Source organism: Schistocerca americana, chromosome 2, assembly GCF_021461395.2.
Source record: "Schistocerca americana isolate TAMUIC-IGC-003095 chromosome 2, iqSchAmer2.1, whole genome shotgun sequence".
NCBI lineage: Eukaryota > Metazoa > Arthropoda > Insecta > Orthoptera > Acrididae > Schistocerca > Schistocerca americana.
In genome coordinates this window covers 118,476,810-119,053,525 of record NC_060120.1, presented here as the reverse complement: position 1 = coordinate 119,053,525, position 576,716 = coordinate 118,476,810, and the positions used below count along the sequence as shown (strand labels likewise).

At 44.1% G+C, this 576,716-nt stretch overlaps 1 protein-coding gene and 2 pseudogenes across 1 annotated transcript; all 3 read right to left on the bottom strand.

Annotated features, from left to right (window-relative positions):
- Nucleotides 1-236,783: 236,783 nt before the first annotated feature.
- On the bottom strand, nucleotides 236,784-559,070 carry LOC124595057 (cAMP-dependent protein kinase catalytic subunit 3-like). The gene is made up of 8 exons (XM_047133624.1): nucleotides 558,847-559,070; nucleotides 270,874-271,042; nucleotides 259,948-260,057; nucleotides 248,438-248,591; nucleotides 243,429-243,520; nucleotides 243,157-243,338; nucleotides 242,177-242,254; nucleotides 236,784-238,449 (listed from the first exon to the last, which is right to left on the bottom strand). The coding sequence occupies exons 1-8, from the start codon at nucleotides 558,998-559,000 to the stop codon at nucleotides 238,324-238,326; spliced, it is 1,065 nt and encodes a 354-aa protein (XP_046989580.1). The 5' UTR covers nucleotides 559,001-559,070; the 3' UTR covers nucleotides 236,784-238,323.
- Nucleotides 268,359-268,474, bottom strand: LOC124597125 (annotated as a pseudogene).
- A 6,454-nt stretch (nucleotides 559,071-565,524) lies between the features above and the next one.
- Nucleotides 565,525-565,642, bottom strand: LOC124596749 (annotated as a pseudogene).
- Between the last annotated feature and the right edge of the window lie 11,074 nt (nucleotides 565,643-576,716).

Here is a 576,716-nt window from a genome sequence, read left to right as displayed (position 1 = left end):
TGAAATGTGTTCGAGTGGCCAAATATGATTCTGTTAGATATTTCAGCCATTCGCTTCAGAAGTTTATAAGGGGAGGCCCAGGCTGATGTAGCAGGAATGATAACTACTCGTAGACGTCTCGTAATGCACTTTCGTAATTCCGGCTTAGCTCTAGAAAATTGTTAGCGATTCAAAATGATCTAAATTTACCAGAGCAACAGCTGGTGTAAGATATCAGCACGAGGTGGAATTTCACCTTTTATATAGTAGAGCGCCTGTCGGAAGAAAAACTAGTTACGTCACTGTATGTGATTATCACGATAAGCTTACTAATTTGAGGTCTCATCAGTGATGTTTTATGGAGTAATGCGCTAAGCTCTTGAAGCCATTTGAAGAAATTATAAAAATAAATTCTTTTCTCTCCTGCAAATCCAAAGTAGTACCACGTGTTGTGATATGAAATAAGTATTTAGATAAGAATAAGAGTGCACCAAGAATACATGACTTACCACACAGGAGAGACTCTTTGAAAACTGAACCAGAATGTTCATTACAGCTCCTTAAACCTTAACAAGAAATATTGCCGAGAACCTAAGAAAATTCTGCTCCTACGTAAAATCGCTAAGTCATTAGAAGGTTTCTATACAGTCACTCGTTGATCAGTCTGGTGTGGCAGCAGAACTCAGCAAAAGAAAGCGGAAGCTTTAAACTTCGCATTTAAGAATTCGTTCACGCAGGAGAGTCGTACAAACATTCGTCGTTTGACCATAGACCAGACTCCCGTACGGACGACATAGTAATAAGTATCCGTGATGTTGAGAAAAAACTGAAAAAGTTGAAAGCAAATAAGTCGCCAGGCGCTGATGGAATCCCTGTTGTGTTTTACAAAGAATACTCTAGGCTTTACCTCCTTACTTACCAGCATTTATCGCGAATCTCTCGCTCAGCACGAACTTCCAACCGACTGGATAAAAGCGCAGATGACTCCTGTGTGTAAGAACGGTAAAAGAGCGAACCAATATTTTTAACATATGTTTGCTGCAGAATCCTTGAACATAATCTCAGTTCGAACATAATAAATTTCCTTGAGAGGGAAAAGTTTCTGTCCATAAATCAGTATGGTTTTAGAAAGCACCGCTCGCGAAAAATTCATCCTGTCCTTTTCTCGCATGATACCCTGCCCTGCGAACCAGGGATAAAGAGCACCAGGTGGATTGCACACGACCGACTGCTAGCAAAGGTACAAGCATACGGAATAGGTTTCTAGACATGCGAGCGGCTCGAAGACCAGTTAAGTAAGTAAGTTAAGACTAGTTAAGTTAAGTATGTTGTCCTCGACGGCGAGAGTTGATCAGAGACAAGGTAATCGTCAGGTGTGCCCACGGAAGTTATTTTCTACAAATATAAATGATCAGGCGGACAGGATAAGCAGCAGTGTGCAGCTGTTCGCTGATGATGCTGTGGTGTCTGGGAAAGTGTCGTCATTGAGTGACTGCAGGAAGATGCAGGTTTATTAGGCACAGTTTATAGTTGGTGTGATGACTGGCGGCTAGCCATAAATGAAAAATATTAGTTAATGCAAATGAGAAGGAAAAAACAAACCCATAATGCTCAAATACAGTATTAGTAGTGTGCTGTTTGACACTGTCATGTCGATTAAATGTCTAGGTTTAACGTTGAAAAGCAATACGAAATGGAATGAGCATGTAAGAATTGTAGTATGGAAGGCGAATGGTCGACTTCGGTTTATTGGGAGAGTTTCAGAGAAGTGTAGTTCATCTGTGAAGAGGACCGCATATACGACACTAGTGCGACCCATTGTTGAGTTCTGTTCCCGTGTTTGGAGTACACACACATTAAGATTAAAGGAAGACACGTAGCAATATGGACGCTGGCTGCTAGATTCAAACAGTACGTAAGTAGTACGGAGATGTTTCGGGAATTCAATTGGGAGTCACTGAAATGTAGGTGACGTTCTTTTGGTGAGAAAATTTGGCCGTCATCGTACATTTTGTGTAAGGACCATTAAAACAAGGTTAGAGAGATAGGCCATAAAGACAATCGTTTTCCCCTCGCTATATCTGTGAGTAGGAAGGGAAAGGAAATGACTAGTATTGGTACAGGGCACCTTCCACGATGGACCATATGGTGGCTTTTGGAGTGTGTAAGTAGATATAGATGTAAATGAAGAGCCAAGTTACTTGATCGTAAGCTTTCTAGACATTGGATTCAAGACAGGCTATTTGGGTTTTGTTGAAGCTGAAAGAGCTAGGCAAAAGTCCGTACTCGAAATTTGCAAAGAGTCTTCTAACAGTAGCAGTTCGTCTCCAGTGCCTTCTTAAAGTTAAAGAAGTAGAGTAGAAGAGACTAAATGAACTGTGACTCGTTCAGCTTATGACACATTTGAGATTGCTTTAACGAGGTGGCAAAAGAAAAAACAGTAAGTATCAGATTCAAGAAACAAAGAGATTGCAAGAGCGGTTGACTATTATTTGAAGACAGTTCGAATCGATCGCGGTCGCCAGCCTTATATTTGGCGATCAGATAATACGACACAGTAACACTACCAGAATTCGACAAAGTTTGGCAGAATATATCTGTCAGCGCTCTTGAGCAGTGTATATACGTAAGATTTTTCTCGGGAGCCTGCTTTCAGTACGAAAACAAACTAAATCACTTATTACCTCTTAATGCAGATAAATTAATGTTCATTCACGATAATTTGTCTCTAGTGCTGAACATGAACTAATTTATTAATGAATAAGAAACTGTGTTTTGATTTGGCATTATTGCGATTTTATTTCTGTTCAGAGTATCTTATACAGGAATTAAATAAAGTGGATTTTACGAAATTTTCATAATTTATTGAAAATTCAGTATCGGCCGAAAGCTGACCTACTACCGTTTATCTGGCCGGGAGTACAGTTAGGATGGACAGGCCGGATACCGGACAATTCCGGATATCCGTTATGTCTGTAGAATTAGTCACCAATAATGTAACCGGTAGTTGTGAGAAGCGATCATTCCAAGGAAGTTGAGTATGTATTCTGTTTGTCGTCTAGAGTGTCCCAGGGAAATGTGACAGGGGTGCTCTTGTTCTCTGAACACAGAAACGATTTGGCGGTTAAGTGAAGGGCAGTTTGTGACTGGTTGCTGACGACGCTGCAATTTACGGGGAAGCATCGGCGTTGAGTGACTGTCGGACGATACAAAATACTGGCCAAGTACGAATAGGACTCGCGCACCGAGGATTCCGCGCAAACTTATATATATATGCACTCCTGGAAATTGAAATAAGAACACCGTGAATTCATTGTCCCAGGAAGGGGAAACTTTATTGACACATTCCTGGGGTCAGATACATCACATGATCACACTGACAGAACCACAGGCACATAGACACAGGCAACAGAGCATGCACAATGTCGGCACTAGTACAGTGTATATCCACCTCTCGCAGCAATGCAGGCTGCTATTCTCCCATGGAGACGATCGTAGATGTGCTGGATGTAGTCCTGTGGAACGGCTTGCCATGCCATTTCCACCTGGCGCCTCAGTTGGACCAGCGTTCGTGCTGGACGTGCAGACCGCGTGAGACGACGCTTCATCCAATCCCAAACATGCTCAATGGGGGACAGATGCGGAGATCCTGCTGGCCAGGGTAGTTGACTTACACCTTCTAGAGCACGTTGGGTGGCACGGGATACATGCGGACGTGCATTGTCCTGTTGGAACAGCAAGTTCCCTTGCCGGTCTAGGAATGGTAGAACGATGGGTTCGATGACGGTTTGGATGTACCGTGCACTATTCAGTGTCCCCTCGACGATCACCAGTGGTGTACGACCAGTGTAGGAGATCGCTCCCCACACCATGATGCCGGGTGTTGGCCCTGTGTGCCTCGGTCGTATGCAGTCCTGATTGTGGCGCTCACCTGCACGGCGCCAAACACGCATACGACCATCATTGGCACCAAGGCAGAAGCGACTCTCATCGCTGAAGACGACACGTCTCCATTCGTCCCTCCATTCACGCCTGTTGCGACACCACTGGAGGCGGGCTGCACGATGTTGGGGCGTGAGCGGAAGACGGCCTAACGGTGTGCGGGACCGTAGCCCAGCTTCATGGAGACGGTTGCGAATGGTCCTCGCCGATACCCCAGGAGCAACAGTGTCCCTAATTTGCTGGGAAGTGGCGGTGCGGTCCCCTACGGCACTGCGTAGGATCCTACGGTCTTGGCGTGCATCCGTGCGTCGCTGCGGTCCGGTCCCAGGTCGACGGGCACGTGCACCTTCCGCCGACCACTGGCGACAACATCGATGTACTGTGGAGACCTCACGCCCCACGTGTTGAGCAATTCGGCGGTACGTCCACCCGGCCTCCCGCATGCCCACTATACGCCCTCGCTCAAAGTCCGTCAACTGCACATACGGTTCACGTCCACGCTGTCGCGGCATGCTACCAGTGTTAAAGACTGCGATGGAGCTCCGTATGCCACGGCAAACTGGCTGACACTGACGGCGGCTGTGCACAAATGCTGCACAGCCAGCGCCATTCGACGGCCAACACCGCGGTTCCTGGTGTGTCCGCTGTGCCGTGCGTGTGATCATTGCTTGTACAGCCCTCTCGCAGTGTCCGGAGCAAGTATGGTGGGTCTGACACACCGGTGTCAATGTGTTCTTTTTTCCATTTCCAGGAGTATATATATATATATATATATATATATATATATATATATATATATATATATATATATACAGGGTGGTCCATTGATAGTCTTCGGGCCAAACATCTCAGGAAATAAGCATCAAACGAAAAAACTACTAAGAACGAAAATCGTCTAGCTTGAAGGGGGAAACCAGATGGCGCTACGGTTGGCCCGTTAGATGGCGCCGCCAGAGGTCAAACGGATATCAACTGCGGTTTTTTAAATAGGAACCCCCATTTTTATTGCATATTCGTGTAGTACGTAAAGAAATATTAATGTTTTAGTTAGACCACTTTTTTCGCTTTGTGACAGATGGCGCTGTAATAGTCACACGCGTATAAGTACGTGGTATCACGTAACATTCCGCCAGTGCGGACTGTATTTGCTTCGTGATACATTACTCGTATTAAAATGGACCGTTTACCAATTGCAGAAAAGGTCTATATCGTGTTGATGTATCGCTATTGTGATCAAAATGCCCAAAGGGCGTGTGCTATGTATGCTGCTCGGTATCTTGGACGACATCACCCAAGTGTCCGGGTCGTTCGCCTGATAGTTACGTTATTTAAGGAAACAGGAAGTGTTCAGCCACATGTGAAACGTCAACCACGACCTGCAACAAATGATCATGCCCAAGTAGGCGTTTTAGCTGCTGTCGCGGCTAATTCGCACATCAGTCGCAGACAAATTGCTCAAGAATCTGGAATCTCAAAACGGCGGTATTGAGAAAGCTACATTAACATCGATTGCATCCATACCATATTTATATGCACCAGGAATTGCATGGCGTCGACTTTGAACGTCGTGTACAGTTCCGCCACTGGGCACAAGAGAAATTACGGGACGATGACAGATTTTTTTCACGCGTTCTATTTAGCGACGAAGCGTCATTCACCAACAGCGGTGACGTAAATCGGCGTAATATGCACTACTGGGCAACGGAAAATCCACGATGGCTGCGACAAGTGAAACATCAGCGACCTTGGCGGGTTAATGTATGGTGCGGCGTTATGGGAGGAAGGATAATTGGCCCTAATTTTATCTATGGCAAACTAAATGGTCCAATGTATGCTGATTTCCTACGTAATGTTCTACTGATGTTACTACAAGATGTTTCACTGCATGACATAATGGCGATGTACGTACAACATGATGGATGTCCGGCACATAACTCGCGCGCGGTTGAAGCGGTATTGAATAACATATTTCATGACAGGTGGATCGGTCGTTGAAGCACCAGACCATGGTCCGCAAGTTCACCGGATCTGGCGTCCCCGGACTTCTTTCTGTGGGGAAAGTTGAAGGATATTTGCTATCGTGATCCACCGACAACAGCTGCGAACATTACGGAAGGCGAACTACTCGCTGATGATATAGGGTGTTTCAAAAATTACGGGTATATTTGAAACGGCAATAAAAACTAAACGAGCAGCGATAGAAATACACCGTTTGTTGCAATATGCTTGGGACAACAGTACATTTTCAGGCGGACAAACTTTCGAAATTACAGTAGTTATAGTTTTCAACAACAGATGGCGCTACAAGTGATGTGAAAGATATAGAAGACAACGCAGTCTGTGGGTGCGCCATTCTGTACGTCGTCTTTGTGCTGTAAGCGTGTGCTGTTCACAACGTGAAAGTGTGCTGTAGACAACATGGTTTATTCCTTAGAACAGAGGATTTTTCTGGTGTTGGAATTCCACCACCTAGAACACAGTGTTGTTGCAACAAGACGAAGTTTTCAACGGAGGTTTAATGTAACCAAAGGACCGAAAAGCGATACAATAAAGGATCTGTTTGAAAAATTTCAACGGACTGGGAACGTGACGGATGAACGTGCTGGAAAGGTAGGGCGACCGCGTACGGCAACCACAGAGGGCAACGCGCAGCTAGTGCAGCAGGTGATCCAACAGCGGCCTCGGGTTTCCGTTCGCCGTGTTGCAGCTGCGGTCCAAATGACGCCAACGTCCACGTATCGTCTCATGCGCCAGAGTTTACACCTCTATCCATACAAAATTGAAACGCGGCAACCCCTCAGCGCCGCTACCATTGCTGCACGAGAGACATTCGCTAACGATATAGTGCACAGGATTGATGACGGCGATATGCATGTGGGCAGCATTTGGTTTACTGACGAAGCTTATTTTTACCTGGGCGGCTTCGTCAATAAACAGAACTGGCGAATATGGGGAACCGAAAAGCCCCATGTTGCAGTCCCATCGTCCCTGCATCCTCAAAAAGTACTGGCCTGGGCCGCCATTTCTTCCAAAGAAATCATTGGCCCATTTTTCAGATCCGAAACGATTACTGCATCACGCTATCTGGACATTCTTCGTGAATTTGTGGCGGTACAAACTGCCTTAGACGACACTGCGAACACCTCGTGGTTTATGCAAGATGGTGCCCGGCCACATCGCACGGCCGACGTCTTTAATTTCCTGAATGAATATTTCGATGATCGTGTGATTGCTTTGGGCTATCCGAAACATACAGGAGGCGGCGTGGATTGGCCTCCCTATTCGCCAGACATGAACCCCTGTGACTTCTTTCTGTGGGGACTCTTGAAAGACCAGGTGTACCGCCAGAATCCAGAAACAATTGAACAGCTGAAGCAGTACATCTCATCTGCATGTGAAGCCATTCCGCCAGACACGTTGTCAAAGGTTTCGGGTAATTTCATTCAGGGACTACGCCATATTATTGCTACTCATGGTGGATATGTGGAAAATATCGTACTATAGAGTTTCCCAGACCACAGCGCTATCTGTTGTTGAAAATTGTAACTACTGTAATTTCGAAAGTTTGTCTGCCTGAAAATGTACTGTTGTCCCAAGCATATTGCAACAAACGGTGTATTTCTATCGCTGCTCGTTTAATTTTTATTGCCGTTTCAAATATACCGGTCATTTTTGAAACACCCTGTAGGAATGTCGTTACACGTATTGCCAAATGCATTGAGGTTGACAAACATCATTTTGAGCATTTGTTGCATTAATGTGGTATTTGCAGGTAATCACGCTGCAACGGCATCTGTTCTCAGAAATGATAAGTCCACAAAGGTACATGTATCACATTGTAAAAACCGAAATAAAATGTTTAAACGTACCTACGTTCTGTATTTTAATTTAAATAACCTACCTGCTACCAACTGTTCGTCTAAAATTGTGAGCCATATGTTTGTGACTATTACAGCGCCATCTATCACAAAGCGAAAAAAGTGGTCCAACTAAAACTTTCATATTCCTTTGCGTACTACACGAATATGTAATAAGAAAAGGGGGTTCCTATTTAAAAAATGCAGTTGATATCCGTTTGACCTATGGCAGTGCCATATAGCGGGCCAGCCATAGCGCCATCTGGCTTCCCCCTTCAAGCTAGACAAGTTTCGTTCTTTGTAGTTTTTTCGTTTGACGCTTATTTCGTGAGATATTTGGTCCGATCACCATCAATGGACCACCATATATATTCATACATCCTAGAAATTGAGAATCTCAGCGATTTTTACCTGTTACCTTTATCGATTCTGGCAAGATATTGGTCCCCGAAATTCCAAGATGGCATCAGAGTCTCTATAGTATTTCCTAAGACAAGTACAGATATATAAAAAGAAGCGAGCATAGGAGGGGACATTAGTTTATGTATGTATAGAGAGAAAATGTAATAAAAGAATTTCTTCTTTACTTACTGGAACATGATTCAAACTTACGTTTCATGTTTGCACGCATGTTCGTCTATGCTTTTGACGACGATGAATGCAATTTATGTTCAAATGGCAAAAGATATTTCCTACGTCGTGTAATTACAATTCAACGATTCATTTTTTACTTTATTTGTACTGTGAAACCTTGCTTCTTGTCGAATTTCATGATTCTACGTCAACGGGAAGCACCCTATAGGTTTTGGTGAGTGAGTTTGAGAGTACCAAAATATGTGACACCAATGGCCGTATCTTTTGACTGCATTGACTTCGCAGCTTATAGTTTTTACGCCGAAAGAACGATATGCCTTAGTGTGTGACGTAAATTTGAACCCGATACGCCATACCGTTCCAGAGAAAAAAGGATGTTAACAGTCGGACAGACAAACAGGCGCCGGCCGGAGTGACCGAGCGGTTCTAGGCGCTACAGTCTGGAACCGCGCGACCGCTACGGTCGCAGGTTCGAATCCTGCCTCGGGCATGGATGTGTGTGATGTCCTTAGGTTAGTTAGGTATAAGTAGTTCTAAGTTCTAAGGGACTGATGACCTCAGAAGTTAAGTCGCATAGTGCTCAGAGCCGTTTGAACCATTTGAACAAACAGGCGAATAAAAAAATAACAAACTTTTTTCGCGTCATATAATTTCCAGTTAACAATTTTAGTATTTGTTCCTCTACTTGTACTGTGAAACACGGCTTCTTGACAAATTTCATGATTCCAGGTCAACAGGAAGTACACCATAGATTTTGATAAGTGAGTTTTCGAGTATCAAAATATGTGACGTAACTGAAGTGACTTACAAACTTAAAATTTTAAGATCTGTAAGGGACGAAAGACCTTAATGTGTGACATAAATCTGAAGTTGATATGTGTATCCATTCCTGAGATAAATGGTTCTTAACAGTCAGATAGAGAGACGGACAACATATCGATCCTATAAGGATCATGGTTTTACAGCTTGAGGCACGCAACCCCAATAACCCTCTAATGTTCAGGTACAGTATTAGTAGTATGTTGTTTCACATTGTCAGTTCGATTGAGTGTTTAGGCGTAACGTCGCAATGCGGCGTGAAGTGGAACGATTACGTAAGGTCCTTTGTTTGGAAGGCGAATTATCGATCACGATTCATTGGAAGAACCGTAGGGAAATGTAGACGTGTTATAAAGGAAACCGCGTACAGACGACTTTTGAGACTTATAGTAGGGTAGTACTACTCGAGTGTTTGGGGTCCTCACCGGGTCGGATGATAGGAAGACATCGAAGCAATTCAGTGGTGTGCTGCTAGATTTGTTGTCGGGAGGTTCGACCAAGACGCAAGTATTACAGGAATGCTCCGTTAATTTAAATGGGAATCCTTAAATGGAGGGGGGGGGGGGGATGGAAGAAGACTTAGTTGCAGCAAAGCACGGGGGCAAAGAAGACGTTCTTCCAGCAAAACACTGCTGAGAAAGTTTAAGGAGCCGACGTCTGCAACAGACAGCAGAATGATTCTGCTGCCACGAACGTACACCTCGCTTAAGGACCGCGAAGACAAGATAGGAGAAATCACGGCTAATATGGAATCTTATAGACGGTCTGTTCCCCTCGTTCCATTTACTAGTGAAACAGGGAAGGGAATGACTAGCAGTTGTACAAGGTACCCTCCGCCATACATCGCATCATGGCTTGCGGATTGTGTACGTAGAGGTAGATGTATATGGACTTTATTTGTTAAGTGATCGAAAGAGAATGCCCGAGTCCCATTCCGTCGGCAACTCCACAGGATGTTTCAGGAGGCTACTTGCGTTTATTTTTACATCTTCTAGGAAAGGTTTTTACTTTCCACTGTGTCTTTTGCCCGTGGTTCTGAAACTAATACTGAGGCCACCGCCAGTGCCACTGCCGCCTCATGTGTGAGCCACAGAACGTGTGGGGCCTGCCTTCAACGTCGCCCACGAACTGGCGCTGACTCAGACGCGGCAGTGTGTGGATAATAACTGAGCGTCTATCGATTGGTGTACAACCTCCCCTTCGCCTGATACCGCAGGAGTGCTGTCATCTGCCCGTTGACGGACCACAATACTGCTGCTGCAAGAGGGTTGGTGTGCTAGATACTAGCTCCTTCCACTGTGGCGGTTGGCATACCCACTCTGACATGGACATACCCGCTCTGACGTGGATACTCACACCTACATAAGATGAAAAAATTGCGTTATTTTCCATAAAATTATTCATTTCACAAGATGTTAGAACTTTTGACCAATATTTGTGTTCACCTTAATAAGGGCGACAAAGTGCAGAACCACAGTGCCACTACAGATCTGTGTATATTAGAGTGTCTTCTCTGTATGCGCATCCGATATTGGCTGTTTATCATAGTCTCAGCTCCTTATCAAACATTTCCCCCTCTCCTGGAGGCCCAGTAGCAGAACTGTCAGATTCTTCGACCCAGCCGGCTGGGATGGCCGAGCGGTTCTAGGCGCTTCAGTCTGAAGCCGCGCGACCGCTACAGTCGCAGGTTCGAATCCTGCCTGGGGCATGGATGTGTGTGATGTCCTTAGGTTAGTTAGGTTTAAGTAGTTCTAAGTTCTAGGGGACTGATGACCTCAGATGTTGAGTCCCATAGTGCTCAGAGCCGTTTGAACCATTTTTTTCTTCGACCCACAATGTTCTCTTAGAGACACTTAAGAAGATGGTTTGTCGCTGTCATTCGTGATATCCCAAGCCGCTGACCATACAGCTAATTCTTCCACGTCTGGGGACGATTTATTACTTCGAGGACCTTGGGTGCCTGCCAAACCGAAGTTTGACGGAGATGTTATTCCGAAGTGCATTATATCTCTCGTTGTGTCAGGTACTATGCAGTGTTACCATCCTCTGTCACAGGAAGGTACAGATGAGAAACAGGCTTTCTTTGCATTTGGTTTCGTATGACCCTCTGGGACTTTTAGAGGAGTTGCTGTTTGCCTCCGAAATATTAATTTCTTTTTATTAAGTCTAGTGATGATCGACCTCTCTTCCAAGTGGGACAGGAAGGCACATCTGAGTACACAGGTCATTAACGTCGCTAGTGAACACCGTCCGTTGCTATAACTCGTCACCTGAGCAACGCCACCTGCAATAGTCAAGGAACGCTGCAACATTTAACTTCGTTATTCAGTTTATGCCTACGACACTTAAGCTGAAACTGAATTTTTCGTTGGACGAAACGCACTAGAGCGCCGTTCTTAAAATGAAGACGTAAAATGGGATGGACGCGCCTCTGTCTACACCTTCAGAAGCTAGACAATTAAGTATATCCCACAGTTCGTTATGCAGCTGTTTTCAGCATTAGTTTTCGTTTTTAGTCTAAAGCGTCGTTAAATGTGTCTTCCTAACTAAATAAGTTTTCTGCCTTGCTGCTTTGTGGGTGGTGATTTAAAGTAATATAGTTTTCAATGTAAATTTATGGAACAGCATTTCACAGAAATTGGTAAACATACTAAAACTAACTAGCGTCAATGTATAGAAACATTCACTTGGCGTGTCGAACTCCTAGAGAAGTTGTGTTCTTCATCTTATTAATTCTTTCCGCTAAAAATCTTTAAGGCTTCTGCAAATGTTAACAAGTTACCCTTATTTATTTACGAAATGCAGTCAAAAAGCACAATTTTTCTTGATTTACCGAGAAACATTATGTATCGCAGTAGAAGTAGACGTATAATTCGCGGATAAGCAAGTACAAGTGCATAACACGTTTCCCCTACACTCACCCTTTCGGGTTTTTTCTGTGGGGTACGTGGAACGATTAGTTTAGCCAGCCAACATTCCCCTTCCAGAGAAAGACTTCAGCAGTGTGCACCGATACCAATGAAAGTACTCAGCATCTTCAAAAGTGTGATGGTCCTTTATCAGGCGAATTTAGCCGTGTATGACAACAAGAGGAAGTCATTTCTAATCTTTTATACAATGCTGGAACTAGAAATGGCGGCACCAGGAAGAACAGCAAATAAGTAAACTGTACAGTAAAATGGTTCAAATGGCTCTGAGCACTATGGGACTTAACTTCTAAGGTCATCAGTTCCCTAGAACTTAGAACTACCTAAACGTAACTAACATAAGGAAATCACACACATCCATGCCCGAGGCAGGATTCGAACCTACGACCGTAGCGGTAGCGCCTAGAACCAACCGCTCGGCCATCCCGGCCGGCAAACTGTACAGTATATAATGTATTATTCAGTATAACGGGAAGAATACGTGACTAACTTTGTGAGTCTGCAGAATACAGGGTGCGAAATTATATACACAGAGCTGACATCTCTAGCAGCGCCATTGGTTCTACCTTGTCTGGACATCAATTCAAAGAGAGATTGCATGACAGATATGTGCATGTAATTCAATGCTGCCACAACCAAGGAAGTTACTGTTATATCCTAGCCAGTAATGCCACCCGAGCTCGCTGCCAAAAGGTTGGCAGCATCAAAGTCCGGACGCCGTCCGCATAAGCAGCGCCAGCGATACAGGAAATCGCCGCAAGTCTGCGCGCGCCACCGCTGGCTTCTGGCTTCTTAAGCGCTGGAGTCGCGAGCGCTAGGACAGTTCTGTATTCGCCGCTCAGTTGTATACTCGCCACCGAATTGTGTACTTGCTAGTCAGTTGTGTGTTCATCGCAGCAGAGTTGTTGTTTGTCGTCAGCCGACGCTGACCTAGCCGCTCCGACTCGAACTAGACAGATCTCTGTAGACACGGAGTTCACTAGGGTGTTTCTGTATCTTCTATAATAAAGATAAGTACCGACTTTTATTTAATCAGAGTGTTTGGGTTTTCATCTTTATGTTCACTGTTCCAGCGGACCGGTCGGCCCGCTATTAAAAGTGTGGCGGTGACTTCGTAAGCCGTTTCTACAGTGAATTGTTTGTCGCTACGAACACCGCCACAAAAGTTACAATATAGGGGGACGTTCTTAAGCCGGAAAAGTAAAGCCTACCGCTGCCATATTGCACAGTCCTGGGGAAGTGTTCGCATTGCAGTGCTACTCTTAGATCTCAAAACGTTCGGCTGTTTCGCGGTGATGTACGCCGTACTTGGCGAGTGAGAGATGGCGTTAAATAATTAAGTATTCATCTGTCTGATGATGAGTATTCAAACGCGGCAGTATGTTGTTTCAAAGTGGATACTCAGAACTGATTGTTAATTCAGCGCATTAACGCTCAGAGATTAGGACTAACACAGGACTTAAACGGAGAAACAAACTTCTAAGACTCACGTAGATGGTGTACAGGAGGCAACTGACGTCTGTGCTCTGAATAGAGCTATCTCCACTGTAACGTCCTTGGCAGCAACTATGCCAGAATTGAACAATGATAGTGGCTGGCGATTGATAGCGTTAGCGTTACCAACTTGTGGTCAGATGTTTTCAGAAGGAGATATGGAGAACAGCCTCGCCAGGGCGAAAAATCAAACAATCTCTATACGGAATTAGGTCAGGACGGCTTAGGCAACTTGCATCCTTACGCTATCTTATTGAAAGACGTAACGGAGACCCTCAGACAGGTCGGAGCCACCAGCCTTAATATGTCAGAAATGTAACGACTGCTGCCCACATAACCGGCAATGAGATGCGGTTCTACTGTGAACCCAATGGAAGGCAGTACCATTACGCTACGAGCTGGGACGGCAGTGACAGACAAATGTAACGTTTCCCACCTGCGATAGAGATGCGTGTACTTTTCGGACGTCAGTTGCTCGGTGGAGAGCTAAATCTGAAGCAAAAACACAGATAGATGACGCAGTGTGTTACGCTATGCTATCAAGGATAGAGGTGTACAAAACGAGCATAATTGTAACAATCTGTTGTCCGCCATTAAAAGCAATTCTATTTTTCTTTGATATTCTGACGAATGTGTTAAAGGTACTAAAGAGAAAAGAATAATTTTCCTCACGGATATAATACAGTGTTGAAAAGGTATTTTAAGAAGTTTCGCTTTATAAACGGTACATTTCCAAGAATGAACGTATGTGCAAGACTTCTGTAAGACCATTGGACATTTGGTTCGTGATGTTTGCTGACAAATCCGAATCACGGTCTTAGGATATATCGGGAGATGTTTTTACCGATGATTGAAGTAATCTACTGTCCGGCCAACCATTGCTAAACCAAATGATAAATGAATGGAACTAGATCAGTTTCCGAAGCTTCTAAACCTTACCATGATGTTGTCGCCTGAGCACACAAGATATACGTGACGTATCGTTGTGCCGTCAGAGTTCACTCAGTCACTACCAGCCATGACGTGAAGTCATGCCCGTGGTCTAGTGGCAGCGTTGCTGCCTCTGGATCATGGGGTCCTGGGCCCGATTCCCGGCCGGGTTGAGGATTTTCTGCACCCGGGGACTGGGTGTTTGTGTTGTTCTCGTCATTGTTCGGGTAGTGGCGAGACTGGAAATGGAAAGACTGGATCTCGTACGGACGCTGATGACCACGATGTTGAGCGCCCCACATGTCAACCTCATCATTAACATCATCTGAAGTCATACCCGATGCCTCCTCGCACAATGATGCCAGGAGTAACAACGGTATGCCTCTCTAAAACATTACAATAATGCAGAACAGCGATTCAGCACTGAACTATGCAACGCGATCCTTCAGCAGTACTTGCTTCCAGTGCACGGCACCAGTCCAAACACCAACGTTTGTTTTGGGTTTCAATGGTATCGTCCACATGGGATTTTACCTCCATAGTACGGCTGCTGCTAGCCTATGACCAACGGTGAAGGATGACACAAAATGTTGCAGGTAATTCGTTACTTATTTTCACGTGGCAGACACCGACATGAAGAGGTTATACCACTTCCTAGTGCGCAATGCGGCATTCCTCCCTTGTGGCGGGCAGGCATCATTAACCGGAGCCTTGACGTCGATTGTGCCTGCCCTTACGTGCCGATGCACTCCCACAACAGGCCAATGCCGAGAGCCCCACAGATCTGGATATTGCACGATTCGACCAGGCGCCTAAATGGAGAACACAATGAGACCTCCTTCAAACTCTGTCAGGTGCTGATAATGCTGCCTCATAAGACTACGTTGCATCTCTATGTTGAAACTCGTTGGGAACGGAAGGCTTGGTTTTACTGACTGACAGTTGGTTCAGCTGAATGTTTCTTTCCTAAAACTGTAGTAGAAAATAAGTCCGCCTGGGTCTTGGAAACGTCTGCTTCCTGACCGCTGGATCCAATTACGGCGCAGCAGCAGAAATGCCTTTTCTGATTCACATACTGCTTCTACATCTACATCCAGATCAAGCCATCTAACGGTGTGACGAAAGGCGCTTCTGGTTCCTCTAACTGATCCCCCCTCCCTCTTCCACTCACGAATGGCGCGTCGGAAGAATGATTGTCGGTAAGCCTCTGTATTAGCTCTGTTTTCTCGAATTTTGTCGTCGTTGTCATTTCGCTTTATGCATATAGGAGGAAGTAACACTCTTTCCGACTCTTCCCGGAAAGTGTTCTCTCTGAAGGTCGCTCTGGATAGTTACTCCGACATATTTTACGGGTGATACTGTTTCCAGCAATTTGTCATCAACAGCGAAGCTGAACAGTAGTGGATTTATTTTCTTATGTGTGCGCAGTATGGTATATTTATTCACGTTCAGGTCAATTGGCTGAGCCTGCGCCAATCAACAAACTTATGCACGTCATTCTGAAAATCGTTACTGTCTTCTGGCGTTCGTAGAAACAACCGCCTCATCTGTGAACAGTCTCAAAGAGGTTCCAATGATTTCTACTTGATCATTGATATCCATTGTAAACAGTAACTGTCCTATCACACTTCCTTGTAGTACTGCAGAAATTACATTTACATCTACCGACATTGTTCTGTGAAGGGAGACGAGTTGAGTTCTATCTGGGAACGAACTTTTGAATCCACTTACAACTCTGGTCCTATATTCGATAAGCTCGTATTTTTTTCACTAACCGGCAGTGCGGAACGGTGCCAAATGCCTTCCTGGAATCAAAGAATACGGCATCAACCTGAACGCCGTTGTCTACAGTGGTGTGGGTCTCAGGGAAGAACAAAGCGAGCTGACTTACGCAAGACCTCTGTTTGTGGGATCCATGTTGATATTTGTAGAGGAGATTTTACCTGTCCCAAAACGTCATAATTCTTGAGCGTAAAACAGATTGACGTCAACAATAAAGGCCTATAATTATGTACACCTCCTTACTACAACGTTGAAGATCTGAAAGGTGTAAATATTTTAAATATTCATTGGCAGCATAAAACAAGAAAGCGTCCATGAATTGCAACGATTTAAACCGTTAATAAAAATTTTCCAATATACTTCAATACAAGCACATTTCCTTAAAAAACCAGAAACATCAATCTGCAAGCTTTCAAATATTTGCTGATCACCACACGCCGTACTACCCACCCACCAACCGCCCCACACCTACACACACACACACACACACACACACACACACACACACACACATACACGGCGCGGCGATGCAAGCAGGTAATCAACACAATTAACTACAGGATAAAACCATCAATAACAAGATTGGTTAGATCACACACAAGAAGTCCACCATGTCTCCAATTGTTAAAGTTTATTGGTAACATAACCCACCACCACAACCACTTGTTGTCCTATGATACAAATAGTACACATTCTCTAGTAAGCATCAGATGATTCTTAACTCAGCACTACGTATCGCTAAGTAGATAGTAATGGTCATTAATACTAAGTGTTCCTTTAACTATCGGCCACTAACCCGTCCATTCTCAGGCGGTGCTACCCGGAATACTAAATGTATCTTAGTTAACTGTGAGGGGTAGCCCTCTCTTCACATACAGGTATTAGTGTGACTCAACAAATTCCTAAGGTAGAACCTTAATTTGGAAGCAGACAGTGGTCAGCGTACTAAAGCTACTTGCCACTGACAAGCAGTTTGTGTTATGACGCCTGTTTCTAAAAATATACTTTGAATTAAACACGGCGAATATACCGAACTAATACAGAGTGTCCATAAAGTCCAGGAACACTTTCAATTATTTATTGCCCAAGAACCAAACATTGTACAGATATGTTACATATGTCATTTTGAAGAGAAACCCTAAAAGTTTTTTTCATGTATACCGCCACAGTGTAGTTTGGTGATTTGCGCTAGTCGCAAACATGGCGAGTTGAGTTGCGGAGCGAGCTTCCCGTGTGTTGGCGTTCGACAGAAGCAGGTGTGCTACAGCTGTTTAACGGATATTTAGAACCAAGTACAGTAAGAAGCCACCAACCAGGAGTGCCATTTACCACTGGCACAACAAATTCGTTACGACGGGTTGCTTGTGCCCAGCTAAGAGAAACGGACGTCCTAGTGTGGGTAAGTGAAAGTGGAGTGCATACGAGAGACATTCATAAGGAGTCCAAAGAAATCGGTGCGTCATGCATCCCGTGAACTCGAAATGGCTCCAATGACAGTGTGGAAAGCACTGTGACAGAAACTGTCTACGAAACCATTCGAATTGGAGATAGTGCAGAAGCTCAATGACGACGACAAAGGCAAGCGTTTTGAGTTTTGTTCGCATGTGCAACAATTGAATGAGCATGGGGATCGCATTGTTGATCGCATAATTTTTAGCGTCGAAGCCATTTTTCACACTAATGGGAAATTGAAAAGGCAAAATTTCCGAATCTGGATTACAAAGGATCTACACGAATGCATTGAATTTGAGCTTGATCGCGCAAAGGTAAATGTTTTTTGTGCCTTGTCACGTCGAAAACTGTACGGGGCCAGTCTTCTTCGCCGAGAGCACCGTCACTGGATTTTCATACTTGGACACGTTGCAGCAATGGCTGATGCCTCAAATGCAATCGGACACTCCGTTTATTTTTCAGCAGGGTGGGGCTCCACCCCACTCTCATCGTGACGTTTGTGGGTATCTGAACACGGAGCTACCGCCGTGCTACAGAAGGGGAGAGCTGTTTCATGAAGTGGCCTCCCCGATCACCAGACCTCACACCGTGTGACTTTTTTTCTGTGTGGACACATCAAAGATCTGGTGTATGTGCCGCCTTTACCACATGATGTATCAGAGCTCCGGGAGAGAATACGGGAAGCGACTGCCACAGTCGACGATGCCATGCTGGGACGGGTATAGCAAGAATTCGATTACCGTATTGACGTCTGCTAGGTCACTCATGGTTCGCATATCCCAGACTTTATGTACAACTTGTATATGTTGTGCGTAATAAGCAACCCTGACAGGCTGACAAAATCTCCACCGACGACGAAATGATTGCAACAGACCAAATATGCACAGCAGGATAGTCGACAAGGACAAATTTTCCACACAGCGGTGTGCAACCACTCTCTTAAGAATTCACACCATAGACGAAAACAGATTTAAGAAAATCGAGCCAATAAAGTTACATACATAAACAGAATGTAAGCAACCGTCCCTCAGACGTAGCTTTCACTATGGGCCTCGCCCAGCCACACGTGACCGAGCAACTGTTTAGCCAACGATGGTATGATTACGCTCACTGCGCTGCTAGTTTTTCAAATAACAAAGTCAATGACGAAATTTCCTTCTATGATGTGCAAAACGCCTCTTCATAGATCCACAGCCTACAAAGAACTCACAGTCACCGTAATAAGGAAATGCAATGCGCCTACTTCAGCGGCGTCGACCAACAGTAGAAAATGCGCAATAACTGACAAAGGCACATAGCAACTGAGTTCAGTGATGTGAATGCGACAACAAAAGTACATGACCGAAACCACAAAGTCACGTAACTGTGGAAGTAACACCACTAAGCAAAACTTGACTTTCCAAGACATGATATGACTCTGCTCCGGAAAATTTACTCTCGCACACACTGGCCGCCTTCGCATTTGGGCCAGCTAGTCAGCTACTAACGCAGAGGTAAGCTGTAAACAAGGTGGCCGACTTTGTCGACATACTAGTCACGAAAGTCCACAACCACCAACGGATCACTCGGTACACAAGCACGCTTGGACTTGATTCGTTGCCAACGTCGTACTGGGGCGTAGCGCCGTATACCGATACTGTCTTGGAGGCGGTTAAGTGGGAGATGTGTCTCAGAGCTGGATAGTGACAGATGGTGACGCGAGACTGGACGCGCACGTAGTTTATGTATCAGCCGATAGAGGACAATATTGGATAGGGGGACTGTGATTTTAGTTTCGATTGTGCCCACTAGAGTGCACTAAAGTAATACAATGTTTTTCATAAACTGTTCTAGAATTTTCATAAAGTGTTATGTCTTTTTGTGTATGTAAAATGTTATAAATGTGTTTTAGCAGTATGAATGATGCGTGAGTGTGGTTTAAGGTTAATATGAAGATAATTGTTTAACGAGTTATGTAGTAGGATTTAGTGTGGGAACATTTCGAAGAAGTATGGATATGGACAAAGGGGATTTTTGTAGAATAGATTTGTAACGAGTTATGTAGTAGGATTTAGTGTGGGAACATTTCGAAGAAGTATGGATATGGACAAAGGGGATTTTTGTAGAATAGATTTGTAATGTATGTTTATGGTAAAGGAAAAGTTAATTCAGGTATAAATAACAATAGTAAATAACTTTATGCATAAACAAAACTTCAGCATATTAGATAATTACGTCGGTAAAAGGTGCAGTCGTTAGGTTTACTATTTTGCGCCTGGTTATTGATGAAAAGCGCGGACTGACGCGGGAGAATGTTGTTTTGCTATTGGCTGTTGAGTTAACTGACCAATGGTATAGCAATATCCTTCGCGCGCCTTTCTCTGCTGGTAGAGAAGACTTAGGGTATTCTAGAGAAGAGTCGGAGCCTAGCCATGAAACAGTTCGGACGTGTGTAGTAGTAGTTCCGATGGAAATGATAAGTTGCCTGATCTAGCAGTGTTTTATGCATCAAAAGTGTGGTAAAGTGCCGGCATACTTATTCCGATGTGTGTGAAGAAATTTCGGAATTTTTAAGTGAATTTTGTGATGAGAAAAACTTATATTCCGCGTGGCGTATTGAGCAGGTCGGTGGCTAAAAACTGTGACTGCATTTTTTACCGACAATGGTTCAATGGCTCTGAGCACTATGGGACTTAACATCTATGGTCATCAGTCCCCTAGAATTTAGAACTACTTAAACCTAACTAACCTAAGGACAGCACACAACACCCAGCCATCACGAGGTAGAGAAAATCCGTGACCCCGCCGGGAATCGAACCCGGGAACCCGGGCGTGGGAAACGAGAACGCTACCGCACGACCACGAGATGCGGGCTTGTACCGATAGACTTAATATTTGGCGAGCATTATCAATCAAAATCAATCAGTATTTTTGTAGTTTTCGGGAAATGCAAACACCATAAACTTGCTAACGTGAGTGAAAGGGATTGTGAGTGACTATGTTAGGACTAGCACAGGTTTGGCAGTGATACTTATTCACCTAAGTTTCAGAGTATATTAATTGAGGACAAAATCTCTAACCCTTCATTTGTGTGAAATCTTTCTCCCGAAACGTAGATTAGTGACTTAAAGTGCAGCCTGGTTCACGTCGAAGTACAGTAGGTTTCGCTCGGCTTCCCTACTGATGATCTGCTGAGACAATGTTCACAGGTAGGTGCAGGTCCGTCGTAAAGGGACGGAAAGAACCGCGCCGCCGCAGTACCAAGTCCGCCAGTGCTCTCTTCCACTTACAATGACCTCAGGACACCAGTCTGCCCGACACACATCTATGCTACGCTTCACATCAGTAATTAATTTCGAAGTACACTTCTCCACGGACGTGGTAGGTGATATAGGCTGATGGCCTGTTGTACGCTATTCAGCAGGACCACAGGAACTCCCTCCTCGGCAGAGTCCGTCCACAGCTCGGGGATACTACCGTCCAGGCCCACCGCAGCGGCCGACTGCGTTGAGCAGGATTGGAGGTGTTACTGCAAACTTCCACGGACGAGGAGCACTTTTTGGCTCAGTGTCCACAGTAATCACTCAATATCTGGTGCTGTTCACGCTCCTTGTATACTCTACCGAGCCTGATATCAATACTACATACGAACAAAACTAATGCTTCCTGGTGACCGTTCTACCTGTCAGAGAGAACTGCAACACTGATCATTTACGTGTCCCCCGATGGTGTGAACATATACCAAGTTACATTGACATCCGACCATTTACTCTTGGTGCTTCACTTTTTGTCGGTTAGTATATTTAGCAGGGTAGTTTTCCAAAAGTTTCTCTAAGCCTTGTAAACACCATACATACCACTTCTTCCAAGCACGGTAGACATTGGTTAGCATGCCGGAGGATCAGAGTTAAAATACCTCTCCGACAATCCAGACCTATATTCTCCGTGATTTGTCTAAGTGTATTGTAATCATGAATCAAGAGTTCCCGCTCAAAAATACCTGGGGGAGGTAATTGACGGAACTCTTTTAACACCCAAAAACCATTGTAAGAAGAACAAAATAAAAATCTCTACGTGAAGGAATGTGATTTGGTCTATTTCAAAATGGGGGTCACATCATCCAACGATACGTGAATTATCAGTGTCAAGAGTTCTGTCAAGTAGTGCTCCCAGATATTTTTGACCGGGAGCTCTTGATTCGTGATTACTGTACCTGAGCCTAACGCTGATGAAAACTCGACAAAGGGCGTTCATCTCTATCGAATGCTTGGGCGGTTCCTTTAGACGGTCTTTTGCCTTCGCGATCCTCCAGACTCAGCTTGTGCTTAACCTGCAATGACTTCGGAATAGACATGACTTTTAACCTTAACTTGTTTTTGGAATTTCCATTTTTGTTGTTGTCTGTGTAGGAGCACTGAATGATGCTTACAAAGATGTACGGAATCGGACTGGCCGCATTTGTTTGTAATTCGAACAGTGATTCAAAAATGTTCAAATGTGTGTGAAATCTTATGGGACTTAACTGCTAAGGTCATCAGTCCCTAAGCTTAGACACTACTTAATCTAAATTATCCAAAGGACAAACACACACATCCATGCCCGAGGGTGGACTCGAACCTCCGCCGGGACCAGCCGCACAGTCCATGACTGCGGCACCTTTGAACAGTCATTCATTTCTTGAACACAGGGAACGTACAGCAGCAAGATTCGCCATCATATCTGTAGAGACAACGGAAATGAAGCAACAGCGTATTAACAGGCAGTAGTTGGGAGCTTTCCAGGTCGTGGGAAAGTTCATGATGTAGGGCAAACCAGATGATTGTTAGAAAAAAACGAGAGGTTACGATTTATTCACTCTCGAGTCAGAAGCATACAAATCAACAGACTGACAATAAAATCATGAAACAAGTAACATAGGCTGGAAAGATATAATATGTACGGTGAACTTGTATTGTCATATCACATGTGTCCAGAACGTCACAACCTCAAAAGCATTTGGGGTGGCATGAATGCTATCATCCTCTGTGCTGGATGTTGAGTGCAGAAAGCATTAAAACATGTGGCTTGTGGTTACCTGCGGAGTTGAGATCTTCTCGATCTCCACTGTTCCAGCCACGCCTTCTGAAGAGGAGTGCTAAGTTTCTTAGATGATTTTAGAAAGCTATCCCTGGACATCACTTGTTGCAACGGAGGGATGGTGGATGGGGGGGGCCTTGTTCTGCTCCACTTTAAGCCAATCCTTAGGGGCAGCCACTTATTCCAGTAAGGTAATAAAGTTTATCTGCTGGAGTAGGACTGAGGCAACCTGTAATCAGCCTACATTTTTCATTCTGCGTCGCATCTATCAGTCTGCTATACGACTATCTGCACCACACCGGAGAAACATATTCTGCTCCAGAAACCAGATTAACATTGATGATTCATGGGCCCCATTTTGAAACAGCCAATTTACAATCATGTTCGTTCATATCGACATTTTTATTTTGTTCTTCTTACAATTGTTTTTCAGCCTAAGAGTTCTGTCAAGTAACACTCCCAGATCTTTTTCAGCGACAACTCTTGATTCATGATTATATTATCTGAGCCTAACGTAATGCAAACTTGAATGGGCGTGTTATTGCCTTCGCCGTTAGCCGTTTTCTGCATCTACGGTCACGCTACCATAAGTGTCTCAGAAATAAATAAACTGTACAGAAAAATACTGAAAATCACGCACTTCCTTATGCTATTCCCGTCATTCACATCGTGTAAAAACAATCCGCCCAGAATCTACAAAAACGTACTTTCAAAACTGTCTGTAATTCATAGCTATACCGGTCTAACATGAGAGAAAAATGGATTATGTGTAAACAGTAACCTGCTTAAACAGCAGGAAACGAAGAAATTAAATCCTGAATACTAAAAACGAAGGATAATTTTGTATGGAAATACTTATTATTCTAGTCCTTATAGCATGATGGCTTAATAGAGATTTGCAGATTGTCGTTTCGATCAGTTTGTACCTTTATCAAGTTGTCAAGTATCACAATTCGTGATGACGGAGAATAGCTTTCCTCAGAGTGAAAAGTGTAATTGAGTTTGAAGCTGCTTTTGAGTTTCGTGGAAGAAAAATAAGACGTACAACATATGTCGAGAAATGAGTTTTAAACATTTCATTGTTTCCTTCTCTCTCCAGACTGCTTACAGCAGATACTAAACGAAGGAACATTGTACCCTTGTTTATAATTCGCTTACAAACTAACTGAGAGTTGTTTGAATTCTGCAGTTGTTTGCTTTAACGCCAAACCTTCTCTGCAAACATTCCTGTGTAGTTTCTTCGTCGCCCCTACAGCAGACTTCGAGACGTTCACCCTGGTAATGTGTCTAGATCCAAACGGAGGCGCGAGACGTCTCTATTTAGTTGGCGTGGATAGTTTTCAGCTATTCAGTAAATCTTAAGACATGGAAAAAGAGAGACTTTTGATATCATTGGTCAGACAAGGTTTTTAAATGATGTGTTGTCAAAATAACCACCGTGTGATATGATTGAACATTGAAACGAAATCCCGGTTCTTAATTAAGCAACTGGTTTGAGTACCATCGTAAGTTGCATTAGAAAGTCTCCTTTATTTTTTAGTGGTGACTAGTTCCGGTCTTGCGTCCATTCTCAAATCGTTCTTTGCGATCAGAATTCAGCAGATACTATAATAATACTGCCAATACAGCATGAGTGTGGCAATATGATATTACAATCAAGGTTACTTAGCGTCTTCGTAAGTCGCTGAATACAGATATATATGCATGTGTGGAACAACCACTGCTAATAATCCAAATGGTAATATAGATACTTAAGCATACAGTAGACAAGTTACAATGATTGGTGCGAAGAGAACTAGTTCTGGATACCACCAGTAGTTACCAAGTGATAGTGCTAGAGGCTGCTAGCGGCGACCTGCGCAGAGGACAATTTTTTTTTATCTAATAAACAGTTCTAATATTGTAATGTTATCATTATAACTTACGTAATAATAACTGTAACATACTGCAACAGCCTACTGGTGATAACCAGTCGAAGCTCAATTAAAATATTCCTACATATCCCTTGGTAGGAGTTCGCGGAATGACAAACGGCCATTATGTAAAGAAATTTTGCTTTAAGGTTCCCGTATGAAATACCATAAAAATGTTTGCACTCATGGGTGTGCCATGTTCAGTCATCGCTTACGTTTCCCATGGTGTTTGGCCACACCACACCTATCCAATCACCCCATAATCAATACTGCAATTAAGGTTAGAGATTTGCATCACATAATTTTAGCTGTGTATTCCATCTGAGATGCTGATAAAAGCCGTTTTGGGTTGTTGTTGTTGTCGTCGTGATCTTCAGTACGAAGATTGGCTTCATATAGCTCTCCATGCTACTCTATCCTCATTATCTCCGAATAAGTACTGCAACCTACATCTTTCTGAATCTGCTTGCTGTATTCATCTCTCGGTGCCCATGATTTTTACCCCTCCCCCCCCCCCCCCCACTGTTCCCTCCAATATTAAACTGGTGATCCCTTGATGTCTCAGAATGTGTCATATCAACCCATCCCCTCTTTCGGTCAAGTTGTGCCACAAATTTCTTTTCTCCACAATTCCATTCATTATCTCCTTATTAGTTACGTGATCTACCCATATAATCTGCAACATTCTTCTGTAGCACCACATTTCAAAAACTTCTATTCTCTACTTGTCTAAGTTGTTTGTCGTCCATGTTTCACTTCCATACATGGCTACATATTGTTGTTGTTGTCGTCGTGATCTTTACGTCCTAACATTTAAATCTATATTCGATGTTAATAAATTTCTCTTCTTCAGAAACGCTTCCATTGAGATTCCCATTATACTTGTTATATCCTCTCTTTTTTGGCCATCATCATTTATTTTGCTTGCCCAAATAGCAAAACTCATCTACTACTTTAAGTTTCCCTTGAGATTCCCATTATACTTGTTATATCCTCTCTTTTTTGGCCATCATCATTTATTTTGCTTGCCCAAATAGCAAAACTCATCTACTACTTTAAGTGTCTCCTTTCCTAACCTAATTCCACCAGCATCACTTGATTAAATTCTGCTACATTCCATTATTCTTGTTTTGCTTTTGTTGATGTCCGTCTTATATCCTCCTTTCAAGACAAAGTCCATTACGTTCGGCTGCTCTTCCAAGTCCTTTGCTGTCACCGACAGAATTACAATGTCGTCGACAAACCTCAAAGTTTTAATTTACTTTCTCTGAACTTTAATTCCTACTCCAAATTTTTCCTTGGCTTCTTTGACTACTTGTTCAATGTACAGATTGAATAACATTGGGGATAGGCTGCAAACCTGTCTCACTCCCTTCACAACCTTTACATGCCCCTCGACTCTTAAAACTGTCGTCTGCTTTCTGTGCAAATAGAAAATAGCCTTTTGCTATCTGTATTTTACTCTTGCTGCCTTCAGAATTTCGAAGAGAGTAATCCGGTCAACATTGTCAGAAGAGTTCTCCAAATCTACAAATGCCAGACACGTTGGTTTGCCTTTCCTTAACCTATCTTCTGAGATAAGTCACCTGTTGCTCCATTTCCCCAGAATGCAAACTGATCTTCCCCAAGTTTTTACGTTCTTCTTCCAGTTTTTCCATTCTTCGTGTTAGTATTTTGCAACCATGACTTATTAAACAAGTAGTTCAGTGATTTTCACATCTGTCAGTAGTTGCTTTCTTTGGAATTGGAATTATTACATACTTCATGAAGTCGATGATATTTCACGTGCCTCACACATCTTGCACAACAGTGGAAGAGTTCTGTCATGGCTGTCTCTTCCAAGGCTTCCAGTAGTTCTGACGGAATATCATCTACTCTATGGCCCTTTTTTTGATTTAGATCTTTAGGGCTGTGTCAAATTCATCTCATAGTATCATATCTCCCCTCTCATTTTCATCTGCATTCACTTTCATTTCCATAATACCACCTTCAACAACATCTCCCTTGTAAATACCCTCTGTATACTCCTCCCTCCTTTCAAATTTCCCTTCTTTGCTTAGGGCTGGTTTTCTATCTGAGCTCTTGATATTGATATAGCAGCTTCTCTTTTCTGCGAAGGCCTCTTTAATTTTCTTGTAGACGGTATCTATCTTTCTCTATGCTTCGAAAACCTTACGTTTGTCCTCTAGCCGTTCTTGCTCAGCCATTTCGTACTTCCTGTCAATTTCATTGTTTTAAGCGGTTCTATTCCTTTTGCATCACTTGCTGTATTTTTATATTTTCTCCTTTCATCAGATATATTTGATGTCTCTTCTGTTATCCACTGATTTCTACTAGGCCTAGTCTTTTTACCCATTTGATCATCTGCTGGCTTCATTATTTCATCTCATAAAACTACCCAAACGTCATCTATATTCCTTTCCCATGTCCTAGCAACCGTTGCCTAGTTCTAAAAATGGCTCTGAGCACTATGGGACTTAACATCTATGGTCATCAGTCCCCTAGAACTTAGAACTACTTAAACCTAACTAATCTAAGGACATCACACAACACCCAGTCATCACGAGGCACAGAAAATCCCTGACTCCGCCGGGAATCGAACCCGGGAGCCTAATTCTCCGTATGAAACTCTCAGCAACCTCTGGTTCTTGCAGCTTCTCTGGGTACCACCTTCTTAATTGACTACCCTGGTAAGACAGAGATTTCAGAAGCAAACTTCAAATTGTAAGACTTTTCAGGGGCAGATTTGGACTCTAACCACAGTTTAAAGCTGAAGAAATTGGAAAGCGGTAGGAAATTAAGGAGACGTGTCCTCTTCGGGCACTCTACAGAAATCCTCGGTATTTATAAGTGAGTAGTGGTTCAGTATAATTCTGGAACTACATAACATGATGCACATTATCTAACGCGCAATTCGTGACATGGCACCTCCAACCGCGCGTCCACTCCGAGCGGCGAACAATTATCGCCAACGCAGATATAGCCCTGATAAGATCAGTCAGTTAGTTTTCTAAGAAAGATCATCAAAAATTCGTAGGAGCAAGCACCAGTTCTGTTGGAAGGCGTTAAGAAACATTTAACGGCACCTGCACTTAATTCAATGAAAGTTAATGTTACAGCTGAAGACGAATTTTCAAAATCTTACCGGGCACCATCCAAAGCCATTACGCATCTAACAGAGTTTTTACCCCCAGAACCGGTTACCATAAACGTTGGCTATAGCGCTCACAAGTTTTAAGGAAATGAAATGCTAAATTTCTTTATCCACATTATCATAAGTATGCAGATCTCGGCTGTGAGAGTCAATGGACAAATTGTGTATACCCCTTATATACTCCTACTCCCATGAACCATGGACCATGCCGTTGGTGAGGAGGCTTGCGTGCCTCAGCGATACAGATGGCCGTACCGTAGGTGCAACCACAACGGAGGGGTATCTGTTGAGAGGCCAAACGTGTGGTTCCTGAAGAGGGGCAGCAGCCTTTTCAGTAGTTGCAGGGGCAACATTCTGGATGATTGACTGATCTGGCCTTGTAACACTAACCAAAACGGCCTTGCTGTGCTGGTACTGCGAACAGCTGAAAGCAAGGGGAAACTACGGCCGTAATTTTTCCCGAGGGCATGCAGCTCTACTGTATGGATAAATGATGATGGCGTCCTCTTGGGTAAAATCTTCCGGAGGTAAAATAGTCCCCCATTCGGATCTCCGGGGGGGGGGGGGGGGGGGGGGACGGACTACTCAGGAAGACGTCGTTATCAGGAGAAAGAAAACTGGCGTTCTACGGATCGGAGCGTGGAACGTCAGATCCCTTAATCGGGCAGGTAGGTTAGAAAATTTGAAAAGGGAAATGGATAGGTTAAAGTTGGATATAGTAGGAATTAGTGAAGTTCGGTGGCAGGAGGAACAAGACTTTTGGTCAGGTGAATACAGGGTTATAAATACAAAATCAAATAGGGGTAATGCAGGAGTAGGTTTAATAATGAATAAAAAAATTGGAGTACGGGTAAGCTACTACAAACAGCATAGCAAACGCATTATTGTGGCCAAGATAGACACGAAGCCCACGCCTACTACAGTAGTACAAGTCTATATGCCAACTAGATCTGCAGATGACGAAGAAATTGAAGAAATGTATGATGAAATAAAAGAAATTATTCAGATAGTGAAGGGGACGAAAATTTTATAGTCATGGGTGACTGGAATTCGGTAGTAGGAAAAGGGAGAGAAGGAAACGTAGTAGGTGAATATGGATTGGGGGTAAGAAATGAAAGAGGAAGCCGCCTGGTGGAATTTTACACAGAGCATAACTTAATCATAGCTAACACTTGGTTCAAGAATCATAAAAGAAGGTTGTATACATGGAAGAAGCCTGGAGATACTAAAAGGTATCAGATAGATTATGTAGAGGTAAGACAGAGATTTAGGAACCAGGTTTTAAATTGTAAGATATTTCCAGAGGCAGATGTGGACTCTGACCACAATCTATTGGTTATGAACTGTAGATTAAAACTGAAGAAACTGCAAAAAGGGGGGAATTTAAGGAGATGGGACCTGGATAAACTGACAAAAGCAGAGGTTGAACAGAGTTTCAGGGAGAGCATAAGGGAACAACTGACAAGAATGGGGGAAAGAAATACAGTAGAAGAAGAATGGGTAGCTTTGAGGGATGAAGTAGTGAAGGCAGCAGAGGATCAAGTACGTAAAAAGACAAGGGCTAGTAGAAATCCTTGGGTGACGGAAGAAATATTGAATTTAATTTACGAAAGGAGAAAATATAAAATTGCAGTAAATGAAGCAGGCAAAAAGGAATACAACCGTCTCAAAAATGAGATCAACAGGAAGTGCAAAATGGCTAAGCAGGCATGGCTAGAGGACAAATGTAAGGATGTAGAGGCTTATCTCACTAGGAGTAAGACAGATGCTGCCTACAGGAAAATTAAAGAGACCTTTGGAGAAAAGAGAACGACTTGTATGAATATCAAGAGCTCAGATGGGAACCCAGTTCTAAGCAAAGAAGGGAAAGCAGAAAGGTGGAAGGAGTATATAGAGGATCTATACAAGGGCGACGTACTTGAGGGCAATGTTATAGAAATGGAAGAGGATGTAGATGAAGATGAAATGGGAGATATGATACTGCGTGAAGAGTTTGATAGAGCACTGAAAGACCTAAGTCGAAACAAGGCCCCGGGAGTAGACAACATTCCATCAGAACTACAGACAGCCTCGGGAGAGTCAGTCCTGACAAAACTCTACCATCTGGTGAGCAGAATGTATGAGACAGGCGAAATACCCTCAGACTTCAAGAAGAATATAATAACTCCAATCCCAAAGAAAGCAGGCGTTGACAGATGTGAAAATTACCGAACTATCAGTTTAATTAGTCACGGCTGCAAAATACTAACGCGAATTCTTTACAGACGATTGGAAAAACTGGTAGAAGCCGACCTTGGGAATGATCAGTTTGGATTCCGAAGAAATATGGGAACACGTGGGGCAATACTGACCCTATGACTTATTTTAGGAGCTAGATTAAGAAAAGGCAAACCTACGTTTCTAGCATTTGTAGACTTAGAGAAAGCATTTGAAAACGTTAACTGGAATACTCTCTTTCAAATTCTGAAGGTGGCAGGGGTAAAATACAGGGAGTGAAAGGCTATTTACAATTTGTACAGAAACCAGATGGCAGTTATAAGAGTCGAGGGACATGAAAGGGAAGCAGTGGTTGGGAAGGGAGTGAGACAGGGTTGTAGCCTCTCCCCGATGTTGTTCAATCTGTATATTGAGCAAGCAGTAAAGGAAACAAAAGAAAAATTCGGAGTAGGTATTAAAATCCATGGAGAAGAAATAAAAACTTTGAGGTTCGCCGATGACATTGTAATTCTGTCAGAGACAGCAAAGGACTTGGAAGAGCAGTTGAACGGAATGGATAGTGTCTTGAAAGGAGGATATAAGATGACCATCAACAAAAGCAAAACGAGGGTAATGGAATGTAGTCGAATTAAGTAGGGTGATGCTGAGGGAATTAGACTAGAAAACGAGACTTTTAAAGTAGTAAAGGAGTTATGCTATTTGGGGAGCAAAATAACTGATGACGGTCGAAGTAGAGAGGATATATAATCTAGACTGGCAATGGCTAGGAAAGCGTTTCTGAAGAAGAGAAATTTGTTAACATCGAGTGTAGATTTAAGGGTCAGGAAGTCGTTTCTAAAAGTACATGTATGTAGTGTAGCCATGTATGGAAGTGAAACATGGACGATAACTAGTTTGGACAAGAAGAGAATAGAAGCTTTCGAAATGTGGTGCTACAGAAGAATACTGAAGATTAGCTGGGTAGATCACATAACTAATGAGGAAGTACTGAATAGGAGTGGAGAGAAGAGGTGATAGTGGCACAACTTGACTGGAAGAAGGGATCGGTTGGTAGGACATATTCTGAGGCATGAAGGGATCACCGATTTAGTATTGGAGGGCAGCGTGGAGTGTAAAAATCGTAGAGGGAGACCAAGGGATGAATACACTAAGCAGATTCAGAGGGCTGTAGGCTGCAGTACGTACTGGGAGATGAAGAAGCTTGCACAGGATACAGTAGCGTGGAGAGCTGCATCAAACCAGTCTCAGGACTGAAGACCACAACAACAACAAACATTATATATTTCAACTTTTATATAACGGCTATAATCAGATTAGCTTAAAAGAATCACATTTAATAAAGAAGAACCTACCAAAAATTACAGTAACAACAAAACGTCTGCACAAAATTACAATATACACTACTGGCCATTAAAATTGCTACACCACGAAGATGTGCCACAGACGCGAAATTTAACAGCAAGGAAGACGAAGCTGTGATATGCAAATGATTAGCTTTTCAGAGCATTCACACAAGGTTGGCGCCGTTGGTGACACCTACTGACATGATGAAAGTTTCCAACCGATTTCTCATACACAAACAGCAGTTGACCAGCGTCGCCTGGTGAAACGTTGTTGTGATGCCTCGTGTAAGGAGGAGAAATGCGTACCATCACGTTTCCGACTTTGATAAAGGTCGGATTGTAGCCTATCGCGATTGCGGTTTATCTTATCGCTACATTGCTGCTCGTGTTGGTCGAGATCCTATGACTGTTAGCAGAATATGGAATCGGTGGGTTCAGGAGGGTAACACGGAACGCCGTGCTGGATCCCAACGGCCTCGTATCGCTAGCAGTCGAGATGACAGGCATCTTATCCGCATGCCTGTAACGGATCGTGCGGCCACGTCTCGATTCCTGAGTCAACAGATGGGGACGTTTGCAAGACAACAACCATCTGCACGAACAGTTCGACGACGCTTGCAGCAGCATGGACTATCAGCTCGGAGACCATGGCTGTGGTTACCCTTGACGCTGCATCACAGACTGAAGCACCTGCAATGGTGTACTCAACGACGAACCTGGGTGTACGACTGGTAAAACGTCATTTTTCCGGATGAATCCAGGTTCTGTTTACAGCATCATGATGGTCGCATCCGCGTCTGTCGACATCGTAGTGGACCCACATTGGAAGCGTTTATTCGTCATCGCCATACTGGCGTATCACTCGGCGTGATGGTATGGGGTGCCATTGGTTACAGGTCTCGGTCACCTCTTGTCCGCATTGACGGCACTTTGAACACTGGACGTTACATTTCAAATGTATTACGACCCGTGGCTCTCCCCTTCATTCGATCCCTGCGAAACCCTACATTTCAGCAGGATAATGCACGACCGCATGTTGCAGGTCCTGTACGGGCCTTTCTGGATACAGAAAATGTTCGACTGCTGCCCTGGCCAGCACATTCTCCATATCTCTCACCAATTGAAAAAGTCTGGTCAATGGTGGCCGACCAACTGGCTCGTCACAATACGCGTGTCACTACTCTTGATGAACTGTTGTAGGGCGTGCTGAAGCTGCATGGGCAGCTGTACCTGTACACGCGATCCGAGCTCTGTTCGACTCAATGCCCAGGCGTATCAAGGCCGTTATTACGGCCAGAGGTGGTTGTTCTGGGTACTGATTTCTCAAGATCTATGCACCCAAATTGCGTGAAAATGTAATCACATGTCAGTTCTAGTATAATATATTTGTCCAATGAATACCCGTGTATCATCTGCACTTCTTCTTGGTGTAGCAATTTTAATGGCCAGTAGTTTATTTGCTATCAGAAATGCAAATGGATTGTGCACAGCACCATTCCCTGTACCGGCGCTGGCTCAGTCGCACTGGGATAGAGCCGACATTTTTACAGTTAGTGCCTGTGGCCAGTGGCTCTACGCTTTGCACGAATAATGCTAGAGAACGCAGCAATAACGAACGTCTAAACAGTCGGAAACACCAAATTAGTTTACAGTGCGCGCAAAATGCGGTACCCGCTAGATGCGCAGTCAGCTGCGCAAGCGTGGTGAGGTTGGGGGTCACTCAGAGCGCTGTAGGGGGAATGCAAAGAACTGGAGGGGAAATGCCGTGTTAAACTGAAGCCTACATTCAGATTTTTGGTAAATATTAAGCGGGACGCATCCATGTCCACACTTGGATGGTGACCATTCAGGAAGATCTGTCATCTCTTCTTTGGTTAGTATCTAAAAAGAATTTCGCCGAAAACGCAGCTATTTATTTTCGCCTGGTATGTTAACCGGGGAAGAGTCACGAGTTTTCCGTAAAACCTGCACATTTCTCTTGTTGCCATGTTAACATTTGCTTCTTTTGACAAAACTCAGGGGAGTTTACACAGTCTCACTTCAGTAACATGTTGTGCAGACGCAATTGCGAATAAAATCTGGAACAGTGGTTTATTAAATGAGGAGCTGAGGAAAAGTAAGGTCAGCATCTTATAAAAAGCACATCCTCGGTACAAAATAAACGTGTAATGACTCCACTTACGTTGTTCCAAAACCCATAGCATTTCTCGTTTCACCAGCTATCGATGGACCTGAAAAATTTCATTCTTTCATCGGAAAAGTCTGTAGTTAGTGGAATAACATGGTAGATAGTGAAGTTTTGCATAACAACCACACAGAAAAATTCTCTCCTCTTTGTGTGCTATCATTTGCGAAAATCTCATTTCGATGTCTCAAACCGTTTATGAAACATGAGGAATGTTGTGGAAATTTCACTCTGGCTTTATCGCTGGCGAGGTGCAATCGCAAACGAATGCGCTATGGCCGATCAGTTTTGTCGATATTGGTGACAGATAGAGATCTCCAACCAAGTCTACAGAAAAATTCAATTCGTTATCTAAATTTCATGCGCAGCAACATATTATGTAATATGCACCAGACGCAAAATCATAGTGATTCCTCTTTTTCATTGCAAACTTTTATGAATTTCTCACAGTGTCTTACATCCACGTAAATATGCCAATAACTATGACTATTAACGAAATGATGGACATATAATTAAGAGCCTAACATATAAAGCTACAAGTAAAGGAAAAATGATTTTTTTACCGAATAGTTTCTGTCAAATGGTTTGAAAAAGATTGCAGGACCTGCGCGTCGATACAGTCATCGCCAACCGGCCCAAAGGTGGAAAATACTTGTCGGCCACCCCTTCGGAACAAACGAATGAACTCGCCCATCTTTTTGGACGAAAACTGGTCACTGAGCTTCGGCCACCGCATCATGAGCGACCTATTCACGTGATGGGAGGCACATCCTCCTTAAATAATCTCTGCACTTCAGCCTTGAACCAACAAGTATTTTCTAGACCTAACAGCGCTATGACAAATATACCTTGCTTTAAGACATTATTACACTAGGAGCTGAGTTTTTCAGATCAATATGAGGCAGCTCACAGACTTTATTCTACCCACTAGAAATCAATGGTGAATGATACTTCACCGTGGAACTCAATTCGTAGCTTGGCAGAAAACAACACACCTAACAGAACGCAAAACATGCTCACAGTTCATTCCCCGCAGACATACAGTAGGAGGTCAGAGCACAGTCCCGGTATCAAAATGGCACGTACACCCCGTGCCACAAGCAACAGACCAATGCAATGCTGGCCGCTAGTGCTCTCCTGCTCTCCGGTACACAAACCAGTGAGCCACTGCTTCAAGAACAGCACTGCCCAGTCACGCCGCAGCGGGAAACGGCTACTCACATTATAATCACAACGCCACCCCTCGGCCTTCACGCCAACCGGGAACAAAGCCGTAGTCGTCGCCGTCTTTGCTGCACGCTGCTCAACAGTCATTTTTCCCATCGCCACACGCACCCTAGCCAGAGTCGTTATCAGTATCTCTGTGTCAGATTGCGATCCCGGAGAATGTCGACAGGCACGTGTCAGAAACCACCCGTAACAGGAACAGTAAAAACTCACATTTACGTTACAACAATTTCAGATATACTTACTTTCACTGTCAATGATCCCAATACGATCACTACAAAAAAAGAAACACATAATGTCGCTATCTGCTACAATCACGTAGCACAATCTCTGCGCCAACTGTGGCTTTGAACGATGGAAGTGAATGCTACAACGCAGTACATTCGTAGAATTATCTCAGTGTACCACTAACTGTCTCTGTAGTGCAAAAGCATCAGTGATTTCAATTGAAAGGGAGTGGTGCTTCAAAACATAAAAAATAAGAAAATATATAAAAAATAAAACCGTGGTTTCAAGCAAAAACCACTGCTGCCCAAAGGGTTAAATGACTCACCTGTGGATCATCATTTTCATATAACAACCACAACACTGAAGTGTGCACTACCAAAATTGCTTATCAAAAATTTAAATCATTTTCAAATGGTTCAAATGGCTCTCAGCACTAAGGGACTTAACATCTGAGGTCATCAGTCCCCTAGAACATAGAACTACTCAAACCTAACTAGCCTAAGGACATCATACACATCCATGTCCGAGGCAGTATTCGAACCTGCGACCGTAGCGGTCGCGCGGTTCCAGACTGAAGCGCCTAGAACCGCTCGGACACACAAGCCGGCCTAAATCATTAAAAAAAAGTACAGACTATGTTTCTGTTCTTAGCTATTTGTCTAACTTATAGACTTAACATCTGCTAGGCACACTACCTATTGGCTAACCAGGGATGGCAAGATCACAAATGTACGGATGTAGAGGCATATATCACTAGGGGTAAGATAGATACTGCCTACAGGAAAATTAAAGCACAAGGAGATGCCCCAGATTCGAGTGAGGCAGTATTACCACCTCCTGACAGAATGTGAAATGGACCTCATTGTGGGTCACCGTTTGGTCGGCTGGTCGAACAGTGGAATATCCATCGTTGTAGGGCATTCGGATGTGACAGTGACCAATTGTTGTACTGCATGAGAACGCGAGGGCAGGAACACTCGTCGACAATGTTCTGGTAGGCCACGCCTGACCACCGTAGTAGAGGGTTGCCATATTGTGCACTAAGCACTTCGTAATCCCTTCACATCTGTGGCCCGATATTGTGCTGCATGAGAACGTGAGGGCAGACATATTCGTCGACCATGTTCTGGTAGGCCACATCAGACCGCCACAATGGAGGATCGCGACATTGTGCACTTAGCACATCGTAACCTCTTCACTTCTGTGTCTGCCGTTCGAGAACAAGTAATGAACACCCCACAATATTCTGTGACATGCTGCATCAGTGGTCAAAGACTAGCAGCAGCCATTCTATGGAATTATTGTCGCATGCTTAGGATGCCGATAACAGGACACAAACGACTGCATTTGAAGTGGTACCATGACCGGGAAAATGGTTCAAATGGCTCTAAGCACTATGGGACTTAACATCTGAGGTCATCAGTCCCCAGGGTGGCCGAGCGGTTCTAGGCGCTACAGTCTGGAACCGCGCGACCGCTATGGTCCCAGGTTCGAATCCTGCCTCGGGCATGGATGTGTGTGACGTCCTTAGGTTAGTTAGGTTTAAATAGTTCTAAGTTCTAGGGGACCGAAGACCTCAGCAGTTAAGTCCCATAGTGGTCAAAGCCATTTGAACCATTTGAATCATCAGTCCCCTAGACTTAGAACTACTTAAACCTAACTAACCTAAGACATCACACAAACATCCATGCCCGAGGCAGGATTCGAACCTGCGACGGTAGCAGATGCGCGGTTCCGGATTGAAGCGCCTAGAACCGCTCGGCGAAAACGGCCGGCCATGACCGGGAAGCAACAGCTGCTGATGAATGGCGCCACATTGTGTACAGCGATGAATCACGGTTCTGAACGACCCCAGAAGTCCATCTCCGGTGAGTATGGCGGCGACCTGGGCAGAGCTACTATTCTTCTAGTGTTCTGGAGAGGTGCAGGGGTGCTGATCCTTGCGACATGTCTTGGGCAGCCATCGGTTATGACCTGAGGTCAGGACTGACAGATATTGCGGGAACTCTGATGGCACAGCAATAGTCACTGACATCCTGCATGTTCATGTATTACCTCCCATTCAACGGTGCCTCGGTTTCATTTTTCACCACCGAGCGAGGTGGCGCAGTAGTTAGCACACTGGACTCGCATTCGGCAGGACGACGGTTCAAACCTGCTTCCAACCATTCTGATTTGGGTTTTCCGTGATTTCCTTAAATCGCTTCAAGCAAATGCCGGGATGGTTCCTTTAAAAGGGTACGGCGACTTCCTTCCCAATCCTTCCATAATCTGATGGGACCGATGACCTCGCTGTTTGATCCCCTCCCCCAAATCAACCAACCAACCATTTTTCACCAGGACGAATCTCGTCCACAGATGGCGTGTCAGTATAAACTACCAGAATGATGTTCACGTACCCTGTGCCCATCAACATCCCCAGATCTGTCCCCGACACAACATGTGTGGTACCAGCTCGAACGTCCCACTGCCAACATCTGTGATATGAAGGACCAGTTACAACAGCTGCTGGCTACCTTGCCTCAGGAGAGGATTAGAAGTCTTTATGACGCCCTTCTCAAGTGAATCGGTGTATGTATCCAGACCAGTGAGGGCGCAACGCCATGCTGATAAGTGAACTCATACTAACGTATTCTTTGTAAATTTGACTTGATTTTGTAATCACTGAAATAACATCGCATTACCTCTCGAACCGTGAAGTATCATTTCGTTTCCTCCTCCCCTTCTGGGTGTTTCACGTTCATCTTTAGGCAGTGTATATATCTAATGTGTCTGTTCTTGTAATATTTTTTTTATTTTAGTATTGAGTAACTAGGCTCACATAACGACTGCAATTGCTCTTCTTTCTTTATTCTTTCAGATTTTTCCAGTACTGCTTCATCTTCTCCCCGTGTTCTCTTTTCCTTTCTTCTGTCCATGTTTTTCCCAATTTGTTACTCCTTCTGAATTGATACTCTTCTAAATGTAGCATTTTATTTTCCGATTCTTCGACGTTGTTTCTTTTAATTCCTTCGTTATTTCTGTAATCCGTGCTACTGCCAATTTCTTCTTCCAGAAATACAGTGATATTCGTTTCGTGAGTCTGTTCTCATTCATTCGGTAGAGTTGCCCATAAATCATCAACATTCTTTTAATCATTACTTCTGATATTTCTGTAGAGCTCCTCATTACTTTTCGTTTTCCAGCCATCCGTAATTTGCATTGCTTCCGTTCTTTTTTGCAATGCTTCTTTCAGGTACCTCTATACCGTCCAGCTTATAGTTCGTTGTTAGGCAAACACATCCATATACATTCTGGTCACACTATTATGGTATGTTGTTACCAAGTTTCCCTAGATATGCATTTCTTCTTGTGAATATTCTTTGTCAAACCATATCCTCTCTCCATTTTGTTAACTCTTATATCTACTGCAAATTTCTCTAGTCCACCCTGATGCATAGTTTCTCCAATATATTTAAATTTACTTACTCGCTCCATTTTACGTATTTGTGCTTCTTTGACATTTGGTGCATTTTTGTATTTGTCAACAATTTTCTATTTTCGGCCGAAATTTTGAGACCATCTCTATTTTCTGTTTCTTTCAGAAGATTTATTTGAATAATTGTGTCTCTCAGATTTCCTGAAAGTATTGCAAAATCGTCTGCAAAAGCTAGACCTTAATTACATTTGTTCTACTTCCTGTAATTATTGGTTCAATTTAGTGTTTTTTTTTTACTTCCAAATTCCATATTCTTACAATTTGTTCTACAACTCAGTTAAATAATGCTCGTCTAATACCAGCTTTGATTTCAAATCGCTGAGATAGTTTTCCCATTAATTTAACTTTAGATTAGGAGAAAGATTAAGGAAAAGCAAACCTACGTTTCTAGCATTTGTAGACTTAGAGAAAGCTTTTGACAACATTGACTGGAATACTCTCTTTCAAATTCTAAAGGTGGCAGGGGTAAAATACAGGGAGCGAAAAGCTATTTACAATTTGTACAGAAACCAGATGGCAGTTATAAGAGTCAAGGGGCATGAAAGGGAAGCAGTGGTTGGGAAGGGAGTGAGATAGGGTTGTAGCCTCTCTCCAATGTTATTCAATCTGTATATTGAGCAAGCAGTAAGGGAAACAAAAGAAAAATTAGGAGTAGGTATTAAAATCCATAGAGAAGAAATACAAACTTGAGGTTCGCCGATGACATTGTAATTCTGTCAGAGACAGCAAAGGACTTGGAAGAGCGGTCGAACAGAATGAACAGTGTCTTGAAAGGAGGATATGAGATGAACATCAACAATAGCAAAACGAGGATAATGGAATGTAGTCGAATTAAGTCGGGTGATGCTGAGAGAATTAGATTAGGAAATGAGACACTTAAAGTAGTAAAGGACTTTTGTTATTTTGGGGGTAAAATAACTGATGATGGTCGAAGTAGAGAAGATATAAAATGTAGACTGGCAATTGCAAGGAAAGCGTTTCTGAAGAAGAGAAATTTGTTAACATCGAGTATAGATTTAAGTGTCAAGAAGTCGTTTCTGAAAGTATTTGCATGGAGTGTAGCCATGTATGGAAGTGAAACATGGACGACAAACAACTTAGACAAGAAGAGAATAGAGGCTTTCGAAATGTGGTGCTACAGAAGAATGCTGAAGATTAGTTGGGTATATCACATAACTAATGAGGAGGTATTGAATAGAATTGGTGAGAAGAGGAGTTTGTGCCACAACTTGACAAGAAGAAGGGACCGGTTGGTAGGACATGTTCTGAGGCATCAAGGGATCACAAATTTAGCATTGGAGGGCGGCGTGGAGGGTAAAAATCGTAGAGGGAGTCCAAGAGATGAATACATAAGCAGATTCAGAAGGATGTAGGTTGCAGTAAGTACTGGGAGATGAAGAAGCTTGCACAGGATAGGGTAGCATGGAGAGCTGCATCAAACCAGTCTCAGGCCTGAAGACCACAACAACAACATCGTCATTTTTAGAGTTTCATGAAATATGTTTGCTAATCTTGCTTTAACGAACAGAAACAACACTGAACAATATCAATTCTAAAATCAGCCACAGTTCCTTTTAGTTTTACAGGCAGACATCACCGTTCTTTCGTTTTACTTTGCCTTTTGGTATAAGACAATGTTATTGCTGTTGTGGCCTTCATTCCAAATACTTGTTTGACGCAGCTCACACTGCAACTCTATCCTGTGCAAGCATCTTCACCTCCAAGTACCTACTGGTACCTCCATCCTTCTGAAATTGCAAGAGTGTATTTATCTCTTGGCCTTCCTCTTAAGTTTCTAACCCCCTCCCCCACGTTTCCCTCCAGTACCAAACTGATAATCCCTTGCTGCCTCAGAATGTGTCCTACCAACCCATCCCTTCCTGTAGTCAGGGTGTATCACAGGTTTCTCTTCTTCCCAATTCTATTCAATACCTCCTCATTAGTTATGTGATCTACCCATCTAATCTTCAGCATTCTTCTGTAGCACCACATTTCGAAAGCTTCTATTGTCTTCTTTTCTAAACTGTTTAACGTCCATTTTTGACTTCCATACATGGCTACACTCCATACAAATACTTTCAGAAAAGACTTTCTGACATTTAAATCTACATACGATGTTAACAAATTTCTCTCCTTCAGGAACGCTTTCCTTGCCATTGCCAGTCTACATTTTGGATCTTCCCTACTTCGACCATCATCAGTTACTTTGCTGCCAAAATAACAAAACACATCCACTACTTTAAGTGTCTTATTTCCTAATCTAATTCCCTCAGCATCACCTGATTTAATCCGACTACATTCCATTATCCTCGTTTTGCTTTTGTTGCTGTTCATATTAGATCCTCGTTTCAAGACACTATTCATTCCGTTCAACTGCTCTTCCAAGTCTTTTGCTGTCTCTGACAGAATTACAATGTCATCGGCAAATCTCAACGTTTTTATTTATTCTCCCTGGACTTTAATTCCTACTTCAATTTTTTTCTTTTATTTTCTTTCCTGCATGCTCACTATATAGATTTAATAACATCGGGAATAGGCTACAGTCCTGTCTCATTCCCTTCTTAGCCACTGTTTCCCTTTCGTCCCCCTCGACTCTTATAACTGCCATCTGGTCTCTGTACAAATTGTAAATAGCCTTTCGCTCCCTGTATTTGACCCCTGTCACTTTCAGAATTTGAAAGAGAGTATTCCAGTCAACATTGCCAAAAGCTTTCTCTAAGTCTACAAATGTTATGAACATAGGTTTGCCTTTCCTTAATCCGTCTTCTAAGATAAGTCGTAGTATCAGTATTGTCTTGCGTGTTCCTCCATTCTCCAGAACCCAAATTGATCTTCCCCGAAGTCGGCCTCTACCAGTTTTTCCATTCTTCTACAAAGAACTCGTGTTAGTATTGTGGAACTGTGACATATTTAACTGATAGCTGGGTAATTGTCACACGTGTCAGTACATGCTTTCTTTGGAATTGGAATTTTTATAATCTTCTTCAAGTATGAGAGTATTTCGCGTGTCTCATATATCTTGCTGACCAAATGGAAGACTTCCATCATGGCTATCATTGGTTCTAACGGAACGCTTTCTGGGGCCTTGTTTCCACTTAGTTCTTCCAATGCTCTGTCATATTCTTCACGCAGTAGCACATCTCCCATTTCATCTTAATCTACGGCCTCTTCCATTCCCATAATATTTCTCTCAAGTACATCTCCATCACTTTCAGCTTTACCTTCTTTGCTTAGGACCGGTTTTCCGTCTGAGCTCTTGATATTCATGCAGGTAGTTTTCTTTTACCTCTAGTATTATATGCTTCTACATCCTTACATTTGTCCTCTAGCCACTTCTGCTTAGCCATTTTGCACTTCCTACCGATCTCATATTTTAGACTTTTGTATTCCCTTTCGCCTGCTTCAGTTCTCCATTTTATATTTACTCTTTTATCAAATAAAATAAATTTCTCTGGTCTTACTCGAATTTCTGCTAGCCTTCGTCTTTTTACGCACTTGATCTGCTACTGCCTCCACTGTTTCAACTCTCAAAGCTACTCATTCTTCTTCTACTGTATTCCTCTCCTCTGTTCTTGTCAGTCGTTCTCTAATGCTCACCATGAAATTCCCTGCAACCCTGGTTCTTTCAATTTATCCAAGTCCCATCTCCTTAAATTTCTACCTTTTTGCAGTTTCTTCGGTTTTAATCTACAGTTCATAACAAATAAATTGTAGTTTTTGTCCACATCTGCCCCTGGAAATGTCTTACAATTTAAAATCTGTCTTATCATTATGTGATCAATCTGAAGCCTTTTTGCGTCTCCAGGTATCTTCCACGTATACAGTATTCTTTCATGATTCGTAAATCAAGTGTTAGCTTTAATTAAATTATGCTCTTTGCAAAATACTACCATGCGGCTTCCTCTTTCATTCCTTTCCCCCCTACAATTCGCGTCTTTATTGCAGTCTTAAAATACGTCTGTAATCGTTGAGAACTGTATTTTCCGTATAATCCCTTCTTTTTCATAGAACTAACTTAATCCAATTAATTTCTCGTATCTATTGTAATAAAATTAGAGCTAGTAAGTTGAAACATAAGACACTAAGTAACAAAAGTAAAGGAAGATAAAAGAGTGATATAAACCCATAGTGCCATACAATGGTATGGTTTACGAATCCGACATCAAATGTAGGGATAGTGTAGTACTCTGAATATGGATGGTGTCCTGAAATGTGATTGGTGGTTGCATATAACATCATTACAACATGATTAGCAGTTAAGTGTAGCATTCTAGACTCATAATTACTTTATTAATAAATTTTAAGGATGTACCATTTCCTACAAAATACCAACAGGTCTTCTTTATGCATTGCGACTGAAATATCCTGTGTATGGTGCCCTGTAATGTTTTCCATTGTCCAGATCAGACATAAACAAGAAACTAACATTTCTCTGAAATGTTTGAGAATTTTGTGAACCTATCATTAATGCAAATTTATTTTCAGCTGGAAAACGTTTAAAAACATCTTTTCCTTGAACTCAAGACCTTTAAAGAGAGAGAGAGAGACCACTACCCTTCCAATGCTCGCCGCGCCTCGGTCTTGGCACTTCCAAATCAGATGGGCGCAGCTAGAAGCCTTGTGCTCACCTGCTGACACCTGTTGCTGTACACAATAGGCCGTATTTCTCCGTCGCCAATTTGACTCACTCTCGCGCTTGGACGATGCTTTAAATTGGGCACTGCATCGAGTCGATTCGGATGAAATCCCTCGCAGTTGCTGTGTATCGGATCTTTCTGAGAATCACAATTCTGTTCATAAGCGTCTTCTCCTTCACAAATATCTTTTCGGGGAAGCATCGTGTACTCACTGTTTGTTGTTTACGTTTTCGTGTTGTGAAGAAGAAGCGAATTTTGTATACAGGGTGGTCCATTGGTAGTGACCGGTCCAAATATCACACTATATAAGCGTCAAACGAAAAAACTAAAAAGAACGAAACTCGTCTAGCTTGAAAGGAGAAACAAGATGGCGCTATGGTTGGCCCGCTAGATGGCGCTGCCATAGGTCAAACGGATATAAACTGCGTTTTTTTAAAAATAGGAACCCCCATTTTTATTACATATTCGTGTAGTACGTAAAGAAATATGAATGTTTTAGTTGGACCACTTTTTTCACTTTATGATAGGTGGCGCTGTAATAGCCAAAAACATATACGTACGTGGTATCACGTAACATTCCGCCAGGGCGGACGGTATTTGCTTCGTGATACATTACCCGTGTTAAAATGGACCGTTTACCAATTGCGGTAAAGGTCGATATCGTGTTGATGTATGCTATTGTGATCAAACTGCCCAACGGGCGTGTGCTATGTATGCTGCTCGGTTTCACTGAATGACAGAATGGCGATGTACTTCCAACATGATGGATGCCGGTACATAGCTCGCGTGCGGTTGAAGCGGTATTGAATAGCATATTTCATGACAGGTGGATTCGTCGTCGAAGCACCATACCATGGCCCGCACGTTCGCCGTATCTGACGTCCTCGGATTTCTTTCTGTGGGGAAAGTTGAAGGATATTTGCTATCGTGATCCACCGACAACCCCTGACAACATGCGTCAGCGCATTGTCAATGCATGTGCGAACATTACGGAAGGCGAACTACTCGCTGTCTAGAGGAATGTCGTTACACGTATTTCCAAATGCATTGACGTTGACGGACATCATTTTGAGCATTTATTGCATTAATATGGTATTTACAGGTAATCACGCTGAAACAGCATGCGTTCTCAGAAATGTTAAGTTCGCAGAGGTACATCTACCACATTGGAACAACCGAAATAAAATGTTCAAACATACCTAAGTTCTGTATTTTTATTTAAAAAACCTACCTGTTACCAACTGTTCGTCTAAAATTGTGAGCCATATGTTTGTGACTATCTATCACAAAGCGAAAAAACGCAGTTGATATCCGTTTGACCTATGGCAGCGCCATCTAGCGGGCCAACCATAGCGCCATCTGGATTCCCCCTTCAAGCTAGACAAGTTTCGTTCTTTGTAGTTTTTTCGTTTGACGCTTATTTCGTGAGATATTTGGTCCGGTCACGATCAGTGGACCACCCTGTATAATAAATAATGCAGCTGTTATGATCTGACAACAGAAGAAGGAACAGCTGGTGCATTTTAACAGGGGAAAATTGTAGAAATGTCGATACATCACTAGATAGTAACTGTTTCCAAATTTTAGTTAGACCACTTAAAAACTCGAGTAACTATTACGAGTGTGGTCTGCTGTTTGTTTAGGTTAGGTCCACTGTTTCGTTGTTATATCCCCAGTTCGTGGTGTATTGGTTGGCGCTGCTGCCTCTAGATCACGGCGTCACGGGTTTGATTCCCGACCAGGTCGGAGCTTTTCTTCCGTCAGTGACTGGATATTTGTGTTGTCCTCATTACTTCATCTCATCTACATCGACGCTGTAAGTCGTCGAAGAGACGTCAAAAAGGAAGTCTTGCACCAGGTTGCCGAACAACCCCAGGTAGGATCTCCTGACTAATAACACCACACTATCATTTCATTTCATCGTTATGGTGCAGCTAAAAAAGTTACTCTGTCGTTCAACAGTAAAGCGAATTTCGCTGTTCAGTGTACGTTATAAGTGGAGAGGTACTGGTAACGGGCAGACATTAGATGAAAACCACGGTCAAATACAGGAAGTGTTTGTGCAAAGCTCCCGCCACTTTATTGTTCTGAAATATGAAATTTCGATCTGCCAATCAAGTAGTACTGCATTTACTTCTACAGCACGTTCATGTGAAGCCTTACAAATTTCGTTTGTTGTGTAAGCTGCTTCCTGAGCAAATAACAAATGACATGAATTTTGTATTCCTATAATTTTAAATATTTCAGGTTAACACGTTTTCGACTTCTGAGGTTATTCAAACGAAACAACTTCAGCTATGGTAAACTGACACAATCGGAAACAGTATATCCTATTTGTTTGTTCATTTTGTTTTAGGACGAAAAAACTACTAGGGCCATACGCGCCCATGTCACAAGTGTAGAACACGAAGACAAAGACAGGAGTTAAAAACGACAACACATTAATCCCATTCGACGGAACAGATGTAAGCAAAAAACAGGGACATGGAGAAAGTTCTATAAAATACGCCATAGCGAAACGGTGGTCCTGAACTGAAAGTTAAATGGCCTTCACCATATTGCTACGACGGATAAAAGGTAAAACGCCGTCGACAGCCTGCGCGTCGTTCGCCAAAATGGCCGATAACTTAGACGGCAAACACAAACGAGAACGTGAGTGGTAAAAAAAAAAAAAAGGGGCATTCCTTCAGGAAATGGCGGGCCGTCAAAGGTTGGGCGCAATGCGCACAATTTGATGAGCACCACTTAACAAATAGCGATGGTTAAAATGACAGTGCCCGATACGCAACCTCGTTAAAATGATCTCACGGAGAGAGGGCCAAGAGGAGGTCGTCCACGCCACTGGGAGAGGCTTTATTACCCGGGGCTTGTTCTCATTGTAGTCCTTTAATACGATGGATAACCATCAATACCGCGGCTTGATTTCTCAATATTGTGAATTTCGGATGTTTTGCGCGAGGTTGCAAACAAAGAAAACAATGGAAACTGGCGATTTGGGGATTGACAGTCTCATCGCTCCAACAGCACCTGATCACTTAACGTTACTCAAGATACTGGGGTTTTCCTCCCAATAATGTAGAATAGAGATGGCACATTCTAATATCGCAGTCGTCCAATGACAATGCTGGTCAAGGAGTTGTTTCGAAACTTACCTATTTATTTTCTCTTTTTTAATCAGAGCTGCTTTGCAATCTTTAAAAACTAACCCATTTATTTTCTCTTTCTTGACCAGAGGTGCTTTGCAGTCTCTTTTTTGTATTAGTTGACAAAAATGACTGCATATTTCATGCTGTCCCATCCGCAATACAGCACAGTTGTGGGTTCGCGCTCTTATATGGTTACCAGCATTCTAATTTTTTGAGATCATATTCCTCTGATATAAGCTAAGATGTGATCACAATTCCATGCGGTTCTAGGCGCTACAGTCTGGAGCCGAGCGACCTCTACGGTCGCAGGTTCGAATCCTGCCTCGGGCATGGATGTGTGTGATGTCCTTAGGTTAGTTAGGTTTAATTAGTTCTAAGTTCTAGACGACTGATCACCTCAGAAGTTAAGTCGCACAGTGCTCAGAGCCATTTGAACCATTTTGTTCACCTCATTCAACCATCAGTGCCATGCATGGCGAAAACAAATATCACACCTTTTGATCAGTGATTAAATACGCGGCTAGTAACTGGCTTTTGGTAAAAGACTTAGCGCGCTATTTTCTTCTTTGTTACAACAGATGACACGTCCCTGCCTCCATTTGAACTAGAGTAGCAGTACGTGTAAGTGTCTTCGTTGTGTCTTACCACATCAGAAGTTCCGATGTATTCACCATCCTGTCGTCTTCATACAATGTCGTTGTCCATCGTAGAAGTAGCACGTAATTCTTGCCTCCGTTGCTTTGGATGAGATGCTTTTATGGAATTAGAGTTAGACAGGCTAAGGGTTTTATCTCACCTACAAAGTTAAGCTGGCGGTGTACAGTCGTGCCAGCTATTTTTTATTATAAACATTGCTTCAAATAAAATAGCAGACAGTGCTACAACATTACGTAATCATTCCCGCGCCTATTAAGTTCACTTGCAAAATCATCAATTATTCTTATTACTCGAAAGACATTCCTTTATTACTTTCTAATTGAGAAACAGGCTAGCCTAATCACAAGACAAAATGCGCATTCCTGAACTCATAACATTATCTATTTTGCTTATAGATGAGGGAATTTTACCGCTCAATTTCTAACGGCATGCTACCAGACTTATTACTGGCTCTTTTAGCACGAACCACTTCGCTGAGCGGTTATTCGTAGCACTGCTGATGACGCGCGAAGTGATTCGTGTCTCTTTAGTACGTCAGTTGTTTATTTAAGATTAACCACAAAATGATGTTCTAACTACGTCATAATAGTACATTACTGGGAAGTTCTCGCATGCTGTCGTGGGCTATATTGGATTGTTAATTCAGTTATTATTCACAAATGAAAATAAGTCGTTTGGCAGGCATGCAGGAGGACAGCTCCCTCTAGCTTCTATCACAGAAGCGAATCAGAACGCTAGTAGTTTCTGTTTGCGGGATTTTCCATCAAGGTAACACTCTCTATCGTGTTTGCCTTATTCCACCTGGTGACGTCACACGTCCGCTACTATAGCCTTGCACAACTCAGGTGTAATCTGAGAGAATAAACCAATGGCTCCAAGACCCGGAAATTTTAGAAAGCGTTTCTTCAGAAAGCCCAAGAAGACAGAACCCACAGAAGTGATAGGGAATGAAAAAGCACTTCAGAAGCAGCAAATAGATGGCTAGCTCATATCAGTCAGTGACGTGCACATTGACGATCGCATTACGGTCGCCACGTTTAATGTTTTGCCTGGATCGATATTTCTAGCCCAATTAAATATCGTTTTACCCAAAACTTAGTACAAGTCTATACGTCAGTTAGCTCCGCAAACCGCAGTTAATAAAGAGATTGAAAGAAGTGTGATGAGCAGAAAGAATTATTCACACAGTTAAGGTAGGTGATAATTTAATTATGACTGAGGAATGGAATTCGGCAGCAGGAAATGGAGGAGAAGGAAAAATTGTTGGACAAAATGGACTGGGGAAAAGGAATGAAAAAGGAAACAGCATGGTATATTTTGCACAGAGTACCATTTGATCATTGCTAACAGTTGGTTTAAAAATCATTTAAGACGGTTGAATACGGGGAAAAAGACCTATAAATACTGAAAGGTTTCAGAATGATTATACAATGGCAAGACAAAATTTAGAATCCAGATTTTAATTCGAACACATTTCCGCGGGCAGGTGTGGTCTTTGACCATAGTTTATTGGTTACGAATTACAGGTTAGAAATGAAGAAATTGTTGAAAGGTAGAGAATTAATGAGATGGTATCTGAATATCCCGAAGAAGCCAGAGGTGGTCGGGAATCAGAGGAAGAATTAGGCAACGAATACAATTAAAAGACGCATGGGTAGGTTTGAGAAATATGGCTCAGATAGATAACAAGCAAGCCTGAGCAGAAATCCTTTTATAATACAGAAATATTGAATCTGAAGGAGAAAATGTAAAGAAATTGTCAAATTAAGTAGGCGAAAGAGAATATAGACATCTAAAAAATGAGACTGACGTGTAGTGCAGAATACCTAATCAGAAATGTGCACGCGACAGATGCAAGGCTGTAGAACTATGCATGACTATGGAAAAAATTGATGCCGCTTATAGGAAAATTAGAGAGACCTAGGGAGAAAAGAGAAGCAGCTCTACGAATGTCAAGAGCTCAAATGGCGTGGCCATAATAAGCAAAGAAGGTTAAAACTGAAAGGTGGATGGAATACATTATAATGGCACTTACTACATGTTTCCGAAGAGATATACGTAAGATAAAAAAGTAAGCGATGCGCTCCAGCAGAGATGCTGTTGGATGAGAGAGATGTGACTGTCACTTTTCTTTAAGTCGGCAACAAACAGAAAAGTCTGTAGTGTGTCTTGATAAAGAGAGGACGCCAGCATTTTTATCGCTCTTCCTATTGTAACAGTTTTGTTAATAATATTGGGTTTCGGGTTAACACAAATTACATGAAGTGAATTACAGTGCCTGTCCATTTACTTGACAAATAGATCATCTCACAACATCGAAATATATGTTTTTTTATTAGGCAACACGGTCAACTAGAAACTTCTCCGGTGACTGTATTCGAGACGACCATCGCAGCAAAGAAGAGGTAAGGTTTCCCACTGAGAAGAAAATACAGCTACCAAAATTTACTATAAAATTTCCTAGAAAGTTTATTTCACATATGTTTGATGGTGTCTGTTCGGCAGCCGGCCATAAAAGCATTTCATTTAACTTCCATTTGTGACTTTTCATGTTAACTTCCATTTGTGACTTCACAGTTAAAAGTCAAAAAACATTTCCAACTTGAAAACTCTAATTCATTACCCAGCCAGCAATAAAAAACAGAATGGAATACAACGTAGAAGGGCTTTGCAAGGGAAACGAACTTGAAAGCAGTATTACCCATAGCGATAGCGCAGAGTGACGAAATAGGGTGGGAGATATGATATTTGAAAAGAAGATGAGATGGTAGATACGATAGTATAAGACTTGACGGAGCACCGAAAGACCTTGAAACGTCCCCTTTGAAAATTTAAGAATGACTGTGCTAGTAAATTTCTACGTTAGTTGATTTTCAAACAGCTGAGCAAAACTGAACGTACTCAGACATTTCTCTCTTTACTTATTCTGATCATCACTAAACTGACACACAATATTTTTAGCGCAATGCAATCTGACTTTCAATAATCCCTACAAAAGAATGGCCCTGACTAACAATAACCTATACCATTCATGAATCACTTACCTCACAAAAATCTTCGTTACTCGAACTACTGCAATACAGCGAGCGCCAATACTGCCGCTAAAAAAAGATTCTAACTTCTGAAGGCACTAACTACTGATAGGCATAGTTGGCAAATGAAAGATTTCGATAGAGAACAAACAATTTATTTACCATATATATATATAATTTTGTGACACCCAATTAAACAAATTTCCTTTTTCTGACGGACACACGTCCAGATCGTCCGCTCAAAACTCTTGCATCTCTCACCCCACATCCACCACTGCTGGCGGCTCATCTCCAACTGCACAATGCTACGCGCTGTTCACATCCAACGGCCCAACACTACACAAGCGAATATTCCAACAATGTGTCCAACCAGCCACAGACTGCACATAGCGCAGTCAGCGATTTCCATACAGAGCACTACGTGGCGTTACCAACATAAAAACCTAAACAGCCTACTTACAACCTAAGTGAAAACAAAGCCCCTGCTGTGGTCAAAATTCCCTCAGAATTAGTGAAATCCTCTGGACAACTAACCACGACTAAACTGTTTCACCTGGAGTGCAAGATACGAGGCAACCAAAATATCCTTAGATTTCAAGAAAAATGTGATAATTGTAATTCCCAAAAAGGCAGATTTTAAAAGGTGTGAATACTAACGAACTATTAGTCTAATAAGCCAAAGCTACAAAATATTGACACGAACTATTTACAGAAGAATGAAAGAACCGTTAGAATTCGAACTCTGAGAAGATGAGTTTGGGTTTCAGAGGAATGTAAGAACATGTGAAACAACACTCACTACGACTTACGTTAGAAGATACGTCGAATAAAGAGAAAACTACGTCTATAACGTTTGTAGATTTAGAGGCCATTATTGTCAGTATGACTGGACAACGCTCCACGAAATTTTGATGTTACGACGAATAAAATGCAGGGAGCTAAAGGTTTTTGACGACTTGTACAGAAACCTGACTGCAGTTATATTAGTCGAAAGATATGAAAAGGATACAGTGGTTCAGCAGGAAGGAAAAGGCTATTTACAACCACTGCAGAAACGAGACTGCAGTTATAATAGCCGAAGGACATGAAACTGAAGCCATGGTTGAGAAGGGAATGACATAAGGTTGTAGCCTAGGTTGAACAAGCAGTAAGGGAAAGCAAGGAGAGGCCTGGATGTGGTTTGAAGTTCCAGGAAAATAAATTAAAACTTAGCTTTGCCGATGACACTGTAATTCTGTCAGAGTCGGTAAACTTCGAGGATCTCTCGAACGAAATGGATGGTGTCTTGAGAAGAAGTTACAAGATGAATATCAACAAAAGTAAAAGAATGATAATGAAATGTACTCCAGTTAAATAAAGCCACTAAAAATAGTAGACGAGATTTGCTATTCGTGAAGCAAAATAACTCAAGATTGTTTCATATACTTCGTTATTAGTGTCTCTAGAGTACTATCTTGCATGAATGCAATCATTGGAATCGTTGTCGTCGTTTTCTTTTTGACAGGTAACATCCGGTCGGGCTCGCTCATTGCTGGAGCTAAATAATTAGGACTATAGAATTTCAGTCATGTCGTGATTCGTCGTATTTGTGATTGATAAACAATCACCTTGTTTATCCGAGGGGTATTATTTGGCCTTTATTGTCTATTTTGGAAAGAACGGTGCGTTTTCACTATCTACTCATCGTCACCTGAACTTGCTAGTATTTCGCAGTGATAATGGTATAAAACTCCCATAAGAACCGTACAGGATCTGTATTTATCCATTCCGTGACGAATGGATGACTGGAAGCTGTTTTGAATGCCAACTGTTTTCCTAATCCCTGTTAGACATGGCAATGTGTTGTGTCGGTGATATTTCCCTATTTTTGACCGCACTCTGTATTAGTCTGTTCGAGTCTTCATTGGTTAAATAAATAACAAATAAAAAATTAAAAGAACCCAATGCGATACATTTTTAAACACCATTGAGAATTATTAATGTCGCATCTGAAGAATGCTCGACTGATACCTTTGCTTTATTATCCCTGTATAACTGAAAAGGTTCTTTGTCTGCGGATATTACAATGGCCGAAGTAGAGAGGATATAAAACGCAGTCTGTCGATATCAAGGAAAGCATTTCTGAAAAAGAGAGATTTTTAACAGGTAATATAAATTCAAGCGTTAGCAAGTCTTTTCTGATACTAATTGCCTGGAGTATCGCCATGTACGGAAGTCAAACGTGGACGATAAGCAGATTAGAAAAGAAGAGTCCAGAAGGTTTTGAAATGTGGTGCTACAGAAGAATTGTGGGTAGATCGAGTAACTAATGAAAAGGTAGCAACCGAGTTGGTGAAAAGAGAATATTGTGGCAGAACGTGAGTAATAGGAGATTGTAGTGGGAGACAAAGCGATGAATACAGTAAGCAGGTGCCAATGGATGCAGACTGTATTAGTAATTCGGAGATGAAAATGCTTACATAAAACAGACTATCAAAGGGGACTGTCCGATTCCCCATGTCAATTTTCAAGAAGTTTTGACCATAATTATGAATGAAGCTGCTAATTTGATAAATGTACTCAACTTCCATAGTACCGATTTAACGATATCCTTTGCAAGTCTGTTCTTGAGATCGCAGATGTTCGCCAGAGAGGTTATTTCATTCCATGAGTAGTAGTGTGTGTTAGACAGTCTTGCAGTGTACTCTGTTTGAAAAGGATGGAAGCTGGATTGCCGTGTAGTGGAGATAGCATTATTTAAAACGGATTTTGTAATAATATGTATTGAGGAAAATTGAAGAGAATGAGCGAATACTAATGGCAGAAATACAAGCTCAGGTGTTAAGGTAATCCAATTTTTTCATGTTAGTAAGTGTGTAGTTTCTTGTTGTTAGGATATTGCGTGTGGCTGTAGTTACCAGTAAAAATTTTATAATTCAACATACGGTTTTATCTTACAACTGAAACGAATGTGAAGGAAGGCAATTGTATACAATTATTAAGACATATTTTGCTAACTTGTCTAGTTGTGAGAAGTTTATATAGTATGTATTGTTCTTATGGCTCAATGAAGAATAGTTTAACTAAGACATCTTTGACAAACTGCCTATTGGCTTCTGTCCCGGGTTCTTCGGCCGACGTTCATCTAATGATTTTTCTGACGTTTCGCCAGCACGAGTGGCTGGCATTGTCAAAGCTTCACCCTCCATTGCCGGTGGTGAACTGGAGGCGAGCTCGCGGCCGCAGACTATATGTACCTGGCGCGCCAACGTCCGAGGGCTTCTCCGCGGTCATTTCCGGTGCGGTTCTCCTCTTGCTACCTGCGACGGTCGTTCGCTGCAGTACGGGAAGCCAGGATCCGTTTACCTTAAGGCCATCCTCTTTCTTGTTCAAACTGTTAGCGTGTTTTTGTATTTCTACAGCTTCTCTAAACAAGTGCGTGTGATAGTGCTTCTCTACAGCCAGAACTTCCGTGTCGGCGAATTTTATTACGTAGTCGGTCTCATTCAGTGCGTGCTCTGCCACGGCCGATTTCTCCACCTGCCCCAACCTGCAATGTCGCTTATGCTCTTTGATCCTGGTGTTAATGGATCGTCCAGTCATTCCGACATAAACTTTTCCGCATGTGCATGGTATACGGTATATTCCCGACATTGCAAGTGGGTCTCTTTTCTCCTTCGCCGATCTAAGAGACTCTTTGATCTTCCTTGTCGGTTTGAAAATCGTCTTTACGCCATGTTTGCGCAATATACGGCCGATTCTGTCCGTCACTCTGGGAATGTATGGCAGAAAGGCCGTACCCGACATTTCTTCTTCTGGTTCCTTACTTCGCCGAGTGTTTGGCTCTGTTACACTTCTAATGTAATTTGTGGAGTACCCATTGCTCCTCAGAACAGTTTCCAGGTGTTGCATTTCTCGTTTTGAGGTGTTGCGGCTCACATATTCGTCCTGCTCTCGTTACGAGCGTACTAATCATGCCTCTTTGCTGGCTCGGGTGGTGGTTTGACAGTTTGTGCAGGTATCGGTCCGTGTGTGTCGGTTTTCGATACACGCTGTGTCCCAGGTTTTCGCCGTCCCTTGTGACCAGCACATCTAGAAATGGCAGTTTCTTGTCTTTTTCTACTTCCATGCTAAATGTTATGTTGGCATGGAGGCTATTCAAGTGCCTTAGGAAGTCACCGAGCTGTTCTTCACTATGGCTCTACACCACGAAAGTATCATCGACGTACCTGTACCACACCTTAGGTTTGCAAGTCGCCGAGTTCCATGAAGAAGTTGGCCACCACTGGACTGAGAGGACTACCCATGGCGACGCCTTCCAGCTGTTCGTAGAAATCACCATTCCACGTGAAATCAGGTGGAGAAATCGGCCGTGGCAGAGCACGCACTGAATGAGACCGACCACGTAATAAAATTCGCCGACACGGAAGTTCTGGCTGTAGAGAAGCACTATCACACGCGCTTGTTTAGAGAAGCTGTAGAAATACAAAAACACGCTAACAGTTTCAACAAGAAAGAGGAAAGCCTTAAGGTAAACGGATCCTGGCTTCCCGTACAGCAGCGAACGACCGTCGCAGGTAGCAAGAGGAGAACCGCACCGGAAATGACCGCGGAGAAGCCCTCGGACGTTGGCGCGCCAGGTACATATAGTCTGCGGCCGCGAGCTCGCCTCCAGTTCACCACCGGCAATGGAGGGTGAAGCTTTGACAATGCCAGCCACTCGTGCTGGCGAAACGTCAGAAAAATCATTAGATGAACGTCGGCCGAAGAACCCGGGACAGAAGCCAATAGGCAGTTTGTCAACAAGTGGCCACGAAAGCCTTAACAATTTTGTAAGACATCTTTGTTCATATTTAGCAGTCGCCAAGTTTAGTTCCTCATTTTCATTTACCTTTTATCATTGTTTGCATATTCGCATTGCACATCGCGGGATGTGTGCTGCAGAAGCATTTTTGTGGTGAGACGCCGTCTTGCATTGCGCATCGCAAGTAGGGCAAATGACATTTGGTTTTGGACGGTCAGATCTGTATTCCTCATAGTAACAGGCTGCAGAACGGACGAGGGTTTCCTCCGCACAGGTGGGCCAATGAATTTAATTGCCATCAAAATTCGCGTCCACTAAAAGGTGCAGTGATTGTCAGAGTGTACTTGTGAAAATAGCACCACATCAATTCGGAGGTTTCATATCAGTAAAAGATTTAGGAAAGTGCTATCTTGTGAGTTTTCACTCAGTGTTATCAGAAAGTCAGATGCGTTAAACTTTACGTTAATTTGCTCTGTGATTACAGTAACAGTTCAGATATAGTGACTTCACAAGATTGAGATAAAGATTAACAATATTCAGTGCCAACATTTTAATCTGTATCATTTGTTTTGCAGTCAAGTACGAGAGCTTATTAAATTCTGTTGAAAACGTATTGCTTTCTCGCAGGTGAATTTCCAGATGTACTGTCTAGTGTGCAGCGTGAGTTTCACGTACTTCTGTTCAAAGTTAAATTTTAACACAATTCTGTGCCCCACACTGAGATTTACATTCTACGATTTCAAAATAAGTTTTATACATTTGTCAGATACCAACTTGACACATACAAACTCGAGTAGAAATATTATATTATCGTTTCAACTAGCGTGGAGAGCTGCATCAAAACGGTCTTCTGAATGAAGAACGCATCACGTTAAGGAATTTATGCTTTATTGTGTTATTAATTACGTGTTCATAATGTTTTGGCTCATCAGTGCATAATAAATTTGTAACGTACTGTTGAAAGCGCTGCTGGAATAGCACATGCGGTTGTATACGCTCCCTTACACGTTTCATTCCGCGTTATTGTGTAAAGCAAGTTAGTAATGTTACAAATCCCTAAACAGCATTTTATTTCGCTCAGTCCAGTTATCTACGTTTAATCTAAAATATTCGTTTCACCCTAACTTAGCAATATTATACATCTACTTCTCCAGCGTTCTGCTGTATCATTGTACGGCAGTACCTTTGTAAGTTGCAGTCCGAGACGCGTTTGTACCGCAACATGTAATGTCCCGCTTTTGAAACAATTTTTATCTTTGGACAGCTCACACGTAAACGAACACCCATGTTTTATGTCGATAAAAGATTTTAACCCGTCTGACGATTAATGGATAGATTCAATATCTGTAATAGGGCTTTGTCTGTAACATAAATTATCACCATTCTGTAGGCATATCACATAACAGCCATCGTTCTTGAATAATATCATTGATTGACGAAACAGGGTTAAAGTACTGCTTTACAGCATGGGTATAAGGTGTGGTGACACGTGGCATCCCATCCCGTGGATAACAACGTATGTTGGTCATCCTTGGGAATCTAATGTCAGCATCCATGTTTGAAAATCAGAGACACTAGTTAGAATTAACCTACACCGTTTTCCTGGTAAACCGTTTACTGGTATGTGCAGGTGCTGAAAATTACCCAAAATTTCAATTAGTGAACAGTTCTGAGGTGACTGGATGACTCCTTGACCATGAACCATATGTTAGGTTCAGTAATATTTTGGCACTTGCGACTGATTTCCTTTCTATGTGAACCATGTTCCCAATAGCACCAGAAAAAAAAATTAACACTATTATCCGTATTAGGGTGAAGTTTCCCTAACTTCTTTCCCTTCCTCGTTAAACTGCAACGTGTCCGTAACTGCAAAAGTGTTTATGAAACGCTCTTCCAGAAAAAGTACTTAGTATGGGGCTAGAAATAATATAGAGTCCTCTCTTACCCTGGATTTCTTGATTTTGCTCTGAGTTTTCCGTAACATCGTCTTTCTGTCACATTCTTCGCTGATTTTCTTGGGTCGCTTCCGTGATACCGAAGTCCGTGGGACCATATTGCGTGACACTTGGCCTCCAACTGGTTGTCAGCGTTGTGAGTTTCGATTAATTCTTGGGCCACGTAGTTTCGGAGAATTCCTGGTGACGACTGTTGCGTTGCTGTAGGCGAGTTCACAGAGGGCTGGACCCAGGTCTAGAACTTTAAACGACATATCATCAGTAAAACGTGGGGATGAGTAAAGCAATGCAGCTTCTGAGCCTGGAAGCGAACGATACGTACCTCTAGGATTTAGTCAAATTATGCTTAATGATTGAGACAGCGCCCTTGGACAGCGACTGCTATAGTGGGCCGTTACTAGGCAACTGCGCATACATGTTAGACGTTACTACGGAAACTGCAATCTACAAGCCTCCATTGTTGAGCGCCACTGCAGGCTAAAACCACTTGCGTTTATTTTTAAGGTGGTTTTCTTCCCAACAGTTCCGCATACTACATTTTAGGAAGACGAGGACTGTACAAGTTTTCTGGAAAAACGAGGGGTATAAACCCTTTCCTGACAGGACATTCGCCGGCCGCGGTGGTCTCGCGGTTCTAGGCGCGCAGTCCGGAACCGCGCGACTGCTACGGTCGCAGGTTCGAATCCTGCCTCGGGCATGGATGTGTGTGATGTCCTTAGGTTAGTTAGGTTTAGGTAGTTCTAAGTTCTATGGGACTGATTACCACAGCTGTTAAGTCCCATAGTGCTCAGAGCCATTTGAACCATTTGAACCATTGACAGGACATTCGACTGAAATGTCGTCCAACGAACGAGTCTGAAATACGGCAATTTGTTCGTCATGGTTCGCAAGCAACCACTGTTGTAAATTTGTGGACTCGTCCATTTGTGGTACTTGCGAACCGTGGATGAAGGTAAATTCCATTTCCCTATATTTCCAAAAAGGGTTTGACATCGTGCCTGCTGTAGAGTGTCAACGAAGGTCCGGGCACATGGAATAGGTTCCCAGCTATGTGAGTGGCTAGAAGACATCTTAAGTAATATCGCCCAGTGCGCTGTGATCGACGGTAAGTGTTCGTCAGAAACAAGGATATATTCAAGAGTGCCCCATGGGAAGTGTGACAGAACTGCTCTTGTTCTCTGTACATAAGACATTAGCGATCTGACAGACAGGGCGAGCAGCAATCTGTGACTCTTCGCTGACGACGCTGTAGTGTATGGGAAAGTATCATCGTTGAATGACTGTAGAAGGATATAGAGTGACTTAGACAAAGTTTCTATTTGGTGTGATGAGTGACAGCTTCCGCTAAATGGAGAAAAATGTAAATTAATGCAGATGAGTAGGAAAAAGAGCACACGTCTATTAAATATATAGAGATCTATTAAATATCTAGAGATAACGTTTCAAAGCGATATAAAATGAACGAGCACGTACGGACGTTGTTAGCGGATGGTACTTGAGTTTATTGAATAGTTTCGTAAAGGAGACAGTGCATGGAACACTTACGCGACCTATTGTTGAGTACTGTTAGAGTGTTTGGAATGTCGGTTACAGCAAGAAATCGAAGGAATACGGTGGCGAGCTTGTAGGTCTGTAACACGTAGCTTGAAAATGATTCGTGAAATGAAATGGGAATCGCTGGAGCGCAGATTACGCTTTTTTTCGCGAAGCACTACTGAGGAAATTTAGAAAACATACATTTTCAGTTGACCACAGAACGATTCTACTGCAGCTAACGTACAGGTCACGTAAGGACCTTGAGGACAATACAAGGGAAATTAGGGCTCGTACAGACAGTCCGTTTCCCATCGCTCCATTTCCTGGTGGAACAGGAAAGGAAATGCTAGTAGTGATACATAATGCTCTCCGCCGAAACCCATTCGGTGGCTTGCGGAGATATATCTAGTAGTAGATTTAGGTAAGCAGCGTGGACGTAAATCCTCACAAGAATATCTAGTATCCTTTTGAAAGCTCTGATGCATCACAGGGTGGTTTGCTTGCGATGATATATGTACAAGCAGATTTATGTAAGCAACATGGAGGTAAATCCTCACAAAAATATCTAGTATCCTTTTGAAAGCTCTGATGCATCACAGGGTGGTTTGCTTGCGAAGATATACGTACAAGCAGATTTATGTAAGCAACATGGAGGTAAATCCTCACAAAAATATCTAGTATCCTTTTGAAAGCTCTGATGCATCACAGGGTGGTTTGCTTGCGAAGATATATGTACAAGCAGATTTATGTAAGCAACATGGAGGTAAATCCTCACAAAAATATCTAGTATCCTTTTGAAAGCTCTGATGCATCACAGGGTGGTTTGCTTGCGAAGATATATGTACAAGCAGATTTATGTAAGCAACATGGAGGTAAATCCTCACAAAAATATCTAGTATCCTTTTGAAAACTCTGATGCATCACAGGGTGGTTTGCTTGCGAAGATATACGTACAAGCAGATTTATGTAAGCAACATGGAGGTAAATCCTCACAAAAATATCTAGTATCCTTTTGAAAGCTCTGATGCCTCACAGGGTGGTTTGCTTGCGAAGATGTATGTACATGTAGATTTAGGTAAGCAACATGGAGGTAAATCCTCACAAAATTATCTAGTATCCTTTTGAAAGGTCTGATGCATCACAGGGTGGTTTGCTTGCGAAGATATACGTACATGTAGATTTAGGTAACCAGCATGGAGGTAAATCCTCACAAAAATATCTATTATCCTTTTGAAAGCACTGATGCATCACAGGGTGGTTTGCTTGCGAAGATATATGTACAAGCAGATTTATGTAAGCAACATGGAGGTAAATCCTCACAAAATTATCTAGTATCCTTTTGAAAGCTCTGATGCATCACAGGGTGGTTTGCTTGCGAAGATATATGTACAAGCAGATTTATGTAAGCAACATGGAAGTAAATCCTCACAAGAATATCTAGTATCCTTTTGAAAGCTCTGATGCATCACAGGGTGGTTTGCTTGCGAAGATATATGTACAAGCAGATTTATGTAAGCAACATGGAGGTAAATCCTCACAAAAATATCTAGTATCCTTTTGAAAGCTCTGATGCATCACAGGGTGGTTTGCTTGCGAAGATATATGTACAAGCAGATTTATGTAAGCAACATGGAGGTAAATCCTCACAAAATTATCTAGTATCCTTTTGAAAGCTCTGATGCATCACAGGGTGGTTTGCTTGCGAAGATATGTGTACAAGCAGATTTATGTAAGCAACATGGAGGTAAATCCTCACAAAAATATCTAGTATCCTTTTGAAAGCTCTGATGCATCACAGGGTGGTTTGCTTGCGAAGATATATCTACAAGCAGATTTATGTAAGCAACATGGAGGTAAATCCTCACAAAAATATCTAGTATCCTTTTGAAAGCTCTGATGCATCACAGGGTGGTTTGCTTGCGAAGATATATGTACAAGCAGATTTATGTAAGCAACATGGAGGTAAATCCTCACAAAAATATCTAGTATCCTTTTGAAAGCTCTGATGCATCACAGGGTGATTTGCTTGCGAAGATATATCTACAAGCAGATTTATGTAAGCAACATGGAGGTAAATCCTCACAAAAATATCTAGTATCCTTTTGAAAGCTCTGATGCATCACAGGGTGGTTTGCTTGCGAAGATATATCTACAAGCAGATTTATGTAAGCAACATGGAGGTAAATCCTCACAAAAATATCTAGTATCCTTTTGAAAGCTCTGATGCATCACAGGGTGGTTTGCTTGCGAAGATATATGTACAAGCAGATTTATGTAAGCAACATGGAAGTAAATCCTCACAAAAATATCTAGTATCCTTTTGAAAGCTCTGATGCATCACAGGGTGGTTTGCTTGCGAAGATATATCTACAAGCAGATTTATGTAAGCAACATGGAGGTAAATCCTCACAAAAATATCTAGTATCCTTTTGAAAGCTCTGATGCATCACAGGGTGGTTTGCTTGCGAAGATATATGTACAAGCAGATTTATGTAAGCAACATGGAGGTAAATCCTCACAAAAATATCTAGTATCCTTTTGAAAGCTCTGAAGCATCACGAGGTGGTTTCATACTGCAGTGAAATCTGATAATTAGAACTCACATACAATTTTCGGAAGCCACTTACTTGTGCACTGTCTTTTATCAGATCTGTTATAGCTACGAAATACTGGTGAAACTTATCCTTATTGGGGTTATGTTTTCACAAGGGCTAGATTATTACATATGATGTAAAATGTATATCATAATAAATGGTTCTTCCACTTGTAGACAGATTATTTAAATGTCTCTAATAGAATATTGCAGATTTAGTTCAGTCCTGGAATCCAAAATGCAAACGACTGCAGAGATTCGAATGTCATTGCGAGAGATAAAACATAACGCTCCTTCCAACTGATGCCATTCGCCAAACAACGTAACAAGTAATGCTAGGCAGGCTAGACACAGTGCCATCACGCCCATACTTGTTCATTGGGGAATAGGTCTAGTGATCGCTCTGTCCACCGGAGTTGACGTCATGTACCAGAGAGCCCGCTGGAAAACGAGAGAAGTGCATTCAACTGAAGAGTCTTAGTGAAAAAGCACATCTCCTTTACGCTGTAGGAACGGCATCAGAATGGGATATGTGATTTTGATGTATTCCGAACTGGATATTTCTGTCTGAAGCTCAGTTTCCAAAGCAGAGCTTCCGATGGTCATAGCTGACTCCCTGCTTGCAATATCAGTGCTAATAAGTGGTGTAGTCTGCATGACATCAGCAATGGCAGACCACTAGGTGCCACGATAGAGGCGGTGAGGCAGGTGGACAGCTTTGGCCTGTTGTAGGGTTGTTAACCATTGAGGGCCACGACGGGACAAAGCCTCTCCATCGTTTCTAGGCCCCCAGTTCAATGCACACACAAAGTATATTCATTGTCTTCAGACGGACAGGCGACGGTACTTGAATTTAGAAATTTTTTTCTGAATACGAAGCAAAGTAGACGTGTTGTCTTCATGTACTCAGTGACATCGAAATCGGCGTGGAGAAGGAGGCTGGGCCAAACGCCCTCTGGCGCTGACTTCAGGTTGGCACCAGCACCTGGTCAGTTCAGTTGCAGCCAGCGTTGCCAAACTTTCCGCATTACTAGGACGCGTAACTGCATCAATACTATCGTGCATTTCGTTAAGGGATAGTACATATCTGCAATCTACAACAAAAAACCATTTTTGGGTGTCTGCCCAGAAAAATCTCGTTCCAGGTGGCCTTTCTAACACAGCTTCCAGGGGCAACAAAAACATCATTTTCAATATTTCGCGCGATCACTGACCGAATTTAAGAATCTGACATGCTGCCGTATTCTTCTCATCAACAGCAAGTTAAGTTTAACGCCATAAAACATGTATTACCATTAGAAATTAGGTATTTGTCTTGAAGCTGATGGCCGTCAAATATTCCAACGTTGTTCGACCATTAGTCGAAAACAATAACACTTAGCGACTTCTGGCGAACTTCACATGTAGCTTCCAGCATTTACGAAACATTTTCTGGCTGACAGCCCCCACAAAATGATGGAAGGGGAAAAGGTTATTGCTTCCTAAATTTTCGCTGTTGATGTGGTCAAACTTCAGCATCTGCCATGATGTTTTAATTTTTTTCTTGTTTACTACTAACGCTGTACGGTACACACTTCGCAGAGAGTATCTAACATACATCATTGAGTCCACCTGCAAAATTATGCCACTGTGCGGTACATAGTTAAGGGTGAGGCCCACGAGAAAAACAGGTCGCGGCGCGCACGAACTCGCTCGCTCACTCAGCTCAGCAGACAAAATGCGTTTCTAAACCTGTTGACTTGCAGCTGGGCGTGTAAGCACTAACGTGAATTGCGTCTTCCACTGGAATCTGCTATTATGAAGTCTTACTGATTAACAGTACTATAACCAAATTTAATTTAAGGTCAATACTCGATATAAATGGTATAACGTCTTTTTATAGCATTTAGTCTCGTCTGCTTAACAGTCCTCTTCTGATGCAAGAAGTAGTGCCTTATGCAGCTGATAATCATTTTGCATTGATTTTAATTTTATTGTACCCCAGTACAGCCGTAACAAATTATAAGTGGCCCTATGGGCTTCCGATCGTTGTAGGATTAACAACAGTAAGACTCCATACTAGCGAATTCCAGTAGAAGAAGCAATTCTCGTTTGTACGTACACACCTAGTTACGAGTTAACAAATGTAGAAACGCAGCTGAGGCCTGCCTTCGTGACGTATGTGCCACGGCCTGTTTTTCTCGTCGTCCTCGGTTCAAGAGGTATGACGTCAAAAATAATGAGATGCGTCAAAAATACGCTTCTGCTTAAAATGGAGTATACGCTCAAACAAAGTTGACACTCGGCGCGGTGGCTAATGGGGGCGATTGTAAAAGCATTTCCCATTTACAGTCGCTCCCATCAGCCACCGCGCCGAATGTCAACTTTGTCTGCACGAATATAACCCATCCTACAATTATCCAGTATTTCATAATGAAAGCACATAGCGACTTCCAGCAAACTTCAAGTATAATTTCAATCCTTTTTTTTTTACTTTTTCTCACTTGCATGCCTACCGTCAAGAATAATGGACTTAGGAGCATTGGTAAGAACTCGTGGCCAGCCCCGGCTGGGGCTTTGAACTGGTACCACATAAAAATATGCGTGTCCGATTATTTCACGTTAACTTCTTCACATTTTTGCGCTATTGATTTTCAATTTTTCTGTTAGGAAACAATTTATAAAAATTAAATACGGTTCATAAAATTCTATAAAAAATTACTTTGTTATTTGCTTACCTTAGGAGATGACTTAAAAATAGAATGCATCATTATCATATCATCATCATCATCATCATCATCACATCATCACCATCACCATCTTCCCTCCTCTGGAGGGTCAGCAATAGAAAAAATGGGAATGGATGGCAGCGAATATAAGTGCGTTTTATTCACGCTCCTGAGCATATGTTCAGTAGTAACAAAATTTTTGAATGTGATGCTGCTCCTCACACATTGGCTGGCGATCAAGCATCTGTTGACTGGAATTAACGAGCCTATTCGTAATTTTTACTTTCATACGATTCATCTTACTAAAAACTCGTTTGCAGTCAGCATGGAAGGGATAAATATGAGAGCGCACACTCTGGCAGGACTGAAAATTATCTCTCCAAACATAGTTTTTAGGTTGAGTACGTTCCCACCAAATACGTCCACTTCTTAACAATTCTTAATATTTTAGTCTATTTTCACGATAGGAAATTTCCTACAGTCGTAATCCATTTGTTGTCCAGATGCTTATCATCAACTGGAGCTACTAATCTTGGCATTTTCGACATAAGACGTATAAGACAGGGAGTTCTTTCGCTGTATTTGTTGAAAAGAGCCCTTTTAGGCGTCAAAACTGCAAGCAATGGCGATAAATCATCATCAGAGTTACTGTTCTTTTCTAGTGCTGAATATCTGGACTGCATGAAATCCCTACACCTGAGCGAAAAGTCTATCACGAAGCCTCGTTCATTGTATATTCATGGTTTCTGAATTGCCTTCAGAAATACAACTACTAAATACATTTGGCTGTCAAGAACAAACTTTTACCTCTTGGTGGAATCAATATTTATCAATTTATTGCTTGCGGCTTACTGCTGGTCCTGTACCCTTCTACAATTTTTTCATGTAACTCAATTATAACAACTTCATCACTCTGAACAATACGTATTTAAATCTGTGATTTTCGGTAAAATATAGGCCAAAAGAAAATAAAACAATTTTTGAAAAATGTCACTCGAGGATCGGTGAGAGTCTGCCGCAAAAGGTATTTAGAATGAAAATAGAGAAGCAAAGTATTCCACTGTTCTAAAATTCTCACTACAACGGACCGCAAAGATTGCCATCTTACCTGTAATGGATGAAACAATTTATGAATTTTGATACCTGAAAACTTTTGAAGTTCCTGCAGTTGTGCCTGTCTCGTAGCACTAACTCTAAAACGGTTATGACTGTTCCTAGCTAGGTCTTCACAACATCGGAGAAGACATTTACAAGCTTCGCTGGCACATATGAGAAGCGAGTGACATATACATTTGAGAATTAGTCCAGAACATTTTTCAGTTAACCGAGTACCAACAGCGTTTCTTGACCCTACCATAGAATTACAATCGTCAGAAACAAATCGTATAATATTGTTTTCAGAAACATTGTATTCAGGAAATGAAAGCATTAGGCTAGAATTAACCTTTTTTTACGGTTTGCTCCTCAGTTTGCCTTATCATATTCACCTTGTTTAAAAACTTCACAAAGATTTCAATATTTACTTTCAGTTTTATTTGTGTCTTTATCGAAAAATACAAACACGACACATGACATTTTAACAGATCCTACGTCTGTTGGCACATCGGTAAGAACACTGAATTTTATACGTCTCAGTTTTCCTGCAGGTTCGTTCTTGTGGCTCTCTCATATCACGCTCTTTACGTTCTGCTAATATTTAGTGCAACAAAATGTAAAGTCTCGGTGATTTTAGAAACTCTTAAACAACGCCCTCCACGCAATCTGCAACATTGAAAGGACGATTGTTCTGACACAAATTACGCCAATTTAATTTCCGCAATGTGAGTCTAATAATTTAAAGATGCATCAGCTGTAGCTGATTTCACAAATGTACTCAAAATTGTATGGCTTTTAGAGGACACCAATTTCGCTTTTTGACATGATTTTCACTTTTGGAATGTTTTTATCACATTCTGATTCAGACACAAAAGTTATGTTACAGATTCTACGTCTAGCTCTTTCAGAATTCGATTCATCAAATGGCTCAAATGGCTCTGAGCACTAGGCGAGTTAACTTCTGAGGTCATCAGTCGCCTAGAACTTAGAACTAATTAAACCTAACTAACCTACGGACATCACACACATCCATGCTCGAGGCAGGATTCGAACCTGCGACCGTAGCGGTCGCTCGGTTCCAGACTGTAGCGCCTAGAACCGCACGGCCACTCCGTCCGGCTTCGAATTATCAGCTCACGACCAACCTTTAAATTCAGGTTTAGTTTCCCAGCTTTCCTATATTTTTCATTTCGCTTCTTACATTTAAACACGCCCGCCGTACATTTCTTGGGATTACTAGGACTACTATCACTATCTTCTGTTTCTATTGATAGAGTTTTGCACTACTTAACACCATATAGATCGCTCATTGTAGTCACCTAAACCAACAAGTTAACAGTATTCGTTTACACTTATGAATGAGCACCGCGGAGGATGTAAAGTAGTCAATACGGTGAATTCCCCAGGGGATTCATCTCGGGGAATAACCTAAGTTGACTTATGAAGCTGCATAGTAATGAAATCGGGGAATCCCACGGTGGGAAAGACTGACATGTAGGCTGCTCAAAACCGTATTTGCGAAATAAACTGTCAAAAATTAAATAAACTATAAAAACTAAAATAATAAAAAAGATGAGATCTTAGGTATATTAAGCGTTTCAAAAGATCGTACAATAGTCGTGTGATCCGAAGGGTGGATGGTATATTCGTGCACTATCTTAAGTTATCATACATGTACGATCCAGATCGTACGGTTGGCAACGCAGCCTCCTTAGACAGTTGGCGATCGCGCACAGACAGCCGGCCTGTCGCGGGTGCTGCCAACCTGCCTTACCAGCTTGCGACGATTATCATGGAACGAGGCAGTATCAGTGCACGACAGAGGCTGGAAAGCGCAAAACTGCCATTGTGTAGATAGATCCCTATTCAAATCGCCCATCGCTGTTAAACAAAATTTCCAGTTGCTTAACGCACTCACGATCTGCAACCATGGGGACTTACGTTATTCACTGATCTTACGTTGACACTAGTGTTTATGTTTGCTGGCTTTACAAATTACTTGTACTAAAAGTAAACTGTTTTATTTTGCTCCTACAGGAGTCCATGGTGTTCTATTATTTGCCCTAAATACTTCGCCACATGCACTACAAGGGTTCATGGCAGATTGGTATAATCCACGTACAGCGAGAAGTTTAAACTTGTTCGTACGCTCATCACAACGCGGCAACAATTAGGTGATTAGCAGAGCACCAAATTGTCGGGTGCTATTTTTCACAACCAGCTCTTCGTGGGAATACCACACAGAGCAGTGGCGAGTGTGCTGTTCAAAAGAGTCTGTGTCACTAATGTCCTACTGAATCATGGGGTTTTGTGGAAATTTGTGCTAAGGACTATGGGACCAAACTGCTGAGGTCATCGGTCCCTAGGCTTAACACACTACTTAATATATTTACGCTAAGGACAACACACACACACACTGTAAGAGACTGAATGTATTGACTTATATTCCCATACTTTTCATTCTCATGTGCCCTTGTCACATTCTGTGAGATCTATGTCATTTCGAGTTCCTGTTTCAGGTCAGGGACCTGCGTATAACAGTGTCACGATTAGGGTTGCCATCCGTCCCGATAAATCGGGACCGTCACCGTTATGGTCCTTCTCGTCCCGACATCCCACCAAGACCTAACTTGGTCCCAATTTTGCAAAATACTGTAACGGGCTTGGCTCAATCACTGAAGTAACGCCGTCCGGTAGCGCAGCATGTAAATGCAGCCTCAGTTAGCTTTATTTATATCAACAAGTTTATGTTGATAAGATCGTGTCACAGATGGCGTTGCATGTTGCGTATCGGCGATGCAAGTCCTTCTAGATCTAACGCCACCAGTCGAGAAAATACCAGACTTCTCCAGTAGTGCGGGGCTGGAACTATTTAAGCAGCGCCACGCGGAAGAATCGGGCAGTTCTCATTTGAACAGCGATCTGATATGACGACTGTTTCTAAACGTAATGGGAACGACTGCAAGTTAGTAATGTGTGAAGCGCAACTGCCGGCATACAGAACGTGAAGTGTATAGTGACGTGTGCTTCGATGATTTAAGTGTTATTGTCGACTATTTACTGTCTAATAAACGTATCTTATCAAATCTTACCAAAATGTCTAAGGATGGAAAGAGAACGTGCCAATTTTCGGCTGATTACACAAGTTACACAAAAGAGTGGTCTTTTGTCATGAAAGGACGCCCAGATCAGGAAGCGTTGGGTGAGACTTGTAACTGTTTCATCTCAGTAACGTAAGGAGGTGAAGTAAGACAGGTGTAAGGCAACACATTTCTACGAAGAATCATACAAATATATTCGCGGTAGCATCGACATCAAAGCCTGCTTCTACTTTCATGATTAAAGAAGATACTCTTGAATAATTAATCGTTGCTGCTGCAGAACTAACAACAGCTTATAAAGGTGTCAAGCATCATCAATCCTTAAGTTCTCCTGACTATATCGTAAAACTGATTGCCGAGGAGTATGCTGATTACAAAGTAACTGCATAGCAGTCTACGGCCAGGACTGAAGCTACAGTCTATGTTTAAAATATTCTCGCACCACACTTCTTGTACGAAAGCATTAAACAATTACAAGAAGTCTCATTTTGCGGCATAGGCACCCACGCATCGAACCACAATGCTGAAAAATTGTTTCCTTTGGTTGTTCAATAGTTTACTGAAACTGACGGAATCCAACAGAAGTTGTTGAAGTTTGATTCGCTGAACAACGAACACCGCTGACAGCTGCAAAGGTTTGTGTAGACTCTTTAAGACAGCTGCGAATTCCATTAGATAAGATAATCGCTTTTTGTGGAGACAGTACCAATACCAACTTCGGAGGGCTTCATCATTATACACTACTCGCCATTAAAATTGCTACACCAGGAAGAAATTCAGATGATAAACGGGTATTCATTGAACAAATATAGTATACTAGCACTGACATGTGATTACATTTTCACGCAATTTGGGTGCATAGATCCTGAGAAATCAGTACCCAGAACAACCACCTCTGGCCGTAATAACGGCCTTGATACGCCTGGGCATTGAGTCAAAGAGAGCTTGGATGGCGTGTACAGGTACAGCTGCCCATGCAGCTTCAACACGATACCACAGTTCATCAACAGTAGTGACTGGCGTATTGTGACGAGACAGTTGCTCGGCCGCCATTGACCAGACGTTTTCAGTTGGTGAGAGAGCTGGAGAATGTGCTGGCCAGGGCACCAGTCGAACATTTTCTGTATCCAGAAAGGCCCGTACAGGTCCTGCAACATGCGGTCGTGCGTTATCCTCCTGAAATGTAGGGTTTCGCAGGAATCGAATGAAGGGTAGAGCCACGGGTCGTTAACACATCTGAAATGTAACGTCCACTGTTCAAAGTGCAGTCAATACAAACAAGAGGTGACCGAGACGTGTAACCAATGGCACCCGATACCATCACGCCGGGTGATACGTCAGTATGGCGAAGACGAATACACGCATCCAATGTGCGTTCACCGCGATGTCGCAAACACGGATGCGACCATCATGATGCAGTAAACAGAACCTGGATTCATCCGAAAAAATGACGTTTAGCCATTCGTGCACCCAGGTTCGTCGATGAGTACACCATCGCAGGCGCTCCTGTCTATGATGCAGCGTCAAGTGTAGCCGCAGCCATGGTCTACGAGTTGGTAGTCCATGCTGCTGCAAACGTCGTCGAACTGTTCGTGCAGATGGTTGTTGTCTTGCAAACGTCCCAATCTGTTGACTCAGGGATCGAAACGTGGCTGCACGATCCGTTACAGCCAAGCGGATAAGATGCCTGTCACCTCGACTGCCAGTGATACGAGGCCGTTGGGATCCAGCACGACGTTCCTGAACGCACCAATTCCATATTCTGCTAACATTCATTGGATCTCGACCAACGCGAACAGCAATGTCGCGATACAACAAATCGCAATCGCGATAGGCTAAAATCCGACCTTTATCAAAGTCGGAAACGTCATGGTACGCATTTCTCCTCCTTACACGAGGCATCACAACAACGTTTCACCAGGCAACGCCGGTCACCTGCTTATTGTGTATGAGAAATCGGTTGGAAACTTTCCTCTTGTCAGCTCGTTGTAAGTGTCGCCACCGGCGCCATGCTTGTGTGAATGCTCTGAAAAGCTAATCGTTTGCATATCATAGCATATTCTTCCTGTAGCAAGTCATCTTCGTGGTGTAGCAACTTTAATGGCCAGTAGTGTATTAAATAAATTTCTTACATCATTTCTACAACCCCATCTCAGAGTCTCCCGACAAGGTCCCCGCTGGATATGGCAACCCTAGTCACGTCAGCCAGGTATGTCACGTCCCATTATCTGTGTTACGTGGCGGAGCTCATTTCGTATTGACTCACCAAAGGTCCCTGGTTCAAACAGGATGTCCGCACCAACGGACTGTACCGTAGCACGAATTTCCTTTTCGGCCTTTTCAAGAATGTCAGTGTTTTTCTCTGAAATCCACTCGTTAAATGTCTTGTTGAACTGTTCACCTTGAGCAAAAAGGGTTTTGTTTATTCTTTGCTCTTACTCAAGTGACAGATTGTTAACGTATTGCGTCAATTTTGACATGTTTGTTTCCGCTATAGTGTGTTTTTTGATTTCATAAGATCCTCGCACAACTGCCTTACTACACCGGGTATTTCACGGTATGCTTCTGTAAGGTCTGCTACACTCCTGGAAATGGAAAAAAGAACACATTGACACCGGTGTGTCAGACCCACCATACTTGCTCCGGACACTGCGAGAGGGCTGTACAAGCAATGATCACACGCACGGCACAGCGGACACACCAGGAACCGCGGTGTTGGCCGTCGAATGGCGCTAGCTGCGCAGCATTTGTGCACCGCCGCCGTCAGTGTCAGCCAGTTTGCCGTGGCATACGGAGCTCCATCGCAGTCTTTAACACTGGTAGCATGCCGCGACAGCGTGGACGTGAACCGTATGTGCAGTTGACGGACTTTGAGCGAGGGCGTATAGTGGGCATGCGGGAGGCCGGGTGGACGTACCGCCGAATTGTTCAACACGTGGGGCGTGAGGTCTCCACAGTGCATCGATGTTGTCGCCAGTGGTCGGCGGAAGGTGCACGTGCCCGTCGACCTGGGACCGGACCGCAGCGACACACGGATGCACGCCAAGACCGTAGGATCCTACGCAGTGCCGTAGGGGACCGCACCGCCACTTCCCAGCAAATTAGGGACACTGTTGCCCCTGGGGTATCGGCGAGGACCATTCGCAACCGTCTCCATGAAGCTGGGCTACGGTCCCGCACACCGTTAGGCCGTCTTCCGCTCACGCCCCAACATCGTGCAGCCCGCCTCCAGTGGTGTCGCGACAGGCGTGAATGGAGGGACGAATGGAGACGTGTCGTCTTCAGCGATGAGAGTCGCTTCTGCCTTGGTGCCAATGATGGTCGTATGCGTGTTTGGCGCCGTGCAGGTGAGCGCCACAATCAGGACTGCATACGACCGAGGCACACAGGGCCAACACCCGGCATCATGGTGTGGGGAGCGATTTCCTACACTGGCCGTACACCACTGGTGATCGTCGAGGGGACACTGAATAGTGCACGGTACATCCAAACCGTCATCGAACCCATCGTTCTACCATTCCTAGACCGGCAAGGGAACTTGCTGTTCCAACAGGACAATGCACGTCCGCATGTATCCCGTGCCACCCAACGTGCTCTAGAAGGTGTAAGTCAACTACCCTGGCCAGCAAGATCTCCGGATCTGTCCCCCATTGAGCATGTTTGGGACTGGATGAAGCGTCGTCTCACGCGGTCTGCACGTCCAGCACGAACGCTGGTCCAACTGAGGCGCCAGGTGGAAATGGCAAGGCAAGCAGTTCCACAGGACTACATCCAGCATCTCTACGATCGTCTCCATGGGAGAATAGCAGCCTGCATTGCTGCGAAAGGTGGATATACACTGTACTAGTGCCGACATTGTGCATGCTCTGTTGCCTGTGTCTATGTGCCTGTGGTTCTGTCAGTGTGATCATGTGATGTATCTGACCCCAGGAATGTGTCAATAAAGTTTCCCCTTCCTGGGACAATGAATTCACGGTCTTATTTCAATTTCCAGGAGTGTATTTCAGTTTTTAAGGAATCGAAAGTGGTGGTAATCTGATTATTTATGTCTTTAACTACACTGTCAAGCAATTTGTCCATCCTAATGGATGTTCTTTTGAAATGCGGGAAAAATTTTCTTTCAGCTCATTCTTTAGTTTAGCATCTCGAGGTGACAACTCGTTGTTTTGTATAACATCCCGATGCGTCGTCATTTCATTCAATTTTTCAAATAAATCGTCGAACGATGTAAGAGATTGTCTGCTCGCCATAACGTCCGCACGATATCGCCTCCTCGAACAGATTAGCGGATTCTGAAGCGTCAACATGTGAATCTGCTTTGCACGGTAGTCGGATCTACAATGTTGCCCTCTTGTGGATTACACTGTGGAGATATCAGCCTACTATTTCCATCTGGATCAAAGAATCTGTTGCATGCTCTGAACGTTTTAAGCCTTCGAAAACAGTAAAACCGTCACCGTTTGCCGGCATTAGTGGTATGGAGATCACAGTTCGAATCTTGGCGCGATAGAAAGTGCCTGCACAGGGCGCAAGGCCAGCCACGACTAGCGAGCCAGAGATGACCTGGAACGATACACGCTGCTGCCTTTCCTAGCCAACGGCACCCACTAGCTGATACACATCGCATCGTGGGCTTAGCCAGTCGTAAAAGGAAACACACTCCCCTAATAGCTTCTCTACAACCGCCATCCAAGGAAGTCCCCCGCCCCTCCCCTCCCTCTCTCTCTCTCTCTCTCTCTCTCTCTCTCTTTTTCTTTCTCTAGAGTCTTTCCATCTCTGTCCTCTCTCTCTCTCTCTCTCTTTCTCTCTCTCTCTCTCTCTCTCTCTCTCTCTCTCCTTTCTCTATTCCTGGACCAGAAATAACTCTTCCTTCTTGCTGAAGCGGTTTGTACGTCTCTCAGTACTGATCTGAAGTTATAATTGCTACTATATGTGCAGGTATCATTCAACCTACGTACACAAATGCAATAGCGTTCTGTGAACATTCATTACACATAACTAAGATTAGTAGAAACAATTTATCGTTCAAAAATGCAACTCTAATCTTGAGGTAAGGGTAGGCTTGGGAGTTCATTCCTCGCGATGAAAGCGTCTCTAAATGCGATAACTGTAATTTTACAAGTTTCTTGAAGCAATTGAAATTTGTGTCGTTTTAGAAGAAACCCGTATCTAAATGGTACACCCTTGAAACTTACCTAAATAGAAAGAAAACATTCCTGTGTAAACATTGGTATGCAATCACTTTAGTATTGAATTGTCCGCCCCCGGTAGCTGAGTGGTCAGCACGACAGATTGTCAGTTCTAAGGGCCCGGGTTCGATTCCCGGCTGGGTCGGGGAATTTTCTCCGCCCAGGGACTGGGTGTTGTGCTGTCCTCATCATCATCTTATCATCCTCATCGACTGCAGGTCGCCGAAATGGCGTCAAATTGAAAGAACGGCACCCGGCGAACGGTCTGCCCGATGGGGGACAATAGCCATTCGATTAGATAAATAAATAAGTACTTAATTTCTTGTGAACTTTGTGAAGAAGAACATATAACATCGCAAGGAAAGAAAGAAGACGCACACTTCTACTGTCTGGAGCCTGCGATCTCGCTATCACGCTTGTCTGATGTCTTGTAGCAAACACGTAAGTTCTCCTCTGTATGTTAAATTAATGAAGTAATCATTGTAATATCTGCCATATTGCCGTCTCTCTCATTTCAGTTTCATCACCTATCCGCCTTCTTCTTAAGCAAATAATTTTCATTGTATTTTTAGATTTTTTACTTCAGGCTTCAAATAAGTGAAGTTGGTGACGCTAATCGCATTCTCTCGTTACTTACTTCTTTGAATGAAACTAAAGCGTTCCTGAGACGTTTCTTACCGATTATTCTTCACAGCTCACGTGATATTTTTCGTAACAATTGTAGTAGGTTGATCGTTCACCCGCAGTCTAACAAGTGCGTTAACCAATTTGATCACTGGTTCGATATGAAAGCGGAGAAAAAGGTGCCTTTGAGGTAAAATGGTACTAAATAAATGTTAACTACCTCTCTCGCACTGAGAGATCAGACGTATTAAATTGTATTTCTAGCCACCATAGTCAATTAGAATACCTTTTACAGATGTCAATTAACTACGGTTAAATGAGAGTTCTTTTTAGAAGGTAGCGTCTCATATCTCAGTCTCGTTCCGGATCTTTAAAGGATGTGAAGTAAGCCATGTAACATGTAAGTACTACAGACGAAAATCTGGAAGGATCGCAGATCTTTTTGTCCTTCACAGGATTATTATCAGTACAATTGAAGCATATTCCCGGACAGAATTATTGAACAAGTTCACTACGCAAACAATTCAAATTTCTGAACTGCTTTGTGTCCTATATCCGAAAAGTATACATGCTCTCCAACCTGGATAAGATCACTTTATAGCAATACCCATATTAATATTATGAATCCGAAAATAGCTCTGCCCGTTACGTTTTCAAAACCAAACAGCTGAACCGATTTCGACGAAATTCGATACGGAAATAAAGGATGGTCCATTGATCGTGACCGGGCCAAATATCTCACGAAATAAGCGTGAAACGAAAAAACTACAAAGAACGAAACTTGTCTAGCTTGAAGGGGGAAACCAGATGGCGCTATGGTTGGCCCGCTAGATGGTGCTGCCATAGATCAAACGGGTATCAACTGTCTTTTTTTTTATAGGAACCCCCATTTTTATTGCATATTCGTGTAGTACGTACAGAAATATGAATGTTTTAGTTGGACCACTTTTTTCGCTTTGTGATAGATGACGCTGTAATAGTCACAAACATATGGCTCACAATTTTAGACGAACAGTTGGTAACAAGTAGGTTTTTTAAATTAAAATATAGAACGTAGGTACGTTTGAACATTTTATTTTTCGGTTGTTCCAATGTGACACATGTACCTTTGTGAACTCATCATTTCTTAGAACACATGCTGTTACACCGTGATTACCTGTAAATACCACATTAATGCAATAAATGCTCAAAAATATGTCCGTCAACCTCAATGCATTTGGCAACACGTGTAACGACATTCCTTTCAACAGAGAGTAGTTCGCCTTCCGTAATGTTCGCACATGCATTGACAATGCGCTGACGCATGTTGTTAGGCGTGGTCGGTGGATCACGATAGCAAATGTCCTTCAACTTTCCCCACAGAAAGAAATCCGGGGACGTCAGATCCACCTGTCATGAAATATGCTATTCAATACCGCTTCAACAGCACGCGATCTATGTGCTGGACATCCATCATGTTGGACGTACATCGCCATTCTGTCATGCAGTGAAACATCTTGTAGTAACATTGGTAGAACATAACGTAGGAAATCACCATTGAGATTACCATCGATAAAATGGGGGCCAATCATCCTTCCTCCCATAACGCCGCACCATACATTAACCCGCCAAGGTCGCTGATGTTCCACTTTTCGCAGCCATCGTGGATTTTCCGTTGCCCAGTAGTGCATATTATGCCGGTTTACGTTACCGTTGTTGGTGAATGGCCCTTCTTCGCTAAATAGAACGCGTGCAAAAAATCTATCATCGTCCCGTAATTTCTTTCGTGCCCAGTGGCATAACTGTACACAACGTTCAAAGTCATCGCCATGCAATTTCTGGTGCGTAGAAATATGGTATGGGTGCAATCAATGTTGATGTAGCATTCTCAACACCGACGTTTTTGAGTTTCCCGATTCTCGCGCAATTTGTCTGCTACTGATGTGCGGATTAGCCGCGACAGCAGCTAAAATACCTACTTGGGCATCATCATTTGTTGCAGGTCGTGGTTGACGTTACACATGTTGCTGAACACTTCCTGTTAAATAACGTAACTATCTGGCGAACGGTCCGGACACTTGGATGATGTCCAGGATACCGAGCAGCAGACATAGCACGCGCCCGTTGGGCATTGATCACAATAGCCATACATCAACACGATATCGGCCTTTTCCGCACTTGGTAAACGGTCCATTTTAACACGGGTAATGTATCACGAAGCAAAGACCGTCCGCACTGGCGGAATGTTTCGTGGTACCACGTAGTTATACGTTTGTGACTATTACAGCGCCATCTATCACAAAGCGAAAAAAGTGGTCCAACTAAAACATTCATATTTCTTTACGTACTACACGAATATGTAATAGAAATGGGGGTTCCTATTAAAAAAAACGCAGTTTGTATCCGTTTGACCTATGGCTGCACCATGTAGCGGGCCAACCGTAGCGCCATCTGGTTTCCCCCTTCGTTCTTTGTAGTTTTTTTTCGTTTGATGCTTATTTCGTGAGATATTTGGCCCGGTGACTATCAATGTTCCAACCTGTATATTGAACGCTGAGGAGGAACATAGGCTACTTGAGAAACTGTGTTTTACAAGACATATATTGATTTGAAGAACAAAATGCGAACTGGGGAAATATTTACTCTTTCAAAAAGCTCTTTACTCATTGAGTTTTGAACCTTACCGTATTATTTTGTGAAAACGCTTTATTGGTTGATATGTTCGACGTAATACGGTTAAATTTAATTAATGCAATGCTTAACATTCAGGCGAAAAAAGTAATGGGACAGCGATATGCACATATGTAGATGGCAGTAGCATCGAATACACAACATATAAAAAGGGCTGTGTTTTGGCGGCGTTGTCATTTTTACTAACGTGAATCACGAGAAAACATTTCCGACGTGATTATGGCCATACGCCGGGAATTACCAGGCTTTGAACGCGGAATTGTAGTAGGATCTAGATGCGTGGGACATCGCTATGGAATCAAGTATTCCGAGATCCACAGTGTCAAGAGTGTGGAAAGAATACCAAACTTCAAGCGTTACTTCTCACCGGACAGTGCAGTGGCCAAAGGCCTTCACTTAACGACCGAGACCAGCGGCTTTTGCGTTTAGTTGCCAGTGCTACAAGAGAACCAACACTGCGTGGGATGTAAGACAGGACAGTGTTTCGAAATATTGCGTTGATGAACTACGGCAGCAGAAGACCGACGCGAGTGCCTTTGCTAACAGCACGCCTCTCCTGAGCTCATGACCATATCGGTTGGACCCTAGACTCCTGGTCAGATGAGTATCGATTTCAATTGGTAAGAGCTGATGGAAGGGTTCCATTGCTGCGCAGACCTCACGAAGTCATGGAGCCAGGTTGTCAATAAGGCACTGTGCAAACTGTTGGTGGCTCCGAAATGGTGTGGGCATTTTTTTACGTGGAATGGACTGTATCCTTTGGTTTTGAACTGATCATTGACTGCAAATGGTTATATTCAGTTACTTGGAGATTATTTCCAGCCATTCATGGATTTCATGTTCCCAAACAATGATGGAGTTTTTATGGATGCGAATGCACCATGTCAGTGGACACAATTGTTCACGATTGGTTTGAAGAACATTTTGGACAGTTCAGGTGAATGATTTGCGCATCCAGTTCGCCTGACATGAATCCCATCGAACATTTATGGGACGCACTCGAGAGGGCAGTTCGTGTAGAAAATCCTGCACCGGCAACACTTTCGCAGTTATGAGCGGGTATAGAGGCAGCATGGCTCAAAACTTCTGCAGGAGACTTCCCAAGATTTGTTGAGTCCATGCCACGTCGAGTTGCTAGACTACGCCAGGTGAAGCGCCCCCCAGGCCCTCCTGGAGGCGCCTTTACAACAGGCTTTCCTGCGCCGGCATCACCTTCTAGGTATATTTTTTGACATCGAGAAGGCCTATGGTACTACATGGAGGCATCTTATCCTCGAGAAGATTCCTGAATGTGATTTTAGTGGTTGTCTTCCCACTTTTATTCAGTCCTTTCTCTCGCTAAGGTATTTTCGATACCGGGTCGGTAACGACCTGTCTGATCGCTTTGAGCAGGAGAATTCTGTCCCTCAAGGTACTGTTTTAAGTGTGAGTATCTTTGCCATAGGTATTAATAGCATTGTGTCTATAGTAAAAATTCCTGTCCAGTGTTTTGTTTGTAGATGACTTCTCTGTGTTTTGCTCTTCTTCAAGCCTTGCACGACAACATGTCAGTTGCAAGTGATGGGGGACAGTGCTCTTAATTTTAAAGACACAGTGAGGTTTCTGGGCCTCATATTTGGTTGTAAATCTGCATGGTTGCCACACCTGGAGAACCTGACGGAAGGTCGCTTAATGCTCTAAGTATTTCAAAACTTCTTAGCCACAGTACATGGGTACCAGACACGACTTATCAGCTCCTATTTTACAGGGCATTTGTGCGATCTCGGCTTGGCTATGGGTGCACGGTGTATGGGTCTGCGAAACCTTCCTATTTAAAGATGTTGGACACGGTACACGCCGGCCGAAGTGGCCGTGCGGTTAAAGGCGCTGCAGTCTGGAACCGCAAGACCGCTACGGTCGCAGGTTCGAATCCTGCCTCGGGCATGGATGTTTGTGATGTCCTTAGGTTAGTTAGGTTTAACTAGTTCTAAGTTCTAGGGGACTAATGACCTCAGCAGTTGAGTCCCATAGTGCTCAGAGCCATTTGAACCATTTGAACCAACACGGTACACCATGAAGGGATTCGGTTGGCCACTGGAGCATTCAGAACAAGCCCCATACGAAGCCTCTGTGTGGAGGCTGATGAACCACCACTTGACCTCTGGCGACAGCTACTTATGGTGCGCCAAGCATATCAGACACTGTCCACAACATACACAACTGCATACCATCCACTGCTCGGCTTCTACTGGCACGGATTTTTCATAACCAGCAACAAGCAGTGAGGCCCTATGGGATTCACGCACAGGATTGCCTTTTAGAAATGGGTGTGGCCAGAGACCCAGACTAATTTTAGACGTGACTAATTTTAAGAAAAACAGTACACCAAATTTTACATTCCAATCTCAGTTTTTTAACATTATAGATTTGCATCACTGATTACACTGATGGCTCCAAACAAGGGAATTCCATTGGCACCTCTCTAGGGTTCCCTGACCATGTCACCAGGATTCGCGTTCCTGATGAGTACACCGTTTTCGTAGCGGAGCTCCACGCGACCTTGAAGGCACTGGAGCCGATGCATTGTCTTCAGGACAAACGGTTTCTCATCTGCTGCGAATCCCTTAGTGTTTTATAATCGTTACAGAACCTGTACCCAGCTAAGAAGTTGACCCAGCTGATATACGACCAACTCTACCTGCTCCAACGGCGGGGTAAGCAGGTGTCATTCTGATGGGTGCCAGGTCATGTAGGGATATGGGGAAATGAGCATGCAGTTGTGGGATGAGGAATGGCTGGCGGTGACGGCCAATAAGCTGCGGTTGATGAAGTCAACTACCTGGCTGTGGCGTTCCTCCTGGCGGTTGCTCAGATGGGATGAAGTGACCCTCACATATCTTCGAATTGGGCAATGCCCTCCCACACACAGCGTTTTACTACTGTGAGAGGATCCTCCGTTTTGTGATGCTTGTGGCATGCACATCTCTATCCGCCACATTTTAACAAAGTGCATTCTATACTGTGATGCAAGGGCAGTAGAAAATATTGGTGGGAGTCTGTCCTCTATTTTAGCTGATGATGAGACGAGTGTGACTAAGGTTTTAAAGTTTTGTGGTGTGTCTGGACTCTCACCTAGCCTTTTAGGCTGGAGGTTTCAGTGTGTTGCAGAGTGGCTGGCTCATCCTTTTTTATTCTTGCGGTCAGCCAGCCACATCCATCTGCTGTATTATTTTAGCTCTTTATGCCACTTTCTTGCTGTGTAGTTAATTCGGTTGGGTTGATGTGGAGGACGAAGCCAAACAGCGAGGTCATTGGTCTCATCGTATTAGGGAAGGATAGGGATGGAAGTTGGCTGTGTCCCGTCAATCGAACCATCCTGGCATTTGCCTGGGGCGATTTAGGGAAATCACGGAGAACCTAAATCAGGATGACCGGACACGGGATTGAATCGTCGTCCTCCCGAATGCGAGTCTAGTGTGCTAACCACTGCGCCACCTCGTTCGATGTGTAGTTAATGTTTTAATACTTGACGCAGGGCTTCACTCCGTCCTTCTGTCACAGGTACGCACATAGTTTTCCAACTTTTGTTACCTTTGTTCTTCGTGCTGTTTTACCCTCCTGTTTAGTGTATTTTCCCGACACTCTGAAGACCTTGCTGTCGTGCACCCCTACCAACATTTCCATCCATCCATCTGTTGTGACAGAACATCATTTTTGATCACTTAGACCATGGAAGCGGAGCAGTACCAGACCCAGGCATGGTGTAATCCATGTCACTACTTAGGCGATCTGACTCTCGTTATCACGTAGAGCCGCCACGGTAGCAGGCAGCATACTAGACCTGTGGAAACCGGATGCACTTTAGTACCAAGTGGCGACTTGCGCTATGTCAGCATGGCCCCTTTACAGCTTTTGACAAAGAAATGTGGCAAAATTCTTCTGCGCCCTTGGCTGCAAGTTATGGACTCCAGTTTGAGTAGGAGTGGTGCAAAACTCTCCATAGACATATTGTAGCGCATCAGTTAAATCCTTTTTGCTGCGGTGGAAACAGAGACTAAACATTATGTAAAGTTTGTGTTTATTATTTAAACATCAGGGGGGCTCAATTAAATTCCAGAAAATATATATAGGCGGATATCAATATGTAGAGCACTGAAAAGAGCTCTGAGAAAAAGATCTAGGACAGATATAAGAAAAAAACTTTACAAAACAATGGATGCCTTTTTATATTACATCTATACTCTACAAACCAGAGAGTATGCCCCACAATGGTAGATATTAGGGTTTCTTACCGCCACATTCACGTATGGATCATAGGAAGAATGATTGTTTAAATGTCTTCATGCGTGCTCTAATGAATCTAACGTTCTTCTTGTGTTCCCTACAAAAGCGATATGTATGTGCTTAAAGTATGTTCCTAGAGTCACCATTAAAAGCTGTTTCTTGAATCTTTTTAAGTAGGCTTTCTCAGAATAGTTTACATGTATCTTCAGAAGTCTGTCAGTTCAGTTTCTTCAGCTTCCCTGCGACACTCTGCCACGAATCAAACAAACATGTGACCGTTTGTGCTGTCCTTCTCCGTAAACGTTCAGTATGCCCTGTTAATCCCCTTTGGGATGGATACCACACACTTGAATAATATTTTAGAATGGATCGCATGGGTGATCTGTAAGCAATCTCCTTTGTAGACTGACTGCATTTCCCCAGTAATCTACCAGTAAATACGTGGTGTCTGTTCTTTCGAACATGCCTGAAAGAACAGACACATTATTTGGTCTAGCGGCCATATAAGTAATAGTTGAAAGACTTCATTGAAGTTAGACACATTTGGGGACTGAAATGTATCAACAGCAACAGGTGAAAATTTGTACAGGATCAGGACTCGAACCCAGATTTCTCGCTTGATGCGAGTGGTTGCCTAATCGCCTCGGCTATCCGATATCCGAACACGCTTGCCACTCGCGACCACCCGCCCTCCAGTGTCCCCCCCCCCCCCCCCCCCTCCCTCCCAATCCGCCTACCCTCGCGACTCAGTTTCCCAGCATGCTACACAATACTGACGCAGTACCACCTGTTCATGAACCCCTTACTCACAGATTCCCGATTCGGGCATGATAGACACCCACCTTTCTTTCATTGCGAACGCACACCATGACCGATCTCTCACAGGAATCACGGAATTGAAAGTAAGTAGTGCGTGGCACTACGTCAGTAGTATGTAACAGGCTGGGAAATTGGGTCCCTGGGAGAGGCGGGGTGGGAGGACGGAGGGTGGTGGTGAGGGTGGGGAGGGGGGGGAGGGGGGGGGGGAGCGTGCTCGGGCACCGAGACGATAAAAACCACAGCTCGCGTAAAGCGGGAAATCCGTTTTCTAGTCAAAAATTTTCTCCTATTGCCACTGATATATTTCAATGCCCAAATGCAGCTAACGTCAATAAAACCTTTGAGCAAACCGAACTGCACCACCATCTCTACCAATGACTAAGGTTATGTGTTCGTTTCTTTCTATATCCCCAAAAAGTAGTCACTCGTGTATTTGTATTTCGTTAAACGATTCCAGCTGCGACTCATTGATATTATAGACATAGGATACTACACTTCTTCGTTTTGTGAAGTGCACAATTTTAAATTTTTGTACATTTAAAAATGGCAGAAAGTAATGGGATTTATAAGAAGTGAACAGAAACACGAGCCAGACAGCAAAACTGAAATTGTTAGGAACGGAGTCTGTTGTCACAGGAAAGACAGAACGAGAAATGTTCAGTAGCAGGAAAAATCTGGAGTTTAAAACAAAAGACCGTACTTCACACAAACAAATGTTGGAAACATGTGCAGAGGACGTATAATAAAAGATTACCTAAATAAACATGTAATGAGCAGATAATTGCCTTTAACTAGTTCAAAAATAGTCTCATAATTCTAACTGTGCATTAAGGGTAAAACATGTGATAAAAACATGCTTCGCTATCACCCAGGAGAAAGAACAAATTGTGGCAGACCGCATACCAGAAGCATTCAACAAATATAAAATTAACGCCACTACGGTCCCTAAGGCTACTTGCCTAATAGAAGAAAAAGAAGAAGACGACGAACATTGGAAAAAGCTAGAGAAGATGATTAGTTATACTTTCGTATAATAGTAGCAGATGCTCATGAAAGGGTTTTTATGGGATGTGCCCATAATTCGAAGTTAGTAGTGTTGATGCCAATTCCTGAATAGGGAAGGCTACCAACAAGTTTGCAAAATTAGTGCATGACACAAAGATATCATTTCCATTAGCAGTCTACATGGCAAAAGGCACAATCGTTCCGGAAAATTTCCAAGGTGAGTTACCGGTACCGAAAAAATGTTTTTAAGAAGCAACAATATGACACAAATAAATCTTTGGCGACAAAACCCTCATTTTTAAATTTAAAATTTTACGTGCAGATAAATGTATTTGAATAATGAATATTTCACAAGACTATGGTTTAGTTGTGTCAACAACATAAACACAACTGTCACTGATATTTTTGAAAGAATCATCCCGAAACGTCACTCAGAAAAAAAGTGTGGAAAAAAACAAAATCTAAGACTGAGGATAACTGGGGATACGAACTTTACTCCTGATGAATTGGACGAAACTGTCTCAAGCAGTCACTATTCCACGCCACTCTCCTAAATATGACAAAGACATGTTTTTCCTCGACTGAATAATTTTTTGTTAAAAAGTAAATGAGCTAACCAACTTGTGTAAGACATTATACCATTACGCTGCTCGCAAAATTGCTTGGAATTTCTTTATTCATGAACTTATGGGGAAATACGTAAGTGGATCTGCTATGAAGTAGTCCAGATTGTGTATTGCATCCTTTACTATTGGAAATTTTTATAAAGTATTTATCCTACCATTTTTCAGCATCGGTCCGCAGTTAGTTCGTCCAGTGGTTGGCGTCACTGTCTGTAGATCGAGGGTCCTGGGTTAGAATTCCAGTCGGTTCGGAGATGTTCTTCGCTCGCAGACAGGGTTTCTGTGGCGTCGTAATCATTTCATCCCATCTTCATTTACGCGCAGATCGCTGAGGTGGTGTCAAATGGAAAAACGTGCACCAGTCGGCCGAACAACACCGGACGGAGTCTCCCAGTCAGCAATGCCATACTACAATTTTATTTCCGTTTCCATTTTAGCATCAAAGCCCGGTCTTTTTCAGATGATACCAGAATTTTCATTAAGGGAGACATTAACATTTGCAACAAAAAGTCTCTTCAAGAACGAAATAATCATGAAAACGGTTTAAAGGCTATTGTTTAATTCTAAATGACGATACGGTGGAGGTTTAGAGATACTTGAAAAAGCGCAGGAGCAACAAAACTTTAGAAACGATAAAAAATGTAGCACCAAACAAATTTATTACATAAAATTTATATTAGTATGGATACGTAATGAGCTAAAACGAAAAAAACCACCTACTGAACAAATAGTTGAATAAGCCTTATAATATTTTAAGAATTCTTAGAGACTGCAGTAATACTGAAATTACTCTATGTGCTTACTGGTCAAATAATTAGTCTTAAGTGTACTAATCTGGCGAGATACAACTCGTACAACAAAGCAAACCAATAATTTAAACAATAGAATCGAGAAATAAAAGCATGTAAGAGCAACAATAGTACAGATTTAAAAATCGTCTCTCCCTTATAACAATGACGGTTTGTGGGGATATGAAGTGGAATGATCAAACACTATCGGAAGTAAGTAAAACAATTGGCAGGCCCTGGTTCGTTGGGGAAATACTGGGAAATTGCAATCAGTCAACTGATGGGAGAGTTTGACGGAAAAGCTGAAGAAACTGAACTCGTAGACGCTTGAAGATATATGTCAACTTTAAAAGTTCAGGGAGCAGTGTTAGTCGGAAATATACCACAAACCCCTATGTACCACTCGTGTAACGACAGCGAAGACAAGGTTAGACTATGTAAAGCGTGCACGGGGGAATCTGGGATATCATTATTCACGAACTCCATGTGCAAATAAAGTGAGAAGAACCCCCCACCCAACCCCAGTAGGTGGTCCTACAAGATTCCCTATGCCACACATTTCACATTGGTTTTTGCAGAGTATAAATGTAGATGTACGTAACACAGTATCATTCAGGCAGTTTCCTCCACTAAAGAGCCAAAGTCTTAAGTGTAAAATTCTAATGAGAAATAATAATGTACAGAACATTCTGGTTGAGAAATACGAATTATTTAGGAATAAAGGATATGACTCACCAAAATGCAGAAGCACTGTGTCGCCAATAAGTACACAAACGAAAGGTACAGAGCTTTGCTAGGTTTTGGAATGAACTTCCTTTCTCAAGATTGTAGGAGAAACATTCAGACTCTTCACATATGAACACGCCTGTCTCCTTATATAGTGCTCAGTCGACTGCCAGCTCTTTCCTGGCCCATTGTCAGTGTGCTGGGCTGAGGTGGGGTGCAGGGTGGGGTGGGATGAGGGATGGAGAGAGGGAGAAGACAGGGAGGGGTTTGGGAGGCAGTGTCTAATTGCTTGTGGAAGAATGGGGAGCCGTCTGCAGGTCATCTGGGGGTGAAGGTAGAGGGGGCAGGTGGCAGATGGCTGGGCACACGATTTCACAGACTAGAACATGATATGGCAGTGAATAACTAGCTGACACGAATTGGGTGGGGGAACTGGGACAGGGGATGACCTGCCAGGGTAGCCGAGAGCACTTATGCGCTGCTTCCTGGACTCGGGTAGGCGCACCAGCCCCAGATCGAATCCACCTGGCGGATTAACGACGTGGGCCGGTATGCCGGCCAGCCTGGATGTGGTTTTTAGCCGGTTTTCCATATCCCGCTAGGTGCATACTGGGCTGGTCCCCAAGTTCCGCCTCAGTTACACGACTCACAGACGTTTGAAAATGTTTACACTTTTTCATGACTTAACACTAGATCCAGACAGCTGAGGTACACTACTTCCGTCCCGGGAGGTTCAGTGTGGTGTCAGGAAGTGCATCCAGCCACCCTCTGCAATTAACACTGCCAAATCAGTATTAACAAAGCCGACCCCGTGTTGGAGCGGGACAAAGGTCCCGAGAAAGCAAGAAAGCAAGCACTGGCGCAGGGGATGACACACACACACACACACACACACACACACACACACACACACACACACACTATTGGGTTGGGATTGGGGGTACAGCGAGTTACTTAGGCTTAGGTCACAGAGGTTGCTGAAAACAAGGTGGATCACTCACTGGCACGACATGCAGCAGAGCACAACATGTGTGACCTCACAATCCATGCATATGGTTTCTCCCCACCACCACAGCTTTTCTGAGTTGTACAGGTGGGAGCAATCCTTACAGCACATACTTCGCTCCCCTAATCTCCCTGGTGTACACCTATGGTAACTTGCTGTCCCCACACCCCCACCCTTAGCGTGTGTGTGTGTGTGTGTGTGTGTGTGTGTGTGTGTGTGTGTGTGTGTGTGTGTACGCCATCCCCTGTCTCAATACCCCCACCCAGTTTGTGTCAGCTAGTTGTGTGCTGCCATCTCACACCCTAGTCTGTGAAATCGAGTACCCAGCTGTCTGACACCTGTGCCCTCTCTCTGCACCCCCAGCTGGCCCACAGACGGCTCCCCACTTTCCCATGAGCTGCTAGACACTTCCTCTTAACCCCCATTCACTCCTGCCTCTCTCCATCTCTCACCCCACCCCACCTCAACCTAGTACATTCACAGTGAGCCATGAATGAGCTGGCAGTCTACTGAGCACAATGTAGGGACACAGGTGTGTGTTTGTGAGTGAATATGTGTATGTGTTTCTGTGCATGTTTCTCCTGTAAGCTTGAAAAAGGAATTTCATTCCGAAAGCTACCAAAGGTCTCTACCTTTGTGTGTGTTTCTGTCGGTGACACAGCATTTCTGTCTTTCAGTGAGTAGTCTCCTTTATTTCTAATGAGAAATAATTGCGACTGGAAGTGCTTAGCTCCATGCCATCCATGCCAGATAATGGGTTACATTATCCTAAAGGTTTGGAAAATAACTGGTTTGAAATAATTTTAGACATTTTCATTTCTCCAGACATTTATTGGCTTAGATTCAAGAAGAGCAGAGAATGAAAGAATAAGCCTTCTAAAACTAAAAAAAGGACTTCACTGCAAAATAAAAACATAATAATAACCAGAATAAAAGCAGTCTTTTCGAACGTGCACACTTTGCACATCTGTAAAGTCAAAATATGCTATTTGGTGACACTCGGTACTGTGTTCCTGCACTTCTGCAGACGCTCCACTTTTGGTGGGGGGATTAGCAACTGATCTTCATCCTAAACAAGTGTAACATATACCCATTATTGCATGTTAACACGATTGTAGTGCAATCATTGGAAGCAGTATTTTCATGAGATATCTAGGACTACACGTGCGGAGCGATTTGTAGTGGAACGACCACGTAAGATTGACCACAGATTGACCAGTTGCCAGACTGAGATTGAAGGGACGAATCTACAGGAAATGTAGTGTGTCAACATAGGAGGTAGCTCACGAAACCGCGTTCGACCGATGCTTGGATAATGCTGATCAGTGTGGATCCATACCAATAGGATTGATGGAGGAAGTAGAGATGATCCAAAGAAGTGCAGCGCTTTTAATTACAGGGTCAGTCAATAAGCAAGAAAGCACAGCCGACTCCAGTGGGAGACACTGCAGAAGAGGCGTTCTGCATCACTGTGCTGTTTAGTGTTAAATTTCCGACAGCATACGTTCCTAGAAGAGTAAGCAAATATATTGCTTCCTCCTACGTATACCTCGCGAAAAGACCATGAAGATAAAATTACATAGTGTTTGTTTGTAAATAACTTTCGCTTCCAGTCAAGATTTTCTATTATTTATGTTTTACATTAAGCGTTTCGGGAAATGATTCCCTTTTTCAAGTGTGTATTTCTTTGTAACATGTAATTTTTTCGCAATGTTTTCGATGCTGCTTCGTTTTGTTATCTTTACTGCAGTAGATTCAAAACGTGCAATTTTTAGTTAGTTATCTATTTTCATTTGTAGTTAGTGGCAAAATTTGGAAGAACGTGTACTTACATTTCTGAAAAAGACAAAAACAAATGTATATATACATTAGCAATATATCGCAGAACATAGCAAATATTCTCAAAAATCACAAGTTAAAACTTGGGTTTTGTACATCAAATAAACCGTAACAAAAACTAATAAATAATACAAAGTGTAATCATGACCCTTACTCAGATTCTGAAAGTAACATGCCAGGAATGCTCCATGTTCTACCTCGGACAAAGAGGCTGAAGTTTCAACACCAGATGCACAGGGCACATGAAAGTCTACATACTCAACAGACACACAACTTCAGCAATAGCTACATACATACACAACACAGGACACCCATTTCGAAAAGTAGAGTAAAATGTCAAAGTACTCCACCGACTAAATATAGGGTATGAAATGGATTTGTTAGAACTGGAGGTACATACACATTGCAGAAAATGTCAAGACAAAATCCTAAATGAAAAACTAGAAAGTGAATCGGTGAATTTCTTCAGATGCTTCGACAAAATACTCAAATAAAAATAGTAAAACATAGAAATAAACACCATTGTAAAATATACGTAAGCGAATCCACATTGTTACAAAGGCTTATCCGTAGAGGACCTGTAACATTATCTCCGTCAACTAAATCTAAAAACATCATTGTAACTGTTTGTTTATGTAAGTTATTCTCGATGTGTACTGTGCACTGCAAATCGTGAAAGATGTTTAACATGTGTGAGACTCTGCACAAATGGACCATAAGAAAACTCATCATCATCATCATCATTTAAGACTGATTATGCCTTTCAGCGTTCAGTCTGGAGCATAGTCCCCCTTATAAAATTCCTCCATGATCCCCTATTCAGTGCTAACATTGGTGCCTCTTCTGATGTTAAGCCTATTACTTCAAAATCATTCTTAACCGAATCCAGGTACCTTCTCCTTGGTCTGCCCCGACTCCTCCTACCCTCTACTGCTGAACCCATGAGTCTCTTGGGTAACCTTGCTTCTCCCATGCGTGTAACATGACCCCACCATCTAAGCCTGTTCGCCCTGACTGCTAAATCTATAGAGTTCATTCCCAGTTTTTCTTTGATTTCCTCATTGTGGACACCCTCCTGCCATTGTTCCCATCGACTAGTACCTGCAATCATCCTAGCTACTTTCATATCCGTAACCTCAACCTTATTGATAAGGTAACCTGAATCCACCCAGCTTTCGCTCCCATACAACAAAGTTGGTCGAAAGACTGAACGGTGCACAGATAACTTAGTCTTGGTACTGACTTCCTTCTTGCAGAAGAGAGTAGATCGTAGCTGAGCGCTCACTGCATTAGCTTTGCTACACCTCGCTTCCAGTTCTTTCACTATGTTGCCATCCTGGGAGAATATGCATCCTAAGTACTTCAAACCGTCCACCTGTTCTAACTTTGTTCCTCCTATTTGGGACTCAATCCGTTTATATCTCTTTCCCACTGACATTACTTTCGTTTTGGAGATGCTAATCTTCATACCATTGTCCTTACATTTCTGATCTAGCTATGAAATATTACTTTGCAAACTTTCAATCGAATCTGCCATCACAACTAAGTCATCCGCATATACGAGACTGCTTATTTTGTGTTCACATATCTTAATCTCACCCAGCCAGTCTATTGTTTTCAACATATGACCCATAAATAATATGAACAACAGTGGAGACAGGTTGCAGCCTTGTCTTACCTCTGAAACTACTCAGAACCATGAACTCAATTTACCGTCAACTGTAACTGCTGCCTGACTATCCATGTAAAGACCTTTAATTGCTTGCAAAAGTTTGCCTCCTATTCCATAATCTCGTAGAACAGACAATAACTTCCTCCTAGGAACCTGGTCATATGCCTTTTCTAGATCTATAAAGCATAGATACAATTCCCTGTTCCACTCATAACATTTCTCCATTATTTGCCGTAAGCTAAAGATCTGGTCCTGACAACCTCTAAGAGGCCTAAACCCACACTGATTTTCATCCAATTGGTCCTCAACTAATACTCGCATTTTCCTTTCAACGATACCTGAGAAGATTTTACCCACAACGCTGATTAAAGAGATACCTCTGTAGTTGTTACAATCTTTTCTGTTTCCATGTTTAAAGATTGGTGTGATTACTGCTTTTGTCCAGTCTGATGGAACCTGTCCCGACTCCCACGCCATTTCAATTATCCTGTGTAGCCGTTTAAGACCTGACATTCCACTGTATTTGATGAGTTCCGAGTTAATTACATCCACCCCAGCTGCTTTATTGCACTGCAATCTATTGACCATTTTCTCCACTTCCTCAAATGTGATCCTATTTCCATCATCATTCCTATCCCATTGTACATCGAAATCTGAAACATTACTGATCGTATTTTCACCTACATTGAGCAACTCTTCAAAATATTCCCTCCATCGGCCCAAGGAATCCATAGGATTCACCAGCAGTTTTCCTGACCTATCCAAAATACTTGTCATTTCCTTCTTACCTCCCTTTCGAAGACTGCTAATTACACTCCAGAATGGTTTTACAGCAGCTTGACCCAAAGTCTCCAACCTGTTTCCAAAGTCTTCCCAAGATTTCTTCTTGGATGCTGCAATTATCTGTTTGGCTTTGTTTCTTTCTTCAACATAACTTTCTCTGTCTACCTGAGTTCTAGTATGTAGCCATTTTTGATACGCCTTCTTTTTCCTTTTACAGGCTGCCTTGACTGTGTCGTTCCACCAAGCTCTTTGCTTCATCCTACCTTTACACACTACTGTTCCAAGACATTCTTTAGCCACTTCTAGTACTGTGTCCCTGTACCTTGTCCATTCCTTTTCCAATGACTGTAATTGACTACATTCAACTAACTGGTACCTTTCTGAGATCACTGTTATGTACTTGTGCCTGATTTCCTTATCCTGAAGTTTCTCCACTCTTATCCTCCTACATATGGGCCTGACCTCCTGCACTTTCGGACTCACAATACCAATTTCACTGCAGATTAAATAATGATCAGTGTCATCAAAGAATTCCCTGAATACACGTGTGTCCCTCACAGCCTTCCTGAATTCCTGATCTGTTATTATATAGTCAATGACAGATCTGGTTCCCCTGCCTTCCCAAGTATACCGGTGAATGTTATTATGCTTAAAAAAGGAGTTTCTGATTACTAAGCCCATACTGGCACAGAAATCCAAGAGTTGTTTCCCGTTCCTGTTGGCCTCCATATCCTCTCCAAATTTACCCATAACCTTTTCATACCCTTCTGTTCGATTTCCAATCCTGGCGTTAAAATCACCCATGAGCACAACACTGTCCTTGTCCTTTACTCTAACAACTACATCACTGAGTGCCTCATAAAAACTATCCATCTTATCTTGATCTGTCCCTTCACAATGCGAATATACTGACACAATCCTAATTTTCTTGCTAGACACTGTCAAATCTATCCACATCAGTCGTTCGTTTACATACCTTACTGCAACTACGCTGGGTTCCATTTCTTTCCTGATATAAAGCCCTACACCCCATTGAGCTATTCCTGCTTTGACTCCTGGAAGGTAGACCTTGTATTCTCCCACTTCCTCTTCTTTCTCACCCTTTACCCGAATGTCACTAACAGCTAAAACGTCCAGCCCCATCTTACTTGCAGCCTCTGCCAGCTCTACCTTATTTCCAGAGTAGCCCTCATTGATATTAATAGCTCCCCATCTCATTGCCATTTGTTTGCCAAGTCGTATCTTAGGAGTCCCTGGTTTGTCAGTTAGAGGTGGGACTCCGTCACCTCCATAGGTCCGAGGCATTTTGCTCTGATTGTTGCAAGCATCATATTTAAAGTACTAGGGAAGCAGGTTGCTAGCGTTACTTGCCCCGAGTCGCATTGAGTTTTACCCCTAACGGTTGAGGGACTAACCGGTGGATTTGGTAGTCTTTGCCGTATGAGCACAAAGGTGACCACGACTCAGAATAAGTCCGAGATGCCCAGCCTTATTCCAAAGTAACTGGTATCCCGACTGTCGGCACCACTTACCTGGCCACTCATACGTTGCCCGTGGTTCATGAACTTGGACATGACAACAGGAACCCGCACCATGAACCACCCATAAGAAAACTATAAGTACAAATAGTTTGTACATAAGAAAACTATAAGTACAAATTCTTCCACTGTCGCCACTAACTAGGTACATACTAAAATCGATAATTAACTAAAAATTCACGTTTTTTGTATACTGCAGTAAAGTCGTCCAAACAAAACAGAACCTCACACATTGAAAACACAACGAAAAAATGGCATACTGCATTGAAATACATACTCGAAATTGGGAAACAATTCCCGAAACGCGACACGTAAAATACAAGTAAAAGAAAATTGTGACTGGTAGCAGAAAGTTATTTATAAACAAACCCAGTGTTTTCACAGTTGCAGGATTTCAAGAAAACCATTTATAATGAACAAAATCAGAAAATTACAAAGATTCGAGCCCACAAGGAGGTTTACTGGAAATCGTTCTCCCTGCTAATCATTCGCGACTGGAACAGTGCCCTAAGGTGGCCTGTGCAGTATAGATGTAGATGTAGATCCACCCTGGCATGTAGTCCGCAAAATGGTCTAAATGTTGCAGTTGAAACTTGTCCATTTCCTCGACACTGAGCGTCCAAATGCTATCCACTGCGAGGGGATTGTTTCTGCGACAACACCGTCCAAGTTTCAACTGGTCTCAAGAACCTTACATTGGATTAATGCATCAGATATCGCAGGCCACTCTAATCGTTTGGGTCCTGCCTTGTTCAGAAAGATGATGACGAAGTGGCCCTTTTGTGCTCGTGCATTATGTTTCAGGAAGACGAATTCATCGCCGAAATGTTACTCGATAACACGTCTGACGAACTTCTCCCGATACTGCAAAAAACCTTCGATAGAGATGAGAAGCTTCCTACATTCTTATTTGGAACAAGGCTAAGACGTGACTGACCTCCTCCTTTCGTACCTGAGACGTGCAAAATTACATGGCAGCTTTCACACTTCTATATGACTACTATCGGGTGTCATACATATCCTGCACATGTAGATGAAGAAAACATGACGTACTGAGTTAGATCACATTCTAGGCGTTCCCTGGCTGGTGTTAATGACCATGGGCGACAACTGTAACGCAGATCTTCAGTGTTTTTATATCTCATGATAGAGACAGAATGTTCGAATGACGTTGAGAGGTGGCACGCCACTCTTTAACAACATCATCAGTCAGATTAATGTACATATTTTAGGTCATGGCCTCAGTATTTCCCTGTACTAGATTTGGTATGTGTGGTCTATTACTTTTTGACATGATGAAATTGTAGGTAGAGCTTTCTGCAACCAGTCACGATTTTCTTTTACTATTTTAAGTGGAAAATCGATCACCTTAAACTTTAAAGGTACAGACTGCGATATAATGCAATAGGTTTTACATATTTTGAAAAGTTTCGATGAGGTAACCAAAGAGGTGTCCTCAGAGAAAACGGTCTCACTTTCAGAAATGAAAATATGTCCCTTCAACTGTGGAGAAAGCATGGTATTCTTTGCAAATCATTTTTTAAAACTGTACATCTAATGCCATACATTTATTCAATTAATGTGGCTTCATAATATTAAAAAATTTACACATTGTTTTCTGTAAATGAAAAGCACTTGTGGGAGAGGGCACCAGAAAAGGAAATAAATTAAGACTTGGTCCAGAACCTGACGACACTAATGGGCTGGATCCAGCTTGAAACTCTAATCGCGTTTCTGGGCGAATACCTTCACCAGAGGTGGTACCTGACTTCAGTGAGGGCGGTTCACGAGAAGCGATTTATCGTATTTCTGCATCTATTAATGGCGATCTTGATTGGCTTCCTGACCGACATCGTCCCAGAGGTATTGTAGGATGCTTCGATTTTAGATGTCTCTTCAGGTCTGATGATGAGACAGAAGTCATGGCATTTTTCTTCTGACGGTAGCGGACTTTGCCCTTTTTCTTTCGTTTGGTAAAATGGTATAGAACACAGTTCGTAGTTCTTGTAGCCGCGCGGGCTTAGCCGAGCGGTCTGAGGTGCTGCAGTCGTGGACTGTGCGGCTTGTTCCGGCGGAGGTTCCCTCGGGCATGGGTGTGTGTGTTTGTCCTTAGGATAATTTAGGTTAAGTAGTGTGTAAGCTTAGGGACTGATGACCTTAGCAGTTAAGTCCCTTAAGATTTCACACACGCACGTAGTTCTTGTAGGCGACGGCAATGTGAATTATTGTGCAGTAAGGTAAAGTACGATCGTAAAATTAAAATATTTACTATTATCATAGCCATTTTAAATTGTAAAAGCTTAAAGTGAGGACAAATATACATGCAGCACATTCTACACTCGGAAGTTATAGAACAGGATGTAGAATGTTGTGATCTCCGAAACTTAGACCCACAGTCGTGAAGTTTATATCATATACGAAAAGGTCTTAAACAGTCATAGTTATTAAGAACCTTGCAAAGATAAGTCTGTCAATATGCGAGGATTTCAGTACTGAAAGATAAAAAAAATTTGAATAATGTGCTACCCGAATTTGGGCTGCACAGCACGTGAACAAGTGATGTCAGGCTAATGGTGCCGATATAGACTGGAAGAAAGCAGTGCCGAACTGCACAATAATCCTGGGTTCGGTGTGGGGTGGCGGTGGGGTGAGTGGACTGCTGCAGCTTGTTGTGAGGTTATGGACCACTGAGGGCTACGGCGGGAACGAAGCCTCTCCGTCGTTTCTAGGTCCCCAGTTCAATACAATACAATACAACTACTGCTCCCTAGGACATGAAGGTTTTGCCTCGACAACACAGCAGAAACACTCGTTCCCATCAGAATACAAGCACTAGATTTCCGACTGTTAAGAAGAGTAGCTGGGTACATTCTGTCTGACAGCAGAATGGATGTACGAGGGTTGGATCTTTAATAGTGGCAACTATTTGTTAACAGCTCGTACGCCGGCCGGAGTGGCCGAGCGGTTCTAGGCGCTACAGTCTGGAACCGCGCTACCGCTACGGTCGCAGGTTTGAATCCTGCCTCGGGCATGGATTTGTGTCATGTCCTTCGGCTAGTTAGGTTTAAGTAGTTCTAAGTTCTAGGGGACTGATGACCACAGCACTTAAGTCCTATAGTGCTCAGAGCCATTTGAACCATTTTTTTAACAGCTCGTACAAAATAGATACGTGATTCAATGTTTTACTGACCTTCAAAGTAGTCACCAGCAATAAGTATAGCCCGTTGCCAGCGATGTGGAAGTCGAAGGATACTCTTAGCAGTGCCCGTTGCGTTGACAGTTCGAGCGGCGCGGTCTATTGCCCGACGAATTATTAGCAGTTCTGAAGCGAATGCCGTGAAGTGTTTCCTTTAGTTCAGAAATCAAGTTGAACTTACGAGGGATTAAGTCAGGGGAGTGCAGTAGGTGATATAGCACTTAGCAGCCCCATCAGTCAAACAAATCAGTAACAGGTTGTACTGTACGTGCTTGGGCATTGTCCTGCTAAATGATGATCAGGTCCTGCAGAAAGTGTCATCACTTCTGTCTCTAAGCTGGTCGTAGGTTGTGTTCCAAAAATAAACAGCCAAAATCACAAAAATGTGCGGCTGGCCATATGTGAATCCCTGATTTTTAGTCATCCACTGACTCGTGAACAGTACCGGCTATTCCTATTCTGTGTTATTACAGGTGACGAGAAATGGTGTCATTATGCTAACGTAAGGAAAAGAAAGGAATGGTTGAGCCCAAACAAAACAGCAGCCTCCCATAAAAGACCTGTGCACGTCCACAAAAGATAATGTTTTGCATCTGGTGTAACAGCGACGGTGTGATATACTACAAATTGCTTCCCCGAGGTGTAACAATGACTGCTGATATGTACTGTCAACAACTGAGACGTCTTGCAGACTCAAAACAAGAACAACGACCAGGAAGACTAGGTGAAGTGATACTACTCCATCATAACATAAGCTCACGTTCTGCTAGACTGACAAAAAACACTGTACATGAGTTGGGTTGGGAGGTCATTCCACACCCACCTTATTCACCTGATCTTGCTCACTCAGATTTTCCCTTTTCCGCTCTCTACCGAACAACCTGCAATGAACTTCCTTTCCGGCTGAAAATGCGCTCCGAACATGGTTCAGCGAGTTCTTCGCCTCAAACTGCGTGATTTCTACAGCCACGGTATCGAAAAGTTACCTCAACATTGCCAGACTGTGGCAAATATTGGAGGAGAATATATTACTCGTGGTTAAAATATCTGTAATGTACCTGTTGTGTTTATTAAACGTATGGGAAAAGGCTATGAATTTATGCACCAGCCCAAGTTAAAAAATATCTCCTTGTAGAGTGTCTGGGGGTGTCTCAGGTAAACTAGTTATGTGTTGCGTTGTTTTGCAGTTTATTACATTCTGCCTTTCATTCATCTTTATGCGCGCTGTTTTCGAGAGGCGTAAACAGGAAGTCGTGACGCAGCCGCTACCGAGAATTCAATGTTTTCACTGCACACATCCGAAGAACATGATCAAAAGGAGTTAGCGTACGGCACGCTTTGGCTACACAGCACTCAGCATATGCCGGAGGCCTTTTTGGGAGAAGAGTGTACTTCACAGCACTATGAGTTCTTCTGACGTTAGGGAATTGTGGCAAAGACTGTTCGCCAGGCCCACGTAGAAGCTCGCCAATGGCTCCTTTATTAAATATATTGATGGTTATGGGGTACCGCCCATATAACCACTGTCAGAATTACACTACTGGCCATTAAAATTGCTACACCACGAAGATGACGTGCTACAGACGGGAAATTTAACCGACAGGAAGAAGATGCTGTGATTTGCAAATGATTAGCTTTACAGAGCATTCACACAAGGTTGGCGCCGGTGGGGACACCTACAACGTGCTGCCATGAGGAAAGTTTCCAACCGATTTCTCATACACAAACAACAGTTGACCGGCGTTGCCTGGTGAAACATCATTGTGATGCGTACCATCACGTTTCCGACTTTGATAAAGGTCGGATTGTAGCCTATCGCGATTGCGGTTTATCGTATCGCGACATTGCTGTTCGCGTTGGTCGAGATCCAATGACTGTTAGCGGAATGTGGAATCGGTGGGTTCAGGAGGGTAATACGGAACGCCGTGCTGGATCCGAACGGCCTCGTATCTCTAGCAGTCGAGATAACAGGCATCTTATCCGCATGACTGTAACGGATCGTGTAGCCACGTCTCGATCCCTGAGTAAACAGATGGGGACGTTTGCAAGGCAACAACCATCTGCACGAATAGTTCGACGACGTTTGCAGTAGCTCGGAGACCATGGCTGCGGTTACCCTTGACGCTACATCACAGATAGGAGCGCCTGTGATGGTATACTCAACGACGAACCTGGGTGCACGAATCGCAAAACGTCATTTTCTCGGATGTTTCCAGGTTCTGTTTACGGCACCATGATGGTCGCATCCGTGTTTGGTGACATCGCGGTGAACGGACATTGGAAGCCGTCATCGCCATACTGGCGTATCACCTGGCGTGATGGTATGGGGTGCCATTGGTTACACGTCTCGGTCACCTCTTGTTCGCATTGACTGCACTTTGAACAGTGGACGTTAGATTTCAGATGTGTTACGACCCGTGGCTCTACCCTTCATTCGATCCCTGCAAAACACTACATTTCAGCATGATAATGCACGACCGCATGTTGCAGGTCCTGTACGAGCCTTTCTGGATACGGAAAATGTTCGGCTGCTGCCCTGACCAGCACATTCTCCAGATCTCTCATCAATTGAAAACGTCTGGTCAATGGTGGTCGAGCAACTGGCTCGTCAAAATACGCCAGTCACTACTCTTGATGAACTGTGGTATCGTGTTGAAGCTGCATGGGCAGCGGTACCTGTACACGCCATCCAAGCTCTGTTTGAGTCAATGCCCAGGCGTAACAAGACCGTTATTACGGCCAGAGGTGGTTGTTCTGGGTACTGATTTCTCAGGATCTATGCACCCAAATTGCGTGAAAATGTAATCACATGTCAGTTCTAGTATAATATATTTGTCCAATGAATAGCCATTTATCATCTGCATTTCTTCTTGGTGTAGCAATTTTAATGGCAAGTAGTGTAGTTTCAACCTTAACTGAGTATATTTTCAAACATCTCAAATGACATGTGTGATGCAAGTACCATTATAACAAAAATCAACTATTACTTTTATTTTATCTGAAATTAGGTCCACTGTATAAGAGAATTAAAATACAGTCATTAATATAAAAGGAGGGAAGGTACACCAAAAAGCCACATTTATTCATTTACTTCGTTATAATGTGATTAAAATCTTTTCCTATGTTGTTATTTGCGTTACGCTACAGGTGTTACACAAAAATATCGTAACACTACGAGATGTGCATGTTTGATTATAAACGCATATGGTAGCCAAGACTGCTCATTCAATTCCTCTTCTGGACAACGGCAGCTGTGCAGTGTCCTCAATACATTGCAACCGTCAGTCGTTGTCAGAACTGTGATTTGTGTAGTTGTGAGTGCATTACGTCAGAGATCCATGCATTCGAAAGTGGTCAAATGTTTGGTGTTATCTGACGCATTTAGAGGCATATATTTATACAGCATATAGGGAAAGCAGAAAAACATCTTCCTCTAAGTCACAACGTGGACGAAAGTGCGTTGTTGAGTGATAGTGACGGAGGGTCATTCAAGAGGATTGTGACGCAAAATAGGACGAGAGATGGAAAAGTCACTGCAGAACTGAAAATCGCATTCCAGAACCCTGTCTGCACCAAAATGATAAGAAGGGGGCTCCATAAGCAGGGAATCACAGGGAGAGCTGGAAAGAAAGGAAGAAGGATTGGGTTTCACGTCCCATCTGTTGTGGCCACATGTAGTAAGCTTTGCTTCACACAATGGAGAATGGCAAAATAGAGGCACGCCGGCGACCAAGGCGTTGCGAAGTAGGCAGGCACAGATAGCCTTGCTGACAGCAGCAGTCCACCAACAGACTGATGCGAGGACGCACACAGACCGAGCGCCGAGCGATGCCTGGAGAGTGCTGAGTGAGGGGAGGTGAGGCCAGCAAGCTAAGTTATGCTGCAATATACTGTGGGAGTAATAACAAAAAGCTACCATTGAGGGTTAAAAACGTCGTCCTGCCGGATATAAATAGTGGAGTGCAGGCAGCAACAGACAAAAGCCATTAGGAAGTAGTTCGGATCTGAGGATGGACGTGGTCCGTGTCCGAATGTTCAATCCGATTAGACGATTCCGGAAGTCTGTTCCAGCTCGCAGGAGTCATCTGTTCGCCGCCAGATGTCAACTTCAGCTCTGGAGGTCGGCACGAGTTCGGTCGGCACCATGGCTGGCCAACTACATCGAGAACTTCCAGCAGAGCCGGCCGCAGCGCGGCCTTGGTCACAGGCGCCACCGGGGACTGACGCCCGGACTTCAGGGCAACGCAGCCCCATGGCGTGTGGTCCGTCCATAACGGGACCTCGCGGACGTCGCGACTGACGGCTTCCCAGCCGCCGGTGCAGCAGGCGTCGGCAGCTGACCTCACGGCGACGCGGCTCCGTGGGCGTGCCCGTACTGGGGCGCCGAGCAGCGACGAGTTCATCTCAACCACAGGGCATCCTGGCTTCAGCGGAGCACTGGTGGCCTGAGGCTCTCGAGTGCGATCAGCGGCGCGCGTTGCGCGCATTGTCGGAGAATCTACACAGCAGCAGCCAGGCGGAGGGATCCGCAGGGCCGGGCAGCGACGACGAGGGAGAAATTGTACAGAAAGTTCAATAAATAATTGTAAAACTCCACGCCGTCTCAGTCTTTGGTGCAGCCACTGTGTCTGCTGCTAATAAGTAGTGCAGAAGTCGTAACAAGTGCTGCAGACGTCGTAACACATCGTTGGGACACATTTGGAGGCGGCGTGTTTGTTGTCGTTAGAAGTAGTTTATCTTGTAGCTTAATTGAAGCAGACAGTTCCTGTGAGTTACTATGAGCAGAGGTCATTCTTGGCAACCGGAATAAAATAATTATTGGACCCTTTTACCTACCTCCCAACTCAGACGATACAATTGCTGAAAGGTTCAATGAAAACTTGAGTTAATTTCAAACACGTACTTGACTCATACGATTATAGTTGGTGGTGACTTTAATTTACTCTCGATATGTTGGCGAGAATACATGTTTAAACCTGCAGATACACATAAAATATCATCCGAAATTGTGCTAAACGCATTCTCTGAAAATTACTTCCAGCAGTTACTTCATGAGCCCACACGAATAGTAAACGGTTGTGAAAACACATTTGGCCTCTTTAGCAACAGGTGATCCTGAGCTAATCACGAACATCAGAACGGATGCATTGGTTAGTGAACACAGGATGGTCGTGGCGAGACTAAATATTGTTCGACGCCATCCTGAGAGTCTTCATTCCTTACAAATTAATGATGTAAGTGTAGACCAGACGTGGCTTGAATTCAAAGAAATAGAACCGGCAGCAATCGAGAGATTCATACCGTGTAAATTAACAAACGACGGAGCTGATCCCCCTAGGTACACAAGACGGGTCAGAACACTGCTGCAGAAACAACGAGAAAAGAATGCCAAATTTGAACGAACGCAAAATCTCCAAGATTGGCAATTTTTACAGAAGCTTGAAATTTAGAGCGGACATCAATGCCAGATACTTACAGTAGTTTCCACAACGAAACTTTATCTTGAAACCCGGAAGAAAATCCAAAGAATTCCTGGTCGTATGTAAAGTATGCTAGCGGCGAGACACAGTCAATGCCTTCTCTGCACGATAGCAAACGAAATACTATCGACGGCAGTTCTGCGAAAGCAGAGTTCTGAACACAGCCTTCCGAAATTGCTTCAACCAAGAAGACGAAGTAAATATTCTAGAACCCGAACCAAGAACAGCTGCGAACATGAGTGATGTAGAAGTAGATATCACTTAATACAAGCAAGTCTTCTGGTCCAGACTGAATACCAGTTAGGTACTTCTGGGAGTATGCTGATGCAAAAGTTCAATAGCTCCATACTTAACAACCACCTGCAACCGCTCGCTCGACGAAATACCCAAAGAATGGAAATATACACAGGTCACACCAATATTCAAGAAAGGCAGAAGGAGTAATCCACTAAATTACATGCCCACATCATTAACGTTGATATGCCTCAAAAATGGCTCTGAGCACTATGGGACTTAACAGCTGAGGTCATCAGTCCTCTAGAGCTTACAACTACTTAAACCTGACCACCCTAATTGTAGTGGCGTAGCAAGACAGCCACGCCACTCGGAAGTAGCCGAAAGGCACGCGTTGAGCTCACGCAGATTGGCGTGAGGTCTGGAACAGGACAATGTCTTGAGAATTGCAATAAAGTACGAAAATCTTGTAATACTTAACTTTAATCCACATTTGTAGCACATCGCTCTTGATGATACATGCTTCACAATATTAATTATCAAAGCTATGGCGCCTTGCTAGGTCGTAGGCAATGACTTAGCTGAAGGCTATGCTAACTATCGTCTCGGCAAATGAGAGCGTATTGGTCAGTGAACTGTAGCTAGCTACGTCGGCTGTACAACTGGGGCGAGTGCTAGTACGTCTCTCTAGATCTGCCGTGTGGTGGCGCTCGGTCTGCTATCACTGACAGTGGCGACACGCGGGTCCGACGTATACTAATGGACCGCGGCCGATTTAAAGGCTACCACCTAGCAAGTGTGGTGTCTGGCGGAGACACCACACTAATGACATCACACACATCCATGCCCGAGGCAGGATTCGAACCTGCGACCGTAGCGATCGCGCGGTTCCAGACTGTAGCGCCTAGAACCGCTTGGCCACTCCGGCCGGCAACGTTAATATGTAGCAGGATTTTGGACCATACATTGTGTTCGAACATTATGAATTACCTCCAAGGGATCGGTCTATTGACACACAGTTAACACTGATTTAGGAAATATCGTTCTTCTGAAACACAACTAGGTCTTTACACATACGAAGTGTTGAGTGCTACTGACAAGGGATTTCAAATTGATTCCGTATTTCTGAATTTCCAGAAGACTTTTGACACTGAACCACGCAAGCGGCTTCCAGTGAAATTACGTGCCTATGGAATATCGTCTGAGTTTTGTGACTGGATTCGTGATTTACTGTCAGAGATGTCACAGTTCGTAGTAATTGATGGAAGGTCATAGAGTAAAACAGAAGTGATTTCTGGCCTTCCCCAAGGTAGTGTTATAGGGTTTTTGCTGCTCCTTATCTATATAAACGATTTGGGAGACAATCTGAGCAGCCTTCATAGATTGTTTGCAGATGACGTTGTTTATCGTCTAGTAAACTCATCAGAAGATCGAAACAAACTGCAAAACGATTTGGAAAAGATATCTGAATGATGCGAAAACTGGCAATTGACTCTAAATAATGAAAAGGGTGAGTTCATCCACATGAGTGCTAACAGGAATCTGTTAAACTTCGGTTAGACAATGAATCAGTCTAATCTAAAGGCTGTAAATTCAATGAAATACCTAGGAAATACAATTACGAACAATTTAAATTTGTAAGAGCACATATAAAATGTCGTGGGGAAGTCGAAACAAAGACTGCGTTTTATTGGCAGAGCACTTAGAAAATGTAACAGATCTACTAAAGAGACCGTCTACACCAGACACTTGTTCGTCCTCTTTGGAGTACCGTGGTGCGGTCTGGGTTTCTTACCAGATACAATTAACGGAGTACACTTAGGAATTTCAAAGAAGAGCAGCACGTCTTGCATTATTGCGAAATAGGGGAAAGAGTGTCACGGACATGATACAGGACTTGTGATGGACACCATTAAAAAAAGACGTTTGTCGTGGCGGCGGAAGCTTCTCAAGAAATGCCAATCACCAACTTTCTCCTGCGAATGCGAAAATGCTCTGTTGATGCCGACCTACATAGGGAAAAACGATCATCATATTAAATTAAGGGAAATCGGAGCTCGCACGGGAAGAGTCCGTTTTTCCGAGCGCTGTTCGAGAGTGGAATAATAGAAAATTATTGTGAAGGTGGTTCGGAGAATCCTCTGCCAGGCACTCGAGTGTGATTTGCAGAGTATCCATGTAGGTGTAGATGTAGATCGACATCGAGGTCACTAGAGAAGGAGCACATGCTCTGTTGGTATCAAGGATGGGGAAGGAAATGGGGCGTGTCCTTTCAAAGGAGTCCTCGCAGCCATTGCCTAGAGTGATTTAGGAAAATCACGGAAAACCTAAACCAGGGTGGCCGGACGCGGGTTTGAACCGTCGTCTTCCCGAATGCGAGTCCAGTGACGAGCTGGAACTCCAAGACCGCTCATCACTAATGCAAATGTCCGTAAAAGGAAAACTTGGTGCAGGAGCCTTAAAACTTGGACTGTGGAGCAATGGAAGGAAGTCATTTGGTCGGGTGAATCTGGTTTCACAGTGTTTCCAAATTCTGGCCGACTTTAAGTCCCAAGAGTGAAACATGGCGAGTGTTTGGTGATGATTTTGGCTGCCATGTCGTTGTATTCCATGGTCCCCACGGTTACTCTCCAAGGTTGCATTACTGCCTTGGATTACGTGCCTATTTTGATCGATCTGATCCCTCCCTAGGTACAACGTTTGTTCCCCCATGGCGAAGAAGTGTTCCGAAATGACAAGGTCCCTCTTCACAAAGCTCGCATCGACCACGAACAGGTTTTGCGAGCACTATGGTGAATTGCCGGATCGACCCTGACCACCACAGCCACTAGATCTCAATATTAGTGAGCCTGTGTGGTCTGCTTTGGAGAGGAGAGTGCGTATCGCTCTATAACTTTATCACCTTTACCTGAACATGCTAGTGTTTTACAGAAATAAAGACACTCGTATAAAATTCTCTTGACGACCATACAGGACCTGTGTTTATACACTCCGTTTTGAATACCAACGGGTTTCCTACACCGTATTAGGTGTGGTAATGTGTTGTGTTTTTGTGTTTCCATATTTTTGTCCACCCCCTGTAGGTCTTCTGTCACTAAAAGAGTTTAACTGTTCGTTGATAATACTTTGTAGGAGATATCAAATGTTGCAACAATATCGTGGTTTCCTGATATCGTCTGCTGCAGCCGGAGAAAATGTGGTTCACCTCTTCCTCACTGCTACATTGTGATAAAGAAAATGGGATCATGATGAGGCGCCAGAGATCCTGTCGGAACCTCCCGTGATTAAACCGAAGGTGCGTCATTGTCGCTACAGTGTTTCTGTTATATTAGCAATTTTGGTACCAAGGGCATAATGGGAGACCCGGTATCAACGTGGCTTAGTGTCTCACTTGAATTTCTAAAGACCAATGCAGGTTTTCGTTTCATGACGCCCCGGTTCAACACCTTATGATGTGCAGGAGTTCGTCAGGCGATACTTTGTCGTATTTCGCTAAACAAGTGTAAACAGCTTCCTCGGCTTGAGTGTCTATTTGTTCATTTCTCTTCAGATTGCTGTACTCCTTCACCCAGGACATAATAGTGGTCTTATTTAGCCGGGAAAGCTGCTGAACTACTTCCATTTAAATGTAACATACTAGAAAATTTACAATGTTACTGAAATCGCACTACTTCAACAGCATCAACACTGAGAGTCCCTCTAAAATCGTTGTAAGGTCTGCAGTAAGAACAGACTGCTAATTTAGGGTAGTTTAATTAGATCCCTCAAATACTCTTGCCATCTACGAATCTACTTCCTGCTTTGTCATATTGTTCAGATCCACTTGTGTAAATCTATCTTTAGGATGGTCATGTAAATTTTCAATTAAAATCATTCCAACCAGAGTACCTTGGGAGCGATTGGTTGCTCAATACCTCGATCACAGCGAACCCGACCTTACTTCTCAGCCATTGGTTGGTGATGAGTCCTGCATTGATGATTTTAGCATCATCGAATTATATAATGGCACTTAGATTTCTCGAGGATAGCATACGCTCTTTTATTAGTTATTCTAACAACCGAAATGTGTGAAGAGGCATTTGGATGAAACTTTGTGGGACACATAACCTTGTTCCATCTGCTGAAAGTTTCACAAAATTTCGGGTGACTACCAATGCCTGGAAGGATCTTAAATTTATGGGGAACATGGATTCATCAGGTTGTCTCCATACCGTACAGACCATCCGCTCGATAGAATTTGAAACGAGACTCGTCCGACCAGGCAACATGTTTCCAGTCATCAACAGTCCAATGCCGGCGTTGACGAGCCCAGGAGAGGCGTAAAGCTTTGTGTAGTGCAGTCATCAAGGATACACGATTGGTCCTTCGGCTCCGAAAGCCCATATCGATGACGTTTCGCTGAATGGTTCGCACGCTGATACTGACGCCCAACATTGAAATCTGCAGCAATTTGCGGAAGGGTTGCATTTCTGTCACATTGAACGATTCTCTTCAGTCGTCGTTGGTCCAGCGATGTTGGAGATTTGATGTTTTACCGGGTTTCTGATATTCACGTTACACTCGTGAAATGGTCGTACGGGAATATCCCCACTTCATCGCTACCTCGGAGATGCTGTGTATCATCGCTCGTGCGTCGATTATAACACCACGATGAAACTCTCTGATATCTTCGTAACCTGCCATTGTAGCAGCAGTAACCGATCTAACAACTGTGCCAGACACTTGTCTTATTGTGCGTTGCCGGCCACAGCGCCGTATTCTGCCTGTTTACATATCTCTGTATTTGAATATGCATGCCTTATACCAGTTTCTTTGGCACTTCAGTGTATATGACACATAGATCAGGAAATATGACGTCATAAACAGTGAGATGCGTGAAAAACTGCTGCATCATTTATGACTTTTAGTTCATTACTTCTTTCCTACCAACTCTATTGGAAACATATTTCGCAGACAGTATTTATACATGCCGTTAAATGTATCTACACAAAAACATAATTGTACGATACACCGTTAGAGACGTATGACGTCATAAACACTGAAATGTGTGAAGAAATGCCGTATCATGCAAGAATTTTTCAATATATTTACTCTTTAGTAGCAAGACACTGCTGCAGTCGAGTCAGCTTACGGAAAACTCTGACATCTGTAAGCGCTTTAGATAGATTTAGACTGCGGAACGCTCCGGACCGGAACAATAGCCGTCTGTAGAGCTATGAAAAGGCGTTGCCAGAGAGATGTTTGTAATATCGCGTTGCCGACACGCGAAGCAGCTCCACTTATACGTTTACACGTTGTGCATATACCTTTGTACGACTGTTTCATTACTTCCGAGGTGTCTTCACGAATGCAAGGATATGAAATTTTTTCGATATTACACTACGAACACAGTTTTTTTTTTTGTTTCTGTTTCTAATAGAAAAGTGACAAAACGAATACCCGGCATTGCCGGGTTTGTCAGTTAGTGTGCAGTAAAATTGGGGGGAGGGGGGGGGGCTCCCACTCGAAAATACAAAGTTAATCCCGCCCACGCGGGTGGGCTGGTTAGGAGGTGGCCAGATATAGCACAGACATGTCCCCTTGTAATTAACTTTTCGGCTAGAATATTGTTTGCATACGCTGTGTCGTTTTTGTGTTGAGTTAAAACACACCCTATATATGTCAAGTTCAAGAATCCTCAGATCCAAAGATCAGATTTAAAAAGGTGTATATTAGGGCGCATAAAGGAGGGAGCGACGTTGATATCTTCCTAGAAAATGCCATTTATCAGTATTTACCTTAACCTAGCCACCATTTTTTAGTGGATCTTACGTATTGTTTGGTGAACAAGGATGATCACTGAAGCAATAGTTAGGAGATCGTGACTAACGAACTTCGACGTCCTAGTCGGAGGGCACTCGAAACTAATTCCTGGGAAACTGTTTCGGTCACTGAGTTCCTGTTGAGGTATGAAGTGTTGTACATATATTGTAAGCTGACGATTATGCCGAACGCAGATGAGCCAAAACATTATGACCACCTGCTTAACAGCATTTTGGTGCCCCTTTGAAAAGCGATACATCGGCGATTCTGCCTGGCATGTATTCGACAAGTCCTTGCTATATTTCAGGAGGCATAGAGCAATAGATGTCTGCTCATAGGTCACGCAATTCCCGTAAATTAAGAGCGGGTGGTTTCTGGCTTTGCGACTGTAGCCCTACACAGTCCCAGATATTTTCCGTCGGATTCAAATCAGCAGAATGTTGTGGCCACGACATCATCGTGAGTTCTCTTTCATGCTCGTTGCACCACTGAAACACGATTCTGGCCTTGTGACACAGACAACTAACTTACTGAAAGATGCAATCAAGCATGAAAGGATGAAAAATGATCCGCAGTTGTGCTCACCCAGTCCCATGGAAACCCAGGTGCATGTCCCGCACAGCATAATACTAGCCCCACTGCCCAGCACTTGACGCGGTGCACGTTTCGCGCAGCCGTTAGCCTAGATGAGGGCGTATGCGGACGAGACCATCGACCTCGCTTTACAAGAATCGTGGATTCATCCTTCCAGACGACATGCTTTCATTGATCGAAAGTCCAATCTCGATGATCCTGTGGCCAGTAAAATAGCAACGGGAGAGGTCATGGGATAATATGGGAAAAACGTTTGGAGCGTTTGCTGCGGTGTCCCATGTTCCGTGGTGTGTGCAGAACGGTGTGCATCAACATGGGAACACGTAGGGATCCTCTGCTCCAGTGTCCTACATTCGACAATGTGCGCTGAATAGAATGCTCTGATACACTTATGCCTTCAGCAGCATTGTATTCAGACCTGACACCTGTCCCGAGTTACATAGTGGGTAAGCCTCCGACCTCCACATTCTGCGATGAAGCAAAGATGCCCAGTAAGTACTCTGTCGCCTGCTCGTGGTCTCACCATGCTTCAACCAGTTTCCATAAATGCTCGCAACAGTAGCACACAAACAGTCGACCATCTTCGCCGTTTGGTAGATGCTCTTTTCCAAGTGCTGGGCCATACCAATTTACATTTTGTCAAAGTCGCTTATGTCAGTGGATTTCACCATTTGCGACCCACATCTTCGCTATAATGAATCCTTATCTGTGTCTACTCCGCTTCTACAGTTTATTTACTGCAAGACAAACACTCAGCGCTACCAGTGGCATTTAGTTTCGCAGTAGGCTGTGGGCAGAAAGTTTTCCTCATCAGCGTTCGTGGCATTGAGTTATCGCTGGCCATTGTGGACGAGCGGTTCTAGGCGCTTCAGTCTGGAACCGCGCGACCGCTACGGTCGTAGGTTCGAATCCTGCCTCGGGTATGGATGTGTGTGATGTCCTTAGGTTAGTTAGGTTTAATTAGTTCTAAGTTCTAGGGGACTGATGACCTCAGATGTTAAGTCCCATAGAGCTCAGATCCATTTGAACCATTAAGTTATCAGTATTCTGTGCTGGTTACGTTTTATGTTCTATAAATACGATGGTACCTCTAAAACCACCAGCACAAATTAACTGATAGCTTCCAACTGGATCATTTCCCATATTAGTATATTAGGTCAACGGCTTTGCCTCAGTGGTGACTCAGGTTCCCGTCAGATCACCGCACTTAAGAGCTTTCGAGCTTGGCTAGCACCTGGGTGGCTCACCGTCCAGGTCCACTGAGAGTCGTTGGCAAGCGGGTTGCTCACATACCAATTGAGGAGCTACTTGATCAAGAAGCAGCGGCTCCGGCCACATAAACTGACAAGAGCCGGTAGAGCAATGTGCTGACCACGGGTCCCTTCGTGTGAGGATGACACGGCGGTCGGCCGGTACCATTGTGTCAGTTGAATCCCGTTCGAACGTCGTTTCGTTTTAGTGCCTTAGACAAGTGCATCAGCATAGCATAAACGTACACTTCATGTCTCAACTTTGTGATATGCTTCTTTACCTGTGTACTGGGTCCTCAGAAATTCTCGTTACAGACCTCCGGAATTTTTAGAGGGTTTAATATTTTTTGTGGAATCTAAAATTTTAAAAAAAAAACTCTCTCACACCGGCCTGATTTAGCTTCACTGATCAGGATAGTAAAAACATGCGTATGTTAAGGGAATTTTCATTCACAAAGCAGGCTTATCACATTCACACAGTTCAATACTGATCTATCCTGATTAAATTGAGCTTAACTTAAATTCTATAAGACAGTGAAGCAATTTCGAAGTCTCGGTGCGACGAAAATTGTCAGTCGATCTTCTGAAAACATTTGTAATAATTATTAACTTTCGGTGATCACATGAGGAAGACCGGAGATCTGCTGGTAAGACCGTGTTAGCCTCTTTATTTGAAGTAACTGGATATCTTGAGCATACAAAACGGCAGGCTCGTCCAGTGTAAATCAGACGTTCCCCACTGATCCCGTGCAACACAGCGTAGTAAGCATACACTGTCAATAATAATCAGTTAAATAATACGCGAACACACTTACTTTAGTTTAGTTCATGTATTACATTCCTTCTCATACAGAATCTCATCAAGATGGCGACTAACTCAACAATACATACATATACATCCTCCTTCTTTCACGGCTAATCGGCAAGAATTCCTTCATTCTTTTCATAAGAGAAAACATAGATAGCAGAGAAGCTATTCCATGGAGTAAATGGACGCTCCAAGGAATAATTGGGCTTGAAACTACTTTGCATTGATAATCGGTAAGATAAGAAGAGATATTTCGAGATATGTACTGAGTTATATAATTTATAAAATTTCTGAAAATATCGCGGAGAGACCGCTGCAAGAGACATTACAAGGGGTCTGAGTAGGTAACATTTTGAATTAAATCCATGTTCAGAAACGCACTGTTTCCGTGCTATCGCAGTTTCAAAACATGTATGTCAGGTAGGTATGTATCGAGATAGTCATGATGGGGGAGGGGTGCTCACGTCGGTTTGGCTGATGTCATTTCAAGTCCATCCTACCTCTCTGACCGGTTTGGAGTCTCATTCACATCTCTGTGAGTGTTAAAGCAACATGGTTCACCATACATTTGCAGAATACACCGGCACGATCCTTCTGTATGGCGAAGCTCACGGTAATGGAAGAGCAGCTCGTCGCCTTCATCAAGATTGTTATTCACAACGTATAATAACTCCATCGCATACTCTTTTCGGCACAGTTAGGCAACGTCTTAGAGAACGGGTTAACTTCACCGTCAGCAGGGGTGACTGCAGCGCTCCAAGGATACGCCGAACACCCGAAGTGAAAGATTCCGTTCTGTATCACGTTGAACAGAACCCATCAATGAGTACAGTGGCAATTTCCTTAGTAGAATGAGATTTTCACTCTGCAGCGGAGTGTGCGCTGATATGAAACTTCTTGGCAGATTAAAACTGTGTGCCGGACCCAGACTCGAACTCAGGACCTTGATAATAAATTCGGTTGGGAGGAACACACCACAGAACTGCAGAAACCCCTTAACAAATCTGTATTTGCAATTCGAGTGTTAGCAGACATAGGCGACATAAAAATGAAAAAGCTTTCATACTTTGCCTACTTTCATTCCATAATGTCATATGGTATAATATTTTGGGGTAACTCTTCAAGTCAAACAAAAGTTTTCAGAGTCCACAAGCGTGTAATACACATTATTTGTGGAGTAAATTCACGGACGTCATGTAGAAACCTCTTCAAAGAACTGGGTATACTAACCACTGCCTCTCAGTGTATTTACTCCATAATGAAATTTGTCCTAAATAATATATGTCTTTTTCCAACAAACAGCTCAGTTCATACATACAATACCAGGAACAAAAATGATCTGCACAAAGACTTAAAAGCACTTACTTTAGTTCAAAAAGGGATCCACTGCTCAGGAACACTCATCTTCAATAATTTGCCAGCAAACGTAAAAAATTTAGTTACAAATAAAGATCAATTTAAAAGGAGCCTGAAAGACTTACTAGTGGCCAACTCCTTCTACTCCATTGACGAATTTTTTAATAGAAACAAATGATGTATTGTATATATTCATACTATTAGTATTGTTATTTCAGCTAAAAAAAAAAAAAAATTGACGTGTTCCACATCCACGAGGATCTCCTCAGCATGGATCTATGGAACGAAAAACTAATCTAATCTAATCTACCTTTTGCGGGCAAGTGTTCTACCAACTCAGCTACCTAAGCACGACTCACGACTCACGACCCCTCCTCACAGCTTTAATTCTGCCAGTACCTCGTTTGGGAGGTAGGAGACGAGGTACTGGCAGAATTGAAGCTGTGAGGACGGGTCGTGAGTCGTCCTTGGGTAGCTCAGTTGGTGGAGGACTTGCCGCGAAAGGCAAAGGTCCCGAGTTCGAGTCTCGGTCCGGCATAAAGTTTTCATCTGCCAGGAAGTTTCAGTTTCCTTAGTTATTATTGAGTGGAACTGTAAAAGAATTTATGTACTTGGTCGCCCAAAATAAATTGTTTGTAAGAGTGGTCGCGTTGCCAACATGTTTTCAGAAGGTTGTAGCACCGAAGTCGTACGTTTCCAGACATGGTTTGCTATTCAAAATACAGGGTGTTTAAAAAGAATGATCTGATTTTGGACGAAAATAATTGCGAAAGATGGGACGTGTTCAAAATGGTTCAAATTTGACTCTGAGCACTATGGGACTTAACATCTGAGGTCATCAGTACCTTAGAACTTAGAACTACTTTAACCTAACTAACCTAAGGACATCACATACATCCATGCCCGAGGCAGGATTCGAACCTGCGACTGTAGCGGATGGGACGTGTCGGCAAGGAAATGCGTAGGGGTGGTGAGAGGGGGGGGGGGGGAGTTTCAGAAAATTTACCTTTAGATTTCAGTCAATGAGTCTTCTCAGTCTGCAGTCAGTCAGAAGTAAGGTGGCGTCCGCTCAACAGAAGCCGTTTTGCGTGCTGTAGTTTGCAAAGAGTCGTCAGTGATTTCTGTCCAGCGTGCTATTCGTTAGTGGCCTGGCATTTATCCGCCTTCACTCGAAGACATTCGTCGGTGGTATCGTCAGTCTGAAGAAACAGGATGCTCGTGCAAGGTTAAAAGTCCACGTCGGCCTCGCACAGGAAAACACAATGACTGGAATGAGCTACCTTCAAATTCTGCAGAGCTGGCTTTTTCCGCAACTTCAGGGCAACCCCGATGAGTTCATTTTCCAACATGATGGAGTTCCACCACACTGGCACAACAACGTACCTCAGTTTCTCAATGACTCTTTGTCTCAAAGCTGGATAGGGTGCACAGAACCACGAATTACTGTCCTGCATTCTTGGCCTCGAACATCGCCAGACATGACCCCATGCGTTTTTGTTCTTGTGGGCATATGTAAAAGAAAGTATGTTCATTTCCCCTTTATCTAGTAACATAGAAGAAGTGAAAAACAGAATAACAGCAGCCGTAACTTCTGTAAATGCAGATACGTCATGTAGAGTTCATGACGAATTGTCTACACGTTATCCGCGCTGCTATTAGTGAACACTGGAGCATTTGTAATAGCATAGTTAAAACTTTAATAGCCTGTGTTTGAGTATTATGTAATCCATCCCATGTATATAGTACGTTTTTATCAATAAATATGGAGTTTCGAAATCTGGTCATTCATTTTGAAACACCCTATATTATCTACTCACTCCCCAGCTACAAGACCTACAAGTCTGTAACGGGAATTTTCGAACACCCTGTATTTTTAAACCCAATAAGATTTATCACCTAATTATCACTTCTTTTTATACGCAAATAGTTTCAGCCCGAAACTGCTATGTTGTTGTTGTGGTCTTCAGTCCTGAGACTGGTTTGATGCAGTTCTCCATGCTGTGCAAGCTCCTTCATCTCCCAATACGTACTGCAGCCTACATCCTTCTGAATCTGTTTAGTATATTCATCTCTTGGTCTCCCTCTACGATTTTTACCCTCCACGCTGCCCTCCAATACTAAATTGGTGATCCCTTGATGCCTCAGAACATGTCCTACCAACCGATGCCTTCTTCCTGTCAAGTAGTGCCACAAACTCCTCTTCTCCCCAATCCTATTCAATACTTCCTCATTAGTTACGAGATCTACCCATCTAATCTTCAGCATTCTTCTGTAGCACCACATTTCAAAGGTTTCTATTCTCTTTTTGTCCAAACTATTTATCGTCCATGTTTCACTTCCATACATAGCTACACTCCAAACAAATACTTTCAGAAACGACTTCTTGACATTTAAATCTATACTCGATGTTAACAAATTCCTCTTCTTCAGAAACGCTTTTCTTGCCATTGCCAGTCTACATTTTATATCCTCTCTACTTCGACCATCATCGGTTACTTTGCTCCCCAAATAGCAAAACTCATTTACTACTTTAAGTGTCTCATTTCCTAATCTAATTCCCTCACCATCGCCCGACTTCATTCGACTACATTCCATTCTCCTCGTTTTGATTTTGTTGATGTTCATCTTATATCCTCCCTTCAAGACACTGTCCATTCCGTTCAACTGCTCTTCCAAGTCCTTTGCTGTTTCTGACAGAATTACAATGTCATCGGCGAACCTTAAAGTTTTTATTTCTTCTCCATGGATTTTAATACCTACTCCGAATTTTTCTTTTGTTTCCTTTACTGCTTGCTCAATATACAGATTCAATAACATCGGGGAGAGGCTACAACCCTGTCGCACTCCCTTCGCAACTACTGCTTCCCTTTCGTGTCCCTCGACTCTTATAACTGCCATCTGGTTTCCGTACAAATTGTAAATAGCCTTTCGCTCCCTGTATTTTACCCCTGCCACCTTCAGAATTTGAAAGAGATTATTCCAGTCAACATTGTCAAAAGCTTTCTCTAAGTCTACAAATGCTAGAAACGTAGGTTTGCCTTTTCTTAATCTAGCTTCTAAGATAAGTCGTACAGTCAGTATTGCCTCACGTGTTCCCATATTTCTACGGAATCCCAACTGATCTTCCCCGAGGTTGGCTTCTACCAGATTTTCCATTCGTCTGTGAAGAATTCGTGTTAGTATTTTGCAGCCGTGACTTATTAAACTGATAGTTCGGTAATTTTCACATCTGTCAACGCCTGCTTTCTTTGGGATTGGAATTATTATATTCTTCTTGAAGTCTGAGGGTATTTCGCCTGTCTCATACATTTTGCTCACCTGATGGTAGAGTCTTGTCAGGACTGGCTCTCCCAAGGCTATCAGTAGTTCTAATGGAATGTTGTCTACTCCCTGGGCCTTGTTTCGACTCAGGTCTTTCAGTGCTCTATCAAATTCTTCACACAGTATCATATCTCCCATTTCATCTTCATCTACATCCTCTTCCATTTCCATAATATTGTCCGCAAGAACATCGCCCTTGTATAGTCCCTCTATATACTCCTTCCACCTTTCTGCTTTCCCTTCTTTGCTTAGAACTGGGTTTCCATCTGAGCCCTTGATATTCATACAAGTGGTTCTCTTTTCTCCAAAGGTCTCTTTTAATTTTCTTGTAGGCAGTATCTATCTTAGCCCTAGTGAGATAAGCCTCTACATCCTTACATTTGTTCTCTAGCCATGCCTGCTTAGCCATTTTGCACTTCCTGTCGATCTCATTTTTGAGACGTTTGTATTCCTTTTTGCCTGCTTCACTTACTGCATTTTTATATTTTCTCCTTTCATCAATTAAATTCAGTATTTCTTCTGTCACCCAAGGATTTCTACTAGCCCTCGTCTTTTTACCTACTTGATCCTCTGCTGCCTTCACCACTTCATCCCTCAAAGCTACCCATTCTTCTTCTACTGTATTTCTTTCCCCCATTCTTGTCAATTGTTCCTTTATGCTCTTCCTGAAACTCTCTACAATCTCTGGTTCTTTCAGTTTATCCAGGTCCCATCTCCTTAAATTCCCACCTTTTTGCAGTTTCTTTAGTTTTAACCTACAGTTCAGAGTCCACATCTGCCCCTGGAAATGTCTTACAATTTAAAACCTGGTTCCTAAATCTCTGTCTGACCATTATATAATCTATCTGAAACCTGTCAGTATATCCAGGCTTCTTCCATGTATACATCCTCCTTTTAAGATTCTTGAACCAAGTGTTAGCTATGATGAAACTGATATAACTGACAGGATGTCAAAATAGTATTCAGGCACACGAACAAACACTGCCCGAAGACGCCTTCGAAGGCCAACGGTACCGACCGGCCGCCGTGTCATCCTCATCCTTAGGCGTCACTAGATGCGGATACGGAGGGGCAGTCAGTTTTCGTGACCGGTGCCACTATTTCTCATCCAAGGAGCTCCTCAGTCGGCCTCTCAATGGCTGACTGCACCTCTCTTGCCAACGGCACTCGGCAGTAAAGCAATATTAAACAAACGGCGTCTTCAGTAACGCGGAATGTCTCTGTAGTCTTTCTTTACAGAAAGTAAGAAGCGCTACATCATCTAAAAACTTATTAACTCGCTGTGATTGTTTCAAAGCAAAACTGGAGAATTTCAATGAAATGAACGCCCTTAGCTGCTTACAGGAGTTGACATACGTCAACGGTAACAAATGAAAATGTGTGCCCCGACCGGGACTCGAAACCGGGATATCCTGCTTACATGGCAGACGCTCTATCCATCTGAGCCACCGGGGACACAGAGGGTAGAGCGACTGCAGGGATTTATCTCTGGCACGCCTCCCGCGAAACCCACATTCTCAACGTATTGTCCCGCACTACATTCGTAGTGCCCCCGCCCATTATACTCATTACTCGCGCCACGTTGCCGATTCCCGTAAGAGTTCGGGCACTGTTTGTGCATTCGCACAGAAGAAGAAGATGGTCAAGTGGCCGGTGAGCTTTAACTATATGTATACTAAGATGGTATCTGTTCTTTCGGACATATCCGAAAGAACAGATACCATCTTAGTATATATATATATATATATATATATATATATATATATATATATATGGAGAATTTTGCTGTAGCATTAGGGCGTTGTATGCGGTACTAATGTTTTTGTGGCAAGCTAACTTTCCGTATGCATATGGTCATGCTGAACGTGTAATTTGTATGATATGCGAATTAAACTTTAGTCCTGTGGGTTCACCTATATTACAAAGCTACTAACGCAGAACGAGCCTCAGTTGCAGGTTGCATATATAACGGCATCAAGGGGCAAAAAATTTTTATTTTCAGTATTTCGAATAATTATCGACCGAATTTAAAAACTGAAAATTCTGTCTGAATGTACACATCACGCGGAAAAACCTTATGATAAAAGTCTGAGAGAATGAGACAAGTGTTACAGAAACTGTGTGTTCGTTTCGAGGGAGCACAACTGGCGGCTCGTAAATAACCGGAGAATAGCAGCAGTTAGCGACTTCCAACAAATTTTGCGCATTATTTCAAACCTTAAAGAAAATTTTTTTCTCTGACACCATACACAAAACGTTGAAGAAAGTTGTCGCTTACTGCATTTTCGCTGTCCATCCTGCAATACTTCAGCATCAGACAAGACACTTTAATTAATTGCTTCATCACTACCGATTCTATTCGCAGCACAGTTTGCAGACAGTATCCACATATACCACTGGATGTACCTGCAAAATTATATTATTATACGACTCATAGTTCAGGTTATATGACGTCACAAACACCGAGATGCGTGAAACCTCGTTTTTGCTAAAAATACATCGCAAGTTACCCAGACTCCATTCATCCAGTGTTTCATAATAAGAGCACTCAGCAATTTCCAACAAACTTAAAGCATGATTTCAAAGCTTTTGCAAAATTTTTCTCCTTTTTCTCGGTTACATACTGAACGTCAGATATTTAACACATTAACTCATCTGTCAATCAGATATTTGAAGGTATTTTACACATCGGTACTTCTATTCTTTACAGATTCTGGGGTTTACTGGCTGCTTACGATTTCCCATTTTTAATGTTCCGCTGGAGTCATGTACACTGTATAAAAATGCTGTCACTGTTCACGCTGTACTCGGGTAATTGCCCAAGTGACTGGCAAGTCACACAATTACGCAGTTAAAATACACCTAACAGCTTCCTGCTGGCATTACGCAACTAGCTACAGTTCGAGTCAATACTCAGTGTGCGAAGTTCCTGGGAGCACAAACACGGGGTCCATGTCTAGAGCCGCTGATAACGAAGCGCGCACACACCGGCGGCTAGCTGCAGCCGCCGCGGTACTCCACCTGGTTTACCCGGCAACAGGAGCGAGACATCGCAGTTATCACTTACTCTGGAGCTGTTTCATTCGCTTCTCACACACAGGATGTATCTCATATATTGAGGAGGTTAAGCAGATCTAAATGATTTTACAAGGAAGATTTAAGATGAGTTAACTGCCTGAAAATAAAATGGGTAATGAATTACTTAATACCTATTTTTGACATGGAAGCCATCACATACTTTCCTTCGGGTGTTTACTTACTCGTTATTAAATTCCCAACGATTCGTTTCTCTCTTCTAAATGATGTGCAGTATTTAATGTCCTGTAAGCCGCTTAATTTGAGAAGTATTCCCATCTACTTGCTGACTTTCATTTCATTAATTAAAAATGGCCCGACATTTCCTTGGCTCATTTATCTCAGTCTTTAAAAACTTATGGAAAGGGATAAAATCTAGCTACAATGTAAACTCCAAGCATTAAACATTTTGTTAAAAGTATTAGTACTTTATAGAAATTATGAAGCAAAATCTTTCATAAATATCAGTATAACAATTTCCTTGAATATAAACGCGTTTTTGTGCCCGCGCAGGAAGAAGTAGACACTAATTGTATGACACGAACCCACGCTTGTCGATATGAAGCTATCTGTGGAAGAAACGTGGTGATCTACAACACACTCCACAGTATTTAATACACTGTCACTGTGACTTGCCGAGATAGCTTCCCTCGAATACGACCAAATAAGTTCCAAGTGTAGTCTGCAGTGTTTCGAACATTATGAGTCCCACAGCGGGATGTAACCAGCCTTCATATATTCCACCGCCAGCGAGTCGAGAGCAATACCTCTGGGAGATGTGGTTGTGGATCGGGAACCAGTGCGTGGGTGGACAACGGGGCAGGAAGTGAAAGTTTGTGTGGACGTTTTGAACAAGGAATGAGTATGGCTTTCGTTTCGTTTTATCTATCTAAGCGGTGATGCAGTACGAATCCTTTAACAATGAAACCACGTTAGAATCATTATAAACTGGCGACCTTTTCCTTTATGTGAACTCTCTCGCCCCATCTGTGCGTTGCTGAACATGCTGAGCGGTAGAAATGCGAGACGCCGAATACCATTGAATCTTAAGTTTATGAGCGATGTGGCTCGAAACCCTGGGTTTTCGCACAAACTGAGCAGTTTACGGACGAGTTAGGAAAGTTACCAGCGGGCTGAGAGGAATTGTTAGTAATGCTGCTCGAATTTACGTCTTTAGTAACCACTGAGAAAGAAGGCATCTAACAAATCACATAAGCTGCCCATCGTCTGCTTACGGGGTCAACAGGAATTTGAAGACAGTGTACTGGGGATACAAACCTCAACTATGTGTAGTATGTAGGTATGTTTTACATCTCCTCCTAGACCCATGGCTTGATATCACCCAAACTTTGTACATGTAACACTCACTGTCTAGAAAGAAGTATTGTGGGAGTGAGAATCAACTTGCTCCCATTCTGGCGGGGTGACATAGGAGATGAAGAGGGAGAGGGGAGAGGAGGAGATAGACAGAGAGAGGGGGAGGAGGAGATAGAGAGAAGAAGTAGGAGAGGGACAGAAAGAGGAATGAGGGACAGAGACAGAGACAGATAGAGAAGTTGGACAGAGAGAGGGAGAAGAAGGAGATCAACAAAGAAAGATGGAGGAGAAGATGGACAGAGAGATGGAAGGGGAGGAGTTGGATAGAGAAATGGAGAAAAGGAAGGACAAAGAGAGGGGAAGGAGGAGATGGATGTAGTGGGGAGCAGGAGATGGCCAAAATAGGAGGGGGGGAGATGATGGACAGATGGGTAGAGTATATGGACAGGGGGAAGGTTGAAATGGACATAGAAAAAGGGATAAATAGAAGGATAAAGAGAGGGAGGAGGAGGAGACAGCCAGAGAGAGGCCAGAGGAGGATATGGGCAGAGAGGGAGGAGAAGGTGGACAGAGAAAGGCGAAATGGGGAGGTAGAGAGGTGCAGGAGAAAGATATGGACAGGGAAATGGGGAGACAGAGAAGAAGGAGAAGGAGATGGACAGGGAGGGGGCAGGAGATGGAAAACGAGAGGGAGAAAGAGGAGATAAACAGATAGGGGGAGGGGGAGAGATGGGTAGAGAGGCAGAGGACACAGATGGAGAAAGGAGGAGATGAACAGAACCATGGGGTGGAGAACAAGGACAAAGAGAAAGATGGGGCAGGAAGTGATGGACAGAGGGATGGAAGGGGAGGAGATGGACAAATAGAGACGTGGGAAGATATGGATAGGGAGAGGGAGAAGGTTGAGATGGAGAGAGGGAGGTAGGATTAGATGCATAGGATGAGAGGAAGAGGAAGTGGACAGAGAGAGGAGGAGAAGGAAATTGACAGAGAAAGGGGAGAAAAAGTTGGCCACAGAGACAGGGAGGAGGAATGAGGGGGCCAGAGGAGATGGATACAGAGAATGGGATGAGGAGATGGACAGAGAGAGAAGGCTGAAAGAGCAGATCTGTGCAATGTATGTGACACATGCGTGCACTGATAAAAGGCTAGTATGTATAATATTTAAGACTGAAGCTAACTAATTACCCTCTTAATTATAACCTCACATTTCTCCTAACCGCCCAATATACAAATGCGAATTTGTATCTCTATATTGGAAGACGAATGATCTTAGAACATAAAGGGGGGAAGAAATGGGTTCTTCCATATTTAGTTCCTTCTGCAAGGTGCCTCACAGTTCTGTTTTTTCCCATTCACAGTGGGTAGACTGTTAATTTTCAGTTATTTTCACATGTAATCCCCTATCAATACAAAACCCCGCACTTGGAGCTCTAACGGGTCTCACGCAACAATAATTTTTCCTGTAATAATGTTAATCATACAGAACTGCTTTTCCCTGTGGCAGTCCGTATCTGCCGTAGAAGTATTAGTTTCCTTGTTTTGTCTCAGTTCTACAATCCTCTAGAATATTCTATATTGACGTTATAAACCCGACAGAGCAAAACAACTCTCAGTAGGACTTGAAACATTGTTCATTTTGGTTACTCGATTTCTGAGGCGGCGAGGAGTTATATTCCTACTCCTTCCACTGCACTTCAAACAATGGACGCAAATTCAGAATGCCTGGGGTTCACACCATCATCCAAGGGCCGCTGGGTTTCACATATCACACACACGTCAAAAAAGGTTTTGCATCACCTCGGTTCCGACAGTTCCAGAACCTGTACAGAAAATTGGAATGGAGATCAATAGAAACTTATTTCCGCCCCTTATAACGCTCATGAAAATCACATACAGTATTGCATGTTGTACCACCATACAGCGAGACCTTCAGAGGTGGTGGTCCAGATTGCTGCACACACCGGTACCTCTCACACTCAGTAGCACGTCCTCTTGCGTTGATGCATACCTGTGTTCTTCGTGGCATACTAGCGACAAGTTCATTAAGGCACTGTTGGTTTAGATTGTCCCACTCCTCAACGGCGATTCGGCGCAGATCCCTCAGAAAGGTTGGTGGTCACTTTGTCCATAAACAGCCCTTTTCAATCTATTCCAGACATGTTCGATAGGGTTCATGTATGGAGAACGTGCTGGCCACTCTAGTCGAGCGATGTCGTTATCCTGAAGGAAGTCATTCACAAGACGTACACGATGGGGGCGCGAATTGTCGCCCATTAAGACGAATGCCTCGCCAATATGCTACCGATATGGTTGCACTATCGGTCGAAGGATGGCATTCACTATCGTACAGCCGTTACGGCGCCTTCCATGACCACCAGCGGCGTTCGTCGGCCTCACATAATGCCGCCCCAAAACAGCAGGGAACTTCCACCTTGCTGCACTCACTGGACAGTGTGTCTAAGGCGTTCTGCCTGAGCGGGTTGCCTCCAAACACGTCTCCGACGATTGTTGAAGGCATATGCGACTCTGATCGGTGAAGAGAAAGTGATGCTAATCCTGAGCGGACCATTCGGCATGTTGTTGGGCTCATCTGCACTGCACTGCATGGTGTCGTGCTGTCGGGGTTCCTCCGAGACATAATCCGTAGGTAGCGGTCATTCACTACAGTAGCAGTCCTTGGGCGGCCTGAGCGATGCATATCATCCACCCTGTCTGTCTGTATCTCCTCCATGTTCGAACAACATGGTTATGGTTCACTTCGAGACTCCTGGAAACTTCCCTTGTTGAGAGCCCTTCCTGGCATAAAGTAACAATGCGGACGCGATCGAACCGCGGTATTGACCGTCTAGGCGTGGTTGAACTACAGACAACACGAGCCGTGTACCACCTTCCTGGTGGAATGTCTGGAACTGATCGTCTGGCGGACCCCCTCCGTCTAATAAGCGATGCTCCTGCATGGTTGTTTGCATCTTTGGGCGGGTTTAGTGACATCTCCGAACAGCCAAAGGAACTGTGGCTGTGATACAATCTCCACAGTCAACGTCTACCTTCAGGAGTTCTGGGAACGAGGGTGATGAAAAACTTTTTTTGATGTGTGTATATTCCCTAAATTAATTCAAGGAATACCTTCCAAAAGGCTATTGTAGGTTCCGAACTTTTATCTTGTGTGCTTCTCAAGTTTTCTTGTTTGAGCAATGTACGATCCAGTGAAGAAAAACGCATTTTATTTAGCATTAACATCCAATATGAAACAAAAGCTGTTACACAAATCAGTTTAATGCTCTACAGTGACTTGTGTATTGCGCAAAGAAGAAACATGTAGTTTGCAGATTCAATCGTTTTCGTTTCTTTTTCATCCATCTATGGGAGTAATACACAACACAGAGGGCTAAAATTACCGTGATCTCTTTGAAGAAACCATCGTTAACAACGACTTAACGTATTCGGATGGAGTGTAGCCTTGTCCTGAAGTGAAGCGTGAATGATAAACGGTAAAGGCAACAAGAGAATCCGATGTTTTGAAACGTGGCGCTACAAAAGTATGCTGAATATTATGTGGGTGTGTCGGGTAATCAACGAAGGGGTACAGAATCTAGTCAGGAAGGAAAGAAATTTACAGCACAACTTGACTAAAAGAAGGAATCGGTTGATGAACACATTCTTAAAGCATCGTGGAGCCGGGAAGGGGAAAAAACCTGTAGAAGAAGATCACGGCTTGATCACTGTAAGCAGGTCCAAGTGGGAGTAGTTTTCAGTGGTTATGCAGAAATGAAAAGACTTGCACAATAGTCTAGCGCGGAGAGCTGTATCAAACCAGTATTAGATCTGAAGACAGCAAAATGCACCTAAGCTCTCTAGTAAGACTAGTAGCGTAAGAATAGCGTACCATGAAAAATATCTCACGGCACGGCTTCAAAAACTAAATGATACGGTGCATAAGAAAAGAGAACTGTATTAAAACATCATCATGTTTATGTATCTTCTGTCACTGAGAAATAAATTATTCATATCTTTTTAGGGTATGGATTCCCTCTATTTGTTTTGCTAAAATTTCATGTGATATATGTGTACAATATATTAAAACTGTTTTCTGGTTGTTGATTGAGAATGATTATATTGTCAAGGCCGAAACAGCTATTACTGAATTTGTGACCAACGCATCGTTATTGGGGCAATTAATCGCTGTAACAAATAAGGCTACTTTACTGAAATCTACAGACCCCACCAAAAATGACGTCATTAGCTTTCTCATATGAGCTAAAACTATATTTAAAGAACGGCCGACATCGATATTTCGCTCCGACAGTGTGCTGACACTGACTGCGTTGTTCTACATCTACATCTACATTGATACTCCGCAAGCCACCCAACGGTGTGTGGCGGAGGGCACTTTACGTGCCACTGTCATTACCTCCCTTTCCTGTTCCAGTCGCGTATGGTTCGCGGGAAGAACGACTGTCTGAAAGCCTCCGTGCGCGCTCTAATCTCTCTAATTTTACATTCGTGATCTCCTCGGGAAGTATAAGTAGGGGGAAGCAATATATTCGATACCTCATCCAGAAACGCACCCTCTCGAAACCTGGCGAGCAAGCTACACCGCGATGCAGAGCGCCTCTCTTGCAGAGTCTGCCACTTGAGTTTATTAAACATCTCCGTAACGCTATCACGGTTACCAAATAACCCAGTGACGAAACGCGCCGCTCTTCTTTGGATCTTCTCTATCTCCTCCGTCAACCCGACCTGGTACGGATCCCACACTGATGAGCAATACTCAAGTATAGGTCGAACGAGTGTTTTGTAAGCCACCTCCTTTGTTGATGGACTACATTTTCTAAGCACTCTCCCAATGAATCTCAACCTGGTACCCGCCTTACCAACAATTAGTTTTATATGATCATTCCACTTCAAATCGTTCCGTACGCATACTCCCAGATATTTTACAGAAGTAACTGCTACCAGTGTTTGTTCCGCTATCATATAATCATACAATAAAGGATCCTTCTTTCTATGTATTCGCAATACATTACATTTGTCTATGTTAAGGGTCAGTTGCCACTCCCTGCACCAAGTGCCTATCCGCTGCAGGTCTTCCTGTATTTCGCTACAACTTTCTAATGCTGCAACTTCTCTGTATACTACAGCATCATCCGCGAAAAGCCGCATGGAACTTCCGACACTATCTACTAAGTCATTTATATATATTGTGAAAAGCAATGGTTAAAGAAGAAACATCTGCTTCTGGAATTCAACAGAGACATTATGCGTACAGATACGCATGGGCGCCTTCAGTGTTAGGAGATGGCCGAAACACTTCTGAGATGGAAATACGAGCACCCAAGATGATCCGTGTAGCCCTCGCCCTTGAACTGCATCCACGTTTCGCAAGAGGGAAAGAGCTGAAGGTTTAGTAGAGAAGACAGACCTTTCATTGTGAACGAATACGCAACAAACTTGTAGTAAGACACAGGGCAATGCAGGAAATGAGCCAGACTTGGGTTGTTGAAACATTATTGCCCAATAAGACCAAAGACAATAAACTTGGAGGTTATGGTTGTCGTCGTCATTGCTTTATTGAGCGAAATAGTTGAGATCGTAAGCGTCTGAATTTAGTTCGGAGACGAACCATCACCCAAAGTACTCTACAGATATTTCTAAATGAAGTATTGTGACAGGTGATGACACCTGGTTCCATCATTTTGAGCCTGATAGAAATCTTCAAAGGCAGTATTGAGACTTGCCATCAAAAAAGAAATCAGTTACAGTACGATCTGATGGAAAAGTGTGTGCACTGTCTTCAGGATGTAGAGGGTTGAATTCTGGTTCATTTTCTTGGGCCTGGACAGAACGTGAATGTTAAATCGTTCTTCCGACCCTTCTTGTTACAAAACGTAATAATAAATGAAAAGCACTAAATTGTGTATGTTCTACGGCTTTAATTTATTTACTTGACCGGTTTTTGCCTTACAAGGCTTACAGTTAAAATATGATAATGGCCTCGTCACCCAAATTTAGACTACCTAAATAAATTAATCCCGCAGAACATATGAAATATTGCATTTTCACTTACAAGAACAAAAATGCTCTGCGTTGCATCAAGAAACTCGTGAAACTCCGTCATGCATCGCAGACTAATGCTCTGGGAATAAGGACTACAAAGTTCGACCTTAAACTACATGTGTCACAGCTTAGAAAGTTGGGACTTTTGTTTACTTGGCACTGTCCGACTACCATCGTTTCGGATCTATGGAACAACAGCTTCAAGGCCAACACTATGAAACGGTAGAGGACGTGCAAAAGCGGTGCGTCAGTGTCTTCAATCAGCCGGAACGAAATTCCACAGAAGACTTAAAGAACGGTGGGAAAATGTAATCAAATAAATAGTGGCTATGTAGAAAAAATTACGAAAAGATCAGTAGATTATGTTAATGAACATGGTTTTGCCAAAAAATAAAATTAATGTTCGTAACAATGGGTTGCTACCGACTTTCCACTGTCCACCGAAAGGATTTCTTCCATGGAACTTCCGTTTCTCAATTTGTTACTTCTTCTCCCCTCACAGCTCTCTACAAAGAAGGTGTATTATACAAATGTTAATACAGTTGCACGAAGTCTATACAACTCTTTGCAAATGTACTTCGATCTGTATACATATACTACATGCCCTCATCAGCAGAGCATACAATAGTAACTGAGTACCAAATACAAGTCCGTAGCAAGTTAATTTGCGAAAACTGTGCCATGAACTAATTGCTTTACGACTTGCATTAATGTCATCAACGGTGAATTTCTACTTTGTTGTAAGTCAAAACAGATAATGACGCGATCGACAGCTGTCGGATGACTCATAATGAACACTCTGTTGCCACTCGTCACACACTTCAGTCGCTAGAGAAGAGGCTTCTACTGTCTATACTTCAAATTGACGTTATTTTTCGAAACAAGCCGTGCTGTTTTGATGAAATTGTAGAATCTTACTGCCAACAATAAAATTTCGTTTATTTTAGATTCAACTCTTCCAAGGTATTTTGCTTACGAAACGACTGGATTATGTCAAAGGAGACGGTATTGTTTATGTTTTATTATCCTTTCTTACTTATTTCTGACCAAGAAGTCTAGGTCTCGTAAAAAGCATAGAAACTGGGCTGACATGAACATCTGCATCAAGTAAATATTTTGGCCAATGCAAATATAAAACTCTACAAGCCAATGGCCCATCTCAAAGCCTTATAACCAGCAGAAAGACTGAACGTTGTCACTATAGGAATACTTCAGAGGTTAAAAACTCTCAGGAGGATAGTGGCACCTTAATGAAACTGAGACGATCAACACAGACGACAATCGAAACAAAAACTGAATACTCAGGTTGAGAGTATCTCGGACACCGCTAGAAAAATGACTATACTCTCCGGACACTTCCTTAGAATAGATAGGGGAAGCGCGACACATCTAACAATTAAGCCCCTTTTTGAGCAAGAGAACCCAAGTATACCTGATCCAAGACGTGTAAAAGGGATGTGGAAGAAAGGAGTTTCAGAGCAGAGTAACTTTCAAACTAAAAATTGAGGCTGCCGTAGGTTTCCAAGAGATAATTAGACTCAGAGCGAAAAAATAATGAAGACAAAAGCGAAAAGCCGGCCACTGTGGCCGAGCGGTTCTAGGCGCTTCAGTCTGGAACCGCGCTGCTGCTACGGTCACAGGTTTGAATCCTGCCTCAGGCATGGATGTGTTTGACGCCCATAGGTTAGTTAGGTTTCAGTAGTTCTAAGTCTAGGGGACTGATGACCTCAGATGTTAAGTCCCATAGTGCTTAGAGCCATTTGAACCGTTTGAAGAAAAGCGAAAAAAGGGGGCAAAGTATGACAGCAAAATGAAGAAATGAAGTCGATGCGAAGTAACGTGGCTCGTAGATCAACAAAGTTGTAAGGAGAAGAAGATAACCAGATCACTGCTATCTCCTGCAACACATGCCACTATTCTCTAAATTTGTGTCGTGTCACATTTTAGACAACTAACATTTGAGGTAGCTGTGCATTAATTATCAATGACCTACTCGGAACATTAATCAGTTTCCTGAGTTCCTCTCTATCTTAAATTTTGCTGAGAATACAGGTCTGAAACGTGCAGCATTAACTCTCACAACTTATATTCAGCTTCTTACGACTATTAGTCGTATCAGGGAGTATTTGGAAATGGCGGTAGAGATTTCTCTGCGCGTGGAAAGCAGAATTGTATTTTGACTGTTCGTATTTCTTCAGTGAGGAACGAGGAGTTTCCTATCGTTATACTTGGTTTCATGAACCATGCACAAAGTTTGGCCATAGGCGAGTAACCCCAACGGCAAAGATAATTGTTATGGAAATAATATCTCTCGCAGTTGAACTTCTAGCGCGACAGTACAAAAGTATGCACCAAATAATAGCAGCGATCGAGTCAACACGTAATCAGGAAATTGTACACATTCTGTTCACTGTACAACGAAATTCTCTTACGGTTTGTATTGTACGATTAAGAGTAAATTGAGATGGCCTGATGACACGAGCAGTTCGGAAATTGCCGGTCGCTTCGGGTGTTAGAGGACTGTTGAGGTTGGGACGTCGTAGGTTGGGCAGAGCGGCAAGCCGGACACGTGGCTGAAGGCACACCAGACGCTAATGCTGGGCACAGCACAAATGTATCTGAACACACAGTGCATCGAACACTCCTAACGATGAGCCTCCGAGGCCGACGACCCAAGCATGTGTCAATGTTAACACCACTACATTGTCCGCCCCCGGTAGTTGCGCCGGCACGGTAGCTCAGCGCAGCCGGCACGGTCGCTCAGCGTGTTCGGTCAGAGAGCCGGTTGGCCTCTGTAATAAAAAACTGAGTTAATCGATCAACAGCGAACTTAAACGGATGTCTTACGACATCCGCCCCGAGCAGACGCAACAAACGAAAGAGAATAAAATGAGATTAAAAAAAAAAAAAGTGGTCAGCGCGACAGAATGTCAATCCTAAGGGTGCGGGTTCGATTCCCGGCTGGGTTGGAGATTTTATCCGCTCAGAGACTGGGTGTTGTGTTGTTCTAATCATCGTCATTTCATCCCCATCGACGCGCAAGTCGCCAAAGTGGCGTCAAATCGAAAGAATTGCACCCGGCTAACGGTCTATCCGACGGCCCTAGTGACACGACATTTACATTTATTTATTGGCAACTACAACTGAAATCGACACTGGACGTTGTCGCAGTGCCAGAGCGTTGCATGGCCTGATGAATCCCGATACCCTCTTCATCGTGCCAAAGGGATGGCGCGAATCCGTCGTCTTCCAGGGGAATAATTCCTTGACACCTGTACTACGGGACGGAGACAAGTTGGCGGTTTTTCTATTACGCTCTGGTGAACATTCACGCCGGCATCTCTGGGTCCAGCGGAGCTCTGTGATGGTACCATGACGATCAAGGCATTTGTGATGTGATTGAACGTAGCATCAGAGCTCATCACCCCCATCCTCGGAATTTACGGGAATTAGGTGACGTGTGTGCAGATGTGGTGCCACCGACCTACCAAGGCCTCATTGCTTGCATGCCACGACGTGTCGCCGCTGTTATTCGTACCAAAGGTGGACACATCGGAATATTAGGTTGGTGCTCATAACGTTCTGACTGATCAGTGTATAGTGACGTTCCTTGGTTTGTTACTACTCTCTACGACATAATTTGATTCAACGTCGTTATTCTAACACTAGAAAGTGGTAATAATTACAAGCAATTGGCGTCATACAGAGATAACTGAACCCGATTTGCATTACCCGTATTATCGCTTTAGGACTGTAGATAATTGTAAAAATTATTTTCAGGTTCAAATTACCAAGGACAGTTGACATATTAGACTAGAAGTAGCTGATTTGGTTCGTGGATTCCATTTGACCTCATGACCAAGTGCTGGAAACAAATGATCAACAGTTTGCGCAATCTGAAATGTGATCTGTGCGAGCCATCTGCACATAAGTGTTACCATCAGAACAAATATCAATAAACCTACAGAGTAAACGCCGTGTCAGTTCATTACCACATCCATGAAAGACTAACAAACTGACCCAAAGTAAGAGATCTACATCTACATCAACATACATATTCCGCAATCCACCATACGGTGCGTGGCGGTAGGTACCTCGTACCACAACTAGCATCTTCTCTCCCTGTTCCACTCCCAAACAGAAAGAGGGAAAAATGACTGCCTATATGCCTCTGTACAAGCCCTATTCTCTCTTATCTTTCTGGTCTTTCCGCGAAATATAAGTTGGCGGCAGTAAAATTGTGCTGCAGTCAGCCTCAAATGCTGGTTCTCTAAATTTCCTCAGTAGCGATTCACGAAAAGAACGGCTCCTTTCCTCCAGAGGCTCCCACCCGAATTCCTGAAGCATTCCCGTAACACTCGCCTGATGATCAAACCTACCAGTAACAAATCTAGCAGACCGAATCTGAATTGCTTCTATGTCCTCCCTCAATCCGACCTGACAGGGATCCCAAACGCTCGAGCAGTACTCAAGAATAAGTCCTATTAGTGTTTTATAAGCGGTCTCCTTTACATATGAACCACATCTTCCCAAAATTCTGCCAATGACCCGAAGACGACTATCCGCCTTCCCCACAACTGCCATTACATGCTTGTCCCACTTCATATCGCTCTGCAATGTTACGCCCAAATATTTTAATCGACGTGACTGTGTCAAGCGCTACACTACTAATGGAGTATTCAAACATTACAGGATTCTTTTCCCTATTCATCTGCATTAATTTACATTTATCTATATTTAGAGTTAGCTGCCATTCTTTACACCAATCACAAATCCTATCCAAGTCATCTTGTATCCTCCTACAGTCACTCAACGACGACACCTTCCCGTACACCACAGCATCATCAGCAAACAGCCGCACATTGCTATCCACCCTATCCAAACGATCATTTATGTAGATAGAAAACAACAGCGGACCTACGACACTTCCCTGGGGCACTCCAGATGATACCCTCACCTTCGAATGAACACTCACCATCGAGGACAACGTACTGGGTTCTATTACTTAAGAAGTCTTCGAGCCACTCACATACTTGGGAACCAATCCCATATGCTCGTACCTTAGTTAGGAGTCTGCAGTGGGGCACCGAGTCAAACGCTTTCCGGAAGTCAAGATCTGAGGGATACAGGGGAGTCCGTGACAGGATCGAAGCATCTGGGGAAATAACGGCAAATGACAATTAAATGCAAGAACATTGTACCGAGTGATCACAGAGTTCCATAACCCCCTCTCGCGTGTTCACATATTCATAGATGGTCGCATTGTATTGATGTGGGATAATGGCAGAGGACAACTTTGAAGTGGTGTGGGTAGTGTGGCTGTGCCTTATTATTTATACGTATATTCCATAACGTCTGCTTGTACACCATCGTTTTCATAACAGAATATGTTTCTGATCTACGTATGATGTGAAGTCCTCCTCAACATTGCTGGGGTAATGACAGCAAATGCACGCCGAACAGCATCTTTAACTTCGTCAGCTGTCTCGTAAAGTGTGGCAGCAACCTTGTGTTTAATGAACCCCCATACTGCACTGTTGAAAAATGAAAAATCAGGACTTACAGGTGGCGACTCCAAAGGAGAAGGCAAATGGGCCGAATCATGTCCAATTCATTAATCGCAAAATACTTCATTGAGTTACTCTCTAACGGGATGGGTACTTATATATTGGGCTGTCGCTCCATCCTGCTGGAACCGTATACGACAGAGTAGCCACCGATCTTGCAGATGTGAAAGAAACTAATCACTTAACACGTTGGCATACGCAATTTGATTGACAGCGCAGTCAAAAAAAACATGGACTTACGAAATGGGATACAGACGTTGCTGCCAAGATCGTGACATGTGGTAGATTGTGTTCAACTTCTTCTGTTTACGCCAGAAATAAATGTTTCTTGTTTTTCGCTGCGATACATTGAACACAGGACCGAAAAAAACATTTTCCTTTCGAATGAAGAATTGAAAGACATAGAATACTCGGCCACAAGCATGATTAAGTTTTTGTATGTGATTATCACTCATTTCGTTTACAGACGGAAGTTTAAATGCCTTTAACCTCAAATCATTCTTCACATGCTTTTGAAATGTCGCTCATAGAACTCCCAATTCCTGTGACCGTTTACGAATGGGCTTTTTTGGTGAACGCCCAACAAACGCTACAGCCTCCACATACGTTTCCAGTCGGTTTGGTGTTTATCTTGAGCGTTGCTTTTCTTTTATGCAACCAGTACCAAATAATTTTTTTTATACCGTAAAATTGTTGATTTTTGTAGGGAAGGCTTCTGAAACCTTACAGTGAAATCAAGTTGAATATTTCATCCACGGCGTAAGTGGAGTCATATATACATATCAGCACTCACAACAATAAGCAGCAACAATTTATTAACAGCTACGTAATACATAATACACTGCTGTTAGTGAGACTTTGTGACGACAATTTATATAGTGACTATAATTTTCAAAGTTAGATGAGGTCGTTGTGCTAATCCCCAGTTTGGTTACATCGTACGCAAAAGCGAGTTGTGAGCAGTTTGAGAAAGGAATGAAAAATCTCCTTTAGTTACTTATATTAGCTACCTACATTATCAAACGATGTACAGAAGAAGCTGACTGACAAATAAGATTATTTACTTTCAACTGACACATTCTAAGACATAGAAAACGATGCACTTCGAAGGAGTTATGGAAATCGGTCGCAAATTGAAATTCATACAGGTATCGACGGAAAATGCAAAACGGTAAACTTTGGCGGTCGCTGGATGAATGTGTGCGCCGCTGCAGCGCAATTTCACCGCGCATCCGCCAATGTCAGTTCCAACGTGCAACTGTTTCTTAAGTGACCACAAGGACCGTTAACAGGCGGCTCACAGAAAGGGGATTGAGCTGATGGTGCTCGTTGGGCCTACTGCCATAGACGTCTGTATGCCAACAAGCACATTTGAAGTGGTGTCGGGCACATTCGGCCTGGAATCTCATTAACTGGAGTAGAATCGTCTTCAGTGATGAGTCCCGTGTCTGGAGGAATGCCGGACATTTACCACGCCGGACATTTGCCACGCCGGACATTTGCCACACTTGTCCCTTCGCCAGGTAGCTTGAGTAGCGACCCCTCAGGTAAGGGACGCCCTTCCTCGTACTTCTTCTGTCCGCTTTCAAACCGCCGTTCCACATCTTACTCGATACAACCATTACGTAAGGGACCTTCTTCTTCGACATCATGGCGAAATACAGAACTTCTTTTCCGAAATAGAAATATTTATAACGTTTGGGAAACGAAAGCAATACCGACGATTATGTCAGTATGTAAATAGTTCTGCTAAGTATAAATATAGATCCCTCTGTCTGTAGGGTAGCTTCCTTTCATGGTTACTGACTGCGGTAGAAACAGTCCATCGGCAGGGCAGCAACAAGAAAGGAACGATGTAAAGACAATGCGAATGTACTCTAATCATTTCTTTTTGATCACTGCATTTGTGCCTACTTTAATTACTACAACTGCATGCCCAAAAGACAATAAGGAAAGAAGAAATGGGAATGTGAATGTTTGAAAAGAAGAACGACATACTCCATACTAATTTACTCTCTATCACTTTCGGCAAAACATTAGTTAATGAAGTGTAGCGGGACAATGTTCAAAACATGACTGAAAATACGTTCACTAAATAGAGATAAGAACATGTATGATTGACATGTCATCTAAAGTCGACGTACAATTTTAAAATGTTAGGAATAAGGAAATGAAGTAATACAGAATGCTATGCTTGTTTCGTACGTTGTTGTTCTACATTGTTTAGCTCTGGTATTTACAAGGTCACAGAGAAAGTATCCTTGGTTTTGGAGGGAAAAGCCGTAATTGTAAAGATCTGCACTGCAGCAGAAATAAGAAGCACAACTTAAGGAAAAATAATGTAATGTGTGTTTCAGCTCACAAGCGACATTAAAGCAGATAGTTCCTGTGACTTAGTGTGGGCAGAGGTTATATTCGACAACCGGAATAAATTAATAACTGGCTCCTTTTACCGATCCCCGGTCTCAGATGAAACAGTTGCTGAACAGTTAAAAGAAAACGAGTCTCATCACAAGTAGGTACGCTGCTCATACAATTATAGTTGGCAGTGACTTCAATCTACCTTCCGTACGTTGACAAAAATACATTTATCAGACCCTATTGTAGATAGAAAATAACTTCCGTAATTGTTCTAAATGCTTTTTTAAAAAATTATTTTGAACAATTAGTTCACAAGGCCATTCAAATTGTAAATGGTAACGAAAACACACTTGACCTCTTAGCCACAAATAATCCTGAGCATCACGACGGATACAGGGATTAGTGAACACATAGTCGAGCGAGTCTCAATTCCGTAACAAAGAAATTCACCAAAACTAAACGCGAAATATATTTATAAAAGCAGCTAAAAATTCGCTTGACGTCTTTCTAAGAGACAGTCTACAGTCCTTCCAAACTATGTAAATGACGACCATATGTAGCTTAAGTTCATAGAAATAGTATCAGCAGCACTCGAGAGATTCATACCAAATAAATTAATAAGAGACGGAACTGATCCCCCACGGTACACAAAACACGACAGAAAGCTGGTGCAGGAGCACCGAAAAAGGCACGTATAATTTAGACACGGGCAAAATCTCCAAGAGTGGCGAAGTTTTACTGAGGCTCGAAATCTGGTGCGGATTTCAATGCGAGATGCATTTAATAGTGTCCACAACGAAAGTCTCTCTAGACATGTGGTGGAAAATCCAAAGAGATTCTGGTCCTATGTCAAGTAAACCAGTGGAAAGGCTCAGTAAGTACCTTCACTGCAGGTCAGGCAGCGGGTGAGGAAGAGGAGGAGGAGGAGGGAGAGACAAGGGACCCAACCCTTCGGGGCAGGTAAAAACGTGGCAAATGTCCGGCATGGCAAATGTCCGCACACCGTATGGAGAGGTCCCGGACAGTGGAGGGCTGCCGACCTGACTACCGTCCGCCATAAGGCCCGTCACCCAGGAGTGGTGGTATGGAGTGCCATGGCTTTTCATGGCAGGATTCCTTTGGTTGTCATTCGCTGCACCCTTGCAGTACAGCGATATGTCGACGATATTCGACGCCCCGTTTTGTTACCATTCACGGCGAACTACCCTGGGTTTACATTTCAGCAAGACATTTTCGATGTGTCTAAATGCTTTTGAGTGTCTCTAAAGTGGATTCTTGTGTTCAGCTGCATGGTTTTCTCAAATAACCACGAAAATCGGGGCCACAGAAATGCTAACTGAGGTCACCCTACCTGTTTATTACGTTCACCATGTTACTGCAAAAGATTTATTTTAAGAATTCTGTTAATTTTTTGGTATCACAAAGACAAAATCCTTGTTTTATTCAGTTATCTTTTAGTCCCAGCTGTGTGCTCTTCTAAGTGAACTTTTGAAAGCCTTGCGTGTGTGTGTGTATGTGTGTGTGTGTGTGTGTTTTTTTTTTTTTTTTTTTTTTTTTTTTTTTTTTGTGGTTTTCGGGCGCACAACTTCAATGGTCATTAGCGCCCTGACTACTCTAAGAATGCACCACGAGGTACAAGTTGACAACAACAACTAAAAGGGAAAACACAATAAAAGACAGACTGACAGGCATAGGATTAAAAAACATCATCAAATGTCCTTAGCGAGGTGTGTCAAATTGATAAAACAAAGAACACGAGCAGCTGCTCGTGGGTCATCCGCTAAAATGGCATCGAAAGTATTAGGCAGGTTAAGATCGAGGCGCAGTGTGTTAAGATCAGGACAGGACATTAAAATGTGTCTAACCGTCAGCAAGTGCCCACATGGGCAGAACGGCGCCGGCGCAGCCGTCAGCAGATGGCGATGGCTGAACCGGCAGTGTCCAATTCTTAACCTTGCTAAAACGACCTCCTCCCGCCGAGAAGGGCGTGAGGAGGACGTCCAAGCCACGGGAAGAGGTTTTAAGGCCCGAAGCTTGTTGTCGGTAAGTGCAGCCCAATCGGCATGCCACAGCGACACAACGCGCCGACAAATGACCCTGCTAAAATCGGACGAAGGGACACAACAAGAAGCTGTCCGAGGCTGGAGGACCGCAGCCTTGGCCGCGGCATCTGCAGCTTCGTTCCCAGGGATACCGACATGGCCAGGAACCCACATAAAGCTAACCGGCGTACCGACGTCCACCAGCTGCTGAAGAGAGCGTTGGATCCGGTGTACGAAAGGGTGAACCGGGTACGGATCACTGAGGCTCTGGATGGCGCTCAGGGAATCTGAGCAGATGACATAAGCAGAATGTCGGTGGCGGCAGATGTAAAGAACAGCCTGGTAGAGGGCAAAGAGCTCAGCTGTGAAGACCGAACAATGGCCATGGAGCCGGTATTGGAAACTTTGTGCCCCGACAATAAAGGAACACCCGACCCCGTCATTGGTCTTAGAGCCATCTGTATAAATGAAAGTCATGTTGTTGAACTTCGAACGAAGTTCCAAAAAACGGGAGTGGTAGACCGAACCGGGGGTGACCTCTTTTGGGAGCGAGCTGAGGTCGAGGTGAACGCGGACCTGAGCCTGGAGCCAAGGTGGCGTGCGGCTCTCGCCCACTCGAAAGGTTGCAGGGAGTGAAAAATGAAGGTGTTGAAGGAGGCGACGAAAGCGAACTCCAGGGGGTAGCAAGGCAGAGACATACAACCCGTATTGAAGGTCAAGAGAGTCGTCAAAAAAGGAACGATAAGACGGATGGTCGGGCATTGACAGTAGCCGACAGGCATACCGACAAAGCAGGATATCGCGCCGGTAGGTGAGTGGCAATTCGCCAGCGTCAGCATGAAGACTCTCTACGGGACTGGTATAAAATGCTCCGATCGCAAGTCGTAAACCCCGATGTTGTATGGAGTTGAGACGGCGTAAGATGGATGGCCGTGCAGAGGAGTATACGAAGCTCCCATAATCCAGCTTGGAGCGGACGATCGACCGATATAGACGAAGTAGGACGGTTCGATCCGCTCCCCACGACATACCACTGAGAACACGGAGGACATTTAAAGAACGGGTACAACGGGCGGCCAAATATGACACATGTGGAGACCAGCTAAGTTTCCTGTCAAAGGTAAGGCCTAAAAATTTGATTGTCTCCACGAGTGGGAGAGCAACGGGACCGAGTCGTAAGGACGGTGGGAGAAACTCTTTGTAGCGCCAGAAGTTAATACAGACCGTCTTCTCGGCAGAAAAACGGAAGCCATTGGCGACACTCCAGGAGTAAAGACGGTCAAGAGAACGCTGAAGACAGCGCTCCAGGACACGTGCACACTGCGCGCTGCAATAGATGGTAAAATCGTCCACGAAAAGGGAGCCTGATACATCAGCTGGGAGGCAATCCATTATTGGATTGATCGCGATGGCGAAGAGAGCGACGCTCAAAACTGAGCCCTGTGGCACCCCATTCTCCTGGCGAAAGGTGTCGGACAGGACAGAACCCACACGTACCCGAAACTGTCGATCCATTAAAAAGGAATGAATAAAAAGAGGGAGGCGACCGCGAAAGCCCCATGTATGCATGGTGCGGAGAATGCCCGCCCTCCAACAGGTGTCGTAAGCCTTCTCCAAATCAAAGAACACAGCCGCGGTCGGGCGCTTCCGCAAGAAGTTATTCATAATGAAGGTCGACAAGGTAACCAGATGGTCAACAGCAGAGCGGCGCCTTCGAAATCCACATTGTACATTGGTAAGTAGGCGTCGAGACTCGAGCAGCCAAACCAATCGAGAGTTAACCATTCGCTCCATCACTTTACAGACACAGCTGGTAAGCGAGATAGGTCGATAACTGGAAGGCAAGTGCTTGTCCTTCCCCGGCTTAGGAATCGGGACAACAATAGACTCGCGCCAGCATGCGGGAACATGTCCCTCAATCCAGATGCGATTGTATGTACGAAGAAGAAAACCTTTACCCGCAGGAGAAAGGTTCTTCAGCATCTGAATATGAATAGAATCAGGCCCTGGAGCGGAGGACCGTGATCGGCCAAGTGCGGTTTCGAGTTCCCGCATGGTGAATGGGGCATTATAACTTTCACAATTCGAGGAGCGGAAGTCAGGTGGCCTAGCCTCCTCTGCCTGTTTGCGGGGGAGGAAGGCAGGGTGGTAATGAGCGGAGCTCGAAACCTCGGCGAAAAAGCGGCCGAAGGCATTGGAGACAGCCTCAGGGGCCACAAGGACTTCATTCGCGACCTTCAAGCCAGAAACTGGGGAGTGGACCTTAGTGCCAGATAGCCGGCGCAGGCTACCCCAGACAACAGAAGAAGGGGTAGAACTGTTGAAGGTGCTTGTGAAAGCAGCCCAGCTGGCTTTCTTGCTTTCTTTAATAATACGACGACACTGAGCACGTAATCGTTTATAATTAATACAATTCGCCACTGTAGGGTGGCGCTTAAAGGTGCGTAAAGCACGTCGACGAGCACGTAAAGCATCTCTACATGCTGCGGTCCACCAGGGGACCGGTACGCGACGTGGAGAAGAAGTAGGGTGAGGGATGGAATATTCAGCAGCAGCGAGAATGACTTCCGTGAGGTGTGCGACCTGACGATCGCAGCTTGTGAAGGTTTGATCCTGAACGGTAGCCCTGGAAGAGAAGAGCTCCCAGTCTGCCTTGGAGATGGTCCAACGAGAGGAGCACGGAGAGGGAGTATGCTGCAGGAGATGGATAACACACGGGAAATGGTCGCTCGAATATGTATCAGAAAGTGCATACCACTCAAATCGGCGTGCAAGTTGGGGAGTACATATAGAGAGGTCTAAATGGGAATAGGTGTGAGATGTGTCCGAAAGAAAAGTAGGGGCGCCAGTATTGAGGCAGACAAGATCGAGCTGGTTGAAAAGGTCTGCTAACAAGGAGCCCCTCGGGCAGGATGCTGGAGAGCCCCAAAGGGGATGGTGGGCATTGAAGTCTCCAGTTAACAAAAATGGTGCAGGTAGCTGAGCAATAAGTTGCATCACGTCTGCCCTGGTAACGGCAGATGACGATGGAGTGTAAACGGTACAAAAGGAAAACGTAAAAGTGGGGAGAGTAATGCGGATGGCAACTGCCTGCAGGCCGGTGTGCAACGTGATGGGATCGTAGTAAATATCATCCCGGACCAGCAACATAACCCCTCCATGAGCTGGGATACCTACCACAGGGGGTAGGTCAAAACGCACAGAGGTGTAGTGTGCCAAGGCAATTTGATCGCATGGGCGTAGCTTCGTTTCCTGGAGGGCTACGACAAGCGGACGGTGCAAGCGGAGCAGCAACTTCAAGTCCTCTCGGTTGGAGCGAATGCTGCGAATATTCCAGTGAATAAGTGCCATCGTAAGAAAAGAAAGATGAGAGAAGTGGTCACCTCGAAGGCCGCTTAGGGCCTGGCTTCGAGCGAGCACTGCCGCCGCTATCAGGCGGACAGTCATCGTCCATTGGGTCTATAGGGTCATCGGCCATCTCGGGAGGATGGCCGGGAGGGGGAGCTTCCTCCGCCAGTGAACGGCCAGATGTACGGCGACCAGCGGTGCGGCCAGGCGAAACGGATGACGGCCTGGGGCGGCAGCCGCTGGGTGGCGCAAGAGAAGAAATGCGCCGTGGCGGGGAAGGAGAACTGTGCTTCCTATGCGCCTTTTTGGAAGGACGTGTAGTTGAAGTACCGGTCGAAGGCTGTGAGGTCGAGGTACGGAGGAAGTCTGCACGGGATGGTTCCTTCTTGAAGGCCCGTGCATCTGACTTCGGTGTCTTCGTTTCAGCAGAAGCTGAAGAAGGTGCTCGTGTCTGTGGGGTGATGGGAGGAAGAGGAGACGTCGACCGCGCGATCTTAGCACTGGCCGAACGGACGACCGTGGTGCTGAAGGTCAGATCGCATGTCTGGGTTGCTACCTCCCGGGTAGTCCGAGGAGAGGCGAGGACAGTACTGTATTTCCCCGCTGGGAGCAGCGTGGGCTTCCTACTAGCCAATAGCTTGCGAGCAGCCGAGGTGGACACTTTCTCTTTGACCCGAATTTCCTGGATACAGCGTTCTTCCTTATAGACAGGACAGTCGCGGGAGGATGCTGCATGGTCACCCTGACAGTTCACACAACGAGGAGACGGAGGTGGACAGTCACCCTCATGGGCATCCCTGCCACAGGTGACACATTTAGCCGCATTGGAACAAGACTGTCGAGTGTGATTGAAACGCTGACACTGGTAGCAGCGCGTAGGTGTCGGGATATAGGGGCGAACAGAAATAACCTCGTAGCCCGCCTTGATGCGCGATGGCAGCTTAACACTATCGAAGGTCAAGAAAATTGTCCGGGTCGGTACAAGGTCATTGTTGACCTTTTTCATGACCCTATGGACAGCCGTCACGCCCTGCTCAGCGAGGAATGATTGAAGCTCCTCGTCAGTCAATCCGTCGAGGGAGTCAGTATAGACCACACCACGAGACGAATTCAAAGTTCGGTGGGCCTCCACCCGGACAGGGAACGTGTACAGGAGGGTGGCCCGAAGCAGTTTTTGTGCCTGAAAGGCATTCTCAGTTTCCAGTAATAAGGTGCCGTTACGCAACCTGGTACAGGATTTGACAGATCCGGCTATGGCATCTACGCCCTTCTGAATAACGAAAGGGTTGACAGAGGAAAAATCCTTTCCGTCCTCAGTTCGAGAAACTACGAGGAACTGTGGGGCAGGCGGTAGTACTTTTGTCACTGTTGGCTGGTCACGTTTCCGTTTTTGGGTCGAAGTCGAAAGAGATGGAGTAGAATCCATTGCGGAGGAATCCCCCATGATTGCCAGCGTCTCCGATGGCGCGCTCCTTCCTTGTGGGGACCCTCTCAGAGGGCACTCCCGCCTTAGGTGAATGTTTACACCTCAGGTCACACCTCCCGAGAAACAGACGGAGGGACCAATCGGCATGGTCAGAAGGTATCAGCTCAGGCAATCACCCCTCCCCGGGCCTGGCCTTTACCAGGGGGTACGCGCGTGCCTTACATGTCTACCCAGGGCGGGGACTTACGCGTTACCCCGTCACCGGCTACGCGTGCGAACGCGTGGGTCGGCCTTCAGACACGCACAGGGAGGAAGGAAGAAGAGGAAAAAGAAGAGAGAGAGGGAGAAAGAGGACAGACTGTCTCAAACGCCGAGGCGGAGACCAGAGAAGGCAAGGAGAAGAAGGCAATGAGAAAGCAAGGGGAAGAAGGCAATAAGAAGGCAAGGAGAAGAAGGCAATGAGAAGGCAAGGAGAAAAAGTCAATGAGAAGGCAAGGAGAAAAAGGCAATGAGAAGGCAAGGAGAAAAAGGCAATGAGAAGGCAAGGAGAAGGCAAGGGAAAGAGTAAGGAAGACAGTGAGGTGGAGAAGAGCAAAGAAAGGAACCAACAAAAGGAAGGAAGAAACGAGAAGTGAAAAAACCAAAAGGACCACGATGATAGGTCGTGGAACCGTCCGTCTCCGGACGCAGGCGCGAACTACCCCCGTGAGGGGGATGGACTCCTTTTAGTCGCCTCTTACGACAGGCAGGAATACCGCGGGCCTATTCTAATCCCCGGACCCGCAGGGGGGTGTGTGTGTGGGGGGGGGGGGGGGTTGGAGGAGGCTGATTTTCCACCACAGAGCACTCTGAATCTGTGATCGGTGAACTTTCTACTTGCTCACTTCCACAAACTTTCAAGAATACTTTGATTTACTTATTTTCTGTACAGATGACTAATGGATGCCCGTTATGGAATTTGTTGCCGATGGAGATTGGAGTTTTGGAGATCGCTTTCATTCCCTTCTCAAACAGTTTATCACTTTCTACAAAGTTCTGCTGCTATTACTGAAAAGGAGAGGCCTTTGTAACGTCACTGATTCACATACTTTCTTTTTGTAAAGTTTTGTCACTGTTGTCCGTGACTTCCATTTCAAAAGGGAACAATAATAGATCATGAACTGCATAGAGTGTAAAATGAACGACTGGAAGTAGGAATGTATTCTACGTCAAAGCAGTTTGATAGGTAAGTTTATACTTTTCCTCATCTTGCACGTTTGAAGGTTTACCACCATGATAAATCACTATGTCACTGAAAATTGAAAAAAAAAAAAAAAAAAAACTCTAAAGACTGTAACTGTCTTATTGTCATATCGAGAGCTTGCATGTATTTAAACACAAAGATACTAATTGTTTAACTGGTCCGAGGCAGTAGAGTAGCTCACTCCCAGCCGGAGACGATCCCTGTAGTTCGTAAGACACAGTGCCACGTGACCCTATCGCTGTGACGCACTTGGGTAGTTCCTCAATGTCTGCAGCACCACAGTCCGTCAAACCAAAAGCACTGCTGCGCTTCCCGTGATGCGGCAGTCGAAGGAACCGCACCGACGGTCGTATAGCCAACGATGTAACATTTGACATAGGCGTAGCTCTACAGATGACTGCACGTCATGCGTCCGGCGTATGGTAGACATATCCGTTTTTGGAGGCTCCAACGAGAACGAATGGTATCAAATTAGGTTCGTCGTCAAATGGGACAAGCACCTGGTGTGGTGGTATTGGGTACATAGCCGGTAACTATGACGGCAGCAGTTATATTTCCGTTGTGTTTATTTCCGATGTGTTTAGGATGGTGGTTGTGCTTTATCTTCAAGGTATCTTTGCTGTTCTTATTCAAATTACAACACAAGTCCGCATGTTGCCCTGTCCTGCACACTCTTCAGACATCTCACCCACGAAAAACAACCGGTCATCGGCTAGCGTGGAGTGGCAGCCACTGCGATTAACGAACTCTGGCAGAGAATTGAATTAACGTCGACTGACCCAAACGTATCTCATCGCATCTCTCATCCAAGCTCATTTATACTCAGTGCCCAACAGGGTTATATCGGTTCTTGCTGTCCGAGGTAGCAGCTTACTCTGTTCGCACCCTTGAAACTTCTTTATTTAAAAATAATTTTTCTTAAACTGCTGAATGCTTACTCAATGTTCTTAAGCCGCTGAGTGAAACTGAATGCAAGTGAGCCTGCTTAAACTGCTGAGTGACCTTTGCTATACCGTCTCTTTGCTTGTCTTAATCGTTTCATTTCTGACCTACAGAATTTGCCTTCATTAATACAGCTCAAACTTATTCCATTCATTAATTACTCACAATATTTAAGGATAACGCGATATGACTGCTTTCAAATTAACTCAAAAGAATGCCGCTGAATAAGAAGAAATCCTAACAATAACCTATACATTTCATAAGCCACTTACTTCACAAAAATCTTCATTACACGAACTACTCCCATACTGCTAGCGCCAATACAGCCAGCTAAATAAAAGATTATAACTATTGTAGGCTTAACTACTGATAGTCATGTGGTTAGCAAACGAAAGATTTTGTTGCAAAGTAAACAAAGTATTTTTATCTTAATAATATGACATACACTACAAAAAAATATATAATCATTCGCGACATCCAGTTCCAAAAATTATATAATCATGGAGAATATTCAGTCTCCAAGTCGGATACGTCCAGATGGTCCGCTTTCGCTAATACTTCAAACCTCTAACCTCCATTAATGTTAACTACTCACTTCCAGCCTCCATCACTGCTGGCTGTTCGCCGGCCGCGGTGGTCTAGCGGTTCTAGGCGCGCAGTTGGGAACCGTGCGACTGCTACGGTCGCAGGTTCGAATCCTGCCTCGGGCATGGATGTGTGTGATATCCTTAGGTTAGTTGCGTTTAAGTAGTTCTAAGTTCTAGGGGACTGGTGACCACAGATGTTAAGTCCCATAGTGCTCAGAGCCATTTTCTGCTGGCTGTTCACCTCCAACTGCTAGTCCGACCAGCCACAGAGTCTCTTATAGAATGCACTCAGCGCCGTCAGAGTAATTAATGCAGAGCGCTACATAGCGCTGCCTCTATACCTGATAACCGCCTACATTTTTAAACCGGTATTCTTCCTGCTATAATGTATCATGTCGGTGCATAAGTTCGTAATGTTTTTGTTTTGCATGTTGGTATTCCGGTTGCTATAGGTTTATTTACCGATTGCCATTTTTTGTTTGTAGTTCTCTGTAGCTATTTGAGTTTACACATTGTCATTTTGTCATTTGGAGGTAGTGAGTGGAGCTGTGGACGCTAGAAAATGGAGTGAAAAGTGGAGACATCGGAACATTTCTGGCATATTCTTCTGTTTGAGTTCAGTAGAGAGGTGACAGCAGTGAAGGCAGCCAGAAACATTTGTGCTGTGTAGGGGGATAGTAACGTTGGACCGTGCACGGTAACAAAATGTTTTTTTTTTCGTTTTAAGGATGAAATTAAAGGCTCTCCACGTTCTGGAGGACCTTCGGGGTTTGACGAAGATCATTTAAACGCATTAAAGCACAACAGACTGGAATACTTTCTTTCAAATTCTGAAGGTGGCAGGGGTCAAATACAGGGAGCGAAAGGCTATTTACAATTTGTACAGAAACCAGATAGGTTACCGTGGTCTAGGGGTAGCGTCTTTGATTCATAATCAAAACATCTTCGGTCCCGGGTTCGATCCCAACATAAATAAAATGAGCACATCTTTAAAAATTCGAGCCCTTGCAGATTTCCTACGCCATAGAAGAACAGACGTTGCACTATTGCAAGAAGTGGTTACGACTAAAATAAACCAGATACCAGGATATGGGGCAATCACAAATATAGACCCAGAATCCCAATGCGGTACGGCAATAATGGTACGGAACGGGATCGACTTCGGCGGGACTAAAATGTTGTCAAGCGGCCGAGGGATAGCGCTAAGCATAGAAAAGACACTCTTTATCAACATATACGCACCTTCTGGCACACACAACAAGCGAGCAAGAAGCACCTTCTATAATGAAGAAGTAGCCGAACTGCTGATGCAGAACAATAACAACATCATCATTGGAGGAGATTTTAACTGTGTCGCCGCAGCTGGAGACCAAATACCTGTAGCAAACATGTGCCCAGAACTGCAAGAACTGATTCGACGACTGAAAATAGAAGATTCGTGGCGCCTTCTCCATCCAACACACACTGAATTTACATACCACCACAAAAATGGTAAAAGCAGACTGGACCGTATATATATCAGCAGAGCAGCAACTAAAAATGTTGCGCACGTCGAAGTATATCCTGTCATCTTTTCGGACCACTGCAGCTACGAATGCAGCCTGCATCTCCAAAAAGGAAAGAACGTCAGCAAAAGAAGCGCGTGGAAGCTAAATACGGAACACCTGCAGGACGCGGAACTGCGCAAGCAAATAGTGGAAATGTGGCAAGAATGCCTGGCACAGCGCGCACGCTACAGCAGCACGGCCGAGTGGTGGCTGGCACGAGCGAAGCCGACAATGCGCAGCCTGTTGATAAGATACAGCGCGGAAAAGTCATTCTGGAGGCGAACCACGGCCGAGTTCTACCAGCAGTGCCTGAAAGACGCACTCGACGCACCAGCAGGCGACCAGCAATACCTGCCGCGAGTGAGGAGAATCAAGGCAAAACTCCTTCAAATAAAGAAACAGCAAATAAGAGGCGTCCTCACAAGAAGTAAAACATATGGCGATGTGGATGAAGAGCCACTCACCATGCACCACCTAAATAGGGAAAGGGAGAGAGGCGCAGGAAAGTGTGTAAATGAGCTTCAGGACAAGCAAGGAAAGATGCTCATGACGAAAACGGAGTTAACAAAACACATCGAGGACTATTTCCGAGACATGTTCCGTCGAGAAGCGACAGACGACGCGGCAACTGCTGAAATCCTCCAGCAGACGAGGAGCGTGCTCACAGACGCAGACAGGGCGTTGCTGACAGAAAATGTCGACGTGGATGACATCAAAGAAACGATGAGGACCAGCGCAAGAGGAAGAGCACCCGGCGCCGACGGCATCCCGCTCGAGTTCTACCTCGCATATTGGGACGTGCTAGGAGAGCAATTCACGGAAATGGTGAACGAGATACTCGATGGGGCGGAAATTCCACCTGGGCTGACCGAAGGGACCATAACACTCATCCCTAAGAAGAGAGCCGCCCGCCGCATTGAAGAGTTTCGTCCGATTACGCTCCTCAACGCCGACTATAAAATAATAGCGAAATGCATCGCAAACAACCTGAAATCGGCGATGAGGAAAGTCATCAGTCCGTGGCAAACATGTGCGGTACCAGGGAAAAATATATTTGACGCCACATGCACCTACAGGGACATAATAGCACAGGCAGCCACCACCAGAAGCGCAGGTGCCATAATTTCGGTGGACTTCAACAAAGCCTTCGACAGGATCGACCACAAATATCTCGTAGAGACACTAAATAGACTCGGGTTTGGGCAAAAATTCATCGCAATCATCCATAAGATACTAAGTACTGCGAGATCGACAGTAATAATCAATAGTTGGGAAACAAAACTGATAAAACTGGACAGATCCGTGAGGCAAGGCTGTCCATTGTCAATGGCTCTATTCGCTATAGCACTGGACCCACTGCTGCGGAAACTCACAAACGACATCAGAGGCTTCTCCGTAGGAGGCAAAGCAGTAGCATGTATAGCCTACGCTGACGACCTAGGCATCTTTATTGAAGACCAGGAAGATATTGGGAGAGTAGAAACCATCATAAATACATTCCAAAAAGCGTCAGGCGCCCAAACCAACCCCAGAAAAACAGTGCTACTGCCGATAGGGAATCAACGACTCAAACCAGACAGCCAATGGTATAAAATAGCAGAAAGCCATAAAGTTCTTGGAATATATATACAGTCTTGTCCACTTAGAATGGCCGCATACAACTGGAGGGACGCGAACCGGAAGCTAACAATCCACCAGAAAACAGAACTGATAAACACGACGATCCTGTCGAAAGCTTGGTACCTGGCGCAAATCTTAAGCATCCCGACAGAAATTGCGCGAGCACTAACGAGCGCAGTGTACTACCTGTTGTGGCGTCGAAATATATTCAAAGTGGCGCAAGCAACGTGCTCGCTGCCAACAAAAGAAGGGGGACTAGGTCTAGTTGATATAAAGACCAAATGTGCAGCCCTTCTACTGAAACGAACGCTCGCCATCCAGGACAAAAACCCTGACAGCGTCACAGCCAAGATAATTGGAAGATACAAGCCCGCATCACAAGAAGCGCCGGTCGACACGAGACACATTCCCTGCAGAATGCGACACGTCAGGCTGCACTACGCCAACAAAAGTTACGTTCTGGACACCGTGGCGAACCCCAGCCACAGAACAGCCAAGAGAATATACTGGGCCCTCAGGGGGAAGCCGGCAAAAAACAAAATTGAACAAAAACTCCCGCAATACAATTGGAAACAAATATGGGGGAACGTCTCAGAAAACGTGCTACCTAAACATGCGAAGGAGACATGGTACAAAATAATTAACAGAACGGTACCAACCAACCAAAGACTGGCGGAGATAAAACTCGTCGCAAGTGACAAGTGTGACGTATGTGGCATGACTGACACCCTCGAACACCGATTCACGTGCGGGAATGCCATCAACATCTGGGAAGCGTGCCAGCAGATGGTGGCCCACATCAACAGAACGGCGCCGGGAAGCATCACAGTGGAAGCAATCACCGCCCCAGACTGCAACCCATTTCCACGACCCAAGCGACTGGCGACTCTCTGGATCCTCGCCATGACGGCACACGCCATCGTAGCGCGGAGGCAGACCGACCGGCTGGCCTTCCTGATGGACCTCTGGGAGGAGAACAAGACGGCCCAGCAGCACAGGCGATACCACGAGAACTTCAAAAACTTCCTGCAGATTCCACTGCAGACAGCGATCGCCAGAGTCCTCCCCAGCCTGTGACCCTTAGCACCGCCACCAGCCACCTCACCACACTCTCCACAAGAATAACGTGTGCAGTGATAGTGAACAAGTGCAACACAAAAGATAAAGAGCTTTCTCTTCTCGCATCAAATAGTGAAGTATAGTAGTGTAAAGTGTTTCTTCCTAGTGGAATCAGTGACACAAAGTGCTCCTTAGTGGAAAGTGCCAACTACTCATTATTATTAGATATTTTGATTTCCTTTACTTTGTGCCTATAAAATTCTATTGATTACTCACACTATCCTTTCTGCTTCTCTTATGTAATATGACAAAATTTTCTCTCTTCTTCAATTAGGTATATTCTGTAGTATATGTGAAAAAAAAAGTTTCTTCCACTTCTGCTCCACCTATCATGGTGACGGTCCTTCATACTGTCCCACTAAACAGTGTAACTAGAGGAAGAGATCAAACCAGGATACACAATGTGCCTCTGTCATCACAAGTGCATCACATACAGAAACATAAACTCAAATCAATGCAACGATGCCAAATATAAACTGTTATGCCTGTCCTGCAATGTCTACCCCCCTCAAAAAAAAAAGACGACAAATGGCCATGTAAAAGGGTTTAAGGAACAAACAATAAGAGAAAAACGAAAACATATAAAATGACAATAATATTAACCATCACTAGGATAATAGATTAATAGAATAAAATGTATTCTTTTTAAATGTATCGTTGTTAAAATATTTAAATAAATATATATGGTTACAAAAAAATAAAAAAGATCCCCGCCACTGCCTAAATTTTGATAAATAATCAGCATAAGAAGTCAGCCTCATTCTGCCAACGGCCTTGTCAAAGAGGGCGGAGGAGCGGATAGAGGTTCAGGGCACTCTCTTGTCCTAGGGGTGGGAAATTGCCCCTAAAGGCGGAAGAATCAGCAATGATCAACGACATGAGGATTCAGAAGGCAATGGAAACCACTGCATTAAAGACACGTAACGTGTATCCACAGGACATGTGGCCTGTAATTGAAGAAGTGTCATGATGATCTCTCCATTGCCAAAAGATTCCGGAATAGCCCCCATTCGGATCTCCGGGAGCGGACTGGCAAGGGGGAGGTTACCATGAGAAAAAGATTGAATAATCAACAAAAGGATAACGTTCTACGAGTCGGGGCGTGGAATGTCAGAAGCTTGAACGTGGTAGGGAAACTAGAAAATCTGAAAAGAGAAACGCAAAGGCTCAATCTAGATATAGTAGGGGTCAGTGAAGTGAAGTGGAAGGAAGACAAGGATTTCTGGTCAGATGAGTATCGGGTAATAACAACAGCAGCAGAAAATGGTATAACAGGTGTAGGATTCGTTATGAATAGGAAGGTAGGGCAGAGGGTGTGTTACTGTGAACAGTTCAGTGACCGGGTTGTTCTAATCAGAATCGACAGCAGACCAACACCGAAAACGGTAGTTCAGGTATACATGCCGACGTTGCAAGCTGAGGAAGAACAGATAGAGAAAGTGTATGAGGATATTGAAAGGGTAATGCAGTATGTAAAGGGGGACGAAAATCTAATAGTCATGGGCGACTGGAATGCAGTTGTAGGGGAAGGAGTAGAAGAAAAGGTTACAGGAGAATATGGGCTTGGGACAAGGAATGAAAGAGGAGAAAGACTACTTGAGTTCTGTAAGAAGTTTCAGCTAGTAATAGCGAATAACCTGTTCAAGAATCACAAGAGGAGCAGGTACACTTGGAAAAGGCAGGGAGATACGGGAGGATTTGAATTAGATTACATCATGGTCAGACAGAGATTCCGAAATCAGATACTGGATTGTAAGGCGTACCCAGGAGCAGATATAGACTCAGATCACAATATAGTAGTGATGAAGAGTAGGCTGAAGTTCAAGACATTAGTCAGAAAGAATCAATACGCAAAGAAGTGGGATACGGAAGGACTAAAGAGTGACGAGATACGTTTGAAGTTCTCTAACGCTATAGATACAGCAATAAGGAATAGCGCAGTAAGCAGTACAGTTGAAGAGGAATGGACATCTCTAAAAAGGGCCATCACAGAAGTTGGGAAGGAAAACATAGGTACAAAGAAGGTAGCTGCGAAGAAACCATGAGTAACAGAAGAAGTGCTTCAGTTGATTGATGAAAGGAGGAAGTACAAACATGTTCCGGGAAAATCAGGAATACAGAAATACAAGTCGCTGAGGAATGAAATAAATAGGAAGTGCAGGGAAGCTAAAACGAAATGGCTGCAGGAAAAATGTGAAGACATCGAAAAAGATATGATTGTCGGAAGAACAGACTCAGCATACAGGAAAGTCAAAACAACCTTTGGTGACATTAAAAGAAACGGTGGTAACATTAAGAGTTCAACGGGAATTCCACTGTTAAATGCAGAGGAGAGAGCAGATAGGTGGAAAGAATACATCGAAAACCTCTATGAGGGTGAAGATTTGTCTGATGTGATAGAACTAGAAACAGGAGTCGATTTAGAAGAGATGGGGGATCCAGTATTAGAATCTGAATTTAAAAGAGCTTTGGAGGACTTACGGTCAAATAAGGCAGAAGGGATAGATAACATTCCATCAGAATTTCTAAAATCATTGGGGGAAGTGGCAACAAAACGACTATTCACGTTGGTGTGTAGAATATATGAGTCTGGCGACATACCATCTGACTTTCGGAAAAGCATCATCCACACAATTCCGAAGACGGCAAGAGCTGACAAGTGCGAGAATTATCGCACAATCAGCTTAACAGTTCATGCATCGAAGCTGCTTACAAGAATAATATACAGAAGAATGGTTAAGAAAATTGAGAATGCGCTAAGTGACGATCAGTTTGGCTTTAGGAAAAGTAAAGGGACGAGAGAGGCAATTCAGACGTTACGGCTAATAATGGAAGCAAGGCTAAAGAAAAATCAAGACACTTTCATAGGATTTGTCGACCTGGAAAAAGCGTTCGACAATATAAAATGGTGCAAGCTGTTCGAGATTCTGAAAAAAGTAGGGGTAAGCTATAGGGAGAGACGGGTCATATACAATATGTACAACAACCAAGAGGGAATAATAAGAGTGGACGATCAAGAACGAAGTGCTCGTATTAAGAAGGGTGTAAGACAAGGCTGTAGCCTTTCGCCCCTACTCTTCAATCTGTACATCGAGGACGCAATGATGGAAATAAAAGAAAGGTTCAGGAGTGGAAATAAAATACAAGGTGAAAGGATATCAATGATACGATTCATGACATTGCTATCCTGAGTGAAAGTGAAGAAGAATTAAATGATCTGCTGAACGGAATGAACAGTCTAATGAGTATACAGTATGGTTTGAGAGTAAATCGGAGAAAGACGAAGGTAATGAGAAGCAGTAGAAATGAGAACAGAGAGGAACTTAACATCAGGATTGATGGTCACGAAGTCAATGAAGTTAAGGAATTCTGCTACCTAGGCAGTAAAATAACCAATGACGGACGGAGCAAGGAGGACATCAAAAGCAGACTCGCTATGGCAAAAAAGGCATTTCTGGCCAAGAAAAGTCTACTAATATCAAATACCGGCCTTAATTTGAGGAAGAAATTTCTGAGGATCTACGTCTGGAGTACAGCATTGTATGGTGGTGAAACATGGTCTGTGGGAAAACCGGAACAGAAGAGAATCGAAGCATTTGAGATGTGGTGCTATAGACGAATGTTGAAAATTAGGTGGACTGATAAGGTAAGGAATGAGGAGGTTCTACGCAGAATCGGAGAGGAAAGGAATATGTGGAAAACACTGATAAGGAGAAGGGACAGGATGATAGGACATCTGCTAAGACATGAGGGAATGACTTCCATGGTACTAGAGGGAGCTGTAGAGGGCAAAAACTGTAGAGGAAGACAGAGATTGGAATACGTCAAGCATATAATTGAGGACGTAGGTTGCAAGTGCTACTCTGAGATGAAGAGGTTAGCACAGGAAAGGAATTCGTGGTGGGCCGCATCAAACCAGTCAGTAGACTGATGACCAAAAAAAAAAAACAGATGGCAGTTATAAGAGTCGAGAGGCATGAAAGGGAAGCAGTGGTTGGGAAGGGAGTGAGACAGGGCTGTAGCCTATCCCCGATGTTATTCAATCTGTATATTGAGTAAAGAAAACAGTAAAGGAAACAAAAGAAAAATTCGGAGTAGGAATTAAAATCCATGGAGAAGAAATAAAAACTTTGAGGTTCGCCGATGACATTGTAATTCTGTCAGAGATAGCAAAGGACCTGGAAGAGCAGCTGAACGGAATGGACAGTGTCTTGAAAGGAGGATATAAGATGAACATCATCAAAAGCAAAACGAGGATAATGGAATGTAGTCGAATTAAGTCGGGTGATGCTGAGGGAATTAGATTAGGAAATGAGACGCTTAAAGAAGCAAATGAATTTTGCTATTTGGGGAGCAAAATAACTGATGATGGTCGAAGTAGAGAGCATATAAAATGTAGACTGGCAATGGCAAGGAAAGCGTTTCTGAAGAAGAGATGCTTGTTAGCATCGTGTATAAATTTAAGTGTCAGGAAGTCTTTTCTGAAAGTATTTGTATGGAGTGTAGCCATGTATGCAAGTGAAACGTGGACGACAAATGGTTTAGACAAAAAGAGAATAGAAGCTTTCGAAATGTGGTGCTACAGAAGGATGCTGAAGATTAGATGGGTAGATCACATAACTAATGAGGAAGTATTGAATAGAATTGGGGAGAAGAGAAATTTGTGGCACAACTTGACTAGAAGAAGGGATCGGTTGGTAGGACATGTTCTGATTCATAAAGGGATCACCAATTTAGCATTGGAGGGCAGCACGGAGGGTAAAAATCGTAGAGGGAGACCAAGAGATGAATACACTAAACTGATTCAGAAGGATGTAGGTTGCAGTAGGTACTGGGAAATGAAGAAGCTTGCACAGGATAGAGTAGCATGGAGAGCTGCATCAAACCACTCTCTGGACTGAAGACCACAACAACAATGCACAATAATAGACATCAGTGTACTCGAGAACTGACAAATGTGGTGAACTGTATCATTCTACCATCGTACGAAATTTGCATGCTGTGGGGAAGTTTCAATAATTGGATGTATGGATACCCACGCTCTCAGGCAAAATCACAAAAATCACCGATTGGCCATATGTGCATCTCTGCTTGGCTCGTGAACAGCACCGATCATTCTTATGCTGTATCGTTACTGGTGACGGGAAATGGTGTCTTTATGGTGACGTAAGGAAAAGGGGGGATGGTTGAGCCCAAACAAAGCAGCAGCTCTCCGTATAAAGACCTGCGATCTTCCGCTGAAGATAGTTTTATGTGTCTGGTGGAATACCTGCGGTGTGGTGTATTACGGATTCCTTCCCTGAGGTATAACCATCACTGTTGATATTTATTGTCACATCTGAGACGTCTTGCAGATGAAATCCAAGAATAAATACCAGTAGGACTGCTTGAAGTTATGGTACTCCGCGATAACGCCCGCCTGTATTCTACTAGACTGAGGAAAAAAACTACATATGAGTTGGATTGGGAAACCATTCCGCACTCACCTTATTCACCTGACCTTGCGCCCTCAGATTATCACCTTTTCCGCTCTCTATGCAGCAACCTTCAAGGAACTTCCCCTCCCCACGAAAATTCTCTCCGAACATGGTTCGACGAATTCTTCGCCGGTCGTTGTGGCCGAGCGGTTCTAGGCGCTTCATTCTGGAACCGCGCTGTTGCTACGACCGCAGTTTCGAATCCTGCCTCGTGCGTGTATGTGCGTGATCTCCTTAGGTTAGTTAGGTTTCAGTTGTTCTAAGTCTAGGGGACTGATGACCACAGATGTTAAGTCCCATAGTGCTCAGAGCCATTATTTTTATTTCGTAAGTTGCGTAATCGAAATTCATCCGAGCATTGACAGACTGTTGTAAGTAGTGAAATAGAATATATTATTGATATGTAAAGTTTCTGCTACGTACTGTGTTTATTAAAGTTATGGAACACGCTACATACTTGTACAGCAATCCACTATAAGCACAACAAACCAAATTTCATTATATTTTATCCTTCCCGATGTTGCAGTTTTACTGCCCAGCTTTTTTATGAAACAGCATAATGTAAATATGATATTTTAGTTTAAAATTCATTATTCTTTGGTAAAATCTGTCTTTTATGTATGAGAAACGATACTGAAGCACTTACTGCTTCTGTTTCTCCTTCGTGTAAATAATTTTTGCTATAGTCTGCAACTTTTTCGAAAAAAGTGTTTATTTGTTGTGAACTAGACCTGGACTGATTTCCTATCTTAAACTTCCTGTTCCTGTGTTGTCAACGCAAGTAGTGTAGTTACTAAACGCTATCTGATAAAGATGTGTCACCAAAATTGTCTGAAACTGTTTAGCTGCATTTGAATAAACTTTTACCAAAATGTAAAATTGTATAATAAGAAGGCTGTTCTGTGAAATTCTGTAATGTGCAGTTCAGTGAACAGTGTTCCAGTGTGTAACGTCACCGTACGTGACTTGAAATTTCAACACACAAGATTACTAGAACAAAAATGCTACGTTAAATTACGAAACGAGTTTTGAAGAAATAAATAACCCTAAATGTTTCTGTGAAAATGCCCTGTAATTTTACGACCGCAAACTGACTAAACAGATTTCCAAACACTGCATGATACCCACGCAAATGTAACACTGCATTGTGAGAATAAAACTGTCTGCATAAGAAATGAAATCTGAAATGAACTTCACCTAATCTGACCCTGCCATTAATATTAAAATGCAGCACCTAACTTCATTGATCTTACTGTCTTCACTGTAACGCAACTGGTCCTAACAAATTTTCGTGGCTTACCTGTGGCAACGGATCCTCAGTACCACTCGAAGTGATGCGTATACAAACACAGCGCAACAACAAACTAGTTGAAAGGACAGAAAGACTTATGCAGTGCAATGCAAGGACGTGCAACTGTTCTAACAAGGGAACCTCCCCATCGCACCCCCCTTAGATTTAATTATAAGTTGGCACAGTGGATAGGCCTTGAATAACTGAACACAGATCAATGGAGAAAACAGGAAGAAGTTGTGTGGAACTATGAGAAAAATAAGCAAAATATACAAACTGAGTAGTCCATGGACAACATAGGCGAAAACAAGGATAACGTGAGCATATGTGAGCCGTGGTCCAGTGGTCAGCGTGAGCAGCTGCGGAACGAGAGGTCCTTGGTTCAAGTCTTCCTTCGAGCGTAAAATTTTATTTTTTATTTTCAGACAATTATCAAAGTTCAGGCACTCACACATAATCAACTTCGCTCTCCAAAATTCCAGGACATGTTCAGATTTGCTTGGACATATGCAGGATTTGACAGTCTACACACGGAAAAATTTGAAAACGTCAGAAACATATGTTTTGACAGAGCACAGGGAAAAGTGTGCAACTGTGAAACTGTTGGATTCAATTGTTGCAATTTATGTGACAGACTCTTATGTTTTCATCAATTTTTGGGAGTAATTCTCACATCCACAAGAAAACCTAAATCGGGCAATGTAGAAGAATCTTTTTACCCATTCGCCAAGTGTACAAGTTAGGTGGGTGGACAACATATTCCTATCATGTGACGCAATTGCTCTCACCAGTGTCGTATAGAATATATCAGACGTGTTTTCCTGCGGAGGAATTGGTTGGCCTATGACCTTGCGATCAAATGTTTTCGGTTCCCATTGAAGAGGCACGTCCTTTCGTCTACTAATCGCACGGTTTTGCGATGCGGTCGCAAAACACAGACACTAAACTTATTACAGTGAACAGAGACGTCAATGAACGAATGGACAGATCATAACTCTGTGAAAATAAAGAATGTAAAATTTTCACTAGAGCAAAGACTTGAACCAAGGATCTCTTGTTCCGCAGCTGCTCACGCTAACCACAGGACCACGGCGCTCCTGAACTCACACTATCCTAGATGTTGCCTATCGTGCACATGGACTACTCAGTTTGTATATTTTGCTTATTTTTTTCATAGTTCCATACAACTTCTTCCTGTTTTCTCGATTTATCTGTATTCAGTTATTCAAGGCCTATCCACTGTGCCAACTTATAACTAAATCTGAGGGGGGTGCGATGGGGAGGTTCCCTTATAAGAAGATAAAGCTTTGGCTTTAGCCACTAAGCTCCGCAGAGTGCAATGTGGCGACACACTTAACCAGAATGTAAACCTTCATGAGAGGTCGGTAGTACAATTTAAACTTCTTGAATAATTGAAAAGAAACTAACCTTTTTAAAGAACTATATTGTGAACAATGAGACTCATTCTTTGCAATTACAATGATCTTTACAGAAATCACTTCTTATTTAAAATATGATTCTGCTGTGAAATTAATTATTGAACTAGTAAAGGAGTGGTGAATCGACAACTACCGAGTGCAACTCATGTGAAGTGATGACTTCACTTATTCATTTCTGAACAATGAAACTAATTAATCCAAACCAATAAAGAAAATCCTACTGAAACTTTCCGGTTTCCAAACACATCATACATTACGGGCAAGCAAGCAGTGCAGCAACAACAGTACCTGGAAATCTTCACTTACCCAATTAATCCTTACCAGATCATCTTCCCAAAATTCAACATCCTCTATATCTTTCTGACCAACACCCGACTCACCCACTAGCTTCACTTAGAATGCTACAGCAACAACAGTGCTGCTGACAACCAAAGATAACATAGTTTGTACTCAGAACCTCTGCGGCGTAACATACACTCCATTGAAAACCAATGTTTGAAAAATATCCCGTATACAGATTTTAAGTATGACACATCGAATGAAAAAAGAGCTTATATCACTCAGTTTGAAAAATATCCCGTACACAGATTTTCAGTATGACACATCGAATGAAAAAAGAGCTTATATCACTCTTCTTGAATACCAGAAACTAGCTTGAAACCTTATACGTTCCGCGACCTTCACGCACCACTCAGCAGAATCATTTACAACTTCCTGATTATTAACTAGGTGTAAAGCGTCGACGAAATTTTGAGTCTCACAACAAAGCGAGAAACCTAGCTTGCTTAAGCATTCGTCATTCAAAGCAGATTCGATAATAGTTCTGTTTTATTACGCAAAAACTGTTCAGTCCTTACTTGCATCCTTTAGGTATTTTGATAATTGCTCATTACTACTATTTGAAATAATTACAGGAAGTAGGTCCACCGTATCGTTAGATGTTCGCAGTGAAAGACAGTTACTATTCCAGAGAACAGTAGCAGCGTACCATTTCGTATCCTTCAATGTGGCTCTTTATTTGAGATGCCATTTTCTTCCAGAGTTTTCTCCGTAATTCAAGGCAAAATCTCCGATATCTTGACCTAGACTCTAGAGCTTCGATAGTAACTATCAGAATGTGAACTCATTCCTTGTAACTGACACTGCCTTTATCCAAGTCTGCAGCAAGCTTAATGGATTTTAAAGCTTGACATCCTCTTCCTTTTACCGCTTATAACGAGAAAACTTTTGAGACACTTAATTTCCTGCTTACTTGTGTCTACCGACCTGCAGTATTTTAGAGACTACTTCTTCCCTCTTTTATCCTATTTAATACTTTTATTCAACAGGCTCGCGCTTTCGGCCAGTTATGACAGTCTTTAGTGATTGCACATTTCATACAACATTTTATGTTTGTTTTAAGGGGACAGGTTCATACAAAACACATGCTATTTAAAAGATGCACCAAATCCACAATTTTGAAGATACTGCAATGAAATTATGTACCATGATTTACTTGGAATTAACACATTGTTAATTTACTTGAATTATATATATTTTACTTTTTATGGAATTCAACAATTTTATTTCCAAAAAATGATACACGTATCTTTTCCTCAGAAACTATTCAAGAGATCTCTATAAAATTTTCTCTTCTTAATCTATCTGGATATAATAAGCTTCTCTCATGAGGATTTTTGAATATATCGAACAGGAGAATTTTATGGATTTGAGGTCCGCCAGTTATGCAAAACACCGTTTTTCTCAGTACCCAAACATGTTTCGGCACCACTGTGCCATCATCAGTGGTTTTGCGTTTTTATTTATTCCTTTACATTTGGTGAGCATGAATTTTCTGGACCACTTTTGTGTTAATTATTACCGGTAGCATGTCATGTTTTCATGCCGCAAGCACTTCCATTCTCTCCATCATGCTGAGATGTTGTGATGCGTACGTAGCTATAACAAGTATTTTCCACAAATAACGTAGTAAAACGCTTTTCACTACACCAGAACACAGTGTGATTGTGGTTCTTTAACAAACCACAATCACGTATCTGACACCACGTTTCTTGACAGATTCCTTAAAAATAATTTGCATACCACCTGCCTTCGTTCCACCATTAGAATCAGAGTATGTTTTACCGCAGTTATTACTCTTTACATCTTCTTCACTTTCTCCGTTAAGTGCACAGTTATGGCAGAACTTGCTCATAACTTGGACATCAAGTACCTTACTTGCGTCAATACGTACGACACTTGACACATCATATAATGATGTATACTCGCTTTTCATGAACGTAACATCATATGACACAGTAAGGTCTCTTCTAATATGACTGGAATCGTTTTTATCTAAAGAGCCATTTCCTGCAGTAGCTTCTACTGTATCTGCTATCATGCTGTCCTCACAAACTTCAGAAATTATGTCTTTCAGATCACAGTTTGGCACTGGCATGTTCGTTATGCCACACAATAAATTTACCCCTTCTCTCCTAACTCCAATGCACCTCAAAGCATAGGAAAACCTCGTATTAGCTTCATAATACCAGTTATTATACTTAGAAGTTTTGGATGAATTCTCAGCTACACAATCTGTGTATACAACATGCAGGTTGGCCACCAATACCACTCCCTTGCCATCATCTATAAACTGAATGTTATCTCCGCCACACGTCTTGAAAACACAAGAAAAAACTGCTGCAGTTAATAATTCAAGGTCAGTTAGTAAATCCAGAGTACTGAAAGTCACCTGTGTAGTATCCACTGTTCACCTCACCAACTTTTAGTTGGTGCTGCTTGGAGTCAAGTTTACATTTTTAGCAAATGTTCTTAATTCTAACCTAACCTCACTTCTGGTTTGTTGCTGTTTCTCACGTCTTGCATTAACTAATTCCTGCAAACGCAATTTATACGGTTTTCTATGCACTCTTTGTGACAGTCGCATTTACTGAATGATGAAATAATCGAACACTTGCGTAAATCTCCATCAGCAGCACAAGACAAAATAAAAACTGCTTCTTCACAAACAAGGTTGCCGGCTTGTTATTGTTTCTAAAATACGGAACATGATCACAGATGATCTATAAAACCAAAAGGTATGTATCACAGCCTTCCAGCTGTATTCCGTGCAAGTTTTCTTGTAACTAACACACGGAATCGTTGTTACCCGAGCTAGTATTGAAGTGTTGCTTCAAGAACTCCACCGTAATGGCTCCCAATATTAGGCCACATCCCGCCGCCACACCTGCGACGTACTGACGCCCCTATACGTGAATACAAAATCATCATGGGAAATCGAAGCCTGCCAATCCACCAAGACATCGATGCTGCAAACACTTACGTGTTCCCACCTCTTCCCCTACGAGAGTACGTACGGTATTGCCGACCATGATCGTCGAAGACCATAGGCGCGCAACCATAACAGGACTAGTGATTAGAAGCAAACGGGCTATAGAAATCTAGTCTGAAGATAGTGCAGGACATGCAGAGGTGTTTATTGTGGGCGAGAAGTGGTTGGAATTTGGTGATATGGTAGAAGATCATTATGAGGGAAGCTAAAGGAGGATGCAGAAGGGACGAAGCCTATTGCGATCAAGGATTTGGAGGGAGTGATAAGCAGAAAACATTGGCATAGGAGGGACTATTTTGTTGAGATGTAATGTTATAAATAATTTGGGGAAACGTGTTTTTTACCACCTGTGCCGTCGCCCAGACAACAGAATTTAGATGGTGAGGTTTGAGGTCACGCTCTATTGAAGTCACTGTGGAGGGAAGGTTTGGGTCATTGGGTGTCCCTGCCAACAGAGAGGCAGTGCACATGCTGCACTTGATAATGGAAGCAAAACTTAACATGCAAATTGGTGATAAAGAAGTGGACTAAGTTATGGAGTTCTGCTGCCTTGAAAACAAGATAACCAACGATGGACGAGGCAAGGAGGACGTAAACAGGTCATACGTGGTTAAAAGAAGTCTGCTAGTATCAAATGCTGGGCTTCATTTGAGGAAGGAATTTCTGAGAATGTGAGTTTGGAGCACAGCATTGTGTGGTAGTGAATCATGGACTATGGGCTATGGGAAAACCGAAACAGAAGAGGATCGAAGAGTCTGAGGTATGGTGCTACGCACTTTTCTGCATTTTTTTCTTATTTGTGTTTTTATATCGTCCATTTGAGGTGTCTTTCCCATATTGGTGACACGTTTCCATGGAGGGGTCTTGAAGGTCCATCTTTAGAGTTTACTTTGAACTGGTTAAAGTTTCTGAATTTGGGTTTTGGACTCAAGCCCTCATGCATGCCATGACGTGCTCCCATACATCAAACGCCGAGACGACTGCTGATACGTGAGTCCCATTTCGGTTGTGATCTCTAAGTCTCCAAAGACGAAAAGGGTGTTAATTCTTTCTCCATACTGAGGCTGTTATGATGACGACGAATGAGTCGTCGCCAATGTTGACTGGTGGGCAATGCTAAATAGAAACGTATAAATCACAGCAGGTTTGTCAGTAACGTCAATAAGGTGCTGGCTGCATGGTTTGGATCTGCAACGACTACAATAGTTAGAAGTCGTTGGTAAAAAATAATATATATTGTACTGAACTGGTTGTAAAGGATCCTTCTTGGCTGCATAAGTATAATTATAAACAGATAACTATTAAGGCCTCACTTAGGCCATACGTTACTAAGCGCCTTGTTAGAGGTTGCTTCCTATCAGCTGAAGGCTACGCTACCTTACTACTTGACGTCCCGAGCAAGAGTGGACGAGAGCTCGCCAGAAACTTGATGCAAGCCGCAGAGCGGCGCTAGCGGCGCTGGTCGCGACTCTTCGGTCCAACGATACTAATACCGACCGCGGTCGATAACTGCAACCCCTAACAAGTGTGGTATCGAACGTTGATACCACAGAGGCAATTTTCACTCTCTGCAGTGCCTTATTAGCCGTTTTTTTCTGAAAAATACTCATCTGTGCTTTTTCTCTGCTTAAAAGCACATTTTTCTCTGCAGCATATGAAATAAAATAATTCTCTTGCCAAAAGTATTTAACCTTGCCGCATTAGAATTTTATTATAGATACTTACCTATGTGTTGATTGTACAATTAAATCAGGAGCTTCATTAGTCTTCAGCGAATGAAGCAATTAATTATTTAGTAACTTGAAGTGGTGTTTTACTAGCCCTCGGCGGTCCGCAACGCGGCTATATAAATAAGAGCGTGCGAGCTACAGTTGGTTCAAATGGCTCTGAGCACTATGGGACTTAACTTCTGAGGTCATCAGTCCCCTAGAACTTAGAACTACTTAAACCTAACTAACCTAAGGACGTCACACACATCCATGCCCGACGCAGGGTTCGAACCAACGATCGTAGCGGTCGCGAGGTTCCAGACTGTAGCGCCTAGAACCGCTCGGCCAGCCCGGGCTGCGCGAGCTAGAGTAAGGCCCCAGTTCTCTTCTAGATTCTAGATCGTGTCAGAAGCCGCGTCGCGTTTGTGCAGTTGCCAGGCACAGCCTTGGATGCCGTATTATGTAACTCGGTATACACATAACAATGAGTTCGCATTGGGGTAAACGGTTAATAGCGGAATGACTCCAGTGATTTAGTCTCAGTTTGCGTATGTCGTATTTTCACGTGTCGCCACAGGACAGACTTTCTACCATTACTAGCGTCAACATTTGATGAGTAATAACATCAAATTTTGTCGAGCATTCACTTCGAACATTTACATCGATAACGACTGTTGAACAGTTTCGTTATCTAAGGATAATAGGATCTGCACAATAGACTCTGAACAGCTCTGATACTACAATAGCTGATATGAGTAATCATTTGCCTGGAATTTTACGTTTTATCGCTTTCAGAATATAGTGAAAATTGTTATAGTAAACTGCATTTTCTTTGAATTCCAGGCAGCATCCTGAATCCTCAGAGTAATGAACTTCAATAATCAATGACTTAAGTTCTCCATCAGAGTGGGCATAGTGAACTCTAATTGCAGGCATCACATTTTTGGTAATCACTTTCTGGTTGCCAACATTTTAGTTAGAGAGCCCGTGTGAAAACAGCAACAAATAATAGGAAATATAAAATAATATTTTCCACCCACCGCCCCACACTTTCTATGGTTTTACTCGAGGTACGTAGTAGAGGTCTGCAGGTGCAGGATTTCTTGAGGTCCTCTTCGGTTGGAGGAATGTCACAATCTTCGCTTTTTTCCATTGATCTTGGAAGTAACCAAGATCTACACATTTGCTGAATATTTTTGTAATTAGTAACAGCAGTTTTCTCGGCGTTGTTTTAGGTATTTATTAATGATCTGGTCGAGGTCTGAAGCTGATTTATCCTTTCTGTTTTAATAATAGCATTGACTTCCTAAGGCGTCACTAATTGCTAGTGGTGTATTGTCTGTCTTCCTCGAAAGTTTTGAACTATTTGCTCCACATTTCTCTCCCATATGCAGGCGAAAGTTTCGTTGATTGTCAGAGAGCGCCATGTGAGGCCATTGCCTTTTGCATCAGATCAACGTGGTTTCTCGGAATTTCGAGCGCTCTGACCAAGAACAAAGGAGTCTATCTTCTCTTCCCACTTTTCTCTTCTCAGCTCAGCCATTCTCTACCTTAATTTCACATTTTGTAAATTGAAGTTCGAGGAGGGGGAAAGGAAAGAAACTTCATCGGGATTTGACGCAGACTCAGCGGCGACGAGCAGAACTGTTTGCTAGACCAGGATTCGAACCCAGAATCTCCTGCTTATAAGTGCTTTGCATTAACCACTGCGCCATCTAGACCGAGTGTTTATAGCACTTGTGCAGACTATCTCAGCACACCTCCAGGCCGACCCACATTTAGACCTACAGTTCCCGTCTCGTTGGAGAGCGGCCCCATTTTCAGCCATTCTGCGCATCCCCCACCATTAACTGCTAGCAGCCAATAAGTCATCCTCTCTCCGAGCGGCTAGCCGCGAGTTACAAGCTAGACAGCGAGAATTTCTCTCCTGCATGCTGCGCTGTTGCCGTATTTCACGACAGTGCAGTTTCATTAAATGAGCGACAGAAGTACTCATTCAGTTGTCGATGTTACTTTCTTGTAGCATTACAACTCTGAATGGGTATCTGTAAACGTTTTAGTGTGATTTCCAAATGAATGTACCAGGTGACGGCAATAAACGTGAATTTCCTCACAATCAACTTTAATTAACTTGTGGGTCTATGGAGTATCGTCTTAGTTGTGCGACTGGATTCGTGATTTCCTGTCAGGAAGGTCACAGTATGGACTCATCAACGTAAATCATTGAATAAAATGGAAGTGATATCTGGCGTTTGCAAGTAAGTGTTGTAGGCCTTCTTCTCAACCTGATACGATAAACGATTTAGGAGGCAATCTGAGCAGTCCCCTTAGACTATTTGCAGATGATGCTGTGATTTACCGTCTTATAAAGTCATCAGATGATTAAAACAAATCAAAAAACGATTTACACAATATATCTGTATGGCGAGAAAAGTGGCAACTGACTCTAAATAATGTAAAGCCTGAAGTCATCCACATGAGTACTAAAAGGAATCGGTTAAATTTCGGTTTACAGTATAAAACACAGAAATCTAAAAGCTGTAAATTCAACTATTTACTTAGGTATTACAGTTACAAATAACTTAAATTGCAACGATCACATGGATAATGTTGTGTGGAAAGCAAAACAAAGAAGCGACTTATAAGCAGAACACTTAGAAAATGTAACAGATCTACTAAAGAGACTACTTACACCTCGCTTTTCTGCCCTCTTCTGGAATATTGGTGTCTGGAGTGGGATCCACAGCAGATCAAGATTACATCAAAGAGTTCGAAGGACGCAACTCGTTTTGCGTAATAGGGGAGAAACTGCCACGGATATGATACGCGGATTGGGGTGGCAGGAGCTCCACATGAAACTCCAACTTTCTCCTCAGAGTATGAAAATACTTTTTTGGCGCCCATCTACATAGGAAGGAAAGATCGTCATAGTAAAATAAGAAAAATTAGAGCTCGCACGGAAAGATTAAAGTGTTCATGTTTTCCCGCACGCGGGAGTGGAACTGTAGAGAAATAACTTGAAGGTGGTTCGATGAACTCTCTGCCAGGCACCTAATTGTGAACTGCAGAGTAATCATGTAGATGTAGATGTAAATGCTTCACAAGAAGTTGAAGAGGTTTATGTCCTGCATTTATAACTTTTTCAAATGTGAGTCTGAAAACGAAACTTATATTTTTGACGTTTTGAAGACTCAAGGACGAAATGCACAAGCACGTGTCGGCGTGGGAACTGAACAGAGAACAGTAAACAAAAGCGTCGGAGATGTAGAAACCTTAGGAGAATTTGTTTTCGTGCCGCTTGGAATGCATCGAAATCGGAAGAGACCTGTAACACAAATAGATGATTTTCACAACGATATTTAAAGTGCTCCGTGTTTGAAATGTATGTAAGAAGGGAAAACTTGTTACAGACATGCCTGAGCAAATTCGGTTCAATGGCAGCGCTTCGTCAATGCAAAGAATTATAGAAGACATTGGTTTCAAAAATGGTAAGAACAGAATTTTTAATTGAAAGGTGACATAGAAGCAGCACGAATCACATCCCTTACAAAGATGCACATGACAGGAGGAGCAGATAGTTCTACAGTGTATTACCTTGATGATGAAACATAGGTGAATCAGAATCATTCCATGAATGCCTGCTGGAAAATGAGGGATGATACTGTCGACTTTGCAGTTCCCACAGGAAAAGGTTATGGAATACTTATTCTGCATGCTGGCTCTTCTTCTGATTTGATTTCTGAGAGTAAACTTGTATTTAGGTGTAAGAAAAACATAGCGACTACCATTCGGAAATGAACGCTATCCTTTTGAAGAAGTGGTTCACTGCACAGTTCTTGCCAGACCTTGCTTCGAAGTCGCTCACTGTAAGTACCATGCCAGTTATCATTCAGCTCTTACAGAGAAAAGGCCAAGTACGAACACGAGGAAACGGGATATAGTTCTCTGCCTGAAAAATAAAAATATTCTGGACAATATAAGCCAGACTCGTGCTGACGCTAAATTTACAATCAGATGGTTCGGACATGGACTTGGAGAGCAGATGGTATTACGATGTAGACTCTGAGACAAAGTAAAGTAATAATCTTTCTTGGTTTTAAAGGCTCATGGTATAAAAATATTTCTGTCAACATATCCATTGCATACATAGTACTTGAGAATTTCCTAACTTTTATTGATTGGGAACATGTAGACTATGATGTATTCAGACTATAATGTTCAAGAACAACTTAAGCTTTTCCCATCTTCTTGTATGCTCTAATTTATCGCGAGAATGCGGCCGGATAAATTCGTCAAAACCTCAAATATTTCGACAAGTAAACTCATGTCATTTTCAAGGCACGAATTGGAAAATACGTCAAAATGAATGGGAGGGTTATCTGCCGAGATATCGGTAGTTTTCGACGTTAACGGTCAGCATTCCGTCGAGTTATTCACAGAAGATGGTTAATTGTTTGCTTGTTCAGTGGATCACAATGTGTTTTTCCGCTGTAATGCCGAACGAATTAGTTTAAACTCATAATGCCTGTTGACACCAAAAAATATAACATACCAACAATTTTTACGATTGTCTTTTCACTAGTCTTTGCTGCCAGTAATTATTTTTTTATGCATAATGATTTACATTGAACTTGTTCAATGGATCACAATGTGTTTTTCCGCTGTAATGCCGAACGAATTAGTTTAAACTCATAATGCCTGTTGACACCAAAAAATATAACATACCAACAATTTTTACGATTGTCTTTTCACTAGTCTTTGCTGCCAGTAATTATTTTTTTATGCATAATGATTTACATTGAACTGTAATGAAACACACTCACATATGCACATTATACATCTTTAAAAATTATATGCAGTAGAAGCAGTTGTCAAATATAACTACTTCAGTTTGAGTTTGAAGTTTATTTTCATGTTATTACATTTTTACTTATAATATAGTCTAAATCGCAGTAAATGGCAATTATTGCAAACATTTTCGATGACCTTGTCGTTAGACAATCGTTGTTTTGAGAGAAAATGTACTTGAGTTCTTCACAAAACTGTGTCAGCTGTTCTAGTCTTTCGACGTCACACAGACAGTTGCTGTGGAGCAGTGGACACAACCTCCCGATATGAAGTGACTTCTCTCATACAGATGACTGATCGAAATCTTTTTTCCCTCATAGATTTGAACGTATAATACGATGTACCGAAGGCAGTGGACCTGATTGTTGTCCGCAGCAACACAGTTCGGCAACTCAGACTTTTGTTTGTCTGCTCTCTACCGCCACGCATGCGCAGACCTCATCCCCTCCATGCTTCCCTATCGCCCCGCCCCTAAGCGCGGAAGCGCCGTCGCTACTTTGGGATTCCTGCATGAGGTCGAACGTAATTGCGCATTCTCTCTCAAGATGGTGGATTCATTGGCCATCGAGGTTACCCAGTTACACGAATGTGGGGTGCCCATTATTTCAGATATGTCCAAAAGAACAGACGCCACACATAATTAATTAACGTTGTCGTGGGTGAATCATCTTTTGACTCGTGGGTCTCGTGACGTCTGCCATCTCTTTCTGAACTGAATTACTTTTTTTTCATCTTGAGTTAATTGACTGCAAAATAGTGTTTCATACACGTTTATGTACAAACGACTGCATTAGCATATGTCAGTGTCATTTGTTTAGTAGAATACAGATCCAGTAACAAGTAAAGAATATTGCTTCCGTTCCAGTTTAGAAATAAGACAGAGTAAAATGAATTTTAGTTTCTAATTAATTGTTGTAACATACAAAATAGAAAGTAAGGAAAAATATAACTCTCCCACTGCAGGTAACATCTTTGGTAATAGCACCCAGTAAGTTTGTAGAATTTTAGTTCTATAATATTATGCTTGGTGGATGCACAGCGGAATTTATGTGTGTAGTTGACATGGATTCGATAGCAATTATTACAGTAAGTGATGTGGTTACTGAACCGTGAATTTACTTTCAAAACTTTTTCTTAAGAATTTACTTTATTTACTAGTGATTCATCAAAAACATTAACACGTTTAATCACGCTATGTGAGCGTGGAAGTAGTTGGTAACTGATGAAAACAAATCAAATTTCTTTCAACAAATGGAAATTTTTATTCCTAAAAGCCTTTTTTTATTTTAGAAGCAGATTTAAAATTATAATCAGAAAGCACCCTCTAAATATCAAGTTACAATTTATTCAGAGGAGGAAAGAACAAATTTTTGACAATATGAGCTTTCGGGCTGAGAACCTTCACACGCCGTAGTCACGACCGCCCACAACAACCTCTGAAAGACTACACTGATGAAAATCTGCAACACACCAGATTACTTTAAACTAAAATTTTTAACAACTCACACAAGCACATAAACTATGCACCCCGTAGGAGGGATGGAAATGGTACAAAACACTAACATTTAAAAAAATGGCTCTGAGCACTATGGTACTCAACTGCTGAGGTCATTAGCCCCTAGAACTTAGAACTAGTTAAACCTAACTAACCTAAGGACATCACAAACATCCATGCCCGAGGCAGGATTCGAACCTGCGACCGTAGCGGTCTTGCGGTTCCAGACTGCAGCGCCTTTAACCGCATGGCCACTTCGGCCGGTTAATATTAAAAGATTAACTTGTCACAGAATGTGCAACTTGATTTAAAAAAAAAACTCTTGCGGTGGAAGATGCCTCTTGAAACACCAAACACTTCGGCTACTTTGGCCACGGAAGCACACAGCATACGTTCACCAACAATTTGCCCACGTTCGAATTCACTTAGCTCCGACACAACGCACTAATAACTACACAGAACACTGTTCTGATCACGACAGAAACTTGCAACGTATTCAGGACATTGGACAGGTGCCGTTCTTGGTCAAATACACACTTATAGAAAAGTTTTGGATCACCTCGGTTCACAGAGTTCCGGAACCTGCACGGTAAATTAGAACAGAGATCAACATAAATATCATTTCCGCCCTTCTTATTGCTCATAAAAACCACATATTGCATATTGTACCACCACACAGCGAGACCTTCAGAGGTGGAGGCCCAGATTGCTGTACACACTGGTACCTCTAATAAACAGTAGCACGTCCTCTTGCATTGATACACGCCTGTATTCGTCGTGGCATACTATCCACAAGTTCATCAAGGCACCGTTGATCCAGATTGTCCCACTCCTCTACGGCGATTGGGTGGTTGGTGGGTCACGTCGTCCATAAACAGTCCTTTTCAATCTATCCCAGGCATGTTCGATAGGGTGCATGTCTAGAGAACATGCTGGCCCCTCTAGTCGAGTGATATCGTTATACTGAAAGAAGTCATTCACATAATGTGTACGATGTGGGCGCGAATTATCGTCCATGAAGACTAATGCCTCGCCAGTATGCTGAAGATATGGTTGCACTCTCGGTCGGAGGATGCCATTCACGTATCGTTAACGGCGCCTTCCACGACCACCAGTGGCGTACATCGGCCCCACATAATATCACCCCAAAACAGCAGGGAACTTCCACCTTGCTGCACTCGCTGGACAATGTGTCTAAGGCGTTCAGCCTGACTGGGTTGCCTCCAAACACGTCTCCGACGATTGTGTGGTTGAAGGCATGTGCGACACTCATCGGTAAAGAGAATGTAATGGCAATCCTGAGAGGTCCGTTCGACATGTTGTTGGACCCATCTGTACCGCACTGCATCGTGTCGTGGTTGCAAAGATGGACCTCGCTATGGACGTCGGGAGTGAAGTTGCGCATCATGCAGCCTATTGCGCACAGTTTCAGTCGTAACAGGACGTCCAGTGACTGCACGAAAAGCATTATTCAACATAGTGGCGTTGCTGTCAGGGTTCCTTCGATCCATAATCCGTAGGTAGCGGCTATCCACTGCAGTAGTAGCATAGCGAGGCATGTCATCGACAGTTCCTGTCTCTCTGTATCTCCTCCATGTCCGAACAACATCGCTTTGGTTCACTCCGAGACGCCTGGACACTTCCCTTGCTGAAAGCCCTTACTGGCACAAAGTAACAATGCAGACGCGATCAAATCTTGGTATTGACAGTCTAGCCACGGTTGAACTACAGACAACACTAGCCGTGCACCTCTTTCCTCGTGGAATGACTGGAACTGATCGGCTGTCGGACCCCCTCCGACTAATTGGCGCTACTCATGCGTGGTTGTTTACAACTTTGGGCGGGTTGAGTGACATCTCGGAACAGTCAGAGGGACTGTATCTGTGATACAATACCCAGAGTCAACGTCTATATTCAGGAGTTATGGGAACCGAGGTGATGCAAGACTTTTTTTAATATGTGTACGACAGCGCAACGTGCAGGTTTGGCTCGCATCGGCATTACATTTACGCATTTCTCGCGGTATTTTCATATTTCTGTGCAGCCTCTGTAGATTCAGTATTAATGTACACACCAGCAAAGAAAACTATTGCTTTTGCTTGACAAATGGCAGCTGGCTTCGAGCTATCTTATGCGAGTAATACCTGAGCAAATAAATTTTGTTCTTGTCTTGACTGCTACATTTTCTCGAAAGTGATAGTTGCGGTGGTCCGCCCTGCCGTCTCACTGCCTGTCTTGGGGTCACTGGCCCGCGACGTCTCCCTATCAGTGTAATCTGTGACATGAGAACCATCTACTTAGGGATACTGATCTAAATAACCTAACTTATTTAGTGAATGAATTCATTTCAAAAGAATGGTTCAAATGGCTCTGAGCACTGTGGGACTTAACATCTGAAGTCATCAGTCCCCTAGAACTTAGAACTACTTAAACCTAACTAACCTAAGGACATCAAAAACATCCATGCACGAGGCAGGATTCGAACCTGTGACCGTAGCAGCAGCGCGGTTCCGGACTGGAGCGCCTAGAACCGCTCGGCCACCGCGGCCGGCTGCCATTCAGAAGCTCATCATAAATTACGCGCGAGCAAGCAATGCAGCGACAACATTTATGTGCCTATATTCACACTTCTGAAAAAAGACTTTACAAAACCATATTTCTAAAAGTCAAGATCCTCCGCGTTTACAGCTCTGTGTTCCGCTAGTTATTCCTAGACCGCTCAGCAGCGTAAGTAACACCAAACTCGGTCACTTAATACTCTCGAATGTTACACTGGCAACGTCAACACTTCTGATAACCAAATATCACACTGCTCCCACTCCGAACATATCGACTGTTGAAGACTTCTGTCTGAGAAATATCCAGTACACAAGTATGGAGTGTGACTCATCAAATAAAAAGAGAACTCACATCACTCTCCTCGAATACCAAAAATAAGCTAGAAACTTACAAAGTATACAAGGCAATTAGATACGAATGGGAATCATACTAGGGACGATATGGGCAGCAAACGGGGAAATCCACTGACAGAAGCAAGTTAGGCAAGGGCAAGCAGTTATGACCCAACGCCTGGAAAGGAGCATTTAGAAAATGGTGAAGCTCGTCATCTGTTCAAGTACTACTATCGTGAACGTCGATGGAAAGTAGTTGAAGGAGGGTGAAACCATGAATAGGCGGCTAGGCGTTGGACACCCATGTCTTATCACGGAACATTTAGTTCGTAGGCAGGTCCACGGTGCCATCTATAACAAATCTGACGACAGAGAACAGTACTGGTGCAGTGACACCTATTTCGAAGCACACCAAGGGGCGCACATTGTTCAATATGCGCTTCACAATTACTGTTGCATCTGACATGAGGTCATCTAAATTGGACCATGGTCAAAGGAAACGTGTCGCCTGGTCGGATGAAACAGGTAGCGTTTCTTGTTACACTAGGCAGGTGGTGGTGTCCGGAAACGCTGTCATCCTGGCGAACGGCTGCGCAATACAAGTTCCGAATCACAGACACAGACGGGAGGAGGCAGTGTTATGCTATGGGTGACATTCACCCGGGCCTCCATGAGACCTGAGATAATAATCGAAGGCACCATGACGCCTGCGGACTACGTAAACGTTATTACGGACCACCTGCATCCATTCACACTCGGCGACTGGCACGACAGTGATGGCAACTTCCAACAGGATAACTGTCCATGTGACAAGGCTAGTATCGTGCTACAGTGATTTGAGGAGCGTGATAGTGGACTCACTTTGTTATGTTGGGAACCGAATTAACCCGACCTGATGCCGCGACGCGAGGCAGTTGAAAGAACAAGAGGCAGTCAGCAAGCAGTATCGGTGCTCTGTGGTAGCGGTCTTCATTACAGCACGGTCCAGGAACTACCGCTCACGCGCAAGAATCATGGGGAAACTGGAAGATGGATGAAGTGTAAAGAGTGTACCCCAGGAGTTTGGTGCTGGTAACTGCATTGTTTCATGCGCGTGGGAAGCGTTGGCAACCACAGGCACTGCTACCCAGAGGAGAAGAGGTGGACGATCATTGCCAATGACAACAACAGCAGGTGAACGCTACAGTGTCCAACAGGCAATAAGGAACCCACGTCAAACAGCGGTTGAAATCGCCTCCATATTTAACATGAATGCAAGGTACGCTACATCATCAAAACTAGACATGATTGTCTTAATGGGATTTCCGCGATCGTTCATTCAATAAAAATATGGCATTTCAGTCTTTGATCGCTTTGAATAAGAAGACTTGGCGTGGCGTTGTATACGTTCTGACGTAGGGAAATCTTCTCCACCACCAATCAAAACAAAGAAGAGGAAACGCACATTTTCGAAAGAATATCTACATTTTAATTATATTTTTAAGTTTCTTTATAAAGAAATTTTAAATTAGTGTAAATTATTTCGGTTCATGGCCCACTCAAAAAAAGATTACTCATATGTTACTACTAAACAAATTGTTTTATTAAGAAGTATATTCGCCATTAATATGTACGGTGAAATAATAACATATGCACAATTCTTATAGGTAGAGGGCACTTTTTACTGTTGCCAATCAGGTTTCTCTAAAACTGCGATATAAGGCTTTAACAGATTAAAATTGGCTTTAGTTATGACAGCGAACCGATAGTTCTGTACTGATAAGTTACTCTGTAACTGCAATATATGGTATGTTGGCATTTAATACGTTCCAAACTTTCTTTTTGTAAACTAAGATGTTTCTATCACTAACTGTATCTCTCTTGTTAATTATATTTTTAACTTTGTCTAACAGATCTGAAGATGGGCAGTTAACCTGAAACCGGTCATTGAAAATAAAAAATAGCGATCAAAGACTGAAATGCCATGTCTTTATTTAAGCTATATCACGTTGTACAGTAGCACGGCAACGGCATGGCGGTGGCCTACGCCCGACGACCAGTACGTTGTGATCCTTTCACACCTGCGCTTCTGCGGCGCCGTTTGTGATGGTACCTAGAGCACAGCGATTGGACCAACGAGGATTGGAGTCGCGTGCTCTTCTCAGAAGAGAACAGATTGTCTGGCTTGCGTACCAAAATAAATGTCGAAAGGGGGAACACGTAATGGACCAACGAACATGGTCGAACATAATCGTTCTGGTGTTTCAGGTGTTATGATGCGAGGAGGCATAATGGTGCATGGGCCTATTGACCTCCGAATCCTTGAACGCGGTACACTCACGGTTCAACATTATAGCAACACTAAATCCTTCCCCATGTGCGTCATTTCAGGGATGCATTCGGCCCTGATTTCATTTTTATGGATGACAATGTCCGACCTCATCGAAGAGCGCAAGTGAAGGGGCTCTTGTAAGGACAGGATGTTTAGTGAATGAGCTGGCGTGCCCGTTCCCCTGACTTAAATCCCGTCGAACACGTGTGGGAAGCATTGGAGAGACGTACTGGAGCCCGTCCCCATGGTCCAACGACCATCCAACAGTTTTCAACCGTGCTGTTGGCGTGATGGAACGCCCTGTCACAAGAACTCCCTGCCAATCCTGTGGCCAGGATGGGAAAATGGAAATGAGCGTTTGGCGTCATTGGCCGGAAGGCCCCTTGTGGGGCAGGTCCGGCCGCCTTGGTGCAGGTCTTATTACATTCGACGCCACACTGGGTGACCTGCGCACCAGATGGGGATGAAATGATGATGAAGGCAGCACAACACCCAGTCCCTGAGCGCAGAACATTCCCGACCCAGCCGGGAATCGAATCCGGGCCCGTAGGACGGCAATCCGTTACGCTGACCACTCAGCTATCGGGGCAGAAGCCAGCATGGGAGAATCTTGCAGAGCACCCACTTCCGTTCTTGGTGATCACACAATCTTTTAAGAACCAATCTCTGTTGGTCCATCACGGCCAGAGGACATCAGCTGGTACGTACTTTTCAATGTCAATAAACTTTACCAAGAGCCGTATACTTTAAGATATTTTATTTTATTCTGAAAGCAACCAGTTTCGGCAATTCATTTTGTCATTTTCAGGCCCCATACGCTTTTCTTCAAATCAACAATCTTATCGTATAGCGCCATAAGACTGGCTATCGCGAATTCCAGTCGTTGTACACATGCTTCATACGAAGACGTGACAGCAACAGCCTGAAGATGGCAAAATGAATTGCCGAAACTGGTAGCTTTCAGAATAAAATAAAATATCTTAAGGTGTATAGCTGTTGGTAAAGTTTACTGACGTTGGAAAATTTTAAGAACCATGTCCCGCCTTTCGTAACTTCCAAGAGACCATCATAAATCGTAGTAGCTTCAGTGCTATTATTATCTTTGAACAGAAGTATCATTTCTGTTTGTCTCATTGCGTATTTGTTTCAGTTATCTTCTGTTGGAACACATGAGGCAATACTGAACCTACGACTTATCTTGGAAAATAGATTAAGGAAAGGCAAACCTACGTTTCTAGCATTTGTAGACTTAGAGACAGGTTTTGACAATGTTGACTGGAATTAAATCGGGTGATGCTGCGGGAATTAGGTTAGCAGATGAGATGCTTAAAGTAGTAAATGAGTTTTGCTATTTTGGGAGCAAAAGAACTGATGATGGTCGAATTAGACAGGATATAAAATGTAGACTGGCAATGGCAAGGAGAGAGTTTCTGAAGAAGAGAAATTTGTTAACATCGAGTATAGAATTAAGTGTTAGGAATTCGTTTCTGAAAGTATTTGTATGGAGTGTAGCCATGTATGAAAGTGAAACATGGACGATAAATAGTTTAGACAAGAAGAGAATAGAAGTTTTCGAAATGTGGTGCTATAGACGAATGCTGAAGATTGGATTGGTAGATCACATAACTAATGACTAGGTACTGAATAGAATCGGAGAGAAGAGAAATTTGTGGCACAACTTGACAAGAAGAAGGGATCGCTTGGTAGGGCATATTCTGAGGCATCAACGGATCACCAATTTTGTATTGGAGGGCAGCGCGAAGGGTAAAAATCGTAGAGGGAGTCCAAGAGATGAATACTATAAATAGATTCAGAAGGATGTAGGTTGCAGTTGGTACTGTGAGATGAAGAAGCTTGCACAGGATAGAGTAGCATGGAGAGCTGCATCAAACCAGTCTCTGGACTGAAGACCACAACAACAACAACAACATCTTCTGTGCTGTACTGTAGCAGTTCTTTCTGTCTATGTTCCAAGTTTCGTCGGACTATGTTACTTAGCAGTGCCACATAATGAGAAAGTTACTTTCGTACTTTAGTTTCACATACCAGTGCATTTCAACAATTTCTTATTAAAATGCTCTATACGTGGCACAGAATGCGAACTTCTCTAGCAGTTACTTTTCTCATGGTGCCCCTGCGCTCGGCGCGCGGAGCGGTGTGACAAGTGAAACGCCGCAGCCCGTCCTCCACCCCCCTTTCCCCTCAGGACAAGCTCTGCTGCTGGGCTCATCTGCAGTGCAGCGCAGGCACTTGAGGCGCGACATTAAAATGAGCCACCGGAGCCCATGTTTATAAATGAGGCTCCCTGACCTGGAAAAGCGATACTTCGCCTCCGACGTACGTACCACACCACGCCCTGCCCTCGCAACACGCCCTCCGAAGAACTGCCAGTTCCACCCACGCATACTCTACAGCTGTCAGCTGTCCCTCAGTGTCTCGAGGCCACTTCCCTCCACCTCTCTTCACGAGTAAAAAGAAGCCACTATTCTTTCTTGTTTGTGAAGTGCGGAAATTACATTCTTCTTATAAAACTATGTTAACCAGACACAGTTATACTGCCAGAATGAGATTTTCACTCTGCAGCGGAGTGTGCGCTGATATGAAACTTCCTGGCAGATTAAAACTGTGTGCCAGACCGAGACTCGAACTCGGGACCTTTGCCTTTCGCGGGCAAGTGCTCTACCAACTGAGCTACCCAAGCACGACTCACGCCCCGTCCTCACAGCTTTACTTCTGCCAGTACCCCGCGAAAGGCAAAGGTCCCGAGTTCGAGTCTCGGTCGGGCACACAGTTTTAATATGCCAGGAAGTTTCACAGTTATACTGGCTTATCTCATCTTTACTTGATGATCAACTCAATCCTCGATGGCGCTTTGAATATCTCCACAGTTGTAACTGATGAGTTTGCGTCTTGAATAAGTAGAGTAATTTCGATGTGCTTTGTTCTTCCTTCATTGTGTGTTTTCTGTATTTTTTATGCCCTGATGTTACAGTTTTACACTACTGGCCATTAAAATCGCTACACCATGATGATGACGTGCTACAGACGCGAAATTTAACCGACAGGAGCAAGATGCTGTGATATGATTAGCTTTTCAGAGCATTCACACAAGGGTGGCGCCGGTGGCGACACCTACAACGTGCTGACATGAGGAAAGTTTCCAACCAATTTCTCATACACAAACAGCAGTTGACCGGCGTTGCCTGGTGAAACGTTGTGGTGATGCCTCGTGTAAGGAGGAGAAATGCATACTATCACGTTTCCGACTTTGATAAAGGTCGGATTGTAGCCTATCGCGATTGCGGTTTATCGCATCGTGACATTGCTGCTCGCGTTGGTCGAGATCCAGTGACTGTTAGGAGAATATGGAATCGGTGGCTTCAGGAGGGTAATACGGAACACCGTGCTGGATCCCAACGGCCTCGTATCACTAGCAGTCAAGATGACAGGCATCTTATCCGCATGGCTGTAAGGGATCGTGCAGCCACGTCTCTATCGCTGAGTCAACAGGTGGGGACGTTAGCAAGACAACAACTATCTGCACGAACAGTTCGACGAAGTTTGCAGCAGCATGAACTATCAGCTCGGAGACCGTGGCTGCGGTTACCCTTGACGTTGCATGACAGGCAGGAGCGCCTGCGATGGTGTACTCAACGACGAACCTGGGTGCACCAATGGCAAAACATCATTTTTTAGATTGAATCCAGGTTCAGTTTACAGCATCAGGATGGTTGCATCCGTGTTTGGCGACATCGCGGTGAATGCACATTGGAGGCGTGTATTCGTCATCGCCATACTGGCGTACCACCTGGCGTGATGGTATGGGGTGCCATGGGTTACACGTTTCGGTCACCTCTTGTTAGCATTGACGGCACATTGAACAGTGGACGTTACATTTCACATGTGTTACGACCCGTGGCTCTACCCTTCATTCGATCGCTGCGAAACCTTACATTTCAGCAGGATAATGCAGGACCGCATGTTGCAGGTCCTGTACGGGCCTTTCTGGATACAGAAAATGTTCAACTATTGCCCCGGCCAGCACATTCTCCAGATCTCTCACCAATTGAGAACGTCTGTTCAATGGTGCCGAGCAACTGGCTCGTCACAATACGCCAGTCACTACTTTTGATGAACCTTGGTATCGTGTTGAAGCTGCATGGGCAGCTGTACCTGTACACGCGATCCAAGCTCTGTTTGACTCAATGCCCAGGTGTATCAAGGCCGTTATTAAGGCCAGAGGTAGTTGTTCTGGGTACTGATTTCTCAAGATCTATGCACCCAAATTGCGTGAAAATATAATCACTTTGTCAGTTCTAGTACAATATATTGGTCCAATGAATATCCGTTTATCATCTGCATTTTTTCTTGGTGTTGCAATTTTAATGGCCAGGAGTGTAACTCAAAATGATACGATGTTGTTAAAGGCCAAGACTCTAATCAGTTTCTGACAAAGATACGCATTGAATTCTGCAGATTGATTCAGGAGGAAAGTCACATAATCTGTGATGTGAAAATAAACCGAAAAAGTCCTGTGAACGTGCCTCCGATTTTCGATCTTTATCAGAACTGGAGTGGGTTGAAGATTACACACATCCGTGAATGAATATGACGACAAGTGTGAATATTACTTACTGAATGCCGTGTTGGCGCTTTGGTGTACAGAACAACGGTGGAGTAGATGAGGGATTCATCCTTTCTCCAGCAGATGGTAGCACTGTGACGTCGCACCATGGCAACAGCTATAAGTGTACCCAGTGTGTAATCTGCAGCTGGAACAGTGGCCAGTCGTGAGGCTGTGTTCTTGTCGTGCCTGGGTGTTGATCAACTGAGCAAGTCCATTGTGTTAGTGAATACCAATATGCCGCATACTTTCACCCATGCAGAATACGCAGACGTGTTGTTTGTGTATGGGTACTGTAATAGCAGTGCGGCTATCACAGAACCCCCTGTGCCAGGCTATTTTCCACGTTTTTCTTTTTTTTAATATTATGTGCAACGGGAACACTACCCATTGAACACGTAACATGAGACGATGAGGCCGCCCAGTCAGTTGAGGAAAAGTCCTACCACCAGTAAATGATGCATTAACTGTCAGCACAATATTCCACAAACTCGAGTGTGCCAACATTACATTTCGAGGTCTTGTACACATTCCATGTGCAGCCCTTGCAACATCTGCATCCAGGTTCCAGGTGACGCAGTATATAGACAACAATTTTTGGAATGGTTGGCTGTACACATAGATGTCATGCAATACATTTTATTTACAAATGAGGCTACACTTACACTCAATGGTATCATGAACACCCACAGGTCTTATACATGGGCAACGGCGAACACACATGACACTAGGGAAACAAGATTCCAAGTGTGGTATGATTGATAACATGATGATAGGGCCTGCATTCCTGCCAAATTGCCTGATAGCCACAGCATGCACATATTTCCTGATAGAGGACTTACCCGCACGTTTGGGAGATGTGACGTTAGACCAACGACGGCAAACGTACCTGCAACATGATTGATCACAGATTCACTGTACCAGACAAATATTCTAGTATCTCAATATTGTATTTCTTCAACGGTGGATTGGCCATGGTAGACCCATTAACTGGCCTGCCAGATCACCTGACCTAATCCCATTAGACTTCTTTTTATGCTGCCGTTTAAAGGGGGTGTGCACGCTACGAAGTTTGATACACGTGAAGAACTTGGAAGAACGCATCATCACCGCTGGTGCCCTCATTAAACACTGCCAGATTATGTCCGATGTGCAACACAACACACCCTCCATCGCATTGACAAGTATATTGAGATGGGAAGGGGGACTTTTTGAACACTTCTTGCAAGATGAATCAGTCATCTGTCCCACCATTATTCCGTTCACCAGAGCGCCTACATAGCATTTTGATAAGTTATATTCACACTTGTCTACATAATCATTCATAGACCTGCCTAGCCCTCAACTTGTTCCTGTTTTGTAACGATCGAAAATCGGACACACGTTCACAGGACTTTTTTGGTTTATTTTCACATGTCGAATCACCTCAAAAATTGTGTGACATTCCTCCTGAACCATTCTGTATACAGTAGAGCCCGGTAATTCGAGCCCAAATATTTCGAGGTTCCCTGTAATTCGAGCTGGGCTTAAAAAAATTGAAATTTCTCATAAAACTAGAGGAAAAACCCGTTTTCATACATTGCCCACACGTATGTTTTACGCTCTTCCGAATGTGTCACATTTTGAACTTTCTTTCAATTTTCCATGTACAGTTCAGGTAAAACTGTTCGACTTAGGTTTTTCGTTAGTAATACACGGAAATAACCTTGGCCTCTGACTGCTAATGGATTTCTATCACAGACAGACAGGTACCATTACGTTTCGAGAAGTATGCTTGCTCTGTCTTTCGTCGACCCTTTACTAACTGGGATCGCCGACAATCAGTTGTACAGTGCATACCATCTTTATTGGTACCCCTACTGTTGTGACCATTACAATACAGTACGCCTAAGTAACAATGCAGTACATATTTTACAATACTGGCTGACCATTTTTGTATGTACTGTAGCGAGTCCACCTGTGTCACAATTTTAAAGTGTTGTATGTATGTATGCTACAGACGAATGCTGAATATTAGGTGAACTGATAAGGTAAGGCACGAGGACGTTCGCGCAAAATCGGAGAGAAAGGGAATATGTGGAAAACACTGACAAAGGGAAGGGACAAGATGATAGGACCTTTGTTAAGCCATCAGAGAATGACTTCCATGGTACTAGGTGGACCTGTAGAGGGCAAAAACTGTGGAAGAAGACGGAGATTGGAATACATCCAGCAAATAATTAAGGACGTAGGTTACAAGTGTTACTCTGATTTGAAGAGATTGGCGCAGGAGAGGAAATCGTGGTGGGCCACATCAAACCAGTCAGAAGAGTGACAACTGAAAATAAAAAGTATGTGCAGTGTACTGTACATATCTAACTGTGTAACTACGATAAAAGACATAGTTTACTGTATAGCCGATTCATGGTCCGCCAGGTGGAGACACTAAAAAAGTCTTGGAAGCAGATTTTAGGAATGAAACAGATACCGACGGTACTGACGAAGATGACCTGCCGTTGGCAGAACTGATGACAAAGATTGCTGGATGTGAAAATGCAAATGCGAGCGATGTTTCAGAATGGATGGATAGTCTGAAGTGAGCAATCTTGCACTTGTTGAAATGGTTAGTAAACCCGTTGAAGACACTGACGATGAGGAATCATCTGAAGAATTTGTACCAATGATCGATCACTCTCAACCAAGGTTTGGCAGCGCTAGATGTGGCATTGGGGCGTTATATCGAACAGCAAGAGGAAGCTACTGCAACAGACACCATGCTTCTTAGAAGGTGGAGCGGCATTGCTGCTAAAAAGTGAGTACCAATTTTAAAACAATGGACTGTGGACAATTTCTTTGAAATATAACTAAATTTAGCTTATACTTACTGCGACAATATGGACGGCTTTTTTCGGTTAGTGTCCATCTGTCTGGAGAATATGGGCGGCTTTTTTCGGTTAGCGTCCATCTGCATGTCTCCATTTTCAGGTCCAATTGTTATATCACTACACACACTTTCAAACGAACTATATTAATTTACACTCTGACTGCAAGACTTTGCCAGCATCCAGCATGCGCCTTACAACTGTTACTTGTAACAAAGACCTTAACAAAAAGATATGGCATAGGCCTACTTTGCACAGAGATGTAATTTGTTCTTTTTTACACGTATTGAAGTCGTTATAAGGGCCAATATTTTAATCAGACTGGCGATAAAATAAGAGCACAAAATAAATAAATAAAGAAATAAATAAATCAGTATAGGAACAAACTTCAGGTGATCTCATATCTTATTTCTATTTGTATATTAACGTATAATACAGGCATTTTATAGCAAATATTTTAATCATGATTGGCGTTAACATGAATGCCCAGGAATCAATAATATTTAGTTATTTTATTTGCAATGAGATACAGCTGTCTGTAGACTAGGACTTTTATTTTTAAATTTAAATTTTTAAATTAATATCAAACCTTCAAATGAACTGTAGACTTATTTCTGTTGTTACATTAACTTGATCTGGAATATAAGCAAGAGTATACTCTGTTTATTTTAGCTAAAGATATATGTATAAAAGTTATAGTGTTTGTAATGGACTAAAGCTGTTTGTATGACTGTACACTTTATATTTAAAAGCAAGAACAAAAGTTCAAGTGAAGTGTTGACTTATTTTTGTTCTTACATTAAAGTGATCTGGAATATTGGTAAAGGCAGCTTCTGTTTGTTCCACCTAGAAGTAATATGTATAAAAGTACTGATTTATGTTAACAGTAGTGGGCTTTACCATTGAAAAATATATGTAGGATATTACACTGGCATCAGTGTAGTTAGGATGCAAGGAGGGGGATAGAGGGTCGTTAAGGAGGGGGAGGGATGAGGAGGCTGTGTAGGGTTGGTTGAGTGGTTACTTCTTTTGAACTAGTAGATCCTCAAAGTTCTGAAGGAAAAATTTGTTTCTCAAGTCAATTTGGTGATTAAGTAGGTAGTCAGGTGCTGTGTTTGTGTAGACAAATATTTCAATTTCTTCAAGAAGGTCACGTATCGTGCCTTTGTAGGCAAAATGGAGTATTTGGAGACTTTGTTGTATGTTGTTTGCAGGATGATTGTGTTGAGCAAGATGTGAGGCAAAGCTGGATTTATTCAGGTTGTTAATGCGGAGTGCATCTGTGTTTTCTTTAAATCTTGTGATAAATACTGCAGAAATATGCTACAACAGAAATATACTAAATAAATATGCTTCAATAGTAATGAATTAAAGCTGTTAAACAGAGGCCTTAAGCACAATATTACCCCCTGAATAAATAAAAGCAACATTAAAGAGCCAATAGTTAGCACAAAAATTGAATGCACAGCAACTAAACTGAAACACAATGAACAAAATGCTATACCTCATAAGGCAAACAACATCATTATGACAAACATTCACCAGAACAAAATGTACAATAAATGAATACTGAACATAGGACATTATGTGACATAAACAAGAAACTTTCAACTGAAAATGCCCTCATTGTCAGAGCAGACAAGGACAGCACAGCTGTTGTAATATATGAATCAGATAATATTATAAGAACTTGTGAATTCTTCAGAAAGAACAGCATAAAAGAAAAATCATACGACCCTACTACCAAAATCCAAGATAAAATTAGAAAGTAGCTTAAAAACTGCAACTTCTTGTTGATACCAACAGAAACAAAGCACTGTATAGTGATGAACCCATAAGCACCAAAATTGAAATCACAGCATAAGATCCACAAACCAGAATGTCCGATATGTCTCATTGTGATCTCCATCAATAGTCCAAGCTATAAAATCACCAAGAAACTTCATGATATTATCCTCAAGGCATATGAATTTGAAAATAACTTCTCTATCAAAAACAGTTATGAGCCACCAATAGTATAAAAGATATCCCCATCCCAGCCACAGCTAGATTTGCATCCCTTGACACAGTCAAGGGATGCAATCATACCTGTCAAGGAAACAATTACTTTAATAATGAATAACTTACTCAAACATGGGACAATGGGTAGAGCTGAAATATACAAACTCATAGAGAACCTGTAGCTTATATTATCAAACAACTACTTCCTGATCAACAACAAGTTTTACATTCAGGAAGATGGACTGGCAATGTGTAGCAGTCCTGAAGGCTTGCTAGCAGACAAATATATTAATAATTTTGAAAACAACTTTTTAGATCCCAAACCCAACTAAAAGAAAAGCTGCTTTACTACAATAGCTATGTTGATGACACTCTCATTCTGTTCAGTGGAACAACAGAAGAAATAGATAATCTAACCAAAGAACTTAATAAAATATACAAAAAATCAAATTCACAATAGAACATGAAATACCATAAGACATTAACTATCTTGATTTAACAATGTCAAATAAAAATTAAAAGCATAAATTTAAATTTTTCAGAAAGCCAACAAACACCAAGGTTTCCATACACTAATCCTCTTGCCATCCAGACAAATATAAAAAAGCATTCTCCAGAACAATGGTTAATCGCATGCCAAAAATCGAAATGGACACAAATGAAAGACAAAAAGAAACAGAAATTATTAAATCAGTTGCCTCCAGCAGTGGGTAAAACCCTGCACTAACAGATAAACTAATCCATACAGCAAAATTAAATCAGCCAACAGCTGAACAACCACCCACAAACAAGAAGACTACATTTATAAGTTTGCCTTTCCTAGGGAAGATTTGTCATCCAAACTGCCAACCTCTTCAAGACATACTACATAAAAATAAGCTTCTTCACCAACAACAAAATACAAAATAAAATCATACACAGCACGAAAACTTCTATACAACAGTATCAAAAATCAGGTGTATACAACTTCATTTACAACTCATGTCCAAGCTTCTACATTGGCCAAACTGGAAGAAACTTCAAAACAAGATTTAAAGACGATGTAATGCACTCCATCTTAACAACCTGAATAAATCCAGCTTTGCCTCACATCTTGCCCAGCACCATCATTCTGCAAACAACATGGAACAAAATCTCCAAATACTCCATCTTGCCAACAAAGGCACGATACTTGACCTTCTTGAAGAAATTGAAATATTTATCTACACAAATATAGCACATGACTTCTTATTCAATCATCAAATTAACCTGAGAAACAAATTTTTCTAAATTGTAAAGCCTTCTACTGTTAACATAAATCAGTACTTTTATACATGTTACTTCTAGCTGGAACAAATGGAGGCTACCTTTACCAATATTCCAGATCACTTTGTTGTAAGAACAAAAAGAAGTCGACACTTCACTTGAACTTTTGTTCTTGCTTTTAAATATAAAGTGTACAGTCATACAAACAGCTTTAGTCCATTACAAACACTATAACTTTTATACATATATCTTTAGCTAAAATAAACAGAATCTACTCTTGCTAATATTCCAGATCATGTTAACGTAACAACAGAAGTAAGTCAACAGTTCATTTGAAGGTTTGATATTAATTTATAAATTTAAATTTAAATATAAAGTCCTAGTCTACAGACAGCTGTTTCTCACTGCAAATACAATAACTAAATGTTATTGATTCCTGGGCATTCATGTTAATGCCAATCATGATTAAAATATTTACTATAAAATGCCTGTATTATACGTTAATATACAAATAGAAATAAGATATGAGATCACCTGAAGTATGTTCCTATACTGATTTATTTATTTTATTTTGTGTTCTTATTTTATCGCCAGTCTGATTAAAATATTGGCCCTTATAACGACTTCAATACGTGTAAAAAAGAACAAATTACATCGCTGTGCAAAGTAGGCCTATGCCATATATTTTTGTTAAGATCTTTGTTACAAGCAACAGTTGTAAGGTGCATGCTGGATGCTGGCAAAGTCTTGCAGTCAGAGTGTAAATTAATATAGTTCGTGTGAAAGTGTGTGTAGTGATATAACAACTGGACATCAAAATGGAGACAGACAGATGGACACTAACAGAAAAAAGCCACCCATAATATCGCAGTAACTAAAAGCTAAATTTACATCCATATCGACAGATATACAATGGTCATGGCGATACATTAAAGCGTGTTCCATATTTTTGTCATAGAGCCAGCACCTAGCATTATGCTATAAATAATGATGTAACTTCCAGAAACCCTCTGAAGATGAACATGAAAAGGTTCGAAACCGGTTCATGGAATAAAACAGAATTATTCAAAAAAGTGACTGGTTGCAGTTTTATATAACTTGTTTACATTCAATTTACAGTCACGGTTCTAAAATATCCGTAATGGCTACTCATAATATAACTTATACTTTTGCAACTTGGAAATGTATGCCCATGTATGTACATATAACACTTGTATAAACTAGATTTTTTTACTTATTTTTAATCATTATTGTGCTCATTTAACATTTATTCATGGTTTAACCATTGATTTAGTGATATTTCTGTTTTATCCGAGGTTTTTGTATTTGGAAGTAGCCTCAGCCCCTATTAGCTCTGCTGTACTTATACTCTAAGAACAAAGACTAAAGAAAGACAAACACTAGTTCACAGCAACTGTGGACTTAGATAAAGCTCGCACCAAGATTAAAAATTGGTCATTGGCTTGGCTACAGTAATTTGATGCATATTTTGTAATATAGATGTGTTCCACCGTTCTTGATACTATTCAGAATTACGGTTGCGTAATAGAAATGTACATAGATCACGTTTTCCTCACTGTATATCAATATTGGTCACATACATGCTACTGGGTATGTACTCATACCATTGATGTTGTAACAAATGTCTCATATAGTACACTTTATAATGTAAGATTTAACTATCACTAATTGGCATGTGAACAAACTATGTGATATGGATTGGCAGACATTGTAGATAGATTTGTATATTGTCTTTGAGTGTATCTTTGGTAGACTTTAGAATTGCCGATTTCGACTTCAGTATGTACCGTATATTGACGTTACTAGCAGATCAGTTGTGGTTCAAATGGCTCTGAGCACTATGCGACTTAACTTCTGAGGTCATCAGTCGCCTAGAACTTAGAACTAATTAAACCTAACTAACCTAAGGACATCACACACATCCATGCCCGAGGCAGGATTCGAACCTGCGACCGTAGCGGCCACGCGGTTCCAGACTGAAGCGCCTTTAACCGCACGGCTACACCGGCCGGCCAGATCAGTTGTGGTTCAAACATTATACGATGTGGTCCTGCAGTGAAAAGATGGAATCTTCGTCCTTGAGTTATACTGTATAGGATCTTTGATAAACAGTGTGCCAGGGGTATACGTGTAGATATTTTTTTTTTTTTTTTTTTTTTAGGCGACTGAGGCCAGTATTTACATATGTATAATTGTAGCTATTGTGAATAGTACGTTTCATGTGGCAATAGCAAGCCATTATTTTACCATGGCAAGCATGCCAGATATTGATGTGTGGCTGCAAGGGCGCAAAACGTTTAGTCTGTATTGTGAGTCGTAGTGTCGCTGCGTTAAGGTAAGAAGGTAGTTGTACAGGAAGACGGACTTGTGATCGGTGGAAGATGGCTGCACTGTGAGGTGTTGCGGCGTTTCATGAGTTTGGGCCTGTGACAGACTTCTGTCTCTGGCACGAAAGATAGGCTAAATTTTAGTGCGGTTTTCGCTACCAACAGTCATTAACAGTACGGCGTACACAGAGTAAGCGCTCGACTATAGTAAGGTACTTCCCGTTACTCCTATTTTTGTGGACGTGTGGCTATGTGGTGTATCTTGGGTTTCGACTGACATTAATTACAATCATTGACTCTGCCTTTGTAACAAGAGATTGAAAGGTATGTGCTAAGGTTTCATCAGGGTAGCTCCAGAAAATAAAGTCGGTAATTGCCTACCGCAAGGTGGAACGATTATATTATCTTTGAGTAGGACGATCTTTGATGGTTAAAAGAGCTGGGCGCGCAGTAAAAAACCGGAGAGTCGCAGGTAGGTGCCCGGAGAAAGCAGACGTGTGGTGACAGCTTTAAGGTAGGTCGCGCTCGCTGCCCTGACCAAACTTCAGCACGTAAATGAGAGAAGATATACAATGATTTCAAATTGGTTTTGTTAGATAATGTTCAGAGTTAGGATTTGTATGTCCAAGGTTTGACACAGTAAGCGTATGGTAAAATTTTTTGTAAGAGTGATTCGTGCTACAAAAATGTTGGAAATGGTAGGTTTTGTGTATGACTTAAAATTTTAACAATTTATACTAGGTGATCAAAAAGTCAGTATAAATTTGAAAACTGAATAAATCACGAAATAATGTAGATAGAGAGGTACAAATTGACACACATGCTTGGAATGACATGGGGTTTAATTAGGACCAAAAAAATAGAAACGTTCAAAAAATGTCCGACAGATGGCGCTTCATCTGATCAGAATAGCAATAATTAACATAACAAAGTAAGTCAAAGCAAAGATGTTGTTCTTTGCAGGAAATGCTAAGTATGTCCACCATCATTCCTCAACAATAGCTGCATTCGAGGAATAATGTTGTGAACAGCACTGTAAAGCATTTCCGGAGTTATGGTGAGGCAGTGGCGTCGGATGTTGTCTTTCAGCATCCCTAGAGATGTCGGTCGATCACGATACACTTGTGACTTCAGGTAACCCCAAAGCCAATAATCGCACGGACTGAGGTCTGGGGACCTGGGAGGCCAAGCATGACGAAAGTGGCGGCTGAGCACCAAACGACGCGCGCAAGAGATCTTTCACCCGTCTAGCAGTATGGGGTGCAGCGCCATCCTGCATAAACATCGTACGTTCCAGCAGGGGTTTATCAGCCAGGCTGGGGATGATGCGATTCTGTAACATATCGGTGTACCTCTCACCCGTCACGGTAGCAGTTTTGCTGTCCAGCTCCATCTGTCGGACATTTTGTGAACTTTGTTTTTTTTTTTTGTTCTAATAAAACCTCATGTCATTCGAAGCATGTGTGTCAATTTTTATCTCTCTATCTACATTATTCCGTGGTTTATTCAGTTTTCAAATTTATACTGACTTTTTGATCACCTGGTGTATTGAGATCAACATTGTGTTTAAATCTAACAGCCTGAATCATAATCCACATCCTTTGCTTGTATTGAATATGAAAATGAGTAGTAAAGTAAAGTTACGCACCAATGAAAGAACGTAAAGAAAATGAGGCCTCTACGCAACATATATGTGCAGTTCATGGTTTCAAATCGATTTTGGTTTAACTTACGTTATCAGAGGAAAGTTATTTCAAATAACTATTTTTATGCCATTGCAGAACTGGCGTTTTCAAGTCAAGATATAATTTCATTAAATAAACATCAGGGCCAAAAGTTAAATTTTCAGTACCATCTTAATGCCATTGCACAAACGGCATTATTCTCTTAAACTTGATTGCTGAGTCAAATACAAGTTGCATTTCTGGCAAAATGGAGGAGTGCAAGAAACAAGTCCACAGACGCAGTCAGATGCAGGTTTGCTGAATTATTAATTTGGAACGATCTTATCAATGATATTTTCACAAATAAAAAAGGTAACAATTTTGGTTAGATACTTTCAAGATTTAAGGAGTCTGGCCGATACAGCCCGTCTCCAAGGATCTTGTTTTCGTTCTTTCGGTTTTTGTTTTCCTCGAGTGCAACGTTACGTGAGGTTTCCACGTGTTGAGTTGCGTGGTCCCGCAGACAGGGAAAGAGGGCGGCTGCCTCCGAAGCCGACGCGTCCTGCCCGGGCGTCCGAGGCCAGCGAGCGTGATGGATGGAGAGCCGACGGCCGGCTGATAGCGGCCGTGATGGATTAGCCGTGGCTGGGCGCGCGGACCGCGGGCCCGCCGTGTACAGTGAGCACAGCTCACTTCGCGGGCTCCTCTTCTTGGATCGTTCCACGTGAGAGAAACCTGCAGGCAATGTTCGCATACAGCTGACGCAGTCACATGTTCGTCCCAGAATATCATGTAACGCGAGTTGCTGGAGATAACAAGTGCCAATCAGAAAGCAGTGCCTCCTCTTTTTCTCTCCTTCAGTAACTTAATAATGTAATAATTATGAATTGTGGCATGCATGTAAATAACGAGTCAAGCGCCAAATACTGGAAAGCTGGGTTGCCGGCTGGTGTGGCCGTGCGGTTCTAGGCGCTTCAGTCTGGAACCGCGTGACCGCTACGGTCGCAGGTTCGAATCCTGCCTCGGGCATGGATGTGTGTGATGTCCTTAGGTTAGTTAGGTTTAAGTAGTTCTAAGTTCTAGGGGACTGATGACCTCAGATGTTAAGTGCTCAGAGCCATTTGACCCATTTTTGAAAGCTGGACTATGGTGAAATTGCGCTGTAAATACCAAGGCCAATAACATATATTTTGGTTCAAGCACCTGAACGGTAGAAACTGTATTTGCAGCAGTCTGAAGACAGCACTTGCGTCGAAGGCCAACATAGGTGTTCATACAATGAGTCATGCGCCAACTCCCTTTTAGTGTCTTGGCGTACACTTACGTTGGTGTTGTTGTTGTTGTTGTTGTCTTCAGTCCTGAGACTGGTTTGCTGCAGCTCTCCATGCTACTCTATACTGTGCAAGCTTCTTCATCTCCCAGTACCTACTGCAGCCTACATCCTTCTGAATCTGCTTAGTGTATTCATCTCTTGGTCTCCTTCTACTATTTTTACCCTCCACGCTGCCCTCCAGTACTAAATTGGCGATCCCTTGATGCCTCAGAACATGTCCTACCAACCGATCCCTTCTTCTAGTCAAGCTGTGCCACAAACTCCTCTTCTCCCCAATCCTGTTCAATACCTCCTCATTAGTTATGTGGTCTACCCATCTAATCTTCAGCATTCTTCTGTAGCACCACATTTCGAAAGCTTCTGTTCTCTTCTTGTCTAAACTTTTTGCCGTACATGTTTTACTTCCATACATGACTACACTCCATACAAATACTCTCAGAAACGACTTCCTCACACTTAAATCCATACTCGATGTTAAGAAATTTCTCTTCTTCAGAAACGCTTTCCTTGCCATTGCCAGTCTACATTTTATATCTTCTCTACTTCGGCCATCATCAGTTATTTTTCTCCCCAAATAACAAAACTCCTTTACTACTTTAAGTGTCTCATTCCCTAATCTAATTCCCTCAGCATCACCCTAGTTAACTCGACTACATTCCATTATCCTCGTTTTGCTTTTGTTAATGTTCATCTTATATCCTCCTTTTAAGACACTGTCCATTCCGTTCAACTGCTCTTCCAAGTCCTTTGCTGTCTCTGACAGAATTACAATGTCATCGGTGAACGTTAAAGTTTTTATTTCCTCTCCGTGGATTTTAATACCTACTCCGAACATTTATTTTGTTTCCTTTACTGCTTGCTCAATATACAGATTGAATAACATCGGGGATAGGCGACAACCCCGTCTCACTCCCTTCCCAACCACTGCTTCCCTTTCATGTCCCTCGAATCTTATAACTGCCATCTGGCTTCTGTACAAATTGTAAATAGCCTTTCGCTCCCTGTATTTTACCCCTGCCACCTTCAGAATTTGAAAGACAGTACTCCAGTGAACATTGTCAAAAGCTTTCTCTAAGTCTACAAATGCTTACTTACGTTAACTGCTGACAATTGAAGTAGCTCCGTGGTTTGTTTGCAACAGTAGGGCATTGCTGAAGTAACTATTACACGTAAATAACACACAGTACTGCTAAATGGAAAGAAAACTGCACCACAACGGAGGAAGAGAGGTGAAGGTAGTGCTCAAAGTGAAAAGAAGAAATAATCTGGCAGGAAAGTCTTGCCCCGTTCACCATACAGCGCTGGCCTTGCACCATCAGACTTCCTCGCAGCTGTTCGGCCCATTCAAAGAAAGTCCTCGGAGGCATCACTGTCAAGATACGTGGACCTTAAAAAACTCTGTGGGCTACTGACTGAGGGGGAAGACTAAGATTCATATATATATATATATATATATGTGTGTGTGTGTGTGTGTGTGTGTGTGTGTAAAAGTATATTCCACATTTTCTCCTAAGCATCGGACCGACTTCAAGCAGACTTGATACGCATGTCACTTATGGTCTGGAAAGAATCGCGGTGGGAGGTAAGCACCAGCTTCCTATCAGAGAAGTGTCAGTGAAAAAGCAGTGTAGCCCACTACAAGCGAGTACCCTTGCTATAGCCATTCAGTATTTGAGAATGAGAGCACTTAGTGAAGTGAGAACTTTACACATAATTTCCAAACTTTTACGAAACTCTTTCTCGCAGACAACCGTCACAAAAAGGTGAAAGGAGAAAAAATCGCATATCACATTTTTGCTGTTCACGCAATAAAATTTGCCGCATGCAGCATGATGTTTTAATTTATTACTTCATTATTATTAACTGTATTCGCGACACGTCTTACAGAAGGTGTTCACATGTAGCACTGAAGGTACTGGCTAAATTGTATCACTCTACGCCATATAGTTCAGGAGATATGATATCAAACCCACAGATTCGTGAAAAACTGCCGCATCATGCGCGACGTTTAATTGTATCACTGCATTGCTATTAACTCTATTCACAACACATTCTGCAAACAGTATCCTCATATGCGGCTGAATGTACCTAGAAAAATGTATCATTGTACGACACAAAGTTCAGAAGATGACGTCATAAACACTGTGATGTGGGAAAAACTGCCACATCGTGCATGACGTTTCAGTTTATTACGTGTTTACTACAAACTCTACTCACAAAAAATTTCGCCATCAGTACCCACATACTTGTGTACCATTGGATGTACTTGCAACATTACATCATTGTACGACACATAGTTCAGGAAATACAACGTCAAAAACATTGAATTACATGAAATTCACTAGCTATATAGGTGAAATATGTGTACAAATACGTGTGAAAACTGTTAAATACATCTGACATATGTGTGCGCAGGTTAATCCACGAGTAAGAAGCTCATCCGAAACCCCTGGAACGATTTCAACGAAATTTGGTATACTAATAGTTATGATCTGGAGAGAAATGCTATGGCGGTAAGAACAACCAGCCTCGTATTGAGGTGATGGTGACAACGTGGAGAGAGAAGGTGGGACGAAGAGATGAACAGGCATGCAGGTGGTGGGCGGGATGGGGGCCGCAGAAGAAGATGGACACAGACAGGAGGACGAGATGAACAGAGGAAGGAAAGAGGAGTTGATGGACGGGGAGGAGGAGATGGACAGAGAGGGGGGAGGAGAATATGGACAGAGAGAGGTGGGGAGAGCAGGTGGACAAAAAGATGGTTAGGAGGAGATGGACAGAGAGAGGGGGCGTAGGAGATGGATAGAGAGTGGGAGGTGAAGGAGGAGATGGACTGAGAGAGGCCATCCGGTGTGGCTGAGCGGTTCTAGGCGCTTCAGTCTGGAACCGTGCGACGGCTACGGTCGCAGGTTCGAATCCTGCCTCGGGCATGGATGTGTGTGATGTCCTTAGGTTTAATTAGTTCTAAGTTCTAGGGGACTGATGACACCTCAGATGTCAAAGTCCCGTAGTGCTTACTCAGCTAGATACAATAAATACAATTCGAGGCATTTCTTTCTGACTGATCCTTGTACTTGAGATAATCCTGCAGTTTAGAGACTAGCACCAATCCTTGCATAAAGTCCGGCAGTCTTGTCAACTATCATCCACTGTTTCTAAACAAAAACCGCAGGTGATACAGTTACAGGCGTATGCACCTACCAAATCATACATCTAAGTTTCGAAGTTAACAGAATCATTTAATCGATAGCCACAACTGTTCTAAATTGTTGATGATCGGAACATCAGCGGAAACAGTGAGGCATATTATGTTTCGACTAAGTGTTGTCAACTCGCCACCCGTGGGGGGACACGAACCTCCCTCACGCACTGCTGGTGGTACCAATGTTCGCATAGTCTGTACAGGTAACTGAGCGACCCTTTGTCTCTCCCTGGAAAAACCGCCCGTTCCTACAATCCAGGCATTCACCAAAGGCAAGACCTAGAGTCTGTAAACTCACATACTGAAGTACTGCGCAGGATCCCGCTTCTTTCCTAAACGTATTGTGTCATGTGCAGTTCTGTGCCGAGTCTCTTTACAGTCATTCTGGGTGTGCTCTCGAGAAAGCTCGTAATATACAGGGTGATTCAAAAAGAATACCACAACTTTACGAATTTAAAACTCTGCAGCGACAAAAGGCAGAGCTAAGCACTATCTGTCGGCGAATTAAGGGAGCTATAAAGTTTCATTTAGTTGTACATTTGTTCGCTTGAGGCGCTGTTGACTAGGCGTCAGCGTCAGTTGATGCTAAGATGGCGACCGCTCAACAGAAAGCTTTTTGCGTTATTGAGTACGGCAGAAGTGAATCGACGACAGTTGTTCAGCGTGCATTTCGAACGAAGTATGGTGTTAAACCTCCTGATAGGTGGTGTATTAAACGTTGGTATAAACAGTTTACAGAGAATGGGTGTTTGTGCAAAGGGAAAAGTTCTGGATGGCCGAGAACGAGTGATGAAAATATAGCACGCATCCAGCAAGCATTTGTTTGCAGCCCAGGAAAATCGACTCGCAGAGCTAGCAGAGAGCTGCAAATTCCACAATCAACTGTATGGAGAGTCCTACGAAAAAGGTTAGTTAAGAAACCTTATCGTCTGAAATTGGTTCAAGCACTGTCTGCAGCTGATAAGATTAAAAGAATCGATTTCTGTGATTTTATCCTTGCTCAAATGGAAACAGATGAATCTTTTGTTTCAAAGATTGTGTTTAGTGATGAAGCAACTTTCCACACTAACGGGAAAGTCAACCGTCACAATGTCTGTATATGGGGCACTGAGAATCCGCGGGAAACAACTCAGTATGAACGTGACTCGCCTAAGGTGAACGTTTTCTGTGCCATTTCAGCCAATAAAGTTTTTGGTCCCTTTTTCTTCGAAGGTGCTACTGTAACTGGACTACAGTATCTAGAGGTGTTAGAGAATTGGCTGTTCCCTCAGCTCGAACAAGAAGCACAACAATTCATATTTCAGCAGGATGGAGCGCCACCACATTGGCACTTATCTGTCCGTAACTACCTGAACGTCAACTACCCGAGGCGATGGATCGGCCGCCAGGCAGCCCGTGACAGAGCACTTCATCACTGGCCTCCAAGAAGCCCTGATCTTACCCCCTGCGATTTTTTCTTATGGGGGTATGTTAAGGATATGGTGTTTCGGCCACCTCTCCCAGCCACCATTGATGATTTGAAACGAGAAATAACAGCAGCTATCCAAACTGTTACGGCTGATATGCTACAGAGAGTGTGGAACGAGTTGGAGTATCGGGTTGATATTGCTCGAGTGTCTGGAGAGGGCCATATTGAACATCTCTGAACTTGTTTTTGAGTAAAAGAAAAACCTTTTTAAATACTCTTTGTAATGATGTATAACTGAAGGTTATATTATGTTTCTTTCTTTAAATACACATTTTTAAAGTTGTGGTATTCTTCTTGAATCACCCTGTACTTAAAATGTTAAAATACTTACATAATCGTCATTTTGGCGTTGCTCAAGAATACACTAATTTAGCTGGTCTACGTATGGTGCCAAGGATGGCATTATTTTCCCTTTATGTACCAAGGTTGGCGTCATTTGGAGTCCGCGAGTCGCTGCCAAAGATGGTGCACGCTCCTTCTGGCGATACTTTCGCCATACATCGCGGCTGCGAGAGGTGATGCGTTGTGCGGAGGTCGCTATGAGCGGGGCGGGGTTGGCTGTTGGCAGTGAACTGCGCGAGGTGACGATCGCAGCAGCGGAAGCAATTCCCGGTCGTATCGCGAACAGTACACCCACGTCGTGTTCGAACTTGTGGTTCGCTGGTGTTAGAGAGCGCAAATGGGACTGTGATGACGGACTACGCATCGATCTGCATAGATGGAAGAGCTCTTGAAGTGAGAGGGTGCTCGGCGGATCAACTGGCTTGCGCGCTGTCCCGACTTAAACCCATAGAGCACGTGTGGGATGCTTTGTGGAGACGCATTGCAGAACGTCCATACCCACCATGTAAATGCCAGCGGCGCTGGTGACGGAATGGAACGCCTTCGCAACTGGCCAGCATGGGAACACGTTGCAGAGCATGTGTTACCATCCGTGGTGATCACGCACCCCGTCAAGAGCTATATTGCCACCTTTTGTAATGGCCAGTGGACCATCATAAATCGCGGTGACTTCAGTGTAATTATTGTCACTGAAAATAAATGTCATTTCTGTTAGTCTCATTGCGTGTTTTTCAGTTATCTCCTGTACTGTACTGTAGCAGTTCTTTTTGTGTATGGTCCAAGTTTCATCGAGATGTCTTACTTGGCAGTGACACATCACGCAAAATTTTCTTTCCTCCTTACATTTTGCACACATGTATATTTATTGAAGTCTTCCTGGTGGCCCTCGAGTACTACGTGGGGAGTTGGAAAATGAGTTTCCCCTTTCGACTGTGGTCAGAGTTGTGTGTGAAAGGGTAAAAAAGGAATGAGACATTATGAGACATTTGTCATACCGCTTTCTAACCTTCAAAAAGCCTTCCAGGAAAAAATCAGGGCGTTGCATACGGAAGAAGCGTTTGACGTCAGCATTGGTGCCAAAGTGCATTCCGCCGAGAGTCTTCTTCAAAGCAGGAAACAGATGGAAGTCAATTGGTGCGAGATCCGAGCTGTAAGGCGGATGGTGTAGGCGCTCCCAACGAAGAGTGGCAATATGGTTTTGGGTTGCCGTCGCCGTGTGTGGTGTCGCATTGTCATCCAACAGCAGAATGCAAGGCCAGGCCGCTTTTTCCGAATCACCTCTTTCAATTTCGACAGACTGACACAGTACCGCGCAACACTGATGGTTGCATCCTCCATAAAGTCCAGCAGCAAAACTCCTTTGGCGTCCCAGAAAACGGTGAGTAGCACTTTACCTGCCGACAGAGTGCTTTTGAACTTCTTTCGGACAGTTGATGAAAGATGTTTCCACTCCATGGATGCGGCTTTCGATTCTGGCTTGTAATGGTGGACACACGTTTCATCCCCCGTCACAATCCGAAACAGAAGGTCATTGCCAGATTCATGGTAACGCACGAGTTCTTCCAGGCTGAACGTCATGCGTTGTTCCACTTGTGTCGGGGTCAGTTGGCGGGGCACCCATCGTGCTGACACCTTCCTGTATCGAAGAATGGCGTGGATCATCGCGTGAGCTAACTCATGTCCAATTCCAAGTTCTGCCGCTGCTCCATCTATGGTGATACGCCGGTTCGCTTTAATCATGTCATCCACCTTCCTGACATTTGCATCTGTAGTGGCCGTGCGCGTCCGTACAGGTCTCGGTATGTCCTGCACTTGGCTGACGTCCGTCACTGAATTGCTGGCACCATCTCCGCACCATTTGCCTCGACATCACACCTGACCCATACACCTCAACAAGGCGGTTATGAATTTCTGTACCTGATTACTCCACGTGCCCATTCGTAGCGGATACCAGCTCTCACTTCCGCCTTTGAGCACGACTCCAAAACTCACCTTCTCTCCATAGATCTGGGAAAAGGCTGAGCGGCTGGGCTCCGCTTTGCGCAGCCACTGCGACAGAGCCATCTGCTTGATCGCGGCCGACCTCTACCCATTGGTGTATCGGTGTCTTGCACGTGCGCGTTCACCTGCCGTGCCGTCTTTCGCACATATCACACAACTCTGCCCACAGTCGACAGGGGAAACTTATTTTCCAACTCCTCCTCGTATTTTGAATACGTGACGACTTAACATATCTGAAATACTGCATTATCGACACAGGACAGATGAACGTTAAATTGGTGTCGTTAACATGTCATTATGTCTTGCGTCTAATATTGAAATGTTTTAGTTAAATGTTTGGATCATGGCAAGTTTTGATGAAAACCGGGATAGTTAGTTGTTCTACCTAAATTATGACGGAAGCAGGTGAATGTTTACTAGTGGCATGATTTAATTATTACTGACTGAGATCTCATTCTGGAACCAAGCATTAGAAAGGGGAAGATACCTGTATTATAACTGTCAGATTCAGTAATTATTTTGATGTGTTTATGTACTAATTTTATTACCATTGAGCCGCGCGGGGTAGCCGAGCGGTCTTGGGCGCCTTGTCACAGTCCGCGCGGCTCACCCCGTCGGAGTTTCGAGTCCTCGGCCATGGGTGTGTGTGTTGTCCTTAGCGTAAGTTAAAGTTAGATTAAATAGCGTGTATGCTTACGGACCGATGACCTCAGCAGTTTGGCCCCACATCTTACCACAAAATTTCCAAATTTATTACTGTTGACCTGTGTTTTTAATGCTCTGGTTTCTGCCCATTGTTAACAGTTGTTAAGCTCCTTTTACACCCTCGGGATGTTTGAGTAAATTTGTTGTTTTTCTTGTTTTTACTTTATTGTTTTAAAATAATTACTGGAGCTGAAACTGTGTATAACGTGTTATTTCAAGGAATCTTCCAAGATTTGTGGTTGGTAACTCAGATCAGTCAATCGGTGCTAGCCAAATTTCCTTTTGCCCAGTACCACCACAGTATTTATACAGTATCTGCGCCGTGTGGTTAGCGGTTACAAGTGCTTGTGGTGGTTAGTATTATTATTTACTGGACGATGCTGAAAACCTAAGAAAGTACTACGGTGAAGGCCGGTACATTACGTTACTCCTTTATACTAGGTAAATATTACATTCATATGCCCCCACTCCATGAGACGATGTATAGATTTTAACCTAGAAAAGTGATTCATAATCCACCAGTCATGAACTGAACGCAGCCACATCTCTTAATCATCGTACTAAATACTGAAGGCGGGTTTTCTCTGCAACCAGGATGTAACGAGGTTGCCTGTGGATGTAACGTCACACAGCCTTGTGGAGCCAACGTTAGCTACCGGCTCCAGTGTAATAGCGAGCTGTATTAATGATCGATACGGGAACTTCTTCAAATACATTACGTTAAAGCTCATTGCAGGCAGAGAAAAGACAACAGAGGTGGAGCCATTCGCTAGTGCCCAAAAAAAGATCGGCATTTATTACGATATATTTAATAGATAATTTAAACTGCTGGCATCTCCCTGTCGATCACACAAGAAAAGGCACTGCCAGAAAAAAAATCGTTAAAACTTCGTGTGCCCTCAGTAGATACTTCCCTTATGTGTGGCCTCGCAGCTGCCCCTAAAAGTTGCGTGTGAACAGTCTTTGATTACAGGAGTATAGTACGTCGGATAGTATCATTGGCAAAAATACTTCGTGGAAGGACAGGAGGAGAAGAAGAAAATGAGTGGAGATGCAGCCTACATTCACCAAACCGCAATGATTTTTCTAACTTCTTCACAGTGTGGAATTGCTTTCATATGTGTAACTAATCATTTTAAGTGATTCTGAAGTCCTCTTTGAGTAGTCGATTCGTTGAGGGAGAGGAGGAAGTGAATGACAGTCGGTACTAACATTTAAACTACGCCTCTTTGTTGGCAGCAAGGGTTATTCCAAATTAACGTGTCCATCCGACAGTCGATTCATCAACAGCATCAAGTGACCTCTCTCAGTGTACCATTGCGCCTAAGTTTTGGAATTTAAACCCAGACAACTGGTGAACTACCCAGTTTTCACGACTTTATGCCACATACTTTACTTTCTTTGCTAACAAAAAATATAGCTGATGAAAATTCATTTTACCACTAGGACTCAAAATGGATACCTCCAAGTCAGGCACTTCGGCGCTACAGCCCATGACTTGGACGTAGAATATTATTAGTATAATGTTTAGTCAAAACTGTTCTTTGTTATGCCTGAGCGTAATGTGAGATGACGATTCAAAATTCTCTTATGTTGTAGATAAAGATCGGAACACAATGTACTGGTTATTGGGCAAAGATACTTCCCTCTTGAAGTCGCCATGTCAGAGTGGAGCGTGAGATTTCGTGCCTTGCAGTCCTGTTAAATTACGTTGCAATTGCGTCCGCTATTTGAGGTGGGTCCCTTCATGCCTGTTGCACAATGTGGCGCTCATCTGCTGCTACAGTTGACTGTGGTTGCTTTCGGCAATAGCGCACTCCTGGGCTACACTCACCACAGTTCGTCCTTCTTCTAATTTCCCGATGTTTCTTCCCTGTGTGAAGTAATCCAAACATTGTCTACAGACCGGCCGCTGTGGCCGAGCGGTTCTAGGCGCTTCTGTCCAGAACCGCGCTGCTGCTACGGTCGCAGGTTCGAATCCTGCGCCCCCAGGGGTTCAGCGTTCATTTGCTGAGTACGGGCTTGGCGACCCCGGGGTCCTGAGCTGGGGACTGGTCAGCGCCGCCGGTCTCCTGTCACCGTAACCCCCGGACATGCTGCAGCGACCACCGTGTGGTGCAGAGGTGGAATGTTGTGTGCTGCGGGGAATGGTAATCTTGGCTTGACCGCCTGGATTGCGAGGAAGGTAAACCTCTATAAAAACCCCTCAATCTTACGGTGTGCTGCGCGCCTATAAGATGCATGGCTGTTGGGGTGGAACAGTCGCAAACGGGCAACCTCTGGGGCACCTGCCGCACCCCAGTTGTATATATCACTTACCTAGGCATGCGGGGCTCTGTCTAGGTGGACTTCTAGTTCCCTAGCTGCTCGTGGGACCGCGATGGATGCTTCGAAATCCTCTTTTCTTCCTCCCAGCGGAAAGGGTGGGCCGGTGGAGGTTCTAACACCCAGTCTCTTAAGAGGGCTCGTGCAGTCAGTCCCCCAGACTCCGGCACTTCTTAGACAAGTCGAGTCTTAAGTAACAGAATGCATTCTGGTAACCCGAATGTGTTTCTCATTGTGAAACGGAAGGAGGGTAGTTTCGAGAAGGTTTCGCCCTTCTATATACAAAAGGGTTTGGAGAACTGCAACGTGAGTGGGCTCCGGAAGGTATCGTTGGTGTTCAACATATCATGAGGAGGGTTGATGGCAATCTTGTCAAATCCGACTCCTTTATTCTAACCTTCAGTAGCACGAAACTTCCTGAACATGTTAAAGCTGGCTTCCTTCACCTTAGTGTGAGGCCTTATTTCCCGACCCCAACGCGCTGTTTCAAATGCCAGCGTTTTGGGCTTACCACCTTAGGATGCAAAGGCGAAGCGACTTGTGACAACTGTGGTAAAGCTGCTCATGAAGGAGTTGGTTGCTCCTCTCCAGCCAAATGTATCAATTGCTCTGGGAACCATCCTGTTTGGAGTAGGGACTGCCGAATATTTTTAGAGGAACGCAAAGTCCAGGAAATAAAAACAACCAAGCGTATCCCCTATGGTGAGGCCAAGAAGATCTATAAATCGATGCAACCTCCCACATTTGCTACATCTTTTGCATCCCTGGTTCAGACGCCTACTCCAAAAGTCGATGCCTCAACGCAGACAGAGGTGGTGAGTGTTGGCACTAATACATGCAGCTGTCAGTGCACTTGCAACGCAGCCAGTGTTTCAGAGCCAGTAGCCCCTATTCGAACGGCAGACAAAGGTACAGTGGCGAACTTGGGCCAGCCCCTGGCGCCTCCAACAGCTGAGGATGTTCCGAAGCCCAGTACAGGCATTACCACTCCCACATCAGCTCCCCCAAAGCCCACCAAACCGCAGAAAGCTCCCGTACAGCAGCAACAGTGGGTCAAATCCCGTGGTAAACCGTCTGACCATGCAGATGTTGTTTTCTGTGCGGCTTCATCTGACTCTTCCCCAGAGTTGATGGAATCCGATGTATGTGTGGGGAAATCATCTCGCCCCACGCCTGCCCCTCCACCTGCTGCAGTCTCCCCGCCCCGTCGTAGAGACAGGATGAAGGTGCTACCCCCATCATAGATGGCTCCCATACTTCAGTGGAACTTGCAAGAGTTCAGGACGCATGTGGAGGAACTTCGTCTACTATCTCAGGGTAGACCACTGTGTCTCTGTCTCCAGGAGACTTATTTCCATCCATCATACTCCCCTGAGATACGAGGCTATACACTCCACAAAAAGGACGACCTGCGTGGAGAGAGAGCTAGAGGAGGCGTAGGTATTTTCGTCAGGACAGACTACCCATCCTCGCCTCTCTCACTTACGACGACTTTACAGGCCGTCGCTGTGTCCGTGCACGTGCGTCATCCATTGACTGTATGCTCGCTTTACTTGCCCCCACATGATGCACTTGATGAAGCGGCCCTCACCGACCTTCTTACACAGCTCCCCCAGCCATTCATTATTTGTGGTGATTTTAATGCCCACAATGTGCTTTGGGGCTCTGCAATTACCTGCCCCAGGGGTAGAGCAATCGAGAGGCTTCTCCTGTCATCCTGTGCCTACTTGCTCAATGGAGGACAGAGTACTCATTTCTGCACGGCGACTGGGTCGTTCTCTGCCATTGATCTCTCGCTTTGCTCTCCAGCTCTTGCCGCTAGTGCTCACTGGGAAGTGGTCGCTGACTTGCACGGCAGTGATCATTTCCCAATCTGGATTCACCTGCCAGATGGCCTGGGCCCCAAAAGGAGACCACCACGATGGGTGCTCAGTGGAGCTGACTGGACACTTTATAGCCAGTTGGCCCAATTCGAACACTATGCGAATGTTGAGTTGTGGGTGGATCATATTACCAAAACGGTCCACCACGCCGCTGCAGCATCCATTCCACAGTCCACAGGCCACCGGAAGAGGCCACCTGTGCCTTGGTGGAGTGCCGAATGCCGCTCTGCAATCAGTACCAGGCGTGCAGCTCTGCGTCGGTTCAAGTGTCGGCCGACTGCTGAGAATCTCGCAGCCTTTCGGGTGGCGAGGGCAAGATGTCGCCGCATTATTCGTGACAGCAAGAAGAGGTCATGGCAACAGCTCCTGAACACCATTAATCGTTCCACCAACAGTTCCATTGTGTGGGAGACCATCAGGAGAATTTCTGGCAGAGGAGGGAGGTGCCCCTTAGCTGCTGTAATGAATAACGGCACTCTCCACACGGATCCGTGAGACATTGCCCAGACTATGGCAGCGTATTTTGCCACAGTTACTGCAACAACCAGTCAGGATCCAGGTTTCCAGCGCTCCAGCGCCATAGAGCCGTTGCTGAGAGATGTAGTCTGGACTTCCAGTCCACTTCTCATGAAATTTACAACTGCCCATTTTCTATGTGTTCAAATGGCTCTGAGCACTATGGGACTTAACATCTATGGTCATCAGTCCCCTAGAACTTAGAACTACTTAAACCTAACTAACGTAAGGACATCACACAACACCCAGCCATCACCAGGCAGAGAAAATCCCTGACCCCGCCGGGAATCGAACCCGGGAACCCGGGCGTGGGAAGCGAGAACGCTACCGCACGACCACGAGATGCGGGCTACCATTTTCTATGTGGGAGCTAGATTCTGCATTGTCTGGAGCTCGTGACACATCCCCTGGTCACGACAGGATCCATTACAGTATGCTATGGCATCTTACAATGGGCAACAGAGAAATCCTTCTAGCACTTTTTAATGCCATTTGGGCGTCGGGTCGCTTTCCTGACGCGTGGCGTGAGGCATTTTTAATCCCTTTTTTAAAACCTGGGAAAGACCGCACGAGCCCGAGTAGCTACCGTAGTGTTGCCCTCACTAGTTGCATAGGGAAGACCTTGGAGCGGATGGTCAACCGCCGCCTTGTCTGGATGTTAGAATCCCGGCAACTCCTTATTCGCTTTCAGTGTGGGTTCAGGAGGTTTCGTTCCACCTTCGATAACCTTGCCCTCCTGGAGGCGGCAATACAACAAGCTTTCCTACGCCGTCATCACCTTCTAGGTGTATTTTTCGACATCGAGAAGGCCTACGATACCACTTGGAGGCATCTCATCCTGGAGCAGCTTCATGAATGGGGTTTTCGTGGTTGTCTTCCTCTTTTTATTCAGTCTTTCCTCTCGCCACGATATTTTAGATACCGAATTGGTGATGTCCTGTCTGCAGGAGAACGGTGTCCCTCAGGGTAGCGTTTTAAGTGTGACTCTCTTTTGCCATCGCTATTAATAGCATTACGTCCATAGTGAAAAGTCCTGTCCAGTGTTCTTTGTTTGCGGATGATTTCTCTTTGTTCTGCTCTTCTTGAAGCCTTGCAACGACAACTCGTCAGTTGCAACTTACGATTAGGCGTTTGGATGACTGGGCGCAGAAGAGTGGTTTTAAGTTTTCCACCGAGAAGTCTGTATGTGTTCCTTTTAACCGTTCTCGTTCGATTTTAACCTTTCCTGAGTTGAGGATGAGGGACACTATTCTTACTTTTAAAGACACGGTGAGATTTCTGGGGCTCATTTTTGACTCGAAGCTCAAGTGGTTACCTCATCTTAAAGACCTGAAACGGCGGTCACTTAAGGCTTTAAGTATTTTAAAATGTCTTAGCCACAGTACATGGGGAGCTGACAGGACTTGTCTGCTCCAGTTTTACAGGGCGTTTGTGCGATCTCGGCTCGATTATGGGTGCACGGTGTATGGGTCTGCGAGGCCTTCTTACTTAAAGTTGTTGGACGTTGTGCACCATGAAGGGCTTCGGTTGGCCACTGGGGCATTCCGAACTAGCCCCATACCAAGCCTCTGTGCAGAGGCTGGTGAACCGCCACTTCATATGCGGCGACGGCTACTTACAGTTCGCCAGGCGTATAAAGCTTTGTCCATACCATACACCCCTGCATACCATACCGTTGCTCAGCCTCCTCTGGCACGATTGTTTCATAACCGGCAACGTGCGACGCAGCCCTATGGGATTCGCGCACAGGATTGCCTCGGTGCGATGTCTATGGTTGGTCTTCGTGTTTTACGTCGCGGTTGGAGCAGATCTCCACCTTGGCTCCTCCGGAGACCCAAACTTATTTTAGATTTGACTAATTTTAAGAAAGATGGCACACCAGATTTTACATTCCAATCTCTGTTCAAATGGTTCAAATGGCTCTGAGCACTATGGGACTCAACTGCTGTGGTTAGCAGTCCCCTAGAACTTAGAACTACTCAAACCTAACTAACCTAAAGACATCACACACATCCATGCCCGAGGCAGGATTCGAACCTGCGACCGTAGCAGTCCCACGGTTCCGGACTGCGCGCCTAGAACCGCGAGACCACCGCGGTCGGCCCAATCTCTGTTTTTTAACATTTTAGATGTGCATCACGGTTTCACTGCCGTTTACACTGATGGCTCCAAACAGGAGACTTTCCTTGGCTGTTCTGTGGTGTTCCCTGATCATGTTACCCGGATTCGCCTCCCTGCTGAATATACCGTTTTCGCAGTGGAGCTCCACGCGATCCTGAAGGCACTGGAGCAGATGCATCGTGTTCGGGGCGATCGATTTCTTCTCTGCTCCGATTCTCTTAGTGCCTTACAATCACTGCAGAACCTATACCCGACTGAGGAGATGGTCCAGCTGATACATGACCAACTGTACTTCCTCCAACGGCACGGTAAAGAGGTATCGTTCTGCTGGGTGCCTGGTCATGTCGGCATATGGGGCAATGAACAGGCTGATCAGGCTGCCAAGGAGGCCTGCAGAGAGGAGGATGTGGTCCAGTGTCCTATCCCCTTGCAGTCAGTCATCGCTGCACTCCACAGGAAGTGCATGGAGTTATGGGAGGACGAATGGCTGGCGGTGACGGCCAGTAAACTGCGGTCGGTAAAGTCAACCACTCGGCCGTGGCGTTCCTCCTGCCGGTTGCTCAGGCGGGAAGAGGTGGCCCTCACACGTCTTCGGATCGGGCACTGTCCTCTCACACATAGCTATTTATTACGGCGGGAGGATCCTCCGTTTTGTGATGCTTGTGGTGTGCACATCTCTGTCCGGCACATTTTAACAGACTGCATTTTATGCCGTGATGCAAGGGCAGAAGCACAAGTTGATGGGGATCTGCCTTGTGTTTTAGCTAACGATGAGACGTGTGTGTCTAGGGTTTTTAAGTTTTGTGATGTGTCTGGACTCTGGCCTAAACTTTTAGGCTGGAGGTTTTAGTGTATTGCAGAGTGGCTGACTCCTCCCTTTTTTCCTTGCGGTCAGTCAGCCACTTCCATCTGCTACATTGTTTTAGCTCCCTCTACCATTTTCTTCCTGTGTTGTCCATGTTTTACTGCTGACGCCCTGCTTCATCCCACGCTTCGGTGTGGGTAGGCACATATTTTTCAATGATTGTTCCCCGTGTTTTATGTTCCGTTTTATGTAAATGTTCTGAGTTTTTTTTTCTTGACACCCGTCTCACTATGTTACTGAACGGGCGCTGAAGACCTTGCTGTCATGCGCCCAAAAAAACCCCCCTCTCTCTCTCTCCCTCGAATCCTGCCTCGGACATGGATGTGTGTGATGTCCTTAGGTTAGTTAGGTTTAAGTAGTTCTAAGTCTAGGGGCCTGATGACCTCAGATGTTAAGTTCCATAGTGCTTAAAGCCATTTCAACCATATTGTCTCTAGGCCATGTCCTAATGAGCAACACAGTGCGCCGTAACTGCTCGCTGACTAACACCCAATTCTTCAACTGCCCCATGTTGCAGGGCCAGACTCATTTAACGCCGTATTCACCGTCCCCAATATGATGTATCAGGCAGCGTAACTTGCTGTGACAGTGCGAGAGAGAGATAGAGACAAAAATATTGTTTATTACTCTGTGGTGGTCAGCGCTCACATAATTATTCTTCGGATATAGGGTTTTTGTTCTTCTTAAGAGTAATTTTACAAAAAGAGAGCCATTCTTGTGATGTAAAAATCGACGCCATTGCGAGTTTTTGATTCACATTGTAAAATATGTGTGTATATGGAAGGAAATCAGTTAATAGAACAATAAAATATTGTTCATTTCAAGAAGATACGTGTTATTCTACACCCAGCGTATACTTCTATTGTGATTTAATAATAGATACCAGCTTGAGAACAGTTCCGACGGGAGCGTTCAGTTCTAGTGAAATAGTTCGATGTTTTCTTCGGAAAAGAAGTCACTTCATGGATCATTCAAATCCACAATAGTACCTGGACATTTCTCAGAACCGAAAGCAATCTGATTGCTATGCAACAGAGCCCCGAAGAATATTTCTCGGTACTTTGGTTACCACTTTCAGCTCCACACGGTATCTGCAGCATCTGGAGCAGATTTCTACAACAGTGGAAGCGTGTAATCGCTATCAGTTTCACACATCGCCCTGTGTACGCTGTGTGTATTTAACCACAACAGTGAACATACAGTTACTCACACACCTAAAAGACAATACAAGGTGGTGTGGGAAACATTTCAGTATAAAGGTCCTGTAGAGCTAAACAGTAATTAGCCTAGTAGTAGTAGTAAACAAAATTTATTTATTTTTCAAAGGAGCCTTTATACTAAGTTATGCTCCCGTACTTTCATACATTTCCATCGAGTAGTTATTATGCCAAATAACTTTATCAAGCACATTCTTTAGTTTTGTCAGAAGGAGACATTCATCTGAAGTATATGAAAGCGTGGACTGAAGAAAACAACCGAGTTGGCGTGGTCAGATTCGACGTAAGTTGGGAGAAATTAAATTCCACACACCGATACACTCTTCTTTGATTTCCCTACATCACCCGGGATGCACGCCATAGTCCGTACGGCGAAAGTAAAGCCCTGGCAGATACAGTGGTTCTGGTGCAGCCGTTTCCCGTGTCTCACACAACCCATCACATAACACGACAGCCAGCAGCCTTTTGCACTTCACAGTTGAAAGTTGGCAACAGGAGTGCCATCACAACTCGTCTTTCACCAGACGAAGTGTAGGATTATCACTGCAGCAGCACTGCTCACTACTACTACCCATCAACACCCACACTATTTGCCCCAGTGTCTCCGAACACCCACTGCTACTCTTCCCAGCTGATTCATTCAAACAGCTAATAGCTTCCATTGGTACTACGTGGTGTGGCTCAAGTACAGCGGAGCGCCAGCAGCCGATTGTCTGCCGGTCACTCAGTTCAAACGGCAGAGCCAAGTAGTGAGCGAGTAGACCATCAGAAGGCGACGCCGGCAGCCTCGTCGAAATCTAAATCGTCGCACGCAGACAGTACTCCGCACATCGAGGATTTAAACTCGCGCCGTGGCAGCAGAAGACAGTGCCATCGGCAGCCCGGAACCAATGAACTTTATCAGAGACACCGTCACTGTCGCTTTCCATCGCCCCTTCTTAACCAAGACGTCGTGCCCCCAGATCCTGCCAGCTCCTAGCGTCTGGACTTTGTCATCGTTTCGGCGATTTCAGCTAGGAACTCTCGCGTCCGTCGGCCGTCGTAATTTAATATATTGTTATTGTTATTATTATTTTTTGATTGTTGCCGACTTACGTGGTGGGCCTTAATAAAAATGATATTTCATTTTATTTTGATTTTACGATTAAATACTTTCCTGAAGTTCTCCTTTTTAACAATATTAATCTTAAATTATTTGTTACGTTAATGAATGTTAGACTCGCTGAATCTTAAAACATGAGCATATAAGTTGTACAATATAATAAACTTTTCATATTAATTTCCTCGGCTAGGCAGCTCATTTTAAAGCAAAAGATCTTTAGTTATTAATTACAATTGCGGCCCACACACGCGGGAGAGTATTTTTCTTACCTCCGTTAACCATTGTATTGTAGTCAGAGTCCTGGCTCTGGGTCTCGGCTATGGTACTGAAAACAAGAATCTTAAAGCTAAGTATTTTCTGCAACGTCGGGCGGCTGTGGAGAAAAATTAATATTATGTTAATAGCGGGCGAGTATTTCGCTTCCGCTAATTTTCATAAGTTAATATCGCCGCGTAATGGCGTCGTTGGCTGCATCGGCCGCTGCGATTGATGAACTGTAAATTACTTGAATGTAGGTTAATTCAAGGAAGGCGGACATGAAATCGGGATCACCTCTTACAAATTAAAAGTGCACAATAATATTAAATCAGTATATTATATGCTTAACTCATACAAATATGCTTACATTTGCCAGCACTCGCAAGATGTCCGTCTGTACATCATCAAGACAAGTGAAGAAGTGAAGTCGACTAAAAAATTTAACAAAAGAGAGTATCTTGTCGTCTCTTTAGATCATTTTGTCATAAATTATTTCTTTGCATTGCATTTCCTTGCATTTCTCGACAAAGAAATTATTGTTTTACGGCTACATGATAAAAATATATTATTCAATTTTTAAATGTCTCTTCTTTATCAATACTGTTTTTTAAGTCTTTTCGTAATATAGCACTGGGGACGCTATAGAACGTTAATTTTTTCATTACTCATGCTCAGCACGGACTGAGCGTTCATGACGAGTGTGCTCCACAGTAGCTTGTCGAAACGTTAACTTTGGTCCTATCCGCTATACCGTACGGCAACGGACTTGATTATTTGTTTTCCAGTCATTGACGTTCTGTACGACTGTGTTGTATACTGCCGACTTTAAGAATAGCTCTTCTTGCCACAGCAAATTTTCTGAAGAAGTACTTAATTTCTGTGGTGGTAACAGATTAGTTTTGGAAGACACTTCAAGAAGCATGTTTTTGTGTTGTTAATATCTACCTAAAGGCTGAGAACTGTGTGCGTTCAACATAATGGGGCAATAAACATTTTTCCAGTTTAGAGTCCACGTGTCAATTACGTCTGTATCCTACTATAAAGGTAAACTGATAAAATTTTGCCGGCCGGGGAGGCCGAGCGGTTCTAGGCGCTACAGTCTGGAACCGCGCGACCGCTACGGTCGCAGGTTGAAATCCTGCCTCGGGCATGGATGTGTGTGATGTCCTTGGGTTAGTTAGGTTTATGTACTTCTGAATTCTAGGGGACTGATGACCTCAGAAGTTAAGTCCCATAGTGCTCAGAGCCATTTGAACCATTTGATAAAATTTTCTCGGGCTTCCAGCCGCGTCCAGTGGTTTAAAATCCACGACATTTCGGCCGAGTTCTCCTCGCCCATTGTCAAGTGGTGACTATCGAATGATTGCTGTTGCCATCCTTATATAGCTGTGCTGTCTTCAGTGATGTCACTGGTGCTCGCTCCATATATGGTAATGTTTTCATTGCGCACTTGCTGGACCCCCTTCCAACTTTCCGGTGGTTGGGTTCCAAGCTGTGTTTAGTTGCAGGCCGTAGTCTTTATTGAGAGTGTTGCTCGTATATTACTACAAAGATGTAACGACATGTTATCGTCCTCCTGTATCTTTAGGTCCGAAAATGACCTAATTAGCCTGAAACCGGCAATGAAAATAAAAAGGTGGTACAGACTGCATTTTGTATATAGTAGTCCATCTCAACCCTACAACCACCAAGCAAGGGCAAAAATAGCCCGTACATTTTTCTTTTATTAAAAAATCATAACAAATATCCTTCTGTGTTTATAGGCCTGTTTTTATTTGTCTTTCACCTTATAAAGTACTGCACTGTACATTTCTGTTGTTAAAATTTAAAAAATTCCAATATTTTATGGCCAAGGGCATATTTTGCCATGGATTGGTACTACATGCGACTATAATTTTATTGCCGGCCGTTGTGGCCGAGCGGTTCTAGGCGCTTCAGTCCGGAACCACGCTGCTACTGCGGTCGCAGGTTCAAATCCTGCCTCGGGTATGGATGTGTGTGATGTCCTTAGGTTAGTTAGGTTCAAGTAGTTCTAAGTCTAGGGGACTGATGACCTAAGATGTTAGGTTCCATAGTGCTTAGAGCCATTTCAACCATAACTTTATTGTCTTCCCTATAACCATTTAGCAGGAACAAAAACTGTCCGTACAGTTTTCTTTTCCTCGAATGTGAGTTTTACAGTACTTTGTTGAGAGTGTAATTGTTGAGTTTTGTTTTCATTGTTGATTACTTATAATTATTATTAGCAGTTTGTCACAGTAGAGCAAACGTCTTCCTTGTAAAGTAGATTTTCTAAAATGAGTTATAGTGGCTCGAACTACGAAGAAATTCTTGCTCAACTTTAGTAAACGACGAATTATCGGATTTCAATGGTTTTGAGACGGACCACACAGAAGTAGAAGAAAATTCAAATGAAGAAGCGGAATAAAATGAAGAAACAAACCATTCAGCTAATGCTCCAAACAAATATGTTACAAGTTATGGTAGAGTTTATCTTGCAGAAGCTCCAAGGCATTGTAAAAGAGATTTTGCCAACATTGTCCGTGACCGTCAGGGAATACTACTGCTGGGAAAGTAACAAGTATATGTGAATCATTCAAGAAATTTTTCACTCCGGAAATAGTACAGAAAATTGTTGACGATACAGATTAAGAAGCTGAAAGAAAAAACGTATCTCCTACTAGCGTTTATGAAATACATGCTTTGAAGGGAATTTTAATTCTAATGGGAATTTACCAGGACATCAATATTTTGTTATCTGATTTATGGTCAAATTTATTGGGAAGAACCGTATATAGAGGAACTGTGAGAAAGGCAAGAGCACATCAGCTACTGAAAATTCTTCGCTTTGATGATAAAGGCACCAGGACACACATACGTATGACAAATTTGCGCCGCCGCGTGAATTATTTGAAGAACTGAATGGAATATTCCCATGATACTTCAGAAGTGGACGTCACAATACAGTTGATGAAATGCTATGTATTTTCAGAGGTCGTTGTCTTTTTAAAGTTTTCCTTAAACACAAACCTGGAAAATATGGTATACTAGATAGAATTCTCAGTAGTGCAACTGAACGATACATAATAAAAATGGAAGAGACGAACTGCTACACCGAGATGATCAATCAAAAAGAAAACGTGGTGTCCGTTGGAGAAGGACCGTAAGCAAGACCACTGACAAAGAACGAACGAAATCTGGGTTCGGAGGAAACAAAGTTCACTGTCAAATGTAGCAAGACTTACCGAGGTCCTAGATGGCTACAACGAAATAATAGTAATAACTGTAACAATAAATGTATGTAGTGCCAGCAGACTATGGAATGGAAGAACACTGGCCAGTAAAGTTCGTTTAACTGGACATTAATTCATGAATTGCTGGCCAGAGAGGGCCGGGTTCGATTCCCGGTCGGGGCGGAGTTTTTCCCGTTCGGAGACTGGGCGTTTTGTTGTCGTCGCATTGGTATAGTCATAATTGAAATTCCGCTACTGAGATGATTGCATGACCACGTTCCGAAAGGCAATAAATTAAAAAAAAAAAGAATTCGCGGCAATCAAAAGTAAGTACAAATCCGAAAGAACAGTTTTCCATTATCAATTACAAAGTAAACTGAAATTCATTTTCCTCACTAAACGTTGCAAAAACATGCACGTCATCACTTACGAATGTAAATGCCAATTGCAGCGAACAAATACAATTTCCAGCCGCCTCGAATCGCGTAAAGAACGTTACAGTTCATCAGAAAGTCGCGGAAAACCGACCCTGAAGACACACACTAATGAAAAGTAAAAGAACGTAATTCGTTCTCACAAAATTATCCCAAGTACAATCAAAAGTTGAAGTATGTCACTCTCGTTGCCGCTCGACTGCACAGTCCTCTCGATCGACTTACCAACAACCATACTAGACTTACACTGAAAATTTTTCCCGATCTCGCTTCGTTCTCAGGATACTGGTAACCTGGGAAAGTTATAACGAAGCGCCCCTGGCGACAAACCATTGGTTTTTCGAAAAAAATGTTCCCTACAAACAATGCGTATTTTTTTTCACGTAGAATACGAATATGGAATAAAGAATAGGGGTTACCATTTGCAAAAATGAACTTGACCTTGGTTTGACCTTGAAAACAAGGTTCAATGTCATTTCGAAGTAACCACTCCATGACCCCTTTCAAACCTTACAACTATTGCTAGAGACTTTTTTTGCAGAAGTGTGCCGCTCCAGAGATATCGACCGGTATAGATTGAAATGGGACACCCTGTATACACATATCGCTCCCCGGCCTCAGTGTGATTGTTCTAGATAGATTATTATTATTATGTTATTTCTTTCCTTTCTCAGACGTTATGTCTGGTTAAAAATGGAAAGTGGCGCGGACCTTGATCAAGCGTGACTTCCTTTTAACTGTACGGTATATGTTACATTGCATTTAGGAACTTTCGGGTAATTGAACATGTATCGATAATTACAGATTTGTGTAGTTGTATATATACGTTTGGATGTAGCTGTATTGCGCTGATGTACTGGTGGATATTGTGTGGTATGACTCCTGTAGTTGATAGTATAATTGGCATAATGTCAAATTTATCCTGATGCCACATGTCCTTGACTTCCTCAGCCAGTTGGACGTATTTTTCTATTTTTTCTCCTGTTTTCTTCTGTATATTTGTTGTACTGGGTATGGATATTTCGATTAGTTGTGTTAATTTCTTCTTTTTATTGGTGAGTATGATGTCAGGTTTGTTATGTGGTGTTGCTTTATCTGTTATAATGGTTCTGTTCCAGTATAATTTGTATTCATCATTCTCCAGTACATTTTGTGGCGCATACTTGTATGTGGAACGTGTTGTTTTATTATTTTATGTTGTATGGCAAGTTGTTGATGTATTATTTTTGTTACATTGTCATGTCTTCTGGGGTATTCTGTATTTGCTAGTATTGTACACCAGCTTGTGATGTGATCTACTGTTTCTATTTGTTGTCTGCAAAGTCTGCATTTATCTGTTGTGGTATTGGGATCATTAATAATATGCTTGCTGTAATATCTGGTGTTTATTGTTTGATCCTGTATTGCAATCACGAATCCTTCCGTCTCACTGTATATACTGCCTTTTCTTAGCCATGTGTTGGATGCGTCTTGATCGATGTGTGGCTGTGTTAGATGATACGGGTGCTTGCCATGTAGTGTTTTCTTTTTCCAATTTACTTTCTTCGTATCTGTCGATATTATGTGATCTAAAGGGTTGTAGAAGTGGTTATGAAATTGCAGTGTTGTAGCCGATGTATTTATATGAGTGATTGCTTTGTTTATTTTGCTAGTTTCTGCTCTTACTATAAAGAATTTTCTTAAATTGTCTACCTGTCCATAGTGTAGGTTTTTTATGTCGATAAATCCCCTTTCTCCTTCCTTTCTGCTTAATGTGAATCTTTCTGTTGCTGAATGTATGTGATGTATTCTATATTTGTGGCATTGTGATCGTGTAAGTGTATTGAGTGCTTCTAGGTCTGTGTTACTCCATTTCACTACTCCAAATGAGTAGGTCAATATTGGTATAGCATAAGTATTTATAGCATTTGTCTTGTTTCTTGCTGTCAATTCTGTTTTCAGTATTTTTGTTAGTCTTTGTCTATATTTTTCTTTTAGTTCTTCTTTAATATTTGTGTTATCTATTCCTATTTTTTGTCTGTATCCTAGATATTTATAGGCATCTGTTTTTTCCATCGCTTCTACGCAGTCGCTGTGGTTATCCAATAAGTAATCTTCTTGTTTAGTGTGTTTTCCCTTGACTATGATGTTTTTCTTACAGTTGTCTGTTCCGAAAGCCATATTTATATCATTGCTGAATACTTCTGTTATCTTTAGTAATTGGTTGAGTTGTTGATTTTTTGCTGCCAGTAGTTTTAGATCATCCATGTATAGCAAATGTGTGATTTTGTGTTGGTATGTTCCAGAAATATTATATCCATAATTTGTATTATTTAGCATGTTGGATAGCGGGTTCAGAGCAAGGTAGAACCAGAAAGGGCTTAATGAGTGTCCTTGGTATATTCCACGCTTAATCTGTATTGGCTGTGATGTGATATTGTTTGAATTTGTTTGGATATTAAGTGTGGTTTTCCAATTTTTCATTGCTATGTTTAGGAATTTTATCAATTTAGGATCTACTTTGCGTATTTCCAATATTTGTAGTAACCATGAGTGGGGTACACTATCAAAAGCTTTTTGGTAATCAATGTATGCGTAGTGTAGCGACCTTTGTTTAGTTTTAGCTTGATATGTCACCTCTGCATCTATTATCAGTTGCTCTTTACATCCTCGTGCTCCTCTGCAACAGCCTTTTTGTTCTTCATTTATAATTTTGTTCTGTGTTGTATGCGTCATTAATTTCTGTGTAATGACTGAAGTTAATATTTTGTATATTGTTGGTAGGCATGTTATGGGACGATATTTAGCTGGGTTTGCTGTGTCTGCTTGATCTCTAGGTTTCAGATAAGTTATTCCATGTGTAAGTGTTATCAGGGAATGTGTATGGGTCTGCAATGTTACTGTTAAATAATTTAGTTAGATGTGAATGTGTTGAGGTGAGCTTCTTTAGCCAGAAATTTGCTATTTTATCTTTCCCAGGGGCTTTCCAATTGTGCATAGCATTAATTGCTCGGGTGACTTCATGTTTCAAAATTATCACTTCAGGCATTTTTGGTATTATCTTGTATGTGTCTCTTTCTGCTTGTATCCACCATGCATGCCTGTTATGTTGTACCGGGTTTGACCATACGTTGCTCCAGAAGTGTTCCATGTCTGTTATGTTTGGTGGATTGTCTATTGTAATGTGTGTCTTATCTATTGTCTGGTAAAATTTCTTTTGATTTGTGTTGAATGTTTGGTTTTATTTCCGTCTATTTTTGTATCTCCTAAGTCGTTTGGCCAATGCTTGTAATTTCTGCTTCTTTTGATCTAATTGCTCTATCGCTTCTTGTTGTGAGATTTTACCTAACCTTTTTCGTTTTTTTCTGATATTTCATTTCTTATAAATTGTGTTAGCTGTCCGATGTCTTTTCTCAGTTTTTCTATTCTGATCTGTAGCCTGTGTTGCCATGCTGGTTTTTTGGGTTTCTTCTGTGTGTTGTTGGTTCTGATCTCTGCCTAGTGTGTATATTTAGTGTAGTGAGTGCTCCTATATAAACTAGTAGTTGTAACTCTTCCATAGTTTTATTTTCATTTATTTTGTTGTGTATGATTGTGTTGATAGTTGTTATCGTTGTTTCGACTTGTGGGTTATTTGGTGGTCTATGCAAGAATTGTCTAATGTCTGTATTTGTGTCTTTGTATTCTATATATGTCAGCTGAAATTTTTCTTCTATATCTAACATTTGTGTCACTTTGTGTTCTATTTGTGCTTGTTCTGCTGGCTGTCTTAAGATTTCGTTTTCCTCTGATTGTTTAATTGATGCGTTTTGTTCTTTGTTTGTTTGCTCTGGGATGTTTGAGTCCACTACTGTATTTTCTTCTTCTTCTAATTGCACATTATTTTGTTCCAGTATTTGTTGTACTTGTTGTTTGATGTTTTCTAATTCTGACTGGGGTATCCTGTTATTTTTGATTATTACACGGATCTGGTCAGCTAGTCGTTGTTGTGTTACAAATTTTAATTCTGGCTATCTGGTAATAAATGTTGTGTATACTTGTGCTCTGTATCCAGTTGTGTTGGTTCCTAAGTTTGTTGCTTGGTAATAACAGAAAATGAGGTGCCGGTTAACTTCATCTGACCATCTCATCCTCTGTCTTTGTTTTCCTTCTAGAGTGGTTGCAGGAAGCGTATTCTGCAAAACACATCTATTTGGATTTAAATCATTTTCCGTGTGGCTAGCAGTGTCGTTACCATTGTGGACGGGCATAGGGTTCAAGCGTCGTCCCCGACCATGACAGCGCTTGTCCGAGACTTCATTAGTTCTGTCCTGAACCAACTAATCACACTAAAAGGGGGGTTAGCCCTATTAGTGGTTTGTTCTTTTCGTCGCCTTTTACGACTGTCAGAACATACCGGAGGCCTATTCTTTTCCCAGGCCTCCATTATTATTATTATTACTATTATTATTATTATTATTATTACTTATTCGTATTGAAGAAGTAAATTCTGGTAGCTGAGCGATACAAAACAGGATACCGATAGCACCAAACTTGAATGTGGAAACGAGCTACTGAAAACAAGAAATGCGCCTTTTATAGGATAACATAATCAGAGACAAGTGCTTATATCGGGTCATAAACTATTTCTCCTTTTTGCATCCACAATCCTCCCGTGACATGGAAGAAGAGAGAGGCTGTAACATCTAAACTTCACTCAAGTGATTTAAGTCGTTTAAAAATATGAGAGAAAAATTTAAAATAATCTGTAGTTTTGAATTAAAATAAATACTAAGAATTTACATACTAAGTGTGTACTGACCATTAATGTAGTATAGTAAGTAGAGTAGGAGTTTGTTTTGGTACGAGAGTTATGAAGTATATGGTGCAGAGGAGCGAAGATATTGCATGTACCTATCACAGCCCAATGTTTATGGAAGAAGAGGGCTCCTGGTATGGTGACGGGAAGGGAAGGCTTGTTATATTTTGTAGGGTTGCACGGACATGTTGCTACAGGTGTTAGGGTACTGGAAATGGAAACTAGCAGACAACAACGGTATGATACAGAAGTCTTATATATGGGTAGGTTTTTAACGGTTGATGAATAGAGGAGGCAAAGGGGTAAGTTGGTGTAAGGATTCGTGTTGATGAGGTGAAGGGTGTGTGGAAAGTGAAGTGGAGTGAGCGTTCAAAAATTTGGACAGATTCAATAATTTTGGAGGTTTTCGCAACTAGTGTGAGTCGGAAAAGGTACAGCAAGACCAAAGGAACGTTCTTACATGCATAAATGATAATTGAGGGCTGTTGTGGTTGCGGTCTTCTGACGGAAACTGCTTTGATGCAGCTCTCCGTGCTATTCTATCCTTTGCAAACCTTTCATCTCTGCCAATTCATCAATTTGCTTACTCTATTCAAGCCTTAGCCTCGTTCAACAATTTTTACCCACCATACTTCCTCCCACTACCAAACTGACAATTCCTTGACACCTCAGTATGTGTTCTATCAGTGAATCCCACCTTTTAGTCAAATTGTGACACAAATGTCTTTTTTACCGAAGTCGGTTAAGTGCCTCCTCGTTTGTTGTTTAATTTACTCAGTCCTCAGCATCGTTCTACAGCACCACATTTCCAAAGCTTCATTTTCTTCTTGTCTGAACTGCTTATCGTCCAAGTTCGCTTCGATACAATCCTACACACCAGATAATCACCTACGGAAAAGACTTAAAAAAAATGGCTCTGAGGGTCATCAGTCCCCTAGAACGTAGAACTACTTAAACCTAACTAACCTAAGGACATCACTCACATCCATGCCCGAGGCAGGATTTCAACCTGCGACCGTAGCGGTCGCTCGGTTCCTGACTGTAGCGCCTAGAACCTCTCGGCCACCCCGGCCGGCGGAAAAGACTTCCTAACATTTAAATGATTGGTATTAGATGTCAACAAATTCCTATTTTTCAGAAATGCATTCTGTGCTGTTGCCAATCTGCATTCATATCCTCTCTACTTCAGCCGTCATCAGTTGCTCAAATACCAGAACTCATATACTACTGTCAGTGACTCTTTTCCTAATCTAATTCCTTCAGCATCTTCTGACTTAATTCGACACTCCATTACTCTTGTTTTCCTTTTGTTGGTGTTCATACTATAATCTGTTTTCAAGACACTATCCATTCCGTTCGATTGCGCCTCCAAGGCCTTGGCCGTCTCCGACAGAATTGCAACGCAATCGACAAACGAAGTTTTGTTTCTTCTCCTTCAGATTTAATTCCCTCTCCAAATTTCTCCTTGGTTTCCTTCATAATTTACTCAGTGTAGAGACTGAATAACACTGGGAGAGGCTACAACCCTGTCTCACATCTTGATTTTATGAACGAGTAGTAAGTAACTTTTCGCTCCCTGTGTCTTGTTGTTTCTGCTTCCAAAGTATGTAGTTCAGTCAACGTCGCCAAAAGCTTTCTCTAAATCCGCAAATGAAATAATCGTAAGTTAATCTTTCTTCAACCTATTCCTAAAGTGAGTCGTAGGGTCAGTGCTGCTCTGCGAGTTCCTACATTCATCCAAAACCCAAAATGAGATGTTTCCTGTGACCGACTTCTATTTTTTTCCTTCTCTTATTATTTCTATTACAGAATTCCAGTCACCCATTACAATTAAGTTTTCATCTCTCTCAACTATCTGAATTGTATCACTTTCATACATTCTTTTGTTCCCGTTATCATCCACGGAACTAGTACGCACCTAAACTTGTATTACTGTAGTGGTTGTTGGCTTTGTGTCCGTCTTGGTTACGATAATTTATTCACTATATACATGGTAGCTTACCCGCATCCTTATTTTCTTATTCCTTTTTGGGCTTACTGCTGGATTACCATTATTTTATTTTGTGTCGATAACCCTATACTGATGTGACCTGAACGTCCTCTTCCTCCTGCCACCGCACTTCACTAATTTCTACTACATCTCACTTCAACCTATACATTTCTCATTTTAAATTCTCTAGCGTATCTACTACATTAATGGATCTAACATACCAGTCTACAACCTGTAGAGCGCCCGTTTAGGTTTTTAATGACGTGGAAATTGTTCTGAGCAGTCCCTGCCCAGAAATCCGAATGGGGGACTATTTTATGTCCACAATATTTTACCCAGGAGCATTCCCTCACCAACACAGCTGCATGCCCTCGTGGAAGAAACAATTTTGTCTACTGAGTGCTTTCTATAGGCAAATTAGTAATAAGAGAGCTCTCATTTAGATAAGTGTCACTGGACAGTACGTTGCGTGGAATACAACAGTTATAGATGGTAAAGGAAAAGTTACTAAGTCGAAAGTGGTAGGTTAGTAAAGCTGGCAAGGAGCGAAATGTAAGCGAACAAGTTAACAACCTACAGAAGAGTTACTTAATAAGTATTTCTTCAAGCATACAAACACTCATTACAAATATTGTAGCAAGAAATAGAGGCCAGCTCTCACAATATCAACCAGTAAAAGGCTCACTGAACTAAGCACGAGCGACAATGTTGTAGTAAAGTGGCTCCAAGTGTAAGTGGGTTGAGTCGTTGCTGCCGACCGTCCTATATCGCAGTGGCAGAGGACGTTCGTAGTCACCGAGCGAGGTGGCGCAGTGGTTAGCACACTGGACTCGCATTCGGGAGGACGACGGTTCACTCCCGTCACCAGCCATCCTGATTTAGGTTTTCCGTGCTTTCCCTAAATCGTTTCAGGCAAATGCCGGGATGGTTCCTTTGAAAGGGCACGGCCGATTTCATTCCCAATCCTTCCCTAACCCGAGCTTGCGCTCCGTCTCTAATGACCTCGTTGTCGACGGGACGTTAAACACTAACCACCACCACCGTTCGTAGTCCAGAGCCGCTGGAGGCGTGGCTCAACGGCTGCACATCACTGGCTCTGCCACTGTCGGCATCTAACGGAAACTTGCAACTCCGTTACCAATTGTGGGACGCCAGTGGGGTGGTCCTCATATGTGATACCACATAGAGTCTGAGCACTGGTCTGATGCACGCTAGGCTAATCTGTGCAACCCTCTTCATCTACCCAAACAGCTGCAACCTACATCCTTTTGGGATGACGGAGGACATCGAAAGGATGCAAAAAAAGGGCAGCTCGTTTTGTATTATCATGTAATAGGGGAGAGAGTGTGGCAGATGTGATACGCGAGTTGGGATGGAAGTCATTAAAGCAAAGACGTTTTTCGTCGCGGCGAGATCTATTTACGAAATTTCAGTCACCAATTTTCTCTTCCGAATGCGAAAATATTTTGTTGAGCCCAACCTACAGAGGTAGGAATGATCATCAAAATAAAATAAGAGAAATCAGAGCCCGAACTGAAAGGTTTAGGTGTTCGTTTTTCCCGCGCGCTGTTCGGGAGTGGAATGGTAGGGAGATAGTATGATTGTGGTTCGATGACCCCTCTGCCAAGCACTTAAATGTGAATTGCAGAGTAATCATGTAGATGTAGATGAAACTGCCTACTGCAGTCAAGCCTTGGTTTCCGAAACTTTTTACCTCCTACACTTCCCTCCATTACCAAAATGACAATCCTCTGATGCCTCGGGGTTTGTCCTATCAACTGTCCCCTTCTTTTAGTCAAGTTCAGCCATAAATTCCTTCTGTACCTTATTCAGGTCACGATCACTTCACTAGATATCCAATCTAAGCATCTAATTCTCAGCTATTCGTCTGCAACACCACACTTCAAAAGCTTTTGTTTTCTTCTTGTCAGGACTCATTATCGTCCACGTTCACTTTTTTTCAACGCTGGAATTTTCAACGCTTTCATTAAAGACATTCTCACACTTAAAATTAAAAAAAATTACGGAGTGCACCAATCAGTCGTCCTTTTTTAGATTTTATTACGCAGATCCAGATTTCGGCTAGTAGCTAGCCATTCTCAATGCACTGTTTTCTACTCTCAATGCATGTAAATCCTTGTTGTTCGGGCGTCAGTCACAGTTCCTTGAGTCACTGTGACTGACGCCCGAACAACAAGGACTTACATGGACTGAGAGTACAAAATAGTGCATTGAGAATGGCTGGCTACTAGCCGAAATCTGGATCTGCGTAATAAAATCGAAAAAAGGACGACTGATTGGTGCACTCTGCAATTTGTAACTCACATAACAGTCGCTGAGTGCACCCACTTTCCGAATGGAAGGTAACCTGACTTAAACTTATATCCGATATTAATAAATAACTATTTCTTACAAACGCTTTCATATCTGTTGGTAGTCATCGTTTTAGATCCTCTATCCTTCGGCTATCGTCTGTTATTTTGCTGCTCGTGTAGAAAGACTAATGTATTTACTTTTAGTGTCTCATTTATTAATTTATTTCCCTCGGTATTGTCTGAGTTACACTCATTAAAACTGTCTAAGGCACAAACTATTTTTCTTTTAATGAAAATTCGTAGGAAGTCTGTTTGGTATGGTATGTACAGGTATATATAAGAGAGCTATTTTGTGCTTCAACCTCCGACCGGTCGCGAAATGGAAACCACTGCGCCAATTTAAAACGTTTTATTTGTCTCATTTAGCTACACCTTCCAGCTATTTATCTACATAGTGGCGTCTCCGGTTTAAGACATTTTTCGTACAGTAGTGTCAACGGTTGCTCGTGAACTGTGTTCGCCGGCTTCGGTCTCGTGATGTTGCCATGTGAACAGCGGACCGAACCGGCTTAGCAGATAATCCCAAAATCGCTCCTCTATTGCCATTACCGAAGCTTGTCAACTGCTGACACTCATTTACTCACACTCGAGAAACACGTCGTTCTGCTCATCCACTCAGTTTTATTCACTTTTCTTAACTGACTACTCATGTAGGTGTTTCAAATTCCAGGTTCAACATGTCCCCCAAAGCCTTTTTCCCGCCAGTTATCTAGGCCGGACACTCGCTCAGCTGCAAACCTACCACCAACAGTTGTGAATCTTTCCATTATAAACTGAGCTGTTTCTTTTATTCTGCCCATGCTTCTGTCTACCCTCTTGAGGAAACCCGCTTGATGTCCAGCCAGACACATACGTGAAACAAAGAAGAAGAAACCAGACGACTTACACTACTGGCCATTAAAAGTGCTACACCAAGAAGAAATGCAGATGATAAATGGGTAATCATTGGACAAATATATTATACTAGAACTGACATGTGACTACATTTTCATGCAATTTGCATGCATAGATCCTGAGAAATCAGTACCCAGAACAACCGCCTCTGGCCGTAATAACGGCCTTAATACGCCTAGACATTGAGTCAAACAGACCTTGTATGGCGTGTACAGGTACAGCTGCCCATGCAGCTTCAACACTATACCACAGTTCATCAAGAGTAGTCGCTGGCGTATTGTGACGAGCCAGTTGCTCGGCCACCATTGACCAGACGTTTTCAATTGGTGAGAGATCTGGAGAATGTGCTGGCCAGGGCAGCAGTCCAACATTTTCTGTATTCTGAAAGGCCCGTACAGGACCTGCAACATGCGGTCGTGCATTATCCTGCTGAAATGTAGGGTTTCGCAGGGATCGAATGAAGGGTAGAGCCACGGGTCGTAACACATCTGAAATGTAACGTCCACTGTTCAAAGTGCCGTCAATGCGAACAAGAGGTGACCGAGACGTGTAACCGATGGCACCCCATACCATCACGCCGGGTGATACGCTAGTATGGCGATGACGAATACACGCTTCCAACGTGCGTTCACCGTGATGTCACCAAACACGGATGCGACCATAATGATGCTGTAACAGAACCTGGATTCATCCGAAAAAATGTTTTGCCATTCGTGCACCCAGGTTCGTCGTTGAGTACACCATCGCAGGCGCTCCTGTCTGTGATGCTGCGTCAAAGGTAACGGCAGCCATGATCTCCGAGCTGATAGTCCATGCTACTGCAAATGTCGTCGAACTGTTCGTGCAGATGGTTGTTGTCTTGCAAACGTCCCCATCTGTTGACTCAGGAATCGAGACGTGGCTGCACAATCCGTTACGGTCATGCGGATAAGATGCCTGTCATCTCGACTGCTAGTGATACGAGGCCGTTGGGATCCAGCACGGCGTTCCGTATTACCCTCCTGAACCCACCGATTCCATATTCCGCTAAGTCATTGGATCTCGACCAACGCCAACAACAACGTCGCGATACGATAAACCGTAATCGCGATACGCTACAGTCCGATCTTTATCAAAGTCGGAATCGTCATGGTACGCATTTCTGCTCCTTACACGACGGCATCACAACAACGTTTCACCAGGCAACCCCCGTCAACTGCTGTTTGTGTATGAGAAGTCGGTTGGAACCTTTCCTTGTGTCAACACCTTGTAGGTGTCGCCACCGGCGCCAACCTTGTGTGAATGCTCTGAAAAGCTAATCATTTGCATATCACAGATCTTCTTCCTGTCGGTTAAATTTCGCGTCTGTAGCACGTCATGTTCGTGGTGTAGCAATTTTAATGGCCAGTAGTGTATTTTTTACGATTTGATGTTTGACAATGGCGTGTTTTTGTAGACTGATGTTTCAGCTGTAATTTCGGTGGCGAATACGGGAGACAATCAGTCAACCTCCTCGTGGTGTCCCTCATGTAACGCGAACTGGCTGACCAATCTTTCTGTCCGCACTTCACACGTCCCCAGTTTACACCTGCCCCCAGTTCCCAAGTTGTAGTACCAAGGTTCCAATACCGTCGTCATAGAAAACAGCCACCTGTGCTCTCTGCCATTTCATGTGAGTGAAGAGATGAAAATCTGAGGGAGCCAGTCCGGGTTGTAAGGCGGGTGATCAAACACTCCCCATCGAAAACGCCGCAGGAGCGTCGTTGTTGCACCGGCAGTGTGCGGCCGAGCACTGTCATGGGGAAGCACACGCATCACAGTTACTTTATACAGGCTGCATGAAATCAGACTGAGCTCCTCAGCAAGCACGTCACACTTGATGGGGTGACACTCTTGTTCTAAGCACCTTACTCGCTCACTGCGCGAAGAAGTGAAAAGGGCGACATGACGCGATCGACGGGCATACTAGAGACACTGCAGAACACTTCTGCACAAAGCTTTAACGGATTTTCGTTGTGGTCTTAATTTCATGTCTGACTGGAGATTGTAAAACAAAACAGCCCTCATACATGTAACAAATCATATGTACACACTGTTAGATAAGTGTGTGACGGTACTAACAACTTTTTTCAAAATAAATAACGCAGAATGAATATTATAAAGAAACACTTGCAGAATTGTGAAGCTCAAATATCACTCAATTGTCAGTACTTTCTTTGCATCAGTAAGTGGAGGCACCTCCTTGACACTAACGTCTGGTCCTGGGGAATCTAGACATATGCCTAAACCGAATGTACAGCTTATGCAGACACTGAATGTGTCTACCTCCGAAACTTTTCTGTGAAGGTTACCTAGAGGTATGGGGTTTAGGTCAGGAGACTGATCAGGCTAGTGTAGTAACACTTGAGTACTGTGCCTTTCAAACCATTCAGACATTGGTCCGGCAACAGATAGTCTGGCATTATCATTGCACGGGGAGGATTTCAGGCCAATAGTCTTCAGCGATCGTAAGCATTAAAGGTTGCACAATGTTTTGAATGTAGAGACTTGCTCGCTATGTTACTCTTACAAAAACGATATCGGTTTTTCTATTGATTATTTCTCCTCATACCATTACAGAAGCTCCTTTGTGCGGTTCTAAACCTCCCTGCATCACCTCGTCGCCCCCATACGGGCACCCTTCTTGGATATGGGTGCAAACCGAAGTGTGATGCATCTGTATAGAAGACTTGCCACCTTGATCCACTATCAAATTTTTATGTTGTTGGAACCGCAAAACATTAGGTATACGATTTCCATAACAAATAGCTGCAAACCTTTACGGTCGACTGGTACAAAAGCCTCTTTCATGTAGTCTGTTTCTGATAGTTTGGGTTGAAACAATTACGTTACTTACATTCTACATGGCGTCCGGCCGGGTAGCTGAGTGGTCAGCGTGACAGACTGTCAATCCTAAGGGCCCAGGTTCGATTCCCGGCTGGGTCGGAGATTTCCAGTGTAAAAAAAAAAAAAAAAAAAAAAAAAAAAAAACTACGGCACGGTAGCTCAGCGTGTTCGGTCAGAGGGCTAGGTGCCCTCTGTAATAAAAAAAACTGAGTTAATGGATCAACAACGAACTGAAACGGGTGTCTTTCGACGTCCGCCCAGAGCAGATACAACGAACAAAAACGAGCAAAATGAGATTTTTTTTTAAAAAAAAAAAAAGGGACTGGGTGCTGTGTTGTCCTAATCATCATCATTTCATCCCCATCGACGCGCAGGTCGCCGAAGTGGCGTCAAATCGGAAGACCTTGCACCATGCGAACGGTCTACCCGACGGGAGGCCCTAGCCACACGACATTTCCATTTTTCTACATGGCAGTTCTTAACTTTCTGGCAGCTGAAGTGCTTACTCTGAGGCCCTTAAGGCATAAAAATATGTATTACCTTATAGTGGTAACGCTTGGTGTTCCTTAGTGCCCTTGCCTCTGGCCTGCCAAATTGTTGATAACTGCTCCACACTCTTGAAATTACACCTCTTCCCGCGTTTAGAGCTCTTGCAGCATCAGCGCGTGTTCCAGCATTTTCAGTTACGCCAGTCGCCTTAAGCTTTTCATCGCGGTTTAAAGGGCGGCGTTCTTCCGTCATTAAATCCATTTTTAAACTGTTTCATTACGATTTTACAGAGTTATTAGTTACGTATGTATCCAGTGAAAAACACACGTAATTGTTTCCAGTGTAAAATAAAAAGATTGGTTATTGCGGTAACCTGGTAGAATGACAGATGACTAGTGTTTTAGTACTCACTTCCATTCAGTTTTGTAACTAGGTCATTTTTTTAGTTCTTTCTATTTTTTAAATTATTCCTTAGACAATGTTGATGTGTGCAGTTCGACGACTTTCAGTCATCCTTGCTTTCTTTATTTTTAGTGATATTCATCTTATGACCGGTTTTCAAGACACCATTCATTCCGTTCAATTACTCTTTATAGCCGTTTGCCATCAGAGGATTATAATGTCATCGGCAAATCTCGAAGTTTTTACTTCTTCGCCCTGATCTTTAATTCTCCTTCTGTATTTCTACGCCGGCCGGTATGGCCGAGCGGTTCTAGGCGGTTCTAGGCGCTTCAGTCTGGAACCGCGCGACCGCTACGGTCGTAGGTTCGAATCCTGCCTGGGGCATGGATGTGTGTAATGTCCTTAGGTTAGTTAGGATTAAGTAGTTCTAAGTTCTAGGGGACTGATGACCGCAGATGTTAAGTCCCATAGTGCTCAGAGCCACTTGAACCTTTTTTTTTATTTCTTCTTGTTTTCCTTTATCACTTGTTCAGTATATCATCAGGGATAGGCTGCATGCAACCCAGTCTCATTTCTTTCGCTACTATTGGTACTGTTTTATGTCCTTCAGCTCTTGTAATTGCAGTCAGGTTTCTGTACCAGCGGTAGATAATCTTTATCTCCCTGTATTTTGTCCCTACTACCTTCAGAATTCCAAAAAGTTTATTCCAAAGACATTCTCGATTTCTATAAATGATTTAAAGAATGGAAAAAAACATTTACCATTCTTTCAGTCTCCCTTCTAAGGTAAGAGATTATTGACCTTCCCCAAGGTCGTTTCCTACCATCCTTTCCATTCCTCTGTAAATAATTCGTGCCATATTTCGCAACCGCAACTTATTAAACAGGTAGTTCAGTAGTATTTACTCCTGTCAGCAACTGCCTTCTTTTGGTACTGGGATCATAAATTCTTCTTGAAGTCTAAGGGCATCCCGCCTGTGTTATATTTCTTGCATACCAGCTGAATTGCTTTGGCCACGGTTATGACTCGGATTCCCGGGTTCGATTCCCGGCGGGGTCAGGGATTTTCTCTGCCTCGTGATGACTGGGTGTTCTGTGATGTCCTTAGGTTAGTTAGGTTTAAGTAGTTCGATGTTTTAGGGGACTGATAACCCTAGATGTTAAGTCCCATAGTGCTCAGAGCCATTTGAACCATTTTTTTTTTTTTTTTTTATGACTCGGAAAGCCCTCAATAATTCTGCGGGAATTGAATGCTGTCTACTTGACTGATGACCTCAGAAGTTAAGTCCCATAGTGCTCAGAGCCATTTTTTGCTGTCTACTTCAGGAACATTTTATCTATTTAATTCTTCCAGTGCGCCATCAAATTCTAGTTGCAGTACATCTCCCATCTCAGCTTCACCAGCTTCCACTGCCGGCAGCGGTGGCCGAGCGGTTCTAGGCGCTTCAGTCTGGAACCGCGCTGCTGCTGCTGCTGCTGCTGCTACGGTCGCACGTTCGAATCCTGCCTCGGGCATGGATGTGTGTGATGTCCTTAGGTTAGTTAGGATTAAGTAGTTCTAAGTTCTAGGGGACTGATGACCTCAGATGTCAAGTCTCATAGTGCTTAGAGCCATTTGAACCAGCTTCCACTGTCTTTTCCATAATACTGCCTTCGAATTTATTTACTTCTTAAAGCCCTCCGATATATTTCTTCCACCTGTCAAACTTCGCTACTTTGCTTAGTTCTGACTTATTATCTGAGCTCTTGATACTGACACAGCTGCTTCTCTTTTCTCAAAAGGCTTAAATTGCTGCACAGTTAATATTTTCTCCTTACCCCGATTAAAATCAGAAACTGCTCTGGTATGGGAACCAAATCAAGTAATGTATGATGCATTTGATCTTCACGATCAAAAATAGAATTCCTGTCGCCGTAAAAAATAATACAGGAAGGAAATCTTACGCACACCGAAAAGGATCTGAGAAACTGCACGTTGATATGGACAACAGAAAATAACGTTTCCTGTCTGCCGTATGTCGAAATGGTTCTCTTCCGCCCAGAATGCTGAGTTTGACTGTTACGTGACAGTTCCGACATATGGACTGTACAATGCACTGGCAATTGAAAACAGCTCAAAAGACTGTCAGGCACCATTAGCCCAATCAACTGTAGCGGCCTCCAATTGGAAAACTGGATGCAGGCCAAAGAAAGATAGGTGGGCGTTACAAGATGTGCCAGTCTTCATCCTTTAGTGGTCGATACGTTCCCCCTGCATACTGTCTGGTGTACAAGTTTGTAGCGTCTCTCACCTTTCACTGAAGGTTTTATTCGACATCAACAGCATGGTTTAATAATTCAGTGATAAATCATCCACGAATATCTACGCTGCTGGCACGGTTTCTCAATATTACCGACTTCCAGCTCCCGTCAAATCTACTTTTAAAAGCTTATATGGTAACGAAAAAGATTGTTGGCTAGAGGACGGTTACGTTCCGGGAAGCTGCCTGCGTAATGTTGCGTTCCCGTGTGCATTATCGTGTAGCTGCAGTGTTTGACATATTCTTCTCCGTCCATTTTCTTTAATTTCTGTTAAAGCCGCAGTGTCGATGGTAGAAAATGTCAGCAGGTACCATTACATTCCTGGGAAGCGATTCGAAAAACATGGCGTCAACACTATTCTGTCAGGTACACGACATGATTTTGGTTATCAACGACTGTTGATATTCACAAGCTAAATGACGAGGAGTCAATGATGATACACCGCTGAATAACGCGGTAATCAAGTAACGCGCACAGAACCCATAAGCTATACCTTTGAACAGCTACCGTTCTACACCGACGTCAATGATCGTACGAAGCAATGAGCTTTGCTGCTTAAACTGACACAAAAAACAGCATAAGGTTATGGATTGACGAGTCACAGTGACAGGCGGTATACTGATGCGGGATGCATGGATTGCGTGGGTCTATGAAAAGTCAAAGCAGGCCGATATTGGCTCTGAGCACTATGGGACTTAACATCTGTGGTCATCAGTCCCCTAGAACTTAGAACTACTTAAACCTAACTAACCTAAGGACATCACACACATCCATGCCTGAGGCAGGGTTCGAACCTGCGACCGTAGCAGTCGCGCGGTTCCGGACTGAGCGCCTAGAACCGCTAGACCACCTCGGCCGGCGCCGATATTCACGACATGAATGTAGTAGAACAGATGCAGGAATCCTGCATCACTGCTCATGGCAATGTCTTAATGAAGGTTGTTTTCCACAGTCTTTCTTAAATCTGTTATGGATTAACAAGTGTGTATCTGTGTCGTGTGGATGACTATGATAAGTGCTGATACACTGGAGAGTTGGGTTTCTGTTATTCTCAATAAAGCAAAGGGAGGGTGTGAAACATTACGGTAACACATCGGCTGCTCCTCTCGAATAGCACCAACGGGGCCGCCGAACTTAGCGTGCCCATCCGACGGACGGATGACCATCAACGTGTCCTCACTTTATGAGACGCTGGATTTGAAATGTAATTCAAGACATTGGTACAAATAATGGTGATCAGAAACTTTGTCACCAGCTTTCTCCCTTTGCTGGCCAAATGCCGGCAGTGAAAATAGTTCACCACCAGGATTCAAACCGGCTTACTTCCCAATCAAGCACCACCGCACAGACATTCGTTAGCGACTTCAGCTAAATACGTGGGTGTGTGGATATCTATCACCTGTATAATTTTTGATCTAATGCACGTATAACGAAATGAGTCTATTCCAAGTATGAACTAGGAGCATCTCTGTATCATTTTATTTTTCTTTTCTTTCTCTTTAGTTAATCCACGTTCACATTGTGATGAAGTAGTTTGTTTCCCAAATGAATCCTCCACGCTGCAGTGGAGTGTACGTTGTTTTGAAACATCATGATGGGGCAAAACTGTCAGTCAAACCGGGTTTCCCTCGGTACTTCCGCTGACTCAATGTACTTACCGGCTGAGGGATCCAGGTACCTGACGGCTGAAGCTAGACAGCTCTGTCGGTTAGGGCACTGACGTCAGAGGCGAAGTACTGAGTTCGAGTTCCAGCCTGGGACATAATTTTAATCCTCTAGGAAGTTTACGAGTAGTTGTTGTTGTTGTGGTCTTCAGTCCCGAGACTGGTTTGATGCAGCTCTCCACGCTACTCTATCCTGTGCAAGCTTCTTCATCTCCCAGTACCTACTGCAACCTACATCCTTCTGAATCTGCTTAGTGTAGTCATCTCTTGGTCTCCCTCTACGATTTTTACTCTCCACGCTGCCCTCCAATACTAAACTGGTAATCCCTTGATGCCTCAGAACATGTCCTACGAACCGATCCCTTCTTCTAGTCAAGTTGTGCCACAAATTCCTCTTCTCCCCAATTCTATTCAACACCTCCTCATTAGTTATGTGATCTACCCATCTAATCTTCAGCATTCTTCTGTAGCACCACATTTCGAAAGCTTCTATTCTCTTCTTGTCTAAACTATTTATCGTCCATGTTTCACTTCCATACATGGCTGCACTCTATACAAATACTTTCAGAAACGACTTCCTTCCCATTGCCAGTTTACATTTTATATCCTCTCTACTTCGACCATCATCAGTTATTTTGCTCCCCAAATAGCAAAACTCCTTTACTACTTTAAGTGTCTCATTTCCTAATCTAATACCCTCAACATCACCCGACTTAATTCGACTACATTCCATTATCCTTGTTTCGATTTTGTTGATGTTCATCTTATATCCTTCCTTCAAGACACTATCCATTTACGAGTAGTATGTAGTAAAAATAAAGACAGTACTCCATGTAGCATAAGCGACAGTAGTAGCCACGAACAAACAACGGAAATATCAACATCAAAAACTGTTTTACAGCCCGTTCAAACCGAACTAGAAACTGTATGGAACATAATGAAGGTGAACTATAGTATGAGTTGCGCACCACATCAACTCGCTAAAATGCCTGCTACTCACTATTCACCAAGTTCGGGAGCAACTGAAACGAACGGCGTCTTCAGTATTTCATATATAATGGAAAGGTGTCCCGACAATTGAACGTCATATTAGTAGGAACAGCCGGCCGGTGTGGCCGTGCGGTTCTAGGTGCTTTAGTCTGGAACCGCACAACTGCTACGGTCGCAGGTTCGAATCCTGCCTCGGGCATGGATGTGTGTGATGTCCTTAGGTTAGTTAGGTTTAAGTAGTTCTGAGTTCTAGGGGACTGATGACCACAGATGTTAAGTCCCATAGTGCTCAGAGCCATTTTTAGTAGGAACAGTACACCATACACTAATAACTACTCTGCTCAAAACAGCAGCAATGAGCGCCCAATGACCTTTGACCATGTAATAAATAATAACTTACATAAATCCAGTTCCTGTACTCAATGTCATACTTTCGACAAAGTTGCGCATAATTAAACTCTTAATTAGGGAGTTGAAGCACGACTGCATTCCTCATGCAGATCCGACTTAGAATTTTCAAATGATTTACCATTATATTGCACTGTTGCAAGTGACCTCAATAAGGTGATTTCTTTACTGGAAATTGGAAATTTGTGGTAAGGGACCAAACTGCTGAGGTCACCGGTCCCTAAGCTTACACACTACTTAATCTAACTTAAACTAACCTACGCTAAAGACGACACGCACACCCATTCCCGAGGGAGGACTCGAACCTCCGACGGGTGGAGCCGCGCGGACCGTGACAAGACACCTAAGACCGCGTGGCTACCCCAGCGTGGCGATTTCTTCATTACTTGGTCAGTGCCACCTCACGTCTTATATATAGATATTACATCCTTTACATCCTGACGCTATCAGTTGGCAAGATTCTTACAAAACCCTTTACTATTTCAGCTGTTGTTGACTGTTTTTGTCAGTGTTTACTTCAGTTGTTAACGGCTTTTGCCGAATGGGCGTTAAGCAAAAAAAAAAAAAAAAAATTGGCTCTGAGCACTATGGGACTTAATATCTGAGGTCATCAGTCCCCTAGAACTTAGAACTACTTAAACCTAAGGTCATTACACACATTCATGCCCGAGGCAGGATTCGAACCTGCGACAGTAGTGGTCGCGACTGAAGCGCCTAGAACCGACGGCCACAGCAGCCGGCGGCATTCAGCAGATCAGACGTAACGTTAATATATTTATAATTATTTTCGGCTCCATGAAGGATGCAAGGCTGCCAAAACACACTGTGTGTGTGTTTTTTTTTTTTTTTTTTTTTTTTACGCTCAACGGCGAGGTTATCAACGCTAAAAGAAACGAATAGAGATAAAATCCTCTAAAATTGTTGCGCAAGGTGAGGATGAAACATACAAAATGTCACTCATGCACTCACGCCTCATTCACAATGACTTACAGTCATCGTTTCTCACACGCCTTAAGGCAATGGAGGAAGGGCGTAAAGTGCTATAGCAGGGATTAAATTGCAAGTAAAACAACAGAGGAGCTAAAACAATGCCGTAGGCAAATGTGATCGGCTGACCACTTACAAAAAACAGGCATGAGGCAATTACCCTGTTAACTCATCAAGACAATCTTCCTATATCTTGGGAAAAACGTTGGACAATTCACAAACCTTTAAAACTCTAGGCACATTCGTTGGAAAGCTACTTAAAACAGAGAGCAGGTCTGTCGACAACTCTGCCGCTACCCACTGCTCTTCAAAGGTACATATACTTGGAGATTATAAACTATTGAGTACTAAGTAACATATCGATGTGACAAGGCGATCTACTAATTCTCGCCTAATAGAACACACAGTCACATACAATGATAAACCGGAACGTCATGAACTCTGCCCATCACAAGACTGAATGCTGCTTGGTATCGTTGGGGGTGCGTAACACAGTAAGGAAACGGAGCAGAGACGAATGGGAATAATTCTAGCGATAATACGGGATGCAAATGTGGAAGACCAAAGATATGAGTGACTTTCATAAAAGGGCAGCAGGACGGTGAAGCTACGAGTTGGTGGGAAAGTGTTGGATGTCGGCGGTTTGCCCACTGTGTTAAGTGCGATAGACTGAGATCTGTGGGAGATTTGAAGCGAGAGTGCTCTTGCAGGCACAAGTAGTTCGGAGATTACCGTTCAGTTCATGTTGTAAGTCATGGGCCTCTGCAGACAACGGCCCCTACGTGTTTCCATGTTGACCTAATAACTTCATTTACGATTGTAGTAGGCGTAGGATTATCGACATCGGCTCGTGGATCTATACAAACATGTCTCTTGATTCAAAAGTTTCTTCTTATATCATTTCGATGGTCGTGTCCGAAAACATCGTCATCGAGGTAATCGGCTGCTCGGAATATACACCGCGTTATGGGGGCAAACCAGTGTTATGCTATGGGAGTATTCACGTGAGCTTCCATGGGACCTGTCAAAGTAATCTAAGGAACAATTACGCCTTTTGACTACGTGAATCACCTTCATCCCTTCGTGCTTAATGTCTTCCCCTATGGTGATGGCATGTTCCAGCAGGATAACTACTCGTGTCACAGACTCAGAATCATGCAGCCGTAGCTTCAGGAGCATGATAGTGGCCATACGTCGATATCTTAGCCATCAGAACTGTATGACCTCAACTTTATGGAAGATATCTGGGCGCAATCAGAAGCCAGTTCCGCGCCCATAAAACATCGGTCCGTAATTTACGGGAGTTGCGTGATCTATGCGTACGCATCAGGTGTCACGCACCTCAGGGCAACCACCAACGACATGTCGAATGCATCCCATGCAGAACAGCTTCTGTATTGCGTTCCAAATGTGAACCAACGCGCTCTTATAGAAAAGGTCATAATGTTTTGGCTCACCAGTCTATCGGTCACAGAGAGCATTGCAGGAAAAATCGCAGAGAATGCTCCATGTCAATATAGTTACGGGTCCCTCCACTACTAAACGGGTAGGCTCTTACCACAGCTGGGCAATGTTAACCAAAAAGTTAACTTCGTTAATGGCTAATCCGTCACTAAAAATGTTTACTTAGCTAAACTTTAAAGCATTACTTCACCGGAGATTTATTAGAAGTTAAAATTAACGGTTAACTCGTAACAATAAACTTTATGTTGTGGATGTAGTGAATTGAGCAAGTGAATCAACGTATTACCTTTGCTTGAATAAAAATTTTTGGTTGGGATGTATAGGTAGAACATTGACGAGACATTAGAAAAAGTTTAATCGTTTAGTTTTACAATTATTTAGATATTTTAAATAACAGCAGAATCAGATAGCATCTGACATAGGGGTGCATATGTCCCTTTCTGGACATGAACATGTTAAAAGTTTTCATCCGAAAGTGAAGTTCGTTTGGGAGACAAAATGTCTTCGCCCACATTAAAGAGTCGTCCGACCACAGCAGTCGAGGGATAGAGGTATTGTTGTTGTTGTGGTCTTCAGTCCTGAGACTGGTTCGATGCAGCTCTCCATGCTACTCTATCCTGTGCAAGCTGCTTCATCTCCCAGTACCTACTGCAACCTACATCCTTCTGAATCTGCTTAGTGTATTCATCTCTTGGTCTCCCTCTACGATTTTTACCCTCCACGCTGCCCTCCAATACAAAATTGGGTATCCCTTGATGCCTCAGAACATGTCATACCAACCGATCCCTTCTTCTTGTCAATTGTGCCACAAAATCCTCTTCTCCCCAATTCTATTCAATACGTCCTCATTAGTTATGTGATCTACCCATCTAATCTTCAGCATTCTTCTGTAGCACCACATTTCGAAAGCTTCTATTCTCTTCTTATCCAAACTATTTATCGTCCATGTTTCACTTCCATACATGGCTACACTCCATACAAATACTTCCAGAAACGACTTCCTGACGCTTAAATCTACATTCGATGTTCATCAAATTTCTCTTCTTCAGCAATGCTTTCCTTGCCATTGCCAGTCTACATTTTATATCCTCTCTACTTCGACCATCGTCAGTTACTTTGCTCCCCAAATAGCAAAACTCCTTTACTACTTTAAGTGTCTCAGTTCCTAATCTAATTACCTCGGCAACACCCGGCTTAATTCGACTGGATTCCATTATACTCGTTTTGCTATTTTTTATGTTCATCTTATTATATCTAATAAACAAGTTTACTAAACTCTGTTCCCCAAGAACTACCGCAACGTTGAATAAGTACTTTGATTTCATGTCCAACCTCATTTTGACTAGACTCTGGGCTTTATTTTTTACAGATGTATTACCGCTACGCTTCTCTTGACATTAAGGCGACCTCAGTAAACAAACAACAATAAATAGCCAACGCCTAGTTATTCTCGTTCGTACTCGTTTGTTGATATCAATCGATTGCACCCTCAGTGTAGTCACACGCCTACATGACCCGAACATGTCACAACAAGTCGCCCATGGGCGGCGCGGCCTCATTTTCGTCATAACCAGCGGGTACGTAGTTAACGATTTACGAACTCAAAGGAAGGTAACTTAAGGTAGAGAGACCGTTAAAGGTTGTTAAAACTAGCGTAAAATTTAATCCGTTACTCGAAAAATTAACTCCGTCAAACAACGATTAACCGTCTTGTGCACAGCTATGGCACTTGCTTTCCGTACGGGAGGCGATTATGGTCATAAAGTATCTTGTCAACATATATCACAGGCTCCCGCTGTCAATTTTGCCAGCACTGGGCGCCCTACGGACCAATAGCAGTCTTAAGCCTGCTCCATTTGGCGCGACTGTAAACATGGCGTTCGAAGGCACATAACACCCGTAGGATTATATATACTAAGATGGTATCTGTTCTTTCGGACATGTCCGAAAGAACAGATACCATCGGTGACCATGCAGCTCGTTAGAATGAAATTATAATGAAATGAACACCCTTAGCTGCTTACAGGCGTTGACATACGTCAACGGGGACAGATGAAAATGTGTGCCCCGACCGGGACTCGAACCCGGGGTCTCCTGCTTACATGGCGGACGAACTCTTACGGGAATCGGCAACGCGCCGCGAGTAATGAGTATAATGGGCGGGGGCACTACGAATGTAGTGCGGGACAATACGTTGAGAATGTGAGTTTCGCGGGAGGCGTGCCGGAGATAAATCCCTGCAGTCGCGCTATCCTCTGTGTCCTCGGTGGCTCAGATAGATAGAGCGTCTGCCATGTAAACAAGAGATCCCAGGTCCGAGTCCGGGTCGGGGCACACATTTTCATCTGTCCCCGTTGACGTATGTCAACGCCTGTAAGCAGCTAAGGGTGTTCATTTCATTGTAATTTCATTCTAGGATTCTCGTCGATATGACTGATGGGTGCAGCTGATTCGACAAAAATCGAATGATGGCCTTTGTTATTGTCCGATTTCCGGTAATGCTGAAGATTAGATGGGTAGATCACATAACTAACGAGGAAGTATTGAATAGGATTGGGGAGAAGAGAAGTTTGTGGCACAACTTGACCAGAAGAAGGGATCGGTTGGTAGGACATGTTCTGAGGCATCAAGGGATCACCAATTTAGTATTGGAGGGCAGCGTGGAGGGTAAAAATCGTAGAGGGAGACCAAGAGATGAATACACTAAGCAGATTCAGAAGGATGTTGGTTGCAGTAGGTACTGGGAGATGAAAAAGCTTTCACAGGATAGAGTAGCATGGAGAGCTGCATCAAACCAGTCTCAGGACTGAAGACCACAACAACAACAACAGCGTAAACAAGTAGGGACGTCACTGGTCATTGCACTTACCTTCCCGCAAGTGAAACCAACACGTGGAGTCAACAGTCACAAAACATAAATGTGACAGTCTGAAATAATGTGGTCGTCAAACTGTGGCAAGCGGCCCGATTCGTGTTCGTGTGACCTGTGGTTCTTGACTTATTTTGTAATAATATGCTTCTAGCTACTAACAGCAGCATCCAAACCAAACTTCTTGGAAGTTTATTTTTCTTCGGTAACAAACAAAAATAATATTTGCCTGATTTTCATTTACGTCGTTGAATTCGGCCGTGAGCTAAGTAAATTTTGTCGCTTACGTCAGGGGCAGAGTGGTATGTAGCGCGTTCACTGCGTGATGACTAGAAGAGAGAGGGGAAATGTTTTGTCATTTGTTTCCCAGTGCCGAAAATTCACGGAAGAGCGCAACCAAGTCATCTGCTTTGGTATAAATGCTTCAAATGTGGTACACGTTTGTAGCAATTGATAGGGAATCAAATTAAGGCTGTTGGAATACACTGGAATGAGTAACAGAATTCAAAACGTTTGAGATCATGTCTCCTACTGAATTAGTTTACTTAATTAATGTAACATACTAATTTATGGGGGTTACCACTTAATAGTAACATCGATAAGGGAAGGTATGGTAAGTTTATCATGACAGTGGAACTGGCCATTTCACAGTTTTTGTCCCCGAACAATGCTGCTGCCTGCCGACAAGAGGTCAGACTTCGCCATAGTCGTTAGTGAGTCTGACAGAGGAACATTGTTCCGTTATTTCTTAGTAAAAATATTTTTATTTTTGAGTCGTCTGATGTAAGATAAGTTGTTATATTTTCTGGTTACGTCACTTATTTGCAAAGTAATAATTGTTACAATATAAAAGTCTAAACAACATCTTTTGGCCTACAACTGTAGTTCCTTGTCATTTATTTCAGTTCTATGGTCTTTTCTTTGGATCACTAATGCCAACATGGCGTCCGATCGGGAAAAGTGGCCATTCTAGTCGTCGGAAAAATGGTCAAGGTGTTTACTCCAGTAAGAGTTACTTACTTCCAAGAAACACTCTTAAAACAATTCATAAAACTGAATTATAAACACATTTACATACAAAGCTATCATCCACCATTCTATCTTTTTATAACAGTTTTGAAGTTATTAGACTGTATTATTTAAAGCCACACATTTTCTGTTGTATATAACCTAACACAAACATCCAACTGAAAATGGTCTGCTGCATCTGCTTGATACACTTTCACACAAAACGGTGTGAAGGTGCCTAGAAAATATGTCTGGAGACTTGTGCAACAAACATGGAACCCTGTTGTCATGGCACTGGCGATATTACCATGTTCAGTATGGAAATGCATGTATTTCCAACATATTTTCTTTTTCCAATAAAATGTATTAGGTGTGATTCCTGATGATGATATCTTATAATATTTGGATTCAAAATGTTCAAGTGGTAAGCTATCAATAAATATGATTTAGTTAAAATTAATTTCTCTTTGAGTGGCCATTTCCTGCACACACTCCCCCCACCCCCCCCCCCTCCTTTCCCAAATTGTTTCCTATGCGGCCCATATTGCTCGACAGTGTCAGTATTGGCTCTTAAGCAAAACGGCTTGATGACCACTGTGTTAGACGCATTAAATATTGAGTTTACTTGTAGCTAAGTTGGTAGCAAGTGGAAAGCTTTTAAAACAGGTCAAAATACTTCAGTCTCCATCAATTCAGAAACTCCTGTCAGCCACCTAACTGAGTTTTCTTACAATGCACGCACTGTATGCACCAGCACTGTCAACTGCAAGAGCAGTACTACATTGTTGGCACTGTATTGCTTCATGCTTGACACCACTAGTTGACAATAATTTAAATAATGCTGACATAAATAAAGGGTGTGAATTCCATTCACACAAACAGGGAGATCTATAACGTTATTAACTGCTGATGACAGGGGCATAATAAAACAGTGGATAAAATCTGTAGTGGTGCTAAGTAAGTAGTGAAAATGCTGCCCTCACACAGGCCTCTTTCAACAGTGGTCAAAAGATTTGGGCATGTAACACAATGGTGATGACGCCCAATACCAGAAAAAGTTATATTACTCTGGCAATCGTAACAGAAGCTGTATCTCATATGTATTGGTAGAGTTTGAAAGACATTTGTGCATCAATGACACACAATTTTGTTGCTAGAGCACCAGATGACACACTAAAAGAATTCGCATGCAATTATTGAGGGTTTGATTGTGTGATGGGACAACTGAAAGCAGAGAAGAAGAAATAGGAAATTGTTGGTTTTAACTTGAAATGAATGCATGTGAGGGTGGTCCGGAGTACGATTGGTTGTATTTCATGTGACGATTTTGTTTCACATATGGTCATGTTTTTGAAGGAAGTAAACTGCAATTACATTTAACTTTTGTATGACGATTTTGTTTCATGTGCAGCTACGTTTTTGAAGTAGTTAACTACAATTACATTTAACACTTGTATGTAAATTTTGGTTCATGTGTGGTTATATTCTTGAAGGAAGTAAACATAAATTACCCTGGAATTCTCAAATTGTAGTACTATACATACAAACTGAATTCTGCTGTCACCAAATGTTATTCCAATATGGGTTCTTTTTGAAGAGTTGGAATCATCAAGAAATTTTATATGTAACTTGCAACTTTAGTTTCTTAGAAATCTCTATTACATTTTTATGCAAAACCTGATTAGAAAATAAAGCATTGTTTTACCTTGTCTGGAAACTTCAGTGGTGACTTAAAGCAATGTTAAGTGGGAAATCCCTTACACATCTCTTGTCAACTAGTAACACAATGAATTAGTGGTTAGATATTTATGATGTAATCAGTTGTGGACTGTAGTATTAACTTCTCTTCCGAGCATGTTTCTGAGAAGCTGTAGCCCGCATCTCGTGGTCGTGCGGTAGTGTTCTCGTTTCCCACGCCTGGGTTTCCGGGTTCGATTCCCGGCGGGGTCAGAGATTTTCTCTGCCTCGTGATGGCTGGGTGTTGTGTGATGTCCTTAGGTTAGTTAGGTTTAAGTAGTTCCAAGTTCTAGGGGACTGATGACCATAGATGTTAAGTCCCATAGTGCTCAGAGCCATTTGAGAAGCTGTATCCTCACTGTAAGCTCAGAAACACTATTAAAGGTGTTTACATATTTATGTTTTAAGGTCAGGTTTTTGAGAAGTTTGTGTGGCATACTCGTAAGACAGTACATGAAGTGTGTGTCAAGCCCAATTTTGGTTTAAAATGAAGCTTCAGATATTTACCTTTGCCAAATACTCACTTCATTTTTTTCCATTTTAATTCACATTAGCCCTGATTAGTAACATTATTTAAAAAATAGCTGTTGACAGTTTACAGAAAATGACTTTTGGTGTATATTTAACTAATGATATGAAAACTACTTTCGTGAGATATAAAATCATTTAAGTATAATATAGTTCTTGAAATCCATAAAATGATGAATGTTGATATCTGGTGATGCCTTTCAATGAAACTACAATGCAACTTCTCCACAATGATGCTTTTTGAGTTTATACTACTTCAATCTTTGCAAACACTTCTTGATGAGTTGTATCTCAACATATCCAGTGATGAGAATGGAACCAAATTTGTATTTGTACTAGTACTAAAAGAACACTAGCTTCACCATTCAAAATCACTTGATAATATGTTTGCCTACTTTTCACTATAGTTCTCATGGAAGATGATGCCTAACTTCACAATTGCATGTCACTTAACTGCTTATGACAAACAACGAAGTGGCACAGATAAATTCAATCAATTCATATTTTGTAGTACCATTTGTAGATACCAAACTCATTTCATTTACATGAAATTAAATATTGCCTATAGTGTTCTAACATATTGTGATGATAATTTAGGCTAGCTCATGTTTGTCATCTCTATACTTTGCTTTATTAATTTAAAAAAAGTAAGGTTCAGAACTAGGAAATTCTTCATAGGTATTACAAAGATTGTAAAAAAAACTGTCATTTTCATTAATACATGGACAAGGGCATCTCCAGTGACTGTTTATATGTAGATTTGGCAATTTTGTTTTAAGGAAAAATGAGAGCACAGGTATTGCATTCACAACAGCAGCACCAACAACAAAATAAACTCTATATATAAACAACATTTATTTACATAATTTTTACATAAATGTCCTCTCAAATTAATTTACTTTCTCAACTTTGTACTTTTTCAAAAAATTAGTTTCTGTTCTTTAGAATTTATAAACATTAATTATCTAACATACTGATTTATGCACTGCATAATGGAAACACAACAGCATTCTAATTTTTTCTGGCTTCACCTGCTTTTCCTTGGTTTGTCCGGTCACAGAATTGTTTCTTCTCATTAATATTTCAGACATATCCTCTAAACTTTAAAAGACTAGAATTACTTTCTTGTCATATGCAGTAATTAGTGCTTAATTTGTCATTTTACAAGCAAAACCCTCCAAAAATTATTCTGCAGTTATTGTCCCAAACATACACTAAACAATAAAATGTTCAAGATACTGACAGTTCTCATAATAAAGTGTACCTCAATTAATTACTGTTACAGTGGAAAAAGATTCTAAATATATAAAAGGAAAGACCAACAGAACTAGAGTGATTGGTAAACTTACTTTCTTGCCAGGAAATTGCTGCTAACCAAGTATGAGAAGTTGTTTTTCTTATCATTTTCTTTCAGTACCATGTGAAAGTCTTAGAAGGTGGGTAATGGGGTTGGGAATGCCAAGCAAAGTATTTGTAAAACTGGCTGTTACAGAAATCATCTTTGTCACATACTTACTAATTAAACTTTAATAGTGTCATCAAGTGTACACCAAATCTGTAGAAAAACTGTAATTAGAACCCTGTCAGAAAACACAATAAGTACGCAGCTTGTTTCTCTCATATATGAAACCCATTTAAACACTGCAACATATTTTCATGCTCAAAGACATATAACAGATGAAACTATTAATTAGTGTCACAGGCATGAACAACAGCTGTAATTCTGAAATCAGCCAGCAAAACATGTTACAAAACATTAAACATATTAATCCCATTTCCTTAGCAGAAAAAAGCAACCACAGAATTTTAACAGTATTTACTAGCAGTCAGTGTCATAAATGTGCCAGTAGATCTGGTTGTCAGTATTTTTATCTTTGCTGAAAAAAATATCTGATGAATCACATGACATGTGATATTGGATCAAAACAGTCTTTGTGATGACAGGTATCATACCTCCGTTAAAGCACACAAAACCACTTCAGAGAATAGCTATTAATCTCTGAACAAGCAAAGCAATGGTTCAAGCAGAAGCTGCATATAGCTCCCCTTTAATTATATATATGTTCTATAAATAAAATTCTGAACACAAACAACTCATTGATTCCTGCATCTTGGCTAGGAATACCCACTAAGCTAAAGTTGGAAGGTGCCACGTATATATCATATTAGGTACAGCATCGTGGTAGCCACCTCCACCTCTATCACAACAGATGCACTTGATGAGGAAATAGACGAACAGAGACTCAGGGGCGATAACGGCGTCCCTATAATTTAAGCAGCTGAAGGCACACATTTGTGTGCCACATAAGTCTTGGTGTTCTGAAGATAATTTACACACACATTGTCACACACACACGAGCATGTCACTGCAGAGGTTCAGAAGTCATCGAAGAGCTTCTGATCAGCCTCGGCTACGCTGGGCGCTGCTTTCCAGTCAGCCTCAGGGTACTCATCAAAGTTCCGCGTGTCCCCGTCATAGCTGATGCGAGGCACGATAGGTGGCTGCGAAAGGATATGGCAGCAAGTTAGTTAACATTGTGAAACACCTAACTACACATTTTTAGTTATTAATGCTTATTCATGTGATGGGAACAGAACAGATCAAAACTTATCAAGCAAATAATGAAATTATACCAACAACCAGACACTGGAATATAGGTTCCAAACAGTGATGTCTCTCACAGCTCTAACGTGCCCATAAATTCCTGTATCACATACATAACTGACATGTATCTATTCCCTAACTTCTTCCTCTTATGGATAAATATTTTGGCTACTTAAATCAAAAGACACAATCAACACACTGTTTTCTTCAAACCTTTATCAACAATTAGAACATCTGGTGTCTATACTCCTCCATCAACACTGATGAGATAATCGATTACTACAATTGAAAACAAATTTGGGTCTTTCTCACAAAACACACGCTTAAACCAAGTACCCCTGTGTCAGAGGACTAGAGGAATCGCAATACAGGGTGTACATAAAGTGCACAAACACTTTCAATTATTTACTGCACAAGAACCAAACATTGTACAGGTATCATAAATAGGTCATTTTGAAGAGAAACCCTGAAACGATTTTTCATGTAGACTGCCACAGCGTAGTTTGGTAATTTGCTGATAGTCAGCACTAGTTGCAAACATGGTGAGTTCAGGTGTCGGGCGAGCTTTCTGTGTGTTGCGAGTTTGACAAAAACAAGTGTGCTACAGCTGTTTAACAGATGTTTAAAACCAAGTACGTAAGAAGCCACCAACAAGGAAGGCCATTTACCACTGCCACAACAAATTCATTACCACTGGCACAACAAATTAATTACGACGGGTTGGTTGTGCCCAGCAAAGAGAAGTGGATGTTCCAGTGTGAGTAAAGTGAATCTGGAGTGCATACGAGAGACATTCATAAGGAGTCCAAAGAAACTGGTGTGCCGTGCATCCCGTGAACTCAAAATGGCTCCAATGACTGTGTGGAAAGTCATGTGACAGAAGCTGTCTATGAAACCATTCAAATTGGAGCTTGTGCAGAAGCTCAATGATGACGATAGAGACATGTATTTTGAGTTTTGTTTGTAGCTCCAACAACTGAATGGGGATGGTGATGCCATTGTTGATTGCTTAATTTTTAGCAACGAAGCCACATTTCACACTATCAGGAAAGTGAACAGGCATAATTGTTGAATCTGGGGCACAAAGCATCCACACGAATGCACTGAATTTGAGCGTGATTCCCTAAACGTAAATGGTTTTTGTGCCTTGTCACGTCAAAAACTGTACGGGCCGTTCTTCTTCGCTCAGAGCACTGTCACTGGATATTCCTAGTTGGACACGTCACAACAATGGCTGATGCCTCAAAGGCAATCAGACTCTGTTCATCTTTCAACAGGATGGGGCTCTACCCATTTTCATTGTGAAGTTCGTGCGTACCTGATTCAGAGCTGCTGCATCAATGGATTGGCCATGCTACAGAAGGGGACAGCTGTTTCATGACATGTCCTCCCCGATCAGCAGATCTCATTCACTGCGACATTTTCCTGTGGGGATACATTAAAGATCTGGTGTATGTGCCGCCTCTACCAAGTGATGTAGCACAGCTCCAGGAGAGAATACGGGAAGCAACTGCCACAGTCGACAATGCCATGCTGGGACGGGCATGGCAAGAATTCGATCGATTACCCATTGACGTCTGCCGAATCACTCATGGCTCGCATGTAGACTGTTTGTAAAAAAAAAACCTTCTGAATTTCTCTCCAAAATGCAATTCGTATGACATCTGTACAATGTTTAGTTCTTGTGCAACAAATAATTGAAAGTGTCCCCAGACATCATGTACACCCTGTATTATGTGGACACTTTAATATGGTAGTTTTATGTGGAAGGTGATATGAGGTATGGTTTCACGAGATACTGCTAGACACTGGGGTTAAACTGTGATGCTGCCAGCTTAAGCAAGCAATGGATGTTCCCAAATGCTTTGTGTACTGAGGTGAGGATCCAAAGTGAATCCTGGGTCTCATACCAACCCCAAAAAGCAAAAGCAGCTGTATTAATTACTGATGTAAGCAAATTTGTATGAATATATTTTATTATATTATATTATATTATATGATTATTATTAAACTCCTAGGCTCCTGCACCATGTTAAATATTGGTGTGACAGTACGTTATATAAAGGGGGCGGGGAGACATGACACAATCGCCACCCCCCACCCAAAATTCCTCCCTGGGTCTGTGTGTGTGTACTCTGCTTTACTTCTAGTTGTGTGTTGCTAGTTCTCTTTTCCTATTTTGAAATGTGTGAAGAGACTAATCCTGGTTCATCATATGGTTCAAATACATCTCTTTAAACAGTAGCATATAGCTATGTCCCTGTAATCATGTGCCAGCTCTGTTTGCAGGAGCACAAATCATGGATGTAGCTTGCTAGCCCTGTGAGATGAAGGTGGAGCTCGTTCCTCCTGCCCCCCCCCCCCCCCCCTCGGGTGGTTTCAATTCGTGTTTGTTTATGCTCACAGCTGACTGCCACAATACAGTGTCTGCACTGCAATACACTAATGATTTATGATTTTTAAGAACAGAAGCTCAGACACAATTTCTAGAACACCACTCAATTCACAGTAATTAGTATCTCTTAATTGTTAATTGAGGCCTTACCATTAAATTCCTTTTCCTTCACGTTATATTTGGGCAAAGTTTTGTAAATTGAGAGGTGAAAAACTCACCAGCATAAATAATCCAAATAAACAACAGCCTTGGTGGCATATGATAGATTTCTTATTATCATAAAAATATTTGTCTCAATAAATTTTGTAACTAGCCTCTTCTATACCCGTTTATCAGTCACAAACCTCCATTCACTCTGTTATCTTGTTTATCTCATCCGTACTGTTGTGGTATACCAATTAACATACTCCTATCACTTAACAATTCTCATTGATGTGTCATAACTGCATGTCAAACACCACCAACTAGGGTCTAGAGGAGTAATATAAAGATTTCTACTGCTGATCAGGGCTATGTTTTTTTATTTTATTTTTTTGAGGTACATTATGTGACTTTTACCTAGTACCATGTTTTCATATTAAAAATTTAATTTGTGTTCCATGTTAATAAAGACACTCATCAATTTACACGTAGCTTCACATACTACCAGAACACAAGATAGATGATCACAAACGGTCAACTAATAAGGCTCTGTTATTTTCAAATCATCCTTGCTTTCATATATTCTAGTAAGTGTTACAGTAATATAGCTCCTTTAATAGTATGGAAACTGCTTTCTCAAAGCAGTACAGCTCCACATAGAACATCCCATTCATATAATCTAATTGCAACAAATATTTAAGTAATAACAAGAATGATGAACTCGATACTGTATACTTCGGTTTTAAATGAAGCTACTGTAGATAAAAACATTCTTTCAGTTTTGGTTTTCTACCCAGAACGCTCTTTTAATTCTCCTTGTGGAAATACTAAAAATTTTGTATGCATGATTTATTCTGTTACCCCCATTTTCGCAAGGTCCTTAGTTATCTTATTCACATATATCTACTTTTACCCTTTTAAAGGCGACTGAAAATTCGTTTTTTAGGTTTATTCCACATTCACTAAGTTTGTAAAGCGTAACTGAACTTACTCTGATACTACCACATGGCAATATTGCTGTTGCTCATCATACAAACCTGTGGCCATGACACAATTGTAATTCAACTAATGTTGTAAGACGCACTTACCTTCAATTTCCTATAGAAAACGTCTTGCCACTCAATTCCTTTGAACCACCTGTGCCTCTTTACATCATCTGCTCCATTCTGTAACAAATTGTAGGTTTCTTTTTTGTAAAATTGAATATATTATTGGCATGTCTTTATATAGACCGCACTAAAATCGTACGGCAGTAACACACAAACTTCACAAAGCAACTACTTAATCTTTACTGACGTTTTTAGCTCGTGTTTCTACAGGTCGGTTATTTTGAGAGTAAAGTCAATCCTAACGATAACGATTTTAGTTGATGTCACTGCTATTTCTTAAACTGATAGAATACTCTAGTCAATTAAATGGAGCGACATACGCTCACCACAGAAAAAGACAAAATTTTTAATTTCTCTAAGATGAATTACGGTAAATTTTTTTCGGGTGAGAAAGGCTACGTCACACCAGTTTTCCACCTCAAAAATACTTATTGATCTAGAGGCCTACTTGAATGCAATTCTAACTAATATTCGAGGAGCACTAAACTCGGAAACTAACTCGCTGCACAACAACGCTCGATCACAAACTGCGAGAGCGCGAACAGCTGATGCAGTTTCTCAGGCTATAATTCCTGGCGCATCTATCGTTTAAGTTCATACCTGGCAGTAAGCTACTTTTCATGGTTTACAACTTTGAAGGCGTAAGCGGGAAAAATACCTTTCCAAACAAAGACCAGGTACTTGGGGAGATGATGTAGCCGAGAGACTATACCGAATAAATTTTAGACGCTGACATAAAAAAGGCAGCATTGAAACTCACGTAATTTTTTTTATTATTTATGATCATAAGGAAAGGTGACTAGCGTTATAATATAAACAGACGGTATGTCAAGACAAAAGTGTAAAATATACTATCTGAACCTTTTATCTTTACTTTCCGGTTGATCCGCTCACGATGAAAAGCTCTAACACGAGTAAGAAGTACTGCGTAGTTGCATGTAGAACAATAAGGTACTAACCTTCATGTTTCCCAGTCTTTTAGTTCTGTCTTGGACTAGCAGCTTCTTAATGAGATCTTTGGCTACTGGGTCTAGGTGACGAGGCCATTCTATTTTACCAGCAAGAATTTTTTCATATATTCCAAAAGGGTTGTCGTCGAAAAACGGTGGATAGCCTGCCAGCATCTCGTAGATAAGTACTCCTGAGAAACAAAAATCAGACCAGTCAGCCTCGTGCCTCAGGACACCTACCCTGTGACCCCACTTAACAAACAGGCAGCTGATGACCTCACCTAGAGCCCACCAGTCGACGGCCTTGTTGTGCCCCTTGGACTGGATGATCTCGGGGGCGAGGTATTCCGGCGTGCCGCACAGCGTCCACGTCCTGCGACAGAACACAGTCAGAACACGTCGCTACCAGAAGCAACTTCTCAGTCACATTCCCCACTTCTCTCTGTCCAATCTAAGGAGGCGAATACGGCAAGTTGCCTAGAAACTTTACTCAATGAAAGAAGGTTGAAAATAAGCGACCTGTGTCTCTGTTTATCCGTAGATACGCAACCGTTTCTGAAAAAACGACTGTCAAAGTTTTCGAGGTACTTTATGTGCTTCATGGCGCTGCATCCTCAGTCGAAATGGTGGCACAGTGGTAGCGTCGTGGCATCTCAGTTTGGCGCTCCGTGTTCAAAATCCGATTATTACTTTTATTTTTGTTTTTCATTTGTATACCAATGTCTGTAGAAGGTTACTACACAAAAGTTTTCCAGTGTATATTGATATGACGTTGTCGTTACTGGTCTACTAACTGTATCTCAGATGAATGAACTTTAAGAAAAGAGGAGAGCAAATTATGAGATATTATTTTAGGTGAAATTCCGTAGTCTATCTTGATGATTCCTAATCAACTGCAAGGGGCATTTTGCGGAAAAGTGATCAGTTATGCGTCGTTTGCCGCGAAATTATTGCCAACGCAGGAAATCTTCACCATTGTTAATGACGTTTTTTTCTTGAGTTACAGCCGGCCGGAGTGGCCGTGCGGTTCTAGGCGCTACAGTCTGGAACCGAGCGACCGCTACGGTCGCAGGTTCGAATCCTGCCTCGGGCATGGACGTGTGTGATGTCCTTAGGTTAGTTAGGTTTAATTAGTTCTAAGTTCTAGGCGACTGATGACCTCATAAGTTAAGTCGCATAGTGCTCAGAGCCATTTGAACCATTTTTTTTCTTGAGTTAGATCCATACGCAGAAACGTGACTGTGGCAAATCCGACTTCATGTTGTTCGGAATATCTGTGTTTATAGATCATCCAGGAGAATGCATCAAATCTTCCTGAAGACTAAACATATGAATAAATTTAAGAATTAATGTAAAATTTCATATGCGAATGAAACATCAGAATACGAAAATTTAAAAAGATGATAACCCCTCGACGAGATAGAGAGAGACAGAGAGAGAGAGAGAGAGAGAGAGAGAGAGAGAGAGAGAGAGAGAGAGAGTGTAATCCAGCTGTAATTTTACAATTAATATGAAACCCTTGTATCCCCTAAGTTAATAAGAAAGATTCGTGTCATAACCTCCGACGGACATAGGTAGTTATCGAAAACAAAAATAAAAAAGAATAGGGTTTCAAATTAAATAAAATTAAGAATCCATGACGCTAACCACTGACGCATCATTTCGTCTGTGGATATCGCGCGTTAAAAGGCACATAAAGTACCTCGAGAATACATGGAAAACTTTGACCGACGTTGTTCAGAAACGGTCGAGTATCTATGGGTACGCCGAGACACGTGTTCGCTTATTTTGACTCCTCTTTACTGAGCGCAGTTCTTGGGAACTCGAGTGATAGCACTTGCAGTTTTCTCCTCGTAAACAACGCCATGCTAGGTTACACAATTTACTAACAGGCCAATTTTAGTTACAGATGATGTGAATACACCCATGTAGAAAATGAGATTGACAAAGTGCAAAATGGCTTACGAAAAATGGCTAGAAAACAAATTTCAGGCAGTACATGTATGCGCAGCTATGAGAAAGATAGATGCAACCTATAGGAAAATTAAGGATACCTTCGGGGAAAAGAGAAGCAAGTGTCTGAATATCAAGAGATCACAGATGAAAAACCAGTACTAAGCCAAGAAGTGGAAGCTGAAAGGTGGAAGGAATATACAGTGTATCCACATAAGGGAAATAAACTTAAGAATAATTTTATAGAAATAGAGGAAGAAGATGGAGGTGAGATGGGAGATATGACACTGCGAGAATAATTTGACAGAGCACTGAAATACTGAAAATAAGGCTAGTCGAGGAGGTGACATTTTCTCAAAATTACTGACATCCTACGCAGAGTCAGCAAAAACAAAATTATCTCCTCTAGTTTATAAGACATATGTGACTGAGGAAATTCCTTAGGCTTTGTAATATATGTAGCTTCATCTCAATGATAGTGTTGTAGCACAGGAGAGCATTTTCATTTGTATCGACACTGTAGGAAGTAACTTGGTGTGTTAGCAATGTAGGAGTGTACGGGTGGCAACTAGCACTGCCTACCAGCATCACTTCTGTTGGACGTATCTTGTCTGGGCTATTATCTTACCCTGACACGCTCTTGGTTTAATATAAAAATCACTCTGCAGCGTGTACCTTGTAAACATTTTAGGAAAGGTGCTTTCTTTTTAAGCAGTTGTTTGGGTGCCACATGATACGGAATTGTGTGACGAACAAGAATTAACAAAAATCACGTTGTTAATGAACAGTCAGTACAGTTCACGTTTGTAACATATCTCCAATGTTAATCTGTACGCTGAGCAAGCAGTGAAGGAGTCCAAGGAAAAATCCTGGAAGTGAATCAAAGTTGAGTGTGAAGAAATAAAAACTTTGACGTTTGCCGATGACACTGTAATTCTGTCAGAGACGGCAAAAAACTTGGTAAAGCAGCTGAACGAAATGGATAGTGCCTTGGAAAGAAATTGTGAAATGAGCAACTATAAAAGTAAAACAAGAGGAACGGAATTGAGTCGAAGCAGATTAGGTGATGCTGAGGGAATCGGATTACGAAATGAGGTGCTAAAATTAGTTGGGCTTTTCTATTTGGGCAGTAAAATTTATTTTAAAGTCCTTACTTGTTAACTCCGTTTTCTTTGTTTTGATACTCTTCTTTATTTTTCCACCATGTTTTAGCAACAAAATTAAACAGCCCTGTATAATACATCTTCTAAATTTTGTTAGTATCAATTTCTATTCTCAACGTTTCGTATAAATTTAAAACCAAACTTTCATCCCTTCGGTTTAACATTTTTTGACCGTCATAGTAATATGGGAATCTATTCCTGAAATACAGGGTGTTTCAAAAAGAATATATGTATTTTGTTCGCATATATTTATTAAACTAAAAAATTATGGAAGACATAAGACTGTGAAAGCTGGGACACATTTAGGAGTCTCTCAACTTTAGATTGCAGATCTTCAATATGCCCACCAGCGACACGAACAGTATCACATCGATACTCAAATTCGTCCCACACTCGAGTAAGCATATTCGTCACTGATCTTACGGCAGTACGGATTCGATTCTACAACTCTTCATGGTTTTGTGGTATTGTTGCACAAACGTTTACCTTAATGAAACCCCATAGGAAGAAGTAACAGGGCGTCAAATCCCGTACCGTAGAGGCCATCTGAGAAATGCTACGTCGCCGTCTGTTTGACGACCAATGCAAGGGCTCGGTAGAGTTTCATTCAGATATTCGCAAACTTGTCGACTCCTGTGAGCGGGAACCCCCATCTTGTCAAATGAAGTTATCCTCGTTCAGTCTTGGAAACAACAGTTTTGTAACATAGCAAGATACTGCTGCCTGCTAACGGTACGTCTATCAAAGAACGGCTGTTAATAGTTGAGTGGGATAGCCCACGAAACACGCACATGGGGTGAATCTTTCACATGTTCAGTGTGTGCATGTGGATTCTGTAGGCTTTAAATTCTGACGTTGTTTTTCTTTACTTTGCCACTAAGGTGGAAAGTCGCTTCATAAACGAAAACGACGCGTTGTGCGAAAGTAGTATCACTGTCAATACTATTCTGTAGCTCATCAGAAAATGGCAAACGTATGTGTTTGTCGTCAAGACGTAGATCCTGTAGCATCTTTTAAGGTTTAATAATCAACCGACGTCTCGAAACCCGACAAATTGCTGCTGTAGGCAGCTGTAACTCTCGACTGGCATGACAAGATGATTTTGTTGGACTACGTTGGAAAGCGGTTTCAATTCGTGCGACATTTTCGTCGGAAACAAGAGAGCGGCCAGGACTCTTTTCTTTACACACACACACACACACACACACACACACACACACACACACACACACACACACACATCCTCTGTTTACAAACTGTCGATACCACTCGGTGGATCAGTTTGGCACCTCAACCTGAAACGACTTTACAGTGTAATCACGGAATTACACTTCGCAAACTCGAGAACACACAATGATTTCTCTGGTGAGTAGCCGTGTTCTAACATGTGACGGTATTGACACAAACGCAAGACAACCGACATCAATCGGCAATGAATAAAAACCGGACAAAGCATTCGTTCCCCCAATAACTGAGCACTGGCGCAGCGATAGATAGTTTTGACAACTTAATTCTTTGCAATAGGTGTATACTTTTTGAAACTATGTATTTTTTACGTTTACTTCACCCGTTTACGAAAGACATAGTGTTACTCAATCTCGGTCCTTTGCCTCCTCTTAATCTGCATTTCTCTTTTTTTTATATATTGGCCAATCTGAGCTTTTACTCTTTCTTCGGCGATATGTGATGTCTTTTCCTACTATTAGGTACTGCATTTCAGTATTAAAGTACTTCCGTTCAGAACATGGCGGTGGATGGGATGTCAGGGTCCCACTGCATGAACCTTGCACTCTCGACGTCACGCCATTAAGCTTCTTTTTGTTGGGTTACGTGAAGGTTCGCGTGCACACAACACCGATCAGTGACACTGCTAACCTCCGTGCACGGATGAATAAACCCACGAGAACTGGTGATGCTGCTATGCTGACCCCCACATGGGCAAATCTATATTACCTCCTTTATGTTCTAGAAGTAACGAATGGGGCACCCATTAAAATTCTGCCATAACGGGAGAAAAACTGAGAGCTGCTACACTTTTCCAATAAAACAGGAAGCTCTATCTCTAACAGTTTCATAGTTATGCTTATTTGGAATGATAGCAGTACTTTGTCGACTCCACGTCTTTCCTGTCTCCGTGCTGTGGTCACTGAGAAGTCAGCGAGTTGCCAGCTTACCTGTCGGTGAGTTTCTTCGCGAAACCGAAGTCTGTGATCTTGAGGTGGCCGTCCCTGTCGAGCAGCAGGTTCTCCGGCTTGAGGTCCCTGTACACTACCGACTGGCTGTGCAGGTACTCCAGCGCCAACACGATCTCCGCCGTGTAGAAGTTGGCTGCCAAAACAGACGGAAAAACGATTCGTTTCATACTCCAGTCTCGGGAACATTAGCAGTATAAAGACACATCCGTCTAAGCAGGCGGTTAGGTGGCTAATGGGAACTGTGTGTAGTGGACAGAATGGCTCTTTAGGTTAGAGGGTCTCTGGACAGTATCAACAGGGACAGTCTTTAAGTCAGCAGGAAAAACACGGTGTGGTGGTGGTTGATCTAGGAAACTTCGTTATTACAACTGTAAATTATCATCGTTTTGTGAAAAAAAGTAGGATAGAAAGAAGAATTCTAAGCGCTCACTGAAAACAATGAAGCACAAATTGTTATTGGCCGTGATACCTGAAGGACGAGATACGTTCACCCGAATTGTCTACCGAAGTATTGGGTTGGTGTACAGGTTCACGGCGTTTTTCCCTAAGTTCAATAAACAACAGACACTCTTAACAGAGACTTTAATTATCAATAATATTCTCCTTCACCATTCACAACGTTCTGCCGACGCTGGAGTAAGTTTTCGATTCCGCGACTGTAGAAATCACGTGGTTTTGAGGTGAAGAACTCTTCGAGCCATGTTGGGAGCGCATTTTCATCTGAAAAGCAAGTTCCTTGGAGATTATTCGATAGAGAACGGAAAAAGGTGAGAAATCAGAGAGCGCAAGATCAGATGATTAGGGTGGGTACGGAATGACCTCCCAATACAACTCCTGTAAAGTGGTTCTCGTCAGTCTTGCGGAATGCGGGTGGGTGTTATCGTTGAGTAGCATTACTTCAAGCTGTCTTCCTGGTCGTTGTTCTTGGACTGCGTCTGCGATACGTCTCAGTTGTTGACAATAAATGTCAACAGTGATGGTTACGCCTCGTGGGAGCAATTCGTAGTACACCAAACCTCCGCTGTTCCACCAGATGCATAACATTATCTTTTGTGGATACGGACAAATCTTTATGCGGGGAGCTGATGCTTCGTTTGGTCTCAACCATTCCTTTCTTTTTCATATGTTTGCGTAACACCATTTCTCGTGACTAGAAATGATACACAGTAGGGACGGTGATGTTCACGAGCCAATTAATGAAGAGCAAACAGCTAAGCGCATATGGTCACTCGCGGACTTGTGATTTTGGCTTAGAGCATTCGGTAACTATATACCTGATTTGTGGACTTTATTCACTGCGTCCAGATGTCCCACGATTATGCAATGTTCACAGTTCATCACATTTTCCACTTCTCGACAACACCGACTTGGATCATTGCGAAGTAATCTTCGACAAACCCGAAAGTCTTCTTGAACCTGGGGAGTCACTAAAGTCAAAACGATCCTCCTTAAATGGGAAAACTATTTTTTTGCCAATGGAATTATTCCCAACCACGGCGCCAATGTTTCTGGCTACCTCCGCTGCTGTCAACCTTCTACTGAAGTCAAAAGGAAGAGTACGTCGGAAATGTTCCGATTTATCCATTTGGTCCATTTTGTAGCACCCACAGCGCCGTTCACTACCTCTAAACGATAGAAAAAAACAATATGTAAACTCAAATATCAACAGTGAGCTAAATGATAATCGATAAACAAACCCATAACAACTGGAATACAAACACGCAACACAAAAACGCTACGAACTTATACACTAACCTAACACGGAACGGCGTTCAGAACGGACACGCTAAATTCAGCTGATGGTGGTGTGTTTGTTACTGTAGCTCGCGGAGCCCGGTACTTACCCTGTGCTGAAATTGAAGTAGCTGTAAGGCAGTATGCGTGGAGGTTATGCCCGACAACGGGGCTTAAATTTGTGCCAACTCTGAACGTATTTTCCATCCACGGATACTAGGTAGTTTATAGATTATGAGTTTCAAACATACTGATTTATTAAAAAGGTTAGGACTGTTAAGTTGCTTTCCCTAAAATTATTTTAGCTTGCGTCTTGTATCTACCGAGAAAATTGTGAAGAAGTAACTATGTAACTGCTTAAAACTGTATCTGGATTTAAATTCTAATATCACCATAATTAGATGAGAGTTTCCTGTGTATGAACGCTGATGCGTTTTTTGTTGGATTCACTGAAAAAAATGTTGATTTAGCAATGTGTTTTTGATGGAAAGCAATTTGGAAGAAATTTATCACACGCACCTCGATCTAGCCTTTATTTTCATTTAACCCGTTTAAAATTAATAATTATCACCTTTTACGCCCCCCCCCCCTCCTGACTCGGATGATGTAGCTGGAGAAAGGTTGAAGGAAGATGTGTGTCCCATTTCGAATAGGTACCAGACAATCACAATAACTGTTGGTGGAAGGCTAAAACATCGTCCGAAATTTTACTAAATGCTCTCTCCGAACGTTAGTTTCAGAAATTGGTTCAGTAGCTTGCACGGCAAACGATCCCACAATAGAGCGTGTCATGAAGAATATTGATATTAGCGACCGCAAGGTCCTTGTAGCCATATTTATTACGTTAACATCCGAATGCACTTACGGGTGTAAGTGCTGACATTTCTCTTGGTGACTGACGACGGTGTACTGAACAATATTACATCATCATATTTACGTCATTTGCGGACTAGTAATTATAGCTATTACAAGTCTTATATTTTTTGTTGGGTAGAACATCCAAGCACATGTGGCAAGATCAAGTCATTAATGCTTATTTTCCGCTGCACAACAGGTCAGGTGTTTAAGAGTGGAGACGTGGACGCGAAATGGTTAGTCTGTACTGAAAGGCGTAGTCCACTTAGTCGTGCAAGTTACGGCCGTGCAGAAAGCATCAGGTCGTAAAGTTTGTATCGTATTAGTGGGAAGACTGCGACCTAGGGAAAAGCAGATACAAACACACTTGACACCTTCCTAAAAGACGGTCTCCATTCCTTTCTAACACGTAAGCATCTCCAAATATGGCTTGGACTCAAAGAAATAGTGTTGACGGAAACAGTTTTATACCAAACTATTTAATAACAGACGAATCACATCCCAAAGGAAGAAAAGAAGATTGGGTTTGACGTCCCGTCGACAGCGCTATCATCAGAGACGCAGCACAGGCTCTGACTGTGTCAGGGATGGGGAATGAAATCGGCCGTGACCTGTGAAAGGAACCATCCTCGGAATTTACCTGGAAAGATTTAGGGACATCCCGGAAAACCTGTGGTGTCACCGCCAGACACCACACTTGCTAGGTGGTAGCCTTTAAATCGGCCGCGGTCCGTTAGTATACATCGGACCCGCGTGTCGCCACTATCAGTGATTGCAGACCGAGCGCCGCCAAACGGCAGGTCTAGAGAGACTTCCTAGCACTCGCCCCAGTTGTACAGCCGACTTTGCTAGCGATAGTTCACTGACAAATTACGCTCTCATTTGCCGAGACGATAGTTAGCATAGCCTTCAGCTACGTCATTTGCTACGACCTAGCAAGGCGCCATTACCAGTCACTATTGATGCTGTAAAACATGTACCGTCAAGAGCGATGTTCACCAATTATGGATTAAAGTTAAGTATTCCAGAAGATACGTACGTTTTTTGCTATGTATAATTACCTTGTCCTGTTCCAGACCTCACGCCAGCCTGCGTGAGCTTAAACGCGTGCCTTTCGGCTTCCTGTCATAGTGGATTGGCTGTCTTGCCAGTCCACAACAAAACCTAAATCCTCTCAGAGATTGGAAAGGTTTTCAGATGCTCGAAACTTCGCGCGAGACGCTTTTTCGTAGTTTTCACAACAATACACCGCCTCGAAATCTGGCAGGAAATCCAAAGAGCTCCTGATCGTATGTAATGTATCGCAGCGACAAGGCACATTAACTGCATAATGGTCTGCAATGTTACCAACGGTAGAGTCACTGAAGTAGGGCTTTTAAACATGATTTTCCGAAAGTCTTTCGCCAAATAAGGTACAGCAAATATTCCAGAATTAGAATAAAGAACAGCTGCCATCATGAGTAATTTGGAAGTAGATACCGTTGGTGTAGCTGAGCAGCTTTGGTCAATAAAGGTGGCTTAATTTTTACCAGTTTTATACATCCGCTCGGAAGACGAATGATACGTACCTGAAGATTCGAAAGTTAAACTGATCACACCAGTACGAAGGAACGGAAATAGAAGTAATCCGCTGGATTATAGATCCATATCATTGACATCGATTTGTAGAAGGATTTTGGAACTATATATATTATGAAATACCTCCAAGAAAACTACCTACTGCCGCGCAGCCAGCTCGGATTTAGAAAATATCATTCCTGAGACACACAGCTGCCACTGTATCACAGTTTGTGTTACTGACTGGGGACCTGAAATTAGTTTCGTATTTCTAAATTTTCTGAAGGCTATTGCAACCGTTCCTTGGAAGCTGTTTCTAATCAATTTGTGTGCCTGTGGAGTAACGTCTCATCTGTGCGAGTTGATTCATGATTTCCTATAAGAAAGGTTACAGTTAGCAGTACTTGACGGTAAGTCATCAAGCGAACCTAAGTGATATACGGGGTTCCCATGGGAAATGTTTCTGGCCTTCTGCTGTTCTCTACATCTACGTAATTACTCTGCTACTCACGATAAAGTGTCTTGCAGAGGGTTCAGTGAACCATCTTTAAGCTGTCTCTCTACCGTTCCACCCTCTAACGGCGCGCGGGAGAAACGAGCACTTAAATTTTGCTGTGCGAGCCCTGATTTCTCTTATTTTATCTGATGATCATTTCTCCCTATGTGGGTGGGTGCCAACAGAATGTTTTCGCAATCCGAGGAGAAAACTGGTGATTGAAATTTCAATGGAAGATCCCGTCGCTACGGAAAACGCCTTTATTTTCATGATTGCCACTCCAGTTCACGTATCATGTCTGTGACACTATCTCCCCTATTTCGCGACAATACAAAACGAGCCGCCCTTCTTTGTACTTTTTCGATGTCATCCGTCAGTCCCACCTGATGCAGATCCCACATCGCACAGCGATACTCCAGAATAGGGCGGACAAGCGTGGTATAAGCAGTCTCTTTAGTACACCTGTTGCACCTCCTAAGTGTTCTGCCAATGAATCTTTTCTTTGTTCTACCCACAACATTATCTGTGTGATCGTTCCAATTTAGAGTAATTGTAATCCCTAACTATTTAGCTCAATTTACTTCCTTCTGATTTGTGTGACTTATCGCGTAATCAAAATTTAGTGGAGTTCTTTTAGTACTCATGTGAATAACTTCACACTTTTCTTCTTTATTTAGGGTCAATTGCCGCTTTTTGCACCATACAGGTATCTTATATAAATCATTTTGCAATTCGTTTTGGTCATGTGATGACTTTACAACATGGTAAATGACAGCGTCATCTGCAAACAATCTAAGACGGCTAGTCAGATGTCTCCTGTGTCGTTAATATAGATCAGGAACAACAGAGGGCCTGTAACACTTCCTTGGGGAACGCCGAATATTACTTCTGTTTTACTCCATGACTTTCCGTCTATTACTACGAACTGTGAGCTTTCTGACAGGAAATCACGAATCCAGCTGCAAAACTGAGGCGATATTCCATAGGCACGCAGTTTGCTTAGAAGACGCTTGTGAGGAACGGTGTCGAAAGCCTTCTGGAAATCTAAAAATATGGAATCAATGTGACATCCCCTGTCGATAGCACTCATTACTTCATGAGTATACACTGGACTCGCATTCGGGAGGACGACGGTTCAATCCCGTCTCCGGCCATCCTGATTTAGGTTTTCCGTGATTTCCCTAAATCGCTTCAGGCAAATGCCGGGATGGTCCCTTTGAAAGGGCACGGCCGATTTCCTTCCCTACCCTTCCCTCACCCGAGCTTGCGCTCCGTCTCTAATGACCTCGTTGTCGACGGGACGTTAAACACTACTCTCATCTCATCACTTCATGAGTATGAAGAGCTAGTTGTGTTTCGCAAGAACGATATTTTCTGAATTCGTGCTGACTACGTTGCAATAAATCTTTTTCTTCGAGGTACTTCATGTTGTTCCAATACAATATATGTTCCAAAACCCTACTGCATATCGACGTTAGTGATATGGACGTGTAATTCAGCGGATTACTCCTACTTCTCTTTTTGGATATTGGTTTGACTTGAGCAATTTTCCAGTCTTTACGTACGGATCTTTCTGTGAGCGAGCGGTTGTATATAATTGCTAAATATGGAGCTACTGTATCAGCATACTCTGAGAGGAACCTGACTGGTATACAATCTGCACCGGAGGCCTTGCTTTTATTAAGTGATTTAAGCTCCTTGTTACACTGATATCTATTTCTACATTTCTCATCTCGGCAGTTGTTCTTCTTCACGAATTCAGGAATATTTATTTCGTTTTCTTTGGTGAAAGAGTTTCGGAAAGCCGTGTTTAATAACTCGGCTTTAGTGGCACTGTCACCAGTTACTTCACCGTTGTTATCTCGCAGTGAAGGTATTGATCGCGTCTTGTCACTGGTGTGCTTTATGTATGACCAGAATCTCTTTGGGTTTTCTGACAGAATTTCGAGGCAGAATTTCGTTGTGGAAATTATTAAAAGCATCTCGCAGTGAAGTACATCCTATATTTCGAGCTTCTGCAAAACTTTGCCAGTCTTGGGGATTTTGCGTTCTTTTAAATTTGGCATGCTGTTTTCGCTGCTTTTGCAACAGCGATATGACCCGTTTTGTGAACCATGGGGGATCAGTACCCTCACTTATTGATTTATATGGTTGCTGTCGATACTATCTCTTTGAAATCATTCAACAACTTTTCTACACTTACATGATTAGATCGGAAAGAGTGAAGACTGTCTCTCAAAAAGACGTTAAGAGCATTTTTATCAGCTGTTCTTAAATAGATATACTTTACGTTTCTTTCTGATGGTTGTAGGTGTTACGGTATTCAGCCTAGCAGTAACTATCCCTATATTCGTCAAGATACTCACTATTTGTCCTGGATTATTTGTTGCTAAGAGATCAAGTATGCTATCGCAACCATTTATGCTTCGAGTGGGCTCATGAAGTGAGCTCCGCCTTAAACCCGCAAGCAAGACTGGCAGTCTTTACCATTTCCGCTAGCCGCCTGAAACCATAGAGAATCTCCTCCGATCCAAAGCGACACACATCATTAGTACCGACATGAGCCACCACCTGTAGTTGGCCGCATCCTGTACTCTTCATGGCAACCGGAAGCACCCATTCCACATCCGGAATGACTCCCCACGTATGCACACTGAGTGCACACTGGCCTCCGTGGCAGCCTGGTTCCTAAGGGGCCCCACTACGTGCCAAACGCTGGAGCTCCCAACTACGAGCAAACCCACCCTTTGTGAATGCCCAGACCTCGCGGGCCGAGGAGCTTCCTCTGGAACAGGGTGGACGACTGCATCCGGCTCAGAGGCATCGCCAGCCACAGATAACGAACTGGGGAGGCCCTACGATTGGCCCCACAAAGTTTTTCGCTGCCTGCCAGACTTTGGAATGATCTCCCACTCGACCACGGGTAAGGAGGTCAACTTAAGTGCACGAAGTACCTGGGGCGGCCATAGCAGTGGACCGATCGGGGGACACATGGGACGTGCTCGACGTCTCTCGCATTCCTGCGTCCGACTCCCTACAGTGATGACCCTTGGCAGCAGCCTCAAGCTGTGTGATGGAAGCCAACGCAGTATGGAGCTGTGAGGAAATGGTCGCCAACTCAGCTCGTATATGTGCACAGCAATCACAGTTCCTATCCATTACTGCAGTCACTCCTGTTTGAAGCTCTTAAAAATTGGCAACAAACGAACGGTGTACTCGCCTTATTAGCACCAACACAAGGTGCTCTGTCTAACTATGTATCCGACACCGAGCTATGCTAACCAAAAATCTTAATCTACAAAAACTGTTGAGGAAACACGCTGAGAAGCCCTCTTAGATTACTTGCAGATGATGATGATCACCGTCTAGTAAAGTCATCACAAGACTGAAACGAATTGCAAAATCATTTAGACAAGAAATTTGCATGTAGCAAAAAGTGACTTCTGACCATAAACAATAGAAAGTGTGACGCCCTCCACATGAGTACTAGAACAAACTGTTAAATTTAAGTTACACTATTAATAACACAAACCTCAAGGCTGAAAATTCAACTAGATATCTACAGTTTATGATTACAAAGAATTTCAAATGGAACCATATCGTAGAAAATAATTTACTACCTCGAAACAAAGAGAGAGAGAGAGAGAGAGAGAGAGAGAGAGAGAGAGAGAGAGAGAGGGAGGGATATGTTAAGTGAGTTCGGGCTATCGTTAAACAAATGCGTTCTTCGGCTCCTGCCGTGTCTTTTCTTCTCAGATTAAGGCTATTATTCTGTACCGATAACTTCTCTTTGCCTGTATAATCTATTCGTGGCCTCCTTGGGTAATTTTGCTTACCAGGTAGCAGAATTCCATTTGCCTAATTGGTGATCGCCAGTTCTGTGGCCGTATAGGACATGTAGGTCCGATTAACGAAGACTTTACTCAATCATATGTAAGCTACAGCTGCATAACCTAAGACACAAAAGGAACACACATCAAAAAAGTTTTGCATCACCTCGGTTCCGAGAGGTCCCGAACCTGTACAGAAAATTGGAATAGAGGCCAACATAAACATCATTTCCGCCCTTTTTATTGCTCATGAAAACCACACATTGCATATTGTACCACCACACAGCGAGACCTTCAGAGGTGGTGGTCCAGATTGCTGTACACACCGGTAACTCTACCAGTAGCACGTCCTCTTGCATTGATGCATACCTGTATTCGTCGTGGCATACTACCCACAAGCTCATCAATACAGTGTTGATCCAGATTGTCCCACTCCTCAACGGCGATTCGGCGTAGATCCGTCAGAGTGGTAGGTGGGTCACGTCGTCCATAAACAGCCATTTTCAGCCTATACCAGGCATGTTCGTTAGGTTTCATGTCTGGAGAACATGCTGGCCACTCTAGTCGAGCGATGTTATTATCCTGAAGAACTCATTCACAAGATATGCAGCATGGGGGCGCGAATTGTCGTCCTTGAAGACGAATACCTCGCCAATTTGCTGCCGATATGATTACACTATCGGTCGGAGGATGGCATTCACGTATCGTACAGCCGTTAAAGCGCCTTCCATGACCACCAGCGGCGTACGTCGGCCCCACATAATACCACCCCAAAACAGCAGGGAATCACCACCCTGCTACACTCGCCGGACAGTGCGTCTAAGGCGCTCGGTCTGACCGGGTTGCCTCCAAACACGTCTCCGACGACTGTCTGGTTGAAGGCATATATGACACTCATCGGTGAAGAGAACGTGATGCCAATCCTGAGCGGTCCTTTCGCCATTATGTTGGGCCCATTTGTACCGCGCTGCCCGGTGTCGTGGTTGCAATGGTGGACCTTCCTGGCACAAAGTAACAATGCGGACGTGATCGAACCGCGTTATTGGCCGTCTAGGCGTGGTTGAACTACCGACAACACGAGCCGTGTACCTCCTTCCTGGTGGAATGACTGGAACTGATCAGCTGCCGGACCGCCTCCGTCTAATAGGCGCTGTTCATGCATGGTTGTTTACATCTTTGGGCGGGTTTAGTGGTATTTCTGAACAGTCAAAGGTACTGCGTCTATCATATAATATCTACAGTCAATATCTATCTTCAGGAGTACTGGGAACCGGGGTGATGCAAAATTTTTGATATGTCTAACACAACGTTTAAATTTTGTGATGCACTGCGTACTGAAAGAACGCAATGGGACAGCACGCACGAAAAACAAAGAGTCACATGGCACTGGTGGTTGGGAGATACCTAGGGATTGTTCAGTCTGCTAGGGTCCTCCTCCTCCTCCTCGTCCCTTCGGTTTGATGCAGCTCTCCACAATAATGTATCCTGCGCCAAATCTCTGTCTCTGCACAGCTACCACTGCCAGCATCTATTTGAACCTGTTACTACGTGGGGCGGTCAATAAGTAACGCAACACTTTCTTTTGTGAAAGCGGATTTGTTTTATTCAGGATTCCAATATACCATATTATTCACCATACCTTTGGCTGAAAGACCTTTTTAAAACAATCACCGTTCAATGCGACAGACTTAACGCTATCTTACTGGGAGGCCTGTAAACCAGCATTATGCCACTCTACTGGTCGACGTTGGAGCCAATGTCTCGCTGCATCAATAACTTCCCCATCATCCATGTGTTGCTTCCAGCAGAATGCGTCAGACAGATGGAAGTCGGAAGGTACGAGATCCAAGCTGTAGGGTGGATGAGGAAGACTTTTGCGAAGTCTTGCACTGTCATGGAGAAGAAGTTCGACTGCATTTTTATGGCGACGGACAAAGTCGTTTCTTCAATTTCTTGACGGTAGCACAAAACTACACTTCAGAGTTTATCGTTGAAACAAGAGAGAGGACATCAAACAGAGTAGCCCCTTCAGAGTCCCACAAGACAGTCACCAGTACTTTACAGGTTGAGAATGTAATTTTGAACTTTTTCTTCGGAGGAGAGGTGGTGTGGCGCCACTCCATGGACTGCCGTTCTGTTCCAGCTTCGAAGCTATTAACCCATGTTTCATCGTCTGTGACGATATTCGACAAAAACAGCCTCGTAACACGCAAGGAACTCTGCACAATGTTCCTTCGTTGTTCTTCATGCTTTTTTTTTTTTTTAAGGAGCGAGGAACCCAGCGGTCACACACCTTTGAGAACCCCAAATGGTGGACGTGTGTGTCAGCACCTTACTTACTGAACGCCCCTCGGGCCTTAAACTGTCTACTATTTTGACTCCCCACACTTCTTTCTATTACCAAATTCACAATTCCTTCATGCCTCAGTATGCACTGGATGGGATTATACTGTGGTATCACGATTATGTTGTACGATGATGAGGGAAGGGAGAGAGTCAAACCCAGTGCTGGTTCCACTCTTAATAGCATCAAGGACATTGCCGGCCTTAACGTCCCAGTATGACGGACGGATCCCTATCGAAAGTGTCTAAAGTCCTTATTTGATGAAACCCTGTGGGAAAGTTTGGAATTTAATCGAAGGCTGACGCAAAGTCAAAGCAACAGTAGGCCGCCACCGTCCCCCCACCCCCTGCCAGCTAACTATTGGTGGTGAAGATTTCTTTTGCTGGCAGTATTCGGAAGGGCTACCTTCCAGTCCAGGACCGCCTTACTGGCAACTTTTAGCGACCTCGCGTGCAGATGTTGGCGAAAAAAAGGGAACTTGGGAAACGACTTGATTCCCGACCTGTCACAGAGATGGGACGACGTAGAATTATGTATGCAGCTACCCTGCACAACGCCACCACTGAAATACGAGCCCGGGTTACAATGTGTGGCAGGTGGCCGGGACACCTTGTCAACACGGCCACATCCGCTGGGCTCGTACTGCAGGCAGACTACCTGTACCAGTACCAACCTGTGTTGTTGCTGAAGCGGCCCGCGTTCCTCAGGTACGAGAACAGCTCCCCGCCGCACACGTAGTCGAACAGCATGTACAGGCACGTGTCGTCCCGGTAGTGCCACCTCCTGCAACAGGAGTACGTCAGATCACATGCAACTGTCTCATGTATGCTATTAAAAATAACGTACGAAATCCGGTACGTACTAGATTATTCTGATGGCTGAAGCATGTAATCAAGAAACATCTGAAAATTGCAGTTTGAGATTTTTTCTGTAGAAATTGTTTCCCGAACACAATCACAGTGAAAGGCAACAAATACAGAATGGTAAAATAAGGCTTGCGTACTCAGAAAGAAAAAGGAGACATAGAAATGTCATCTCTTACAGAGATAGCGATGATAATCTCAAATAGGAGTTGAAAAACTTCTATTGCAAATTGTGTAATAGTCCTCATTCCACGAATGCATCATTTGTAATTTTTAAATTTAAATTCTAGTGTAACAATCAAAGAGACTTTTTTTTCTTTTCCTTCTTGTTGTATGACAAGTGGGGTTAATCTGCATAAAAATAAAAAAAAAATATTAAGTTTACTGAACAAGACAGATCAACTAAGAGGGTAGTCCCAAAAGTAAGGTCTCCTATTTTTTTATAACTACAGAACTCAGTGTGGCGGTTGGTCATACTGTTATGAAGGGTGCTTCACGCGCTGTGTGTAAACAAGCACACGCCGCGCTGAGGCGCTGTCTTGGCTTGGCAGCCGTTGAGAATGCAGCTCCCGTTGGATGTTACCGCCAAGTGCGAACTGCGTGCACTTATTCGGTTTTTGAGCACAAAGGGTACTGCGCCGATTGAAACACATCTCCAATTGACGGAAGTATATGGCGAGTCGTGCATGGATGTCAAAAATGTTCGTAAGTGGTGTAGAGAGTTTGCAGCATGTCGGACCCAAATTCACGACGAACAAAGGAGCGGGAGACCGTCAGTTTCTGAGTAGACAGTGTTGAAGGTTGAGCAAAGCATGAGTGAAGATCGGCGGATCACTCTGGATGATGTCTACACGTTGGTTCCTGAGGTTTCCCGAAGCACCGTTCACAGAATTTTAACGGAAACCTTGAACTACCTGAAGGTGTGTGCGGGTGCCACGCATGCTGAGAGAGGACCACATGCGGCAACGAGTTGATGTTTCCCGTGCATTTCTTCACCGCCTTGCAGCCGAACAGGACAACTTTATGGACTCAATTGTCATGGGTGACGAAACCTGGGCATACCTCCTTACACCTGAGACCGAGCAACAATCACGCCAGTTCATAACATTCTGAACAGCATGGCGGCGAGCTGGTATGACATGAGCATACAAAAACTGCCACAGCATCTACAAAAATTCATCGACATAAATGGTGAATATGTCGAAAAATAGCTAAATGCTCAAGCTGTAAAGTGATATAAACCATTGTAGAAATAAACAGGTCTATGTACATATAAAAAAATAGGAGACCTTACTTTCGGGATTACCCCCGTATCACGATTTTACGCCCTTACGAGCTCTGCATCAATGCTTAACAGCAAACCCATTTTAATTAATGAGGGAGCGTACCTTCTAAGTTTTCACGAATAACAACGAGACGGTGCTATTGCAATGTGACATTGCCATCGTTCTAAAATTTACCGTTTGTTACTGTTAAAACAAGGCGGTCTCATAAGTTTTGTTTGTTGCGAGCGTTTAAAAATAGCGTGTACGTTAAAACGTTGAAACTTCAAGTAGAGGTTTTTACTAGACGATTTTTTACTATTTTCATATAAACTTAATTCTACAATAAAGCCTCAAATAGCTTCGTTCTTCTTTTACTAATCACGAAACACTGCTTACACTTGGTTTGCAAAACTGCACCCGCCAACGGTGAATTTCGGGAAGGTCGACAAGAATTATGTCCCAAATAACATCGACTCCACGAGTAACATGATCGAAGAGGATGGACTTTCGACCCATCGTAAGACAAAAGGCATAGTTAGGCAGATCGAAGATTACATTACATTCAATATTCTATGAACACTTAGCTGTGGAAAAGATCTGTTAGCGATGGATAATGTGTAGTCTGACCCCGGATCAAAAATATGTTCCTGTTACATAAGTGTAAGAAACTGCTTAAAAAAATTCGACTGAGGAAATGAAAAATCTGTATACACCGTAATCCACACATATTTTAAAGATTTATGTATACATGGTCTGCACCTCTTCCTCAATCACTGGACCGATTTCAACCAAACTTGCTATACATCACTTACCGCCTAGAAGAATCGGCGTGGAAGTAAAACCCATCTACCTATCAAAGGGGTAGACGCGTAGTCCACAATGCGCGAATACTCAATTTATTCATCCAGTATTTGAGAATGAAAGAACTTAGTAACTTGGAACTAACTTTATATCTAATTTCAGACCAAATTTTTTCTCGCTGGCAAACCCCACAATATTATAAAATGTAAAAAGTTTAACGCTTACTATATTTTCGCTGTTCATGCAGTGAAAGTGACGCCTCAGGCATGACGCTTTAATTTATTACTTCTCTGCTACTAACGATTCGTAACAAGTTTCGCAGTAAACGTCCACATATGTCGTTAAATGCATCTAAAAAATTATATCATGGTGCCACACTTCTAAGATACTCGTACACTCGAGTCTACTTGAGGAAATCCCTGACACCTGGCAGTTTTCAACTGCGAAATGCAAACGGCTGTAGGCGAAAATAACAGCTGTATATAGAGCTATGAAGATATGTTGCTATTGAGACCTTAACAAAATCGCATTCTAGACAGGCGAAGCAGCTACACCCATCGTTTTAGAAATACTGCTAGTAATCAAGTTCTCAGTTAAATGAACGTTGCACAGAATTTGCATTTTGTACACTACGTTCCTTGTTTTGCATACTACACTTAGGCATCATATACACAAGTATATTCCCTTGCACGATTGCTTCATAATGTCTAAGGGCTTTACACGAATCCATGCAACTGAAGTTTTTTCGATATTACACTACAGAAATAGTTCATTTTTTGTTTCGTTTCTAATAGAAACTGGGAAAATGACTATCTGGGCTATGCGAGTTTGTCAGCTAGTACACTGTACATGCAGTATACGAAATAAACTGAGGTGGCAGAAGTCGTAGGACAGCGAAATGCAGATGAATTTACAGATGGCAGTGGTATCGTGTACCCAAGTTATAAAAGGGCAGTGCATTGGTGGTTCTCTTATTTGTACTCAGATGATTCGTGTGAAAACGTATCCAACGTGATTATGGCCGCGCAGCGGGAATTACAGACTGACACGGAATGATAGTTTGAGGTAGACATGGGACATTCCGTATCGGACGTCTGTAAGAATTCAATATTCCGTGATCCACAGTGTCAAGAGTGCGTCGAGAATATTAGATTTCGGGCGTTACCTCTCACCGCGGACACTATTAAGAGCAGCAGCGTTTGCGTAGAGTTGTCAGTGATAACAGACAAGCAACGTTGCATAAAATAGCCGCAGAAATCAATGTTGGGCGTAAGACGAACGTATGCGTTAGGACAGTGCAGCGAAACTCGGCGTGAATGGGCTATAGTGCGTCCACAGACGACCGACGCGAGTGCCTTTGCTGGCAGCACAAGATAACCTGCAGCACCTCTCCTGAGTTCGTGACTATATCGGTTGGACCATAGACGACAGGAAAACCTTGCCCCAGTCAGATGAGTCCCGATTCCAGTTGGTAGGAGCTGATGGTAGTGTTCGAGTGTGGTGCAGATCCCACAAAGCTATGGACCTATGTTCTCAACAAGGCACTGAGAAAGCTGGTGGTGGCTCCAGAATGGTGTGGAATGTGGTTACATGAAATGAAGTGCATCCTCTGGTCCAACAGAACCGATCACTGACTGTAAATGTTTATGTCCGGCTACTTTGAGTCCATTTGCAGCCACTCATGGACTCCATGATCCCAAACAACGATGGAATTTTTATGGATGACAATACGCCATGTCACCGGGTCACAATTGTTCGCAACTGGTTTGAAGAACATTCCTGACCATTCGAGCAAATGATCGCCCAGATCGCCCGACGTAAGACCCATCGAACATTTATGAGAGTAATGGAGAGGTCGGTCAATGCACATCGTACTGGCAACAGTTTTGCAATTACGGACGGCAACGGTAGACTACTATTACTACTAATATATCCCTGAATCGATTTCAAGCGCCGCGCGGGATTAGCCGAGCGGTTTAGGCGCTGCAGTCATGGACTGTGCGGCTGGTCCCGGCGGTGGTTCGAGTCCTCCCTCGGGCATGGGTGTATGTGTTTGTCCTTAGGATAATTTAGGTTACGTAGTGTGTAAGCTTAGAGACTAATGACCTTATGGACTCGCATTCGGGAGGACGACGGTTCAATCCCGCGTCCGGCCATCCTGATTTAGGTTTTCCGTGATTTCCCTAAATCGCTCCAGGCAAATGCCGGGATGGTTCCTTTCAAAGGGGACGGCCGACTTCCTTCCCCGTCCTTCCCTAATCCGATGGGACCGATGACCTCGCTGTCTGGTCTCCTTCCCCGAAACAACCAACCAACTAATGACCTTAGCAGTTAAGTCCCATAAGATTTCACACACATTTGAAAATTTTTTTTCGATTTTGACCAAACTTGGTATACATATTACTTACTGTGTGGAAAGAAATACTGTGGGGGCAAGAAGCAGTGGCCACCTATTGGGGTTGGGGTTGGTACCGTGAAGAGAGGAGGAGGAAGGGAGGAAAACATGGACAGAAAGAGAGTAGAATATGGACACAAACATGACAGAGGAGGAGATAAACATTAGAGAGGAGGAGATGGACAGAGAGGCGTAGTAGCAAATGGACAGATGAAGATAAGAATAGGAGATGGACAGAAGGAGAAAAGAGGAAGTGAAGATGGACTGACTGAAGGTGGAAGAGGAGATGGATAGAGGGGGTAGGAGGAGGTGGAGATGGTGAGGGTCGAAGGAGACAGTGGAGTAATAAAATTTGGAAATATGTACAATCCGGTATAAAAAGTGAAGCACCCATAAGAGGAGGAAGAAGCAGAATGAAACTTAACGGGTTGAGAGGATACGTAACGTTATTCGAGTGATTACAAAATCGAGTGAAATTTGCAAAGAACTTGGCAGTGTAAGCCTACTTATCAGTAGGGTGTAGCACCACGTCTGGCTGGATGCATGCACCCATTCGGATGGGAAGCCGTTGTTTACTCTCCTCAGACAAGTTTGCCCACAACGGCGGTTCTAACTTGGCCTTTATATCCTGGACATTAGCACAGGGACGGTGTCTACGTCGTATCTCGTCATCCACTGGTTCTAACGGCGACCGATCTCAGGATCTTGTAAACGAGAGTGCCTCAACATAACGCAGACAGTATATAGAGAGCTGTGTAGAGATACGTGCCATGTGTGAACTAGTATTGACCTGCTGGAAAATGTCACCACGATACTGTCACATGCTGGATAACAAACAAGGCTTCAGGATGTGCCTAACGTACAGTAGTGCCCTCATAATTTCGTAAATTATCATAATCTTTGATCTGAAGTTATACCCACGCCATTGTGCCTGGAGTAACGCTGCTGTGCCTCCCCATAATATTGGAAGGATGGGACCTCTCCTCAGGTCGCCGACATACTCACTGACGTTGGACTTCTGGGGCAATGTAGAACAGCGGTTCTTCACTGAATACAATGCGACGACATTCGTCAGTAGCCTATGCTTCCCAGTAATGCACCATTCCAAACGCAGCCAATTGTGTTTTGGTGTTAACGGCAGCGTAAGCATTGGGCGTTAATTCCGTAGTCCGACTGCTTAAAGTCTCCGACTAATGGTGCAGGATTTCACAGAATGTTCCAGGAAGTGGAGGCGCAGATGTGGAGCGATAATGAAGGTGCTTAGTGCACGATATTGTCGTCTCTCCTCTAATCGACTGAACCCTTGAGGACGAGTATGCGCTTCCTGATGTTCCCATGCAGCCCAACATGTGGCCAAATGCCTCAAGTCTACATATTGCACGATATGACCAGCCAGAAAAATGGAGACCTACAATGGGCCCACTTCAAAACACTGCCACATGCTGATTGTAATGTGTCACCGGGGATGCAGCATCTCCGTGACGGAGTGATCACTCAACATCCGACGTCATTCACTCCCCTTATATACCGCACCAGGCCAGCAAACAACACTGAACACGAGCAACACTAAACACGAGCAACACTAAACACGAGCAACACTAAACACGAGCAACACTAAACACGAGCAACACTAAACACGAGCAACACTAAACACGAGCAACACTAAACACGAGCAACACTAAACACGAGCAACACTAAACACGAGCAACACTAAACACGAGCAACACTAAACACGAGCAACACTAAACACGAGCAACACTAAACACGAGCAACACTAAACACGAGCAACACTAAACACGAGCAACACTAAACACGAGCAACACTAAACACGTGCAACACTAAACACGTGCAACACTAAACACGAACAACACTAAACACGAACAACACTAAACACGAGCAACACTAAACACGAGCAACACTAAACACGAACAACACTAAACATGAACAACACTAAACACGAACAACACTAAACACGAACAACACAAATGCACTCTGGTGGCCATTCTACTTGTCATGTTTTCTAGGGACTTCACTTTTTGTATTAGTGTATTTATACAAGCTGAATTCTAAGAAGCTATCAACAGCCTGATGGTTAAAACATGAACCCAAGTGTTTCCACGAGAAGGATCGATTGTTTGGTTGGTTACTCTGGACATGTAGTGACCACTGCTTTGGTCGGGATGACCACCAGCGTGAGGGAGAGGGAGAGGGAGAGGGGGACTATGCGACCAGATGTATCTGGGCATCCCTATGTAATGCGAAACTGGCCGCTAGAAGCCACGAGAGGCGGACCCGGCAGTATAAAAGAACGTAGGGAGTACTGTGCTGTCGTTAGAGAAGCAATAACCGCAGAACGGGTCCGACAGGAGAGCTCAGTAACTTCGAACATGGACGAGTCATTTTATATCACCCAAGTAACACATCCATCAAGGATAATTCAGCCCTTACAAATCTTCCCAAGTCGACTGTTGGTATGTGATAGTGAAACGGGAACGCGAAGGAACAGTCACAGCTAATCCGAGACCAGACAGACCTCATGGAATGACGGTCAGGGACCTCTAGCATCACGGGAGCTGTCGTAGAAACTCGCATGAAATCAGCGGAAGGAATCACTCGAGTCCCGAAGTGCTAATAGCAGTCCAGTTAGCACAATGAATGTCCATAGTGAGTTAAAAAGAATGGGTACATCAGTCGAGCAGGGTTCTGGTTCGGCGAATGCCTGAAAAATGTCATCTGCCATCACGGCAAAGGAGTACGCCATCTGCTGCCACGGCCACAGTGAAGTATAGAGGAGATGGTGTCGCGGTATGGGAGTATTTTTCGAAGTTAGGGTGTGGTCCTCTTGTTGCGTCGAAGAAAGCTAAATGCGAAAGGATATGAACACATTCCGCAGTACAGCGCATTGCATACAGCAGAGGAACTGTTTGGAGTCGATGATTGTATCAGCATGACAACGCATCTTCTCATGAAGTAGCACCTGTGAGTCTACAGTCTGAACACGCCAGTCCATTCCAGGAATGTTGTTCTCCATAGAGTCCCAACCTGACCCCAATGGCACACTTTTGGGATGAGTCGGAGAGTCGACTTCCCCCCTGATCTCAGCGACCAACTTCACTACGTTCACGAATGGGGTGCCGCTCTTCCATAGCCATGAAGAGACCGCATTGAAAGTGCCCCAAGCCGTGTCCAAGGCGTCACGACGGAGAAGGATGGGAACACTATGTTAATGTGCACCAACTGGTGTCCCGATACTTCCGGTCAGATAGTGCGTATAACTTCAAGCAGCTGTTGAATCCTTTGAAAACATGCTTCTAAGGTACGAGCATCGTGTGGAAAAATGTTTCCACAACAGCATGCAAAACTGAGTAAATTTTAAAGGTGAATATTTCGAGAAACAATATGACGATTTGTAGAGAAATGTTACTGTTTCATTTTATACAAAGACTTAATATGTAGCCACCAGAAAACCTGTACGTAGGCCCGTTCTTAGCAATGGAAGTCTTTCGTGTGTAATAAATTTACAGAACATGAACGGAGTTTTCAAACTACAGATAAAAAGCACTCCGTCTTCAGGCCACAAGTGGCCCATCGGGACCATCCGACCGCCGTATCATCCTCAGGTGAGGATGCGGATAGGAGGGGCGTGTGGGCAGCACACCGCTCTCCCGGTCGTTATGACGGTTTTCTTTGACCGGAGCCGCTACTATTCGGTCGAGTAGCTCCTCAATTGGCATCAGGAGGCTGAGTGCACCCCGAAAAAAGGCAACAGCGCAAGGGCCTGGATGGTCACCCATCCAAATGCCGGCCACGCCCGACAGAGCTTAACTTCAGCGATCTGACGGGAACCGGTGTATCCACTGCGGCAAGGCCGTTGCCAAACTACAGATAAGGGCCGCATAAATAATAAGGAAGAAAGAGTAAACGACCTCACTGTAGAGATCTCTTCAAGAAGCTGAACATTTTGACTACATCATGTGAGTACAATTACCAATCAATTACAAACGTAAAACTCGAAACAGCAACTTCAACATAACAAAACAAAAATATGATCTTTTCAGATACTTCTACAACACTAACTACTGGCGACAATCAATTGAATACGTGAAGAATGCAGGAAGGCGCGGCGCGCAGGAAAAAATGGGGAATGAAACATCAATTGGGGTAACATTATTCACCACGTTGAGCCATGGTAAAATTTGCTGTTTTGAAGAGCGCGTAGTGTGAAGCAGTCGCCCTCAGTTTCTGGCGGTGGTGCCTCTGTGGCAATCGCAGCTTTGGTGTCTCCCTCTGGTGGAAAAGGGGAAAGGTTGACTGTTCACGTACATTTAAGGGGCGCTATCAGCTCGACGGTTGGTCAGTCGGAGTGAATCTGGGTCAGTCACTCGTCACCAGTTGCTGGTCTGTCTCTCGTTCGCATTTGTGCGGCAGTTAGTGTCTGTCTGTCGTCGCAGTGCTAGTATGTCTGTCGTTTGGATCGAACTTTAAAGCCAGAAAATGAGAGTGTTGCCACTCCGCCAGTAACAGAACTCAGCTAGTGGTCGCCCGATCGGGGCTGAGTTCCTGCATCTGAGTCTGCGCGTTAAGCCGCCAGTCTGCTCGAGTTGGTCGGGCAACGGTCATTGGCGGTTGGATCGATCCGTTGGTCGGTCGCGCACTGAGACACAAGATGACTTGTCCGCCTTGAGCGTCGGCTCACTTGAGGTCCCCACGTGAGTCCAGTGGGCCGCGCCACATAAAAAGGGGTAGTGGCTTCGCGGCCGACACGAGAGCAACAGGAGTCAAACCACGACATCGGGCTGGCCGGTGCGAGCTGCGACGCCGTGAGACGGGAGATCGGCGCGCCTTCCTGCGTCCGTAGAAGCGGCTGGTAGCGGACGGTTCGGGAGAGCGTTGGGGGTGCTGCGCCATGTCTTCGCCAGAAATCGCAGTTTATTAGAAGTTAAGTGATGGGAGATATGTTGTCTGACTTACTTGTTAAATTCGCCGGCCGGAGTGGCCGTGCGGTTCTAGGCTCTACAGTCTGGAACCGAGCGACCGCTACGGTCGCAGGTTCGAATCCTGCCTCGGGCATGGATGTGTGTGATGTCCTTAGGTTAGCTAGGTTTAATTAGTTCGAAGTTCTAGGCGACTGATGACCTCAGAAGTTAAGTCGCATAGTGCTCAGAGCCATTTGAACTTGTTAAATTCTACTTGTTTTCTTGGTGAGGTCACCAGACGCTTGGTCTTACGGTCGTCCCACCATTCTTCTCCGTTTGCCCACCCGCGGGAAGGTGGTTATTTATGAATTGGGTGGTCCGTTTGTCCCTTGTGCAGTAGGGGCGGGTTGGAGCAATCTGCGGTTCGGGTTGTTCGGTAATCGCCCTGTCAATCTGCCATGCGTTAATAGCTGCCTCTGTCATGTTTGTCGGATTCGGTCTTAACGAATTTATTGCTTAAGGTGTAAAGGCAGAATTCCTGAAATATGTTTTTCTCTTGCCTATCATCTTGAAAGGCGGGATATGTGTCATCTAGAGCATGTTTGTACATTTTATGTAAGACTGCATTTCATGGGTTTTTATTTAAATGGTCATTTTAGTATAGAAAGTTACCACCCTTCCACAGTAAGAGCTTTTCTTTTAAAAACAAGTTGCAGTTTCTGTGGCAAGTAATGTTTTTTAATGTGAGTGTTTTGTACCATTTCCATCCTTCCACGGGATGCATAGTTTGTGTGTTAGTAAGAGTTGTTAAAAATTTTTAGTTTAAAGTAATCTCGTGTGTTGCAGATTTGCACCAGTGAAGTCTTTCAGAGGTTGTTGAGAGCGGTCGTTACTACGGCCGTGTTAAAAGGGAGCGGCAAGGTTCTCAGCCCAAAAGCTCATACTGTCAAAAAAAAAAAAAAAAAAAAAAAAAGTTATTTCTGCCTCTAAATAAATTGCAACTTGACATTTAGAGGGTGCTTTCTGATTATAATTTTTAAATTTTTTTTTTTTAAAGAGAAAGGGTTTTTAGGAATAAAATTTCCATTTGTTGAAAGAAATTTGTTTTCATCAGTTACCCCCTGGCAACTACTTCCACGCTCACAGTGTGTTTGAATGTGTTAATGTTCTTGATGAATCGCTAGCAAATAAAGTAAATTCTTTAAGAAAAGATTTTGAAAGTAAATCCACGGTTCACACATGAACATAATTATACTGGCAACAAAAATCAGATGGACCCCAGAGGTGAGTTTGTAGATATTCTAAATGTTGACTGAAGGATCATATACGTATAGGAAAAATGCACGCTGTGGTACTCACAGGCTGATGATGAAGGGGTGCCGGACCTCCTGCAGGATGTTCTTCTCGTTCTTGACGTGCTCCACCTGCTTGAGCCGAATGACGTCGCCAATGGCGAGGATCTTCATGGCGCCGTACTTGCCGGTCGACTTCTCACGACACAGGCAGACGCGCCCGAACGTACCAGTGCCTGCAAACACACACAGACAACCAATGTCGTAATCAGTTCATAGCGGCGTAGTTCTGCAAATAGTACTTGAAATAACAATATTAATAAGGTGTCCAGCTCGCTCCATACTGCTTTCTCCATGGTAATAAGGGAATTAAGCAGACACTGAACGGGATCGAAATGGCACACTTCTTCGATGATGAATGGCAAAATGGACTGTACTAAGTGTCCTAGGCAAATTAAACAAAATCTTCGACATCCGTTAATTTTTTCACATACGACAACCATAAAATACGCTTCTACAGTCGCATCCTTGCTCTTAAGAGCGATTCGAGATATAAAGAAATCATAGGTGCGAAGCAGTTAACGATGGAAACTCCCACAGAAAGCAGTTACGTGGTAACAAACCTGTGACTAGCTGTGAACGTAACAACCAATCAACTTTCGATTACAGATTTTGTTGTTACGAAAGGAAAAAGTACATACAGAGGAAAGGAACTGTGCGAACTACAGTAATGAAATAAGACTATGCTCCTCTTTAGCAGCGTACTAATCAATGTACAGAGTAGATGTATATTTTTATGAAGTGGTGAGATTAGTTACTGTAGCTTACTCTTCAACTGAATAGCTGCTGCAGCTGTTTCGTATACGCGTTTATTGTGACAAGTGTTAAACAATATGTATGAGATTTATTTGACATAGATTGCAGTGTAGATTACTGTACATATGGGGGACGCTACTTTATACCTCCTGGTAAATCTTAACGCGCAGATCCAGATCGACTTCGTGCCTCGAATTAACCGCCATTCGTTTAGTACATCGGCCAGTTCGGTCCCTTTCTACAGGCGGCTTTCAAGCTCGTTTAAGCAAATGTCGGGCTCTTTCTAGCCACCGCCTCCTCAGAAAGAACGACACACGGTTAGCGAAAACAGTATAAAACTCGAAGAAAATTAAGAAGAGTCAAACTGATGGAGCATGCGAGTTCCTCTCTAAAAGTGCACCGACAGCTGTTTGCGGCCTAAGTATTTCCGACACAAAAGCTAAAATGAAATAATTGCCAAATCGTGAAATAGAAAAACGAACCCGTGACAACGCTGGGAACAAGTACCACCGTTGCCTGTCTTTACGAGACAAGGAATATTTTTGTGACGATGACTTTACGCAAGTGCTGTTAAACCGGTAATGTTTCACGCCTAACTGTTCAATGTAGGCGATTTTTAAATTTCTTTATTTCCTGCAAAAAACACTTTCTGCGATAGGCTATGATGGAATGTTACTCCGTAAATGAGAGACAAATGTACAATCTTAGTCCATAATATTTAATACAAGCATAGCATACAACTACAATTCGATTACACGACCTAGTTTCAGTGTACAATATTTTACTAACAACTTCACTTATATACTAAGCAGCCTATTACTATCGAATCTAATATACATACAAAAATTTGAAAGTATTTTTGATGTAATGGGTCCTGACGTTACTTCTGCATGAAGACAATAGTAAAGTTAGTCACTTTGTCAATAATACCAAACTTTAACCGAAAGATAAACAAAACAAGAAAGACCAGATAAAGGGAGGATATGTGGACTGAGTCCTCACTGCTGCTGTGGGGGTCGTACACTTGGGAACCACGAGTCTTGTGTCCCTGGACTCCGTATCTGCATGCTACGAATATTTTGACTTTTTTGCGGCTCTTTATGTGTAGCTCAGGTTCTGATAGTGTAACAACCAGTGCTGCACTTAGAGCGACAGTTATTGGTACTGACAAATGGACGTCAAGCAAATTGAAAGAAGTTAGGTTTCACACTGAATAAATCTTAGGAGTAATAGTGTGACACTAATCTAATGCTAGTAATCGTCTAAGTGTCAGAGTTTAGCCTTTACCTCAAGTGGTAACTGAAGTGTCGGCAGAAGTGCCAACACCGCGTTGTTTGAGGAAGCCGAAATACACGCTATAAGCTCACGCAGGCTGGCGTGAGGTCTGAAACAGGATACGTAATGAATGCTATAAAGAAAAGTACGTAGCTGCTGGAATACTTAACTTTAATCCATCATTGGTGTACATCGCTCTTGGCGATACAAGTTAGACTCTTTAGATACATGCAATATACTGTTAATGGCGCCTTGCTAGGTCGCAGCCATTGACTTAGCTGAAGGCTATTCTAACTATCTGCTCTGCAAAGGAGCGAGGCTTCGACAGTGTTGCATCGCTAGCTAAGTCGTCCGTACAACTGGGGCGAGTGCTAGTACGTCTCTCTAGACCTGCCGTGTGGCGGCGCTCGGTCTGCAATTACTGACACTGGCGACACGCGGATCCGTCGTATACTTGCGGACCGCGGCCGATTTAAAAGGCTACCACCTAGCAAGTGTGGTGTCTGGCGGTGACACCACAGTAACTGCACTTCTTTTTGAGACCTGATTGTGGGGTCGAGTCCCATCAAAATAACCACCATACTCCAATTGAGTCTGGAATGATGCATTTCCAACTTTTCCGGCATCAACACTTCGGCACTTATCAGTGCTGTCCACCTCACTCTGAGTATCTCACTTCCATATTTTTAACTGGAATTTCTTGGTGATCGTGACTGCAGTCATCTTCTGGAAAAATTTCTAGGCTTTCCTTATGTAGCCAGTATGTAGCAGCATTTCATGAGGTGTATTTCAAGAGCAGCATACACCGGGTTTCTCTCCTAAGCGTCATATTTTATGTGGTATTTCGGCAGATATCTGCAATTCATTTTTGCATTGTGTAGCTGGAGCCAGCAGAAACAATTACTACTGGTCACGTCTTTCACGTAACCTGAAGTGTGAACAGAAACCGCCGATTTCTTTCCCGTTATAAACAAAACTATTTTTATGCCGCCAGTTTACGTAGCTATTCCATAGAGCTCTCCCAAATTATTCTAGTCCGATATTCGTTTCGACAAAATGAGTATCGGACTAGACTAATATGAGACAGCTTAATCGAATGGGCAAGTAAAATTCCGCTGTAAAAATTATTTTGTCTGTACCGGGAAACACACCGACGATTTTCGTCGACACTGGATGCAGTGGCTCTGAGCACTATGGGACTTAACATCTGAGGTCATCAGTCCCCTAGAACTTAGAACTATTTAAACCTAACTAACCTAAGGACATCACACACATCCATGCCCGAGGCAGGATTCGAACCTGCGACCGTAGCAGTCGCGCGGTTCCGGACTGAGCGCCTTAATCGCGAGACCACCGCGGCCGGCTCAGAATGATGTCAGCCAAGGCTAAATCAAGACTGCATGGGGCCGGTGAAGTTTTGCGATGCCAGGCTGTCGTTGGCCACAAAGTACGTGTGGATTGGTGGTTGCCGTTACGCAGCTTCCAGCAGGCGGCAATGCCTGTCCCCACTAGCCTGACCTTTTGCACAGTCACTTTATCGATTCCCACGTGGTCTGCGACCATTTGAATACTTAACCGCCGTTGTTGTTCAACACATCACGTACACGTTCACAGGCCTCGTTTCTGGACGTTGAAGGGACCCCTGCTAATGGTTCGTCTTCTGGACGCTCTCTTCCGTCTTTGAAGCACTTGTACCAACTCAAGACAGCAGCCTGTGATACGCGTTCTCTTCCGAACGGTTTTTGGATCACAGCCAACCTCTGCAGAGCCGATATTCCGAGTCCCACACACATGCCGTAGTCCTGTTCTACAGACTGCTGCATGTTAATTTTCTACCGAGGCTGTTGGCAACAGTCACAAACCAGGATACGGATAGCACGTGATCTCGTAGGCGATTGACGTCAGACGCGTTTTGAAAGTGACTTTACGCCTCCATCGAACCTGTATGGAACGAGTTTGCTGCGACATACCGTCACCTCACAAACAAATAGGGCTCATTACTTTCTATACAAACCCGGGAGCTTCTGAAGCTTCAGTAGTACATGAGTTGTCGGTCTTTTTATTTGCTTCTGTAGTAACTGTCCTGTGCACCTTCCAATCTACTTGAAATGTGAGGGCTTCTAGTTTTATCCGATCTATTTGACATCTGAGGACTTCTAGCTGTAAATTACCTCGTCACACTGAATCCACACAAATCAGAGCCTAACTGCAATATTTACCGTGAGCACCCCCTGACTAAGTCGTAGTAATCAGAAAAAAGTCGAATCCGAGACCTTACTATTTTGACCATGTGAGAGAAAGAAAAATTGGTAAGAGTCGAGGAATAATTAATGTACTCGGAATAAATCACATATAACTCGCAATGACTAATTATTTTATCATAAATGAATTTATCACAAACTCACTGAAAAATCCTCACCTGAAAAAACACTCCACTCATCCAGTCCAATCAGCAATGTCTGAGCAAATGGTTCAAATGGATCTAAGCACTATAGCACTTAACATCTGAGGTCATCAGTCCCCTAGAACTTAGAACTATTTAAACCTAACTAACCTAAGGACATCACACACATCCACGCCCGAGGCAGGATTCGAACCGGCGACTGTAACATCATCGCGGTTCCGGACTGAAGCGCCTAGAACCGCTCGACCACAGCGGCGGGTCAATGTGTAAGCAACTAAATTACGTCGAAAAGCAAATAACATATTTATGTTTTCACGGAAGTCATGCAAGTGCGCTGTCAAATCCCAGAGTAGTCCGCCTCGATAGCTACGCTGTCAGCGCGGCGGATTTCTAAGCGAAGTGGGCCGGTTTCGATTTCCGGCCGCGTGGGAGATTTTCTCCGGTCGTGAACTGGGTGCTGTTTTGCCCTTACGTTCGTATCGTCGTAACTGACATTCCGCTATTGAGATGCCTGTATGGGATGTCCTGAAATCCAGCAAATTGGAGGGAAAAAATCCCGCACTACTCTTAAAACCATTAACCACAATCGAAGTTCAGCCAGAGGAAATGCCATGTTTCTGTTAGATCAATACAGGAATAATGATGTAACAGGACTGACTTTCTATTTTATATTTTGTATACATTTTCGAAGGCGGCCGTCGATAATGTCTCTTTGGAGTTAGTAGCATCCTCGACCGGTCGTTGTTTATCAGCCATCAGCGGCCAGGTACTCAATCCCCTTGTGACTGCCATCGGGCCCCGCAATTATCCTTCCATTCATTAACATACTTCATAATTTTAAAACAAGGCACTCTTGGACCATGTGTGTACTCCACTGCCCATCCACCAACTACGTCATTCACCCGATCCCGTCACTAGAACGTCGCGTTAACGTTACGGCAACAGGCGGACCCTTACGGTGTTCCTGGCTCGGTAAGTGGATCGGAATAAAAGCAGCGTATGTAGCGTGGTCAGTAGTAGGTGGCCGCCCGCACAGAGCTTCCACTGTTCCCGCGCCAGCGCGCAATTCCTATAAATACTGGACTGGTCTGCGGCAGAGTTGTTGCCAAGCTGCGAGGCGCGGTGCGGGAGGCGGACAGCACGTGCGAGCCGCGGAAACGCGAGAACTCGGCCCGACACGCAAGCTGGCAAACTGACTGGCGAGTTTCTGCTGGCGCTACACCCGACGTGCAGTCTTTCTGCCGGTGCCAGCAGCTAATGGGCGGATACAAGTGTGTCTGCTTATGTCACTTACGAGATAAGACACTGAATGCTGTGCCAAAGGGCAATGAAAGACCAGCAATAACCGCCTACTGACAGTTTCTTTATTTCCATCTGAATACCCGTCACTCCAAACCCACTCCGCTCATTCTGGATTCCGATAAATATAAATCAACTAACGAAAGCGGCAATGCTTTTCAGTTGCTAAATTCACTGATGGAAAAAAATCGTAACATCAAAAACCAGTGTAGAGTAATGAAGCCGGACGGAGAGGCCGAGCGGTTCTAGGCAGTACAGTCTGGGACCGCGCGACCGCTACGGTCGCAGGTTCGAATCCTGCCTCGGGCATGGATGTGTGTGATGTCCTTAGGTTAGTTAGCTTTAAGTAGTTCTAAGTTCTAGGGGACAATGACCTCAGATGTTAAGTCCCATAGTGCTCAGAGCCATTTGAACCATTTTCTAGTAATGAAATTTCCGAAATACATTTGTCTATGCCACATATTTAACACTGCCAGATCACAGGTTAATGTAAGCACGAGACAAGCCATTGCGGATGTGAAATGCAGATACATTAATAACCGCTGTAACCACCAGCATTTTGAATGCAAGCATGCACATGTGCATGCATTATGTTGTGTTGCACAGGTGTCTGATGTCAGTTTGTGGGGTCAAATTCCATACGTGGTGCTAAATTTGGTGTGTGTGAAATCTTATGGGACTTAACTGCTAAGGTCATTAGTCCCTAAGCTTACACACTACTTAATCTAAATTATCCTAAGCACAAACACATACACCCATGCCCGAGGGAGGACTCGAACCTCCGCCGGGACCAGCCGCACAGTCCATGACTGCAGCGCCTTAGAGCTAAATTTGGTCCGGTCAGTACAGGGACGGTTAATGCTGCTTCTGGATGACACTGGAGTTCTCGTCCGCTGATATCCGGGTGATCAAAAAGCCAGTATAAATTTGAAAACTTAATAAACCACGTAATAATGTAGATAGAGAGCTAAAAATTGACACACAGGGTTGGAAGGACATGGGGTTTCATTATAACCAAGAAAAATTGCTAGACGCGTAAAAGAGCTCTTGCGCGCGTCGTTTGGTGATGATCGTGTGTTCAGCCGCCACTTTCGTTATGCTTGGCCTCCCAGGTCCCCATATCTCAGTCCGTGCGGTTATTGGCTTTGGGGTTACCTGAAGTCGCGCGTGTATCGTGATCGACCGACATCTCTAGGGATGCTGAAAGACAACATCCGACGCCAATGCCTCACCAAAACTCCGGACATGCTTTACAGTGCTGTTCACAACATTATTCCTGGACTACAGCTATTGTTGAGGAATGATGGTGGACATATTGAGCATTTCCTGTAAAGAACATCATCTTTGCTCTGTCTTACTTTGTTATGCTAATTATTGCTATTCTGATGAGATGAAGCGCCATCTGTCGGACATTTTTGAACTTTTGTATGTTTTTGGTTCTAATAAAACCCCATGTCATTCCAAGCACGTGTGTCAATTTGTACCTCTTTATCTACATCATTCCGTGATTTATTCAGTTTTCAAATTTATACTGACTTTTTGATCACCCGGTATCTGCTCGATTGCAGTCGAATCTGGTGATCGAGCAGGCCAAGGCAACCTGTCGACACGCAGTATAGTTTGATGGGTTAAGACAGCAATATGTGGGTGAGCGTTATCCTGTTGGAAAACACCCCCTGGAGTGCTGTTTGTGAATGTCAACACAGCAGGTCGAATTACCAGACTGACGTACAAATCTGCGGACTAGGTGCGTGGGAGTAACCACGGGAGTACTTCTGCGGTCATACGAAATCGCACCCCAAACCCCAACTCCAGAAGTAGGTCCAGTGTGTGCAGCACGCAGACAGGCTCGTTCCAGGCCCTCAACTAGCCTCCTCCTAATCAACACACGGCCATCAGAGGCACCGAGACAGAATCAGCTTTCGTCAGAAAACACAACAGATCTCCACCCTGGCCTCCAATGAGATCTCGCCTGAGACCATTGATTCCGCAATTGGCGGCAACCGATTTGTGACAGTTCGTTGTGTGACTACGGTGCCAACTGCTGCTGCAGATGCAGTATGACGCGCTAGAGCCCGGTCTTTATGCGAGTTGCGAGTACACGACCCCATTCGAACTCAGTGATGTGTTGATAATGGTGTTTTTTGTCGCCTTAAAGGCTTTCTTGACTAACCAACATACCACGTCAAATCTCAAAGCCAACGAACGCACACGACCGTTACAGCGTGTATTTAATGCAAACCTGATTTGCGTCCTCATACCTCGCGCGGTATTTCAACTGGGCACCTGCCAGTCATGTTCAGATGAGCCGTCGCAGACTGGCGAAAACGTCCTCCGTTCCGCAATATATAGCGCGCTGTAACTATCCTGCGAATGCGTCGAAAACTTGATACATGGACCACACTGTCCGCCAGCAGCGCCCTCGCTGGTGAAATAGCAGAACTCAGTCGCCCTCTGCGTTGCTGTTTGCCGCGGCCGTCGGCGCACTCTGTCGTCTTCGATTTGAGCAAATCGTGGAGGTGATGGGATTCCATGCACTGTCCAGCTGGTAGCCACTATCACGGTTTAACAGATTTTCCGTCAGGAGTATTTCTACGGATTCTTTAATAATGGAGTCCCAGAAAGATGTCGCTGCGGACTTCAAAATCATTGTTTTCTCATACTCCATTGAATGTCCAGTGGAATTACAATGTTCAGCAATAGCGGACTTGCTTGGCTACAAAAGGTGGGTGTAACGTTGATGTTCAGTGCAGCGTTCTTTCACGGCGCGTGTGGGTTGACCTATGTGAGCCATACCACATTGGAACGGTATCTTGTAAATTACGGCCTTTCGTAGTAACAGACTGTCCTTTACTGATCCCACAAGGTCCGCAATCTTCGATGATGGGCGTTAAAGCACTTTTACCTGAAATTTTCAGACGGTTCTTGCTATTTTAAACGAAGTGCTGCCAACGAAAGGAAGAAAAGCTAAAGATTGTTCCGGCATGTTGTCCTCTTTATTCACTTCCTGCTTCTTGGTTTTAACCGTTAGTGCCCTGTTAATCTGCCGGATCGAATACCCATTTTCGCTGAATACTGTCTGTAGATACGCGAGTTCTTGAGGTAAACTAACTAGATCTGAGACAGTATGAGCTCTATGGACGAGTGTTTTAAGCACACTCATGGTTTGCGATGGATGATGGCAACTCGATGCTTGCAGGTATAAATCAGTATGAGTGGGCTTCCGATAAACTGAATGCCTTAGAGCACCATCATTCTTCCTTCGAACCAGGACATCCAAGATAGGCAAACAACCATCTTTCTCTACTTTTCTATGGTTTAGGCATTCCCGTCAATCGGCAGGTAAGCTGAAAGACACTGTCACCGTGACATTCCATATTGAAAAATAAGGTTTCAGTAGCTTGTTCTGCGGATTTATAGACACATCTCATCACTCGCAAAGTCAAGGGATCACCCTAGACCTCCCGCAGTTCGCACACCACATATGCAGGACGAGTATTTCGACACGTATGAGGTAATTCTGAAACAAGTGTGTGAAAATTTGAAGCCGCTGAAAATACTTTATTTACATGACTTGCAGCGTGTACAAACTCCCTTGGCAAAAGACCACCACGCCTGATTCTACAAATGGATGCTAAGATCGAGCGCTGAAGACCCGCAGTTCACAGTTTACATTTTATTTGAGGATGGGGGAGAGATTCACACAGAGCGGGTTACTACGCTTCCACAACAAACGCCTGTGGGCGGACGCAAATCGTAGAGATTTCATGGAAGTTCGTTTTGATATTAATCTGCTTGTTGGAATTTTGCTGTGACAAAACTCACACAGCTGTTCACTTTACCACACAAAATAATAATAGGTGCTGTTTATTACCAATGTCTGCGGGACAAATTACGTGCACTATTGGAGAACATTACCGTTTCAGAACGACAACAGATACGGTTAATGCACGACGAGGCACCACGCCATTTTCTGCGCATCGTACGACAATACCAACACAAATGCCTAAAAAGCGGTAGACTAGTCGAGGTGATTCAACAGCATGGTGTCGCCACTCACCTAACATTAATACCTTGCATTTCTGCTCATCAGAATATCTTAAGTTTCTACTCTAATCCATAACCGTTGACAACGTGCACATGTTACAGGAGAGAGTCCTGTGCATGTAACTAAATCCGGGGACAGCAAGAGTTCGTGATCTTGGAGGAGGAGGAGGAGGAGGAGAGGCCACTGAAGGATGCGTAAGAATTAGTGGTCACCAGATTCCGCGCGTACAGTGTCAAACAGATTGTTATCATACGAGACAATGATCGATGTCTTAAATATTTTTTCCTGACATTCGTTTATACGATTTTTTTCTAGTTTCCTACTCTAATATTGTGATGTCACATTCTCAAGAGATGGAGACAAAAGATAAAAATTTAATAAATACTTGAAGAAAAGATCAGTTGGGACTATAGATTAATTAAAAATCTGTGGTAATTAATGAACCTGCAAATGTGCGTATCGATTCTGTGTGTGATAAACAGATGATGATAATACATAGTTATAGAGATATTTTAACCTTCTATTAGTAAAACCGTTGCACCGACGTATTAAAAGTTAGTAATTATCACCAAAGAATGAAACTTTCCGCTTTTAAGCGCAGGGATACACAAACAAGGTGAAGATGGCCGCCGGCCGCCATGGCCGAGCTGTTCTAGGCGCTTCAATCCGGAACCGCGTGACTGCTACGGTCGCAGGTTCGAATCCTGCCTCGGGCATGGATGTGTGTGATGTCCTTAGGTTAGTTAGGTTTAAGTAGTTCTAAGTTCTAGGGGCTGATGGCGTCAGATGTTAAGTCCCATAGTGCTCAGAACCATTTGAACCATTTGAAGATGCCCTTGGAAGACGCCAATACCTTAAAGTTGCAGAGTGGCCCTTCGAGTAACGCTGCAAAGACAAGTTGGCCATAATATCATTGAACTTCCAACTGGTTTCTTCAGGTGCATAGGTTTTAAGTAGCACAATTTTTGGAGCGGCTGGGGGAAATCTCCATGAATCGCTGCGACAGATGCAGCCAGCCTCTGAACAACAGATCTGCAGTTTAGGCGCCATGTTGTAGCGTGTTTCCTGACTGCTGGGACTTCAGATGTTTAGGGAAGCCTGCCGACTTTCGACAAGGAAAGCACGTAGGCGCCATTTTGTTTGCTAGTCGTGACATTTTGATGATAAATCGAAAGTACCACGGCAACTGAACCTCTAAGTCGTCCATGCTGCCCCTCACTTAATTCTAAATGTTCTGCTATCCCATATCATCATATGGCAAAATATCTCATTTCCTTGTGTACAGATTTTTCCTGTTGCATAATCAGGTACGTCCTGTCCAATAACCTGTACAAGTTGGAAAGTTGAGAAACGCTTTCCTAAGCTTTTCATTGTTATCACATTAAAAGTTTAAATCAGCTTCTTGTATCTGTAACTGAGCGTTTTATTCAATACATCTGTTTATTTCAGCCTGTCTATGACGCTTATTTGTGTAGCGCTCTAATCTCCTCTCCTGTCCAAAATAACTGCTTTTAGCATGATCACAATCACAGATAGGCCAAGGATTATTTAGCCCGCAAATACGAGGGGATAGTAGTAGCAATATTAAAGACAGCAATACATACAAAAATAATGACGAATAAAGGTAACTAAATCCTGGCCAGAAATGCTTAACATGGTGACCACATTCCGAGGTCTGCTTTCATGACAAGCACCATAAAGAATTAAAGACAACTAGTAGAATAACTGTTTCTGAAATATTTTTCGTAATACACTGTAAATAGTAACCGGATATTGTTGCCTAAAGATCACTTTGAATCGTAATTATGTAACAACATTCATCACACCTTGTGTATAACTTGCAGAAGGTGATTTGCTATTGTTGCCGAAGAGTTACTTAAAAAATTTAATTTAGGAACCTAACAATACAGTCAACCAACACAACTCAGCACCTATAAAAGCAAATAATATGCGTAATATTCACTCCAATTACATATTAAACATGTAATGTCAAAGTAAATTGCTCGATGCAATTCCATGGCTTTGCGCTCCGATCATAGATGGTGGCGCGAACAGTGTTCTCTATTCTTTCTCACTTTTTTATTCCTTTAATTTGGAGCTTACAGTTTAGTGTTAGGTTGTACCTATTACTTTTACTTCACTTTTCTATGCTGAAAATACTATTGGATTGTATCAGGACGGTGCATACGTTCGTACCCCTTTTCGGTAAGTTAAGTACACACAACAGATACTCATAACAGACACTTCAGTCATCACTTATATGCTCCTTCACTATTTACTACAGTCTGCCAACGCTGGGGTAACTTTTCGACTCGTCGAGCCGTCTTCGGAGCGCATCTTAATTCGGAAAGGAAGTTCCTTTAAGGTTGTTCGACAGAAAGCGGAAAAAGCGAAAATCTGAGGCGTGAAATCAGCTAAGAGAGGTGGATGCGGAATGACTTCCCCACCCAGTTCCTGTTTACTGCTTTTTGTCAGTCTAACAGAATGCGGACAGGCGTTATCGTGGAGCACAATCACTTCACGCAGTCTTCCTGGTCGTTGTTCTTGGACTGCGTCTGCAAGACGTCTCAGTTGACAGGAAATGTCAGCAGTGATGTTTACACCCTCGGGGAAGCAATTCCTCTTCGTACACCACATTGTCGTTGTTCTACCAGGTGCGTAACATCTTTTGTGGGTGTCCGTGTGTATTTGTACGGGAAGTTGCTGCTTTGTTTGGGCTCAACCATTCCTTTCTTTTCCTGATGTTAGCAGGAAGACACCGTTTCTCATCAGCAGTAACGATATAGGATAGAAGTGGCCGGTGTTGTTCACGAGCTAATTCATGACGAACAAGCAGAGATGCACACACGTTCACCCACCGATTTTTGTGATTTTGGCTTAGGACAGGCGGTAACCATACTCCGATTTTTGAAGCAAAGATCAGCACATTCCTCAAACTGGGGAACTATCAAGAATGGGGTTCCACAAGGGTCGGTCTTGGGCCCTTGTTGTTCTTAATATATATTAATGACTTGCCATTCTATATTCATGAAGAGGCAAAGTTAGTTCTCTTTGCTGATGATAGAAGTATAGTAATCACACCTGACAAACAAGAATTAACTGATGAAATTGTCAATAATGTCTTTCAGAAAATTACTAAGTGGTTCCTTGTAAAAGGACTCTCACTGAACTTTGATAAGACACAGTACATACAGTTCCGTACAGTAAATGGTATAACGCCATTAATAAATATAGACCTTGATCAGAAGCATATAGCTAAGGTAGAATATTCAAAATTTTTAGGTGTGTCCACTGATGAGACATTAAATTGGAAGAAACACATTGATGATCTGCTGAACCGTTTGAGTTCAGCTACTTATGCAATAAGAGTCATTGCAAATTTTGGTGATAAACATCTTAGTAAATTAGCTTACTACGCCTATTTTCACTCATTGCTTGCATATGGCATCATATTTTGGGGTAATTCATCACTGAGGAATAAAGTATTTATTGCACAAAAGCGTGTAGTCAGAATAATAGCTGGAGTCCACCCAAGATCATCCTGCAGACATTTATTTAAGGGTCTAGGGATATTCACAGTAGCTTCTCAGTATATATACTCTCTTATGACATTTGTTAATAACAACCAAACCCAATTCAAAAGTAATAGCAGTGTGCATAACTACCATACTAGGAGAAAGGATGATCTTCACTATTCAAGATTAAATCTAACTTTGGCACAGAAAGGGGGTGAATTATACTGCCACTAAGGTCTTTGGTCACTTACCAAATAGTATCAAAAGTCTGACAGATAACCAACAAGTATTTAAGAAGAAATTAAAAGAATTTCTGAATGACAACTCCTCTTACTCCATAGAGGAATTTTTAGATATAAATTAAGAAAAAAAAGAAAAAACCAAACAAAAAAATTATGAAAAAATTTAAAAAACAAAAAAATTAAAAAGTTGTTGAATTAACTTAATTATGTTGTTAAATTACCTTAATTATGTCATGTACTGGAAAATTTGACTCGTTCCACATCATTACGAAATATCGTATTCATGATCCATGGAACTAGTATTAATCTAATCTAATCGAAGCGTCCCCTTGGATAAAAATGTCACACGATGGTGGAATGATGATTGATCACAGTCTATCACATTTGCTAGTTCTCGAATACAATGACGCGCGTCACTGTCGAGTAATGCGTTTAAACGATCTTCATCAAACCGCCAAGGTCTTCCTGAACGTTGGAGAGTCAGTGTTATCAGAACGATTTTGTGCTCTGTCCAACGGAATTATCCCAATACACGGCGCAAATGCTTTTGGTTGCCTCCGCCGCTGTCTTGAAGTGAAACAGAAGATGGTGAACTGAACTTTAATAAACCGCACACAGCTTGTAGGTGATGAATTATTAACGACCCGTTCCGCTGCGTTAAAACAGTGTCTTCAGGTTGTTAGCAGTGTCACGTAGTTGAGCACATGGAGGCGCTGCCACCGCCCCCCCCCCTCCCCCTTGTTGTCACATAATCCAATCCCAACGAACAACCTGAAGATACTGTTTTAACGCAGCGAAACCGGTCGTTAATAAGTCATCACTTAACACCTGTTTGAGGTTTACTGAGGTTCGATTTTCCGCGAATTTCAACGGTTGGGGCTGTTCGTGTTATACCGTTGTATGTATTAAACAGCAGACTTATGTCTGAAATGTTCCGATTTCTCCACTTGACACTCCATTTTCTAGCGTCCACAACTACACTTATTATCTCCACATGACAAAATGACAATATGTAAAGTCAAACAGCGGTAATTTCCAAGAATGATTGCCTATCGAAGTCGCGGGGTTCAACGATACATATCGAACGTGCGGTCGTAAATCGATCGTGCGACTCTGATAGCGGGCGTTGTGATCAATTGATTGTGATCGTCATTTTATCTAGAATGAGATTTTCACTCTGCAGCGGAGTGTGCGCTGATATGAAACTTCCTGGCAGATTAAAACTGTGTGCCCGACCGAGACTCGAACTCGGGACCTTTGCCTTTCGCGGGCAAGTGCTCTACCAACTGAGCTACCGAAGCACGACTCACGCCCGGTACTCACAGCTTTACTTCTGCCAGTACCTCGTCTCCTACCTTCCAAACTTTACAGAAGCTCTCCTGCGAACCTTGCAGGACTAGCACTCCTGAAAGAAAGGATATAGCGGAGACATGGCTTAGCCACAGCCTGGGGGATGTTTCCAGAATGAGATTTTCACTCTGCAGCGGAGTGTGCGCTGATATGAAACTTCCTGGCAGATTAAAACTGTGTGCCCGACCGAGACTCGAACTCGGTACCTTTGCCTTTCGCGGGCAAGTGCTCTACCAACTGAGCTACCGAAGCACGACTCACGCCCGGTACTCACAGCTTTACTTCTGCCAGTACCTCGTCTCCTACCTTCCAAACTTTACAGAAGCTCTCCTGCGAACCTTGCAGGAGAGCTTCTGTAAAGTTTGGAAGGTAGGAGACGAGGTACTGGCAGAAGTAAAGCTGTGAGTACCGGGCGTGAGTCGTGCTTCGGTAGCTCAGTTGGTAGAGCACTTGCCCGCGAAAGGCAAAGGTCCCGAGTTCGAGTCTCGGTCGGGCACACAGTTTTAATCTGCCAGGAAGTGTCATTTTATCTGTTTCCCGTTGTTGCTCTAAATTACATACCTCCGCGAATTATTTGCGAGTTGCTAGGGAATCCCAGACGATTTATGTCGTTAGTGAGTGGGATGTCTGGTGTTCTTGACGTTTCTTCGGCGGATTCTCTCACATGGAAAAATCTAATTCCATGTTTATCCAGCGTAGAAAAATTGTTCGACTTTTTGTCGCAAATATGGAGTACTACCGGAAGGGGAAAGAAAGGACTGTGTAGACTGTGATGGTGCGAAGTGTGTAAAACTTCTTAAGAACAGTTTCGATGCTGAAATACCGTTTACAATTTCATTGCGGACAGAGCGGAAAACGAACGAGTATCAGGAAGAATACATGGTTCGACTCTTCCCAATTATCCATCCAGACCACCGTAATGGACTTTCACATTATAAAAACACCGACGACGAGTAAGGTAAGGTAAGTCGTCTCCTTTGCAAATTACAAGTATTTTTGTAAAGCTCTTCTTTTGTCGTTGCTTTAGCGACCACCGTTAACATACTCATAACGCCCGCCAATACAGTCGCATGATCGATTTACGATCGCACGTTCGATACGTATCGTTTTTTTATTTTATTTTATCGTATGGCTAGGGCGCTCCGTAGGGCAGACCGTTCGCCGTGTGCCAGTCTTTCAATTTCACGCCACTTCGTCGACCTGCAGTCGATGAGGATGAAAGGATGATGAGGACAGCACAACACCCAGTCCCTGGGCGGAGAAAATTCCACGACCCAGCCGGGAATCGAAACCGGGCCCAGAGGATTGACAATCCGTCACGCTGACCATTCAGCTACCGGGGGTCGACATATGTATCCTTTGGACCCTGTGACTTTAATAGGAAATCATTCTCGGAAATTACCCAAACAGCAACAGTGAACTACAAATAAAAAATGACGGTCGATAAATAAACCTATAGCAACCGGAACACCGACATGTAAGCAAAAACGCTACGAATTCGTGCAACAACCTAATAACATGGAAACGTACAAGCTATTATTCGATGAAAACTGTAAAAGGTACGAACTTTTTTTATACAGTGTGTAACAGTTTTTAATTACACAATAAACGAAAAAAATATTAGTAACAATATAACGGCTGATCAAAAAGTCAGTATAAATTTTAAAACTTATTAAACCACGGAATAATGTAGATAGAGAGCTAAAAATTGACACACATGGTTGGAATGACATGGGGTTTCATTAGAACCAAGAAAAATTGCTAGACGCGTGAAAGATCTCTTGCGCGCGTCGTTTGGTGATGATCGTGTGCTCACCCGCCACATTCGTTATGCTTGGCCTCCCAGGTCCCCAGACCCCAGACCGTGCGATTATTGGCTTTGGGGTTACCTGAAGTCGCAATCGTATCGTGATCGACCGAAATCTCTAGCGATGCTGAAAGACAACATCCGACGCCAATGCCTCACCAGGCTTTACAGTACTGTTCACAACATTATTCCTCGACTACAGCTATTGTTGAGGAATGATGGTGGACATATTGAGCATTTCCTGTAAAGAACATCATCTTTGCTCTGTCTTATTTTGTTATGCTAATTATTGCTATTCTGATCAGATGAAGCGCCATCTGTCGGACATTTTTTGAACTTTCGTATTTTTTTGGTTCTAATAAAACCCCATGTCATTCCAAGCATGTGTGTCAATTTGTACCTCTCTACCTACATTATTCCGTGATTTATTCAGATTTCAAATTTATACTGACTTTTTGATCACCCGGTATATTACCAGGAGACTATCATTGAATTATCCATTTTAAGAATATGGTACACGATTTTTTTAATACCCAATATAACAACGCGCTGTTTTAGGAGGAGTCAGCAAATGTTCTCTCTAGTGTTATAACCAGTGCGTTATCATCGGTTTCTTCAAATGATTCAAATGGCTCTGAGCACTATGGGACTTAACAGCTCAGGTCATCAGTCCCCTAGAACTTAGAACTACTTAAACCTAACTAACCTGAGGACATCACACACAAGCATGCCCGAGGCAGGATTCGAACCTGCGACCGTAGCGGTCGCGCGGTTCCAGACTGAAGCGCCTAGAACCGCTCGACCACAGCGGCCGACCTCATCGTTTTCTTCCGGCAGATTTCATTCCTTTTGTTGTGCTGGAGAAGATACCGTCGAGTTCGAACTGTGTGTCTATGACGCTGTGTCAGGCGCACAAATACCTCACAGCCCCCCCCCCCCTTCCAACCGCCACACAAACCCTTACTGAGTCCGCTGCCGTTACTCTGAGGCCGGGTCGGCGTGTGTGGGCACGCGCTGTCGCGCATGCATCACAGAGCGGTACCGCCGCCGCTACGGACTGCTGCAACGGAGCGGCCGAGCCCACCGCCACGCCGGCTGCGGAAGAGAGGCGCCTCTTGTTTGTAAATCGCCGGCCATCACACGTGACTGGAACCTCGATCCTTCCAAGAAGCGGACGCCAGCCGTTGTTCTCGCGCTGCGTGGCCTAGCTTCCCGCGCAGGGACCAGCCCGCAGACAGCGCACCTACTGCCAAACGAAGCTCCCAAAATTTCTGTACGCTACGAGCGTCGGCGAGGATAATGTGTCACGTCAGTCCGGTTGAAGCGCAAATAAACTGCAATTAGCTATAACTAGAGTTGTTAAACTACCGTACCTACCGTAGAATACCAGACGTAACCGTAGGCTACGGAAATTTTCCGAACACCTTATGATAATGAAGGTCGTCCCAGCGTTACCTGTATGTTAGGTGTGTGGCATATTTACCAGGGATTCATTTCCATCGATTTGTTTACGTATGCGATAACTGACTTAATAGATTCCCTTAGAAACCGGAAGTGATGAATTTTCTAGAAACTGAGTGAGGATACATAAAGAGCTGCGTTAACCTAAGGAATATTTCTGTCTTACATTGTAATTCTTCCGTCTGTTACGAAAAAAGTAACTGTATTTATAGCAAAACTGAAATTTTTCGCCGCGCGGGGTTAGCCGACGGGTAGCGGCGCTGCAGTCATGGACTGTGCGGCTGGTCCCGGCGGAGGTTCGAGTCCTCCCTCGGGCATGGGTGGGTGTGTTTTTGTCCTTAGGTTAATTTAGGTCAAGTAGTGTGTAAGCTTAGGGACTGATGACGTTAGCAGTTAAGTCCCATAAGATTTCACACACATTTGGTTTTTTTTTTATTTTGAAATTTTTCGATGTTCATTCAAGTTGTTTTTGAAAATTGTCGATTTGTAATATGAAAGATAGGGATGTTGTTGTCAATATATGTATTATATAGCGTTAGAAAACGCAATTTTCTGAAGAATGTCAGAAGCAAAATTCTGCAAAATGAAAACTATCAAACAGCACTTCAATACTTCCTCGAGCTTATATAAACCAAGTTACTGTTATTCATAAACATCCTTATCAAATATCAATAACAGGAAACTTGAAATAGACAATGAAGTACGTTCTGTTGATTAATAAAATAACCAAGACAATTACACTGATTTTTTTGCCTGTGAATGTGAACTGTACTTGCATGAAAATTAATTGCTTTGGTTACGAAAGTTATGCGATCCACTAATTTTAATTATGTGTAAAATCCAATTTATATTTCGGAAGGACGTGAAATATACAGTGGACTAATACTGAACGAGTGCCATTCTGATTATGTGCAAAACAAAAAAAACAAACAAAAACAAAGACAAGTTTTCGGCTCCCAGTTTTTTGACACATTCATTTATGTTTCTCTCGCTACCAGTGCAACCGGTAGTCCTACAATTTACTAGGTCATTCACGGACTGTACCAAAACTACCGAATCGTCGTTTTGGTACAGTGCAACTCTAGCAATATCAGTGGATTTTATTGTACAGTAATTTCCACGAATGACAGAGAGGGCCCTGCAAAGAAACCACCGCCACTTACTGTTTCATGTGCAATTATCTCTCTCTCTACGTGATGTTAGCATATTATCTTCCTTTCTGTGCCTTTTTTCAGTTATAGCCATGTCGTAGAGACGAGTTTTATCTGATTATCATTACCTGGTATTTTCTGCAGTTTCATCACCCTTTCCTCTAAGTGTGCTGTGGTATCAAGTTTCACCCCTCACCCGTTCACCATCAACAACGTACAGATTAACCCTCTCGCTGTGCGTAATTTGATTTATTTAGTAAGTTCTGCTCGTCAGACACCATAATCCTAAGATGTTTATCGCTCTAATGACTGTTTTCCTGCACATTAACTACAACGCTCGCTGTGTCCCTTGCTGGCGATATCTGCGTTTGATACACTCTTATCTACATCTACATCTACATCTACATTGATACTCCGCAAGCCACCCAACGGTGTGTGGCGGAGGGCACCTTACGTGCCACTGTCATTACCTCCCTTTCCTGTTCCAGTCGCGTATGGTTCGCGGGAAGAACGACTGTCTGAAAGCCTCCGTGCGCGCTCTAATCTCTCTAATTTTACATTCGTGATCTCCTCGGGAAGTATAAGTAGGGGGAAGCAATATATTCGATACCTCATCCAGAAACGCATCCTCTCGAAACCTGGCGAGCAAGCTACACCGCGATGCAGAGCGCCTCTCTTGCAGAGTCTGCCACTTGAGTTTATTAAACATCTCCGTAACGCTATCACGGTTACCAAATAACCCAGTGACGAAACGCGCCGCTCTTCTTTGGATCTTCTCTATCTCCTCCGTCAACTCGACCTGGTACGGATCCCACACTGATGAGCAATACTCAAGTATAGGTCGAACGAGTGTTTTGTAAGCCACCTCCTTTGTTGATGGACTACATTTTCTAAGCACTCTCCCAATGAATCTCAACCTGGTACCCGCCTTACCAACAATTAGTTTTATATGATCATTCCACTTCAAATCGTTCCGTACGCATACTCCCAGATATTTTACAGAAGTAACTGCTACCAGTGTTTGTTCCGCTATCATATAATCATACAATAAAGGATCCTTCTTTCTATGTATTCGCAATACATTACATTTGTCTATGTTAAGGGTCAGTTGCCACTCCCTGCACCAAGTGCCTATCCGCTGCAGATCTTCCTGTATTTCGCTACAATTTTCTAATGCAGCAACTTCTCTGTATACTACAGCATCATCCGCGAAAAGCCGCATGGAACTTCCGACACTATCTACTAAGTCATTTATATATATTGTGAAAAGCAATGGTCCCATAACACTCCCCTGTGGCACGCCAGAGGTTACTTTAACGTCTGTAGACGTCTCTCCATTGATAACAACATGCTGTGTTCTGTTTGCTAAAAACTCTTCAATCCAGCCACACAGCTGGTCTGATATTCCGTAGGCTCTTACTTTGTTTATCAGGCGACAGTGCGGAACTGTATCGAACGCCTTCCGGAAGTCAAGAAAAATAGCATCTACCTGGGAGCCTGTATCTAATATTTTCTGGGTCTCATGAACAAATAAGGCGAGTTGGGTCTCACACGATCGCTGTTTCCGGAATCCGTGTTGATTCCTACATAGTAGATTCTGGGTTTCCAGAAATGACATGATACGCGAGCAAAAAACATGTTCTAAAATTCTACAAGAGATCGACGTAAGAGATATAGGTCTATAGTTTTGCGCATCTGCTCGACGACCCTTCTTGAAGACTGGGACTATCTGTGCTCTTTTCCAATCATTTGGAACCCTCCGTTCCTCTAGAGACTTGCGGTACACGGCTGTTAGAAGGGGGGCAAGTTCTTTCGCGTACTCTGTGTAGAATCGAATTGGTATCCCGTCAGGTCCAGTGGACTTTCCTCTATTGAGTGATTCCAGTTGCTTTTCTATTCCTTGGACACTTATTTCGATGTCAGCCATTTTTTCGTTTGTGCGAGGATTTAGAGAAGGAACTGCAGTGCGGTCTTCCTCTGTGAAACAGCTTTGGAAAAAGGTGTTTAGTATTTCAGCTTTACGCGTGTCATCCTCTGTTTCAATGCCATCATCATCCCGTAGTGTCTGGATATGCTGTTTCGAGCCACTTACTGATTTAACGTAAGACCAGAACTTCCTAGGATTTTCTGTCAAGTCGGTACATAGAATTTTACTTTCGAATTCAATGAACGCTTCACGCATAGCCCTCCTTACGCTAACTTTGACATCGTTTAGCTTCTGTTTGTCTGAGAGGTTTTGGCTGCGTTCAAACTTGGAGTGAAGCTCTCTTTGCTTTCGCAGTAGTTTCCTAACTTTGTTGTTGTACCACGGTGGGTTTTTCCCGTCCCTCACAGTTTTACTCGGCACGTACCTGTCTAAAACCCATTTTACGATTGCCTTGAACTTTTTCCATAAACACTCAACATTGTCAGTGTCGGAACAGAAATTTTCGTTTTGATCTGTTAGGTAGTCTGAAATCTGCCTTCTATTACTCTTGCTAAACAGATAAACCTTCCTCCCTTTTTTTATATTCCTATTAACTTCCATATTCAGGGATGCTGCAACGGCCTTATGATCACTGATTCCCTGTTCTGTACATACAGATTCGAAAAGTTCGGGTCTGTTTGTTATCAGTAGGTCCAATATGTTATCTCCACGAGTCGGTTCTCTGTTTAATTGCTCGAGGTAATTTTCGGATAGTGCACTCAGTATAATGTCACTCGATGCTCTGTCCCTACCGCCCGTCCTAAACATCTGAGTGTCCCAGTCTATATCTGGTAAATTGAAATCTCCACCTAAGACTACAACATGCTGAGAAAATTTATGTGAAATGTATTCCAAATTTTCTCTCAGTTGTTCTGCCACTAATGCTGCTGAGTCGGGAGGTCGGTAAAAGGAGCCAATTATTAACCTAGTTCGGTTGTTTAGTGTAACCTCCACCCATAATAATTCACAGGAACTATCCACTTCTACTTCACTACAGGATAAACTACTACTAACAGCGATGAACACTCCACCACCGGTTGCATGCAATCTATCCTTTCTAAACACCGTCTGTACCTTTGTAAAAATTTCGGCAGAATCTATCTCTGGCTTAAGCCAGCTTTCTGTACCTATAACGATTTCAGCTTCGGTGCCTTCTATCAGCGCTTGAAGTTCCGGTACTTTACCAACGCAGCTTCGACAGTTGACAATTACGATACCGATTGCTGCTCGGTCCCCGCATGTCCTGACTTTGCCCCGCACCCGTTGAGGCTGTTGCCCTTTCTGTACTTGCCCAAGGCCATCTAACCTAAAAAACCGCCCAGCCCACGCCACACAACCCCTGCTACCCGTGTAGCCGCTTGTTGCGTGTAGTGGACTCCTGACCTATCCAGCGGAACCCGAAACCCCACCACCCTATGGCGCAAGTCGAGGAATCTGCAGCCCACACGGTCGCAGAACCGTCTCAGCCTCTGATTCAGACCCTCCACTCGGCTCTGTACCAAAGGTCCGCAGTCAGTCCTGTCGACGATGCTGCAGATGGTGAGCTCTGCTTTCATCCCGCTAGCGAGACTGGCAGTCTTCACCAAATCAGATAGCCGCCGGAAGCCAGAGAGGATTTCCTCCGATCCATAGCGACACACATCATTGGTGCCGACATGAGCGACCACCTGCAGATGGGTGCACCCTGTACCCTTCATGGCATCCGGAAGGACCCTTTCCACATCTGGAATGACTCCCCCCGGTATGCACACGGAGTGCACATTGGTTTTCTTCCCCTCTCTTGCTGCCATTTCCCTAAGGGGCCCCATTACGCGCCTGACGTTGGAGCTCCCAACTACCAGTAAGCCCACCCTCTGCGACTGCCCGGATCTTGCAGACTGAGGGGCAACCTCTGGAACAGGACAAGCAGCCATGTCAGGCCGAAGATCAGTATCAGCCTGAGACAGAGCCTGAAACCGGTTCGTCAGACAAACTGGAGAGGCTTTCCGTTCAGCCCTCCGGAATGTCTTTCGCCCCCTGCCACACCTTGAAACGACCTCCCACTCTACCACAGGTGAGGGATCAGCCTCAATGCGGGCAGTATCCCGGGCAACCACAGTCGTAGTCCGATCAGGGGATGCGTGGGACGAGCTGGCCGTCCCCGACAAACCCCCATCCCGACCCCCACAGTGATGCCCATTGGCAACAGCCTCAAGCTGTGTGACCGAAGCCAACACTGCCTGAAGCTGGGAGCGAAGGGATGCCAACTCAGCCTGCATCCGAACACAGCAGTTGCAGTTCCTATCCATGCTAAAAACTGTTTTGCTAAGAACGTCTGAACTAATCTACAGAGAGCGCAAACAAATCGACAAAATTTAAACGGTTATTAAAATACAAGATTGCCTAGTAAATGCAGTAATGCTGCTACTTGCGCACTGCTGACACTGCTCGGCGGCGGAAGGAGACTAAGCGAAATTACACTATTCAGGTACTAAAACACGATGCTACACTCTCAAATACTATAATACGCCCGAAATTTATGAATTAAACAATGCAAGTACCAAAAACACGCAAAGAAATTAAGAATTAAACTATGTAACAAATGAGTGAGCTAGGAGTATACGACTTGCTGCTGCAGCTGCTTATCCAACGGCGGCAGGGAGCACACTGACTGCGACCAACCGACACTGGCCGTTCAAAACAAAACAGTAGACAAACGACTACGCGAATTTACACTATTCAGGTACTAAAACGCGATGCTACAACTCTCAAATACTATAATACGCTCGAAATTTATGAATTAAACAATGCAAGTACCAAAAACACGCAAAGAATTTAAGAATTAAACTATGTAACAAATGAGTGAGCTAGGAGTATACGACTTGCTGCTGCAGCTGCTTATCCAACGGCGGCAGGGAGCACACTCAACAATAAAAGTCACGTCTGTTTTGGAGACCTGGATGTCATGAGGGTCCAAAATGGATTTTTTTATTTAATAAAATTCTATGATTCTGAAAATATACATTGTTGATGAAGAGTAACTTATTTTCGTCTTTAAACGCCTTTCTTAAGCAGATGCGGCACGTGGATGTTTACCACTGAGGTTCAATGGTTCAAATGGCTCTGAGCACTATGGGACTTAACTTCTGAGGTCATCAGTCCCCTAGAACTTAGAACTACTTAAACCTAACTAACCTAAGGATATCACACACATCCATGCCCGATGCACGATTCGAACCTGCGACCGTAGCGGTCGCGCGGTTCCAGACTGTAGCGCCTAGAACCGCTCGGCCACTCCGGCCGGCTTACCAGTGAGGGAACAGTGTATACGACTGGAGTTAACCCCCTCTGCATGAGTTAATGCCTGAAGATTGTGTAATGAATCACCGAAACTGGTAGCCATATAATATCGAACATCGAAAGGACGGCTGTAGGTGTTGCATTTTATTACAGAATATCTTAGTCACCACCGCAGCGTCCTCTTTGTGGTCGCTGTAATTTTAACATGGCCAGCGCTGGATCCCATGCTGCCCTAAGTTGGTACCCTGTCTTCCTATTCACCAGATTGGCCGAGTTGCGAACTTCCAGTGCTTTTATAATAAGGCTATCCCTATACGAAGACGTTGACGGGCGAATTTTTGTGCTTTTGTGTTCCACACTGTGTCTTGTACTGTGACAACGCTCGCTGACTGCAGATTTCTCTGGGTGATCCAGACGTGTGTGTCGGCAATATTCGATGCATTTGTCCTCCATGATGTGTCCAATGTATGATTTTTGAGTTTTCTTTGTGGATAAAAGATTTATTTAACTTTGTCTCTCCAATAACCTTCCTATTTTGGAAGAAACACCGCCGACTATGGAAAGTCAACCATTCTTCTTTGTTCTTCACTTTCTTCCAGGTCCTCACTTTGTGTAACAGGCAACAGTCTCTAAAACCACGGTACAGAGGTGGCGTAGCTCGTCGAAGAGCTGCCTGAATCTGATATGGCTCGTGCTCTCTGGACCAACATCCTAAGCACGCCACTTGGTTGTGCAGGGTGGTGACAGCTGGTGGCCTGTAAGTCCGTCCGTGTAGGTTTACGGTGCACAGCGTGACCCAAGCTGCCGATTCCTTTTTTCCGCACCAACACGTCCGGAAACGTTAGTTTGCCGTTTTTCTCCTTCTCCATCGTAAACTTGAAGTTACAATGAAGAGAATGTAGAAGCATGTATTTGAGTGGTATCTGTTCTGTAGAACGAGTCCGACCGAACAGACACCACTCAAAGATAAACATTTTTTTGTAACAGTGGGATGGCTCTTTGACGTTTACTTCAGTGCGGATGCACTAATATCGTCAGAACTTCTTCGGGAATCAATAATTTGCCAGCAGTGTGTCAATGGTTCTTCGTTAATGTGTGGGTCGGTGTTGTTGGGGACTGTTTAATTGGGCCGTATCTGCTACCTAGTTGTCTCTTGGTCATAAAAAATGGAAAAGTGTTTGTTGGTTTAATTAATTTGCCGCCAGAGAAATCTTCCTGTACCGGTTTAAATACTCCTCATAGGAAAAAATTACTTTAGGGAAAAATAATTGTTTTGATGTCTCCTACAACCTCCCAGAGTTTGTTGGTTTAAATACTTTTCACCTTGTAGACTGACCTTACACGTTATTAAGTGACAATTTGTGATTTATATACTGGTGGAAGGCCTCACAATTTAACGTCGGCCACTCTTCAAATGGCTGAAAGAAATTGTGGGCAGTGTCGCTGGCGTAAATAAACCTCCCGTCCGCCTCACGGAGGCCGCATTGTAGTGCGCGCCTAATTAAGCGGCGGACATTTACAAACGTTCCCGGTGAGGTACAACAGCACGGGAGACGGCGCCAGGCCCGCGAAACGACAGACAGCGCCGCCGCTAATTGCAGGCCAAAGCCTCTGCCGTACTTTCCTGTCTCGCCCGCCACTCTGCTATTTCTGACAGCGCCAGCTTCCCTGTCAAGAGTGGCACTTGGCCAGACATAACACAGACCCAGTGACTGTGGTAGGTGGTCGAACTTCCGTTACCCGTACGTTGCTTCTTGCTGCGTAAGGCGGACGCGACAACTGAAGCACCAGTTCTAGGAATGGCTGTCCGGCTCCTGGACACACACTGCTGCACTGCTTTCCTCGGTTAAACAACTCTCCACAGGGTACAGCAAAATAAGGGCATGTGACACTGTATCTCCCTCTGAGAGGGAACCCACAAGTCTGCAGTGCCTGTGGCGTACCACTGACAGTATCCCGCATTTTACGTGATTGTATTTTATTTACTGATGCGAGGCCATCCGTGCAGTTAGCAGTACGCTTACTTTCTATTTTACATGATGACTGTAAGAGTGTAAAATGGATCGAAGGGGGGTAGGACGTCAAACGGGCCGACTTGGAGCCAGAGAGGCATCACAGGACATTTTATTTTCCTACTGTCTATACTTTTACAAATAACTTCATAAAACTTTGTCAGCATGACTAGGAAGGACTCAGGATTCACACTCATAGCAGTGGAAGTACAAAAACATAACAAATAAGTTTTTTTAGACATGAAATTTCATCATTTTTTCACTTACTGTTGGCTGCATTTGTTGGTGTAGGTACATTTTTCTTCACAAGTAAGAGAGATTCTTTGATGAATTTTGCACAGCATACAAACCATACTTACAGGTGTATGAAACTAGAATTTTCCAAATCTATAAAAAACTGTGGTAAAAATTGAGATAATTAACTATAAAATTTGATTTTTTTCTAAACAAAGCTTAAAACGTAACAGCTCATTCATTTCTTCATAAATTAAATAGATTCTAGAGTTTCAGACACCTGTAAGTATGGTTTCTATGCTGTGCAAAATTCATCGAACAGTCTCTCTTACTTATGAAGAGAAGTGTACCTATAGCAACAAATGCAGCCGATAGTAAGTGAAAAAATGACGAAATTTCGCATGTAAAAAAATTATTTTGTTATGTTTTTTAACTTCCGCTGCTACGAGTGTGAATCCTGAATCCTTCCTGGTCATGCTGACAAAGTTTTGTGAATTTGCTTGTAAAAGTAGATACAGTGGAAATTAAAATGTCCTGTGGTGCCTCTCCTGCTCCGAGTCGGCCCGTTTGACGTCCTACCCCCCTTAAAAAAATTGGGTGACAGATATTACCTAAATTTCAGTGCACAGATTTTAACTGTACTCTTCCTTTAACCGTCGTTTTAAAGAACGGATAAGAAACTACGTTTGTAATTTTTAAGCTCTCTCATTCCTATATCAAATGGTTCAAATGGCTCTGAGCACTATGGGACTCAACTGCTGTGGTTATCAGTCCCCTAGAACTTAGAACTACTTAAACCTAACTAACCTAAGGACATCACACACATCCATGCCCGAGGCAGGATTCGAACCTGCGACCGTAGCAGTCGCACGGTTCCGGACTGCCCGCCTAGAACCGCGAGACCACCGCGGCCGGCTCCTATATCTTTCTCTTTTTTCAGTAACCCAGCTATCTCCTCAACCCAGTCATTGCTTTATACGACAAGTTATCAGCGGATGCGAGTGCGTGCTCCACATTAACCTCCTCTCCATGTCGTTATATTGCGCTTCCGCAGTTCCGTCTTGACACGCCGCCTGTTAGTACACAACCAATGCGCGCTTGCAATGGTAAGAGCAGCTCTTGTCATCTGAGTTACTTTCTGCCGATTAAGCAGTTTAGGTACCACACGCTATTCAGCCTTGTTTAAGTTTGTCATTTTCGTGATAACCCTCAAAACAGTTTTATACTGGACATTTTGAGGGATGAACTACAGTTTACGATTGAATAATTGAAGTTTTTCCATTATGTTTTACAATCGTTTTTAGGTAAGTTAGGGACAGTGATATGCTTAATTTTATACAGTCCCTTGGACGATCGTGTACTCTAAGGGCTTGTGGGCGAATCCGCCGCACTTCCAACATATCCATTGTAGTTTCATGATAAGACGTACCGGGAACAAACCCGTCAACAATTGTTGGTCCGCGTACAGAGAGTCTTTTACAAATTGTGTCGGCCTGAAAAGGGCTTTTTTTGTAGCTAGGACGTTGTTTACTTAAAGCAGAGCCGGCCTCAGTGGCCGAGCGGTTCTAGGCGCTTCAGTCTGGAACCGCGCGACCGCTACGGTCGCAGGTTCGAATCCTGCCTCGGGGATGGATGTGTGTGATGTCCTTAGGTTAGTTAGGTTTAAGTAGTTCTAAGTTCTAGGGGACTGATGACCTCAAATGTTAAGTCCCATAGTGCTCAGAGCCATTTGAACTTAAAGCAGGTGCTCGAACTGGCGACCCTCTGACACAAGCTTGGTAACGTCGAACGGTGTTTCGACGAACTCTTTCAAAGATTCCTGGCACTGCCCTGATGTGATTGGCGGCATGTTGAATGCGATCCATTAATTCCTCTTCGTTTGCAGGTGGTTCGCGTCCGGGTGGGTGAACTAGAACCTTGAAGAATCGCCACAGGACAAATCCGGTGGCGTGACGTCTGGTGATCGCGGGAGCACCTCTGCCAATTACCCGGCCGTCGAAGAGTTCATTCAAATATCCGCGCACAGCACGACTGTTATGTGCGGGCGCCCCATAATGCTGCAACCACATGCATAGCCATTATGTCCAGGGGAACATCTTCCAGCAGGCCGGGTAAAGTTTCTTGTAAAAAGTGAAGGTAATTTGCCCCGGTAAGTCGAGGAGCTAGACGGACTGACCCAATCAGATGGTCACCCACAATGCATGCTCAGATGTTGAGCGAAGATAGGTTCTGGTGTCCATGACGTGAGGATTTCCCCTTGCCCAATAATGAACGTTTCCAGTGTTGTGAAGTCTGGATCTCTGCAACACGTCGCAGAAACCACCGGCAAAACCGTAGCCTGTGTTCATAGTCCGCCACAGGATTTAGGTCTTGGTCAAAGTAGAAACTAAATGGATGATGGCCGCCATCCAAAACCTCCCAGACTAACCGATGAGTGACCCCATATCGTGTCCAGCCGCTGGAGTACTTGTCGTAGGTGTTTCCTCGAAGCGCTCGGGAGTTGTCTCTTCAAATTCAGCATCCCGTAGTATTCGAGGTCCTCCAGAGTCACCATGATATCCGGCTAACGAGCCTGTTTCGCCAAGTCACCGTTGAATTGCTGTAAACGTTTGCGAGTGTGGGTGGCGTCTTGCTGGGTACCGTTGCCCACACAACCGTCGGGCTTCATGCGCGTTACCGTCGGCCCCGTTCCCCACACAACCGTTGAGCTTCATGCGCGTTACCGTCGGCCCCGTTCCCCACATAACCGTCGAGCTTCATGCGCGTTACCGTCGGCTATTCCATAAACAAAAACCACATCTCGTTCTTCGAACTAATACTGTGCCGCCGTGCTTACTCTATGACTAAATCGCAGGTGACGTGTGTGTGCTCCGAAGTGAAGCTTACGTGTGAATGCCTCTGACGTGAGGTGGAGACAAACAGCAAGACCTATTCGACACGCGTGCGGTGCCAGGGACGTCTGTATGTGTGAACCGACAAACACAGCGCTGCCCGTCAACCGACGAATGACAACAGGGCAATACCACGGCCAATCGGAGCGCGTAGTGCCAAGTTTCTGTAGTTCCAAAATGGTGCGTTGTCGACCTACACAACATTAGAAATTCGGGATACCTTCCAAGTATTTTGGTATAAGAGAGACACGGTCGCTTAAGGCTCGTTACATCGTTATTACATTTCGTTTGGCGACAATGCAATGGTCGCGGTAGTCCTGTTCCACAGCAAAAATTTTCAAATGTGTGTCATATCGTATGGGACTTGACTGCTAAGGTCATCAGTCCCTAAGCTTACACACTGCTTAACCTAAATTATCCTAAGGACAAACACACACACACACACACCCATGCCCGAGGGAGGACTCTAACCTCCGCCGGGACCAGCCGCACAGCCCATGACTGCAGCGCCTTAAAACGCTTGGCTAATCCCGCGCGGGTGTTCCATTGCCATCTCTGTCGTCGGACATCAGGCAAATGTACGTCGTCTTCTGGGAGCACGTGACCTCGGTAGATACACAGTCCTGGTTGCTGGAATTATCGCAGCTGCGGAAGTAGTGCGCCAAACTGCCGGAATTCTTCAGCGTGTAGGACTGTCGATGGTGCGTCACAGTACACGCTGTCGTGATCACGATGGTCGAAATTTTCAACAATACCTGTTAGGATCAACTTTAAATTTGTTGGGTGCTTTAGTGACCACTGACAGAATAGATTCAACACACTGTGTTAAAGTGTACATGTTTCGTCTGACGGTTGTTTTATTACTCTGTGTTGTGTGTTGTACGTTTTGGTCACTGCACGTTACACGCTTCTTCACTGTTGTGAAAGTATTTTCACAGAAACAAGGGTGGTTAAGGCAAAAATCGAATAAATCGAAATTACATTGGCCGGCCGGAGGGGCCGCGCGGTGAAAGGCGCTACAGTCTGGAACCGCACGACCGCTACGGTCGCAGGTTCGAATCCTGCCTCGGGCATGGATGTGTGTGATGTCCTTAGGTTAGTTAGGTTTAAGTAGTTCTAAGTTCTAGGGGACTTATGACCACAGCAGTTGAGTCCCATAGTGCTCAGAGCCATTTGAACCATTTTTCTTTTTTTTTGAAATTACATTATCATTTTGTATCGAGCCGCAGGAATCCGTCGTTCCCTTACGCCAAAATAGTGAGAAGGTATCCTCAACAACCTCAAAGTCTTCTGGTGGAGTTCTGGCTCACCTATAGAATCCCATTCTACAAATATTATGCAAAAGTAAGTTTTGAAGTCTATTGAGTGACGGAGAAGCGACTTTAAGGCCTACTTTAATCACACAGGTTACAGTAATTACACAAATTTAATCATAGAATGATTTTTCGCGGGAGGAGTACGAATGGCAGTGTTTGCAGTTTGCCTCTTCTCTCACGTTACAGCTTGTCTAAGTATTGAGGAATAGAAGCAAGAAATGTAGTAAGAGTTCAACACCCCGCAGACTGTTGGATCATTAGAGAGAAACTTAGACAGGGCTAGGACGGAGAAGCAAATGTATTGTGTGGTTTTTTTTTTTTTTTGAAAAATATGTAATAATCAGCCAACCGGTTGCATAGGTTTTCACCCTTAAAGGTGACGAAACCTGGTCAAGGTGTATAGAAAACTTCTGCAACCGGTTGGCTGATTTTTACATATTTTTCAAATTTGTGTATACGGTTGCTGCAAACGTCAGTCATGTTCAAAGTTGTATTGTGTTTATTTCGAAAGAACTATTTGAGCATTCGCCATAAATGACTTACAGAAACTACGGAAAATCCAACTAGATAACCCGACGATGATTTGAACAAGGATCCTCCTGAATACAAGTCCAGTTTCTTAACTACTGCGCTACCGCTGCAGGTCTTAATGCCCTTAACGTTCTCTGTGTAGCTGAATATCAGCAAGTAGACCCAATGCTGAGGTATAGTTCGTTACATATTGGTTTGGATACCATTCTGGAATATTAGCTGTAGTCGAAACATATTCGTGTATCGGTAATAAAGGATAATGTAAGAAAGCTTTGAAAATGAGTCTAGTTCTGTCGTATTCCTAAGAACGAAATATTACATTGCATAGAAAACCTTTAATCATTTCTGCCTGTTACACAAAACAAAATTCGTTATTACATTAGCGGCAGTAATTTAGGATTCTGACTTACAATAAGGCACCAGCAAGCCGCAATATGCACTCTGGTGGTCACGATCGCCCCCCTCCGAAACCGGTTATAGTTCAGCGTGCCCAGTAAGTGAGGGAGATTTAGGATGTGGGAAATGTTGCCAGGGACCTCTCGCTCTCTGCACGGCCATTCATCTGGCCTGCGCGAACTCTGCTTTGCAGCGAGGTATACCTCCCAGGCGCACCGCTCCACTTCTAGCAGCCATTGTGCCTCGGGGCGCCGCAGTATTTCGTTGTTATTGTTGTCGTTAAGGTTTCGTGTCTTGTAGGCAATGGGGTCATTACACATCTTTATTACCCTCTCCTGATGAGACTCGGAAATGAGTGAACTACATGGCTATAAAACCAGTTAACTGAGCAGTAACAGCTGAGTTCGTTTGGTTCATGTGATTACCGGATATGAACGCAGCACGGGTTCGCCTTGCGGGCGTAAGGTGTACAGTTCGGGTCAGTTCATTTGCGTTCTACGCTTGATGTACCCTCTCTTACCGAAAATGAACAAATTAACGAATTTCGTATGTGTGTTTCTCCTTTTTCCCTGTTTTTGAGTAATATCCCAGGTCTAATTCTTTATTCTGAGTTCTCTCGTGGAATACGGTCCTGTCGTTAATGGTTTCCTCTACAGGTTTGAGTTTTCACCCAGAATTAGTAAAAACCAATCAAAATTTCCGCACTCTGATTACTAGCGTTAAACAATAACTTAACTTAAAATACGTGTGATGTATATAACTGAAGCATTCAAAACCGAGAGATCTTGTTTATGGACAGTGATCGGGCACGACTGCTCCCACCAGCAACACATCAATTGGGGACCTTGCATTCTCAGCTCCCCTGTGTTGCTACCCTCTCCGTGTGAAGAACTGTGGTTGCCAGTTCTCGAGTCATAATCCTTTCTGATCGATTTCTGACATGCTTAGAGACATGATAAAGAACAATAACACACAAAGTTCAGGATTTTTGTGTGATTTTCTTAGAAGATGCAGACTTTGAACTTCATACTCATTACAAGTTAAATATTAACAATAGAAATAAACACCGTTCACCGTTGTTCCGAAGCTATACATTTAAAATGCAACAGCGGTTTACGTACGTGAAAAGAGAGAGAGAGAGAGAGAGAGAGAGAGAGAGAGAGAGAGAGAGAGAACCACCACCACCACCAACATACACTCATGCTCATAAATTAAGGATAATGCTGATACATGGTGAAACAACGCTCTGGTGGGCAGTTTGCGGGTTTAAATCACCTCGAGGTATGACCATGCAGTGCATTTGACCTGCGGTCGTCGCACGGTGGCGCTGGCAGCACTCCACATACGCAGAGGTGTGTTGGTGCATGTCACAGTACGGCGCAGCGAGTAAGTGTGCAGACGTTTTCAGACGTGCTAATGGTGACTGAGTTGAAAATGGCTCAAAGAACACATATTGATGAAGTTATGAGGGGTAGAATACTAGGGCGACTGGAGGCTGGTCAAACACAGCAGGTGGTAGCACGGGCCCTCCGTGTGCCACAAAGTGTGATCTCAAAATTATGGCAACGATTCCAGCAGACAGGAAACGTAACCAGGCGCTACAGTACGGGACGTCCACAGTGTACAACACCACAAGAAGACCGATATCTAACCATCAGTGCCCGCAGACTGCCACGGAGTACTGCAGGTGGCCTTGCTCGTGGCCTCACACCAGCCACTGGAACAGATGTCTCCACACAGTCTACAGACGACTGAACAAAAAAATGTTCAAATGGCTCTGAGCACTATGGGACTCAATATCTGAGGTCATCAGTCCCCTAGACTTAGAATTACTTAAACCTAAGGACATCACACACACAAATGCCCGAGGCAGGATTCGAACCTGCGACCGTAGCAGCAGCGCGGTTCCGAACTGGAGCGCCTAGAACCGCCGGCCACCGCGGCCGGCACGACTGAATAGACATGGTTTATTCGTCCAGAGACCTGCAAAGCGCATTCCACTGACCCCTGGTCACAGGAGAGCCCGTAAAGCCTGGTGTCAAGAACACAGTACATGGTCATAGGAACAGTGGTCCCAGGTTATTTTCACGGACGAGACCAGGTATAGTCTCAACAATGATTCTTGCCGGCTTTTCATCTGGCGTGAACCAGGAACCAGATACCAACCCCTTAATGTCCTTAAAAGAGACCTGTATGGGGGTCGTGGTTTGATGGAGTGGGGTAGGATTATGATTGGTGCACGTACACCCATACAGGTCTTTGACAGAGGAACTGTAACAGGTCAGGTGTATCGGGACGTCATTTTGCACCAGTATGTCCGCCTTTTCAGGGGTGCAGTAGGTCCCACCTTCCTCCTGCCGGATGATAACGCACGGCCCCAACGAGCTGCCATCGTGGACAGAAGATACCGGGCGAATGGAGTGGTCTGCCTGTTCTCCAGACCTAAACTCTATCGAGCACGTCTGGGGTGCTCTCGGTCGACGTATTGCTGCACGTCTTCACACCCCTAGGACACTTCAGGAGCTCCGACAGGCACTGGTGCAAGAATGGGAGGCTATACCCCAGCAGTTGCTCGACCACCTGATCCAGAGTGTTTCGGGACGGTTTTCTCAACGTATCACCAATACCGTGGACTTACAGATCTGTGTCGTGTGTGTTCCCTATGGGCCTATGCCATCAGCGCCAGTTTTGTGTAGTGCCACGTTGTGTGGCACCACATTCTCCAATTATCCATAATTTATGAGCATGAGTGTAGAAAGAGAGCTTCAGTGAGTTAAATAGTTTTTCGAGATATGGTAATTTTGAAGTTTGATCTCATACAAAACAAAATTAACGTAACAGACGTTAAACTTGAGGAAACTGAGGATAGATTTTTGACCTAATTCGAGAGATCTTCGTAAAATATACTGATTTTCTATTACCGAGGAGAACGGGGCATTGTGGCGTCTGCCTGAGCACAGTACTTATGGCAACGATGTCGCACCATCGGACGTTAAACTGCAGATGCCAACTAATTTATAGTAGACAGACACTGTCAAACAAGAATGACGTCGACCACAATTATAGGGAACCCTGGTACTATCCGTGTGGGCAGAAGTTTTTGTGAAGAAACCATGCAGCATTTACCTAGGGCGGTTGAACAAATCTACAGGAAGGCTGCACAACTCGTTACTCCTTAGAGCTTTGCAGTCTGTGGGCCACAAAATTAGATTCGTCTCATACGTTACAGCCACGTTTTAGTTAACAGCCGGCACGATGGAATGTATTTTTGTTCATCTTGGGGTTCCCTTAATTTTTTTGGTCTCCAGATTTACAAATACACCAAACTTTAATATTACAAGTCAAAGACCATGACTAAACATCTAATTCTCTTAGTGCTATTTTCTTCGTGTGACTTTTTCTTAGTATGTGGAGAAATAACAGAAAAATCAAGTGACGAGATTGCAGTCCTGGTCGAATGCTGCTGTGCCGCTTCCGTGCTCATTCTCGGAACCGCCCTCGCCTCTGGCCGTGTTGCCGGCAGCCGGGACACAACTGCTGGAAGCCCTAGCCATGGAAGAGGCAGGTGCGGCGCGCCAACAGTCGCTGGGCGCAGCCTTTGTGACGTCACCGGCCGTCACTTCCTGCTGGTCAGCTCACAACGGGCCGACGCAGTCTTTCTGTCGCGGCTTCCGCTGCGGCCGCGCAGTGTAGCGAATGGGGGGGGGGGGGAGAGGGGGGGCAGTTTCCTACCGACTGCCATAACATTTCATCGAAGAGTTCACACCTGTACAGTTAGGGAAGTATGAATGGCCTATCCCGCAAATGTTAAATAGCTAATTTCATGACCCATTTTCTCAAGAACTACTTCATGAAACTGATGAAGCTTCTGCATGTTACTTATAGGAGTATGTGCTTCGTGTACTTCGTCCTCCAGTCTGAATTATGTGCTCAAAAAATTAGGGCAAAATTTGTTGCATATTTTTGTTACATTTTTCCTTAAATTTTTGTGCATTTTACTGGAAAAATAAGGCCATCTCTATCATTCTAGACATCACAAGATATTACAAAGCAACTGTAAAAAATCTGGAGTAGTTTCTATAGTTCTTGAGAAAACGGGTCATTTGTCTGAGAAAATTTCGTTTTTCAGAAATTAGTTACAAATTGTGGTGTCACCGCCAGACACCACACTTGCTAGGTGGTAGCCTTTAAATCGGCCGCGGTCCGTTAGTATGCGTCGGACCCGCGTGTCGCCACTATCAGTGATTGCAGACCGAGCGCCGCCACACGGCAGGTCTAGTCTAGAGATACTCCCTAGCACTCGTCCCAGTTGTACAGCCGACTTTGCTAGCGATTTTTCACTGTCTACATACGCTCTCATTTGCACAGACGACAGTTTAGCATAGCCTTCAGCTACGTCATTTGCTACGACCTAGCAAGGCGCCATATTCAGTTACTATAAGTACTATCTTCTAGAATGTATTCTGAACAGATAATATTGTGAATCGTGTACCGTCAAGAGCGACGTTCATCATTAATGGATTAAAGTTAAGTATCAAACTAATTACGTCCGCTTTCTGAATTCTCATTCCTTGTCATGTTCCAGTCCTCATGTCAGTATAGTTCTTCCCTCCTCACGCTAGCCTGCTTGAGCTAAAACAAGTGCATTTCGGCCTCCACTCGTAACACGGTGTTGGCTCTTCTGCTAACGCAAAACAAATAAATTCAAATTAAGACTCACGTTTCAACAGAAACAACAAACTGTAGTAGCACTGCGGTCGCCATCATCTTCAACATTTTTATTGCTAGTAAGCTGATCTAAAGTTACAGCTGATTCTGCTTTTTTTTTGTATTTACACCACTCCTCTGAACGAAGATTGTGGATGGGCTTGTCATCTGTTCACCTGTTGATACTTTATGGAAAACGTTTGCCCACAGATCCTCTTTCATACCATCTAGGTTATTTTCGTTTGTTGTTTGGGTTTCAGCATAGTATTCTGATAGGTGACTGATGGTCTTGTACAGCAGACGACTAATGGTCTTGCCATCGCACAGTGGTGTCGTCAACAGCCGTGCTTTGGCCGTAATAGCAAGAAAATCGCATGCTCAAGGTAAACTAGAATCACAGCTGTTATCCCAATCCTATCGAGTTATGCAGCAAGGTTTCCACCAGAACTTACATCGTATCACAGCCTTCTAGACCTCGTGGTTTTGGAGGTATTAATTTTTAACTGAGCAGTGGTTCGTGAAATCCTAAATATGTTCTATGCAGCTAATTCAATTAAATACATTTGCAGTCAACAAAATTTAGTAAATTGCACATAAAGTTAATCTTCAAATTCAATGAATGTTTCTCTAAACAAAACAGAAAATTTTTGAACGACATGGCCATTTGTACTCTAGTATTTTATCTGATGCAATCACATAATAGTTTTATACTGTTGACCAGTACGAGGCACTACTCGCAAGTCAGCACAGCTGAAACAGCATGAAGACGATCATCAGGTAATGCTTAGTACATCATTGTACTGATTGTTCTAATGACCAATGCTGCCTGATACCCGCTAGGAGAAAATAAAACTCTTGTGTGATTGGGTCAGATAACATATTAAGTGAACAATAAAGAAGTCAGTCACTGTCTTAGGATAAAATGTTTTTTTTTTTTAGAAAAGTCTATAATATTTATTGCACTAACAACTGATGCAAAGCCATTAATTTTCGCAGTTCCAAAAGAAAAAAGTGAAGGGTATTTACGAAATTACTTCTTATTAGTCTCATATGATGCCTGGTACGGCCTTGCCGCAGTGGATACACCGGTTCCCGTCAGATCACCGAAGTTAAGCGCTGTCTGCCGTGGCCGGCACTTGGTTGGGTGACCGTGTGTTCTTGCCATGCACTCAGCCTCGTTATGCCAATTGAGGAGCTACTCGACCGAACAGTAGCGGCTCCGGTCAAAGAAAACCATCATAACGACTGGGAGAGCGGTGTGCTGACCACACGCCCTTTCTACCCGCATCCTCACCTGAGGATGACACGGCGGTCGGATGGCCCCGATGGGCCACTTGTGGCCTGACTGGGTACCCGAATCTGTTATTCCATGTATAAGCAGGTTTCGTCAACTCTGGGAAATACTTCGTTACACTACAAAAGAAAGTGTTCCAGCTACCAGCGAGCTACCAACGTGATTATTCCGTTTCTCGAAAATTTCTTCCCATCGAGTGAAATATGTCACATCTTCAGTTTATTCAATAAAAATCATCAACGGAAGAAGAAAACATGCTGAATACGAAACCATAATTTGACTTACGATGTGCGAGCTTTAGCATTATTTCTAATTTTTTATTTTTCAGGGTCAGTGTTATCAGAACCTCAAAAAATTGCTAACATTACATTTCCAAATGTCAGGAAGCTCTTCTTCAGTGATTTTCATAAACATTCCTTCACAGTTTTTTTGTATGAATAGTATCATATGGAATCAAGGTTTGTCCACCGTCCCGAATTCGTGCAGTCTATCTCTGAACATTGACAGGTTTTGTGTAGCAGTATTCTCGCGCATTTTTTTTCCATTAAAGTAACCAATAGTGTCATTCAGCACACATTTTAAATGTGCCATGTGCTCTCTTTCGTGCAAGTTGCAGAGTTCTCGTTTATTTGGGATGGCTACAAGATCCGCTGCCTTGCCCATGTTTTAATACGCCGCAACATCCGGTAGCCCTCCATGAACGTTTGCAACGATTTCAACCGTGTGACGTCACGTCGCCGACTGATGCTTGTTTCATCGCTTGTGTTTCAGCTACCCATAAAATCATACGAATACACAAATACTCTCTATTGACGGCTTAATGTTCACATACCTCATTAATCAGTTATTTGGGCACACGTCCAAGCTTTCTAATGTAAATGTTTAAAACGTCATCAAATCTTCATCGCAGAGGGTATCACAGTCATAAATTTATTGATAAAGGACTGTAAACCATCACGAATAGTAGCGTATGTGCTAAAAGTTATAAACTATCACGAACGTTAGTTCGCTGCCATTTTTACGTTTATGCAATAAATACAATAACGTATATATTAAAGTTAGTTCAGGCGCGCAGATTACTATGATTATATTCATCCAGTATTTGGAAATGACACCACATAGAGGCTTCCAACAAACTTTAAACATAGTTACAAATCTTTTCGAACTTTTTCTGGGTGGCACCCGCCTCAAAATACTGAAAAGAAGACAGTTTATCGCATACTACATTTACGCTGTGCAAGAGGTAAGACTTCAGCATCAGGCAAGATTTTTTAATTTATTATTTCATCACTATTAACTCCATTCGAAAACATTCTGCAGACGGTACCCACATGTACCAAAGAAATGACCTACAAAATAAATCTTATCACTGTACGAAATATAGTTCAGAAGATATGACGTCATGAACATGAACTAACTCTTTTTAAAACGGAGCTGTTTTATACATGGGAGTTCTAGACTTTATAGAGAATCGGAGATGGGAAGATTATTGGTTACTTACTAATTATTTGCTACTTTCTACAGACGCTTTACACATGAAATTTAGGACTATATCAGTATGGACTTCCATGGGTTCCTTCGGCGATGAGCTTCGGAAAGATTTAGAATAATATAGCTTCTCTCACCTCTGATATCGTATGAAAATGATGCCGCGCTTACTGCGGACAGAAATACGATACACACGCATCTTGGACAGTACACTAATGAACTATTTCTGAGGTTAACAGTTAATTAACAGTTGTTATATATGTTGCGACCAGGCGAATCTACTCTGGGAGAACATCATACTAGAGCACATGAAATATTAGTTCACTTTATTTCATAAACGAAAAAGATTTACTTTACTTTGACGCATATCTTTGCCAGAATAATTTACAACTGTCATGAACTGGCAAAGCATCACTTGATGCACTAAGTAACAAACTGTTCTCTTGAGGTACAACATTCAGCATTAACAACGCTGTAAGTTCATATAAAACTTCAACTACTCGTTGGTCCTAGACGATGATGTTGACTGCTGTAGCTGAAGTCTCGAACTGGGCTGAGCTCTCGCATGCTCAATACTACATGGCCTCAGTGCGAGGCCTCGCTAAGGCCTGTGCCGCCGATGCGCGTTGCCCACTTTGATGTGCAAGCGTATGTCCACAAGAAAAAAACAATTTGTTTGGTAACAGTGTTTAATTTTTGAATTTACTGTCACGCTATGTTAAACTGTGCTTTGTTTCACTTAGGTGGTCTTATAATAAATCTGAAATAAAGCAACAGTGAAGAAAAGTTGGTAACTGCGCGACTAAATGCTTGAAGTTACTGATGAATCCACAAACTCTAGCTGATTACTGGTATACGTTTATATAAACAATTGTACGACAATGGAAGCAAATTTGTAGCATCCCAGTTACTTGGCCCTCAACACCTGAATGGATGAATAGCATGAGCACACAAGTTCAAAATAAACCATTAGCGCGCGGTCCACGCGTGAAAGTAAGCGCTTCACCTGCAAAAGAATGCTAAGTGTGGGACGGAGACGCGTGGGGCAGTTGTGATCGCCCACACGCGTAGCGTCCTTGTGGAGAATGCGGCCGCGACATGGGCAGGGGCGGTGACCGCCGCCCACAGCGACTACCCACTGCGTCACAGACAGAGTTCCGGTACCGCGCCTATTTTACACTACTGGCCATTAAAACTGCTGCACCAAGAAGAAATGCAGATGATAAACGGGTATTCACTGGACAAATATATTATACTAGAACTGACATGTGATTACATTTTCACGCAATTTGGGTGCATCGATATTGAGAAATCAGTACCCAGAACAACCACCTCTGGCCGTAATAACCGCCTTGGTGCGCCTGGACATGGTCAAGCAGAGCTTGGATGGCGTGTACAGGTACAGCTGCCCATGTAGTTTAAACACGATAGCACAGTTCATCAAGACTAGTGACTGGCGTTCTGTGACGAGCCAGTTGCTCGGCCACCATTGACCAGACGTTTTCAGTTAGTGAGAGATCTGGAGAATGTGCTGGCCAGGGCAGCATTCGATCATTTTCTGTATCCAGAAAGGCCCGTACAGGACCTGCAACATGCGGCCGTGCATTATCATGCTGAAATGTAAGGTTTCACAGGGATCGAATGAAGGGTAGAGCCACGGGTCGTAACACATCTGAAATGCAACGTCCACTGTTCAAAGTGCCGTCAGTGCGAACAGGAGGAGATCGAGACGTGTAACCAATGGCACCCCATACCATCACGCCGGGTGATACGCCAGTATGACGATGACGAATGCACGCTTCCAGTGTGCGTTCACCGCGATGTCACCAAAGACGGATGCGACCATCATGATGCTGTAAACAGAACCTGGATTCAACCGAATAATTGACGTTTTGCCATTCGCACACCCAGTTCGTCGTTGAGTACACCATCGCAGGCGCTCCTGTCTGTGATGCAGCGTCAATGGTAACTGCAGCCACGGTCTCCGAGCTGATAGTCCATGCTGCTGCAAACGTCGTAGAACTGTTCGTGCAGATGGTTGTTGTCTTGCAAACGTCCCCATCTGTTGACTCAGGCATCGAGACGTGGCTGCACGATCCGTTACAGCCATGCGGATAAGATGCCTGTCGTCTCGACTTCTAGTGATACGAGACCGTTGGGATCCAGCACGGCATTCCGTATTACCCTCCTGAACCCACCGATTCCATATTCTACTAACAGTCATTGGATCTCGACCAACGCGAGCAGCAATGTCGCGATACGATAAACCGCAATCTCGATAGGTTACAATCTGACCTTTATCAAAGTCGGTTGGAAACTTTCCTCACGTCAGCACGTTGTAGGTGTCGCCACCGGCGCCAACCTTGTATGAATGCTCTGAAAAGCTAATCATTTGCATATCACAGTATCTTCTTCCTGTCGGTTAAATTTCGCGTCTGCAGCACGTCCTCTTCGTGGTGTAGCAATTTTAATGGCGATTCGCTGACTGCGGCCTCTCATGTTCACTTTGAAACAAGTGAAACTCACCGTCGTTAGACTACTTCCCTGTTATCTTACAAAAAAGAAAAGAAAAAAATATACCGTAGCGTGTGAGTACCTATTAGGTTGTTGCTTACGTTCGTAGTGTTTTTGTTTTGCATTTTTGTATTCCGGCTGCTATGGTCCTATTTATCGTTTTTTCATTTGTTGTTCACTGTTGCTATTTGAGTATACGCCTAGTCACTCTAATTTCGAGATAGTGGAGTTGTGGACACTATATAATTGAGTGCCAAGTGCAGAAATTGGAGCTTTTCCGACATCTGTTCGAGTTCAATACAGGGTGCCAGTAGCGGAGCCCGCCAGCAACAACTGCGCTGTGTTCGGGGATAATGCCATTCGACAGATTACGGCAAAAAAAAAAAATTTTTCTCGTTTTAAGGAGGATCGTTTTGACATTAGTGACCCCTCAACTTCAGGAAGACATTCGGTGTTTGACGAAGATCGTTTAAACGCATTAATCCGCAATGATCCACGTCGGTGTACTCGAGAACTGGCAGGTGTGATTAACTGTGATCATTCCAACACCGTGCAACATTTACATGCAATGGAGAATGTCTAAAAATTGGGTGTATGGGTACCGCATGCTCTAAGCATAAATCACAAAAATCAATGGGTGGCCATACCTGCATCTCTGATTATTCGTCATTATTTGGCTCGTGAACAGCACCGACTATTCCTATCCTGTACTGTTACTTGTAACGAGAAATAGTCTTTGTGTTAACATCAGCAAAAAGAAAAAATGGCTGGGCCCAAACAAAACAGCAACTCTCTGTACAAAGACCTGCGCGCATTCAGACAAGATAATGTTATGCATCTGGTAGCGCATCGACGGTGTGGTGTACTACGAATTGGTTCCCTGAGGTGTAATCATCATTGCTGGTATCTGCTGTCGACAACTGAGATGTCTTGGAGACTCAGTCCCAGAAAAGCGACCAGAATGACCGCGAGAAGTAATGCTACTTGACGATTCCTCCAATCCGCTAGACTGACAAAGAAACGCTATACAGTAGTTCGGTGAGTAAGTCATTCCACGTCCACCTTATTCGCCTGATTCTGTGCCCTCAGATTCTCACTTGTCCCGCTCCATCGAACAGCCTTCAAGGAACTTACTTTCCGGATGAAAATACGCTCCGAACATGGCTAGACGAGTTGTTCCCCTCAAAAACACATGATTCCTACAGTCACAGAATCGAAAAGGTATTCGGGTGTAAGCAGACTGTTGTAAATAGTGAAGGAGAATATATTATTGACTTAAGTCTCTTATGTGTAATTGCTTATTAAACTCATGGAGAAACATTACGAACTTACGCACCAACCTAATAGTAACGTGTATATTATCGCACGGTAGTCATGGTAAAGAGTGGAGAACATGTCCTGCTGAATCTGCACCAGCGTTCAAGGTATAATCTTATAACTCTCTACAGCGTCTCGTGGAGTGCGAGGTGGAAACCAAGTGATTCACAAATCGAAATGAAGTTCGCATAATGTGAACACTAATATTCAACTACTGAATACTCATTTACAGCCAAATTTCATCACTTAAATGAACAAATCCCTTCAACTTAGATTTTTTTAAAGCGAAACTTTGAAATTAGAGGGTAACTTGCGTGAAGAAGTGAAGAAATTTGGCTAGCGAAAATGTAGGCAACATCATAATACACGATACCTGGTTCTTCCGGCAGTCTAACTGCCGTCTGCGTCAACTCGCAGCGCTAGATATAGTAAAAAACGACCTTCTGTACTTACAGCAATTACTTGCAAACGATTACGTTTTATGACTATAAAGTGGATTGAAATCCATACGATACATGTGTATGTCTCTGTTCAACCACGAAGACGTTAGAGATAGGGCAATAACTAAGGTGGGCAACGATGAGATATGAAATCGATGCTATTTACCTGAAGAGCGTGCATGGAGGTTGGACGGTTCAAATGGCTCTGAGCACTATGGGACTCAACTGCTGAGGTCATTAGTCCCCTAGAACTTAGAACTAGTTAAACCTAACTAACCTAAGGACATCACAAACATCCATGCCCGAGGCAGGATTCGAACCTGCGACCGTAGCGGTCTTGCGGTTCCAGACTGCAGCGCCTTTAACCGCACGGCCACGTCGGCCGGCGAGGTTGTACGGGAGGTGCCATGGGGTAATGGGACAGGGTTTTTTTTTTTTTTGGGTAAGGTTTAAGGGCGCTCAACTGCTGAGGTCATTAGCGCCCATTCACTGGTGTTAGAGCACAAGGAACCTGCTAAAACTCAAGGGGATGGGGGGACATCAAAAGGACCTGACAAAGATGCAGATTAAATAAGTAAAAAGGTTAAATGTCTTTGGTCAAGCCAGTTAAAGTTATAAAACGCAGAAGACGAGCAGCTGCTCGAGCGTCATCAGCTAAAACATCCGGTAAGGTAGATGGCAGGGACAGGACAACACGAAATTGACTAAAACGGGGACACGACAATAAAACATGGCGCACCGTTAATGCCTGACCACAAGGGCACTGCGGGGCTGGGTCACCAGAGAGCAGGTAGCGGTGGCTAAACCGGCAATGCCCAATCCGCAACCTGGTCAGAAGGACCTCCTCGCGCCGAGATGGTCGGGAGGATGTTGTCCATACAGTTGGAAGCGGTTTTACTGCCCGGAGCTTGTTTCCTTGGAGGGATGACCAAGCATCCCACCACAAGGACACAAGCCTCTTACATACATCCCCACAAACGTCAGATGACGGGACACAATGGGAGGCTGGCCGAGGCTGGAGGACTGCAGCCTTGGCTGCAGCATCCGCAGCCTCATTTCCAGGCACTCCTACATGTCCGGGGACCCACAGAAAGCTGACAGAACCGCCATTATCAGCGAAAGAATGGAGGGACTGCTGTATTCGTTGAATCAAGGGATGGACCGGATAGGGAGCCCCAAGGCTCTAAAGAGCACTGCGTGAGTCAGTGCAGAGGACATACGATGAATGGCGGTGGCGGCGGGCATACTGAATGGCCTGATGGAGAGCAAAAAGCTCGGCCGTAAAGCTGGAACATTGGTCAAGGAGCCGGTATTTAAAGGTGGCGGTCCCGACGACAAAGGCACAGCCGACACCATCGTCAGTTTTGGAGCCATCGGTGTAAATAAAGGTGTGACCAGCAAGTCGAGCACGAAGTTCGACAAACCGTGAGCAATACACTGCAGCCGGAGTACCCTCCTTCGGGAGTGAGCTGAGGTCGAGATAAATACGAACCGGAGCCTGGAGCCAAGGTGGTGTCGGGCTCTCACCCTCTCTGAAGGTGGTAGGGAGGGCAAAATCCAATTGTCGAAGCAGGCGACGGAAGCGGACTCCGGGGGGCAGCAGGGCAGACACATACAACCCGTACTGACGGTCGAGAGAATCGGCGAAGAAGGACTTGTAAGAGGGGTGTTCGGGCATAGACAACAGCCGGCAGGCATACCGACACAGCAGTATGTCGCGCCGGTAGGTCAATGGTAACTCGGCAGCTTCAGCATAAAGACTCTCGACAGGACTAGTGTAGAAGGCTCCGGTCGCAAGACGTATCCCCCGATGGTGGATGGAGTTGAGCCGGCGTAAGAGGGATGGCCGAGCGGACGAGTAGACGAAGCTCCCATAATCCAGCTTCGATCGGACTATGGACCGATACAAGCGAAGCAGGACAGTGCGATCCGCTCCCCAAGATGAACCGCTAAGAACTCTGAGGACATTAAGGGAACGTGTACAACGGGCCGCCAAATAAGAGACATGTGGAGACCAACACAGTTTCCGGTCCAACGTGAGCCCTAGAAACTTAGTTGTGTCCACGAATGGGAGAACAACGGGACCGAGATGTAAGGATGGCGGAAGGAACGCTTTATATCGCCAAAAGTTGATACAAACCGTCTTCTCTTCAGAGAACCGGAAGCCATTTGCCACGCTCCATGAGTAGAGGCTGTCTAGGCAACGCTGAAGGCAGCGCTCCAGGAGGCATGTTCTCTGGGCACTGCAGTAGATCGCGAAGTCATCGACAAAGAGAGAGCCTGAGACATTAGGTGGAATGCAATCCATAATTGGATTGATCGCAATGGCAAAAAGGGCTACGCTCAAGACGGAGCCCTGAGGCACTCCGTTCTCCTGGAGGAAGACGTCGGACAATACGGAACCCACACGTACCCTAAACTTTCGATCCGTTAAAAAGGAATCAATAAAAAGGGGCAGACGACCGCGTAGGCCCCACTTGTGCATAGTGCGGAGGATACCTCCTCTCCAACAGGTATCATAAGCCTTCTCCAAGTCGAAGAACACGGCTACCGTTTGGCGCCTTCGCAAAAAGTTGTTCATGATGAATGTCGACAAGGTCACAAGGTGGTCAACAGCGGAGCGGCGGCGACGAAAGCCGCATTGGACATTAGTAAGTAGTCGTCGAGATTCAAGAATCCAAACTAACCGAGCATTAACCATGCGCTCCATCACCTTACAGACACAGCTTGTAAGAGAAATGGGGCGGTAACTAGAAGGAAGGTGTCTATCCTTCCCGGGTTTGGGTATAGGAACAACAACGGCGTCACGCCAACGCATGGGGACCTGACCTTCGGTCCAGACGCGATTGTAGGTACGAAGAAGGAAGCTTTTGCCCGCCGGAGAAAGGTGTGCCAGCATCTGAACGTGAATGGCATCTGGCCCCGGAGCAGAGGACCGGGACAGTGCAAGCGCACGTTCGAGTTCCCGCATAGTAAAGGGGGCATTGTAAGTTTCCAGATTCAGCGAGTGGAAGGAAGGTCGCCGAGCCTCGTCTGCCTCTTTCCTGGGAAGGAAGGCAGGATGGTAATGGGCGGAGCTTGAAACCTCCGCGAAAAAGCGGCCAAAGGCGTTGGAGACCGCCACAGGATCAACAAGGACCTCATTACCTGAGGTCAGGCCAGGTACTGAGGAGTGGGCCTTAATGCCCGACAGCCGGCGCAGGCTACCCCAAACAACGGAAGAGGGAGTAAAACTGTTAAAGGAGCTCGTGAAAGAGGCCCAGCAAGCTTTTTTGCTGTCTTTGATGACTCTACGGCATTGCGCTCGGAGTCGTTTGTATTCAATACAATTCGCCAACGTAGGATGGCGGCGAAAGGTGCGTAAAGCACGTCGTCGAGCACGGATAGCGTCCCTACAAGCCTCGTTCCACCAGGGGACGGAAATGCGACGTGAAGAAGAAGTAGTACGAGGTATGGAACGTTCGGCAGCATGGATAATAACAGCCGTGAGGTATTCGACCTGACTGTCACAACTGGGAAAATCGTGGTCCGGAAAGGTCGCCAGGGAGGAGAAAAGTCCCCAGTCAGCTTTCAGTATGTTCCAGCGCGAAGGACGTGGGGATGGGGTGTGGTGCAGGAGACGAACGACACAGGGGAAGTGGTCGCTCGAATAGGTGTCAGAAAGGACATACCACTCGAACCGACGGGCAAGAGTGGTAGAACAGATCGAGAGGTCCAAGTGGGAGTAGGTATGAGTAGAGTCCGAGAGGAAAGTCGGGGCGCCGGTATTGAGGCAGACAAGATTGAGATGGTTGAAGACATCCGCCAAGAGTGAGCCTCTTTGACAGGATGCAGGAGAGCCCCAAAGGGGATGATGGGCATTGAAGTCGCCAAACAATAAGAACGGCGGGGGAAGCTGATCGATCAGGTGCATCATGTCAGCCCGACTAACAGCAGATGACGGTGGAGTGTAGACGGTACAAACTGAAAAAGTAAAAGCAGAAAGAGTAATGCGGATAGCTATTGCTTGGAGTGGGGTGGTCAATGGGATGGGATGGTAATAGACATCGTCCCGAACGAGCAACATGACCCCACCATGAGCTGGGATACCGTCCACAGGGGTGAGGTCATACCGCTCCGAGGTATAGTGGGAAAAGGCAATATGGTCAGTCGGGCGCAACTTGGTTTCCTGGAGACCAAGGACGAGCGGACAGTGCAGGCGGAGGAGCAGTTGTAATTCCTCCCGATTAGATCGAATACCTCTTATGTTCCAATGAAACAACGCCATTGCTAGTCAAAAAATTGGGGGAACGAGACGGGGAAGAGCTGGTCACCTCGATGGCCGCGGAGGGCCAGGTTGCGAGGCAACAACGCTACAACTGACGGCAGGCGGATCCTGTTCCATCGACTCGTCGCCAGCTGCGGCCGCTGTCCCTGATTGTGTAGGAGGGGCCGCATCATTTGCCGACAAAAGGCCGGCGGAACGCCTGGCAGCAGAGCGTCCCGGCGAAACTGAGGACGGCCGGGAGCAGCGACTCACGGATGAAGCGTCAGATGAAACGCGCCGGGGTGGAGAGGGGGATAGAGACTTCTTCTTGGAGGCCTTCTTGGAAGGCCGAGGAGGCACAGGGATGGTGGGCTGGACCCGAAGAAGGTCCTCACGCGCGGGGTCCGTTTTGGAACGCCGGACCTCGGAAGCTGGGGTCCGGAACGTTTCCCCGATGGACGCCTGAGAAGAGGATCGCTTCTCAGGTGGCGTGGGGAGAGGAGGAGGAGGAAGGGTGGCCCCTGGGGCAGGGGGGGTGGGGGCCGCGGGGGAGGAGGATTTGGAAGGGAGGGATTTGGGAGGCGGAGGCAGAGCCCCCTGATGGGCAGAGGAGGCGGAGGGGGGACAGGATAGAGGTGAGGATACAGCGGAAGGAGTGGACACAACTGAGGCAAACGAAGTGGCCAGTGACACGGGATGAACGCCGTCATACTTCTTCCTGGCCTCAGAATAAGAGAGCCGATCCAAAGTTTTGATTTCTTGTATCTTTTTCTCCTTCTGATAGGCGGGGCAGTCTGGGGATCTAGGCGAGCGGACGCCAGGACAATTAGGGCACCGAGGTGGTGGGGTGCAAGTATGTTCCTCACGAAGAGGACGTCCACAGTCGCCACAAAGGGTCTCAGCCTCACACCGGGACGACATGTGCCCAAAGCGCAAACACCTAAAACAGCGCATAGGAGGCGGGACGTAAGGTCGCACGTCGCACCGGTAGCACATCACCTTTACCTTCTCCGGGAGAACGTCCCCCTCGAAGGCGAGGATAAAGGCCCCGGTGTCGATGCGATGGTCTTTGGGGCCGCGCTGGACTCGCCGGACGAAATGCACGCCGCGGCGCTCCAGGTTGGCCCTGAGCTCCTCATCAGATTGTAGCAGGAGGTCATGATGAAAAATAACCCCCTGCGTCCTATTTAGTGCCAGATGTGGGACAATGGATACTGGGATGTCCCCTAGGCGGTCGCACGCCTGGAGTGCCGCCGACTGTGTGGCAGAGGTGGTCTTGATAAGAACGGACCCTGATCGCATCTTGCTGAGAGCCTCGATTTCCCCGAAGACGTCCTCAATGTGCTGAACAAAGAACATGGGCTTGGAGGTGGCGAACGTCCCCCCATCTGTTCGAGAACAGACCAAATAGCGGGGGAAGTACTTCGCCCCAAGCCGGCGGGCCTGTCCCTCCTCCCATGGAGTGGCCAAGGGGGAAAGGGCAGGAGAACCAGAACTAGAAACGGTACCTTTTCTTTTGGAAGACTCGGCCGCAGAGCGACCTGATACGTGTTGACGTTTCATGTGCGAAACGTCCGCCCCGATACCACCCACTCCGACCAGGGGCTCTCCCCACGGGCGCCACCCAGCCGCAGCAAGGGCCACCTGGCAGGATGACCATTGCCGGGAGTCCTGATGCCCCAAGGAGACGGGCATCTACTCCTTGGCCAACGTGGGGAGGGTGCAGCTCAGGTATCGGCAGTACGATCCCTGTGTTGTCAGGGGGTTACTACCTAGAGGGTACATGACAACCCCACCACAACGGGCTGGCTACCGTGCTGGATTTCTGGTGCCATGGAAAGTCCATCATGATCGCTGGTGCAGATGGAGATGCACTATGGGCGTAACTGGGACAACCCATCAGGCGTTTAGGCCCAATTTGAGGAATAATGGGTATGGTGACAACGCCGGTGCAATGCTGAGTGCCAAGGTCTTAGTGCACTTAGGACCAGTGGTACACCATGTAAGGTGTCCTTCCCCAAAAGGCTCGTACTTCTGTAGAATTTTGAAAAATGGAGGTCAAACCCCAAGGGGGACCATCACATAGAAGGCCGAAACGGTTGAAACTCCTTTTAGTCGCCTCTTACGACAGGCAGGAATACCTCGGGCCTATTCTTACCCCGGACCCGCAGGGGGGGGGGACAGGGGGGGGGGGAGGGCAAAACCGGTTAACAAAGCTGTTGCCCAGTAAGTTTTAACTACTCTTTCCATTTTTTTTCTCACTCCTTTTAGTGTGAGACAGGTTCGACAATGAAGTAGCGACGCAACGCCACCTGACTTCAGCGGTACGATATTCCATTACGTGGTCTTGTGGAGGGCTTTCTCTAATTAATTTATGGGCACTATTCAGTAATAGAACGTTAACATACGAGATGTAAAATGCATACGATGAGTACTTAAATTAAAACGGAATTAAAATTTTAAAACGCGCGAAATTGCTTGTACCGACTAATAATGGCCTCTGACACAGACTGGTCGTGCAACATTGTAGTATCATGGGAATGGAGTTTCTCTGCTTTACGTGTATTAATGATACTAATTTACTGCAACAATGCCAAGTCATGTAAAACAGGGATAGAATGACGATTATTTTTGTTTTTCTTCGCAGGCGAGGACAGGGATTCCAATTTTGTGTCTCCTGTACTTTGTCTGCCACTCTTTACGTTAATAATTCTTTTTTTTCATCCGAGTATCTTAGTATTTTCATCTTGATTATACGTTCCTAAAGCGAAAGCGGAACTCATTTCGCTAAATCATATTTCTTGATTTCATACCATTTAACTGTTAAGGGATAGAAGGGAGATAATTTTTCACTGGTAGCCGTATGAGAGAGAGAGAGGGAGAGAGAGAGAGAGAGAGAGAGAGTCTGTGTGTGGGTGTGTGTGTGTGTGTTGGTTGTACACTTTGTTTTTTCCTCTGACGATTACATGACTTAATATGGCTGTGCAAATCAAAAACGCCCTGCTTCCTCTGATGTTCGACTTCGTGATGTTGCGTGTGTTGAAAACTAAAGCGGCCTCTTTCGTTTATTCCGGGCATGTCGAGCTTATCGCAAAACACCGCCCACCGCCCACGAGACGCATCTGGTATGTAAGCTGCTTTCATCGGCAAGGGTAAGGGAAAAATGAAAGTCGTTTGAAAATGTCCCTTCTTTTGGCTATGTATTTTGTATGCCTCACGAGTCCGTGTTGCCAACTGAAAAACACGAATAAAATATGACCAACGCCTCCATAGTCGGCGCAGGACTCCGTATGTGGGTGGACTACGCGCGCAATATATTAATGGCTTTTCCAAGTACGTACGCTACTGCAAACGTCACACAACGAGTATAATTCCTCTTATTCACTTCGTTTGGATCTCTGTTTCCAGCGGCAGCACTTTAATTTTACAGGCCGTCTCCCAGCAGATTCTGCATAAGGATGTGACTAAAATCTTATACGATCTTCCTTAAGAAACTGAATAGTGAAACTCGAGTAAAATGAATCACACAGTTGGTTCCGCTCTGTTACCACTACGTGTGAGAATTTGGAAATTCATTCTTGTTCTAAGTATTTGAGCTTGCTTAATAAAGACGCACCGGAAAAAGCAAAACAAAGTTAGTGGAACGTAACGTAATTAAATCAGGCTATGCTGTGGGTATTAGATTGCGGAATAAGGAACTGAAGTTTTGTTATTAGTGCAGTTATTTTGCTTCCTAAACAGCTAATCTGCTTTTACTTGCTCATTTCCTAATTTAAATCCTCAGCATTGTCTGATTTCATTCGACTACATTCCATTATCCTTGCTTTTACTTTTGTTTATATTCGTTTTACAACATCGTCTCAAAACGCTCTCCATTCCTTTCGACCGATCTTCGAAGTCCTTTGCTGTCCCTGACAGAAATTATACTATCAGTGCTGAAACTCGAACTTTTTCTTCTCCACTCTTTGGTTTCCTTTCCTGCTTACTCAGTACAAAGATCGAATAACATCTGTGGTAGGCTACAATCTTGTTTCATTCACTTCTCAACTATTACTTTCCCTTTATATCCTTCCACTCAATTAACTGCAATTTTGTCTCTGTACAAGTTTTAAATGGGTTTCGTTCCCTTATTTTATATCTGTTAAATTCAGAATCTCGAAGACATAAAAATCGTCAAAACTTCCCTTAAATCTACCAATGCTATGAACGTATGACTGCATTTCTTCACTATCTTTTGAGGTAAGTTACAGAGTCGGTATTTCTGAAACTTTTAATAATTCAGCTGTCAGCAGTTGCAGACCATATGAAAAAAAAGAACCAGTACACGTCTGTCATTGAACAATGAATACAAAGATGGAATTTCAATAAATAGTTCAAATGTAACAGAAATTATTTGAATTCAAAGACACCTGCACTGATAATCCCAGATCGTAATAATAAAAATCAGAATGGGAACATGCTTTACCAAGTGTTTGCAGAATGACGGACACAATCCAAATGTGCCTCTTATCAAGTCAAAATGAAACTAGAGCTCAACATAGCCAACAGCACCAGCAACGCTTCGATGGTGCTATTGTCAAACTTTATGTACAAGCGCATGCCCGCAGCCAATGGACGTGTCGCGTTTTAAATGTGGATGCGTTTCAGCATCTTTAGAAACCTTGGCATCAATACAGTCAATGACAATAGCAAATGTACAAGTATTACACAACCATAATTACTAGTGCCGGCGTGCATGTAACATACTTGAACATGAGACAAGGGTTTCTTGTTGAGGTGTGCGTCCGCAGTCAATGGGTGCATCTGATTAAAACTGATAGCGTCGCAATGCCTTCATTAACCAAGCAATGCCTTCATTAACCACTCAGAATTAATAGAAAGTACAATAAAAACAAGTAATAGTTCAGATCTGTTGCTCCATTACAACTTTTGCGTCATGCATACATTTGGTCGTTTTCCAGCAGTCTGCATACATATATAGCTAACACGAATAAAACATTTAAAGACCAATAAATACTATTTGTTTGGCCAAAAAGTTTCGTAAAGAAACAGTTATAGTCTTACTAAAACAGCGTCTCACGGCATATAATCATTACGTCATCTTGTTATACGCCAACACTTTGAAATCGCCTTGTCCTCTACTCACAATGCGTATGCATTCGTGCGAGTCTTATTGTTGTAAATTACATAAGACAATTACCAAAATGCCAATACTCAAGCACTTTACATAATTTTAAACAATTTTGCGTTATTGGTCATACATGCCACCCACATAAACAATCTTTTTCATACAACACGTACGAATTACGGCACCCGAAAGTTACAAACATCATGATCTGGCGTAATTTACGAACTAGATTTGCTAATCAAATTACAGATGCACTTAAGTGCTTTACTACGAAACATTGCTTCAAATTCAAACATCATTACCTGACATTTTCTGACTTCATGTGATGCAATCTAACTACAGATTAATTCCACCGATGTGATATCCACTACAAGGCGCTCTCTTACGAAACATATACATATATATATACATATATATATATATATATATATATATATATATATATATATATATATATCGTCCATGTTTCACTTCCATACAAGGCTACACTCCAGAAAAATATCTTCAGTAAAGATTTTGTAACACTTCAATTTACATTCAATGTTAATAAATTCCTCATTTTCAGAAATGCTTTCCTTGCTATAGCCAGCCTACATTTTATGTCCTCTCTACCTCAGCCATCATCAGCTATTTTGCTGCCCAAATAGCAAAACGCATCAACTTCAAGTGATTCGATCTTAATCTAATGCTCTCAGCATCACCTGATTAATTTGACTAAATTCCATTATCTTTTCTTTGATTTTATTGATATTCATCTCATATCCTCCTTTCAAAACACTGTCCAGTACGTTCAACTGCTCTTCCAAGCCCTTTGCTGTCTCTCACAGAATTACATCATCGGCAAACCTCGAAGTTATTATTTATTTTCCCTGAACTTTATTCCGATTCCAAATTTGTATTTGGTTTCCTTGTTCAATGTACATATTGAATAACATAGGGGCTAGGCTACAACGCTGTCTCACTCCCTTCTCAATCACAACTTCCCTTTCATGCTCCTCGACTCTTGCAAGTGCCGTCTAGTTTCTATGCTTCAAATGGCTCTAAGCACTATGGGACTTAACATCTGAGGTCATCAGTCCCCTAGACTTAGAACTACTAAAACCTAACTAACCTAAAGACATCACACACATCCATGCTCGAAGCAGGATTCGAACCTGCGACCGAAGCAGCAGCGTGGTTCCGGACTGAAGCGCCTAGAAACGCTCGGCCACAGTGGCCGGCCTGGTTTCTATATAAGTTGTAAATAGCCTTCCGCTCCCTGTATTTTACTCATGCTACCTTCAGAATTTCTAAAAAATGGTTCAAATGGCTCTGAGCACTATGGGACTCAACATCTTAGGTCATAAGTCCCCTAGAACTTAGAACTACTTAAACCTAACTAACCTAAGGACATCACACACACCCATGCCCGAGGCAGGATTCGAACCTGCGACCGTAGCAGTCCCGCGGTTCCGGACTGCAGCGCCAGAACCGCTAGACCACCGCGGCCGGCCAGAATTTCTAACAGACTCTTCCACTCAACAATGTCAAAAGCTTTTTCTAAGCCTACAAATGCGATAAACGTAGGTTTGCCTTTCCTTAACCTATCTTCTAAGATAAGTCGTAGGGTCAGTATTGCCTCTGCCTCCAGTGTTCCTAAATTTCTTCGGAACCGAACTGATCCTTCCTGAGGCCTGCTTCAACCAGTTTTTCTATTCTTCTGTAATAAATTCGTGTTAGTATTATGCTCCCATGACTTATTAAACTGACAGTTGGGTAATATTCACTCCTGTCAGTTTTCTTTCAAACTGGAATTATTACATTCTTCTTTAAGTCTAAGGGTATTTCGCTTGTCTCAAACATCTTCGACACCAGATGGAACAGTTTTGTCATGGTAGACTCTACCAAGCCGATCTGTAGTTCTGACGGAATACTGTCTATTCCAGGGTCTTTCAGTGCTCTGTCAAATTCTTCTCCCAGTATCATATCTCCGATCTTATCATCTACGTCCACTACCGTTTCTGTTATATTGGCTTCAAGTTCCATCTCCCATGTACAGACCCCCTATACACTGCTTCCAGGTTTTATCTTTCCCTCTTTGGTAAGAACTAGTTTTCCAGCTGGGCTCTTGGTATGCATACCGATGCTTCTCTTTTAGCCCCAAGGCCTATTAAATTTTTCTGTCTTTCGCCTAGTGAAATATGTTTCTAAACCTTTATATTAGTTTTCGAGCCATCCCTACTTAGCCATTTTGCTCTTGCCGTCAATTCCATTTTTTAGCGTTTGTATTCCCTTTCGCCTTGTAACTAACCTGTTTCTACGGGTTATTACGTTAAGATTAGTGTCGCCACCTACTCTAACCATACAACTAATCAAAGGTTTGGCCGAGTCGGAAAATAAATTAATTTTATCACAGTCCAAAAACTCAAAAATGTATACGTCGTGATATCGCTCATGGGGGATGCGATGTAATTAATAGTATTGCCCGTGCACTGTTGACGAGAATCAAACTTTTAAAATAATATAGAAAATGCATCAACACTGTGCATAAGATCATCTCCCAGCAACACACCTGAAAATAAGACTTAATATAAAACATTTGTTTTAAAACAAAAGGGGAAACTAATCACTCACCCTGTGCGTAAGGAAACGCGTTGGATGTGCTAACGGGAAAGCTACGAGGTGAGTGGCTTTGGTGCAAAAACTTAATCTCGGAACACAAGAGAAAATTGTAGATAAAATCATTTATTCCTAAGACATGGATGTGAGGCATGTACACAATTCCTGATAACATTAATTCCTAAAACATTAAAGGAAAGCATCGATACATTCACCGTTATAATCTACACCTAAAATCATTGGTGTGAATCATTCATACAACTGCTGTTGCCTGATAACAGATCGCAATAACTCAAAGCGGCACACGTTTCGCAGTACACCTGCATGCCCACGTGGTTTGTGGAGACGCAATTTCTAGGTATCGTGGCCAACTGCAACAATATCACATCACACAATCATGAACAGTTAACATTCTTTAAAACAAACATGAAATCGGACAGTTAGTGATGACGGTAGCCCAACAAACTAATGCTCAATCACGTGGTTGGTTCCACACGGACGAAAGATACATAGAGCAAGGAAAATTTACGAGAAGGCAAAGCTATTTATATTTAGGAAAATGAAAGTTTATACAGGCACAGCTGAAGGCAGACAGACATTCAAACAGAAGCGAGTGCTCACTTCTTATCAACACCTTTGTGTGGCGCTCTTCCGGCGGATCCAAGTCTGCTATAGAAATTTACTAAAAGAAAAATCTGCCAAAGTTTTGCATTCCTTGCTGCGACAAAGCAAAGCAATCTTTCAGAGCTGAAAAGCGAGACCAAAAGCTAACAGGTCTCCCCTCGCCAAGTAACAACTGGAGCACAGCTGTGGACACTTCCCGTACCGGCGGCAGACTGCCTCCCTTTTTCTTCTCCGGCCTCTTCCACGCTCCGCGTGGCCCGGAAACCCAAAGATGCCATTTCCGCCACCAACCTAACGCAAGCAGATTTCTCACAAGTAGCTCAAACCTCTTTACCTACTTGACCACTACGAGAGTTGGCTATTCTGTACAACTGCTGCTGAATCTGTATGACTATCGCAGACTTTCTGCAGCAGACTACGCCACCGTCTAGCAACGTGACACACAACCACATTCATTCAATCACACTACTATGAGAGTAAAGAGAATATACACTCCTGGAAATGGAAAAAAGAACACATTGACACCGGTGTGTCAGACCCACCATACTTGCTCCTGACACTGCGAGAGGGCTGTACAAGCAATGATCACACGCACGGCACAGCGGACACACCAGGAACCGCGGTGTTGGCCGTCGAATGGCGCTAGCTGCGCAGCATTTGTGCACCGCCGCCGTCAGTGTCAGCCAGTTTGCCGTGGCATACGGAGCTCCATCGCAGTCTTTAACACTGGTAGCATGCCGCGACAGCGTGGACGTGAACCGTATGTGCAGTTGACGGACTTTGAGCGAGGGCGTATAGTGGGCATGCGGGAGGCCGGGTGGACGTACCGCCGAATTGCTCAACACGTGGGGCGTGAGGTCTCCACAGTACATCGATGTTGTCACCAGTGGTCGGCGGAAGGTGCACGTGCCCGTCGACCTGGGACCGGACCGCAGCGACGCACGGATGCACGCCAAGACCGTAGGATCCTACGCAGTGCCGTAGGGGACCGCACCGCCACTTCCCAGCAAATTAGGGACACTGTTGCTCCTGGGGTATCGGCGAGGACCATTCGCAACCGTCTCCATGAAGCTGGGCTACGGTCCCGCACACCGTTAGGCCGTCTTCCGCTCACGCCCCAACATAGTGCAGCCCGCCTCCAGTGGTGTCGCGACAGGCGTGAATGGAGGGACGAATGGAGACGTGTCGTCTTCAGCGATGAGAGTCGCTTCTGCCTTGGTGCCAATGATGGTCGTATGCGTGTTTGGCGCCGTGCAGGTGAGCGCCACAATCAGGACTGCATACGACCGAGGCACACAGGGCCAACACCCGGCATCATGGTGTGGGGAGCGATCTCCTACACTGGCCGTCGAGGGGACACTGAATAGTGCACGGTACATCCAAACCGTCATCGAACCCATCGTTCTACCATTCCTAGACCGGCAAGGGAACTTGCTGTTCCAACAGGACAATGCACGTCCGCATGTATCCCGTGCCACCCAACGTGCTCTAGAAGGTGTAAGTCAACTACCCTGGCCAGCAAGATCTCCGGATCTGTCCCCCATTGAGCATGTTTGGGACTGGATGAAGCGTCGTCTCACGCGGTCTGCACGTCCAGCACGAACGCTGGTCCAACTGAGGCGCCAGGTGGAAATGGCATGGCAAGCCGTTCCACAGGACTACATCCAGCATCTCTACGATCGTCTCCATGGGAGAATAGCAGCCTGCATTGCTGCCAAAGGTGGATATACACTGTACTAGTGCCGACATTGTGCATGCTCTGTTGCCTGTGTCTATGTGCCTGTGGTTCTGTCAGTGTGTTCATGTGATGTATCTGACCCCAGGAATGTGTCAATACAGTTTCCCCTTCCTGGGACAATGAATTCACGGTGTTCTTATTTCAATTTCCAGGAGTGTAGAAACAAGGAAAAGAAAGAGAAATGCTAGTGAAATTGGGCTACCGCAGTAATGAAAGGTGGCTACAGGACCCTTTCAGCCTGCTTCGTTTCCTAAGTTTTTATTTTTTCTCCTTTCATCAATTAAATTCGACATGTCTCTTGTTATCCAATTCATACCGTGATGAAGTTTCTAACTGTAAGACGCGGGTTTACGGTGCTGCACTACAAGCTAGGCGCCACTGCAGACCGGCGTTGGCTTCACACAAACTGACAGGGGCTGCACGGAGCTCGGCAGTGGCAGCTGGGTGCCCGCGGCCGCTGCCGAGATACGACCCGTCGTCAGCGGCTGAGCGGCAGCGACTAGTTACTAATGAAGCGTTGCGGCTGGAAAGTTAGGCGCGCCCGCGCCGCTGTAAGTAGTTCGCGCAATTAGAATGGCTGGCAGGCCGACGGGTCACGAAGTGGCAGCGACGGCAATGCAAGCGGCGGTGCGGCCCGAATGCCACGGCCTGCGCGCCGAGCCGCTAGCCGCAGCACGACCGCGGGGATCGCACTGCTTCCCAAGCGTTAAGCGTGCCCACTCTGCCATTTTCTGGGCCAGTTTACTTCTCTGGTCTCCTTTCAGCGACATATCAGTCATCCATTTCCGAAGTACACAGTACACTACTGGCCATTAAAATAGCCACACCAAGAAGAAATGTAGATGATAAACGGGTATTCATTGGACAAATATATTATACTAGAACTGACATGTGATTACATTTTCACGCAATTTGGGTGCATAGATCCTGAGAAATCAGTACCCTGAACAACCACCTCTGGCAGTAATAATGGCCTAGATACGCCTGGGCATTGAGTCAAACAAAGCTTGGATGGCGTGTACAGGTACAGCTGCCCATGCAGCTACAACACGATACCACAGTTCATCAAGAGTAGTGACTGGCGTATTGTAACGAGCCAGTCGCTCGGCCACCATTGACCAGACGTTTTCAATTGATGATAGATCTGGAGAATGTGCTGGCCAGGGCAGCAGTCCAACATTTTCTGTATCCAGAAAGGCCCGTACAGGACCTGCAACATGCGGTCGTGCATTATTCTGTAGAAATGTAGGGTTTCGCAGGGATCGAATGACGGGTAGAGCCACGGGTCGTAACACATCTGAAATGTAACGTCCACTGTTCAAGGTGCGGTCGATGCAAACAAGAGGTGACCGAGACGTGTAACCAATGGCACCCCATACCATCACGTCGGGTGATACGCCAGTATGGCGATGACGAATACACGCTTCCAATGTGCGTTCACCGCGATGTCGCCAAACACGGATGCGACCATCATGATTCTGTAAACAGAACCTGGATTCATCCGAAAAAATGACGTTTTGCCATTCGTGCACCCAGGTTCGTCGTTGAGTACACCATCGCAGTCGCTCATGTCTGTGATGGGGGCCACAGCAGAAGCGTCCACGTCGCGGCCCTGGGAGGACTACTTGTAGTCCTGCTGATTCTGCTACCACCAAGCCATTACAAGGAAGAACAAAATGCATGACGACTCTCATCATCGGTCCTTCTTAAGACCACGTTTGACTATCAGCTCCATAAATGTGGAGGGATTATCACCTGCCAAACAAGATATACTGGCTGATTTGTGCAGATCGAACGAATGTCACGTCCTATACCTACAGGAAACGCACCGAGGCCCAAACAGCAATAGACCTAAAACTGCGGGCATGAAACTGGCAATCGAACGGCCTGACGATCAATACGGGAGTGCAATTTTCATACGAGAGGGAGTAGCCTACGACGCGTTTCAACTTTCAGACAAAAACAACATTGAACTTCTCAGAGTTGAGACTAATCATATGACAATAACATCAATATATAAGCCTTCAAATACGCCATTCGAATATGACCTGCCGCGCAATATTCCCAGTCCCACGGGCAGTATTGTAATGGGTGACTTCAATAGTCACCATACACGCTGCGGATACAATGAATCTAATGAAGACGGACTCAAGGTGGAGACATGGGCAGATGCTGAATCACTCTGTCTCATACACGACGCCAAACTCCCCCCATCTTTTAACAGCGGCAGGTGGCAAAGGGGATACAACCCTGACCTCGTCTTCGTCAGCCAGAACTTGGTAACTGAGTGCGTGAAAGATGTCCTGGGTGCTATTCCACACTCCCAACATAGACCCATCAAACTCACAGTTACTTCAGCAGTGATGCCAGTGCGGATTCCATTTCGACGAAGATTTAATTTCAAGAGGGCAAACTGGGAAGGTTTCGCAACTGGAATCGACGAAAAGCTGCAAATTCTAGAACCAACACCCAGCAACTACGATACGTTCATAGAAATCGTCCAGAATGTATCAAGAAAGTCTATCCCTAGGGGCTGCAGAACGGAGTTTGTACCGGGCCTAACGAAAGACAGCCGGCAACTATACGATGCATATAAGGAAAAGTATGAGGAGAACCAATTCTCTGAAGAAACTCTTGAACTTGCAAATGCACTTACTGACCAGCTAATCGAGAAGCGCCGAGAAGAATGGCAACATCTAATTGAAAGTGTAGACATGAAACATTCTAGCCGGATTGCCTGGAAGACAATTAAGAAGCTAAATAATGACCCTAAGCAGCAAACGGAAGTACCAAGAGTAACAGCCAACCAAATAGCGCACCAACTCGTTCTTAATGGGAAACGAAGACTGCAGCAAAAAGCATCCCAGTAAGAAGTGGCGAAAGGGACACGAACTACTACAGCCGTCCATTTACCATCGAAGAGCTAGAGTCCGCACTTAAATCTCTGAAACCCGGCAAAGCAGCAGGGCTAGACGACCTCAGGAATGAACAGATCCTTAAATTTGGCGAGTACACGAAAAACTGGCTGCTCCTACTTTTCAATACCTGTATCCGGCTAAACAACATCCCGAAAATCTGGAGAAAGGGCAAGGTCATAGCCATTCCAAAACCCGGCAAACCGTTGGAAGAGCCAAAAAATTTCAGACCGGTAACATTACTTTGCTGCTTGTACAAGGTGTTCGAGCGCATGCTGCTGAATCGACTTGTGCCTAATATTGATCATCAGATAATTCCGGAACAGGCGGGGTTTCTCCCAGGGAAAACTTGCACTGGACAGGTCTTGAATCTTACCCAGTTCATAGAGCATGGGTACGAGAACCGTCTAATTACTGGAGCCGTACTTGTCGACCTCTCATCCGCATTCGACACTGTAAATCACAAACTGCTGCTCACTAAAATATACGCTATGACTAATGATTTCGGGCTGATACAAATTATATCAACTCTTCTCAGCAACAGACGGTTCATCGTAAACCTAGGAGGGAAGCGAAGCCGATGGCATATCCAGAAAAATGGACTACCCCAAGGCAGTGTCCTCGCACCCACTCTTTTCAACATATATGTGAATGATCAACCAGTTGCACCAGGGACTAGGAGCTTTGCTTACGCGGATGATCTTGCAATAGCCGTGCAGGGTCGGAGCTTTAACGACATAGAAATTAGCCTTACGAATGCCCTCAACGGTCTAACGACATACTACGAAGCCAACTGCCTACGCCGGAATGCAGCAAAAACGTTATCCTGCCTATTCCATCTTCGAAACCGAGACGCCAAACATACCCTAAACATCACGTGGAACAACCAACGGATTGCGTTCAGCAGCACTCCTTGTTATTTAGGCGTCACCCTTGATCGCACACTTACTTACAGACATCATGTAGACAAGGTCAGGGGCAAACTATCAACAAGAAACAACCTTCTGAGTAAGCTCATCTCCACAAAATGGGGTGCCGACCCACATACTTTACGTACGTCGGCACTTGCACTCTGCTACTCGGTTGCTGAATACGCTGCCCCAGTTTGGGAAAGATCAGCGCATGCGAAACGAGTGGATCCTCTGCTGAACGATGCCTGTCGCGTAATCACGGGATGCCTAAGACCCACCCCGGTTAGCCAACTTTATTAGCTTAGTGGCATAGCTCCACCCAACATCAGACGAGCTATAGCAAGCGAAGCAGAGCGCCTCAAGCAGCTGCGCGACCAGCGCCATCCTCTCTTCGGACAAAACCCTCCACACACACATCTAAAATCAGGACGGAGTTTCCTCACCTCAGTTCAACCGATCGAAACCTCAAAACAAAAGGCCAGATTGTCAAAATGGAAACCAACACTGCCTACGGGAGACCAGGCACCTCTAATCTCACCCAACGAACAATTGGCCTCTGGAAATGAACTAAAATGGCCATTATGGAGAACCCTCAACCGCCTACGAACTGGGGTGGGCAGATACAACATAAACATGTGTATATGGGGATACCGAGACGGGACGGACACGTGCCAGTGCGGACAGACCCAAACAATGGACCACCTCCTGGAATGCAGCAACATGGGGGAAGTGTGCAGGAAAGAAGATCTGGCAAACGCTACGGCACTGGCAGTTAAATGCGCTGAATTTTGGCGGGACGTGATATGACACATATACTATGTTTGTCTTTATATTGTAATGTGACACCCCATTTTGGGTTTGTTTTACTTATACATATGTGTATTGTATTTGTATTTGTGTGAATATGTAATATGTGGGTTGTCTATGGCTTGGACACGATTAAATAAATAAAAATGTCTGTGATGCAGCGTCAAGGGTATCCGCAGCCATGGTCTCCGAGCTGATAGTCCATGCTGCTGCAAACGTCGTCGAACTGTTCGTGTAGATGGTTGTTGTCCTGCAAACGTCCCCCCCCCCCCCCATCTGTTGACTCAGGGATCGAGACGTGGCTGCACGATCCGTTACAGCCATGCGGTTAAGATGCCTGTCATCTCGACTGCTAGTGATACGAGGCCGTTGGGATCCAGCACGGCGGTCCGTATTACCCTCCTGAACCCACCGATTCCCTATTCTGCTAACAGTCATTGGATCTCGACCAACGCGAGCAGCAATGTCGCGATACGATAAACCGCTATCGTGATAGGCTACAATCCGACCTTTATCAAAGTCGGAAACGTGATGGTACGCATTTCTCCTTCTTACACGAGACATCACAAAAACGTTTCACCAGGCACCGGTCAACTGCTGTTTGTGTGTGAGAAATCGGTTGGAAACTTTCCTTAAGTCAGCACGTTGTAGGTGTCGCCACCGGCGCCAACCTTGTGTAAATGCTCTGTAAAGCTAATCATTGCTTATCACAGCATCTTCTTCCTGTCGGTTAAATTTCGCGTCTGTAGCACGTCACCTTCGTGGTGTAGCAATTTTAATGGCCAGTAGTGTATGTTTCACGAAACATTTCATCGGCTTTCACAAGCCTACATGTTTTACATTAGGAGTGGTCAAGATTTACACTCCGACCTACGAGCCTAATTTAAAGAGCACTAGATTGCCACAGACGAGCAGGTTTCTGGGACGAGCCAGTACAGCGGATATTTTTGACCGATCCAGCCTGCCAGTCTCAGGCCCATGTTGCTCCACTAAACTGAAGGCTCTGCCCGTTGGATCTAGTCTCAGTTGTATCGGAAGCCTGTTCCTAAGGCTTATGCCGTAAACCGGCAGATTCTCGCCATTCATCCGCGGATCACGGACTGCGGTGCACATTCGACACGCCAGAGGCTGTTGCGGCGCATTTCAGTAGTTTAAAGTGTGCGCTGTACACTGGGGCGTTTTCAGACTTTATTGTATTGAAGTTCGGAAGTTAGTTTATATCGTCTACAGGATGTTAGTAGTTGGGTTATTACGATAAAATTATGGCAGCCGTAGGCGAATTTATAAGTTATATGATCACGTATTACTTGAGTGAAAACTCGATGGAAAAACTATATGGCCGAAAAATAATATTCTAGCCATTTCGACCAGATTCAGAATCGAACGCCCTTCTTTGAGAATCTACATCTACATACATGCTCCGCAATCCACCATACGGTGCGCGGCGGAGGGTACCTCGTACCACAATTAGCATCTTCTCTCCCTGTTCCACACCCAAACAGAACGAGGGAAAAATGACTGCCTATATGCCTCTGTACGAGCCCTAATCTCTCTTATCTTATCTTTGTGGTCTTTCCGCGAAATGTAAGTTGGCACCAGAAAAATTGTACTGCAGTTAGCCTCAAATGCTGGTTCTCTAAATTTCCTCAGCAGCGATTCACGAAAAGAACGCCTCCTTTCCTCTAGAGACTCCCACCAGAGCTCCTGAAACATTTCCGTAACACTCGCGTGATGATCAAACCTACCAGTAAAAAATCTAGCAGCCCGACTCTGAATTGCTTCTATGTCCTCCTTCAATCCGACCTGATAGGGATCCCAAACGCTCGAGCAGTACTCAAGAATAGGTCGTATTAGCGTTTTATAAGCGGTCTCCTTTACAGATGAACCACATCTTCCCAAAATTCTACCAATGGACCGAAGACGCCTGTCCGCTTTCCCCACAACTGCCATTGCATGCTTGTCCCACTTCATATCGCTCTGCATGTTACGCCCAAATATTTAATCGACGTGACTGTGTCAAGCGCTACACTACTAATGGAGCATTCAAAAATTACAAGATTCTTTTTCCTATTCATCTGTATTACTTTACATTTGTCTATATTTAGAGTTAGTTGCCAATCTTTACACCCATCACAAATCCTGTCCAAGTTATCTTTTATCCTCCTACAGTCACTCAACGACGACACCCCGTACACCACAGCATCATCAGCAAACAGCCGCACATTGCTCACTTCCCTGGGGCACTCCAGGAGATACCCTCACCTCCGATGAACGCTCACCATCTAGGACAACGTACTGGTTTTTCTATGCTACGAAGAGTACGATGACCTTTGTTACGTGCAGCAATTCATGATTTACACAATGTCTATGTTTATACAGTGTCTGTTACATTACAATTGTCATGAAGACATTCATACATGCCTGAAGGAACAAACGCTGACATTTCACAGCTCTTGGGAATATTACGAAATGGAGTCGAAAACTGCGAATACGGTTTGACGTCAGCTTTACATTTTATTACTGACCCATAAAAATTTGTGCTGGACCGGGATTCGAACCCGGATTTCTCGATTATCGCGAGTGGTGGCTTTTAACCACTTCGGCTATCTATGCACGTCTCTGAGACCGACCCAGACGTCCGTATGTCATGTTGTCCGTATACGGACATACATTGAAGCGGCAAATAAATATGCAAACAGACAGAATACGGCGCTGCGGTCGGCAATGCCTATATAAGACATTTGTCTGGCGCAGTTACTGCTGCTAAAATGGCAGGTTACCAAGATTTAGGTGAGTCTGAATGTGGTGCTATACCCGACGAGTGATGGGACATAGTATCTCCGAGGTAGCGATGCAGTGGGGATTTTCCCGTACGACCATTTCACGAGTCTACCGTGAATATCAGGAATCCGGTAAAACATATCTCCGACATCACTGCGGCCGGAAAAAGATCCTGCAAGAATGGGACCAACGACGACTGAAGATAATCGTTCAATGTGATATAAATGCAACCCTTCGGCAAATTGCTGCAGATTTCAATGCTGGGCCATCACCAAGTGTCAGCGTGTGAACCATTCAACGAAACATCAGCGATATGAGCTTTCGGAGCCGAAGGCCCACTCGTATACCTTTGACGACTGCAGGACACAAAGTTTTACACCTTGCCTGGGCCGATCAATACCGACATTGAACTGTTGATCGCTCAAGTGACTATGAACACTATGGGACTTAACATCTTAGGTCATCAGTCCCCTAGAGCTTAGAACTACTTAAACCTAACTAGCCTAAGGACATCACACACATCCATGCCCGAGGCAGGATTCGAAACTGCGACAGTAGCAGTCGCGCGGTTCCGGACTGTAGTGCCTAGAACCGCTCGGCTAATCTGGCCGGCCCCCGCATGACAGCCGGGGACTCTTCAAGCTGGTGGAGGCTCTCTAATGGTGAGGGACATATGCAGTTGGGGTGATACGGGACCTCTGATAAGTCTAGATGCGACTCCGACAGGTGACACATATGTAAGCATCCTGTCTTATCACTTGTACCCATTGATGTCCATTGTGCATTCCGATGGACTTGGGCAATTCCAGCAGAACAATGCGATACCCCACACGCCCAGAGTTGCTACAGAGTGGCTCCAGTAACACACTTCAGATTTTAAACACTTCCGCTGGCCACCAAACTCTCCTGACATGGACGTTATTGAGTATATCTGGGATGCCTTGCAACGTGCTGTGCAGAAGAGATCTCCATCCCCCTCGTAGTCTTAAGGATTTATGGACAGCCCTGCAAGTTTCATGATGTCAAATCCCTCCAGCAATACTTCAGACATCAGTCGTGTCCATGTCAGGTCGTGTGGCGGCACTTCTGCGAGCCTGCGGGGGCCTTACACAATATTCGGCAGGTGTACAAGTTTCTTTGGCTTTTCAGGGTATAAACAGATGGAAGTTCAGATCGGTCCGGGAGGCGTGGACGGACAGCCGAAGTGGTTCAGACAACCGCTCACGAAAAGCGTGAAATCCAAGTCCTAGTCCCGGTCCGGCACAAATGTTCATGTGTCGACAATAAAATGTACAGCTGACGTCCCATTTCTTGATGGTCAGCAGGCAGAGGAGGCACGCGGTGGTCACGTTGTGTTGTGTTGTGCCCGGCGGCGCCCATGACCCCCCGCAGGCGTCAAGGGCGGCCACGCGCCTGCGCCGCTAGCCACTAGCCGCCAGCCGCCAGCCGCCACTTTCGCCTCTGCTATCTGCTGTGCACACCGCCCACCACGTGACGGCTCGCAGTTGCTCTTCCTTCGAGCTCTGCTTCAGTTGGCAGGGAGAGCTGGCGCGCTAGTTACGATGCTATCTGCTGTGTGGGTGGAGAAGGGTTGAAAGCCTCATCCGCCCGCTGTGATTTACCTTTGCCGTGATTTCCCTAAACCTTTCACCTACATTGCGACTTACGTGTCACACGACAGACCAGCGGAGAACCAGTCGGAATATACCGCACGGTGTTGCTGTGTATCGACGTCCCACTGGTAAAGAAAAACCTACCGATGGCCGAAAAATCTTCCAATGGTGTGTACGTTGGATTCCGTAGAAATATTGGAACACGTGAGGCAATACTGACGCTACGACTCATCTTAGCGGCTAGATTAAGAAAAGGCAAACCTACGTTTCTAGCATTTGTAGACTTAGAGAAAGCCTTTGACAATGTTGACTCGAATACTCTCTTTCAAATTCTGAAGGTGGCAGGGGTAAAATACAGGGAACGAAAGGATATTTACAATTTGTACAGAAACCAGATGGCAGTTATAAGAGTCGAGGGACATGAAAGGGAAGCAGTGGTTGGGAAGGGAGTGAAACAGGGCTGTAGCCTATCCCCGATGCTATTCAATCTGCATATTGAGCAAGCAGTAAAGGAAACAAAAGAAAAGTTCGGAGTAGGCACTAAAACCCATGGAGAAGAAATAAAAACTTTGAGGTTCGCCGATGACACTAATTCTGTCAGAGACAGCAAAGGACTTGGAAGAGCAGTTGAACGGAATGGACAGTGTCTTGAAAGGAAGATATAAGATGAACATCAACAAAAGCAAAACGAGGATAATGGAATGTAGTCGAATTAAGTCGGGTGATGCTGAGGGAATTAGATTAGGAAATGAAACACTTAAAGTAGTAGAGGAGTTTTGCTATTTGGGAGCAAAATAACAGATGGTGGTCGAAGTAGAGAGGATATAAAATGTAGACTGGCAATGGCAAGGAAAGCGTTTCTGAAGAAGAAAAATTTGTTAACATCGAGTATAGATTTAAATGTCAGGAAGTCGTTTCTGAAAGTATTTGTATGGAAGTGAAACGTGGACGATAAATAGTTTGGACAAGAAGAGAATAGAAGCTTTCCAAATGTGGTGCTACAGAAGAATACTGAAGATTAGGTGGGTATATCACATAACTAATGAGGAGGTATTGAATAGGATTGGGGAGAAGAGAAGTTTGTGGCACAACTTGACTAGAAGATAGGATCGGTTGGTAGGACATGTTCTGAGGCGTCAAGGGATCACCAATTTAGTATTGGAGGGCAGCGTGGAGGGTAAAAATCGTAGAGGGAGACCAAGAGATGCATACACTAAGCAGATTCAAAAGGATGTAGGTTGCAGTAGGTACTGGGAGATGAAGAAGCTTGCACAGGATAGAGTAGCATGGAGAGCTGCATCAAACCAGTCTCAGGACTGAAGACCACAACAACAACAACAACAACAACGGTGTGTACGATTCCTTTACTTACAGCTTGCACCTGAAGCTTGTGCTATCTTCGACTTTCTTAACTCCCTGCTCGTTAGAACCGATATGGTCACGAGTCCAGGACAGGCAATGTCGCGCTGTTAGCAAATGCACACACGTTGGTCGTCTACTGCCATAGCCCATTAACGACAAATTTCGGCGCACTATCCTAACGGATACGTTCGTCCTACATCCCACGTTGATTTCTGCGGTTATTTCACGCAGCGCTGCTCGTCTGTTAGCACTGACAACTATGCGTAAATGCCGCTGCTCTCGGTTGTTATGTGGAGGCCGTCGGCCCTGCGTTGTCGGTGGTGGGATGTAATGGCAAATTTGGTCTTCTCGGTACACTCTTGACACTGTCGATCTCGAAATAGTGAATTCCCTAACGATTTAAGAAATGGAATTACCGTGCGTCTAGCTCCAACTACGATTCCGCGTTCAAAGTCTTAATTTCCGTCGTGCGGCCATAACCACGTAGGGAAACCTTTCCACATGAATCACCTGAGTACAAATGACAGCTCTAATTCACTGCCTCTTTGTAACGTGTCTACGCGATACTGTCGCCATCTGTACAAGTGCATATCGCTATCCCATGACTTGTCAGCTGTGTGTACAATCGGCGCCACGGCAAAATTTAGCATCGATTTGTAAGTTAAAATTGACCCCAAGTTTTTTTCTTAATTCAAGAAGAAAATATAGACTTGTGAAATAGGGTTAATAATTTTGAAACACCTTGTGTTTGTTTTATTTGCTGACCTCTGTGCGCCAGGAGCAGAGCGAAATTATCAGTGACACATTGTGCCATCTCACTGCAGGATACAGTCCGACGCAAACAGTGTGATTATTTCCGAACGTTGATGACCAAAATGGAAGCGAAGCAGCTGGCAGTGTTGAGCAGTGAGTTCATGAAGTGCCAGCGGCTATCACTTATTGTGAAAGCGTCACTGATATGAGACAAATATTTGCGGTCAGCGGGTAAATAAAAAGATCCGCCAACTGCGCGGTGCAAATGGAAACGAGGCGGTCATTACTGCGCCGCGCTTTCACTGCGACCACGTTTTCCAACTTAGGGAAGTAGCTTTTGGTTTACTATGCGTCTCCAGCTCTCTCTGTTTTACACTTAACCGGTAAGTTTTCAAAGCCTTTTGCTTCCAACCTTCACTACGCAGACACTACAAACAGTCAGTTCCTCTCTCGAACTTTACCATCTAACAAAGCTAAAGCACCAACGTACTGAGACGCTACGAAAAAACAGTACTTATTTTTAATATGAGCTGTTACTGCAATAGATTGCTTCACACGATTCCGCGTCTGCTGGTTCTACAATGGGACTTGTTAAGTGATTTTGTCCCTGTCTGAACCAGTGCTGAAGTTTCCTTTCGTGCAGAAAGAGGAGTTGTCAAAGAGGCAAGTCCCTTTACCGTATGTGAGATCTACAGACCTGATGGCAGCAGCACTTTAGCGAGATGCAGTGAACAGTTTTTAGATTTCAAAATTGCTTCGGTGATGGAGTCGTCAGTCGTGTCCGGACACAATTTGCATGCATGTAGAAGGAAGAAACGGCGCCTGAATTCTGGTAGAGAAATGTGATAAAACAAGGAAGTCCTGGGTCGGTAGCATACCTACTGGAAAGGAACCATTGCTCCTAAAAGGGAAACAGGTGCAGACTGCAGGTAAACAGTCATGCAGTATTCACTGTTTGTATCCTCTGTACATAATACACAGACGGAAAAAATCCAACACGAAAAAATAATTAATATATAGTAATGAAATTTCGGCAACAGATTTGTCTAGGTGACATATTTACGTGGTAAACACTGCAAGATCACAGGTTAATGTAAGGCGCGAGATAAGCCGTTACAAACGTGAAACGCTGGTACATTAGTAACCGGTGTAACCGCCAGAATGTTGAAAATGGTGGGTGTACAAGTGATGATCGAAGGCGTCGCTGTGTTAAAAAAAGAAGTCTACGGACACCAGTGACTGTATGCTGGTCCCTGCTTGGATTGTGTTTGAGGTGGGATCCATCGTAAACGTAGGTCAGGGGGGCCTAAAAAAGGCCTAATGTACGGTTAGCTGGTAGCAAAAATAAAATGAGACTGGAAAGCTAGACGGCTGAAGGAGTTGTAATTTGTCATTTTAACTCAACCGTGGTACAAGTCATGGCATTAAAAAGAATGTTGTCTTCCAGTATATCCGCTGTTTCGATATGTATTATTTGATTATAAATATTTATACAAGGAACAGAAATGTGTACGAACACTTTGAAATGATTAACAAGAATATTCTGCTTGAAAATATACTATTTTTTTAGTTACATTGTATTTATGATAAAATGATGTTTAAATCAAAAAGGGGACATGTCACTAATTTTCTGTTACCATTGTCTGTTCAAAAATGGTTCAAATGGCTCTGAGCACTATGGGACTCAACTGCTAAGGTCATTAGTCCCCTAGAACTTAGAACCAGTTAAACCTAACTAACCTAAGGATATCACAAACATCCATGCCCGAGACAGGATTCGAACCTGCGTCCGTAGCGGTCTTGCGGTTCCAGACTGAAGCGCCTTTAACCGCACGGCCACTTCGGCCGGCTCATTGTCTGTTATTTGCCTTTATTCTAACATTACAGATTTCGGTGTAAGATTGTATTCTTCCTGATGAAAATGTGGGAGAATCTAACGTTTGGAAATAATACTAGTTATGGTTATACAATTATCCAATATACCTCAAAACTACTGTTCAGTGACATGTTGCCGGCCGGAGTGGCCGTGCGGTTCTAGGCGCTACAGTCTGGAACCGAGCGCCCGCTACGGTCGCAGGTTGGAATCCTGCTTCGGGCATAGATGTGTGTGATGTCCTTAGGTTAGTTAGGTTTAAGTAGTTCTAAGTTCTAGGGGAATGATGACCTCAGATGTTTAAGTCCCATAGTCTTCTGAACCATTTGAGCCAGTGACATGTTCCTATTTAGATGTCAAAACCTCTGTCGTTCCTCTAAGATGTTAGGCCACACCTCTCTCACTCAGGTCACCGTCCGGCCTATCGGTTTAGTTTTTCCGTCGTCTCTGCAACACTTGAGACGAAGGCGGGACGGCCACATCAGTAAACCCTCACATAGTTCCCTTCCCCAAACTCTGGACTCGCAATCTGGATGTCGACGGTATTTCGAACTTTCTTTCGGTACTGACACTAACACGACCATTTAACCAACCGAGCGAGGCGGATGGGCCGGCCGAAGTGGCCGCACGGTTCTGGCGCTGCAGTCTGGAGCCGCGAGACCGCTACGGTCGCAGGTTCGAGTCCTGCCTCGGGCGTGGATGTGTGTGATGTCCTTAGGTTAACTAGTTCTAAGTTCTAGGGGACTAATGACCTCAGCAGTTGAGTCCCGTAGTGCTCAAAGCCATTTGAACCCTATTTTTTTTTTTTTTTTTTTTTTTTTTGAGGCGGATGGAAGGGTTAGCACACTGGATCCGCATTCGGGAGGCCGACGGTTCAAATCCGCGTCCAGCCATCCCGAAGTAGTTTTTCCGAGGTTTCTCTTAATCGCCGGGATGGTTCCTTTGAAAGGGCACGGCCGATTTCCTTTCCCGCCCTTGACACAATCCGAAAGGTGCTCCGTCTCTAATGACCTCGATGTCGACGGGACGTTAAACCCCAGTCTTCCTTCCTTCCTTCAACATAATATATATACATAAAATATGCACCCACAAAATTTCTTGAGCCAATAGTTAGGGCATTCTTGTTTAAGAATTCATGCCACACTTCGATTTAACTCAATCAGTACCAGCTGCGTTTTATTAAATTTCAATTCACGGAAAGGTCACCTCCACATCGGATGTTGCAATATTCACCACCAAAACAGACTGTCATAAAGTGTGTGTGTTGTGAGCACAAATTAAAGACAAAAATTTTCAGACTCGCAGTTCCGACTCACATTACACGAGTGATGTACTTTTTTACGTTAGAAACCATTTACTGCGTGCCAAGCTTTGTGTGTGCGCGCGCGCCCCTTGTGCCGGTTCTTTGCTATTCCAGCCAGTGTCAAGATACGAGCAAGTACGCGGGAAGCGCCGCAGCTACGATCTAAATCGATCAGGGGACTTCCTGGTACGTAATGAATTAAGGAGAGGTGTGGGGAAATAACATCTCTATATCTAATTAAGAATTTTTAATGAGCTGTCTTCCTCAGACAACTTATCTTTCCGTAGAAATTTCCTGCCCGGCATACATTTTTATCTCTGCTACTCTAGTTTGCCTTTTAACTAGAACGGTCGGCGCACATTATACCAACAAAGTATTTACCCGTAAATATAGGTCTGTACTGTGATCGAATTAATTCCTCTTTTACGCATGAACATTTGCAGCACACTTTGTGTCCGTCGTCTCAGTTCTAACGAAGGCTCTCTCGCACTTCTCCCCTTAGGCCAAAAATAATTTCAGATGACGAAATCGCCCGCGAGCGCATCTCAACAAAAAACTCATCTTGCCGGCATGTGACACTCCTTTGATGTCGTAATGCTGTCGGTCCCGCAAAGATGACGGACATTGAAATCATGGTATCCACGAACACTTAATTTCGGTGTCCTTTGAAGTTCTGCTGTACGCTATAATTGGTCGCATTCAATCCACAGGATTATAAAGCCCGAATAGAAGACGAGGCTACCACAGGACTGGTTGTGAGGTTAATTATGATGCTGTCAACTATCTATGGCACTTTTTAGTCTTGTCATCTTTGAATACATTGATATTTTGATCTTAAAGGAATATAAGAACAGAAAAAATTATCTTGAAACTTTAAGAATCCGATCAACAAATGAAGGAAATAGTTACTGGGGAAAACACATGGAAAATGGCTGATATTACCGAACAAGTGGAAATTACATAAGGTGCAGAAATAATACTGATTAGGTGATATATGGGCAGGGGTGGATCGCCTTATAATCTACATGCTCCGTTGTGGAGCCTCGACCGAATAAGACAGATCTTTCGTGCCGTGTGTGATGAAGCTGACCCTCACGAAGAGATACTTGCAGAAAGTTTCGTTGCTGCGACAATCATTGATAACACGAGAGGAATCTTCTAGAGTTAGACAGTTCTTTGAAGGTGTCAAGTTTTTAGATACAGATGGTGGCAAAAATTCGAAACTTTAGCGCAGAAATTATATCTCAGAAAAGTAGAGTGTTTAAAATTTAATTTCGTTCGCGCCAGTATCAGATTTAACTTACTTCGTAGAACGCAAAAACATTTATGCTATGTATACATTAACACAAATAAAAACAGTATCCCTCATATTTCATTATTAAAAGCATTTCCCCTTACAGTACAGTGCACACAAAAGAACTTGACCTGTACCGTACCTGTGCAGACCGAGCAGTACGTGGTTGGACAATGATAGTGGTGGGGGTTTACATTCTGGAAACCAACCGGAGGGCTGAGGAAGTGCATTTCGACAACTGAGAACTATGTACAAACTAAAATCTCGAGTGACTTGTCAGCTACCACTAACGTCTGAAGCTGATCATTTTAAGAGGTCTTGTCAGTGGGGCCAATAATTCGACAAATACAAACGTCTAGGTCAATACTTTCTCACTACAGTGTCAAATAGTAATTGTGTGTGCAATTATGTGTGTCTCAACGGCTTGGTGCCAGTCTTTCCATTGAACGCCACTTAGGCGATTTGTGTGTTCCTACACTACGCCATTAATAAGACCACCGAAAAAAAAAATTGCATAATAAAAGATCACCCAAAGGAAAACAAGATTGATCACAAGCTACTAAAAGGAAATATAATCTGTGAAAGTGGTGAGAATGTATCGCAGCCCACAACTTCGTTACTAAAATAATGACAATGTGAAATAAAGAACATGTGCCACGTGCAAATTATGCGTCAATTCCCTGTAAACCGATTCGGCAATATTACTTAAAAATAAAATTATTTTCCTTCTTATGCACCTTTGCGATATAGCGAAGCCTTCCGAAGTACTTGCAGGTATACTTTATTCTCATTATTGAGCGACTGGAATAGCTAGTGACTCCTGCAGGCCCATCAAACACAATTTTTACTTCCTCGTTTGTCTTTCCCGACAAAAATTTAATGTCCCTGCCTGTAGGTACACACCCCTGATTATGAAGAACTTTCCGTGCTATTATGGTGTTCGAACACAGCAGAGCCATTCTGTGTAGTAAGGAGACAGAGCAACGCGGAGTTTGCAGGTCGCCAGCCGACACAAGCTGAGTCGCGCGACGAATGTGTTTACCGGTACCACATTACTATGCGCATGCTCTGCCGTACGTCCCCTGACACTACAGGGCCACGTTATCGAAACACATTAACCCTCTAACGGTAAGGTGAAGTTTCCTGACATAAAAGGTAAGGTGGGGTTGGATCAGACCCCACCCTCCAAATATCGATTATTCGGGGTAAAATAAAAAATGAATAATGGGAAAAAGTTTTATTATCAATTAAACACATATAATATTTGTTATAACAACAAGTTTTTTATTTTTATAGTCAATAAGTAAGAATAGAAAGTACTTGGGAAAAAATACGAACTTGATTACAAAAAAATACCTTAACAGAAATATTCTCTATAAAATTATCGAAAACATGGTAAAAATCAATAGACTCAGTCATCGGTATTAGATAATACATTATCCTCTGTTTCTGAACAGTTTTCTGCATCGATGTTGTCGCCATCCTCTGACTCAGCCTCCTGTCGGAGAAACTCGTTGTATATGTCCTCGGGGTTATAAGGAGTTGATGCGCCATTTCAGTACGATACCACAAGAGAAAACAAAAATTAGATGTAATACAAATATCAATATGGGGTTGAATCCACCCCACAAAAGAAACTAATAAGTGTGACGTAAACAGTAAGGTGGGGACGTATCCAACCCCAATCTTACCGTTAGAGTGTTAAGAGGCCCGGTCCTACACATTTTTCCATATGTCGCTGTAGAAAGTATATCTATAGCTATCCCAGTTACAATAAATTTCAGGAATAAATTTCAAGTTACTTGAAGTTTGCCATTACTTATTGACCTGCCGCTGTAGAGGGTGGTTATAAGTAAACTCTGGCTACTTGAGCCACTGTAAATGGGAAACTATTTACCGTATAGGTACCAAACGTTTTACGAATGATGTTATAGACTGTGCGCTGCAGTATTTGCCTTGTTCGTAGTGTTAGTATCGTAACTTGCCGTTAGGCGCCGACACTCTTACGGCAACGAAGGGTTGAAACAATCAGTGTGCATTACAGTTACAATCAATATGGGTCTGGAAAAGGTGAGCAGGGCTTTACTCGTATAGCTGTCGTATCAAAACAACAGGAATAGTGCAGCTGCTCTTTGCGGGTACTGACGCGTTAAAGGAATACGTACAGAGGTCGGCTCTCACTGCCACTGTTCAAGAACATGATTCGGCAGTTCGAATTAACTAGCGATTTCCGAATGGCTCCTGAGAGAGGCGGACGGCCAATTGCCTCACTAATTATTGAATAAGTTACTGTTTCCATGGCCGAGAACGCTGGAAAGAGGAGAGGAAGATTAGGGTTTAGCGTCTCGTCGACATCGAGGTCACTAGAGACTGAGCGGTAGCTCTGAATGGTAGAAGGACTGGGAAGAAAATCGGCCGTACCCTTTCAAAGAAACCATCCCGGCATTTGGCTGGCCTATTTTAGCGGAGATCACGGAAAAACAAAATCTCATAGTCCTCCCGAATGCAGAATGCTGGACGCAACGTGCGATCTTCAAGCAGTGCACGAGCTGCGTGACGACCGCTGAACATTCCATGGTCCACAGTTCGACAAGTGCAGCGAAAAGTTGTTAAATGGTATCTCTGGTTCCAAGCAGATGACAGTCACATTGAGCAACGTTTGTAATATGGAACGTAAACATGATATGTAATTAACAAATGTTATTCTCTCAAGAGGTAATAAAAAGGTTTTTCTTATTTCTCTTCCGTATGTCCTTACAAACGCTTTCACGAAGTTTCATTGTCCTGTGATAACTCTTTTTTCATGGGGCCCCCTCGGGTAGCGAAAGTACCGCGTACGCCGGAGAAGGTACCGCAGCGTCTATACGCAGCGTGTTTTCGCGAGCGCACGCGCTATGCTGTTGACCAGCCGGCAAAGATAAGCGGCTGAACTGGTGACATGGAGCCGCGCCGCCCCTTGACCTGGAGGGCGATGAACACGCGGCTGACACGCCAACACCAACAACGCCTGCCGCAACACCAGCTGACGGTGGGACCTCTCAGCTGCTGCGTGGACTGTATCTTTAGCGTCAGCTACAAACACAACTCTTACAACCCACCATAAAGAAAGGCAGGAACATGGCTGAACGTCCGACGAAGACGAGGTCATTTAACACGGGGCACAAGTCCGGATTGGGGAGGAATGTGGTAGTACATCGCCAGCCCCCTTCCAGAAGAATAACCCCAGCAACAAAATGAGACCGCTCTTCCCGTATACCCTATCTGATCAAAGTATCCGGACACCAGTTAGTGGACATAAAGAGCGATGTGTCCGTCTTCCGCATTTATGATGCTTGCCACCCTGCAAGGAATACGTTCAGTGACGGCCGTCTTCCGCATTTATGATGCTTGCCACCCTGCAAGAAATACTTTCAGTGACGTATCTGACTATCTCTGGAGGAATGGCAGCACATTCTTTCTCAAGACCCTAAACCAGACAAGGTTAGATCCTGGTGTCTGGAGCGCAGTCGACATTCTAGCTCGTCCCAAAGATGTTCCACTGGGTTCAGTTCGCGCCTATGCGGAAGGCAGTCCATTTCAGGAATGTTACTGTCTAAAAATTATTGCCTCACAGATGCTGATTAACGACAGCGTGCACTGCCATGCTAGTACAAACAGTCATCGTCTCTGAACTGTTCTACTATACGTAGTATATAACGCTGCAAAATGTGTTTATATTCTTCAGCGTAATAACTGACCACACTTTTTAATCACAACAAACTCCCACACAGTCACACCACCCATTACATAATTTTTGGCACTACAAATGCTGACGGGTAGCGTTCTCCAGGCAAATCCTTCCATAGGATTGTCAAAAGACATGTGAAATGTCCCTGATGGAAGTGTTACTCGGGCGATATTCAACGACTAGTCCGCGTTCGAGTTCACTGCTCTCTCCGGGCGATTCGTTCTGTTGTTACTGAGTATCTACTAACAACACAATACTTCCCACCTCCTTTTACACTGGCCGGCTCTTCTCTAGTGACATCTAGTGGTCAATTACGCATTGCGTATGCCTGTCGAGATACTTTTGGCCATATAGTGTCCTAGTCCAGTCAGCTAGTACACAGTCACTCTAGAACAGGTAATGCGGAGGTTCACAACCCATCAAAGGCAGTACCCATTACCGACGACCATTCGGAATGGATTTCGACTATGCATCAGAGTATGGTTATTCCCATCCAAAAGTTCTGTCTGACGTCTTCTGCCGAGACAAACTGTCACCTAAAACATGGACACAGCCTGTTTCAGTCACAATCCTTCTCATTCTGAGCTTATGTCCTCTTTCTAATGACTTCACCCACACTGGGGAGGACGACGATTGAAATCCGCGTCCGGCTATGCAGATCTAGGATTTCCGTGTCCATCCGAAGTCTCTCGAGACATTGAAAGGCCACGGCCGATTTCTTTCCCCATCCTTAAAATAATCCGTACTCGTGCTCCACCTCTAATTACCTCGTCGTCGATGGGGCGTTAAACCCTAACCTTCCTTCTTTCTTATGACTTCTTTCTCGACAGGGCTTAAGTCCTAATTTTCTTTCACATACAATTTTATCTTCACGAGCGAAATACTTTGGGAACATTTGCAAAATATTTGTATATTCCAACCTGAAAATGAGTACCTTAAATCTCCTAATATTATGCGTCTTTTCCGGCGTAACTTTCACTCTCTCCCACCAATGCAACAATCCGCGACCATTCCAAATGTCCTCTATTTACAACAGCTAACTGTAAGGAAATTCTGAAACAACTAGAATAAATTTTGAACTGATTTAGTGAGTTGCAATGCAAGTGTTAATAAATCTAGGAAAATTCTCAAATGGCATTCGATTGCAGAAAAGTCGCAACTTTACTACACTAGATTAAATGTAGCGTAGACGGAACACAGACCAGGAAATACGAGCTAAATATTTCCATTCATTAAGAAAATTTTGGAAAAGTGCTGCCCAAGCGCCAAGGAGCATGCATATTGGACTCATGAGCCGTGTTTTTAACTTCTGCCCGATTGTTTGGGATTCTCACTAAAAAAAATGCAAGTAATTTACAATTCAATGGTGTGCTGTCTGTATTCTGGAATACTTTTAACTCTTCGAATTGATCAGTAAGAGAATCGTACATGGATGCTAAAAAAATCTCCATGCCAATAGTGAGATGGAAGAAAACTTATCTCCGAATGTGCTGTTGGAACTCTTATCTGAGCGTATAAAAAGTTTTTCTACCTTACCCATGTGTGTCACTTCAGCGCGACAGGTTCACGCTAGAGTTTAAGGCGCGAACGTAGGCAAAAATTCAGTCGTTCCCTCCCCCTCCCCCCCCCCCCCTCCCCCACCTCTCTCTCTCTCTCTCTCTCTCTCTCTCTCTCTCTCTCTCTCTCTCTCTCTCTCTGTGTGTGTGTGTGTGTGTGTGTGTGTGTGTGTGTGTGTGTGTGTGTGTGTGTGTGTGTGTGTGTGCGTGTGTGAACTAATGGAACAGAAAAGATTGGCGAGTAATAGACGTACGAAACTGGAATATAAAAATATTGACTGCTGAGGACACGAGAAAATTATTCGAATTACGTTGCAGCGTTAACAGGGGTTACCTGATTCGCGTCAGTTTTATAAAGTCAGTTTTCGATTTGAGAGATATCTTTCAAAACAGTCCTTTTGTCGGACTTTTTAACAATCTCCAACAAAACCATAAAACGCATTCAGTGAAACAAAGTGCTCCCAGATCTTTTTGTGTTAGTCGTACGCATCTCCGATTTACAAGAACTAGACTGATTTCCCGGAAACCATATATCCTGACACTGGATACAAAGGGAGTACAATTTTCAGCTCTTATTGGTGTCCAAGAAATAGTTGTTTAATAAAAGTTCTACATGAAATCTCTTACTATCTACAGGAGTCTATGTAAGCACTCCAAATTTGTTCGTTCCAGTTCTTAACTTTCACGACATGCGTCAATATTTAGAATCAAATATTTTACTTTCCCAAATGTAAATCATAGCTGTTTGAAATTGCGTAATTAAACACACATTATTCCACAGATACCGTTGCATGATGAACAGTTGGTTAAAGGCAACTGATATTAGTTCAGAAGCTTGTTCAAACACGAATTATCATTTTCATTATTTCCCATGCTTGTTAAGTTCTCTTAAGTTACATCACTGTATAAACTTGCTTCGTTTTGAGGACGACTAGCCAACAATACAGCTCCACAATGGAGGTTAGATCATGCTCGTCCTAGTGTACGGACTCTGAAGTTCGGAAATGAGATGGACCTTGCAGTCGTTCCCGTAAAGTAAGAGCTTTGGGAACGTTTATTGGTGCGTGGTAACTGGTGTTAGTATACTATCTTGCTGCGTCTCCCTAACAGTCTGCGTGCAGTCTGACGGTATGGCTACTTTCCGCAACTTTACGGCGCGAGTTTTCGGCGCGCCGTTGCACTCAACAGGTGTCTCAGCGGCGGCAGGTGGAGTTTATTTTGTTTGCGCGGTGTTTACGCCGCGGGCGGTGGTAGGGTCTCGCGCGTTCCAACTGCTCTCTGCTACCATCCTCTTCCTTCACAGTTGACAGAGGCGCCTAAGTAACTTTAGCAAAACTCACTGTGCCGGTTCCCTTTCGCCGGCGTTTTTGTTTGTGCTAATCAAAGAGATGACATCAGTAACTATTACTTAACTTCAATCTAACAGGAATTTAATTTATAAGTTTCTGAGTGCGATAGATAACGTAAAGGTAAAACTGCCCCGTCTTCGGTAACAGATAATGTTAATGGGGTCTTGGTTGTTAGTTACCACTGACTCGTCTATTTGTTATACTTAATCCGCATGTCACTAAGTCGATAACAATAGTTTCCACATTGCTTCACAGAACCATGCTATACTAGCCTAAAGCCATCCTGATATCTCGCAAGAACGTGTTGTACAGAAAGGAAGGGGCCGAATGATTTGAGTATTAATTCGAAAGATTTCGTTGCAATATATTATTTCGGCTTTATGTGATTGGAGCATGAGTTAGCTTGAGATTGTGGATTTCCGTGTTATAATTTTAATAAGTAAGTTATGAGTTAATCTATGTGACTTGATTAACTCTTTAATGCCTGAATAAATTTCTAACCGAAAGACAAAAATCAAAAATCGTGGTGCTTTAGACGTACCAGAAACACTCAGGAAAATGCAGCATTTGTCAGAAGCGTTGATAGCTTCATGAAGAATCAGCACCTACCGATACTGGCATTCCAGAAAAGTTAACCTTGCCGTTATTAGCACAGCACTGGTATGATGAGAATACATAACACTCTGCATTAAGGGGCTAAACAAACATCACTACAAGTTCTGAGGAATTGAATCGCTGTCCTCCTGAAAGCGAATCAATTGTTGGTTGGAGGATTGTAAGGACAAAACTACTGGATGATCAGTGCCTTTTTCCTCGAGCTGACAGGTCTGCATGACTGTAGATCATAGAGAGCCTACCGCGGAAAATCCAGGGGAAGAAAATCTCACGGTCTGCGAAAGGTCAACGAAGGCGAGATAAGGGATAGGAAGAAGAAAGGAAAACAGAGGAAGAAAAGGAGGCGAGGTGCCCCATCTAGGGAGCGGCCACAAGCCCCTGAAAGCAGAGTGCAATGAAGGGACCTACATCCCCCAGCCTCCGCCATTACCACAGGTACCCCGCTCAGAAATTACCTAGGAAAGACTAGCAACACGAACAGGGCAAGAGAAGCACACGAAGAAAAAGATGGACAAGTCTAACAGAGCACACGAGAGGAGGGCAGGCAGGTAGAGGGCCAGACTGGACCACAAAGGCCAAACAGCCACAACCCGGTCTTTGCAGAGGAGGCAACAGTGTGTTCTGCCAACCCCTCAATGGACCAGTTAGTAAACGGCCCTCCCTTAAAGAGAGTGGTAAAAAACGTAAAACTACGTCAGCCGCTGAAGCATCGTCTCCTAACACCAGGGATAGTGAGTCAGGGAGATGAGTCCGTCGCAGGGCGGCTTGGTTGGAGCGGAACTGTGAACCACCGTCAAATGGGAACCACAACGACAGTGGTGTGGGTCCTCGCATCGGAGATGACCCTGACCCAGCCAAGCACAGCTGATGCAGAGCTGGCAAAATACGGTAGAGCCCTTGTGAGAGGCCTGCATGGAGGACTTCCACAGATTCACAGTCTCCCTTATCACCTGTAGTCAGAGTTAGCCACCCCATATTCGGGATTCCTAAAACTTGACGGAGTAATACCGATGGGAGGTCTTTTTGCGAAATACCGATCTCAAGAGTCCGTTTACTGATAGCCAGTTTGGCCAGGTTATCAGCAGGATTACGACATGGCCCAGGGTCCAGACAAAGGTCACTGAGCGTCCACATTTATTCAAGGGCATACAGGGAATCCTGGACAGCAGTGACCAAGGTATGGCGATGGTAACACTGGTCTAGAGCTTGCAAACTGCTCAAGGAGTCGCTGCAAATAAGAAACAACCTGTGCAGGAATGGATAGGCTCGAGAGCACGAGAAAAGGCTACCACTCCACAGTGAAAGCATTACAGCCACCTGGCAAGAAGCAGAGCTCATTATGTGCCGGGTTAGTATAAGTGAAGCCCACGTGACGTTCCCCAAATTTGTCTTCCAAGTTCTCCGCAAAGAATACCGGCTTAGTGGCCGAGAAGGATTTCCCAACTAAGTATTGGGAGGGAGTATTTTTCTGTTTGCCACTTATCCCTACATTCATCTCACGATGTAAGCAGCGAAGAGCTCATTTTAGTGTTTTATCTCTCTACACTAATAGAGGGCTTTCCTTCCACAGCGACTGCTGGGATCGTATGGCCACCAATAGGAGATAACTTCATCCGCTTCATCTGCAGTTCATCCGCCATCGTGCTACCCACTACGAACGGAGGCTCTCTCCATGGGTGCCATCCTGCCTCACCAACGGCTGCCTGGCCAGTAATCTGCTGCTTGGAATCCTCATGCCCAGTCACGACTGGCACATACTCCTCTCAGCTCAAGCACGAGCAGTGTCATCCCTGTGTGGTCAGTGGGTACAACCGTGCAGGTACTTGACTGCCCACCCACAGCAGGATGGCTACCGTGCTGGGTTTTTGGGTGTACTACCTTATTAAAGGGAAGTGTGCAAAGGTGGAAAGGCACAAAGGTAGAGCAGATACCCCGTTTGGCTACCTTCCCTGCACGATCCGCACTTCTGGAGTATTTTGAAAATTGGTGGCAGGTCAATCCTAACAATGGGAACCATGTATTTATTTGAGGGAAAGTTATAAAAACTTCAGAAGTGGAAACTCGAGTCCCAGTCATAAACCATATCCAAGAAGGTCCTGTACCAAGAAAATCAACCGATGGAGTGAAAGACGAAGAAACGGGTAGTTTAAGCACAAACCTGAAGCACGAAAAGGAAGTAATGCTGCTAAGGCTGGGGCCCCGGGCCCCGTGGTAGCTCAGGAGAGACTTGTGAGAACACTGGGGGGGGGGGGGGGGGGGGGGGGGCTTCCAGTGGCTTCAGTGGCTTACCACTTGCCACCTCTCACTGAGGTTTCTAAGAATCTTTTTTCCCATTCATTATCCGTGTAAGGGACTGTAAGTAGCCTTCTTAATGTGTGGTAGAATAAAAAATATCTTCCATCACATATTTTCCGAAGGCCACCACTATCTTTTACAAACAGACAGAAAGAAATATGCCTTTTATACAAATCTTTTATTGTGTTTCACTACAACCGCCTTCAAAATGTTGCATTCTGGAAACACTTTTTCCACTCTTAAGTTGCGTTTCTTTATACTACTAGGCCAACGGCTGAGCTGCCATTCGTTTAACAGAAATGACAAATTTTAAAGCAACAGTAATTTATCATCTCAACAGTACTCATCTACTGCTTGTCTACGAAAACTTGAAACGTAAGGCCCGTACAGTGAATCGCAAAGTGTAGCTGTACAAGTGGAACTGTCAGCAAGCACTATGTTTACTGTTTACAGCATCCCAGAGATGTTTAGAGTACTTAACTGTAGTTCTCGTGGCGCTACTTCCATGTAGAATAAACGCTAGTGTATTCGTAAGTGTAGAGCTGACAAAGTTAACACACTATTCCTATGGAAGAGAAGAACGTTATAGCTATTTTAGTTGACTCTGGAGTGACTAAGTCAAACGCAATTCTTACTACGATATCTGGTCAATTTCAAGCTCTCAGTAACACGTGTATTTTTTAGATTATATTTAGGAAAAACGCTTATATTTAGAAAAGACGCTCCAGTGAGTCTTGTTGTTTACAAGTACGTGGCAGCTAAAAGTTATCCGTTGGCACGAGTGACCATTGGAATCTGTAGCCGTTTTATCTAGGTAAGTACCTTTATTTTTTCCCATTTCCTACTGATAAGACCAGGACAGGCGTTGCGGAACTTTTTCTTTTCAGGCAAATATCCCAGTAAGCTGGAAGTGGGGCACAGAGGTTCCAAATTAGGAACATTTTGGAGGGTATTTCCAGTTATGGCATTCTCCTGATCAGCAAGGAAAATCTTCCGAAATTCTTGGTCGGAAAATAGTAGAATTTGACCTATTTGTAAAATATATGTGTGTCACCATTACCCATTAACCCAGACAAATAAGAAACGCAAATGTGGAAATATGTAACGATCAAATAACGTGCAAACGATTGTGCTACCTTTTGTCGGTTCTGCATATATCAAAAGTCAGTCCTGAGAAGAAGAGGAATAAGACCTACTTTCACAGCGTCGAGGAAGAAGGTGATTCTGCACCCAGTTTACAACAGACAACTTCACGATCCCTGGGATTTATAACACCTCCTTTGAGTGTGGAAGCAACTACATCCATCAAATGCCGGCCGGAGTCACCGAGCGGTTCTAGGCGCTACAGTCTGGAACAGCGCGACCGCTTAGGTTAGTTAGGTTTAAGTAGTTCTAAGTTCTAGGGGACTGACGACCACAGCAGTTAAGTCCCATAGTGCTCAGAGCCATTTGAACCATTTTACATCCATCAGTGCATCCGTACCATTCCTGACTGCTGTGCAGAGAATCAACTGCACATTAAAAATAAAGAACTTGAGAAATCAACAGCTGCTGAGCACAGCTCCACAAATAAACAAAATATACTGTTTGATGAAACAAAATTATTGGTCTTGGCTTCTGCATACACGGTTTCTATTTTTACAGGGGCAGTAGAAATAAGAATGTGCGAGAGCAACTTCAACCGGGATATAATCTTAGTGGTGCCAGATAGCGAGCTCTCTACATTGATAACAAACAGACAAGAACGAAATTTTCACTCTGCAGCGGGATGTGCGCTGAAGTGAAACTTCCTGGTAGATTAAAACTATATGCCGGACCAAGACTCGGACTCGGGACAATTGCCTCACGCGTGCGAATGCTCTGCCAGGTGAGATACCCAAGCACGACTCACGACCGGTTCTCACAGCTTCACATCCACCAGTACCTCATCTCCTACCGTCCAAGCTTCAGAGAAGTGCTAGTCCCACAAATTTCGCAAGAGAACTTCTTTAATGTTTGGATGGTAGGAGATGAGGTACTGGTGGATGTGAAGCAGTGAGGAAGGGTCGTGAGTCGTGGTTCAGTAACTCACCTGGTAGAGCAGTTGCCTTAAAAGGCAAAGATTTCGAGTTACAGTATCAGTCTGGCACACAGTTTTAACCTGGCAGGAAGTTTCAAGAAACAGGCAAATTCACCGTACTGTTTACTTTCCTACAGGAGGGGTGGTGCCACGTGCGCAAACGTTGGCATCACCTGTGGAAGCATGACGTAATTGCCGACCAATCACAAGCCGCTGACGCAGAAGCCCAGACAGTCAGTTGTTCCGGACATGACGATGGTGCTAATCATCTAAAGCGCGAGGTTTTACCCAAACTTGATGCGGCGAGAAGTCCGAGAACATTTTATACCGGCGTGTCGTCGTGAAAAAGTTCATCCTTATATATATATATTTGTGTGTGTGTGTGTTTTCGCCTCTACTGTCCATTCGCACATATATGATTCTGTTCACATACTGTGGGGGCCGGTCTCCAGCCGTTCACAAGATTTTTCACAGCTCTGAGAAGCTTGGCACGGCAGTCACGTTTCGTAAACATGTAGCAGCGCCAGCAGGCGAGCGGCGGGACGCCACACGCGGCGGCGCATGCGCAGCGGTGCGTGGGACTTCCGCCGCCCCCGCGCTTCCGGCGCGCAGGAGTGCTGACCGCAGCGGCGGGCAGTGCCAGAGGCAGCTGCGCGTGACGTCACGCGGTGCCCCGCCAGCCCGCCAGCGCTCGCCTTACGCGGCGGCCGGCGCTCCTGTTACGTGCAGACTCGCCGCCAGGTCACGCGACTTCAAAAGGCGCGGCCGCATAAGCTGCACACGTCGACTAGCAGGACACGTTCTGGAGGCGGACGCCGCCACCGAAAGAAGCGCTCTTTGTGGCTTAGTCGGGACTTCGTCTTTTACGACATTCTGCCGCAAGTTCTTTTAATATTTAGTGCCTTACTCAGGAGGTAGAGTTCGCTCTGTCAAAGCTACGGTTCGATAGTTTTGGTGCTCTATGTAAATGAAGCAGTAAACGGTAGCATTACTGGTAGCACTGATAGGGAAAGAAAAATAAATGAATGCGTCAGAGAGAAAATGGGAGCCGAAGACTTCTTCTCGTGTTTTGTTTGTTTGGTTGTTTCTTTTGCACATAATCTGAATCACAAATCGTTCACTGCTAATCCATTGTTTTTTCCGTATCCTTACAGAATATAAACTCCGTTTTATAAGTAATAAACATTAGTTTATCGCTTAACTTCTGCGCTTTTATGTAACTAAAGAAATTACTTTTGATGCAAGTACAATATGCATTCACAAACGTAAAAAATATATACATAATTATTGTCATTATTTTGTAGTGAATAGGAAGTTTAACATCATCATCGACAAGAGTTCCCTTTTAGTACTGATAAGTGGAAAAGTTTTATATGAAGAATAGTAAAATGTCTTAAATAAGCTCGACGAAGGACTGAAGCGATGCGTGGTATATTTTTGTTTTGCGGTCTTTTTATTTTCGCTTTTTGTTAAGTAAATTGAGTTTTCTAATGTTACATGATAAATCTATATTGTTTCTTTATTTTTACTATAATATCCCTCTGTTTCACATTACATAACAAAAATTTTCAAATAAAACCACAATTCAACACTGACAACTTCAGTTTTGCCTTTAAACACTGTCTACTTTCAAGTTCAAATGGCTCTGAGCACTATGGGACTTAACATCTGAGGTCATCCGTCCCCTAGAACTACTTATACCTAACTAATCTAAGGACATCACATACATCCATGCCCGAGCAGGATTCGAACCGGCGACCGTAGCGGTCGCGCGGTTCCTGACTGAAGCGCCTAGAACCGCTCGGCCACACTGGCCGGCTACTTTCAAGTAACATGCATGGGGATAACTATGTAGAACAAAAACTTAGCTTGGGTTACGCGGCCCTTTATACACTGATCAGCCAGAACATTATGACCGCCTACCAAACAGCCGGTACGTCCACCTTTGGCACAGGTAACACCTGCGATGCGTCGTGGCATGGAAGCAGTGAGGCCTAGATAGGTCGCTCGAGGGAGCTGGCACCATTTCTGCACGCGCAAGCCACCTAATTCCTGTGAATTCCTAGGAACCGGGCGATGAGCTCTGACTTCACGTCCAATGACATCCCACATGCGTGTGATCGGGTTTAGATCCGGAGGGTACAGCACATCAACTCGAACTCGCCACTGTGTTCCTCGAACCACTTCATCAGTGTCCACACCTTGTGATACGGCGCATTATCTGCTGAAAAATGCCACTGCCGTTGGGAAACATGACCGTCATGAAGCGGTGTACGTGGTCTGCAACCAGTGTCCGATACTTCTTTGCCGTCGCGGTGCGTTGCACGAGCTCAGCTAGACTCATGGATGTCCAGGTGAATGTTCTCCAGAGTACAATGGAACTGCCGCCAACTTGTCTCTGACCTGCAGTACAGGTATCAAGGAGGTGTTGCCCTGGAAGACAACGGATTCGCGCCCTCCCATCGGCATGATGAAGTTATTGGAATTCATTAACACTTTGCCACTGCACCAACGTCTATTGCCGCTGGTTACTTAGCCATTTCAGTCGCAGTTCCCGATGGCGTGTAACGTTGGATCATGCATGGGTTGTCGGTTGCTAAGGCCCTTCGTTAGGAGTGTTCGGAGCACTGTGTATTCAGACACTTGTTCTCTGCCCAGCATTGAAGTCTGATGTTAGTTCCGCCACACTTCGCCCGCCTGTCCTGTTGAACCAGTCTGCCCAGCCAACGACGTCCGACATCTGTAATGAAGGGTGGTCGTCTAACCCCATGACATCTAGACGTGGTTCACAGCGTATTGATGACACTCACCACAGCACTCCTCGAACACTTGACAGTCGTGCTGTTTCCGAAAGGCTCGTGCCCGAGCCTCCGAGCCATCAAATGTGCCCTCGGACGAACTCGCAAGGGAAAGCCACGACGTTTGGAACGCGGATTTACTGCAAACTTCGTACACTCTTAGTACTCCACGAGGACAACAAAATGTGTAAGCAGTAGCGCGTACTTCTCAAGCGTTATTGAGAAAATCGCAAGATAATTTCGGTCGTCAAATATATACCTGTTCGTGGCCGTTTTTACCATGAAGCGCCGGCAGCCGAGTGGAAAAAAAAGAAAGAAAAAAAAGAAAGAAAAAAAAGAAGTGGCTAGCGTTCAAGCCCCGTAATCGCTGGATCGCTGGATCGAGTCCCGCTCGTCAACTTTTTTTTTATTCCTAACACAGTCATTTTCTTTACTATTTATATTACAATTGATATAATGGGAAAAATTCGTGTAATCGGATGAACTTTTATTAAATTTACAATGTTACTTGGCAATCTACAAATTTTTATTATCACAAATAATATAATATTCATAACTACCGACTAGTAAACGACCAAATGCATAAAGTGATACTGAAAATGTATGCTTGTCCGTGTAGAGAACGGGAAATTGCTTCTCTTGGAGACGCTATTAAAACACACTCGCTACTGCATGTCCAATGATCGGCGCCGATATTTAAGGAAATGCTGCGTTATGCATGGTTTGCTTCCAAATTATAGGCTGGAAGAGAGGTTTCTGAAAATGTTAATGAGGCTTGTTTTTCCACGGAAAACCTCAAAATACCTTGCATGTGCGCAAACATAGCATTTATTAAATGCAGCTGGTGCCGTTTAACTTCGTTTTTCATATTTTTACGAAAAATACCATCCCCCAACTTGTACTCGTAATGTCGAAAGCGACGATTAATTGTACATCTTTCGAAAGCCGTCTGTCCCGGTCAAAACTTGGAGGTAACAAGTCGTTTCGGGCTCCTTCCAGATATAAGGGATTTCTCAAATCACGGACAAGCATACACTTTCAGTATCACTTCATGCGATTGGCCGTTTAATAGTCGGTAGTTATGAATATTATATTATTTGTGATAATAGAAATTTGTAGACTGCCAAATAACATTGTAAATTTAATAAAAGTTCATCCGATTACACGTATTTTTCCCACTACATAATTGTAATATAAATTGTAAAGAAAATGACTGTGTTAGAAATAAAAAAAAAAGTTGACGAGCGGGACTCGATCCAGCGATTACAGGGCTTGAACGCTAACCACTCGGCTGCCGGCACTTCATGGTAGCCGGCCGAAGTGGCCGCGCGGTTAAAGCCGCTGCAGTCTGGAACAGCAAGACCGCTACGGTCGCAGGTTCGAATCCTGCCTCGGGCATGGATGTTTGTGATGTCCTTAGGTTAGTTAGGTTTAACTAGTTCTAAGTTCTAGGGGACTAATGACCTCAGCAGTTGAATCCCATAGTGCTCAGAGCCATTTGAACCATTTGAACTTCATGGTAAACAGGGCCACTCACAGGTATATATTTGACGACCGAGATTATCTTGCGATTTTCTCAATAACGCTTGAGAAGTACGAACTACTGCTTACACATTTTGCTGTCCTCGTGGAGTACTACGAGTGTACGAAGTTTGCAGTAAAACCGCGTTCCAAACGTCGTGGCCTCCTCTTGTAAGACAGATCGCGGACCTTCCCCATTCTACACACGGACAGCACGCTCACCCATACTACATGCACAGTGCGTGTGTCTGACAAGCAGTCATTCCTCGCGATCTCACGCTGCTATCGCCTGGACGGGTTTATATCGATAGTAGGTCTGTGATCATGTTCTGGTTGATCATGTACATCCTCACTTATGTTCTAGACGGTTCACCGCTATCGCTTTTTAGGGGACACTAGTAAGACACTGATCATATACGTAAAGGTACAGATCGTTATAAGAGTTAACGGTCGATAGGTAAGCAACATACCTAAGGTACAGGTAACGCGGTTACGACCGTAACTGACCAAACATAGCAGAAAAAACACTGTCGTATGGGCTTACCTACTATAACCTACGGTATCCTATGGTAATTTTATAACTCTAGTAACATGTCTAAGTAATGACAAAGTAGACCAAACAAATAGCAATGATTGTTTAGCCAAGTACGTGACCAGAATATCGATTTGCAATAATCTTGCTATACACAATTCCAATTTTGTTGTTGTTGACGAAAATTGTTAACTCTTGTGTGTCAAAGATCTAAGCAGTGAAGATCAATAATATTGTTAATCTTCTTTTACCAGTTACACTGCTGAATACCAGCAGCAACGAAATAAATGTACAGGTGTTTCAGAATCTTTGGAACCTGGACATGATCTTACGACATTTGAACGGAAAAATGCTAGCGTTTTTCCTCATAAAATACCTCTGGATTTGACAACATTCCTTTAGAATTAAGATCCTTAAGGAAGCCAGGCATGACAAAACTACTCCGTCTGGTATGCAAGGTATGTCAAACAGCCGAAATACCCTCGGACTTCAAGGATACTGTTACAAGTGTCAATATTAACGAACTATCAAGTTTTGCCTCATGACTGAAAAATACTGACACGAATTATTTACAGAACAATGGGAAACGTAGAACCCGATCGGAGAGAAGATCAGTTTTAGCTTCGGAGAAACGCAGAAATACACGAAGCTATACTGATCCCATGACTTATCTCGAAAGAACGATTTTAGAAAGGCAATCCAACGTTCACAGCATTTGTTGCATTAGAGAAAGTTTTTGACAATGACTGGACTACACCCTTTGAAATTCTGAGTAGCAGGGATGACACACAGGACGAAACGGTTATTTACGACTTGTATAGATACCAGACTGTAGTTATAGTCGAAGTTCATTAAATGGAAGCCGTAGTTGAGAGAAGGCAACATGACAGGGTTGTAACATGTACATCGAAAAAGGAGTAAAGCAGACGAAGGAAAATATCTGCGAAGGGAATTAAGGCTCGGGGAGAGAAAAAAAAAAAAAAAAAAAAAAGTTTTGTGTCTGCCGATGACAGAGACGAGAAGGGACTTGGAACGTAAACTGAACAGAATGGATGGAGCCTAATAACAGGCTATAAGGTGAATACTAACAGATGTAGACCAGTAATGGAATGTGGTCGAATAAAATCGGACGATGTTGAGGGAATTAAGTTAAGAAATGAGACACAAAGAAGTACTAGAAGAATTTTGCTATTTCGGCAGGAAAATAACTGACGAAAGCCTAGGTAGAGGGGATATAAAATTCAGACTGTCAAAAGTAAGAAAAGCATTTCTGAAAATAACGAATCTATTAACGCCAAATGTAAGTTGAAATGTTGGGAAAACTTATTCTGGAGGTACTCATCTCGAGTTTAGCCTTGCACGGAGGTGAAATATGGGCGATAAACAATGTAGCACGTAGAGAACAGAAGTATTAGAAATGTGGTGCCACAGAAGAATGCTAGGATTAGATAGGTAGATCGGGTGACTAACGGAGAGGTAGCGAATCAAATTACAGAAAAAATAATTTATAGCACAACTTGACTAAAAGCAGAATTCTGTTGATAGTTCACATCCTGAAGCATAAAAGAGTCCTAATTCTGTAAAAAATGTTAATGGGAGACGAAGGCTTGAGAACTTTTAACATGCTCGAATGTACACTGAGGTCATGAGTTAGCGATACGCATATATACAGATGAGGGCAGTATCGCGTACACAAAATATGAAAGGGCAGTGCATAGGCTGAGCTGTTATTTCTATTCAGGTGATTCGTGTAAAAAGGTGTTCGACATCATTACGGCCGCACGATGGGAATTAATAGACTTTGAACGCGTAATGGTAGCTGGAGCTGGGCCGGCCGGAGTGGCCGAGCGGTTCTAGGCCCTTCAGTCTAGAACCGCGAGACCACTACAGTCACAGGTTCGAATCCTGCCTCGGGCATGGATGTGTGTGATGTCCTTAGGTTAGTTAGGTTTAAGTAGCTCTAAGTCTAGGGGACTGATGACCTCAGATGTTAAGTCCCATAGTGCTCAGAGCCATTTTTAGCTGGAGGTGGACGCATCGGACATTCCATTTCCGGAAATGGTTAGAGGATTCGATGTCCCGAGGTCCACAGTGTCAGAAGTGTGGCAAGAATACCAAATTTCGTGCATTACCTCTCACCTTGGGCAACACAGTGAGCGATGGCCTTCACTTGACGACCGAGAGCAGCGGTGTTTGCGCTGAATTGTAAATGGTAACTGACACAGCTTGAAATAATCGCAGAAAACGGTGCGACGAACGTATGTGTTGGCACAGTGCGCCGAAATTTGACGTTAATGGGCAATGGCAGCAGAGACCCACACGAGTGCCTTTGCTGACAGTGGCTTTCCTGGACTCGTGATCATATCGTTTGGAGCCCCCAACGACTGGAAAACCGTGGTCTGGTCAGATGGGTCCCGACTTCAGTTGTTAAGAGCTGATGCAGGTAGCGTTGAAGCGTGGCGTACACCCCACGAAGCGAGGCAGCCAAGTTGTCAACAAGGCATTGTGTAACCTGGTGGTGCCTCCATAACGGTGTGGACTGTGTTTACCTGCCCAGCTGAACCTATTATTGACTGGATACGGTTGCGTTCGGGTACCTGGGGACCATCGGCAGCCATTCAGTGGACTTCATGTTCCCAAACAACGATGCCATGTCGCCATGCCACAATTGTTCGCGATTGGTTTGAAGAACATTCTGGACACAACGAGCCAATGATTTGGCCACCCAGAACGCCCGACATGAATCCCATCTATTATTTATGGGGCATAATCGAGAGATCAGTTCGTGCACAAAATCTTGCACCGACAACACTTTCCGAATTGTGGGCGGACCTAGAGGCTGCATAGCTCAGCGTTTCTGCAGGAGATTTCCAACGACTTGCTGAGTCCATGCCGCGTCGAACTGTTGCACTACTCCGGGACATTTGACATCTCAGTGTATATAGATTTCAGAATTTATGCAAATAATGAAGAGCTTTGTACCGGATAGACAAGCGTGGAGAACTGCACCAACTAGTCCCCGGACGGAAGATCACGAAAGTTATGTTAGCACCTTGGCTATGAAAGATGGTGAGTACACGGCAAAATACTAGCTCATCTGCCGAAAACCTGGTATCGTTGTTATGAAATATTACTTACACGCGTGCTGCTTTGGACACCCCGTACATACTTTTAAAATACTCTCCTCTCTTTGCTCTGCAATTTTCGAATTACTATTGCCTCTAGTATCGCGATACTTCTTAAAACAGTATTTCTCTTTCACGAACTGGAATTCTACATTTTGTCCTAGTTATAAAGAACAACACTGGCAGTTACTTACACGCCGTTTTTACTGTACTAAGTTTCCTGATATATTAAATTTAAAATTACGTGCCTCTTTAAGAAGTGGAATCATAACGTTTTCTTCAAAATGCGGGATGAGTTCTCCTGCATCACTTACAATAAACAAGCTTAAACTCCTTTGCTCCACCTGTTTTAATGAGTCACACAGAACATCACACATATATCTTGAATATTTTGAACCTTCAGTAATTGTAATGTTACTTAAACACCTCTTCAATCGTGTTCACTCAAACTGTCTACACCTGGATACTCTTTACTCTTCCCTAAACTTCAAAGAATTTTTTTTCCTTTTTTGCTATTATCCTCACCAGCTTGATTCCTTTTTCCCCTTATTATTAAATTGCAAGTTTCCATTTTCATTCGTAAGTACAGCACATTTACTTATACTGCTCCGATACAAAGCTCAATTCGTACTATTTCCATGTTATTTCCAACCTGAGCTTCGAAGTTTTGAGAGTTTTCTTTTGAAGAATACTTGTGATCCAAGCACAACGATTCTCACAGACAACTAAGCCACGCAATCTTCCATTCGGTAGGTCCCTCGTGAATTAAAGTTACAAGGGGATATCCTTGCACGCCGTATCACCAAACTGCAGATACGTTAAAAGCAGAGCTTCTGGAAGTAGGGCAGACGTTCAGAAAAAGCCGCGACTCCGCCTCAGAGCTGGCACAGTGCATCCCGCGGAGGGGTATTAAGGTAATGGGCTGCAGGCGCGGCCTTTCTCTCTTTCCCGCAGAAAAACGGCGCGGACTACTTCGTCGCCTGGCGCTCGCCGAGCAAAAGAAAGGAGGCGACTCTTCCAGAGGACGCGCCACGTCTCGCAGCTGCCCGAGAGCAAGAAAACGGGGCAGCGGATTTTCCACACCTGCGTACGTTTCTGCGGCTAGCGCTGCCAAGATGCGGCTGGCGCTAGACCCGGAAGTAGTCAGTCGATTGTTTACTACTCCCGGAAATCTTCATCGCCAATACTCACCCATTATAGGCATTGCCTGCAATCCAGCTGCCGGCCGGTGTGGCCGAGCGATTCTAGGCGCTTCAGTCTGGAACCGCGCGACCGCGGCGGTCGCAGGTTCGAATCCTGCCTCGGGCATGGGTGTGGGTGTGTGTGATGTCCTTATGTTAGTTAGGTTTAAGTAGTTCTAAGTTCTAGGGGCCTGATGACCTCAGATGTTAAGTCCCATAGTGCTCAGAGCCATTTGAACCATTTTTTTTGCAATCCAGCTTAGACGAATAAAATAATTATTCCACGAAAGTGTGTATTCAGAATACTGTGTTAAATTGATAACCGAACATCTCGTACAGGCCTCTTTAATTTTCAAATAATAAATGCAATGAATTTAAGAGGAACTTTGCAATTCCCAAAGACGAAATTAACAGTAAATAATATTTTAATATAGGCTATGCATCTCTAAGATAGAGAATGAAGGTTTACATTACGGTGCCGAAGTCTATGTAACAGACTGGGGCCTGCCCACAGAGAGCAAAATGAATATCCCGAAATAATCAAAATCAAAGTGACAGAATATACCACCATCCCGTCCTTCTATACTATAGTTTAAGGGGGGTTATGACATCAAACGGGCCGTCTTGAGCAGGAGAGACATCACAGGACATTTTAATTCCCACTGTCTATACTTTTACAAATAAATTCATAAAACTTTGTCAGCATGACCAGGAAGGATTCAGAATTCACACTCATTGCAGTGGAAGTTCAAAAATAAAACAAAATTAATTTTGTTTTACATGTGAAAGTTCATCATTTTTTCACTTACTATTGGCTGCGTTTGTTGCCGTAGGTACACGTTTCTTCATAAGAGAGATTCTTCGATGAATTTTGCACAGCATGCAAACCATACTTACAAGTGTATGAAACTCTAGAAATTATTTAATTTATGAAAAAATGAAGGTGCTGTTACATTTTAAACTTCATGTTTAGAAAAAACTCAAATTTTATAGTTAATTATCTCAATTTTTACTACAGTTTTCAATAGATGTGGAAAATTCTAGAGTTTCATACACCTGTAAGGGTGGTTTGTATGCTGTGCAAAATTTATCGAAGAATCACCCTTACTTATGAAGAAAAATGTACCTATAGCAACAAATGCAGCCAATGGTAAGTGAAAAAGGTCAAATTTCAAATGTAAGAAAAAATCATTTTCTTATATTTTTGAACTTCCACTGCTATGAGTGTAAATCCTGAATCCTTTCTGTCCATTTGGACAAAGTTTTATGAATTTATTCGTAAAAGTATAGACAGTGGAAATTAAAATGTCTTCTGGTGCCTACTAGATGTATCTCCACTTTGCCAGTATGTAGACAGCTCACTGTGGTCCGCGTAAAGCTACATATATGTTCTGAGAGAAGGATCAAATAACAGCAGCAGAGCAGTAGATGAAAAAAAAAACTAGTAGATTGTTTCTTTAAACTAGCTATTTCCCTCCTATCTACACGCATTTATCGTAATTATCGATGCGAGTAGCCTAGGATTAGCCATAATTTATTGTTAACACGCTTTACAGATGTAGTCAAACTGATTGCTTCAGCATGTTAACATACTTATACATCCCTGCGAGCTTACGTTTCAAAATGGTTCAAATGGCTCTGAGCACTACGGGACTTAACATCTGAGGTCATCAGACCCCTAGACTTGGAGCTACTTAAACCTAACTAACCTAAGGACATCACACACATCCATGCCCGAGGCAGGATTCCAATCTGCGACCATAGCAGCAGCGCAGTTCCAGACTGAAGCGCCTAGAATCGCTCTGCCACAACGGCCGGCAGCTAACCTATAGGGAGCGATTTATAGAACATTATGAATGCTTGATTGAACGAATGAAGATGCTGACCACGAAACAACGCGGCCATTCCTAGGATAATTTTCAAATCCCTCCACTGGGTCTGTAAGACGTGAAATTGACATTTTTAGGCATTTCACCTTTGGTAACTTTCGGGAACGGTGGACTAAATCCTCGATAGGAGTTCCTGCCCCAATATCCGATTCTATTCAAAACGCATCCAGAGCCATCCATCGGTGTAAACAAACTGAAGAGTCATCGCAACAGTAGGAGCTGGAAGAATAAAATATAATACACCCACACGACAGCCTTATGAAATCACTGTAGGACTCCACCATTACCTCCAAATCTCAATAATACAGAATGTTCGCTTTTGATCCATGTTTGCCAAATTCTTCTTGTTAAGTAGTCAAATGAAGTCTATGACCGAAATATACAGGACGGCGTTATTTCATGCGATGGATTAGAAATTAAAATCAGTTCTTACAGAAATTCAAGAACCCTACACAATGGAAGAACGCTAATGTATTTTCTCTCTGACGCCCAATCTATATTACGTACGCTAGTGCCCTCCTCCTGATGCTTGTTAAAACAATCCTGAATCAATATACTTACGATACTGAAGCACGAGGATGACGAAGGCTCTGTCCATCCAAAGGAATCATTCATCACAATCACTTTAGGGAATTTTGACCCACATTAAAAGTAGTCACAGAAAAAGCTACACACTTATCCGATTGCATAAAGTGTCCAAGAATGTATACTGACACTCCGCCTCGCAAGTCCTATATGATAGAAATAATTTTGAATCTCATAATAATGTTAACAAACTTTGGCAATCGGAGTTCGTAAAGGAATGCATGTTGCAATTTGTGTAGTGAAAAAACACTGAAATAATTAAATTCCGTTATTGATCCTGTGTACGAGATAAGAGCACAAAATATATAGATACAAACCAACATTTAGATACAAACCAACATTTAGATACAAACCAACATTTAGATACAAACCAACATTTAGATACAAACCAACATTTAGATACAAACCAACATTTAGATACAAACCAACATTTAGATACAAACCAACATTTAGATACAAACCAACATTTAGATACAAACCAACATTTAGATACAAACCAACATTTAGATACAAACCAACATTTAGATACAAACCAACATATAGATATAAGCGAAAATATAAAAGAAAATAGAGCTGAAGGTTCAATAATTAAATTACATTTGAATAGTTGAAGGCTATTTGCTAATTTCACGTTTCACACAAGGTGATATAAAGTTCAGTCTTTTGAATAAAGGTCGTAGTTCGTATTACTAAAGAACACTTTGTTGTCTCTTCAGAATATCATACCTTAACAAGTAACAATAGCCAGTTAAGGAGTGAAGTCGGCAAGAATTAGTGAGCATGTTGGGATGAAGTAGGCAGAAGTGATGGTCAAGAGGCGGGCTCTCAAGTCCATTTTAATTCTTTGTATAACACGCAAATAACCAGCGAGTGGCTGCCATAAGCAGCACGAAATCCCTACATTGTCAGTTGATGGCAGGTTCTCTGGACGGCACCCGCTCAGAGGAAAGATATCGTTGCCGCGTCAAATCAACATCGCGCACTCTTAGGTAGTTTAAAGACTTTTATCACAGACAAGCGTGTGTTATATTACCAACGGGCTACTTCAATTTGCTTGTCTTGAGATAACTGCTTAATTAGCTTTAAGTGACGGCAACACCAGTTTATTATATAGTCTCTTTTTTTATGTTTTGGAGGTTTGCCTATCGCATGAAGCAGCAACAGTAGAAACTGCAGCGGGTATTGTGCGAGTAGCAGCATTTGATTGACGAGGAAAGGCGTTACCTCCACTTCTTTGCGTGATGCATCACGTGCACTGCAGGGTTCTGAAATTCTACACATCTTCAGCTGACAGCTTTCTAGAACGGAGCAGAACTATTAAGGAGCTGCTGTTAACAGTTATCAATATTTACGACATCCTCGTGCCTGCAATGCAAGACAAATTCATTGTTGCAGAATATGAAACAGTATCTCTAGCAAGACTTTTTCGTCTTCGTAACTACTCCATTTTCTTCTGCACTGACTGTTACAATGGTAATTCTTCGTAGTTGCTAATCCTTTCAAAAAGAACAAAACAAAATATTTTGAGCAGCTACTGACAATTTTCAGATAACTTGTGAAAACAGATTTAATGAGCCATTGAAGTAGTGTATCTGCTAAGACAGGTCCTGAACAATCAGGTTCACATTATGAAGAAAATGTCTCTCGTAGCATCCTAGTCTTGGTGCAAATCTTCAATTACCACAATTACATGCAGGGACACGTATCCCTACAGAATCCTAATAGGAAAGGGAACAAACAAGTGACGACTTCTTGAGAAGACACTAAAAACGGCGTCCTAACCTAATTGCTAAGACACAAAGACAATACGTAAGCGGGGACAAACTGGGTCATTAGAGGAAAGGCTAGTCTTCGTTATCGGCCGCAGGCCTATCAACCGTCGGGCAGGATAAACGGATTCGTCGGTTTCTAAGTGGGTCATGTCTTCCGACCGAAACCACTCAGACAACAGAAAGAAATTGGAAATGGAGCCGGAAAAAAAATAATGTCAAGGCTTAACTGGCCTATATTAACGACTTTTGGAGGAGTATCGGCGCTAATCTTAATAGTGTGCAACAATATTACTATATTTATGTAAGCTAATAAAACTTCATAACCCCGTTAAGGATCGCGCGGACTGCTGATTGAAAAAGTACTGAACCCATGAGGTTTGTCGGTTACAGCTTCGACGATCAACCTTTTTTCCCTCGGCTTCTATGAAAGATAATCGTCAGCCGAGTGACAACAGCGGATAGCAGGACCACAGAAAATCATAGCTACCCGCGGCTTCAGACCAAACAGTGGGCATTTAGTAAAGTACGTCGGTTGCGCACAAAGTAATGCATCGCGTTTATTTCTCACCTGGAAACAATACTACGAAAGCGAAACGTTACATATGTATTATTTTATATCTTCTGAGTGAGCGCACTAAGTTTCCGTGACTTCCGACAGATAGCGTAGCTGCAGGGCAGTTTCAAAATGGCGTCTGTAGGTGATATACGTTACAAGCAACATGCCGTCACTGAATTTCTCACTGCAGGGAAAGAAACCGTGGGGAATATTCATAAATGCTTGTGGGAAGTCTACGGAGCATCTGCTGTCAACAGAAGTACAATCAGTCGCTGGGCACGGCGGGTGATGTCATCAGAGGGCGGTCCGGCGGAACTCCACGATTTGAAGCGGTCGGGGAGACCATCCACGGCTGTCACACCTGACATGCTGCAGCGAGCTGATGTCAGTCGCGAAGTCAGACGCATTACGACTCGGCAGTTGGCGCTAAATCTGTAAATCAGCAAAGGAAGTTCACACAGTGAAGCACTGGCTCCGCCATCAGGGCAAGGATTGGTACCGACAGGGTATACACGCTCATTTTTAGCGCTAGAGGAAGGAGACCGAATGGGATGGAGATTACGTGGAAAAATAAGGTGTGTAGGTAAAACACCATTTTTTCGTGTGTGTAATTCCCATTGTGTTCAAAAAATAACTGTTGAAGAGAAAAGTGTGGCGCATTACTTTCTGGGCAACTCTCGTAGATTAACGAGGTTAAAGAAATTTTCCGGAAGGAAGCGAGTAGTAGAGCTTGTGCAAAATAAACTTCTGACCGGCATCAACACAAAGTGAATACGTAATAGGAACTACGTATGGTGTAGTATCATATTCGTACTGTCAGTGAATTACAGCGCAGTGGAATCGGGCCAGTTTCAAATACGATACGACCACTTCCTTCTCTTCAAAACATGGAGTCATTTTTCTAGGAAAGCGATCACGAGTATAATCACAATAGTAAAAGGAACCTCCACTAGTGTATGGTACGAGTTTTTCTCGCTCGTTACAATAGTGGTAGCGGACTATGTGCACATTAGGGTTGACTTAGCACAATCAGCATACACCGCATACTTAAAACTGAGAATTAAAAAAAATTGTATCCTATCCATCAAATGATAAAGGTCCTGTACGTAAAATTTAGTAATGTGAATGATTTTACAAGTATAGTAAAATGACGACATTATGGGAAAACTGGCCAGTGCAATTGGACCATTTAAAACGAGAAGTACATTGGCATGATTATATGAACTGATGTATAGAAAATAGCGATATTTCGTCAGATTGTAGTAAATTACCAGTAATAACATTCTAGGATTGTAAATAAATCATAATTGTTGGGGTACCGCTAGGTGCCTAAGTGTAATGTAACATACGACGCACGTCAGTGTTACCCATTTATACGTGGACGTGCTGGAACGTAATGCCTCCGAATTTTTTTTATGTAAAGTCCGTTAAACAGTTTCAAGTAAAACAAATGTTATTAACATTCTACATATTCATTCTTCATGTCTGTACATGTTTATTTCTCAACATTTTCACCCTGGCGACGAACACATTTCTCCCAACGAGAGACCATTTTGTTTATACCGTCACTGAAGAACGTTTGACTTTGTTCATGGAGCCACAACCCCACCTCCGATTGCTTCATCACTAAGTGAAGTCCTGGAAGGTGTTGAAGTTTTGGAAACAGTTCAAAATCGGCCTAGTCAAGATAATATGGAGAACGATCGATGACAGTGAACACCTTGCATTGGATTTTTACACATGTCGCAGCGCTCATGTGTGAACTGGCATTTTCATGCCAAAGGATAGGGTGCTCCATATGAGGACGAACTCTTCGAGTTCGAAACTCGATTACAGCACGCTGTTTTTTCACGCACCGAAGTAGTTTACGTCACACACAGCCAAGTTACAAGCTACAATTCGGAGCACTCTGGCAACAGAAGGCTGTAAATATGTAAGCATCAAGACTAAAAATGTAGAATGTTAATGACGTTTGTTTTATTTAAAAGCTTTAAGAGTTATCACACAAAAAATCGGAAGCATCATTTTCAGCACGTCCCCATACATACACACTACCTATGGCGACTAGTAATTTTGAATTAAAGAGGATGGCGTGCTACTAAATGCCACCAAGGTGTATGAGCTTACCTAGACTTTCCTTCACTACACTGAAGAGGACAACGAGATGCAACTGGGGCTCACAAATTTTCTCGGGGTGTGATCTCGCAGGACTTGCACATATTGAGTGCGTTAAACTACATTGAAGAACCAAGGAAACTAGCGTAGGCATGCGCATTCGAGTACAGAGAGATGTAAACTGGCAGAATGCGGCACTGCCGTCGGCGAAGCCTATATAAAACAAAAAACGTATGGCGCAATTGTTAGATCGGTTACTGCTGCTACAATGGCAGATTATCAAGATTTAAGTGAGTTTGAACGTGGTGTTATAGTAGACGCACTAGCGATGGGACACAGCATCTCCGAGGTAGAGATGAAGAGGAGATTTTCCCGTACTACCATTTCACGAGTATACGTGAATATCAGGAATCCGGTAAAACATCGTATCTCCGACATTGCTGTGGCAGGAAAAAATTCCTACACGAACGGAACCAATGAAGACTGAAGAGAATCCTTCAACGTGACAGTAGTGGTGCGGTAGCGTTCTCGCTTCCCACGCCCGGGTTCCCGGGTTCGATTCCCGGCGGGGTCAGGGATTTTCTCTGCCTCGTGATGACTGGGTGTTGTGTGCTGTCCTTAGGTTAGTTAGGTTTAAGTAGTTCTAAGTTCTAGGGGACTGATGACTATAGATGTTAAGTCCCATTGTGCTCAGAGCCATTTGAACCATTTTTTTTTTTTTTTTTACAGTAGTGTGACCCTCCCGCAAATTCCTTCAAATGGCTCTGAGCACTATGGAACTTAACATCTGTCATCAGTCCCCTAGAACTTAGAACAACTTACACCAAATTAAGGACACCATACACATTCATGCCCGAGGCAGGATTATTCGAACCTGCGACCGTAGCAGCAGCGCGGTTCCGGACTAAAGCGCCTAGAACCACTCGGCCACCGAGGCCCGCAAATTCCTTCAGATTTCATTGCTGGATCATCAACAAGTGTCAGCGTGCGAAACATTCAACGTAACATCATCGATTTGGGTTTTCGGAGCCAAAGGCCCACTCGTGTACCGTTGATGACTGCACGACACAAAGCATTACGCCTCGCCTCGGCCCGTGAACACCGACATTGGACTGTTGATGACTGGAAACATGTTGCCTGGTTAGACGAGTCGTTTCAAATTGTATCGAGCGGATAGACGTGTACCGCTATGAATCCATGGACGCCATATGTCAGCAGGGGACTGTTCACGGTGTTGGAGGCTCTGTAATAGTGTGGGCGTGTGCAGCTGTCGTGATATGGGACCCCTAATGCATCTGACAGGTAACACATACGTGAGCATCCCATCTGATCATCAGCATCCATTCATGTCCATTATGCATTCCGACGGACTTGAGCAATTCCAGCACGTCCAGAGTTGCTACAGAGTGGCTCCAGGAACACACTTCTGAGTTTAAACACTTCCGCTGGCCACCAAACTCACCATACATGTACATTACTGAGCATATCTGGGATGCCTTGCAACGCGCTGTTTAGAAGAGATCTCCACCCCCTCGTACTCGTACGGATTTGTGGACAGCCCTGTAGGATTCATGGTGTCAGTTCCCTCCATGCACTACTTCAGACATTAGTCGAGTCCAAGCCACGTCGTGTCGCGCCATTTCTGCGTGCTCGCGGGGCCCTACACGATATTAAGCAGGTGTATCAGTCTTTTTGGCTCTTCAGTGTATAATACCTGATGAAGTATCAGTGGACATGATAAGAGCAGCAGGTCCAGTGGGAATGCAGTGGCTGTATAGAGTACTATCAAGCGTGTGGAGAAATAGTAAAATACCTGGCGACTGGAGAACAGGAGACATTGTTCCCATCTTCAAGAAAGGCAATAAAAGACTTTGTAAAAACTACAGAGGAATAACCCTCATGAGTCATACAGCCAAGATTTTTGAAAGAATTTTACTAAATCGAATAAGTGAAAAGATAGAAAAGGAGCTGACTGAAGAACAGCATGGGTTTAGGAAAGGAAGGAGCACAATCGACCTGATATTTTCTATCCGTCAACTGATGGAAAAAAGTTGGGAGTATAACAAAAAGGGTGATAATGGTTTTTATAGACATAGAAAAGGCATATGACTCAGGTGACAGGGAAAGACTCTGGGAAGAACTGAAGAAGATAGATATAGAAGATGGATACATTAATGTTATAAAGACAATGTACAGAGGCCAGAACTGTAGAATTAGAACACCTTTGGGGAACTCTGAATACTTCGAAATAAGACAAGGACTTAAGCAAGGAAGTATTGTATCTCCTGTGCTTTTTAATGTTGTGATGGAGGGAATGAATAGGGCAGTTAAAGATATAGTAAAAGAAAAAGACAAATAGATGATTTTTGCAGATGATATGGTAATATGGGGTGATAAAGAGGTAGATGTACAGTTACAGCTTGATGCGTGGAAGGAAATAATGAAAAGGTATGGATTAAAAATAAATAAAGATAAGAGTGAAGTAATGGTATTTGGAAGAGAGAAAGGAATCAATGGAAATATTACCTTGAATGGAGAACCCCTCAAAGTGGTAGGAAGTTTCACTTATTTAGGGAGTGAAATATCTAGGGATGGAAGAATAACTAACGAAATTAATAGGAGGTTACAGAAGGGAGGCAATTTCTACCAAACAATAAAACATCTGATTTGGAATAATGAAGTTTCAGAAAGAGCAAAACTCCTGATGTATAAGAATTATTACTTCCCTATTGTCACCTATGGTGGAGAAACAAGGACAATGAAATAAGGGACTGGAGCAGACTGCAAGCAGGGGAAATGAAATTTCTCAGAGCAGTCAAGGGAAAAACAAGAATGGACAGAGTAAGGAATGTAGAGATTAGAAAGGACCTCAAACAAGAAAGTATGAGAGAAGAAATTGAAAGAAAGAGATTAAGATGGTATGGGCATGTTAAGAGGATGCATGGGCAGAGACTCCCCAAAATTATGGAAGAACTAAAGATGGATGGGAAAAGACCTAGAGGGTGCCCAAGAACACGGTGGAAAATGGGAGTGAGAATATCTGTTGAAAGGAGAGGTGTGACCTGGCAGCAAGTGGAGGAGGAAAAGTGGTGGGAGGATCGAGCCAAATGGAGAGGACTCGTCAGCACCCAGACCTGGCAGTAACTGGAGCGGGATTCGGATATAGATAGATAGTGTATAATACACTCCTGGAAATGGAAAAAAGAACACATTGACACCGGTGTGTCATACCCACCATACTTGCTCCGGACACTGCGAGAGGGCTGTACAAGCAATGATCACACGCACGGCACAGCGGACACACCAGGAACCGCGGTGTTGGCCGTCGAATGGAGCTAGCTGCGCAGCATTTGTGCACCCCCGCCGTCAGTGTCAGCCAGTTTGCCGTGGCATACGGAGCTCCATCGCAGTCTTTAACACTGGTAGCATGCCGCGACAGCGTGGACGTGAACCGTATGTGCAGTTGACGGACTTTGAGCGAGGGCGTATAGTGGGCATGCGGGAGGCCGGGTGGACGTACCGCCGAATTGCTCAACACGTGGGGCGTGAGGTCTCCACAGTACATCGATGTTGTCGCCAGTGGTCGGCGGAAGGTGCACGTGCCCGTCGACCTGGGACCGGACCGCAGCGACGCACGGATGCACGCCAAGACCGTAGGATCCTACGCAGTGCCGTAGGGGACCGCACCGCCACTTCCCAGCAAATTAGGGACACTGTTGTTCCTGGGGTATCGGCGAGGACCATTCGCAACCGTCTCCATGAAGCTGGGCTACGGTCCCGCACACCGTTAGGCCGTCTTCCGCTCACGCCCCAACATCGTGCAGCCCGCCTCCAGTGGTGTCGCGACAGGCGTGAATGGAGGGACGAATGGAGACGTGTCGTCTTCAGCGATGAGAGTCGCTTCTGCCTTGGTGCCAATGATGGTCGTATGCGTGTTTGGCGCCGTGCAGGTGAGCGCCACAATCAGGACTGCATACGACCGAGGCACACAGGGCCAACACCCGGCATCATGGTGTGGGGAGCCATCTCCTACACTGGCCGTACACCACTGGTGATCGTCGAGGGGACACTGAATAGTGCACGGTACATCCAAACCGTCATCGAACCCATCGTTCTACCATTCCTAGACCGGCAAGGGAACTTGCTGTTCCAACAGGACAATGCACGTCCGCATGTATCCCGTGCCACCCAACGTGCTCTAGAAGGTGTAAGTCAACTACCCTGGCCAGCAAGATCTCCGGATCTGTCCCCCATTGAGCATGTTTGGGACTGGATGAAGCGTCGTCTCACGCGGTCTGCACGTCCAGCACGAACGCTGGTCCAACTGAGGCGCCAGGTGGAAATGGCATGGCAAGCCGTTCCACAGGACTACATTCAGCATCTCTACGATCGTCTCCATGGGAGAATAGCAGCCTGCATTGCTGCGAAAGGTGGATATACACTGTACTAGTGCCGACATTGTGCATGCTCTGTTGCCTGTGTCTATGTGCCTGTGGTTCTGTCAGTGTGATCATGTGATGTATCTGACCCCAGGAATGTGTCAATAAAGTTTCCCCTTCCTGGGACAATGAATTCACGGTGTTCTTATTTCAATTTCCAGGAGTGTATACACAACGACAATACAACTGATCCAGTCTGGTCTCGGGAAGAAATTATAACGATATACCAGCAGTCACACATGATACTTCTCGGAATCTTGCTCAAATTAAAGTTTGCCATACTCCGAAGTGTTTAATTTTCTTCACTGCGTGCTGGATCCGCACCTGCAACATCTTGAACACACGTAACTTCGTTTCTTTGTATTAGCTACTTGATTCACACTAAATAAATCGAGTGTTGCAACCAAATTAAGTTCTCCATGATAAAAAAAAGCTTATCAAAAGGTGCGAATGCTAATAATGGTCTTTTGGAGCAACTGTAGTAACGTGGAAGTGGAAACATAAGATGACAAGTATCTGTTTTCATATGCATCTTGTTCCTGTCGAATTAGTATTCTCATGCTGACACAGCATACCCCGATGCAAAGTTTACACCAAGTGTTTGTAATTAAACTGTAACTACTCACGTTGGTCCAGCGTGGGATATACTTATCGTATGGCAGCGATATGCGTTAGTGCGGAACGTATTTATATTGGAAAAAAAATTCTTCGAATTTTGGCGAAGAGGTGCCGTACAGCATCTGGTCGACGTCTCCAGTGCTCATATTGAACAAACTGCGTAAGCCTTACTCACTTGTTCGACCTTTTCTGCCCATGTCCCATTCCTATTTCATTACATATGGAAATATTTCTATACGTCTTTCTTGCATTCACAGCGCCAGACTTACACCTGTCGGCTAAAACCGGAACTATTTTTTCCATCGTAAATCGGTTCCGTATTAGAGCATTAGAATATCTACCAAATTTCTCTCCCATACGATAATTGCACCCCATACTGCATACCTATGAGTAGCTGCACCTTAGTTATAAGCACCCGGTGCATTTCTTTGCGCCATCTATTCATTAACGATTGCCGTATTCACAAAACAAGAAATCTTTGCCGCACCTTTTCGTCCATGGGAACTTTTCTACTTCTTCAGTTCGGATAAAAGTATCTTTAAATTCGTTTGAGGCAGTGAGAGTTCTAGCAAGGGTTATTTACTTTTCACGTTAAGGGCATTACGATAAACGAATCTGTAAACATGAAGAAGCGCGCGCTAGCAACTGCTGAGAGAGAGAGAGAGAGAGAGAGAGAGAGAGAGAGAGAGAGAGAAAGGGGGGCGGGCGGAGGCAGGGAAAACGACGCAGCCAGCCGCAAGTGCTCGGCAACTCCGCGATAAGCTGCAGGCACCTGATAAGATACGCGAAACCACGGGCTTCCCGCCTTCCTCGTGCGCCGTCAAGTAGTCGCGACAAACAGAGCTAGTTTTTGCTAACGTTTCATAACCAACTAAATCAAAGTGACCGTGCTGGATGCTTCGGCAGCCCATTTTGTGATCCTGTCCACTAACACGCTCTTCCGTACGACGGTCTCCGCCTGAGATAACGTAGAACTTGTCGCTCCGAAACACCGTCTTGAAAGTGTAGCGGCCAGATATAGACGCGTCGTTCGAAGATGTGCCAAATGAGGCGCAGAATTTGTTTTAAACATCAATTGTGAAGTAATGTTTCCAACAATCAACAGACAGTAAAACGACAAGAATACGCACATGAATAAATCAGGTGTGGCACATTTCTCCTGGTGTGGACTATTAGATACACTAAATATGGGATAATGATCCAGACTAAAACACCGAGTGGAAAGAGTAGTTTATTACGCCTATAACCATCTCACTCGCTGTACTGTTTATTATGTTTTTTTATTGGTTTAATTTATTCCACGGAAATAAATTGACTGTGGCGTCAGCTATTGCCACAAACCTTGTGTTTTCATGATAGAATTATTAACATTAGTGAGTAACGATTAAAAACAGCAATTGGGAAGAAAAATAAGGGCTTCGATACATTTAAAACAACGCCAACCGGCGTACAATGCCAACCGGCGTACGCCGCGGCAGTTTTTCAATCTCGCCAATCGGTACAGGAACCCACGACCATAAGGACGGAAAGAAACCAAACATTACAATGTAACTCTTACATCACAATTTTGCTTCATTAAAACATACATCATTACAGCCTATTTCTAGTACGAATGAGGAAAAGCATCAGAAGTCCCACATGACTGGCTCCATATGTTTTAGGTGCGACTGGACGGAAAGTTGAAACAACCTCCACGCAGTGAACAGGTGTCCAGTGTCCTGACCTTGATGCCCTCTCACTAGACAGGAAGGTACTGTCACTTTGCTACATGGAACACTTTTTTTCTATTACCTACTAACAAGATATGCCGGATCACGAATAGGTATCAATTACTACTATTCCATCTAATAAATTACCAAAGTGGTCCTCACCACTGAAATGATTAGCAGTGTAGTTGTTCCATCTCCAAATAGGTTCTAGTTTATTTCAGTCAACCCTTACAAAACAGTAAACAGTTAAACATTTAGTTCCATACTGAAACAATATTCCTGTGTGCAAATGTAACATGCAAGTCAGGTTTTCGATGTCTTAATTGTGTTAACAATGTAATGTCAATTTCTTTCTTTACAGAAAGTCTCTGACCACTATGGAGCTAATCTTCACTATTCTCAGCTGCTCTCATCATTATGACGGTAAATGGTATGTCATCTCACTTCTTATATTCTGCAAGTGTAACACGCTTCTCCAAACAGGTCCTTATTTTCCTTCTTTTTCCAGTAACGAGATGCATGAATTTATTCTAGCTCGTTTCAGGAAATTTGCACAAAATACCCTAATTTTCATAATATCAAATTATTACCTGAAGAACGTTATCACGGCGAAATACCTCATCGTCGGTAATACGATGGGCCTTTTTTTCGTGCAACGATACAACCAAATTTCGTACACTCACCCTGTCAATGAGGCTTTACTTTTCCAAGATTCCACTCCACACAGCAGTTTCAACCACAATGTCAAATCGCCAACGTGTGATGGGCTAACTAATGCGGTTTTATGTCGTACGTTTGAGACACGTTCTGAGGCACCAAGGAATCACTAATTTAGTATTGGAGGGAAGCGTGGAGGGGGAAAAAAAGCGCACGGGGAGACCAAGGGATGACTACATTAAGCAGATTCAGGAGGATGAAGGTAGCAGTAGTTACTCAGAGATGAAGAACCTTGCACAGGACGGGGTCAGGGATTTTCCCTGCCTCGTGATGACTGGGTGTTGTGTGATGTCATTAGGTTAGTTAGGTTTATGTAGTTCTAAGTCTAGGGGACTGATGACCATAGATGTTTAGTCCCATAGTGCTCAGAGCCATTTGAACCTTGCACAGGATAGGGCAGCATGGAGAGCTGCATCAAAGCAGTCTCTGAACTGAAGACCATAACAATAACAACAACAACAACATATTTCACTTTGGCAACTTTCAAGTACTTTTTCCACCCACATGGATAATCACGTTTTCTTGGTAGTGACCTCTTTTCCTACGTTCAACGCAAACTTTTCACTAGTGATCATAATTCTGTGTACAGCGAAATTCTCTCTTACGGTATTTGAACGCTTCGCAAGACCCCAGCACCAGTATATATAAAAAAGAGTTTGCCATCGTATGGGACAACAACTTGTCTCTGGCAAATATGGCAGGCTGATGTGAAATCTGATCTTTTGCCACACTATAAACCACACTGAAATGAACGAATACAATTGTGGAAGACGATAACCCTGTGAATGCCTCACCATTACAGCCAGTCTAACTGTACGCTACGCTAAAAATTGGTCGACAATGTTTCAGTCTCTGGCAACTGAACAGTCTCGTGTGTGTGTGTGTGTGTGTGTGTGTGTGATTTCATTTATCAGATACGAGATGCACGTGGCATCTCCTTATAAACATGTTCTACCCTGTATTTTATTTACTTCTGAAAATAGCTGTTTAAGTGCGTAGTAACACACAGTAGAAAACACTTAAACACAAACTAACGTCAATCACATTAGAGACGAAAGAGTTCCTCTGTTGGACAAGAATGGCGGAGGAAATCGGTCGCGGCTTTTACGCAGTAACCAATTCTTCCGGCCTCTGCCGATTTCGGTGGTGGTGGTGGTGGTGGTGGTGGTAAGTTGCTATGGGACCAAAATACTGAGGTCATTGGTCCCTAGGATTACACACTACTTAATCTAACTTTAACTTACGCTAAGGACAAAACACACACACACACACACACACACACACACACACACGGAGGACTTCAACCTCCGATGGGGAGAACCGTGCGAACCGTGGCAAGGAGCCTGAGACCACGCGGCTACCCAACGCGTCGCCTATTAAGGGAAACCACGACAAGTCAAAATCTAGGTGACCGGACTGGGATATGGGTCCCAAACCTACCAAACTAGAGTGCAGTGTCCCCCAAAGTCAACTCGCACGGTGCATCTAGAGGTACTCTAAGAATACATCAGCGAGAAGAACAACCGTACAGCTAAGTTTTCTTATACAGTAAGCTACGATACGTAGTACCGTAGGTTATCGACACTACCGTAGCCGGCGCCTCGATAAAGATTCCTGCGGGCGCTATGAGTGGTGCTCTGAACATCGCCACCAATTGGATGCGTCAACTAATGAAGAACCTCCTGAACATACACTGTCAAGTCAAAACATTACAAGCATTTCCCACCGCGACGTTGGATGCCGCCTGTTGGCTTTTCGGGTACTTGACGCGGTAACAAAAATACGAAAGCGGAGCACACACGGACGGGGATCACCATAGCGGACATAAAGGCAGCAAATGGAGAAATCTGTTGAAATAAGCGCCTCTGTCAAAGGGTAGATTATTATTATGCGGGGGCTGGGGTTGTCTGGGGAAGGAGACCAGAACAGGGAAGGAAGTCAGCCGTGCCCTTTCAAAGGAACCATCCCGGCATTTGCCTGGAGCGATTTAGGAATTAGGATGGCCGGACGCGGGATTGAACCGTCTTCCTCCCGAATGCGAGTCCAGTTTATTATTATGCAGAGCTTATAAATGAGTGTCTGGAAAACGGGGAAGCTGGTCGAATGTCCAAGTGCTACTCTCGTGAGCATCTACGGAAAGAGGTAGAAGGACAGTGAAACTACCATAAGGCGCTGAATGGTTGGACGTCCACGACTCTTCACAGAACGTGGGATTAGGAGGCTTGTCTGTTCTGCAAAGTGGGATAGATTGTGATCTGTGGCATCTATGCCTAAAAAGAGCACAACGCTGGTGTACGAAGAAGTCTTTCTGGTTACACAGTTCATCGTACAGTGTTGAACGTGGAGGTTGGCAACAGGCCATCTCAAGGTGAACGGCGGCTCTAAACGTGCGTCCCGACACGGACGCAGGCTGTTGGGAGCAGTATTACGCTAAGGGAGACATTCTCTTGCGCTTGCACGGGCCCTGTGGTGTTAAGACACGCTGACAACTGCGAACCAACTCCATCCCTTCATGCTTGATGTCTTCTCCGGAGGCGACGTCATCTTTCAGCAATATATTTGTTCGTGTCTCTGAGCCAAAACCGTGCTACAGTGGTTTGAGGACCATTACAGTGAACTCACATTAATGTCTCGACGACCAAATTTACCTGAATGAAATTTTCACTCTGCAGTGGAGTGTGCGCTGATATGAAACTTCCTGTCAGATTAAAACTGTGTGCCGGACCGAGACTCGAACTCGGGACCTTTGCCTTTCGCGGGCAAGTGCTTTACAGGTTCTGTAAAGTTTGGAAGGTAGAAGACGAGGTACTGGCAGAAGTAAAGCTGTGAGGACGGGGCGTGAGTCGTGCTTGGGTAGCTCAGATGGTAGAGCACTTTCCCGCGAAAGGCAAAGGTCCCGAGTTCGAGCCTCGGTCCGGCACACAGTTTTAATTTGCCAGGAAGTTTCACCAAATTCACCTGATGTAAATCCTATGGAACTGTCCTACGTCGCTATCGGGCGCTATCACCCGCCCGTTATTTACGCGAATTACAGACATCTAAACTCACATATCTTCACAAACCCACCAACAAAATTTCCGATCACTGATGCGCAGAATCAGCGACGTATTTCGTTCCAAAAACGGACAAAAAAACTATTATGCAAGCGGTCACAATGTTTCCTTTCAATGTAACAAGGTCACTGAACAAAACATTAGCAGCTCTTTACAAGAGCACATAACTCGCTTTTGAGCACTGTAGGTGGTATGGAAAAGATGCTAGGTGCTCACGTGTATTGTGACCAGGTGAAACTACTTTTGTCCAGCCATAACTGTGGGCTCTTCGATAGCTCTGGGAGAAGGCTCATCAAACTGGAACACACGAAATAGCAGCTCACTTTATTATACAAATGAAGAAATAATTTACTTACTTCTGACGAAGTTCATTGCCACATGATTGCTTCAAAAGTTACAACTGCCATTGGCTACCAAACCACCACTTGATGCACAGATTAACAAACTGTTCTCTTGCAGTACAAAATGCAACATTTACGAAAGCACACTTCTTCAGAAACTTTAACTGTCACTGTCATACACGATGATGTTGACTGCTGTAGCTGAGATATAAACTAGGCTGAGTTCTTTCATGCTCACCACTATAATGACTTCAGCTTGAGGGCGCTGCTACGTAGAGAGGGAGGCGTGGTCCTCTGCATGTGCTTCCCACTGGTTGTTGGGGATTGCAGCGAGCTCTCGCTAGTGTCTGTGGTATCGATTCCTGTTGTTGACTTTGGTGTGTTATAGCGATATCTGAACGATACCACAATGCGAACGACCACAGCAGGCGTATGTAATGATAGTGAAGTGTGTGTATGTGTCAGTCGGCGGTATGCAGTCCGTAAGTTGGGTCGACGTGGATACCTCACCGGATGGCGCAAACGAGATTGCTTTATTTGTTGGTGTGGCTATGTGGGCCGTCAAATGTGTTTAGAAGGAACGGGTCACCACTCGTAGCAACGCAACATGGCGTTAAGAGCAGTGGTTGTAGAAAGAGATCGTACCCGACACGTACTAGGTTCTAGTGTCGCGCCTTTTCAGTGATCTTAAACCATCAAGGATTTCTGCCGCCAGTGAATGCATGTCCGTATCATGCTAGTTTACAAGCACAAGGAACTGTATGCAATGGTCATTTGGAGTATTTCTTAAAAGTCTATTCTACCAGCTGTGCATAAATCTACCGTCATCAATGAACCAAACAACAGATAAAATGAACAGGAGCTGATTGGGAGGAGTGTGATACGGTTCGACGAGGTAACATTCTGTCTCTCTGAGAATGCTACAAAGCGTCGAGTGCACGGACGGGGTTCGTTCTGTGACGTTTTGTGGTTGTTTCTCCTCCCATAACTCGGGCCCACTGATTCAGGTTATCGTGAACATGTGACGTTTATTCCAAAATTATTACTGACCTTATGTTGCCCTACCTTTTACACCTTCATAACGTGTATGCTGTGGATACTCCCGTCTTGCTAGATGCTAGATGACGACAGCCGTTTCGATGGGCTGCACGCAGTAAGTTGCTGGTTTGATGAATAGCCGGTCATCTTACTGCAGCTTGAGTGGCTCACTAATCACTCGCTCTTACTCCAACAGGAAATGTCTGGAGCTACTTGGAACAGTAGGTGAAACCTAGCCAATAAAACGTCTGCAATTTGGCAGCTCTACTGCATCTAACGATCGGTGAATGAGTTCAACTCTATACACACTGACGGTGAAAAAGTCAAGGGATACATCCTATTATGGTGTTGGATCGCGTTATGCCTGGCGCAGTGCAGCAAACCGACGTTGACATGGACTCAACAAGTCGTTGGAAGTCCCTGCAGAACTACTGAGCCATACCGCCTCTGTAGCCGTCCATGTTTGCAGAAGTGTTGTCAGTGTGGGATTTCGTGCAGGAACTAACTTCTCGATAATATCCCATAAATGTCTGACGTGTGACCAAAGCATTCACTGGAGTGTCTAGAATGTTCTTCAAACCAATTGCGAATAGCTGTGGCCTGGTGACAAACTGCACTGTCAACAACAAAAATTCCTTCGTTGTCTGGGAACATGAAGTCAATGAATGGCTGCAGATGGCCTCCAAGTAGCCGAACATAACCATTTCTAGTCGATGATCGGTTCAATTGGATCAAAGGACCGAGTCCATTCCATGAAAACAAGAGCCCACACCATTACGGCGCCATAACCAGCTTGCATAGTGCCTCCTTGACACTGCTTCGTGGGGGTCTACGCCACACTAACACTGCCATCAGCTCTTACCAACTGAAATAACTCATCACACCACGCCACGGTTTTCCAGTCGTCTAGGATCCAACCGATATGGTCATGAGCCCAAAACAGGAGCTGCAGGCGATGTCACGTAGTTAGCTAAGGCACTCTCATCGGTCGTCCGCTGCCACAGCCCATTAACGCCAAATTTCGCCGCACTGTCCTAATGGAGACTTTTGTCGTATGCTCCACATTGATTTCTGCGATTATTTCAATAATTGTTGCTTGTCTGTGAGTACTGACGACTCTACGCAAACGCCGCTCCACTCGGTCGTTGAGTGAAGACAGTCACTGCCTTGTCCGTGACGAAAGGTAATGCCTGAAATTCGATGTTCTCGGCACGCTCTCGGCACTGTGCATCTCGAAATATTAAGTTCTATAACGATTTCCGAAATGGAATTTCTCATGCGTCTAGCTCCAACTACCATTCCGCGTTCAAAATCTTAATTCCCATCGTGCGGCTGTAATTAGGTTGGAAAGCTTTTCACATGAATCAAATGAGTACAACTGACATGTCAGCCAACACACTGGCCTTTTGTATCTTGTACACGTGATACTACCGCCATTTGTATGTGTGCATACCGCTATCTCACGACTTTCGGCACTTCAGTGTATAGCATGCCTTACAAACTTTCAGTATCTCATACTCCCCGAATGAGGTCTTTATCAAGCCTACAGGCGGTGTTGCACGTTATTAGCGGCATGTCTCCTGTCGTTACAACTTTTTCCAGCGTACTTAGTTGTGTACAACAATCCCCTGGTCTCCGATACCTTCAATTTGTTTTCCACCACCGTGTTACTTCGACAGTGGCCTACTACGATAACTGCCTGCAGCCGGCTACCGGCTGTTGGAGAGACGGCGATAGCGACGAGATAGCCCTGTTCCCAGGCACGTGCGTGTGAGTCCTCTGCCTGCGCCGGGACTTGTTTGCGGCGGCCGTCGCTGGGCTGGGCTCGGATGCGCGCGCGTGTGTGTAAGCGCCGACTGCCGATAGCTGCCGCTTTCTAGCAGCTTTCACGCCGGGGCTGCTGCCGGGCACATGTGCGCCGTGGGCTGCGCGGAAACGGAACGGACTGGAAGAACACACGGCCGGCCGATCGCTGTGCGACCACTTCCCGCCGTCTGGCACACAAACCTAGCGGGAGAGCGACCTCTGTCCACGGGTGGTCTGAACTACAGGGCGTTCAAATAATACACTACTGGCCATGAAAATTGCTACACCAATAAGAAATGCAGATGATAAACGGGTATTCATTGGACAAATATATTATACTAGAACTGACATGTGATTATATTTCCACGCAAGTTGGGTGCATAGATCCTGAGAAATAACTACCCAGAACAACCACCTCTGGCCGTAATAACGGCCTTGATACGCCTGGGTATTGAGTCAAACAGAGCTTGGATAGTGTGTTGAGGTACAGCTGCCCATGCAGTTTCAACATGATACCACAGTTCATCAAGAGCAGTGACTGGCGTATTGTGACGAGCCAGTTGCTCGGCCACCATTGACCAGACGTTTTCAATTGGTGAGAGATCTGGAGAATGTGCTGGCCAGGGCAGCAGTCGAACATTTTCTGTATCCAGAAAGGCCCGTACAGGACCTGCAACATGCGGTCGTGCATTATCCTGCTGAAATGTAGGGTTTCGCAGGGACCGAATGAAGGGTACAGCCACGGGGCGTAACACATCTGAAATGTTACGTCCACTGATCAAAGCGCCGTCAATGCGAACAAGAAGTAACCGAGACGTGTAACCAATTGAACCTCATACCATTACTCCGGGTGATACGCCAGTATGGTGATGACGAATACACGTTTCCAATGTGCGTTCACCGCGATGTCGCCAAACACGGATTCGACTATCAAGATGCTGCAAACAGAACCTCCATCCATCCGAAAAAATGACGTTTTGCGATTCGTGCACCCAGGTTCGTCGTTGAGTACACCATCGCAGGCGCTCCTGTCTGTGATGCAGCGTCAAGGATAACCGCAGCCACGGTCTCCGAGATGATAGTCAGTGCTGCTCCAAACGTCGTCGAACTGTTTGTGCAGATGGTTGTTGTCTTGCAAACGTCCCCATCTGTTGACTCAGGCATCGAGACGTGGCTGCACGATCCGTTACAGCCATGCGGATAAGATGCCTGTCACCTCAACTGCTAGTGATACGAGGCCCTTGGAATCCAGCACGGCGTTCCGTATTACCCTCCTGAACCCACCGATTCCATATTCTGCTAATAGTCATTGGACCTCGACCAACGCTAGCAGCAATGTCGTGATACGATAAACCGCAATCGCGATACGCTACAATCCGACCTTTATCAAAGTCGAAAACGTGATGGTACGCATTACTCCTCCTTACACCAGGCATAACAACAACGTTTCACCAGGCAACACCGATGAACTGCTATTTGTGTATGAGAAATCAGTTGGAAACTTTCCTCATCTCAGCACATTGTAGGTGTCGCCACCATCGCCAACCTCGTGTGAATGCTCTTAAAAGCTAATCATTTGCTTATCACAGCGTCTTCTTCCTGTCGGTTAAATTTCGCGTCTGTAGTACATCATCTCCGTGGTGTAGCAATTTTAACGGCCAGTAGTGTATTAAAAGCAAACCAAATGGATTGACTTCAAGTCAACTTGCTGGCAAATTATCAACGGCAGTACATGAGGAGTGCAGACAAACACGGTATTATGAAATAACCCTTATGAGAAATCCGAATGGCACCGTGTAAACACATGAAAACAGGATAACACGAACAATCACAGGACTCTCACTCATCACACGTACGTTTTACATATAATAGATCGCGACTATCCTGTTGCCACTAGGTTACGTTAAAAGCATATAAGTACAGATCATGACTGGTTATAGTAGTCACATATCCATGCAAAAATTTTGAATATTATATGAGAACACAATACATTTGAGACGCTGCTGCTCTGTGGTACACGTCCGACAGAACATATCCCACTCGATGATGTTTGCTTTGTGGGGGCGCTCAACTGCGCGGTCATCAGTGCCCATACAAAGTCCCAGTTTTACACAGTCCTATCTAGTAATTGTCACAGATGATGATTATGATTAAATGATGAGGACAAAGCAAACACCCAGTCACCAAGCAGATACACCACTCATGATGCGGCTGTTACAAACATTTACATGAAATACAGAATGGCGAAAGGAAGGGAATGGTTCTGAGCACCATGGGACTTAACATCTGAGGTCATCACTCCCCTAGACTTAGAACTACTTAAACCTAAGGGCATCACACACATCCATGTCCGAAGCAGGATTCGAACCTGCGACCGTAGCAGCAGCGTGGTTCCGGACTGAAGCGCCTAGAACCGTTCGGCCACAGCGGCCGGCCACCATCTGCAGATCAACATCGCTACTAATGATCTTCCATCATAGGCACCGACAAGCTGTAGCACCATAAAGAAGTTTCCTGTCTTCGTGACATGTCCGTGACAATTCGGCCAGCTAAATACAAACATAGCACAAGGTCTGTTAGTACGATATAAGTCCTGACAACGACGACAGAGGAAGCCGTTTAAAGATGACGCGGCAATAAATCAGAAAAATATTCATCCATGTGAGTAATATACACTAATGCTAACATAGAATAAGGTCAAATAAGAGGACTAACAGCAATTAACTGTAATACAGGAAGACCACATAAATTACTACCCTTGCACGCCATCTGTGAGTGGAGCGAGAATCCTAGCCACCCGGAAAATCGCCGTCATTGTGGAGAGTCGCTAAATTACAATATGGGCTTGCTAATCGAAATTACTAGAGATGGATGTTCCAAGGTCTCCATCTCCAGTTCGAATTGCTGGGAAGATTATCCATATTTTGTCGTACTGTCTTTTCTGTTTTACCCTCTTGAATTATTTGCTATTAATGCCTTCCATCTTTATTTAACTAATTTACGATTTATAACTTGCGGAATTGTCTTGGTTATTCATCTCTAGTTCTGTTCCTTTTCGTAATATGTTTAAAAAATATCACTACTAAATACTACTTAAATTTGGAACTCGGAATAACTTACGTAACTATAGAACGAAACTGTAAAATGAACGGTCCCTTAAGAGTGCAAAGTCATAGCTTTTTAAGTATGCAATGCATAAACAGGTAAATAATCAGATGTTAAAAATAGTACCGCAACCTTATGGGAGAAAGGGGTTCCAAATTACATTGGCCACTTATTTCGACGCTAGGAATGCCTTCAAAGAACAGTTAAGAATGCACCAAAACAAGTCTACGACGCAGCTGTACGATTTCCAGACGGCAGGAGTGATAAAAGTCACCAGGAGGTTGGCAACAGGTCAGCATGCCGAAATATCGCACCATCTGTACCACGACACTCATACGGATACCCGACAACAGTTCCAAATCAAAAAGTTGATCGATATGCAAGCTGTAACATTCCCAGAGACCTACAAAGTCTGTGACGGTCATCCAACCAGTCTGATCTATTCGTTAGTTGCGACCACACGGCATTACATAACTTTTTAAAGGAACATCCTTTTAGAATTCGTTCTTCTAGCGAGTTTGCGTGAAGTCAATGGAAAATGTGGAGCTGAGTGCTAGAGGTTCATGTTATCTGTAACGCCAGACAGAAAAGAAGTGATTGGGTTTGGTCTGAGAAGGCATGGTTCCATCTTGATGGATATGTTTACGTACAGAAATGCTCCCATTTGCACAAAGGTTAACCATGATAACACGTATGGATACAAATATTACGCGCCTAAATTTCGGACATTTAGATGCAGAAGGAACAAACTCAAACATTACCATTGTGTTAGCAGACTGCAGTATTTTTATCACATTTCTCCATCCGCGTGCAGTACATTTCCAGTACTGTCAGCTGATGGTAAACAGCATCCACAGCGTGATTCTGTACTTGTCAACTCCTCCAGAATACATGTGGGTACATTATGTAACTTATTTTCGGAGCAGACGCGTGAAGCTGTCTTTTTTTCAGCGATACGTGGCATGCAAATTTGATACACACACACAGCGCCTCGAAAATAGCGACCCACAAACGTGTACATGTTCAAAAGGCAAATCCTCTTCACATCGGGGAAATATAAATGTCATCTTGGAACACAGTGGCAAGTTACATATTCAAACCTAAACATCGGAGGTCAATAATTTGTTCAAGATATTTTATTTCCACTTCGAAAACATAACGTACAGGGTAAAATCTTTGACGAAGCCGTCAGAGAAACGTAACATCGGATAGGACTACGATAAGAATAAAACTGACTTCTCATCTTTAATGGAACCATCCCGCTTCCGCATTAATCTTTGTAGGTTTCCCGCGGTTTCTCTACGAGAACCGTTCAATAAAAAAATGATCACAATTCTTTCTGACAACATATCTCTACTCACCCTCAATTTCGATAGTCCGCCTCAAAATTGTCTCCTTTGGATGCGATGCACTAGTCCCGTCCCCAAGGACACGCTGGGTACCATTTTTTGAAATACATGAAATGTATACGCTGTTGCGAATATGGACAATTATGAGCTGTATAATGGAATGATAATGAAAATTTGTGCCGGACCAGGACGCTAATCCGGATTTCCCGATTATTGCGAGGTTCGAGTCCCAGTGCATGCAAGCAAATTCGAAGAAACTTTACATCGTCCATCGGAACAACATAGATGCTACAATACTTTTTTTGGGGGGGGGGGGGGGGGGGGAGGGACGTCTTTCGGAATCGCCTCCACAGTCTTCACTCCTGCTTTTGATCATGCACAAAGGTATTTCTTCAGGTTAAGGAACAGAAAAAAAAATCACACGGGACTAATTCCAGACTATAGGGAGGGTGGGAGGTGCACTTCACATTGATTTTTGCTAGATACTCATTAATAACATTTGCAGTATGGGCCGTGAATTATCGCGGTGCAGGATCCAGCCTGTTTCACGGATAAGTGGTCTTTTGCGCCAGATAAAAACTTCCCCGTTGTATTGTATAGTTACTGACTTGTGTGCAGATACAACATGCTCGCCGGCCAGAGTGGCCGAGCGGTTCTAGGCGCTTCAGTCTGGAACCGCGTGACCACTACGGTCGCAGGTTCGAATCCTGCCTCGGGCATGGATGTGTGTGATGTCCTTAGGTTAGTTAGGTTTAATTAGTTCTAAGTTCTAGGGGACAGATGACCTCAGATGTTAAGTCCCATGGTGCTCATAGCCATTTGAACCATTTTTTGAACAACATGCTGATAAACCATTCCACAAAAAATGAAATGACCATAACTTTCATAGCGGAAGCAACCACTCGCTTTTTTTAGGGGTTGATAATGAAGGGAATTCCATCCTGAGCTTCGATCTTGCCCTCGGGATCAAGAAAATATGGCTGAGTTATCACCTTTGAAAGAAACTCCAGATCTTCCTCCAATATCCACTTCAACTTCTTGCACGCCTGTACGCGGAAGTCCGTTTGTTTTGGAATCAGAAGTCTTGGAACCCATCGTACACAAACACGTCTCGTGTAAATTTCCTGTCACCAAACAGTGGGTGGCACCCAATTAAATTTTAAATATTTCAGAAAGTGTTTTTTTAAGATTGTTAGTCGAGCCTCTCTCACAGTCGCAGCAGCGGTATAAATGTTTTCTTCTGTAAGAGCAGTAACTAGTGGGCCGGATCCACCTTTCTTTGAAATGGACTGTTTCCTCTCAAAACATATCATTTTGGAGCTGTGCTAATCGAAAGAACAGGCTCTCCACTGGCCTCCTGAAACACTGTGTAGGCCTTAGTTGAAGATTTGATGAGACTAGAGCAGAATTTCAAACCGCACGTTGTTCATCGTTCGTGAGCTCCACTGTGGCATAGACGACACTGAACAAGTCCCAGCTTGCCCGCATCTCTCAGGCCCGAACCTTGAGTGCCAAAAATGAAACTAGTACGGCCTGTTTCTAATACACGAAGCTAATACAATATCGTAAGTTTAACTTCTAACGTGAGAAAGTCTGACCGTAAAAAGCGTTACGACCATTCTGTACTGAACACTTTTAAATTTGCGTGTTTGGACGGAGACTTACTCCGTTCTTGCAACAGTGGCTCAACCAACGCGCGCCAGCTCAGCGACTCCTCTTCGAGCAGCAGATTAAAAACTCTGTCCAGCTATCTTTATTTAGATTTCTTGTTTTTTCCCAAATCATTTAGATATGTTGTCGAGATAATTCTTAAATGCCGTAGCTGATTTTTATACATATTCTTCAATATTTTGAACAAGCGCTCCGCCTCTATTACCAGAAGCGACGGCGACGACGACAAATCTTAACCTAGTACTGCTCCTTCAGTTTGTATCATTTTCCGACAGCTGTGCAGATGACTTACGGCTGATCCCGGCGGGGGTTCGAGTCCTCCCTCGGGCATGGGTGTGTGTGTGTGTGTGTGTGTGTGTGTTTGTCCTTAGGATAATTTAGGTTAACTAGTGTGTAAGCTTAAGGACTGATGACCTTAGCAGTTAAGTCCCGTAAGATTTAACACACATTTGAACATTTTGATGACTTACGTTGCATACTGCCATGATCGTGTTGTTACTATCGTTTCTGGAATGTAGGAATGTGAGTTTAGCATTACATCGAAATAACCACTGATATACACATATAAGTTTTACGATAGGATGTGGCAGTTGGAGAAAAAATTGCATAACTAAGGGTACGTAGGGGTGACAAATTATTTTGTGAAGTGATGACAGATCTAGGCATTTTCTTTACCTTAAAATTCCTCGAAGTCGTCAATAAAACCGAAGTAAATTTGTTATATTCTACATAGGGTGCACCGCTTACAACATTTCATTACTTAAATAATTTTGTAGTATGTACTCACTCACTGCCGTCGTCTGAATCAGCATTTTGTAACCACGTACCTGGAACAAGAAAGTAACGTTAATTTGCTGTCACTAGAGAACTGCGTAGTCACTGTATAAGAGATTGCGTATCAGAAATGGTCTAGACGAAGATGCATTTCATTTTGTGGATTAGATGTCCCCAGCACTATCAATGAAGGTAGGAATGTCACGTTTACAACTCGATCGACAGTAATATCGTTAGAGATGGAGCACAAATTTTACTTGTTCAAGGCCGCAATGTTATTGAATCATACCTGTATTATTCAGCTTCGTTAACATAAGGAAGCAGCAGGAAACCTAATTAAAGTTTCGTAACAGGCAACTGAAAGTTGCTTCTCTCAAGGACGTTCTTCTGGCTTGACCACTGCGCCATTTCATTACGTCAGTAAGCCGAACCACACGCTGATGGAAACACTCTCAAAGTAGTAGACTTCGCAACAGAAAATCTATAAAATCTAGAAAACCTTAATTTTTAATTTTTCTTTCTGTAAGCGTTTTCCTCCTCCTCATGCTTACCTACACTACTATTACCATACTTCGATTATATTATAAAACCGAGAGTGTTCTCAAATGTATTTTGAAAAATTCAGCCCACATCTATGTTTAAGCCTTAATGAACATAATCCTACAGAAGTTCTTACTCACGAAATAGGGATGGTAAAAACCGAACAGTTAGAACCGATATCGGTGTTTTAGTTCTGATTAACAGCTGTTTTTCAGTGCTTGGATTCAGTCATACAGACACAGCCATTTTATTTATTTTTTTATTAATAACCGGGTATGAAACCGATGCATCGATTCGCCGTAGCAAAATTTTAAGTCCTTAAACAAAATTTTTTTAAATGAGTTTAGTACGAAATTTTGCGGCTTCTGGAAGATCAGTATCGTCTTTGTATGGAGATGAAACGAGTAAAGTTACAGATCAGCACATCGTAGAAAGAACATTTATGACCACATTGAACATTAATAGTGGGCAATGGATTAATTCATTACTGATACCGTAATTACTGTCATTTAATTGTTACTGGTAAATGATGTATTAGGTTGGTGCACAAGTTCTTAGCGTTTCTCCGTAGGTTTACAAAACACGACAGGTACGCGTAACAGAGACTTTAGTCATCAATAATATACTCTCCATAAAATCGTACAAATGTCTGCCAAACAGGGGTAACATTTTGATCCCGCGACTGTAGAAGTCACTTGCTTTTGAGGTGAAGCACTCGCCGCACTTCGAAGCGCATTTTCATCCGGAAAGGAAATTCCTTGAATGTTGTCGTCAAGGAGAGGGAAAGGTGAAAATCTGTGGATGCAACATCAGGTGAATAAGGTGGGTGCAGAATGACTTCCCAACCCAACTCCTATATAGTGTTTGTCAGTCTAGCGCAATGCGACCCGGCATTATCGCGGAGTAGCATCACTTTAAGCATTCTTCCTGGACATTGTTCTTGGAGTCTGTCTGCAAGAAGTTTCAGCTGTTGACCATAAATGTCAGCGGTGATTGTTACACCTCGGAGAAGCAATTCGTAGTACACAACGCCGTCGATGTTCCACCAGATGCATAACATTATCTGTTGGGGATGCGCGGAGGTCTTTGTACCTGGAGTTACTGCTTAGTTTAGGCTCACCCGTTCCTTTTTATTCCTCAGGGTAGGAATGGTCGGTGTTGTTCACGAGCTAACTCATGACGAGCAAGTATCTGCACATATAGCAACACGCTGAGTTTTATGATTTTGACTTAGAGTATGCGGTACACACATACCCGATTTTTGAACCTGTCGCACTGCATGTAAATGTCGCACGATGGTGGAGTGATCACATTTCATCGCATTTGCCAGTTCTCGAGTACACTGAAGTGGATCACTGATGAAGATCGTTTAAACGCATTAATTCAAAAACTCCGTAGGTCTTTTCTGAAGGTGGAGAGTCACTAAACGTCGACATGATCCCGCTTCTTGCCGTCCTCTGTCCAACGGTATTGTCCCCAACAACGGCGCACATTTTTCTGGCTGCCTCCGCTGCTGTCAACCCCTCTACTGACCTCAAACAGAAGAATATATAGGAAATGTTCCGATTTCCCCAGTTGCCATTCCATTTTCTAGCCTACGCAGCTGCAGTCACTATCTCAAAATGACAATTAGTGAAATCCAATAGCAACAGTGTACTGCAAATAAAAAATGACAATCGATAAATAAACCCGTACCAATCGGAATACCAATATTCAAAACGACGACGCTACGAACTTAACCACCAACCTAATATTTTGTGTACTAACAAAATTGTTCGTCTATATTTTTTGAAAGAGCATTTTTGGTTTTGTCAAAAATTAGTTGCACTCAAATTCCCAGTAAAAAGATACATTTGACTAATAAACGAGTTTTTCCACTCTAAATAATTACAGAAAAGGAACCTACAAATTCTACACGAAAACTTATTTTTCTGCCACTTCTACTAAATAATGAAAGAGAAAGGAAGTTATGGCAACAGAAACAAAATAAAAGCTTAACAATTCATTCTTAGTTTACCATAAATATACGAAGAAGCAGGATACTGCTTGTATGTATATAATATGTCTATCTTTTTGTAGCCCTTGGAAATGTACAACTTAACACGACAAATAATAGTCCTCAAACCCCAGTTTTCACCCTTTAGTCTTGACTACTCGTAATTCGCAGATAGTGGTATCATTCTCGATTATAACATCATCTTTGAGCATATATTTGAAAAATGAGCACCATTAGAAGGATACTGGTGAATTTTTTATACTGTTGACCTCCTGCTTACTTTTCAAGATGAGGATCCGGCAGTGATAGGGATAAGTTTTCTTTAATTTACCTTTCTCATTTGATATTTTAATGCTGTGTATCTTGGAACAAATAGCGCAAAAGTCTAAGGAAGTCTTAGAAATTTTCAGTCTCTGTTCAATGTCTACGCTTATTGCTGAATAATAGCATTAAAAGATCTAAACTCTTTAATTTAAGAAAGCGATTTTTGAGTTGTTTTAGCAGTCGGGTTAAACTGGAGATTAAAAAAAACCGGTGTAATCGAAAACCGGTTGTTTCAGCGATAACCACCATTCCCAGGATGCGCACAGCAAGAATGCACTGTTGTATGACCGTGGTTAAGTGGCGCAGACGCTTCCAGTGTTATAGAACCCGTCTGAATGGCGAAGAACGATGCGACAGCCATCTCTCTGCGAAGAACCGCAAGGGAAGTAGATGTCTTGAAGCTCAAAACCGGAATATCACCATCGAGGCACAATGGTTCAAGTGAAAATCAGTTATCCGTCAGTAGTTCAACATCTTGCACAATTTTGAACATGAGAAAGGTCAACGGCTGGGTTCCGAGGCTGCTCACATATAGCGTATTTTACGGACGACGAGACGTTACGGGCTACAAGACGCACTTTCTTTAAGCATTTTAATAACATTTTTACCCTTTTCATTGTTAGATTGCAAAGCCAAACTAAAAGTTTACAACCGTATATCTGAATCATTCTTGTATTAATCCCAACGCCATTTTGACAGTGTCTTTGAATTCATTTTAATACGGCATCATCTAGTTTTGACTATTTTGCATTCAGTCCTCTATTTACACATTTTATCTTCCCCATTTTTTTCAGTTCTTGTTACTAATCCGTCAATCTCTAATGGTTTTTTCTGTTGGTGGAGGGCTGAAATTCCGCTCAGCTGCTCTGTTTCCATGTTGCTCTGCATCATATGATTGCCTTTTATTTATTCTATTAAAAACTAGCTAGTAACATAAACAGTTTACTGTTAACGATAGCCCAAATCCCTTTCAAGTTCACTGGCACCGTAGACTGCGAAGACGCATCACAGGCTTGACAGTGTTCTGGGTTTGTGATGTGGCAGGAGGGAGATAGTGTTAGGAAGCTTGTGATTCCCCGCAACTCATGTTCGTCGCATCGGTGAACTGCTGCTTCTAGTTGAACCCAATATTGCCAGATAGAGATTTGCTACAGCATCGAGCGTATGCCCATTTTTATAACTGGCGTGAACTTTTAATCGAACACTGGACATTTTTATATTAATTTCGAGTGTAAGACGCACCTGGATTTTGGAGCCAAATTGTTGAACAAAAAAGTGCGTCTGATGGTCCGTAAACTACTGCAGTCAAAAAATAGCAGCAGCGGAAGTTTTGCAGCTGTGTGAGGCCTATTTAGATGACTTCCTTAGCCGGTGACCTCCATGGACAAGTGCTGGACGAGTCACTATGACCCCGAGACGAAGGAGCAAAGCCAGCAGTAGAAACTATTATTCAGAAGCGGGGAAGAAGGCGGAGAGCCAACTGTCATTGGGCATGGTGATCCAGTTATTTGGGACTAGCTATGTGTGGTACTTACAGGTTATGCTCGTAAGGCGCCAACCGTGATACAAGTATACTAATGAAGAACGGAGGCTATCAAGATGAAACATCGCGGGAACCAATTCGACGGGGGTGTTTTTGCTTCTCGGTACGCCCAGGTCTTTCTGAAAAACACACAGTCACGCATTATCTTCCTTTGGGCTACCAAATTTTGCCTGTCCCGCACATTCTCTTCACATAGCATCCAGTGACCACTCCCTACTTTAGATGGCTAAACTGAGCGGCAGCCATTTCCAGAATGACGAGGTGATTTAGAGAACATTTTCTTAAAAACCAAAATGCAGAATTCAACAACCCCCAGGTCTCGGTGAAGTCATCGACAGTTGGGAAAAATGTGTCACACTGAAGAGAATATTAAGAGAAGGACCTACAGCATGAAGTTTCATGGTCGCAGCATGAATTATTTGAGGGTACAGTTAGTACTTTGCCTTTGAAAATGACTAAGTCGAAACGCGTCAGATTGATGGACAAATGAAAAAGTAGTCAAGACATAAGAAAAATTATCAAAAGTGTAGCCAAATAGCCGCGTCGTCTCACACCATTTTCATGCAAATTGCAACTTTATTAATAAAGGCATTGGTTCTCCTCTGGAGTGGAGTCTGTGTGTGGGGGTTGATTTGGTGGACGAGACAAAACAGCGAGGTAATCGGTGTTATCCGATTAGGGAAGGAAGTCGGGCGTGCCATTTCAAAGAAACCATCCCGGCATTTTCCTGAAGCGATTTGGGGAAATCATGGAGAACCTAAACCAGGAACCGTCGACCGCCCGAATGCAAGTCCAGTGTGCTAACCACAGCGTTACCACGCTCGGTACTGGCTCTCCACGCACCCTCTGTCGCAAGTTGTGTAGCTGTTAGCGAAGTAACAAACACATAGGTGTATGTTTCTGACCTATTCATGTGCGCTTCACGGTAGCACAGTTCGCCTGAGTACGTAACTTGTCCAATGGCTGGGTGGGCTTTGTGCCGAGTGTTGACGAAATGGCCGGCAGCTGCGGCTGTTTACGCTTAGGCACTGCGTTCGCCGTCCGCGTCACGTCGCACAGTGGCTGGGAGGCGGGGCGAAGGACGGGGCCCCCTCAGCAGCGGCTCACGTGCTAGCCTAACGAAAAAATTGCTGCTCAGAGACGACATGTGTCCCGTCGCACGAGACATTATGGACCAGACTGAACAGTCTCGATAGTAAGGACGTGGAATACAACCAAGTGCGGCGCAGTCGTTACGTTTAGTGTAGATTACAGTACAAACTAAATATTGGTTCTACATCTACATCTACATTTATACTCCGCAAGCCACCCAACGGTGTGTGGCGGAGGGCACTTTACGCGCCACTGTCATCCCCTCCCTTTCCTGTTCCAGTCGCGTATGGTTCGCGGGAAGAACGACTGTCTGAAAGCCTCCGTGCGCGCTCTAATCTCTCTAATTTTACATTCGTGATCTCCTCGGGAGGTATAAGTAGGGGGAAGAAATATATTCGATACCTCATCCAGAAACGCACCCTCTAGAAACCTGGCGAGCAAGCTACACCGCGATGCAGAGCGCCTCTCTTGCAGAGTCTGCCACTTGAGTTTATTAAACATCTCCGTAACGCTATCACGGTTACCAAATAACCCGGTAACTAAACGCGCCGCTCTTCTTTGGATCTTCTCTATCTCCTCCGTCAAACCGATCTGGTACGGATCCCACACTGATGAGCAATACTCAAGTATAGGTCGAACGAGTGTTTTGTAAGCCACCTCCTTTGTTGATGGACTACATTTTCTAAGCACTCTCCCAATGAATCTCAACCTGGTACCCGCCTTACCAACAACGTGTGATGTGTTTTCAACAAGCTGCCGTAGGTTAAAAATTAATACCCTGAGATTTCCAATAAGCTCAAAGGATAATTGCTCTTTCGAATGGTATTACCAAATATACCCTTACACATACACAATATACCAGATTTATACAGGGTGTTACAAAAAGGTACGGCCAAACTTTCAGGAAACATTCCTCACACACAAAGAAAGAAAATACGTTATGTGGACATGTGTCCGGAAACGCTTACTTTCCATGTTGGAGCTCATTTTATTACTTCTCTTCAAATCACATTAATCATGGAATGGAAACACACAGCAACAGAACGTACCAGCGTGACTTCACTTTGTTACAGGAAATGTTCAAAATGTCCTCCGTTAGCGAGGATACATGCATCCACCCTCCGTCGCATGGAATCCCTGATGCGCTGATGCAGCCCTGGAGAATGGCGTATTGTATCACAGCCGTCCACAATACGAGCACGAAGAAAAAAAATGGTTCAAATGTGTTTGAAATCTTATGGGACTTAACTGCTAGGGTCATCAGTCCCTAACCTTACACACTACTTAATCTAAATTATACTAAGGACAAACACACACACCCATGCCCGAGGGAGGACTCGAACCTCCGCCGGGATCAGCCGCACAGTCCATGACTGCAGCGCCTTGACCGCTCGGCTAATCCCGCGCGGCTCGAGCACGAAGAGTCTCTACATTTGGTACTGGGGTTGCGTAGACAAGAGCTTTCAAATGCCCCCATAAATGAAAGTCAAGAGGGTTGAGGTCAGGAGAGCGTGGAGGCCATGGAATTGGTCCGCCTCTACCAGTCCATCGGTCAACCAATCTGTTGTTGAAAAGCGTACGAACACTTCTACTGAAATGTGCAGGAGCTCCATCGTGCATGATCCACATTTTGTGTCGTACTTGTAAACTGTAGCCCCGTGCTAATCCATACATCACATGGGCATCTGCCAACTCCGCATTTGTAAACATTGCACTGACTGCAAAACCACGTTCGTGATGAACACTAACCTGTTGATGCTACGTACTGATGTGCTTGATGCTAGTACTGTAGAGCAATGAGTCGCATGTCAACACAAGCACCGAAGTCAACATTACCTTCCATCAACTGGGCCAACTGGCGGTGAATCGAGGAAGTACAGTACATACTGACGAAACTAAAATGAGCTCTAACATGGAAATTAAGTGTTTCCGGACACATGTCCACATAACATCTTTTCTTTATTTGTGTGTGAGGAATGTTTCCTGAAAGTTTGGCCGTACCTTTTTGTAACACCCTGTACATTAGTGTTTAAATCTGACAACCATATCGCAACACAAGTCACTTCATGTAAATCTTTCGGACTTGCTTTAAGACCTTGGAGTGGGCACCTCATTGCAACGTATCTTATTGTCTCTACCTCCGCACCACACTCACACACAGCACCATCGCGTAACGCCACTTCAAGATGTGGTCGAAATTCACTTAGCCCGTTCGGATGCGGCTTAGTCTATCATCGTGACGTGGTAGATCGAACCCTGCAGCCTTCGTCGTTAGGTTTTGAAGTAGGTGGGCGTTCCGTCCACCTACCCGTGACGTGGAAGAAGTCTGTGACCCAAAGATCGACCTAAGGTGACTTCAGGCGTACAGCTGGTTTGAAAGCGCTGTTTGAGAACTGAGTTCTTACGAGACCATATGTTATTAAGAACTTCCTCGTTGGCGGTTTTTCTTATGAAATTTTAAGGAGGAGTATTAAACAGAACAGAACAGACAGCCATTGAATAGGAGTAGGTACGGCGTTGCCAGTAATGGTCTTCATGGCCTCATTCAGATATACAAAAAAAAAAAAAAAAAAAAGATTCAAATGGCTCTGAGCACTATCGGACTGAACATCTATGGTCATCAGTCCCCTATAACTTAGAACTACTTAAACCTAACTAACCTAAGGACATCACGCAACAGCCAGTCATCACGAGGCAGATAAAATCCCTGACCCCGCCGGGATCAGATATACACCTTCCTTAGTTGTACACGTGCGGTTTTCCCAAGTAAGGGCAGAATATATAGCAGCTGCGTATACATGTGAAATTGCGGAACAGCGTAGCATTTCTGAATTTGCTCTACAGGTGTTTACGGCTATTATGTGGAGTAGAGCCGGCCGGAGTGGCCGAGCGGTTCTAGACGCTTCAGTCTGGAACCGCGCGACAGCTACGGTCGCAGGTTCGAATCCTGCCTCGGGCATGGATGTGTGTGCTGTCCTTAGGTTAGTTAGGTGTAAGTAGTTCTAAGTTCAAGGGGACTGATGACCTCAGATGTTAAGTCCCATAGTGCTCAGAGCCATTTGTGGAGTAGATTCACTGGTGAGTCAAGCTTCTTTCAGTGCAGCTCTTAATGGGAGTATCCGAGATTGAAACCTACATGTTCAGGAACGTAGTTACGGGAAACTTCGATCCAATCAAACAGCAAGTGTAAATTCTCCTGAGTCTCTCTATCATGGAGATGGAACACCGTGACCTCTGTTTTGTGCCTGACTGGGATCTCCACTTGACTGTACTCTCTCAGTACTTATTGTATCTTTGTTCTGTGATATTAACACCAGGGCATCACCATACTGGTTTTTCTTGGATTCAATAGTTATCGTGTCAAAGGATGCTACCGAGGACTACTGTTCAGCATTTTTCACCTGTTAGCTTTTCCACTGAGAAAAACAGAAAACGTCAGACAGACAACACATTGAGTAAAGGCTTCTGGTACAAAATCACATGGACAAAGTAACAGCGTTCTCCTTAAGTAACAGCGTTCTCCTCAGCTTGAGAAAAGTTGTTTTCCTGTGATGGGCTGTTTTCTTATTTGAAGTAAATACATTACTTCTCTTCATTTGTAATTAGCTCATTTCGGCACCTTACATTTATCAATCGACATTACAAAAAACTAAGTTATATGGTTATAGCATGCATGATCAGCACAGTCGTAGAGAGTAACGGCGTTCTTAGTAACAACGCAGCAAAACCAATGTGGCTCTTGGGCACAATTATCATAGAAGAAGACACAAAAACTGACCTAAAATTAATTTAAGATTCTGCAAGTCTTTGTCGTACTCAAACTCGGTGCGGGCTGAGGCTTTTTCTTCTTATCTGTGGTTGTTGTGGCCATGCTGGCTATGGCAGTTATTTTGCATGTGTACAGGAGACGCCGTTATATGTTTTAATTGCAAAAATCTAGTAATCTAAACAAAGGAACAGCATGACAGGAAAATGATTTCTTTCAACACATTTAATTTAGCTGAAGTTCGATTAAATAAATAACGCTAGTATTACTCAGTTTTTTTTTCAGTAGTTATTAAAAATATTATTAGCTATGACAACATGTAATAACTAAAAGAATTTCCCCATATTTCAACTGGAATAGGCATGCAGTGGCATGTCGGGCAACATGTACTCGGCCGTCATGTGCAAGGTTGGTTGGTTGGTTGTTTGGGGAAAGAGACCAAACAGCGAAGTTATCGGTCTCATAGGATTACGGAAGGATGGGGAAGGAAGTCGGCCGTGCCCTTTCAAAGGAACCATCCCGGCATTTGCCTGGAGCGATTTAGGGAAATCACGGAAAACCTAAATCACATGTGCAAGGGTTTCAAGTAAGTATGGCTTGCAGGCTACTAACACTGCGCACAGTCCAAAAGCCATACTCACGACTGATGCGTGCTTTGAAAATCCGCCAGTACAAGCCAGGAGTTTCTCGTTGCCTAAAAGACCGTTTTAAAACCAAAAGGTTGCCACAAAGAAGGCTTACCTCAAAGGTCAAAGGGCAGCGAAAGCTTAGCTACCGGCCTCGCCGCTGCGAGCCATCCTCCGGAAGCACGTTTTAAAAATGAAAAATGTTATCAAGGAGAAGCTTGCCTCATTTTTAAGGATATGTCGTACTGAACCCTTTACACTGTCCTTACTTAGAAATGGTTGGTTGGTTGGTTGGTTGGTTGTTTGAGGTTAAAGGGACCAAACAGCAAGGTCATCAGTCCCTTGTTTCAAATAGACTCCATTCTGCTAACGGGACATCTCAGTATAGTCAGAAAAATAAAACGGATAAAGGGGAAACGTAAAAGGGCAGTCACGTTGTCATTAGTAAAAACAAATGAGGGAAGTTGGCAAGAGAACGAACCCAACACTATGCTGAAACAGCATAGGCAAGACCACCTGTGACTTAAAAGGTACAACTGCTATAATGCAGAAAGTACGTATGGGAATAGAAAAACTAACCAAGCCTTAAAAAGAAGGGGTAAAAACAGAGTAAAAGGGAAGAAAAGAGGATTCCGGTCAGGGAGGTGAATCGGGAATCTCTGAACACTGCCTACAGTGGGAGACACCCAAACACTCACCGCCCTGCCCCAACACCAGAGGGAGATTAAAAACTTTAAAACTGAGAATAAAAACCACTCTCCCGGAGGAAACCTAGAACCAGAGAGACCATCCGGGAATCGTCAGCCAACATCAAAGGTAAAGTGTGGGGGAGTCTGTACTTAGCACGCAGAGCCAAAAGAAGGGGGCATTCAACCAAAATGTGGGCCACTGACTGGAAGGCTCCACAACCACATAGCGGGGGTGGCTCATCACGCAAAAGGAAACCATGGGTCAGCCTGGTATGGCCAATGCGGAGACGACACAGCGTGGTCGAGTCCTTGCGGGAGAGGCTAAAGGAAGAACGCCATGGGCCTGTATTCACCTTAATGGCACGAAGTTTATTAGACAGTGGAGTAGCCTCCCAAGAATTGGCCCATGACTGTGCAAAGTGGGATTTGATGTGAAGCCGTAAATCCGCTGCAGGAGGGGTTACAGGAAACGGGGGGTAAGTAACTGCTCCCCCAGCCAAACGATCAGCGAGCTCATTACCCGGGATACCCACATGGCCCGGGACCCATAGGAAGTCAATGGAACAAGCAGCACGGTGAAGATCAGCGAGATGGTCATGGATGGCAGAGACCAAGGGATGGCGCGAAAAACACCGGTCAATAGCAAGAAGGCCACTCATCGAGTCCGTACATAACAAAACGCGGTTGTGTTGGGATTGTTTAATAAAGGTAAGGGCCCGGGAAATTGCCATCAATTCCGCAGTAAACACCCCACATGAGGGTGGCAGTAGATGATTTTCCGTTCCAACAAAGGACGTGAAGGCATACCCAACATGATCAGCAGATTTAGAGCCATCAGTGTAAAAAACAACAGCATCCCGAAACTCCCACAAAATTTGGCGGAAAAAGGAACGGAACACCACCGGGGGGATGGAATCTTTCGGACCGCGGCGGAGATCCATCCGAATTCGAGGCCGAGGAACTAACCAAGGAGGGGTGGAGGGGAGGGAGCGAGGAAGACAGGACAAAGAAGGAAGCCGAAAATCACGGGTAAGAGACGCAAGGCGCAGCCCAACCGGTAAACCCGCCCGAGGGCGGGAGTCAGGCGGGCGACGTCCATGGTCTGGGAATAGGATAGAATAGGAAGGATGAGCGGGAGAAGAACGGATAGTAAGGGCATAAGACACCAGAAGCTGGGACCGCCGAACAGAAAGGGGGGGGATCCCAGCTTCAACCAGGAGACTATCAACAGGGCTAGTAGGGAAGGCACCGGTGGCCAAACGGATACCACGATGGTGGACTGGATCCAGCACGTGCAGCGTGGAAGGAGCAGCTGAACCATAAACTTGACAACCATAGTCCAAACGTGACAGAACTAGAGCACGATAAAGACGGAGGAGGAGGGAACGGTCCGCACCCCAGGAGGAGTGGGCAAGGAAGCGAAGGACATTGAGTTTACGGAAACATCCTACCTTCAGGAGTCTGATATGGGGCAGCCAAGTGAGCTTGTTGTCGAAAAGAAGACCTAGGAAACGAAACTGTGGAACCACAGGCAATCTTTGTGCAGCGAGATAGAGCTCTGGATCAGGGTGGACCGTAGTACGGCGACAGAAGTGGACCACCCGCGATTTTAAAGGAGAGAATTGAAACCCGTGGGAGAGGGTCCATGCAGAGGCACGCCGTATAGCCACCTGGAGCTGCCGTTCTGCAGATGGCATCGAGGAGGAACTAACCCAAATGCAGAAATCATCCACATACAGGGCAGGGGCGACCAAGGGACCGACAGAGGCCACAAGTCCATCGATAGCAATGAGGAAAAGAAGGACACTCAAGACAGAACCCTGTGGGATGCCCGTCTCCTGGGTCCGTGGAGAACTAAAAGCAGTACCAACTCGAACTCTGAATGACCGATGGATCAGGAACTGGCGGATAAAAATCGGGAGTGGGCCCCGAAGACCCCACTGATGAAGGGTTAGTAAGATGTGATGGCGCCAGGCCGTGTCATAGGCCTTGCGAAGGTCAAAAAACACTGCAACCAAATGGCGGCGCTGGGAAAAAGCCTGCCGAACTGCGGATTCCAAGCGAAGCAAATGATCGATTGGAGATCGTCCCTCTCGAAAGCCACACTGGTAAGGGGACAATAGATCCCGAGATTCGAGGACCCAAGTGAGCCGACGGGCTACCAGCCGTTCAAGTAACTTACAACCAACATTGGTCAAACTAATTGGCCGATAGCTGTCAACAGATAGGGGGTTCTGACCAGGCTTAAGGACAGGAACCACAATGCTATCCCTCCACTGAGAAGGGAAGTCACCCTGGAGCCAGATACGGTTAAACACCCGAAGAAGATGGTGCCATTGTGGAGCACTGAGATGTTGAAGCAGCTGGTTATGAATGGAATCTGGGCCAGGAGCTGTATCATGAGAAGCAGATAGAGCAGAAAGAAATTCCCATTCAGTGAAAGGTTCGTTGTAAGATTCTGACTCACAAGTGGTGAAACATAAGGTGACAGCTTCAGCCTGCTGTTTTTGATGAAGGAAAGCAGCTGGATAGGAGGCCGACGCTGATGCCACTGCAAAATGGGTCGCAAGATGTTCTGCGAGAACTAATGGGTCCGTACAAATGCCATCTGGGAGGTGAAGGCCTGGGAGGGTGGACTGCCGATGGCAACCTTGGAGAGAGCGAAGTGTAGCCCATACCCGTGACAGAGGGACAGTGGAACCAAGGGAAGAAACGAATCGTTCCCAACATATCCGCTTGCTCTGTTTGATTAAATAACGGGCTTTAGCGCGAAGGCGCTTAAAGGTAGAAAGGCTGGCTACAGATGGGTGTCTCTTAAACTGTTGCAAAGCTCGACGGCGATCACGGATGGCAATGGCAATGGCCGTACTCCACCACGGGACTTGCCGACGACGAAATTGTCCAGATGAGCGCGGGACAGCAAGGTTAGCAGCGCGAACAATCGCGTCAGACACGTCACGTAGGACGTCATCAATACAACCCGACAAAGAGGGAGAAAACTCGACCTGTGCAGTATATAGAGGCCAATCGGCGCGGTGGAAAGACCAACGAGGTAACCTCTCCATCGGGGAGCGGGAAGGGAGCGTGATAATCAACGGGAAATGGTCACTATCACAAAGGTCGTCGTGTGGCGACCAGTGTAATGAAGGGAGGAGAGAGGGAGAAGAAAGAGAAAGATCAATGGCAGAAAAGGTACCATGACCAGAACTGAAATGAGTAGGGGAGCCATCATTAAGAAGGCACAGGTCGTGGTCTGCAATAAATTGGTCGATAAGAAGACCTCGTCTAGATGGAAAGGCACTGCCCCACAAAGGATGATGAGCATTAAAATCCCCAAGGAGGAGGAAGGGAGGAGGAAGTTGCTGAAGAAGGGTGGTTAAGGCAGCAGGTGTAAGAGTCCTGTCAGGAGGGAGATAAAGATTGCATACTGTGACTGCAGAGTCTAAGTGGACCCTAACAGCAACTGCTTCCAATGTAGTTTGGAGAGGAATCCACGTGCTAGCAATGTCTGTACGGACCAACGTACAAACGCCACCAGAAGCCCGCAAGGGTCCGACCCGATTACGACAGAAAACACGGAACCCACGGAGGGTCGGTGAGTGAGCATCAGTAAAATGAGATTCCTGGAGAACCACACAAGCTGCTGAGTAGGACGAAAGAAGGGATTTCAATTCCGGAAGGTGACGATAGTAGCCATTACAATTCCATTGGAGAACCACAGAACGATGGTTTAAATGAGGGCTGAACACGCTAAATCCAGTCATACCGCCGGGTCCCCACCCGTCACCGACAAGGAGGGGGCGACATCCATAAACGACAGGTCAGAATCCGGTTGTGAAGCCGGGGAAGGGACCTCCGGTGACACCAGAGGCTCTTTGTCCCGGGACTTATGTTTCTTCTTCTTTTCAGGCTGAGATCGAGGAGGGCTGTGTGGCATAATGGAGCCAGCTGCAGCAAGATCAGGAACAGAAAGAGACCGGGCGACCTGGGGGCCGATAGACCGCGGCTCTCGCGGTCGCCGCGCTGCAGCAGACCTTTGACCTGGAAGGTGCCGGGAAGGGGCATCCCGGGAGAGGCGCCCTTGACCGGCAGACGCCGAAGGAGTGGGACACTTCTCCGGCTGGGGAGGGGGAGCGGCGCCCAGAGGAGAAGGTGTGGGAGCCGCAGGGGAGGGGGGAAGGAGAGGGGTCCGGGACGGGGGTAAGGAAGGGGGAGGAAGGGATGAAGATGTAACTAAGGCGTAACTAGATGTCATGGACACAGGGTGCAATCGTGCATATTTCTTACGGGCCTCTGTGTAGCTTAAACGATCAAGAGACTTATACTCCTGTATCTTTTTTTCTTTCTTATAGACTGGGCAATCTGCTGAACGTGGAGAATGACTACCATGACAATTTACACATACAGGAGGGGGAACACAGGGACTCCCCTCATGGAGTGGACGTCCACAGTCACCACAGAGAGGGTCCTGGGTACAGCGAGAAGACATGTGGCCAAAACGCAAGCACTTAAAACACCGCATAGGAGGTGGGATGTACGGCTTCACATCACAGCGATAGACCATAATCTTAACTTTCTCAGGAAGGGTATCCCCTTCAAAGGCCAGGATAAAGGCACCAGTATCAATACGATTATCTTTAGGACCCTTCTGAACACGCCGAACAAAGTGAACACCCCGCCGTCCGAGATTGTCCCGAAGTTCCTCATCAGTTTGAAGGATGAGGTCTCTGTGAAAAATCACACCTTGTACCATATTTAGAGACTGGTGAGGGGTAATAGACGCGGGAATTGTGCCAAGATGGGTACAGGCACGAAGGGCCGCAGATTGGGCAGCCGAAGCAGTTTTTATCAGTAATGAACCCGACCGCATCTTGCTCAGGGAGTCCACTTCGCCGAACTTGTCTTCAATGTGTTCCACAAAGAATAAAGGTTTGACACTGGTGAAAGTATCTCCATCAGTCCTGGTGCAAACTAGATAACGGGGGAAAGGTTTTGCCCCTAGACGACGGGCCTGACCCTCCTCCCAGGGGGTAGCCACGGAAGGGAAGGCCGAAGGGGCAAGAGAAGCAGCACTTGAGGAATCAGTACCACGCAGAGAGACGGCCGCAGAAGAGCGGCCAGAGGTTTGGACCCTTATGCGTTTCATCTGCATAGCGTCCGCCCTGATACCACCCACTCCGATCAGGGGCTCTCCTCACGGGCGCCACCCAGCCACAGCAAGGGCCGTCTGGCACGGCGGCCATTGCCGGGAGTTCCGATGCTCCAGAATGACGAGCAACCACTCCAAGGCATGCATGAGGAGGTCACAGCTCAGGTATCAGAAGTGTGATCCCTGTGTGTTCAGGGGGCTCAACCAAAAGGGTACATAGCGACCCCACCACACGGGCTGGCTACCGTGCTGGCTATGCACCCTAGCATCAGACAACGACGTAGAAGAAAAGGTGGAATATACTAGGAGGGCACACGTCGGAGACACTAGGTAAGGTGCTCTTCCCCAAATGGCTCACACTACGGAAGAGAAATTTTGGAATGGAGGTCAAACCCCAGAGGGGGACCAAGGAATGCCAAAAGGAGGAGATGATTACGCAACAAAGCCAGAGTGTAAAACCAACAGAACCAGGAGGATAGCGGGGGCCAACATAAGCAAGGACACCAATAGAGAGAGAGGAGAGGGCGAGGGGAAAGGGGTATGGAGGGGAAAGGAGGGGAAGGGAAAGGAAATGCAGCCCGGGAGAGAAAGAAGGCTGCAATGGCTCGGGGCCCAGTGCTCGCCACGCACGTATCCACGAAAGAGTTGTGGACCCCCTGGGGGGTTACTTAGAAATAATGGAAAAACCGGGAAGATCTGTTGTAGCTTGCGAGCGAGCGAACGAACGAACGAACGAACGAGAAATGGTTTAATTTTCTTTCATTACATACTGAGCGATGGGAGGAGAGCGAAATCGTCATTGACCATATCAAAAGAAGTATCCTGCCATTAATCTTAGGAGAGTTACGAAAACTTAAATCTGAATGGCTCGATGGATATTTGAAGCTCTGTCCCCCCACTGCGAGTCCAGTGTCTTACCACTGCGGAGAGACAGGAAGTGCGACAGAGGTATCATCGGCATGGACATTCTTTCTCATACACGGATACAGTGTCTGAGTAATAAGCTTTTCTTGCCGATATGTTTCTGCACAGTGTCTGAACGATACAGTGTAGTATGGAACATCACTGATTCGTATTCGTTGTATAGAACGTCCCAGTGAGATACTTGTCAGAGTCGGACCTCATTCTCAATGTGCTGACACGACTGCACAACTGGCAGCGGATGACGTACCGAGTGTTTTATGATTTTCAGTATTTGCTTTTACCGTACAGTAAACAAATGCTGCGCCATGAAACCTAAGAGCTGCTAATGGCAGATGGCGACTGATGACATTGCCCGTCACTAAAGACTCCGTTTACTTCCCGTGGCTCACGACGAATAACCTTCGTTCCAGAACAGTGGGGGTAAAATGAAATTTTTTAAAGTAAAAACAAGAAGGATAGAGTCATACCTCAAATATGTTTTAAAATTAATCTACATTATCATTTCGTTAGACGTTAATATTTAATTAAATCATCAGAGAGTTGACACCCACTGCTGATTAAAGCTCTCCACTTCTCCGTGAATTGCAGACTTCGGAGATACACAACCAATTTACTCCTGGATGTTTACTAATATGACCTATCCACCCAATATTACGATGTTTTCTCGGCGTTTTCTTATCCTCTCTGAAGCCAACAAAGAACTTACTCTGTCCATCTAGCATTCATTCGCCTGGATTCATGTCTCAGCCGCCGCCTCCTCATTTTCATCAGATCTTCCACTCCAGTCCCGTCCGTAATAAATTTATTTATTTTCCTTTCTTAGCAATTCCCAACCTGCATCTGTCCACCGTTCGCTGTGCCACTTTCAGTTTTTTAAATGATTTTCAAATTTGAAGTCCATGTCTCGTAGCCGCAACTCAGAACTGTTACGCCATTTATATTCGTCTGTTTATTTTTTTTACTATCCCTCCAGTATTAGTTTTAAAAGATGCTTTGCTGTTGTCAGGAACTGAACTATCTTCCCGAGTCGGAAAATCGACGAGTAAATGATTTCTAGGATCATTTACAGCGAATGAAGGGGCAGTCTTTCACAGTAAAATTAAAGCCAAAGTTTGTGTTCTTGGACTTCGTGGAGACAACACACGCAAAATACATTTTGATAAAGTAAAAAATAAATTGTGGATACAGATTACACAAGTTGAAGGAGAAAGCAGTATGAGTTTCAATATTTATTCGCCGACGCCAAACCGAAGATATCAAAAAATGTTTGTTCGAAATGAGCAGAACCAATCATCATCACAACAAATCTTTATTTCCTGGTTTTATTAAAGATTGGCGAAATAGGTGTCTTATTTTTTAATGTTTACTAGATGTCATCTTTCGTTGCTTTAGAAACGGAAACTTTATTTCTTTCTTCGTAAAGCAGGCTTTGACTAATATCTGATCTTGTTCAGTTAGAATTGTCTCAGAAAGGTTGGGACCCGCTGCTCTACAGCACATGGAGCACAACAAGGAGCCTCAACTACTTGAGACTCAGATAGCTGAGGTGGACCAGACCAGAAATAACTGCAAGCATTAAAGACCGAAGAGTCATTTTCAAAGGCTTCTAAAATATTTCAGTTGGTATGGTAGTACAAACTAGCAAGGAAGAGCAACAGGTATCCTCCGGGATTCAGAACAGAAACAAACTCATATCCATATTAGTTCGCATAATACGAATATTATTAAGCGAATGGCACAATAAGAATTCGCGAAACCATGGAAAACTACGTGGAGACCTGGATATAACGATCTCGATCCTCACGAATCCAAGTCCAGTGGCTTTACGACTATGCCATCTTGCTCAATGTTAACAAGATGCTACAGAACTCCATCAACAAACTATCAGATGTGGCAATATAGGCCAAAACAAGAAAAAGTATCTAGTAAAAAATGGGCTCTAATGCATACCGTAAAATCTATGACAATTTGTTCAGTAGAAGAGATGTGTCTCACAGTAGCGAAGATGAGCAAGTGCTCGCAATTCTTAGGATATGCATTTTAGAAGTTATGTTTATTGGACTTTTTTTCCTTGTTTTGGCCCATACCACAATAAAAAAAAATGTTCAAATGTGTGTGAAATCTTATGGGACTTAACTGCTAAAGTCATCAGTCCCTAAGCTTACACACTACTTAACCTAAATTATCCTAAGGACAAACACACACACACACACACACACACACACACACACACACACACACACATATATATAAACACACACACAAACATATAAACACACACACACACACACACACACACACACACACACACACACACACACACACACACACACACGCCCGAGGGAGGACTCGAACCTCCGCCGGGACCAGCCGCACAGTCCATGACTGCAGCGGCCAAGACCGTTCGGCTAATCCCGCGTGGCCCCACACCACATTCTCTGAGTTTGTAGACTGAGTTCTGGTTGACCCTGTATAGGTGAACTTGAATGACTTAACGCGCCAACGCTTCGTTCATTCGAAATTATACTGGTCGGTATTAAACTTCAGTATAATCGTCTTACCAAAATAAATCATTTGAGTGTGAATAGTTGATCTTCAAAACATAATATGTCTCTATACTATCTTCCTATTCTCTTACAAAGAGTCCTTTCTAACGTACTAACATTTCAAATAACTGAACTTACGTTTGAGAATATAGAAGGTCTATACAGGGGAAATAAACTTGGAGCCAATATTATAGAACGAAAGATGAAGTAAGTAAAGACGGCATAGGAGATATGATTCTGGGAGAAGAATCTGACAGATCATTGAAATGTCGACATTTAAAAAGGTGTCATTGGCGGTCTCTGTATATCGAGAAAAAGGATGGATAAATAGACATAGAAGGTATCAACGTACCGGCCCATAAAAATATCGGCTTCACATTGTAGATATACTGCTGGTTTTAGAGCTGTATATCTAGTAAGTATTGCCGGTCGAAGTGGCCGCGTGGTTCTGGCGCTACAGTCTGGAACCGCGAGACCGCTACGGTCGCAGGTTCGAATCCTGCCTCGGGCATGGATGTGTGTGATGTCCTTAGGTTAGTTAGGTTTAACTAGTTCTAAGTTCTAGGGGACTAATGACCTCAGCAGTTGAGTCCCATAGTGCTCAGAGCCATTTGAACCATTTTAGTAATTATTAACTTATTATTACATGTTCTGTACATCAACAAACAGGCAGCCTGCCTATCCCTCTTGAGCAAGAATTGAAAGAAAACCGATGCACGTTCACGCTTGGCGATAACCACTTTGCTAGCAATGGTAAGTACCACAATAAATGGTGACCGATGGGTTCGTCATTCGGTTTCGTCACATTCATAAGTCTAAACAAGGATAGTGGAGTAGAACGACATTCCGTCGGAGCTACTGAAAATCTTTCAATGATTCCAGTTCCAAAGAAATCAGGGAAGCAGGTGCTGACAGATTTGAATAATATCCAAGTAATTAGTTTTCTATATCATGGTTGTAAAATACGAATATGAATCTTTTTACGGAAGAATAGAAAACCAATAGAGACCGACCTCGGGGAAGATCAATTTGGATTCCGGAGAAAGGTAGGAACACGTGCGGCAATACTGACCCTACGACTTCTCTTAGAAGATAAACTTACGTTTACAGGATTTGTAGATTTCGAGAAAGCTTTTAACAATGTTGACTGGAATACACACTTTGGAATTCTGAATGTATCAAGTTGAAACACAGGAAGCGAAAGGCTGTTTACGGCTTGTACAGAAACTAGACGGAGTTTGAATATTCAGAGTTGAGAGGGCTCAAATGGCTCTGAGCACTATGGGACTTAACAGCTATGGTCATCAGTCCCCTAGAACTTAGAACTACTTAAACCTAACTAACCTAAGGACATCACACAACACCCAGTCATCACGAGGCAGAGAAAATCCCTGACCCCGCCGGGAATCGAACCCGGGAACCCGGGCGCGGGAAGCGAGAACGCTACCGCACGACCACGAGCTGCGGACTGTTGAGATGGATGGAAGTAGTGGTTGAGGAGGAACTGAAAGGGTTGTAGCCCATCTCAGACATAATTCAATCTGTACATTGACTAAGCAGTAAGGAAAATCGAAGAAAATTTTTACAAGGTACGTAAGTTCAAGGAGAATGGTAGAAACATTGAGGTTTGCCGATGACATTGTAATTACGCCAGAGACAGAAAAAGACTCGGAAGAGTAGTTTAACGGAATGGACAGAATCTTCAGGAAGACATACGATTAACAATAGCAAAAGCAAAACAAGGGTAATGAAATGTAGTAGTATTAATGCAGGGGATGCTGAGAGAATTAGATCAGGAAAAGCAATACTGGAAGTAGTTGATGGGTTTTGCTATTTGGGCAGTGAAGTAGATGGCCGAAGTAGAGAGGGTACCTAATTTAGACCGGCAACGACAAGAAAAGCTTTTCTTAAGTAGGTGAACATGGTAACATGGAACATAAATTTAAATCTTAGGAAGTTTTTCAGAAGGTACTTCTCTGGAGAGAAGCCCTGTATGAAATGGAAATGTGGACGATAAACAGTTCAGGAAAGAAGAGAATAGAAGCTTTTGGAATGTGTTGCTACAGAGGAATGCTGAAGGTTAGATGGATGGACGGTACATCCGATAGGAGGTACTGAATAGAATTGGGGAGTAAAGAAATTTATGGGGTAACTTAAATGAAAGAAAGGATCGGTTGATATGACACTTTTCGAAACATCAAGGGATCGCCTGTTTAATACTGGAAATAACTGTGGGGGGTAATAATGGTGGAGGGGGACCAACAGATGAATACAGTAAGCAGGTTCAGAAGCATGTAGGTCGCATTAGTCATTCGGAGATGAGGAGGCTTGCACAGGATAGAGTAACGTGAACAGTTGCATCAAACCAGCTTTCGGACTGAAGACGGCGACAACATTATTCAAGACAACCAGCATTTCATTTCGTGCATTTCTTCTTTCAGCAGCGGCAGCAGTAAGTCTTTCTAGCTCTTTGGAGCCTGCATGACTCACGCGAAAGTCACTCTCTTGATAAGACTTTAAAAGCATTGTCAACATCTTGAGACACTAGCTTAATGACTATCAAGCAAGGTCTCTGCGCATTCGTAAATACACTTGGACTCAGAATTCTTCATCTGCGTAGAAACACGCCCCTTATTATGGATATCTATGAACTGTTCCACCGGTGAAAATTTCGTTACCGGCCCTAAGTATATACTGCGCGCTTGTAATACGAGGCAGCTGAAATATTACGCATAGTTTGTTAATTTTTGTTATTGTCACCCTCTCCTTCAACAAGGTCCAACTTGATTTTAAAAGCTTTTTGCACTAAATTCTTACCTAAGATAAGTTTTCCGAAGCTCTAAAGTCCACTGCCCAATCGACAACGTTAACATTAATAAACTGACAAACTGCGGGGACGTATTCCTGACTAGAAATGGAGGATAAAAGTTCCTATGAATATGTTGTCCGGAACTGCATCGTCCCTCTGTCCACGTGCCGTGTAGTCGTTGTGTGTTGCAAGCTGTGAGATCGACGCAGCGTACGGTAGTCAGCAGAACAATTCGGTACTCGTGCCGGGAACAAGTCGAGATGGTGTTCACGTGTGACCAAGCAAATGGAAACGATCGAGAGACAGCACGGGTATACCAAAGTAAGTATCCTCACAGACACCAGCCACACCACACAACAGTTCAAGCCCTCAACATCACGAGACATTAGCTTAATGGCTATCAAACAAGACAGACGCACGCCCAAAAGATGTGTCTGCGGGGGGTACTTATTTTGGTATAACCGTGCTGCCTCTCGATCGTTTCCATATGCTTGGCTGTACGCGAACATCATCTCGGCTTGTTATCAGCATGAAAACCGGACCACTCTGCTGCTTACAGTACACTGCATCAATCGCACACCCTCCAAGACACTAGGAACACACGGAATGTGATCAGAGGAACTTTCATTTGTCAGTGCCATCTACCGTGGCAACGACGCATTTCAGGATGCACTTTCATAGCACCTTTTTTCTTCCATTTCCAGTCAGGAATCCGTCCTTGCAGTTTGTCGGTTTTACTTATGTTCACGCTGCATATACGGAAACTGGTCCCGTTCCTGTTGTATGTGTTAAGATTTCATTTCTGTTAAGAGGTATCCTAAGAAGAGAATGGTGATCTGTCACTATTGTCTAGGGGATTCTGAATTATACGGTTTTTGAGGGAATTGCTACACCAGACTATTTTCCGCTGCAGTTTTAGATCGGCGGCGCTGTTTCACACGTTACAAGCCATCACAGCAGTAGCAGATTTGACTTCAAAGAGTTATTTTTAGTCGGACAGTGGCATTTCGTTCTACTTCACTGACATCATTGCGGTTTTCAAACGACACTCCCACTCGTACAAACTTACGAAATGGTGGAAGGACCTGTTCAATTTAACATCAAAGCCCTTCACAACATTGGCACTGGCTTGGTGACGTAAAAAGCAGAGCCCCTGCGTAGTGTGTGCCATAGTCACCGTCGAAAGAGTCAAATACCGTGAGTTCACTGCACAAAATTACCCATCTTCGCGCTATTTATTTTTGAGTCTCTCTTAACTCTTTTCCTACAGTGGCCTCTATAGCTCAAAACAAGGAAATATCTTTGGTTTACGTGTGTAAAGTAAATCTAAGAGTGATTCACACCGATCAATTGCAAATCGAGCCCTTGTTCTAATATCTAAGATCGTTCAGGTTTCAGAGAAACAGAGCAGAAAAAAAAACTTCGGAAAATAAACTGAATTAAAAGCAGATTTTGTCTTTGCAATACAGTTTCCGATCCTTTGCTGAAGATTTATAGGTACCAAATGTAACAGATATTGACATATGATACAAAGATGTAACTGAAGGACGAAAAACTAATACTTCTATCTCCACCACACAGAACAGAACGGTCGTTTCGCATCAAACCGAAGTGAAACTATGCCACTCAACTAATCACCTATTAGTTCAATTCAATGCCGACAAGGTTTATAATGTGACTCTTCAGGCTTTTGCGGCGGATATGTTGTAAATAGTCTTCACGGGTGTGCCGCCGGATGACGTTGTGCAAATCCCACAATATTTCCTCGGAGCAACTGTCCGACATCACCAGGTGGTTGAACCTCGCTGGTGTCTAGGTACGACTGATAAGTTCCGCATGTCGACGCCGCTGTATATAGGGCACGCCCGTGAAGACTGCGCAGGCGCGGAAACCACACATGCGCAAAAATTTGCAGATAGATGGCGCCAGACTCGAACGCCCTCTGCCGGGAAACGCAGAGCGGCCGTTCTGCGCGTGCGCTGACGCCATGTTTACTAACATGCTGCCAACGTTATGACGGGTCTATTATCGAAAGCTCTTTGCTTTCTCGTCGTGATTTAACAGCAGCCAATGCGGGGTTCCAGGCTGTACTCAATTGAAATCCCGCATCCCTGTTGATAAGGTTATCAGCTGTACGGATATGTATTGCTTCCTTAATGACGCAATCCCAGAAAGAGGATGCTGGGGATAAAACTTCCGTCTTTTCATAAATCATGTGATGTCCTGTGTTCAGACAGTGTTCTGCAATCGCCGACTTCTCCGGTTGGCGTAGGCGTGTATGACGCTAATGTTCATCGCAACGTTCTTGTACTGTGCGATATGTCTGACCTATATATGCCGCCCCACACTCACAAGGAATCTTGTACACACCACGTTTCCTCAGACCGAGATCATCATTAACCGAACCTAACAGGTTCCTCAGTTTTTCAGATGGTCGGCAAATACTCTTTATGTCATATCTTCGAGGACTCTTCCGATTCTTGACGACATGGCACCAAAGTACGGCAAGAAGGCCAAGTTCTGCTCCATAGATTGAACTCGGTTGGGCCTGAATGCATTACGTATCTGTCTCTCAGAATAACCGTTTTGACGAAAGACTGTCTTCAAATGTTGCATCTCACTCGGCAGGCTTCCAGAGTCAGATACCACACGCGCTCTATGAACTAGCGTACGTAATGCACTACCGCATTGTGCTGGATGATGGCAGCTTGTGGCCTGCAAATATAGATCTGTATGCGTTGGCTTGCGGTATATGCTGTGTCCCAAGGTTCCATCTGCTTTCCTTTGTGCCAAAACACCAAGGAAAGGTAAAGCGCCATCTTTTTCCACTTCCATAGTGAAGTTAATATTCGGATGGAGCGAATTTAAATGTTGAAGAAACATAGGTACAGTATCCAGATGATGTGGCCACACCACAAACGTATCGTCAACATACCGCAGAAAACAAGAGGGTTATCGCTGGCGCGCACTATCGCAAATGAGTGTGCTACATGAAATTCATTTTCTCGAGATAGGTGACAGAACTCCACTCAAGTCTGAAGAAAATTTCAATATGTTAAATTTCATATCCAACAACATACTACGTCATACGCCCCAAACGAAAAACCATAGCGACCCCTATTTTTCACTGCCAACGTTTTCAAATTTCGGGCAGCGTCTTACTTAAACGCAAAAATCACAACAACTATGACCACTAACGAAATGATGCTGACATATTAAATACATAAGTAATGAGAAAAGCCCCTGTAGGCTTATCAGCTGACGTTAAATATTTAGATTTCATGTTTTGTACCAACAACAGACGGTTACTAGAATCACATCCACATTATGTTGAGCAGTTTGAGAATGGTACTTTTTAAAATATTACGGAAATGTTTCTGAACATAGTCCAGTCTGAATATCCTCGCGATTCCCTTTCATAGATCTTCACCCTATTCCCATTTTAGTGGCTTACAGTTTATCCATTTCTCCTTTCTCTCCATACCCCTCCTACTTCGGGGTCCCACTTCTTCTCCTCTTCCTCAAGTTATCGCCCGCCACAGATGTGGCCCGCCACAAAAAGCACCCTGGACAAGTGCCACGGTTTCAATTCCATACTAACGCTACTGCTAAAGTGGTGAATACCAAACAACTGCTGATGAGCCTGCAGTTCCTAGAAAGCCGGGTAACTGGCAGATAAAACTGGGTGGAGTTACCATAAAAATGATTCAAACAAAACTTTATAGGCACCAAGTTTTCACACGTACGCTGAGGAGCCAACTGCTTAATAGCGTGTTGGTCCACCTACGGAACGTATACCAGCAGCCATTCCGCGTGGCATGCCTTCAGCAAATCCTTGGTAGGTTATGTGGCATCATATGTCTACAGATAGGTCATGAAATTACTATAAATTACGGGCTAGTGATTTGTAGGTGTGGAGCCGGCGTCTGATAGCGTACAATTTGTGTTCCATCGATTCCAGATCAGGGGGATTTGGTGGCCAAATCATCAGTTGAATTCGTCATCATGCTCCTCAAACCACGATTACGACATTGTGGCACGGATAGTTGCACTGCTGGTAGATGGTATCGCCGTCAATTTAGGCATCAAGAATTAACAGATGCAGGATGTTCCCAACAATATTCACGTAGACTGCAACTGTCATGGTGGCACGATTACTAATACAGGTCTCATCACAGTCTTTGTGATTATTCCACACAGCATTCTACTGCCTCCAGCGACTTGTGGCTGTGGCGCAGTATACGAGGGGCGGTCAAAAAGTTAAATTTCGCGGCTCCAGCTTCATTAGTTTTGTCGCTAAGATGCGTTATATTCCGTAGTGTAAGCAAAATGGCGAATATCGAGAGAATCAAGAACCGTGCCCTGATTGAATATCTTAATTTGAAGGGAATGAAGCCAAGGAAATTGCGCACGACATGCGGAATACGCAGCAGTGAAAAACTGGGTATCCGACTTCAAACGTCGATGAACGAGTGTGGAAGATGCGCCAAGGAGTGGGAGGCCTGTCACCGTTGCCACTGATGAAACAGTGACTGCAATTCACAAGATGTCCGCCTCCGTAGCGCAGCGGTAGCGTTACTGCTTGCCACGTAAGGGGGCCCGGGTTCGATTCCCGGCAGAGGACTGGGTGCTGTGTGTCTTTCCATCACCATTGACATGCAACTCACCGAAGTGCCGTCAACTAAAACGACTTGCAATACGGCGGTCGAACGCCGAAGGGGATATCCCGGCCAATGAATGCCATACGATCATTTCATTTCAAGACACGATTTTTGCAGGATCGTGTAACAACGTTGCAGCACATCGAAACCACATTTGGAATCTCCCACGGGTGTGCTTATGACATTAACGTGGATATTTTGGGACTGCTGAAAGTTTCATCTCGGTGGGTCCCGAAAGACTTGAATGCAGATCGGAGACGGGAGCGTGTGCAGTGTAGTGAATAAATCGTCCGCCAATTTGAAGCGGATGAAGACGGCTTCCTTGCAAGGTACGTGACAACAGACGAAACGTGGGTTCACCACTTCATCCTGAGACAGAGCAACAATCACAACGACGGAAGTATCCTTCAGCCCCTACCCGAAAAAAATTCCGGGTGCAAAAATCAGCCGGTCAGATAATGGCATCGTTCTTCTGGGATGCAGAAGGGGTAATTATCGTTGATTACTTGCAAAAGGGAGTAATATAAATGCATCATACTATTGCAACCTCCAAGACCCTTTGAGAGAAGAGAAAAACAGGCGCGGAAATTTGGTGCGCGGAGTTCTTTCGCATCAGGACAACGCACCGGCTCACGAAGCCCTCGAAACACTGGAACCTCTGCGTGACTGTGGGTTCGAATTGTTACATTCTCCGCCATATTCTCCGGATTTGGCTCCATCGGACATTTTATTTTACCATATCTAAAAAAAAAAGAGACCTCATAGAACGACAATATGGCAATGATGATGCAGTGATTGATGCTGTAAACGCTTGGTTGGATTCTAAATCGAAGCCCTTTTATTTGAACGGTTTGCAGAAGTTACCTGAGTGTATTAGTGTACACGGGTATTATATTTAAAAATAAATTGGTTTATGAAATTTGTCACACTTAATTCATTAGGCTAGAAACTTTTCGACCCCTCCCGCTCTCATACAGTATATTCCGAGCGAACGTTCGCCTGGATCCGGAGGAAACCATTGGCCTAGTGTTATCAAGATACGTGATTCATCCGACCAGGTGATATGCTTCCATTGATCCAAGGTCAAATTTAGACTATCCCTTGGCTATTGCTATCGTAATTGATGTCGTCTGGTTAACATGGGAACAAAGTAGGTGTCGTGTGCTGTGGAGCCCGATGTTCCAATAACGATGCACCTAACTACGTGCTCCGGAACAGCTGTGTGTGCACTACATCGCTGGCTCCTCAGATGGTCGCCTGCCCTGCTTTACAGAACGGGTGAGTTTCCGACCTCCACGTTCTGTTATGAGGCGTGACGTCCAATATCTTGTCGCCTACCCTCCCACAGATTCTGACGACTGTACCACCTAAATAGCCGACCAGCTTCGCCATTTCCTAGATGCACTGACTCAGGCGCAGAGGCACAATAATCTGTCCTTGGTCAAAGCTTCTAATGTCTGCGGATCACCCATTTTCGGCCGGTATCGCAGCTGGAAGTACTCCCCAGTCGTCTCCGTTCCGCTTACATAATTTACGCACTGCGTCACGCGTCCGCTAAGGCAGCAGGTCGCATTCTGTTTCGTGTTTGGCAGTTGTCACGTTTTGGCTCCTCAGAGTGGTATGCAAGTGAGACGGAAGTAACTTTCCTCGTTGAAGACGCGTGGACGGAATGTTGTGCTGAAGTCGGCTGCCGTAAGGCACGGCTGTGGGCTGGCAGCTGCGTGCGTTCCTCCCGGAGGGTCGCCCGCGAGGTTGCACAAGCGCGAGCCGGGAGAAAGTTGCGCGCGGCGCGGCGCGGTCACGGCCCGGCCTCGCGGCTGCTGAAGTTCCGCCGCCCTATGACCATAAGCGCTTACGGCTGCAGCGGCATTCACACGCCACGTACTACACGCAACTACCGTGTGAGCTCTTAGAGGAATGCTGTGGCATGTGAAGGACGGAAAACATACGCGGCACCTAAGAGGAGCGGCAGTGCAAATGGCAAACACCACTGCCTTCGGAGATATTACATCTTTGTGTTGCTGCTACCGAACATCTAACACACACATACACACACAGTGTGCCAAAATTACGTATTGTCACCAGCTTGGTAGTGAAGGATCTTGTGTGTAATATTGAAACAGTATCAAATAATGTAGTTCATGAAATAAGTTCGTGGCTTGTGGAAAATAATTTGATGCTAAATCACAGTAAGACTCAGTTTTTACAGTTTCTAACTCACAATTCAACAAGAACCTATATTTTGATCAGACAGAATGGGCATATTATAAGCGAGACGGAACAGTTCAAGTTCCTAGGCATTCGGATAGATAGTAAGCTGTTGTGGAAAGCCCATGTCCAGGATCTTGTTCAGAAACTAAATGCTGCTTTATTTACCATTAGAACAGTATCTGAAATAAGTGACATTTCAACACGAAAAGTAATCTACTTCGCATATTTTCATACGCTTATGTCATATGGTATTATTTTTTGGGGTAATTCTTCTGATTCAAAAAGGGTATTTTTGGCTCAAAAACGGGCTGTTCGAGCTATGTGTGGTGTAAGTTCGAAAACTTCTTGTCGACCCCTATTCAATAGTCTGGGAATTTTGACATTGCCCTCACAGTATATATTTTCTTTAATGTCGTTTGTTGTTAGCAATATTAGCCTATTCCCAAGAGTTAGCTGCTTTCACTCAGTTAATAATAGGCAGAAATCAAATCTGCATGTGGAATGCACTTCCTTGGCTCTCGTGCAGAAAGGAGTGCAGTATTCGGCTGCATCCATTTTCAATAAGCTACCACAAGAACTCAAAAATCTTAGCAGTAGCCCAAACTCTCTTAAGTCTAAACTGAAGAGTTTCCTCATGGCTCACTCCTCCTATTCTGTGGAGGAGCTCCTGGAAGAGCTAAAAAATTAAGCAAATTCCAGTGTTACATTGTTGATTTTCTTTATTTAAACTTAAGACTTGTCACCTGAATATGTTTTTTTATATTTCATTTTATCTGTCTCTAATATCGTGTTATAATTTCATGTATTGACTCGTTCCATGACCATGGAGACCTCTTTAATTTGGTCCCACGGAACAATAAATAAATAAAAAGATGGAGTTGCGGACACCATAAAATGGAGCGCCAAGTGGAGAAATCCGACATTACCGAGACATTATTTTGATTGAGTTCGAAACAGGGGAGGCAGCTGCGGAGGCAGCCAACAAACATTTGCGCCGTGTATAGGGATAATAAAGTTGCGCAGAACACGGAAATAAAATAGTTTTTTCGTTTTAAGGAAGACCGTTGTGACAAACGTGACTCTCCAACGTTCAGGAAGACCTTCGGGTTATGATGATCGCTTAACTGCATAGATCCACGCCAGTGCAGTCTAGAACTGGTAAATGTGATGAACTGATCATTCCACCATCGCGCGACATTTGCATGCCACTGCGAAGATTCAAAAACTGGTTGTGTGGATACCGCATGCTGTAAGCCAAAATCATAAAAAAAAAATCAGCGGATGGCCATATGTGCGTGTCTACTTGATCCTCATCAACTGGCTCGGACTAGTTGCTCATCAACTGGCTCGTGAACAACATCGACCATTCCTATCCTGTATGTTACTGGTGGCGAGAACTGTTGCTTAGTTAGTTAAACGGCGATGTCATCAGTCCCATCGGATTAGGGAAGGATGGGAAAAGACGGAATCATCCCGGCATTTGCCTGAGGCGATTTAGGGAAATCACGGAAAACGTAAGTCAGCATGACCGGACATGGGTTTCAATGGTTCAAATGGCTCTGAGCACTATGGGACTTAACATCTGAGGTCATCAGTCCCCTAGAACTTAGAACTACTTAAACCTAACTAACCCAAGGACAGAACACACATCCATGCCCGAAGCAGTGTAGTGCTACAACGATGAAAATTAATATTACGACGATGTCAAACTTAATTTTCATGATTTAAAGAAGTATTCATGATATTAAAAATGTAATTATAATTTTATTATTTTCATTTTTGTGCTCAGTGTATCAAAGACTTTCTAGTGCATGGAATAAATTAGCATTGTTTCTACTGCGAAACTATATATGATTGTTAAGGGTTAAGCATGTAATAATTCGATGTAAGACATTTTGTTGAGTCTGAATTTTGTTCTCGTACTGGTCGGTAGAGAAGGGAAAGTTCCTTAATCGATGTGAAGGTATAAAGGCTGTAAAAAGGAGAGAGAGAGAGAGAGAGAGAGAGAGAGAGAGAGAGAGAGAGAGAGAGAGGGTAAATACAAGTTATTCAAAACAAATATCTCTAAAGTGTAACGTCTTGTGATTTCCTATAACTAAAATTTGCAAGGTCTAATCTGAGCCTGTCCTGAATAACAGCGAAGAACATTTATGTTGTTATATATTTTCTTCGCTTGATCACGGTTGTGATTAGCATGTTTCTTTTTGTTACGCGGCGTGTTATGAATATTTTCATTATACGCGCAAAAGTGCACACAGCTTTAATCGAACCTGCGTCTTTCGGAAACGATAACTCTTACTCAGTACAATTACGCGAATACCGTCTAAATCGCAACCGTGATCGCAAAAGTGTTTCCTGGACCACATAATTCTTATAAAATGTGTATTCTCTAAAGCGAGCAGCTTTGCACTATCGCTGACTCGCAACAATCGAAAGAATAAAAAAAGTGCTTGCCACCTTTTAATAGTTATTATTATCCCATTAAATAAATAAATAGCAATTCAGTGGCTGTCCAATCAATAAACAGAGAGGGCAATTCAGCAGGATTCGAACCTGCGACCGCAGTGGTCGCGCGGTTCCGGACTGAAACGCCTAGAACCGCTCGGCCACAGGGCCGGCGCGAAGGTTCAAAAACTGGTTGTGTTGATACCGCATGCTCTAAGCCAAAATCATAAAAAATCGGGTGGCCATATGTGCATGTCTACTTGATCGTCATGAATTGGCTCGGTCTACTTGCTCTTCATCATCTGGGCCGGCCGGAGTGGCCGAGCGGTTCTGGGCGCTACAGTCTGGAACCGCGCGACCGCTACGGTCGCAGATTCGAATCCTGCCTCGGGCATGGATGTGTGTGATGTCCTTAGGTTAGTTAGGTTTAAGTAGTTCCAAGTTCTAGGGGACTGATGGCCTCAGATGTTTAGTCCCACAGTGCTCAGAGCCATTTGAACCATTTTTCATCATCTGGCTCGTGAACAACATCCACCATTCCTATACTGTATCGTTCTCGTGACGAGAAATGTTGCTTAGTTGATTTGGGGGAGGGGAGCAAACGGCGAGGCCATCAGTCCCATCGGATTACGGAAGGATGGGAAAGGAAGGAACCATCCCGCCATTTGCCTGAGGCGATTTTGGGAAATCGCGGAAAACCTAAATCAAGATGGCCGGACATTGGTTTAAATTTCTTTATGTTAACGTAACGAAATGAAGAGAATGGTTGAGTCCAAACAAACCAGCAACTCCCCGTACACTCCTGCGCACATCCACAAAAGATAATGTTATGCATCTGGTGGAACAGTGACGCTGCGATGTACAACGAATTGCTTGCCCAATGTGTAACCATCGCTGCTGTCAACAACTGAGACGAGTTGCAGGCGCAGCCCAAGAACAACGACCAGGAAGACAGCGTGATGTGATGCTACTGCACGATAAAGTCCGCCCGCATTCTACTAGACTGACAAGAAACACTACAGGAGTTTGTTTAGAAAGTCATTCCGCACCCACCTTCCTCACCCGATCTTGCTCCATCAGATTTGCAGCTTCTCCACTTTCTATCTAACAACCTTCAAGGAACTTCCTGGCATATTAAAACTGTGTGCCGGACCGAGACTCGAACTCGGGACCTTTGCCTTTCGCGGGCAAGTGCTCTACCATCTGAGCTACCCAAGCACTACTCACGCCCCGTCCTCACAGCTTTATTTCTGCCAGTACCTCGCCTCCTACCTTCCAAACTTTACAGAAGCTCTCCTGCTAACTTTGCAGAACTAGCACTCCTGAAAGAAAGGATATTGCGGAGACCTGTATTAGCCACAGCCTAAGGGATGTTTCCAGAATGAAATATTCACTCTGCAGCGGAGTGTGCGCTGATATGAAACTTCCTGGGGAAAGGCGAAGGTCTCGAGTTCGAGTCTCGGTCCGGCACACAGTTTTAATCTGCCAGGGAGTTTCATATCAGCGCACACTCCGCTGAAGAGTGAAAATCTCATTCTGGAACCTTCAAGGAACTTCCTTTGGCTCTGAGCACTATCGGACTTAACTACTGAGGTCATCAGTCCCCTAGAACTTAGAACTACTTAAACCTAACGACATCACACACATCCATGCCCGAGGCAGGATTCGAACCTGCGACCGTAGCGGTCACGCGGCTCCAAACTGACGCGCTTAGAACCGCACGGCCACACCGGCCGGCGGAACTTCCTTTCCCGATGAAAATGCGCTCAGAACATGGCTCTATGAATTTTTATCTAGAAACAACGTGAGCTCTACAGTCGCGGAATCAAGAAGTTACATGAGCGTTGGCAGATTGTTGCAAATAGTGAGGGAGACTATATTATTGAAGACAGAGGTATCTGTTTTGTATATATGTTGTGTTTATTACACTTCGGAAAAACAATAAGAACTTATGCACCACCCTAATAGCCGGCCGGGGTGGGCGAGCGGTTCTAGCCGCTACAGTCTGGAACCGCGCGACCGCTACGGTCGCAGGTTCGAATCCTGCCTCGGGCATGGATGTGTGTGATGTCCTTAGGTTAGTTAGGTTTAAGTAGTTCTAAGTTCGAGGGGACTACTAATCTCAGCAGTTAAGTCCCATAGTACTCAAAGCCATCTGGACCATTTGAACCACCCCAATAATTTTTTCCAGGATCACTCAAGAAACGCGCCAAAAGTGGTTATTTCACCCGCTAGATTGTGATGAACACGTAGCCGCTTTGATGGTGCCAATGACTCCGGCAGTGCATGCCCGGCAGCCGCAAATAGCGGTGGTCGAACTTAGTTCCACGCGATAAAATTTTACTGCAAATTGCAGAAAAGACATCGTAAGCTTACAAAGCCGTGCAACTTCCTTACGGGGGACGACTGTCTTAGTCGTGCACAAGTATTCAACTGGGTTTCAGCATCTGAGACCGGTTGAGAATCATTAGAAGATGAACCACGTCTCGGACGTCCTGTCTCTGTCCTGGCGAATGAACATACGGAAATGGAAAGGAAATTATTGCCAGTGACAAACTACCGCCAGAAAGCTACAAGTGCGACTGTGTCGGTGAGGTAACTGCCACGTTCGTTTCAGGGAAGTGTTTGCACAAGAGAAAAGTTTGTTCCTGGTTGTGGCATATTCATTGATGGAAGAGCAGAGAGAACACCGAACTCCATGATGCCTAAGTTTCATCGCCGCGGCTGGTGACGATCCTGATCTGTTCGAACGAATTGTGACTGGGGATTTTTTTTTTAGTTCGACCCACAGACAAATCGTCAATGGCATGGAATATCATCATCGAGGCAGAAGAAACTCGAGTTTTTTTTTTAGAAAGACAACGGTTCTTTTGTCTGATGGTTCTGAAGTGATGGATAGTGTATTTCTCCTTGGGGGCACAACAGCGACCGGACAGTACTACTTAGCAGCTCCTCCTCCTCCTCCTCCTCCTCCTCCTCCCCCCCCCCCCCCGTCCATTTCAACGATAGCGTATTATTCTAGCAAATTTTGTGAGGTACAATTACTTCGCCTTTTTTCTCATTCTGTAGATAGTCATCACGTGAAAGAGCTACTTGTCAATCAGGAACACTTTAGTTTCGAGCCTTTAAGACCAAGTGATTTCGGAGGCTAAACAGTGCAGCTTGTGACAGAAATGAGTTTGTTGCTCTCTGCTTTATTTGAATGGTAATATGTTTAACTTATCTGTGCGTATGATGTTCCGTCCATGTTCACCCCAGGAATCAAAGTCATCTTCCTCCATTAAGTCTCGGCTGGTATCACGTATATTGACAGTCTACGTTCACTTCTGACATCAACGGCACTTTGAACTCTGCTGTATCCACGAAGGTTATCTGCAATACTGTCGTTAGTCCACTCATAAACCATTTTTTAAACTTATCCTCTCATAAAAATTGTGACACTTTGCCATAAAATCGAATACTCTGGCTTTCTGTAATTCGATTGAATTTCATCCTTTATCTACGAAAGCACAGGCCGAGATGCTTACAGACAACATACCACTCCTGTTACATACATAGTACGGCAGTTTACATTAACGTCTCCATTTAAGTATATTATTTGCGTTCTCAGCGCTGCAGTGTCACTAGACGATGTGTAAGACGTAAAGAATACGTAGCTGGTAACAAGAAGAGAACTCTGAGTGGCTGCTTTCGCTTTCTCGCGGCAGGTAGACTTCTGCCGAAAGAGGCGTGCTCTTGCTCCTTGCCTGGCCTGACTTTGTCCCAGTTTCGGTCTCTGCGTTGTTGCCGGAGGCGGGATAGCAAGATAAAGCACGCCCCTCGCCATCTGGCCGGATGACCGCAACACACTGCCCTTCACGCAAAGTTCACGCTGTAGAGGCTTCCACTACTGGAATACAGACGTACAAATAAACGTTCGTACACAATATCAAGGGTCATCAATCATCCAGCGTGACAAACGACGGGAAAAACTGTAGAAGAATATCAATGTAGGCGATCTTAAAGACCCACAGTCCCTGACATACATACATACACATTCAGTTTTGCAGCTGACAAGTACATCTTGATTATCCCGTGGGGCAGTTTAACAATAAAATGAAATATAGAGAACATATTCGTTAAGGTTTAATGGCAACGTTCTCTCTAATGACTCTGCCCTTGCGAGGAACACCGTACAGGTGTTGTGGTGACGCATTCCTTTCGCTGCTGTATTCATCTCATCTCTGCACACCAACAGCAACCTATCACCTACACTACGTATTTTTAACCTGATCGTGCACTAACGTTTTTCCACCTACATCGGCATTTCGTAGCCCGTCTTAAGGTGCATAGCGGAAGGTACTTTGTGCACCACTGTTGGCCCGCAGGAAGAGCGATTCTCATTATCTTCCGTACGAGTTAGAATCTCGTAAATTCTTTCTTCGTGGTCTTTTCGTGAGATGTACATAGAAGTAAGTATTGTATAATTTCACTCTCCGAAGAAGGTACAGTAAATTTTAGAAGGAAACCACATAGTGATGCTGAAGGCCACTCTTCTTGCTTCTGAGGCTGGCCTTCGCTCAGCACGTCCTTGGCCCTTTCGCCCTTGTTAAATGAACCTGTAACGAACGCTGCTGTTTTTTTTTATCTTTTCCATTTCCTGTATCAATTTCGCCAAAAGATGAACTGTCTTTTTTCCTACAGATTCATTTTACGAAGGCTTCTTTCTTTGTCTGTTCTGCTAAGTACATTTTCATTCTGTGTTTGATACGTTAATTGTGGCAACATTCCGTTACACTAAATTTCATATCCTTACGATTTCTTATTCACGTTTCTTACTCCCTATTACAAACGTTTATCACACAAATTGTTAGACTTCATAAGCGCAGCTTTGGAAGTTCATTCTTCTACACTAGTTCGACATATGACCGCCTGCTCATTTATTTTGGAAAAAAAATCTTAATTTGCCTCTGAAAATCTGTCGTTTGATACTTAGCTTAACTCATCTCATGCAAGTGAATTCCTTAACTTCTATTATATTTTCCTCTAATTGTCATATTTCGCTTTTTTAAGTGGGGGAATTTCTTCGGTAGAGTATAATCGAAACAGGAGAGAGGAATTAATGTACGAGTTTAATGTTCAATCCATGTCATCATCATTATCATCCTGGACATGGACTAGGGAGGACATCGGGGGTAATAAGGTGACGTTTGCAATTTACTATAGCAAGCTGGTCACTAGTCTGTTGACCAGGAATTTTACTCGACTGCCTTTTCTCCTCTAGCCACCCAAACACTAATTAAAATTAATTCCGCTATCGCTATCAGGTTCAAATGGCTCTGAGCACTATAGGACTTAATACTTAATATCTGAGGTCATCAGTCCCCTAGACTTAAGACTACTTAAACCTAATTAACCTCACACACATCCATGCCCGAGGCAGGATTCGAACCCGTGACCGTAACAGCAGCGCGGTTCCTGACTGAAGCGCCTAGAACCGCACGGTCACACCGGCTGGCTCGCTATCAGGATTAGAACCGACCCAGCAATAGTGACCTCATCTACGGAGGTCAGTCTACAACTGCTCAGAATGGGTACGGCATTAAGACCCGTCTAGCAAAGCTGGGAGCTTGTCCGCGCTTTACGTAGAGGAGTGGCACAGCGGTACCGCACTACACTCGTATTCCAAAGGACGACGGTTCAGATACCCGTTCGGACAAGTAAGTATTAGAGTTTCCATGGCTTTCCTAAACCGCTTAATGCGAATTCCAGAATGGTTCCATCGAAATAGCTGTGAGGATTTCCTTGTGCATACCTCCCCTGTCAGACGCCTGTGCTGCGTCTCTAATGAACTCTTTGTCGACGGACATCAAACGCCAATCTTGCTTCCCACATTCATTCCTTCCTTCCTTCCTTCCTATCTTAACAGGGAGACATGCACCCAACGTGTCAACCCATCAACTCCCGGTATGGGTGCGAGTCTGAAGTGTCTAAGTAAACCATCAGCAAGACGATGAAAATTTATACGAGAGAAAGATGGTGTTAAAACCTATACTTGCTTAGGACAATATACACTGTGTTTGCGATACATACATGAATTATAGACAAAAATATGATGGTTTTCATCACGATTATTGATCGTATTTCGCCATAAATGTACCATCACTAGCACCGTTCGTTTCCTAAGAACCATGACCAGTTATAGCGACACATGTGTTTGTTGGAAGCTTAGAGAAAAAGGCGTGACATGAATGCAGGACGTGGAGTTTTCTATTCTGCCGCCTTAGCCAGTTGGCGCAAACGCCACTGCTCGACGGATGGCGATCTTGTATGGCTTTCAACCGGCTCATAATAATTAGAAACAGTTTTTGAAAAATGCTTGAGAAGTACGTCTTAATAGAACAGCACTCGTTACATCTCATTATGTACGACAATCATGTGAAATATCAGCAAAATCGGTAACCTGTCGGATATACACTTCTTTTGTTACTGGTGTACGTTTATGAACTCTGTTTCCACTCATACGCCAAAACGTAGGTTATTTTCGTAGAACACTAAACATCTAATCGTAACTGCGAAACTTGGGGTTTGCGTGTCTTAACATTAGTGAGCCTATTACGATTCTGCCACACACATTCATATGTCACAATTTACAACTATAGTCTGTTTAAAATTACTTGATAGTTAACGTCTGTCACTCGTCGCTACAGTGTTGCACCATCTGCTGCAGGCTGCCGCCGGCGACACGCAAAGAAGGCGGATCACTTCACAAAGTCCGTTAATCTGTAACGAGGAGCAATGTTGGAAGCGCCCGCCGGTATATACGACTGGAATGCGAGAGTCTCTGTCGGCAGCTGATTTTAAGGGATCAATGACATGTTTTGTAGCCCTGAACTTAAAGTCATACCCTAACCTACCCACAACCTCGTGATGTGCTTTGTATTCGAGGAAACTGTGATCAACAATCTGCAGCGGAACTAAAATCACGATCGTTATGTTCACTGAATTTAACCTCTACGGGCCAGCACAAGGGAGAAAAATTTCATAATATGAAATATTCTCCGCTGCAGAGTGGAAATTTCAGTCTGGAATTTCATAATGTTTGTTTGCACAGCCATCATCTGCAGCAAAACTTGTTTTAGCGGTAAAAGCAAACTGATTTCTTGCTGTCATTGGTTGCATGAGACTATGCTCACACTGTCTCCACAGGATGCCGCATTACCAATCGATGAGCAGTTCTGGTTGGCACTTGGTTGCAGATTATAGACGACACTAGCAGATTCCAAACGAAGAAAGTAGTATAGGAAGAAAAATAAGAGCAAATAAAAACGTCAATATGTTGGTGAAAAAGACGCGGTAAAGTGTTAGAAATAAAAAAATACATTTAATCCAATTAACTGAATAAAAATGATAGACAAATGCCTCTGATTAAATTTAGAAAAATAAAAAATTTCGCTGCATTTAACGACATTCGAACTTTCGATCTTCTACATGTCAGGTTCATACACTATCCACTACTCTATGTCATTACACTGAGAAAGGCTGTTGTATTTATAACCTTTGTGTCCTATTTGCAACGATTAATTGACAGTCTTCAAAAATTCGGCTTCACGCAATGTCGTGCGAAGCTTATCTAATGTAAACCGATCTCTGATATTTTGACTAAAGTTCAGTCTTGATCACGTCATGTGTGTTTTGATGATACAGGTAACCGGTTTCGGTTCTTTCTACAAAACCATCATCAGACCCATGGCTCCCTTAGGATGGTAGGCGGAGCTCTCCTCGCTGCTACGCAGTCAACTTTCCAAAAATGTTTACCAAAATCGATCTCTGTGACTTCGGTAACTGTGTATGTGACGCTGAATCGCGTCCTGTGCAGTAGGATACAGTATGCTGGGTGCACTAGAAGTGTGTATTTCATTAGCATCGTTCTTTGTGTGCTGGTTTTGGTGTTGTTACTATGTGAGATGAAATGGGAAATGGAAGGACCCGATGCAGGATTCAGGAACACATCAAGGAAAGTCGCCGGACATGTAATTTGAAGTGAAATTGTTGTTGTGGCCGTTTGGCAACGGCGAACGGTTTGGGCGTGACGTTGAGCGCTCTGATTGGAGAAAATCAGTTACAACACGTGAAGTGTCGACTATCAAGTAATTTTCATCAAACTATAGTACGGAGCAGAACAACTCCGGTGAGAGCTGGGTGATTAGTATAGCTCCTTCAGCCCATTTATAATCCAGCCGCTGCACTACCGTTTCAGTGCGTACGAGCCTGCACACACGCGCAGCACAGTTCGAGGCTAACCTCCACTGCAACCCCGGGCGCAGTGGTTTGCATCAGAGATTTTGCACGCAGGGCCACGCCCCGCAGCCGCTGTGGGCAGAATGCCTAACGGGACGGCGCCTTCGACGTCGCCGGTCCGATTATGAGTGCAAACGGGCGGGCGGCAGCCATCGCGGGACACGAGCGGCAGCCTTGGGGGACCCACGCCGCTACACGCGACAGCCGGCAAGTCGTCGGCAGCGCCCGGCGACGCCCAGCTAAGCTCGTGCCGCAGCTACAGCAAATATGTGCGCGCGGCTTTATCGGGTCTGTGGCGCGTCCACAAATGAAACAGATCACACACTCTTACCTCGCAAAATCACACCAAAATGGTCGAACATTTTTGATGAACCAGCATGCCCAAAAGTGACAATTATTGGGCTGCTTCTTAAGTTCATAGAGTTACTCCGTAAGTTTCATAAACACAACAGATACACATAAAAGAGACATCAATAAAATACTTAAGAGCCAAAGAAACTGGTGCTCCTGCCTAATATCGTGTAGGACAACCGCGAGCGCCCTGAAATGCCGCAACACGACGTCGCATGGACTCGAGTAATGTCTGAAGTAGTGCTGGAGGGAACTGACACCATGAATCCTGCAGGCCTGTCCTTAATCCGTAAGTGCATAAGGGAGTGGAGATCTCTTCTGAACACCACGTTGCAAAGCATTCCAGACATGCTTAATAATGTTCATGTCTGGTGAGTTTGGTGGTCACCGGAAGTGCTTAAACTCTTAAGAGTGTTGGTGGAGCCACTCTGTAGCAATCCTGGACGTGTGTGGTGTCGTATTCTCCTTCTCCAATTGCCCAAGTTCGTCGGAATGCCCAACAGACGTGAATGGATGCAGGTGATGCTTACCTACGTGTCACCTGTCAGAGTTGTATCTACTAGTATCAAGGGTCCCATATCACTCCAACTGCACGTGCCCTATATCATTACAGAGCCTCCACCAGCTCGAACAATCCCCTGCTAACGTGCAGGGCCCATGGATTCATAACGTTGTCTCCATAGCCGTACACGTCCATCCGCTCGATACAGTTTGAAACGAGACTTGTCCGACCAGGCAACACGTTTCCAGTTATCAGTCCAATGTCAATGTTTACGAGCCCAAGCGAGGTCTAAAGCCTTGTGTCGTTCAAATGGCTCTGAGCACTATGGGACTCAACTACTGAGGTCATTAGTCCCCTAGAACTTAGAACTAGTTAAATCTAACTAACCTAAGGACATCACAAACATCCATGCCCGAGGCAGGATTCGAACCTGCGACCGTAGCGGTCTTGGGGTTCCAGACTGCAGTGCCTTTAACCGCACGGCCACTTCGGCCGGCGCCTTGTGTCGTCAGTGATCAGGGGTACACGAGTGGGCCTTCGGGTCCGAAAGCCCATATCGATCATGTTTCGTTGAATGGTTCGCACGCTGACACTTGTTGATGACCCAGCATTGATGTCTGCAGTAGTTTGCGGAAGGGTTGTACTTCTGTCACGCTGGACGATTCTCTTCAGTCAACGTTGGTCCCGTTCCTGCAGGATCATTTTCCGGCTGCAGCGATGTCTGAGATTTGACGTTTTACCGGATTCCTGATATTCACTGAACACTCGTGAAATGGTCGTACGGGAAAATCCCCACTTGGGCTACATCGGAGATGCTGTGTCCCTTCGCTCGTGCGCCGACTATAAGACCACGTTCAAACTCACTTAAATCTTGGTAACCTGCCACTGTAGCAGCAGTAAACGATCTAACAACTGCGCCAGACATTTGTTGCGTTATGTAGGCATTGCCGACCGCAGCCCAATATCCTGCATGTTTCCATATCTCTCTATTTGAATACGCATGCCTATACCAGTTTCTTTCGCGCTTCAGTGTATATTCTCCTTCTGTATTTAGAACAGTCTGCCAACGCTGGGGTAACTTTTCTATTCCGCAACTGTAGAAATCACATGGTTATGAGGCGAAGTACTCGTTGAGCCATGTTCGTAGCACATTTTCATCCGGAAAGGAAGTCCTTGAAGTTAGTTCGATAGAGACAGAAGAAGATGAAAATCTAAGGGCGCATGATCAGATGAATAAAATGGGCGCGGAATGAATTCCCAATCTAACACCTGTGTACAGTTTTTTGTCGGCCTAGCAAACTGCAGGCGGCAGTCATTGTGGAGTAGCATCACTTCATACAGACTACAGGGTCGTTGAGCTTGGATTGCGTCTGCAACACGCCTCAGCTGTTGACAAACTATTACACCTCAGGGAAGCAATTTGTAGTACAACAAACCGTTGCTTTACACATAGATGCTTAACACTACCTTTTGTGGATATGTGCAGATCTTTATACGGGGGGTTGCTGCTTTGTTTGGGCTCGTCCATTCCTTTCTTTTCCTCATTTTAGCGTAAGTTCACGAGCCTATTAATGACGAGCAAGCAGAGATGCACTTTTTGGTTCAAATGGCTCTGAGCACTATGGGACTCAACTGCTGAGGTCATTAGTCCCCTAGAACTTAAAACTAGTTAAACCTAACTAACCTAAGGACATCACAAACATCCATGCCCGAGGCAGGATTCGAACCTGCGACCGTAACGGTCTTGCGGTTCCAGACTGCAGCGCCTTTAACCGCAAGGCCACTTCGGCCGGCTGCACTTTTTGGCCACCCGTTGATTTTTGTGGTTTTGACTTCGAGCATGCGGTACATATATACCCGTTTTTGAACCTTACACATTGTATGTAACTACCGCACGATGATGAACTGATCACAGTTCATCACATTTGCCAGAATACACTGACGTGCATCATTGTGGATTAATGCGTTTAAACGATCTTCATCAAATCCTGAAGGTCTTCCTGAACGTGCAGAGTCACTGATGTCAAAACGATCCTCCGTAAAACGAGAAAACTATTTCCTTGCCGTCGTCTGTCCAATGGCGTTGTGCCCGTACACGACGCAAATGTTTCTGGATGCCTCCGTTGCTGTCACCTCCCTACTGTTCACAAACAGCAGAATATGTAGTAAATGTTCCGATTTCTCCACTTGGCACTCCATTTTCTAGCGTCTGCGGCTCCACTATCTCCAAATGACAAAATGGCAATAAGTAAACTCAAATAGCAACAGCCAACTTCAAACAATTAAAATCGATAAATAAATCAATGGCACCGCTAATACCAACATGCAAACAAAAGTGGCACGAACTTATTCACCAACGTAATAACTGCGGCGGGATATTTTGTTTAGGTCTGAATGCTGAAACGGTTTTTATGCCGCCATAGGCTGTCAGGATTCCTTTAACATACACACGAACATTGTTATTGTTGTGGCGTAACAAGACAGCTACGCCACACTGAAGTAGCCGAAAGGCACGCGTAATCTCACGTAGGCTAGATAGAGGTCTGAAACAGGATACGTAATGAATGGTAGCAAGAAAAGTACGTAGCTGCTTTAATACTTAACTTTTAATCCTTCATGTGAATACAGCATTCCTAGATGATACAAGTGAGACTATCTTAAAATGGTTAATGGCGCCTTGCTAGGTCGTAGCCATGGACTTAGCTGAAGGCTATTCTAACTGTCTGCTCGGCTAGTGAGCGATGCATTCTAACTATCTGCTCGGCTAATGAGAGAAAGGCTTCGTCAGTGTAGTCGCTAGCAATGTCGTCCGTACAACTGGGGCGAGTGGTATCCCGTATCTCGAGACCTGCCTTGTGGTGGCGCTCGGTCTGCGATCACACAGTGGCGACACGCGGGTCCGACATATACTAAATGGACCGCGGCCGATTTAAAGCTACCACCTAGCAAGTGTGGTGTCTGGCGGTGACACCACAGTTATATCACGTCTTATGTTGTCCACCTGTATAAAATAATTCCGACAGCCTACGGTTGGCAGAGGGATGATAACAGTAGTCAGAAATTACGTAGAAGATGTGGGCTCCACATATGGAAAAACTAATTTTTTTGTTTAACTAATACATTTTTAAATAACAAACATGTGAATTAGCATCCGGATCTTCTGCACGATCGCTACACGAGAGAGGCGAAAATTCTATATTATTCATTGAATGTGGAATTGTGTGTGGATAATTTTAATTTTGATGGAACTTCTTTCACTTCTTTGTTGTGACCAGAGGAAACTACTTACGTCCAGCAAAAACTGTGGGTTCTTTGATAGCTCTGGAGAAGGCTCATCATGTTATAATGCAAAAAATATTAGTTCACTCTCTTGCGCAAATTAATAAAAGATTTACTTAACTTTGACGCACATCTTCGCCACAGCAGTACTGAATAATTCACAATTGTTATTGACAAGCAACGCATCACTTATCACTTGATGCACTAACAAACTGTTCTCTTGCAGGACAAACTGCCTCGTTTACGAAGTACATTTCAATAGAAATTTGAACGGTCGCATTGTTATATGCTGATGCTGACTGCTGTAGTTGAGTTCTTGAACTGGGGAGAGCTCCTGCATGCTCAACACTATATTGACCTCAGCATGAGGGCGCTGCTATGCTGAAAGGGGACGCGTGGTCTTCGGGAGCGTCTCCCATACGTCGTCGTGGATTGCAGCGAGCCCTCACTATTGTCTGTGGTATCGATTCGCGTTGTCAACTTTGGCGCGGCAACGCAGTCTCTTGACGACACCACATCTCAATGTTTGATTTTCACCAAGAAGGTAGACACCATTATAGACGTTCCTTTCCACGGATCAGAACAACGAGCATAGTGACACTTCTGCTGTGAGTTGGTTGGCGGTTAGGACGACCAGGTAGTGGAAACAGGGACAGATCTGTGGAATTCTTTCAGAGCTCACTTGTATTTTTTATTTTTTTGTACTAATTTCCATTAAGGATGGCAACAGGAAATTTACCAACAACGACAGTGTAGTTTCGTTCTGGGACAGTTATTAAATGCGACCCAGTAGCGTAACCCATCCTCACTTTTTTCGTTTTTCCGAAGTGACAAACATGTGAAGTCCGCATCGTGTATCGACGTCCACAATAATGGACCTCGTGCTAAGGCGTTCATTGCGGTAGGGCTCTCCCACTATGGGCCGGCACAGGAGACTAATATCAATCTTAACGCTTGCTGTTCGCGAGGTATAAATTATGTTTCGTAATTTACTTTATCACAAGATTAGGTGCATACCTGCAACCTGCAGCTACATGTCATGTAATCTGCATAAAGCCCCGCTAACACGCCCTTGTGTTCCACTATCGGTTCTCGTTGCTCGCACTCACTCTCTCGCTTTCTCTTTGTGGTAACCCAGCAGTGCCATTATTCTAAATACCAGAACCATTTTATACCAGTGGCAAGATTTCATGCCACGTACAGCTGGTTCATGTTTATCCCTATAAATACCACTTTAATACAAACTGAGAGGTGGTACAACAGGCATGACCTCTAAACAAACAACATGTCATTTCTATTGTAACTTTTGTTTGAAGTTTACTTCTTTTATCTGCATAAGGCAAGCCACATGTACGGTGAGTAGTGTATTCACGCGACGCTTAATGTAATATTTAAACACTATATTTTAATATACGCTGAAATTTATGACAATTTATAGTTTATAACAGTCTATTTATAAGGAGTCCTGTTCATTGTTATTCTTTACTTTATTGTTGATTATGTCTGGCAAGTTTTCCTGTCACTTGTATATAAAAGTTTCATTATGAAGTTTGATTATAATAACTGAGCAATGGTTATTCTTCTAGGGGCGCCCAGGTCAGCAAGTAATGGCAAAGATTACAAAAACAGTGGATGTTATTGTGTTTCCTCTAGTTACGTTGAATCTCGTATGTCACATATCTGAGGAAATGATAACAGAAGGTATCACGCTAGTCAAATAGAACAACAACAACACCGTAACAACTGCAACTAACTATATCTACAGTTACGTAAGTAACGCAGTCCGTTGGAGCAGTCAGAACAAAAGCAAAATTGTAGTTCCTTAACATCCGTGCTTTACTGCTTATAATAAACACATGGGAAATGTACATGAACATGACCAGTATACTGCTACATATCGTGAGGAGATAGAGGCAAAGAAGTGGTGGTGACCTTTCTTAAACTGGGAACTCAATGAATCAGTTGTAAATGCATGGCACCTTTACAAATGGTTCAAATGGCTCTAAGCACTATGGGACTTAACATCTGAGGTCATCAGTCCCCTAGACTTAGAACTACTTAAACCTAACTAACCTAAGGACATCACAAACATCCATGGCCGAGGCAGGATTCGAGCCTACGACCGTAGTGGTCGCGCGGTTCCAGACAGTAGCGCCTAGAACCGCTCGGCCGCACCGAAAATTTAACCTCTCTCCGGTTAATCATTGTGGTATGGCCGTTCCAGGTGATCTACAAGATAACGGATGAAGTTTATTAATCGATATAACAAACTAACTGCTTCACTAGCACCCGTAACTAGGTTTAAGCACAATCCTTTCGTCGTTACCCAGAACCGACTCTTTCCTTTGGAATCACTTGTTAGAGTTTGTAACAATGACAACGTGAAATCTCAATGGAAATGGTATTCACCTTTTCCCAATCATAGACACATTCACACAGTCGTGCATCGCCCGGATGAAGAAAGAAAGTTCTTAACATATCCCTTCACTCAGTATGCACTAAGGTGGCAAAAGTTATGGGATAGCGGTAGAATCGCTTACGAAAGGTATAAAAAAGGGCAGTGCATTGGTGGAGTTGTTATGTGTACTCAGGTGAATCATGTATAAATGTTTACAACGCGAATTAAGAGACTGAGTGCGAAATGGTAATTGGAGCTAGACGCATAGAACATTCCATTTCGGAAATCGATAGGGGATTTCTATATTCGGAATCTGCATTGTCAGGAGTTTGTCGAGGATACCAAATTCCAGACATTACCTCTCAACACGGACAACGCTGTGGCCGACGGCTTTCACTTAACGACCGAAAGCAGTGGTGTTTGCGTACAGTTGTTAGTAGTAACAGACCATCAACACTTCGTGAAGTAACCGCAGAAATTAATGTGGTACGTACGACAAACGGTCCGTTAGGGCAGTGCGGCGAAATTTGTCGTTAATTGGCTATGGCAGCGACCGATACGAGTGCCTTTGCTAACACCAAGACATCGCGTGTAGCGCCTCTCCAGCACTCGTGTCCATATTGGTTGGATCCTAGAGGGCTACAAAACCGTGGCCTCGTCAGATGAATTATGATTTCTGTGGTGTCACTGCCAGACACCACACTTGCTAGGTTGTAGCCTTTAAATCGGCCGCGGTCCGTTAGTATACGTCAGACCCGCGTGTCGCCACTATCAGTGATTGCAGACCGAGCGCCGCCACACGGCAGGTCTAGTCTAGAGAGATTCCCTAATCACTCGCCCAGTTGTACAGCCGACTTTGCTAGCGATGGTTCACTGACTACATACGCTCTCATTTGCCGAGACGACAGCTTAGTATAGCGTTCAGCAACGTCATTTGCTACGACCTAGCAAGGCGCCATGTTCAGTTACTGTGTCTTCTGAACAGATAATATTGTGACTCATGTACCGTCAAGAGCGACGTTCATCATTAATAGATTAAAGTTAAGTATCAAACTAATTACGTCCGCTTTCTGAATTCTCATACCTTATCATGTTCCAGACCTCACGTCAGTATAGTTCTTCCCTCCTCACGCCAGCCTGCGTGAGCTAAAACGCGTGCATTTCGGCCTCCTCTAGTAACACGGTGTTGGCTGTTCAGCCAACACAACAATTTCAGTTGGTAAGAGCTGACGGTAGGGTTCGATTATAGCGCAGATCCCACAAATCCATGGACCTAAGTAGTAAAAAAGACATTCTGGACAATTCGAGGGTGGTATTAGGCCACCCAGATCACTGGACATGAATGCCATTGAACATTTATGGGACATAATCAAGAAGTCAGTTCGCGCAAAAAATCGTGCACCAGCAAAACGTTTGCAATATATGGTCGGCTATAGTGTTAGCTGGGCTCAATAATTCTGCAGGGACTTCCAACGGCTTGTTAAGTCCATGCCAACGTAGATTTGCTTCACTAAACCGAGCGGAACGAGGTTCGACAAGATTGTAGGAGGTATCCCCATGAGTTTTGTCACGTCAGTGTACTGTTATGTTAGTTACAACACTAATAATAAGCTAAGAACCCATGGATAAATTTACTTCCGAGAGACGTAATTATTGAAATGTCGAATGTAAATTCGACCATTCCTACCGTCGGTCAAATTTCCTGGAGCATCTGCAGTACTAAATCAGCAGTTGTGTCTAGAAGACTGGTCCGCATAAAGAGTCTTGTGGACTCATCTTAATTGGAGGTCTGACTGCGTAAAGACTCCACACAGGAGTCTACCTTTTGAACTCCTATTTCCACGAACACTAGTTTACATTCCACCTCTACAATGTACGATGCAAACAGTTCAGGCGGTCCGTGTAACTCGCCGTATTTTCGCGGTCGCTTGAGTCCCTGCGCAGTGGCAAACATACGAAGCGTGTGCTGTACCTGTGCTGTGAAGTAACCGCTGTCTTCCCTAGCAAGGACACGGGAGGGGGACTGGCTGCAGAGAACGGGGGCAGCAGGATGGAAGTAGGTGAGCGAGAGGAGAGAAAGACAGACTGCCGCCCACGCTCCCGCAGGCCGCACCGTTAGGACAGACGATGCAGTCAGCTCTCCTCCCATACACCACAAGGTGTAATCTAATGTAGCCAGAACATCTCTGACTCACGTTTCACACTTCAGCTTGAAAACTGTATTTCTGGTTTCCCTTTAATTAAGTGCTTAGTTTTCCATGTAGCTGGGATGTTTCCATGAATATGCCCCACAATTCCACTCCACTGTTTCATACAATTTCTGAGATTTCCACGTTTTACTTTGTTGACTTTCCAAACTTCCTCGACGTAAGTTTTGTTCTGTGAGAGAAAGTTTTACTTTAGTAGTTTTCATGGGCACAGATGATATTTGTTGAGTTACTTAGTCACTTATTAGTGATCACTTCAATTTCCGCTAGGATTTAAAGTTTTATCAGTAGTTCTGCAGGTTATAAGCTCTTGCCGGCCCCTTCTTACCGCTGACTGTCACCATTACATGTCGTAATGGGATAACCTCAAGTACATGAGGAATCGTCCCAGGAAAACGCTTCAAACTTATCACTGGAACGCATTATTAATAGACTTTGGTAGCAACAACGCTTCATGTTTGAAACCGGACGCTCTCCATACTATGGTCGTAGTTGACTAAGCATGACACTGCGAGAAATTCAAATTCAGGAACGAACCTGGAGCCCGAGAACCCAAGAACTATTACGAAGATTCCCGAGGTCGAGGCAGCAACAAGCGTTACAGTTTAATACCTTTCTTCACCTTTCATTAACACAACCCCACAACCAACTGTTTCCGAAGCCTAATCTGTAGTGGTTATTTATAACATTTCTTTCCTTGAATGAGCAGTTCAGCTCCACCTAGATTGCCTCAGATTCCCTGAATCAGAACTCCCTGAAGTTTTTCAGACACGTCATCTCCGTCGCCACTCAAACCTAGCTGAGATGCTCCTGGAGAACTGATTGTTAGTGCCAGGATAGTAATTGAAGGCGAGCAGTTACGAGGAAGATCTGAGAGTACCACACTTGGACTGTGCGGCTGGTCCCGGCGGATGTTCGAGTCCTCCCTCGGACATGGGTGTCTGTGTTTGTCCTTAGGATAATTTAGGTTAAGTAGTGTGTAAGCTTAGGGACTGATGACCTTAGCATGTAAGTCCCATAAGATTTCACACACATTTGAACAGTACCACACTAATTGAGATGCTGATATGATGTGTTGTTGTTGTTGTGGTCTTCAGTCCTGAGACTGGTTTGATGCAGCTCTCCATGCTACTCTATCCTGTGCAAGCTTCTTCATCTCCCAGTACCTACTGCAACCTACATCCTTCTGAATCTGCTTAGTGTATTCATCTCTTGGTCTCCCTCTACGTTTTTTACCCTCCACGCTGCCCTCCAATACTAAATTGGTGATCCCTTGATGCCTCAGAACATGTCCTACCAACCGATCCCTTCTTCTGGTCAAGTTGTGCCACAAACTTCTCTTCTCCCCAATCCTATTAAATACTTCCTCATTAGTTATGTGATCTACCCATCTAATCTTCAGCATTCTTCTGTAGTACCACATTTCGAAAGCTTCTATTCTCTTCTTGTCCAAACTATTTATCGTCCATGTTTCACTTCCATACATGGCTACACTCCATACGAATATTTCAGAAATGACTTCCTGACACTTAAATCAATACTGGATGTTAACAAATTTCTTTTCTTCAGAAATGCTTTCCTTGCCATTGCCAGCCTACATTTTATATCCTCTCTACCTCGACCATCATCAGTTATTTTGCTCCCCAAATAGCAAAACTCCTTTACTACTTTAAGTGCCTCATTTCCTAATCTAATTCCCTCAGCATCACCCAACTTAATTAGACTACATTCCATTATCCTTGTTTTGCTTTTGTTGATGTTCATCTTATATCCTCCTTTCAAGACACTGTCCATTCCATTCAGCTGATCTTCCAGGTCCTTTGCTGTCTCTGACAGAAATACAATGTCATCGGCGAACCTCAAAGTTTTTATTTCTTCTCCATGAATTTTAATACCTACTCCGAATTTTTCTTTTGTTTCCTTTAGTGCTTGCTCAATATACAGATTGAATAACATCGGGGAGAGGCTACAACCCTGTCTTACTCCCTTCCCAACCACTGCTTCCCTTTCATGTCCCTCGACTCTTATAACTGCCATATGGTTTCTGTACAAATTGTAAATAGCCTTTCGCTCCCTGTATTTTACCCCTGCCACCTTTAGAATTTGAAAGAGAGTATTCCAGTCAACATTGTCAAAAGCTTTCTCGTCTACAAATGCTAGAAACGTAGGTTTGCCTTTCCTTAATCTTTCTTCTAAGATAAGTCGTAAGGTCAGTATTGCCTCACGTGTTCCAGTGTTTCTACGGAATCCAAACTGATCTTCCCCGAGGTTGGCTTCTACTAGTTTTTCCATTCGTCTGTAAAGAATTCGTGTTAGTATTTTGCAGCTGTGACTTATTAAACTGATAGTTCGGTAATTTTCACATCTGTCAACACCTGCTTTCTTTAGGATTGGAATTATTATATTCTTCTTGAAGTCTGAGGGTATTTCGCCTGTTTCATACATCTTGCTCACCAGATGGTAGAGTTTTGTCAGGACTGGCCCTCCCAAGGCCGTCAGTAGTTCCAATGGAATGTTGTCTACTCCGGGGGCCTTGTTTCGACTCAGGTCTTACAGTGCACTGTCAAACTCTTCACGCAGTATCATATCTCCCATTTCATCTTCATCTGCATCCTCTTCCATTTCCATAATATTGTCCTCAAGTACAGCGCCCTTGTATAGATCCTCTATATACTCCTTCCACCTTTCTGCTTTCCCTTCTTTGCTTAGAACTGGGTTTCCATCTGAGCTCTTGATATTCATACAAGTCGTTTTCTTATCTCCAAAGGTCTCTTTAATTTTCCTGTAGGCAGTATCTATCTTACCCCTAGTGAGATAGGCCTCTACATCCTTACATTTGTCCTCTAGCCATCCCTGCTTAGCCATTTTGCACTTGCTGATAGAATATACGATCTAAAATACCCAGTCATTTTACGTAATTCTTTTGAGACGACTATTGTGGTCAGAGAAGAATAGAGATGACAAAGGAGGGAATCTTTACCTAAATTCATAATAGTAATCCTTTTCTCCGTCCGCCTGGACTCATATTGCGTCGTTGTCAAGATGACGCTAGATTCTACCGATTAAACGGAAATTTCTTGGTAAAGTTCATACCGAGCTCCGAGGTGAGACATGCAGCGAATCACACCTTCTTTCCTATAGTTGGATTGATTAGTTTAATTCTCATTTTTATTGTCTTAGTGTTCATGTTTGAGGGCTTACTGCTGTTTCCTTTTAAAGAAAGCTCGCATCTATGTCTTTAGAGCAATAAAGTTAAGACTTCATTTAACATGCGTCTGTTGTCTGGTCCTATTAATTCTCTGTACATAGCAGACATGCATGAGAAATTCTGTCACACGCAACCTGTTTTAAGCTGTTTACCAGCCGCTCATCGGCGGTTTGTGGGTCAGTAATCATTAATTACTATTTGGAAAATTTTCTCAGGTGATTTTTACTAGGCAGAGTGAACCTTGCTCCATACTCCCTATTTCAGAATAACCCGAGGGGTGTCTAGCGACTGAAAAATTTGTTTTCCGGTGGGAACGACAAACTTTCGCGTCTTTAGTTAAGAGATGTTTGGTTTGTCGGGCGCTCAACTGCGCGGTCATCAGCGCCCGTACAAAGTCCCAATGTTTACACAGTCCCATTTTGTCACAGTCCAATGTAGCCACTGTTACGAAATGTGGTGGTGGTGATGATGATGAAATGATGAGGACGACACAAACACCTAGTCCTCGTGCAGAGAAAATCTCCAACCCGGCCGGGAATCGAACCCGGTATCTCGTGATCCAGAGGCAGCAACACTAGCCACTAGACCACGAGCAGCGGACGCGTCTTTAGTTGAACTGACTATACCACTTTTATACGTAATATTTCTGCAGCAACCTAATCGTCCTCTCCAGCTGCTGAAGTCTGATTCTGTTCTCAATTGGTGAGCAAGTATAAAAAGGAGGACGATCGGAGATTAATATGCAACAGTGACGAGAAATTAGAGAGGGCTCAATTACTCTACAATACTGCAGTGGGCAACTCCGAGATGAAGATTTCACGGAACTACGGTAGGAGTACTGAAAAACATATTTGCGTAATAGAGCGTAGTTGGTGCAGGTAGTAGAGCTATGGTATTATTAGTGTCACAGCCACTCGCAGTGTCGTTGCAGCCCAACCAGTGGTGAACCGTATCGCGTCGCGGTGCAGTCCTGGTGCGCGCTGCCCAGAGAACCACAGGCGCCGTGCAACAAAGCAACAGCGCGGCTTTTAATCCGGGGCGAGGGCTAGCCACAGAGTGTGAAGGAGGCCAGCGGGCAACTAGCCGCTTTCCGGGAACAGACAACCCGCCATTGTCCGCCAGCACAATGCTGCGGTCTTCCGCGCGCACACACCGTGAAGGTCCGCCCCGAGTTTAATGACATTACCGCGGATAAAAGTGCAGCCCGTAACCCACAGCCCCGCCGCGTGTGCAACGCCGAGCGCCGCTACATAGCGCCCGTAAATAGCTAGCAGCCCGAGCTCAATCACCGAGTAATTGTTTCTTTGGTGGATGCCTAGCCACAAACGTTCACACAACAAAGTGTATATCAGTATGTTCGGAACCCTTACAGGGATCGTTGTGTTACAGCTTAAATGATACAGTTTCAGTATTTTCCTGATTTTACTAAATACACTCCTGGAAATGGAAAAAAGAACACATTGACACCGGTGTGTCAGACCCACCATACTTGCTCCTGACACTGCGAGAGGGCTGTACAAGCAATGATCACACGCACGGCACAGCGGACACACCAGGAACCGCAGTGTTGGCCGTCGAATGGCGCTAGCTGCGCAGCATTTGTGCACCGCCGCCGTCAGTGTCAGCCAGTTTGCCGTGGCATACGGAGCTCCATCGCAGTCTTTAACACTGGTAGCATGCCGCGACAGCGTGGACGTGAACCGTATGTGCAGTTGACGGACTTTGAGCGAGGGCGTATAGTGGGCATGCGGGAGGCCGGGTGGACGTACCGCCGAATTGCTCAACACGTGGGGCGTGAGGTCTCCACAGTACATCGATGTTGTCGCCAGTGGTCGGCGGAAGGTGCACGTGCCCGTCGACCTGGGACCCGGGACCGCACCGCCACTTCCCAGCAAATTTGGGACACTGTTGCTCCTGGGGTATCGGCGAGGACCATTCGCAACCGTCTCCATGAAGCTGGGCTACGGTCCCGCACACCGTTAGGCCGTCTTCAGCTCACGCCCCAACATCGTGCAGCCCGCCTCCAGTGGTGTCGCGACAGGAGCGAATGGAGGGACGAATGAAGACGTGTCGTCTTCAGCGATGAGAGTCGCTTCTGCCTTTGTTCCAATGATGGTCGTATGCGTGTTTGGCGCCGTGCAGGTGAGCGCCACAATCAGGACTGCATACGACCGAGGCACACGGGGCCAACACCCGGCATCATGGTGTGGGGAGCGATCTCCTACACTGGCCGTACACCACTGGTGATCGTCGAGGGGACACTGAATAGTGCACGGTACATCCAAACCGTCATCGAACCCATCGTTCTACCATTCCTAGACCGGCAAGGGAACTTGCTGTTCCAACAGGACAATGCACGTCCGCATGTATCCCGTGCCACCCAACGTGCTCTAGAAGGTGTAAGTCAACTACCCTGGCCAGCAAGATCTCCGGATCTGTCCCCAATTGAGCATGTTTGGGACTGGATGAAGCGTCGTCTCACGCGGTCTGCACGTCCAGCACGAACGCTGGTCCAACTGAGGCGCCAGGTGGAAATGGCATGGCAAGCCGTTCCACAGGACTACATCCAGCATCTCTACGATCGTCTCCATGGGAGAATAGCAGCCTGCATTGCTGCGAAAGGTGGATATACACTGTACTAGTGCCGACATTGTGCATGCTCTGTTGCCTGTGTCTATGTGCCTGTGGTTCTGTCAGTGTGATCATGTGATGTATCTGACCCCAGGAATGTGTCAATAAAGTTTCCCCTTCCTGGGACAATGAATTCACGGTGTTCTTATTTCAATTTCCAGGAGTGTATTTCAGCTATCTAGGTTTTGACATTCCGTATCAATCTGATGACAGAATAAACCAGCAAAATTCTCTCTCTCTCTCTCTCTCTCTCTCTCTCTCTCTCACACACACACACACACACACACACACACACGCACACGCACGCACGCTCACACACATGATTGTTTCTACATCACTGTACCGGACTGAGATCTGGATCTCAATACAACTACAGAATAGATTATAAACATGACAAATGAGAAACTTCCTGGCAGATTAAAACTGTGTGCCGGACCGAGACTCGAACTCGGGACCTTTGCTTTTGGCGGGCAAGTGCTCTAGCAACTGAGCTACCCAAGCACGACTCACGCCCCGTCCTAACAGCTTTACTTCTACCAGTACCTCGTCTCCTACCTTCCAAACTTTACAGAAGCTCTCCTGCGAACCTTGCAGAACTAGCACTCCTGAAAGAAAGGATATTGCGGAGACATGGCTTAGCCACAGCCTACGGGATGTTTCCAGAATGAGATTTTCACTCTGCACCGGCGTGTGCGCTGATATGAAACTTCCTGGCAGATTACCGGCTGAGGTATCCAGGCAGGAGTGCTAGTTCTGCAAGGTTCGCAGGAGAGCTTCTGTAAAATTTGGAAGGTAGGAGACGAGGTACTGGTAGAAGTAAAGCTGTGAGGACGGGGCGTGAGTCGTACTTGGGTAGCTCAGTTGCTAGAGCACTTGCCCGCGAAAGGCAAAGGTCCCGATTTCGAGTCTCGGTCCGGCACACAGTTTTAATCTGCCAGGAAGTTTCATATCAGCGCACCTTCGCTGCAGGGTGAAAATCTCATTCTTCTATGACAAATGAGAGTTTCCTGAATGGTAAAATAGTCAATTACTGAGAAATTTATGAATGATAATAGCAATGAATTAGACTTCACAAGATGGAAATTTGAATGGAGAAGAACGTAGAGAAACCGAGGAAAGAAAGTGTACTATACTAGGTACACGCCTAATACTTGAAATAAAGAAAAAATATAGCTGAATGTCCAGCTACATTGACGTGAAAATGTAACTGCACACTCATGTTAAAAACAGAACACCTTGAACGACTAGAGATAGGACGTTCATATTCACAGGACATACACATTATTATGTTATGCAGAAATTATTAGCATTTCAGTCACCTTGGTTCAGCATGTGTCCAGTTGCCTAGTAGGCATAGGGTCCGCCATCGGTCCCGATAACTTGTTCCATGCGTGATGGCTTCGACGCGTATAAGGTGCGAATGGCGTCCTGTAGTATAGCCATCCATGCTGCACTCACCTGGTTGCGAAGTTCATCTGTGGTGGTCGGCATTGAGTCATAGCCCTGCACAAGTCATTTCACCATATTCCACACATTTTCGACTGGCGACACGTCTGGTGATCTGGCGAGTCAGGGCAAAAGGCTGATATCCTGTGACACCAAGAAGGCACTGTCTTGTTACAAAATGGCGTCTGGGATTTTGATCAGAAGGGGTATAGCTACGGGTCGCAGGATGTCATTTCGTAGGTCACACTGGTCAGAGTACCCAGGGCACGCACCGACTGTGATCTGTGTTTCCACCTAATAGCTCCTCACATCATAAGGCCCCGAGTTCGCGCTGTATGTCTTGTGCGAATGTAGTCAATATGATGTCGCTCTCTCTGGCTTGCGGTGAGCCAAAATGCAGCCACGATTTTCAAACAAACAGAACTTGGATTCGTCCGAAAGCACTGTCTGATGTAGTTCCTGTTCCCAGTGACGTCATTACACACATCATTGCCGTTGGGCATGTTTCTGCACATTCGTCAATGGTAGGCGGAGAAGTGGACAACGCGCACATAACCCAAAATGTAAAAAACGTCGACGGACTGTCACCCCTCATAGTGTACGATGTGTTACTCTGTCCCACTGTTGCACCAGAGGCGAGTAGGACGCAGATATGTCCTGTAATCCTAGTCGGATGAGGTGTCTATTTTCCTGGGGGACGGGGGTCGTCTGGGTGGTGCGACCTGATACGTCTCGTCATGGTCTACAGTCTTCCGTGACTCGTTTAGCACACACCCCTAGCACTGCCTAAACATTTCGTTCCACACGAGCAGCACTTTCCCGGATGGACGAATCACAATCTCTGGTGCCAATAATGCACCCTCTTTCAGACTCTCCGATCTGACGGTACAGTTCGAGCATACCTCTGCGAGGCATCCTGCACGTCTACCCAAGTCACACTGAGCCATCACCTTCGGTTTATAGGGACAACGATAGCCCCATGCACATTTAAAAAGAGGTGGTGTTGCGCAGCGATGTCGGCGTTGAACTTGAACCCACTGGCCGAGAGGGTTCAAATGCTAACCATTTCTGCAGAACATGCTAATGTACAGGCCCTGTAAATATGAACGTCCTAATTGCTGTCGATCAAGGTGTTCTTTTTTTTCTGAAGATGAGTCTATGTTGGTGAGCACAGTAATCGTATTCTCATTGCAGTATTTCACCTGATGAGTCCTTTGTTGTTGTTGTTGTGGTCCTCAGTCCTGCGACTGGTTTGATGCAGCTCTCCATGCTGCTCTATCCTGTGCAAGCTTCTTCATCTCCCAGTACCTACTGCAGCCTACATCCTTCTGAATCTTCTTAGTGTATTCATCTCTTGGTCTCCCTCTACGATTTTTACCCTCCACGCTGCCCTCCAATACTAAATTGGTGATCCCTTGATGGCTCAGAACATGTCCTACCAACCAATCCCTTCTTCTTGTCAAGTTGTGCCACAAACTTCTCTTCTCCCCAATCCTATTCAATACTTCCTCATTAGTTATGTGATCTACCCATCTAATCTTCAGCATTCTTCTGTAGCACCACATTTCGAAAGCTTCTATTCTCTTCTTGTCTAAACTATTTATCGTCCATGTTTCACTTCCATACGTGGCTACACTCCATACAAATACTTTCAGAAACGACTTCCTGACACTTAAATCTATACTCGATGTTAACAAATTTTTGTTTTCCAGAAACGCTTTCCTTCCCATTGCCAGTCTACATTTTATATCCTCTCTACTTCGACCATCATCAGTTATTTTGCTCCCCAAATACCAAAATTCCTTAAGTGTCTCATTTCCTAATATAATTCACTCAGCATCACCCGACTTCATTCTGCTACATTCCATTATCCTCGTTTTGCTTTTATTGATGTTCATCTTATATACTCCTCTCAAGACACTGTCCATTCCATTCAACTGCTCTTCCAAGTCCTTTGCTGTCTCTGACAATGTCATCGGCGAACCTCAAAGTTTTTATTTCCTCTCCATGGATTTTAATACCTATTCCGAATTTTTCTTTTGTTTCCTTTACTGCTTGCTCAATATACAGATTGAATAACATCGGGTAGAGGCTACAACTCTGTCTCACTCCGTTCCCAACCACTGCTTCCCTTTCATGTCCCTCCACTCTTGTAACTGCCATCTGGCTTCTGTACAAATTGTAAATAGCCTTTCGCTCCCTGTATTTTACCCCTGCCACCGTCAGAATTTGAAAGAGAGTATTCCAGTCAACATTGTCAAAAGCTTTCTCTAAGTCTATAAATGCTAGAAACGTAGGTTTGCCTTTCCTTAATCTTTCTTCTAAGATAAGTCGTACGGTCAGTATTGCCTCACGTGTTCCAGTATTTCTACGGAATCCAAACTGATCTTCCCCGAGGTAGGCTTCTACCAGTTTTTCCATTCGTCTATAAAGAATTCGTGTTAGTATTTTGCAGCTGCGGCTTATTAAACTGATTGTTCGGTAATTTTCACATCTGTCAACACCTGCTTTCTTTGGGATTGGAATTATTATATTCTTCTTGAAGTCTGAGGGTATTTCGCCTGTTTCATACATCTTGCCCACCAGATGGTAGAGTTTTGTCAGGACTGGCCCTCCCAAGGCCGTCAGTAGTTCCAATGGAATGTTGTCTACTCCGGGGGCCTTGTTTCGACTCAGGTCTTTCAAGTGCTCAGTCAAACTCTTCACGCAGTATCGTATCTCCCATTTCATCTTCATCTACATCCTCTTCCATTTCCATAATATTGTCCTCAAGTACATCGCCCTTGTATAGACCCTCTATATACTCCTTCCATCTTTCTGCTTTCCCTTCTTTGCTTAGAATTGGGCTTCCATCTGAGCTCTTGATATTCATACAAGTGGCTCTCTTTTCTCTAAAGGTCTCTTTAATTTTCCTGTAGGCAGTATCTATCTTACCCCTAGTGAGATAAGCCTCTACATCCTTACATTTGTCCTCTAGCCATCCCTGCTTAGCCATTTTGCACTTCCTGTCGATCTCATTTTTGAGACGTTTGTATTCCTTTTTACCTGCTTCATTTACTGCATTTTTATATTTTCTCCGTTCATCAATTAAATTCAATATTTCTTCTGTTACCCAAGGATTTCTACTAGCCCTCGTCTTTTTACCTACTTGATCCTCTGCTGCCTTCACTACTTCATCCCTCAAAGCTACTCATTCTTCTTCTACTTGCTCATCGTGAATCAAGTACTTTTATTCCGGTGGGCAGTCACAGTACCAACGAATTTCGTAGAGGCATACAACTAAGCAGACAAGGAAAATTGATATAATCGTAACCACAGAGCGACTAAGACATAGTACCTTAGACTGATTTAAAAGTAAACGCTCAGCTACAATTACCAGAAAAATAATCATGAAAATCTATACTATTAGCACTGGTCTATATTGATATGAGACGTGGATAATGGGGAAACACCAATAAAACTATTATATACGTATGGCATATAATGTTACTGGGGACTACCGACGGACCAAGTTGATAACCGTTTCGCGAAACACTGCCCTGCCGCGTGAAGAAGTCCGTTAACTACCTGCTGCACATCCTCGTCAGACAGGAGTCGTCGACCCTGCGAGTCCCTTTTTAAGGGACCGACGTCGTAATAATCGCAGGGAGAGAGATCGTTACTATTGGGCGGGTGCCCGAGTGTCTCCCTCTTCAGCCTCCCAGTTGAAGTTCGCCTCTGGTGCCGAACTGCGACCAGCACGGAACTTGCGCACCACTGCACAACGGTTGTTTTCGACAGACATACTGCTCCATACACATTCTTCATTCCCCGATTGATGTCCGGCACCCAATAAGAGAAGAACAGCACGTTGGCCCGGTTTGAACGCATTTGGTAATAATGTCGCCAAAGTTCACGTTTCCAAATTTACCGCACGCACGTCGTAAAGATACGAAGCCACACTAACCCCTCGCCAACATGTAATGTCAGTGTTTACATACCCACAGAGCCGAGCTACATTGCATATACGCTGCAGCAAAGTCCTCAAACGGAAACATTTTAATCTCCCCTTCTACATTGATCAAGTAAGGTAGTAAGAAGTCAATGAGAACAAATACCTACTAAACAGAATAAATCGAAGAGAGAAAATGGTTGACCACATTGAAAAAAAAACTACTGAAACACGCAACAGAAACTATGGGACAGAGTAAATCGTTGATTATGTGGCCTGCAGCGATCTGCCGCACGTAAGACACGCCACATTCACTTGAAAAGATCAGTAGACGCCTACGGAAACATGATATCCAGCATATTTCGCTCCCTTGGGTGAAGATAGAAACTGTTCTTTGTTATGTTAAAGACTACTTAAGTCTCCTAAAGCCGGCAGTGTAACGCATTTCATACGAATGTGGCATGGCTCACGTGGGCCGGACAATCAGAACAGTCGATGAGAGGTACAAGGAACATCAGCGACACACGCGATTAAAAGAACCAAGCGAATCTAATGTCGCCGAGCACCGTCTCGAATACAATCACGAAGTGAAATACGGTAAGACCAGTATTGTGCTATAAATGCAAAGTTTCTGGGACAGAATAATTAAGGAGTCTAAATGAAAGTGTCAGTAAGCAGGGACGGAGTTTTCAATTTAAATAACTCCTGACCCGGCACTCAATTTCTTAAAATGTCGTCGGCTGTCGCATTCACCAGAGTTTTAAAACGCTGAGAGAATCTGCGTTTCGCAGAATATCAGTGCAAGCTCTGAAAAACAAAAAAAGCGTCGGGCGTAGTAGGCGTCTGGACTCGAACTCTGCAATAAATAGCGGAGAGAGACCAACAGTTGATAGTATGGTGGGAGTAAAGGCAGCAAGAAGAGTAACAGCAGAAATCGCAGCGCTTGAAGGAGGCGGCTCGGTCGGCTGCCGAAAGATTGTGCAGAAAATGGAAACAAAAACTCGACATAACATCAGAAAGCACACTATTAATCCAAGCGCCGAAAAAACCTGAGTGATCACATTTTTATGTTACTGAAACATGTTGTTTACTTTTACAATGTCATTATGAAATTTGAAAATTTCTTAAAAACTTCTTACCAAACGAGGTTTCCAATGCAGATTTTTCCTCAAACTGCAAGTGTGTTTAGCCGTTCCGGACCACCTCTCTTGTCACAAGTAATAATTAACTGATATACAAAAACAATGTGACATCGACAATAGAGAAACTCTTAAAAAGGGCTTACCTTCCACTAAACTGCCGTACTTCGAAGTAATACTGCCCTACTGAAGGCACATCTGAACGATATTACCGCGCGTCATTGTCTTCAGCTGGGTTAATGTTTGATGGTAATTAGCGATAAGCTACAACTTTTCTTTCACTTTCATACTAGTTGGCGCTGCTCACAGATCATATCAGGCTACTGGACGACAGATTTTTTACGACTCGTCTACGCCCTGATGTGCCGATGACTTCCCCAGAAACGCGCCGGATGTTGCCAGCACGAACGAGCGAAAGAGGGAAGTAAGATACCATCCGTACGTCAGATCATCATGTAACATTTCTTCACAGTTTAACCAAGAGTTCACACAGTGAAGTGGTACAGCAGTTACGACACTGGACTATCCTACACAAGCAGCAGGATTCCCACACTGTTGTAAAGGCACCCTGGTTAACGCATACCTCTGTTCCCTAAACTGCTTCACGCGATTATAGTGAATATTGCTTAAAAAAAACGTCACGTGTGTTTTCTAAGCCATTATTATGCAATTCAGATAGTGTTACGTTTATAATGACTGCCATCTCGGTAAGACGTTGACTTTTAAGATATGTTTCGCCATAATTAATAGTGAAAGTCACCAGTAACGCGAAAATAATTCTGCTGCTAAGGCATAAGCTACAGAAATGAAATCGTCTGGCTGTACATGTATTAGGTCGAAGGATTGTGCCACTGTTACAGCAGAGGAGACAGTGAAAAAAAAAGAAAGGGTCGTGTGTGGTAATATAAAAGTTTAAAAAATTAAACATCTAACTTCCTATATTAAGTAACTGTTTGGGCCTTGCCACTAAAGGGCTAGCTAAAGTACAATAGCAACCTCCAACGGAGCTCAAAGAAAAGGAAAAGCGGATGTTAATGGAATTCTCTCGTGGGCAATGGCAATAGCTTGCCAGCACAATTCTCGTCTTTGGAATCATAAAATGCTGTTTAGAGTTCCCCTCCACCGAATTATGTGGCTGCTTAAAAGAAGGTTGTCCTGCGTCATTTACTGGTGTCAACTTGTGTCAGCTCGTAACCACTACGAATGCTAATCTAAGTTGTATCACCTCGAAAAAATAAATTATTTAATTATCTGATTGTTGGTTTGCACTTACATTCCTGGTACACTTTCGTAACAAGCAAATAATGATACAGCTTTATTTTTTCAAGATGGTAGTACTTTATGACTACATCTCGCAAATCAGCAAAAACTGAGCATCCTAGCACCACAGTGCGATTTCTCGCGTGTATACACTACAAAAATCTATAACAATACTTCGTTCCGTGTATATTTTCAGTAGAGAAAGGACGTCAAATTGATGGGGATTGGATAACACTGGAATCACAGTACAAGTCCCATGCTTCAGTGCCGTATACCTGTGCTGTCCAGTTAGCGAAGTAGGTAGAATTTTGTTTTAGAATCCTGAAATTGGATTCCGCGGCTGGACGTAAATTTTTTTATTTTGTTATTTCAGGCTGCGTGATACAGAATTTGTTTTCTTAATCGTTATGCAGTAATTACAGCATGTGTTATACAAAATACGAGCAAATGGATTTTAATATCAACACAGAAGTAAGACTAGAGTCGTTTTTATTATTTCACTTTGTATAATGTATTTTGCCTTGAAACGTCATATGTACTGTACCTCTTTTCTACTTGAACACTGGATATGGTTTAAAATGTTTGTGAAAAAAGAAATGGAAATAAACAACAGCCTAAGAGGAAAAATGCTAATGCCGCACTGATTTAGTGACAATAACGGGAATTTTCGACAGCAGTTTGGTTTTATTATCTAGCCAGCCAATAATTCATATTTTTTATGCATGCAGAAATTGTTAGACGATTCTGCGATATCAACATAAAAAATTACTCCTTTAGTTAAAAATATTTTGTCTGGCAGTGACCACTGGGCAGACTGGCGCCAAGTTGCACCACACAAGCGTTCGCAGCTGTTGGGCGATCAGTTTGGAGCCGCGTGGAGGTTCTGCAGTCCGCAGCTCGCGAATTACGTCACGAGCAGCAGTCGTTAAAGCCACGTGCGCCACATCCCCCGCCTTCCTTAGCTCGTTCGCCAGCGTCTGGAGTTCACAAATGTTGCCTGGACGCTCTCATACTACAGCAGCGTTTTTAAATTAGTAGGTAGGGATCGTATGTAAATCAAAACAATGGTTCCAAAGAGAAGACAAAGCAATACTTAAGCATTGTAACGATCTTATGGGCGTTATTGTCCCTACCGGCAACCTTAAAGATATGTTCCTAGCTCAACAAGGTCACATTTACAGGTAGCTCGTGCGGACACCCATTCACAACAACGTGGAAGAAACTGAATGTTCTAGGACACCAGCACTGTACTCCGAATGAATCTTTTTATTTACGGCGGAGACTACGCAGTTATGGAACTTCCTAGACCGAGTGAGGTGGTGCAGTGGTTAGCACAGTGGCCCTGCATTCGGGAAGAAGACGGTTCAAACCGGCTTACGGCCATCCTGATTTAGGTTTTCCGTGATTTCCCTAAATGACTTCAGGGAAGTTCCGAGATGGTCCCTTTCAAAGGACACGGCCAATTTCCTTCACCATCCTTTCTTAACCTGATGGGACCGATGACCTCGCTGCTTGGTCCTCTGCCCCAACCAACCAACCAAACTTCCTGACACATTTACCGTACCAGGGCTCTATGTCAGAACCTGGTCCCTTGCGAGAAATACTCTCACCATCTGAGTCCTCAATAAGTTTCAAACAAGACAAAAAACGAAACACCACAAAGAAATTATCCGATTGGGACGCAAATAGACAGGTGTGATGTACACGTACAGCCAGACAAATAATTACAGTCTCAGAAAAACTGGACGATTTATTCAAAAGAAAAGAGACCTTCACAAACTGCGCAGGTCAGTAACGCACTGGTCCACCTCTGGCCCCTATGTAAGCACTTATTCTGTTTGGCACTGATTGAAACAGTTCTGGCGGATACCGTGCCTAATTCTGTCCCACTGGCTCGTTACATAGGCGAAACACCGAGATGTTTCGAGGGACCGTCCCATAATCCTCCGAACGTTCTCAACTGGAGAGAGATCCGGCGACATTGCTGGCCAAGGTAGGGTTAGTCGATCACGAAGACAAACAGCAGAAAACTCTCGCCGTGTGCGGGCAGGCATTATCTTGCTGAAATGTAAGCTCATGATGGTCAGCCATGAACGGCAACAAAACGGATCGCTGAATATCGTAGTGCTATAATGGTGCCGCGAATGACAACCAGGGGTGTCCTGCTATGAAAATAAATGGCACCACAGACGATAAATCCCGGTTGTCGGGCCTTATGGCGGCAACAGTCAGACTGATATCCCACCACTGTCTGGGGCGTCTCTAGACGCGTCTTAGCTGATCACCGAAGCTGAATTCGAAGCGGAATTCACCACTGACGACCATTCTACTCCACCCAAATGGGATTCCAGGACGAAGACGTGCCTGTAGACATCCCTACCAGCGGTGGGATACCAGTCTGACTGTCGCCCGCCATACGGCCCGACTACAAGGAGTGATACTCCAAGGTACCATTTCATCTCATAGCAGGATCCCTTTGATTGTCATCCGTGCCATCTGTAGAACACAGCGGTACGTCGCCGATATTCAGGACTCAGTTTTGTTGCCTTTCAGGGCAAGCCAATCTGAGCTTTGATTAACGCCCGCCCGCACAGTGGGAGAATTTCTACTGCGTGTCATCGTGCTTGCCAAATCCTATATTGGCCAGCAAGATCTCCCAGATTTCTGCCCAATTGAGAACGTTTGGAACATCATGGGCAGGGCTCTCCAACCACGTCGAGATTCTAACGATCTAATATTCCAATTGGACAGAATTTGCCACGATATCCCTCAGGAGGATATCCAACAAGGATGAGGGCCAGAGGTGGACCAATGCATTATTGTCTCCCTCAACTTGTGAAGCTCTTTCTTTTAAATAAATCACCCAGTTTTTCTGAAATGATTATCTTATGTGTCTGTACACGCACATCACAACCTACCTCTTTGCGGCCTATTCGGGTAATTCCTTCATGGTGCATTCAAAAATGGCTCTGAGCACTATGGGACTAAACATCTGAGGTCATCAGTCCCCTAGAACTTAGAACTACTTAAACCTAACTAACCTAAGGACATCATACACATCCATGCCAGAGGCAGGATTCGAACCTGCGACTGCAGCAGTCGCGCGGTTCCGGACTGAAGCGCCTAGAACCGCTCGGTCACCATGGCCGGCTCATTGTGCGTCCTGTTTTTTCTCTCTCTTAGAGTCTAGTTCTTTGCTACTGCCCAAAAGTAAATAAGAAAGCTTCCGTGAAGTTTGGAAAGCAGGGAAAGGTAATACTGGCAGGAATGAGACTTAGAGCGCTGGTCATGAGTGCTGTCTGGATACCTCAGCTGGTGAGAGTATAGCCCGATAAGTCCAAGGTTCCGGGTTCGACTGCTGTTTCGGCAAACAATCCGCCATGAAGTTCCGTTATTGTGATCCGTAGTCAATTGTGCAACATACTGCAGCCTATTTCAATTTGTTGAAGTAAGATTGTTTTGTTGTTAAATGAACTTGTATTCGGAAAGAGTAGATACTGAACACACAGCTCGGTAGGATATTGATGAATCTCCCTGGTAACGCTCAGCCAACAAAGGCCATCTTCACCAGAAACTCATTTCTTTTAAGAGATACAATCTGAAGTCATGTCAGTATCCTTCTTTAATTGATTCTCTCATGATTTCTTAGAGCAGAAATAGGTCTGCATGTTTTTCGTGTTTACCTCTAATGCATTTAAGACGAATGCCAGGATGATTGCTAAAATGCGTCACAGCGACTTCCTTCCCCCTTAGACCTACATGAGACAGTGGCCCGTCTCTTCGATGTCAACGAGACGTTAAACGCTGTTTTTATTTATTTATTTATTTATTTTAATGTACACAACAGGCTAGCCTTGCACGAGCACATTTTGTATGAGAGTTTATTGACCGGTAGTGGCTCCGTAGTCGTAATTTCTGCAACAGATTCATGAAGACAGTTCGTTAACACCAGATAAACCACGCCATTTCCGTTCCCCGGCCCCTCGACCATCACATTCAGGTTTATTTGAAACCGGCACCTTTCTTCAGTCTATACGCAGAGCTTACCCAATTCACGTGTCCTTCACGAGAGATAAGAATGTACCTTTTCTGCATTTTTTTTTAAATTTCATTTTAGACAAACATTTTGTTTCCTGGTGTGGTTCATTTATATGGCAGTATAGGAGATGTTGCTGACAGCACTGATGATGGTATTTTATAGTTTTTATGCGTATTAGTGTCAATTCTCGTTTACAAACGCTGATAATTTTCAGATGTTTCTTTTCTCACAAAGCTGCAAAATCAGAACAGTAAAGAGAGTCTCAAGAAGTGGCTTAGACGCAAACATAGAACAATATGTTTCGACACCTCTACCATCCCTGCAGGTATATTTAAGCCTACACTACCTTCGGAATCCCTGCGAGATACTACCCAATGCCCTTCATTACGTTTCAGTACTTGTGACTGTATCTGGAGAGGTGGCGCACTTATCAGATACTTGACTCGGAATCGGGAGACTGAAGGTTCAAATCTCCATTCGCCCATCCAAATATAGGCTTACTGAAACATTACTAAATATATTAACCCTTTCAAAGGCTTACTGAATTATTACTAAATTTTTAACCCTTTAACTAAGATTGCGTCGTGTCCCAGGATACATGATCAGGGAACCACTAAGAAATTATTGCATGTTATTGCTATGTGTCAATATGCCACTAGTTAAGCAAAGCCTGCTAATGGTTTGCAGAATTCATTTAAAAAGAGGTTGCACCTGATGGTTGTGCTGTTGAAAAGTTCAACTGTTAACCCTCTGCTCCGCGCCGTGTTGTCGCATCGAATAAGTTTGCGCCTGCAGACAGGCAACCCAATGAACAGATTTGCAAAGCGGGTTTCTGTTGCGCCTTTCCGGACAATTCGTGTCGATTAGAGTAGTAATAGTACCGCAGACTACCGTAAGTGCGAGTACACTGCGGTAGTTATCTAGTCGCTTGACCAGTTAAGGTCGTTGCCGCGTTACCTGAATGTTGATTGTGCCGTATACATCAGGCGTTAGCCCACAACGATCGCTTTCTTTACGTATGTGATTAATGTCTTACTAGATTCACCTGAAAAGCGGAAGCAGTGAACAGTCTAGAAAGGTTGATTTGGGGGAGGGGACCAAAGACTGAGGTCATCGGCCCCATCGGATTAGGGAAGGATGGGGAGCTCAGGGAAATCACGGAAAACCTAAATCAGGATGGCCCGACGCGGTTTTGAACCGTCGTCCTCCCGAATGCAAGTCCAGTGTGCTAACCATTGCGCCACCTCGCTCGGTTAGGATATATGAAGAGCCGGGTAACTTACAGAACAGTTTTGTTCGAAACAGTTATCCTCCGTTACTTGAGAATAAACAGTAACTGAAATTGTCAGTGTTTAATTGACGTGTTATTCGAAAATTTTTGTTTGTAGCGTGAAACAATAGGATTATTGCAGTAAAAATAAAAAGATTTACCATATAGCGCCAGAAATGGCAATTTGCTCAAAAAATGGTAAAATAAAAAACTGCAAACCAAAAATATATCAGATATCGGTTCAAGAGTTGGTCAGGCTTCTGTTATTGATAAACAACTATAGCATTTATCAGTAGTAAAAGGAAACTCTTGCCTTTGATCATCATTAAGTACGTTTTACTGAATACAAAATAACGATACTTATATATACTCATTTTTTATGTTTATCCATGTAAACCGTATTTGCATTAGAAGTAATTGATTCGGTTAGATTAAGTGCATAAGTTATGCGATAAACTAAAAGTGCAATTTACTTTATGTAAGGACATAAAACACACAATCGACTAACACCCAATTATGTGTTGTTTTAATTGCGTGCAAAAAAAAAAAAAAAAAGTCGTCGGCTCTCATTTTTTCTCTTACACATTTATTTATGTTTCTTTCCCTACAAAATCCATCCATACTATCGATAAGCCTACCATTTACTACGTCATTTATGTAGTGTACCATAACTACCGAAACGTTTCGGAGTGACGCTGTACGAGAACTACGGTTCGATTGTTTTGGTGGAGCGCAACTCCAGTGTCGAATTGCATGCACGTACGGACGTCTGCTACATCGCTATAATGTGAGTTAAAAACTTTTAGATATACTCTAACCACTGATGTTTGTTTTCTGTACGTCTTTTACTTTTGGCGCAATCCTCTTCTGAAACCTCCGCGGTACTTCCTTGCAAACTAATAATATTCAACAGAACTCCGCTAAATTTCTACACTTCCTTCAGAGTAGCGCAACCACTACAATGTCACTGTTAGCTTCTGGTACATTAATGAACTGGTAGTGAAAGACTTAAGGGCAAACACTTCCTTTTAAGGAATACGGCAGATTCCCCTCCCCAGACCAAGTCTGTGCGCAATCTCTAATGACTTCGTCATCGACGGAATTTTAATCTTTCTTCCTTTCTTTAAGAGTGGATGTCTTACGTCCTAGTCCAAAGTTCAACACAGGAAATTAAAAACTTGTGTGACCATACGGATTAGGCACAATGCTTTAGGAAAACATAGTAACCGTCTTGAAACTACTTTATTTTATATTTCAGCATCAATTCTCACAAGTGCTATCATTACCAGTGTCTACTTATTTCTGAGTCGTCAGACGATGCTTAAATGCAATCCAACACCGTAACGTGCCCCAGACATTTCCCTATTAATGTTCTAACTACTCCAAAACAAGTTTCCGTCTACGGAGAAACCAGACTCACCGAGTCATCCAATTTTCGGAGGTGTAGTGTGGAAGCATTTGTACAGTAAACTGGAATAATTAAAGCTCTTGGCAGGAAACCGAACTAGGTTACGCAGTTGTTACGTTACTGGACTAATTTGTGTCCTACTTGCAGCTTGCTCCCATTGTCGCCTGTACCACTTGCTTTCAAACTAGTAGTATTCAACAGGAGTCTGCTAAATTAATGTTCATTTCTGCACTTCCTTCGTGGTAGCGCAGCCACTACAAGGTTACTGTTAGCTTCTAGTACAGAATTAACATTTAATTCCATGAACTGCCAGTAATGCCGCAGAATCCAATTACAGCACTCACTAGCAATTCCTTTGTCGTCTTTGACAGCACCTCCGTGAAGACTGGTCACTCGCATAGTTTGAACAAGGGTGATCTTTATAGAAGAAATTATTCCTTCAGTAATCACAACAACTGTGATAAACAAAGATCCGAAGTGCAAGACTAATATCGAAACCGACGGAGGTTTTCTACTAGTGCGATCCTGTCTCAATATGTGAGCACTGCTTGTGGGAAAAGACGGCGCTTAGCATGCGTGGCCTGGCCTTCTAAACAAGGCAGCTGTGCGTAAGCCGTTGGCGAGGCAATATGCGGTTGGAGAAAATGACAGGAAGAAAAAGAAACGAGGAGCTGCCGCCGGATGGTATGAAACGGTGCCGCCACAGAGCCGCTCCACTCTGCTTCCAGGAAACCTCGTCTCTGGCTGGCGGAACCGCCGCGCACGAGAGAACGGTCTGCTGCGGCCGTGTGAACATGATGCACGGTTACCGTAACGATTACGGTGCTCTGCCGTCAGCCAGTTCAGATTAATTCTTCACTGCTCCTGTCAACCGTTGTTGCGGTGCCTTCCATTCCACGAAACAACAGCAATGACCTCTCAAAAGATGCGCAGGAAACAGGAAATCTTATCTTCAGAGTTCTACAAGTAATGGTTAATTCAGGAATAGTAATGTTCACTTTCGTGGCAGTTTCTGAACGAAGCGTTCTTTAGAGAGGAGAGGTTTACTCCTTCCAAACATATTGGGTGTTCGGAAATTACCATTACAAATTCTAGGACTTGCAGAGGGGAAGGAATACATAATATTCTGAATACGAACCCTTGTCCAGAAACGTCATCGAACGAGGCTGAAGAGCGTCAAAATTATAGGTATACTAAGATACCATCGGTGACCATCCAGCTCGTTAGAGTGAAATTACACTGAAATGAACACCCTTAGCTGCTTACATGCGTTGACATACGTCAACGGGGACTGATGAAAATGTGTGCCCCGACCGAGTCTCGAACCCGGGCTCTCCTGCTTACATGGCAGACGCTCTATCCATCTGAGCCACCGAGGACACAGAGGATAGCGCGACTGCATGGATTTATCTCTGGCACGCCTCCTGCGGAACCCACATTCTCAACGTATTGTCCCGCACTACATTCGTAGTGACTCCACCCATTATACTCATTACTCGCGGCGCGTTGCCGATTCCCGGAAGAGTTCGGGCACTGTTTGTGCATTCGCACAGAAGAAGAAGAAGAAGAAGAAGATGGTCAAGTGGGGGGGTGAGCCTTAATTATATATATTCGGACATGTCAGAAAAAACAGATACCATCTTAGTATATATATATATATATATATATATATATATATATATATATACAGGGCTATTACAAAAGATTGAAGCGATTTCATAAATTCACTGTAGCTCCATTCATTGACATATGGTCACGACACACTACAGATACGTAGAAAAACTCGTAAAGTTTTGTTCGGCTGAAGCCGCACTTCAGGTTTCTGCCGCCAGAGCGCTCGAGAGCGCAGTGAGACAAAATGGCGACAGGAGCCGAGAAAGCGTATGTCGTGCTTGACATGCACTGACATCAGTCAGTCATAGCAGTGCAACGACACTTCAGGACGAAGTTCAACAAAGATCCACCAACTGCTAACTCCATTCGGCGATGGTATGCGCAGTTTAAAGCTTCTGGATGCCTCTGTAAGGGGAAATCAACGGGGCGGCCTGCAGTGAGCGAAGAAACGGTTGAACGTGTGCGGGCAAGTTCCACGCGTAGCCCGCGGAAGTCGACGAATAAAGCAAGCAGGGAGCTAAATGTACCACAGCCGACGGTTTGGAAAATCTTACGCAAAAGGCTAAAGCAGAAGCCTTACCGTTTACAATTGCTACAAGTCCTTACACCCGATGACAAAGTCAAACGCTTTGAATTTTCGGCGCGGTTGCAACAGCTCATGGAAGAGGATGCGTTCAGTGCGAAACTTGTTTTCAGTGATGAAGCAACATTTTGTCTTAATGGTGAAGTGAAGAGAGACAATGTGCGAATCTGGGCGGTAGAGAATCCTCACGCATTCGTGCAACAAATTCGCAATTCACCAAAAGTTAACGTGTTTTGTGCAATCTCACGGTTTAAAGTTTACGGCCCCTTTTTCTTCTGCGAAAAAAACGTTACAGGACACGTGTATCTGGACATGCTGGAAAATTGGCTCATGCCACAACTGGAGACCGACAGCGCCGACTTCATCTTTCAACAGGATGGTGCTCCACCGCACACTTCCATCATGATGTTCGGCATTTCTTAAACAGGAGATTGGAAAACCGATGGATCGGTCGTGGTGGAGATCATGATCAGCCATTCATGTCATGGCCTCCACGCTCTTCCAACTTAACCCCATGCGATTTCTTTCTGTGGGGTTATGTGAAAGATTCAGTGTTTAAACCTCCTCTACCCAGAAACGTGCCAGAATTGCGAGCTCGCATCAACGATGCTTTCGAACTCATTGATGGGGACATGCTGCGCCGAGTGTGGGAGGAACTTGATTATCGGCTTGATGTCTGCCGAATCACTAAAGGGGCACATATCGAACATTTGTGAATGCCTAAAAAAATTTTGAGTTTTTGTATGTGTGTGCAAAGCATTGTGAAAATATCTCAGATAATAAAGTTATTGTAGAGCTGTGAAATCGCTTCAATCATTTGTACCTCTGTGTCCTCGGTGGCTCAGATGGATACAGCGTATGCCATGTAAGCAGGAGAGCCCGGGTTCGAGTCCCGGTCGGGGCACACATTTTCATCTGTCCCCGTTGACGTATGTCAACGCCTGTAAGCAGCTAAGGGGTTCATTTCATTGCAAAATTATAAGTTCCGGCGCCTCTAAATTGTATGTATATACAGGGTGCTTCCGTGATGTTCCGCACTTTCCAGGATGATGTATCAATTGGAAGTAAGGGTCCCTGCACCAGAAATGAATGAGGTGAAAGGAGGAGCGAAAACCGTTCCGATGTCTTTGACAGTGGAATGCATTGCCACTGTTGTTGTAGCTAAGATTGTAGTGTGGGCAACGACCAGAAATTGTAGTATGGACAAAAACAAGAAAAAATGTCTAGTAAACATGGACTCTGAAATGGATACCCTAAAAGCTATGAGCTTTTGTTCAATAGAAGGGATGTGTTTCACAGTGGCGAAGATGAGCAAGTGCCCATAGCTTGTAAGGCATGCATTTTAGCGGCCAAGTTTACTAGACATTTTTTCTTGTTTTGGTCCATACTACCACCACAGAAAGTTGCCTACTCTACAATCTTAGCAATAACAGTACTGGTACATGTATTCCACTGTCAGAGGTATCAGAATGGTTTTCGCTTACAACTTAAGACTCGTTCGTTACCTGCATACCGACCCTTACCTCAAATTGATAAATTTATCGTTCTCGATCATTCTCTAAAGTTTTTATCATCGCGAAATTATTTTTACAGGTCCAGTCGTCTATAAGTTTCGGACATGGGTTCCTATTCAAAATATTATGTACTCACTACCGTCTTATAATCCTGGAAGTTTGTAACGGGAATTTGCGAACATACTGTATTTATCTGCTATCCATGAAATGATCTTTCGGGTTTAGGCGTCGATGTACTGTGATTCAAATTTTCTTACGATTTAGGTTAATGAGAACGATGTTGAATTAGATAAGCAGTTAGCTTCTGTTGGAACGATTAACGAATTTCTACCAGACGTCGAAACTTCGGTTATTTTAATGAGTTTCTGCCGATGGTCGCAACTTACGTTGGTTCAATTTGTCAACGTTCTACGTACGAAGGGCGGCGAGGTGTAGCTTCTCGCCCCTCTCCGGTTTCGTATCCGATTGTAGGAAGCCAGAACATATACACTACGTGACCAGAAGTATCCGGACACTCCCAAAAACTTACGTCTTTCATATTAGGTGCATTGTGATGCCACCTACTCCGTATCTGCGACCTCAGTAGTCATCAGACATCGTGAGAGATTAGAACAAGGCGTTCCGCGGAACTCACGGACTTCGAACGTGTTCAGGTGATTGGGTGTCACTTGTGTCATACGTCTGTACGCAAGTTTTCCACACTCCTAAAATCCCTAGGTCCATTATTTCCGATGTGATAGTGAAGTGGAAACGTGAAGGGACACATACAGCACAAAAACGTACAGGCCGATCTCGTCTGTTGACTGACAGAGACCGCCGACAGTTGAAGAGGGTCGTTATGTTTAATAGGCAGACATCCATCCAGACCATCACACAGGAATTCCAAACTGCATTAGGATCCACTGCAAGTACTATGACAGTTAGGCGGGAGGTGAGAAAACGTGGATCTCATGACCGAGGGGCTGCTCATAACCCCCACATCACGCCGGTAAATGCCGAACGACGCCTCGCTTGCTATAAGGAGCGTAAACATTGGACGATTGAACAGTGGAAAAACGTTGTGTGGAGTGACGAATCACGGTACACAATTGGCAATCCAATGGTAGGCTGTGGGTATGGCGATTGCCGGTGAACGTCATCTGCCATCGTGTGTAGTGCCAACACTAAAATTCGGAGGCGGTGATGTTGCAGTGCGGTCGTGTTTTTCATGGAAGGGGCTTGCATCCCATGTTGTTTTGCGTGGCACTATCACAGCACAGGCCGACACTGAAGTTTTAAGCACCTTCCTGCTTCTCTCTGTTGAAGAGCAACTCGGGGATGGCGTCTTTCAACACGATCGAGCACCTGTTCGTAATGCACGGCATGTGGCGGAGTGGTTACACGACATTAACATTCCCTGTAATGGACTGGCCTGCTCAGGGTCCTAACCTGAATCCTATAGAACACCTTTGAGATGTTTTGGAACGCCGACTTCGTGCCAGGCCTCACCGACCGACATCGATACCTCTCCTCAGTGTCGCACTCCGTGAAGAAGAAGCTGCCACTCCCAAGAAACCTTCCAGCACCTGATTTAACGAGAGTGGATCTGTCATCAAAGCTAAGGGTGGGCCAACACCATATTGAATTCCAGCATTACCGATGGACGGCGCCACGAACTTTTAAGTCATTTTCAGTCATGTGTCCGGATACTTTTGATCACATAGTGTATGTGTAACGCATATTGACCAGTAGCAACTCTACCTAGAGCCATTAGTCGTGAAATTGCCAAAAAATTTCGTCATTCATCGCGGAATTATCCCGCCATTCTCACACCCAACCTCTTATCTCAGGTCCTGGGCACACTCGCTTCGCAAGAAGACAGTTTGCATGTTATACCTTCATCACTCGAAACAGACACTGTCACCACCAATTACGGTTGTCATAGTTATGATCACCTAATCTACAATTAGCCCGTCTGATGTTTGTAATTCGAAGTAAAGAACAGTGTTCAAGCAGTCACAAATGTCGAAGTTACTAATTAAAAAAAATGTGTATAGACATGAAAAATCGTAAGAGCTGTAGATTATTCCGAGGCACAGTAGCAGGTTTCCTATTCCGGCTATTACTTAGATGTTTCATGATTTCTCAAAATTACTCCAGGCAAACGATCTGGAATTATCTTCAGCAGTACATTGGTTGATTCTGTAACGCTGTATACTTTCTACGGTTGTTTCCCGCCTAATTAAGATCCTGTAGACGGAGATTACTATGTTCCCGACAGGAAAAACACGCAAAATGCTCAAATGCATCTCCACAGACAGAATGTTTAATGTCCAACAGACGCTTATTATACAAATTTTAGTACGTGTAACAGGATTATTGTTTGCATTTTTCACGCAGTATTTCTAAGACGGAATACAGCTGTAGTCTTCAGATGCTGCAAATCTCAAAAGAGCAGATCGGATAAATTTTTTCTCAATATATAAAGTGAGAAGACTGCGGAACACACCGAAATATCTTACAATATATAGAGAACCAAAAATCTGACTGATCGTCGGAAAGTTGTCTGTTATCAACACGCCTGGAAAGTCCCGAAATGTCACTTCGTTCAGTATGCATCTCACTAAGTTTTTACCGTGGAACCCACTGTTGCGATCCCGACCTAGCGACAATATTATTACTTGCGTCAAGTTCACGATATTGACGTAGTATTTAACGCGTTGCTTATGAGAAATTCAGTGTTATCAATCTCGTACAGTAGTAACCGGTGGAACTGTGATATTCCTGGAGATGCTTTTTTCGGACTTTTGTTAGTTAAATGGAATTGCCAACAGCCACTGTATACCATCTACCTCACAAAAAAGAGTTAGGCACACTTTATTTGTAAACAAGTGTCATGGGCATCACATTGTCTCCTCCTCCGTTACCTGTCGTATGCATCTAGCATCGCTTTGATACACTGTTACTTACACGACCGCTATGGAGTGTCCATTGTTCCTGGCCTTGGGTGAACTGTGACCTTCCTTAACTGCCTTAATGTCAAGGGTAAATGAATTCTGACGATCTGGTGGTACAGCTCTTCTGTCCGAAGGTTATTCCCAAGGGCGCTGCAGCACTTAACAGGACGTCGGCAAGAGAAGAAAGAATCTCGCCCGAAAATCTAATCTTCTTCGTGATGTTTCAACCGTTCCTCCAGACAAGGACACTACGTTAAAGACGCTGCACCATCAACAACTAAGAACTACTAACCTTTGGATGTAATTTTTTTTATTGCAGTATGAACTCTATGTAGGACGTCTCGCTGACTTTGGGTGTTTGCAAAATGAAAGGCAGCGTGTAACGCGACGTGATCAATATTTCATCACCAGTCTTTACTTGGTTAGCTTCGATCAATTTTCTGCACCGAGATACCGTATTATTTTAACTTACGTGCGACTAATATCTGATTAAGAGTAAGCGTAGGCTTCCGCGGCCGTTGTCTTCTTCAATAAAATTCTTCAGGGTATCAGACCGCATCGTCATAATTTAAAATGCGCCAACGTTTCGGCCAGCGTTGACCAATAGAAAACAGCTATTTCAGCCAATGACAGATAATAAAGGAAACACCAATAAAGCATACCTTTCACCCCTCCTCCTCCTCCTCCTTTTACAGCCAATCAAGTAACGACACGGTTTTCTCGTACAGCTATTTAAGGAACCAAGTGTGTTCATTCAGCAGTTAACGTAAGGCCCTGATGAAGGCTAGCTGCAACGCTGGCCGAAACGTTGGCGCATTTTAAATTATGACGATGCGGTCTGATACCCTGAAGAATTTTATTGAAGGATCTGATTAAGAGGTTGATATTCCTGGCGCATCGTTCGATAATGTGGCTTCTGATACTAGGTTACTGCAGTATCGATGCAGCGAAAATAATGTAACATGTTCACATGCTGTTCTCGTCAAGCTGTTGTACATGCCGTTCCAACCCGCTGTGTTTCACGAAATTCATTGAAGTCCACATCTGTAAGTCGTTGAGGGATAAGGGATAAACACATGGTAAATATGACTCCGTAAGTAGTGTGTGGGTGTAACACAGATCGTTTGGAGAAAACGTTTAACCTTTTTCCAAACAATATCTCGCTGAAGACTCTTCTCAATCTGCTGGCCATGATTGTTACACTTCACTGTATCTACAGCGATTGGTGTTTAAGTAGTCTTGCATCCTATCGCATCGTTTCGCTCAGATATTTCGGACATGTGACAGAGTCTAAAGGCATATCATTAATGCAATACCTACTACGTTTTTCACCATTAATGTGCACTATTCTATATTTTTCATTTGGGATAAGCTATCATTCATTACAAAAAAAGTATATTATGTCACCGAAACCCCCCGGAGCTAACCAACTCCGTGTCAACAAGCAAGAAGAGTGTACGTGTAAGTCACCTTGTGACTTGTTACTGGGATGTTAGTGTCGAATAAAAAGGGTGGACCACATCTTCACATGATGAACAAATACCATATTATGGAGATGTCAGTAACTAACGACCTGTTACGCCGCAAAAATTTTTCAACATTTTTTAGAATGTGATGTGTTCTATAATAGTATCTCACCTTAGCAACAATAATATCCTCACCGAATCACAGTTTGAGATTCAGAAGAGTTTTCTACGGAGAATGCAATTCACATGTTCACTCACGAAATTTTAAAAACATTAAATAATAAAATAGCACCAGTCTGCATTTTCTGCGACCTACCTAAAGCATTTGACCGTGTGAATCACAGTATTCTTTGACATAAATTGAAGTTTTATAGTAATAATGGTACAGCCGACCAAGGTATAATGTCATACCTAACCAAAAGAATGCAGAAAGTTGTACTATGTATTCAAACCAATATAGTCCGGGGATGTAATTGTGACCGTGAAGAAATCACGTATGGGGTTCCCACCACTCAATCTTAGGTCCACAGTTGTTCCTCACACATGCAAACTATGGTCCATCTAATTTAAAACAAGTAGAATTGGTTCTTTTTGCAGATGACACTGATATTCTAAGCAATCCAAGCATACATGCATAAACAGAAGAAATGATAAGTAGTGTTCCTAAAAGTATCATTGACTTGTTTTCTGCAAATGGTCTCTATCTCAATTTTAGAAAGACGACATTCAGTTCTGCACATGTAGGGTTCCTGCACCAATGACAATGTAACACAAGGTGAGGAAACAAATAGTGTGTAAACTTCATAATTCTTAAGTGTACGTACTGACGAGAGTTTAAACTGGAAAAATCACGTTTTGGAACTCTCGAAACAACTTAGTTCAGCCGCACTTGCACTTAGAATCATGGAAAATCTTTGGGAGAGAGACCACCAGTAAGTGTACGTATGTTACCTAGTTATTTGAAGTGTGGCAAACAGCATAGAAAAATGCAAAAAAATGGCTCTGAGCACTATGGGACTCAACTGCTGAGGTCATTAGTCCCCTAGAACTTAGAACTAGTTAAACCTAACTAAGCTAGGGACATCACAAACATCCATGCCCGAGGCAGGATTCGAACCTGCGACCGTAGCGGTCTTGCGGTTCCAGACTGCAGCGCCTTTAACCGCACGGCCACCCCGGCCGGCAGAAAAATGCAAATGGAATAATATACTAGGGTAACTTATCTTTAAGAAAGACAGATTTCATTGCTCAAAAATGTGCTGCACGAATAATGTGTGGTGCTCAGACACGGTCATCCTTTAGAAATCTCTTTAAGGAGTTGGGTATTCTGACTATTGCTTTCCAGTATACTTATTCCTCCGAGAATTTTGTCGTAAATAATCCACTACAGTTCAAAAGGAACACTGATGTACGTAATTGCAACACCAGAATGAAAAATGACATTCATTACCGCACATTAAGGTTGTCTCAGCACAAAAACAGGAGTACAAGACTGCAACAAAAAATTCTGATCACTTATTCAGTCATATAAAATATCTGAGGAGACGGCAAAGTAAAATCTGAAAACGGACTCTTACAGTTTCTCCTTGACACCTCCTGTTCCCTATTAGAATTTCTGGTATTGTAATGTGTCGAGGGTAGCGGGCAGGTAATACTAAGCCGCATCTGTATATCTTTAAAAAAAATTCTTAGAAATGGTCAGCATCTAGCAATGTTCACAAATTAATTTACGATGGAAGGTAAAATGAGTAGTTTCACATCATTATGATTTATCGTATAAAATGGTGCATGTAACATGAAACTCAGCAGCTAACTAACCGGGTATTATTTATTTATTTATTTATTTATGCATTTATTTTACCTGGCAAGATTAGGGCCTTCAGGCCCTCTCTTACACCTAACCAGGCATACTCAGATTCAACAAATTTCAGTGTCTACAGAAAATTAGGACATATAACATGTTATACAGTATTAATGTTACAGAAAAAATAGAGATTATAAAAGTAGTACAATGATAATTATAACAATCAAAAAATAATTATAACAATCAAGAATAATAAAAATAATAATAATAATGATAATAATAATAATAATAATGACTAGGTATATGAAAGTAAACATATTTTTCTTATATGAGTGTCAGTCCTATTGCTAGTTGGGAATTTTCTCGTTATATTCTTGCAGCTTGTAAGTTATTCTCATCAAGCAGAGACATAAGACGATGGAATGGGGTGAAAGAGATATAGAAGAGGTAGATAGGTTAGAGGAAGAGAAATAGAATGGTAAAATTCGAAGCTATGATGGAGAGGAGAAAGAAAAAGATGAGGGGGGGGGGGGGGGGGCACAACAATGGTGGCTATACCGTCCCTAATATGTAAGTCTTAAGTTCCCTCTTGAATGTTGAATGGTTTTGGATAAGACGCAGATCACAGGGCAGCGCGTTCCATAGTCGTATGGCTGAGATGGAGAATGACACGGAGAAAGATTTTGTGTTATGTAAAGGTACAGCCAAGATGCTAGACGTATCCGATCTGGTATTGCGGTTGTGGAATGATGATAGGTGTTTAATGTGAGAAGATAAGTATTGGGGGCACCAGTGGCTAAGAAATCGATGAAGTAAGCACATCGTGTGGAGATCGCGTGCCTTATGTGGGCGTATCCAACCTAGCTGGCAAGGAACAACTTCACTGCAGTCGCATAATGGGATGCCACACACCTAACTTAATGTTATGTTTCCTGTAGCAGCCGTAGTTGAATGGGTGGCGTGACCTTTAATCTCCAGGGGCACTTCTGCCAGAACTTAGTACCTACTCCTTGGTTCATTTCGACCTAATTTTTGCCTTTTGATTTGATTGACTGCTACCATTCTATGCTCCAATTCTATCCAGTTATTAGTTTCAGGGAGTCGAAGGTCCGCAGCTAGTATTCCTGTATGTTTCCTCCCTACGCCGTATGTGACGTTTTCGGCTCGCTATTCGGCCATTTCATGCATTGTTACTTGGGACTCCGCGTGGGGCACAGGGAAACTCTATGGGATTCTGCCTACTCCCTTTACTCCCTCGCTCCCGGAAACTACCACGCTGAGTGCCAAGTTACAGACGGCATGTAACAAGAGTGTTGATACTGTTACTCAAACGTGGACGTGCTCGTGTTTACGAAGGCAGTGGGACGCAGTTTCACACCAGTATTGCTCATCACGATTACTGCACAACAACAGAGCAATTTAGGAACAATGCTGCATCCACACCAGGAACGGTTCGCCCTCAGGTGGACTAGGAGGTGTGGTTCCGATCATAGACTATTTGTACATCATCGTGTCCTCACCACTTATGGTGTGGCGCAAGTCAATTAGAGAGATGTACAGCGCAAAGTTTTATTAGTGATGAGAGTAGATTTCACCCCGTGGTATTCGATGCGGTATCGATCATAATACTGGCGACAACTTTATTATATAAAACATCTGATGGCGTTGTACAGGACGAATTCGTGGATTTATGACGTCGGGAGCCATTGTCTACATCTTTTACATGTTGAATGAACAATTAACAGCGCCCGTTATATCGAGAATACCATACAGTTTATTCTGCTGTCTACCATGCAACATTTAGATATATTTGCTGCTTCACTGTAACAAGGCCTCTGCACAGACACGGCTGGAAAAAAATTAGTACAGCTGAAAAGACTTCGTCGACTTTGATCTTATGACAGCATATGCCACCTGGGGGATAGTGGATGTACTGAAGCTGGTTTCAGCGTCGTCCGCCAACAGATCGCGTACTGGCGTAGCGACCAGAGCGTCATCTGCGTCTATCCTTTAATATGGAACGCTTACTGCCAGAAGGATAAGTGGGGTGCTAGCGTGTGGAGTAGGCGAGCAACGAGACAACCATGCCATGGAGACGCACTCGTGCTTCCTGCAGCCAATTGAGCGAGATTGAAAGGCGTCAAACTGTGACCTTCCGAGTGGCGGGATTGTCCTTTCGGAGAACTGGCACACAAGTTGGACGTGGTGCGTCAGCTACCGCCTACATCGTGGTATTGTAAGGGCAGCAGTGACAGATCGTACAGCTGCCACAGCACACAGGAGGGGGGCTTGTGAGCCTAGACGTTTCAACACGAACTGTTGCGAACGAGTTATTAGCAGTGGGACTACGGGTACGCACACCTCAAGCCTGTCTTCCACTCACCTACACGGCTCGAGCGGTGCCGTCAGATTGGAAGATGAAATGGCGTGCTGTGGTCCTGAGCGGTGAAAGCTGTTTTTTCCTGCACGCAAGTCATGTTCGTTTGCGCGTACGATGGAGACCTGGTGAGCGCTGTCTCGTCCAAGAGACACTGGTCCCATCGCAGACCTTGTGGTCTGGGGTGCGATAAGCTACAACTGTTTTTCCACCTCTGGTAACCGGCGCTCGGTTCAAAATGGTTCAAATGGCTCTAAGCACTATGGGACTTAACATCTGAGGTCATCAGTCCCCTAGACTTAAAAGTACTTAAACCTAAGGACATCGCAGACATCCCTGCCCGAGGCAGGATTCGAAACTGCGACAGTAGCAGCCGCGCACGTTTCCAGACTTAGGCGCCTAGAACCGGTCGGCCACAGAGGCCGGCCCGGCGTTCGGTATGGGCAGGATATTCATAGACGTGACCTTTTGCCGTTCTCGCAACAGAAAGATTCTGTGTTGTTCCAACAGGATGATGCTCGCCTGTACACTACTCGTCAAACTCAAAGTGTTCTGCAAGACGTGCAGCTAGCCAGCATGTGTCTCTAATCGAGCACGTGTGGGATATGATGGAACGAGAAGTGGGAGATACGACTCACCAACCAAGAACTCTTACAGAACTACGTTAACAGGTCAAGCAGGCGTGTGGGATTACGAATACGACAGCAATATTCGCCATCTGTACTATGGACTGGATGCCAGAGGCAGCGCCTGCATTCCCGCCCGTGGAGGCTTCACTACGTATCAATATGGGCATTTCCGCATGGGTCGATACCAATATGGGCATTTCGGCATGGGTCGATACCTAGTACCTTGTGCTATTCATCTGTAAATGTAATCATTTCATGTACTCCACATGCGCTGCTGCAACAATAAATCATGATTAAATGGAAACCTCCAAAAGGGTGTACAGTACTTTTTTTTCCCCACGGCAGTGTAGTTCTTGCCTTGAACACAGCCTTCTACAAGATCTTGCCAACTTCTTTACTAGCACAGATGACCAGACTGGGTCGTCACTATAGAGGTGTAAGACATGATGCACTATCGAGAATATACCTTAACGAGATTCATCCGAAGGTGGTAAAAATGGTCAACAATCAAGATGACATGCCGGCATCCCTTGAGCACTAGGCCTTTCTTACCCATTTGCCTTGTCTCATTCTCCGCTCCGAGCCACTCTGTCAGTAGGTCACCGCCAAGTAGTAATGTTACCCAGTCCCTACTGGAGTACTTGTTTTATTCCCTGTTTTGCTGTCCTTTTTAATACGTATCGCTAAACAGAATTTGCACAACACAAATTTGGAACCAGTCTTTCAGATATGTATGTGAAATTCCCTTTATAAACTATTTCGTTTCTAACGAGAAACAGATCAACATCTTTCGTTGGGAATGTCAATGACATAAAACATGCGATGTGCATAGCTACCAGCGTTGAGAAGAGATTGCCAGTAATCACATGGAAAACATGGCGGGGGAGGGGGGGGAGGAGAACCACTCCTCCCGCCTCCCCCCTCCCCCCTCATCAAAGAAAATTTTAAGAATTAGAAGCCTGATTTTTGGCCTTTAAACGCTATATTTCAGACGATTTGTTACCCTAAACAAAGAAGATATATCGCTGCTGAGCCGGCCCGGGTGGTCGAGCGGTTCTAGGCGCTACAGTTTGGAACCGCGCGGCCGCTACGGTCGCAGGTTCGAATCCTGCTTCGGGCATGGATGTGTGTGATGTCCTTAGGTTAGTTATGTTTAAGTAGTTCTAAGTTCTAGGGGATTGATGACCTCAGATGTTAAGTCCCATAGTGCTCAGAGCCATTTGAACCATTTTATCGCTGCTCATATTTTTTATTATATAAAAATTCATCTCCATTAACTTCAATACAAAAAACTATTGCAGCCTCAACGTCATCCACACTTCCAATGAATGTGTCGGGGGAATATGCTGCTGATTTCCCTTCAACAACGATGTTTACTACTGACTGCTGCCTCCTCCTTACAGTCATTTCTGCCCGATAGGAAGCGTCGTGCATATTTTGTCGTCATCGTCTTTTCGTACTGTTGCAGCTCACGTAGAAATGAGGGAATTTTTTACGTACGTCACTGCTGTTGTGCGAAGAAACGCATTTTTTTTTCATGGTGTTCATTATTTTTCTAGCTATAACTTCTGCCTCAGAGTGGGACAAACTGTAAATTTTACTCAATTTCGTAAAGGAACAAACGAAAAGACAACAAGGAACACTCTAGACATATCAAAAACACTAGGGCTGTGAAGCAGGCCAGGGACAATGTTCCTTTCATCTGAACCGATAAAGCCGTTGAATACGGATTTTGTTGGTTGGTTGGTTGTTTGAGGTTAAAGGGACCAAACAGCAAGGTCATCAGTCCCTTGTTTCAAATAGACTCCATTCTGCTAACGGGACATCTCAGTATAGTCAGAAAAAGAAAACGGATAAAGGGGAAACGTAAAAGGGCAGTCACGTTGTCATTAGTAAAAACAAATGAGGGAAGTTGGCAAGAGAACGAACCCAACACTATGCTGAAACAGCATAGGCAAGACCACCTGTGACTTAAAAGGGACAACTGCTATAATGCAGAAAGTACGTATGGGAATAGAAAAACTAACCAAGCCTTAAAAAGAAGGGGTAAAAACAGAGTAAAAGGGAAAGAAAAGAGGATTCCGGTCAGGGAGGTGAATCGGGAATCTCTGAACACTGCCTACAGTGGGAGACACCCAAACACTCACCGCCCTGTCCCAACACCAGAGGGAGATTAAAAACTTTAAAACTGAGAATAAAAACCACTCTCCCGGAGGAAACCTAGAACCAGAGAGACCATCCGGGAATCGTCAGCCAACATCAAAGGTAAAGTGTGGGGGAGTCTGTACTGAGCACGCAGAGCCAAAAAAAGGGGGCATTCAACCAAAATGTGGGCCACTGACTGGAAGGCTCCACAACCACATAGCGGGGGTGGCTCATCACGCAAAAGGAAACCATGGGTCAGCCTGGTATGGCCAATGCGGAGACGACACAGTGTGGTCGAGTCGAGTCCTTGCGGGAGAGGCTAAAGGAAGAACGCCATGGGCCTGGATTCACCTTAATGGCACGAAGTTTATTAGACAGTGGAGTAGCCTCCCAAGAATTGGCCCATGACTGTGCAAAGTGGGATTTGATGTGAAGCCGTAAATCCGCTGCAGGAGGGGTTACAGAAAACGGGGGGTAAGTAACTGCTCCCCCAGCCAAACGATCAGCGAGCTCATTACCCGGGATACCCACATGGCCCGGGACCCATAGGAAGTCAATGGAACAAGCAGCACGGTGAAGATCAGCGAGATGGTCATGGATGGCAGAGACCAAGGGATGGCGCGAAAAACACCGGTCAATAGCAAGAAGGCCACTCATCGAGTCCGTACATAACAAAACGCGGTTGTGTTGGGATTGTTTAATAAAGGTAAGGGCCCGGGAAATTGCCATCAATTCCGCAGTAAACACCCCACATGAGGTTGGCAGTAGATGATTTTCCGTTCCAACAAAGGACGTGAAGGCATACCCAACATGATCAGCAGATTTAGAGCCATCAGTGTAAAAAACAACAGCATCCCGAAACTCCCATAAAATTTGGCGGAAAAAGGAACGGAACACCACCGGGGGGACGGAATCTTTCGGACCGCGGCGGAGATCCATCCGAATTCGAGGCCGAGGAACTAACCAAGGAGGGGTGGAGGGGAGGGAGCGAGGAAGACAGGACAAAGAAGGAAGCCGAAAATCACGGGTAAGAGACGCAAGGCGCAGCCCAACCGGTAAACCCGCCCGAGGGCGGGAGTCAGGCGGGCGACGTCCATGGTCTGGGAATAGGATAGAATAGGAAGGATGAGCGGGAGAAGAACGGATAGTAAGGGCATAAGACACCAGAAGCTGGGACCGCCGAACAGAAAGGGGGGGGATCCCAGCTTCAACCAGGAGACTATCAACAGGGCTAGTAGGGAAGGCACCGGTGGCCAAACGGATACCACGATGGTGGACTGGATCCAGCACGTGCAGCGTGGAAGGAGCAGCTGAACCATAAACTTGACAACCATAGTCCAAACGTGACAGAACTAGAGCACGATAAAGACGGAGGAGGAGGGAACGGTCCGCACCCCAGGAGGAGTGGGCAAGGAAGCGAAGGACATTGAGTTTACGGAAACATCCTACCTTCAGGAGTCTGATATGGGGCAGCCAAGTGAGCTTGTTGTCGAAAAGAAGACCTAGGAAACGAAACTGTGGAACCACAGGCAATCTTTGTGCAGCGAGATAGAGCTCTGGATCAGGGTGGACCGTAGTACGGCGACAGAAGTGGACCACCCGCGATTTTAAAGGAGAGAATTGAAACCCGTGGGAGAGGGTCCATGCAGAGGCACGCCGTATAGCCACCTGGAGCTGCCGTTCTGCAGATGGCATCGAGGAGGAACTAACCCAAATGCAGAAATCATCCACATACAGGGCAGGGGCGACCAAGGGACCGACAGAGGCCACAAGTCCATCGATAGCAATGAGGAAAAGAAGGACACTCAAGACAGAACCCTGTGGGATGCCCGTCTCCTGGGTCCGTGGAGAACTAAAAGCAGTACCAACTCGAACTCTGAATGACCGATGGATCAGGAACTGGCGGATAAAAATCGGGAGTGGGCCCCGAAGACCCCACTGATGAAGGGTTAGTAAGATGTGATGGCGCCAGGCCGTGTCATAGGCCTTGCGAAGGTCAAAAAACACTGCAACCAAATGGCGGCGCTGGGAAAAAGCCTGCCGAACTGCGGATTCCAAGCGAAGCAAATGATCGATTGGAGATCGTCCCTCTCGAAAGCCACACTGGTAAGGGGACAATAGATCCCGAGATTCGAGGACCCAAGTGAGCCGACGGGCTACCAGCCGTTCAAGTAACTTACAACCAACATTGGTCAAACTAATTGGCCGATAGCTGTCAACAGATAGGGGGTTCTGACCAGGCTTAAGGACAGGAACCACAATGCTATCCCTCCACTGAGAAGGGAAGTCACCCTGGAGCCAGATACGGTTAAACACCCGAAGAAGATGGTGCCGTTGTGGAGCACTGAGATGTTGAAGCAGCTGGTTATGAATGGAATCTGGGCCAGGAGCTGTATCATGAGAAGCAGATAGAGCAGAAAGAAATTCCCATTCAGTGAAAGGTTCGTTGTAAGATTCTGACTCACAAGTGGTGAAACATAAGGTGACAGCTTCAGCCTGCTGTTTTTGATGAAGGAAAGCAGCTGGATAGGAGGCCGACGCTGATGCCACTGCAAAATGGGTCGCAAGATGTTCTGCGAGAACTAATGGGTCCGTACAAATGCCATCTGGGAGGTGAAGGCCTGGGAGGGTGGACTGCCGATGGCAACCTTGGAGAGAGCGAAGTGTAGCCCATACCCGTGACAGAGGGACAGTGGAACCAAGGGAAGAAACGAATCGTTCCCAACATATCCGCTTGCTCTGTTTGATTAAATAACGGGCTTTAGCGCGAAGGCGCTTAAAGGGAGAAAGGCTGGCTACAGATGGGTGCCTCTTAAACTGTTGCAAAGCTCGACGGCGATCACGGATGGCAATGGCAATGGCCGTACTCCACCACGGGACTTGCCGACGACGAAATTGTCCAGATGAGCGCGGGACAGCAAGGTTAGCAGCGCGAACAATCGCGTCAGACACGTCACGTAGGACGTCATCAATACAACCCGACAAAGAGGGAGAAAACTCGACCTGTGCAGTATATAGAGGCCAATCGGCGCGGTGGAAAGACCAACGAGGTAACCTCTCCATCGGGGAGCGGGAAGGGAGCGTGATAATCAACGGGAAATGGTCACTATCACAAAGGTCGTCGTGTGGCGACCAGTGTAATGAAGGGAGGAGAGAGGGAGAAGAAAGAGAAAGATCAATGGCAGAAAAGGTACCATGACCAGCACTGAAATGAGTAGGGGAGCCATCATTAAGAAGGCACAGGTCGTGGTCTGCAATAAATTGGTCGAGAAGAAGACCTCGTCTAGATGGAAAGGCACTGCCCCACAAAGGATGATGAGCATTAAAATCCCCAAGGAGGAGGAAGGGAGGAGGAAGTTGCTGAAGAAGGGTGGTTAAGGCAGCAGGTGTAAGAGTCCTGTCAGGAGGGAGATAAAGATTGCATACTGTGACTGCAGAGTCTAAGTGGACCCTAACAGCAACTGCTTCCAATGTAGTTTGGAGAGGAATCCACGTGCTAGCAATGTCTGTACGGACCAACGTACAAACGCCACCAGAAGCCCGCAAGGGTCCGACCCGATTTCGACAGAAAACACGGAACCCACGGAGGGTCGGTGAGTGAGCATCAGTAAAATGAGATTCCTGGAGAACCACACAAGCTGCTGAGTAGGACGAAAGAAGGGATTTCAATTCCGGAAGGTGACGATAGTAGCCATTACAATTCCATTGGAGAACCACAGAACGATGGTTTAAATGAGGGCTGAACACGCTAAATCCAGTCATACCGCCGGGTCCCCACCCGTCACCGACAAGGAGGGGGCGACATCCATAAACGACAGGTCAGAATCCGGTTGTGAAGCCGGGGAAGGGACCTCCGGTGACACCAGAGGCTCTTTGTCCCGGGACTTATGTTTCTTCTTCTTTTCAGGCTGAGATCGAGGAGGGCTGTGTGGCATAATGGAGCCAGCTGCAGCAAGATCAGGAACAGAAAGAGACCGGGCGACCTGGGGGCCGATAGACCGCGGCTCTCGCGGTCGCCGCGCTGCAGCAGACCTTTGACCTGGAAGGTGCCGGGAAGGGGCATCCCGGGAGAGGCGCCCTTGACCGGCAGACGCCGAAGGAGTGGGACACTTCTCCGGCTGGGGAGGGGGAGCGGCGCCCAGAGGAGAAGGTGTGGGAGCCGCAGGGGAGGGGGGAAGGAGAGGGGTCCGGGACGGGGGTAAGGAAGGGGGAGGAAGGGATGAAGATGTAACCAAGGCGTAACTAGATGTCATGGACACAGGGTGCAATCGTGCATATTTCTTACGGGCCTCTGTGTAGCTTAAACGATCAAGAGACTTGTACTCCTGTATCTTTTTTTCTTTCTTATAGACTGGGCAATCTGCTGAACGTGGAGAATGACTACCATGACAATTTACACATACAGGAGGGGGAACACAGGGACTCCCCTCATGGAGTGGACGTCCACAGTCACCACAGAGAGGGTCCTGGGTACAGCGAGAAGACATGTGGCCAAAACGCAAGCACTTAAAACACCGCATAGGAGGTGGGATGTACGGCTTCACATCACAGCGATAGACCATAATCTTAACTTTCTCAGGAAGGGTATCCCCTTCAAAGGCCAGGATAAAGGCACCAGTATCAATACGATTATCTTTAGGACCCTTCTGAACACGCCGAACAAAGTGAACACCCCGCCGTCCGAGATTGTCCCGAAGTTCCTCATCAGTTTGAAGGATGAGGTCTCTGTGAAAAATCACACCTTGTACCATATTTAGAGACTGGTGAGGGGTAATGGACACGGGAATTGTGCCAAGATGGGTACAGGCACGAAGGGCCGCAGATTGGGCAGCCGAAGCAGTTTTTATCAGTAATGAACCCGACCGCATCTTGCTCAGGGAGTCCACTTCGCCGAACTTGTCTTCAATGTGTTCCACAAAGAATAAAGGTTTGACACTGGTGAAAGTATCTCCATCAGTCCTGGTGCAAACTAGATAACGGGGGAAAGGTTTTGCCCCTAGACGACGGGCCTGACCCTCCTCCCAGGGGGTAGCCACGGAAGGGAAGGCCGAAGGGGCAAGAGAAGCAGCACTTGAGGAATCAGTACCACGCAGAGAGACGGCCGCAGAAGAGCGGCCAGAGGTTTGGACCCTTATGCGTTTCATCTGCATAGCGTCCGCCCTGATACCACCCACTCCGATCAGGGGCTCTCCTCACGGGCGCCACCCAGCCACAGCAAGGGCCGTCTGGCACGGCGGCCATTGCCGGGAGTTCCGATGCTCCAGGATGACGAGCAACCACTCCAAGGCATGCATGAGGAGGTCACAGCTCAGGTATCAGAAGTGTGATCCCTGTGTGTTCAGGGGGCTCAACCAAAAGGGTACATAGCGACCCCACCACACGGGCTGGCTACCGTGCTGGCTATGCACCCTAGCATCAGACAACGACGTAGAAGAAAAGGTGGAATATACTAGGAGGGCACACGTCGGAGACACTAGGTAAGGTGCTCTTCCCCAAATGGCTCACACTACGGAAGAGAAATTTTGGAATGGAGGTCAAACCCCAGAGGGGGACCAAGGAATGCCAAAAGGAGGAGATGATTACGCAACAAAGCCAGAGTGTAAAACCAACAGAACCAGGAGGATAGCGGGGGCCAACATAAGCAAGGACACCAATAGAGGGAGAGGAGAGGGCGAGGGGAAAGGGGTATGGAGGGGAAAGGAGGGGAAGGGAAAGGAAATGCAGCCCGGGAGAGAAAGAAGGCTGCAATGGCTCGGGGCCCCGTGCTCGCCACGCACGTATCCACGAAAGAGTTGTGGACCCCCTGGGGGGACGGATTTTGTGTTGCCAATATGTTGCGAACAAAAAATGGTTCAAATGGCTCTGAGCACTATGGGACTCAACTGCTGAGGTCATTAGTCCCCTAGAACTTAGAACTAGTTAAACCTAACTAACCTAAGGACATCACACACATCCATGCCCGAGGCAGGATTCGAACATTCGACCGCAGCAGTTGCGCGGTTCCGGACTGAGCGCCTAGAACCGCTAGACCAACGCGGCCGGCTTTTGTAACTTCCCCTAACTCCATAACTGTGGTGATAAATCCAGAACAATTACGAACAATCCGTTGTAGATTGCAGCCATGGACGTGTAGAATTGGTCTGAACTGATTCCAAGTACACACTGAAAAAACGAAAGCGCGCATGACTGCCTAAACGCTCCTGACAACTCATAAATGTACACCACGTATACCCTAATATGGATCTCAAACGCTTGGCCCGTATTACCCAGGCACTGAAATCCGGTCCACCGCACAAAACAAGTTGTAAGCACATATTTGTAGAACGCTTCGTACTGCCTGAGCGCCGGTAGCCGCGTCTCTGAGAGTCTCGCGCTGTACCGCAGCGCACCGCAGCGATTGTGGCTGCGTCGTGCAGCGCCGAGCTCGCAAAACGACGTACAAGGCAGGGGCGGCAGCCGCGAGCCGTGGAACCTGTCCGCCTCGCCGTCGTTTTATTGGACAGAGCCCGCGCTCCGCGCCCGCGCGGCAAGGCAACCTGGGGCACACGAGGCGTCCACCATCGCCCATCCGCTCTCGGAGTTTCAACACCGGAGAGCACAATTCTGCCTTATGATGCATCGTCCGTTAAATTCGCACGAATGCGCGTTGAGAGACGGCGAGGGAGAAAATGTGAAAAAGAGAGGGGGGGCTGGAGCGAGAAAGAGTCAAATGCGTTACTTATCGCCGAACCTATTGCAATGAGGTGACAAAAGTTACGGAATATTTCCTAATATCATGTCGGACCTCCTTCTAAGAGGCGTAGTTCAGCAACTCGTCGCGGCATGGAGTCAACAAGTAGCTGGAAGACCCCTGAAGAAATATTGAACCATGCTACCATGAGGTTACGGATATGAAAGTAGCTAGGATGATTGCAGGTACTAGTAGATGGGAACAATGGCAGGAGGGTGTCCACAATGAGGAAATCAAAGAAAAACTCTATAGATGTAGCAGTCAGGGCGAACAGGCTTAGATGGTGGGGTCATGTTACACGCATGGGAGAAGCAAGGTTACCCAAGAGACTCGTGGGTTTAGCAGTAGAGGGTAGGAGGAGTCGGGGTAGACCAAGGAGAAGGTACCTGGATTCGGTTAAGAATGTTTTTGAAGCAATAGGCTTAACATCAGAAGAGGCACCAATGTTAGCACTGAATAGGGGATCATGGAGGAATTTTATAAGGGGGACTATGCTCCAGACTGAACGCTGAAAGGCATAATCAGTCTTAAATGATGATGATGCTACTTCTATGGATTTTGTGCACGAACTGACCTCTCGATTATGTGAAATGAACGTCCCGTGGAATTCATGTTGGGCAACATGGATGGCCAAGTCATTTGCTTGGACCGTGCAGAATGTTCTTCAATCCAATCGCGAACTGTGTCGCGGTGACATGGCGCATTGTCAGCAATAAAAATACCATCGCTGTTCGGAATCATATAATCCATGAATGGCTCCAGATGGTCTCCAAGTAGCCCAGCATAGCCATTTGCAGTCAGTGATCGGCTCAGCTGGACCAGAGTACCCAGTTCATTCCATGTGAACACAGCCTACACTGTTATCGAGCCACCACCAACTTGCCCAGTGCCTTGTTGGCAACTTGGGCCCAAGGTTCCGCGGGTCTGCGCCACACTGATATCCTATCACCACCTCTTACCAACTGAAATCTGAACTCATCCGACTAGGCCACTGTTTTCCAGTCGTTTTGGTCCAACCGATATGGTGACGAGTCCACGAGAGGCGCTGCAGGCGATTTCGTGCTCTTTTTAGCAAAGGTCGTTTCCTGCCATAGCTCATGGCCACACTGCCCTAACGGATACAATAGTCGCAGGCCCCACATTTATTTCTGCGCTTACTTCACGCAGTGTTTCTTGTCTGTCAGCACTGACAACTCTACGCAAACGCCACTACTCCGACGTCAAGCGATAGCCGTTGGCCACTGCATTGTCCGCGTTGAGAGGTAATGCTGAAATTTGATATTCTCGGCACACTCATGACTCTGTGGATCTCTGAAAATTGAATTCTCTATCGATTTCCGAAACAATTTTCCGTTCGTCTAGTTCCAACTACCATTCCGTGTTCAGTCTTAATTCCCTTCATGCAGCCATAAAAACGTGTGACACTTTTTCACGTGAATCACCTTGGTACAAATGACAGCTAAATCAATGCACTGCCCTAGTGTACACAATACTACCGCCATCTATATAATTATGTACATATCGCTATCCCATGAATTTTGTCACTTCAGTGTAGGCTGAGACACCTTTCTGAATTGTGACCAAACTTACGTAGCGAATGTTAATAATCGTGCCACGCGAAAGACTCACATTTCGTAACAAATTGAGACAAAAGTGATTCTGCTATAAGTGTACTGGGAAAAAAAGGGAAGTTATAGTTTAACGATCCGTCGACGATGAGGTCATTAGAAATGGGGCCCAAGAAAGGATACTGGCCGTGCCTCTTCCAATGCGATACAGTAAAACCACAGAAAATGTCAACCTGGATATCTATTTATCAGTTACCGTTTTTAAATATGGCTGCACCGTACAACCAACTGCATGGTGTGTTACACAGTTACTATCATCATTACACTCCACAGTGCGTTAATAAAATTTATACAGCTCCAAAATACAACAGCATATTATATTAATTAACTACTTAAATACAGAAATAATGGAGGGAGAGTAGCAGTAAATATGGATCGCTGGACGGACTTTGAACCGCCGCACGTGCTCATGCAGGACAAACAATTTCGCAGGTGAATTCACACACTAAATCGGAGGAACAGTTTTTATAATTTTTGATTAGAAAGGGCAGATATGGGGTAGCCTGTGAGAATGTTTTGCGTACGCAGCAGAGATTACTTGGTGGGCGAAAAAAATGAAATTGTGTCTTGTTTTCTTCGTACATGAGACCATTCAGCTGAAGATTTAGTCACACTCTATTGTGTGTCACGAGATGATAGGTCAGAATGTGTTTTGTGTGGTGAAACAGAGCCAACGTGCAGAAAACGTGAAACAGCAAACAAGGGCGTACCCAGGATCTGAACAGGGGAGGGGGAGGGGGGGGGGGCAGGTCATCCTAGCCTCAGGAAACAAGGGCTCGAGACAACATACAGCACTTCTTATTAAATAAAACAGTAAACCAGTGAAAAACTGCTTTCAATAAACATTTTAAATACAAGAATACACTTGTACAATCCGAGAAAACATGTAGCATTTCTTACTAGGTAAAACAGTAAACTAGTGAAAAACTGCGAATATCCTCTAGGGGGGGAAGGGGTCGGGCAGCTGCCCCCCCCCCCCCCCTGCCCCACGCTGAGTACGCCCATGACAGCAAATATTAAATGTGAAAACCTTTCGCCTGTCGTTGTGGCCGAGCGGTTCTAGGCGCTTCAGTCCGGAACCGCGCGACCGTTACGGTCGCAGGTTCGAATCCTGCCTCGGGCACGCATGTGTGTGACTGTCCTTAGGTTTGTTAGGTTTAAGTAGTTCTAAGTTCTAGGGGACTGATGACCTCAGATGTTAAGTCCCATAGTTCTCAGAGCCATTTTTTGAAAACCTTTCTACACAAACAATGTTTTACTTGAAATGCGTGTACAAAATGAGTGTTCACTTTGGTGTGTGTGTGTGTGGGGGGGGGGGGGGGGGGGGGTTACAACGTCTTTGCCTCTTTTAGTCAAGATCGCTTTGTCATCCAGAGCATCTTACGTGTTATAGCGAGTATCTGACATCACAAGAAAGATCTGGTGAGTGTTTGTAACCAAGGAGAACTGCCACCCGTATGTTTGCATGCCGCACTACAGTTCGGTGAGCTTCTGTTTTTAGCTCTTGTGGAACGAGCTGAGACTGCTACGTCCTTTTTGGCTACTGAGTACGGCTTGCGTGCAGAAACCTATAATTTCACTACTATGTATTAATTAAATAAGATGCCGAAAAAGAATTTGCAAAAAGGTAAGACGCCTTGCTTCGGTGAACATTTTAGGACGTACTTATTAAAACAATCTGCCTGTAGCATTTATTAAGTAAGACACCACTAATCACTTCGTGAGTTGCCGAGTGGTCGGGAACAATGCCCCAGGAAGTGATCCGCGCCAGCAGTTGCGCGGCCTCGCCGGCAGCACTGTTACGTGTCGGCGCGCCTCTGTGAGCAGTGCAGACTAATTACTCATTACGAGTACCTGACTCCGTATCCGAGGTCACTAACGCGCAACGGTGTGATGCCGCTCGACTTCGAGGCCGGTTCAAAGCCTGGTGGTGAATAAGGTTCTCACTGCCATCATTTGGCCAGCAGGGTGAGAAACGATGTTTGCCTGAAGTTCCTGATGAAGCGTCCTGGATTACATTCCGTACCTCAGTATCCCACGAAATGAGGGCATGTGACACTGTTTACGTTGACCCGTCCGTGGGATGGGAATGCTGAGCCTTGTGGTCTCTGTGTTATTTGCGAGGAGTAGGCTGTGTATCAGCACTGGGTTTCACCCTCTCTCCCTTTTGTCACCACCACCACCACCACCACCACCACCACCACCATCCAACGCAAATATAACACTGCAATAACCACTAACCTATACTCAAGAAATTCACGTGACAACCCTAGCATATCTGCATGGAAAAGGAATAATGTGTGCACCGCAACAAAAGCCTTTTCCGATTAGGCGGCTAAATCTTCCCTTTGGGTTCTACCAGCCAACAATTCCATACGACTTGTTGTACTGATTAAGAAAGTGATTTAGTGATAAATTGTGCTTGAGAAGTATTCTTGTAACATACACTATGCGATCGAAAGTATCTGCACACCCGCAAAAACATACGTTTTTCATATTAGGTGCATGGTGCTGCCACCTACTGCCAGGTACTCGGCATCAGCGACCTCAGTAGTCATTAGACATCGTGAGAGAGCAGAATGAGGCGCCGCTCCGTGGAACTCACGGACTTTGAATGTGGTCAGGTGATTGGGTGTCACTTGTGTCGTAGATCTGTATGTGAGATTTCCACACTCACAAACATCCCTTGGTCCACGGTTTCCGACGTGATAGTGAAGTGGAAACGTGAAGGGACACGTACAGCACAAAAGCGTACAGGCCGACCTCGTCTGTTGACTGACAGAGACCGCTGACAGTTGAAGAGGGTCGTAATGTGTAATAGGCAGCCATCTATCCAGACCATCACACAGGAATTTCAAACTGCATCACGATCCACTGGAAGTACTATAACAGTTAGGCGGGGGGAGAGAAAACTTTGATTTCATGGTCGAGCGGCTGCTCATAAGCCCCACGTCACGCCGGTAAATGCCAAACGACGCCTCGCTTGGTGTAAGGAGCATAAACATTGGACGATTGAACAGTGGAAAAACGTTGTGTGGAGTGACGAATCACGGTGCAAAATGTGGCGATCCGATTACAGGGCGTCGGTATGGTACGGAATGGGTATGGCGAATACCCGGTGAACGTCATCTGCCAGCGTGTGTAGTGCCAACAGTAAAATTCGGAGGCTGTGGTGTTATGGTATGGTCGCGTTTTTCATGTTGTTGTTTTGCGTGGAACTATCACAGCATAGACCTACACTGATGTTTTGGTTCAGATGGCTCCGAGCACTGTGCGACTTAACTTCTGAGGTCATCAGTCGCCTAGAGCTTAGAACTAATTAAACCTTACTAATCTAAGGACATCACACACATCCATGCCCGAGGCAGGATTCGAACCTGCGACCGTAGCGGTCGCTCGGTTCCAGACTGTAGCGCCTAGAACCGCACGGCCACTCCGACCGGCCACAGATGTTTTAAGCACCTTCTTGCGTCCCACAGTTTAAGAGCAATTCGGAGATGGCGATTGCATCTTTCAACACGATCGAGCACCTGTTCATAATGCACGGCCTGCGGAGGAGTAGTTACACGACAATAACATTCCTATAATGTACTGGCCTGCACAGTCCTGACAATCCTATAGAACGTCTTTGGGATGTTTTGGAACACCGACTTCATGCCAGGCCTCACCGACCGACGCCGATACCTCTCCTCGTTTCAACACTCCGTGAAGAATGGGCTGCCATTCCCCAAGAAACCTTCCAGCACCTGACTGAACGTATGCCTGCGAGAGTGGAAGCTGTCATCAAGGCTAAGGGAGGGCCAACACCAGCATTACCGATGGGGGGCGCCATGAACTTTTAAGTCATTTTCAGCCAGATGTCCGGATACTTTTGATCACGTAATGTATGTGTCATTTTCCGTATGGACTATAGATTATTCAGTGTACCCTTGCTGAATTTCTAATAAGTCACTTAACAGACTGCCTAAGCCTGAGTATCAGATTCATGTGCAGTATAAGAGAAACCAATTTCAGGCAACTACCTGATTTAAAACCGACGCCACGTCTATCACTGCCCTGGGCCAAACTGCTTGGACTGAAGACAGCAGGTTATATCCTTTAATATCCAACTACGACACCGCCCACGGACAGCAGTTCCGGTAGAAATGAGGTCGCTATCGTGGAAAAAAGAAGGAAGGTTAGAGTTTCTGGTCCCGTTGGCAGTGCGGTCATCTGAGACGGAGTGTATCGTAGACACAACGGTAAAATTTCTAGGGTAAGGTTTGTCTCAAACACAAAACGTTCAGTCGTCGCAGCGAGAAGGATATTGAACAACCAGGTAACTCCCGTCGGGTGTTACAACAATTCACTCGCTCACCACAGAAGTCTGTGAGACAGTGTGCCCGTGAAACTGGAGTGAGTCGCTCAAGTGTTCAGCGAATTTTGGAGACAGCAAAGTGGAAGTGATACATCCCACGATTGCTACACGCAATGAACGAGGACGACCCAGAGCGTAGAATGGAGTACTGAGAGTGGTTTACTAACATGGTGCGCAACGATGAAGAGTTTGCAGAGATGATTGTGTGGTCTGATGAGGCACAGTTCAAACTCAATGATACAGTAAATCGCCACAGTTGCATCTACTGGGCCGCCGAAAATCCGAACGTCCATGTAGACGAAGCCGAGAATTTGCCAGGAGTAAATGTGTGGTGTGGGTTGTCTTACCGGGGCTGGATTGGGCCATTCTTCTTTGAAGGCACAGTTACCGGTGAGGTGTACCTTCAGAAACTTCAGACATCCGTTTTACCTGCCATCTGAGACTTGTATGGAGACGGAAGAGTTTACTTTCAATAAGATGGTGCCCCAGCCCACTACCAAAATCGTGTTAGGGCGTATCTCGACGAAAATCTACGAGGAAGATGGATAGGCCGTAGAGGTTCTGTGGAGTATCCACCACGTTCCCCAGACCTAACTCCTCAGGACTTTTACCTGTGGGGAAAACTAAAGGACGTCGTTTATCGACAAAAGCCACGCACATTCGATGAACTTCAAGAATCCATCGTACATTCATGTGCAAATATCCAACTGAACACGTTGCAATCAGTAGTTCGTGTTGCAGTTCCGCTTCATCGTTTGTGTGCGGATGTTAATGGTGACAATTTCGAACACCTACAGTGATATCTGTAAGTTGGACTTTAAGCTACACTTTCACCAAATATGAGACAACACCATCAATTAGCTTGCAAGTTATGGACTTGCAAACAGTGAATACATTTTCTGGACCCCTCTGTAGATTCCCATATTTTAGCAAACTACACAGCATAATTTAATTGCAGTACTGTTGTATATAAAATTTCACTTTCAGAAGAATCTCTCTAAGCTATTCAGTTAGTAAGGAACGTAAATGTTTAGTTGTAACTTGTAAAAAGACAAGTGTACAACAATGTGCGAGCAGGTTTAATTATTGTAAACTTATAAAAGTAACTGTCGATAAAGTTCTTCTTCGCTGTTGACCGCACAGTCACACTGTTACAAGTGGCCTTGCTCAGGGCATTGTGCTGGGCTGACTGCTGCATGAGACAGACTTTTGATCTTGTATAGTAGCGGAGGAAGCTGTTTACGTAATTTGAAAGGTTACTTGAGGATAGGAGGAGGGGTGTTTGGTGTTGTTAATTATTCTTTACATTTTTCCGTATCATTGGTGGATAAATACAGGCTTGAGTGGTGTTGACAATATTTCTTTCCATTTGTGGGAACAGGCGAATTAGGCATGGGCGGTAGCTGTGGCGTGGCTCTGTTTACTTGTGGCCAGGTGCGGGATGCGGCTTGCCAGCGCTCTGTGTACGTAGGACCACCGCGGTCTCCCGTGCGCCTGCTTTGCGCACTGTTCTCCCGTAGCGTTGCCACTGCTCGCGGCCATGACGCCGCAATGCTGTACCCGTCCTCTATATTCATGATGGCGGATCGCTTGCCTATTTCTATCGCCCAATCATGCTCCTCTATGTAAATGGCTATTTCGCCAGTACGCGGACTTCACGGGATATTTCTTTATCGCACTAATCCTGGTGTTCCGCAAATGCTGACCTGGTGCGTTGTCCCAGACATATATCTTTCATCTTCTGCAATCGTGTGCCGCTCGGCCGTGTGCGCAGCACCAAATGTATGTGTCTGGGACAACGCACCAGGTCAGCAGTGGCGGAACACCACGATCAGTGCGATAAAGAAGTAATATCCCGTGAAGTCCGTGTACTCGCGAAACAGCCATTTACACCGAGGACGAAAATTAGGCGATAGAAATAGCTAAACGAACCGTCAACATGAGTAGAGAGTACGGATACAGGCTTCTTCCGGTGTCCTGGCCGCCAGCGATGGCAACGTTACGGAGAACAGTGAGCGCAAAGCAACTCACCGCCGGCAAGCCACATCCCACACCTGGCAACAAGTAAACAGCCCTACGTCACAGCTACCGCCCGTTTCTAATTCGCCTGTTTCCACCAATGGAAAGGAATAATGAAAACACCAATCAAGCACGTCTTTAACAATGATAAGGAATAATATAAAGAACAATAATCGCTACGTTCGCAGGTTCGAATCCTGCCTCGGGCATGAATGTGTGTGATGTCCTTAGGTTAGTTAGGTTTAAGTAGTTCTAAGTTCTAGGGGAACTGATGACCTCAGATGTTAAGTCCCATAGCGCCCAGAGCCAAAGAACAATAAACAATGCCAAACACCGCTCCTCCTATCTTCAAGTACCCTTTCAAATTGCATTAACAGCTCTTCCTCCGCTGCTATATAAGATCAAAAGTATCTCTTTCAGCAGTCAGCTCAGCACAAAGCCCTGTAGAAGGCCACTTGCAACAGTGTCCGAAACGCCGGACAATTTTATATACTGACAATCCGAGTCAACAGCCCAGAAGAATTTTATTGACAGGAACAACGGCCGCGGAAGTCTACGCTTACATTATCAAAGGAGCATGTTGGATGCAGTTTTGATCAGTCTGCGAAAGTGTATAACGTGAGCAAGATCTGTGCCCGAAATTATCGCACAATGAACCGGAGACGAGTTCAAAAAATGTCCAAATGTGTGTGAAATCTTATGGAACTTAACTGCTAAGTTCATCAGACCCTAAGCTTACACCCTACTTAACCTAAATTATCCTAAGGACAAACACACACACACACACACACACACACACACACACACACACACACACACCCATGCCCGAGGGAGGACTCGATGGTTGGTTGGTTGTTTGAGGTTAAAGGGACCAAACAGCAAGGTCATCAGTCCCTTGTTTCAAATAGACTCCATTCTGCTAACGGGACATCTCAGTATAGTCAGAAAAATAAAACGGATAAAGGGGAAACGTAAAAGGGCAGTCACGTTGTCATTAGTAAAAACAAATGAGGGAAGTTGGCAAGAGAACGAACCCAACACTATGCTGAAACAGCATAGGCAAGACCACCTGTGACTTAAAAGGTACAACTGCTATAATGCAGAAAGTACGTATGGGAATAGAAAAACTAACCAAGCCTTAAAAAGAAGGGGTAAAAACAGAGTAAAAGGGAAAGAAAAGAGAATTCCGGTCAGGGAGGTGAATCGGGAATCTCTGAACACCGCCTACAGTGGGAGACACCCAAACACTCACCGCCCTGCCCCAACACCAGAGGGAGATTAAAAACTTTAAAACTGAGAATAAAAACCACTCTCCCGGAGGAAATCTAGAACCAGAGAGACCATCCGGGAATCGTCAGCCAACATCAAAGGTAAAGTGTGGGGGAGTCTGTACTTAGCACGCAGAGCCAAAAGAAGGGGGCATTCAACCAAAATGTGGGCCACTGACTGGAAGGCTCCACAACCACATAGCGGGGGTGGCTCATCACGCAAAAGGAAACCATGGGTCAGCCTGGTATGGCCAATGCGGAGACGACACAGTGTGGTCGAGTCCTTGCGGGAGAGGCTAAAGGAAGAACGCCATGGGCCTGTATTCACCTTAATGGCACGAAATTTATTAGACAGTGGAGTAGCCTCCCAAGAATTGGCCCATGACTGTGCAAAGTGGGATTTGATGTGAAGCCGTAAATCCGCTGCAGGAGGGGTTACAGAAAACGGGGGGTAAGTAACTGCTCCCCCAGCCAAACGATCAGCGAGCTCATTACCCGGGATACCCACATGGCCCGGGACCCATAGGAAGTCAATGGAACAAGCAGCACGGTGAAGATCAGCGAGATGGTCATGGATGGCAGAGACCAAGGGATGGCGCGAAAAACACCGGTCAATAGCAAGAAGGCCACTCATCGAGTCCGTACATAACAAAACGCGGTTGTGTTGGGATTGTTTAATAAAGGTAAGGGCCCGGGAAATTGCCATCAATTCCGCAGTAAACACCCCACATGAGGGTGGCAGTAGATGATTTTCCGTTCCAACAAAGGACGTGAAGGCATACCCAACATGATCAGCAGATTTAGAGCCATCAGTGTAAAAAACAACAGCATCCCGAAACTCCCATAAAATTTGGCGGAAAAAGGAACGGAACACCACCGGGGGGATGGAATCTTTCGGACCGCGGCGGAGATCCATCCGAATTCGAGGCCGAGGAACTAACCAAGGAGGGGTGGAGGGGAGGGAGCGAGGAAGACAGGACAAAGAAGGAAGCCGAAAATCACGGGTAAGAGACGCAAGGCGCAGCCCAACCGGTAAACCCGCCCGAGGGCGGGAGTCAGGCGGGCGACGTCCATGGTCTGGGAATAGGATAGAATAGGAAGGATGAGCGGGAGAAGAACGGATAGTAAGGGCATAAGACACCAGAAGCTGTGACCGCCGAACAGAAAGGGGGGGGATCCCAGCTTCAACCAGGAGACTATCAACAGGGCTAGTAGGGAAGGCACCGGTGGCCAAACGGATACCACGATGGTGGACTGGATCCAGCACGTGCAGCGTGGAAGGAGCAGCTGAACCATAAACTTGACAACCATAGTCCAAACGTGACAGAACTAGAGCACGATAAAGACGGAGGAGGAGGGAACGGTCCGCACCCCAGGAGGAGTGGGCAAGGAAGCGAAGGACATTGAGTTTACGGAAACATCCTACCTTCAGGAGTCTGATATGGGGCAGCCAAGTGAGCTTGTTGTCGAAAAGAAGACCTAGGAAACGAAACTGTGGAACCACAGGCAATCTTTGTGCAGCGAGATAGAGCTCTGGATCAGGGTGGACCGTAGTACGGCGACAGAAGTGGACCACCCGCGATTTTAAAGGAGAGAATTGAAACCCGTGGGAGAGGGTCCATGCAGAGGCACGCCGTATAGCCACCTGGAGCTGCCGTTCTGCAGATGGCATCGAGGAGGAACTAACCCAAATGCAGAAATCATCCACATACAGGGCAGGGGCGACCAAGGGACCGACAGAGGCCACAAGTCCATCGATAGCAATGAGGAAAAGAAGGACACTCAAGACAGAACCCTGTGGGATGCCCGTCTCCTGGGTCCGTGGAGAACTAAAAGCAGTACCAACTCGAACTCTGAATGACCGATGGATCAGGAACTGGCGGATAAAAATCGGGAGTGGGCCCCGAAGACCCCACTGATGAAGGGTTAGTAAGATGTGATGGCGCCAGGCCGTGTCATAGGCCTTGCGAAGGTCAAAAAACACTGCAACCAAATGGCGGCGCTGGGAAAAAGCCTGCCGAACTGCGGATTCCAAGCGAAGCAAATGATCGATTGTAGATCGTCCCTCTCGAAAGCCACACTGGTAAGGGGACAATAGATCCCGAGATTCGAGGACCCAAGTGAGCCGACGGGCTACCAGCCGTTCAAGTAACTTACAACCAACATTGGTCAAACTAATTGGCCGATAGCTATCAACAGATAGGGGGTTCTGACCAGGCTTAAGGACAGGAACCACAATGCTATCCCTCCACTGAGATGGGAAGTCACCCTGGAGCCAGATACGGTTAAACACCCGAAGAAGATGGTGCCGTTGTGGAGCACTGAGATGTTGAAGCAGCTGGTTATGAATGGAATCTGGGCCAGGAGCCGTATCATGAGAAGCAGATAGAGCAGAAAGAAATTCCCATTCAGTGAAAGGTTCGTTGTAAGATTCTGACTCACAAGTGGTGAAACATAAGGTGACAGCTTCAGCCTGCTGTTTTTGATGAAGGAAAGCAGCTGGATAGGAGGCCGACGCTGATGCCACTGCAAAATGGGTCGCAAGATGTTCTGCGAGAACTAATGGGTCCGTACAAATGCCATCTGGGAGGTGAAGGCCTGGGAGGGTGGACTGCCGATGGCAACCTTGGAGAGAGCGAAGTGTAGCCCATACCCGTGACAGAGGGACAGTGGAACCAAGGGAAGAAACGAATCGTTCCCAACATATCCGCTTGCTCTGTTTGATTAAATAACGGGCTTTAGCGCGAAGGCGCTTAAAGGTAGAAAGGCTGGCTACAGATGGGTGCCTCTTAAAGTGTTGCAAAGCTCGACGGCGATCACGGATGGCAATGGCAATGGCCGTACTCCACCACGGGACTTGCCGACGACGAAATTGTCCAGATGAGCGCGGGACAGCAAGGTTAGCAGCGCGAACAATCGCGTCAGACACGTCACGTAGGACGTCATCAATACAACCCGACAAAGAGGGAGAAAACTCGACCTGTGCAGTATATAGAGGCCAATCGGCGCGGTGGAAAGACCAACGAGGTAACCTCTCCATCGGGGAGCGGGAAGGGAGCGTGATAAGCAACGGGAAATGGTCACTATCACAAAGGTCGTCGTGTGGCGACCAGTGTAATGAAGGGAGGAGAGAGGGAGAAGAAAGAGAAAGATCAATGGCAGAAAAGGTACCATGACCAGCACTGAAATGAGTAGGGGAGCCATCATTAAGAAGGCACAGGTCGTGGTCTGCAATAAATTGGTCTATAAGAAGACCTCGTCTAGATGGAAAGGCACTGCCCCACAAAGGATGATGAGCATTAAAATCCCCAAGGAGGAGGAAGGGAGGAGGAAGTTGCTGAAGAAGGGTGGTTAAGGCAGCAGGTGTAAGAGTCCTGTCAGGAGGGAGATAAAGATTGCATACTGTGACTGCAGAGTCTAAGTGGACCCTAACAGCAACTGCTTCCAATGTAGTTTGGAGAGGAATCCACGTGCTAGCAATGTCTGTACGGACCAACGTACAAACGCCACCAGAAGCCCGCAAGGGTCCGACCCGATTTCGACAGAAAACACGGAACCCACGGAGGGTCGGTGAGTGGGCATCAGTAAAATGAGATTCCTGGAGAACCACACAAGCTGCTGAGTAGGACGAAAGAAGGGATTTCAATTCCGGAAGGTGACGATAGTAGCCATTACAATTCCATTGGAGAACCACAGAACGATGGTTTAAATGAGGGCTGAACACGCTAAATCCAGTCATACCGCCGGGTCCCCACCCGTCACCGACAAGGAGGGGGCGACATCCATAAACGACAGGTCAGAATCCGGTTGTGAAGCCGGGGAAGGGACCTCCGGTGACACCAGAGGCTCTTTGTCCCGGGACTTATGTTTCTTCTTCTTTTCAGGCTGAGATCGAGGAGGGCTGTGTGGCATAATGGAGCCAGCTGCAGCAAGATCAGGAACAGAAAGAGACCGGGCGACCTGGGGGCCGATAGACCGCGGCTCTCGCGGTCGCCGCGCTGCAGCAGACCTTTGACCTGGAAGGTGCCGGGAAGGGGCATCCCGGGAGAGGCGCCCTTGACCGGCAGACGCCGAAGGAGTGGGACACTTCTCCGGCTGGGGAGGGGGAGCGGCGCCCAGAGGAGAAGGTGTGGGAGCCGCAGGGGAGGGGGGAAGGAGAGGGGTCCGGGACGGGGGTAAGGAAGGGGGAGGAAGGGATGAAGATGTAACCAAGGCGTAACTAGATGTCATGGACACAGGGTGCAATCGTGCATATTTCTTACGGGCCTCTGTGTAGCTTAAACGATCAAGAGACTTGTACTCCTGTATCTTTTTTTCTTTCTTATAGACTGGGCAATCTGCTGAACGTGGAGAATGACTACCATGACAATTTACACATACAGGAGGGGGAACACAGGGACTCCCCTCATGGAGTGGACGTCCACAGTCACCACAGAGAGGGTCCTGGGTACAGCGAGAAGACATGTGGCCAAAACGCAAGCACTTAAAACACCGCATAGGAGGTGGGATGTACGGCTTCACATCACAGCGATAGACCATAATCTTAACTTTCTCAGGAAGGGTATCCCCTTCAAAGGCCAGGATAAAGGCACCAGTATCAATACGATTATCTTTAGGACCCTTCTGAACACGCCGAACAAAGTGAACACCCCGCCGTCCGAGATTGTCCCGAAGTTCCTCATCAGTTTGAAGGATGAGGTCTCTGTGAAAAATCACACCTTGTACCATATTTAGAGACTGGTGAGGGGTAATGGACACGGGAATTGTGCCAAGATGGGTACAGGCACGAAGGGCCGCAGATTGGGCAGCCGAAGCAGTTTTTATCAGTAACGAACCCGACCGCATCTTGCTCAGGGAGTCCACTTCGCCGAACTTGTCTTCAATGTGTTCCACAAAGAATAAAGGTTTGACACTGGTGAAAGTATCTCCATCAGTCCTGGTGCAAACTAGATAACGGGGGAAAGGCTTTGCCCCTAGACGACGGGCCTGACCCTCCTCCCAGGGGGTAGCCACGGAAGGGAAGGCCGAAGGGGCAAGAGAAGCAGCACTTGAGGAATCAGTACCACGCAGAGAGACGGCCGCAGAAGAGCGGCCAGAGGTTTGGACCCTTATGCGTTTCATCTGCATAGCGTCCGCCCTGATACCACCCACTCCGATCAGGGGCTCTCCTCACGGGCGCCACCCAGCCACAGCAAGGGCCGTCTGGCACGGCGGCCTTTGCCGGGAGTTCCGATGCTCCAGGATGACGAGCAACCACTCCAAGGCATGCATGAGGAGGTCACAGCTCAGGTATCAGAAGTGTGATCCCTGTGTGTTCAGGGGGCTCAACCAAAAGGGTACATAGCGACCCCACCACACGGGCTGGCTACCGTGCTGGCTATGCACCCTAGCATCAGACAACGACGTAGAAGAAAAGGTGGAATATACTAGGAGGGCACACGTCGGAGACACTAGGTAAGGTGCTCTTCCCCAAATGGCCCACACTACGGAAGAGAAATTTTGGAATGGAGGTCAAACCCCAGAGGGGACCAAGGAATGCCGAAAGGAGGAGATGATTACGCAACAAAGCCGGAGTGTAAAACCAACAGAACCAGGAGGATAGCGGGGGCCAACATAAGCAAGGACACCAATAGAGGGAGAGGAGAGGGCGAGGGGAAAGGGGTATGGAGGGGAAAGGAGGGGAAGGGAAAGGAAATGCAGCCCGGGAGAGAAAGAAGGCTGCAATGGCTCGGGGCCCCGTGCTCGCCACGCACGTATCCACAAAAGAGTTGTGGACCCCCTGGGGGGGGGGGGGGGGAGGACTCGAACCTCCGCCGGGACCAGCCGCACAGTCCATGACTGCAGCGGCTGAGACCCCTCGGCTAAACCCGCGCTGCATGGAGACGAGTTAAATTACGACTTGTACAGTGTGCCGAGTTTTATCTAAAATCCGTATCCAGAGTCTATTCAGTGCCCTTTTGCCATGACCGACTTCATGAAATGTGTTAATCTTCTAATAATGCATTCTGCAAACTGTAACAAAAGTGTTGCACTGAACAGTGTTATTTCCAAGTCATGCTTACTGCGCACTTAGTTTGTTTCCATATCATTTAAAATAGTCTGCTTCAGAAAACCAGATTCGACGGAGCCGCAACTACCCAGGGCATATTAGTACAGCGCTAAATACGGCTACGCTTCACAGTCAACGAGCGAAGAAAATCTCTCACCAACTTGACTGGGAATCGAACGCAGGACCCCGTCATCTAATGGTAGCGACGCTAAACACCAGACTACGAAATGAGGACAATAAGCTCTGTAGAAATGATCGAGGGCATGGTGTACAAGACGCGCCCGCTATCAACCGCCCAGCCTTGCCCGTCGCTCCGTATCCGGGGAAGCCTGTCCAGTGCCCGTTGCAGCGGCCCCTAAAACAAAGCAAGCGCGTCGCCAGTCACTGACCCGAAGGGCTTGCAAGCTCTGTCGGACAACAGCCAAACCGGTCCCGCCTTCCGCGAAATGCCTCGTGACGGGGTTCGAACTTCCTGCCGCTCCATCATTCCCTGCACCGCTAACACCGCGCAGTCTCCCGCTGCTTCATTCTTTTTATACAGTGCAATCGAGCAAAGATGATGGCATGTGAAATTACTATGTGTACAGTTAGCAGGACGATGGCTATAGCTGGAAAAGACGCAGCAGAATGGTAATGAGAAATTGATTACTGCTATAACTGCAAAGCTTTGCTAAAACGTGGCCAAATGAGATCAGAGTAAACTGTTTTGCTTTACAGGTTCAAGATAACTCCACTATTGTGCATTTAAAAATGTTCACAAGGACCTTAAACATCGGAATTTTATCCGATGTTTTTTTTTTTCCATGTGAATTTAATTCTGTCAAAGAAACAAGCCGATTCTACAGTCAAGTATTCTGTTGTACGAACTATAATTTCTAAAGATTCTTGTTAATAGCAAAGCTAAAGGTGCAGATTTATACTTTTATTTGTTAATTAGAAACTACTAATTTAGTTACTTTACGGTGGACACGTCAATCAACAAAATTAAGGAGATGATGTCACGTTTGAAGAGTTAAATTATATCTAATGTACAAAAGCCTCTGCATCATCAACTAATACTTTCAACAGTTTCCTCGGCTTCGGAAGTCGCTGCCTCAGATCGACAACTACGAATTTCGGCGTGAACTTCAACCTTTTTGTTGTCCTACAAATTGAAATTTATGCTCTGCTGATCCATTTCCTGTACGGTATAAATGTTTGCCGTTCTGTTAAGCACAGAGAAAGCACAGACGTTCAATGGTGACGTTCAGGAAAATGCGTAGTATCCCCTTGGAAATGAGCGTTTGGCGTCACTGGTCGGGAGGTCCCTTGCGGGGCAGGTCCGGCCGCCTTGGTGCAGGTCTTATTACATTCGACGGCACAATGGGCGACCTGCAAGCCGGATGGGGATGAAATGATGGTGAAGACAACACAACACCCATTCCCTGAGCGGAGAAAATCCCCGACCTAGCCGGGAATCGAACCCAGGCCCGTAGGACGGCAATCCGTCACGCTGACCACTCAGCTATCGTGGCGCACAGTACCCCTTTTAGATACTCGTTTATTCATCACGTTTCGTGGGCCCAGTCAGAAAAAAAAACTGCGGAAGCCATTAAAAGGGACAACGCAAACATTACCAGCGTGATTATAACTTATTTTTGAACATTACATTAACGATTGACTATCAAGGCACTGTTACACGCCACCGACACGCGCTTTAAGTGAGGGCAATGAACCCCAACAGGAAGGCCGCTACTTTGAACAAATCTGCTGTTTTCTTAGTTACAATAAGTAGCTGCTGTTTATCAACTACGGTTTAACATTTACGTGACTAGTCTGAAAATGAGTACACTGGTAATTTAAGAATGGAAGCAGCTTCCAATGTTTGTGGGTTACCCATGCTACTATCATATTTTCACAATCCTTGAATCTGGCTACTTCTGTAATCTGCGTGTGTGGCTAGTAAACTGTTTACAAGTTATTTTAAGTTTGTAAGTATTCCCAGAATTCTCACCTAGCATCTGCTGACAGCCTGTTTAAGCCTTATTTCAGACGACGTAGGCAAGTCTAATTTCTTGATATGCATTAGGAAGTAACTTTTTCGAAACCTTTGAAAAGACCTGTGTAAAATGTTGAGTTACAGCTATACATTGCGTAACATTCTCGCTGGTCGTTTTTGTTGAATACTTACCTTTCGCTAGGTCATTTCCCAAAAATAATGAACGCATGCAAGATAACCTAACACTCCTTGCTGTAAGTAGATAAAGCAAGAGTTCTCGAAGTGCGAAACATGCTGAACTGTTTGTTGACTAGTGCACCCTCCACGTAGATTCCATTTAGCTGCATTAGCCAGTTCGATGGCAAGGAATGTTGTATGTCCTATTTCATTTCTACGGATACGGTGTCTTGAACACCACCCATGGCCGAAGATAGTGGTGTTCGAGCAAGCTTTCTTAACGTCATTGGTCTGTACGTCAGTCTCACTGCGCCAGTTCTAGAACACAAGGAATTCACTGCAGTGCGTATGGCTGACAGTATGTAGTGACAACACCAATCATTATGCTGAGCATTCGTTTGACGTGTCACTACTTAACTCTCGAAAACGATGTTTGCTGCTGTAATAGGTACATTAATTCAAGATACGCTCGTAACGGTTGCCGGTCGCCATTTTACCGTCTGTACCCATTCTAAGCTGTTGCGAAGCAGGGGCATATCTTGCAAAGGAAGACGAGCATGCAAACGACGGCGCAGGAGACGGCCAACGGCTCACCTGCAGCCACGGCCGAAGGTTAAGTCAGCACTTGAGGAGAAGGTTTACAGGCCGGCGCTGTCATGTGAGTGAGGGCCTATTACACAGCGCTGATGTCACAATTCGTGGCCTACATCCGGGTTCTCTGCTCGTCCGTTTTTTCACTAACGCAACACAGCCTTAAGCGCAACGGCTGAAGTGTCACGGCACAGCCAGTGATATTCACCGAGGCCGAACAGTCTTCCGAAAGTGGTAATATGGCGCCGTGTGGCACTGTAGATGATTTGTTCCGCCCAGAATGGAGGTCTATACTGCAGTTTCAGCATTCTACAGTCCTCTCCTCCCCTCCCACCTTAATTTCCTGTTTTCAGTCACAATTTGAGCAGCTGCTTCACCTTGATGTCGCAAATTCGCCTTCATTTTTATCTTCCTCTGGTGTTTCTCAGATACCATTCCTTCTATTGCATCATTTATTATTTAGACTCTTCTTACCCAGTGTCCTATCCAATTTATTTTTCCTTCTCTTATCTGTTTCCAGCATTTGCTTTATCATTCATCTTCTCCAAATCCACATCTCAAATGACTCAGCATTTCTCCTGCCTCCATATTTGTACCGACGAGGTGCTATAATCTTGCTCGGTATCGGCAGACAACATGAATAATGTTCAGTTTAGTAATGAGCTTCATTGGGACTCTCCTCCATTCACAGTCAAGGGCATCTGACATTTCTAATTTTCTTTCTATGAAGAGAGGACAACCTCGTGCAGCCGACTTTAACACATTATTTCGTCGTGTTATCTTTCCTTCCTTTTTACCTTCTTGATATGCGTATGCGTGCGTGTATGTGTATGTGTGTTATTTGAGATCTATCTTGACTGTCGTCACATAGAACTTTTACACTATTTTGGAGCGTCTGCGTTTTACGATGTACTATGCGATGTCCTTCAGAGAGGCATGCATAAATAGACCGCGAAAATAAATCTCTCCCTGTGCGGGAGCTACAGCATCTCTGCGGGTGCAGGACGTGGGGGTTTGGTTCGGTCCGGGAGGCGTTTTCGAATAGCAGAAGTGGTTAAGAGGGCCACTCGTGTAAAGCGAGAAACACGGGTTAGAGTCCCAGCCCTGCACAGACTTTCGTATGTGACTAATAAATTCTGCAGATAAAGTCTAACCGTATTCGCAATTCACAGATTACTTCTTTGTGTGTTAAATGGCTGAGTCAGTTTTCAGTACGAAGCCTACGACCCATGCCACAAAGCTTATATAGCGTATTAAAGGAGGAAGGGACAATAATCGAAAGGTGACAGGAACAGTAAATATTTTGAAGAAAACACACATCATTCTTCATCACAGATGATTTCCGAGAGAGAACAAATGTTACATAAATTTTTCTTTCTTTCGCTACTCTATCTTGACATATGCAAGACGAACTTTAGGTGCTGGTAGCTCTTCCAACCATTTGATCAACATTGTATTCAACATTATCACATTGTAGATAGTGCTGCGCAGCAAGAGCTCTGTTACCCGTCAAATACTGATCTTGACCTGCTTCCGTTAATGTTATTCACTGGTGAAGTCTGGTTTAGATGTAGTGAAATCAGTAGCACAACAAACAACGATTGGCAGTGGCACGCCAATCCACGTCGAACAGTGGAAATACAAGTGGCTGTGACCATGATAGGTCGTGTCATTTTAAAGGGCTGTACGTAATTAAATGAATGTTTCGAAAAATATTTTAAACAACTGACCACACGTAATACTACGAACTTCCAGCATGATACAATTGCTCCACTTTTTGCCATACATTTGAAGGAAAATTTCAACCGCACTTTCGCTAATCGATGAGACGGTTGCGGCATCTGGACCCAAAGATCTCCGGAACTAACACTCCTAGAGTTTGTCTTAGATGGCTGGATGAAGGCAGAAGAAAGTCAGAAACCGGTAACCGAGGTGAATTGCTAGCTCACTGCTGCCCTCACAAAACAAACTTCGTTGCGAGACAAGCAATACAGCATGTTCTAAGTTTACTGAAACATACTGAAGTTTATGGATATTGGCTTTGATAATTAATTGTAAGCTGTTGTACATTAACATTAATATTTAAATTTTACGTAATGTTATGTATTTGTAATTTGATCAATAAAAATAATGACAAAGATTTAGAAATGTTTACTCGGAAACCATATGAAACGGATCAGATATATACGATCTTTTCTGCTCCTAATAATCAAATGTGCCACCTCCACAAATACTGGCTTTAGCTCCTGGGACACCTCATATACCTGATACAAGCGTTCAAGGCAGCGAATTTTGCCTCCACCCATGCGCTTCCGCCAGGTATTTCTATTCGTCACATGTTCTCCTCTGGTCTGAACGTCCCTTAACTTTCTTATCATTTGATATTTCCTTTATAGCGGCGGCATAAATTTGTCAAACTAATGTAAAATATTGGAAAAGATACATCCGATATCTTCTGCAAGAATAAAGATAGAAACTTTAGGCGAATTTTAACTTACGCGTTGGAATACAAAAGTTATTTTTTTTTTCTTCCCCGCAAAAGAACCGTCCGATTTTGTACGGATATATCTCTCACATGAATGCACTTATGGGTACATCTTACAGTTACGTTTAGAAACAAACTTTTAACTTATCTTTCACAAATATTCAAAGTGCCCTCCACTGTATGTACAACAAATATCGGAACGATAGTCTAACTCGTCGCGTATTTGTGCGAGCATATCTGGAATTACTGCAATCCCTGCTGCTGTTATGTAGCGTCATAATTCACCCAAAGTTGATGGAAGGGGAGACACACAGTCTTTCATAAACACCAAGAGAACAACCCCGTGAGATGAATCACTCTTGGAGAGTGAAGCAATGAAAGAGATACGTAAGTCCCTTGCGGCGTGACGAAAATCACGCTGCACAGTGTTTAACTGACGTATACGAGGTGTGGCTAGAAAAAAACCGGACTAGTACTGGTGAAACAATAAAACGAATGCAATAAGGCTGAAAGTCGCGTGGCCTGTCACGTGACTCTCGCTCCGCCTACTGCTCGAGTTTCATCTGCCTCCTGCACTCAGTCTGCCCGTGGCGTCTGTTTTAAGTAGTTGACGTTTTGTCTGTGCGTCGGAAAATGTTGAGTGTACAGAAAGAACAGCGTGTTAACATCAAATTTTGTTTCCAACTAGAAAAATCTGCAAGTGAAACGTTTGTAATGTTACAACAAGTGTACGGCGATGATTGTTTATCGCGAACACAAGTGTTTGAGTGGTTTAAACGATTTAAAGATGGCCGCGAAGACACCAGTGATGACACTCGCACTGGCAGACCATTGTCAGCAAAACTGATGCAAACATTGAAAAAATCGGTAAACTTGTTCGACAAGATCGCCGTTTAACAATCGGAGCAGTGTCTGAGTTAACAGGAGTTGACAAGGAAAGTGTTAGGCAGATTCTTCATGAAAGTTTCAACATGAACAAAGTTGTGTTCAAAAATGGTTCCAAAGTGTCTCACAATTGAACAGAAGGAACGCCGAAGAATGATTTGTTCTGACATCCTGGAAAACACTGAAAGCGATCCCACCTTCTTACAAAATGTTATTACTTGCGATGAATCGTGGTTTTTTACTTACGATCCCGAAACTAAACGCCAATCGATGCATTGGAAAACTCCTGGTTCTCCACGACAAAAAAAGCACGAATGTCAAAATCGAAATTCAAGGCAATGATGATTTTTTTTTTGACATCAAAGGGATTGTGCACATTGATTGGGTACCAGAGGGACAAACAGTGAATCAGCATTACTACATTAGCGTCCTGGCTACCCTACGTGAGCGAGTACGGAGAAAACGGAACGATTTGTGGAGAAAAAAAGTCATGGATCCTTCACCAAGACAATGCCCCAGCTCACAGTGCGTTGTCAGTGAAGACGTTTTTGGCAAAACACAACATTCCCATCTTAGATCATCCACCCTACTCACCTGATTTGGCCCCCTGTGACTTTTTTCTTTTTCCTAAAGTCAAGTCAGCTTTGAAAGGAACTAGATTTGAGACTGTTGAAGCAGTAAAAGAAAAAGCGACGGAAGTAATGTATGGACTTACCGAAAATGATCTGCAGCATTGCTATTAACAGTGGAAAATTCGTATGGAGCGGTGTAGAGACCGAGGAGGAGAGTACATTGAAGGAGATAACATGAAATTGTAAATAATTGTAAATAAATGTTTTTTCCAGCATCAGTCCGGTTTTTTTCTAGCCGCACCTCGTATCTATTACATTGGTTTGGTTGAGGGGACCAAAAAGCGAAGATATCGGTCCCATTGGGTTAGGGAACGAAGTCGGCCGTGCCCTGTCGAGGGAACAATCCCGGGATTTGCCTGAAGCGGTTTACGGAAATCACGAAGAACCTGAATCAGGATGGACGGACGCGGGTTTGAACTGTCATCCTTTCGAATGCGAGTCGTGTGCTAAACACTGCATTATCTCGCTCGGTGAAGGCAGAACGCCTTGTGTAGCTGTGATATAACTGACTCGATGCAATATACATTGAATAATGAAAGAGCGACCCAGCAACTTGCGCCAAGGAGACCACACCAGCAACCACATGTACCAGCGGCTTACAACTGTCGCGAAGTGAAACTTTTAATTTCGATGCGTAAGTTAGAAACTACCCAAAATTTCCGTTTTCATTCGCGTAGTATGTATAGTCTTTTGAAAACGGATTAATCTTTTAGAAACACACTATATATTTGATTCAACACGGTGAACTACGCTCTGTTTAGCTCTCCATATAAAGGAAACAAAAAAGGTGGAGCACTGCAGATGAGCACTTAATAAGGCGTAGTGCTTAGAAAAAAACAAAGCTTATACAACCAGCGCTTTAGGACGAGTGGCTCCGGTTAGGAAATGAGTCCTTTTACATTACAAGGTCAATGTTTTACTAGGGCAGCGACTCTAAAGGCGAAGAAAGAAGAGAACTATAACCAGAGAGAGAGAGAGAGAGAGAGAGAGAGAGAGAGGCGGTAAAGGACCTTTTGAGTGACTGAGCACGCACCACACACCAAGCTCGGCTCTAGCATACACAATGGCCTCCAGTAACGGGCGCGCATTGTCTTACGCCGCCGGTTGAAGGTCGTTTAGTTTTATTTTTACGGTTCTTCGCGCGTTTATCGCAGCCAGGCCGGCACCAGATACCCGCAACAATACAGTGCGTCACAGATCGTTTGCGGATAGCTCTGAAGCCTTTCTGTTTCCAAATCTTAACCAATTCCTTCAAAGAGGGCACTTTCCATCGGAAAGATAATTGTGCTTTGGCGTGTAGAGTTTCAGAGGGAGGAACATTACGGATAAAAAATTTCAATGAAATACAGTGCAGTTTACTGTTTACTACTTGGAAAACAGTCGCAGATTTTGTAGACTTCATTACATGTGTGTGCACAGTGGCGTTAAACTGGTCCAGTAACCACACGTGAGCAGACATTAGAAGCAGCTTCAGCAGGTTCACGGACGCAGGCGATTCTCTGAAAGTTTGGTGCATGCTCGCAGTTAGAAGGCGTTGGGGGTAGGAAATAAGTAACAGGAAGTAAGAATAAAACGCCTTCAGTCAGAATGTTTTTATGTTTCATTAAATTACACGATGTATTTCCGACCCTGTGGGTCCATCGTCGGGCACGAGCAGCGTAACGCGTAATTTTAGAGTTGTTCTTGAGTGAGGTGACATGCACGAGCCTGATATGATGTTAGGTTTTGTATTTCGTAAATCAAGTGCGGACAATGTGAGGAACAGGAAGAAAAAGTGAAAAAATTACTGAACAAACGATAAATAAGTAAAAATAATAAAAAAAATTGGAATAGAAAGTAACACAGTGTTCCGCACCTGATTCACGAAATACAAAAACTGCTATTACGGTGACACTACATGGTAGCAGTTTTAGGCTGCTAAGACACCGGTACAGAACTGGCCTAAAATACCACTGCCAACAGTAGCAAACAATTGCGCTGTAGCCACTACCAAATGCTTTGTGTACTACAATTTGTTTTGTGTTGTGGATAGCTTTTTTTTCTTTTATTTCTTATTTTGAAATGAGTGAAAACATTAATCCTGGGGCATGAAAGGATTCGAATGCGATTCACAACATCCTTTAAGTCAGCTGCGCTTTCGTGAAAGCACAGAACGCGGACGCAGGATGGCAGCCCTTCGAGAGGGAGACGGGACTGTCGCCACTATCAGTGATTGCAGACCGAGCGCCGCCACACGGCAGGTCTAGAGAGACTTCCTAGCACTCGCCCCAGATGTACAACCGACTTTGCTAGCGATGGTTCACTGACAAAATACGCTCTCATTTGCCGAGACGACAGTTAGCATAGCCTTCAGCTACGTCATTTGCTACGACCTAGCAAGGCGCCAGTACCAGTTACTATTGATACTGTGCATAATGTACCGTCAAGAGCGACGTTCACCATTTATGGATTAAAGTTAAGTATTCCACCAGCTACGTCCGTTTTTTCTAAATTGTAATTTCCTTGTCCTGTTCCAGACCTCACGCCAGCCTGCGTGAGCTAAAACGCGTGCCTTTCGGCTTCCTCTTGTAACCCGGTGTTGGCTCTCCTGCCAACCCACAACACATACAATGCAAGTTTGTGAACTTCTTTGAAATTTTAACTACTTTCTGATGTACTATAGCCTCTGATTAAGTATCCAGCATTAGAAGACTAAGCCTTAGGCAGAAAAATGGGCCTCGGAGCACGGCCTAATGCCCGTAAAACAAAAATTCCAAATGTTTCAACAACGTTTCATAAAGCAAAATTCAGTTTAACTGTCCGTGCAAGTAAATACATTCATGCAGTGTCACTTCGTAATTGGTGCCAGGATTCACATTAGTACCAAGAGAAGAACTTTTTACTTTAATTGTACGAATACTGCAAAATATGAATACTTAACGAGGTGAAACAACGGTGAAAACACTGCGCTTGTTTTCGAGAAGACATGGGTTCAAATTCCCGTCTGGTCACCCCGAGTTTGGTTTTCCGCAATTTCCCGCAGTGGTTACCATCAAGTTCTGGAATGGTTCCTTAAAAAGGCCACGACAGATGTTCTATCCCATCCTTGTCTTTGATCACCACGATATCCACGTTACATCTTAATCCTGTTTCTTTCTGTTAAAAATCTTATCAGGTCATTGAGTTTTCATGGTTTCCATAAATGATTTGAAGTATCCTTGCCCACAAAAAGCGCACTGGTGCTACAATATAAATACTACAATGCTGTTCCCGTGGCTGAGAAACTATTTCATTTTGGTACAAAGCATCGAAAAATGCCACATTTTCTCCCATTTACAGTCCAATACCTCCGAAGGTCATTCCTACCTCTTCCTTTACGGCCAAAAGTCTGGCCAGTGCCCCAAACTGTCACTTGTGTATTATTCATTGCCACTGGAGCTCCAGTTTTCTTCTTCTTCTTCTTCTTCTTCTCCTTCTCCTTGGCTTCTTCTCCATCCAGTAGTCAAAAGCAGTATTATCTTCCTAGAAACTATTTCCATTTGCAATATTCCAGGTAAACATTCGCTAACAGATTTGCATAATAATTCAACTACAAGACTGGCTCTTACCGTTTATAAACAGTTTATACAGCACATGATAAAATAGCACTGCAAAATCGAAAGACTAGTGCACCGGTAACTGATGCTCACATAGTATCACACAGTGTCTGCTAAAGATGCACACATTTCAGAAACATTTCACCAGAGGCAACAAAATACCACTGCACATGAAATATTAAATGTTGCTTACAAGCACTATTGTCCATCCGAGGATGGAGCTTAGAACAGGTTACAGAAACCACCTCGCAGTTTTGATGTTGCTTGAGAGCAACATTGCCAAATAAAGGGTTGAAGACAAAAATTTACAACCGTCAAGTTGCCTCACCTGCTCTACATTTCCCGAAATATTCCTACAACTGCCATAATCGTTGTCTTCAAGGACGTGTCACATTTTAAAAAATACTTCTTGACCATATACACACACCAATAGAAGTGTCTCATCACCCTGTTACGTAGCGCAGGTATTTTGTTACTGTGACTTTTCCTTGCCGATCGTAAGGTCACCCTTGACGCTGCTTGTAAATATACACACACTTACCGTGAGAACGGGTAGAGCGTCGCACTCTAATACATTGCAGAATTTCAGCTGAAAGTAAATCAGCAGCAGGGATCCGTTAGAGACGTCTTTGGAGCTGTAGCGTGAACGTCCATCAAGGCACGATGGATAATCGAGACGAATGATTAGGTCACCGCCATCAGGATACGTGTAAAAGGTTAGTTAACCAGGGAAGTTGCTCGAATTGTGCATCTGGGTGAAACTGACGTGGTGTGGACACGGACAAGTAGTGTTGAGAACACACCACAAGGCCGTCCACGTTCGACTTGTGCAAAAAATGATCGATACCTACGACTTTTGAGTCAAAGGAACCGTGGGCTGAGTGCTCCAGAACTGAATTCGGTGTCCGAAGAGGCCAGAGGATATCATGCATCGCATCACCCTGTTACGAGACGATTGCATGATGTGAAACCCCTTTCCGGACGACAATGACGAGCACCACGTAGTACTTCACAACACCTTCGACTGCGTTACAGACGGGCAAGAAATCCTGCAGAACGGATGTCCCAGGACTGGCAACGAGTATTGTTTACAGGCGAAACTCTGATCGGTTTGTACTGTGATAATAGCAGTAAACATGGGGCAATCCAGTAATATCAATGCCTCCAGCACTCTGCCCCACACATGTGCAACAATGTAATGGAGTGATGTTCTGGGATAGCGTTACATGGGGCCAACGTAACCCTTCGTGGTTGTTGACTGCACTCTCAATGCCCTACGGTACAGGGAAGAGATTCTGCAACCAACAGTGAGACTGTATCGCCATCATTTTAAAGAAAATTTCATCTTGATGGACGATAACTAACATGCTCATAGTGATGTTCTCGTGAACACGTTCCTTCAATATGCTTGGATCACCAGAATGGAAAGGCCTGTGTTCCCCGGACACGAACCCAATCCGGCATGTATGGTATCGATTAAAACGAGCTGTTTTTTGGACGACTGCGACTAAGCAGTGTCAGCATTAAAGAGTGGGACAATTTGAACCAGGAATGGCTTTATGATCTCATCAGTGGTATGCCACGACGGATTCCAGCCTGCATTTGAGAAGGGGACGTACCACAACGTATTGACGATACTCAGGCGTGTTGTGGAAAACCCCCGTGGAAAACGAACGATTCTGTCGTTACAGATTTCTTTATTTTTTATTTGGTGCTCTGGACACATTTCAAACAATGTATACACATTTTCTATGTCATGAAATACGAAATAAAGAGGTGATGAAAAAATTTTGTTGATGTGCGTACGTGGCTAGTTTCTGTTGCTCCCAGTATTTTGACTGTTACGGAGTTTGCAGACACGATGATCAACTTTTTGTTTCCATTTGCAACTCTACGGATGTAACACCCAATATTGAACAGAATATTCATTATTGAAACAAGAATGGTTACGGTTTTCTCCAAGAGGCATAGTCTTTCTTCGTAACACACAGCTTTATTGCTTGTAAGCGTAGGTTAGGTCACGTTCACCAGTAAGGTTTGAAGTCGAGCCTTTGTACCCGGTGCAAAGTCCTGGTTCGCATCACTCTGGATGACTAACATTACTGTCACAGCTGAATGACTCACACAGGCAGTACCGGAACAGTAAACACGCCTATGCGCTGCGAATCTTTATCATCTGTGCCTGGAGAGAGGACTGCAATGTCTGCTACGTGAGAAAGTCGCCAAGTCTATAGCTTGCTGACGGCAAGTTTGCACACTGTGAGAGGGTCTCGGTGTTCTCATGCAGTGCTTACATGCGAGCAGGTGTGCTGCTCAGGTGTAGTAACATTGCCCACCATCCGATACTTGGCAGATGCTGGATCTGGATGACCGTATGGCATTTGAATCGCTGTTTTCCCTAATGCAAGTGCAGCGTGACAAATGTGCCACCCCACTCGCGAAAGCATTACATAGGACGGTGGGTGTAATGGGGGCACGAAGATAAGATTCACCTAAGGAAGGACACTCAAATATTATATCTGCAATTTCTATTACACAGATGTTCAACGCAAGCACATCTGACATTTAAGACACCTATAATTTTATTGTAGTAACAGGGAAAAACTTCCAAAGCTGCGTTTATACATAATGATATTCCCAAAGTACGTGTAACTGTAGAGTTTACTTTCTAATTTTGTTATGGGACAATAACTAGAGAGAAACATTTCGCGCGCAAACACACACGTAATATACAATACAAACGCCATAAGTTGGGGAGAGTGAAAATACAAGTGTCAGTCGCTTGTTTATTGTGAAATAGTTGTGCTGACTTACGCCGAAAGATGAAGAAAATAGCAATGCAACAGAGATGAAAGTTAAAACTTGGATAATATTTTCCTGGCAAACCAATAACAAAGATCCCTTCTCCGCCAACATAAAAATCGCCACTTTGAAATGAAGACCGGTACTTCCTCACGGTACTGCGTATCCGTTTTCCCGTTAAAACAACTTATTCAACTTTACTACTTGTGCAGTTTATTCACAGAATGCCGAAGGTGTCAATGCCTCGCATATTATACTAACTACCTTTGGACACTGTCATAAAAAAGCAGTCCAAACAGTGAAATTAGAGATGGGAATACCACGCTAGTAGCTTTAACGAACGTTGAGGATTAGAATAAAGCTGCCGATGGCTATGTTCGTTAACAACGGCCGTCGCATGGACGACTGTAAGTGGATGACGCTTCTAAAGAAAGCGTCCGTGTTGCATATGCAAGCTTCGCAGGAAAGGCGGTAATTAACAGAGGTGACGTGCGGGGAACTGACGAATTCAAGAAGTCACGTGCGTGGGACAGGCAGAGGCGGCGGTGTTGCAAGGTTTTAGCTGGTTGCGACATACGTTTCTCGAGAGGCAAGTTTTATGTTAGTAAAGTTCATACAGCATTGCACGTACGTTTTCTTTTCTTGTGAACACTTTCCTCCTGTTCTTCGGATGAACGCGTTTTCTGTCCTTCGTAAAAGGGCACAAGTCGTCATTGCTGTTCTTCCAAAACACACACACACACACACACACACACACACACACACACACACGATAGACAGACAGAATTATTGCATGTTAATGTCTGAAACCTATAAAATCTAATTCTTTCGTATGGCATCCCTTTTTCTGGAACCATGTGTAACGAATTTTCCCAGTCCTCTAGAATGTCGTGATTCTGAACTGAGCACGGAATTGTACCTTACAAAGATCATGTAAGTCGTGATACTATGAAATAACATGGAAGGGATGCCTCGACGGTAGTTCTTCGAATCGAAATGTAAGAGAGAACAAGGTTGCTGTATTCGTCAAATTCATTCACTATTACGTTTTGTAGCACCAGTAACTAGCTACTGTACTGGCACCATATGGTCTTCTCTGCGAGCCTCCTGAATATGCTTTGGAACACTCACAGAGATCCACGTAGTACTTGCGAAGTAATCTGAGAAGTTGTTTGCTAAAGAACATACTATTACCTTGTTAAGGAGCCGATGAAAAATTTCAAATTAGATACGTTACCAATATTCGGTCATAGGAGGACATTGAAAGTCCTTTACCGCAGTGGTCGACAGGTGCCTTGTTATAACTAATTACAAAAATAAAATGGTTCAAATGGCTCTGAGCACTATGGGACTTAACACCGGTGTTCATCAGTCCCCTATAACTTAGAACTACTTAAACCTAACTAACCTAAGGACATCTTACACATCCATGACCGAGGCAGGATTCCAACCTGCGACCGTAGCGGTTCCAGACTGAAGCGCCTAGAACCGCTCGGGCAAACCGGCCGGCAACTGATTACAAAAATGGCTCTGAGCACTATGGGACTCAACTGCTGTGGTCATAAGTCCCCTAGAACTTAGAACTACTTAAACCTAACTAACCTAAGGACAGCACACAACACCCAGCCATCACGAGGCAGAGAAAATCTCTGACCCCGCCGGGAATCGAACCCGGGAACCCGGGCGTGGGAAGCGAGAACGCTACCGCACGACCACGAGATGCGGGCAACTGATTACAGAGCGAGGCAACTGGGTTATACGGCACGCCTACCTAGTGTCCTCTGTTGGCTTTCTGTGGCTAGTAATGCTTGCTATCTGCAGCAAATCAAAAATGTAACACGAAACTGCCAGAACAGGGCAGCGCCACCTGCTTTTAAGGCTATTTCTAGCCTCCAGGCGGCGTGCTGTATCAGCAAATTTAATGCCCGTGTCGCAACATAGATATGAGGGCCGCGATGCAGCACGCAAACGCATTATTAGATCTCCGTGACACGAATGACATACGGCATTTCCAGCGCACAATCCATTCACCGACCTCAACCGTCTTCCCTGAACGAATTGCCATATTTGATGATATATTTAATTTTCATGGATTTATTTACATATTGACGCTTTGCATTTTCTGAAACTGATCCCCTCTTAATGCTTTTGCATCAAGATAAAGTGGTTTAGGTAGTCTCAAACAATTCAAGAAAAATGGTGAGCTAAAACATATTGCACCAGATTCTAAATGTAGGCTTTCATCAAACGAGTTGCAAGCTTGAACTCAGTTAACAGACTTAACGTAAGCAGTATTTTTCCACATGTTTAAGCTCTCCACATCAGGTCTTCTTCTTGTAAGATCACTAATAACAAATTACTCTTTCGTAGTGGAACAAGCGACAGAATCGTGAGCGCCGATGACGCTTAGACAATGTCTACTTGAGTAATACACAAAACATTTTACTCGAAGAGGAGTGAATAATGCACATCTGGTAGCGATTGTGTAAATACGTTCTTACATTGGAGTTACTATGTTGCTTCTGTACGTGATAGGGAGGGAGCACGGATCTGATAATAACGTGGCTCTTCCACAGGTAGGTATCTACTCGAAATGAAGATCTACAAGTAGTGATCTCCGAGGTTTCCTCTGCGTGATCAATTAATGGTTTGCCTCCAGGTGTTCAGCTCAGTTGTTTCCAGTTGAAGCACTGAGTAAGACGACTGGATCGGTCGTGTAAATATTGTACATGAAATGGATACAACAATTCGGATGAACATTCGTTTACAAGTTTGTCGTAAAATATCCATTAAAGATGTGTGTAGACTGACTGGCGACCTGGGTATTTTGCGAACTGATTTCAGGGCTGAGCACTGAAGACTGTCAAGATACGTACGGGAAAAACGTAACTGTAAACCAGAAGCGATAGTTCAGCACCATATCGCACAGTTATTACTTTCAGAAATTATGAAGACTAGAGGTGACAAATGCTCATACAATAAGAGGGTTTATATGTCATACAAAACTGAAGTTACTAACTTAGACTGTCGTTCATAAAGAAAAAAGAATGACTACTCGCGGTTCTTTTCTGCGCTTGTCCACCCCTTGCGAGGTTCGGTTTCAAATTGTCTTCTGAAACACTTTTTTCCTTTTCTACCCATCCCTGTTTTGCCTAGTTACGTCATTCATCCTAACTGGGTTTGTGCAACTGCCAAATTAAGTGCTCTAATTGACTTATATACAGCGAGTTAAAAGGCTTACAGAAGGTAAAACCAGAACCTGCGTCAGATTTAGGCCTAACTCTAAAAATAAAAAAAGAACTGAAGTAGTGTGGTAACAGCAAGTAGCATGCAGGAATCTCGTTCAGGACGATACTCTTATCTTGCAAACGAACCGGAGGATATATTAAGTCCCTCCAAATGATGATAATAATAACAATAATAATAATAATAATAATAATAATAATAATAATAATAATAACAATAACAATCCCGAAGTCTACGTGTATTCATTACGTAAAAGTTAACAAAGGAGAGCAACCCGTTTTATATTTTTTTCTTAAACGATGATTTTTTCTGTCTTTTTGACCTCCTCAGGTAAGAAGTGTCGCAATACTTGTTCCAAGGAAACGACAAAGTTCGTACGTCAGAGGTGCATTTTGACATTTCCTCGTGAGCTCTGTCTGCACTTCCTGGTGACAACATTGTACAATGTCCGTGGCCAGGTGAGAGCGTGCGGCCGCTGACATCATCAGTTACCGGCGTGAGAAAGTGCAGGGTGGGGGGGTCACTGCCGACCCAACCATCATGTACGTGATGTCTGAGCCGCCTCCACTATCTTACGATCAAGCGCTGCTTTCTTGCAAAGGGCTTTAACCGCCACGCGAGAGTTTCAATACGTCCTTGCGTCAGCTGCATCTATATCTTTGTGTCGAACTGGTCGACAAAATATCATAACAAGAATTTCCATTGATATCGATGTTCATCATACAAAATCATAATAGGATGTAAGGGCAGGCAAAGGAAAGGGCACAGTTAATGGTCCGTTACACTGAAGTCATTAGAGGTGGGGGCGCGACTTCTTCTAGACACGAATTGTGGGACGGAAGGGGGAACATATACGATCGTGACTTTTTTGAAGGAATAATCTAGTCAATATCTTTAACTGGTTTGATATTCTCGGATGTGGAGCTGAATCCTGCTCCTTCCAAATATGTAACCAATGCGTCAACTCGTTGGGATGGGCTAACGAATGGATTCTAATTTGCGATGACACACGTGTATTTGGAATGAAAATGATCATGTATAAATGAGTGATTCACAAACCAGGAGCAGACTATCATTACCATTTAGCTGGGAAACGGCTACTGATCTACAGAGCAAAATGACTGTGCCGCCAATATCTGAGTTCGTTTTCGGACTGAGAGCCCTCCATGATGAGAAATCTGACCATAACTGTGCTTGCTTGTTCAAACAAACGGAAAACATTCAGTAAAGTCTAATAACAAAACTATAAAACGCATTAAAATCTTATGAGCGAATTTTAAAGAACAGGTTTTCACCGAGCGAAGCAAATATATCATGCAACCCCCGGCCTCTGTGGCCGAGCGATTCTAGGCGCTTCAGTCTGGAACCGTGCGACCGCAGGTTCGAATCCTGCCTCGGGCATGGGTGTGTGTGATGTCCTTAGGTTAGTTAGGTTTAATTAGTTCTAAGTTCTAGGGGACTGATGACCTCAGATGTTAAGTCCCATAGTGCTCAGAACCATTTGAACCATATCATGCAACCGATACCGATAATCGTGCAAGTATTATCAGAAAGACCAGGTTACATTTATTTGTAGACAAGGAAAGAAGTCGTTCGAGCCATGTTTCTAACGAAAGTGGAACTTAAAGTTTAGCTGTTTGAGCCGAGGTAAAAATTGCTGTTTTGAAGAGCGCGCCGCAGCGCGTAGTGTGAAGCAGTCGACCTCCGTTTCTGGCGGTGGCGCCGCTGTGGCAATCGCAGCTTTGGTGTCTCCCTCTGGTGGGAAAGGCGAAAGGTTGCCTGTTCACGTGCATTTAAGTGCTCGCCAGTCGGTCAGTCTCTCGTCCGCATTTGTTTGGCAGTTAGTGTCTGTCTGTCGTTCGGATCAACCTCTAAAGCCGGCAAATGTGTCTTTCCACTCCGCCAGTAAGAGAACTCAGCGAGTGGTCGCCCGGTCGGGGCTTAGTTCCTGCATCAGAGTCTGCGCATTAGGCCGCCAGACTGCTCGAGTTTGTTCAGGCAATGGACATTGGCGGTTGGATCGATCGGTTGGTCGGTCGCGAACTGAGACACAAAATGACTCGTCCGTCTTAAGCGTCGGCACATGTGAGGTCGCCACGTAAGTCCAGTGGGCCGCGGCGTATAGCGAGGGGTAACTTCGCGGCCGACACGAGAACAACAGGAGTCAACCCATGACATCAGTCTGACCGGTGCGAGCTGCGACGCCGTGGGACGGGAGATCGGCGCGCCTTCCTGCGTCCGTTGAAGCGGCTGGCAGCGGACGGTTCGGGAGAGCGATTTGGGGGTGCTGCGCCAGGTCTTCTCGAGAAATCGCAGATTATTAGGAGTTAAGTGATTGGTGATATGTTGTTTGATTTACTCTTGTTAAATTCTACTTGTTTTCTTGGTGAGGTCACCAGCCGTTTTGCTTTGGGATCGTCCCACCATTCTTCTCAATTTGCCCACCCGCGGGGAGGCGGTTGTTTGCAAATTCGGTGGTCTGTTTCTCCCTTGTGGAGTAGGGACGGGTTAGAGCAACCTGCGGTTCGGGTTGTCCGGTAATCTCCCTATCAATCTACCGTACGTTAGTAGATGCCTCTCATGTTTGTCGGATTTGGTGTGTTATCGAATTTATTGCTTTGAGTGTATCGGCCTAATACCTGAAATATGTTTTGATCTTTGGAAACTTTGATATTATTGCCTATGATCTTGAGAAGCGGTATCTGGGTACTGTAGAGCATCTTAACTATTGTTTGACCAACCTTGCAGAATTTTATATAAGATTGCATTTCATGGGCTTTTATTTAAATGATCATTTTAGTATATAATGTTGCCACCCTTTCCCCGTAAGACTTCTTAGAAGTTAAAATCAAGTTGCACCTTCGGTGGCAAGGTTTATATTTTAATGGTTCGTGTTTTGTACCATTTCCATCCCTCCTACGCGGGGGTGGGGGGGGGGGGGGGTGCGTAGTTTGTGTGCTTGTGTAAATTGTTAAAACTCTTAGTTTAAAGTTATCTGGTGTGTTGCAGATTTACACCTGTGTAGTCTTTCAGAGGCTGTTGTGAGCGGCCGTAACTACGGCCGTGTCAAAAGGGAGTGGCAAGGTTCTCTGCCCGAAAGCTCATACAGTCAAAACTTGTTTCTTTCTGCCTCTGAATAAATTGTAACTCTGATATTTAGAGGGTGCTTTCTAATTATAATTTTAAATCTGTTTCTTTTAAAAAATGCTTTTAAGCACTATTAAAGTTAATAAAATTCCCATTTGTTAAAAGGAATATGGTTATGATATCATCGGTTACTCCCTGGCAACTACTTCCATGCTTACATAGTGTGATTAAATGTGTTTATTTTCTTGATGAATCGCTAGTAAATAAAATAAATTCTTAAGAATATTCTTTGAAAATAAATCACGGTTCACTGTTGCAACACTGCTAAGAATTCTGCAGTAATCTGTAGATTGTAGATGTGATTGCAGAAAAGTTCAGAATCAATGGCTTGCACTTCGATTGTCATCAATTTAAGGACGACACGCTCTGATTCCTACCAGTGCCCGTTAAGACTTCAAGGTGAATTACGGAGAAAAACCTAAAAAGCCTCAGCCACAAACGATAGCTTCAATTTGCTCTAGCGAGATCAACATCCGAGCCACGAGTTACCCTGCAGCCTCCAAACTGCTGCATTTCCGAGAAAGACAAAATGTAATTCGCAACAGTCAAATGGTCTCGAAAAACTGGTATTTTTCTTAGTCTTCGTTTCTTCTCCCAGTATTTGCGGCTCTTCGCCTATCGTGAGTTCAAACATCTATCCAGCAATTCTCGCTTAACATTACCTATTTATTTACAGATGTCCGTCTTGATCACGTATGTTATACAACTCACCTTACGGGTTTCGGCTTACTGTCGTCAGATCGAACAGTTCTACGGCAACTGTGAACCAGTATAGGTGTGAAATTGCTCACGTTACTTTTGACTCTTCTTCACTTACGCGTATGATCAACGACTGAAATCAGAAAATAAATTTAGTTACTTTACTCCAACTTTCATTTCTATATGAAAAGTCAGAGAGGTATTCCACGAACTGTAATGCACGAAGCTACTCTAGTTTTCTCACGTATCATTCACAGCTTCACTTCATCTTCCGGTGTAGTTCTTTAAATGACCCCATTTGAGTCATCAGGAAGAGTGACACTTTCGGATAAGATAGCTACATGTGATGTACTTAAGTCAGTCTTGCAAAAACGTACACTGAAAGATGATGTAATGTGATGAATGATAAAGTGCAGAATAGCTTTGTATAGCTCTGACGTTTCATACAGAAATGTAAAGCTTGAATGAAATAACTGTATTTATTATCTGAATTCAATTGCTAGTCATGCTCAAAAGTGAACAAGTCAAAAATAATGTAATTTCGCACCTCCTTTACTAATTCACAGTTCCTGTAAAACTGTATGAACTGGTGATGCCAGTAGGCCGAAACCGGTAATGAGTCGTCTAACAAAGAACTTTTATGTATACAGTGTCTAACATGCTCGCGACTTTTTTTTTACAAACTTCAGGCGAACACAGACTTGGTTCCTTTTTAAAAATAAAGATGTTTCAGTAGTTCTTAAGCAACAGATTCGGGCGGTGGTACTGTGAAACAGGGGAACGACTCGCAGCACACTAAAAACATTGCACAGAAAAATGTACGAAGTAAGCTGAACACCTGAAATCCGGTCTATCAGCTAAAATCCATTTCCGGAACACTACGAGGCCAAGGACAATCAATTATTTCCGTTGAACAGTTCAACAGCAGACTGAGACGACAGCAAGTGAATACTCCAATAAAAGTGATGTAAAATGAATACCACAGAGTTTATTTGGAATGAGATCTTATGTACAATACGTAATACATGTATTTCATAACATACACAGCAATTTTTTCGAACGTAAAATTGAGTGGGTGACGGAAAATCTGCTAGAAAACGCGCCACGGCTTGCATTGTCTACGAAATGCTACCCCTACCCAATTTAAACTCCGTGTAGAATCGCCTTCGCTGCTACCGCAACGAAGAGCTGTTTTACGGAAAGTGTAGTACCATTGGCGTTCAGAAAGTAATGAAATATTTTTTTCTCAGTAAAATTCGGTTGAAAAAATGCGGAATTACTTATGGGGCATCGTGGAATATTCCCGCTTCAGCTCCTATAGTTTCATGAAGTTACGACAGGTGACTGTGCTATACGTGGCCCTGAAAGTAGCGTCTGTAACGGAGATGCGTTCAGAGCAGAGGGCTGTCAAAGTTTCTTTTGGTGGAAGTGTATTCATTTAAGTACGTGTATTCATTTATGGAGTTGTTGGCTTCCGTAGAACACTGCATGAAAAATCCAGGACCAGTGTCATAGGGAAGCCATTGAACATCAGTGCAGAAATAAATGCGCACAAATATTGTAAGGGCCCGGGCTTGTATTTGCTTCATTCACGACACATGGGCTGAAAAAAATTATCTCTCTTATGCTCGAAGCTGTTACGTTGTATGGAGCTTTTATATAAGACAGTTATGTTGCATGGAATAAATCGAGCATCAGTTCCTAATTTTACTTGTATTTGTAACATATTCATCAACAGCCTATTCTTTACCTGATGTTTGTCTTTGAAGCCACTTCACTGATAAGCTAATCAATAAGAACTGTGTAAAGACATTATTTCATTCCTTAGTGTAGTTATTAACATTTAGAAGAATTCCAATATAGTTGAGGAAAGAATTTACTAAATGTTATGTCTAGTGTTATACAGAAGTAAATCACGGACAGTTAAAAAGAGACAAGAAAGATATATAGAAAACTTTGAAATTTGGTTATGGAAAAGAATGCCTAAGGTGAAGTGGACTGACAAACTTAAGAATGAGAAAGTAACGAAGGAAATAGGGGAAAAAAGATCATTGGAAATAATCTGAAAGAGAAAAAATCTTGGCTGGACATAAACAGTGTAAGCATTGTCTGCAACAATGAATTATAGAGGGGAAAGTGCAAATAATGAGGGGAAAAGCTAGGGAAAGAATTCGAAGGGAATGATGGGTAACATTGGAAGAGGAAGAGAAAGATCCTCAGAACAGGATACGATGGAGAACGTACAGTTGAAACATCATAAGAAAGATAGACTAAAGAATAACAAGCGTTCCAAGCAGAGGGCTGTGAAAGTTTTTTTTGGTGGAAAACCAGAGCGTCGCATATATTCACAGGCGCTTGCAGAATGTGTAGGGAGACCTGTCAGAACAAAAGCACGGTTAGTCGTTGGGCGAGGCGTCTGTCTCGCGAACTTGTCCAATCTCCCGCGTACCTGTCAGCCACACACAGCTGTGACTTCTGCTATGTTGAAAAGTGCCTCACCCGAGAGGGGCTCACAAGACTTCACTGGCCTGTTCCTCATCCGTCCTACAGCCGGGATCTCGCACCTTCCGACTTCCACTGCTTGGCCCAATGAAGGCTGCTATACGGAGAAAGCAATACGTGGCTCAGGGGGAGGTTATTGATGCCGAAAGACGTTGGATCTGACGTCTACCAGTCGAGTCGTACCATGGGGATATGCAAGCCCTCCTAGTAAGGTGACGCAAAGCCGTCGCATTTAACGGAGACTATGTTGAAAAATAGTGTTCTGAAGCCAAAAGAGTGGGAAATAATATGGTTTTCTGAAATCTCGAACAGAACTAACCTGATTTCATAAAAAAAGGTGTCGCATTACTTATTGGACGCCCCCCCCCCTCCCCCGCAATTACGAGCCTTTGTATTGTAATATCGAGGATGATGGTAGCTTCTATGCCAGTGTGACAATCTGAAATGAACTCTGGGTCACAGTCACAACTTGCATTTAATGTATCTTAAATGTAATTGTTCCGCCTCCGCAGCCGAAGTTTCTAACGCATGACTGTGTGTTTGCGCTCGAAGCGGAGGTAAACCGAACGTTGGTGGTGGAAAATTTCCACTGCCAGCATTTGGCCGGCAAAGCGTGGAGAGTTGGCGGCGTAAAGTTCCTGATTATCAATTTCTGCGCAAATACTGCAAGTGACAATGATTTCAGCTCCAGAATACTATCTGGCTCCCTTCGTAACGTTTGCCGCTGCGCAAGTGTGAATTAGCAATGTCGAATACGCTGGCGTGTGCACTATTATCTGCCGGCCGGAGTGGCCGAGCGGTTCTAGGCGCTTCAGTCTGGAACTGCGCGACCGCTACGGTCGCAGGTTCGAATCCTGCCTCGGGCATAGACGTGTGTGATGTCCTTAGGTTAGTTCGGTTTAAGTAGTTCTAAGCTCTAGGGGACTGATGACCTCAGATGTTAACTCCCATAGTGCTCAGAGCCATTTTGCACTATTATCAGCGCAGTCAACAAAATATTAACGTGTGCACCACAAGCATGAGGCATGCATTAGTCACTTTGAATTAAAGAGATGCGAATGCGTAAGTAGTCGGCACTTGTTATCCGCAAAGATGATCTTTTGCAGAGAAATGTTCGCCACTAAGATGTTCTTTTCAAGACATACAGCAATCAATCCACAGTTCAAAACTCCGGCTAACGAAAAAGGGCAATATGATATCATAATAAGACGTGAAAAGTGAGCACATTTATTTAGTATTTGTCATTAATATAAATTTGTATTACACGTTTTGCGATCTACAGAAATGTTCTTGCTCTGATTCTAAAAAAGGTGGTTACATACCTTACTACTAATAAGTTTTATGTTCACATACTTTACTGAAGTCCACGAACAGACAATTATCTCACAAGCAGTGCATTTTCGATCTGATGTAGTCAGAACAAGTGCGATGCACAAATATAAATTGTGTGAACGTACACCGTGAAGAAGAGATGTACACAAATGTACTGTGCTTCAATTCGTTCTTTTCTTATCGTATTAGATGAGGCACTAGAAAGATCACACTACTAGTCATTTGTGAAAATGAAACCGAGGAGAAAAAGAGGACCCTACCTCTTTCGCTTGCGCAACGATGGAAGTGGAACAAGCCCTTCACGGCCCATCAGATAAGCTGCGCTGTTCCACTAAATTACTCTTGTCCTTCCGGGATCTAAAAGTGGAACCAACGGTTGATGCTATCGGCCAAGCTATATCCCTCGGAAAACTTCGTAAAGATGAAACTGCCATGGCTCCACACAGCGTTCTCACTAAAGGAGCCACTTACGTTTTGTTCGTAATCGTGACGTTACTTGAATACCACGTGAGCATGAAAGCACAAAAATTTACCGCAGTAATAATTAAATTGCGATTTACAAAAGAAAAGTTTTTCAGCACTGCAAAAGTTTAAATTTGTTTCTAGTGTTACGAAGATGAATGAATAATGAAGTCAAAGCAGAAGTTAGGTTAATAGTCTTTATATTCACTGTCACTGGATTTCAGTACAAGTTCATAAACTAGTTGTAAAATAAATGGATTTCGAAACAACGCTTAGATAGGTAGCTGCATTATATGAACGACAGGAAAACAAACAGGTAAGGATATAAAAAGAAAAGATAAAGTTTTAACCCTCCGACAACAACCAGGTCATTAGAGACACAGCACACGTTCAGGTTGGGGGAAGAAGTCCACAGAAGACAGAAATCCTTAAGATCGGCCGGAATCTTGAATCACTCTTACTGAAGAGCCCTGAATCTTAGTCACTAGATCACCTCCAGCTATAACGAAATATAGAGACGAGAGATGATACTACCTTATCAGAGTCACAATCGTTCAACGATTTTTGCTTACTGCCCCATGTATGTTGCTACTATTGATGCAATCTTCGGGGTGAGACCTATATTTCTGATTGCAAATCCCAAAAACAGAGCGGGTGAAAAAGCAAGGTGAAGTGAACTTGGTGAACGAGTTCTAACATTCGTACCGAACAGATAAGTGGAATGAGGATATTCTCTTTCGAACATTAGCATCCTCAATAGTGCACAAAAATTTTAAGATTAACATATAACACAGGAATCCTATATTCCTTTGTAAAATTTTTGCAATGAAGCGCCAGACAGGTGTACAGCGGGTGTAATTATTCCCTTCACCTGTCATCCTGTGACTTATGAACGGCGTGTCACATACATAACTTTAGTGTGGTGCAATATACGGGGTACTGGTCTGCCCTGTTTGAAATGCAGTAAATATGGAGTCAAGGGAAGACAGACTGCTATTCTCTGAAAGTACTAATGGTATCGCAAAGCTTGACGTCCTTCCTGGCACGCGGAACATGTGCAGCATTTAATGGTCTCACCCCATCCGACGCTCTTCGTAACCGAGTTGAATCGTGCCCAAGACATAGCGAAAGTGTGATCATTGTGAAATTTTTATATGCTGCTTTTCTCCTATTATGGACTTAATTTAGAGGCGGAGAATTTCTTCTCCCACTTGGATTTGGATATACTACCTCCAGGTCGCGAGCTCTTACGTGATATCACACTGGAAATAAACACATGAATCTATACTGCGGTTATTTTTATCTAGTCCTCAACTAACGAATGAGGAGTTTGGAAAAAGAAGTGAATTTATCACAGCACGAAATATAACGACAGATCTCTTTCCGTAATTACAGCAAATGCTAACTCAACGGTGCAACTAGAAGAATACTGCTAAAACTGTACTTTTTTCTGCATTCCTGTCCCAGTTCGGAACGAAGAAAATCTGGCTTTTATCATTCTTCGGCGGCGAGGAGATTAGAAGAGGTGATAGGGAAATCGGAGTCGTCTTGTTTAACAATCAACACAGAGTTTACCTGACATAATCCATCCCAGTATTAGCGACGCATGAAGGAAAACAAGACGGCTAGATATCTGTAGGAAATTCATTCAGCCCGAATACAAGTCCAGGGCGTTGTCCACTGAATATTGTTGCCAGTCCGGAACACACAAGCCGCCATGTGTGTTTGCTCATGAGATAGCTTGGGAAGAGAGTAAATTTGCGTCAGACTGGCCTATCCTTAGCTAACAGATATCACTCCTAAAAGAAAAGCAGTGGTCTGGCGTAAACCCGCATTTACTGGTTTGATCGTGGTTCAGTAGTTCTAGTGCTCTTGAACGCTGAAACCCGAAACCTGCCAAACAACGAGGTTAGCTTCTCTGTGATTCACGTTATGATATGAATTACTCAGTTTTCTTTTTCATAATGACAGTGTTATTTTACGGAAATGCTAGTGAACCAAACCGGCTATACCCACGGAGCCCCGAATTCACACTAACTGTACATCTCTCGGTGAGAATGACAAAATCGTTGAAGTAATACGCCGGAATCAGTCCTTCCCACAGTAGTTGCACAACACCGCTCCGTTGCAGGAAGAGTGGCAGGAGATATCTGCAGACACCTAAACCTAATTATTGAATGGCACCCTGAAAAGATGAGGTAAAGAGCTGACGTATCAAATAACACCATGGGATATCCACATCAACAATTCATTACGAGTGTTCTGGCATTAACTATTATACTAGTTCCTGCATATACATTAACAATGTAGAGCCCATCTACGACGACCTAACTAACGTTAAGTCTCTAAAAGCTGTTCGTTTTAATCTTAATCTCACATGACATGGTTTTGCTAGGCGCCTTATCGCTGTTACAGAATCTATGAATTCAAGTTAACGAAGCATCGCACACAACTGTAGTCCTATTTAACTTACTTGAATCATGACTGAAAATCTCTATGAACCAAAATGGATCCTGGCAACAACGATCGTGCGAAACCAGCTCATTCTGTCAGCCCGTGAGAACAGAAGGTAATGGATACCGGTAACCAGGTTGAAGCCATGTTCCTCGACTTCCGAAAGGCACACGCCACAATTGGCACTGTCATCTATTGAATTAAATACAAGTGTCCAGAACATTATATAGCTTGGTGGCTGGAAAGAAGAGTTCCTGGCAATCTAACATAGCATGTAACGGTTACCGGAATGAAATCTGGCTTAAGGATATTGTGTGATCCACAAGGGAGTAGCGATATGGGACCATTACAGTTCACAATTTACAAAACAGCCCTAAATGAGTACAGAGTGTGTAACTATTTAACGCATAGCGACACATCAATAAAAATTATAGGAAAAGTGAAAGAAAGTTCAAAATTTTGATCGTTGTGCAAGCTTAGTGAATCGAAAGCTGGTGTATGTGCGACGGAGCAATACTGGAAGCCATGGAGACAGAAGCATTTGCTAGACATTTCGTTTTTAGCGATGAGACAACCTTTCATAAAGTGGAAAACTTAACCGGGAGAACATTCGAATATCGAGTACAAAAAAGCCTCCGTGTTAAATGAATATCAGCGTGACAACCTGAAAGTTAATGTGCTCTGTGCGATGCCAGCACAAAAATTGCGTGGACCACTTTTCTTCGTTGAGATAAGTGTTTCAAGAAACATTTACGTGTACATGTTTGAGCAATGATTAATGTCACAGACTGAAAAGGATTCGATAGATAATGTATTTCAGCAAGATGGAACGGGGGATGGATGTTCGTGTATTAAAAACTCTACACACTTCCCCTACAAAAAAATGTAGTTTGGCTTGATTGGCCTGAGGTAAGAGGGATATTCGGCCGGATGCTGCGCGTCTTTGAATTGGCGAATTCAGCTGTTTGTATGCCCCTGAACCACCCCACTATTTCTATCTAGGAAAGGAGACCTACAGTGTAAAGTGGAAGTCTAACCACGTGTCGTTCCTGGTATATCTTCACATCACAGAGGTGAAGGCTGGTGTAAAGGTAGACTGAAGAATTTCAAACTCTGACCGGGATTCAATTCTTTGACCTTTCGAATTCCAGACATACGCTTTACCACTACATGATTAAATACCGCAAATGCTTCCAGCCTGTTGGATAAGTCGTATTGGACGAAACGACGCTGCATTCTAGACTTGGCAACCTAGAACTCCGGAACTGGTACCCACGAAGTTCTTATCATGGAGTTACGTGAACGACGTTGTACACATGTCTCCTATGCCGAGACCAATACTACATTTCTGCTGCACTCGCATCAGTATGTGAAATGGATCATCATTTATATATTGTCCGTGTGACCAAGGGAACTCATATACAACACCTGTGAAGTATGTAAAAACTTAACTTCCTTTTACAGTCAGTAATTCTTCTTGATGTATTGCTATACATTAATTATAGCTATTTGTAATTGCTACACTGATTTATATTTGAAGCCTATAATTCAGTGCTGCACCTTCGTACGAAACTGAAACCTTAAGCACTACGAAGGAAGACTGAAAGAACTTTTTGATCTGTGAACGACAAAGCCGGCCGGGATGGCCGAGCGGTTCTAGGCACTACAGTCTGGAACCGTGCGACCGCTACGGTCGCAGGTTCGAATCTTGCCTCGGGCATGGACGTGTGTGATGTCCTTAGGTTAGTTAGGTTTATATAGTTCTAAGTTCTAGGGGACTGATGACCTCAGAAGTTAAGTCCCATAGTGCTCAGAGCCATTTGAACCTGTTTTTTGTGCGGAAAAAATGAGGAAGATCTTTGGACCAATCTCGGAGGAGAACACGTGAATATGTATGAAGAACTGTATGACCTGATGAAACAACGAAACATTGTACCAAAAAAAAAATGAAAGCGGAGAGAACACAATGGTAGGAGAGCAGACTCTTTCCTGGTCAGACCTGTACTTATGGAAAAACCTGATGGTATCCACCCACGTCGGAGACCAAGGGAACGATGGATGAACTGCAGAAGGACCTTCTGTTCTCATGTGCATGAGAAATGAATCCAAAACGCACAAGACCTCCACTTACAGAGGTACACAAAGATCGGCGCGTGATCCTAAGGCTGCATGCTCTCCACTATGTGTATGTACGTATGTATGTATTGTGACGAGACGAAACTAGGATTATCTGGCCATAACCGCGTGTCCCTTAATTGCTCTTCGAGATGGCTTATCTGAACTGCAACGTGTGAAATATTAGTTCACTTTATTACATGCATGACTAAAAAATTTACTAAACTTAATATAGTCCTCTATCACTGGAGCGCTTGATGATTCACAGCTGTCGCTCACTCACTGTTAAAGCATCAGTTGATGTGTACCATTACAGCTTTTCAACATTCACAAAAGTAAATTTTCGTCTGGGACTTTACTAACTCTTTAATCCTACTCGATGATGCTGACTGCTTCAGCTGAGGTCACAAACTAGGACAGATTGCTGCTCTGCTTAGCTCTACACTGACCGAGCGAGGGCGCCGCTATGCTGATTGCGAGACATAGCTAATGTCTGTGCTATCTAAGTATGTTGCCGACTTCGGTGTGGCACCACCGTCTATGGACGACACCGCAACACGTACATTCATTCTGAATTCACCTTCACATAAATGGCGTAGTGGCTAACTACGGATGCTCCAGCGGGCAGATGTTTCTGTCAAGTCGCAAGGGCTGAAAACGGTAGCAAATTGACCCAAGTATGACTGCAGCGCTGTGGACTCTCTTATTCGATGGGAACTGTATCAAGACTGCCGCATTAGAACGACGCGCTGCCGCGCCACCTGGGTGCAAATACTAATTCGCTTCCAAGGCTGCTTGGGGTCCAGCGCCGCAGTGAGGCGGTGTGTCACGTGACGACGTGTGGCGCCGAGCCGTATTAGCGGCGTCTCGTCGCCGTTCGGATTAGCAGGGCTCACCGCGCGTGGACCGGCGCGTTCGCCGTTTAACGCGCTCGTTACGTATGCTAAGAGCCTCGTTTATTATGCGATACCCGGCGGTAACTGCGCCAAGCAGCGCTGCGGGAACAATGGGAAGAGGTCGTTTCGAGCCTTAACGCCCTCCTCGTCGTATAGTGCGGGTCGTTATGAGGGAACTTTCGGCCATGCCCGTCGGTTGAGGGATTGGCGTTGTCAACAGCTCGAGCTAAAACTTGCGGTAAATCCAGTGCCCGTTCAGTGCCTCAGCTGTAGAGAAACTGCGATACTGCACACGGAAAGTACAGAGCCAGCAATAGTACAGAATAAAACTTCCTGAGAGATTAAAACTGTGTGCCGGACCGACACTCGAACTCAGGATCTTCGCATTTCGCTGGCAAGTGCTCTACCGACTGAGTTATCCAAGCAGGACTCAGGACTCGTCCTCAAGCTTTGCCTCCCTCACTACCTCATCTCTTCATAGAAACTCTACTGTGAAACACTGTCTCTACAGCTTGATCAGAATAACGAAGTCATTGACAGCTAGACTGTGGTGTCACCGCCAGACACCACACTTGCTAGATGGTAGCCTTTAAATCGGCCGCGGTCCGTTAGTATACGTCGGACCCGCGTGTCGCCACTGTCAGTGATTGCAGACCGAACGCCGCCACACGGCAGGTCTAGAGAGACGTCCTAGCACTCGCCCCAGTTGTACAGCCGACTTTGCTAGCGATGGTTCACTGACAAATTACGCTCTCGTTTGCAGAGACTATAGTTAGCACAGCCTTCAGCTACGTCATTTGCTACGACCTAGCAAGGCGCCATTATCATTTGCTATTTATCTTGCGATGCATGTACCGTCAGACCGATGTTCACCAATTATGGATTAAAGTTAAGTATTCCAGAAGCTCCGTACTTTTTTTACTAGACTCAACTCCTTTAACTGTTCCAGACCTCACGCCAGCCTGCGTGAGCTTAAACGCGTGCCTTTCGGCTACCTCCTAGTGGCTTGGCTGTCTTGCCAAGTCACAACATAGACAACAACCAACCAAAGAAAGAGCTTAGTCGCACCTTCTATTCTGTTCACTGCTATATCTCTCTCTCTCTCTCTCTCTCTCTCTCTCTCTCTCTCTCTCTCCCTCCAAGAACAGATCCCGTCTACCGCCGTCAGCTGCAGACATCTGTTGCCGATAACTACACTGTTACGATCCGTTTACATAGTGTTTGTTTTTTTATGCAACGGAACGTCCGAAGTTGGCAGTTTTAGTAAACAGAGAAGTGACCAAGCCTTTACAATCCTGCAAAGCTAATTCAGTAACGTACGTTGAAGGGAAACGTAGGAACGGCTTCAGTACGCAATCGCAAAACTCTTGCTCCTGCAGCCTTGGTGGTGTGTGGGTAACGAGGGAACGGTAACTGTGCCCAACTGTCAACTGTAACTGATGCAAGCAAAAACGAATATGATGCGGGCAGCGTTCTGTTCTATGATAATGTATGTGGGGTGCTCAACAGCATGGTCATTAGAGCCCTCACTACTATATATCGCAGTTCACATTTCGTGGTCTGAGCAATATCTGTTATCACGAGCGAAATCGCTGTGACAATTAGCTTGCAACAAATATTACCACTTTTCTTCAAAATGTCGTACATACGGCTCGTCACTGATACAATCAATTGATGTGTTACCTGACATGAAATCGCCAAACAGTGACACTTAGAACGTTCAGCTCACTGTTTTACCGTGCATGGTTCATTAGGGTCTCCACTCCTATTGGTATCTTCGCAATTAAAGAAAACTGTACTGCCCCTGGCTTGAGATGATACTTGATGGAACGAGGCTCATCTGAATCATCTGACAGCTTATTAAAAAGAACAGGGGAGCGAGCAATCCCTTCCGAGCAGACAGACATCCACACCCCAGAATATCGAAAATTTTATAGTGTGTATTACATTGTTACTGTTGCCGGTTACGATTGGTCTGAGTAGCAACCTAGAATACTAACTTCCGTAACACTGTAATTTGAGTACTTGCTGTAAAGCTTTTCAATTACCCCTCGACCAGCATTCCATCACGTACACATTTGCTCCCTAGGCCGTTGTAAAGGGTGGGACAGAGGTTATCTTACCTAACTCCGCGGCCAGAAAAGAAAAGATTAAGATCAGGACTTAAGGTCGACTCAGGATACTGTACAGCCTCTAAATGGGCAAGGATCGAGAAGGAAATGCTTGTAGCCTCCCACCAGCCATTTCTCTGAACGATTCAGCGAAGCTACACTTCCTGACCACACCCAGAGAACTACGTAGTACCTCTTGACTGAGGCGCTCGCGTGACAGTTGTGCGTTCTACACACCATTCTCCCCCGTGTTGAGGTGTGCTTTAGAACTTGGGGCACTGAATTATCTTTAAGTAGTCTCAGTTACCCTTATTAGATCTAGTAAACTTTTTCCAATCCACTCTCGACGAAAACATCCTTGGTTGCATCGAGAACAAAGCCTGAGTTCTGAGACATGCTGATAGCTCAGTTACAGAGACACGTCTTCACTCTTTCCCTTAGACATCATCTACGTACAGTGTACCGATTCTTGTTACCAGTTCTCCTGTTTCCGGCTCGGAAGCTTCTCTGGGAATCCCACGAGGATAAGAAAATTTCCTGTATGCATGAGCACACGCGCGGTCACGTTCAAGGAAGAGTCTTACTCGGACGAATTCAGTGATCAGTGGTGGAACGTAAATGCGCCGTCGCTGCCTGCCGTCTATTCCGATCACATGACGGCTCCCTATTTTTTCTTTACCAGTACATAAATCCACAACTCGTCACTGTTTGCAGACTTGTCTATAATTATCATACTTTTACTGTTGCTGTGCTGTACATGACGATCGTGTTCTGTGTTCCAGAATTTTAATGGATCAACATACTTCTGTTTGTTCACAGCCAGGGTCAACTTTGTAATCGTCATTTTAATATTACACTACTGGCGATTAAAATTGCTACACCACGAAGATGGCGTGCTACAGACGCGAAATTTAACCGACAGGAAGAAGATGCTGTGATGTGCAAATGATTAGCTTTTCAGAGCATTCACACAAGGCTGGCCCCGGTGGCGACACCTACAACGGGCTGACATGAGGAAAGTTTCCAACCGATTTCTCATACACAAACAGCAGTTGACCGGCGTTGTCTGGTGAAACGTTGTTGTGATGCCACGTCTAAGGAGGAGAAATGCGTACCATCACGTTTCCGCCTTTGATAAAGGTCGGATTGTAGGCTATCGCGATTGCGGTTTACCGTATCGCGACATTGCTGCTCGCGTTGGTCGAGTTCAAATGACTGTTAGCAGAATATGGGACCGGTGGGTTCAGAGGAGTAATACGGAACGCCGTGCTGGATCCCAACGGCCTCGTATCACTAGCAGTCGAGATGACAGGCATCTTATCCGCATGGCTGTAACTGATCGTGCAGTCACGTCTCGATCCCTGAGTCAACAGATGGGGACGTTTGCAAGACAACAACCATCTACATGAACAGTTCGACGACATTTGCAGCAGCATGGACTATCAGCTCGTAGACCAGGGCTGCGTTTACCCTTGACGCTGCATCACAGACAGGAGCGCCTGTGATGGTGTACTCAACGACGAACCTGGGTGCACGAATGGAAAAACGTCATATTCTCGGACGAATCCAGGTTCTGTTTACAGCATCATGATGGTCGCATCCGTGTTTGGCGACATCGCGGTGAATGCACATTGGAAGCGTGTATTCGTCATCGCCATACTGGCGTATCACCCGGCGTCATGATATGGAGTGCCATTGATTACACGTCTCTGTGACCTCTTGTTCGCACTGACGGCACTTTGAACAGTGGACATTACATTTCAGATGTGTTACGACCCGTGGCTCTACCCTTCATTGGATCCCTGCGAAACCCTACATTTCAGCAGGATAATGCACGACCGAATGTTGCAGGTCCTGTACGGGCTTTTCTCGATACAGAAAATGTTCGACTGCTACCCTGGCCAGCACATTCTCCAGATCTCTCACCAATTGAAAATGTCTGGTCAATGGTGGCCGAGCAACTGGCCTGTCACAATACGCCAGTCACTAGTCTTGATGAACTGTGCTATCGTGTTGATTTTTTTTTTTTTTTGTTTGTGGTTTTAGGGCGCAAAACTTCTATGGTCATTAGCGCCCAGCCCGTGACGTAGAAAACAGGAAAAAAACGAAATTTAAAATCAGCAGCAATGGAAACATAGTCAGAAAATTGGAGAAACTAAAGGCAGAAGGAATGCTTAAAAGTCCACTATAGAAAGGGGTTGGTTGTCCACAAAAAAAAAAGCTTCAAATGACTGACGTCATGTCACTGTCACTAATAAACTGTAGAACGCGGTCAGCTGAGCGCGTGTCATCTGCTAAAATCGACGATAGATCAGGCGATAGCTGTAGACGTGAGCGTAACGGATTAAAATAGGCGCATTCAATTAAAAGGTGTCTGACCGTCCACAGCTGAGAGCAGTGGGGACAGAGTGGGGGAGGATCACCGCTTAAAAGATGTCGATGACTAAAAAGACAGTGCCCTATCCGGAGTCGAGCTAAAATTACCTCCTCCCGACGACGCGTTCGGGAGGAAGAGGTCCAAGCGCAAGGAACGGCTTTCACTTCCCGCAATTTATTGTGGGGAAGTGTTGACCAATGCGCATGCCATAAATGAGTAACTTTGCGACATAAACCGCTCCGTAGATCGGTAAACGGAAGAGACTGAAGAGCTGGCCGAGGAAGAGAGACTGCAGCCTTGGCCGCTATATCGGCCGCCTCATTTCCACAGATACCAGCGTGTCCCGGGAGCCAGAGGAACGCCACTGAGACGCCCCCCAGGTGGAGCAAGCGCAGACAGTCCTGAATCCGGTGGACCAGAGGGTGCACAGGGTAAAGAGCTTGGATACTTAGGAGAGAGCTGAGAGAATCTGAGCAGATTACGTACTGTATCCGCTGATGGCGGCGGATGTAGTGGACAGCCTGGAGAACAGCGTAAAGCTCTGCAGTATAAACCGAACACTGGTCGGGAAGCCGAAAGTGATTTGGGGTGTCGCCAACAATATAGGCACTCCCTACACCTAACGATGTTTTCGAGCCATCGGTGTAAATAAATGTGGCTTCCGTCATTTGTGCACATAGAGCAGCAAATGCCCGACGGTAAACAAGTGTAGGGGTACCATCTTTGGGAAATTGACATAGGTCTCTGAGCAAGTCGATCCGGGGACGGTGCCAAGGCGGTGCTGTACCCCAAGTTGTCAAGAAGGTTTTAGGAAAGCGGAAGGAAAGAGAATGGAGCAGTTGACGGAAGCGGACTCCCGGGGGTAGTAGGGAGGAGGAGCGGCCTGCATACCCGACATCAAAGGAGGCGTCGAAAAAAAGGTTATGGGCTGGATTAGCAGGCATGGAAGACAGATGGCTAGCATAACGACTCAGAAGGACTGCCCGCCGATTGGACAGTGGAGGTTCAGCAGTCTCAGCATAAAGGCTTTCCACAGGGCTGGTGTAAAAAGCTCCAGACACTAAACGTAATCCACGGTGGTGGATAGAGTCGAGACGCCGAAGAATAGACGGCCGAGCAGAGGAGTAGACTATGCTTCCATAATCCAATTTCGAGAGCACTAAGGCGCGATAGAGGCGGAGAAGGACCACCCGGTCCGCTCCCCAAGAGGTACCATTCAGGACACGGAGGGTGTTAAGGGAACGCAGACAGCGAGCCGAAAGATAGGAAACGTGGGAGGACCAGCACAGTTTTCTGTCAAACACAAGACCCAAGAATTTAGCGACGTCGGAAAACGGAAGGTTGACAGGACCTAGATGTAAGGAGGGCGGAAGAAACTCCTTACGTCGCCAAAAATTAACACAAGCGGTCTTACTGGGTGAGAAACGGAAGCCGGTTTCGATGCTCCACGAGTGGAGGCGATCGAGACATCCTTGAAGACGTCTTTCAAGAAGGCTGGTCCTTTGAGAACTGTAGTAGATCGCAAAATCGTCCACAAAGAGGGAGCCCGAGACATCAGGAAGGAGACAATCCATAATTGGATTAATGGCGATGGCAAACAGTACAACACTCAGCACGGAGCCCTGGGGTACCCCGTTTTCTTGGGAGAAAGTACGGGAGAGAGTAGTGTTCACCCGCACCCTAAATGTGCGCTCTGCCATAAATTCGCGAAGAAAAAGGGGCAGCCGGCCTCGAAAGCCCCAAGAGAACAGTGTGCGGAGGATGCCTGTCCTCCAACAGGTATCGTACGCTCTCTCCAGATCAAAAAATATTGCTACCGTTTGGCGTTTCCGGAGAAAATTGTTCATGATATAAGTGGAGAGAGCAACAAGATGGTCAACAGCAGAACGATGCTTTCGGAATCCGCATTGGGCTGGTGTTAAAAGACTGCGGGACTCCAGCCACCAAGCTAAACGGTAATTCACCATACGCTCCAAAACCTTACAGACACTACTCGTGAGAGAAATGGGGCGATAGCTAGAGGGGAGATGTTTGTCCTTTCCAGGTTTCGGAACGGGAACGACAATAGCTTCCCGCCATCGCCTGGGAAAGGTACTGTCGGTCCAAATTCGATTATAAAGGCGAAGGAGGTGACGCAGGCTATGGGTTGATAAATGCAGCAACATTTGGACATGGATACCATCCGGTCCTGGGGCGGAGGAGCGAGAAGTAGAGAGTGCATGTTGGAGTTCGCGCATGGAGAAAACAGTATTGTAGCTTTCGCGATTTTGAGAGGAGAAAGCAAGATGCCGCACTTCTGCTGCACGTTTCTTCGGGAGAAACGCTGGCGGGTAATTTGAAGAGCTCGAAATCTCAGCAAAGTGCTGACCCAATGAGTTAGAAATTGCGACGGGGTCCACTAAGGTATCATGCGCGACAGTGAGCCCAGAGACCGGGGAGAAACTAGGCGCGCCTGAGAACCGTCGAAGCCGACTCCAAACTTCCGAGGAGGGAGTGAAGTTGTTAAATGAGCTAGTAAAGAAATTCCAGCTTGCCTTCTTGCTATCGCGGATGACGCGACGGCATCGCGCACGGAGCTGCTTATATCGGATACAGTTGGCCAAAGTTGGATGGTGACGGAAAATGCGAAGAGCACGTCGCCGCTCACGTATTGCGTCACGGCAGGCCTCGTTCCACCAAGGAACTGGAGGGCGCCGGGGCAATTCGGAGGTGCGTGGTATTGAACGTTCCGCAGCTGTGAGAATAACGTCGGTAAAATGTGTGACCTCATCGTCGACGCTGGGAAAGTGACGGTCATCGAATGTCGCTAGAGACGAAAAAAGTGTCCAATCGGCTTGGGCAAACTTCCAGCGTCGCGAGCGCATATATGGCAGTTGAGGCTGCAGTCGGAGAACACATGGAAAGTGGTCACTCGAGTGTGTATCATCAAGGGCGAACCATTCGAAGCGCCGAGCTAGCGGAACAGTACCGACCGCAAGGTCCAAATGGGATAAATTTGCCGTGGAGGCAGACAAAAATGTAGGGACCCCAGTGTTGAGGCAGACTAGATCCGCTTGGTGGAAGAAGTCTAGCAATAGTGAGCCACGTGGACAAGGATGTGGAGATCCCCAAAGCGGGTGGTGGGCATTGAAGTCCCCAACCAGCAAATAGGGGGGTGGAAGCTGATCAAGGAGATGAAGGAGATCAGCTCGTGCCATTGGTGTAGACGATGGAATGTATACCGTACAAAGAGAGAACGTGTATCCAGAAAGGGAAAGACGGACGGCGACAGCTTGGAAGGAAGTGTTTAAGGGGATTGGGTGATAATGGAGAGTATCATGGAGCAGAATCATGAGTCCTCCATGGGCTGGAATGCCTTCAACTGAGGGGAGGTCATATCGGACGGACTGAAAATGAGGGAGAACAAAGCGGTCATGGGGACGCAGCTTTGTTTCCTGAAGACAGAAGATGACCGGCGAGTAGGATCGTAAGAGGATCGACAATTCCTCCCGATTGGCGCGAATGCCGCGGATATTCCAGTGGATAATGGACATAGGGTGAACAGAAAATGGAGGAACGGCACCAAGGGTGCTGTCAACTCAACGACTGCTCAGAGCTTGCGACCGACAGCATGGAATGGCATTCAGTCGAAGGCAGAAGATCCTGATCCATAGGTTGGTCAGGAGCAGCTCCTGCCACCAACGATCGGCCAGTTGACCGGCCACCAACAGTGCGCCTCGGCGACACAGAAGATGGCCGAGGGCGATTTACGCCAGGTGGTGCTGTAGATGGGACACGCCTTGGCGGAGAAGGAGAGGAACTGTGTTTCTTCGTAGCCTTCTTGGAGGTATGTTTAGATGAAGGAGGAACCGATGGTTGTGAAGTTGCAGTACGTAAAAACTCTTCACGAGAATGCTCTTTTTTTGTAGACTTGGCGTCTGACTTTTGGGCTCGAGATTTAGCAGAACCCGACGAAGGGTGAGCCATAGAGTGGGCAGGCGAAAGTGGTGAGGTTGAACGGGCGATCTTTGCGCTGGCCGATCTGACGACCGTGGTACTAAATGTGAGGTCGCAAGTCTGCGTGGCCGCCTCCTTTGTTGGCCGAGAAGAAGCAAGGACAGCGCTGTATTTTCCTTTCTGAGGCACGGTGGGCTGTCGACTGGCGAGTAACTTTCGAGCAGCAAAGGTCGACACCTTTTCCTTCACTCTTATTTCCTGGATCAGCTTTTCGTCCTTAAAAACAGGGCAATCTCGAGAGGAAGCAGCGTGGTCACCCATACAGTTGATGCAGCGTGGGGATGGAGGTGGACAAGCACCCTCATGGGCATCCCTGCCACACGTAACACATTTGGCCGGATTGGAACAGGACTGGCTGGTGTGATTAAACCGCTGACATCGATAGCAACGCGTAGGGTTTGGGACATAAGGGCGAACGGAAATTATCTCATAGCCTGCTTTGATTTTTGATGGGAGTTGAACTTTGTCAAAAGTCAAGAAGACAGTGCGGGTTGGAATGATGTTCGAGTCAACCCTTTTCATAACCCGATGAACAGCGGTGACGCCCTGGTCAGACAGGTAGTGCTGAATTTCTTCGTCAGACAATCCATCGAGGGAGCGTGTATAAACGACTCCACGCGAGGAATTTAAGGTACGGTGCGGTTCCACCCGGACAGGGAAGGTGTGGAGCAGAGAAGTACGCAGCAATTTTTGAGCCTGGAGGGCACTGTGTGTTTCTAACAACAGGGTACCATTCCGTAATCTGGAACAAGACTTTACAGGACCCGCAATTGCGTCGACACCTTTCTGAATAATGAAAGGGTTGACCGTGGAAAAGTCGTGACCTTCGTCAGACCGAGAAACAACAAGGAACTGTGGCAACGATGGAAGAACCGTCTGTGGCTGAGACTCAGTGAACTTACGTTTGTGAGCAGACATAGTGGAAGGTGAGGAAACCATTGCGGAAGAATCCCCCATGATTACCGGCGTCTCCGATGGCGCGCTCCTCCCTTGTGGGGGCCCTCACCGAGGGCACACCCGCCTTAGGTGATTGTTCACACCTCAGGTCACACCTCCCGACAAACGGACGGAGGGACCAATCGGCACTTTCGGAAGGTATCAGCTCGGGTAATCACCCCTCCCTGGGCCTGGCCTTTACCAGGGGGTACGTACGTGTCCTACCTGTCTACCCGGGGCGGGGAATTACGCGTTACCCCGTCACCGGCTACGCATGGAAGTGCGTGGGTCGGCCTTCAGACACGCACAGGGAGGAAGAAAGAGAAAGGGAAAGGAAAGAAGAGGGGGTCTCAAACGCCGCAGCGGAGAAAAGGGTAAAGAGAAGAGGTAAGGAAAGGAGATGGACAAAGGAAGGAAGAAGACATACAAGCAAGGAAGAAGAAGAATGCGGTACATTTACAAGCGTCCGTCTCCGGACGTAGGCGCAAACCATACTCCCAGAGGGGGAGAAAGTGAAGGAAAGAGCAAGAGGTGAGGGGGGGGGGGGTGAAGACAGGGGATGGGGAAGGATGCGGAAAGGGAAGGTATGCAGCCCGGAAAGGAAGGAAGGCCACATTAGCTCGGGGCCCCGTGCTCGCTACGCACGTATCCACAAAAGAGTTGTGGATCCCCTGGGGGGCCTATCGTGTTGAAACTACATGGGCAGCTGTACCTGTACACGCCATCCAAGCTCTGCTTGACCATGTCCAGGCGTACCAAGGCGGTTATTACGGCCAGAGGTGGTTGTTCTGGGTACTGATTTCTCAGGATCTATGCACCCAAATTGCGTGAAAATGTAATCACATGTCAGTTCTAGTATAATATATTTGTCCAATGAATACCCGTTTATCATCTGCATTTCTTCTTGGTGTAGCAGTTTTAATGGCCAGTAGTGTATATATTTGAACATGTTTACAGGGTGACGAAATTGATATTTTCACTCGGATAAACGAAATTTCTCTGTGTGTTATGCATAAATCACGAATATTGTTTACTTCTCAATCACTGGTTGTTCAAAAAATTGTCAGCACTTTAAAACTATTTTCTGTTGTGAGAAAAAAAAAACTTTATGCGTTTGGGAAAGCGAAGCCTTACCACGCTCCCTATTCCATGTTAAACAGAGTCCCTCGATTCCTGACGTCATGATCTATTTCATAGGCTAGATGAAGGCAGACCACCACTTATGATATCAACCGTAGCAAAGCCCCCCTGCATTCAAATCACCTTTATACTTGACAAGTGATTATGTATCACGAATTTTTCTTCGAAATATGTTTAACTTATATCAGAAACTTTAATAATTCCTATATGGAACCACCCAGACATTACAAAAACTTGTATAACAATCCTTTATCATCGCTAAATTCCAAGGAGTTGCTAGGTCTTCAGAAATTCAGTAACTAGTCACGTCTTACACACTATTATTACGGCGGAGCAGACTGTGGGGATATCTTGTTTCTCCTGTGTCTTTTTTCTTGTTATTATCTGATAACAAGAAGCCGCTTTCCCCTCACATTACCGTAAGAAATTTGAATAGCGTACCAAGATCGTCATGAAATACAACGTAACTATCATATCTGAGAACGGTAAAAAAATAATCCGTTTTTATTCTTTTATTTACCGGACGACCATAAATGGTTTATTGTTACTAACACAGTTTTCGACTGTGAACTACAGTCAGCCTCATACGTACAAATAAGGGGGAAAAAACAAGCAAAATTGGTTTTGCTTAAATTTATAGTCACAGCTGAAACTGGCGACTGTAAGAACTGACAAGATGGTATCCGCAAACTGATCCCTCCGGATAATTTAAACTAAATAACTGTCTGCATCAGACGACGAAGATGTTCGAATAGTTTCCAGTCAGACCTAATCTTAGTGGCTTCATTAAGTTCAGCAGTTCAGTTACTGGCCTTTATGACTGCCAGGCGGTAATCAGGGTCTCTCAAGTTCGCTGGAGTTAGAAGTTGGATGCAGGTTATGGTGACCTAGGAAGTTAAAGCTGCCCTGGGACAGACTGACTGTCTGTCGGTTGCAGCCAGCCAGGTACACACTCGGATGCCGTCTTAGATCATTCTACGTTATACTGCTATCAAACACCGTTCACCTTTTATTTCTCTCTTCGAAGTCCATATAATGACTTCGATCGCTATGGAATTACGAGGCGCGTAACTATAACAACGGACAACTTGTGTTAGAGTAGAAGTACGCACGGATCCTGAGTGTGCGAATAGCTTAAGTTTCTCAATTTAGTGCTAATGATGATGAATGGTGGTGGTGGTGGTGGTGGTGGTGGTAGTATGACATTGGCAAGGAGACACCGTCAGAGATTGTTCAGCCGCATGGTAGAAGTCTTTCTATTTGAAGTCACTTGGTGACTTGCAGTTCTTCGTGATGAGGACGAGACGAAACGATAAGGACATCACAAACATCCAGGTCCAGAGCGAGGAAGCCGGAAAGCGAACCCGGGACCCTGCGACCTAGAGGCAGCGACGCTAACCACTACAAAATAAAACTCGCCGCTGACGAATCATAGGCGTGATTCCGTTTCCCAATGCAGAAGAAAATAATGAGGCTGAAATTCATCATGAGCAGTGTGGCAATGGGTCTGACGTACATCTACATAATAAGAGTAAAAATATCAACGTTCTAAATGCCATTTTTTCACAAAACCCGTTTGCAGTGCTATTGTGTTCCCGGTTTTGTGTTACATGTCCTTGAACTTGTTCCAAGTGCCGAATAGTGGAGAAAATGTTTAAAAAGCTCATTACTGGATGGAGAATGGTGTCTATGCCAAGCACTGCTTCCCACCGCAGTTCAAAGTGCCTTACGTCAATCTCTCCTCCAATCAGTCGATGCGCACTTTATGTGGTAATCAGACTGCATGTAAACTTGTGTGTTTCAATACCACATCTTTGTAATGGAAGGAGATAATTTGAGTTTCAAAAAACAGTAAAAAACATTGGAAAACAGGCATCAACATGCGTCTGGAAAATGTTGTGAAAAGCCATTTCATCTTCCTCTAGAGCACCGCGCTCTACAGTAAATTTTACAAAATATGATCCCAAGAACGCAAGACACGAACTCGCAGACCAGCTTTAAGAGAGGGCGACATTCACCCAAGTACACAGACCCCGCCTTGAACTGACGTACTGAAAGCAAACGTAGCCACCAGCGACGGGAAAATAGTAACTTAAATCCAATCGAGTATTTCACAACCACTGCTGACCACGACAACTATGAAAGAAACAAATCTTATACATTAGTCTGTATGGTGTTTTCAGGAGTAATGGCTATTTGCTTATTTTCAAATGTTGGCAGCTAACAGCAAAATTGCACGAATGCATCGCCGATCACCGATTTTTTTTATTTCGCTTGAATATATGGAATCATACTGCCAACAGCTCAGTAAAAATACATTCACTTCTATACAGAGACATCTAAATCCACGTTAAGTCATAGTTTCGATTCAGTGCCCGTTTGGCTATGGGTGGAAACAAATGATGGCCTGGACAACACATGCTCCCACCAGCTGTGAAGCACGCGCAGTAATTAAAATTTTATGAGCGAAGCCATCTACAGTTGCTCAAATTGATCAGGAAGACTATAGCAGTGAGGGTAGGAAAGATTAGACAATGATGTCTAGACCTCAAACGTTGCTGTAAAATGTGGATAATATACCGGAAATGCTGATAGAGCAGTTTTTAACGCACAATTCAACAAAACCCAAAGTTTTAATTTCACAGAATCGGAATATGATTAGTGAAACTGAACAGTGCAAATTTCCAGGGGTTCAGATACATACTAAACTGCCGTGGGAAGCTCACGTTCAGGATCTTGTTCAAAAACTTAATGCTGCCATTTTTACTATTCGAACGGTATCTGAAGTGATCGTTCGACACGAAAATAAGTCTACTGTAGTACAGTACAGAGAAGGTGGCGTTCCCGAATGGTTCTTTTTTTTTCGTGGTTAGGGCGTGCTCCCTCTTTGCGGAAAAAAAATCGCTAAATGTGGAAGGATATTAAGACATTTTAGAGCATGGTAACTGCTTACAGTAGAGGACCAATACGGAGAGGATGACGGAATTTATCAGCATGGCAGTGCAACCTGTAGTAAAGCAGCAATTTTGAGGAATTGGTTTGTCAACAATAACATTCTTGAACTCTAATAGAAACCCCTAAGTCCTGACCTGAACGCAGTGCAATACGTTTGGAAAGACTTCGTTTCAGACGACAGTGTCCTAAGCTACTACCTTCTCCAATTTCGGCTCTTGCAGACGAATGAGCCCCTGATCCTCCACATACTTCCAGACCTTCCATTGAAAGTGTCCAACAGCGTACAAGCCATCATAGGGTGGACACACCTGGATCGCTGGGACCACAATTAACGCTGACAGGTACTGTGAGACTCTGAAAACACTTAAACGGGCAATTCAGAACCGGAGAAGAGGAATGTTGAGCAAGGGCGTACACACTCTCCATGACAACGCTCGCCCACACATCGCTCGGCAAACCGTAGCTCTCCTGCAACAGTTTCAGTGGAACAGTCACCCACTCAGCCTATAGTCCTGATTTGGCGCCCAGTGACTATCACCTGTTCCCTAGGTTAAAAGAACATTTGGCCGGAAAGCGATTCAGCTCCGACGACAAGGTGAAAGAAGAGGTTCACAACTTTCTGAACAGAATGGCGGCGAGGTTGTATGACATGGGCATACAAAAACTGTCGCAGCATCTACAAAAATGCATCGACAGAAATGTTGATTATGACGAAAAATAGCTAAATGTTCAAGCTGTAAACTGATGTAAACCACTGTAGAAATAAACAGGTCTATGTACTTATAAAAAAATAGGAGGCCTTACTTTTGGGATTACCCTCGTAAATAAATGGTGTTACAAAAAGGTACGGCCAAACTTTCAGGAAACATTCCTCACACACAAATAAAGAAAAGATGTTATGTGGACATGTGTCCGGAAACGCTTAGTTTCCATGTTAGAGCTCATTTTAGTTTCATCAGCATGTATTGTACTTCCTCGATTCACCGGCAGTTGGCCCAAATGAAGGAAGGTAATGTTGACTTCGGTGCTCGTGTTGACATGCGACTCATTGCTCTAAAGTACTAGCATCAAGCACATCAGTACGTAGCATCAACAGATTAGTATTCATCACGAACGTGGTTTTGCAGTCAGTGCAATGTTTACAAATGCGGAGCTAGCAGATGCCCATTTGATGTATGGATTAGCACGGGGCAATAGCCGTGGTGCGGTACGTTTGCATCGAGACAGATTTCCAGAACGAAGGTGTCCCGACAAGAAGACGTTCGAAGCAATTGATCGGCGTCTTAGGGAGCACGGAACATTCCAGCCTATGACTTGCGACTGGGGAAGACCTAGAACGACGAGGACACCTGCAATGGACGAGGCAATTCTTCGTGCAGTTGACGGTATCCCTAATGTCAGCATCAGAGAAGTTGCTACTGTACAAGGTAACGCTGACCACGTCACTGTATGGAGAGTGCTACGGGAGAACCAGTTGTTTCCGTACCGTGTACAGCATGTGCAGACACTATCAGCAGCTGATTGGCCTCCACGGGTACAATACACAGCAAATCGATGAGGCTGTGGAGGCTCTCACAACTGCCGTCCAAGACGCAATGACTGACGCCATTCCATTTACAACACCAAGACAACACTCGACGGCCCTGCCCCAGGAAATCCTGGGCCTTACCTCAATGAGGAACCGCCTCACGAGATACTGGCAGCGTACCAGGCGCCCGTTCTATAAACTGCACGTCAACAGACTCCAGGGCATAATACGGAATAAAATAAAAACATTCAGAAACGAGCAATGGGGACAGAAACTCGCTGGGCTGGATACCACACGTCCGGGCGTGTGGCAGCTGGCCAGACACTTCACCAGGGAGAAACATTACATTCCCACGTTACAAGGACCAGACGGCCCGGCCTATTCCGCGACGGAAAAGGCAGAGCTTATGGCCACAACACTTGCAGCGTCCTTCATGCCGAATCTGGTTCCTTCAGACCCAGCATTCACACTTGAAACGGAACAGGAGGTTACACGACTTGTAGCCCAGCCCTCGCGCAATGAAATAAGACGTACTAGCACAAATGAGATCACATGGGCTATCAAGCACACCAACCCTAGAAAAGCCCCTGGGCCTGATGGCATTCAAAACCGTGTCCTCCAGGAGTTCACGGATAAAGCCGTAGAATACCTCACACACTTAACGAATGCCATCCTGACACACCAATACTTTCCTGACTTTTGGAAGGCGGCCAAGGTCCTGATGTTCAGGAAGCCAGGGAAAGACCACTTCCTCTCACAAAATTACAGACCCATAAGTCTGCTGTGTTCGCTCAGCAAGATTGTTGAGAAGGTAATACTAAAACGTATCACTAGGCATTGCACGCCAACGACATCCTAAGACCGGAGCAATTCGGCTTTAGGAATCACCACTCGACAACTCCTCCGCGTAGTCGAACATATAACACACGGTTACAACATGAACAAAGCCACAGGGGCCGTGTTCCTAGACATCGAAAAGGCTTTCGATCGTCTCTGGCACAACGGACTCATACGGAAACTAAGCGAAGCTCGTTTCCCGGACGGACTCTTACGTCTCATGCACTCATATCTCACGAACAGATGTTTCAACACTAACGTGCAGGATAAACAATCAACACAACATGGTATCCAAGCTGGAGTACCCCAAGGGAGCATCCTAGGGCCCATCTTGTTTAACCTGTACATTAATGACTTCCCAGCGACACAAAACACGACGTTAGCCGTCTACGCGGATGACACAGCCAACCTCGCGCAAGACTGGAAACCGCCGAACATCAATTCACGAATACAGACAGCACTCAGAACAGCTGAGCCTTGGTTGGAGCGATGGCGTGTTAAAGTAAACGTCGACAAGTGCGAAGCAGTTCTGTTCACACGCAGACCGAAACTACTGCGCAAACACCAACACTGTAGACCAATAACACTACATACACGCCCAATACGTTTCCGAGAGAAAGTCAGGTACCTTGGTGTCTGGCTGGACCGGAAACTTACATGGGGGGACCACATCGAATACGTTGCCAACCGAGCGCACGCGAGGCTCAAACAGCTCTACCCAATTCTCAACAGGGAAAGCACACTGAATAGGAGGGTGTCAAGGTTCATATACATGACACTGATTAGACCTCTGATGACGTACACAGCTCCCGTCTGGGGATATGCAGCTCCTACACGACTGCGCCGCCTGCAGATCATACAGAACAAGGTGCTACGAATCATTAGCAACGCTCCACGCTACACACGCACCGTGGATCTTCACCATGAATACCGCCTTGATACCCTCAAGGAAGTATTCAAAAAACACGCCACACGACTATACAGGAACTCGAGACACTCTAACAATCCTTTCATCCTCACTCTGGGAAACTACGATCACAACCACAAGCGGCCAAAGACACTGCTAGCTAGGGCATAGCCACCTGTGGTAAACTAACATACGCAAACAGCGACAAACGTCGGCAAGTCCCTGCATATCAGCAACACTGACTGGCAACTACCAGCTGCTCTTAGAGCCGACCAACAGGCCACAGTAGGGACACCGACGAGCTCGCCCACAGACGCACAAACAATCTGCCAACATTCTGTCACACTGTGCCTCCTGTATATGACCTATCGGACACAAGATCGATAACAAACCTAACTGTTGCAGGTTGCTGCCGCTGAACGAGGACTCTGCACCAGCACCCAGCGCCAGCCGCCGAGCATCTCAAACGCACAACGTCAAGGTATCGACATGCATGATACCCACTACTAACAAAGCCTATCCTTGCACAACCTATCGCAGGCAGCAAGACAACCGCTACTGCTCTTACCACCCGACCTAACTTTCGCAGAGGTTTTTTTCCCTTGGCTCTTGCCTTGGCACTTTTTTTCCTCTGCCCTTCAAACCGCTACCCTTCGTCAGATTTCGACCAATCTATCTCCAGATGAGCACGTATTAATGGTTAATCCTAACCAGACGTACGCAAACATCGCAGTACCCACATCCTGCGACACCTCACATTAGTGAATACTAACCCTTATGCAGAGATGGCAGTAGACCTTTTGTGTTGACCATCATGCCGGTGTGGGCGTGGAGGGGCTCCACCTTCTCTTAAAAAAAAAAAAAAAAATCCGCGGGTACACTTCTGCGAATGGTTCATCCAACACTTTGTCAATCCTCATTTCAGTGCAAATGTTCTCTTTACGGATGAGGCTTCATTCCAACGTGATCAAATTGTAAATTTTCACAATCAACACGTGTGGGCTGACGAGAATCCACACGCAATTGTGCAATCACGTCATCAACACAGATTTTCTGTGAACGTTTTGGCAGGCATTGTTGGTGATGTCTCGATTGGGCCCCATGTTCTTCCACTTACGCTCAATGGAGCACGTTATCGTGATTTCATACGGGATACTCTACCTGTGCTGCTAGAACATGTGCCTTTACAAGTACGACACAACATGTGGTTCATGCACGATGGAGCTCCTGCACATTTCAGTCGAAGTGTTCGTACGCTTCTCAACAACACATTCGGTGACCGATGGATTGGTAGAGGCGGACCAATTCCATGGCCTCCACGCTCTCCTGACCTCAACCCTCTTGACTCATTTATGGGGGCATTTGAAAGCTCTTGTCTACGCAACCACGGTACCAAATGTAGAGACTCTTCGTGCTCGTATTGTGGACGGCTGTGATACAATACGCTATTCTCCAGTGCAGCATCAGCGCATCAGGGATTCCATGCGACGGAGGGTGGATGCATGTATCCTCGCTAACGGAGGACATTTTGAACATTTCCTGTAACAAAGTGTTTGAAGTCACGCTGGTACGTTCTGTTGCTGTGTGTTTCCATTCCATGATTAATGTGATTTGAAGAGAAGTAATAAAATGAGCTCCAACATGGAAAGTAAGCGTTTCCGGACACATGTCCACATAACATATTTTCTTTCTGTGTGTGTGAGGAATGTTTCCTGAAAGTTTGGCCGTACCTTTTTGTGAGACCCTGTGTACGACACAGGAGTTTAAAAGCAAACATCTGGATACTACATGTATTATACAGAGCAGTTTTTCCTCCCAACGTAGCAGAATTCCTTAACTTTGCCTACTTCGTGTTTGTAGAAAACTAAGAGCACCACCGAAGGCTTTATCTAATGAATATAGTAGTTTTGGTGGTGGAATGGCCCTTACTTTTCGGATACGCCTCGTTCTAAATATGGGAGTGTGGTTTGTGCGCGGCCTCTCGGGACAGCAGGTAGGAGCTCGAGCGGCAGGAAACGTGAAGCAGCAGCCAGACCGCAGGCGCTCTCACTTTTTTATGGACCGGCCCACAATTAACACCGGAGAAACCCGCGCCGCGTGTCCTCCGCAACCTGCCACCTGGCGCTTCGGACGCCGAACCTCGCCTTCCAGCCGGCGCGAGGCGGGTCCAAATAGCCGGCGCCTCTTCTCTTCCTCTGAATAGTCATCGTTAGCCGCTACAGCCCTGCACCGTCGGTGGGGTAACGAGGTCATCGGGACACTGGCGAAAGCAACGACCGCGGTTTCACTCGGGCGCGCTTCTATGTGCGGCGTTTGTTCCCTTTCATTATCAGCTCAAGTACTGCCGTAAAGACACGCTGCAATGTGAGCCCGTGTCGACGCGTTAAAGCAGTCGATTCAGCGGAGACGTACAGCGAATGGAAACGGGCGGGAATAATGAAAAGCCTGCGCGAGGCACCTTCAGTCGGCCCTTTGACATTAAACTGAGTGTTAAAGCGAATGATACGGGCACGCACTAAGATTCTTTTATTCCAGAGAAGGGAGAGAGTGAAACGTTTATGCGCAGGATGCAGTCTCTGAGGCTGAGAGCGATAAAGAGCCATTTCATCTTGGTGCATGGCTACACAGATAGGAAAGAAGTTAGTTTAACGTCTCATCGACACTGACACGGAGCATAACTGTCAGGCAAGGAGAGGGGAGATAAACGGCAGTGGCCTAGTCGGAAGAGGTAAACTGGCATACATCTGCAACCAATTAGCAAACTACGGAAAATCAAAGTCGGTTCAAAAATGGTTCAAATGGCTCTGAGCACCATGCGACTTAACTTCTGTGGTCATCAGTCGCCTAGAACTAATTAAACCTAACTAACCTAAGGACATCACACACATCCATGCCCGAGGCAGGATTCGAACCTCCGACTGTAGCGGTCGTTCGGCTCCAGACTGTAGCGCCTAGAACCGCACAGCCACTCCGGCCGGCGATCAAAGACGGAATTGCCCTAGTAGGACTGGCCAGTCTGATGACGGCTTAATCTGAAATGCGTTAAGGTGTGTTGTTGTTGTCGTTTTCGTCTTCAATCCAGAGACTGGTTTGATGCAGCTCTCCATGCTACTCTGTCCTGTGCAAGCTTCTTCATCTCCCAGTACCTACTGCAACCTACATCATCCTGAATCTGCTTAGTGTATTCATCTCCTGGTCTCCCTCTACGATTTTTACCCTCCATGCTGCCCTCCAATACTAAATTGGTGATCCCTTGATGCCTCAGAACATGTCCTACCAACCGATCCCTTCTTCTAGTCAAGTGGTGCCACAAACGCCTCTTCTCCCCAATTCTATTCAATACCTCCTCATTAGTTATGTGATCTACCCATCTAATCTTCAGCATTCTTCTGTAGCACCACATTTCGAAAACTATCTTCTTTTTGTCCAAACTATTTATCGTCCATGTATCACTTCCACACATGGCCACTCTCCAAGCAAATTATTTCAGAAACGTCTTCCTGACACTTAAATCTATACTCAATGATAAATTTCTCTTCTTCAGAAACGCTTTCCTTGCCATTGCCAGTCTACATTTTACATCCTCTCTACTTCGGTCAACATCAGTTATTTTGCTCCCCAAATAGCAAAACTCATTTACTACTTTAAGTGCTTCATTTCCTAATCTAATTCTCTCAGCATCACCCGATTTAATTCGACTACATTCCAGTATCCTCGTTTTACTTTTCGTTAAGATGCATAAAAACAAAATATGTAAAATAAAAAAGCGACCAGGACGGAAAACTGCGTTAGCCAGTGACAATGTTCGCAGACTCTTACAAGGATTACATGCCATGAACAGGCCGAATGGGATTCTTGCCGAGTAAGTGTGACCCGTGATTGCAGTCTGAGAAAGATGTTTGCCATAGGCACTTGAGCGACACAGCTACAAAGACAAACGAGTTAACTGCAAAATTGACAAGCCTGTATGACAAAGCACTCTTAGCAAGTATTCACGACTGTTTGTATGGTAATTTTACTGAAGCATTCGGACTGTTCCAGTAGCCTGATATATGATCCGTATTGCTTCATTTATGCTCGTATAAGCATATCAAACTCGATGCGGTGGAGACTGTGTATCGTCAACGTGCAGGCTTGTACAAGCAAAGGCCAGTGGTGAGGCAGTCTTTGTAACGGCACTGCAACATAAAGCAAATCTGTAGCAAATTGCTGGGAAAGTATTGTATTATACCACAGTTACCCGTGTTTCCCGAGTGTTAAATATAAAGCCCATCACGCTAAGACAAAGACTGGTTTCGCAGTCGCTATACATATAACAAAATACAAAACAGCTGGTCCTATGACAAACGAACAGGTCGTTAAAAAGATATATTCGCAGAAAACTGTTCACAGAATGAAAGAAATAAAAAATAAATATGTCCGATGAGATGAAGTATGTAAGGCAACACTCACAAGTTACAGGTGAGTGCAGGTGCACATTATGCAGTCTTTACTCTCTCCAGCAGTTGGGAAATCAAAATATTGTTGTAACACTACAGTTTCTATAGTGATTAGTTCCCGATTTTCGATAGGTGTTGCGAATAATTGGAGCTTCGAATATTGTCCTCTATTCTTCTTAAAATAAGCGTACAATTCGTGTGGATATTTCTTAAGTTCAGGGTAATTTACTATGATAATATGTTTTCAGTTCAGTTAATGTTTTTATCCCACATACAAAGTTTCCTCTTTTCTAAAATCACCGCGCCAAAGCCGGCTAAAACGAGCCAGTCCTTGTCGCCTGAGCTCCACATACATCAAGAACAAACTGATGCATGCACCGTGTGGAGGCGAAGGAGTTTTCAACACACTCGCACAAAACGACTTATCAGGCATGCTTGTCAGGCGTCCAGGTACATGTGTAGCAACGTAAGGTAAAATCGCAGGGCATTAGAGAGGGAAGTCAGGTTCGGATAGAACGAAGCTGGAGAAGGACATCTCTTTTCAAAGAAACCTTCCTGACACCTGACAAAGATTCAGCAAATGTGCGAAAAATTTAAATCTGGATGGCAGGAAGAAATGTTGAAGTCAGTTCTCCAGAATTTTCCTCTGGCTCTGTCTTGCTCGGTTTGTTAGAAAATGTTGTTTCAAGTAGGCTTAACGATGACTAGCTAAGTGTTGTATAAAAGTTCTAATAGTTACATCACTCATTTTTTTCGATAAACACAACATTTCTGGCGGCAAAGGATTCCAGCCAAAGCCATATAAATGAACAGCAATAACAAAAAACATCCTTATACGTACTTCTCGCACATAACGGTACTGAACTTTACACGATTGACACAAAATTTCGACAATCTAAAGAACTCGCCAAAACTGAGGACCAGATATGACTTAAAAACATTGTCATAACTTCTTGTCATCTCTAACCTTTACGACAAGAAACAGTATTATGGGAAAATTGTACTCTCGATTATGACAGTCTTAGAACCCTTATCGCGGCAGGACTGAAACCCAGTCCTAGCCTTTCCCGGCAATGCTAACCAAATGGTTCTACCAGAGTACACACTCTGATCCAAACCTTCAATTCTACCTACCGTACAATAATTTCCTTAAAGTAACATCGTAGCTAAAATATTCGCTGGGACGCTAGTTCCTTGACGTCCTGAGATGCCTTCTGCTGAGTTTGTAATGGATGGGCGTCAACCAGAAGCAAATTTTAGACCTGTAAGCATTCGAGACGGTCGAGTGTTACGATTCGATTCCCGATCCAATGTAGATATTTAAAGCAAGGCATCGCTTATTTCTCCAAGAATAGAGGAATTCCGCCTTAAGAGCATCCACCACTACCGCCGCCGCCGCCGCCATCAGCAATTTTACATCTGCTGCTACTTCCCTAGACTTTTTCATGCATTACGGTTTCAAGCAATATATGTTCAAGTTGTACCTGCATCTTTCCTAATGACGTAATCCACCCTGCATTACGTCTCATCTCTTCCTATTTCTTGCAATACAACAAAGAACCTACTTCGTTCACGTTGTACCCATTCACTTGGCTGCATGTTCCGCTCACATCCATATAATCACCCCCCCCCCCCCTCTCCACACCTGGTATTCTGCTATGTTCTCTGATGCGTATCATACACAAGCTACACTCCTGGAAATGGAAAAAAGAACACATTGACACCGGTGTGTCAGACCCACCATACTTGCTCCGGACACTGCGAGAGGGCTGTACAAGCAATGATCACACGCACGGCACAGCGGACATACCAGGAACCGCGGTGTTGGCCGTTGAATGGCGCTAGCTGCGCAGCATTTGTGCACCCCCGCCGTCAGTGTCAGCCAGTTTGCCGTGCCATACGGAGCTCCATCGCAGTCTTTAACACTGGTAGCATGCCGCGACAGCGTGGACGTGAACCGTATGTGCAGTTGACGGACTTTGAGCGAGGGCGTATAATGGGCATGCGGGAGGCCGGGTGGACGTACCGCCGAATTGCTCAACACGTGGGGCGTGAGGTCTCCACAGTACATCGATGTTGTCGCCAGTGGTCGGCGGAAGGTGCACGTGCCCGTCGACCTGGGACCGGACCGCAGCGACGCACGGATGCACGCTAAGACCGTAGGATCCTACGCAGTGCCGTAGGGGACCGCACCGCCACTTCCCAGCAAATTAGGGACACTGTTGCTCCTGGGGTATCGGCGAGGACCATTCGCAACCGTCTCCATGAAGCTGGGCTACGGTCCCGCACACCGTTAGGCCGTCTTCCGCTCACGCCCCAACATCGTGCAGCCCGCCTCCAGTGGTGTCGCGACAGGCGTGAATGGAGGGACGAATGGAGACGTGTCGTCTTCAGCGATGAGAGTCGCTTCTGCCTTGGTGCCAATGATGGTCGTATGCGTGTTTGGCGCCGTGCAGGTGAGCGCCACAATCAGGACTGCATACGACCGAGGCACACAGGGCCAACACCCGGCATCATGGTGTGGGGAACGATCTCCTACACTGGCCGTACACCACTGGTGATCGTCGAGGGGACACTGAATAGTGCACGGTACATCCAAACCGTCATCGAACCCATCGCTCTACCATTCCTAGACCGGCAAGGGAACTTGCTGTTCCAACAGGACAATGCACGTCCGCATGTATCCCGTGCCACCCAACGTGCTCTAGAAGGTGTAAGTCAACTACCCTGGCCAGCAAGATCTCCGGGTCTGTCCCCCATTGAGCATGTTTGGGACTGGATGAAGCGTCGTCTCACGCGGTCTGCACGTCCAGCACGAACGCTGGTCCAACTGAGGCGCCAGGTGGAAATGGCATGGCAAGCCGTTCCACAGGACTACATCCAGCATCTCTACGATCGTCTCCATGGGAGAATAGCAGCCTGCATTGCTGCGAAAGGTGGATATACACTGTACTAGTGCCGACATTGTGCATGCTCTGTTGCCTGTGTCTATGTGCCTGTGGTTCTGTCGGTGTGATCATGTGATGTATCTGACCCCAGGAATGGGTCAATAAAGTTTCCCCTTCCTGGGACAATGAATTCACGGTGTTCTTATTTCAATTTCCAGGAGTGTAGTTTTAGAAGTTCCTGAAAATTTGTAAGGTTCTCTATGAAGTGACCGCGCTAGGAAAAGACCTACTCATACTACTACAAATCGCTTCTCACGCCCGGGTTCGATTCCCGGCGGGGTCAGGGATTTTCTCTGCCTCGTGATGGCTGGGTGTTGTGTGATGTCCTTAGGTTGGTTAAGTTTAAGTAGTTCTAAGTTCTAGGGGACTGATGACCATAGATGTTAAGTCCCGTAATGCTCAGAGCCATTTGAACTACTACAAATATTAACTTTGCTGCTTTTAACCGCACATCATAATTGTCGTTTCCTTCTTCCCTGAATTTTTTAAATATCACTATGCGGTATCTATCCCACTGCAGACGTATCATAAGCAAGGCAATGCCTCACGTTCTACCTCAGACGTGCAAATAGGGACCGATTGACCACCGTATCACCCCTGCCAATGACGGCATTTGGACGTGGTGTATAGTCGCAAAGGCTCATCACACTGCTCTCCCAGCCACTGCTGGTGTTCTAGGCCCTTCCGCTGCTACTTCATATCCAAGTAGCTTCTCAACTGGCCCCATCCATTTGAGTGCACCCCGTTCCAGTCTATCCGCCAAGGAAAAAGTCTTGGCAGTACCAGAAAACGAACCCGGGTCCCCTGCATAGCAACCAGACATTCTCACCTCTGAGCTACAGAGACAGACCAATTGAATCAATGACAAACTTTTTTTTTCTATTCTACGCAAACACCGAAAACGAAAAATGAGCGGATAACTGTGATAAATAAGACACTTAGGGTTGAAATGGCCAACTTTACGATAATTCACAACTAATTCCTTATTTTAAAATACGCCTGTCTTGTCAGCGGTTGAAACAGTTTCGTGCTTTAATATCTCACATGTCACACGAAAACTGAGGTTTCCATTCAACCTACTGAGAAAGTTTTCAGTAATTTCCAAGAATGATTGCCTATCGAAGTCGCGGGATCCAAACGATACATATCAAACGTGCGATTGTAAATCGATCATGCGACTCTGGTGGCGGGCGTTATGTTCAATTATTTGTGATCGTCATTTTCATGTTTTCCGTCGTTACCTTAGTTGCTCTAAGTTACATACCAGAGCAAATTTATGGCAAAAAGGGAATTCTTCCCGTAGCGTACACATCACATGGCCTTTCACGTGACGACAACACCGACGACGAGTAAGGTAAGTCATCTCCTTTGCAATTATGAGTATTTTTGTAACGGTCTTCTTTTGTCATTGCTGCAGTGACCACCGGAAACACTCATAACGCCCGCCACCAGGGTCGCGTGACCGATTTAGGATCGCACGTTCGATATGTATCGTTTGGACCCCGCGACTTCAAGAGGCAATCATTTTTGGAAATTACCACTTTTTCATCGTGACTAATAGTGAGCAAAGTATCAAACTGTGAAACGCATCCTGGTAGGCTTAGGAGGCATCCAGTCATCTGAATGATCTTGTCCACTGCCATACCTTACGTCAATAAAAGCATTCGGCTGCTGCAGACTGGTTATTCTTCAGACATTAATGCGATAAAGAAGATTTTGGGCATTACGAACAGGTCAGTTAGTTCCGGTAATAATATAACAGCTCTTCGCCTAACTCATTCGGAAGGAGCGTGGATCATACCCCCGTACGACTCTCTCGTTATCGATGGTGTTCCAAAGTACCTTATAGTGTATGCGAGCCTCATTCCTTGGAAATGCTATCTGGAAACTTCGTGCTTTTGAATAATTGCCAGCTTATTCTCTGTCTGTGACCTCGTCGTCGATGGACAGTATTAAATTTCTTCCTCCTCTCTTTCCTACAGCTAACGCTTTTTTCCCCAATGGCTTCCAACTTGCCGGTACGTCGTTTAATTTTTAATTGCTACCGATAATATCTCATCAATCATGCATTCTTCTCTACAGCGTCCTCATGTTTTACATGCATTATACATGGGCCTCAACGTCATCCGTAACTCAAGCCTCTAACGTATGAATATTGCAAACCAGACTACATTTTAGCGTAAATATCGCATCTACTCATTCTCTTGTTAACTGAGTATGGTCTCCATCATTTTCTTCCTCGACTGCGAATTTCGTGGCTGAATTGCAGTCTCAATATATTTTCCTACGAATCTCGTATGTGAAATAATTTAATTCAACTAAAATACAATTCTCCAAATGCTTCGTCTTGGTTTTGCGACTAATGGAGGGAATTTAATTGTTAATGCAAAAAGAACACTTCTGTTTGTACATCACAAAGCAGCAGCATCCTACTCATGGACTGCCTACCCAATTAAGCAAATGTTAAACTTTTTAGCCCCGTTGACTACAAAAACGAGAAGGAACATAAAACTTATTGACTACAATTAAAAATGGTACGTAATAAAATATTTAAAACGCGCAAAATGTCTAAGGTTCCTAGTTTTGAGCATAATAAAGGAAAACTAGAAAGTTTACATGTTGCGTAATGTAAATTTACCTCTTTCTGTAGCTCGGTAATTTAATGGCGTAATAGAAGCAAACAGCTCAGCTCGGTACACGAACTATATGCAACACGGAATCTCCCAATAACGGTCACTTCTGCGACACCAGTGTCAACCGAAGAACTACAACGAAATATCACAGCACTCCTGATTGTAGTATCTTTGGAGGCTTCAATTTCCAGGTCCGAATTTATTTACTTTGGTGATCGTAACTTGTTCATTAATAAAACACTGGTTGATAAGCACAGTCGCTGATACGGTAATGTCATCTTTCATCTCACTTCTCCCTGTACTACTTTCGTTAATACGATCAACTTCAACCCTAATGCAGCGGGAACCTACCAAAATATTGCATCTTAATTTCGAATCCTTGCATAGTAAGTCTTGTAGAATTAAAATGCTGAAATAGATTTCTCGGGAAAGGTGTATGACGTCACTTACCGATATCAAGTAGGTAATAAAGGAAAAGTCATCTAAAATAAATTATCTTTAGTTCAGTGCATCAAGCTCGAATTACCGTGCTAACTCACACCTGATCTGAGCTGCCAGACTCAGGTTGACAGGTATGCAATCTCCTATCCAGATGCTAGTCCAGTACATCATAACTACTTTCGGAGTACAGTGTGCCGAATGTAATGCCTAAATTTGGATATTGGGCGCTGGCAGCACCGACGCGTCTCGTCGCATGTGACTGGGAACTCCAGAATTGAAGAACTCGCTTTTTTTGTTCAAGATGATTTTAACAACAGTTACTTCTGTATATATTCAGTATATTCAATAGAACAACGACGATGTCCCACTATTAACAACTTGTTACAGATACTTTTTTGAAACTCCCAATGCTGGAATAAACCAAAATTCTTTTGTTTCCATGGTCAAGACACGATCTTCTGCAATAACACGAGCAGCAAATCGCTTTGACCTTGCCATTTATTCTCGAAGGAACATACGAATAATAATCTGTAGCGGATATGAGACTGCTACTACATGTTTCTTTTCGTGGGTTTTTAATGGTTTTGGAGAATGGATCAATCTGCTGCCAAACACTTATGTTCGCTTCTTCACCAGACATGATTCGCTGCTTGGATTTTCAGCAGTTTAGTCAGCCATTAGTGTTTAACCAGTCAAAATTACTGCAGCATATATTTTATCAGATTTTTTCTAGATGTTGCTTCCTGTTTCATAAAGTGATTCAAAAATTGACATTACTTGCATGATTCCCGAATTTCAACTGCAAAACAAGTACATGCTTTACCATGGATACTAAAAACACTTTTGTATATTTTCATTATAAACTCACAATATTTTTTTTTTATAGTTAGGCCACGAGTGAGTAACTATTGTTTACGATTCTAACTTAATATTCTTTAACTGCTAGTGGGATCATGTGGTGTACCTGCTTGCTAGTACGACTAGAAATACGATTTTTTTAACTTATGTATGTGTGAAAAGATTTCAATAATTCTTGAACATCCTTTTTATACTACAGCTGGTGTTTCTAGTGATTTGATTTAACTTACCTATGTTACGTACATGTAACGTGCCTGAGAGGTTAAGGAAAGGTGCAAATCATAGAAACAATAGTGCCACATCTCCCATAGTGAATAGTTTAAACACACTGGCAATGGCACAGCACTGGTGACGCATATTATGGTGTAGGAAAAAAGGTATGTTACGGGTAATGATGGCTCAGTTCCCAGTAACATCGATTAAAAATGTGGAAACTACTACAATTACTAAACACGATTGCAAGAGTTATTTTATATAGAAGACAGAAGATGTGGTAGGATAAATTATACTTAACATACTTATTTTTTTTAGTAAATATTGTGATTACGGATGTACGCATTTATTTACAACGTAGTGTTGTATTTAGGTAGTTGCGCAGATAGTATCCGTAACTCATTTCAGGTAATGTCTTGATGGTTCTTTCAAGAAAAGAACTCATTTCTCCAGCTGGGCTGTAACTGGGCCTTTAGTGACGCTATCTCCACAGATTGATATTCTTTTGTTTCTCTGTTTCTTCATTTAGTTGCAAGCGTACAGAATCACAGAGAGAATACCGGTAATATACTCTTCGAAAAACGAAAGATGCCAGTGCTATAAAATACCCTTTCGCTTTAATAACGTGCGAACTCTGTGTCACCTATCTGATGGAATGACCCCCTTAAATAAACCATCTTGTTGCAAGGGTATATCTAAAGACTGCGACCGAGCGCATATCATCCTTTGGTCGGGCATAGCTTATCAAACTTCCGCCGATGACAGCTACGCATTTCCACTTCCGCACGTCGCCGTAGCGCTGCAACACTAACACCCGCCAAAAAACAGATGACAGGAAAGAAATTTTAGAAACAGCGAAAACGCTGACTCCGCGTTAGGTTCCAGCCTCCCAGTAGTATTTAAGACAAGCAGATGGACAATAATGAATATGTGCCTTTATCAAATCCTTCAACACCGCCTATTTCTACATCATACGTTCCTAGTCATCGAGGTCACTGATTCCCGATCTTCACTTTTTATGTTAATCCACGTTTACCTATTAAAAGAGACATGGGTCGTTGCCCGCTAATGCCGATGTTATAGTTTCTTCAACGCTGCTTCAGCTGCCGGTCGGTGTAGTAGCCAGGTGAATTTGAGAGAAAATATAAAAGTTGAGAAAAACCCTTCTTTAATGAATAGAATACGAACGTGGTTCTGTAGTCGCACAAGTATATGTATTACCACCTACGTAAACAAATACGTCGTGAATTGCGATTATAATTAATTATGATGCTTAAATGCAAATTTACTTTCATGTAAGCTAACGCAAATGAAAACACATATTCAAAGAGTACAGGTGAAAACTGTTGTCAGCTAATTACTAAATCCTGTCTGCAAGACTGAAGCAAATACAACTTCATAAGAAGACAATGTCTCAAAAGGCACATTTGAAACTGATTTGACACATCAGGATAACGGAGGCAATCGCAACACCACAGTCTTGTGTTAATTTTCCTCCGGAAAGTTTCCACTCTCGAGAAAAACATTTGCGGTATTAAGGCCACGAACACGCCGTGACAATGCTCTGTAACATCAACAATGAGATTTCCTCAAAAACTATTTATTCTTTATGTAAAAACCACCAACGACGACAAATCCACGTCTATGTCGTTTAATGAAAACAAAGAGAACTGACTGCTTAATTTCTGTGCTTAATTTAGCACCGATTTATGGATTAGGTAGGTAAGAGAGGAAAAAAATAATAATTCTGACGACATTTCAAATGACAAATCCTGTTATGTTGCGCAACATTTCATTCTACACAGGACAATGACACCCTGCGAAAACCAAATAACTCGCAAGACAAACTCTAAGTACATGACATGACACAACATAAGTATGAAAATTGTTTTTGAATAATCATAATGTGAGAGATAATGGATGAGCTAGCTGTGATTAGTGTGGCTGCTGTCAAACGTACCTATAGTTTTGATGATGTCAAAGTCCTTAAGACCGCGGTCCTTTTCGCTGTCGGAGTCTCCGGCATCGGCAGAGATGAGAGGCTCCTTTCCGGTGATGCACGCGGTGCCCGACGCCTGCTGCTGGCGCAGACGCGCCACTTTGGACGAGGCCATCAGTGCAGCGGTCCGCGAACTACCATCCCCAAAGAACCGACTACAAACCTCACTCGCCGCACACCGGCCAAGCACTGAAAGCCCGCCACCCACCGGTGCCGCAGCTCGCGCGCGCTGCGCCGCCAGCGCGGCCAGTGGCGTTCTCGAAAACTAGCGACGCTCGTTGTTTGTTTACATCGCGGCTGGCACCTTGACCACGGCGAGCTCGGCAGCCGTGTGCAAAGCAGCGCACTAAAGCGCTGGTCATTGATGTCTCGAGTCACAGCAAAAAGTTCTTCAAGCCATCCCATACTCTAAATAATTCAAGAAGGCGACTGATTCTCGCTGGTGTTATTTAACTTATAGTCTGATTTAAATTAGTTGGCAACTGAGATTTAAGGTCCAAAGTTGCGGCCTTGTTGCGACAAGTACTATCTGCAAGGAAACGCCAAAGCGTTCCAATCTTCACGGTAATAGAAATCGCTTCAAGGGAGTAGACCAGCGTAAAATTGTTTTTAACCTAATTTTTACTTGTTTAAAATGTTACTTAGATAGTCTGTTTGTAATATTCAGTCATATAAAATGTGCCATAAATTATTTAAAAAATGTTAAAACCGTGATTTGTTGCATGGAGGTGTGCAGTATCCGAGCGCTCAAATGCAACCAGAGCGAGGTCATCCACATGAGTGCTTAAAGGAATCTGTTAAACTTCAGTTTATCAACCACATCTAAAGGCCGTAAATTCACCTAAATACCTAGGAATTACAATTACAACTCATATTCGAAATAACATATAGAAAACATTGTGGAGAGGGCGGACCAAAGACTTCGTTCTATTGGCAGATCTACGAAATAAGGAAACTGCCTACACTACACTTGTTCATCCTCTTTTGGAGTACTTCTGTGCGTTGTGGAATCCTCCCAGATAGGATTAAAGGAGTACATGAGGATGTTCAGAGAATGGCAGCACGTTTTGTATTGTCGAGATACAGGGGAGAGAGTGTCACGGACATGATACAGGCTTTGTGGTGGACATCATTAAAACAAAGGTACTTCTCGTTGGGACAGTCACAAACTTTCTCCTCTGAATGTGAAAATATTTTGTTGACTCTGACCTACATAGGGAGAAACGATCGTGATAACAAAATAAGGAAAAACAGAGCTCGCGCGGAAAAACATAGGTGTTCGTTTTTTTCCGCGCGCTGTTAAGAATGGAATAAGAGAGAATAATTGTGAAGGTGGTTCGATGAACCCTCCACCAGGAACTTACGTGTGGTTTGCAGAGTATCCATGTACATGTGGCCGTAGATGTAATACTATAGTAGTTACCGACGGGGTGAGGGCTCTTTTAGTTTCGGGTAGTGCCACAGACAGCATTAATATCAACGAAAATACTACACTTGAACAAGATTTTTCTTCGTAACATGACTCTTTACGGTTAACAGTCTGAAAGCACGTGCTTGTGTCGCATCTGCTTAACCTGACAGTTCGCTTGTTTTTTATACGAAGTAAAACGTGAAAATTACAAACCAGCGCATTTATACGGATAGAAAAGGTTAAAAAAGTAATCCCAGTCGTGCAAAAACGCTTCGATTGCTAAGCAGAAGCCAGTAATCGACATAATTTCGTCAAAATGAGATTGTTTCGACATCGGCAAGAAAAAGAGTCCAGTTGTACGGTGCTGCGATTACTGATTAAAGATTTGTTTTGTTTCAATATTACAAAACACAAGTTGAAACTTTAAACGCTTATTTTTTTCAAAACAATATTTTTCAAGTTGGCAGGAGCTGCAACTCATTAAATATACATACATTAACGTTATACCTTTCTGTAACTAGTGAGTCGGCGTTGTTTCTACCCTAATACGTAGGATTTTTGCAATATATTTTAACTGCTAGTCCTGGTATATGTTTTTGTAGCCATTGACTTATTTCGGAGTGCCGCTATTTTGTTGAAAAAACATTTTTTTTAAATATACCTATGTATTACCTTAGATAATATCATCAGTTCCAAAGCAGTTTTTGAAATTTTGTTCCAGGTTGAGTATTGAGACATTCAGAACTGCCACCAGCTGCCCTTGCACCCCGCGAAGGCCTTTCGTCGATGTCATCTAGTAGCTTCTGGGTGCAAGTTTTTACTTAAGAAAATGCGTAATACAATCTTAAAGGTGTAGAATAAAGGTCTAAAGCAATTTTTGTAAATTGTTTCTTATTTTACTGAAAAAGAACCATGAAAATCGGTTCCATACTTGAGCGCCATTGTGGTCTACCCCGTTAAAAATTCTGACTCCTAGAAAAAGCACGCGAAATCTGAAATTCATGTTTCGCATAGACCTCTACTGTGGCTCCAAGCACTGGAAAAGTTTATTCCAATTTTAATAAGGACATGAATAACTTACATTTTTCCAGGCAGGAAACAGCTTTGCAAAGAAGGAAGGAGTTTAACGTCCCGCCGACAGAGCGGATATTAGGGACGAAGCACGAGCTCGGACTAGTTCAAAGATAAGGAAGGAAAACCACCGTACCCTTTTCGAAGGAACCCATCCCTGCATTCGCCTGGAGAGATGCAGGCAAATCACGGGAAACGTAACTCTAGATGGCCGGACGGTAACTTGAACCGTCGTTCTCCCGAAACAGCTTTAGGCTTATTACGTCATTACCAAAACACGTGACTGGGCAACGGATCTTTCGAAAGATGCGTATAGCATTGTGTTCGCTGTGTATAAGCTTTTGTCAATATTTCACTCGAAACAATATCCATTAGATGTGAGTGACAGGTTACTAGTCACTTGTGATTCTTATGTTTAATTGGAGCCTCCTTTAAACTGAAATTAGTGACATTGTCAACGTTTCCGTGAACATTAAAACTTAGAAAGTAGATATTCTCTAAATATTTTTGCTATTTTATAAACTGAATGACTAATTATATATTTTAGTGTTGTGTGGATGTTTATAAATGAAGATAAGTTTAAATTCTCATAATATCCCAAAAAAATTTTGAATTCTACGAACTGATTATTCAGTCGACCTAATTTCAAAACCCAGCGTAGGCGCCAAGGTAGAGCTCACAGCCCGATGTCGCGTTCCCCATCTGGCTACAAGTCTGAACATGGAACGTTTTTGGGAGTGCAAAAGGCAGGAAACTGAAAAGCATAAGCTAATCTTCAGCCACACAAGACCCACACGAAGATAAAAAAATGACAAATGAAGAACAGTGGAGAATATTGACCTTACTTTTCCGTTGTTCCCTGTTACCCAGCTTGCATTTCTGGGTCGGCCCCCATATGAGTCTTTTCTAATCGCAGACAGAACAGTTGTACAAGTTTCCAATTTCAATAGCTGCCAGTTATTCCCGTTCATGCTCATGGTTATTTAGTGAGCGTTCTTCCTTGCAAAATGACGTTGTACGTACGATGGTCGTCCACAAGGTACACTACTGGCCATTAAAATTGCTACACCACGAAGACGACGTGCTACAGACGCCAAATTTAACCGACAGGAAGAAGATGTTGTGATATGCAAATGATTAGCTTTTCAGAGCATTCACACAAGGTTGGCGCCGGTGGCGACACCTACAACGTGCTGACATGAGGAAAGTTTTCAACCGATTTCTCATACACAGACAGAAGTTGACCGGCGTTGCCTGGTGAAACGTTGTTGTGATGCCTCGTGTAAGGAGGAGAAATGCGTACCATCACGTTTTCGACTTTGATAAACGTCGGATTGTAGGCTATCGCGATTGCGGTTTATCGTATCGCGACATTGCTGCTCGGGTTGGTCGAGATCCAATGACTGTTAGCAGAACATGGAATCGGTGGGTTCAGGAGGGTAATACGGAATGCCATGCTGGATCCCAACGGCCTCGTATCACTAGCAGTCGAGATGACAGGCATCTTATCCGCATGGCTGTAACGGATCGTGCAGCCACGTCTCGATCCCTGAGTCAACAGATGGGGGCGTTTGCAAGACAACAACCATCTGCACCAACAGTTCGACGACGTTTGCAGCAGCATGGGCTATCAGCTCGGAGACCATGGCTTTGGTTACCCTTGACGCTGCATCACAGGCAGGAGCGCCTGTGGTGGTGTACTCAACGACGAACCTGGGTGCACGAATGGCAAAACGTCATTTTTTCGGATGAATCCAGGTTCTGTTTACAACATCATGATGGTCGCATCCGTGTTTGGCGACATCGCGGTGAACGCACATTGGAAGCGTGTATTCGTCATCGCCATACTGGCCTATCACCCGACGTGACGGTATGGCGTGCCATTGCTTACACGTCTCGGTCACCTCTTGTTCGCATTGACGGCACGTTGAACAGTGGACGTTACATTTCAGATGTGTTACGACCCGTGGCTCTACCCGTCATTCGATCCCTGCGAAACCCTACATTTCAGCAGGATAATGCACGATCGCGTGTTGCAGGTCCTGTACGGGCCTTTCTGGATACATAAAATGTTCGACTGCTGCCCTGGCCAGCACATTCTCCAAATCTCTCACCAATTGAAAACGTCTGGCCAATGGTGGCCGAGCAACTGGCTCGTCACAATACGCCAGTCACTACTCTTGATGAACTGTGGTATCGTGTGGAATCTGCATGAGCTGCTGTACCTGCACACGCCATCCAAGCTCTGTTTGACTCAATGCCCAGTCGTATCAAGGCCGTTGTTACGGTTAGAGGTGGTTATTCTGGGTACTGATTTCTCAGAATCTATACACCCAAATTGCGAGAAAATGTAATCACATGTCAGTTCTAGTATAATATATTTGTCCAATGAATACCCGTTTATCATCTGCTTTGCTTATTGGTGTAGCAATTTTAATGACCAGTAGTGTAAGTTCCGTTTCCATTTCTATCCGCGGCAGCGCTGCGATCGCAATTCCGAGCAGTCGCGGCAGTTACTCTGACTCAAGGAGAAGACATGTACGCCATTTTCAGATCGCTGCTGGCGACGTGTGCCATGTAGTGCTTCTTTATAATGTCAGCCGTAATTGAAAATGCCGCCGCGTGTGAAATCAGATCTATGATTCATTTTCTAAACGCAAAGAAAGTTAAACCAAAGGAAAGTCATTGGCAAATCTGCGAGGTTTACATTGGGTTGTTTGGGGAAGCAGACCAAGCAGAGAGGCCATCGGTCTCATCTGATTAGGGAAGGAAATTGGCCGTGCCCTTTCAAAGGAACCATCCCGGGATTTGCCCGGAGCGATTTAGGGAAATCACGGAAAACCTAAATCAGGACGGCCAGACGCGGGATTGAACCGTCGTTCTCCCGAATGCGAGTCCAATGTGCCACCCACTGCGCCACCTCGCCCGGTAATACTATGAGTGATTCAATGGTTAGAAGATGGGTCAGACTGTTCAATGAAGGACCTGATCAAGTGCACGATGAAGAACGAAGTAGATGCCCGTTTATGGTTACTGATGAACTGATTCACACAACTGAACAGAAGATTAAGCACAACCATAAGTTTACACTTAGTGCTCTTACTATGGAAGTTCCGCAAATCTCACGATCACTAATTCGTGAAATTGTTACTGAAAAACTGAAATTTCGAAAACTTTGCTGACGTTGGGTACCCAAAATTCTTACTGAACAACACAAAAAACAACGGATGGGCAGTGCACTTCAGTTTTTGACACGCAACAATGAAGAAGGCGATGGTTTTCTTTCTCGGATAGTCACGAGGGATGAAACATGGGTATCTTACGACACCCCTGAAACAAAACGGCAAGCCTAAGAAAATTTTGACACCTCGAAAAGACATGTGCACCGTTTTTTTGGGGGGGGGGGGACAGAAAGGCATTTTGCTGACAGGTTTCTTATCACGAGGCCAAACAATCAATGCACTGCGAGACCATTAAGAAGTTGCGCCGCGCAATACGGAATAAGCGCCGAGGGTTACTGTCAAAAGATGTTGTTTTTTCCCACGATAATGCCCGACCTCACACGGCGAATGTGACCAAACAACTCTTACGGGAATTTCACTGGGACGCGTTTGATCATCCTCCGTACAGCCCGGCCCTCGCTCCTAGCGACTTTCATCTCTTCTTACACCTAAAATCTGTCCTTGGTGGTGAACACTTCAACGATGATGACGAGTTGAAAGAACATGTTACCACATGGTTGAATACACCTTCTATGAAGAAGGCTTACAAAACTTGTGCCACGCTACGACAAGTGCATACTAAATTTCGGAAGCTATGTAGAAAAGTAGTTTAACAGTTGTAGATTTTTGTACATTAAATATTTTTTCTGTATCTGTACACGTTTGTTTCATATAACCAAACGGTACTTTGTGGACATACCTCGTACTACTTTCTGCCAGACGTGCTCGGTTCGAGTACTCCGTCTACATGCCACAAGTGGCCCACCGGTACCATCCGACCGCCGTGTCATCCTTAGAGGAGGATGCGGATAGGAGGGGCGTGGGGTCAGCACACCGCACTCCCGGTCGTTATGATGGTATTTTTGACCGAAGCCGCTACTATTCGGTCGAGTAGCTCCTCAATTGGCATCACGAGGCTGAGTGCACCCCGAAAAATGGCAACAGCGCATGGCAACCCAGATGGTCACCCATCCAAGTGCCGACCACGCCCGACAGCGCTTAACTTCGGTGATCTCACGGGAACCGGTGTAACCACTGCGGCAAGGCCGTTTCGAGTACTGCCTGAAGAATTAGTTTCTTTACGACAATGGTAAGCAGATGTTATCTCAATAAAATCTAGAGATGTTTGAAATCTGTAGTGTTTTAATCAACTTTCATACACCTTCCATCAATTCATGTAACAATATTTAAAAAAATACATTTTTATAAAAGTATAAAAATAGTAAAAGTAGTAAAAAGTTACCATTCCTACACCGTGAATGATACGTAAGTACAGTATTAACAACAAGGACACCATTACTAAGAGTAACTTGCCAATACTGTAAGACTGGCCAAAGCATGTGTGTTGACGTATAAAACCAGTAGGAGGCTGACATCTCAGTGCTTGCCCGTGGCCACTGTGGTTTACCAGCTGGCACGCTAGGACACACAGTTAGAAATCTAGACACAAGTATAAAAAACATACTTACTTTTTAAAATATTATTTCAGTTCCCACACAAAAGGATGGGCCAGTAATGCATAAACAGCTCTTCAGCCAAACTTTACACAGATTTAGAAGACGTTTTAAAATAAAATAAACAGGAGACAATAAACGATTAAAATAACACCTCGGTAGAAAGTATTTATGATTTTTAAACTTATTAGATGATATTATACTATAGTCAAACTATAATCTCTGGTTATCGCTATGAATGGTATCGCAACTCATACCTATAACTGAAGACTTGAAACAAAAACGATCTGAATGTCAAAATCATGAATGTAAGGAAACTGGATTTTAAGTATACTTGGTAATTAATGGTCATAATTAAACTATTAATGTGTTTTAATGGAAATTTAAGCATACTATGGATCTAGTTTACATAGGAAATTACAAACATAGTACTTTACTAATATGAGAAACGTACTGAAAGTGGAAATGCAATGAAGATCTGTAAGTGCCATAGTTCAATAGTCGGCAAAAAGACAGTAAAACTTGATTTTGCTTTTGTAAAACTGTTTGTGGTCATTATTATTCATATACTGCATCATTTTAAAAAAATGGTTCAAATGGCTCTAAGCACTATGGGACTTAACATCTGAGGTCATCAGTCCCCTAGATTTAGAACTACTTAAACCTAACTAACCTAAAGACATCACACACATCCATGCCCCAGGCAGGATTCGAACCTACGACCGTAGCAGCCACGCGATTCCGGACTGAGTACCTAGAACCGCTCGGCCACAGCGGCCGGCAGCATCATTTCAATTAAATAGTTCTTCTTTTCTTCACAGATGTGGCTTGTACCATCCAGGGTAGGTAGTTGCATTTTCTCTATGTCCTGTGCTCGTACGTCTTTTCTCACAACAGGGATACCTTCTCAGGCCTCAGTTTCATTTAAGCTTCTCCTGGTCTTAACTATAAGTGGCTTATGTTTATCCAACTATAGCCACTGTACTTTGGATATGTTTAGATTTGATGGGTTTATTTTACAACCTGTAGCTTTTTCGAAATCTGTCAGATGAATTCATGTTACTGACGGTAAATGGCTTTATTTGTCTTGATTGCTGTATCATGTGGTTTATATCCTCTGGAACATTTCACTTCGCAACTCAAGAATAAACATTCTGTCAAGTTATGATGTGGGTTAGCGATCAGTATTGAGACTTACCTCCTGTGCTGGAGGTGCTTTTGCAAGAATACATTTACTACTTTAACTTACATACCCAATTTCAGCTTTTTCCTCATTGCTGCCACTACACCTTTTCCTTTAATTTGTCGTTTCTTTCTCACTGAGAAAGTTACAAATATTTGCCGCCTCCGCCATTTGATCTAACAGTAAGGAGTAAGCGAGCGAAACATAGAGCCTTTCATATGTTAACAGCGGTGGTTGTTAAACCGCATACCATTTTTTGATTGCATTTCATTTAGTACGACATTTTCATTCGTGGCAGTTGGAGGTTTTATACGTTACTGGTCTCCGCTTGCAGATCCCATTTGAACCATAACCTCAAAATTCCTTATTATAGTTCTTGGAGCCTTTTTTATTTGAAGCTTCAATTCTGTGCTCATGAAGGCTGTTTAATGAACAAGTTTCACTTCTGATGCACAACCTACGCTCGCACTCCTACAACAATCAGAAATTTGTGAGTAGCGGGTTAGTGGGCGAGGGTCGATGCGATGGCGCCAGCGAGAAGTTGGGAGTTTGGGTCTGATGGAACGCGTGTTCAGACGGCCGAGGCGGTTAAGGCAACCGTTCTAGAGAAGTACAGCATCCGTGATCGAGTTCCGGTACAGCGCGTATTTTCAACTCTCGCCTTTGCATTGCCTCAATGCCCTGTACGACTGGAAGTCATTTTTCCTTCCTGTCTCTCTCCCATCCCGTTTCCTTTCCATTCCTATCATCCAATTACTCAAGTATAATCACTGGTAACAATGTGAGCGACTCTGTGGTGCAATGATGATGGTGGTTTATGAAAATGATCATAATCTTGATGGAGGAGGAATGCTCAGTACACAGGGCCCTGTGAAACCGCAGGTAACGAGTGAATGTCTTTGAGGTGGAGGCAAGAGGAGGGAGAAAAATGGAAGGATGATGTGATGTGGAGATTTGTGACTAGGGTTGGAAAGAGGGAATTTAATCGTTGGGAAATGACAGTTGGATGTAATTCGACCAGGGAGACCATGGAGGTGCATGGATGGTGGAATATGGATGTAATGGTGGAGCAGGGTACCTGGACTGGTGCTTAGTGGATTGGATACTGGTTGCTGGGATTGGGTTTTGTAATTGATGTATGGGATCCGTATGTGCTCTAGGAAGAGACGAAGATGTGAGAAGCGGATGAGTGAATACGGGATGTGAGCTGGGAGAGGTAGGTAGATGCAGAAGACAAGGCGGAATGCATGCCTTTCCAGGAACTGGGTTTTTTTTTAGGTTAGACTGTCTCGGGAAAGATCAAAAAGGTCTCCAGTCTCAAAGGGTACATGGCAAAGAAACGACGAAAATCGACCAAGCAACAGCCGGTATCGTAGTTGTAAATTGCCGTAGCTGTGTTGGAAAAGCACTCGAGCTTCAAGCGCTAATAGAAAGGAACAGAATGCTGGCTAAAGCCGGAGATAAATTCTGCCGAAATTTTTACAGAGGCGCGAACCGTGTTCAGAAAGGATAGATTAAAAACAGTAGGTGGTGGTGTGTTTGTGTCTGTTGGTAGTAGTTTATCTTGTAGTGAAGGTGAAAAAGATAGTACCTGAGAATTACTATGGGAAGAGGTTATACTCAACAGCCGTACCAAAATAATAATTGGCTCCTTTTACCGACCCCTGACTCAAATGATATAATAGCTGAACGGCTCAAATAAAACTTGAATCTCTTTACAAATAAATACAGGTATAATTGGTGGAGACTTCAATCTACCCTCGATTTGTTGGCGAAAATACATGTTCAAAGCCGGTTGAAGACACAAAACATCTTCCCAAATTGTACTAAATGCTTTCTCTGAGAATTACTTAACAACTGTTCATGAGCCCACACGAATTGTAAATGATTACGAAAACACACTTGGCCTCTCAGCCACAAATAATCATGATCTAATAGAGAGCGTCATGACGGATACAGGGATTAGTGAACACAAGGTCATTGTAGCGAGGCTCAAAACCAGATCAACCAAAACGCAAAAAAATAAACGCAAAATATATCTATTTAAAACATCAGATGAAAATTCGTTTGATGCCTTCCTAAGAGAGTGTCTCCATTCCTTCCAAGCTAATTATGTAAGTGTAGACCAGATATGGCTCAAAGTCAAAGACACACTATCGACAGCAATATATAGATTCATACCGCATAAGTTGATAAGAGACGGGACTGATCCACCATGGTACACAAAACACGTCAGAACACTGTTGCAGAAGCAACGAAAAAAGCATGCCAAATTCAGAAGAACGCAAAATCCCCAAGACTGGCTAAGTTTCACGGAAGCTCGAAATTTAGTGCGGATGTCAATGCGAGATGCTTTTAATAGTTTCCACAATGAAACATTGTCTCAACATGTGCTAGAAAAGCCAAAGAGATTCTGGTCATATGCAAAGTACACCAGTGGCAAAAACAGTCAATACCGTCACTGCGCGATTGCGATGGAAATGTTACCGATGATGGTGTCACTAAAGCGGAGTTACTAAATACAGTTTTCCGTAATTCCTTCACGAAAGAAGACGAAGTAAATATTCCAGAATTCGAAACCAGAGCAACTGTTAGCATGAGTGACATAAAAGTAGATATCTTAGGTGTTGCGAAACAACTCAAATCACTTAAGAAAGACAAGTCTTCCGGTCCAGATGGTATACCAATCACGTTCCTTTCAGGGTATGCAGACACAATAGCGCCTTTCTTAGCAATCATATACAACCGCTCACTTGAAGAATGGCCTGTTCCTGAAGACTGGAAAGTAGCACAGGTCACACCAATATTCAAGAAAGGAAGTGGGAGTAACCCATTGAATTACAGACCCATATCACTGACCTCAATTTGCAGTAGGATTTTTGGGGCATATACTGTACTCAAGCATTATGAATCACCTTGAAGAAAATGACTTACGGATTCAGAAAATATCGTTCTTGTGCAACACGACTACCTCTTTATTCCCATGAAGTAATGAGTGCTGCCGACAAGGGATCTCAGATCGATTCCATATTCCTAGATTTGCAGAAGCCTTTTGATACCGTTCCTCACATGCGACTATTAATCAAATTGTGTGCATATGGAGTATTGTTTAGGTGTGTCACTGGATTCGTGATTTCCTCTCAGAGAGGTCACAGTTCGTAGTGATAGACGCTAAACCATCGAGTAGAACAGAAGTGATATCTGGCGTTCCGCAAGGTAGTGTCATAGGCCCTCTGCTGTTCCTGATTTCCATAAATGATCTAGGTGATAATCTGAGCAGCCCCCTCAGACTGTTTGCAGATGAAGCTGTAATTTACCATCTAGTAAAATCATCAGACGATCAATTCCAACTACAAAATGATCTAGAGAGAATTTCTGTATGGTGCGAAAAGTGGCAATTGTCACTAAACAAAGAAAAGTGTGAGGTCATCCACATGGGTTCTAAAAGAAATCCGATAAATTTTGGGAATAAGTCCCATAGTGCTCAGAGCCATTTGAACCATTTTGCCAAAATATTGAAATATTAGTTATAAACGAACTCTCGTTCATCATCGAGTATTAGTACAGGAGAATTTTTCTGTTTACTATCAGTTTCGATTTCTTCCAGTATATCTAGCAAACTACTATTGGGTGCGGTGTGCAACAGTTCCATGTAATGGTTAATATTTTGCACGGAATGCTTTTCCGTACTAATATGCACACCGAAAGCTGGTTATTCTGTGAATGCGTGTGGCGTCTAAAACGTCTTTCAAATATATGGCCAGCCTAATACTGGCCACAGTCGTTGCAGTAAGCTTTGTACACTTATACTAAGAAATGTGTCGCCTTTGAACCAATTTTATGCCGAATACTTGATTTGAAAGTGTTTGTAGTTTGGAATCCTATCTCTACGTTTGTTTTTTGGAAGCATTGTTCGACTTTTCACGATACTTGGCTGTTGTATGTCATGGCAACATACTGTATTTTGTTTTCAGCTTTCCTTTGTTGTCCATAGTGGAGGTGCCATCAGCATTTTGTGAGAGCTTTATATTTTAAGTTTGTTTTAAGTGTTAATGACATCGGAAGCTTTGTACCCATTAGCTCTTGCTATCTTTTTAAACATTTCTATCTCGAAGTTGATTTCGTCGTGCTGTAAAGGTAACTGCAGGAGACGGGCGTCATAGAGTCAAGAACAATTTCTTATGGCCCTGTGGATGATACGAATGCGCGTTAATTTATAACGTCTCTGCACCTCTGTGCAGACTCGCTTGCATTTTTTCCTAGCAGTGTTAAGCTCAACATAATTAATGAAACAGTTCTATTCAGGCATAAAAGTAAAATTAATTTTGGGGTGTACATCCCTTAAAAAGCTGGTGTAACCATATACGTCACATTGCCGGCCGAAGTGGCCGTGCGGTTAACGGCGCTGCAGTCTGGAACCGCAAGACCGCTACGGTCGCAGGTTCGAATCCTGCCTCGGGCATGGATGTTTGTAATGTCCTTAGGTTAGTTAGGTTTAACTAGTTCTAAGTTCTATGGGACTAATGATCTCAGAAGTTGAGTCCCATAGTGCTCAGAGCCATATACGTCACATTAGTTGCCTTTAAAAAGAATTGCAATGTCATCCATAGATTATTTGCAGGAAGCTGTAGTTCGCCTTAGCAGACTATTGTTTTAAAGAACTTGTGCTTCACATAACCCATGAATATTTCAGCGAAGGTACTTGCTAGACTATTGTCCCTAGTGAGCCAGTCTTGTCCGTGCTATCTCTTTCAGTTGAACGTGAAAGAGCTATAAGCGAGAGTAAATTTGCTTTATAATCCGTATACATTCTCTTATTGGGGTATTTGTTTATAAGCTGCCGATATCAAGAGATGCTGACTTGGCACCGTCTTGGAGTTTAATTTCTGCTAACATTTTAGCGTGTTCATAACTATTCTTTATTTAACTACTCTTTTTTTCTGCGGTAAAATGATACAAGATGTCACTCTTTGAATTTACTACCCTCTGCGACTCAAATTATGTGTCTGTCCCTGGCAACATTAACTAACAAACGCACTAGCGCTTACCATGAATATCACTGCTGCATCACCGAGCAAAACGCACTAAACATACATTCGGAAGGAGAGGGGTTGGAGTACCCGTTCAACCGTTCAGGTTTGGATTATCTGTGATTTTTCTAAATTGCTTTGCGCAACGAAGCTGATGATTCTCTAATGACATTGCCCTCGTCAAAAAGATAAAACCTAATCTTACTTCTTTCCTGTACAACCTACGACATTTTTTTTTATATTCAGCCACAACTTTCCGAAAAATTTTGTTAATCCCCAAGTTTGTACTCGTGGCTCCTTGGGTAATATGTGTTCTTCTCATCTGAAAATCAATTTTTTAAGTGTCTGCTGTGTTTATACACTGAGTTGACAGAAGCCTTGGGTCATCGACATACAAGTGGCACTAGTATCGCGTACACAAGGTGTAAAAGGTCAGTGCATTGGCGGAGCTCTCGTTTGTACTCACAAGGCAACCTCCCCATCGCACCTCCCTCAGATGTAGTTATAAGTTGGCACAGTGGATAGGCCTTGAAAAACTGAACACAAATCAATCGAGAAAACAGGTAGAAGTTGTGTGGAAATATGAAAAAAATAAGCAAAATATACAAACTGAGTAGTCCATGCGCAAGATAGGCAACATCAAGGATAGGGTGAGCTCAGGAGCGCCGTGGTCCTGTGGTTAGCGTGAGCAGCTGCGGAACGAGAGGTCCTTGGTTCAAGTCTTCCTTCGAGTGAAAAGTTTACTGTCTTTATTTTCGCGAATTTATGATCTGTCCGTTCGTTCATTGACGTCTCTGTTCACTGTAATAAGTTTAGTGTCTGTGTTCTGCGACCGCACCGCAAAACCGTGCGATTAGTAGACGAAAGGACGTGCCTCTCCAATGGGAACCGAAAACATTTGATCGCAAGGTCATAGGTCAACCGATTCCTCCACAGGAAAACACGTCTGATATATTCTGTACGACACTTGTGACGGCATGTGCGTCACATGACAGGAATGTGTTGTCGACCCACCTAACTTGTACACTTGGCGAATGGGTAAAAAGATTCATCTACCTTGCCCGATTTAGGTTTTCTTGTGGATATGATAATCATAAATTAAATTATATAAATTAAACTTTTTACTCGAGGGAAGACTTGAATCATGCTAACCACGGGACCACGGCGCTCCTGAGCTCACCCTATCCTTGATGTTGCCTATCTTGCCCGTGGACTACTCAGTTTGTATATTTTGCTTATTTTTTTCATAGTTCCACACAACTTCTTCCTGTTATCTCGATTGATCTGTGTTCAGTTGGCCGAGCGGTTCTAGGCGCTACAGTCTGGAGCCGCGCGACCGCTACGGTCGTAGGTTCGAATCCTGCCTCGGGCATGGAAGTGTGTGTTGTCCTTAGGTTAGTTAGGTTTAAGTAGTTCTAAGTTCTAGGGGACTGATGACCTCAGCAGTTAAGTCCCATAGTGCTCAGAGCCATTTGAACCATTTGTGTTCAGTTTTTCAAGGCCTATCCACTGTGCTGTAGTTTTTTCCATGTGGGTGACTGTAGTGGCGTGGGAATAGGGGAAGTAAATGAGACTCATCAGTGGTTTTGTAGGATTTGTAGTAGAGATAGGAAGATACTGGAACAGGAGGGGAAAATTGCTGCCCTTCAGGCTGAGTTAGACAAGGCCAGGGGAGATCTTGACAGGTTAAGGAGGGAGAAGGGTAAAGAGAGGTGGGAAGTGGCAACAGGCAACAGGAGGAACAGGCCTAGAACTTTGTCTGACAGCTTTATGGTGAATGTGGAAAATAGATTTGACCTGTTGCTTCAGTTAGAAGCTGGTGAGCCTCAAGCAGTTACAGGTGTAGACAGGGCACAACAAACTTTCAGCAGCAAATTGAAAAGTAAGAATGTAGGGAAATCAGTAAAGAGAAAGAAAGTGTTGTTGTTAGGTAGTTCCCATGGAAGAGGTGTTGGCCAACTCTTGCAGGATGAACTAGGATCAGAATACCAGGTCACCAATTTTTTTAAACCTAGTGCTGGTCTGGAGCAGGTGACAGAGGATTTAGGATCACTTTGCAAAGATTTCACTAAGGAAGACACCGTGGTTATAGTGGGTGGGGCAGGTAAAAGTATTGACAGAGATCCTGGGTACAGCATAGAGTGTGACCTGGCGAAGATTGCATCAGCATCGAGGCATACCAGTGTTGAGTTTGTATCTGTTCTTGGGCGCCATGACCGACCTCATTTGAACTCTTCTGTCAAGAGAGTTAATTTGGAGCTGGAACGGCTGCTCATGTCGGGTGCGGGGTCACACATTGGTGTGGTTCATGTTGATTCTGTCAGCAGGTGGGATTATACTAGGCATGGCCTTCACCTCAACAGGAAGGGGAAGGGTAAATTGGCTGGGGAAATAGCAGGAAAGTTAAAGGGGGGAGGCACTGTCATGAGTGGTAAAATACCAGTGGTTATAGGATTCAGAAAAGACCCTTTTTTAGGGTAGGGAGGACAGAAAGAAAACAAATTTTAAGAGAGGTTAGAACTGAGACAAACCTTCAGTTTGAGAAAGAAATCAAAAAACATAATTCCAGCTTATTACATCAACATAAACAGCCATTGGTTAAGAATTTTCAACTGTCAGCAGATATTTTAACTCCATCCAATTTTAAGTCAGTCAATGTGAAATGTCAGCTATCTTTATTGCATCAAAATATTCGAGCACTGAGAAATAAAATTAATGAATTAACTATCTGCATAGATGAATTAGAGTCTTCAAACCCAGCTGACATAATCTGCCTCTCTGAACATCATGTGACCACTGGTATAGAACTTTTAAGTGTTACAGGGTTTAGGTTAGCATCTCACTATTGTAGATCAGAAATGGAGAAAGGAGGAGTTGCCACATTCATCAGGAACTGTCATAAATTTAAGAACATAGACATTCATAAATTTTGCCTAGAACAGCATATGGAAGCATGTGCAACAGAATTAGATTTTCACAAAAAATCTTTCATAATATTAAGTGTATATCGAGCACCTGCAGGTAACTTTAATCTGTTTGTAAACCACCTTGAAGCTGTACTGGCCCATTTAACAACCAAAAACAAAGAAATAGTGGTTGCTGGTGATTTCAATGTAGATTTCCTTAAAGACTCTCCCAATAAGAACCTATTTGAGTTAGTAACACTATCATTCAACTTAATTCCCACAGTAAAGTTCCCCACTAGGATAACCACTTGCTCACAAACAGCCATTGATAATATCTTTATAGAAAAGTCAAATGAACAAAATTATATTACAAAACCAATAGTCAATGGCCTCTCAGACCATGACATGCAGTTCCTTCTGTTAAATGTTAATACTGAACAGGATATAAAATCTGTTAAATCTGAGCTCAAGAGGGTAATCAGTAAGCCAAAAATTGATTATTTTAGGACACTCCTCAGAGACATTCACTGGACTGATGTTTACAGTGCTCATGGCATGAATGAAAAATATAACATTTTTGCTAATAAAGTGCTTACCTTATTTGAACACTGCTTTCCCCCAAAACTTACCAAGGTTAGAGCAAAGTCTACAAAGAAGCCATGGATTACTCGAGGAATAGGGGTATCTTGTAAAACAAAAAGAAAACTGTATCTGTCAATCCGAAACATTTCCAATGTTGATGCTATAGCACATTATAAGAAATACTGCAAAATATTAAAGACTGTAATACGGATGTCAAAGCAAATATATTACAAGGAAAAGATAGTCATATCAGATAACAAAATAAAGACAATATGGGATATAGTGAAGGAGGAGACCGGTAGAACCAGACATGAAGAGGAACAAATAGCATTAAGAGTAAATGATGCATTGGTGACAGATGTGTATAGTGTTGCAGAACTTTTTAACAAACATTTTACAACTGTTACTGAAAAGATGGGGTTGTCAGGTTCGGTAGATGCTGCTATGGATTACCTTAGACCAGACATTTCAAGTAACTTCCATAATATGAATTTGACCCTCACTACCCCAACAGAAATAATGTCCATCATAAAATCTTTAAAATCAAAAACATCTAGTGGGTATGATGAAATATCAACAAAGTTAATTAAAGAATGTGATTCTGAGCTAAGTAACATATTAAGCTATCTGTGTAACCAGTCGTTTATCAGTGGAATATTTCCCGAATGGCTGAAATATGCTGAAGTTAAGCCACTGTTTAAGAAGGGAGATAAAGAAATAGCATCAAATTTCCGTCCAATTTCACTGTTGCCAGCATTCTCAAAAATTTTCGAAAAAGTAATGTACAGTCGTCTTTATAACCATCTTATCTCAAATAACATACTGTCAAAGTCACAGTTTGGATTTCTAGAAGGTTCTGATATTGAGAAGGCTATCTACACTTACAGTGAAAATGTACTTAATTCATTAGACAAAAAATTGCAGGCAACTGGTATATTTTGTGATCTGTCAAAGGCATTTGACTGTGTAAATC

Bases quoted from the DNA above. Each gene is read 5' to 3' on its own strand.
- LOC124595057 (XM_047133624.1), bottom strand. From the start codon at position 559,000: ATGGCCTCGTCCAAAGTGGCGCGTCTGCGCCAGCAGCAGGCGTCGGGC. The intron at 248,592-259,947 runs GTTGGTACTGGT...CTGTTTTGGCAG, and splicing joins CCGCTTCAGCAACAACACAG to CCAACTTCTACACGGCGGAG. The intron at 243,339-243,428 runs GTGAGGTCATCA...TTTGTTTCTCAG, and splicing joins CGTCGACTGGTGGGCTCTAG to GAGTACTTATCTACGAGATG.